Below are 487,587 nucleotides of genomic sequence, written 5' to 3'. Positions count from 1 at the left end.
GAGGCCAGACAATAGGACAAGGAAACAAAAACAAACATGATAATTGCTGATAGTAATAAATGTAATAGAAAAAATAAATAGGCTGATATGACAGGCAGAAACCGGGGAGAGGGTATTTGGGGGCTACTTGGGATAAGAAAACTAGAGATGACCTGTATGACCTGAAATCTGGAAGTTAAGAAGGAGATGGCATGCAGAGAGCTGAGAAAGCGCATTAGGTTAGAGAGTTCCAGTTCCTTATGATGGGAGTGTCTGGAAGGTTTGTGCTGCTACACAGCCTGCCAGATTGGGGGGTGAGCACTCGTGCACACTGCTGGATGAGTGCAGTGCCCCAAGAATTTATTACACTCTACAATAAAGGAGGCAATCTGCTTCCCAGTAAAGGTCATTTTTGAAGTTCAAAGTGCTAGCAACTGTCTATAATTATGCGTTCCACATAGTTTACAACATAGAGGTGCCAGGCTATAGTGGATATAGTCATGGAAGCTAAAGTAAGTTTCATCCAGAAAGAAAAGTGCTCTGTCTCCTTCCTAGTGGGCAGGAAGGGCATTTTAATGAAGATTCTGGTATTTCAAGATTCACTGGAGTTGCTAGAATGTGGACCATTGTGTGTATTTCTTTCTTTCCTTTTCTTTTTTTCTTTTTGAGACAAAGTCTAGGTCTTGTCGCCCAGGCTGGAGTACAATGGCGCAATTTTGGCTTACTGCAACTTTGCCTCCTGGGTTCAAGCGATTCTCCTGCCTCAGGCTCCCGCGTAGCTAGGATGACAGGCAGTGCCACTATGCCCTGCTAATTTTTGTATTTGTAGTAGAGATGGGGTTTCACCCTGTTGCCCAGGCTGGTCTCAAACTCCTGACCTCAGGTGATCCACCCACCTTGGCCTCCCAAAGTGCTGGGATTACAGGCGTGAGCCACTGCACCCAGCCCCTTGTGTGTATTTCTGACAGACAACCCAAGAAATTACAGGCTGAAACCAGAAAAGAACACATTAAAGCACCAAGAGAAAGTTGGAGTGGGTTGAAGGGAAACAGATTTTTAAAGTTAAGGCTCTGTGAAATGGGTAGAATTAACTACAGGTTAAAAATAAAATGTTAACTAAAGGTTGCCTCTGAGTAACAGGATTATGGGTGATTTTAATTGTCTTCTTTGTGTATGTTCAACAGTGACTATAATATGTATTACTTTTGGAATAAAGGAAAACCTGAAAGGTGTGTTGTTTTATAAGGGCCCTTAGGTTGCCAAAATTAGAGTCATTGAAATCTAAAGCTGATAAAAACTTTAGTGCAAAGATTGTGACATGGGAGACTACACATACCAGATCCATAATGTACATGAGGACAGTAGGCCGAGGGGCCCTGCACATTGAAAGCCCACATGGGAGAAGCCCTTGGGAAGGGGAGTGGAAGGATGAGGCAAGGGGCCGGGGGGATGCAGAGGCTGGCAGGCAGTCATTTCTCAGCTTCAGCCATTCCCGCCATGGGGGAATGTGGACAGAGAAGCCAAACAAATCTCCTAAACAGTAAATGTCAGTCTTCTGTGTCAGATATTTAAGAAAACTAACAGAGGTCAGAGAAGACACACCTACAGCAAGTAGACTGTCCCTGTGCTGCCTTTTTGCAACCCCTGCTTTGGCAGTGCTCAAGCCCACCTCCTGCTCTGTGCAGACATCTCTTCTTTGCTCTTACTAGACCAAGGTGAAAGAAAACTCTCACCTTCTCCCATCTGGCCCCACAGCATCTGGAACACACTGATCCTCATAATCCTTGTTCTTGAGAAATATTAATGACTTAATCTCCCAAGCTTGCTCCCTCTCCTGTGCAGGCCATCTCAGTATGTTTTGCAGACAAGACCCAGAGAAGTCCAGACTGGACTTGTTGCAGACTGCAAAACTGCCATTGGAAGGCCTCCGTCCCAGTCCTTCTACAGAGTAGCCAGTGGGATTCCCAGCCATGGGCGAGGTGACAGCAGAGGAGGTGGAGAAGTTCCTGGACTCGAATATTGGCTTTGCCAAACAGTACTACAACCTCCACTACCGGGCCAAGCTCATCTCCGACCTCCTTGGGGCCAAGGAGGCTGCCGTGGACTTCAGCAACTACCACTCCCCGAGCAGCATGGAGGAGAGCGAAATCATCTTTGATCTCCTGCGGGACTTTCAGGAGAATTTACAGACAGAGAAATGCATCTTCAATGTCATGAAGAAGCTGTGCTTCCTCCTGCAGGCAGACCGCATGAGCCTGTTCATGTACCGGACCCGCAATGGCATCGCAGAGCTGGCCACCAGGCTTTTCAATGTCCACAAGGATGCTGTCCTCGAGGACTGCCTGGTGATGCCCGACCAAGAGATCGTCTTCCCTTTGGACATGGGCATCGTGGGCCATGTCGCACACTCTAAGAAGATTGCTAACGTCCCCAACACAGAGGAGGTACTCTCTTCCCCATGAGAGAGAGGGCATGGGGCATTATTACATGGAGTTCTGGGGTACAGGTGGGGTGAGGGGCATTGGCCACCAAGACAAGGCTGGTGACAACATGGTGCTTCTTCTTTATTTATTTACATATTTACTCATAATTCTTTATTTTGAAAAAAAAATTCAAACTTAACAGAAAAGTTTGAAATAATACAGAGAACTGTATGTCTTTCATCCAAATTTATCATTCATTAACATCTTGCCACATTTGCTTTCTCTCTCCATTTTCTCTGACCCATTTGGGAGAAAGTTGCAGACATCATGCCCTTTGTCTGTAAGTACTGGCGATGCTCCCATCATTGTACTGTGGATAGGTAAGAAATGTCCCTGTTCTGGAAATACACAGTACTTCCACAGTACTTCTACACAGTACTTCCACAGTACCTCCACAGTACCTCCACAGTACTTCCACAGTACTTCCACACAGTACCTCCACAATACCTCCACAGTACTTCCAGAACAAGGACATTTCTTACCTATCCACAGTACAATGACGGAATCATAGAAATGTAATGTGGATACGACACCATTATCTGCTGGGAGTAGTGGCACATGCCTGTAGTCCCATCTACTCGGAGGGCTGAGGCAAGAGAATCACTTGAGCCCAAGAGTTTGAGACCAGCTTGTGCAACATAGGGAGACTCCTGTCTCTACAAAAAATTTTAAAATTAGCTGGATGTGGTAGTGCACTGTGGGGGAAAGAAAGAGAGATCAGACTGTTACTGTGTCTATGTAGAAAGAAAAAGACATAAGAAACTCCATTTTGTTCTGTACTAAGAAAAATTATTCTGCCTTGAGATGCTATTAATCTGTAACCCTAGCCCCAACCCTGTGCTTGCAGAAACATGTGCTGTGTTGACTCAAGGTTTAATGGATTTAGGGCTGTGCAGGATGTGCTTTGTTAAAAATGTGTTTGCAGGCAGTATGCTTGGTAAAAGTCATCGCCATTCTCCAGTCTCGAGTACCCAGGGACACAATGCACTGCGGAAGGCCGCAGGGACCTCTGCCCAAGAAACCCTGGGTATGGTCCAAGGTTTCTCCCCACTGAGACAGCCTGAGATATGGCCTCATGGGAAGGGAAAGACCTGACCATCCCCCAGCCCAACACCCGTAAAGGGTCTATGCTGAGGAGGATTAGTGAAAGAGGAAGGCCTCTTTGCAGTTAAGATAAGAGGAAGGCATCTGTCTCCTGCTTGTCCCTGGGAATGGAATGTCTCGGTGTAAAACCCAATCATATGTTCTATTTACTGAGATAGGAGAAAACTGCCTTATGGCTGGAGGTGGGACATGCTGGTGGCAATACTGCTCTTTACTGCACTGAGATGCTTGTGTAAAGTCAAACATAAACCTGGCCTCCGTGCACATCAAGGCACAGCACCTTTTCTTAAACTTATGACACAGAGACCTTTGCTCACATGTTTTCCCGCTGAACCTCTCCCCACCATTACCCTATAGTCCTGCCACATCCCCCTCACCTAGATAGTAGAGATAGTGATCAATAAATACTGAGGGAACTCAGAGACCAGTGCTGGCACGGGTCCTCCATATGCTGAGTGCCAGTCCCCTGGGCCCACTGCTCTTTCTCTAGACTTTGTCTCTGTGTCTTATTTCTTTCCTCAGTCTCTCATCCCACCTGACGAGAAATACCCAGGTATTTCTCATGGAGGGGCTGGCCCCCTTCAGTTCACACCTGTGGTCAGCATCAATATGGTGACTTCCCAGGAGTAAGGGACCACCAGGCTGCCTAAGGTGGGGTGAACCAGCCCAGGTCAGAAAGGGAACAGGTCAAACTCTCATGCTGGTTAGTAGTGGGATTGCACCTGTGAATAGACACTGCACTCCAGCCTGGGCAATATAGCAAGAACCGTAATGAAGAGGAAAAAATGAAAAAAGGCTGGGTGTGATGGCTCACACCTGTAATCCCAGCACTTTGGGAGGCTGAGGTGGGAAGACCACTTGAGCCCAGAAATTTGAGACCAGGCTGGGCAACACAGGGAGGTCCCTGTCTTTACAAAAAATAAAAAAACTCGCTGGGTGTGGTGGTGCACACCTGTGGTCCTGTCTACTCTGGAGGCTGAGATGGGAGCATCACTTGAGCCCAGGAGGTTGAGGCTGCAGTGAGCCATGATTGCGCCATTGCACTCCAGCTTGAGTGCCAGAGTGTGACCCTGTCAAGAAAAGGAAAGGAAAGGAAAAGAAAGGCAAGGCAAGGCAAGGAAAGGAAAGCTACCATCCAATCGGCTGGGTGAAAAGGAAAAAAGAAAAAAATTGCTAAAAAATAAAGAAAAAAAAGATGCAACACCATGATCTAATAAACAGTTCATATTCAGTTTCTGTCAGTTGTCTCAGACACCGATGTAGCGCTGTCTTTTGAGTCTCCTTGAATCTGGGACTGTTCCTCAGTCTGTCTTTGTTTTCCACGGTGCTGACATTTTTGAAGGGTACAAATCAAATCTTTTGCAGAAATGTCCTTTCATTTGGGCTTGTCTGATATTTCTTCATAATTAGATGCAGGTCACACATTTCCGGCAGGAGCAGCACAGAGGTGATGTGTTTTTCTTTGTGCTTTACATGCGGAGGCACAATGGCAGTCTGTCCCATTACTGGAAGTGTAAACACTGATCACTTGGTTAAACACTTGGCTCTTTCTTCCAGGATCCACTGTTCCCTGAGATTCTCCTGGTGGTTCTGACAAAGACTTCTTTGATCACCTTGGGCAAATCACTCCCCCTCTCTGGATGTTGGTTTTTAAAGGCAGTAATGCAGTTCTCCACATAGCCCTCTGCCCAGGCCAACTCCTACTCATCCTTCAGAAAAAGTCACCCTTCCTCAGGGAGGCCCTTTCTAATCTCCCTGTTATAGCCCCCTCCCTAAGCCATTTCTCATAATAAGCCCTGGAGGTCAGGGACCAGGTCTGCCTTGTCCACCAGGCTTTTACTCCAGGACCCAGCACAGTGTCTGGCACAAAGCATGTGCTTGGTAAGCACTTGGTGTAAAAGACTCACAATCAAGTAATTATGCAATAATTTCTTTAACACTGTCTCACCCAGAAGAATGTTTGTCCCATTACGGCAGGGCCCATGCGGGTCTTATTCACTCCTACACTGGCCAAACCAGGAGCTGTGTTCCGGCATTTCCAAAATCCAGCCTTTGGACATGGTGTGATTTTGTGCTCATTTTACCTCTGGAGTTACTTCAGATTAAGCATCTTAAGGTTAAAAATAGGAGAGGAAGGGGGCTTCAGAGACTGTCTTATCCAACTGCCTTATTTAATAGACAAGGAAACTAAACCTAGGAGAGTGTGGGCAGAGGCTTGCCAATGCTCCACATGCATGAATGCAAGAATTCAAACAGGTAGGCCGGGCGCAGTGGCTCACACCTGTAATCCCAGTGCTTTGGGAGGCCGAGGCAGGCAGATCACTTGAGGTCAGGAATTTGAAACCAGCCTGGCCAACATGGTGAAACCCCATCTCTACTAAAAATCCAAAAATTAGCTGGGCCTGGGGGTGCATGCCTGTAATCCCAGCTACTCGGGAGGCTGAGGCAGGAGAATCATTTGAACCTGGGAGGTGGAGGTTGCAGTGAGCCGAGACCGCACCATTGCACTCCAGACTGGGCAACAAGAGCAAAACTGTCTCCAAAAAAAAAAGGATTCAAACAGGTATCTTTTGGTCTTGGGCTCCTTAGTGAGATAAGCCAGACTTGTGCCTCTGTGGAAAGCATACCCGGTGGGCTCCCACATGGGCGCATGGCTCCCGTCATCTCCTCTTGGGCATCCAGGGGCCGGGCAATGGTTCTCCACTCAGGAGACTTTCCGGAGGACTCATCCAACTGGACTGGAGTCTATTCTCCCTTCAACTCTTCTAACTGTAATTGTAGCCAACAAGGATTGCCTCACTCGTTTCCCCTCATAACGATCTATGTCATAACTGTCATTATCTCTGTTTCACAGATGATGAAACAGAAACCCAGAAAGTTTTGGTAACTTGCTCAGGATTATGCAGATAGAAAGTGGCAGATCCTGGCTGGTTCAAGTACACAGGTGTTTATAACTAATTGATCACAGCCAGTTATAGATTTCTTTGTTCCCCCTCCACTCCTACTGCTTCACTCGACTAGCCTAAAAAAAGAAAAAAGGAAAGAAAAAAAAAAGTGGCAGACTGGGAATGATTTGAACTCAGGCATTCTGACCTTGAGCTCACAATCTTTTTTTTTTTTTTTAACTAGTTGGTTCAGCCAGGGAGTCGTTACAGAGCCTTAATTCCTCTTAATTGCTCTGCTATTCTGTACTCCCTCCTCCTCTATAAAATGAGGGCATCGCACTGGGTATTTGAGCAAGGTCATTGGATCATGTAGCAGAGAGTTAAGATCTTATGCTTTAAGGTGAGATCTGGATGTGAACCAGGACTCTGTCACTTTCAAAGAATGTGGCCTTGGCAAATCGTTTAGCTTGACTGGGTTTATTTCCTATTTTATAAAATGGGGAAATAAGAGCTACCCCACAGCATTGTTGTAGAAATTAAATGAATGAATTATCTCATCAGCAGTGTTCTTGGCACACCGTAATGGCTCCTATTGGCAGCTCCCGTTCCTTATTACTATTACGACCATTTTGCTACTGTTATTGTTGTCGTTGTTAAGGATCTATTCTAAGTGATGGATGCTGTACCAGGTTTGAGTGGAATTTGGAGAAGAATCCAGTCTTGCCCTTCTGGAGCTTTCAGTTTAGATTCTGTTTGTGGGAAAACAGAGAACATAAATGCTGAGAGCTTCTCTATACCTTGGTGTTAAGGGATTGAGGATTCAGGGTGTTTTTCTGAGTCTAGAAGATCCTGACTTAACAGTTTTTGGAGCCTCTGTGCTAAGGGACGGCCTGTTGCTTTCTGTTCATCCGTCAGAGTTTACCCAGGAAACCACACCTCACCTTCCCTGGAAACTTTTGGGGCCTGAGTCAGTGTCCCTGGCCAGTGACTTGGGCCTGTGGGTGAAGTCTGTCTAGGCCAGTCATCCCTGCGTACTTGGTATTTGCACGTGTTTACTTCAGGAAATCTTACTCAATTCATGGCCCTGGGCAGAATGCAACCTTGGGCCCCAGTGGCAGAATGCAACCTTCGCCACCAAACAGTGACTGGGGCTGGGTGAAGGAGAAGGAAGGTGGTGTAGACAGGGGTCTAGATTCTTTCTGGACCACCAAAAAGTGATACTCTCAACCTTTAGCACCCTCCAAAAACCTGAGAAATGGTTGCAATTGCTGCATTGTTGAAATGCGAAATCACAAAGGTAGTTCTTTTGGGCTGTAATGAACTTCCCCACCCCCTCCAAATTCCTACTTATCTTGGGAATTGCCTTGGGAAGATTTGCCACAGGACTGCCAGAAAAAATATAAGATGCCCAGTAAAGTTTGAATTTTAGATAAACAAAGAATGATATTTTAGTTAAAGAAGATCCTGTGCAATATTTTGGACACAGTTACACTAAAAAATTATTTATAGTTTATCTGAAATTCAAATTTCATTGGGAAGGCCCACTTGCCATTCAATATTTACTTGTATATCATTCCTTTGCCCTTTCTCCTGGCAGGAAAACCCATGAGGTCTGTCTGTCTGTCCCTGTCGATCTTATTCACCACTGGCCCCTGGCACCTAGCCCAGTGTCTTGGACAGAGTGCATACTTACCATAGTTTATTGAGTGAGTGAATGACTAAATGTCAGCCCTTCACCAGCACTTCCTCTGGCTAATAAATTCCATTTCTGAAGGCTGTACCTGAGATGACCGTCATTTGTAGACCCTCTCACATTTGTTATCTGCCCCTGCTTTCCTTCATTTCCCATGAGACCTGAGACCTAGCAGGCTAGAACAGGAAAACAAAGAAAAAAAAAACCTTCACAGAGGACCTTATTCAATACTCTGACTTCAGCAAAGGGGAAATTGAGGTTCAGAGTGTTTTCAACTACTGACAATGTACTGAGTGGCCCTTGAAGCCACTCATAGGACAAGTTTCTCCTTATCTGGGTCCCCAGCGTGGTCTGCTTCACATGCTTTGAGTCGTGGGCTCATGTTTTGCATGACATTCCACTATACCATGAGAACCCACTGAGAACAACCTCATCTTACAGGTCTTTGCATATACAATGCCTGGCATAGTGAGTGCTCAATGAATATGAATGAATCAATCTGTCAATCAGTGAATCAATGAATAAGTCAATGAATGAATAAGTGGAGCAACTGTGCCACTTACCAGCAAGGGAGTTGTCTATAAAATGGGAAAGGTGGCAGTTCTATTTGGCAGGGCTGATGTGAGAGTTAATGAGATAATATATGTCAGTTGTCTGGCTCTGAGCCTAGTCATTATTACTCAGTAAATAGTAGATCTCATCATGAGATGCAACAGAGCTTGGCACTGTGAATGTTTGCAAAGGGGAAATGAGGAATCTGGGAATGAGAAGTAGTGTTGCATTGCACTTTAAAATCCAAACTCAGCCAGGTGCAGGCTGACACCTGTAACCCCAGCACTTTGGGAGGCCGAGGTGGGAGGATCACTTGAGCCCAGGTGTTCAGGACTACCCTGGGCAACACAGCAAAATCCTAGTGTTACAAAAAATACAAAAATTAGTCGGGCATGGTGGTACGCCCCTGTTGTTTCAGATTCTCTGGAGGCTGAGGTGGGAGGATGGCTTGAGCTCAGGAGGTCGAGGCTGCAGTGAGCCATGATGGCTACACTGCACTCCAGCCTGGATGGCAGAGCAAGACTCTGTCTCAAAAATAAATAAGTGAATACATAAAAATGAAATCAAAACTCTTTCCCATGGCCTCCAAAGCCCTGCTGGATCTGGCCCCTGCCTGCCTCTTTAACTTCCTTGCCCTCTGCTTTCCCTCTCCCTCTCTATGCTTTAGCTACACTGATTTTCTTTCTGTTCCTCACGAGGACCAGCCTCATTCCTACCTGCTGGCCTTTGCATGCTCCGTGCTTAGAATGTGCTTCATATACCTGGCTCCCTTGATCCTTCAGCTCTTAGCTCAGCATTACATCTTCAGAGAAGGCTCCCTACCCACCAGCCTGCCATCCCTTTCATCACTCTCTACAGCACCATCCAGTCCATTTCCTTCAAAGCAGTTTCCTCAAGTTGGAGGAAGAATGCCTAGTTGTTTACTTGCTTTTTTGTCTGTCTCGCCGTTTGAATGTAAGGTTCACCTTATATTACAACAGTAATGTTCATTGCTGTAGTTTCAGGGTCTGGAAGAGTGCCTAGCATATGGAAGACACTCTGATAATGCTAACTGAATGGATGAATCACTTTGGTCTTTCCCTAGCTCAGCCTCTGATTCTAGGATTTAAAATAAATATAAGTTGGTGCAAAAGTAATCGTGGTTCTTGCCATTACTTTTACTAGTTTGAGCTAAATGGCTTCTAAGTCTCCTTCTGCCTTTGATAATCTGAGATTCTGTGACATGGTTGTTTAGAACACTTTATATGCTGAATATATAGGGATGATAATGATCATGTAAATGCCAGTCAATTGGCAGTTGAAGTACTCATGAGGGGAGTTCCAGGACTGAGTACCCAGTGGGAATGAGCTTTCTGGTGGATTTGGTAGCATCTGCCTTGGATGCAGGTGAGGCCCAAATATTTGCTTTTCCTGAAAGAAGTGAACATTGGGAAACTGAAATGACTTCATGAAATGAATCTGAGCATACTCCACCTAGACACGTGCTCAGGAACTCATCAGTAGCTTAGAAAATGACACAGATACCACTTCTTGACTAATGCCTTTTTAGAGATTTTGCTTAATCCTCAAATGTTAATTCAAGTACAGCACTACAAGCTTCTCTTAATTCCTTTACCCTTCACCTGGTTTTAAACAGCTTCACTGATAATAATGCTGTTGACTATTTATTTAATCCCATTCCAACTAGAAGAAATCTATAGATGCAGAGCATTATGCTCTGAATTCCTTCCTTCCTTCCTTCCTTCCTTCCTTCCTTCCTTCCTTCCTTTTTTAGAGACAGGGTCTTGCTCTGTCACCCAGGGTAAAGTGCAATGGTACAATCATAGCTCACTGCAGCCTCCAACTCCTGGGCTCAAGCAATCCTCCTGCCTCAGCTTCCTGAGTAGCTGGAACTACAGGCACATGTCACCACACCTGGCTAATTTTTTTTGAGTTTTAGTAGATACAAGATATTGCTATGTTGCCCAGGCTGGTCTTGGACTACTGAACGCAAGCAATACTCCCACCTTGGCCTTCCAAAGTGCTGGGATTATAGACGTAAACCACCACGCCTGGCCCAGACTTAGTTTTAGAAAAGTTCTGTGAATTGGCTCTATGAAGTACATTTCCACTCAGAACGGCGTGAGCTGAGCATGTTTGGGCTGGCCCGCCTCCCAAGCAATGCTGACAGTCCAAAAACCTCACAGTGCTACCAATAAACAGAAAGGAGGATTCTTGTAAATTTAAGAGAACAATTCAAGCTCTGTCTTTTCATCCTGACCGCATGGTCCACCACAGCCTATAATGGCTTCTCTGGGCTGCATTAGGGGAGGTTTATGGAGGTGTGTGCTCCTCTATACACTCAGAGCTTCAAGCCAATCCCTTGTGACCTACATTACTATTATTGATTTTTCTTTGAGCTGGCCTGAACCTTGGTCACCCATATCCCCCGTGCTTAACATAAGGCCTGACACATAGTGGGGTTTCTACTAAGATTCGTAGAATGGGGATATCTACTGAACTGGTTGTGTGGTGCTAGAACTGGATTGTTTAAAAAGCTGAAAATAACAAATTCTTTTGTTCAATGACCTAGACCCAAGTCTAACCTTATCCAGGCTTCTCTAAGAGGCAGCAGAGCTGAAGGCAGGCTCTGGAGTTACACATACACACACACACACACACTCACACACACAGTCTACACAATCTACACACATGACATTAACCTTCTTGAGTTACAGATCCCCCTTCTGTAAGATGGGCTACTGATGGTACTTATCTCATAGCTTATTGCGAAGATAAAAGTAAGATAACGCAGGTAAAATGCCATGCACGCTGCCTGCTAGCAACTGTCGTTGTACTTCCTAAAGTCTTTACCCGGCTTCCTCTTAGCTGTACCCTGGGTTTTTATTCTGGGCTTAATTGTCATCACCTCAAGAAAGCCTTCTCTAACCCTCCTTCTCCAGGCAAAGTCAGTCCCCCACTCCCATCCCTGGAACCCACACTGCTTTGCACACCTCTCCTCCACAGCCCTCAGTGGATTTCATCTCAGACTTTCTTCTTCTACTGGATTTTGGAAGCTTCCATGACAGATGTCATCTCTGATTTCCCTGCCCCTGTTGAAGAGGAATAGATGGAAGCACCTTTATTCCCTTGTCAACAGGGGCTTTGGGCCGTTCCACTGTTCTTGCTCTTCATTTGCCTGTCCGTGCTTATCTCTGCCTTCCTTTAGGATGAGCATTTCTGTGACTTTGTGGACATCCTCACAGAGTACAAGACCAAGAACATCTTGGCTTCCCCCATAATGAATGGGAAGGATGTGGTGGCCATAATCATGGCTGTGAATAAAGTGGATGGATCCCACTTCACCAAGAGAGATGAAGAGGTAAGAATGCTTTAGAGACTAAGGATAGCCATGCTAGCACATTCTCCCAGCCTATGAAGTCCCCTGAACTTTGCTGTTTGACCTGGCCTCAGTTTTCCCATCTGTAAGACAGGGAATTCACCTGATGTTCTCTGAGGGAGGCAGGATAAAATAATAGTTAAGACATTGGGCTTTGGAGTCAGGAATAGAGGGATAATTGTTCTGGCTCCGCCAATAGCTGTTTGCCTTTTGCAAGTTATTTAACTTCTTTGAACTTTGGTTTTCTTATTTGTAAAATGTTGATAATTTTTCAGTATCAACCTCATAGGGAACTTATTAATAAATAGTAGCTATTTTTCATGAATACACTCCCATCAACATCAACATTCTACATTCGGTGAGTTTTATGCTCATGCAACATCTTATGAGTCTGCATTCTAGGATCCATCTGCCCAAATTGTCTCTGATGAAGCTTTGAAAATATTCAGATATTTGCTGATGGTAAAAGTAGCCAGAGGATGGATTTCTTCTTCTCACCTGCCTCCCCTCATGCTGTTTGATTTTTAGATTCTTCTCAAGTACCTCAATTTTGCAAATCTAATCATGAAGGTGTACCACCTGAGTTACCTGCACAACTGTGAAACTCGACGTGGCCAGGTAAGGGGCTTGGGCCAAGGGAATGGACTTGACTCGTCCTTTCCCTGAAGCATTGATGTGGTCAGGACTGGCAGGCAGATGGGAATGAAGGTGCCTAGGAAGCCAGTCTCTGGCCAGCATCACGAGTGTTATGAGGTAGTGGTTGTCTGTAAAGCTGTATACCACAGTGGTTATATGCACAAGCTTCAAGACAGATGGCTTTGATCTGAATCCCTGCTCAACCACTGCCTAGCTCTAAGACCCTAAGTGAGTCACTTAATCTCTCTATGCTTCAGTCTCCCCATTTGAAAAATAGGGATGATTATGGTGCCACCCTCAAAAGGTTGCCATCAATAGTAAACGAGATAATGCATATAGGGCAATAGTGCTCAATTGAAGTTTCTTATTATTTTTATTAAAAACCTATGAGATAAATGAAAGGGAAAGAGCTGGACCCAATGTAAAGCAGCCAGTTACTTCATCTCTCTGAGCCCCAGTTTGTTTGTCTACAAATGGAAGATAATTGGACTGGGCATGGTGGCTCACGCCTGTAGTTCCAGCACTTTGGGAGGCCAAGGCAGGAAGATTGCTTGAGCCCAGAAGTTCGAGACCAGCCTGGGAAACATAGTAAGACCCCATCTCTATTTTTAAAATAAAATTTTTAAAATAAATGGATGATAATGGGCTGGGTAAGGTGGCTCATGCCCATAATCCCAGCACTTTGGGAGGCTGAGGTAGGAGGATTGCTTGAGGCCAGAAGTGGAAACTCATCTCTACAAAAAATTTAAAGATTATCTGTGTGCAGTGGCGTCCACCTGTAGTCCCAGCTGCTGGGGAGGCTGAGATGGGAGAATTGCCTGAGCCCGGGAGTTGGAGACTACAGTGAGCTATGATCGTGCTACTGTACTCCAGCCTGGATGACAGAGTAAGACTCTGTCCCTAAAAAATAAATACATAAAAACAAACACTTTAGCTTTTGCGCTTCTGCCCTGGCCCTCTGCTGGCCACTCCGCCGGTGCTGTGCCTGGGCGCCTCCGTGCTCTCGGCCAACTGCCTCTGAGAGCGCCCACTTGAGCGCCCTGGGAGCCGGAGGGCGGCGGTCCTCACCGGGACCCTCCTGTGGGCGGAGGGGGACAAAAGTGTCTCTCAATCCAGCACATGCACATTGAAGCAAGTTAAAGGATTTAATATGAAGCACAGAAGCCGACAGTGCCAAACAGCAAGCAGTAGTTGGTACACATTTGGTGAGTGGGGCAGCATTTCCTTCTCCCACTGCTGCTGAGATGGCAGAAATTAGTCGAATTCGTACGAAATGGAATATACTGAAGGCATTAGTCAGCGAATGAGGGTCCCAGAAAAGTTAAAAGTAGCACCGCCAAACGCCAACCTGGAACAGGGATTCCAAAAAGGAGTTCCAAATGCTAGCGTGATAATAATGCAAGTTCCAGAGAGGATTGTTGTAGCAGGAAATAATGAGGATGTTTCATTTTCAAGACCAGCAGATCTTGACCTTATTCAGTCAACTCCCTTTAAACTCCTCGCACTAAAAACAGCACCTCGTGTACTTAGGCTAAGTGAAAGACCACTAGATTTTCTGGATTTAGAAAGACCTCCTACAACCCCTCAAAATGAAGAAATCCGTGCAGTTGGCCGACTAAAAAGAGAGCGGTCTACGAGTGAAACTGCTGTTCGCCAAAATGGACAGCTGGTCAGAAATGATTCTCTTTATGGCATTTCAAATACAGATACAACAATTGAAGGAACATCAGATGACCTGACTGTTGTAGATGCAGCTTCACTAAGACGACAGATAATCAAACTAAATAGACGTCTACAACTTCCGGACGAGGAGAACAAAGAACGTGCTAAAAGAGAAATGGTCGTGTATTCAATTACTGTAGCTTTCTGGCTGCTTAATAGCTGGCTCTGGTTTTGCCGCTAGAGGTAACATCAGCTCTCAAAAATATTATCTCAACAGCTGGAAATATAAAAGATTTGCAAACTTCTTTGTTTCTGTCTCTTCATTGTACGCCATTTTATAGTCCACAACCTGAAAATATATTTCTTCCAGAAACTCTGGAGGTAACACCTGCTTAAAATTCTCCTTTTGCATGTTTTGTAAATAGGCTCCAGTTTTGTTTTTTAAAAGGAATTCATCTTTTGCCTCATCGGTCCACACAACTGATTCTGAATGGGAGAGAGTCTGTAGAGAATTGATTTAGAAAAATGTCTGTGAAAGAAAAACAATTATTTTGTCGTGTTTCTCAAACACTGTAAGCAGTTTTGTTAATAGACATTTTTCCATCAACACTTCAACATTAACACTTTCAAAGTCATGGTCTGTTGCCAGATTTGAGAAACTCGAACCACCTAATATTTCATAACCTTCTTCATTAGGTACTTGTACAGATTAATTTCTAACATTTCAGCAGTTTAATATGTGTGCAATAAGTGCATTCTTTCATTTTAGTTTTGTACTTGGTTTTCTATAAAGTACGTTTTTACTCAGTTCATGTGTGAACAATTTTTAAAAACTACAGAATAAGGTACAAATGTAGTGTATTTAATAAACTGTCAACCAAAGCAAAAAAAAAAATTAAAAACTTTAAAAAAATCTAAAAGTAAAAATAGGGGATAGTTAACCTGTCTATTTCTCTGGATTATTGTGAAGGGTAAATGAAATAAACTCCAGACAACTTTACAGAATTGTTGTTATTCTCCAGCTAAGTGAGCTACTACTTTGCACCTCAAAACCTATGAATATGTTTTTGTGTTTTTTCAGATACTGCTGTGGTCTGGGAGCAAAGTCTTTGAAGAACTTACGGACATCGAACGACAGTTCCACAAAGCCCTGTACACAGTCCGTGCTTTCCTCAACTGTGACAGATACTCTGTGGGTCTCTTAGACATGACCAAGCAGAAGGTGAGAAAACTTCAGCAACAGACATTTCCAAGAAAAGATTAAACAGACACTGACTGACGGCTAGAGTCTTGGCACACATTCAATTGCACGGGGGAAGAGGCTGGGTGAATTGGGATGGTTGTAGAAAGTCTTACATAGGTCTCTACTGAGGAGTATCAGCCTTTAAAGGGGAAAAGTCAATCTAGGGCACAGGTGAGTGAAAACAATCTGTACTTTCCTTAGTCATTTGGAAAGAAAAAAAGTGTACATGAAAAGAAACTGATGAGGTGATGAAGGCCAGTGATAAAGAAATTTCTATGTGGGTTGAGAGTCCAGGAGAAAGTTGCCAACTTCAGGGATTCTCAAAAAATGTACTGAAAGTTGTGTGTAAAGCTTTGCTGCAATTTATCTATTCCAGAGCTCACCCAGGCAATTAAGTGGAGGCAGATGCCGACATCGGGTCCCTCACATGTTCAGGGGCCAGATTTGTGGCAGATACAGCAGCTAAGGAGGCAGAGTTCGATGTCGCTCCCAGCGATGTTTTTTAGATATGTTTTCCCAAACAACTTCCTCATTTCTCTTTGTTTATTTGCTTCTGCCTTATGAGGCTAATCATTTTCTGCCTTGAAACAGAGTTTCAGAGTTATCTAAGTTTAATATCTCCTATCCTGAAAACCCAAGGATTCCAGCCAGTTTCATTTTGTACGCCTTGTCATGCTGAGGGTGGTGCCCAGACCAATGCAGACTCTCCAAATATATTGGATTGAGTGAATACATGGATCACAGAATCTGGGGTTGGAAAAGCCCTTGGATATAGTCCAGAGGCTCCCAAACTTGGCAGTTCATCAGAATATTCTGAAGAGCTGATTAAAAAATTACTGGACTGCATTTTCTGATAGTCTGCCATTTTTTACTTAATGTTTTACAAACATCTTTCCATGTCAGCACATAGGAATTCTTTTTAATGAGCCTTTATATTGAAACATAGGCCTGGCACAGTGGCTCACACCTGTAATCCCAGGACTTTAGGAGGTTGAGGTGGGAGGATGGCCTGTGGCCAGGAGTTCGAGTCCAGCTTGGGCAGCATGGTGAGACCTGTCTCTACAAAAAATAAAATAAAAATAAAAAAAGAAGGACAACGTAGACACAGAAAAGGGACATTAATTATAGCTGCTGATATAACAGTTCAATGAGTGAACATTCCCATGAAACCACCACCAAAATTAAGGAACAGAACATGACAAACAGCACCTCAGCAGCCTCCTTCATACCTTTTTCAGTACCTCCCACAGCCTCCTCCTGAAAGGTTACCACCATCTGACGTTTAACACCATATTAGTTTTACCTTTTTGAGGTTCATATATATGAAATCCTACAATACACATGCTTTTGTGTTTGGCTTCTTTTATTTATTTATTTATTTATTTATTTATTTATTTTTTGAGACGGAGTCTCGCTCTGTCACCCAGGCTGGAGTGCAGTGGCGCAATCTCGGCTCACTGCAAGTTCCACCTCCCGGGTTCACGCCATTCTCCTGCCTCAGTCTCCCGAGTAGCTGGGACTACAGGCGCCCACCACCATGCCTGGCTAATTTTTTTGTATTTTTAGTAGAGACGGGGTTTCACTGTTTTAGCCAGGATGGTCTCAATCTCCCGACCTCGTGATCCGCCTGCCTCGGCCTCCCAAAGTGCTGGGATTACAGGCGTGGTGTTTGACTTCTTTTGATTCATTCTTATTACTTCATTTAGCATGAGTTCATTCATTTTTATTCCTGTGGAATTTTCCATCATATGTACAATCTACAGTGTATTTATTCATTTCCACTGTTGGTGGACATTTGAGTTTTCAGATCTGATCTATTATTAATACTGTTATTATGAAACTTCTAGTATATTACTAGTACACAGTTGTGCCCTTTCTGTTAGGTATTTACCTAGAAGTAGAATTTCAGAGTATTAGCTTTAGTAGATATTGCCCATCTGATTTTCAAAATGATTGTACCATTTTATACCCTCACCAGCAATGTATCAAGGGTTTCTTCATCAATACTTGGTATTATTATTCTTAGTAACTTTAGCCATTCTGGTGAGCATGTGGCTTTATCTCTTTTGTTATCAACATAAATTCCCCTAATGACTGATGAGGTTGAATATTTTAAAATACGTTTATTGGCCATTTGGATGTATTATTTTTTGAAGTGACTGTTCAAGTTTCTCCTCCATTTAAAAAAATCACATTGTCTTTTTTATCTCACTGATTTGTAGGAGTTCTTTGCAAATTCTGGGCACAAGTCCACTTTCAAATACATGCATTGCAAATACAGTCACACACCATATAACAACATTTTGATCAATGATGGCCCGCCTATACCATGGTCCCATAGAATTATAATGGAGCTGAAAAATTCTATCGTCTAGTGATGTCATAGTGCAACGCATTCTTCACATTTGTGGTGATGCTGGTATAAGAAAAACCTACCGCACTGCCAGTTGCATAAAAGTATAGCACATACAGGCCGGGCGCGGTGGCTCACGCCTGTAATCCCAACACTTTGGGAGGCCGAGGCAGGCGGATCACGAGGTCAGGAGTTCGAGACCAGCCTGACCAACATGGTGAAACCCCGTCTCTACTAAAAATAAAAAAATTAGCTGGGCATGGTGGTGGGTGCCTGTAATCCCAGCTACTCAGGAGGCTGAGGCAGGAGAATTGCCTGAACCTGGGAGGTGGAGGTTGCAGTGAGCCGAGATTGTGCCACTCACTGCACTCCAGTTTGGGTGACAGAGTGAGACTCCGTCTCAAAAAAAAAAAAAAAAAAAATATATATATATATATATATATAGCACATACAATTATGAGCTGTAGTACATAATGCTTGATAATAGAAAACTAGAAAACTATGTTACTGGTTTATGTATTTACTATACTACAACTTTTTTCCATTATTTTAGAGTTGACTCCTTCTACTTATTAAAAAAGAAAAAAGTTAACTGTAAAACAGCCTCAGGCAGGTCCTTCAGGAGACATTCTGGAAGAAAGCATTGTTATCATAGGAGATGGGAGCTCCATGCGTGTTTTTGCCCCTGAAGACGTTCCAGGGGGACAAAGTGTGGAGGTGGAAGATGGGGATATTGATGATCCTGACCCTGTGTAGGTCTAGGCTAATGTGTGTGTTTGTGTCTTAGTTTTTAACAAAAAAGTTTAGAAAGTAAAAGAAAAAAAAATTTAAGAGAAAAAAAGCTTGTAGGATAAAGATATAAAGCAAATATTTTTGTTCTGATTCAAGCACCAAAGACATAAAAAAAGAAAAAAGAATAACAGAATTTGAGATTTTTTTAAAAAGAAAATATTTTTGTACAGCTGTATAATGTGTTTGTGTATTAAGCTAAGTGTTATTACAAGAGAGTCAAAGTTTTTAAAAATAAAAAATTTTATAAAGAAAAATTTAAAAATTTATAGAGTAAAAAAGTTACAAGCCAGGCTTGGTGGCTCATACCTGCAATCCCAGCTACTCAAGAGGCTGCGGTAGAAGAATCGCTTGAGACCAGGAGTCCGAATCTGCAGTGAGCTATGATGAGCAAGATCTCATCTCTAACATAATTAATTAATTAATTAAAAATTACAGTAAGCTAAGGTTAATTTACTATTGAAGAAAGAAATTTTAAAAATACATTTGGTGTAGCCTAAGTGTCCAGTGTTTATAAAGTCTATAGTAGCGTACAGTAATGTCCTAGGCCTTCACATTCACTCACCACTCACTCACTGACTCACGCAGAGCAACTCTCAGTCCCGCAGGCTCCATTCATGCTAAGTGCCCTTTATAGGTGTATGATTCTTAAACTTTTATACCTTATTTTTACTGTGTTTTTTATGTTTAGCTATGTTTAGGTGTGTAGTAGGCTATACAATCTGGAGTAATGCAAGTGCACTCTGCAATGTTCACACAATGACAAAATTGCCCAAAGAAACACACATTTCCTGGAGCATATCCCCGCCATTAAGTGACGCATGACTGTATTCTCCCACTTGGTGTTTTCATTCTCTCTCTCTCTCTTTTTTTTTTTTTTTTTTTGGAGACGGAGTTTCGCTCTTGTTGCCCAGGCTGGAGTGCAATGGCACGATCTCAGCTCATTGCAACCTCCACCTCCCGGGTTCAAACAATTCTCCAGCCTCAGCCTCCCAAGTAGCTGGGATTACAGGCCCCCACCACCACACCCAGCTAATTTTTGTGTTTTTAGTAGAGACAGGGTTTTACTATGTTGGCCAGGCTGGCCTTGAACTCCTGACCTCGTGATCCACCCACCTCAGTCTCCCAAAGTGCTGGGATTATAGGCGTGAGCCACTGCACCTGGCCCATGCTTTCATTCTCTTAATGGTGTGTTTTTATGAATATAAGTTCTGAATGATAATGTAGTTCAATTTATCAATCTTTTCCTTTATAGTCATTGATTCTTGTGCTGTAATGAGGAAATCTTTCCTGGATCTAAGATTGTAGAGATATTTACATATGTCAAATTCTAAAAGCTTTATTGTTTTAACTTTCACATATAGCTCTACAATCTACCTGGAACTTTTTTATGTTTAGTGTGAAGTAATGTGAGTATTCATTTTTCTGTACAAGCATCCAATTGGCCCAGCACTGTTTATTGAAAAGACCATTCTTTCCCTACTCTTCTAGTGAAAAGATCATCCTTCCCTATCATACCTTTATTATCAACCAAGTGTCCATATATGTATGGGTCTGTTTCTGGATTCTCTATTTTGTTCCATTGGTATATATATATGTTTTTTTTAATTAATTTTTTTTTCAAGACAGATATCTCACTCTTTTGCCCAGCGTGGAGTGCAGTGGTGCGATTTTGGCTCACTGCAACCTCCAACTCCCAGGTTCAAGCAATTCTCCTGCCTTGGTCTCCCGAGTAGATGAGATTACAGACACGTGCCACCATGCCCAGCTAATTTGTGTATTTTTAGTACAGATGGGGTTTCACCATATTGGCCAGGTTGGCCTCGAACTCCTGATCTCAAGTAATCTGCCCACCTTGGCCTCTCAAAGTGCTAGGATTACAGGTGTGAGCCACCATGCCTAGCCTCCATTGGTATATTTACCTATTCTTCTGCAATACTATCCTGTCTTAATTTCAGTATGTTTATAAAATATCATGATATCTGGTAATGAAAAGACCTCTAAGTTTATTATTATTATATGTTAGACTTTTTCACCATGGTTTGTGTCTCTTATACTTCTTTGTGTGTTTTTCATCATTTCGTTTTTTGTGCTTTAGTTTGAATATTTCTTCGATCCATCTTCTATTAATTACTAACTCTTTTTTTTTTTTTTTTTTGAGACAGAGTCTCATTCTGTCACCCATGCTGGATTGCAGTGGCATGATCTTGGCTCACTGCAACCTCCGCCTCCTGGGTTCAAGAGATTCTCATGCCTCAGCCTCCTGAGAAGCTGGGACTATGAGTGCAGGCCACCATGCTCAGCTAATTTTTGTGTTTTTAGCACAGATGGGGTTTCGTCATATTGGCCAGGCTGGTCTCGAACTCCTGACCTCAAGTGGTCTGCCTGTCTTGGCCTCCCAAAGTGCTGGTATTACAGGCGTGAGCCACTGCCTGGCTAACTCTCTCTTCAACAGTGTCTAATTGACTGTTAAACTATTGAGTTTTTAACTTTAGATATTTTTCAATTTTAGAATTTCCAACTCATTCTGTTTTTGTAGTTTCCAGTTCTCTGCTAAAGTTCTCTGTTTTGTACTTGATTCTTGGACATAATCACAGTTATTTTTGAGTCTCTGTCTGAAAGCTATAATATTTATAGGCATCTTCTATGGACCTATTTCTATGATCTGTTTCCCCTCTAGATTTTTCCGTGAATTGTCTGTTACATGCTTTATTATTTTTGTTTGAAGACTAGAGACATGTATGGAAATATGTTATCTTCCTCCAAAGGGGATGGTTTTACTTCTGGCAAGCAGTTGGGGTAAAGGCAGAGAACCTCAATCCATTTAGGAATTGAACTGATGTGAAGCTGGTCTTCAGTCTTCGTGAGGCCTGGTCTGCTTCTGGTTCACTTTTACTTCTTGGGGCGTGAGGATCCCAGCCTAGGGTGTTTTCAAGGGTCTCTCCTCCTTGGCAGGCTCTGAATTCCAATTTTGTCCTCCTTGCCCAGTGAGTCTTCCGTAAGCTTGGCTCAGCTTCTTAGCTGCTCACAGCATCTTTGGTATCAACAAGTGGGTCAAAAGGAAAGGTCGAATCAAGGGTCAGGTTTACATCTCTGGGTTTCCTTTCTCTCTGGGATTTTGGCCCACTAACTCCCTGCTGCCTTGCCGGCTATATAAGTCCTTCACATAAACAAATGTTCATACACATACACACAGTCCAGATGGTGTAATTTTTCCAGTTGGAGGATTGGTCTGAAACAAACGAGTCATCATGAACAGAAGTAGGAATCCTCTCTCTTTGTTTTGTAGTCCATATGGATTTATCTCATTCATTTGAGTAGTATAAATATACCGTAATTAATTTATCCTTTCCCCTATTGCTAGACATTAAAAATTATTTCTAAATATTCTTATAACTAAATATATATATATTTCTATTTCTAAATATTCTTATAACTAAATATATATATATCTATTTCTAAATATTCTTATAACTAAAGACAATGCTGGCCATACAACCCCTTGTTTGACAACTTCTCTTCTCCTTGGGACAATCTTTGGAGCCACTCAGTGTTTGGCCCACATGAGGTGTCAGGCCAATATATTTGTTCTTCTTCTGGGCTCCTCTAGCATTTATCCTCTCCTTCCAGCACTGTTTTGGTTCTTGCCTCATTTACCTCACTATTAGTTATCTTCTTCATGAGACAATAAGTTCTTCCAGGATACAAACTGTGCCTTATTCGCCTGTGTATAACTAGCAGTCAGCAGGTTGTGGGGCTCAGGTAGGGCCTGGTTATATTTTTGCCTAGAATTAAAATTGTTTTCTAAATGTTCACCTAGAATTAAATTTCTTCCTGTTGTTGGTAGTCTAGAAAAAGAGCTCAACTGGGGAGAAGGGCAAAAACATGGACTCTGCATTTCATGTGGCTTCCCTTCTGCTTCTCTGGATGATATTAGAATAAGCAGACCATGACAAACATGTTCAAATGAGAGGAATGAGGAGGGCTTGGCATCCTACCCACAGTAACCCAGTGCTAATAGATCACGGTTTGTCCCTGTATAGTAACAGATGAATGAACAGAAAGGGCACTGGAGGATGGAAGCCCCTCTCTCAGGCCCAGACTTGACCCCACACAAGCTTTGCTGCTCTATGGGCAAAGGAAACCATGAAGAAGTAGTGGGGAAGAACCTGTGTGGTTCTCAGTTGGCCTCTCCTGAGGCTGCATGACTGTGCAGCTCCTTTGCTGGCTCTTTTTCCTCTTCCCTCTGCCTGTGTCTTGGCCACTTTTATTTAGTGTTGTTGTTTGTTATGTTATGTTATGTTATGTTATGTTATGTTATGTTATGTTATGTTATGTTATGTTATGTTATGTTATGTTATTTATTTGAGACAGAGTCTCACTCTGTCACCCAGGCTGGAGGGCAGTGGCACAATCTCAGCTCACTGCAACCTCCCCCTCCCGGGTTCAAGTGATTCTCCTGCCTCAGCCTCCTGAGAAGCTGGGATTACAGGCACATACCACCACGCCCGGCTAATTTTTGTATTTTTGGTAGAGACGGGGTTTTGCCATGTTGCTCAGGCTGGTGTCAAACTCCTGGGCTCAAGTGATCCATCCGCCTCAGCCTCCCAAATGGCTGGGATTATAGGTGTGAGCCACCGTGCCCGACCTTGGCCACTTTTAGACAAAACAAATTCAACAGAGTTTATATGAGCAACGAACAACTCATGAATTGGGCAACCTTCAAAACCAGAAGAGGTTCAAAGAGCTCTGCTGCACAGCAAGGCCAGTGAGCTTTCATAGCTGAACATGGAAGTAAAGTATAGAAATAACATGATTAGTTACAATAGGGCATTTGTCTGATTTGGACATGATCTGATCAGTTGGGCTGCCTGTGATTGGTTGAAACTCGACCATTTGTTACAGTAATATACTCCTAAATTGGGTTTTGGTTTGTTTGCCTACTGAGGTTGCAGTTTCTTTTGTAGGAGCTCAAATTATTACATGGAAACTGGAAGAACAGAGATAGCCTCAGGCTAAGGCACCTGTGTATTTTGCTTTAGCAGCCACTTATCTTACAGGTGTCAGCCTTTCTTATTGGATCCCAGATATAGGTCTATTGTCCATATTTGATATCATTTTTTTCTTTCTTATTTGTGAAAAATATTTTTTCCTGATTACAAAAGCAATAAAGTTTGTTATGAAAAATTTCTAAATAAATTGCAGTCTGATTCCAATCACTCAGAGAAAATCACTTGTTAATACTTTGTTGTGGGCCAGGCATGGTGGCTGATGCCTGTAATCCCAGCACTTTGGGAGGCTGAGGCAGATGGATCACCTGAGGTCTGGAGTTCGAGACTAGCCTGGCCAATATGGTGAAACCCCATCTCTACTAAAAATATAAAAATTAGCCGGATGTGGTGGCACACACCTGTAATCCCAGCTACTTGGGAGGCTGAGCCAGGAGAATTGCTAGAACCCGGGAGGTGGAGGTTGCAGTGAGCTGAGATGGAGCCACTGCACTCCAGCCTGGGCAACAGAGCGAGACCCTGTCTCCAAAATAATAATAATAATAATAATAATAATAATTTGTTGTAAATGTATTCATGACAGTTTCTATATATAATTGAACATTAGGGTCACATGATATATTCTTTTTGGCCTCTCACATTTGTCACTTATCAGTGTATCATCTTTCCAATCAGCACACACACGTCTGTAACATCATTGTTAATAGATGTACCATAATTGATTTAATAAGTCCTTTCTTCTTGGGCACTTATATTGTCTCTAATTTTTCACTACTATAAATGATACTGCTTGGGACATTGTTTTAGCTAAATCTTTGAGCACATATTAGCATGGTCTTAAGGTAAATTTCTTAGCCGTAAAGACCCTGCTTTCCCTCTCATGTCCAATAACACTGAGGGTGCCCCAGTTCAGCTCCCATGTTTTTGGCTAATGACTAGACAGGCCCAGTTCATCAATATTTTGAAGGGCAAATGTGACTATTTTCTAACTGTAGTGAGTCTTACTGCCTTTCCAAGTTTAGGTTTCACTGAGTTCTTCTCACTTTCTAAATTTCAGTGTTAGCTGACTCATGGAGGTGGGACATCTTAATCTCCTTTCCTTGATCTCTTTTCAAAACATGTAATTATTGTTTTTCTCATTCCTAGGAATTTTTTGATGTGTGGCCGGTTCTGATGGGTGAAGTTCCACCTTACTCTGGTCCCAGGACTCCGGATGGAAGAGTACGTTCTCTCTGACCTTTTCAGTATGATTTAATATATTCAAATGCAAGGCACAGTAAACCCTGTTAAAGGATTTTTTATTAGCATATAGGTATTTGTCTTTGCGTTGGGTTGTCTCCTTTGAAGTTAGAATAATCTCTCATATTCAATAGCAGACAGGTGCTAAAAGTAAAATAAAACAACAGAGAGAAAAAAAGTAAAAAAAAAACAGCAACAATAATTCCTCATAATTGTCATGCCCTAACATCCCTAACATTTGCAAAGTGGTCTTCCTTCCTTCCTTCCTTCCTGCCTTCCTGCCTTCCTGCTTTCCTTCCTTCCTTCCTTTTTCTTTCTTTCTTTCTAAGCACTATACTAACAAGAAGCTAAGTGTTTAATATCTTATTGGGGTTTCACAGTAACCTTGCGGGGTAGACCAAACAGGGACCAACATACTCATTTCACAGCTGTGGAAAGAGACCCAGAAAGGTCAAGCAACCTACTCAAGGCTTCACCTTGCAGGAATTTAGAGTTATAGACAATATGAGCTTAGAAAACCTTCATATCTAGTCTATAATGTACAAATTGGTAGCCAGAAAGCCAATTCCAGCTGACAGATACACTTGCTTGGCTACGTAGGTTTTCTATTTTCTTTCTTTTTCTTTCTTTCTTTCTTTCTTTCTTTCTTTCTTTCTTTCTTTCTTTCTTTCTTTTTCTCTCTTTCTCTCTTTCTTCTTTCTTTCTTTTCTTCTCTCTCTCTCTCTCTCTGTCTCTCTCTTTCTCTCTCAGATAGGGTCTTTGTATGTTGCCTAGGCTGGTCTTGACTTCCTAGTGCTCAAGTGATCCTCCTACCTTGGCCTCCCAAAGTGCTGGGAAATTGGCGGCTAACCCTTAAAAATCAAAGTCTTTCCATAAATACCTGAATTCTCAGTTTCTTTTGAAAAGGTGGATGATTAATCCATACTGGACCCACAATCCAGCAGGGCAAATTTGATTGGAGCTGAGTAGCAGCTACCTCCTTGGGATGTGGCCTGAGTTCTCTAGTTTGCCACAGTCCCCGCCACTTTCTCTTTTTGAGATGGAGTTTTGCTCTTGTCACCCAGGCTGGAGTGCAATGGCGTGATCTTGGCTCACTGCAACCTCTGCCTCCCGATTCAAGTGATTCTCCTGCCTCAGCCTCCCGAGTAGCTAGGATTACAGGCACCTGCCACCATACCTGGCTAATTTTCGTATTTTTAGTAGAGACAGGGTTTTGCCATGTTGGCCAGGCTGGTCTCGAACTCCTGACCTCAGGTGATCCGCCCACCTCGGCCTCCCACAGTGCTGAGATTACAGGTGTGAGCCACTGCGCCCGGCCCCCACCACTCTCTTTTATGTACATCTGTGCCCTGCTTTCATTTTTGTTTTTATCAACCTCTCTAGGCATTTAAGTTTCTGATCTCTGATCTCATCCAATTGCAGCATTTTATTTTATTTGTTTTTGTTTTTTATATAGAGATGAGGTCTTGCTATATTGCCCAGGCTGGTCTTGAACTCCTGGCCTCAAGTGATCCTCCTGCCTTGAGCTCCCAAAGTGCTGAGATTACAAGCATGAGCCACCGCACCTGGCCTAAATTAGGCCCTTTAACATTCCCTCTGCCTTCTAACATCCCTCTCACGCTTTATCTGCCACATTCACTTGGAAACACAGCTTTTGTCTGAATTCCAACCAATTAATGTTCCCGAATCTTAGGTCGAAAGCCTCACAGTGTCAGCTACATCTTGCTTCATCTACTTTTAAAAATAAAATAGTGTGTGTATGTTTTAAATATTTAAAAGTTATACAGGCTAAAAAGCCTTCATGGAAAAAAAAATAGCAGTCTTTTAAAAAGTGGTGTATTTCCATGGGTATCTGTGGCTCTTTCAAAGCCCCTTGTGTCAGCTGCTCAGGTAGAAGGTAACAAAGGTACTCTTGATGACTCAGTTTTGACTTTCCAGAGGCTGGTGAATTTGTACATGAATATGGCTTTAAAGACTTTGACTGAGATACAGTGAGTGGAAAAAGCCTAGTTACCCAAAGCACACTGATCTTTTTGTTAATTCTGGGAAAGAAAAACTTTGCAGTTTTTCTCCTGTGGGATTCCAAAAAAAATGTCCATTTCTTTTTTTGAGATGGACTGTCACTCTGTTGCCCAGGCTGGAGTGCAGTGGCATGATCTCAGCTCACTGCAACCTCCGCCTCCTGGGCTCAAGCAATTCTCCTGCCTCAGATTCCCGAGTAGCTGGGATTACAGGTGCCCCACCATTATGTCTGGCTAATTTTTATATTTTTAGTAGAGATGAGGTTTCACTATGTTGGCCAGGCTGGTCTCAGACTCCTGACCTCAAGTGCTCTGCCCACCTCCGCCTCCCAAAGTGCTAGGATTACAGGCGCGAGCCACCGCACCCGGCCTAGAAATGTCCATTTCTAACCTTTCTAAAGACTCTCGTGGGAATCCCTGGGTAGGACAGCAGCCAGGCCCAGGAAGCCCTGAGCCTGCCAGGAGTACAGTGAGCAGCACAGGCCCAAGGACAGGTGGCCCTAAGGCAAGACAAAGATGTCAAGAAGGTCCTGGAACTCTGCCTCCTCCCCCTCGCAGGCAGAAACTTATCTCCTAGGAAATAAGTGTTCTAGAAAGCAGCCACCTTTGCTTTCTAGAACTGCTTATAGGGTACAACTTGACTATTTAAAAATATTTTTAAGAAAGTTTGTTGTGCCAGGTGCAGTGGTTCATGCCTATAATCCAAGAACTTTGGGAGGCTGAGGCAGAAGGATCACTTAAGGCCAGGAGTTCAAGACCTGCCTAAGCAACAAAGTGAGACCTTGTCTCTAACTAAAAAAAAAAGAAAAAAAGAAAAGTAGCCGGGCATGGTGACGCGTGCCTGTATTACCAGTTACTTGGGAGGCTAAGATAGGAGGATTGCTTGAGCCTGGGAAACTGAGGCTCCAGTGAGCCAAGATTGTGCCACTGCACTCCAGCCTGGGTGACAGAATGAGATCCTGGCTCAAAAAAAGTAAATTAATAAAATAAAGCAAAATAAAAAATATAAAAAAAGAAAATTGGTTTGTATGTTGGAAAAATAATATATGAGCACAGTGAAAAGTTCACTCCATACGAAATTAAGTGCCACCTTCCTCCTAGTCAGCCCCTGTGAAGCAGCTGCTGTTAGCAAACTCTCTTTGCAGGAACATTTAGGTATATCCAGATATCCACAGAGAAGTATACGTATTCCACCACCACCACTCTGCACTAACGCTATGATTCTATTTTGTGCCTTGCTTTTTTCACTTAACTGAATATTTTGTCACCTTTCCCTTTCAGCACAGGCACAGCAATCTTGCTCTGGAAACGTGTGGTGTCCACTGTACAACCACTTTCCTAATAAGAGACCTTACATCATCTCCAGACTTTTTAAAGCAGTCTAGCTAAGACCCTTGGACGGGGCAAAAAATGCTTTTACCCACATTTGGGAGTATATCTCTAGGATCCATCACCACATGTGGGTCAAATAATATGTCTGTTTTGATCTTTGAGAGATATTGCTACCTATCTTATCATAACCTTAGAATCATAGCTTGGAGGGTCTTTATGGATTTTCTAAAACAATTTTCTTTCTCCCCCATTGTCCTTAGAACCTTAGAGTTCCACAGTAGCTGCCTTGACCAGGGGTTAATAGAAAAGGAAGAGGACAGGAAAGGGAGTAAGAGAGAACAAAGGGGCAGGGACTCTATATACCCGGCCCTGATTCCATTAGGACAGTTTCATATAATTAGCTTCCATGCTTTGCTTGGGGAAAGAGAGCTGCTACTGAACAGCTGTAGCAAACACATACCACCATTCCAATTTTACAGCCAGAGAAACTGAGGCCTAGAGAACACCCATAGTAGGACCGAAACTAGAACAGGAATCCTCACTCTAGGTCTAGTCTCAGCTCCATTTTATTTATTGTATTTCAGCGTTCATCTAGTCTCCCCTTGGATGCTTCCTATTTTAGGGAGCTCACTACCCCTGGGGGTAGCCTGTGCCATTGGAGTGGTTTCAGCTTCTGCCTTTTGTTTAACCAGAGCTCGCCTCCTAGAAGTATTCAGTCAGTGCAGCTGCCGCCAATGCTAGGCTTTGAGCAGCAGAGCCTCTCCCTTATGAGTTGGAAGTTGACCATTGCTGATTGCCCGTCAACCAAACAGACCTTCAGACATCTTTAACTGGTTCAGGAATTCCTCTTTGTGGAGGTTCTGAGTCGGGAGGCTTGGGGTGGAGCCCAGGTATCTGCACTGAAATCTCTAGGGAGGTACTTCTCAAAATACCTGTAGTAAAGGAACAGTTTGGTTTTTCTTTTTAAAAAAATTTCCAATTTTTTTTTGTGTGTGTGAAAAACACACTCAAGAAAGGGGAGTGCAGGCATACTCAAGAGAGTGAGTCACGCCTCCAGTATGTTTTGATTGCTACTTTTAAAAATATGATAAAATATATTCCTAGAAAAACAAAATTGTATAAAGACAGACAAAATATAAACTTGGATCATGCCACTGCACTTGTACTCCAGCTTGGGCGACAGAGCAAGACTCCGTCACAAAAAAAAAAAAAAAGATATCCCCTTTTATTCAATTAAACAGACCTGATCTAACTCAGTCAAATTGTTACAAAACTTCCTAAGTGACTCTCAGTTTCTGTTTTTATCTTCTCCTGGAATAGTAAAGAGTTCACAAGACAGGCACCGGCCCAGGGATTACACTCTGAGCAACCCTGTTCAAGGTGACAGTGATGCGGACAGTAAAACACTAAGCTGTTAACGTTAGGTGACATAGAGGAAAAGCACTGAGCTGGGAATTAAGGACCCAGGTTCTGATTTTGGTTCACTGTCTTGCTACAAGTGAGTCCTTTCCTCTCTCTGTGTCTCAGCTTTCTCATTTGTGAAATAGTTGCTCATCACGCTTGGGCATACAGAGGACCTAAGAAAAAGGTAATAGAATTTCCCCTGGAGAGCTAGGGGAATGGAGTCACATGCCAACATCCAATTGCATGCTAGAGAGTAATGTAATTGAAGAGCTCTGCTTTAAGAGAATGGGAATTTTAACAATGCAAGGAGGCGGGAGAGATGGAAGAGGCAGAGAGTTAGTTTGGGGTCATGAAACATGATGAGAAGGTAGGTCTGAAGTGACGACACAGCAAAGAGAACAGCTGAGTGGTAGGCATGAAGGAGAAATGGGGCCATGACATAGAGATGCACCCTGCAGGGAGGATGGCTGGTTGGCTGTGATTTTAAATGGGATGGGAACCTCCTGACCACTTCCCCATCTCCCTAGATTCTGGCAGCCGTCTTTATCTCTTTCTTCTTGCACTTATCAAAGTCAAAATTAAAACGCAGAGACGAATCTCTATATTTAATGTTTTGGGGCAAAGGAAGACTTGCAATTTGGGGCATACATGCAGACTAAGTAGTCTTCAGTATGTCCAAAGAAAAAAGAGAAGGTAGACGGTTTTATAAAAAAGAGAAATGAGGCCGGGCATGGTGGCTCATGCCTGTCATCCCAGTGCTTTGGGAAGCCAAGGCAGGAGGATCACGTGAGCCCAGGAATTCGAGGCTACAGTGAGCCATGACTGTGCCACTGCACTCCAGCCTGGGTGACACAGCAAGACCCTGTGTTTAAAAGAAAAAAGAGAAATATTACATGTTGCTCTCTGAGAAAGTTCATTGACACCAGTAAGGGTCTGGGGAGCTGGCAAGTTTTGACTGATGAGTAATGGCAGTGGGTAAAATTAGTCCTAGAGTTGCAGCAGGTTGTTTCAGCAACTATCAGATAAAACTGGTTTCAAGTCACAGCAGGTAGCGTAAGCAGCCAGGCATGCAAAGAATTACATTCTGGGAGCAATGCTAGTGTCCTGAGTACTTTTTTGCCCCCTGGCTTCTCAACTCTCTTTTATTTGGGTATGACAAAAATGTCCCAACTTGTGTGATCAACTTGCACACAATCAACCTCCAGATCCTCTTAGAGGATTTCCTATCCCTCTTCCCAGCCTCAGATCCCAGCCCTCTTCCTGATCACTGTGAGCTGCCTCCAAGGTGAAGCACGCTGAATTCTGAGGGTCAGCAGAGGACAGGGAGCACCAGAAGGCAGCCCAGGCACATCCTTGGAGGGAGTTTATGGCCAGGCTTGGCACTTCCTGAAAACCATGGGGCAAAATATGTACAACTACTGTATATCAATAAAAACATTAATTTATTAAAACAACAAAAACTACGGGGCATACGATGGTAAAAGGACAAAGTTGGTTTCAGGGACATACTCCTGTTGAACTTCTATTTGACTCTTGAAGGTATAATTTTTTGGCTGGGTGCAGTGGCTCACGCCTGTAATCCCAGCACTTCGGGAGGCTGAGGTGGGCAGATCATGGGGTCAGGAGTTGGAACCCTGACTCTGCTAAAAATACAATAATTAGCCGGGCATGGTGGTGCGTGCCTGTAGTCCCATTTACTCGGGAGGCTGAGGCAGAAGAATAGCTTGAACGCAGGAGATGGAGGTTGCAGTGAGCTGAGATCAAGCCATTGCACTCCAGCCTGGGCGACAAAGTGAAACTGTCTCAAAAAAAAAAAAAAAAAAAAAAGTATAATTTTTCTCTCTTTTGCCAGGAAATTAACTTTTACAAGGTCATTGACTACATCCTGCATGGCAAAGAGGACATCAAAGTCATCCCGTAAGTTTCACCTGTCAAAAGACAAAATGACAACAAATTAGCTTAAAGATCTCAATTGGCTTTATCGGTGATTCTGGAATTGGGCAACACTTCATTCCATAAAATACATAAGTGTTCTGACAAGGTTGACTTTATAGACAGAGAAGGACTGAAGAAAGACAAGCAAAGATCAAAGAACATGTTAATCATTTTTAAGATACTTTTCTTATAAGGTGGGAGAGGGAGATAGAACAGTAGAAAAATAACTGATTAATGTCAGGTTACTGCTACCTTTTTTTTTTTTTTTTGGTGTAAGGATTAAAGCAGAGGAACTTCATTATCATGCCTATTAAAGACTGGAACAGGACTTTTTGGGAAATTGGCGTTTACCTCTCTCCTAATCTCTAAGAGGATCAGAAAACAACTTAGTTTAGATTTGGTGAAGTGGAACGTTATCACGGTGACTCCACACTGATTTTTAGTTTGGTTTGTTGGAGCTTGGTGCAGAGCTTTGTCCAAAACAAGGGCCTCCTATAGTTTTTATTTTAACACATCTCAAAACATGGAAAACTGCAGGTACATTATCAACTTCCAAAAGATACTCATTCCAAGATCAACACTGACCAAATCCAATGAGACCCCACAGTTGGTTAGAGGCAGGGAGAGTGGGAAGGAGGCAGTGTGAGACGGTAGAGAGACTCAGAGGGTGAGCAGTGAGGCCCAAGAAGGGGGAAGACTTGACCAGAGCCTTGATGAGGGCTACAGTGGACCAGGTTGTGAGTCAGGTGCTCTGAGTCCCAATCTCACAGCCAGGGCCAGTAAGTGGTTTGTCTGGACCTTAGAGTCCCATGTATAGAATGAGACTGGGATGAAATCAGGGATTTTCAACTGTTTTCTGCAGTGCTACTCTTCTGGTACTTGAAGGAGGCAAAGCAAAAGCAGGAAGCTGCAAAGGAACTGACTCAGCCCCCACAGAAAGCCTATTCTCAATGTCCCCTCATGTGTGACCAAGGAAGACAGTGAAAAGAAAAGGAAAGAATGCTCTCAGTCCTGCATCTAGGTAGCTGAGACTCAATGACCATTAGAAGATTTGAACGGTTGCAAACTGTTTAAATATGGGCTTATACTTTTTTGGTCAGTAGACCTTTCTCAAAAACCTAGTTACCTTCTTCTCTGTTTGAATCCTCTCCACGTGCTAAAAGCCACATCCATGGTTCTGTCCTGAGACATGGCCCTTTTTCTCAACTTAACTGCAGAGGCCTTGAGGCTGTAATTCGGTTCGTGGGAGAGCCACACCTTTAGTCTTAGCCCCCACAGCAATTTTGTCCAACTGAAGGGATTTACTGCATGCCAACTTAATCTTCAAGAAGTGGGTGTGATAGGCCATGCTGATTCAGTTTGGTCACCAGACCAAACTGTAGTAATCCCGTCACCCAGATAAACAAGTTCTCAGGGTTGTCTGTTACCGGTGAGGATGAGAAGCTGCCTCAAGTTTCTCAATTTCTAGGTTATCTCTATTCCTTTATTGCTGCCTGCATAAGGACTGATTACCTTATTCTATTCTCTTTTTTTTTTTTTTTTTAAGATGGAGTCCTGCTCTGTCTCCCAGGCTGGAGTGCAGTGGCCGAATCTCAGCTCACTACAACTTCCACCTCCTGGGTTAAAGCGATTCTCCTGCCTCAGCCTCCCGAGTAGCTGGGATTACAGGCACACGCCACCACACCCAGCTAATTTGTGTATTTTTAGTAGAGATGGGGTTTCGCCATGTTGGTCAGGCTGGTCTCAAACTCCTGACCTCAAGTGATTCACCTACCTTGGCCTCCCAAAGTGCTGGGATTACTGGCATGAGCCCTGGCACCCAGCCTGATTCCCTTATTATCTTCTAAAGTTCATCTCTCTTTTTTTTTCTACCTTATCAAAAGCATACTCTTCAACAATTCTGTTTTCTAGCCCCTTTTCTAGCTTCTAGAGCCACAATCTTATTAACTCATTATCTGTCTCTTAAATGGTCACAGGTCGCAATTTTCTGTTTGTCTCTGCTTGACCAGCATCACATCCTACTAGCTTCTGATAACATTCATCTTGTTGCCTACCACCCAGTCCCTAACCTATGTTTCTCGTTTTAGGTTTTTTATTATGGCAGCACCCTGTTTCTGACACAAATCTTTGTTTCAGCCAAGATAGGCCAGGCTCTGCTTTCATAACAAGACCTGGAGACCTGAGTGGTATAAACAACTAAAATTTATTTCACCATCCCAGTATGGGTGCACTGCCAGCTAGCGGGTGTGGTTGGAGATATGGTGGGTGGGTTGTAGTCAGGCAGGAGCCAAGGCTGATAAAGCAGCTGCCATTTTGAACCTTGCAAGATAGAATAACCTTGCCACAGAGAAGAGAGGAAAAATACACACTGGCTCTTAAAATCTCCATCTGGAGGTGACACACACATAGCACTTATACTCACATTTTATTGGTCAAAGCTAGTTACATGGCCACACATTACTTGAGTGGTTAGGAAACGCAGTCTGACCTTGTGCCCAGGATAGACAGCCAGAATGTCTGTAAACATGCAGAATGGCTGTCACAGTATATGCCATCCACACTAACAGAGGGGAAAATTGAATAGTAAATAAATGACTAATCAAACCAAAGGAAGGCAAAATAAAAGTTCAGGAAGAACATAGATGTTGGATGTGGATGCACTGTCTATAGCCCCAGCTAATCAGGAGGCTGAGGCAGGAGGATTGCTTGAGCCTAGGAATTTGAGGCTGCAGTGAGCTATGATTGCACCTGTGAATAGCCACTGTACTCCAGCCTGGGCAACATAGTGAGACACTTTCACTAAAAAAGAGAGGGAGAAAGAAGGAGAGAAGAACATAGAGCAGGTAGGAAAACAAAATGTACATATCAAGGTGAAATTCGAATTCAAATATATCAATTATTTGAATTTTATTTATTTAATTAGCGTGTTAGTGTTTTATAGAGACAGTCTCACTATGTTGCCAGGCTGGTCTCAAATTTCTGGGTTCAAGCGATCCTCTCACCTCTACCTCCCAAAGTGCTGGGATTACAGGTGTGAGCCACCATGCCTGGCCAATAATTTTTTTTTTTTTTTTTTTTTTTTGGTAATAGAGATGGGGTCTCACCATGTTGCCCAGGCTGGCTTCTTCAAACTCCTGAGCTCAAGCAATCCTCCCAACTTAGCCTCCCAAAGTGCTCAGATTATAGGCATAAGCTGATGCAATGGCCAATAATTTAAAAAAATATAAATCAACTAGATGTTCAAGTTAAATGACAAAGATTGCCAGCCTGGTTAAGAAAGAAATACATTACCTTTCATTAATTCTAAGATGCTGTTTTCTACTTTTTGACATTTCTGAAATAGAATTGTGTGATCGTTGTTAGCCATGGCAGACATGACAAAGTTGTTATTGCCTAGGTGTGAACTCGGTCATAACCATAGTCAAAAGACAAAGTTACAATAAGTTTCATCTACAGATCTCAAATGGCTTTATTTGAGATTCTAGAATTGGGCAATGATTTGTTGTGTAAAATAGAGTAAGTGTTCCAATGAGTTGAGCAGAAGGGGTTGGTTTTATAGGAACAAAGAACAAAAAAGCAGATTGGTCATTTTAAAGCTACTTTTCTTGTAAGGCAGGACAGGGAAATAGGACAATAGAAAAATGACTGAGAAGTAAACATCAAGCTATTTCAGGCTACCTTTGTGTGTGTGTAAGGACTAAAGCAGAGGAAACTTCATCATCATGCCAATTGAAACTGGCTTGTTGCCGGGCACAGTGGCTCACACCTATAAACCCAGCACTTTGGGAGGCTAAGGTAGGCAGATCCCTTGAGCTCAGGACTTTGAGACCAGCCTGGGCAATATGGCAAGACCCCATCTCCACAAAAAAATACAAAAATTAGCCAGGCATGGTGGTGCACACCTGTGGTCCCAGCTGCTCAGGAGGCTGAGGCAGGAGGATCACTTGAGCCGGGGAGGTGGAGGCTACAGTGAGCCATGATCGCACCACTGCACTCCAGCCTAGGGGACAGAGTGAGACCCTGTCTCAAAAAAAAAAAAAAAAAAAAAAAGGAAAAAGAAACTGGCTTGTTTGGAAAATTAGCTTTTGTTTCTCCTGATTTCTCAGAAGGTCAGATAGCAATTTAGTGTTTGGTGACTTGGAACTTTGATGTAGGTGACTTCATTTTAATTTTTAGTTCGATCTGTTAGGGCCCCTACTACAGGAGTTTAGTTGAAAACAATGGTCTCCTGTAATTTTCATTTCCCACCATTCATATTGTTGTAAGTATAGTTATTGTTGAGCAACCATTGCTGGTTGCTATTCACATTGAATTCAATTGCCATGTAAAATAATTTTAAAGAGAGATTATGCTATGATTCAGCATTGAAGTGAAAAATTATCTTAACTGGCACAAAATGACAGAAAAAAGTGTGAGATATGATAAAAAATCTGTGTATAAATGCTAAAAGAGCAATGTTGATCTGAATAAAGTAAAAATTACAAGTGATAAGCATTATAGATTACGTTATAGGTTAATTGGCAGCATTTAATCTTTCTCTGCACATACAAAAGTTAGTCAACAATGATTACTCCCAAGATATGATGAAAAATCCTATATCCTGTTTACAGGAGACTAATCTGAAAGAGAATACAAAGAGGTTGAACATAAAAGACTGAAAAAAGACATACCATGCAAATGCTAATCAAAAGAAAACTTGTATAACCATGTTATTAATATCATAGAAAAATAGACATACCAAAGAGCATTAGTAGAGATAAAGAGTCACTTAATGATAAAGGGGTCAATCTACCTCAATATTACAGGAAGATATTACCATTCTAAATTTGCAAGCACCTCATAACATGACCTCAAAAAATATAAAACAAAAACTAACAGAAATACAAGGAGATATAGATGAATCTGTTTGCTAATTGACTTAAGGAGCAAACTAAAATGAACAAACAGAATATAGAATATTTGAATAATCCAATTAATGAATTTAACCTAATAAATATAGATAGAACACTGCTTTAAGCCAGTAACAAAAAGCTAATTAGGAAATTCTCATATGCTTGGGAACTAAGAAATACCCTTCTGAAACCAAACAACCTATGGATAAAAGAATCAATTAATGGAAATTAGAAAATATTCTGAGCTGAAAGATATGAAAATATTACATATTAAAGCCTCTGTAAAAAATAAAAAACCTGTGTGATGCAGTGAAATTGTGCTTAATGTAAAATTTACAGCCTCAAATGCACATGTTTAAATGTAAAAAGGCTGAACAAGTAATGAGCTATGCATCCATCCATATCAGTCAGGGTCTCAACTGAAAATAGGTGTCACATTCAAACCAGGATAATTCGGTGAGGGTTTATTTACAGAGGGACAAATTGCAAAGGTGTGTGTGGAATGAAGGGAACCATAAGAGAATGTGCTATTAGTGGGGGAGCTACTACCACTTCTGGCCCCAAAGGGAAATTTCCATAATCTGGAATAAAAAAGAGTCTCGTAGAGCAAACCATCTTGACAGAAGCATTGACCTTCAGGCAAGGAACATAGCCAGCTCAAAGCAGCCTTGCCAGTGGTTGCCCTGTCTCTATAAAAAAATTTTAAAAATTGGCTGGGTGTGATGGCACATGCCTACAGTCCTACACGTGAGGCTGAGGTGGGAGAATTGCTTGAGCCCAAGAGGTTGAGGCTGCAGTGAGCCAGGTTTGCTCTGCTGCACTCCAGCCTGGGTGACAGAGTGAGACCCTGTCTCAAACAAAACAAAAAACCTAGCCAGGTGTGGTGGCACATGCCTATAATCCTGGCTACTTGGGAGACTGAGGTGGGAGGATTGCTTAAAGCCAGGAATTCAAGAACAGCCTGGACAACACAGTAAGACCCTATCTTGAAAAAAAGAATAAGAGGAAAAAAATTAATAGTAAAACTGACAAAATCAAGAAGAAATATAACAGTTTTATTACAATAAAATATGTATTACAATAAAATAAATCAAAACTTTCTCACAAAGACAACCCAGACCCAGATTTTTTTCACAGGTGAATTCTACTTAGTGGTTTATATTTACTTATTTATATTTTTTAGAGATGGAGTCCCCCTATGTTGCCCAGGCTGGCCCTGGACTCTTGGTTTCCAGTGATCCTCCCACTTCAGACTCCTCAGTCGCTGGGGCTATAGGCACACACCACTGCCTGAGTTCTAATTAATATTTAAGGAACAAAAATGAGTAAAAGTAGTATTTAAGGAACAAAAAATGAGTAAAAGTAAATTTAAAAGTAATTTTTAAAAATGAGTAAAAGACATGAACAGAGGAACTTCACAAAAAAACAATGCAAATGACAAATACATTTATGGAAGTTACTCCATTTTATTAATTTTGTAGAGAAATATGAAAGAAAACTATGATGAGATACCACTAGACCTCACCACAAGGACTGTCATTTAAAAGTCTGAAAATAGTATTGACAGAGATGGAGAACAAAGCAAACTCTAATGGACCACTGATAGGAGTGTTAATTGCTACAATCATTTTAGAAAACAGTTTGGCCTCATCTAGTAAAGTTGAAGATACAAATATCTTATGACTTAGTACTTCTTCTCCTAGGAATATACCATGTAGAACTGAGAGCACATATGCACCAATGTTGACAGCAGCACTGTTTATATTAGCCCCTAAGTGAAGGGATGGGGGATGTCCACCAACAGTTGAATGGATAGATTGTGCTACAGTAGTGTAGGGAACACTGTAAGTCAGTAAAATGAATGAATTACAGCAACGTGACAAGCCAGACAAAATAATATACGTTGTACAGTGCCATCTAAATGAGTTGAAAAATAAGCAAAATTAAACTAACAGGTACAGGAAAACATGCTTAGAAGCTAAAACTCTACAAAAAAGCAAAAATGCAATTTAGCATAATTTCAGAATAATGGTTACCTTTGGGGTTAGGGAGAAGGTTATGATTGCGGGGGAAAGTCAATGGCTTCCAAGGAGCTGACAATGCTGTTCTTGATGTCCATGTGGTTTTATAAATGTTCATTTCCTAATGATTGGTGAAGTTTTTAATGCTTGTTTATGTGTGTGTTTTTTTCTCACAACAAACAAGCAAAAAGTAATAATACAAAAAATTATAGTATTGTGAGGGATAAGTATATAATGCACTTAGCTTAGTGCTTAGCACATGGTAGGAATTCTCCATAGATGAATTTTTTCATTCTCTACATAGTATTAGTAGCTTCTAACTTTATGAGGGAAGTGATGGTGTTTGTTTCTGCTCAGCAGCAGGTAACAATCTGTAGAATGAATGCTGTCTCTTTTCTCAGATGGTGAAACTTGGTGGGCAGACAGTAAAATGTTATATTTGCCACCCTTTCTCCATGTCTAGATTTGAACATTAAGATGGTTGGCCAACATTTTGGGTTTGGTCAGGTGTAGTGAATGTAAGCAGGTGCTGAGAGCCACCTGAGAGCAGGGGGAGCGCAAACACCCAGATTTTAGTCTTTAGTCCAGCAATCCCTGCACTGAGAGTCACCGTTTTGTCTTTGGCCTTCACAGGAATCCACCTCCTGACCATTGGGCTTTAGTAAGCGGTCTCCCAGCTTATGTTGCCCAGAATGGCCTGGTAAGTAATATAACTTTGAAGGGGGAGAGTTTTGGATCACGTGGAAGAAAGAGTGGAAGGATTTCAGATCAAGAAGAGAGTGGAAAAGATGATGGCAAGTGTGGATCTCTAAAAGCCTAATTCTCTTGTTTCTCTCAATTCAGTTGGCAACTGGTCTAAATGAATGAACAGATAATTGACATTTGAGGAAATATCAAATACATAGATAAATAATCCTTAGGTAGAAAGGTGCATAGTCTTGGCCGGGTACAGTGGCTCACGCCTATAATCCCAGAACTTTGGGGGGCCGAGGCAGGTGGATCACCTGAGGTCAGGAGCTGGAGACCAGCCTGGCCAACATGGCAGAACTCCATCTCTACTAAAAATATAAAAATTTGCTGGGCATGGTGGCAGGCGCCTGTAATCCCAGCTACTTGGGAGGCTGAGGCAGGAGAATCACCTCAACCTGGGAGGCGGAGGTTGCAGTGAGCCGAAATCATGCCATTGCACTCCAGCCTGGGCAACAGAGTGAGACTCCATCTCAAAAAAAAATAATAATAAATAAAACAAAATAAAAAGGTCTTAGGCAGATGGGGTCATAAAAGGAGGTTCCAGGTGGAAGGAAGAACATGGGCAAACAACATGGGCATGGAGGACTGGAGCAGTGTGCTGTGTATGGTTAAGTGTGGCTGGAGTATTAGATTTGAGACAGGAAGACAGCAAAACATGAGGCTCAAGAGGGAGGAAGGGGCTAAATTACAACAGGCCTTGGATGCCTTGTCTAAAAGGTGGGATTTTTTTTTTTTTTTTTTTGACAGTGTCTCTGTTGCCCAGGCTGGAATGCAGTGGTGAGAATTTGGCTCATTGCAACCTCCGCCTCCTGGGCTCAAACAATTCTCATGCCTCAGCCACCCGAATAGCTGTGATTACAGGCATGCACCACCACACCCAGCTAATTTTTGTATTTTTAGTAGAGAAATGGTTTTGCCATGTTAGCCAGGCTGGTTTCGAACACCTGGTTTCAAGTGATCCACCTGCCTCAACCTCCCAAAGTGCTGGGATTATAGGCGTGAACCACCATGCTCATCCTCAAAAGGTGGGATTTTAATCTACAGGTGACAGGTAGACAAGCAGGAGATTCACATAGTCAATTTTCATTTTAGAAAGATAACTCTGGCAGGGCATAGTGACTCACGCCTGTAATCCCAACACTTAGGGAGGCTGAGGCAGGAGGATCACTTGAGCCCAGGAGTTTGAGACCAGCTTGGGCAACATACCAAGACTCCGTCTCTACAAAAAATTTAAAAATTAGCCAGGCATGGTGGTGCAAGCCCACAGTCCCAGCTACTCAAGAGGCTGAGACAGGAGTATCCCTTGAGCCCAGGAGTTCCAGGCTGCAGTGAGGTATGATTGCACCACTGCATTCCAGCCTGGGCAACAGAGGGAGACCCTGTCTCTAAAAGAAAAAAATAGAAAGAAAAGAAAGATAACTCTAGCAGCTTCCTGGGAAGTGGATCTGAAGGACTAGGACTGCAGGCAAAGTAACCAGAGCATCATTCAAGTAAGAGGTGATGAGAATCTCAGCAAAGACAGGTGGGGTAAAGAATACTATCATTCTTGCTAACAGCCACTGGGTGCTTACCATGAGTCAGGCACTACCTAAATTTAATACTCACAACAACTTTGACAGAGGCAAGAACACAAGAAGGGGATAATGGGTCAGGTCCAATATTGAGAGGGTGAAGCTGGCAGGGCTTTGTGATTGGTTGTAGGCAGAGAATGGGGAAGAGAGGAGTCAAAGCTAATTTCAGGCTTCTAGACTGAATAGATAGTGCTGTCATCATGCTTGGATGTAAGATGACAAGGTCAGTTTCAGACAAGGTAAAACTATGACATTTTTTAGGAGCAGCTGTCCAGCAGGTAGATGAAGAGACAATTCTGATGCCATGGAGAGAGAGGAGTGTTGGAAGCAGAGATTTGGAAGATATCAGGACCAGATGGTGTTTGAAATTATGAGTGTGGAGGAAGCCACTTAGGGAGAGGGAGACAGGCAGTGGACCTAGGGTGCAATAATGGAGGGTGTTGGCATCTACAGAGTGGGTGGAGAAAGAGGAGGGTGGATAGAGAAACAGAAGGAAGGTTCAGAGGTGTTTGGAGACCCAGGAGAGGGCAGTGTCTCTCTGGAAGTGGAAAGTGGAAAGTGTCTGGAAGGAAGTGGAAAGTTTCAACAGGGAAGGAAATGATGACATGCAGCAGAGTGAACTGGTGAGAGAATTGAAAACCCTCATTGGGTTTGGCACTGGAGAGGTTATTGGTGGCCCCAGTGAAAATGGATTTGGTGGTGAGGTGGAAGCAGAACCAGCATGTGGTTTGCTGAGTAGTGGATGGGTAACGAGAAGGTAAAGAATGCAAAAGAAAAGAGGAGAATGCCTGGGTGCTTGCTATAGGGACCATGATGGATGCAGGAAGGATTTCATTTTCAAGCATGAGAGAGACACCAGCATGCTCACAGATGGAGAGGAAAGAGGGCTCCAAGAACTCTGAGATCAGGAGACAATGATAGTAACTGATAGAGTTGGTCAAAGGAGAGGTCAGAAGGCTGGTGCAGTGAGCAGGCAGTCCTTGGACAGGAAGGAGCAGGTACAGCCTGCTCTCTAAGACCACAGACAGCCCACTCCTGTGTTGTCAGGCAGGGTCACTACAAGCCCAGGTGGTGCCTTTTTGAGAACTAGAAGGCACCGTTTCTCAAGGATGACTAAAGAAAGGTCAAGGTCATGGCGCTGCAAGCAGATCACAGGCTGGATTTCAGCTCCCAGTTGCCCCTCAGCCAGATGCCTGTGTGCAGTTCACACATTACACAACTGTACACGGTGGCCCCACAGTGCTCTGGGGAGATCAGATAAGTGTCATCTGATCCCTTACCAGTAGGGTAAACTGGTTCAATTTTCAGGAGAGGAATCTGGCAATATAGAACCAGAGCTACAACACCTTTCATTTATTATTCTACTTTGGGGTTTATACGCAAAGGAAAAACCCCTACCTGCCCAAACAAAACAGAACCCAAATGTAGTTTTTTATTTTATTTTGAGACAGGGTCTCACTCTGTCGCTCAGGCTGGAGTGCAGTGGCACGATCTCGGCTCACTGCAACCTCTGCCTCCCAGGTTCAAGTGATTCTCCCACCTCAACCTCCAGAGTAGCTGGGATTACAGGCGCACGCCACCACTGCTGGTTAACTTCTGTATTTTTAGTAGAGACAGGGTTTCACCACATTGGCTGGGCTGGTATTTATATTAACTTAAAGACCATGGATACAACCCAAATAAGCAAGAAAAGGGGAACAACAAAATGGGATACCCTCCAGCTACTAGTAATGACAAATTGTAGCCTTAACTTTTTCAAAGCTTAGAAATGATTCAAGAGTGGAGCAAATCATAAAAAGTAATGTTTATAAGGTGACTTTTCTGTCTAGTAGCCTCAGTGAATAATTGAAAACTGTCTCGACTATGTCTACCTGATGAAAAGAATGTGAATGCCTTGGACAAGAACATGGTGTTTCTGAAAATGGTATACAGTGCTTCACTGGGCACCCTCTCAGGCCTAATCACACCTTCATTATTCCCCTTCACTGCTCTCAGATTTGCAACATCATGAATGCGCCTGCGGAGGACTTTTTTGCATTTCAGGTAAGTCATTTTTTATTTGCAGTCTTAGTCATATGATTTTTTTTCCTCCCCAAAGAGCATTAGAATACATTAGAATCCACCCACTCTGCTGGGAAGCAGCCTCAACAAAGTGAAAATATGACAGGATAAAATTCCTGTACCAATGGAAATGGGGACAGAGTTAACTGGGTAATTTCCAAGGTCCTATTCAGTTTTAACATTCACACTCTTTGCTTTCTGGCCTCAGGATCTATTTTTCCCCCCACAAGATATACAATATATAATATACAATATATAATACAACATTATACAATTATACAATATATATACAATTATATAATGTATACAATTATACAATATTGTATACAAGATATACAATATATAATATACAAAAGCTCCAAAGTTTCATGATCAGATTCAGACATTAAAGTTGTATTTCAATAAATATAATCAAAATGCCACTTTGCCAGGTGTTTTGTCGTTGTTGTTGTTTTCTTTTGTTTTTTTTTTTTTTTTTTTTTAGAGAGGGTCTCACTCTGTTGCCCAGGCTGGAGTGTAGTGGTGCAATCATAGCTCATTGCAGCCTCAACCTCGTGGGTTCAAGCAAAACTCCTGCCTCAGCCTGCCAATTAGCTAGACTATAGGTGTGCACCACTATGCCTGACTGGCCTCAGCACCTTTGCTTATGCTGTTCCCTATCATCTCCTGTTCAAATCCTGTTCTACCATCTCCTATTGAAATCCTCTCTGCCCTTCAATGACAACCTCAAATGCTACTACTTCTGTTAAGTTTTATTATGATTCCTCTGGCTGAATGTAATTTCTCTCTCCTTGGTTTTTTTTTTTTTGAGACGGAGTCTCGCTCTGTCGCCCAGGCTGGAGTGCAGTGGCGTGATCTCGGCTCACTGCAAGCTCCGCCTCCCAGGTTCACGCCATCCTCCTGCCTCAGCCTCCCAAGTAGCTGGAACTACAGGCGCCCGCCACTACGCCCGGCTAATTTTTTGTATTTTTAGTAGAGGTGGGATCTCGCCATGTTGATCAGATTGGTCTCGAACTCCTGACCGCAGGTGATCCACCCACCTCGGCCTCCCAAAGTGCTGGGATTACAGGCATGAGCTACCGCGCCTGACCTTCCATTTGATTTTGTCTTTTTTTTTTTTTTTTAACAAATGTTTCATGGAAGATATCTTCTGTGAAAGCATTGGCAAAATGTTAACACTTGCTACAGTGGTGGGCCAGACAAGCATAGTCTTTGTCTCCATGAAGCTCATGATTGCATGGGGAAAGAGACACCGAGTGGTGATTAGGAGAAGGGCAGAGGGGAGAGGAGGGGCATCGCTGGAGATTCTGACTTAATCTGGGAGGAATCAAGAAATATGTCCCCAAAACTTATGTTTGGACAGTAGAGAGAGGGGAGAAGATTGCAGGAAAAAGATGGCTTATTGGAAGGAACTAGAATAAGCCAACAAATCTGAGTGAGAAATTGAGGGAGAGACTGGCAGGAGAAGATTCTAGAGAGGTGGACAGAGACCAGATCCTGCAGGGCCTGGAAAGGCACACCAAGGAACTTGTGTCTCTTATGTATTTTCCTTATGTCATCTTTTATTATCCTTGTCTCCGTGTCAGACTAATTCTTCTTAGTAAAATGTGACTTCCTTTGGTCAAGGTTGGGTCTTATCTTTCTTGATATCCTCAGCTCTGGGGGCCCTGTCACTACTGATTTGGTTTAGCATGCTAGGCTAAACAAATAAAAGAAAAACAAATCATTATCAATCAGGAAATAATTCAGAAGGAAATAAAAATGACTCAGAAAAGTCAGAATTACTTTTTTCTCCTTCAAGAACATTATGAAAAAGCTTAGACAGAAAATAATTCCAAAGTTAAAATTGCACTTCATGTGTTGTGATTTTGACCACATCAATGCGACAAGCCTGAAGACTTGCTGAGGGTTGCTAACCTGACCACAACCACAGCAGAACGTAGTCTTTACTCAAGTCATCCACTTGATTGCAGTTTAACTACATTAGTAAAGCAAATTTAATCTTGTTTTTAGATTCTGGTCTTCCTCCTCCAACTCATACTCCATAAAGTAGCCTAAATAATGTTGTTTTTTGTTTGTTTGTTTTTGTTTTTGTTTTTTTGAGATGGAGTTTCATACTTGTTGCCCAGGCTGGAGTACAGTGGCACGATCTCGGCTCACCACAACCTCCGCCTCCTGGGTTCAAGCGATTCTGCTGCTTCAGCCTCCTGAGTGGCTGGGATTACAGGCATGCGCCCCCATTCTCAGCTAATTTTTTATTTTCAGTAGAGACAGGGTTTCACCATGTTGGTCAGGGTGGTCTTGAACTCCCGACCTCAGGTGATCTGCCTGCCTTGGCCTCCCAAAGTGCTGGGATTACAGGCGTGAGCCACTGCGCCCAGCCCCTGAATAATGTTTTTAAGAAACATAGGTTGGGCCAGGTGCGATGGTTCACACCTGTAATCCCAACACTTTGAGAGACCGAGGCGGGCAGATTACCTGAGGTCAGGGGTTTGAGACCAGCCTGGTCAACATGGTGAAACTCTGTCTCTACTAAAAATACAAAAATTAGCAGAGCGTGGTAGTGGGCATCTGTAATCCCAGCTACTTGGGAGGCTGAGACAGGAGAATCGCTTGAACCCAGGAAGCGGAGGTTGCAATGAGCCGAGATAGTGCCACTATACTCCTGCCTGGGTGACAGAGCAAAACTCCGTCTCAACAAAAAACAAAAAACATAGGTTGAATCAATGATTTCTTTGCTTAAAAATCTTTAATGGTGTCCTCTTTCATTTTCAATAAAATCTGTCTTTTTATCATGGCCTTCAGAGGGAAGGGATTCCATGAAGATTAGGTAGAGTGCTACGGGCAGCCAGGTCTGAGTTCAATACAAACCTGTGCTCTTCAGGCAGTATTCTGCATCCTTTTGGAGACACTCTCTCACCAGGTGCTAAGACAGCTGTTTTACTTTCCAGTATTATTTAAATAATAACAATTATCATCTCACCATGTTAAGAATCTTGAAACTTCAGGATTGGAAGACTCACCTACTCCAGGAAGCCTTCCTTGACTTCCTTTTCTCCTCTGGCTCCCATAGTTCCATAATGTAACTCTCTTAGAGAACTTCCCACACTGCAGTGTAATTGCTGGTTTACCTTACAGATTATGAGCAACCTGAGGACAAGATCTGTGCCTTGGCTTCCTCAGTTTCTAGCTCAGTTTCTTGCACATTCTAAATGTTTGATGAACCAACGGATATATATATATATATATATATACATATATATTTTTCGAGATGGAGTCTCTGTCTGTTGCCCAGGCTGGAGTGCAGTGGCACGATCTCAGCTCACTGCAACCTCTGCCTCCTGGGTTCAAGCGATTCTCCCATCTCAGCCTCCCGAGTAGCTGGGATTACAGGAGCATGCCGCCACATCCGGCTAATTGGCTAATTTTTGTATTTTTAGTAGAGACAGGGTTTTACCATGTTCTTCAGGCTGGTCTCAAACTCCTGACATCAAGTGATCCGCCTGCCTCGACTTCCCAAAATGCTGGGATTATAGGTGTGAGTCGCCATGCCTAGCCTCACCAAAGGCATCTTATAATTGATCAAGAACTTCATTTGTTCAGTGAGGCACAGATTCTTTCCATTCTATAGATGAGAAAATTGAGGCCCCAGGAGAGAAAATGAAGTACTAAAAGTAACATAGGAAGTCAGGGCAAGAGGCAAAATGTGCAGGTTATATCTAGGTTATTAATTCAACGTTACAAGAATCATAGCATTGCCCTTTTAAGCCAGTCCCCTGCCACTGCCTCCCATATCTGAAAGAGAAACACTACCTCTCTGGGATGTTCTGCACATCATTACATCCCTGTAACACACTGCCTGACACACACTGGCCCTGACATCTGAGGGGTGAACACAAAATGGCTACTTGGCTTAAGGAATTCCGACCAGATGGGTTATTTCTCATGGTAGTTGTCGGTAATTAAACTCATGCGAAATCCAATGAACTCCATCCTCTTGCCACCTCCTCTCAGCCAATCAGGGTCATGATGTAGGGTGAAATCTATCATCGTTGCCTCTGTGGCCTGAAACAAGAGGAAACCTAATCTAGCCCTTCTCTTGTAGAAAGAACCTCTGGATGAGTCTGGATGGATGATTAAAAATGTGCTTTCAATGCCGATTGTGAACAAGAAGGAAGAAATTGTTGGAGTGGCCACATTTTACAATCGTAAAGATGGGAAGCCCTTTGATGAAATGGATGAGACGCTCATGGAGGTATGGCTTGCTAGGAGGCCTTTTGCTGTTGGGATTCAGAGTCAGCTTGCTGGGGGAGGCTGGGTGTCACTGCGCTATCACATGGGGCAGCAACCTGGTTGCTATAACCCTGACTCTGCCTCATCAACCACTTTCTTCACTCTCACTGCTGTACTGCACTGATGTGCTGTCAGAGAAATCCACATTTCCTTTTTAAAAAATGTAATTAAGCTGAGCATGGTGGCTCTCACCTGTAATCCCAGCACTTTGAGAGGTTGAGGCAGATGAATCACTTGAGCCCAGGAACTCAAGACCAGCCTGGCCAACAGGGCAATATCCTATTTCTACAAAAAGTTAAAAAAAGATTAGCCAGGCATGGTAGCGCATATCTGTGGTCCTAGTTACTCAGGAGACTGAAGCAAGAGGATCACTTGAGCCCAAGAGGTCAAAGCTGCAGTGAGCCATGATTGTGCCATTGCAATCCATCCTGGGTGACAGAGCAAGACCCTGTCTCAAAAAAATAAAAAATAAAAAATAATTAACAAACTTTACTTTTTAGAGTAGTTTTAGGTTCTTAGCAAAATTGAGCAAAAAGTACAGCGTTCCTAGATATCCCCTATCCCCACATAGGCAAAAACACATTCTCTTTTTGTGAAGTTATTACACATAAGAATGGTACTTTCTGTATGTTAGTGCTTTATGTACAGTGTGGTCACATCCATTCCTTTATCTTAGCCTTATAAGAACTCCGCAAGGTGGGCAGCACACAGCTTATCAAACCCATTTTATAGCTGAGAAAACAGAGGCCTAGAGACTCTTGCTATGAGTTTTAGAGTCAAGATTAAACTTAGGTGTTCTGTCTCTGATTCCTCCTTTCTTTCTTTTTCAGTCTTTGACTCAATTTCTGGGCTGGTCTGTCTTAAATCCTGACACCTATGAGTCAATGAATAAACTTGAAAATAGGAAGGATATTTTCCAGGACATAGTAAAATATCATGTGAAGTGTGACAATGAAGAAATTCAGAAAATCTTGGTGTGTAATGTTCTTTACTTGTTTCTACTCTAATACAGACTGCGTCTCAGAGATGTGGCCAGATTAAGGCAAAACTTGCAACTCCATGAGGGCACAGCCTGGGCATGGGTTTGTGCACTGTTGTGTTCCTTCCTGCCTAGCACAGGGATGCAGCAGCCCTCAACATTTAATGAATGAATGAATGAATGAGTGCATGAGCAGATGAGTGCCTGAGAGTGGTACATAACGACTGCACTGTGTGGCCTGGGGACAGCTATTGCTTGCAGAAACACCTCATTCTTGGGGTCAGATGTTGGCTTGACAGCTCTAGAAACTCCATTTTTCACAGTGCTCAGGGATGACTTGCTACTGGAGACAGAGTCAACCAGCCATAGCCCCTACTCTGAGAGGAAGCTTTATCTGGAAGACCAGTAGACAATTATCAGTTTCTCAGAGCCTCCCTCCTGTGGGGTCAGCTCACTTAAAAGACCCTATTAAGTTGGGTGCAGTGGCTTACACCTATAATCTCAGCACTTTGGGAGGCCAAGGTGGTCAGATCGCTTGAGCCCAGGAGTTTGAGACCAGCCTGGGCAACACAGCGAGACCCTGTCTCTACCAAAAAAAACCCCACAAAAATTAGTCAGGCATGGTGGCGTGTGCCTGTAGTCCCAGCTACTCGGGAGGCTGAGGTGGGAGGATCACCTGAGCCCATGGAGGTCAAAGGCTGCAGTGAGCCGTGATTGCCACACCATGCTTCAGCCTGGCTGACAGAGTGAGACCAGAAAAAAAGAAAAAATAAAGACAGGCTAATGTTTTTAGAGGGCATTTCTTAAGCTGGGAAGATACCACAACAAATTTGATCATTTCATTCCAATAACTGTTAAATTCAGAAGAGAAAACATCCCGTTTAAATAAATTGCCTCATGGTTTGCTTGACTCAGTCCACAGTTTCAGCCAAAGAATGGGTATGTGCAACCTATCGGGGCACAGCCTCGGTGAACCAGTTACAAGTTAACAAATTTTGCTCTGGGTCAAGAAATCAGGAGCAAGTAACTGGGTCCAGTTCCCCCTCCTCTGGCACATGGGGACACAGGCCCAGAGAGAGAAGGAACTTGCCTCAAGTTACACAGTAAATGAGAGGAAGAACTAGGACTATGTCCAAGGCCTCCTTACTCCCAGTCAGTAATAGTAACAATGAAACTATCAACAACAACATTAATTTATGTTAGTGCTTACTATGCGCCAAGCACTGTGCTAAGTGCTTTATATGGATTATTTAATTTTACATATGTTACTTGAGAATGACTTTTCACAATTAAATTTTAATTCACCAGTTAAGTATGTTTATTATCCTCAACTTACAGATGAGGAAACTGAAGATCAGAAGCATTAATAACACGGCTAGTAAGTGGTAGAGCTTGAATTTGAATGCAGGTCTCTATGGCTCTAAAGCCCAGGACCTTGTGCATCAATGGATGTTAAATGGAATCCTCTTTGAGCTGGTGGTTCTGTTGCAAGGACTTTGGAGGAAGGAGATAAATGGGAATGGAAACGCGGAGGCATGTTGTAACCTATTTTTTTTCCCCTGCCATTTTGGGTCCTGGCAGAAAACCAGAGAGGTGTATGGGAAGGAGCCATGGGAGTGTGAGGAAGAGGAGCTGGCTGAGATCCTGGTGAGCTGAACCGGGGCAGCACGAGCCCCGATGTATAACAAGTGCAAAGTGCTCCTGAGCATGCAGGGGTTTCTCCTTGCAAAGCATGTTCCCCATCACTCTGTTCTGATCCTTCCAGCAGACCCAGGATGGGGACAGGGCTGGACAGGAGGTGGGCACCCAGAAACACTTCATGTTTCCTAATCACCTGACTCTATTCCTTATACAGCAAGCGGAGCTGCCAGATGCAGATAAATACGAAATTAATAAATTTCACTTCAGTGACTTACCCCTAACAGAACTGGAGCTGGTAAAATGTGGAATACAGATGTATTATGAGCTCAAAGTGGTGGATAAATTTCACATTCCACAAGAGGTGAGGTCAAAACAAATATATATGATTTCCCTTTTTAATTTTCTTTCTTGCTTGCTTTAAAAAAAAGACTCAATCTGTAAACTACCTTAAAAAGAGTTTACTCTCAGTATTTAGGATTTAAAGAATTAGTCATGTTGCACAGATGAGTCATTTATAAGAAAAGAGACACGCTGTTCCTCTGTGTCCTGTGAAGTGTGATGTTTTGGGTGCGTTGGTTTCTTGCAGTGGGTTCTGAGGTACTAAGCCCTGAAGGCTGGGAATAGATATGCTGCAAAAAATGGGTCCTATAGTTAAATGAGGGCAGAAAATGTGGGCTAAACCCATTTAAACAGGGCTCATTCCCTGCAGGATTCCTTACTAAGGTTTGCTGTGAGTCTAGGGTCATGGGGGACGGCAGAGAAGGTATGTGTGGGAGGCAGTGGGATATGATATGCAGAATTGCCTGAACTTGTTTGATTTTGATTAAAGCAGTGGTTCTCAAAGTGTTACCCCAGACCACATCCACACCACCTAAGAACTTATCAGAAATTCACATTCTTCTTTTTCTCTCTCTCTCTCTCCTCTTTCTCTCTCTCTCTCACACACACAGACACACACACACACACACTCCCAGCTCTGATAAATCAGAAACTGTTTTAACAAGTCCTCCAAGTGAGTCTCATGCACACGCAAGTTTGAGAACCACTGGATAAAAGAGTCCTTTTGTTTTTGTTTTTTTTTTCCCTGTAGAGCCCTTGTTAGCTTCTCCAAGGATAGTTGCTCTCCAGGGCACAGTTCGGGAATTACTGATGAAGCTCAGTCAGAGGAATGATGCATGCTCACCTCGTTTCCTAACAACAACAACAACATCTTCTTAGTATTTAGCATTTAGTATTTGCAAAGCACTTTCGCAGCATGATTGCATCTAGTACAAGCTCTCACCTCCTGGTCCAATGATGGGGTTAGAGTACCTCAAACCTCAAAAGAGAGGGCCATGGGCCATGCCTTCTTCATATTTTTGTTATTCCAACCCTCATGAGACCATTTCAGGTGTGTCCTGCCTCACTGATGTGCATGTGTTCACAGGCCCTGGTGCGGTTCATGTACTCCCTGAGTAAGGGCTACCGCAAGATCACCTACCACAACTGGCGGCACGGCTTCAACGTGGGGCAGACCATGTTCTCCCTGCTGGTGGTATGGCGGGGCCGGTGGGGCTGGTAGGGTGGGCTTGCATCACACTAGACAATCTCATGCAGACTCTACATGGTAGCAACAGCGTTGTTCTTCTTTCTTTATTTATTGTCTTTTAAGAGTTATGTGAAAGCAGTACGGGCTTAGTGTAAAAGGATTCCAAGAATAGAGATGCATATAAAATAAAAAGTGAAAGAAAGCTGCAAGCTACCCCCAACCTCAGTCAGGTTATTTGGGGGTAACCATGTCACAAGTATAAAAGTAGTTCAACAGGGCCGCCTGTAATCCCAACACTTTGGGATGCCGAGGCGGGTGGATCACGAGGTCAGGAGTTCAAGACCAGCCTGGCCAAGATGGTGAAACCCCATCTCTACTAAAAATACAAAAATTAGCTGGGCGTGGTGGCGGGCACCTGTAATCCCAGCTACTTGGGAGGCTGAGGCAGAGAATTCCTTGAACCCGGGAGGCAGAGGTTGCAGTGAGCCAAGATCGCGCCACTGCACTCCAGCCTGGTGACAGAGTGAGACTCTGTCTCAAAAAAAAAAAAAAAAAAAAATTCAACAGTTCAATTGGTCATGGTTATAGTCTTTGCTTGGGGGCATAATGACAATTAGGAACATATTTCATTTTTAAATGGCCTGTTATAAAGAGGTATCCATTTCTGTAGTTAGCCTGGCAATGCAAGTCATAGTAATGTGGAAATCCACTTAAAATAAATAAATAAAGATTAGAAAACCTTGAAATAGAAAAGTTTGCCATTCACCATTCGAGATGCCTCCAAACCACCTGTTAGCTGCTCCCATAAACACATCATGTGTTCTTTTCCCCAGAGAAATTTTCTGAAATTTCCTTAAATTGTGGCAGTGTCTAGAGAAACAGCAGTATCAGCCACCTTTAAATTAAGCTTCCTGTAGTACTAAAATCAGAGAAAAGATAAGTGCAACATTCAGTTTTGTTCAGCCTCATACACAAGCCCCAACAAGGACAAAAAGGAGGTCTAAAGCTGCATCATGTTCCATTAGGTGTTTCCATGAATCTTCTCATCCACTTTTTAGAGAGTTGCTTCTACCTGTCTGAACACTGGGAGGCCTGATTGACTATAAAATCCAAGATTTCCCTCTAATGTATAATCAGCTTTAAATTCCCTATAACTGGTACCCCTCTACCAGCAAGAGTGAGCCCCCAGGAGCCCCATTGGAAACTTTCCTCAGTAGACACTAACTTATATTCATCTATTTTGAGGTCATTAGTAATTCTGGTTATTGATTGCTTTGGCCTCTGATTGTGGGAGTTATTATGGGAACTTTCAGGGGCAAGCTATCTGGGAGCATGAGTGAGCCTGGCCAAATAACAAGTTCTGAACCATCAGGGAGACAGAACAGAGTAAGCAAACCCAATATAAGCCCTTGGGACTGGAAAAGAGGCCAGCTAGTGATGCATGAACAGAGTTCAGTTAAGTCTGTCCACTCATAAGTCTGCATAGCTCCTGAACAGGGTCCAGTGAGACACTTACTTTTTTGTAGTCCCTTCATAGCATACTGTAAGGTTGCATAACCATATTTAGTGGAAAGAAACCTTACTGGATTTAATCCAGTGACATCCTACAAGCAATTACTCATACCCACATAGGTAGTCTCCAGGTCTTGACTATACAATACCTGAAAGCAGGATATACCTTTTGTAGGCATCACTTAGATGGGTTTTCTATATTTGGCAGTGATTAGGTTATTAATTAGAAAGGTCAGAGTACGGTTTCCTTCATGATGGCAGAGAAGTCTTGATCTATGATCCCTGTCTAGAATGCCATCTGTTTCTGTGGAAAACCTTCCCTGGTTAGCTTTACCCGAAGGAGTCCAACAGGTGTATACTTCCAGGAATCTGGAGGGACCTTTTGAATTGAGAGATGTAGATCCAAGACTCAAGGCCCTAAAGTTTTGCGGTAGAGAAGAACTTGGTATGGTCGCGTCCAATGGAGTTCAAGAGCAGTCTTCCTTTGGTGTAATTTCCAAAAGACCTAATCTTTGGGTTCTAGATCATGAAAGATCTGGTTGTCATCAACTGGTGGGTCACAAAGGGCTTCTTTAACCTGATGAAAATATGCTTTGGCATAATGCACTAAAGTTCTGCACTACTGAGTCACGTCAGAGTTTATAAAAGTGGAAGATAAATGAGGTTCTCTTACCAGGGGCATACACCTTCCTGTAACTATTTCGTATGGGGCCAATCTGTTTTTCAGCAGGAGTGGATCTGATTGCCATCAATTGAGAATACCTTTGACCAAGGCAATCCAATTGATTCAGTTAGCTTTGCCTAATGCAATTGTGTTTAAAATATCTTTGTAAATGGTTTTACGATGTGTCTAGTGAAATGAGTATCTCTTTATCTCTATCTATAAATTTTATACAGGCTGGGTGCAGTGGCTCACACCTGTAATCTCAACACTTTGGGAGGCTTAGGTAGGTGGAATGTTTGAGCCCAGGAGTTCGAGGTCAGCCTGTGAAACTCCATCACTACAAAAAGTACAAAAATTAGCCAGGTATGGTGGCGCACGCCTGTGGTCCCAGCTACTCAGGGAGTAAGGCAGGAGGATCCTTTGAACACAGGAGGCTGAGGCTGCAGTGAGCTGTGATGGCACAACTGCACTACAGCCTGGGTGACAGAGTGAATCATTGTCTCAAAAAAAAAAAAAAAAGGAAAGAAAAGAAAAGAAAATGTCATACAATTTCTGAAACACATATTAATAACATATCCATAGACTATAACTCAAACAAAGCTTAGCATTATTATTTGACAGTGCTTCCAGAAAAGTCTCTGGAGATTTTCTCAAGAATTCCTCACAAGGGAAAAACATTTTTTTAAGTTTTTTTTTTGATTTGAGCTCCTACTCTGTTGCCCAGTCCGGAAAGCAGTGATGTGATCATAGCTGAATGCAGCCTCAAACTCCTGGGTTCAAGTGATCCTCCCATCTCAGCCTCCCAAGTAGCTAAAACTACAGACAAGTACCACCATGCCTGGCTGATTTATTTATTTTGTTTTTTAGAGAGATGGGGGGTCTCACTATGTTGCCATGGTCTTGAACTCCTGGCCTCAAGTGATCCTCCTGCTGCAGTCTCCCAAGTTGCTGGAATTATAGGCACAAGCTATTAAACTCAGTGAAAAAATATTTTCTAATAGCTTTTTAAGTAGTGTTATAGCATCAGCCTTCCTGTATGGGAACGGTTCTATAAAACCAGAAAAGAAGCACTAAAGGAGCAGTTAAGTGAAATCCATTTGTAAGTGTTCAGATGATCCAGTGGGTGCTGGAAATGTGTTGCCTGAGATTTTTATTGTCTTGCTAGAATTATGAGTTTGACAAACCAAACTTTTTTTTTCCTTTTTTTTTTGAGATAGGGTCTTGCTCTGTTGCCTAGGCTAAAGTGCAGTAATGTCATTATGGCTCACTGTAGCCTTGACCTCTCAGGCTCAAGCAATCTTCCCATCTCAGCCTCCCAAGTAGCTGGGTCAACAGACACTCACTGCCATGCTGGGCTAATTTTTAAATTGTTTTGAAAAGACAGGGTCTCACTATGTTGCCCAGGCTGGTCTTGAACTCTTGGGCTCAAGTGATCCTCCTGCCTTGGCCTCCTAAAGATCTGGGATTTTAGGTGTGAGTTACCACGCCTGGCCCCAAACATTTCTTGAAACCATTTCAGCAATTCTACTTATTTATTTATTTTGAAATGGAATCTCGCTCTGTCGCCCAGGCTGGAGTACAGCGATGTGATCTCGGCTCACTGCAACCTCCATCTCCCAGGTTCAAGTGATTCTTCTGCCTCAGCCTCCCCAGTAGCTGGGATTACAGGCACGCGTCACCACCCCTGGCTAATTTTTGTATTTTTTGTAGAGACGGGGTTTCATCATGTTGGCCAGGCTGGTCTCGAACTCCTGACCTCAGGTGATCTGCCCACCTCGGCCTCCCAAAGGGCTGGGATTACAGGCACCAGCCTCCGCACCCAGCCCATTTTAGCAATTTTAGAGCAGTCACCTTGTCACTATTTTGTCATCATTTCTGTCATTTTATCTCTTCCATGATGAGTCATGGAGTGCAGTAATCTAATAATGGAAGCTTTAAGGACTCAAGAAGGATGAGGAGGCCATCGGGACTCCTTATGAGTCCACACTTAACATTGGATTTACATCCTTTTAAATACCAATTTCATTTCTCCAATTCAGGTGCATAGCACTGTTTATTAAATAGGTTATCATAGGTAACTTGACTTGGATCAATGTTTGGAGTTCATTAAAATTGTATATCTCACCAATTTCAGTACTGGCTGACTTAGCATAAAAATCTGCCAAATCATTTGTTTTAATTTTCAATTATTTTTTATTCTGCTTAATACTGAGTTAGCAGTTTTATGAACCAGTTTCTTCACTGGAATTCTGGAAATTCTTCCCCAGTCCAATGGTATGATCTTATGAAGAAGAAACACTTTAGGCTTAGAGTTGCTCAGGAAAGTAGCAGAGTGAAAAACCACCTGTGGATGACAAGACTTTACATGGTCATGGTTAAAGATCTCATGAGAGTTCATTACAATAATGACACAATTGACAAGGAAATTTGGTTATTTCCGTTGCAAACATTTTAAGACAATAACTAAAATTGTGACTGATAGTGTTATACCAGGAATACTAGATTTCTATGAATTTTATACAGTTTCTGAAACACATATTAATAACACATCTTTAGAATACAACTTGAAGATTTAGCATTAATTGTATTTGACAATGCTTCCCATATAATTTAATATATAAAATAAGCCTAATTAGTTTAATGTCTCTCTTTTTACAAGAAGAGATATCTTTTTGAGATGTTCTAAGGGTTCATCTGAAAAATTCCAAAGTTAATTTGCAGTCAAGAAAAATACTTAATTTAGAATATGATTTTGGGGCCAGACGCAGTGGCTCATGCCTGTAATCTCAGCACTTTGGGAGACTGAGGTAGGTGGATCATTTGAGGTCAGGAGTTCAAGACTAGCCTGCCCAACATGGTGAAACCCCATCTCTACCAAAAATATTTTAAAAATTAGCCTAGTGTGGTGGTGTGTCTGTAATCCCGGCTACTCAGGAGGGTGAGGCAGGAGAATCACTTGAATCTGGGAGGCAGAGGTTGCAGTGAGTTGAGATCGTGCCACTGCACTCCAGCCTGGACAACAAAGCAAGACTCTGTCTCAAAAAAAAAAAAAAAATGAATATGACTTTGGGAAGTTTCTAAATGCTTGAATTTTTTTTTTTTTTTTGAGACAGAGTCTTGTTCTGTCACCCAGGCTGGAGTGCAGTGGCATGATCTCAGCTCACTGCAACCTCTGCTTCCTGGGTTCAAGCGATTCTCCTGTCTCAGCCTCCCCAGTAACTGGGATTACAGGTGCGTGCCACCGGGCCAAGCTAACTTTTTGTACTTTTAGTAGAGACGATATTTCACCATGTTGCCGAGGCTGATCTCGAACTCCTGACCTCAAGTTATCCGCTTGCCTCAGCCTCCCAGAGTGCTGGGATTACAGGCATGAGCCACTGCATCCAGCCCAAAATAAGATAATTTAGCCTAGTGTGGTGGCATGCGCCAGTAGTCCCAGCTACTCAGGAGGCTGAGATGGGAGGATTGCTTGAGCCCAGGAGGTCCAAACCGCAGTGAGTTTTGATTGCACCAGTGCACTCTAGCCTGGGTGACAGAGCGAGACTCTGTCTCAAAACAAAAATAAAATAAGATAAATAATAAATAAATAAATAAAAATACAGAAAGTTAAATACTTATAGAAAGACCTTAGCTCTTTTAATAAAGAAAACAGTTTTCTTAAGTGATCAAAAACCTAATAAAGGCAACCTGGAGTACAGGAAATTAATTTGGTAAAGCACAGAATCTTTGTTTCCTAGGTCAATTACCTAAAAGATAAATTTCCTGTTAACAGCAGACCAATACTCAAAGAAAATTTGTTGTTTTAAAAGAGAGGTCCAAGTTCTAGTTTTGCATCAGTGTACTTTTGACATCAATGTTCAAGATAGCATTAATTTCAAAATTTTAGAAAAACTTCAAACAATTTTCTTCTGATCTTTTTTTTTTTTTTTTTGAGACAGAGTCTCACTCTGTCGCCCAGGCTGGAGTGCAGTGGCACATCTCAGCTCATTGCAAGCTCTGCCTCCCGGGTTCACGCCATTCTCCTGCCTCAGCCTCCCGAGTAGCTGGGACTACAGGCGCCCGCCACCATGCCTGGCTAATTTTTTGTATTTTTAGTAGAGACGGGGTTTCACTGTGTTAGCCAGGATGGTCTCGATCTCCTGACCTCGTGATCCGCCCGCCTCGGCCTCCCAAAGTGCTGGGATTACAGGCGTGAGCCACCGCACCCAGCCATTTTCTTCCAATCTTAGCCAGCTTCATCACACATACAATTACTTTCACAAGATTTATCTTCCACAAGCCTTCTACAACTTTCTTATCCATTCAACTTTTTCCTATACTTTTTCCTCTTCTCATTTTGGAGTAACCAGTTATCCTACATTAGGACAAAAGTTTCTCTTTTCACCCTTAACAAAATAAAACATCCTCATATCTTATAGCTTTTTCTTACCAAAAGCAGTTTTTGCCCTCTTGTATAATTGCTTATAGAATTGTTTCCCTTATTATTTTATTAATAATATATTAATTATTAGTTATTAATATATTATAAATAACATATTAATTATGTGTTAAGAATTCTAAATAAAGAAATATATATTAATATATGTTAATATATCCTTATATTAATTAGAATTCTTAACCCTTAGTGACCTTAATTTCCAGTGAACACTAGGAAGCAAGCAAAAATTGTGAACTGTCTGTCACACCAGCAATCTGTAGATCAATCGTCTGTGAATAATAATTTCTAGAAGCATGTAGTTCCCCATAGTACAATCTGTCACTGTGGCACAGAAAATTTTTAGTAACAGTCCCAAATATTTTTAGTCTCTTGGTAATAAGAAATTGTAGAGGAGGCAACATTTAATCTCTATCCTCTTAGATCTTTTTTTACTTTTGAGATATGATCTTGCTCTGTCACACAGGCTGGAGTGCAGTGCTGAGAACACACGGCTCACTGCAGCCTTGACCTCCTGGGCTCAAGCGATCCTCCCACCTCACCCTCCCACATGTTAGGTTTTGAAGGGAAGGCGAGGGTTAAAGAAAGACACACACACACACACACACAGAAAGAGGGCGGCTCAAGAGCAAATGCAGGCTTTACGCCCAGCATAAAATCTACAGAAGTAGGAACCAGCCTAATGCCAGAGCCCACCGCTGCTTACAGGCTGGTGGTACTTATAGGTATGGGCGGGAGGGGTCTGGGCAGTATGGCTTGTTGCCTGGCAGGCTATTGATAAGATGTTCTCATGATGAGGCGGTTTTGCTTTTGTCTCGGTGGGATGCCATTGTGGTGTTTCTTGGACTTTTGCCCAGCAAGATATGATAGGAATGTTTCTTTAGTTGGGCCTTTGTCTGCCTTGTGGTCAGGTGGTTAGGAAGGCTGTTTCTCCCGACCCAAACCCCCATGAAATGTTTCACTTTGACCAAGGTCTGCAAAATAATGGGGAGCTTACAAAATGGTGCAGTTGGGACTAACACCAGGTAGCCGAGACCACAGGTATGTGCCACCATGTCCACATAAATTTTTAGTTTTGTAGAGACAGGGTCTGGCTGTGTTGCCTAAGCTGATCTTGAATTCTTAGGCTCAAGTGGTCCTCCTACCTTGGCCTCCCAAAGTGCTGCCATGTGTGACCTGCCATGCCTGGCCCTGTCTTATTTTTTGTTTCTTTCATCTTGACTATTCTATGCACCTCATATACAGTGAGGTGAAATCATACAGTATTCGTCCTTTCGTGTCTGGCATATTTCACTTAACATAACATTTTTGAGGCTTATCCATGATACAATTTTGTGGCTGCATAGTGTTCTATTGTTGGACTTGGAAGTCTTTTCAATCTTTCACTATTACAAACAGTGCCACAATATCCTTGGATGGACTTATCTTTGTGTATTTGTGTTCGTATTTTTCACTGAGAGGGTTCGGAGACTTTTATGTTTTATTTCAAGTTATTTCCCCATCCAGATCATGATGCAAATCCCTGCCCTTCCTCAACATCATCCCTTCCCCCTTGGCTGAAATGGTCAGGCCAGAGTAGGTGCTAGGGCCCGGAAGCAGGAATTCTGACCAGGCTACCTTAAAGGGTGACAGGAACACCACTTAGAGTGATTGCTTTCATAAAGTCAGCATCAGCTCTCCAGAGCACTTTCCCACATTTGGTTTCAACACCCAGCATCAACAAGGAGTTAAGTGTCTGGCAAAATCCCAGGGAAGGATTCCTCCAGGCTGTGCTTAAACCAGTAGACCACGTTTGGAAGATTTGCTTTACCAGCCTGGCCATGTTCAGAAACTCTCCAAATCCTAAAACCTGACTTCTACAAGTTTCTCAAAATTCATCTGATCCAATATGCTCGACCCTCATTATGGAGATTGGGCTACCGAGGTTCAGAGGGAGATGAGACCAGCTAAGGTCAACTCAGAAATAGGGTGACCAGTTGTTCCCATTTACCTGGGACTTTCCCCATTCTAGCACTGAAAGTCCCATATCCAAAAAACCCCTCAGCCCTGGGCAGTCCTCTGGTCAGCCTCTGGAGCCAGGATACAGCCAAGATCAGACCCATGAGTTTTTTAGTTCTGGGCCCTCCTCCTTACACCCGCCTTTTCAGCCCTGCTTCCAGCCCCTACACAAAAGGAATGATTTGCACTCTGATTGCCCTTCCAGACGGGAAAGCTGAAGCGCTACTTCACGGACCTAGAGGCCTTGGCCATGGTCACTGCTGCTTTCTGCCATGACATTGACCACAGAGGCACCAATAACCTCTACCAGATGAAGTGAGTCAGCCTCCCTCCCCACACCCAACCCTCCGGATTCATTATCCAGCTCTGTGTGGCTCCCAGGCAGACTCACTGGCCAACAGGGAAGTCTTGTGGTCCACAGCTTCCCACCGCCTTCTGCCCTTGGGATCCGGGTCTCCTCCTGTAGCAGGCAGAATAATGACCACCACAAAGATGTCCAGATCTCAAATCCCTGAGCTGGGGAATATGTTGCCTTACATACAAAAGGGACTGTGCAGATGTGATTAAGTCGAGGATCTTGAGATACAGGGATTATTCATTCGAGTGGGCCCCATGTAGTCCCAATGGTCCTTATAAGAGGGAAGCAAGAGGTCAGAGAGGAAAGAAGATGCTACCCTGCTGGCTTTGAAGATGGAGGCATGGCCTACAAGCAAGGAATGCAGGTGGCCTCTAGAAGCTCAAAAGAGCAAGGAAACGGATTCTCCTCTGGAGCTTCCAGAAGGAAAGCAGCCCTAAGGACCCATTTCAGACTCCATACAGAGCTGTAAAATAATAAATTTTATTGCTTTAAGCCATTAAGTTTGTGGCAGTTTGTTATAGCAGCCATAGAAAATGAATGCATTAAACTCCTGTACTTGTCTCCTTCCTTGTCCTACCTGCTGCACTAATTTGAGCCAAGATGTTAATAACCAGTAATGGTTCATTCACTCATCTCGTATTTACAGTGCTTCTAATATAGTGTGGTAGGCTCTATGCCAGGCAAAAAAGGTGCTCTGATGAGCAAAACAGCTCCTGTCCTTACAGAGCTTATATTTCAGACAGCCCATAAAGCATAGTCCTTGAACCATGATCTCATTGGATCCTCACAACCACCCAGTGGGCTGGGCAGAGCAGGGGCTAATGTTATCCCTACTTACAGATGAGAAAACTGAGTCTCCGCTCAGGGCCGATGGCCTGTAAGTCATTAACAAGCTCTGAATTCATGCTGCTGAGTCTTCTCAATACTTTCATGCTGCTCTGGGGCTAGAGATTGGGTTTACATTTTACATTTTGAGAATCTAAATACTTAGCACAGTGTGTGGCACATAGCAAGTGCTCAACAAATAATTATTGAATGCAGAAATGAATAAATACACGGCTTGCGGAAATTCAGTTGTTTCCTTCAAGACTTGGATGTGAAGAATCAGGGCTAGATGATCTTGAAGCATGGCCCAGTGCTAATGTCCCTAAAATCCCTTATGGCATTGTGTGTGTTTGTGGCTTTCTCTGGGGAAGGGGTCCATGCTATTTAGTAGATTCTCTAATGAGTTCACGACCCAAAAGTAACTCGGAATCACTTGTGGAGAAGGCTGAAGACTGAGTCAGGAGACTTGATGTTTAGTCCTAATTTTCTATTGTCCACTCCATATTGATTCTCTCTCTTTCTCATTCAGATCCCAGAACCCACTGGCCAAGCTCCATGGGTCCTCTATCTTGGAAAGACACCACTTGGAGTTTGGCAAAACACTGCTCAGAGACGAGGTAGGATGAGGGCCAAGGGTCTACAGGCCGCGGGGCCTGGATCAGAGGCTCTATTTCACAAGGAGCCTGAGTGTGCCCAGGGAGCATTCTTCCCATTGGCCTGGGCTGCCTCTGCCATCATCTGGGGTGGCCATTGGTAGGTGGGTGACTTTACTGCCAGCATCAATTCTCTCCCATCTCGCTTCTCTTTTTTTCTTTAGAGCCTGAATATCTTTCAAAACCTCAATCGTCGACAGCATGAGCATGCCATCCACATGATGGACATTGCAATCATTGCCACAGACCTCGCCCTGTATTTCAAGTTGGTATATCTTCTCATTCTAATAGTAAAAGCAACAATGATTATATGTATGCATATATATATATACACACATATATATACATATATACACATATATATACACACATATATACATATATACACATATATACACACATATATATACATATATACACATATATACATATATACACATATATACATATATACACATATATACACATATATACATATATATACACATATATATACACATATATCTACACATATATATGTGTGTGTGTATATATATATATATATTTTTTTTTTTTCTTTTTTGAGACAGGATCTCACTCTGTTGCCCAGGCTAGAGTGCGGTGGCACCATCACAGCTCACTGCTTCCTGGGCTCAAGGGATCCTCCCACCTCAGCCTCCTGAGTGGCTGGGACTACAGGAACACCACCACTCCTGGATAATTTTTTAATTTGCTGTAAAGATGGGTTCTCACTATGTTACCCAGGCTGATCTAAAACTCCTGGTCTCAAGCCATCCTTCTGCCTCAGCCTCCCAAAGTATTGGGATTACAGGCATGAGCCACTGCACCCAGCAACAATATAATAACAATAATAATAACAAACATCATAGTTCCAATTAATTTAGCATATACTATGTGTCAGGCACAACACGTGTGTTATGGACACATTGATTCTTGCTACAAGCCTGTGAGTTAGATATCATTACCCCCGCTGTACAGATGGGAACACTGAGATTCAGGACAAGAGATTTGCTAAGAGTAGATAACAAATCAGTGGCAGAGACTTAGGTTAAACCTAGGTCTTCACTCCTGGGCCTTGGCTCTTTCAACCTTGTTTTGTGAATTTTGTTGATTTAATAAGGCTCCATCTGAATCAGCCAATGTTAGCAGCTCAGGTGTTGCCTTATTCTAAGACTTGCTCCCTTTACTAGACTGATATGTTTTGTAGGAAGAGGACGATGTTCCAAAAGATCGTGGATCAGTCTAAGACATATGAGAGTGAACAGGAGTGGACACAGTACATGATGCTGGAGCAGACACGGAAGGAAATCGTTATGTGAGTTGGGATGGGGTTAAAACCTGATCCTCTTAGGCTTAGGATCATGAGGCGAGATGCACTGACAGCTCTTGCTGCCCTCAACAAGCCTTGGGACTATTTCATTTTGGAGGCCTTCAACATATGAAAAAAATGAAGTTATGCCAAATTCCAATTGCACAAGCCACATGTTTAATCTTTATTTTAGCACTAAAAATGCAAGACAGTGTATTATTGTTTTATTTATCTGAATAAAAAAATATGTTATTTGAAGTAGTTCAATCATAATATCTAAGATTTGGGTGGTAAACTGATATAACTTTTAAGTTTTTGATACAACGGAAAGCACTATAGCAATTAAGGGGTTTTTGTTTTGTTTTGTTTTTTGTTTTGAGACAGAGTCTCGCTCTGTCGCCCAGGCTGGAGTGTAGTGGTGCGATCTCGGCTTACTGCAACTTCCGCCTCCCAGGTTCAAGCAATTCTCCTGCCTCAGCCTGCCTAGTAGCTGGGATTACAGTCACCCACCACCACGCCCAGCTAATTTTTGTATTTTTAGTCGAGACCGGGTTTTGCCATGTTGCCTAGGCTGGTTTTAAACTCCTGACCTCAAGTGATACACCCACCTCTGTCTCTCAAAGTGCTGGGATTATAGGCGTGAGCCATCATGCCCGGCCCGAATTAAAGTTTGAGTGATAGTTAATGTGTTATTCAAAACATATAGGCTTAATTTTTAACGTATTCCTTTACATAGGACAATATCCCACAATATAGCTGTGCTAGTCACAAATTGGTTATGGTTGGTATGAAATTTACAGTGCATGGTCTGGCATGGTTGGTAATGGGACTCAAATTTAAGTTGTCTGGTGAATGTCTTTTTTCAGTTTTCTCAGTGTGCTTCCATGATTCACCTCAATTGACAATGGGGTGAGAAGTGTAAATTTGAGGCCTTTTATGAATATGTGGCCCAAGCCAAATGGTCCCCTGGCTCCTCTGTGATGGGTCCTGGGCATTGAAGGCAATGGTCAGGAAAAGTTGCAGGGGAGACAAGGCTGACTAGTTGCCTAGGAAGCATTGGGTTATTTGTTTATCCCCAGATGCTTCTGTGGAAATGAGGCTTGATTAAGTCACAAGCATTGCAAATGTCTGCAACAGAGAAGAGGAGACCACTGGGACAGGCTCCGGAAACGGGGGGGGCAGCAGCAAGTTGCCACTCCTTCAGCCCTGCAGTTGTCCAACCAGGCCTCCCACAAAGGTCCCCTGATTCTGGGAGCAGTGCAATCTGCTTTCACTGAACAAGGGGGCATGCTCAGCCCACAGTTACTCATAGACTGGCCAGGAGCTGCCCCCCTGGACATTTTATTTATTTATTTATTTATTTATTTATTTATTTATTTATTTTTGAGACAGGGTCTTGCTCTATTGCCCAGGCTGGAGTGCAGTGGCGATCAGGGCTCACTGCAGCCTCAACCTTCCAGGCTCAAGCAATCCCCTCACCTCAGCCTCCTTAGTAGTTGGGACTACAGGCACACGCACTATACCTGGCTAATTTTTGTAATTTTGGTAGAAACAGGTTTTGCCATGTTGCCTAGGCTGGTTTTGAACTCCTGAGCTTAAGCCATCCACCCTCCTTGGCCTCCCAAAGTGTTGAGATTACAAGTGTGAGCCACCACGTCCAGCCACATTTATTTATTTATAATTTCAACTTTTATTATACATTAAAGAATGCATGGGCAGGTTTGTTACATGGGTATATTGTGTGACACTGAGGTTTGGGGTACAAACGATCCTCACGCAGGTAGTGAGCATAGCACTCAGTATGTGGTTTTCTGGCCCACACTCTCCTCCGTCTCCCCTTGTGTAGTCCCCAGTATCTATTGTTGACATCTTTGTGTCCATGTATATGTAATGTTTATCTCACACCTGTAAGTGAGAATATGCAGTATTTGGTTTTCCATTCTTGTGTTAATTTGCTTAAGATAATGGCCTCCAACACCATCCCTGTTGCTGCAAAGGCTATGATTTTGTTCTTTTTTATGGCTGTGTAGTATTCCATGGCACGTATGGAACACATTTTCTTTATCTAATCCACCGTTGATGAGCACCTAGGTTGATTCCATGTTTTGCTATTGTGAATAGTGCTGTGATGAACATGTTAGGGCATGTGTCTTTTTGGTAGAACTCTTTGTTTTCTTTTGGATACACACCCAGTAATGAGATGTTGGGTCGAATGGTAATTCTACTTGAAGTTCTTTGAGGAAACTCCAAACTGCTTTCCACAGTGGCTGAACTAGTTTACATTCTCACCAGCAGTGCATAAGGATTCCTTTTTCTCCACAGCCTTACCAGCATCTGTTATGTTTTGATTTTTCTTTTCTTTTCTTTTTTCTGAGACGGTGTCTCACTCTGTCACCCAGGCTGGAGTACAGCAGCACGATCTCGGCTCACTGCAACCTGCACCTCCTGGGTTCAAGCAATTCTCGTGCCTCAGCCTCCACAGTAGCTGGGACTACAGGCACCCGCCACCATTCCCAGCTAAATTTTTTTGTATTTTTTGGTAGAGACGGGGTTTCACCATGTTGGCTAGATTGGTCTCAAACTCCTGACCTCAAGTGATCTGCCTGTCTCAGCCTTCCAAAGTACCCAGCCTTCTTTTGACTTTTTAATAATTGCCATTGTGACTGGTGCCAGACAGTATCTCATTTTGGTTATTTATTTATTGACTTTTGCTTGTGCTTTTCTTTTTTTGAGATGGAGTCTCGCTCTGTTGCCCAGGATGGAATGCAATCTCGGCTCACTGCAACTTCCACTTCCCGAGTTCAAGGGCTTCTCCTGCCTCAGCCTCCTGAGTAGCTGGGATTACAGGCATGCGACACCATGCCCGGCTAATTTTTTTTGTATTTTTAGTAGAGACGGGGTTTCATCATGTTGGTCAGGCTGGTCTCGAACTCCTGACCTCGTGATCCGCCCACCTCGGCCTCCTAAAAGTGCTGGGATTACAGGTGTGAGCCACCACCCCCAGCTGACTTCTGTTTTTTCCTAATGTTTTTCTTTTTTTGACTTCCATAGCTGGACATTTCAAAATGGCTCAGCAGAAGGACTAAATCATTGAAAGGAACACCCTGCTATTGGATAGGGGGACTTGATTTAGAAAGTTGTCTATTCTCCCTAATTTTAATTTATTCATTTAAGGGTGATTCCAAAACAAATCAAGCAACCAACCAACAAACAAACAAAAAAACCCTGCTTTATTCTGGGGGAATTAGGAAGCTGATTGAAAAATTCTTATGAGAAATGAGTATGCAAGAATAACCAGAAAAAGAAAAAAGATAAAAAAGAATAGCCAGAAAATTCTGACATGGAAGAGTAATAATGGTGACCAGCAGAACTAAAGGCAGTTCTGTCCTAGGCAGGAGAAGTCGTTCAGATCAATGGGATGAACTTAAGGACTATGTCTGTGTTCAAAGTGGGTTTTATACTAGTGGAGAAAGGTGTAAGTTCATCAGTGGTTTTGGGACAATGGGATGGCCATGAAGTTAGATCTCTATCTCATTCCTTATACCAAAATAAACTCCAGATGTAATAAAAATTTTTAAATAACCAGGGAAAGAAAAGAGAGCACGAAAAAAGCATGGAAGAATTAAGGAAATGTGGCACATATACACCATGGAATACTATGCAGCCATAAAAAATGTTGAGTTCATGTCCTTTGTAGGGACATGGATGAAATTGGAAATCATCATTCTCAGTAAACTATCGCAAGAACAAAAAACCAAACACCACATATTCTCACTCATAGGTGGGAATTGAACAATGAGATCACATGGACACAGGAAGGGGAATATCACACTCTGGGGACTGTTGTGGGGTGGGGGGAGGGGGGAGGGATAGCATTGGGAGATATACCTAATGCTAGATGACGAGTTAGTGGGTGCAGTGCACCAGCATGGCACATGTATACATATGTAACTAACCTGCACAAGGTGCACATGTACCCTAAAACTTAAAGTATAATAACAATAATAAAAAAAAAACCTAAAAAAAAAAAATTTCAGAGCGAGCTTTTCAAAATGTGACATGAGGCTGGGCACAGTGGCTCATGCCTGTAATCCCAACACTTTGGGAGGCTGAGGCAGGCGGATCACCTGAGGTCTGAAGTTGGAGACCAGTCTGGCCAACATGGTGAAACGCCATCTCTACTAAAAATACAAAAATTATCTAGGCGAGGTAGCAGGCGCCTGTAATCCCAGCTACTTGGGAAGCTGAAGCAGGAGAGTGGCTTGAATGTGGGAGGTGGAGGTTGCTGTGAGCCGAGACTGCACCACTGCACTCCAGCCTGGGTGACAGAGCAAGACTCCATCTCAAGATAGATAGATAAATAAATAAATAAATAAAACAAAATAAAATAAACATAAATAAAATATGACATGAAAATCGTAAGTCATAAAATTAGATGGAGAAATCTGACTATGAAAAATTAAGGATTTCTGTACAACACACAAAAACACATAGTCTAAATAGGAAAGTAAGTGATAAGCTGGAGGTAAATATTTGCACCACTTCTAAGAGAAAAAGAGCTAATTTCCTCAGTGAATAAAGTGTTAATATGATTCCAGGAAAAGACTAATCCAATAGAAAATGGGCAAAAGGCACAAACCGACAGTTCCCAGAAAAGTTACAGTGGGATATAAACCTATGAAAAGACGGTGATTATAAAACTACAATGAGGTATAATTGTTAACTCCTATTGTCAAAGATGAAAACATTTGCTTACATACTGTGTCGGGCAGAGTGAGGGAAAGGGCCACCTCGTTCCCCATGCGGGAGTGTAAACAGGCTCAGTCTTTGCAGAGGGCGATTTGGCAACACCTATCAAAGCTGTAAGTGCTCATGCCCTTTGACTCAGCAATCCCACTTCCAGGATTTCCCCTCCAGATATTCTCCCACATGTGCACCAAGTGTATGTACAGAATTGTTTGTTGCAGCATTGTCTGTAACACAAACAGGATTGAAAACAATCGAAATACCTAGCAATGGGGAACCAGGTTAAATAAACGATAACACTTTCATACAATGGAATATCTTACAGATTTGCAAAGAAATGACATCAAATGAAAGGAATTATGTTTAATTTTAAAAGAAAAAAAAAAGCCAGGAGCAGGATCTCAATCATTGTCAAAGTCAAGGTGACCTTACGTAGGCATCTTCAGCTGACGGCACACATACCCCTCTGGGAACTCATGTCCTTCCAAGATGTATATCAGCATAGATAGCCTTAAGGGAATCAGCATTTTCTTTTGTAATATTAATCTTCCTGAGAAAGAAGCAGCCCAGTAGGCACAGCATTCTCTCATTCTTCCCCACCTTACAAAATAAAGGCAAACTCCATTCTTTCTTGAATCTTCCCACATTGCATTGTCGTAGAGACAAAAACCTCTGGGCAGCCAAACGGAGGGACTATTTGAAATACAGTCATCCCTGGGTATACTCAGGGGATCGGCTCCAGGACCCCCTAGTATACCAAAATTGGTACAAACTCAAGTCCTGCAGTAGCCCTGAAAACCCCTTGGATGTGAAGAGTCGGCCCCTCCCCACATGGGTTTTGCATCCTGCAATCCATGTTCAGTTGAAAAAAATTCATGTGTAAATGGACCTGCATAGTTCAAACCTGTGTTGTTTGAGAGTCCACCATACTGGTGGTGTCACAGCCTCTTATAATTAAGGCATTATAAATCTAAGGAAGGGGCTGGGCCCGGTGGCCATGCCTGTAATCCCAGCCCTTTGGGAGGCCAAGGCAGGTGGATCACTTGAGGTCAGGAGTTCGAGACCAGTCTGGCCGACATGGGGAGTCTCCATCTCTACTAAAAATACAAAAATTAGCCAGGCATTGTGGTGCGTGCCTGTAATCCCAGCTACTCGGGAGGCTGAGGCAGGAGAATTGCTTGAACCTGGGAGGCAGAGGTTGCAGTGAGCTAAGATTGCACCGCTGCACTCCAACCTGGGTGACAGAGTGAGACTCTTTTTAAATTTTTTGTAGAGACAAATAAAGGTCTTACTATGTTGCCCAGGCTGATCTTAAACTCCTGGGTTCAAGCCATTCTTACACCTCGGCCTCCCAAAGTGCTGGGATTACAGGCATGAACCACTGGACCCAGACTATTTGGACCCAGACTATTTGTTCAAGAGTTTTTACAACTTTAATTGCCAGGCACTCCCCCTGAACCCCACCCCCATTCCCAGCCAGTGGGTGGGGTTTTATAGGGGGGCAGCAGGTGAAAGATTTTTCATTTAAATATCTTACTTCTTTCAGAAAATGTATCACTGTCCAGGGACCATGACACTAGGGCAAAGGCACATCAGTAATACGTACTGAAGATGGTAGCAACTGATTTAATCCACTTCACTGTCTTCTTTCTATCATCTGTCTTTACAATTTTTTTTCTTTCTTTTTTATTTGGTCAATAGTCTCTCAACAGAATCATATTATCTATCTATCTATCTATCATCTATCTATCTATGTATCTATCTATCTATCTATCATCTCTCATCATCTATCATCATCTGTCTGTCTAGTCTACCTACATACCCTCCATGTACCTTTACCTTTCTTAGAATTAAAAATAAAAGATAAGTTGGATGTATTGTAACATGCTTATTTAAATTTAAAAATAGGAACTGGGCATGGTGGGGAGGCTGAGACGGGCAGATTGCCTGAGCTCAGAGGTTCAAGACCAGCCTGGGGAACATGGTGAAACCCCATCTCTATTAAAATACAAAAAACAATTAGCAGGGCATGGTGGCTTGCACCTGTAATCCCAGCTACTGTGGAGGCTGAGGCACAAGAACCGCTTGAACCGGGGAGGCGGAGTTTGCAGTGAGCCGGTATGGAACCACCACACTCCAGCCGGGCCACAGAGTAAGACTCTGTCCTGGAAAATTTAAATTATCCAGGTACGGTGGTGCACGCTACTTGGGAGGCCGAAGTGGGAGGATTACTTGAGCCCAGGAGTTTCAGGCTACAGCTAGCTATGATCATGCCACTGCACTGCCCTCCAGCCTGGGCAACAGAGAGACTCTGGTTAAAAAAAAAAAAAAAAAAAAAAGAGGAAAAATGGGCAAAAAATAGGTGCTGAATCCGACTCCAGTCTAGTAACAAGAAATATTCATTCATAAACCAATACTTTTTAAAAAATCCACCCTATATTGTTAATAGATGAATTCAAAAAAGGGTGCTTTGAGTGTTTAATAATTATTTGTAAAAATAGGTAGTATATTTTGTTATTTAATTGTGTAATAATAACTTAATCCAAAAGAAAATTTTTCAACACTTAGAGGCTTATGGTCAAAGAAAAAATTTTAATTACATAATTTCAATAAATGGATATAATTGATTGCAAGTAATTATGAAAATCGATCAATGAAAGACTTTCAAGCATATATGTAGTGTACACACACACATATATATACAGAAACACATATGCACATACATGTACACGTATATACACACAATATTAGGATAAAATTCTGTGGGGAAGTCAAGTGGAAATAGAGGTTTACAGAGACAAGGAAAGATGTAAAACTCTAGACTCTTAAAGAAAAGCTTGCTCATGTGCTTTTATTGTGGGTAAAGAATGATGTAACAAATTTATTTTAAAAAGTCAGTATGGCCAGGCACAGTGGCCACATGTGTAATCCTAGCACTTTGCAAAGCTGAGGCGAGAGGATGGCTTGAGCTCAGGGGTTTGAGGCCAGCCTGGGCAACATAGCGAGACCTTGTCTCTATAAAAAATAAAAATTTCCCTGGGTGTGGTGGCACGCACCTGTGGTCCCAACTACTCAGGAGGCTGAGGTGGAGGGACTGCTTGAGCCCGAGAGGTTGAGGCTGCAGCGAGCCCTGACGGTGCCACTACACTCCAGCCTGGGTGACAGAGCGAGGCTCCTCCGACTCAAAAAAAAAAAAAAAAATAGTCAGTATGTATAATGTGCTATAAATTAGATCCTTTGAAAATATTAAACTTGTAATAGTTTAAGATGTCAACTTAAAAATGTGCAAGAAGGTAGCACTTTTCAAAATTCTTTAGGTAGGGATTTAACGAAAAATATTGGGAGACCTGTAATGCAGCGTTTCTCAGTCTCAGCCCTGTTGACATTTGGGGCTGGCAACCCTGCTGTGGAGCTGTTCTGCGCCTTGAGGGATGCACAGGATTAGACACCAGGAGCACCCCCACCCCTCCCCAGCTGTGACAATCAAAAATGTCTCCAGACATTGCCAAATATCCCCTGGGGCAAAAATTGGCCCAGCTGTTTGCTATAAAGCCATCTCGGGGCCCATTGCTTAGGTGTATAATTGGAACTTCTTCACACCTGGGTAGCATGTAGCTGTTACACACTTGGGGCTTTGGTATCAGACAGCCTGGGTTCAAGTCTCAGCTCTTTCATTTATTGGTGGTGTGACCTCAAGCAGGTGACTTACTCCCTCACCTCAGTTTCCTCATCTGCTCAGTGAGGATCATGGTGGTGCCTACTTTGTGGACCATCATGGGGGCTGAGCTGGAGTATGTGGAATGCAGTGCAGCAGGTAGTGGTGTTCGGTGCTTCCTGTGGTATAAGAAGACATATATGTTTGGTCTTCGTTCCTGGTTCCTGACAGAGATCCTAAAACCCTTGGAATTTCCTGAGTGATAGGAGCATCTTTTGTTCTGATGGGATGACTCTTGGCAGGACCCTAGACAGCTTCAGGCTAGGGGCTGGTCACCAGAAAGACCAAGCCTTCATTTGAAGCTTGGAACTTTCAGCCCCATCCCCAGCCTCCGGGGAGGGAAGAGGCTGGAGATTGAGTTAATTGCCAGTGGATAATGATTTAATCAATCATGCTTCTGTGATTAAAAACAAAAAAAGCTCCATACAAACCTCTAAACAGCAGGGTTTAGAGAGCTTCTGGTTTGGTGAATACTTCGAGGTGGTGGCACGCATTCCCCCTCCCATAACTTTGTCTATGCATCACATTCATTTGGCTGTTTCTGAGCTGTAACCTTTATAATAAACTAGAAAATGTAAGTAAAGTGTTTCCCTGAGATTTGTGAGCTCATCTAGCAAATTACTGAACCCGAACGCAGGGACACATTTCAACTTTGTTGCCAAGTCAGACAGAAGGGTAGGTAACTTGGGGACCCCATACATGTGGCTGGCCTCTGAAGTGAGGCAGTCTTGTGGGACTGAACCCTTTAACCTGTAGAATGTGATGCTAACTATAGGAATTTAGTATCAGAGTTGAAATGAATTGTAAGACACCCAGTTGGTGTCAGGATTGCTTGTTGTGAGGAAAAACCCAACACTCCCTTCCTGTGTTTTGATTATCTTGGAGTGCTTATGTCCACGGGCTTCCTGTGGTGGGAGGTCCACACCAATTGACTTTGACTTTTTTCTTCTTCTTTTTTTTTTTTTTTAGAGACAGGGTCTTGCTCTGTTGCTCAGACTGAAGTGTGGTGGCATGATCATAGCTCACTGTAGCCTCAACCTCCCAGGCTCAAGTGATCCTCCTGCCTCAGCCTCCTAAGTAGCTAGGACTACTTCAGTAATTTTAATCTAGGGTCAAGATATTATAGAAACTCTAGAGTGAGGGTGTGACTTCCTATTCTTCATCAAACTCTTGACATTTCCCCTTAATTCCAGATTTTGCTTCTGACAGTCTGACCAAACCATGAGTTGGAAAGGCTCACAGATCCTCTAGCACTGCAGTGTTTGTGTATGGCTCATGAGCTAAGGATGGCTATTACATTTCTAAATGGTTGGGGGAAAAAGTCAACAGAATAATATTTCATGGCCAGGCGTGGTGGCTCACACCTGTAATCTCAGCACTTTGGGAGGCCAAGGCGGGCGGATCACTTGAGGCCAGGAGTTTGAGACCAACCTGGTCAACGTGATGAAACCCTGTCTCTATTGAAAATACAAAAATTAGCTGGGCGTGGTGACGCACACCTGTAATCTCAGCTACTCAGGAGGCTGAGGCAGGAGAATCGTTTGAACTCCAGAGGTAGAGGAGGTAGTGAGCCTAAATCATGCCACTGCACTCCAGCCTGGGAAACAGAGTGAGACTCGGTCTCAAAAAAAAAAAAAAAAAGAGTATCTCATGACAAATGAAAATCATAAGAAATTCAAACTTCAGTCTCCATAAATAAAGCTGTATTCTTTTACAGAGGGCCACATTCTGACTTTCATGGGTCCTAGGCACTTTTGTCTTTGTGCCTCCTTCCTCCATAAAAGTAAATAAGTAAATACAAATTATATTTTATGATTGTGTTGGTATGAAGACAAATATAATCCAGACTGAATTCATTCTTACATATTCATTCCTGTTATGTCCTTTTTTCCTGCTCATCTTGAAAGAAATTGAAATATTTTCATGGGCCCTGGAGAATATCGTGGGCCCTCGGTGCTCTGTTGAATGGACGAGCTGGCCCTGCTTATCCATGCTGTGCTTATCTACGGCTGCTCTCACATCGCAGTGGCAGAGCTCAGTCTTTGCAGTAGGGACTATGTAGGCTGTAAAACGTCAAACATTTACTGTCTGGCTCTTTACAGAAAGAGTTTGCCAATTCCTGGTCTAGTGTTTTACAAGTGAGGAAAGTGAGGCCCAGAGAGACAATGTGACTTAGCTGGCATCACGCAGGCATTTGTGGAGCATCAAGGACTTGGACTCAGCCACACCAGCCCTTGCCTGCACACCCACTGCTTTCTTAGGCTCCTCCAAGGCCTTCCCCGGCAGGGTCTCCTGCTGTACCCTCCAGACACATGTAATTCCAGGGAGGGTCTGAGTAAGTGTCCTGAAAGGGCTGGCTAAGAGGAAGGCTGGAATGCTTTTCCTGAAAGTTGGCCAGGAGTCAGGAAGAAGTGCCACTGAAACTCACAGCCAAGGAGCCAAATGTTTCAGGAAGAAACATTTGCCTTGGGGATGGTCCAGGCGGATAAGAGCTCAGCTTGCTTTTGAGAGCTCTACACACGAGGGTGACCCAGAACGTGAGTGAGATGAATGCAGGTGCTGATAATGAAGATGAGGACACTGGGTGCATTTACAAAAGCATCTTATGTGATCATCACAGTAAGTCTTAAAAAGGATATATTACATTGACCCATAGGAAACTGCTGAATTTTAACTGATTTGGACTAACAAAATCAGAATTTCATAGGATCCAACCTAACATGAATATCTCATTTTACAAACGAACAGACTGGGACTCAAAGACATGAAGTCGCTTGCCCTGGACACAGCAAGTGGGGAGGAGATGGAAGGTCTAATTCAGCTCTGTCTGATTCCAAAGCCCTGCATGGAATTTTGCACTGTTGTCCTATTGAACTCCATCCCCTCCTCTTGACAGTTCGTCTACTGAGAGCATAAGGTTCACATTTCTGAGCATACAATATTTTTGTGGCATACTCTTGCTTCTTTCTGCATTATAACCATGTTGTCCTTTACTCTGTTCCATCCTGACACCTCTCTCTTCCTCACTTTGCAAGTCTAATCTGTCCCCAAATGCTGCTGAGTTGACTTCCTAAGTGCCATATCTGTCTGGACATTTCTCTTTATTGCCAGCTCCATCTCTTGTCCAGATCCTGCAGTGGCTTCCTAACTGGGTTCCCTGTGTACGCTCCTGTCCCTTCCACACTGAAGCCACAGTGATTTCTGTGAAATACAAATGTGGCCACGTCACCCTTCTGTTCTAACTCCCATGGCTTTTCCTGTTGCTCGTAGCATGAAAACCATCCCCTCGCAGCGGCGCCTGGGCTCTGCATGGGCCGCCCCTGCTCCTCTGTGGAGCTTCTCTTACCAGGTCTCCCACCTGCTCCCTGAGCTCCCCCAACCTTTAAGCTCTTTGTGCAGGGCTTCCTTCTACCAGGCCCTGCACACTAGATGATCCTTCTGCCTGGAATGTGTTTCTCCCACTCCCTTCTTTAGCAAGTAAATGGTTACACATCCTACAGTTATCAGCTCCAGAGGCACTCTCTCAGGGAAGCCCTCCCTGACCTCCCAGACCTCAGTCAGTTTCTCTTTCTCATGTCTTCTCCAAGAATGGAAGTCCTTTCCTTCAGAGCAGTTGTTTGTTTACATGTTAACCTGCATGTGTGGGATAAATGTGCAATTCCCCAGCACATCTGCAAGATCTCTGAGAGCATGGACCATGTGAGCCCAGCCTCTTCCTAGCCAGCAGAGACCACTTTCCCTGTGTGTTCTTCTATGGTGATGAAGCCCATGACCCCACGATGGGGGCTGCAACCTTACGACCTCATCTAAACCTCAGCACCCCACAAAGACCCTGTCTTCTAATAGCATCATATTAAAGGTTAGGGCTTCCACATATAAGACTGGGAAGAGACAAACATTCTGTCCATTACAGAGGGCTCCTATGTACCCCTCAAGGCCTTTGCTCCATTGTCACCTCTTAGATGGCACCTGGACTGAGCTAGTCACCTTCACTTTTGGGTTCTTTTTTTCTTTTCTTTTCTTTTCTCTTCTCTTCTCTTCCTTTCTTTCTTCTTTCTTTCTCTTTCTTTTCCTTTCTTTCTTTTTCTTTCTTTCTCTTTCTTTCTCTTTCTCTTTCTTTCTTCTTCTTTTTTCACCTTGGACCTTTTTCTGCCATTCTACTTAGCATATTGTGATGACAGTTTTTTTTTTTTTTTTTTTTTGCCCTGTGTTCCTTGAGTGACTATGACCTCCCTGCAGGCCCCTCTGGATCCCCTGTGCCCAGCACAGCACTTGGGACCCCAGTGCATATAAGGGGGAGGTGCTGGAGTGAATGTGAAGCCTCATCTTTAGGGCACAAGTCTCGAATTGGCTTTTCTGGCACCTTGGTGTCCCTCCTTCATCCCATGCACACAGCAAATCTCTGTCTATAAAATTCTTAGGTGTGTTTCTGCAACCACTGGGAATGTTTTCCACATGATCCCTCCAGCTAAAGAAAGTAAGCATCCAGTGCCCTCCTGAAGCCACCAGGGAGCCAGTGACTCTTATATGCATAGCTGAGCATTTATTTGCTCAACCTATCTGACAGTAAGTAAACATGTCCACAGCACTTATTAAAGCACAGGGCATGTATTCTGAGGTTATTATAAAGCATAAAGGTGTTTCTAAGAAATGTATGCACTTCTGAAAGCTTACTTAAAGAGCTATTTGAATTTCTGAGGGTTTACATAATTTAAAATATGCAGTGGCATGATCATAGCTCACTGTGGCCTCAAACTCCTGGGTTCAAGCGATCCCCTCACCTCAGCCTCCCAAAATGCTGGGACTACGGGCACATGCCACCACGCCTGGCTAATCTGTGTATTTTTCATAGGGACAGGGTCTCACTATTTTGCGCAGGTTAATCTTGAACTCCTGGCCTCAAGTGATCCTCCTTCCTCAGCCTCCCAAAGTGCCAAGATTACAGGTGTGAGCCACTGTGCCAGGCCCATAATTAAAGATTTTATTTAAACTTGTTAATATTCCATGAGTAACTCTTACAGCCTCACAGACTGGCTTATAGAAAATATGCCCCACACAGCTGATTAATTGTAAAATTATCCAAGCAGCAAGTTAGGTTCAGAGCCCCAGCCTTCTCTCACTCCTCCCTCTCCCCAGTTCCTGCCCATTGGTCTCACCCCGCCGCAGCCAGCCGTTGCTGCAGACCAGCTCTCCTGCCCTCCTGCTGAATTACTGCAGCACCCCATCCCCCTCCATCCTGCTCTTTTCTTCCTTCTCCATCCTACTAGTCCTGCCAGCTGCCTTCCTGCAGCACAGCTCTGAAGAGGTCACAATTGGGCCTTTAACCTTCAACCGTTCCCCACTGCTTGCTAGATACAGTCTGCACTCCCTGGCATGGAATTTAGGGCCCATGCCACATGGCCCTGGATTACCAGGATTACCTGCTCTAAAATGTTTTCTCAAATCCACCCCCCTTGCTCCCTCCTCTTGCTCCAGTTCTTTGTCCGTGTCCCCTCCCTTTCTATTTTCTGTTGTACCCACCTATGTAATAATACCTGCCTTGCCTTTCTATGAGTGGGACACTCCCTTAAGAGTTTACCTTTGAACTCTTTCTACCTACTTTCTTTACCTGCACCCTTCCACTCCTTTTTTTTTTTTTTTTTTTGATATGGAGTCTCGATCTGTCGCCCAGGCTAGAGTGCAGTGGTGTGATCTCAGCTCCCTGCAACCTCCGCCTCCCGAGTTCAAGCGATTCTCCTGCCTCAGCCTCCCGCGTAGCTGGGATCACAGGTGCATGCCATCATGCCCAGCTAATTTTTGTATTTTTAGTAGAGACAGGGTTTCACCAAGTTGGCCAGGCTGGTCTTGAACTCCAGACTGCAAGTGATCCGCCCACCTCAGCCTCCCAAAGGGCTGGGATTACTGGCGTGAGCCACGGCACCTGGCCCTTTCCAAGCCTTAATGCAAGGCCTCTTTGCTACAGCTGTTCACAGTTCTCTTTACACCATATGTTTTCTTTTTTCTTTTTTTTACCTTTTAAATTTTTTGGGTGAGAGTTTCTGCCAGGTGAGGAAATGGCCTAGAAGAGAAAGAAATCTATTAGTATTAAACAAAACTCCTAAATCAGAAAAGCTAACTGACTGATAGAAAAATGGAGTATATTGCCTCCAATGGAGCAAAAAGTGATTCTTGAGGTAGGAGAGCAAATCTTAGCTATTACAATGGCCTGTGGTTCTCCAAACAGATGGACAGCATATCTGTGGTATTAAAAGCTCATCGTGGGGCAATTACTGAAAAAGTATCTAAAAAGGCTCGTTGGCAGTTGGGGCAGGGAACAATGATGAGAAAAAAAGTTGAGAAACACTTCTCTACAGTAGAAAAGAGCAAAGGGACTCTGAAGATGTGATGAGATTTAAATGAAATTGATGTTTGTACAGTCCCTGGAACAGTGCTTGATACAGAAGAAAACCCAGTACATGTTCCTTATGCATATACCATGTTCAGACACTATACTTAGATTTCTCCAACCACAATCTCATTTAATCTTATACCTGTTTTGTGAGTAAGGTACGATTATCATTACAGACAGGGAAATGGAGGCTCAGAGAGGTTGGTGTAGTTGCCCAGTGTCCAACCTCTGATCACTGACAGAGGCAGGATCTAACCCTGTTTGATTTCAAAGCCCAACCCCTGGATGCAATGGGGGTGAGCCCTTTCCTCACAATGAGACAAAGTCACCTACTAGTGGGGGTGGAGAAAGGTGAGAGAGATGGAATTAACCAGTACATGAAGTCTTAAATGGCCCTGGACTGATAGAGGGTGTCCTGTGTGCCCAGGGCCATGATGATGACCGCCTGTGATCTCTCAGCCATCACCAAACCCTGGGAGGTGCAGAGCCAGGTATGAACTCCTGCTGACCCAAGAGGAGGGGCATCCCAGTACTGGGGGCATCAGGTCATGAGGCTTGGACTCTCTCAGCCCAGCTCCAGAACCAGCTCACCTGTGTCCCATCCTCCTCTACCAAGACATGGGAATCATTTTACGTCTCTCCAGTGATGACAGCAAAAGTGAGGGTGGCAGGGCAGGGATGGGTTTATCCTTTTTGTTGATTTGGAATTGCAAGTGGGGTGGGAGCAGGGGTAGGGGATTGGGCTGGGGCTCTGACTCTGCGTGTGTGAGGGTCTGTCTGTTGCAGGTAGCTCTGCTGGTGGCTGCTGAATTCTGGGAACAAGGTGACCTGGAGCGCACGGTGCTGCAACAGAATCCCATTGTGAGTAGACAGGGGATGTCAGCCTGATGTTAGGTGTGTGTGCTCCATCCTGACCTAGATATGACCTCGCCATGATGGAGAGATGTGTGACTTTACCATAAAGATGACCTTTTCCTAATGCAGTGGTTCTAAAAATGTGGTCTCCAGGCCACTGTCAACCTCATTACTTGAGAACATGTTAGGTATGTATATTCACAAGCCTCACCCTAGGTCTACCCAACCAGAAGCTCTGGGGGTGGGCCCCTGCAATGAATGCTCTAACTAGTAAGCCCTCCTAAATTTTGGGAAATGTGTCCTTAGCTCACTCAACCCTAGAGGTTGGCAAGTGGACTCCAACACTTAGATTGCCCTTTCAATTTCAAAGGTCTAGAAGTCCATCCACCTCCCCTGACCCTAATCTAACAGCACAGAGTGAGCAAGTTGTGCACCTGTCAACATTGAAAGTTAACTTGGCTGAGACAGTCAGCCAGCTTCCCATGGAGATGCGCAGTTGGGGAGATCGGAAGAGCAGCCCGAAGTTTCCCTGAAGTCCCTGAAGGCAAAGCTGGGAAGTAAAGCAGGGTTTGGAAAGGATGGGTAAAAGAGAGAGACATTGTGGGGACAAACCGTTGACACCTGGATAGGCTAAACCTGTGAGAGTGTGCTAAGGATGCAGAGGTCACCACGGCAGGCTTAGGCAGGAGCCGAGAGAGAGTAGAAGGCTGGGAGGAGCAGGTCCTGTCATGAAGAAACACGTGAAGGGCCCCATGGGCTTTGTCGTTCTCACTCTCTCTTTGTAATATTTTCAAATATATTGAGAATAGTCAGTGAACTCTAGTGCCCATCAGCTACAGCCAACAATTAGCAGCAGTCTGCCATTCTTGTTTTATCAATTCCTTCCAGTGCATTTTTTTGCTTTTGGTTGCAGTATTTTAAAGTAAATCTCAGCCACTATAATCTCTTCCATAAATACTTTAGTACGTATCTCTATGAGACAAGAGCTTCATATGGACAAAATCATAAACACAACCATAATACCATTAACACACTCACAAAAGTCATATACTTCAGTATCATCTAATCCCCAATTTCTGTTCATTTTTCTTGATTAAGAAAGAGAATTCAGTTGATTTGTTCAAATCAGGATCTAATCAAGGAGCATACTGCCTCTGGTTTTAATGTCTCTTAAGTCTCTTTTAATCTGTAGCAGGCCCTGCCATCCCTCCCACCCTCTGGCCTTTTTCTGGTATGCCATTTATTTGCTGAAGACAGTGTGTCTTTTTTTTTGTGCAGTTTCCCACATTCTGGATTTGGTTGGTTACACCCTCATGGTGTTCTTTAACATGTTTCTCTATTCTCCTATTTCCTGCAAAATGCTCATCAGGTCTGGAAACATGATGAGTTTACAGTTTGATTTTAGTAAGAATGCTTCATAGATAGGGTAGGTTTCTCTTACTGTCCAGTGCAATTAACTCTTTCTCCCCCATGACAGCCCATGATGGACAGAAACAAAGCAGATGAACTCCCTAAGCTTCAAGTCGGCTTCATTGACTTTGTTTGCACCTTCGTCTACAAGGTAGGCCCTTGGCTTCCTCAGCCGCAACAAGATGTCTTTGATAAACCTGGGATTTCCAGACAACAGCAGGAATAATAAACCCTAGCAGGTGACCAGTGGGTGATACTTTACAAAGCGCTTCTCATCTCTAATGGCATTCGATTCTCAGGACAGCTCTATGGGTCTCATGTGATTGCAGCTCCAGGCTCCAGCGTACGGTACATCCTAGTTGCTTAATACATAATTGTGGGGCAAATGACTAAGCATGGATTCACAGAGGAAGGGGAAACATAGTAGACATATGTCCTTCTAAGTTCCCTAGCTGGTGGAAACATCATAGGCCAAAAGTAATTGTGAAAAGATAATCTGGACTTTCTCTTTGAGCTCTTATTCAAAGTTGGTCTCCCTCTTGAGAAACCCATTGCTCCCAACTTTCTGTTAATCTGTGCCACCATCCACCTCTGACTTTTAATTTTTATTTTGGCCATGTTACACATGAGAAGACAAAAGTCAGAGATGCAAAGTGACAGGGCCAGTGTCACTGGACTTAGCCATAAGGCAGGATTTAGCCCAGTTCTCTTTATGCTGTGTGAGCTGCAGCCCTTTGCTAGGAAGAAGTGCAAATTTTCTAGAAGGCAACAAGAGCATCTGAGATACAACTCAGACTAACTGGGGTGCTCTGACCCACGGGACACAGTGGCTGATGCTTGCCACTATCATCAGTAATATTTCTTTTTTTTCATTGAGGACATGAGTTTTTTGCTGGTTTTTTTTTTTTCTTTGAGACAGGTCTCATTCTGTCACCCAGGCTGGAGTACAGAGGCACCATCATAGCTTACAGCAGCCTTGACCTCCCAGGCCCAAATGATCCTCCCACCTCAGCCTTCTGAGTAGCTGGGACCACAGGTGCACACCACCACATCCAGCTAAATTTTTTTTTTTTTTTTTTTTGAGACAGAATCTCACTCTGTCACCCAGGTTGGAGTGCAGTGGTGCGATCTCAGCTCACTGCAACCTCTACCTCCCAGGTTCAAGAAATTCTCCTGCCTCAGTCTCCCAAGCAGCTGGGACTTCAGGCATGTGCCACCACACCGGGCTAATTTTTGTATTTTTAGTAGAGACGGGGTTTTGCCTTGTTGGCCAGGATGGTCTCAAACTCCTGGCCTCAAACGATCCACCCGCCTCGGCCTCCCAAAGTGCTGGGATTACAGGCGTGAGCCATGGTGCCCAGCTGAGGGAATGAGTTTTAATCATCAGGAATATTATTAAATAAGGGAGACTGGGCTAAGTGCTTTATATATGTTATCAAAACCACACTGTGGGGTAGGTATTATTACTGTCCTGATTTAATGGCTGAAGGTAAGCTCTGGTAGTGACCCGCCCAAGATCGCAGTTTGTGGCAGAGCCTGGACCGGAACCCAGGCATCTCTGAACACAGTCGGCTCTGGCACTTCACAGCGGGCCGTGGATTTGCTGTTCTTATATTGGGCAAATCCACTCCATCAATCTGCATCTCAATTTCCTTACCTAAAGATGTAGAAGTGATGAATCTTATTTTCCTACCTCACAGGAATTTGAGGACCAGAGGAGATAAATTGCTCATAAAGTATAATGTGCTATGCTCAAAGAGCTGTAAGAGCCTTTAAGAATCATCTTCTAGGTGGCTCATGCCTGTAATCCCAGCACTTTGGGAGGCCAAGGCAGGTGGATCATTTGAGGTCAGGAGTTCGAGACCAGCCTGACCAAAATGGTGAAACCCCATCTCTACTAAATCCAAAAAAACAAATTAGCTGGGTTGGTGGTGCATGCCTGTAATCCCAGCTACTTGGGAGGCTGAGGCAGGAGAATCACTTGAACCTGGGAGGCGGAGGTTGCAGTGAGCCGAGATTGCACCACTGCACTCTAGCCTGGTCAACAGAGCAAAACTCAGTTTCAAAAAAAAAAAAATCATCTTCTCAACATCCCGATTTCACTCAGAAAATATTTACTGAGTATCCTTGTGTCCCAGACCTTGTGCTAGGCCAGGGCCACCCCAGGGAATGAGGCTGCCAATGTCCCTGCCCTCTCCAGGTTCTCAGCCTCTCGGGGAGACAAGCAAAGGGAGTCATGACAAGGAAGCAAGATGTGGTAAGAGAGGGCTTTGGGAGCTTCCAATGGGGGACTCCACTAGGGGGCCAGAAGAGGCTTCTTGGAGGAAGTGACATATAAGTGGAGGCCTCAAGGAAGAAAACGGGAGGTTAGAGTGTTCCAGCAAAGTGAACAGCTTGGGTTGAGCATGGTGGCTCATGCCTGTAATCCCAGCACTTTGAGAAGCCAAGGCAGAAGAATCACTTGAGGCCAGGAGCTTGAGACCAGCCTAGGCAACATAGGGAGACCCTGTATCTACAAAAATAAAAAAAATTACCTGGGTGTGGTGGCATGAGCCTGTAGTTCCAGCTACTTGGGAGGCTGAGGTGGGAGGATGGGTTGAGCCCAGGAGTTTGAGGCTGCAGTGAGCTATGTTTGTGCCACTGCACTCCAGCCTGGATGACAGTGAGGCCCTGTCTTGGAAAGAAAAAAAAAAGAAAAGAGCAGCTTGTGTGAGGCTCACAGAATGGAGGACACACTCCAGGAACTAAGAGATTTGGATTGCTTGGAGAATGCAAGATGGTCAAGGGCAGGAGGACACTGGGTCATGGAGTTTGAAAGCCATAGTAAGGGGTTTTCACTTCATGCTGAAGGACAGGGGCGCCACAGGAGGCTTCTAAGCAGGTGAGGCATGGGCTGGTGTAGACCGGAGGCCCTGCAGTATCAGCACGGTGGCGGGAGGCCTGCTACTCCGAAGCAGCTCATTCCAGTGTTGGACGTTTCCAGCTGTGCCACCCGCTTGAGCCCAGACCCTGTGGCCTGGCCCTTGCACCAGAGGCACATACTCTCTCTTCTAGGAATTCTCCCGTTTCCACGAGGAGATCACCCCAATGTTGGACGGGATCACCAACAATCGCAAGGAGTGGAAGGCGCTTGCTGATGAGTACGATGCCAAGATGAAGGTGCAGGAGGAGAAGAAGCAGAAACAGCAGTCGGCCAAGTCAGGTTTGTGGAAGGGGGAAGCAGGGACTCCCACCACCCCACTCCCTGAGCACTCAGTGTCTGCGTCCTGCCTCAGAGACTCTTACACGGAGTCTCATTCAGGCCTCCTGATGGCCAATACTGTCCCCATTCTGTGTGTGAGAGCACCAAGGCTGGAAGAGACCAAGTCACACAGTAAGAGACAGAGCCCGGTTCCCAAGATTGAGGCTGAGGAACGATCCAGGCCTCCCAGCAAGTGCCCCGGCAACCAACATAGCACAGACTCTGATTTTAGGGCTGTGGACATATGTCCCTACCCTGGGACAAAGGAGAAGATCTATAATTATTGGTTGGAAGGAATTTTATTTTTATTTATTTATTTTTTGAGCCGGAGTCTCACTCTGTCTCCCAGGCTGGAGAGCAGTGGCACGATCTCCACTCACTGCAACCTCTACCTCCCAGGTTCAAGCAATTCTTCCGCCTCAGCTTCCTGAGTAGCTGGGATTACAGGCACCCAGTGCCATGCCTGGCTAATTTTTGTATTTTAGTAGAGATGGCGTTTCACCATGTTGGCCAGGCTGGTCTCGAACTCCTGACCTCAGGTGATCCACCCGCCTCGGCCTCTCAAAGTGTTGGGATTACAGGCATAAGCCACCGCGTCCGGACTTGGAAGGAATTTGAGGCCCTATTTCCAGCCTTCTGTCTGATGTTTGAATCCTATCTATACCATCATGAGCTTATGCTTGTATACCACCAGTGACAGAGGTCTCACTATCTTATATGACATCCTCATTCAGTACCACTATTAGAAAGGTCTTCCTAGAACTCAAATTGTTCCTTGTTGAAGCTTCCACTTAGTGGTCATGGTTCTGCCTTCAGAATCAAATGGGATTTGTTTGTTCTAACTCTTTACTACTGACAGCACTGCCCCTCCCCCAAGTCATTTCTTTTACTGATTGTGTGATCTGTTTCCTCACAGGACATGGCATCTTGTCCCTCCCTCACCCTGACTGCCCTCCTTTGCACACCCATCCCTCTTCACCCATGGCTCTTACACATGGAAAATGTCAGGGCCTCAGCTCTGCTCTGGGCAGCGTGGGTTGATTCTAAATGGGCAGCTGCAAATGTAGGGGCCACTTAGAGTTTTGTAGTTTATGCTTTGCACAACTCCGGGGAGTGTCCTGTACATCACAGATGTGTATAGCTATTTTGATTTTCCAGAAAAATGGCAGTGAGGTATCCTGGGAAATAAGTGCATTTTTCTAATTTGTACAAATTGTCTTTTGGGCAAGTAGTAAATCAGTGCAAATTTGTGGCCTTCAGATAAAAAAATACAGATTTGGCTTACATTTTTTTCTCCTTCTTTTTTTTCTTATAGCTAGAGAATCAGTACCAACATTTTTTTAAATGTGAATTTTTGGGCCACATTTTAAAATTGGAATATTTAAGATTTAAAAAATCCAGATTTACAGCCTCTTTTTCTTTCTTTTTTGGAGATAGAGTCTTGCTTTGTTGCCCAGGCTGGAGCGCAGTGGCACGATCATAGCTCACTGCAGCCTCAAATTCCCGGCCTCAAGCGATCCTCCCACCTCAGCTTCCCTAGCAGCTGGGACTTCAGGTGTATGCAACCATGCCTGGCCAATTTTTGTATTTTTTTGTAGAAACCAGGTCTTGCTATGTTGCCCAGGTTGGCCTCCAACTCTTGGGCTCAAGTGATTTTCCTGCCTCAGCCTCCTGAAGTGTTGGGATTACAGGCGTGAGCCCTGTGCCTGGCCCAGCTTTTCTTTCTAAAAGAGTAAAAAGGTAAGATCTGGCCACACCAGTCTATCATTTTTGCATGACAACAATTGGCTGAAGCCGAGTGGCAACTGCCCCCTTTAGATGAGACAGAGGCTGTCTCTAGTTTGTCATGTTCACAGCTCCCCTGGTCTCCCAGACATTGGTGCCGAGTACTGGTTCTCACTTATCATCATCCTCGTGCTGCTATTTTTCTTAGAGAAATGTTCTGTTTCCGTGATTCTCCTCACACCTGGTTTGCCTTCTGCATGTGTTGTTATCTGTTGGCCACTGAAAGCCTTTGAGTTTGCAACTCTTGGTCCAAATTAGGTCAAAGGGGAAGCCCACTGCAGCCTCTTGTCACCTGGTGTGTTCTTTTTCCTGTTTCATTGCAGCAGCCGCAGGAAATCAGCCGGGGGGAAACCCCAGCCCAGGGGGTGCAACTACATCCAAGTCCTGCTGCATCCAGTAACACCACTGGGGATGTGCTGGCTGGACGGCACCACCCTTTCCTGGGAAGAGATGACTCAAGCCAGTGGAAGACCACACACCTTGAGAAGTAGAAGAGTCATAGGATTTGAAAGCTGTTAGAGAATTTAGCTTCCAGGACTGTTCAATCTTTTGGCTTCCCTGGGCCACATTGGAAGAATTGTCTTGGGTCACACATAAAATACAGTAACACTAATGATAGCTGTTGAACTTAAAAAAAAAAATCGCCAAAAAAAAAAATTTCATAATGTTTTAAGAAAGTTTATGAATTTGTGTTGGGCCGCATTCAAAGCCGTCCTGGGCTGCATGTGGCCCACGGGCCGTGGGTTGAACAAGCTTGGCTTATACCTTATCCAGTGGCTTTTAAACATTCTTTTAGTCTTGAGAACTGCCTATTGAGCTAAAACCAATATTCTAGCTTTCATAGACATCAGTTAAACATTTAATTACATTTAATTAATGCCAGATTCACTGGCTTGCTTAGAATCATTTTTGTTCTTATACTTTCAGTTAATGTATTGTAAAAATTTTCAATCATTTTCAAAAGTAGAGAATTGTACGTTGAATCCCCACATACCCATCACCCAGATTCCAATATCAAGATTTTGCTACATGCATTTCGTCTGTCCTTTTTACATTTTCTTTTCAATTTTTTTTCTTACCTGAAGTGTTTAAAGGCAAATCCTGGCCAGGCGTGGTGGCTCACACCTGTAATCCCAGCACTTCAGGAGGCTGAGGTGGGCAGACTGCATGAGCCCAGGAGTCTGAGACCAACCTGAGCAAAATGGCAAAACCCTGTCTCTACAAAAAATACAAAAATTAGCACTCACCTGTAGTCTCAGCTACCTGGGAGGCAGAGGTGAGAGGATCTCTTGAACCCAGGAGGCGGAAGTTGCAGTGAGCTGAGATCATGCTACTGCACTCCAGCTTGGGCGACCGAGCGAGACTCTGACTCAAACAAAAGCAAAAGAAAAGGCAAATCCCAAACATATCATTTCACACCTCTACTATCTCATCTTTAAAGAAATAAGTATGTTTTCTAACATAACCACATCACTGGCCCATGCAACCAATGCCTGCCTAATACCCAGCTGTGATCTATGCTTTGATGGGCTGCACAGACCCCAAGCTTCAGCAAAGGACTTGGGACCCCACCAGCTTTGAGTGCTGTTGACAGACCCTTAGTATCAACCCCATCAGGTGTTACTGCAGCCTTCCCCAGGGTGGCCTACACCCAATGACTGATCCATGCCAGGTGGAGAGGCCTGGCCATCTTGGCTGAGCATGGGATAACTGTGCAGGGCTGTTCCAGCTCCACGACTCCTCGTGGGGTCCACTAAGGCTGTCGCTGGGCTCACATCCCAACTCGACTTCTCCCTCTGCCCACTCCTATTTCCTTCCCTTCCCCAAGCATCGGTCCCCAGGGCACTGCTTAATAAGCATCCTGCAGACTAAGTCCATTTTAGAGTCTGCTTTCTGGGACACCCAACTTGTGATGCCAGCCCTTAATCAACCTTCCTTCATTCTCATGAACGTTTTCAATGGTTGGCTTGCCTGAATCTGATCCAAACAAATTCACATATTGAATTTAGTTGTTTCTTTTTGTTGGTTTTTAGAAAAAAGAAGATGTACTTTTTATTCTTGGATTTTTCATTGATTTCACAGAGTATAAATTAAGTCAGATTATTCTCAATTCCAGAACTTCTGTTTCTTAAATTAGCAGGCATTCTGTTGGTTTAAAAAGATAGATGTTGGCCGGGCGCGGTGGCTCACGCCTGTAATTCCAGCACTTTGGGAGGCCAAGGTGGGTGGATCACCTGAGGTCAGGAGTTCAAGACCAGCCTGGCCAACATGGTGAAACCCCATCTCTACTAAAAATACAAAAATTAGCTGGGTGTGGTGGTGTGCACCTGTAATCCCAGCTACTCAGGAGGCTGAGGCAGGAGAATCGCTTGAACCTGGGAGGCGAAGGTTGCAGTGAGCTGAGATCATGCCACTGCACTCCAGCCTGGGCAACAAGAGCAAGACTCCGTCTCAAAAAAAAAAAAAAGAAAAAAAAAAGATGTGGCAGATAGAATTTCTCTCTTTCTCTATCTTTCATGACGAGGTCTCACTCTGTCGCCCAGGCTGGAGTGCAGTGGTATGACCATAGCTCACTGGAGCCCCAGCTGCCCGGGCTCAAGCAATCCTCCATCTCAGCTTACCAAGCAGCGGTGACCACAGGCATGCACCACCATGCCCAGCTAATTTTTTAAAACCTATCTTTGTAGACATGGGGTCTCATTCTGTTGCCCAGGCTGGCCTCAAACTCCTGACTTCAAGCAATCCTCCTGCCTCAGCCTCCCAAAGTGTTGGGATTACAGGCGTGAGCCACTGCACCTGGCCAGGACTTATTTCTTTTAAACCGAATCTAAGTATGTTCTGGCAAGTATGCAATACCTAGCGGAATGCACTGGCCTGATCAGCATTCATACCATAGTAACTGATGTTGAAAACAGCACAAATAAACCAGAAGTTGAAAATGGCAATAACATGCTAAAAATTTGCAAGTCAATTTGTTACACTTGTCCAAATCTTGATTTTTTTTCCTTCTCTATCGTTCCCCCCCCACCACCAGCTTTATGGAGGTATAATTAGCAAATAAAAAGTATACATATTTAAGGTATACACTGTGATGTTTTGATATACATTGTGAAATGGTTACCATAATTAAGCTAATTAATATATCCATCACCTCACATAGCCATGGTTAAGTTTCTGAAGTCTCTTTTAATCTACAAAGTACTCCTTCCTTTTTTCCATTGTCATCACCTTGCAGAAACAGAGTCAGTTTTCCCACATTCTGTATTTATCTGTTTGTTTCTTTGTGGCCGCATGTAACACATTCCTCTGTCTCATTCTAATAAATGGACATTAGCTCTAGAACTTTTCTTCCTTCCACACTGAATGTTATGCAGAAACTAATATATTAAAACAGTTGCTTTGAGGAGAGGGAGCCACATGGTTTCCCCAAACGGTAAACCACTCATCTACTGTAATCTCTCTTTTTAGACACATGAGGAAATTGAAGGCCAGTGAGAAGACGGGGCTGGGCCAAGTTCCTGGCACAGTTCCCTGGCTTCCCTCCAGGAGATGCCCAGGATCACAGAGAACATAGTGTACAGGGCAGCCACATCCTGGTGGCCTCCACAGTAGATCAATCTGGGCTCCTGACGCATGGGCCCTGCTCATGTTTGCAGGTGGTGATGTCAATAGAGAACTGGGTCTGGAACTTGCATCTTTAAACTCCCAAACTAGATGTTCTGCCCTGCTGCAATGCACACCCTGATAGCAGTGGTCTTTAAGCAGAGGCCTGTCCTAAGAACATCACGTTTGGTGGTTACATGGCAGAGTAGCAAGGAGAAATAAGTGTCACTCAGGAACACACGGGCATTGATGTTGCTGGTCCTGACTCTGCTGCCATGTTTCTGAGTCCCTTCGGCAGGTTCCTTCTGCTCCACTTCCCAGCCTTCCCAATCTGTCAAAAAAAGGTCAAGATCCTTGCAGTGCCTCTCTCAGAGGACTATGGTTAGCACCAAATGAGACTGAGCTGAATGAGGATCACAGCTGATGCTGATTAAGTACTTACCATGTCCTAGGTACTGTGCACGATCTAATTTCATCCTAACAACAATACTCCAAGGGAGAAACTGTTACTAGCTCCATTTATCACATGGTGAGGAGCAGACTTAGAGAGGTTAGAAAACCTGCCCGAGGACACCTAGCTGATAAGCGGTAGAGCCAAGTTTCAAAGCCAAGCAGCTTAGGCCAGGCGTGGTGGCTCAATGCCTGTAATCCCAGCACTTTGGGAGGCCGAGGTGGATGGATCAACTAAGGTCAGGAGTTTGAGACCAGTCTGGCGAACATGGTGGAAACCCTGTCTCTACTAAAAATACAAAAATTAGCTGGGTGTGGTGGCGGGTGCCTGTAATCCCAGCTACTTGGGAGGCTGAGGCAGGAGAATCATTTGAATCCAGGAGGCAGAGGTTCCAGTGAGCCGAGATTGCACCATTGCACTCCAGCTGGGCAACAAGAGCGAGACTCCATCACAAAAAAAAAAAAAAAAAGCCAAGCAGCTTGACACCAGAACCCCAGAACCCCAGCTTGTAAGCATTTTCCTTGTACCATACTGCTTCTGCAAATCAGGTTTTATTGTTGTTTTTAAAGAACATAAGAACATAAAGGACCTTTGAGTTCAGCTAAGCAAATTGTTTCATATTTGGGAAAACCAGGGACCAAGGAGGTGGTCTGCCCAATTCACACAATACAGAAGTGGCAGAGATGGGTCCCAAAGGCAGGTCTTGAGGCTCTGCATCTGCCATCCTATTCCTTGCACTACGGGTAGGATCTACTCAGGAATTCCTGACTGATGGGGCCAGTGCCCTGCAGTGAACGGAAAGGCAGGCCTGTTCTCCTGAAGCTTACAACAGATGGGCAACAGGTACTGAGCCCTCAATCACACACATATTCTCATCACACCAGAGAACTCTGCCCCTAAGTGGAAACGTTCCTATTAATTTTAATGGGAAAAAATCATGATGTGTTCCCTTGCAATCAAAGAAATCCAAACAATCTTTACAGATGGGGAAAATAAATCACCTGAACAAGGAGAATATATGTATGAGTTTGTATGAGTTTATGTAATAAATAGCAACCTGAAAATAGTTTGCACATAACATAAAATGTAATCATTCATTGCACCTGTTCTTATTTTATTTATTTATTTTGAGATGGAGTCTTGCTCTGTTGCCCAGGCTCTGTTGCCACGACCTTGGCTCACTGCAACCTCCGCCTCCCGGGTTCAAGCGATTCTCCTGCCTCAGCCTCCCGAGTAGCTGGGATTACAGGCGCCCCTCACCACGCCGGGCTAATTTTTGTATTGTTAGTAGAGATGGGGTTTCACCACGTTGGCCAGGCTAGTCTCGAACTCCTAACCTCAGGTGATCCGCCCGCCTCAGCCTCCCAAAGTGCTGGGATTACAGATGCGAGCCACCGCGCCCAGCCTGTTCTTGTTTATATATAATTCTCTTTGCCAGTGTTTCAACCCTTTGGGGCTTATGGGTGTCTGGCATTTAAAAATAAAGTTAAAGCACAAAAAACAGCTTTAGGGCAAAATACAGGCTAACCCCTTTGAGACGTGAGGAAATAACACACAGGCACGCAACTGAGAGTCTTGGAAGATGCCACTTCCTCACCCTACTTGCTGGAAGTACACAAAGGAAAATGTTCTGAGCTCATTCAATTACCGCACACAATGCAGGCCTGCTCTCTATGAGATCCTCTGACCAGAAACCATTTTGTAATTACAAATTGATGAGTGTTTTGCCTGGAACCACAATGCCAAAATACCTCCTACAGTGCATTTATTCAATGTGCTTATGTGAAAGTTGATATACCAAAACAAGGAAGTCTTTGTTCAGAAAGTGGTATAGCTTTATAAAAGTCAGGGCAAAAAGTCGTTCATGGAACAGCTGTTATGTGAGATGAGTCTGAATGGTTATTTTATTTATTTATTATATTTTATTTACTTTACTTTTTCAGAGATGGGGGTCTCACTATGTTGCCCAGGCTGGCCTTGAACTCCTGGGCTCAAGTGATCCCCCACCTCAGCCCCTGTGCCTGGCACGAATGGATATTATGAACTGTGAAAAGTGCTCTGAAGGAGGGAGAAGTGTGGTGAGGTGAGGAGCAGACATCATCCGGGGTCTTATCTGAGAAGGTGACGCTGAAAACTGAAATCTCTTCCCCATTTAGTGGTCAGAGTGTCCCTCAATGAGCTCCCAGGACCAACAAGGAAAAACACACATGGGCAAAGCTGTGGGTGGTATTTTGTTTTTAATCTCCATAGTGTATTTGTTAAGTTTATTTATAAGCAGATCACTTCACTATTTACAGTACATGAGCATAGAGATTCTACAGTTTCTGTGATGTAAACAATAACCCCACAGTGGGAGTTTGAGAAAAGAAGCCAGTTCTGAAGTATTTACAGACATTAAAATAGAACTTTATACTCACAGAATAATAATACATAGAGCAATTTGGTTAAATTATCTAGGAAACTATAGAATCTGACAATGTACAAATACAAGAAAACATTTTCTCATTTAGAAGGTAAGACAGAGAAATCACACCAGAAATAAAATAGGGACGATGACAACCACAATATGTAAAAGCAAAGAAGGTTTCCTCCTTGCCTCTTACGGATAAAGTATTTATATAAATAAGGACACAACCCAACAAAATGGAAAAAATATATAAAAATCCTCTACCAATTAAAAAAAATAGCAAAACTAAAAACTTGATTCTCAATCATTAGCAGTGTCCTTTAAAAAATTAAAATTTAGCTTTCTATTATAAATAACAAAGCAGATGTGTCCCTCTGTGTAGGTGAAATTCTTGCACCTTTCTCAATAAATGCATCAATGTAATTCCACACACACACACACACACAAACACACACACACAGGCACAGACGTGTGTATGTGTGCACAGATACACACACACACACCCCCACCACAAACACAGCCTTACACTCACGCACTCAGGCCGTAGTTACCTTGTTAAGCTTCCTAATAAATAATGCCCCCTACAGTAGTACCCCCGGGGATGACAAAACCTCACAGGTTTAGCCATTCCTTGGTTTGACCCTGTCGCAGAGTCAGGGAAAGCCCTGGCTCCTATTGCTCAGAATTCTCTAGGCTGTGTGGTCACACCAAGAGAAAATAATTTGAGTCCAAGATTTGGAAATGCTGGAAAGGACCATAGGGACCACCTTGCCCAGTTGATTAAGGCTGGCTACAGACACCTTCTTTAGAAACCTGGGGTTGGGGAGAGGGCTCGTGTTGGTTTCAACATTAGCAGCTGCCTCTGGAAGAAGCAGATGCTCCAAGCCAATGCTAACAACATGGCACAAGGAGGCGAGGGGGTGGGTGTGAATTCCAGAGCAGACTGCACTAAGCTGGACTTCTGGATGGTCATCTTCCCCAGAAACCATTTGGAAATCCAAGCAGTCTATTCCCCTGCTGCACATACCACCTTGTCCACGCTCCCCTTGAGATTTCCCACCTGTTTCCATTGGAATCAGAACATCCCTCAAGAAACAAAGTTGGGAATAGTTTATGACTTTTTATTCCTAACACAAAAACATTTGACAAGATTTTAAAAATACAAAATACAGAAACAAAAAATTGAACAAAAAAAACTATTTGGCTATTCGGGGATCATATCAAAGATCATGGCCAGGCCCCCCACAAAATCCTTACACCCAACTTCTTATCTTGCCTTGAGGGCAGAATTCGGACCACCCAGCAAAGGTTTACTTAACAAGGTCAGCAGCTGGGCTGCCAGTATTGCAGTTACAGTAAACCCTTCCCGGGCACCTGGACCTCTCCTGGTCCACTCCTGTCTCTTCTGCCCACAGGACAGCTAGTGCATTTCTCAGTTCTGCGTGAGAGTCTACTAAGTGGCTGCTTCTGGAGTCTTCTGACCCTAGTGTTGCACTGATCTCTGAACACAAAGGCAGTTCGTTCAGGCCATTATATTTCATTCCCAAAGTTCACGATGGACAGCAGGGTGGCCGAAAGGATTTATTTGCCTTCCATCTGGGTAGCTGGTGGAGACAACCTTTGGCCACTAGATGGCGACCGCATGTTGATAAGGCAAAGTGCTGAGGTGGAAACTGACCAATTCCCTTCACAAGTAACCAATGAGCAAGGGTGGTCAAGTGAAAAAGGAAGCTTTTGTAAGCCGCCTTGGAGACTCCTTTGACCAAAAATACAGCCCAGGGGGGTTCTAGTTATATAAACCCCTCTTTGAGGAGTTGTTGCACAGCCCAGGGACCGACCACCTATAAAACCTATTTTCCAAGCCCCAAATTTGGGCAGTTGGATTTTTGTACTCCTTCCGGATGTGCAAAGCATACTGATGAAACAGAGTATCTGAAAAGCTGTCCCCAGGAATCACGAAGGCTCAGTCACTGCTGCTATACCATTAAAGAAACAAAAAACAAAAGCTGCCCTAAACATATGCAGCGCGATCAATGCCTCCTGTTGCCCCATATGTTTTACAATCATTTGAAAGAAATGTGTGAAAAGCTCCTAAGCTGTTTTTCTTTAAAAAAAAAAAAAAAAAGTGTATTGCTAGTATTGTCTGAGAACAAGAGAGAAACAGCCAAATGGTCACAACATTCGGATTAACAGCTATCCAGTGGGGACAAAGACAAGGTTAATGTGAGATTTGACATCGTTACCTAGCCAAGTTGGGGGTTTAATTCCTTACTGTCCCCACTAGAAACTATGGCTTAGATCTGTCCCGGGGAGCTGGTCTTCTTGGATAAGGCAACTCAGCCAGGACACAGTGGGATTGAACCTACTGCTGGTTGGTTCTTGCAGAGAACCCTCACCCTGAACAGGAGCTGGGTCAAGTCAGAGAATGGAATCAGTTTCAAGGAGGAGTGATGGATTCCCAATGCTCCTGGTTGGGGATCTGAGCCTCTCAGAGGTGAAAGGGACTTTAATGCTCATATTCAACATTCTCATTTGGTAGATGAGGAAACAGGGGCCCAAGGTCACATAGCAAGTAAGAAACATTAGGGTTTCTGATTCTGAGATGGCTTACAGTTAAGTGACTTACTCTACAAACTCATTTCACTCAGCTGGGCTGTTTTCATCTTTCTGTAAAGGTAGGTACCAAGATCTAAACCCATGGCTCCCTGTTTCAAGGGCTTCCAACAAAAGGCCAGCAAAGGGTTGGCCCCAGCACTGGCTCTCCTGCTGCTGACATCTCCAAAGGCATCTCTGCTCTCTCCTACCTGACAGCAGCCCCATTCCCAAACTCCCTGTCCCAGTCTCTAGAAGATCACTTCACACAGCCAAAGGAGACTCGTATTTTCCAGTGTAGAAACACGGACCCAGGCTGAAGTGTTGGGGTTTTCTCAAAGTGCTTTTATTGTTTAATGCAAAGTCAGCCTTTGCCTACTTCCTGGGTGTCTTGTAGCCGGCTCAGGGCCTCCCCCATCCCATGGTGGTTCTGGGCCAAGGACACATCCATGCATGTGGGTTTCCAACTCTGCAGCTCCCCTCCATTTACCCGGTACCTCCAAACTTGACGAGCAGACCTGGAGCCCATCTGTGTGTAAAAACCCCTCAGGGACTAGGGGACTAACTTTGACATATTGCACATGCACTAGTTTTCTTCTTCCCCATTGGTAAGGATGACAGGGTCCCTCTTCTTTGGCCAGGGAAACCATGACATTCACTTTCTTTGCTGTTGTACATCCAATTTCTTTCCTTAATCATATCTGATGCTGGGATGTGGGTAACCCCAAACTGAAGGCAGCTGCTAAATCTCAAATGCTAAAAAAATACTGCAATTTTGACATCAGTGAGTCAGATCAATACATCCTCTGGGGCTGATTTTGCTTCACAGTTAGGATGAGCCATCTCTTAAGCTGCAGGCTCAAATGGGATTAACTGAACTCTATACCTGGGATGGGCCATGGACTGAGCTGTCCATGCAGAAGGACCAGGCTGTCCATGCCTTCCCTGCCCTTTTACTCACCACTGCACAGCAGCCCCAGTGGGCCTACTGCACATGTCTAGGAGAAATCACTCTAAGAAAACCAACAGGAACAGGCTTTAGGCAACAAGAGACGTCTCACTGCATCTCCTCCCACGTCAGAACTTGAGTACTGGGTCTTTGCAGCTCAGAGCATTCCTCCCTTCCTTCTCCTGCCCGCAAAGCCCTGCCTCTCTCCTGAGTACATATGACACTCCATGCTGCAAGATTTCAAGGCAGATGCAGGTATCTTATGGGTGCTTTTTGACTCAAAGCAGCTTTTTGGTTGAGGGGGCAAGTTGTGACGGAGCAGGGGGTGGGGGCCTTAGCTGCACTCCATCCACTCATATTCTTTAACTCTTTGATGCATTTTCCTTCGGTAACCAGAGCCCCCGAGAATGGGGATTCTGATTCAGCCTTGTACAGACTGAGGAAGGAGATGGAAGAATTCCACTTAGTGGTTGGATCAGACATTTTTGGAAAACACCAGCACGGCACAGAAACGGACAGTACGACCTGCCCTGTGCGGGCGGCTATCGACACAGTCTACAGCAAGCTTTATGGCGATCACATGTAAACATCATCAAGAGCAAACACTAGGACAGAGCTACAACGAGATGGTTGCCAATGGCAGCTGCTCCCTCTGGGTTACTCCTCAATTTGGTGGGAAAGAGACCAAGGTTCACTCGTTTTTCTGAATAGACCTTGGAGTTGCCCTAAATAATACACAGCACCGAATGAGTCCTTCGGGATAGAGGTTGTCTGCAGGGTCGGTAAATTTTAGAACTTGTAGCATTTTATGTACGGGATAGCAAGTAGAGACTACTCGATGCCCTTGGCAGGCAGCGTCCCCTAGCCCTGACTTTAGGTATGTCATGTCCCAATGCCACGCTCAGGTCTCTGCTCAAGGGCCAACGTCTAAGCTAACTACAAGTGTCCTAGGTTAATCTGACATGAAAGGACAGCTTTAGCTGACCCCAAAGCAGGGAGGGACAGACTGGTCCTTTGCTAAAACTCTCCATTTCTTTACTCTAAAGTATCACCAGCCCAAGGCTGACCCTTTGACCAAGAGCAATCAAGGAAGAAGCAAATAGGAGGGGCTAAGAGATCATATATGGACCAACTCCTTTCAGCACACCGGGGTGCCAGGGAGTAAAAGGGACTTACCAAAGTTACAAAGGAAATTCTTGGTAGAATCTGGACTCCCCCAACTCTCCAGACTTGGAATCTAGTGTTCTTTCCTATCTCAGTTCTCTCCTTGATGTAAATCAGGACTTAACTTAGTGGAGGCAGCAGAAAGATCTAAATTTTATCCCATTCCATAATCATTTATTGTGTGCCTACTATGTGCTAGGCAGTGAATAGCTAAAGAGGAAATCCGAATGATCAGGTCTGTGCTGTGGGAAGTCCCTTTTTGGTCCATCTTCCTAAGCCCTGCCTTCCCCAAATATGTTCCTGTCTGTCATTCGTCTACCGCCCCCTGCACCCTCTGCAAGGGGACGTGGGCGTCAAAATAGTATTGGGAGTGTTACGCCATGGAATAGCATTAGGGGAGTTTTCTCTCATGGAACGGAACATCACAGACAGGGATAGGCCAGCATGAAACCCAGCCAGCATATGGTTTTGTGTGATTGTTGGAAACCTTCCAAAGATTAGCCCAAGATGTCAAATAGATTGAACTCTAATCAATTAGTAATGACTTACCAGAGCACTGATTTCAGGATTCTTATAGCACATCCAGGCTCAGGGAACCTGAGTGGTGTGATTGATTAGTTATGTCTGTATTGGTCAAGGAGGTGGGAGTAGTGGCACATGAGCTATGTATTTGCCATCTTGGGCTAGACACTGCCTCAGCAGAAGCTAACAATGTTGAAACATGTCTAATCAGTTCATTTCACAGGAAAGGAAATTGGAGTCCAGAGAGGTCAACTGCTGTGACACACAACAGTTCAAATTCCCTACCCCTACTAAAGCCTGTCTCTTCCGGCCTTGTCCATGGGCTGGGAGTATGCTCACCACTCAGTGGAAGATCATGGGCTCATTTTACCTACTGAGGTATTTGATAATCTTTAAAAACGTCAATTCTCAACAGTCTAGGCTTGGCATAAGCAACAAATTACATTAGCCTGTTTAGTTTAATGAGCCACTTTCAAATTTTTAAAGCAGCAGGACTTAAAAAAAAAATACAAAAATTTCCCGAGGAACCCTGATGTATGAAAGAAATCAGAAACAATGTACTCATACCCTGCCTGGCCATGCTCCCTGCATGAATGGCCCCCAAGGTACCCACAGAACATTAAGCTGGAAATGGCTTTGACATCACTTAAGAACACAAAGTTTAAAGCAAAGCCCAATTGGAGTGTTTTCTCAATTGGAGGAGAGCTAGGAGATTGTCCTATCTATTCCCAACCTTCACTCCCTCCTCCTGGCTCCCCTGCCCCAGCCACCAAAACAACTTTACAGACAAGGACAAGGTAAAGACGAAGGACTACCTGAGGGAGTAGGATGGGCTGGTGGCTGGCCCAAAAAAGATGACTGCTCCCAGACCACCTGTCTGTACCGCTGCCAGGGGTGTCACTGAAGTTCTGACAGTGTGTCCACAGGCACAGACAAACCGCAGGACCACTCAGGATCAAAGCTGATGGTGCATCCAAGACACATGCCAGGGCTTGAATTCACCTGATGCTGGTGAATCAACACCTAATGTAACCCCTAAAATGAGCCCTTAGGCTTCTAGCCCGGTGCCCAATTTAGCCGAACTCACCTCTACCAGTCCCTGAAACGGTGTCTTTACCCCAGCTACTACGGAAGCACGGGACCAAGAACCAGAAGGCCTGGTCTGGGTCACCGCTCTGCCTCCTCACTGGTAACCGGACCTCCCACAGTCATTTCGCCTCTTGAGGAGCTGCCAGCCTCCCCTGGAAAACAGGAATGATGCAGCTTGCCCCGCCTTCCTTACAAGGTACTCAAGAGTCTGAGTACAAATGGATAGACACACACTTGGAGCATGAGCTGGGCACAAGATGGGGGCTCCTATAATTTGAGCCAAACTTGCTCAGTAAGAGACAAGGCAGGGCTTGGCAGATACGGCCCGGAAACGGCAGGCCGCGCTTTCCTGCAGACCAGCCTAGCGGCCACCCAGCACCTCCAGGGCAATCTGGCAAGGGGAGCAGGGCAGCTCAGTGGCAAACACCTCATGACAGTGCATAGTTAAAAAATCAAGGAAGCAATACAATAATCCCAGGCACAGTACATCTGAGCCATAAATACATTATTTTAAGGATATACTTTTTTTTTCAATTAAAAATGAAGTTTATAGTCCTGATTCTATTCACAAGTAACAATTTCATCATCACACACTACAGACAAGAAATGTTATGGTGAACACAGCTGCAAGTCTACGAGAGGAAGTCAGTCGGGAAGGAAGGGGCGATGGGTGACGGACCCGGCACTTCGAGGTGCACCCGGGACAACCCGTTGGAAGCGAGGACACTAATGTGGCAGTGGAACGTCAACACCATGGAAACTCACAGACAGAAGCAGCTTTGTTCAATGTAAACATTGATTTTTTTTTTTTTTAAAGGACAGCAGTTTCAAGTCTCTCTCACGGGTGTTCTCTCACGCTCGCTCGCTCTCCTCATATACTTGATTTCTTTGAAAACGTAAACATATTGGAAGGGCCTTGTCTGAGGTATTGAGGTATTCCTCGAGGGTTAAGGCTGTTATCAATGCAGGCTCTGCTGGGCCTCTTTCAGTAAGCTGTCAAAATCCATGGCTTCATACTTGCTTTTCCCTGACGCAGGAAGGGCCTCTTCTGAATTGGAATCTGGGCATGGGGGTGAAGAGGCAGGGAAGAGGGGAAGGCAGTGAGCAACTTACAAAGACCGGATGGTTGAAGAATCTGCCACTATGAGTGGGCACCGTGGAGTGGCTGCAGCCCAAGGCCTTGGGGAGCTGGGATGAGCGCTGGACTGTGGGCACTGCCTGCCATCCTGCTGGGACATCTTGGCCATGGTATCAGTGTCTCAGGGCCTTGGCTGTCCTATCTAGAGACCTGGAGGCCCAAACTAGAGCACTCCAGAGCCTTTCTAGCTCCAACACCCTACAACTCTACTTCCCCCAACAGCTTCTCGTCCATTAGTAACCTGCTGCAGTGCCACATAAGGGAGGGCTAACAACACTAGAATTTTTTTTTTTTTGAGATGCAGTCTCGCTCTGTCACCAAGGCTGGAGTGCAGGGATGTGATCTCAGCTCACTGCAACCTCTGCCTCTCGGGTTCAAGTGATTCTCCCGCCTCAGCCTCCCAAGTTGCTGGGACTACAGGTGTGCGCCACCACGCCCAGCTAATTTTTGTATTTTTAATAGAGAGGGGGTTTCACCATGTTGGCCACGATGGTCTCGATCTCTTGACCTCATGATCTTCCTGCCTCGGCCTCCCAAAGTGCTGGGATTACAGGCGTGAGCAACTGCACCCAGCCAACACTAGAATTTTTTAATAGATTGGGAAACTGATTCCCATAAATGGACATGCAGCCAAGGGCAGGGCCGCCTGGCCTGGCACCCAGCCGGGTCACTGACACTCAGTCCTGTACCATCAAGGCTGCATTGGATTCTCTCCAGTAAGTGTTTTTTTTTTTTTCTTTCCTTTTGAGACAGGGTCTTGCTCTGTTGCCCAGGCTGGAATGCAGTAGTGCCATCATGGCTCACTGCAGCTCCAACCTCTTGGGTTCAGGTGATCCTCCCACCTCTGCCTCCTGAGTAGCTGGGACTATAGGCGCAAGCCACCATGCCTGGCTAATTTTTATATTTTTTGTAGAGACAGGATTTCACTATGTTGCCCAAGCTGGTCTCGAACTCCTGGGCTCAAGTGATCCTCTTGCCTCAGCCTCCCAAGGTGATGGGATTACAGGCATGAGCCACTGAGCCTGGCCAAGTAATTCTTTCGTACATTGTACTTCTTTGTCCTTCTTCATCATCTTGTCCCCAGGTGGCTGCTGCCTTGTCTGGGGTCACCACGGAATGCCCCTGAAGGGGACAGGGTAGCAGCTGGCCCTGTGAAGTCAAGGAGACCGTAGCCACGGTTCTGCCAGCTGGCTGTGCACATGACTGAATCTTCCTAGAGGCCGTGGGAGGCTGGATTCTCTTTGGTAGCAGTCACAGGACAGGATAAGGTGGACCAGAGGCCAGAAGAGAAACAGGATGGTAGTCTTCAGGCAAAGTGGCTGCAAAGTTATACCAAGCAGCACACTGGGGTGTGGGGATGGAAGCTATGTCCACAAGGCGCTTTAGCTCTGGGTTTTGTTCAAGGAAGGCACTGCTTCCCAAGCTTTGAGTCTTACTAGACTGTGGCTGGGTTTCAGGGGCTTACCGTAGTCAGTGTATCTGGGCCAGCAGAAGTGCCGGAGCCCTCCGTAGCTCAGCTGGAAGGAGGGCTCGTTGCGCTTCCTCAGGGCAGCGCCCTTTGTCAAAGAGAGGGCCGCGTGCTCAGAACACCGGTAGGTGATGAAGCCGTACTTCTCGCCTCTGCGGGGAGGGAGCAAGGAGAGTATGTTATTGGGCTGGCTGGGTGGACACTGTGAGACCACCCATTACTAGATGAGGAACCGACTGCCACAGTGATTCGATACCCACATCACGTGGCCCCCTAGATAGAGATGATGATGACCACTGGGCTGACTTCTGCAATGTGGTAATAATGAAAGCAGCTAATATGTTGAATGTCTGCCAGGTGTTGGCCATCACATCTTGCCTCAGACACTCCTCAGATGAGCCTGTGAGGTGGGTACTGTTGTTATCTCCACCTTGCAGATGAGGAAAGAGGTTCTGCGGAGTTCAGTAATTTACCCAAAAGCAAGTGGCAGAGCAGGGATTCAAACCCAGGCCTCTGACATTAAAGCTGATGCTCTTAACACCGCTGTATGTTTCTCCTATCATTCCCATTTCCCTGGATTTGCCATTGCCATGCCATTCCCCTGCCTATACTACTGTACCACTTTCTGCCTCCTTCAAAGCCAGCCTCAGTCACCAATTCCTTGGCTGCCATCTTGGCCTTCACCTCCCCTAGTAGGGCTGGTCTTCTGCACGCATCTTGCCCTTCATGGTAGACATCTATGATGCCTGCCTGTTCAGCTTCCACTCCCCTTCCTCTGACAACAGCATGTGTGGTCAACCAGGCTCAGGGTGCCAGGGCAAGCCACGTGACAATGGCCCTTCCTGGACACCATGGTTTGTTCAAGGATAAGCCTGTTTACTTAAGGCTGAACCCCAAAGAATCCATCTCAGGTCTTTGCTGGAGTCATGTAGTGACTCCTACCTTCTCAGGGGTCTCTAAGCTGCTGGGGGGTAGCTTAAAGCTACAGGCAGCCACTCTGCAACCAGGAGAAAAGTCTGCCCGAGAAGGACCAAAAGTCAATTCTATTCCAACTTTTCACTTCCATGAACAACAGAAAGAGTCCCGACTGACATATCATCTGCTATGTAAACTCCTCAAGGCAGAGACAAAGTGGCATTCACCAACTATTAGGACAGGATTACAAATAGTGGGTGCCTAATAAACATTTACGTGAATCATGTTTCCTGACACCTCTCTGAACCAGGGCCAAGTTTGAACCCTTCTGCCTCTTTATCTATTTATTTGTTTTTTGAGACAGAGTCTCGCTCTGTCACCCAGGCTGGAATGCAGTGGTCGCAATCCCAGCTCACTGTAGCCTCTGCCTTCCGGGTTCAAGCGATTCTTATGCCTCAGCCTCCTGAGTAGCTGAGATTACAGGCATGTGCCACCACGCCCGGGTAATTTTTTGTATTTTTAGTAGAGACGGGGTTTCACCATGTTGGCCGGGTTGGTCTCAAACTCCTAGCCTCAAGTAATCTGTCCCAAAGTGTTGGGATTACAGGCGTGAGCCACCATGCCCGGACCCTTCTTCCTCTTTAATGTCTAATATTGGTAGTACGTCCAAGACTCTTTTTTAAAGATCCTGTGTGTTTTTTTAAAATCTTAACAGACTGATCTTTCTCTTTAGAGATTAATTTGCCTGCTTTATTTTTGCATGCTATCTTCATTTGATAGCTTGAAAACTGCACAGAACTTAAAATGGTTCTATTTGTATAATGGTTCTTTTTTAAAAAAATTGGCAAAAACACTTAACAGGACATTTACCATCTTTGCCATTTTTAAGCATACAGTTTGGCAGTATTAAGTATACTCATATTGCTGTGCAACGAAGCTCCAGAAATCTTTCACCTTGCCAAACTGAAACTCTACGCCCATTAAACAACACCTCCCTTATTCCTCCTCTCTGCAGCCCCTGGCAACCATCACTCTTTCTGTTTCGACGAAATAGACTACTTTAGACATAGCATATAAGTGAAATCATACAGTATTTGTCTTTCTGTGCCTGGCTTATTTTACTCAGCACAATGTTGTCAGGTTCATCCATGTGGTGACGTGAGTCAGAATTTCCTTCCTTTTTAAGGCTTCATAATATTCCACTCTATGTATAGAAACCATATTTTGTTTATCTGTTCATCTGTTGGGGGACATTTGGATTGTTTCACCTCTTGGCTATTGTAAATAATGTCGTTATGAGCTTGGGTGAACAAATACCTCTTGGAGATCCTGTTTTCAATTCTTCTGAATATATACCCGTAAGTGGAATGGCTGGATCAGATGGGGGTTCTAGGTTTAATTTTCTGATGAACTGCCATACTGTTTTCCACATCGGCTGCATCATTTAAAATTCCCACCAACACTATACAAGAGTTCCAGTTTCTCCACATCCTTGCCAGTATTTATTTTCTGGTTTTTTGATAGTGGCCATCCTAATGGGCAAGAAGTATATAATAACTCTTACACCAGAAACTCTTTTCTTGCTGAAGCTTTCTATTATTATTATTGTATTAGAATGTAAAAACCCGAATAACTTAGTTTGCCTTAGTTTGCCGATATAATAGGAGATAATTTAGAAAGATTTCAAAACTGACAAAGTTTTGACATCTAAATTGTGCATTCATATGAAACCTGTTCTTTTTGCAGATCCCCTGATAGGTAAAACACTGCTTCTCCAGGTAAGTGACGAAAAACCAGGGCTGCCTAGTAGAACAAAAGGCCTGGGGCCTTTTCTTATTTTTTGCTCTATCACCCAGGCTGGAGTGCAGTGGCGCCATCTCGGCTCACTGCAACCTCTGCCTCCTGGGTTCAAGGGATTCTCCTGCCTCAGCCTCCTGAGTAGCTGGGAATACAGGAGTGCACCACCACACCCAGCAAATTTTTAAATTTTCAGTAGAGACGGGGTTTCACCATGTTGGCCAGGCTGGTCTTGAACTCTTGACCTCAAGTGATCTGCCTGCCTTGGCCTCCCCAAATGCTGGGATTACAAGTGTGAGCCGCCATACCCAACCAAGGCCTGGGACTTGCTGCTGCAGAGGAAGGGAGGGTGCTGCAGAGGAAGCACAGGGCTGAGGTAGAGTGGAGTCCCAGTGCAAGTCTTCAAGCTGCCAGGGGCTGCTGCCCCGCACTATCTCCAGGCCAAAGGCCCTGAAGCAGACACATGGGCTCCGGTTCTGGCTCTGCCACCAACTAGCTGCCCAGCTAACTTGTCTGAACTCCTGCAGAAAGGAGAGCAATTGAAAGACCAGGAGTGCTTATGTCCCTGGCGTGCTGGGAAGTTTAGATAAAAGAATGAAAGGAAACTGCCTGGCACTTCGTAAACCATCAGCACGTGTTTGCTGCTATTACTGACTGCATTACCATTTCTGGTCCTTCTCATGGGCCTGGCTTTCCACATCTAGGCTATGGATTTTGTCAGATTCATTTCACAAATCTTGGGCATCTTCTGGTACCCAATTCTGGATCAGGACCAGTGCCCCTCTCTGCTCCCTTCATTTGCCATGGCTTGGTTCAACTCACCTCCTATTTCTTGTCAGCACCTCGCACTCCTCAATCTCACCAAACACTTCAAAGCGCCTCTTCAGCTCTCGGGAGCTCATGTCGCTGGAGAGATTTTGAATGTACACCACGCGGCCTTCCCCCTGCCCAAGAAGGAGGACAGAGAGAGACTCCGTCATTGCCTGGCTTCCTGGGGCCCCTCTGGGAGTGGGCTCCCGTGGAGTCCTTGTCCTAGTCCATGATGCCTGGCTGAGTGAGCAATACCGGCTGGAGTCAGAGAGAGGACAATGCCAATCTCTACCCCAGAGGACCTGCCCTTGTTAGGGGAGGGTGTTGGAAGGGAAGAGGCCTCCAAGGAAGCCACTGCTTACATGAAGGAAATGAGCAAAGACTGGGGCTAGGAAGGGGGAGGGATTTATCACCATTGATATGCCTGCATATTCAGTAGCTTTTGGACTTAACCTTTCAAGTCTGAGCAGGGGAGGTGCTGGGGTAGGGCAAGCACAGGAGGCAGGTTGATTGTGAGTGTGAGAGTGGGCTGGAAGGAAGGGTAATGGGGTGGGGGCATCAGGGATATTGGTTTTGCCTGGGCAAAGTGGCTGAAGCCACAGTATAGACACTGTCACCAAGGCGTCACCTTCAGGAGAGTTCCATGCTATGCCAGTGGGTGCCCAGAACAGCCTAGCAGAGGGAAGGGGTGGGAGAAAGTCCAGACTGGAACTCCCCTTCCCCTCCTCTCAGATCTGTGATTTGATCTGGTTGAAGCCACTGCTATTGGACAAATCACTCTGACCTGCGAGAGAAGCTGCAGGCTTGTTCCTGGAAATCTGTGTTCCCATAGGAAAAACACACAGTTTCTTGTCCTGGACAGGCTTGCTCTGGAAACAGGTTATAGCCAGTGATGCTCCAGCCATCCCACCCACGGACTACACATGCCAAGGAAGAAAACCCAGGTGGCGGGTCCACAAACAGGACTCCGTCGTCAACAGTCAGGGGAACTGTACATCCCACAACATACGATGTCCAAGCTCAGCTCAACAGAGAAATCCCCTCCTCCCACTCTCCTTGCAGCTTCTTGAATTCATAAAGCTCCTTTCTGCCACTGCTCCAAACACTTGTCCCCCTGAGTCTTCGCTTGGTTGCTCCTTTTCATCAATCAGGGCCCAGCTCCCTGAAGGTGCCCTTCCCTGGCCACCCCATAAACACATCTTCCTCAACAGTCCTGTTTACTTTAGATTGTTACTAATTGCACATTACTAATTTCACAGTGCTTATCCCAATCTGTAATTACATTGTTTATTCCTTTGTTTATGAGTCTATTATCTCTCTCTCCCTTCTGTTCAGCCAGAAGGGGGGCCTCATCCCTCTTGTTCATTGCTGTCCTCCAACGCCCAGAACTGTGCTAGGCCTGTAACTGCTGAATGACCAGACCCAGACTCCAAGAAGATGCTCCATGCACAGTCCACGGTTTTAAGGACCTGTGTGCAGACAGCTGTGCACCTCTAGGGTATGCATACCTCCTGTGTGCCCCTCCTCCCTGAAGTGCCACATCACATGGGAGAGACTCAGCAGGAGTCTGTTTGTCTTTTTGTGTTTCCATCCTACTTTCCTCCTTCCTTTCTAGTGACATAGCCTAGCTGGCCAGCTCCAGCTCCCCACTCCAGGCCCCTGATGTGTTTTCTCTGTGGGGAGCTTTGCAGTAGGGTCACCAGGCAAAGGCAGAAGGCCAGGGCCTGTGGACTAACTCTGGGAAGGCATTAGGGAGGTGGGTGGGGAGGAAGGGACAGGCTCTCTTGGTCTCTCGGCACTGATCAAGTTGGGGAAAGCCTTGGGAAGCACAGGCCCAACTCCCTTACGTACAAATGAGGAAAAGTGAGGCTCGGGGTAGCTGGGGGACCTGCCCACGGTCACATAGAAGGTGGTGGCAGGGCTGACTTGTAACCTGGCCAGCCTGGCTCTGCTCCCCACTACCACAGCCCGCCCACTTGGCTCTCTCAAGGCCCCTGACGCTGAGCCCTAAATCACCACCAACAGCACACTCATGGCCAGTCTCTTGGTTGAACTTTGCATGGTGCCACCTTTGATGCCCTTTAGTGACCCTCGTGCTCTTCAAATGAGAGAAATATCATTGTCTGCTGTTGCCATAGTCCCTTCTTCCCCAGGCAGAGGCCGAAGACTGAGGGGCTCACCAGCCAGCCTCAAAAGGCTTTGGTCCATGAAGCCCCCACACACTTCCTGTCCGTTCCCATTCACTCCAGGCTCTGGGCCCCCAGATCACTTACAATGGCCTTTTCCCGCCGCTTCCTGGCGTGCCGGATGCTTGGCGTTCTGTCTGAACACGGCCCTCTGCTCTCACATCTGTCAGTGAACAAGCAAAGCAGAGGCACTCACTCTCGGGAGATACCATGGGGGTGGGGGCGGATCTGCTCCAGGACGCAAGGGATGCTTCCTTAGGATTTGTTCACGAGGGCACACAGCTGGAACTGCCTCCCGCAGAAACCTAGCTTCCCCTTCTGCAACGACGGCCCAGGGCTGTGTGTGGGCCTGAACATCTGGACACATGCCTACTGCCAGCTTCCGGACTGGATCACCGGGAACCACTGTGTTGCTCATTATAATCCCACCCCATTCTGAGCCTTGCCTCTCTATGCCATTAGGGGTAGAAAAGCCCTTTTGCTTTATTATCTTATTTGACCTGATTTTTTTTTAAACCCCATGAGGTTTTATGTTTCTCCATTTTCCAGATGAAAAATCTGAGGCTCAGGTTTGAGATGGGATTTGCTTAAAGCCAGAAAGCAGAGAAGTTAGAAGCAGGTCCTTCTGATTCCAGAACCACTGTTCCCTTTGGGTTCATGCCTCAGCCAAGCAGCAGCCCCTGGCCATTGCAGCTCCATGCTTCCAGGCTAGCTATCAGGCTCATTAGTCCCATAGCCCGAGCAGGCTCCCAGGTGCCACCCACCTGCAGCCTTCCTTGCCTGCTTGCACGCTGCCCTCACTCATCCAGTCTGAGTCACTGACAAATACAGCACAGAGGACAAGAACACAGGCTTGTGAGTCAGACAGCTTGAGTTTGAAGCTTGGCCCCACCGCCTCCCTGTTGGGTGACCTTGGGCCAGTTACAGAAGCCCTCTCAACTTCAGTTCTTCATCTATAAAATAGGGATAACCAATTGTGTCCATCCCTTGGCCATTTGTGAGGATTAAATTTAAAAGTGCATGTCAATGCTTAGCCCAGGAACTGCTCCGTAAATATTTGCTCTATTTTTCTATGTAATCTCTTTGAGCCTCAGCTTCCTCATCTATAAAATGGGGATAAGCAGCAGATACCTCCAGGTGCACCTGTGAAGCTCTAGTAGGATAATGGGAGGGGAAATTACTTGCAACTTTAAAGGGTTACCTAATTATTGTATTATCATCCCTTTTGCAACAGAATTGGTAGAATTTCCCCACCTGAAGAGCTGAGAGTGCCTGGAAGGTATCGTGGAGTTCAAGATTTGTGTTGTTAACCCAGCTTAACGTGCTTTCTGTTGCTGAGTGTTTGGTACAGGTCTGGAGAAGGCTGATTAGTATCTTACCAGGTTTACCAGGTACTGAGCTCAGCCAGGTAGCTGAGCAGGAGCCAGGTTACCCAATTAAGTTTCTGTAGTGAGCAGAAAAAGCCAGCCCTGAACCTGGCCCAAAAGTGAGAAGAGAAAAAGGAAAATCCATGGGGGTTTCTAGAGAAGTTCTCGACTCTTCCCAGGCAATTCTATGAATGCAGGCCCAGCCCAAACACCTCTGAGCTGGGCAGGAGAGAAAGGAGACCAGGGAAGCTCCAGCTTGGGGGATGTATTTCAACATGAAGAGAACCTGGGCAACTGCCTAATGTGGAGATGGAGTGCTTTAGCTCACAGCAAAGCAAGGCTGAAGCCAAACCTTTGACATTGGACCACTGTAGGGCAGAAGCTACCCCCGGGAAAGAATGGAGCCAGAAAGAGAGGCTCAGCGAAGTCGGCAGAACGCAGCTGTGACTGACGAATCCTAGCTTCTACAGTAAGGGCTTGCTGGAGAAATTGCTGCGGACCTCACTTTGAGGAACAAAAAATTTAGGGCTTCTTAACAAGTTTGCGGGGAGCCCACAAACCCCCTAAAATTGAATGCCCAGTTAGATGTGTATGCACATTTTAATATGGAGATGGGCCTTTGCTTTAATCAGGTTTTCAAACAGTTAAGAACACTTGTTGTAGATGTATAAACATAAAGCTGAAGTCTTTTTACATTTTATTTAACAAAAAAAAATTTTTTTTTGCTAGTCCCTTTAGAAGGGAAGAAGAGGTATCTTCGCAAGACCTAAATTCTGGTCTCAGAGTATGATACTCTAGCAATGTCATCATCATCACCTGGGGACTTGTTGGAAACGCCAATCCCTGCCCCTGCCCCTGCCCCTGCCCCACCCCAGACCTACAGATCAGACACCCGGGTGTGGGCCGGCCAGTGGAGGCGCAACAAATCCTGCAGCGGATTCGGCAGCTGGGCTCTAGCCCAAGAGCAGCATCTAGTGGCCACTCAGCTTCACCTCAACACAGGGCTGGGGATGATGACACTGACTGTCCTCAAGCCTTCCCCAGGGAGAATCAGGACCCACTGTGATCAGAGAGGAGCAACCAGTACCCTCTGAATCTGCCAAACCTCCATTTTTTCTGCCCAGCTCCCCAGCTGACTTTTGGACTGGCTTCTTCTCCAGTCTGGTTCAGCGAGCGAGGATGATACGAGCAAGCGGGCTCATGAGGCATCATCCCTCCACTGAGGTCAAAGCCCTTCGAGGGGCAGCCAACTGGTGAAAGCCACAGCACAACTCAGCATGACCCAGAAACCTTATCAATGCTTTATGTCCAGGTATTTTCCAGAGCACAGATTAGAATTACACTAATCTTTCTTTTACTTATAAACATCCCTAGAATTCAAACTGTTGGGGCAGGTATGTTTGCACAAAAACTTATCCATTTTACAAACATAAAAGCAAAAAGTACAAATGGATAAGGGACAAGTTCCTTTATAGACGTAAGCCCACAAATAGCCAGGAGTGGGTTTTCTTTCTTTCTGGAGGCCAGGATGTTTGGGACACTCTCGATTTCACAGACCAGGCTGTGCCTGCCTCCAGAACTCACCCACAACTGCCCCAGAAGACCACCTTCAAGGCTCCTGACCAAGACATGGGCCACACTGGGAGATGCAGCCTCAGTTTCAGAGCAAGCTTCCCAGGGATCCTCCCTCCTGGGGCTCCTGGCTCCCCGGGAACTGGGATCCTCCACTGCCCGCTGCCTCTCCTGCAGCCCCCTGTTCATACCTGAAGTTCCTTCGAGTGGCTGGTGACCAGGAGTGGCAGGGTGAAGAGCCAGAGCTTGAGCGGCTGCGGGAACAGAGCTGCCGGTTGGCCTTGCTTGGTGGGCTCTGGTAGGGGCAGTGGTCAGAGCAAGTGGGGCTGACCCCTGAGTCCTCTTCTTCATCGTCCTCCTCCTCCTCCTCCCCTTCTTCCTCTTCCTCCTCTGGGAGGAAGCTGCTCTCGCCGCTGCTGCTGCTGCTGTCTTCAAAGACAGTGTCATACTCAGGGCTCTTGCAGGAGGCCAGGTCTTCCTCCTCCAGGGCGGTCTCCAGCAGCCCAAAGTGTTTGGTGAGGCTGGCACGGATCTCATGGTCTCTCAGCAGCGTGCTGTCCTTGGGTGGGGCGCCAGCATCACAGCTTCTGTCTTCCTCCCTGCCAGGGGCCTGTGCCTCAGCCCAAGGGGCACCCTGCTGGGGCCAGTCCTCAAGGTGAACCCCAGACGGCTCCCAGGACCTCAGCACCTTCCTTTGCAGGACGCCTTCTGGTCGGAGCACCTGGCAGTAGTCATGGTCTCCAAAGGAACAGGAGAAGGGACGCTTCTGGCCAGCCTGGGAGGCTGGCTGGGCTGTGGCATGTCGCAGGTGGGACAGGAGCTCACTTCGCTCTGGGTGCTTCTTTGGCAGCTTGTGGGCAGCCCCTGGGGTGGCCTTGAGTGAGAGGCCCTCAGGGGAGGGGAGGCTGAGAGCTATTTCTTTGCCTAGACTATGCTTGATGTCTGGTTTGAAGGGATCCTCCTCTGTGGGCTTGTACGGTGGTGTGGTGGGTGGGGTGAGTCCTGCCCGAGGAAGAGGAGAAAGGTAAGATAAAGACAGATCACTTCTCCAAGGGACACTAAGACCCTAAGTTTGGGGCCAAGCCTGGTAGCTCACACCTATAATCCCAACATTTTGGGAGGGTGAGGTGGGTGGATTACTTGAGGCCAGGAGCTCGAGACCAGCCTGGCCAACACGGTGAAATCATGTCTCTACTAAAATACAAAAAAATTAAACAGGCTTGTTGGTGCAGTGAGCCAAGATCGTGCCACTGCACTCCAGCCTGGACAACATAGTAAGACTATGTCTCAAAAAAAAAAAAAAAAAGAAAAAAAAAAGACCCTAGTTTGGGATGGCAATAAAATGGCCAAGTGCCTTTACTCCCCCAACCCAGTGGATGGCAGACATCACTAACTGATCACTGCACTGCTGGCTGAGCCTGGAGGTAGGCTGGGAATCCTCCAATTCTTTGGAGTTGGCATGTGATGAAATCCATTTGCCATCCCTTCTGTGACCTACTAATGGCAGCTGGAACCTCCCAGTCATCCAAATACCTCTTCCTGATCTACGTCCAATCGTTCAACAAACCCTCCCAACTATACCTCTCATATGCCTCTGGTGTTTCCCATGACGGAGAGGGGGCAGGCACCGCAGATAAAACTGCCCACCTGGGCTGGGTGCGGTGGCTCACGCCTGTAATGCTGGTTCATTCCCAGTGAGTCTTCTTTATGGTACCTATTGCAATTTGTAATGATCTTCCTTTTCTGTTTGCTTTTTGACTGCCTATAACATAAGCCCCGTGAAGGCAGGCATCTTGCGCATCGTTCATTGCGTGGCACCTTGCCCATGCATGATGAAAAACTCAGAGATGCACGGGTGTTTTCCTGAAGGCACCTGCCAGTGGAAGCCCCCTGGCTCACCTGCTGTGCCACAGAGCTCCACTGTCAAGGTCTGCTCAAAGCTCTTCTTGCCAAAAGTTGGGTCGCTGGTGGAGGCAGGGAGGACAGAAAGGAAAGAAGCAAGTCAGCAGCAGGCATCCACCTCCCCGCCCATGAAAGGGTCGCAGGGAGTGCTGTGACAGGCCCTGGTTCCACTGCCCATGGAAATGGAGCCTGAGATGCATTCGCTCTGGGGGAAACCCCATCCCGGCTGTTAGAGGAATTCAAGCTGCACAGCTCTTTTAGGAGACACAGGCAAGGTTCACTGGAGGGTAAATAGAGGACAAGTGTTGTCAGCCTCCTTATTTTATAGAGGGAGCAACCGAGGCCCAGAAGGAGGAACGGACTTGCTGAAAGCCACAGGGCACTGTCAGAAAAGAACTCTTTTCAGGGCCCCCAAGAGGACAGGTTATGAAATGGCCTGAGGCCTTTCCTCTGGCCTGCAAAAGTCAGTTTCTAAACACCAACTCCCTTCTAAAGGAGCCCAGCTCCTGAGGGTCCCAGATGACAATCAGGGCACAGGGTGTGGGGCCGGGGCCAGGGGTGGGCGCTGATGAATCCCCCATCACCACCAACACACACATCCAACAAGACAAAATCTCATGGAACAATACACCAATAATTTCTAAAAATCTACCTTTGTGACAAGGCCAGCATGAGGCACCTGGGAGAGTCTGAAAAGAAGACACAGAAAAATAAGATTCCCCAATATGGTATCACTAGCAGATGTTTCCCCTCTGGAGGAGACCCTAGGCCTCCACTGGTGCCAAGCACAGCTGCCCTTTGGGCAGGTGACCAAACACCTCTGCCACTTTTAGAGAAGGGCAGAACAACTCAAATCCACCTTCCATCCTAGTCTCAGCTGGGAGAGCGACTTGATTTTGCAGAAAGTACAAACAGGTGCAAGAGTGACCCCTTCTGGCTAAACGTGTAGCACAGTGAGGAAGAACTTGACTCTAAGTCCCACTGCTGTGAGCTCTGGACAGACAGCCCTGCATAGGGCTCATCATTAAGTAGCTCTGTGCCTGAGTTTCTGTATCATAAAATGGAGACGATGACAGTCCCTACCAGAGAGCCTTCTTGTGAGGACTCAATAGGGACAATCTGTTCATCTGAGACCAGTGCCAGCACGGTAAGTATACAGTGGCTAACTGTTGTTATCATTACTGCTATTAGCAGCATTTAAAACTCTAGCTGCATTGTGGAGCTGAACTTATAGCCTTACGCTTCTGTCACATCATCCCCAGTGAGTCTTCTTTACAGTACCTATTGCAATTTTGTAATTATCCTCCTTTTCTGTTTACTTTTTGACTGCCTGCTTAATTCATTAAGTGGCACCTTGCCCATGCAAGATGAAAAACTCAGAGATGCATAGGTGTTCTTCTGAAGATCTGCTCCAACTAGCCCAAAGAAAAGCTGAAAGCCAGGGAGGGGAAGGGACTTGTCCAAACCCATATAACACTTTGTTGGGGGACGGGGACTTGAACACAGGGCTCCTGGCTCCCAGTGCAGAGGGGCATGCTGCACCCCATCCCTGCCCCCACTTCGCAGACCACCAACTCTGACTACCTCTGGGAGGGAGCTGCGGGCAGCTGGGGTCCTCATCCATGTCCCCACACCCACTCTCACAGGGGCTCTCCAGGGCAGGGATCTGGGGTCCCCGTAGGAGCTGCTGGTCTTGGCCACTGTCCTCGTCCGTGGGGCTGCCCAGCTCCCGCTCTACGTCGTAGGCCTTGGGAGCCAGGCACAGTGAGGGCAGAGCACCTTGGGGCTCCGAGGGGACCAGCGGCTCATCTGCAAATGTCAGCCAGGGGCCCAGCTCAGGGTTCAGTCTCCGAGAACGCCGCACGGGGCACACAGAGCTCTCCAGCTTCCTCCCCAGCTTCGTCCATGGCAGGCCTCGGCCTGGCCTTTTCCTGCCCCACTCCTCCTCCTCCTCTTTTTCTTCTTCCTCTTCCTCCTCCTCTTCTTCCTCGTCTTCCTCCTCCTGCTGCTGCAGTCTGGCAGGCCGGCGGACCTCCCTTTTCACCTCCAGCCGCAGTGGGCGCAGGCTTGGTCTGGGCCCGGTGCTCTTGGGTGAAGCTGCGATCCTTACCTCCTCCACCGAGGACGGGCGACCAGGGGAGGCCTGACTGTCTTTGGGGGGCCTGGGCCTTGACCGAGGTGTGAGGGAGGCATAAACAGGCGTGGCCAGACGGTAGGGTTTGCTGACATCACAGAGCACGTCTTGAGCCAGAAGTTCCCTCAGAATGGAGAACTCAGCCCAGGAGGCTTTGGAGTGGTGCCGGGACCAGGGCCGGGATCTGACCTGCTGGGAGGGGTTGCTGCAGGCCTTGGGGAGTGGCTCAGGGGTCTGTGGGGGCAGCTTCCTCTGGGGGAGGCAGTAGGTGTGCATGTAGCGTATGAGTTGCACCATCGCCTGCATGTCTTCCTGGGAAACCGGGGCACCGGGGTCTGCCCTGCCCAGAGCTAGGGAGTCCCGGGGAGAGGCTGGAGCTGGCTGGGGGCTCGGGCAGTCCTCACCCGGCTCCTTGTCCTCCTTGGCAGGGAGCCGGGGACTCTGGAGGCATGGTGGCTGCAGACCCCGATCCTGCAGGCAGCACTGTGCCGAGGTGAGGTGCTTATGTAGTTCTGTACAACTTCGGCTCTGAGACTGCATCATGGGAGCCTTCTTGTCTTGGGTGCTGTCCGCCTAGAGAGGGAGAGAGGCCAGAGTGAGGAAGGAGGCCCAAACACTCCTCCCATGTGTCTCATCCGCATGGTCACTGGCTGGCCCATTGTGTCTCACCTGGATCATAGGAACAGCCAGGTTTCCTTCATTCCGTCCCCAGCTTCCCACACAGAGCCGGGCACCTGGCTGTGCTCAGTGGATGAGGAATGAAGGAAAGACCAGCCTCCTAACAGCTCTCCCAGCCATGGAATTTCGCCCCTGCAGACCCTTCCAGATTCACTGACAAAGCCCCACTCTGACCATTCCGCCTCCCTGCTCCGTACCCCTCAGCCAAGAGCCGGGCAGTAGGTTCATGGTAGCCTGGAGCTGGGCGTAGGAAGGACTTGCTACAAATGAGCACTGGGGGATTCATCGATCTCGGCCCACTGCAACCTCTGCTTCCCAGGTTCAAGCGATTCTCCTGCCTCAGCCTCCCGAGTAGTTGGGATTACAGGCGTGCATCACCACACCCGGCTAATTTTTTGTATTTTTTAGTAGAGACAAGGTTTCACCACGTTGGCCAGGCTGGTCTTGAACTCCTGAGCTCAAGTGATCCTCCCGCCTCAGCCTCCCAAAGTGCTGGGATTACAGGCGTGAGCCACCGCGACCAGCCTGAATGATGGATATGTTCTAAAACTGGATAATGGTCACAATTGCATGGGTATAAGTTTACTAAAAGTCATAGAATTGTTTACAATAGGTGGCTTTTATGTATGTAAATTGCACTTCAATAAAGTTTAAAAAAACAAAAAATTCAGTAGCTCCTAGTGCCCACAGGATAAAGGGGAGGCTCCATGGCTGGGTGTCTGAGGTCCTCTGCACTCGCACCAGCCAACCTCTCCAGTCTTATTCGCCCCGCTTGTCCACACTGGGGCTTTCCCCCCAAGTGTGACTCATCGTTGTGCTGGGACTTTCTAGCAATGGCTGTCAGATGCATCTCACCTCTCTGGGGAGCTTCTTAGGCTCCCAGAGGGCAAACAGCTGGCTCACAATGGGGTGTGGCTGCTGCCCCTTCAACAGAATGAGGCACGAGAGGGTGGACCTTTGTTTCAGGAGGGTCAGCCAGGACAAATAGGGAGGGAGCATAGGGACTCATTCCCCAGAGAAGCCCCAGCAAGGGAGAGGCTCCTACACTGAGCTGCTGTCTGAGAGGTCCCGATTCTGCCTCTGAGGATGTAGGATTGGATGCAACAGTTCCCAGGAGAAGCGTCCAGGACCAGGAAGAGGAGGGGTTGTGTGTAGCCTTTGAGGACAGGACCCTTTGAAAAACACCTGTTACGCCTCTTCTTGTTAGGCTTGGAAGATGGGGCTCAAGGAGGAAAAGGGATGTTCTTTGACCCTGGATGTCTATGGCAGAGCTTTAAACCCTCCAATGGGCTCCCTGAGGGGGGAAAAAAAATCCAAACTATTTACTGTGGCCTCCACAACCAGCGCAATCTTGCATTTTGGTCTGTCACACTGTTGGAATACAGTCCTCTGAAGCCTGGCCACACTTTCCTCATCCTTGCTCTAAGCTGCATTAACATCTACCAGTGTCTGGAACACTAAAGTGTGAGAAAGTCCAGGGCTCCTTCCAGAAAACCCTAAACTAGGCTGGATCTCCAGAAGCAGTGCCCAGGACACCAGCTACAAGGGCTGTGGGAGGAGTGGGAAGAGATATTGGAGGTTGACTGAACTCGCTATCCTCCACCAGAGCTGAAGGCTGCAGCCCCAACAGACACCTGGGGTAGATTTGGGGGCATGTGAAGAAATACCTTAACACAAGGCCGTTGACTTTTAGATCTGAGGCCTGCCTGGCGCCAGGCGGTCCCTTCCTTCTGGGTGTCAGAGCTTGATGTTGGGTAGGATGTGGCCAGGAGGAGCTTCTGCAGCTGAGGGAAAAGCAGAGAGGACAGGAGCCGGGGCTGAGCCACAGCCAGAGGACATGGACTGCATGGCCAGCCCCTCAGGACTGACCTTGGGCATCACAGGACCACAGGGAGAACACAGGGTGGGCATTCCATGACCTGGGATGATGATCCCAAGATACTAGGTGCAGATGGTAGATTGTCTAACAATCCCGAACACACGTAAGTATGCTAATAACATACAAATCCTTTTCAGAGTTAATAACCCCAGGGAATAGCTATGACTTAGAAAAACTCAAGCAGGTCTTGGGTAACGTCTGTCTATTCTACTGTTAAAATATTATGATACAGTTTTATTGGGACATTCTGAGTGCACACACACACACACATACACACAATCTGGAAGGTTAGGTACCAAAATGATTCTCTGGTATGGGATTCTAGCTGATTTCCCCTTTGTTCTTTCTGTTTATTCATATTACCTCTAAAAATTAATTTCTTAAATTAAGCAAGGTAATACTTGTAAATGATTAAAAAAAAAAAAGAAGACACATCACAAATACTAAAGGGCAGACAATTAAAAGCAAGTCTCTCTCTTGCTCAAAGTCCCCTTCTGCCTCCTAGAGGCAACTCCACTAACTACTTTTCGGTGAACCTATCATGAGGTGGGCTTTCATTATGCAAGTATATGTATGTAGTCATTACCTCCAACCCACCCTGTTTTTTTTTTTTTTTCTTTTTTTTTTTTTTTTTTTTTTTTGAGATGCAGTCTCTGTCACCTAGGCTGGAGTGCAGTGGCAGGATCTCGGCTCACTGCAACCTCCACCTCACGGGTTCAAGCGATTCTCCTGCCTCAGCCTCCCAAGTAGCTGGGATTACAGGCGTCTGCCACCACACCCAGCTAATTTTTGTATTTTCGTAGAGATGGGGTTTTACCATGTTGGCCAGGCTGGTCTCAAACTCCTGACCTTAAGCGATCTGCCCGCCTCGGCCTCCCAAAGTGCTGAGATTATAGGCGTAAGCCACTGTGCCTGGCCCTACCCTGTTGTTTTTACACAAGTGGAAGACTACACTTAAGCTTGTTTGGCTTTTTTTTTTTTTTCTATAAAAACTGTAAAAGCTCTTCTGCTTCTGCACCCTGAGGGCAGGTACAGAGTGTACCTGAGCTGAGAGAGCAGGAAGTTGAATACATCTAGATTTTCCGCCGGAGATCCTAGCCAAGCTTGATAACAAACTGAGAAAGATCATGAGATTTTAGTACAGCACGGAGAGTTTCCCTGGGGAACATGCCACCCCAAGTCACTCCAACAAGGAATGCCAAAGGCCAGGAGCCAGAGAAAAGGCCACTCCACACTCTTGAGGAGCCACAGGATCCTGGCTACCCCACCTAAACCCCAAACCAGCACCCACATGTTTGTGACTTTTTCGATGGGAAATGATCCTAGGACTGGGGGAAAGAGACCTCATTCTAGCCTGGCTCAGGCCCGGTGCACTGTGAGAGCCTTGATTCCTCCATTGGTGTAATGAGCAGGGGCAGAGAGACTACATGGCTGGATTAAAACCTCTTTTTTTGACTCTAAGAATATGACAGAAGTTGCTGACCTCAGAAAATCACACAGACACACAGAGGTCCACAGGTCCTTACAAGTCCATCGCTGGACTCTCTGGGATCCATGGCCCAACCTGAGGTCCAGATGACTTCTCAGGGCCTTTTTGTTTGTTTGCTTTTTGTCTTTTAAAGAGATGGGGTCTTGCTCTGTCACCCAGGCTTGAATGCAGTATCATGATCCTAGCTCACTGAGGCCTCACACTCCTGGCTTTAGAAAATCCTCCTACCCCAGCCTCCAGAGTAGCTGGGACTACAGGCACGTGCCACCATACCGGGCTAATTTAAAAAAAAAAAAAAATCATAGAGATGGATCTTCCTATGTTGCCCAGGCTGGTCTCAAACTCCTGGCTTCAAGGGATCCTCCCACTCAGCCTCCCAAAGTGTTGGGATTACAGGTATAAGCCACTGTGCCCGGTCCCTCAGGGCCCTTCCAGATCTCTGTCGGTATGCAGGGAGTCTAGACAGCAAGTCTGTTTCCTGTGTGCCTTGCACAATGGCTGAAACAGAGGCACTCAATAAGCATGTAGGGAATGAAGGTAATCTAAGGCATGGGAGGGAAACAACCTTTGACCAGCAGGGGTCGCGCTTTGCCTCTTTAAGCTTTGGTTCTTCTCCAAAGGCCCCGTGAAGAAATGGCACTAGAATGCTTGTTACCACTAATGGTTGTACCAGAAGTATTAGTTCACATTTACTGAGCAACTCTATGTGCCAGGCACTGTTCTAAGTGCTTTATGTGTATTATCTGCTGTAATCCTCCTAATAGCCTTTGACATAGGCACTATTATTAACCCCTCTTTATAGATCAGGAAGCCGAGGCTTAGAGAGGTTCAGGATGTATGCCTAAGGGACATACAAGTACTAAATGGCAGGGCTGGGATTCAAACCTAGGTGCTTCGATTCCAGTCTGAAATGAAGCAGGACCCCCTCTCGGCAGGAGCCATAATGTGGGACTGAACATATTCTGTGCCTGGCATGGTGGGTGCTTCACGCTGCTTTGGGGAACTTGAAGGCAGTGGGAAGGAAGGGAAAGGGTCCTAGACTAGGAGTGAATACCTGAGTTCTAGTCTTTGCTGGCACACTGACTTGCTGTGTGACTACTGGAGATACCCTCCCCACTCTGGGCCACAGTTTTTCCAGAGCTGGGCTTGAGGGTCACCAAGGGCCTTTCCAGCTCAAACTCTCCATAACCTAAGAACCCTCCCGGCTCCAACAGGCTCTGATTTTCTAGCTGAGTCCTGCCAGCCTCCAGGAGCCACAGCACCAAGGGAGGGGCCCAAGACAGGCTGAGCAAAGCTAGACTTCACACTCCAGGACAGCTCAGCTATGGGTGCTCTCAGCCCGGATTGAGAGCGACTGCTTCCAGTAACTTCTGAGTTCCAGACTCCTTTGAAAATCTGATAAAATCTGATGTTCTCCCTAGAAAGCTGCTATTCCATGTGCACATTTCCACATTCCGCACACGCTCACACCGCATTTAACTTCTGCTGGTGGAAGTGTAAACCAGTCCAACATCTTTGGAGGGCAATCTGCAAGTATCTGCTTAAACTGGAAAATCACAGATCCACAGACCCAGGAATTTCATTTTTAAGAATTTGTCCATTTACATGTCACAAAGGCCTGTATAAGAACAGTTACTGTGCCACTGCTTGTAATGAGGAAGGAGTTGAAACAACACAAATACCCAACAGGGGAACCAGTGAAACCCTACCAAGGAACATTACACAGCCAACACAAAGAATGAAACAGAGCTCTACGTGCTCATGTGGAAGAGCTTCCAAGACACACAGTTAACCGTGAAAGCAACGTGCAGAGCCCTAATGTAGACTCCCTTTTGTAGTAAAATCTTTTAAAAGGTAGAAGAGGAAAGTCACATAACAGATCAGTAACCATGGTTACCTCTGGGACAGGAAAAAGCAACAGAGAGAGGGCTAAGGAGGTTTTGCTTTTAACTGTCCACTTTTACTACCTGGATTTTTACCATGTGTGTGCAATCTTCAGGAAAATGTTTTGCATGTAATTTCAAGGATTTAACACGTAACTTGGTCAATCCCTAAAGTACCAAAGAGCATAGAGAATGCAGGTGAAGCCTCTGTCGTTAGTACCTCTGTCTAGGTGGGAAAGGTTAAGTCCAGGGGGGCCTCCCACCTTCGGCCCACGCTCTCTGCTGTGATCAATATTGCCAGTGATGCACGGAGTCCCCTGCGGGGCTGGAGCGGATTGCTCTGCACCCCATGCCCTGAACCAGAAACCTAATCCCAGGCTGCAACCATCACTTCTGCTGTAAGTAGGTTCTTACCAGTGAGAGCTCGTCCACCTCAGGGGCTGGGGCCGAGGGCTTCTCCGGGGCAGGGCTGGGGGGTGCAGATGAGGGGGCAGGCGAAGCTGAGGTGCATGATAGAGCGTCTCCACCATCCAGGGCTGGGAAGGCAGCCAGACCCACGTCATCTTCAGGGATGTCATCCAGGGTCTTGGTGAGCTCTGCCAGGAGGGCCTCATTCTCACTGTCAATCTGGAGTGAGGAGGGCGGGAGGGTCAGAAAGGCAGATGGGGAGATGGTTAGTCACCACCTTAGACTCAGTCTCCACGGTGGACACCAGCTCTGCCCAGCCAGCTGGCCCACCAACACCCTCCTGCCATACCCTCCCCTCTGCCCACCCAGCAGAGCTGCTCAGTATTCCTGGCATAGCAGATGCCCAATAAATGTGTTATTGACTCCAAGAATCCCAGAATTTTATGAACAGGCAGTAGATGACAATGGAAAGGGCCCTGCCTGGGAGTCCCACTCTGGGCTCTGCTGCTTATCACATACCTGGGCACAGGGCTGTCCACCTGAGTGACGCCTACCTCCCCCACCAAGGACAGAGGCTGGCCTACCACACTGGTAGCAGCAACCCGTTACAGCCCCTCAGACCCTGGGGTCCAGGCAGAGTGAAGGCCAGAAGCTCCAGGGTTCAACCATGACAATAATAACCACAGCAGTGACGAGGCAGCTATAATTTCTCTGCGGGTTCCCAGAGCTTACTCTCCTCATTCACTCCTGAGGAGGTAGCAACTATGGTGATTAGACACTCGGGCTCTGGAGCTGGGGCTGTACCCCAGGTCCCATACTTAGCACCTCTGGGCTCTCAGGCAAGTTAGCTTTCTCATCTATCAAGTGGGATAACACACAGCACACATTTCCTAAGGTTACTGCTGAGGACTAGATGAGTAAACTTAGGTAAGATGCTTAGAAAATGGTGCCTGGCACAAAATAAAAGCACTTGCTACTGTGATGACTGTAACTACTACCACTACCACTGCTAGTGCTGCTACTGTTACACGATTTCTGCCATGACGATGATGATGATGACAGTGGTGGCGGTGGTAGTATAACTGCCCCCTGCACTCTTTGCTCCCTTCCTTCCCCTTCCCGGTGGCTACTCTGTGCCTGGCTTCATGCTGGACGCTGGTGATAAACAGCACGTGGAGAATGACATGCCCCGCTCCCATGGAGCTTACCCTCCTGTGGAGGATGGGACGAAACTAACAAACAAACAAGATCATTTCAGAGCGTGAGAAAGGCTAGGAAGAAAATAAAAGGAAGCCATGATGGAGAAAAAGAATGTGGTGAGGACTTACAGGCTCTTGAGGGTGGTCCCAGATGCCTTCTCTGAGCAGCTGATACTTAAAGGTAGGCTTGAAAGACACCAGCCAGGTAAAGCGTTAAGGAGGGGAGACCCAGGAAGAGGGAAACCCCAATCAAAGGCCAGAGGCACAGCGCTTGGCTGAAGAGAGGAGTAGAAAGGCTCTGTCAGGCTCAGGGAGGCCTCACAGCAACCTCGCCCAGGGGCGCACGATTCTGATCTCCATTTTGCAGTTGAGGACACAGAGGCTCCTGGAGGCTCAGCAACTTGTCAGGGGTCACATAGCAAATAACGTCCAAAGCCAGGACTTGGACAGCAAGAGTGCCCCATGCACAGATGAACCATAAGGAGGGTCGGCGTGTGTTCCCCCAGCCCACAGGCCCCCACGCCCAGAGGCCTGGTGTGGAGAGCACGTGGCTTCTAGGTGAGGCACCGAGCGCCTCATTTAGTAAGGCCTGGTCCCCGGGCTGTTCTGGCAGAAGGCACATTCTGTCACATGATGCCTCCTCCGGCACTCTTTCCCATCCCAGGTCAGGCTGTTTATCCTTTCTGCAGGAAGTTCATCTGAAATACACGTCTCGTGACGGCCTTTTGGCTGCACTAAATCTGTTCCAGGCCTTACAGCCGGAGCAGCAGCTGAGTAGTTCGAAGGGGGAACACGGGGAGAGAACAAACGCGTTTGTAATTTTTAGAACAGAGCTAAGAATAAAAGAAAGGTCAAAAGAAGATTTTGGTTGGGCCTGACCCAGGCCCTGGGGATGGAGGCCCGAGGGTAGATCAGGGTCCGAGGACTCTGGCTTTAGAATGCAAGCGGGCTCATTGGCTGCCCCCACCCCCTACCCACAAGTCTCCTTCAACCCTCAGGCCAGACTCCCAACCCTGTCCAGCCCAGAACCATCTGTCCAGCTTGATGGAGAGTTAAGATCCTGGAACTTGGGCCTCAGCGACCACTCTTGGGGTTCTGCCATCAAAAGGGTGATCTTAGGCAAGTCGTTTCCCTCCTCTATGCCTTGCTCCTTTCCCTGTGAAATGGGAAGACATGATCCCTGGCCAGCCTTCCTCCCTGGGCTCCCAGAAGGCCAAGTCTGGAAGCAGTAATGAGAGTGCTTTGTAGAGTGCTTAGGTCCCTAAGCTCAATGCCTGGGACATGGGAGGCACCACGGCAGATTTACTTAATGAAAGAGTGAATGAACCAAACAATGAACAATGGCGGGAGGCTAAGTTCAGTGTCTCAAAGAGCAGATTCTAGAGGGAAGTCATTCAGAGATGACATCATCAGCACTGCACGAACTGAGAATTCTCACTCTTTCCCAGGGAGAGTACCAAGGGCCCAGAGATATTGTGAATTATCACAAATATCAGAGCCGGAAGGGCTCTCAGGAACCATGTAGTGAAGAGAGATTTCAAATGCGTGGCGCACACGCTACTGCTCCCCTGTATTGCTAACAGCTGCTTCCTTCCATGCCAGCATTTTCCCTGATGCAGGGCTTCAGGTGACAACTGCCAATCAATCACAGTTGGCACTCACAAGGAAATCTATCTGCCATTATTTTTGGGGGGCGTGGTGGCAGGGGAGGAATAAAGCCCCAGGAAAGAGACCTTTCAAGGTCACACAGTGAGTCAGGGGTAGGACTAAGGACTAGAACCCAGGACTTAGAGAGCCAACACTGACTTACTGAGTGCCGGTCACGGTGCTGAAATGAGTCCAAAATGGCGAAGACCTCAAGAAGCACCCATCAATTTGGGTAAAACCAAAAGTCTTCTCCTTCTCCCGACCTCTCCCCACCCTACTCCACTGAAACAGCCAGGTGGGGCAGGAAGCTCTGAGCCTGACTGGGAGGAGCAGCCATCCCTGCCCACGCTGGCCACTGCTTCCTCCAGCCATCCATCCCAGGGAGCTGTGCCACCCCTCTCCTCTTCCCCAGGCCCATTAGCTCGGCTCTCCCTGCTCAGCACAGAAACAGAGTGCAAATTAATGGAGAGTTAATCAGCTGAGGAAGGGATATTAATAGACTCAGCCCCACCCCCAGTCTTCCTGAGCTGATCTCAAGCAGGAGGAAAACGAGCCTTCAAGAAATCTGAGGGAAAAGGCTTCATTTTGAGGACCTAGAGTGGCTTGAAGAAACATCACGGAACAGAATGTAGGCTACCAGGGCAGAAAGAATATCAGAGATCGCTACTATCCATGGGGCTTAAATTGAGGTTCAAGAAACCCAGGAAATTGGCCACTCCCTCTCCTATTTTTCTGGGAGTAGGTCCAGACTCAGTGACTCTCCTCCTGCGGCCTCAACAGATTGATTTGTCCACGCCCCTTCCTCATTCCTCACATGGGAAAACTGAGGCCCAACCAAAGGGAGCTACTCATCCAAGGACACATGGCAAATTGTCACAAAACAACAAAATACCTGCCTTACTCTAGAAATATTTACTAAGGGCTTGTCATGCCCCAACCCTAAGGACTCTGGGACAAGAGTCCCAGAAATGGAAGAGAAATGGAAGGCAACGTCCCTGTCCCTGAGGAAGTGTCAACCCTTGCAACTGTAGCTTGTTCTCTACTCTCCCAGTTTGTTTCCATAACAATGGTGCCATTTAATTGTTAACACAGCTTGGCACTGGCAGCAAGACTCCGTGATTCCCATTGGTCCCATGAAGAAACTGTCCAAGTTAGTGCCAGAAGGGGGACTAGAACCTATGGCTCCTAGATCCCAGCTCAAGGTTTTTGGAATGGGTCAGTTTAATCAGTTCCTTCATTCAACACCTATGAATTGAGTCCTTACAATGTGCAAGGGCCCCCAGAGATGAATAAAGTGTTGTTTGTCCCCAAGGACCTTGCAGTCTGAAGGACACACATGCGTGCAAGAGATGGGAGCCCATGAGAGGGACTAAGTGACCAACTGCCTTAGGAGGAGGCATCAGGAGAGCTGCGTGTCGAAGGATTCATTCAGTGGATGACTGTTAAGCCCTGACAAAGTGCCAGGCACTGTGCACAGCCCTGGGAATACAACCATGCACAATGCAGACACAGCCCACACTCAGAGTTTCCGATGGGCAGGGAGCAGGGGCTGGGGACAGGCCCCAGTCACATGCACAGAGGGTGCATCGGTGAGCAATGGATAGAGCTAGTCTAGTCTCAGGAGAGCTGGTGGAGTGTGCAGCCCATGAAAGGGAGAGGGGCTGGGAGGGCAGAGCTCAGCCAGCTGTGAGGACTGTCTTCCTTGCAGGACTGGGGCCGCACCAAGCTTACTTGTGCCTGAAAGCATTAGTAGGACCTCATCAGAAGCTTACTGGTGGGTCTGGCCATTTTCTGAGTAGGTGGGGGGCCTATACAGTCTCAGTGGGGATGGTTTTCAGGGAGCATCCAAACCCCTTTTCACTCATGAGTTCTCTGCAACCTAAAAGCATTTTCTGGAGTTGGCCCCCTAAGAGGAAAGGAACAATATAGCAAAGGAATTGTCCCCATTGTTCAAGCAAGAAAATGGAGGTCTCCGGTTGGAGCCAGAACTACAGTTTGGTTCTGGTAATTCCTCACAGGGTTGGCAAAGGGGTTCAGTGTAGCGGTGAGGGGTGTGGGTTCCTAGATTACAGTCTTTGCCTGGATCCTTACTAGCTGTTTGACCTTGGGCGAGTTACTCAGCCTTTCTGAGCTTCCCTTTCCTTGTCTGTAAAATCGATTATTAGGAGTACACAACTGATAGCTTCTCTTCCTCAGAGAGGCCTTTCCCGACCACTCAGTCCACAGTCCCTTCTCTATTTCCTTTCTGCCCTTATCACAAGTGACTGCTGTTTGTTCACATGTTTACAGACGGTAAAGTCCTCGGATGAACACAGTGCCTGACACATAGGGGGCTTGGTAAACGTTTCTAAAAGGATGATAAAATCCATGAGGAGGACGCTTGGAGAGGACGCTTGCGGCACACCACCTTGGTGTTCAGCACACGCGATGTTATTGTGGTTGTTATTATTATTATACTGCCAGACAGGCACAGGGAGCTATGGCTTCTGCCCCCAATCTTTATGAGGGAGAAAATTCCAAGAAAAGAATCATGAATCTGAATGTGTCCATCACCCAGCTAAATACGGCCAATCCAATTTCATCGATTACCCTCTAGGCCGCACACTCCCACCCACACATGCAAATCCATGCAGAGCTTGCTTTCTTCTGAAGCAAACCCCAGACATCATATTATTCCGTAAGAGGCCTTCTTACAGGAAATGCTAGCCATTACATGCCCCTGAGGCTGGGCGCTGGAGCACACAGGGCTGGGAGAGGCACATGCATAATAGTGGTTCTTGGCACTCCCTCTTATTAAAGAACCTCTAGGCTCCAGCTGAAAAAGGGAGATAATTGTATTTACAACTGAGAGTTGTTAAGAAATTTAAATGAATTAATATACACAAACAGGGACAGCTCTCCCACAGAACAGCTGCTCAATAAATGCCAGTCATCTCATTATGGTATCATCATGGTCGTAAAGTCCCGGCTCTGGAGGCAAGAAGACTGGGTTTGAATCCAGTTCAACTTCTGACTAGGTTAATTGCCCTAGGCACATGACTTAACTTTTCCAAGCCTCATTTTCCTTATCTGTAAAATGGGAAAATACTGGACCCTGTCTTGCAGGGTGGGGACGAAGACTGGATGAGATAATGTAGGGAACAGAGGACTTGGACCTCTGTGGCACACGAAGGGGCTTGGTTCTGCTCGGGAGGCCTAGAGAGCAGTTCATCTCACCCTTACTTTCTGGAGGTGACACAGCAAGGGCCAGGTGAGGCATGTGCGCTGCGCCAGATCAGGGGCCCATCCAGCACGAGAAACCGGGGCCCAACAGCTTTGGTGGGTGAGGGGATTTCTCTGCATGAGCAAGTGCAGGAGAAGGCAGAGCAGGGCAGAGCCGGGATTTTGAGGAGAGAGAGGCCTGGCAGGGTGGGAGGAGGGGAGACTGGAAAGGGCATACCTGGAAGAGCTCGGAGTCATCGGGGCTGTACTGGTTGGGTTCAGTCTCTGAGTTCTCTGGGCACCACTGCAGCTCCCCAAAGCAGGTGGCCGAGTCAAAGTCGCTGGCATCCAGCTGGGAGAGGTCAAGTTCTGGAAAGTCAGCATAGAGTTGCTCCTCCCCGGACCCTCCACCCTGAGGAGACAGGAAGGAAAGAGGTGGATCAGAGCTGAGGCTGGCTAGACCCAAGCAGGGGCCCTCTCAATAATGATGCAGCTAATCTGGACCCGTGGCCAAGGCCCGATTTTGCCAAATGACCAAGAAATGGAAAGATCAGCTTCACCCCTTGGTTGAATCTTCTGGTAGCTAAGCTAGGCCCCAGCAGTACAAAACCCCCTGCTGCTCTCCCCTCTGCACTCCTACATATCCCTCAAGGCCCTGCCCACATACATCTCTGTCCTCCTGTTACCAGAACTGTTTTGTTGAAAACTTTATTAAAGACTGTAAATAGAGGAGCTAATCCTTTACACATATGTCCCCACTTATAAGTGGACTTCTTAAAGCTAACAATGCCTCTATATTAATAATGAAACAAAAAACAGCAATAATAATGACTGACAGTATTGTGTGACTGCTAGGTTCTGGAGAAACACCCATTCATGTTCCCAGGAATTTTATAGGAATATATGTAATGTCTAAAATTACATATATGATGTAATATACGATGGAACATATATGATGAACATAAAATTACATATATGATATATGATGGAACACCAATCAATAGACAATATGTAAATAAAGCCATAAAACACCCGTATCACGGGCCGGGCATGGTGGCTCATGCCTGTAATCCCAACAATTTGAGAGGCCAAGGTGGGCGGATCATTCGAGGTCAGGGGTTCAAGACCAGCCTGGCCAACATGGCGAAAGCCCGTCTTTACTAAAAATACACAAATTAGCCAGGGGTGGTGGCGCATGCCTGTAATCTCAGTAACTTGGGAGACTGAGGCATGAGAATCACTTGAGCCCGGGAGGCGGACGTTGCAGTGAGCTGAGATCGAGCCACTGCACTCCAGCCTGGGTGACAGATGGAAACTGTCTCAAAAAAACGAAAAACAAACAAAAAAAAACAAAAACAAACAAACAAACAAACACCCATATCATGAAATACTACAGTGCTGTTGAAAAGAATGAGGAAGATCTGTGTGTTCTCCAAGACACATTAAATAAAAAAGTTGTAGAATACCAGCATGTAAAATATAACCCCACATGTGTAAAGAAAGTAAAAATCAAGCCATATATTTCTCTATGTAGGATAGCATGTATGCAAACACACAGGAAAAGATCTAGACGGTCATAAACCCACCTAACAGCAGTGAGTAGGGGAGAAGGGAGCCACAGGTGACTCTGATAACAGCATTGCCTGAATCAGTGGTTCTCAAAGTGTAGTCCCAGACGGGCAGCACCAGAATCACCTGGAAACCTGGTATGTTGGAAATAATATAAATTCTCAGGCCTAAACCCAGAGCTACTGAATCAGAAGCCAATCAATTTCTCACCCTGGTCTCCCCAGTTTAATGGTTACCAATAGAAGAACTGCCCTACAGATTCAGAAATAGCCTGAGTTGGGGGGCTGACACAGAAACAGAATGGCTTGGTGATGTTCTGTTGGCCCTGGGGCCTGGCAGAAGTGAGTTGAGATCCCCATTCACCAGTTGTGGACTTTGGGCAAGTCCCTTCATCTGTAAAACGTGGACAACAACAATATCTGCCTTATATGTTAAGATTAAAAGAGGCAATGTCATTATAGCCCGGCCTAGTAACTGCTCAATAAATGTCAGCTAAGAGTAATATAACAAATAATGATAATAATAATGATAAAACAATGGTATTTCATGGTAGGCAGAGAGGAGCGGGAACTTCTCAGAGAACAAAAAGAGGCATATGTGACACTTAAGAGAAACAGGTTTTCCCCAGACCTTTCCCTTAATTGTTCCCACTTACTAGGCCTCATAAATTATGAATAAATGTATATTATTAGCTCAACTTGACACAGGAAAAAGGCTTTTATCCAAATTTGGGTCAAATGTCTTAATTGGCATTTTGCAAGAATCCTGCCTACACAGGCGGCAACAGGCCCAGGTCCTCTCAAGCGGCCGGTCCCCTGTCCTCAAGCAGGCAGCAAGGTGCCCAGCAAGTCTGTCTCTGGGAGCATGGCCCCACCACCCTGCCCACCACCTGCCCATTCTTTCTCCAATCCACATGTATTCCACAATCCTCATTATTGAGAGCCCACTCACTCTGAGCCAGGCACTGTGATGGTGGGTGGGGAAGGATGACATTAAACAAATAATCACACAAACAAAACATGTAATTCTAAATCATGACTCTCCAGAGAAGAGCAGAACACTTCTGAACCTGATTGGGAATCTGAAGATGAGAGGGACACAGGTGCTTCCTCAATCTCTGGGTCCCCCAGGTACCGCTCTCCCCACAAGCCCAACTGTCATGCCCCCCAACTACAAATCACCAGCACTCAGTGGCTGCCCCTGCTGCGGGAACTCAGGTGGATTCTCTCAGCTGCCTCTTGGGAGCTTCTTTCTCCTTCGTGCCCAAGCAGACTGTGGGGATGCAGCCGTGGTCCTGTTCTACATGGATAATTGGTTTGTTTCCTGTTTTGGGCCATTTCTAGTAAGTCTGCAATACTTGCATACAAGTCTTGTTTGGACATATGTCTTTACTTCTCTTGGGTAAATACCTACGAGTGAAACTGTTGGGCCATATGGTAAGCATGTGTGTAAGTTTATAAAACAGAAAACTGTTTTCCACAATGAGAGAACACTCACTTTGTACACTCCCATCAGCTGTATGAGTTCAATTCTTCTGCACCCTCTCCAACACTTGGTATTGTCAGTCACTTTATTTTAGCCATTCTAGTGGGCATGTTCAATGCTACTATGAGCCAGGCACTGTGTTATATAAGACTCAGCTCCTTCCTCCGTGAGTTGACATCTTAGTGAGGGAAGAAAACATGTAAATATTTCATTCTAGACTGAGTTAGTGCTATGAAGGAGAAACAAACAAGGTGCACTGATGGAAGATAACAGGAAACAAAATCTATCTTTTCACGCTCTTTGTGTTTAGAGACAGGATCCTGCTCTGTTGCCCAGGCTAGAATACAACATGGCTTGATCACGACTCACTGTAGCCTCAACCCCTTAAGTTCAAGCAATCCTTCAACCTCAGCCTCCTAAGTAGCTGAGAGTACAGGTGTGCACCACCACACCTGGCTAATTTTTCTTTTTTAATTTTTTGTACAGACAGGGGTCTCTCTATGTTGCCCAGGCTTGTCTCATCCCACCTCAGCCCCACAAAGTGCTGGGATTACAGGTGTCAGCCACTGTGCCCAGCCCAGAATCTAAATCAGATGGAATGTCAGGAAAAACTTCTTGAAGGAGAAGCCAGGTAGTGGAAGAGGTGGGAAGAGCATTGCAGGCAGAGGGACAGTCAGAGGCAAAGACCCCCGTGGGGACTGAGCCCAAGGCACAAGGCGTTGAGGTCAGTGAGGCTGCAGCTTGGTGACCAGGGGTGGGGGATGGAGGAAATGGGAAAAGATGACACTAGAAAGGCTGGTGGAGGCTGGATCAGGAAGGGATTGGAAAGGATTTGGGTTTTACCCCAAGTGTGATGGGGGTAGGACCAGCATAGAAGCAGGGAGATGGTTTAACAGCTGTTGTAGCCATCCAGGAGGGGACAGGTGGTGGGTTGGGGAGGTACCTCTCAGACACCATCTAGGGACTGTGGGACACAAGGGAGGGCCAAAAGCAGAGACACGGGTTGCTAGGCAGCTGGGGCCTCCGAGGCCAGCAAAGCCCCCAGCAATAAGATCTTGGGTGAGCTCTATGTTCCAGATCTCCCTCTCTCCAGTAACTCAGAGCAGCCACCTTTGTAGGCCTTGCTTCTTAGAAACAGCTTTAGAACCAGAGTCCCAGAATCCCAGACTAGCCAGGAACCCGCAGCTCTGAGAGTTGTCCAGGTAAGTCATGGTGAACAATCTGGGAGGCAGAGGTCCCTTCAAAAACCAGACAAAAGCTATGTACATTTTTCCCCAGAAGATGCAGGTATGTGCACAAAATGTACACTTAACTTTTAGAACTTCATAGAACTAGCTTAAGAACTCCCAACCTAGCTGGTCTATCTCCTTCACTTTGCAAATATGGAAACTGAGACCCAAAGAGGATAATGGATTTGTTCGGGGTCATCCGGTGAGTGTCCTTCCCTCGAAACCATACCGCCTCCTTTACAAAATGTCCATAAAATGGCTGTGATGACTACACTTATTGATTGCCCATAGCAGCTCAACATACTCAAAGTGTACCCAGCACATAAAAACAAAGAAACCTCAGCTTCGCGGCCTTGTCAATTAGGCTAAGACCACTCTCTAGCTAAAAACCATTAAGCGCCACATTAATAGTGATTTCTCTGGCCATCTCCATATTTAGAGAGGCTTTTGAAGGAGTGCTTCAAGTGGCCCAGTTCTTTTTGAAAGGTCTGAATTAAGGCCTTCTTGTCCTGTCCCGGGAGGCTTCCACAGGCCCTGCCAGTGGAGCTGGGAGGTTGAAGCACAAACTAACAGCCGCTGCTATTATGGAGCCCTTACTGGATGCCAAGGCCCATGCTAAGTGCCTTCTATACATGCTCTCATCAGTCTTAAATCAACCCAGCAGGGTGGGTGCTACCGTCCCCATGTCGGCAAGTCATTTAAATTAGGTTGCTAGGAACAGGCGCGGTGGCTCACACCTGTAATCCCAGCACTTTGGGAGGCCGAGGCGGGCAGATCACTTGAAGTCAGGAGTTTGAGACCAGCCTGGCCAACATGGTAAAACTGCATTTCTACTAAAAATACAAAAATGAGCTAGGTATGGCGGCGGGTGCCTGTAATCCCAGCTACTCAGGAGGCTGAGGCATGGATGGCAAAGATTGCAGTGAGCAGAGATCACGCCACTGCACTCCAGCCTGGGCGACAGAGCAAGACTCAGTCTCGAATAAATAAATAAATTGTAAGTAAGTAAATAAATAAATAAATTAGGTTGCTAGGGCTTCCATAACAAAGGACCACAACTGGGTGGTAGCTTAAACAACAGAAGTCTGAGATTAGGGTGTCTGCAGGAATGGTTCCTTCTGAGAGTCTGTTCCAGGCCTTTCTCCTTGGCTTGTACATGACCATTTTCTCCTTGTTTTTTCATGTTTTCTTCCCTCTATGCATATCTGTCTCTGTGCCCCAATTGCCCCTTTTGATAAGGACACTAGCCATACTGGATGAGGGCCCACCCTAATGACCTCATTTTAACTTGATTATCTCTGTGAAGACCCTAGCTCCAAGGAGGTCACATTCTGAGGCACTGGGGGTTTAGGGCTTCAGCACACCTTTTTTGAGAGGATACAATTCAACCCATAACACCCAGGGTCCCAAAAGGGTGAAGCTTGGATTCAAACCCAAGTCTCTTCTCTCCCTGTGAAGCCAGGATCCTCATTCACCATCCTGCTTCCGAAAGTGAGAAGGAACATTCAAGACCATTCATTCCCATCTGCAGGTGGGGAAATGGAGCTTCAGGCAAGGGTTGGGAATGGCCCAAGTCATACAGCAAGTTTGTGGCTGAGCAAGGACAGACCTGGGACCAAACACACTGTTTGTACGGCCCGTGTGTAGGGCCTCTCTGGCCCCTCAACGTGCCTGCTCACCCCCTGCCGTGGGCCCCCCTTCTCCAGCAACACCACATCGCTCATCTGAAAGGACTGTGGCTGCCCCAAGCCAGGGAGATAAATAACCCTGGCCGTGGATTAATGGGGTTTCCTCCAGACTCACATAAGTGGCTTCATTGGAAGCTTGTGATCTTGCTGGAAATTGATTCCCTGCTTAAGAAAGAATGCATCTTCAGGAAAAATTGGTGGCTCTACTTTCCTGGCTATAATCAGCAAATCACCTAGCTTAGTGCCTGGTCCAGAGCAGATTCTCAGAACTACTGAGTGGAAGGAAGCTGGAGGAGGTGGGGCGGAGGGGTGGCTGCAGTGACAGCTTGGGTTCTGGGTCTGTCAGTACTCACTATGCGTCCTTCATTGGGTCACCTCCCCCCTCTGGTCCTCACTGACCCCTCTGGAAAAGAGAACATAAAACCAGACAGGCCCTCTGGAGAACACCCTGCTCAAGCATTTGATACAATTCTGTACTTATCAAATTTCTGAGATCCACATAGGGGGGAAACACGCAGAACTCAGCATTTAATGAACAAATAAAGGAATATACGTGTGAATGACTTTCCAGAGGGGAGAAAAGTGCAGAAAGAAGGACTGTCTTGAGATGGAAGGAAGCCTAGACAAGGGAGGCAAAAGGGCACTGGCTTTGCGGTTAACACTGATCCTTTCAGATCAGGACATTGTTTCTTGCCACCTAGGTTTCTAGTCACAAAATGGGGATAATAAAAACAATCCTGCCTCCTAGGGTTCTTACAAAGATAAAGTACCACAGGTTGGGAACATGGCATGGATCAGACATCCATGAGTGGTGGTCACAGATTACTACGGTCTGAATGTTTGTGATCCCGCAAATTTATGTTGAAATCCTTACCCCCATGGTGAGGCCATGAGGAGGCGAGGCCTCTGGGAGGTGATGAGGTCATGAATGGGATGCGTACCCTTATAAAACAGACCCAAGTAAGCTCGGTTGCCCCTCCCACCCTGTGAGAATACAAGAAGCTGCAATCTACGAACCAGGAAATGCGTCCTCACCAGATACAAAATCTGCCGGTGCCTCGATCTTAGGCTTCCCAGCCTCCAGAACTGTGAGAAATAAAGTTCTGTTGTGTATAAGCCACCCAGTTTATGGTATGTTGTTACAGAAGCAGAAACAGACTGAGACACAGATATAGCACTTTCTAGTTCCCAAGTGACATTCACAGCTGTGCTCTCATCAGTACCTTCCCAAGGTGCAGCGGATGGCCAGTGGTCAGCATTCCCATTTGACTGATGGGAACACTGGGGCTCTAGGAGGGTCAATGCTTCGTGAACTCATCCCCTGACCCATATCCTCAGTTCTAAACCTGCCGGCTCACCCAATTCTTTTCTGTCAACTTTGACCAGCCACCTAATCCCAGTGTCATCATGGCTTGTGGTTTCTGTTGGGGGAATGATCTTGCCCTGCCAGCCAGACCATGCTGGCTCTCTTCAGGTCGGCCTGGGATGGTGGGGAGTCTGGGCTCCACCCGGCTGCACTGACCTCCTGTGACTGCCATCTTGGATATCCTAAGTCCTGCCCGACTGCCAGCTTGGTGCCTCCTTCACTGATAAGAAGTTGTATTTGATGATCTGAGGCAAGTTATTCTTCTTAAACTGCTGTCAGGAATGCAGACCTGCAATGAGATCTGCTAGGGTGACAAGCGCACAGCACTGGGCTCACTGTTCCCTCTTTCCATGGCGATACCACTAACTGATCCCAGCCCGACACCCTGCTAAGCCCCAAACCTTCTCAACACAGAGCCTCAGCAGCTGTTACTAATTGATTAGAAGGGGCCTACTCTACATTATGACCCTGCGCCTCTACTTACCTTCTAGGAAGGAAGTGTGGGAAATACCTATGAAGTCCCACATAGCCATTTCACTTTATAAATGTTTTGTTCCTTCTCTCACCTCTGTTATTTGGCCTGCCTCTTACCCATTCCCCTCCCAGTGGGTGGAAGCCCACCGAGTTTCCTCTGGGAAGCTGACCTTCCCTTACCCCCAGGCAATCCAGGGAAGCACATCCGGGCCAATTAAAGTATCCTATGGCTACAACAACTGGTTGGATTGGGTGGGTCATGGCAAATACCAGGAAACTGCAGGAGCATTTGGACAAGGGGGCTGCGCTGGCTGGATTCTGTTCTGAATAGGCTGGCAGCCCTCTTTGCCACTACCTGCAAAGGGCCTGCCTGAGAAAGAAGCCAGAGCAGGGACGGCAGATCCAAGAAACAGACAGAGATAGATTCCCAATAAAATAACTAAAGCACTTGGATTCAGCTGTGCCTGAAGGCAGGCATTCCCTGTGCTCCAGTTATGGGAGTGAATACGTTCCCTCTCTAGATTACATGCCACTTGGAGTTTCTATCACCCATCAATGAAAAAGTGATAACTTATTCATCTCTCTTACCTTATGAAAAAAACCCAATCTTTCCATGTCTTCCAAATTAATACAAATCACCTAAAGAAGCTTCCAGGAGAAGAGTGGGGAGAGTAGTTTATCTTAGTCCCCACAGAAATACCTACAGCATCATCTGAAATCAGACTCAAAGCCACAAACACAAAGTTAAACTCCAGACAAAATAAGTAGACAGAAGAGAGGGGCTCTGAGCCCAGCCTAGAAGAACAGAACATCTTAAACTCAGAGATAAACCAGACCATTGGAAGGGCCTCCCACCAAAACATTTAAGGCAAAAGATCTCAACCCAGCATCCAAGGCCCTTTCTGTGCGGAAGCATCCGGGTTCAGGCTTGCAGAGCTCAACCTTGGTGATTCTCAGCCCTTCACAGCCGGGCTCCAAGCCTTAGCCAAGTAGGTACCTGGTCAGGGCTTGGAGTAAGGCGACCCCACAGGAGGTCACCAGGTCTGGCGGGAGTGGATCTTCCAGTCCAGAGAAGAAGATGGGGTCCAGTGCTCAGAACTGAGCTCCAAGGCTGGGCCAGACCCAGCCAACCAGTAAGAAGCCCAGTTTCCAGGGACCAAGGCAGCTCTGCCTGGTAGGCAGGGCAACAGGATGGAGAAAGCCAGGATCCCTGACACTGCCCTGGGACACCTATCTCAGGATCTGAGAGAGGACTCAACTCAGAGCTCATCAAACTTCTTATCATTTGGAGGGAGTTTTCTGCTACTTGCAGCCAAAGCTAATCCCATCCAGGCCATCTCAGGCCTTTGGTATAACAGGGGCTTTCCTAACCAGCCTCTACTTGACCAACCAACTTGGTTAACCAACACTCCCCACCCTCTCCTGTAATAACACCCTTTACTAATGCCTAAGGTGCCTGAGAGCCTCAGCTGGTCTGCTCCCACCGACTTAGTTGTTTATTTACTAAGATTCAGCTGTTTCTTCCCAAACCCACTCGATAGTGTAATTACAAAATTTCACTAACTGGTCCGTAAACAGAAAATATGAGTACAAAAGACGAGATTTCAATGAAAACTAAGTTGAAGGCTGTGGAAGGATTCAATAAAGTTGAGCTGCTAAAAAGCAAACAACACTGCCATCAAATTTCATGTGAATGAGTTCATGGTAAAAGATTATGAGAAATTTGCAAGAATCAAGAAAGATTCAGCACTCAGACTGCTTGACAAGAGTCAAAGTTCTTGATCCAGCTGAATGCATCCTGAAACTGGAAACTAGAACCCTGGCACTGTGGGTGTGGACTATGGAGGGAAGATGACTTGCGGTTTCAATGCTGGCACCACAAACAGTCCTATAGCAAAAGACTGGCAAAAATGAATATACATGTCATATGGCTTCGCTAAAAGACAACGTAGGCATGTGTTTCACAATTTTGCGCTTTATCTGACTTTTTCCTAGGAATTCCCCTCTGCAGCCTCCCTGCACCTCCCAGCCGTAGTTTCCACTCTCATTAGATAAGAAGGTGACTACTGCACACAGGCTCTGGCCCCCATGACACAGGAAATAAAGTCTTATGATGGACTACCATAACACAGAACCAAGGTTTTGTGTACCGGAAGGGTCTGGAGTAACACTTTTTGTGAATGAATCTCTCAATTTGCAAATTAAGACATTGAGGCTGAGAAAGCGGGAAGAGGGAGTCACCCGAGATCCACACAGCCAGCTCCTCCCAGGGCCGGAACACAAACCGGGATCTCCCGTGTGACCTGTCCAGACCAGTTTCCAGACAGGCCACTTTCTCAACATCTGTGGCCCATCCACCAAAAGTTCTACATTAGATCCATCTCTCTTTAAATGATAAGGGAAAGAGAGAACAGGCAGTCTCCTGGGTAGGTGTTATCTTACAGTCATCTCCTTACCCACTCCTATTGCCTGCAAGCAGCCCCTTATCCACTGAAGATCTGCAAAGTCTCTCGTTGCTGTGTCGGGGTGAGATGACCTGGGGTGAGGCAGCTCCTGGATGGCCTGGCAGGTGGCTGTGCAGAGCCCAGACTCCCCTCCTTCAGCACCGAGGTCAGCTAGGCCCCCCACCCCACCTTCGGCAGCATGGATCCTGGCACCTGTCAGGAGGGTGGCCTATCAGCAGGTACAAGCCTGCCCCAGGCCCAGGAAGGCAGTGTTTCATTTTGTTTGTAAACAATAAGGTTGAAGTATATTCTGCGCAAGGTGTTTTAAGGCAGGGTAATATACACATTGTGTCTGCCTGCACTCACAGTCAATTTTATGCACTTGAACTCAAGGGCCTCTTGAATTCAAAGGAGAGTGGCAGGAAAGCACTTGCTAAACTGTAAAATGATGTACAGGTACATGTTGTTAGGCTTTGTTGAGGCAGGGCTGGCCCTGGCTCATAACTTGCTAGTTACAGGGAGTTGCTTGCCCTCTCCGCATCTCTCAAGACCAGCCTCCCTCCTGGAACAGTTGTGTGGCTTGAGTGTCCACCCCGGGGCCTCTGTGCTGGAGCCTTCCTCAGCCTGGAACGCCTTCTCTCTCCTTCATCTCCCATAGCGGCTCCCTTCTTTCTATCCTCATCCCAGGTTGAACGTCCCTCCCCAGATGGGCCTCCCTGACCACTGCACCCCAAATGGCCATCCCGTCTCTGGCCTACCTAGCACCCTGCTGGAATTCCCTCGATTAGCACTTATCATTCTCTGCTATCCCCTGCCTCCTTTTATCAGTATGTTTTTAAATTGTGGTAAAATATAAATAACATGAAATTGATTAATTTTTTTTTTTTTTTTTTTTTTTTTTTAAGAAAGGATCTCACTCTGTCGCCCGAGCTGGAGTGCAGTAACATGATCATGGCTGATTGCAGCCTTGAATTCCCGGGCTCAAGCAATCCTCCCGCCTCAGCCTCCTTAGTAGCTAGGACTACAGGTGCACACCACCACTCCCAGCTTGCTTGCTTGCTTATCTATCTATCTATCTATCTATCTATCTATCTATCTATCTATCTATCTATGGTAGAGATGGATCTATCTATCTATCTATCTATCTATGGTAGAGATGGATCTATCTATCTATCTATCTATCTATGGTAGAGATGGATCTATCTATCTATCTATCTATCTATCTATCTATCTATCTATGGTAGAGATGGATCTATCTATCTATCTATCTATCTATCTATCTATCTATCTATCTATCTATGGTAGAGATGGATCTATCTATCTATCTATCTATCTATCTATCTATCTATCTATCTATGGTAGAGATGGATCTATCTATCTATCTATCTATCTATCTATCTATCTATCTATCTATGGTAGAGATGGATCTATCTATCTATCTATCTATCTATCTATCTATCTATCTATCTATCTAAGGTGGAGATAGGGGTCTTTCTGTGTTGTCCAGGCCGGTCTCAAACTCCTGGGCTCAAGCAGTCCTCCTGCCTTGGTCTCCCAAAGTGCTAGGATTATAGGCATGAGCCACCATGCCTGGCCCATTTTAAACATTTTTAAGTGTGCAGTTCAGTGGCATTAAGTACACCCACATTGCTATGCAGCCATCACCACCATCCATCTCCAGAACTACCCCCATTACTAATTTATCTACTTGTTTACTGCTGCCTCCCACAACTGGCAGCTCCATGTGAGCAGGGGCTGTGTCTGGGTTTGCCTTGTTGCCCACTGTATCCCAAATGCCCAGCATAATGCCTGGCACATAGTAGGTGCTCAATAAACATGCGTTCAAGAAACAAAATGAGTGTCTTGTAAAGGGTATAGGACCGTGTACAAAAACAAGAGAGCGCAACATGTGCATTTTTTCCACACAGCCCCAAGACAAGACCAAGCTTCCTGGCAGCCTCAGTCACCAGATAACAATTTCAGGTTTTGTCAAAGTCTGTGGGGGGCAAAAACGCTGAGAGTTCAGTTTCTTTCCTGGTTCCAGGCCCCTCTACAAGGTCAAGAATGAAGATACATGATCACACAAACCACCTGACATCAACACTCACCATTTCAACACATCAGCTCTACCGAGAGCAACATTTTATCAGTTGCTGAAGGGCAGGCACAAAAATAGACTGCAGGGATCAAATGCCATCCTCAGCTGCTCTCTTGACTCTCAGGAGTGAAAGGCCCTGGCATCCAAGGACCCCAGGGCCTGGGGACCTGAAGGCAGGGGTCAGCTGTTCCAGTAGTTCACAGAAATTGGGAGGTGGAGCTGGGGCTGGAATTAGGGTGCCTTACACATCAAAATACTCAGTCATCAAGGTAGATCATATTTTAATGCAATTTTAAAATTAATGCAAAATATCCACCCAAGATTAACAAAATACCAAAATTCTAAGTAAAGGTGAGGTCAGTGGTGCCAATTTTTTCCCTCTTGCCTCGGTTCCTGTAGGGCTACGCATGGCCCCGTTGCTGTTTCTGCCTTTGTTTTAAAATTGGATATTTTGTTCAGCATGGATATTTATATCAATTATTTTTTAAACACTGATATAAATAGGATTGATCTTGACGACTGAGTTTTTTAGCATCTCCTTAAATTTTGTGCCAGAGCCAAGTGCCTCCTTTGCCTTACCTTAGCCCTCACCTGGGCGGGATTAGATGGAGAAAGTTACTGTTCATGCAGGTGACTAAAATGGGACCATGTCTCGGGTCACGCCATTTAGTGGGGCCTCAGTTTCAACATCTCTGCAATGGGGCCCATAACCTCCTAGTTGCTGTGGAATTGCTCCAGCCCTCATGAGGTATTTAGGAAAACTGTAAAATGCTTATAAGAAACTCTCCAGGAACTGTTATTAAATTCTTCTCAAAGATGGTGAATGGCCTGCCAGGATGGGGGGTGGCATTCAGCTTTGAGGTGAGTTACAAAACACGTGCCCTATTTCTAATGAAAGGAGTGAAGTTAGTGAAATGCATCGATTTTGCTTAAGAAAAGAAAGAGACTGGAGCAGATTCCTGGTTCTTCCTGCAATCAGGATGTCCTCTGGCAGTCTACTCGCTGGAATTCTGACCTTGGTCCTGAGTCGGAAGGAAAGCAAAGGGTGACTGTTGCTCATGTCACACGGCTGAAGGGGCGACCACTGACACCCTGCTCATGAGCTGGCAGGTGCTTCCTTTCCTTGCCATGTTGTGTGGGATTTCCTCAAAATTCAGATGTGCCTAGGGACATGCCAGCCATCCTCCTGTGTCAGGAGGATGACAAAGTACCTGACTTTGGGAGGACAGAAAAGTGCTGGACTGCTGATAGTTTTATGACATGGTGAATGGACTTAATGCCACTGTTTTGTACTTTATAAATGGTAAATTTTAGTCTGAGCAACGTGGCAAAACCCTGTCTCTAAAAAAAAAAAAAATACAAAAATTGGCCAGGCACAGTAGCGTATGCCTATTGTCCCAACTACTCTGGAGTCTGAGGTGGAAGGATCACCTGATCCCAGGAAGTTGAGGCTGCAGTGAGCTGTGATGGTACCACTGCACTACTCTAGCCTAGATGACAGAGCAAGACCCTGTCTCAAAAAGGAAAAAAAAAAAGGGTAAATTTTATGTTAGGTACATTTTACCACAATTTTTTTTAAAAAGTTGGCCAGGCACAGTGGCTCAAGCCTATAATTCCAGCACTTTACGAGGCCAGGGTGGGTGGACGGCCTGAGGACAGGAGTTCGAGAGCAGCTGACCAATATGGTGAAACCCCGTCTCTACTAAAAATACAAAAATTAGCTGGGCATGGTGGTGGGTGCCTATAATCCCAGCTACTCGAGAGGCTGAGGCGGGAGAATCGCTGGAACCCAGGAGGCGGAGGTTGCAGTGAGCCGAGATCACACCATTGCACTCCAGCCTGGGCGACAACAGCGAAACTGTCTCAAAAAAAAAAAAAAAAAAGTCCCAGAGACCTAAAAAAACAAAGTGTCCCACACACTCCATCTGGAGGTGTTTTCTGGGGTCCTATAGTGTCCACGTTCTCTGGTTCTATTTCCGCATCTCCTGCCCTGGCTGGCAGGAGAGACCGAGGGAGCAGGGCCAGGGCTCAGCTGAGAAGCCCTTTTTCTTGTAAACACTGTTATAAATAACCCAGAAAGAGGTAGAAAGGGGGTCCTGGCAAGAGAGTGAAGGTCAGGCAGCCCCTTCATGGCATTTAAGGAAATGTCATGCTCAACAGGGCAGCAAGATGCCAGTGCACACCTTCAGCCCAGTGCTGCCTGGAGCTGACTGCCGCCTTGCTGTCATGCCAGAGCCCCCAGGCAGCACTCACACACCCAGGATATGCAGCCCTCTCAGGTGGCCGGCTCCTGGGGTTTATGAACAGACAGGGGACCCTCAGGTGGGTGGACAGGCAGTAGGTAGCTGGCGATTCCCCCTTCCCAGTAGGCTGGGGGCCTCGGCAGGCCAGAGCTGAAGTCAGTTCCCCAATAACCCAGGCCAGGACTCCACACCAGCCTGGGCTTGTCAGCCAACACATGACCAGGCCGAGGGAGAGATGACTCAGCAGTGCTCGGCCCACAGCTGCCCCTGCTGCTGCACAGCGTGGGAGCTGGAGGGGCCTCACAGCCCATCTGGTCCTGTGGTTCCCACACTGGGCTCCCTGGGGAACCCCCACAGCTCCACCATGGCCCTGGGCTTTGAAATGGGAGGAATTATGAAAGAGTTAATTAGGTTTCCCATGTTTATTAACCAAAAGTCATATAGTGGCAACCCATCATATTCCTATTTAACCAGAGTGAATTTAACATTATGTGATTGGCAAAAAAGATAAATAGGCCAGGCGCAGTGGCTTACACCTGTAATCCCAGCACCAAGGTGGGTGGGTCAGATCACCTGAGGTCAGGAGTTCGAGACCAGCCTGGCCAACATGGCAAAACCCCATCTCTACTAAAAATACAAAAATTAGCCAGGCGTGGTGGTGCACGCCTGTAATCCCAGCTATTCGGGAGGCAGAGGCAGGTGAATCGCTTGAACCCGGGAGGCAGAGGTTGCAGTGAGCCGAGATCATGCCACTGCACTCCAGCCTGGGGGACACAGTGAGACTCCGTCTCAAAAAAACAAATAAATAAATAAATAGCCATATTTCTATTTCTTTCTTACACATTAGAAGTAGGGTGATGTATCTTGCATGTGAATTCTCTATTTGCATAAACTCATATACACGTACCTATTTTCCATATACACTACTTTGTAGGCTATTTAAGGACCCTATGATAGTTAATTTGACCCAAACCCCAGACTAAGAAACCACTCCCCAAGTCCATGGTATTTACCACTCAGGGTGTCTGAGCAGCCTGTGAGAATCCAGCAAAGTGGGCATTCCCCATGTTATCTATGTGACTTTGAAAGAATGGGGAGGGGAAAGTTCTCCACACCTGTTAGTACCTTTGAGAGTCTTCCTGGGTTCCAGAAGCCCAGGCAACATCACGAAGGAGGAAGCTCCCATCAAGAGGGGCAGGGCTTGCCCACCATGCCCAGCGAGCTGGAGGCAGAGCGGATACCAGGGCTCATCGCTCACTCTCCTGCTGAAAACCCTCCCCTGACTTCTCATTGCCCTTGACTAAAACCCGGAGTCCTCAGGGGCCGAGTGCAGCTGGAGCCTGCCTGCTTTCTCACCACCTCCTGGACTCTCCCACCCTCCCTATACAGTAGGCATGGTGGCCTTCTTCCTTCCCATGGAACACAACCCTCTGTCTGGGGCTGTCCACCTGGGACACCTCCCCCAGGTCCTGGGGCCACCTTCCCACTGTTCAGTCGCAGTGAGAGAGGCCTTCCCCAACACTCCAATCCTTCCACTCACGGGGATTACATCACTGTGGGTTTTTGTTTTTGTTTTTTTGAGACAGCGTCTCACTCTGTCGCCCCAGCTGGAGTGCAGCGGTGTGAGCTCACCTCACTGCAATCTGTCTCCTGGGTTCAAGCGATTCTCCTGCTTCAGCGTCCCGAGTAGCTGGGACTACAGGCATGCTCCACCACCTGGCTAATTTTTGTATTTTTGGTAGAGATGGGGTTTCGCCATGTTGGCCAGGCTGGTTTCAAGCTCCTGACCTCAAGTGATCTACCCACCTCAGCCTCGCAAAGTGCTGGGATTATAGGTGTGAGCCACCGCACCCGGCCGCATCACTGTGTTTTAAGCATAGCATGGAACCAGGGACCATCCGTCTCCTCTCCAGAATATAAACTGTCCAAGCACCTGGCCTTGTCCTTTGCTGAGTCCCAGCACCTGGAAAGGTGCCAAGCACTGAGTAGGTGCTTACTAAACCTTTGCAGGACGGGAGGGTGTGGGGTGGAGGCGCAGAGGCACTATTTCCCAGGACAGTTTTGGCATCTCTGCCTCACACTATCGTGAAGGCTGCAGTCTCTCTCACACTAACCCCCCTTTACCGGGGGTTGAGGGGTGGTTTCCTTCCGCATCCATTTATTCCCTTATGGAAACTCCTGCCTTTCCTTTTCCAGTGGGTCAGATGATGAGAAACGCAGACCCACAGGCTCCCAGATAAAGCTGGTGGGAAAGAGGTTCTCTTTGGCCCCAGCAGGCTCTCCTTGGTCATGTGGTCAGTGAGGGCCAGAGGCCAAGGGAAGCCAAGGAGGCCTGCTGAGCAGACCACCACTCGCTCAGGTCCTGCAGACTCGAGGCTCTGGCTGGCCTCCTAAGCCACAGCTGAGCCTGCCTTATGTAGAAGTGCGTTCCAGAGCGAAGAACTGGGCGAGTACAATGAATCTGTGTCAACTGAATCACACGTTTCCACACTCCCTTCTTCTCAAGTAATAGGGATGTGTCCTGGGGTGGGGGTGGCACTGCAGCAGGCTCCCCACCCCTGGGCCTCCTTACTGTGTGCTAATGACAGAATAACAGGCACCTGAACTAGGAAAGGGGGAAAATCAGATGCTTGATTGCCACCCAGGACTAAGAGAAACAGGCAGGAGGCGAGGAACTCTCTCAATGACAGAACAAGGAGGTGTTTTGTCAAATGAAGCCCCTGCCATACGCACATGTAAGTACCACGAGAACCCACTTTCCTGCCCTACTAGGTTTCTCCCACTCTACTAGGACTGGTGGGTCTCAGGGCTCATAAAAATCCTTTATGCTGTAAATTAGATATTCTCCCATTTGACACTCACAACAGGGCAGAGGTTAAGCCATTTTTCAAACAGGAAAGCTGAGGTTCAGAGAGGGAAAGTGAGCTGCCTAAAGTCACAGAGCAAGTCAAAGACAGGACCAGGACTAGAATCTCAAGACCTCTGAGTCCTAGTGGAAGCAATAGTAGAGAACACTGGATGGGGAGTCACAACCTGAATCCTCTGTGCTAATAGTATGAGATTTGGGACAAGTCCCTCTACTTCTCTGAGCCTCAGTCCCCCATATTCCAGCACTGGTCAACCTCAGAGAGCAGACAACCAGGGCCCTGAGACATGCAGGGTCAGCACGTGGGCAGGGTGGAAAAGTGTCAGGTGCCCCATCAGCAATTCCTAAAAAGGAGGAAAGACAGTGGAGGGGGTGGAGGTGGTGTGGATTGAGGGCTGGTGAACCCTCAAGTGGGAGAATCCCTTAAGTGGCAAGTGGGAGCTCTGCTGGCTCCTCCCTATGCTACTCATGTTGTGGTCCATGAACTAGCAGCATCAGCCTCTCCTGGAGCTTATTAAATACCGCAGCCCTTCACACTCATCCCAGACCTCCTGAATCAGAATCTGCATTTTAACAAAATACTCAGGTGATTCATAGGCACATTTAAGTTTGGGAAGCCAAAAATTTTAAATCGAGTCAGATCCTTATCATGTGACCATGGATGCAACACCTGAGTCCTCCCAGCCCCAGCTGCCCCATCTGTAGAGATAAAGCTGTGTATGCCTCACAGAAGTGTCATGAGGGCTCTGTGTGATCACGTATGCCAAAAGCCTAGCCCAGAGCCCGGCAGGTAACAGCTGTCCAAACTGTTAGCTTCCTTCCTTCTCGAGAAGCCAGAAGGAAGGAGGCTTCTGCCTCCATCCCAAATCCTGCCTGCACATCTGGGAGGGGAGGAAAAGACCCCCATGGGGCCACAACAGATGGGGACAGGGTGGGAGCAGAGGGAAAGGAGGAGAGGAGAGGAAGTCAAGAAGAAAAATAAAAACAAGCAGCAGAGACCATCTGAATCCCGGGAGGCAGGCAACATGCAAAGCCCAGAGACACAACCGGTTCAGCTCACGTCGCAAATTGAGTGCTGCCAGAAGCCAGCAAGCCAGGAGGGACGGAGGAGCGAGGGCCACATGGCTGTGTCCTTTCAGACCGTGTAGGACAATGCTCTTCCAGACCAGCTCTGAACTGGTTCCTGAGGTCAGGGCAGACACTACACTGAGGGTCACTGGAGCAACCAGACAGAAGCTGGGGCCTTGGGCCAAGTCCTGAGAAGGGTCAAAGTGAACTGGAGAACACTTATCCAGAGGACCGTCAACCAGAGGAGCTCGGGGGTCAGGGACGGGGCGGTGCTGAGCTGTGTAATCTTGGCCAAATGATTTAACTTCTCCGGGTCTCAGTAAAATAGGGTACACCCACCTGCTTAGGGTTCTTATGAGGATTAACGAGAAGGGCTTCACATAGTGTCTAGTGCAAAGTAGATACTCAAAAGACAATGGCCATCAGTGAGATTACTACACAAGAGTCCTTAAGCAACTACAGCTGCAGCCTCTCTGGGTTGCTGGGCCTTCCTGTAGCTTCCTCACACCCAGTCACTGAGTTAACCCTTCATGCTCTGAGACAGACCCAGTTCACACCACCAACTCACACGTCAATGGCAGCCATAGCCTCCTGCCTCTACTCCAGCCCCCACCAGGCGGCTAGACACAGAGCAGCCACAGCTATCTTCTCAAGACACAGACCTGACCCCACTGGCTCCCTCTGATTCCTCCCAGGTAAAGACTGAAACTCTTTCTGTGGCCTGTAAGGTCCTGCACGGTGTGTCTCCTGCCTCCCTGTCCCACATCATTTCACACCAGCACCCACTCCCTACTGCCACTCTGAGTCCTGCTGGCTTCTTTCCACCCCTGGCACTTGACAGGATCTGTCCCCTGACATAGCCTCTGCGCATGCTGTTCCCTCTCCCGGAACACGCTTCCCACACATAAAGGCTTTGCCTACTTATCTCCTATTCATCCTTCACTCTACTTCCTGGAGGAAACTTTTTTTTGAGCTTGCAGATCATATAAGGAGCCTTTCTGCACGCTCTCATGGCCTTCTGAAGGTACAGAGGCTTCTGGAGCTGAGCACACTGGGAAATTAAGCATTTATTATTAAACATTTATATGCATGAGTATTTTATTAATGCTCACTACTGTATCCCTGGCACCTGGCACATAGTAAGTGCTCAATAAACACTTGGAGAGGGGATTAGGAGCCTGGCCATTCCCTTGTGCCCATATCACCCACTCGTCCTACAAGGTCCTGCTCTCTCTCTCCTCATCCCCTAGGTCTTCATTCCCCATACACATGGGACAAACCCTGACACTACCTGATCCACGCCATATGTCCATGACCCATAGGCCTGGCACCAGAGATCCAAACGTTTCTAGATCTGATTTTCTTGAAAGCAGCTTTGGGTCATGGCCAAGGGAGGCGTGTGCCGCCGCCTCAGCAGTAAATGCTGATGAAGCTGTCTGGACCAGCTGAGCTGAGATCAGGAAATGCCAAGATTTAAAAGCATCCAGAACCCATTTATTTATTGTTGTTCTTGCACTTCCAGGCTATTTTGAGCTTCAGATCAATCGGTTGGCCCTCTTCTCTCCAAATGTCACTCCTGAAACACCCAACATGCACCTGGCCCCACCTGTTGGGACTCAGCTCCCCCTGCCCCATCTGTCACATGACAACAGCAGCAAAAACAGCGGAGGCTGTTTACCAGGTGCCTCTGTGAGTTGTAAGTGCTCTCACCAAAAGTGCCTAACAGTCCCAAAGGGAGGTATTGTTAGCCATTTAAGACATGGGGAAATTGAAGTGAAGAAATTTGCCCAGGGTCACACAGCTAGAGAGTGCTGAAACTGGGATTCAACCCCAGATCTTCCAAATCCAAAGACCAGGCTCGTAATTGCTTGGCAATACTGCCTGCCTCACTCCTATCAAAGCTCCCCATACGCACTGTAGTTTTTCTCATCTCTGAGTTCTTGGTGATATCTTTCTAGCGACCTGCAATGACCACCAATGTTTTCGCACCACTGGTCAAAAGCCATCCCTCCCCTCGTGCACTGCTATGGGAAGACTGCCAAGATGGGCTGTTAGGTGGAAGGGGATGTTAACGTTACATGATCCTGTTTACACTTTTTTTATGATGCATAGATAGGTACACTTCATATATCCATAGATTATTGCAAGAAGGACACACAAGAATAGTAGGAGTTGGAGGAAATAGGAATAAGGAGTTGGTTAGGCATGGGAGAGGTCAGAGAATATTTACTTTCTATTTTATGTCCTTCTTTACTCTTTGAAGGTTTTTATTTTTATCATATACATGCTGCAACTCATTCCTCAAAACCCAATTCCAGCCAAGCGCAATGGCTCACACCTGTAATCCCAGCACTTTGGGAGGCCGAGATGGGTGAATTACCTGAGGTCAGGAGTTCGAGACCAACCTGGCCAACATGGCAAAACCATCTCTATTTTAAAAAATGCAAAAATTAGCCAGGTGTGGTGGCGTACACCTGTAGTCCCAGCTATTCAGGAGGCTGAGGCAGGATAATCACTTGAACCCGGGAGGCGGAGGTTGCAGTGAGCTGAGATTGTGCCACTGCACTCCAGCCTGGGTGACAAGAGCAAGACTTCGTCTCAAAAAAAAAAAAAAAAAAAAACAACAACAAGCAAACAAACAAACAAAAAAGCCCATTCATATGCCACCTCCCTGATGGAGCCTGCCCTGAATGCCCCAGCTTCTCCTTCCTCCAGTCTCTCTCTGGGCATTTAGGTCACTGAGCCTGTGTCCCCAGTGCACATACATATCAGCAGGAGCCTCAGGGCCTGGTTCAGTGTCTCGGGCTTCCAGGGTCTCCCTTCAATCGAGCCTAAGCCTTTGCTCAGGGAAGGGCATGAGAGCCCTGGTGAATGAATAACTATTTTACTTTCTATCTTGGTCCATGCCTCCTGAAGCCAAAGAAGCTGGAAACTCTAAAATGGAGCTTAGGGGTGGGGAGGAGAAGAGGAGAGCAGAGAATCAGAGGGTAAATTCAGCTCCTGGAAGCCTGCCCAGTGCTCATCCCTGGGAAATGACTCAAGCACCACTTATGCCAGCAGACAGTCCATTTGGGCCCTGAGGTCACCAAACCTCGTCATGGTCCTGCTTATTAAATATAGAGGTGTGTGAAATAAAGCCACCACTTCTTGTTCTGGGATTCTGAGGAAGGGACAGACAGACAGGGATGAGAGGTGAGGAATCTGTCCCCCATTCTCCACCCTTCACAGTCCATCTAGTGAGGTCTCCACTGTGGCTGAGTTTGGACCACCAGGTCACACTTGGCTCTTGGTGGGAGCTTAGCAAATGTCCTATCTCACCTCTCAGGCAGCAAGGAGGTCTCTGCCTTCCTCAGCACCCAGCCCCTGCTTGGGGGCTAGGGACCTCTGAGAGCTTGGTAATATTTGGCCCATAAGAATCACTGCCCTTTGCTGAGCCTCTCTTTTGTGCCAAGCACATTATGGACATCTTGTTTATACTGTCCAACAACCACATAAAGGCAGGTAGACAGACTGTCCAGTCCACTCTACAGATGAGGAAACTGAGTCCCAGGGATGGTAAGCAATGTGCTCAAAATCACTCAGCTAAGTTAGGGGTAGTCGGAATTGGACCAAAGTCTGCTGGTCATCTGAGCCATACCAAGGTTGCAACAGGGGAAGAACGTGAACTAGAACTCCATTGGCTGGAGCTATGTGATTATAATCAGGCCACCCCATGGCCCTAGGCCTCAGCCTTCTCGTTTGCTCAGTGGACTGGCTGCTCACAGGCAGCACGGGAATCAACTAAGCTGAGGCCATGCTTCTCTATCTCTGATCACATACCTGGAGTGGCAAGACATACTCAGAGGCATACACAGGAGGCATGGTGCCTCTTTTCAGAACTCCATTTTACCCCCAAGATTTGCCATAATAAAGTCAAGTCATTTAACTGGAAAGGGGAACATTCTTGTATTATAAAAACAGAACTAAACAAAACAAAAAAACAAGGGCGTGTTAGAGACTAGAAATGCAAATGCTGGATTAATTTTTTCAGACAAAATATGATTTTTTTGTGGTGCGGACTCTATTCAAATCAGTTGTAGGTTTAGCTGATGGGGCTACTTTGGAGGCAATGGTGGACTGTTCTGAACGCTGACTTTGGAATGAGAAAGATGTGCATTAATTTGGGCTTGGTCCCTTAACCAGCTGTGTGGCCCTGGCCAAGACACTCAACCTCTCTGGGCCTTAGCTCTTTTATCTGTAAAATGGGAATGATAAGATCATACTTGTAAAGTAAGGGTCCTTAACCTTTTTTGAGCCATGGGTCCCTCTGAGATCTGATGAAGCCTATAAACTTCTCACAACATTTATGAATGCATAAAATAAAAAAATAAATGAATTGTTTTTTGGCGGGGGGTGGGGATGGAGTTTTGCTCTGTCGCCCAGGCTGGGTGCAATGGTGCAATCTCGGCTCACTGCAACCTCTGCCTCCCAGATTCAAGCAATTCTCCTGCCTCAGCCTCCCTAATAGCTGGGATTACAGGCACACGCCACCACACCCAGCTAATTTTTATATTTTTAGTAGAGACAAGGTTTCACCATGTTGGCCAGGCTGGTCTCGAACTCCTCACCTCAAGTGATTCACCCGCCTCGGCCTCCCAAGGTGTTGGGATTACAGGTGTGAGCCACCGCGCCCAGCCGAAACATTTTTAAATGCACCAAATGAAATGTAGAATTATAAAGAAAACCAATACTATCAAAATATATTTACAAAATAATAAAAAAAGAATCTGTTATGGTAGTGTTTCCTTATTAACAAATAACAAGAGCTAGTGGCATGCCTAATAATTACTTATAATTTGGAAATAGCAATGAGCCTAAATATTTGTAGATATCTTGAACAACTGTGATATACAAATATCTGTGATTTCCATTGACAACAAAGTCACCGTTACCACTAATACTTTTTTTTGTCCCCTACATTCATAAAGGAAATGCTAAATTTCAGCTAGAGATTCATGAAAACAAAGATGTAATTTTTTTCCATCCAAGTTCACAGACCCCTTAAACGTGAGGTTTAAAGCATTGTAACACAGTGCCTGGCACACTGTCAATGTTCTTTAAGGCTGGCTGGTCTAGGTTATCCCAGGCTCTGATCCCAGACACACCAGGGCTGGAAGCTCCACCTATGCGCCAATAGGAGTCCTGCAGAGGAGCATTTTGGGCAGCCTTGAGCCCGTCCAGGGTTCAAGGAGGGATGTGGGTCACTCCAAGCTGTTGGGCGAGGGAGGGAGGCCCTTCAAGCTAATCCAGAAGCTTAGGGCTGGAAGAGGGATAAGCTGCAGTTAGAAATGCACACAGGCTGTCTCGGAGCAAAACAAACCGTGTCCTTCCATGCATTAACTCTGTCCTCGGCTATGCCTGCAAAGGAGCCCTTTCAAATCCTTCCTCCTTGATATCTCCACCTGAGTGGTTTATCAGCATCTCCTCCTTAGATCCAAATGGAATTCTATTTCCACCCAAACCAGTTTCTCCTTCAGTCTCTCCTAGGTCAGTAAATGGCAAACCCTTCACCCAGCTGCTGAGGAGCAAAATTTAAGTATTCCTCTCTTCCCTCGCCCTCACATGCCATCCATCAGCCAGTCTTGTCTGCACTCTCTCCAAAATACCATTCTCATCTCTCTCTCTCTGCTGCCACCATACTGGTGCATACAATCATCTCTTACTAGACTTCCAGCAGATGCCCAGCTGGCCTCCCACTCCCACACTTGCTCACCCCACCCCAAGTTGGTCTCTCCCACAGTAGCCAAAATTATCTTTAAAAGATGTAAATCAGGACTATGTTACCCACCCACTGCTCAAAATTCTCCAAAGACGCTCCTATTGCACTCAGAATGAAATCCAAACACCTGTGGCTTATAAGGCCCTTGCCTACCCTGCCAGCATCCTCTTCTGCCACTTTCTGCCTCACTGACCATGCCACAGCCATCCTGACATCCTTTACATTGGAGCTCAATAGCTGGTCACTGCCCCAGTGTCTATCCACAAGCCATTTTTGCATGGCTGGTTACTTTCTGATGTTTAGATCAAATGTCACCTCCTCCAACAGGCCCCCCCTACTCCACCGACTGCTCACTCTGAAGTGGCCACCACCCTCCCTACTCCGTCACACTCTCCATCGCATGGCTGTGTCTTATTTTCTTCATGATCTACATCACTGTCTGAAATGGCCTTGTTAGTTCTGTCCAGATGTGTGTTACTGGTCGACCCCCACCAGAACGGAAGCCTCTCCATGCTTCCTGCTGCACCTCGGCACACAGTAGGCACTCTTCAGATTTTAGTGAGCCTTCTCTTATGTGGGAAAATGGGCTGAGCTCTTGACATGCATCATGTCACTCAATCCTCATGACTGGTATTATTCCCAATTTACAGAGGAGGAAACTGAGGAGGCCTAATGAGGTTCCCCAGCTGGGTTAAGGGAAGTCTGACTCCAAAACAGGGTACTTAATCACTGTTATACTGTGAAAAAAAAAGATAATCATCCCCCCCTGCCCCCACCATCATCCCCAAACAGCAGACATGGGAAGGATGGTTCTGCAAAAAACTGCAGATGAATGGGGCTGAGGTGACAGTATCCCAGGCCTCAAGATGCTGTGACCTCATCCCGCTCAGAAGCTGCCGCCCTCCTGCGTCCTCTGCCCTGAGGAGCTGGCTGGCAGAGACATGGCATCCACACCTGTACTCAGATTTGCATTTGGTGCCCTGGAAACTCCCCACTGCTCCTTTCTCCTCAGTTGCCTTTTCCAGGCCTCTAATCTCCAGATCAGGTTTCCAGAGCTGTGAAATGTCCTCTCTTAGGTAATTCTCCAGCTTGAGACTAGACGTCTGGGATTTAGAACAACAGAGCCCCAGGTGGAAAAAGACCTTGACAGCCACTTAGTCCAATGCCCCACCTTATGCTTTAACTACAATAGCTGCAGGTACCTCATGAGATAGGTCCCCTTTTTATCTCCATTTTACAGGTGAGGAAACTTGAGGCGCAGGGAGGTTTGCTAACTTCCCTTAGAGACACCCAACTAAGTAGGTAGTTGTCCAGAGATTGGAACTCAGGAAATCTGACGCCCTAAGCTATGACATGTAATTTCTATGCTAGAATAAGAACAAAAACCTTTTCATTTCAGAGCTGCTGCAAGGGAGGCATAGGTGCCAGAATTATAGAACAGCAGAGTGAAAGGGAGCCTTAGCCACAGCTGGCTCTAATTCTACTATACAGGGAAGGAAACTGAGGCCCAGAGTGGGAAGTCTCTTATGGAGAATCTAGCTGACCCGTTGACGTCAAGATGTCTCGTGTGTCCCCATGGCCTTGGACCCAAGGCAGGGTGGCACTAAGGGCACACATCAGTGGGGCAATGGCCCCCTCACAGGACCCACCCCATGACTGCAGACCCCAGTGGAGAGCTAGGAAGACCCTGGTGCCTGCATTCCAATCTGGTTACAGGAGGAAGGGCAGGTGTTGGGCAGACAACGCTTCATCAGCAGCGGGCTGAGAGGCAGCTGCTGTGCAGAGCTGGCCTTAAACAGAACTCCCTGTTACCATTTTAGTCCTGTTGCCAGGGGATGGGCCTGGCTGGGACAACAGCCTCCTTATATAGGGCAAAGCAGGAATCCTTGCCCACCCTTCTCCTGCCTCAAAGGCAACAGGCACAGAAAAGACAAAATAAGCAACTGCCCTTTAGAGGCAAACACATCTTTGCCATTTTACTGCTTAGGGAATTTTGCTTGAATGTGTGTGTGTGTGTGTGTGTGTGTGTGTGCACGCTCACATACATGAGCGTATGCATGTGTGTGTGCAATCAACAGCAAATCAGAACAAAGTGCTTTGGCCTGGGTTCTCTGAGAGTGAGCTCTGCTGCCATAGGCTCCCAAGCCAGCCCCCTTGCCTACATGGGCCTCAGTTTCCTCTCATGTGGATATTCAAGAGTTAAATTAGACACTGTCTAACATTTGTCTTGGCCTTAACACTTGCTAATTTTATGAAATCCAGACAATCTGAAATCTTACCATTCATTAAAAGCACCAACACATGGGGTGACAACATCATCAGCTGGTCTGCTTGGAAGGCCTTCCCCAAGAGATTCACACCTCCCAGTCTTTCTCTAACAGAAGCTGAATTTTAACCCTTTCTTGATAGCTCAAATCATTGGGAGTTGGCAACTTCTTCTGTAAAGAGCCAACTAGTAAATATTTTAGACTTTCGAGCCATAAGATAGATTTCTGCTATGACTTCTCAACTCTGTGGTGCAAAAGCAGCCACAGACAACACATAAATAAACGGGCATGGCTAGGTTCCAATAAAACTTTACAAAAACCGGCAGCTGATTGGATTTGGCGCACAGGACCATACGTAGCTTGCTGACCCTGGAATAATAGTAACACACACATCCCTGGGGTCCTTTGCCCCGACACAGTGCTGCACCCAGAGAACTGGGATCTTCAGAGCTGCTTGTCTCTGCCAGGCTGGTCCGTCTGAGCGTCTCTCCCTCTGTTTTCTCCTCGTTGGTTTTTAGGGTCTCAGCTTACACATCTTCCTCCTACAAGTCTGCTGTCTTCAAGAAGTTCCATTCCCCTCTGCTTGGGTCCTGTTTCTGATCGGCAGTGGACTGGTCAGACAGCTTTCCAAGCGTAAGGCTGTACCTGAGACAAGTGGCACTGGGGTCTGAAGGAGAATGGTTTGGGGTACAACAGTGCCTGATCTTTATGATGATGGTTTTGGCTGCCTCAGGGTTCTGCACTGGATTCCAGAAGGCAGAGGCTGCTGGAGATGTGTCTGAAGGCATGGGGAAACTGGGGTGTGATGCACCTCCCCACAAACATTTGCTGCATGAGTGCCAAGGGAGGCAGTATAAGGGCCTTCTTTTAAACAGCACACTGGGATTTTCCAGAAGACAGAGGATGCTCTGGGGAACCAACTTCCTTCTGTTTTTCTCCTGGGACTTGATGATAGAATCACCTCTCCCTTCCTGCAGGAGAACATCTCCTATGAGTCAGGTGCTCCTCCCAGTAAGCAGAAATCACTCCTTTGACCAAGAAGAGCTGCCCCATGGCCTCCACCCACTTCTCAGGAAGGCAAAAAGGAAGGAGCAAGCAACAGCAGCTGCCCCCACAGACTGTGTGAGGGAAAGTCCACCAGACCAGCCACCCCAGGGTGGGGAAGGCAGGGAACCACAGGGAGGCCCAGATGATGGAGAACACACTCTCTACCTCACCCAGAAACCAGGCCCACCTCTCCTCCGCCTGGATGAAGCAGCTGAGGGTATGTGGCCACAAGGCTGTGGCTACTATCATTTAATCCACACATCTCTGAAGGTCTTCAAGCAGAAGTGGCACAAACTTCTTTTGTGGGATCCCCAGGACAGACACGAGACTCCAGTGGGTAGAAGTTGCATTTTTTCCATACAAGGAAGAATGTCAAAATGAAGTCAGTCATTTCCTCTTTGTGGGGATTTATACCGAGGCCAGCAGTGCAAACTGCAAAGGGGTCTTAAGCACCCAAGCATGCAGACTGACTGAATGAATGAATGAATGAATGAATGAATGAATACAACTACGGAACAAGGCTGCATCCTATTCAGGCTCTTATCCTTCATCAGCACATTCTTTAAGCGTCAAAATAATCCTCAAGGTAGAAATGAATATGATCCCACTTTGCAGATGGGAAAACTCAGGCACAAAAAGATTTAAAAGAGAAGCAAAAGTAGTGCCGCCGGCCAGAATTAGAATCCCAGCGTCCTAGTGCCGACATCTCTAAAATCACATTCCTTAAATGAAATCAAGAATCTGAGCTCCAATTCCATTCCAATCCTCTCATCCCCAACCCTGTCCCACCACTCCCAAAAGTGGAGATGATTCACTCTTGGAAAAGGTCTTGGCCTTTCTATGGCCCTTCTTGCCTCTGGGGAGCTGCTGTGAAGAATGAGGGAGTAGCACCCCACATCTCAGAGGCCCCAAGGAGGAAAATTTCTGCCATGCTCCATGCTGACTAGAAAATTCCGAAGTCTCCCCTGGGACACTGGAGGAGCCCTGCTGGCTCCCGAGGGACTATCGATGCAAGCTCTGTTTGCCAATTCCCATTTTACAGCCTCATGTCCTGCTCTTCCCACCCTTGATTCCAAACATCCTGACCAGTCCCATCTCAGCACCTCTGAACACCGTGTTCCCCTTTCCACCACTCCACCCGCTCCCCACCTTCCCTCCCAGGCCACTCTGTTCTCTTCAACACCCTGCCCTTTCAAGCCTTGCCTGGGGGACACCCTTTGTCCCACTGACACCCCTCCCATGGCTCAGCATCATTTCCCCATAGGGAACCCAAGGCCAAGGACTTAGAACTTGTATCCTGGGGTTCCCTAGGCCCAGCAAGTGCTCATTCATCCAGTGTTTGTTGAATAAATGAAACTTTTATAGACAAATCCTTTTATATTTAAACGGAAAACTGCAAGGCACTGAGATACTGCCCTCATTATCTTAATCTGTCAGAAGTTGTTAAAGGTAGGGAAGGGTACTGCTGGACACCAGGCCAATCAGAGCAGCTCGACTGACTGTCTCCTTTACTCAAGGAGCTTTTGTGCAAGACTATTTGCAGAGGGAAGACAAGGAGTCCTACAGCAAAAAAATTCCCTCTCAGCACCAATATTCTGTACTACCCATTCTGCAGAAATTGACATTTGCTATGAAAGACCAGCCTCTCCAGACCATAAGATCACAACATCACACACACTCTTCCCATAGGTTGGATCCCCCAGCCCCAATCTGGAGTGGGTATGCTCTGGAGCTCCTTGCACACCTGCAGGGATGGGGAGCTCATGAAGAAGCAGAGACTTATCTCTAGAAACTCAAGCAGGAGCTCTGGGTGCTCATTCATCCAATGAGCACTCAGTCTTGCACGGTCTCTTGGCTGCCCCAAGAGTTGGGAGTGAGGTTTCTTACAGAGGGAAGACAAGGAGAAACCTAATAGAATCAGTTTTTTTAATAGAAATTTTTTTTTTTTTTTGAGATGGAGTCTCTCTCTGTCACCCAGGCTGGAATGTAGTAGTGGGATCTCAGCTCACTGTAACCTCTGCCCCCACCCCGCCCCCCGCCCCAGACAATTCTCGTGTCTCAGCCTCCTGAGTAGCTGGGATTACAGGCATGCACCTGTAAAAATTTTTATATTTTTAGTAGAGACAGGGTTTCATGATGTTGGCCAGGCTGGTCTTGAACTCCTGACCTCAAGTGATCCGCCCGCCTTGGCCTCCCAAAGTGCTGGGATTACAGGAGTGAACCACCACACCTGGTCCAAAGAATACTCTTAAGAAGAGACCCAGTTTGGTTCTCTTACCACCTGCTGCAGAATCTCCCAGGGAAGCTTGTGAAAATGCAGGGTCCTGGGCCCTACCCCAGAGATCCTGAATCCATCTCTGGCAGGGACCCAGGAACCTACATTTTAACCAAGCTCCCAAGTAACAAAGTAACCATTACTGTCCACTGTCCAGATTCCTGAGGCCCAGGAATCTGCATGTTTCACACACTCCAGAGTGGATTGCCCGGTCCCATCTCACAGCTGGAGTCACTGGGACCCACCCAACAGAAGGAAATGCACTGAGTGACAGGAAAGCAAATAATCAATGAGTGTTGTCATTCATTTATTTGCTAATTTCATCAGGTCCCCAAACAAGGGCACTTGTACACTCCCAGATGCCTCAGCCTAGAATCAGAATCTCTCTCAATTGTGCTCCTAGTATTATAATATTTTAAGCCTCAAAGGCCTCCAGGAAGTGCAGGCTACTGACCAGCTCACTCTGGATTGGGCTGGTTTGGGGCTACAGCAGTCTGGACAGGGAGAGCAGCTCAAGCCGATGACTGCAGACCTGTCTGCACAGGGAGGGTGTGCAGGGGTGAGAGCGGAGGCACACCCCAGGGAGATTAAGTGAGCCTGATGTTCTGTAGGGGAAGCCACCAGGCTTCCACACAGCTAGGAGGGGAGAATGTGCTCAGAACTGACCAGGGCATCATCATAAATGATGCTGCCAAAAGATTCTGGTCCTGGGAAGGGCAGCCTGTGCCTATCATTCTGGTCCTTTTGACCTCTGCACTATCATCACCACCACCACTCCCTCATACTGAGTATTTAGTACATTACCAAGCATATCCCTTAAGTTATCCCACTTATTCCCCACAATAATCCTACACAGTAGGCAGGATTATCATCTCTATTTATAGACAAGGAAACTAAGGTTCAGAGAGGTTAGGCAACTTGCCCAAGGTCACCCAGCTAGAAGTGGTAGAGGCGGGAAACAAACCCAGGCAGTTTGACTGGAAATCAAGGACAGATCCTTAGGTCTACATTGCTTCTCCTTCCTTACCTCCCACAAGGTCTTGGAAAAGTGTCATCAAGCCCTGAAAGACTGACATACAGACCACAGCAGGCCAATTTCACCTCCATTTTCATGAGGGACTGGGTTAATAAGGCAGTTCCTGAACAAGAAAGGATCTAGAAGTGCAGCTTCAGGGAATCCCTTTCAGGTGCATGGCACTTTACAGTCTACAGTGAGAAGTACCATCAAGAAGGGATTCGTAACAGTGAGACCAGAGCCAGGCTGCCTGCACTACTGCAGCTGTGTGATCTTGGGCGTGTGACTTGACATTTGTGTTCAAGTGTCGTTTTCTGTAAGATGAGGATAACAATAGGAACTACTTCATAGAATTGTTTTGAGGATTAAATGAGGATATAAACAAAGCACTCAGAACAGTGCCTAACACACAAAAAGTGTCATTTAATGGCTTCTGCTATTGTAAGTATGACAAAATGATTTCACATTTATTATTTCATCTGATCCTCCTAGGAACTCTGCTTGGTTCACAGTACTGGATCATTTGTCCTACTTTGCAGATGAGGAAAGTGAGCTTCAGCAAGGAAAATGACTTCCGCAAGGACACAACCTGTGTACATAAGTCTGCATTTTCAGATCACTTCCCAGGCAAGCCCCCATCTTGCATTTGTCTTTCTTTTGAGCCCTAAGGTTGCCCTCATTTGTTCAGTTGATTCATGTCTAAAGTAAGAGAGCTGAAAAAAGTAAAGGAATGGCTACTACACTGACAAACACACTACTGCTTTCAATGTCCTAATATCTGCCCATGGCAGACATTACTAGGCGATCACAGGCCTCTTTCCTGCTAAGCCGGAGCACAACTTTGGACTATCCAACCCAGAATTTTTTAATTATTATACTTAAGTTCTTTCTAGGGTACATGTGCACAACATGCAGGTTTGTTACATATGTATACATGTGCCATGTTGGTGTGCTGCACCCCCCATTAACTCGTCATCTACATTAGGTGTATCTCCTAATGTTATCCCTCCCCACTCCTCCCACCCCACAACAGGCCCCAGGGTGTGATGTTCCCCACCCTGTGTCCAAGTGTTCTCATTGTTCAATTCCCACCTATGAGTGAGAACATGCAGTGTTTGGTTTTCTGTCCTTGCGATAGTTTGCTCAGAATGATGGTTTCCAGCTTCATCCATGTCCCTACAAAGGACATGAACTCATCCTTTTTTATGGCTGCATAGTATTCCATGGTGTATATGTGCCACATTTTCTTAATCCAGTCTATTATTGACGGACATGTGGGTTGGTTCCAAGTCTATGCTATTGTGAATAGTGCCGCAATAAACATACATGTGCATGTGTCTTTATAGCAGCATGATTTATAATCCTTTGGGCATATATCCAGTAATGGGATGGCTGGGTCAAATGTTATTTCTAGTTCTAGATCCTTAAGGAATCGCCACACTGTCTTCCACAACGGTTAAACTAGTTTACAGTCCCACCAACAGTGTAAAAGTGTTCCTATTTCTCCACATCCTCTCCAGCACCTGTTGTTTCCTGACTTTTTAATGATCGCCATTCTAACTGGTGTGAGACAGTATCTCATTCTGGTTTTGATTTGCATTTCTCTGATGGCCAGTTATGATGAGCATTTTTTCATGTGTCTTTTGGCTGCATAAATGTCTTCTTTTGAGAAGTGTCTGTTCATATACTTCGCCCACTTGTTGATGGGGTTGTTTGATTTTTTATTGTAAATTTATTTAAGTTCTTTGTAGATGCTGGATATTAGCCCTTTGTCAGATGGGTAGATTGTAAAAATTTTCTCCCATTCTGTAGGTTGCCTGTTCACTCTGATGGTAGTTTCTTTTGCTGTGCAGAAGCTCTTTAGTTCAATTAGATTCCATTTGTCAATTTTGGCTTTTGTTGCCATTGCTTTTGGTGTTTTAGTCATGAAGTCCTTGCCCATGCCTATGTCCTGAATGGTATTGCCTAGGTTTTCTTCTAGGATTTTTATGCTTTTAGGTCTAACATTTAAGTCTTTAATCCATCTTGAATTAATTTTTGTATAAGGTGTAAGGAAGGGATCCAGTTTTGACAGTCATTACCAATTGATTGCAGATGGTAGGTGACCAAACCTAACCCTTCCATTGTACAGACAAAATCTTCTATCCAAACTTGAGTTATTTCTACATTTAGTTATGATTGGCCGACAGGGTGCTCATAGCCCAGTCCATGTCCCTACATGTGTCAACCTCCCTGCAGATCTCACTGGTAGATTATAGTGTCCCTGCAGATAGAATGTGATCACAGCAGCACCCATCTTTCCCTACATCCAAGAAACTGCTCAGCAGACACACTGCTTAAGAGCTGGCCCCACAACCTTACTTTTGTGACTACCAAATTGTATCAGCAGATGTTCTCAGCTAATTTTACATCAGCAGGTCACCTCTGTGTGACAATAGACACCGGCAAAAGGTATGGTAGGTAATTTGTTACTAATCACATTTTAAAATCCCAACCTGGAGCCAATTTGGTGTTTAATATAAAAGTGGAGAGGTTCAGTGGGCACAAGGGGTTTTTATCCTTTCCATCATCTTTCCAGACAGCAATGCCTCCTGGCCCAGCTCTCGTGGGTCAGTGAAGCTAAGCTCACATACACACTCTTGCCCAGGGGTGGGCCCATGACCTAGTCCTGGGCAACCAGAGGGCCATCTTTTCCAGCCATCATGATTGGCTCAGGACTGAATATGTGCCCCCAATCCAGACAATAAGAGTTTGCCTTAGGATACTGGCTGATGCTACTGGAAAAGAAATGCTCTCTTGCTGTGGTTGCTAAGCTGATCCATGGGAAACCCTGAGGCCGTTTCTCCCATTGGCTGGAAAGAGCCTGTGTGGAAATGGAGCTCTCACAGAGGAAAGCAGAGTTGAGAGATGGAGCTCCTGGATCTAACTAAACCTGAACCCCACATTTTCAGTTAAGGGAACCAATCAACTTCTTTTTGCGGGGGTGACTTTGAATCGGCTTTCTGTAACACAGCCAAAACAGCCCTAAGAGTCAAACGCTCACATTCTGATGCTAGAGGAAAGAAATGCAGCAGGCACCAAGTGCATTAATATTCTACTTCTGAGGCCTGGGAGAGGATTCTACTTCTGTTGGAAGGAGAAGACTATTATTAATTCACTTACTCATTTTACCCACATTTCCTGCTGTTTGCTGATCTCCACTCGAACCCTCTGAAGTCTGTCTTTTCTACTACCAAAGATATTCCTCCCCTTGATCTTCTCAACTTTCAGTTTCTCCATCAGCAGCTCATGTCCAGTGGGGGTTAGACAGCCCACCCTGTGACAAGAGTTTCTGGGAAGGTATCTGCACACACGCCTGCCTCTGGATCTTGGCTCCTGCCCCTGGGGAATCTTCCCATCAAAAATAAGTGTCACGAGGCTGGGCACAGTGGCTCATGCCTGTAATCCCAGCACTTCGGGAGGCCGAGACAGGAGGCTCACTTGAGCTTAGAAGTTTGAGACCAGCCTGGGCAACATGGCAAAACAAAACTCTGTCTCTATAAAAAATACAAAAATCTGGCTGGGTGCGGTGGCTCATGCCTGTAATCCCAGCACTTTGGGAGGCCAAAGGAGGCAGATCACCTGAGGTCAGGAGTTCAAGACCAGCCTGGCCAACGTGATGAAACACTGTCTCTACTAAAAAATATACAAAAATTAGCTGGGGGTGATGATGCACACCTGTAATCCCAGCTACTCAGGAGGCTGAGGCAGGAGAATTGCTTGAACCCAGGAGGAGAAGGTTGCAGTGAGCGGAGATCGAGCCACTGGACTCCAGCCTGGGCAACAGAGCAAGACTCCATCTCAAAAACAAAACAAAACAAAAATCTGCCTGGCATTGTAGCACATGCCTGTAATCCCAGCTACTGGGGATGGGGGCAGAGGCAGGAATATCCCTTGAGCCCGGGAGGTCGAGGCTACAGTGAGCAATCACACCACTGTACTCTAGCCTGGGCAACAGAGTGAGACCCTGTCTCAAAAAAAGAAAAAAAAAAAAAAAAGAATGAGTGTCAGGGGTTCAGCCCTCAGCTTGCCTTCACTCTGAGCCAAGCCTTGTCCTGGACCCTTGGGCAGCTTACCTCATAGTTGTTGGGGAGGCTCAGCAAACCATTCTATTCTCTGGCCTCATTTAGTGTCAACCTAGGTTGGAGTGCCACCAGCCTCTGACAGTCACAACGCTAACCTACAGCAGGCTCCAGACACACCTGAACCACTTGGGTGGCACCGTCAGGAACCAAAACAGAGGGTCTTTGTCTTTGTGCATGAAGAACGGGGACTGGGCTCTCAGGAGAGGCAGAGTAGAGGCCAAGGCCAAGCGCACAGCAGGCTCTCTATAATTACCTGGCACCAAAAGGTAAAGGGGAAAAAAGAATCTTAATGATAAAGATTTATGAGACGTTCAAACTGCCAAGTTCCACCAACAGATTGTAAACTGGAAAGGAGGGTGGTGCCTTTTATTGTGTGCTTGCTAAGTGTCAGGCACTAGGCTCTCTCATTTGATTCTCCCAGTTCTGCAAGAAGCATCCCTCTTTACAGATGACAAAAACCAAGGTTCACAGAGGCCCAAGATCACCCGGCCAATGAGAGACAAAAGCAAGATTCTAACCTGGGTCTGCCTGGCTGCAAAGGCCATGCTGCTAGCCTCTTTCCTATCCCACCTTTACAACCAGAAGGGCCCTTAAAAGAGGGCATCTGGTCCAATCTCTTGTTGTGTGGACTGGAGACTGAGGCCCAGGAGGGGCTGGCCACATGGGAAGAGGCCTGCCTGGGATCCAGGGTTTCTGTCACCCTGGGTGAGGGTTCTCTCCAGATCTCCCGAACTCTGTTAGTATAGAGAACCCCTTGTAATTAAGGGTCAAGGTCACCCTGAGAGAGTATATAAACAGATTCCTCTTTCCTGAACTGCTAACCTGCACCAGGCACCTATCTTGTGCTGGAGAGACAGCAGTGATAAAGAGAGTCCCTACCATCCAGTCAGATGGGGGAGACCTCAGGCCAGTGCCCAGGAGATTAGGACCCAAGAAGGAACTGAGAGAAACTCAGTTGGCTGGACCGGGCGCGGTGGCTCACGCCTGTAATCCCAGCACTTTGGGAGGCCAAGGCAGGCGGATGACAAGGTCAGGAGATCGAGACCATCCTGGCTAACACGGTGAAACCCCGTCTCTACTAAAAATACAAAAAATTAGCCGGGCGTGGTGGCGGGCGCCTGTAGTCCCAGCTACTCGGGAGGCTGAGGTGGGAGAACGGTGTGAACCCAGGAGGTGGATCTTGCAGTGAGCCGAGATTGCGCCACTGCACTCCAGCCTGGGCGACAGAGCGAGACTCCACCTCAGAAAAAAAAAAAAAAAAAAAAAAAGAAACTCAGTTGGCTGGAGTGAGGCTCAGGACACCTGGGAGGGACGAGGGTGAGGTATGCAGGGCCAGATCCCGAAAAGACTTCTAGGCCATGGTAAGGGTGGCCTCTGCCCCAAGACCAGGGGGCCACTGGGGGGCTTCCTACACAACAGTGACATGATAGATTTGCACTCTGGCTGACATACAGAGATGCAGCCAAACATGGCAGCAGGAAGCCCCATGAGGTGGCTGCTTCACAGGCCGTTGTGAGAGCGTGGCCTCTGAGTGGGAGGAAGTAAAATGAAGGGAAGGAGGGATTGGACCTATTTGTGATCTATATTCAAGGGTAGGACTGGCAAGACTCAGTGACTCCCAGCTATGTGCAGCAAGGAAGAAGGATAAATTAGGGTGGGCTCCCTGACTGAGGACTATAGCAACCCAAGTAGAAGAAAGAAGGGAAATAGGGCTGGGGTTGGGGTGATGCAATAAAGACCTCCACTTTGAACACACTGAGTGTGAGGTGCCTACAAGCAGGGGAACAGTGCGGTCAGCCACAGGCAGGCAAGTCAGGGGGTCTCCCATGCCCATCTTGCCTAGGCTGGGGCAGGCATGTATGTACACGCATGCCTGCACACATGTGTGTGCAGAGACGGGTGAAGGGTATAAACATGGTTACTGCCATGGGTATAAACGTGGTTATAAAGGGGTATAAAGGGGTATAAAGATGGTTATTGCCATGCTCCTGTTTATATAATGCCTCACACACAACTACCTCTCCTCTGCCCAGGATCTGCAAAACAAGAACAACAGGAATAACAGACCATCAAATCAATAAGGGCCTTAGCGACACTCATCTTGAACCTCTCAATGTAAAGAGGGGGAATTTGAAACCCGGAGAGGGAGAGGGACCCTGTCTCAAGTGCGGTGGTGAGACAGCAGAGAGCTGAACCAGAATCCAGGTATCTTCCTCCCAGCCTGGGGCTCTCCTACCACACTGAGTTTCTCTCCATTCCTTCTCCTTGGATTATAATCTCCTGGGCACTGGCCTGGGGTCTCCCCCATCTGACTGGACGGTGTGGACTCTGTCTTTCACACACTCGCTTATCTGGTACTCAAAACATCCCTGTGAGGCTGGTGTTTTCTCCATTTCACAGATGAGGAACTAAGGACCCAAAAAGGTCAAAAGAATCCCCCAAGGTCATGACTTCAGTCCATAAATTGTCTCTCAGGTCCTATGTAGTCATCATTAAGGTCACTTGATCCCCTTTACTCTGATATGCTACTCTCTTTATGAAAAACTGTGCAGCCCATTCTGAGCTCCCAACAGGGCAAAATGGCAAATGGAGTTCTATCATTCCATTGATGGCTGCACATCTTAGAGGAAATTAACTAATTGGCCTCTGGGGTGTTGAGTATGGCAGGAGGGGAACAAATGTGGCCCAGGGGTGAAGAAGGCCTGAGTGGGCCAACAATCTCTCTCTCTCTCTCTCTTTATCTCTCATTCCAGTGTGACATCAATACCAGGACCCAGGAGTTCCACTGCCCACTTCAGGAACCTCTACCATAAGCACCCTGCATTCCTATCTACTTTGCAAGCTTGGACCCACTGGCTGCATTCACACAAGCCCTTTTTTCCCTTCTTCCTTCCTGCTCCCTACCTCTGTCCCAGTGGACACTTGGCAGCCCCTCAGAGGCCCACTGGGGGTCAGGAGGGAATGTTGAACATCTGGCCAGAGCCCAGGCCAGCCCTGTGGGTTCACAATAGGGAACCTGCTAATGTGCAGGACCCTAGAGCAGCGGCCCTGTGATTGGCTGGCAAGGCCAGGCATCAGGCCATCCCAGCACCCGGGGCCTCGTGACCCCAAATCCCAGCTATTAATAGATGAGAACCCTTCAGCAACCCCTGCCCCTACCCAGCCTCCCCTCCCTCTTGGCTGAAAATAAAAGGGCTCCTTGAAATGGTACAGAGGCCCAGATATCCAGCTCAGCTGCTCTGGGCCCAAACCTTCTGCTGACCTCAGGGAAAATACTCCATTCTCTAGAAATCTGGGGATCTGTCAGCCGTCCAGGCCCACTCGGCCCACATCCTTCCTTCTTCCCCGATAACAATCCTGGTGTAGCTACTGCTTCCAGCCCCCAGATTTCTGAGTCATTTGGATCTCACTTTAATATGCTGCCACCAACAAGGCATTCATTAGGAACCCACTGCTTGGGGAGAAGGAAGGTTGTATATGTGTATGTTGCAGATATTCATCTTTGAAGAAAAAAAATTTTTAAGAGTTTCTTTATATCTTATACAAGAGGAATGGCCACACCCAAGGTCACACAGTAAATGAGTGACAGGGATCCGACTCCCAAGCCAGGGCCACCCAACCCCAAGCTGATCAGGAGCCTTCTCCCAGCCCACAACTCGAGCCTTTGCTTATGCCAGGCTAATGGCTCAGTGTGCCCTTCTTACTTCCCTTTTCTTCTCTTAATCTCCCCTCTCTTCTTCTTGGGCTTAGCCCACTACGACCTCCACCAAGAAGCCATCCCCATCTAAATTAATTTAGCTCACAGCTGTCCCAACCCCCACTTCCCACCAATGCACATATTCCCCTTAATGCATTTACTGAGTCACTTGCTTGGTACTGACCAGGAATGGCATTAATGATTGTTTTTCTTTACTAAGGAATGGCAAATAGAGTTTACCTCACAGGCCAAGTCCTGTCAGGGTTATTAGTAGCTGTCATTGTATGGGTAAAGGTTATGAGACCATATATCCAAGATCAGCAGGAAAGAGTGTGGTGATTGATTAGCGATGTCTGCCTTGGCCAGGACATCCCTCAGCACTAGTGCCAAGTTTTGTTTTCCTGCTTTAGAATTTACCCCCATCATTCTGTTGCTCCCAAGACTAAATTCCGTAAAGCAGAAATTTAGCTCAGCAGATCAGGTCAGCTTGAGCTGTAAGAGTTTCCCCCACCTTGCTGGCCACTCAAACGGCAGCATGATGGCAAGCAGACAACTTAGAGGGAAAAACAAGAAACATCCCTTGCGTGCTTCAGTGGTGTTCACACAAAGGACTCCATAGCCAGCACCTCAACTGATCTGGACAAGAAGACTGAGAGGCAGACAGGAATTCTCTCTCCTTTTCACAGGAGGAAACTGAGGCATGGGGAGGCTAAGTGACTGACCCAAAGTCATTTGGCAAGCCTGGACCTGATCCCAGGTCACAGAATGGCAGCTATGCAGAACGGCAGGACAAAGGACAGCCAACCTGTCAGGTGACCATGCACCTGCCCTCTCATATCTCCCATGACAGGAAGCTCCCTACTGCCCAAGGCAGGCCAGCTCATGCCATCTTTCATTCAGAAAGCTGCTTCTTTTTTTTTTTTTTTTGAGATGAAGTCTCGCTCTGTCACTCAGGCTGGAGTGCAGTGGCACAATCTCGGCTCACTGCAACCTCCACCTCCCGGGTTCAAGTGATTCTTCTGCCTCAGCCTCCCAAGTAGCTGGGATGACAGGTGCCCACTACCATGCCTGGCTAATTTCTGTATTTTTAGTAGAGATGGGGGTTTCACCATGTTGGCCAGGCTGGTCTCAAACTCCTGACCTCAGGCGATTCCCCCGCCTTGGCCTCCCAAAGTGCTGGGATTACAGGCATGAGCCACCGCGCCCTGCCGGAAAGCCCCTTCTTAGCTCGAGCCAGAACTTCCCCTTCTGACCTCCACTTACCAGTGCCACGCCTCTCCCGTGCCAATGTTTGCAGGTGGCCTGTTTCCTCTGAGCTGCACACCTCTACTGCCTCCACCCATGTGGAAGAACACCTGCTTTACAGTCATCCTGCTTTTGATTCTGTTTTCTCTGAGAGCATATCTGTTTGGCTACTTTGGTGACAGAACCATCTCCTCTCTAGTTCTAGGCCCCAGCTTTCTATTAATGTGCCTAATGTTTAAAATTATCAATAACTTTTTGAGATTAACTATGCTTCACATTATCTAACCGCTGACACACAACTACCCCTCCACTGCCAAGGACCTGCAAAACTAGAACAACAGGAATAACAGATCATCAAATCAACAAGGGCCTTAGAGACCTTTAGTTCAAACCTCTCACTGTACACATGGGGAATCCGAGGCCTGGAGAGGGAGAGGGACCCTGTCTCAGGTTCAATGCTGAGACAGTGGAGAGCTGGACATCTTCCTCCCAGACTGGGACTGTGCCCACTAAACATTAGTTAAGGCTTGATTTGAAATCCTGCACCCAATTCAAGGTCAGGAGAGCCAACGTGGGTCACACACTGAGAGCTGGTGACCAGTAAGGATGAGAATCTGAACCGGCCAGGCCTGGGGCCAGGTGGTCACACGGGGCTCTGGCTGCTCATCCTGCGCTGGAGCCTGTGCTCTGGGTGTGTGGGTTTTCGATGCTCCAATCACACACGGCTCTGCTCCCGTCTGTCTCCCAGCTCCCAGACCCTGCAGCAGAAACAGGCTTTGTACCTGTGGGCCTAGGAATTCATCCCAGCTTTCTCTCCTTACACTCCCCTAGGTGGAAAGCCCTTTCACTCAGACCTCCTTTCAGCATCTTGGGCTGAGGACACAGTCAATCACTTGCTGCCAGCCAGAGGGTATTAGGAAATGAAAATGACACCAGCAAACAGGAGAGATCTTGTGCAGACCAAGGCCAGGGGAAGGGGCTGGGAAGGGGCTCCATCTACTCCTTTCTCAATCATGGAGCACTAAGCCTCTCCCTGCATCCCGGATACATCCTGGGCAACCCCAGCACACAGTGTCGTGGGAAGGCACAGGCATGCCCTAACCTTGCCACCTCCGGAGGCCTCTCACATCTTCCTCCCCAGCACACCTGTGGCCTCCTCTTGGAACCCCTCCAGACCTTTTCAAATTCTCTTTTTTGCCAGGTAGTCTCAAAAGTCACTCCTGGAACAGGCTTCCCTGTTGCCCCCTCCAGCTGACTCCCATTATTTCCTCCCTCCCTGGACTTCCCAGAGCATGTTGCTTTTTATCTGATTTGTCTCCTTGTTTCTCTCTCTCTAGAGAGCTCCAGGGATGCAGTGGCCTGCTGGTCTTTTCACTGTTGTATCCTTAGTGTGTGCTATACAGTAGATGTTCAATAAAAACCTCCTGAAGGCATGGATGTTGCAGTGGTGCCTGAAGTGGTCCAGCAACACTTTGTGAAGATGGGGGTTTCAAAACTTGGCCTTGAGGGCAGAAGAGGCAGCCCCTCCCCCAGACGCAAAGTGCCCATTGTATTTGTTACTGAGCAGCACTGAGATCGTGCCAGGCATGGTGTATGCACTCACCCCACTGAACTCTAACAAGCCTCATCCCCATCTTATCAGTGGGAAGACAAAGCCAGAGAGGCCTGGCAATCTGAGACAGTGCAGCCAGGCTGTAGCAGAGACCAGACTCAAAATTCAGGACTCCTTTCCATGGGCTGCACTCAGATTCAGAGTCTGGCTGGGGTCAGATCACGATGGGCCTTTGGTGTCCCGAGGAGTCTGGACTTTGTCTCAAGGAGTCTCCTCCTTCTGAGGAGTCTAGTTTTTGTGACATTCAAAAACTAGGCCTTATTGGGAGTAACAGCTTTCTAGGGCTCCCTAGACACTGGTCTGTGACGAAACTCCCTCTCAAACACAGATGCTAGGCATGGGTCATCTCCCCTGTGAGATATTTCTAAAACTTTCTGGATAATCTCTTTTTCTGGAATCCTGGAAAAAAGAGGATGGTTTTATGACTACACACACTCCATAAAACTTTCCTTTTTTCAAACAATGAAACTGAGGCCATGAGTGCCAGGTTTTATCTGTGGTCACCCAGCCACAGCCAAGCAGTGACAGATCCTGTGGCCTGGGGTGCTGGTAGGGGAGCTTGGGCAGGAAGGGGCGTGAAGGGCTGTGACTTGCAGGAGGGGTGAGCCTTGCTCTATGAGGGCCCACGACGCCAAGCCCAGGCTATGGTGGGAGCTGAGACTGCAGCTCATTTATTCTAAGGAAGCCCTTGTGACCATCAGAGCTGCCCAATGGCAGCCGCAAGCAGCTGTGGGAGGTCATGAGGACTGTGTGGCCACTACCTGGTGGGATGGCAGGGATGCAGGTACTCTCCATGAGACAGTCCTGAAGGTCCCCAACCCAGGGAGCCCAAGAGCCCCGCTTCTGCTTGGAGCCTCCTCTCCCTGCCTCTGGAGTCTCTCTGGCCACTGGAGGGCTAGGCTAAGTCAGGGAAGCTCACAGACCTCTTCTCCCATCACGGAGTTGCAGACTGGCGGGTAAGAGACAGACAGACTAAAGCCTTGCCAGGAACCCAGGCCTCCTCACCACTCTTGGGTCAGGGGCTGCCTCCCTTCTGTCATCCCCTCCAAGACAAAGCACCTGCTGAGACCCAGCTGATGCTGCTCCATGGATACGAGCAGCCAGGTACTCTGTGTGTGTGTGTGTGTGTTGCTGCTCCATGGAATGTGAGCAGCTGGGTACTCTGTGTGTGTGTGTGTGTGTGTGTGTGTGTGTGTGTGTGTGTGTGTGTGAGATGCTGCTACATGGATATAAGCAGCCGGGTACTCTGTGTGTGTGTCTGTGGGGGGGGGAAGGGGGGCACTGCTACATGGATACAAGCAGCCGGATACTGTGTGTGTGTGTGTGTGTGTGTGTGTGTGTGTGTGTGTGTGATGCTACATGGATATGAGCAGCCGGGTACTCTGTGTGTGTGTCTGTGGTGGGGGGGGAGGGGGGCACTGCTACATGGATACAAGCAGCCGGATACTGTGTGTGTGTGTGTGTGTGTGTGTGTGTGTGTGTGTGTGTGTTACAAAGACAGTTTTTAAATCTCTACTTCCAAGTGTCCCCATCTTGGGAAGCTAGAGGCCCTGGGTGGTGTGGTTCTCATGGGGAGAGAGGACCAAAGAAGGCAAGATGTGAGGATGCTGGGGGAGGGGCCGGCTGCCCGGCAGTTTCCTTAGGAGACCCAGTCTGTAAAAGGAGTGAAGAGGCCTCTGGGACCCATGAGGGACAAGGCAGCCACTTAACTCTTCCCTGCCTGCGTGGGAGGGTGGCGGAATTTCCCAACACACTCCTGAGCTCAGAGCCAGGCAGGCCCCCTCCCACTCCTGATTGTCAGCACCACTCAGGCCAGGCCTCACAACCGGGCAGGGGCTGCCAATGGCCCAGGGGGTGGTGGCTTTTGGAAGGAGGTAGGAGAGTTTGGGTGGTGGGGGGAGGAAGGGAACAGGTTCTGCAGACAGAGAGCTCAGCAACCGTGGCATGTGTTTCTGGACTTCCCTCTAAAGTTTCCACATCTGTAAAGTGGGCAGAGCATGTGTGGTGAGCAGGGGTCTTTGTCGGTCTATGTGTGTTTGGGAAAATTGAGAAAATGACTCTAAAGCCAGGGCATATACTAAGTGCTTTTGATAAATCGTAGATGAAAAAAGCCACAAAACTGCCTCAGCAAAAACAAGAAGAAGAACAGATTCAGACTGAATTCTAGCCTCGCCTTGCTGCTTAAGGGAAACCACACTACCTTCTGAGGCTCAGGCCCAGCACCTGCACAATGGGAATAACCTCCTTCTTGCAAACTGAAAGGGCTCCCCACAAGGACATGATCATTAACAATAATGGAAGAGCTGGGCTGAGGGTGGGGAAGGACTCGGGACCAGGAACTGGGCAAGAGCAAGGGTGTGTACACACATGTGTGTGCAGAGTGCAGGAAGCCAGGAGAGCCTCTCCCTGTCCGCTGCCAACAGGAAAAGGTTACGGGGCCATTTCCATTGTCAACTGAGAACCACATACACAATCCTGCTCAAACTTGTCTGAAGCCCCAGAGCTAGCAAGTGGCAGAGAGGGGATGTGAATGTGGGGCTAACTGCTGAGGCCACAGTGCCTCCGTTACACTACAATGGTGGCCTCTGGGTGGGTCATTCCCAGGGCCCCAGATGTCTTCATTGCATCCTAGCTGCAGCTGACACCAACGACCCACCCAACTCTCATCAAACCAGCAACCACCTACACATGCTCTCAAGATCCCCTAGTTCAACGAATGCCAACCACAGCAGTATTACTGCCAGGGAGCATGTGGGTGTTCCACCTACCACAATGATTTGACTTGGAGATCTGGGATGCAAACTGTCCTGAGTGCCTGGGGCAGTCCTACACAATGCAAAACTGTCCAGCCTAAAAAGCTTTGGGGTGCTGCTGGAAGTTGAAAAAATAAAAATAAATAAATAAAAAAAACCTTTGGAACCTCTTTTGGGAAACGCTGCATAAGGCAGAATTTTTGTAGTGCAGATAGGAAAACCAAGGCCCAGAGAGGGAAAGGAATTTGCCCATGGTCTCATTGCAAGCTAGCAACAGAAGTGAGGCTATGGTTCAGCCCCTACTACTCCCAGTCCAATGTTCTTTCATCACCTACACTCTGCTGCCTTTTCTATGACACCTATTAGAGTTAGAATAGAATGTACAGGGGTTCAAAAAGAAACATACTTGTATGAAGAGAAAGTTAGTAACAATGACAGAGGAAAAGAGGTGGTATCTTGGTATGGCAGAGAAGGAGGTGGAGGGGAAGAGGGTTGGGCAGTCTATGTATTCTTGATGCTAACCACTAGGGGGCAATACTGGCTTTGGACAGCTTGGTTATGTCATAAGAATTTGTTAGGTCAGGGAGAGGAAAATGGAAGGACTTATTTCTATCCAATCTGATTTACTTTCTTTAGACAGTCCAGTGCACCTAATGCCACAACTCCCTTTATTGTTGCATGTGGAGAAAGAGAAGGGGGTAGGGGGTGAATTGGAGAAGGAGATCCAAAGGCAGAATCTGATCAGAAAATCCAGAGCTCAGATCCCTGAGTGCTTCCTGGCTCCCATCCTAGGACAGGGAAGAGTGTGGGCATCACTAGCCAAAGCCCCTACCACAAGGCATGCCTAGCTGCAGACTCAGCATGCCTTTCTAGGTCTCTCAGAAAATGTTTATCTCAAGTGTCAGCTTCAATTAATTGGGAGGACTACCTGAAGCCTTGTTTTGCAGTGGATTCTGAGGCCTCTTGGAGCTCAGGGGTAAGAGTGTGGAGACTGAATTCGTTCTGTCTGCCATGGGTGCTGAAAGGCGCATCTCAGCTCCTGCACCATCTCAGTCACGACCTTTATCCCTGTGGCCACATGCGTCACCCTACTGCATCCTCCAAGCAACCTGGGCGGCAGGCAGGGCAAGAATCACTGAGCCTCTGTGAAGGGAAAGAAGTTGAAGACCTGCAGGGCCACGGAAGCTGTCCAAGGTTACACAAGGCCGTGATGATAGTGGGGACAAGAACCTAGGCTCCATATCACCTCCTATTACCACTATGCCCTGCCCTCTCCAGATCCACAGAAAAATGTGCATTCTCAGCTGCCTCTGCCCCCACTGGGCTGTAGTTATGGCTTCTACAGTAACGCCCAGAGTAGGAGGTGATAGTTCAGCCATGTGGGGCTGGCAGGAGGCCTCCACAGTAGGGAGCTGCCCTACTCCACCCCTACACAACCCTCAGCTGCCAATGAACACAGCCCACCAAAGGGAGAAGGGGGAAGCAATTCTAGGTGGAATTGTGGAACCAGTTTCCCCTGCCTGCTGTGGCTGCAGCTCGCCCGGCTCTCTGGCTGTGGGGACATGCTGCTCCACTGAGTCCCAGATGAGCCCATCTAGATCCTGGGAAGCGCGAGTAGGGATAGAACCCAACCACTAGACAAAATGCTCTCAACTCCCAAAGCAGCAGCCTGGTCTCCATGACTCCCATGAGTGGATCCTGGAGAATCTGTCATCTTCTGAGAAGGCCTGAGGATCCAGCTACAAATGGAGTTCTGCAAGTCAGTATAGGGCCAGAGGCAGGAGGGAGAGGGGGTGAGGTTCAGGCCTGCCCAGCTGCCAGGTCACACATGGGGCAGGGACCTAGTCATTACAGGTCCCTAAAGCCCTGGCACCCTAAATAGAGACAAACTCCTAAGAGGTGTGGCCTGCATGCTAGATGAATGAATGAACAAATGAATGAATGTCAAAGCTGGGAGTCCTAGAGATCATCCCAATCCCCGCTAATGCTCGGATGTGATTATTGTGGTCAGGCCGGTCATCGTGGGACCAGAAGCCAGAAGGATTACCAGCGCCGCAGACCTCTACTGATCCGCTGCTATATGCCCGGCTCACTGCTAAATGCTATATGCCTTACCTGTAGCATCTCATGGCAACCTCACAGCACCCAGGGCTATGCCAGATTTTTAGCCCTGCTGTGCAGGTGAGGAAACCGGAGCCCAGTGCACACAGTCAGTAGCAGCAACACTAACTTTAACTCAGGCCCCGACACCCATTCTGTAAACTTCTCTACGACGGTGTCCCCTCACTAGGGGGGAACAGGGGACTCCACAGGCTCTCTGCCTCATGGCTGCTGCAAGGTGCCACCCCTGGACTTTCCGCTGGGGCTCTGATGCCCATGTCACCATGGCCTCTCCCCAAAGGGAATTCAGGTCAGAGCTGAAAGGGGGACCCAGGACAAGTACCTTCTTTGCTCTCTTAACTGGTGCTACAGTGGCCAAAGCAGGAGGGCTCAGGCTGGAGCCCTGAGGCTCACCACTGGACACCTGCTTTCTGACTGGCAGGTACAGGCTGCCATGCATCTGGGGACAGAGCACCAACATTCCAGAGAAATGCCAGTGGGGTGCCTGGCAGCAGAGGTGGGGCAGGCTGAGCCCCGCCCACAGTCCCCAGTTCTCATGAGAGTCACCAACACGCTGGGCAGCCAGTTCCCTCCTGAAGTTTGCACTCAGCTCCCATCTGAGAGGGATGGGAGCTGAGCCTCCCCCACGCCTCCAAGCGCTTCACCTCACACATCCATTTCCAGCACATGGCCACCCTGCCGGCCCCATCTCAGTCCCTCCCGCGGCCGCTCTGCCTCCCATCACCGTGTCTGTTAGCCTCCTCACATTCTCAGTGCGTAACTACACACTGATTTGGATATGTGATTTCCATCTGTCTGTCCTCCTCCTGACCCCTGTCTGTGAAGGTGGAGCTGCCTTTTGTGAGGAGGGACCTGGGAGGGACCAGGCTAGAACAGAGCAACCAGCCAGGCAGGGGCCAGGCTGAGACACACCTAAGAGTAGACGCTGCCTTGCCCCACTCCTGCCCACGGGGCAGAGCAGGAGCCGCAGGTGTCTTCCCCTGTGTAGGCAGCACTGGCTGAGGAGGGTCAGCTGCCAGGCTCACCCATGCACCAGCTGCACAAAACATGGCAGACAGGCCGGCAGGAGGCCGGGGTCATGCAGCAGCTTCCATCAAGCTTCAGGAGGCACAGCTTTGTTTCCTCTGGAGGCTGTTTGGATTAGTAAGAGACATGTAGCTCTCATCTGGCTGCACAAGACACGACCACAGCAGTCCTTGCCTCACAACCTGAACTGCAGCCTGTGGGGTTGCCCCAAACACCAAGAAGGTACAGACTGAAAGCATCAGCCCAGCCAACACTGTTAACCAAAAACTCTAAGCATGGGCAGAGCTGGTACACGGGCAGAACAATATCTCACAAACACCAAGCATCATACCCCAATAGAAAATATCTGCAACAAAGACCATCTCCCCAAACACCTCCTGCAACGCCACCACAGCCAGCGCCTTTACCTTAAGCACCAGGTATGTTCACAGTACAACCACTGGCATAGGATACCATCATACTAAACACACACACAAATATCTTCACAAGGTCACAAACACTGTCACACCAAACCCCACCGAGGAATCACCACCACCGCCACCCAGTCAGCAGTTACAGAAAACACAATTGTTAGAGGCTGAGTTGCATTGCCCTAAAATTCATATGATGAAGCCCTAAACCCACTACCTCAAAATGTGACTGTATTTGGAGCCAGGCTCTTTAAAGAGGTAACTAAGTTAAAATTAGGTCACGACAATAGGCCCTAATTTAATATGACTGGTGCCCTTATAAGAGGAGATCAGGACACAGGCACACACAGACCAAAGACCACGTGAACTCACAGGGGAAAGATGCCCATCTACAAGCCAAGGAGAGAGGCCTCAAAGTAAGCTGACTGCCCACCCCTTGCTTTTAGACTTCTGGCCTTCAGAATTGTGAGAAAATCCATTTCTCTGGTGTAAGTCACCCAGTCTATGGTACTTTATTACAGTAGCCCTAGCAAAGCAATACAACAGCAAACACCACAGCAACACCATGCAGCCTCCTCAGCCAAATAAATCCATTGTGCCACACACCATGACAGGAGACTGGCTGCATCACCAGCACAAACACCGCATCCCGAGACAGCCAGCACATCACGCACACTACCGTACCCTAACCCACCATCGCCACATCACAACCATGTGTCTACCCAACACCCTCCCGGCAGCATGTCACAATCGTCAACCCAACAAGCTCACAGAAAAAGCCTTCACCACCAACGCCACCTAAACAACCTCTGGCCCAACACCTACCATTGCTCTGGTGGCGGCTCCTCCAAGGGTCCTGGGGCAGCCCCAACCCAGATCAGAGCAGGCCCCTCAGAGGTCCCCACCTGTGCACAGCCTGGCACGTCTAAGTTGGAAACCTTCACTTCTCTGAGCCTGCTTCCTGCCTGTAAGTCTGGGATAACAGCAACTAATTCAGAGTTGCTTGAGGATTAAAATGAGAATGTAAAGCAGAATGCTAAAGCTTGGGGACAACGTTCAGTGACATCACTTAAACAGGATGAAATTGGCCATGGTGGGGATATTTACTTCCTGGACACCTGAAAATGCTACAACTCAGAGCCTCCCACCTCACCCCACCTCCAGAACCAGTTGTTATGCATTTCCCAGCACACCACTGAATGTAAGGCGGAGCAAGTGGAGTGCTGCCTGCTAGGCAAACAGAAAGAACAAGGAAAAAGGAATACGGCTTGCTCTGTCTTTCATGAAAACTGGCAGAGGAAAAGAAAATACTCCTCTTGCTATAATTTATGTAGGACACGGTAACAGGTGGCTCCTGTTACTCTATGCCTTAAATCTGGCCTCACAGGTCCAAGACGATACCCAGTTAGTTCCCCATCCCCTGCCCACCTCTGCTGTCACACCTGACTAGAATATCTCCATAGCCCTTCAGACCTGGGCAATCAGGGCCCTGCCCTCAGCTTGGCCCTTCAGGGGCATCACTCTGGCCCTCCTCCAGCAGTTCCCTCCCCACAGATCTGGGAGTCCACTTGTGTAAGGAAACCTGCCTACCTGGGCTGCAGATGCCTTTGGGACCCCAATTTCCCCACCTAAATGGCCCTGAGCCTGCTTCCAGGGGCCTATGCAGGTCTCTTCCTGGGCCCATCATCCTCAGGATGACTGTGCAGTGGGGGTTACACATTCCTAGACCCAAGGTGTGACCAGGCAGTGGCTGCCTGCAGGGAAAATGGTGGCCGGCACTTAGAAATGCAGGTGCAGCATCCGCCTGCATGCGCACACGGCCCCCCACACGCAGGCGGGGAGCCTCCATTTGTACGCTCACCCTGCTCTCAACAAACCAGCCACCCAATTCCTTCAAGGTTCTAGAACATGAAGTTTGGAGATGATAATGATGAGGGGCCTTCAAAGCCTGAGGTCCTCGTCTGCAGAGTAGCCCCACCCACATAAACGACAGCAAGCCCTGACCCTGTAATAATTTTGTGTCACATTTAATCAAGTCCTATGATGGCTTCGGTATCACTCAAGGTGTCTCATACTATTCCAATCAACCCTTGTGTTTCAATATATTCTCCAATTTTTATTCCTTTTTTTTTTTTTAAGAGACAGGGTCTTGCTCTGTTGTCCGGGCTGGAGTGCAGTGATCATAGCTCACTGAAGCCTCGAACTCCTGGGCTCAAGAGTTCTCCCACCTCAGCCTCCCAAGTAGCTAGGACTACAGGCATGTGCCACCACACTCAGCAGATTTTTTTTTTTTTGGTAGAGACAGGGTCTCACTATGCTGCCCAGGCTAGCCTCAAGCAATCCTCCTGCCTCGGCTTCCTGATTTTATTCTTATCACAACCCTTGGGAGAAAAGGAAGGTCCTACTATTTGCACTTAACAGGTAAAGAAATTGAGCCTAAGAGGTTAAGTTACTTGCCCAGGATGACACAGCTGATAACTGCCTGGAAGTAAACAGTCTTGACTTTGTGTGGGCACCCACATCTTCCCCTATCTGGATCTTCAACTTTTTGGAGGAAGCGATGATGTCCTGTACGTCTTTATACTTTGAGGGGCTATGGGGCAAAAGACACATGATTCTAGGAAGGAAACAATTAGAGTGTTCTCGCCTTTTTTTAAACTTGAATCCTAAGAAGTTGAATAGAATTTGACAGCCAGAGAGGAAGGCTTCCAGACTGAAGTGGTCATCTCCTGCACTTCTCCCCCTGAAGAGGCCAGATCTGGCAGGAAGGCAGGGGCTTAGGCATGATGTCTTAAAAATAAAAATAAATATTAAAAAAGGATATATAAAAGGAAGGCAGGGGCTCCCACAACCCTGAGGGAGGACAGAGGCTGACTGGCTGCTGCAGAGGTGAGGGGGCTCTGGAGATGATGAGTGCACCACCACAGCAGGCAGCATAAGGTCCCCCACAGATGTCCACGTCCTGATCTCCCAAACCTGAGAAGATACTACCTTACAGGGCAAAAGGGACTCTGCCGATGTGGTTCAGAATACGGAGATGGGAGATAACCCCGGATGACCTGGGTGGGCCTAGTGTGATCAGAGGGTCTTTTTAAGAGGGAGGCAGAAGGGTCAGGGTCAGGGTCAGGGCCAGAGAAGGAGATAAGTGAAGGGGCCACAAGCCAAGGAATGTGGGCAGTCTCTGGAAGCTGGAAAAGGCCAGAAAATGGCTTCTCTCCTGGAGCCCCTGGGAAGGAATGCAGCCCTGCCACACCCTCACTTCAGCCCAGTGAGACCCATGTTTGGCTGCTGACCTCTGAAACGGCAAGATCTGTGTTAAGGCACTACATGTGTGGTAGTTTGTTACAGCAGCAACAGGAAGTCACTACAGCCCCCATTCAACGTATAAGTGAGAAACCTGAAGCCCAGAGAGGACGAGGGCATGGCCGGGGAGTAGGGGGTGTCTCTCAGCCATGGGGAAAGACCAAAGGAGAAGCACTTCCCCTCCTGGATGAGCTCCCCGAATCAGTGGGAACGTGCCTCCTGACGCCTGGCTCCGGCAGCATATCACATTGCCATTGTCATTTGTAAGTGAGAAAAGTATAAGACGTTATGCAGTGCAGACCAGGATCCCCAGCCTTCAGGCCACGAACCGGTACAAGTCCGTGGCCTGTTAGGAACCGGGCCACACAACAGGAGATAAGTGGTGGGCAAGTAAGCAAAGCTTCATCTGTATTTACAGCTGCTCCCCATGGCACGCATTACTGCCTGAGCTCCACCTCCTGTAAGATCAGCAGCGGCATTAGATTCTCATAGGAGCACAACCCCTATTGTGAACTGCACATGCAAGAGATCTAGATTGTTCACTCCTTATTAGAATCTAATGCCTGCTGATCTGAGGTGGAGCTGAGGCAGTGATGCTAGTGCTGGGGAGTGGCTGCAAATAGAGATTAACATTAGCAGAGAGGTCTGACTGCACAGAGATCATAATACATCAATTGCTTGCAGACTCATATCAAAACTCTATCAGTGGCCAGGAGTGGTGGCTCACGCCTGTAATCCCAGCACTTTGGGAGGCTGAAGTGGGCAGACTGCTTGAGCTCAGGAGTTCAAGAGCAGTCTGGGCAACAAAGTGAAATCTCATCTCTACAAAAAAAAATACAAAAATTATGCCAGGCATGGTGGCTCACGCCTGTAATCCTAGCACTTTGGGAGGCCGAGGTGGGTGGATCACCTGAGGTCAGGAGTTTGATACCAGCCTGGCCAACATGGTGAAACCCCATCTCTACTGAAAATACAAAAATTAGCCAGGCATGGTGGTGGGCGCCTGTAGTCTCAGCTACTCAGGAGGCTGAGGTGGCAGAAAATACAAAAATTAGCCAGACGTGGTGGTGGGCACTTATAGTCTCAGCTACTCAGGAGGCTGAGGTGGCAGAATCGCTTGAACCTGAGAGGCGGAGGTTGCAGTGAGCCGAGATGGCACCACTGCACTCCAGTGTGGGCGACAGAGCAAGACTCTGTCTCAAAAAAAAAAAAAAAAAAAATTAGCCAGGCATGGTGGCACGTGCCTATAGTCCCAGCTACTCAGGAGGCTAAAATGGGATGATTGCTTGAGCCTGGGAGGTGGAGGTTGTAGTGAGCCAAGATCACACCACTATACTCCAGCCTGGCTGACAGAGCCAGACCTTGTCTAAAGAAAAACCCTATCGCTGAGTGGCAAGTGCCAATTAAGCTGCATCTGGTGGCCTTAAAAATATATTTGTGACAACTTCAAATCTCCATACGTTCTGGATTAAAATCAAGGCGGAATATCCGGAGACTGCCACAAAGCACTGAAAAGCCTGCTTCTATTTCCAACATCCTATCCCTGTGAAGCAGGGTTTTCTGCAGCGACAGCAACCAAAACAAGATTACGGAGGAGACTGGACATAAGCAACCCACTTTGGGTGTCACTATCTCCCATCACCCCCAGATGGGACCATCTAGTTGCAGGAAAACAAGCTCAGGGCTCCCACTGATTCTACATTATGGTGAGTTGATAATTATTTCATTACATATTACAATGTAATAATAATAGAAATAAAGTACACAATACATGTAATGCACTTGAATCATGCAGAAACCATCTTCCCTGCATCCGCCACCCCCCACCCCCAACCCCATCTGTGGAAAAACTGTCTTCCATGAAACCAGTCCCTGGTGCCAAAAAAGTTGGAGACCGCTGGTGTAGACAAAAGAGAGTTCCAGAGGAGTGGAGTCCAGCTCAGTGATCCTGCCAGATGTCCAAAGGGAATGGGATACCCCAGTGAGAATGTTCAGTCCCTGGAGCTACACAGCTGAATAGATACTGTATTTTCCAGGGATGTTAAGACAGGCTTTCTTACTTGGGAAGGAACTGAGAGGGTTCTAGATTTCTAGGGTTGTTACCTACAATGGGAATGATGCTCCAGCCTCATCTTCTAAGATCTGACTCTGCTTACTCTGAGACCCCATGTCTGTGAGCACATCCTAATGCCATCTCTCCACACAGCCTTTCAAAGCTTCCTGATGTCTCCATGAATGCAAAGAAAAAAATCAGGAAGAAGGCTCTTCCCCTGGGAGTCCTGAATAAGCCATCATTTCTAAACAATCATTCATTATCAAGGAATCTTTCTAGTCTGCCTCTCCCAGACCATATCTCATAGAGCGGGGAAAAAGGCTGGAGGCACAAGCATGCATGTGTGGGCTCTGGGACTTCCCTGCATGAACACCCACATAGGTCCCAAAGCTTACCACTGTGAACCGAACACCCCAACCCACACCTTCCTCTCCCAGCAAAGCCAGCAAGGGAAATGGGCCGAGATGCCCAACTTTACAGAAAGAGGACTGTTGTTTTCTAGTGCAAGGAAGACTTCCTCCCCTGGCATGAGGGATATCCTTACCATGGACCAAAGAGTTTCCAGGACAGCTCTCTAGCCACTCAATGCAGGGACCTGGTCCTCATCTCCGACAGCCTCGTCAGCTGAACCAACTTGGAAAGGAACATGCTGGTTCTGTTTCCTCCTCATAGCCCTGCTACCACCCCTCTGGGCTGGTTCCAGATGCAGGTTCTCAAAGTGCAAGCAGGAAACCTGCTTCTCTGAGAGCCATTCAGAGAAAACCTACTTTCCCCAAAGAGGCCACCTAACTGCCTTTGTGGGGGGACAGGGAGCAGTGAGGAGGAGGGGACAGATAATTTAATAATCACCCCATATTTGCCTTTAGTAGAATCCAATGAAATCATGATGGGTGCTATTGTGCTCTGTCAAGGACACGGGCAGGACTGCAGAGTATAATCCCAGGCCCTATGGCAGAAATCAAGAATGCAGCCCGTGACACCCTCTAGAATCCAGGAACAGGACAGATATTTTGGTTGAGAGGTTACTTACTAGGAGGTTTAATCATCATCCTGCCTGGTTCACATTTCCAGCTCTGCCACATGAAAGCTCTGTGTTATCAGGCAAGTTACTCAGTTACTTCTGAGCCTCAGTTTCCCTTTTTGAAATACATGACACTAATAATATTGATCTTGCTAAGTAGGATGGACTACAAAGGATAGATGCAAAGTGCTAGTCAAGCTGTCTGCCCTAGAAAAAGACCTTAATAAGCGATACCTTTAAATATATAGATTAACTGATTATTAAGGCTCTGCTAGGTCTGGTACTCTGTTTTTAATCCAGTAAAGATATTTTATTTTAGCCTGTTCTTCCTGGTTACCTTGTTGCCTAAACCACATAACTTTAGATTTTCTGATTTCTTATCATAATCATAATCATAAATTTAAAAACAAGACTTAAAATAAAAACACTAAACCTGCAATTTGAGTAGGCTGCCACAAGGTGGCAACATCATTTGTAAGGTCCAAGCTTTGCCTGAGGGTTCAGAGGTGATAGCTTTGCTACTGGTTCACAGATTAGTAATCACAACATTTCTATATGTATTCATTTTTTTTAAAACTCCTTATTAAAATAACAGCCTTAAATAAACTGGGCAATTACTATGTGCCAGGTATTGTCAAGTACTTTAAATACACTATCTAATTTAATCCTAAAACAATCTCACAGATTGGGGCTTTATTATCTCCATTTTTTTTTTTTTTTTTTTTTTGAGACGGAGTCTCACTCTGTCACCCAGGCTGAAGTGCAATGGCGCGATCTCAGCTCACTGCAAGCTCCACCTCCCGGGTTCACGCCATTCTCCTGCCTCAGCCTCCCGAGTAGCTGGGACTACAGGCACCCGCCACCACGCCTGGCTAATTTTTTGTATTTTTTTTAGTACACACGGAGTTTCCCCGTGTTGGCCAGGATGGTCTTGATCTCCTGACCTTGTGATCCGCCCGCCTCGGCCTCCCAAAGTGCTGGTCGATGTTTAGAAATAAGGAACTGAAGTCTCAGAGGGGTGGAGTGACATAATCTGCAACAGATAAGACCTAACTGAGTTCACCACTGGGCAACTTTTACAGCCATCGACCTCACAGACCAGAGGAGATATGACATTGTCCTTCCCATTTTCTCGACTAGGAGTAAACCTAGATTTGACCCCAGTCTCACATCTTTGGACTTCTGGTCAGGGGTGGTTCTGCTCCAGAGATGGTTCTGCTCCATCGGGCTAGGCCTGAGCTCGGGGTCCTGGAGAGAGGCCTTAAGTAATGTCAGTCCCCTCGTGGGGCAGTATAGAGAAAAGACTCAGTCCTGAAAATTTGCACAGGTGAAATGGTAACCGAGGTCCCGATGAGCCTTACATGCCCAGGCATATTCCCTCCCCTGCCTTCTCGCCTCCTTTAACAAGCTGACCCAAGTCACACGGCAGGAGGACGCCTCTCCTAACTTAACTGTTTCACAGGGTCCCTCCCTCTTTCTCTGCACTATTCTTGAGAAGAAGCCCACCCCAGGGAGTTGGTAAAGGACATGTGTGTTTGGGTACTACCCTCTCCTAACTTAACTGTTTCACAGGGTCCCTCCCTCTTTCTCTGCACTATTCTTGAGAAGAAGCCCACCCCAGGGAGTTGGTAGAGGACATGTGTGTTTGGGTACTACTCTCTCCTAAGAGGAGTCCATGCTTGGAGGCTCAGAGATCAGTCTAGATCAAATTTGTCAGTCATTCATCCAGCCAGGTCTTAAACAGTATGGTTTTCATGCCAACTTCCTATAGTTACCATATCTTTATACCCCCACTACTGTTTACTTAATATCTGTCTTTAAATCTACTTATTTTTTCCTCTTAGACTTATCCTTAGCAATAAATTATGTGTACCAGCTATATTTTCTCAAATGTGCATTTAAATAAGTTATTAAAATGAAATAATGTGAATCACTTGCCACCCCAAAAGACTCCGAGTTAACTCACCCACCTGCACTGACCTTATCCCAGCTGCCTGCCACTTGCTGGGACTCAGTTTCCTCCTCTGTAAAATTCTAAAACAGTATGTCTGTGTCTATGCAGTCTTTCCAATCCAACACCTGTTCTACTTGGGTCTGGCACCTTCACTGGCCAAAGATCACGTCCTCCCTATCCCAGACTTTCTCTTGAACCACTAAGCACAGTTTCCACATCTCTAACCAACTCTCCGCATCCTACTTCAGCCTCATGTTTGGGCCCAGCCTCCAGTGCAGGGCTGGAGGCCACTGCTCGCCGGGCTGAGGTCCCTCTGGTCCTCTTCCCTGCTCATCTCCCCACTGCTAATCCTGCTCCCATCCACACATGGCCCAGCCCTGCCTCTGGCTGAGCCAATCCAGGCCCCCTCTGCCCTCCTATCAATGACTGTGAGGTGTGTGGGTGCCTCTCTGGACCTCAGTTTCTCTATCTATATAAAGAATGCAGAAGGACTCAAATAGAAGTTCTTACTCTGGGCTTGTGCATGGCTTTTAGAGAGTCTATGAAATCACATGCGAACTTTTTTATGTTTTGACATTCTTACATTAAGAGAGTCCATACTCTTTAGAGTCTCTGATGGGGCTATGACCAATAAAGGGGAAAAGCCCCAGGAGTGGCTGGGCCCAGTGGCTCACACCTGTAATCCCAGCACTTTGGAAGTGCTGCGCCTGTAATCCCAGCTACTTGGAAGGCTGAGGTGGGAGGATCCCTTTAGCCCAGGAGGCAGAGGTGGCGGTCAGCCAAGATTGCACCCCTGCACTCCAGCCCGAGCGACAGAGACTCCGTCTCAAAAATGAAAAAAAAAAGAAAAAAAGGCAGAGAAATGACTTGAGCCCAGGAGTTTGAGACCAGCCTAAGCAACATAGTGAGACCTTATCTCAATGAAAAATTTAAAAATTAGTCAAGTGCAGTGGCACGCACCTATAGTCCCAGCTACTCAGGAGGCTAAGATGGGAGAATTACTTGAGCCCGGGAGGCAGAGGTTGCAGTGAGCTGTGATCACACCACTGCACTGCAGCCTGGGTGACAGAGTGAGACCTCTGCAAAAAAAAAAAAAAAAAAAAAAAACCAGGAGTGAATGGCCTCTGAAGGCCCTTCTAGCTGTCATGCTCTGAACCCTCAGGACCTACACATTCCACTCAGCCACAGCCAGGACAGAGCTCACAGAGGCCTCAATGAGAGACTCCAAACACCTCCCCCTGCCCCTGAACTCCACTCTTCATGACCAACAGCCCCTGATGACAAGAAAAGAAAAACACACCAAGCGTTTAACATCTTTCATTCCACTTAAGATCCAAGGTTGGCTGCAACTTTAAGAGGGCTCAAGAGTCACCCAAGAACCTGGGGCCACGATGAAGCTCCCCTGAGGAATCCAGAATGAGACCTGCAGGACCAGGGCCAAAGGCCGGAGGGAGCAAGCGAGGCTGCAGGGCCAGAGTGGGGAGGGAAGTTGCAGGGGATGGCAGGTCACCTCTCTCAAGGGACCTGAAGGTGCTCAAGGGCCTTGGTGAGCCAGGCACAGTGGCTCATGCCCGTAATGCTAATACTTTGGGATGCTGAGGCAGGATTGCTGGAGCCCAGGAGTTAGAGAACAGTCTGGGCAACATGGTGAGACCCCCATCTCTACAAAAAAATTAAAAATGTGCTGGGTGTAATGGTGCACACCTATAGTTTCAGCTGCTTGGGAGGCTGAGGTGGGAGAATCACTTGAGCCCAGGAAGTTGAGGCTGCAGTGAGCCCTGATCACACCATTGCACTCCAGACTGGGCAACAGAGCGAGACCCATCTCTAAAAAAAGGGGTGGGGGAGAACCTTGGCGCCATGAGGGAGAACTAGAGGATAAAAGTGAGATTCAGCTCAAAACCCAAGTTGCCAAGGCTGTCCCCAAATGAAATAGGCTGCCTCCAGAACAGTGAGCACCTTGCCTTCCACACATACAAGCATTAGGCAGAAACAGCCCAAGCCCTGCCTGGGAGGCTATTTGGATAACACACCCTCTAAAATCCCTTCCATGAGGGACTGAGAGCCTTGGAATTCTCCCTCAGGACAAGATAGATTCACTGAGAGGCCCCATGGGTGGGTCAGGCTGCCGGAATCAGCAGAGAGGTACCTGAGGGCTCTGCAGGCAGACAGGAAAAGATCTGCAGGGCCTGGCACAGTGGTTCATGCCTGTAATCCCAGCACTTTGGGAGTCCAAGGTGGGGAGGATCACTTGAGGTCAGGAGTTTGATACCAGCCTGGGCTACATGGTAAAACCTCATTTCTACTAAAAATACAAAAAACTTAGCCGGGCATGGTGGCGCCTGTAATCCCAGCTACTTGGGAGGCTGAGGCAGGAGGAGCGCTTAAGCCTAGGAGGCAGAGGTTGCAGTGAGCCGAGATTGCACCCCTGCACTCCTGCCCAGGAGACAGACTCCATCTCAAAAAAAAAAAAAAAAACCCATGGGATTCCTGACCCAAGTCACCCACCTGCCTCCCTGCTTGTCACTGCCCTTGCACTTATCCCATCATCTCACACAGGTCCCCAGGAGAACCCAAGAAGAACCAGGGTCTGGCCAGAGAAGAGGATGACAGTTTCCCTGAGGAGGGAACAGCAAAGGATAGGCAGATATCCAAATCCCAAGAGCAAAAACTTGAGCGCTCATGGTGACAGGCACTCTGTCAGGCTCTTTAAACATATATTATTTTACCCTCACAGTACCACAATCAGGTTGGCACTACTGTTATCCACATGTCCACGGGATAACACAGTGCTCCCCTGCTATGGATGAGGAGGCTGACAAGAGCAGGACCTATTGCCTGTCAAGTTAATAAGTCACAGTCTTTTCTACATTCTACAAGAGTAACATCACGCAGCATTTGTCTTTCTGCATCTGGCTCATTTCACTTGGCATAATGTCCTCCAGGTTCATCCATGCTACACAAATGACAGAATTCCCTTCCTTTCTTAAGGTTGCATAATATTCTGTTATATGTACATACCACATTTTCTTTATCCATTCATCTGTCAACAAACACTTAGGTTGTTTCCATATCTTGGCTGTTGTAAATAATGCTGCAATGAACGTGAGAGTGCAGATCTCTCTGAGATCTTGATTTCATTTCCTTTGGATACATACCCAGAAGTGGGAAAAGCACAAGGTAGAATGCTGGTGACCAGGGGCTGAAGGACAGAGGAAATGGGGAGGTGTTTGTCAGATAGTACAAAGTTTCAGTCATGCAGGATGAATAAATCCTGGAGATCTACACTACAGCGATGTGACTAAACACTATATTGTATACTTGAAATTGACTAAGAGAGTAGATCTTAAACGTTCTCACCACACACACAGACACATACACACAAGCACACACACACAAAGATAACTGTGTGAGGTGTTGGATATGTTAATTAGCTTGATTGTGGTCATCTTTTCACAGTATATACATACATCAAATCATCACATTATGTACGTTAAATAACACAGTTTTTATTTGTCAAGTTTACCTCAATAAAGCTGGAAAAAGAAAAGAAAAAAAGCCACCGCAGCAGGATTAGACCCCAAGCAGTCTGCACTATGGAGTGTGGGAAGGGGCCGGATGCCTGCCAGCATCACTGAACAAATCCGCCCAGATGCCCTGCGCTGCTTTAATAACTAGAGCAGCAGGAAATATGCCTAGGTTCCAGAAATCTCCCCATTAATCCCCATCCCCCAGTTCTGGGCATTAGGAGACTTTTCTTCAAGATGAGCAAGCTCTCCTTAAATGCCCAACAGGACTGGGTGTACACTGTGGGACCAAGTCAAAAGGGACCTGCTATACCTTGGGGCAAATTCCAGAAATAACTCCTCTCCTCCTCTCTCAAGGGGCAGCCATGCGCAGCAGGCTACAATTCCTTTCTTATTTGTGCAGCAGGTGCATGAGATCATTACTAGGACAATGTGTGTCACATAAGCATAGCATTTGGGCTCCACTTATGTTTCACTCTATAATGTGCAATGTCAACCCCAAACGTGTCCCTGCCTTCTCTACACTTGCTGCCACCCCCTGATGACAATAATCACATGGCTGCTGGAGATACATTCAAGTCCCTTTATTCTCATTTAATTCTCACACCCACTCTGTGAGGCAGATAATAGTATCCTCTTTAAACAAGGAAAAAGCTCAGAAAAGCCAAGCCATGTGCCCAAGGTCACACAGCATGTTAAGTAGCAGAATCCTCAGATCCAGGTGAGTTGGTCAAAAGCCCTTCCCATAGCTACCATTCAATGCCAAGACTGTGCCCCTGGTTTCAGGAGCACTGCGGCTGGGATAGCCCAACCTTAAGTCCCACCACAACAATTCTTCCCAGGAACTGCTGCCCAGAGCCCTCTGCTGTCCACAGTGCTCTCTGCCCCTCAATCTGCTGGCAGTTTGCTGTCTGCTGGCCCTCTGTGGTCTGCTTGTTCACATTCGTGTCCATGGTGCTGAGTACACAGCCTGGCACAGTGTATGCGTAAGGAATGAACCAGATAAGTGTCCCTAGGGCATCCTTGGCTCTTGCAGCATCTCCTGTATTATGTGTGTGCCATTTCAGCAAGGACCATAGCTTCTTCATGTCTGGAGCACCCTGTGGGAGCGCTGGAGCTCCTTGCACATAATGGGTGTTCCAACTCACAGGGTGAATGAGTCTAACATGGAAGATGCAGTGGAAAAGCCTTGGGTTCAAATCCCAGCTCTGCCACTAACAAGCTGCCTGACTTAGGCAAATAGCACTGCCTCTCTGAGCCTCAATATCCAGGGTGGGTGTGGGTGGCCCCTGGCCCAGGGGGCTCTTGGCAGCCAGGCCATTCACCAACTCCCAAGCAGCAGCCTTGCAGCTGCCCCATGCTGCTGCTGGCAGCATGCCTGGTGAAGGATGTGGGTCATTTTCAACCAAATACACTTCCTCTGGTTTGTGAGGATGAGGGAAGGAGCCGGAGGAGCTCCATCTTTGCAATGAACCAACCCACCCCAGCCCAGGGCTCAGGCTAACTCTCATTTGTATGCTGCCCAAGTCCAACTTGGGTCAACAGCTGCTGAAGACAGGTAACTTAACCCTCAGTGTCTGGCTTCTGGGTACCAAATGGGAAATGGTAGTACCTCTCCTGCCCCTCCTGCTCCACGGTGGCCACTGTTGCTACAGCTTTCACCAGTACTAGGCCCCTCTGCTTGTTCACCCCTCCCATCCACTCCAAGAGAAGTGCAGTTATTTTCCTCCTGTACAAATAAATAAAGAGGCAAACAAGTCAATTACTTGCCTGAGGTCATGAGTAAAACATAACTGGCTCTCAAGAAGAGAGAAGTGCAAACCACAAAACAGAATCTCAAGCTACATCCATGAGGAATCCTACTGTCATCAAATGAGGAGGTGAACCAATTTAAGGCCATGGAAAAAACCTTCTTTAAACCTTAATGAAGATCTATAAGGCCTTAATAAAGATAGATTCTTCAATATAATGCTAAATGAAAAAGTCATAAAGACAATATGATCTGACTTTTTTAAAGGAAAAATAAATATGTGAAAAAAGAAATAATAGTCACTTTTAAATAATTATGGGTGGTTTTTATTTCCTTTGAAAGGGTATATCTGCAGTTCTTTAATTTTCTTCAACAAAGATTTAATTCTTTTGTAATAAAATTCTAAAACTAGCCTTTCATTTTATAGTTAAAAAACAAAGCAGGAAAAGATATGATTATATGAACCACCGTTATTGGGAATGTATGAAACTAATGGCCAAGTCTTTAATTATATCTTCTTTACAACTAGAAGCAAAATATTAAAATTTTACAATTATTAAATGTTTGTTGAATTAAAAACAAGAAACAAACAAAAAGAATACAACCCCCAGTAGAGATACAAGACACCATGGAGCCTGGAAAGAAGGCTGAAGACCACAGGCAGGGCTGGCCTCAGCCCTCTTGGAATCCCCGTGGTGATGAGTTCCTGGGGGCATGTGTTGTACCTGTCCACACCCTGTTCCCAAAAGATGGCACCTGCTGGGGCACATGATGACACAGGAGATTCCATGTGGATTCTGATCACCCAACCAGGTCCTGTACTTGTTCACTGAGGTATGTCTCAAACAGGAACTGCTATGTGCAGCGCCAGTGAAACACACAATCATAATAACAAGTGTGCAATGCACAGGTCTGCCTCTTCTCTTCCCAGTCGACTCTAAGCTCTAAGAGAATGGAGATGGTCTGCTCCTAGCATCCAACAGAGCCTGGCATGGATGATGACTCAGTAAGCATTTGTTAAATAAATGAACAGACAAGAGGATGTGTGATTGATCAGGTGAATAAAAAACAAGTGAGTGAATGAATAAATGAATGACTTCTAGTCTAGAACAAAGGGAGTGGTGAGACTTGCCCAAAGGGCAGGGTTACCCAGCAGACAGAGTACACCAACGAGTTGGCCAAGTGACCTTTAATTTAGCCTTACCACCATGAGCTGTGCCCTCACATGGTCAGACCCATCCCCAGTTCCAGCTGGTGCTAACCACAGACAGCGCTCTGTGTGGGTTTGGAGGTGGGCAGGGGTTATGGAATAAGGGCAAGAGGGAGAAAAGGTAGCCATTACTCACGCTGTTACTAGGAGAGATTAATCCAAGCCAAAGAATGCCCCAAGCTGCCCACCTGGCCTTTTTCTAGAACTCAAACTCCTAGAGCTACAAGAAATGCCTCCCAGGGGAATGGGGTCCATGGGAGTCCAAGGCCTCCATGTGGGTCTGTGGGCTCCAGCCCTGTGACAGTGGCCCCTTTCCTCCTCCCAGCTTAGCCCCATGAGCTAGCCACGCTAGTTTCTCTGCACCATGACCCTGCCAGGGGCCCCGCCTTTCCAATTCTGGAAACCTCCCTCTTTCATTAAGCAACCCAGTTAGCCCCACTGACCTCCACTCTCTGCAGCTCTCTGAGCAGCTGGGTGTTAAATCGCAGATCCAAGAGTGGAAATTGACTTTGTGTCGATGGTGGCTGCAGACGCTGACACTATTAGCTGGAGAGCCAACGAGGAAGCCCTCATCCGTCAGGACAGGCTGGCAGGGCTACTCTGAATTCAGGAAGGCCTCGGTTCTGCCACTTATCGAGGCCTTGTAGATTTTACTCATTTCAAATAAATACTGTAGCTCAAGCGATGGCCTCAAATGCACTTATCCACTCACCTCACCCAGGCTGACTTGGCCATCCCCTCAGGCAGGGCGTGCACTGATTTATAACTAGCATATCACCTGCTCTGAAAAAAAAAAAATGCTCAAACACACCAGGTTTCTTTATGTAGTTCCCGTTGGATCCCATTTTCACAAATCGTTTGTGTACTTTATGACGAATGACAAGCTTAGCCACTCGATGCCTCTGCTCTTGGCTTTTCTCACTGCCTGGAATACTTTTCCCCAGAAGGTTGCTTCCTTTCTGATTCTCCAGCTTCAGCATGAATACCATTGCAGAGAGGCGTCTGGACCGCACTTTCTAGCATAACCCACCTACCCCCATGACATGCCCTTGTTTTATTGTCTTCGAAGGGCTTATCACTAGCTGAAATCCTCTTGTGTATTTTCCGCCTCTCTGTGTGAGCTCCTGAAGGATGATGCTGAGGTGGGGCTCACCGCTGTATCCCCAGGTCCAAGCACAGTGGTTACTGAACAGGGGTTGGATGAGAAGGAAACTTCCCTTGGCAGAACAATTAATAAGCCAAGGAGATCCAGTCCTAGGGGTCCAGAACCAGATCCCATCTCAGGTGGACAGTGAACAAGACACATACCACACCCCTAGTCAAGGAACCTCAGATCACCTCTGCTCGAGGGCCAGTCAGGTAAGGCCCTACCCCTTGTTGGGGGACGAGGGACAAGCAGAGTCAATTTTCCTAGGGTTACTCAAAAAAAGAATCTCACTGAAAGTGATCTGCAGAGTCTACAGAGGCAGGAAAAACCCTCAAATCTCCTTAGGGAAGCTCTGTGTCCCACAGCTTCTAGGAGGGGACAACAGAATTGACATTTAGACCTGACGCTGGTCCCCGAGGCCAGGGATGCTGCTTCCATTCTGCTAAAGCCCCAACATCTGGACCAGTGCCAGGACATAACAGGCACTTTAGTATGAATTTTGTTTGTTTGCTTGTTGTTTTGGTTTTTTGTTTTTTGTTTTTCTTTTTGAGATGGAGTCTTGCCCTGTTGCCCAGGCTAGAGTGCAGTGCCGCAATCTTGGCTCACCACAACCTCTGCCTCCTGGGTTCAAGTGATTCTCCTGCCTCAGCCTCCCAAGTAGCTGGGATTACAGGTGCCTGCCACCACACCTGGCTAATTTTTGTAAGATGGAGTTTCATCATGTTGGCCAGGCTGGTCTCAAACTCCTGTCCTCAAGTGATCCACCCGTCCCGGCCTCTCAAAGTGCTGGCATTACAGGTGTGAGCCTCCACACCCTGTCAAGAATTTTTAAATAGCATATTTATTAAGTGCCTCCTATGTGGTAAGTACTCTATATAAAAAGCCCACTGATACTTCAAATCCACCCTGTATAGATGGGACTCCTACATTACCTCAGAGGGGTGAAGTCACATGCCCAAGGTCAAACAACCAGCAAACGAGGGCAGAGCAAGGTCTTGAACCCTGACTGCTGCCGCTGTGCCTCCTGCAAAGCCAAGCAGCAACAATGACACCATAGGCCGGGCACGGCGGCTCACCCCTGTAATCCCAGCACTTTGGGGGGCCAAGGCGGGTGGATTACCTGAAGTCAGGAGTTCAAAACCAGCCTGCCCAACATGGTGAAACCCCATCTCTACTAAAAATACAAAAATTAGCTGGGCATGGTGGCGGACACCTATAATCCCAGCTACTTGGGAGGCTGAGGCAAGAGAATCGCTTGAACCCTGGAGGCAGAGGTTGCAGTGAGCCAAGATCGCGCCATTGTACTCCAGCCTGGGCAACAAGAACAAAATTCCATCTCAAAAAAAAAAAGCAATAATAATAATAATAATAATAATAATAATAACAATAATAATAATAATAACAACAACAACATCTACAGCAGACAAGAAGGACTCCCGCACTGTTTCAGCCATCTTCTGCAACCGTGGCCCAAAAAGGCTAAGTCCACAGTCCAGGGTTTACATCTAACAGCTAGCAGAACTGAGATTCCAACATAGACATCTTTCAGCTCTGAAGTATTGGCTCTTAGGGGTTCACCCATGAAAGAGTTGGCACTTAAAAAACCAAAGACAGGTGTGATGGTGCATGCCTGTAATCCCAGCTACACCAGAGGCAAAGGTGGGAGGAATGATTGAGCCCAGGGGTTCAAGCCTGCAGTGAGCTGTTTGCACCACTGCACTCCATCCTGGGCAACAAAGTAAAGCTCTGTCTCTTAAAAAAAAACTTTTTTAAAAAAATCAGGATGTTCTAGGCCAGGCACAGTGGGTCACGCCTGTAATCCCAGCACTTTGGGAGGCCAAGGTGGACAGATCACTTGAGGTTAGGAGTTTGAGACCAGCCTGCCCAACATAATGAAACCCTTCCTTTACTAAAAGAAAAAAAAATTATATATATATATATATATATGTATATGTATATGTATATGTAGTGTATATGTGTGGGTATATATATATGTAGTGTATATGTGTGTATATATATAGTGTGTGTGTTTACATATATATATACAAAAATTGGTCAGGCATGGTGGCGCGTGCCTGTAGTCCCAGTTACTCTGGAGGCTGAGGTAGGAGAGTTGCTTGAACCCGGGAGGCAGAGGTTGCAGTGAGCTGAGATCACACCACTGCACTCCAGCCTGGGTGACAGAGCAAGACTCTGTCTAAAAAAAAAAAAAAAAAAAAAAAAAATCAGGATGCTCTGGAAGAAACTGCAGGTTGCCACATGGCTCCTACTATATATAGCAAGACAAATCAGGACCTGGTTACCTGTCAGCCCAGCCTCTGACACCTGACTCCGACAGGCCCATTCTCCTCTGGGCCTCACTCTGCCTACCTGTTTAACCAGATGACTTGGCTGTAAAGTTTAAGGTAAGTAAAATCTTACCACTCATTTGAAACCAAGTAAATACTAATGTGATATTATATTGTGACAGCTTTCTACAGTTTTAAAAACACTTTTATACTGATTATCTATCTATCCAACATCCCTGCTGTTGAACTAATATCCTCTCTTCACAGAGCAGAAAACAGTGACTCAGAGAGTTTAACTGACTTAGTCAAGCTCACCCAGAGGGTAGGCAGTCAGGTCTGGACCCTGACCCTAGCCCAGGAGGCATCCTCCTCCAAACGGAGCTGCCAGGGGAGGGGGGCACGCAAGAAGGACCCGGGGCCACGTGAGGGAATAGGAATAAAACAAGCTCAACACACGAATCAGAAAGAAGAAAATCGACAACTGATACGAGTTCACAGGAAAGGCAACACAGGTGAGTCTTAACCATCCGAAAAGGACTATGAATTAAAACTTCAGAGACTCCAGATTGGCAAAGATCAACGAAGTCTAATAACATGCTGTGTGGGTGAAGGTGTGAAGAAACAAACACTTCTTATGCATTTCTACAGAAACATAAACTGATATAATTTCACGGACAGGAATGTGACAATATACATCAAAATGTTAAATATGCACACCGGCCAGGTGCGGTGGCTCACGCCTGTAATCCCAGCACTTTGGGAGGCCGAGGTAGGCGGATCACCTGAGGTCAGGAGTTCGAGACCAGCCTGGCCAACATGGCAAAATCCCGTCTCTACTAAAAATACAAAAATTATCTGGGCGTGGTGGCAGGCACCTGTAATCCCAGCTACTCAGGAGGCTGAGGCAGGAGAATTGCTTGTTGTGGGGAGGCAAAGGTTGGAGTGAGCCGAGATCACACCACTGCACTCCAACCTGGGCGACAAAGCAAGACTCCGTCTCAGAAAAAATCTAACTAAATAAATAAATACACAACACCTTTTAACTGAGCAATTCCCCTCTGAGGCATTTATCCTATGCATACGGTCACATGTGTGCAAAACTTACTGCAAACTAGCAGCAGTAGTCAATTAGAAATAACCTATTTCTGTGTAAGAGGTAGGTTAAAAAAAATTTTTTTAACTAAAAATAAATAAATAAATAGGCCAGGCACAGTGGCTCATGCCTTTAGTAATCCCAGCATTTTGGGAGGCCGAGGTGGGAGGATCACTTGAGGTCAGGAGTTTGAGACCAGCATGGCCAACATGGTGAAACCCTGCCTCTACCAAAAATATAAAAAATTAGCTGGGTGTGGTGGCACATGCCTGTAATCACAGCTACTCAGGAGGCTGAGGCAGGAGAATCGCTTGAACCCGGGAGGCAGAGGTTGCTGTGAGCCGAGATCACGCCACTGCACTCCAGCCTGGGCAACAGAGCGAGACTCTGTCTCAACGAAATAAAATAAAATAAATAGCAATCACTTAAATGCCCAACTAGTTAAACAAACTATGATCAATCCAAACAGTGAAGCAGATCTCTACATATTGATACGAAATGATCTTTAAGAAATACTAAGTAGAAAAAAAGTTGCACAACAATGCCCTTAGTTTGCTACCATTTGTGCAAAAAACAAAAAATAAAAACCCAGGAGGCAGCAAGTTAGACCACATATATGCGATGTTTGTATGGTTTACCTCTGGAAGAACACATTAGAAATTAGTAGAGGGTTGCTCTGGGGATGGAAACACAAGAATGTGAGTGCAAGGGATGACTGCCATTTGTAACATGCATAATGTTTTTGTTTGTTTGTTTATGTTTTCATCTTGACTCCTGACTTCAAGTGATCAAGATGGAGTCTCACTCTGTCACCCAGGCTGGAGTGCAATGGTACGATCTTGGCTCACTGCAACCTCCGTCTCCCGGGTTCAAGCGATTCTCCTGCCTCAGCCACCCAAGTAGCTGGGATTACAGGCACCTGCCACCACGCCTGGCTAATTTTTGTATTTTTAGTGGAGACAGGGTTTCACCATGTTAGCCAGGCTGGTCTTGAACTCCTGACTTCAGGTGATCCACCCACCTCGGCCTCCCAAAGTGCTGGGATTACAGGCGTGAGCCGCCACGCCTGGCCTGTAACATAATCTTTTAAACCAGGGTCTGTGTTACATTTGCAAAATAAATACAAAAGCAAGTTCATTGTCTCTTTCACATTGAACCACAGTGTATGCTGAAACTAGTAGGAAAATGAGCTTGCCAGGCAGCTGGGTCTTCCTGGGGCTTGCTCTGCGTGAGCCCCACCAATCTCTTCCCCTTGGTTCTGCTCCGACTGCAGTCTGAATCACAAGGTGGATCAGTTAACACTTCAAACAGCCCGACTGAGTAATAGATTCTAAATCAGGAAGGCTGAGTTTAAATGCCTTCCCCACCAGCAAGGGTATTTATCTTGTTCTGTACATATTAACGGACATGTAGAGAGATGCGGTACATAGTATGTAGACTAAAAGCCAAACCTCGGGAGTGATTAAAGCCTGGGAAGTACTTGGAGGTGATCAGATATTGTCTAAACCTGGTATTATCTGAGTTAAAACAGGCAGCAATATCAGCAGCTGTGGTAGGCACATGCACAGGGAAGTAGCAACATAGCCTTACATCTGTTTATGACTCTACAATTGGCAATTTGCTTTCAGATCCATTATACATGCATTCTCACAGCAATGCAGGGATTGCTGTTCCCATTTTATAAAGGAGGAGATAGTTAAACTATGACTACCGTCTATGTTCTCCCCATCTCAAGGTCACAGGTAGGAATCCGCCCATAAAAGGAGGCTGAGAGGTGAGAAAAGTGTGCCCAAGGAGAGAAGCTTGGGGAGAAGTGAAACCTACAATGTTACCTTTATTTTCTTAAGCACTGCCTATGACTGGTTATTTCTGGGTGCTGGGATTAGTTTTCTTTTCTTTTTTTTTTTTTCTTTTGGACAGAGTCTTCCTCTGTCGCCCAGGCTGGAGTGCAGTGGTGCAATCCTGGCTCACTGCAACCTCCACCTCCCAGGTTCAGGCAATTCTCCTGCCTCAGCCTCCCAAGTAGCTGGGATTACAGGCGTGTGCCACCACACCTGGTTAATTTTTGTATTTTTAGTAGAGACGGGGTTTCACCATGTTGGCCAGGCTGGTCTTGAACTCCTGACCTCAGGTGATCCGCCCGCCTTGGCCTCCCAAAGTGCTGGGATTACAGGCATGAGCCAGCGTGCCCGGCCGGGATTAGTTTTCTTTACTTTCTCTTACCTATTTGTATGCTCTCACATTTCAATAAATTAATGCATATCATTTTTGCAACAAGAAAAAATACAATTTATATAATCATAGAAGATCAGCACCATAGAAAAGGTAAAAAAGTAAATAAATAAATAAAAAGAGATAATCCCATATTCAGTTGAAAGGCATTTAAAACCGCTAAACTGCTAAGTGGCAGGGTGGGGATAACCTTACTTTCTCTGACAAATTAGTCCCTAATACTGAAAATTTTTAAATATTAATTTTCAAAAAATCCATATTACATTTGCTAAACAAAACAACCAAAATATAAAAGTAAAAGGAATCTAAGATTATTTCTCCAAAATACTTTGGTATTAACGATAAATTACAGTGCAATTAAACAACTGTCTGTGTTATAGTAAAACATTTAAGTTTTGAATTTCATAATTATTAGCTTCTTTTTTACTCTTCAAAATTGCTTTTACATTAACTTTTTCTGTAAAGCTCAGAGCACAGCTATGGATGTACACAGATCCTGTCTTCCAGGCTGAAGCCTGGCCAGGCTGCCTGCACGGGCACCCATCGTGCGTACTTGGACCTGCCGGTCAGTCCCATGGTCACCTAATGCACCCGGCTGCAAAATCCAGCAGCTGGTGCGGGCCAGAGATAATCGGATGGCTTTGGTATTGAATTGCCCATTGGCCACATGGTACGTTAAATGTGGTTCACTCTTTTTCCACTTGATGTGAGCTTTCTTTAAATAATTACAGACCTCATGGTTGAGCCAGCAGCGGCTCTGTAAGCAGCTCTGTGTGAAAGACACCAGGGGCTGGGGCCCAAGAATGGCCATTCTGAACCTCAAAGAGCACCCACAGCCAAGTCTGCAGACCCCTGGGGTATCTGAGTATTCACTGACACCTTCCTTCCCCTATTAACATATATATATATATATATATATATATATATATATATTTTAACTAAAACAGAGAAGACAGCTAAAAGAAAGTTTGTTTTATAGATTTTAAAAAATGATTCAAGGTGGATAAAATAATGCTGTGGAAAAGGGGAAGAAATTATTGTAGATATCATCTGTCAGTAGAGGATTTTGAATGACTTGCTCCTTTAAAAAAAAAAAATCTGGCCTGAAGTTCCCAATTCTCACCCAATCTTTCCACCCCCATGAATGACTTATCCAATGTTCCGTGATTCACTGGGGAGGTTGGAAATCAGGGATTCTCTTGCCTGGAGTTCCTCCTCCACCTTCTCCTCCTTCCAAACCCACTCGTTTAAGGCACATGATCCCATGACAAATTTCTTCCAACTTACAGTTCAAAGAGAAGTCAGCATTGCACCTGTCACCAGGAAAGGGGCCATAACCTGGGGAGTTAAGAACCTACACTGACATTACCCACTGGGTGCAGGGAAAGTACATTAACCATCTGCGATGAGACTGTTTCCTAGCTCCATCTGTCCATCTGTCTCCAGGAACTAGTCTCCCTCTCTATCCAGTACCTGGTGGTTCAGCTCCAAGCAGAATTTACCAAAGCAAAACAGCCCCCATGATTCACAATCCCAGACTTGTGACACTTTAAAACAGCTCACGTTTAGAAAGATAATGAGTCACAGGATGGCAGAGATTAGGAAACTCAGGGCCAGAGAGGGGGCGAGACCTGTCCAAGGTCACACAGCAAAGAGGAACAGCCCAGGGCTCCCTCCAGACTCCAGGTACAATATTCTCACCATGACACTCTTCTTTCCAGCACAGATGCAAAAAACAAGATTTTCCTCTTCCCTAACTCTAAATTACATAGAGATCAATGGAGATTACAGTTTTCTGGGGGCGTTTCACAGTTGCAACTGTTGCAAAATCATACAATGGCGAGATGTGGCAATTCCGAAAAGACTGGAGATCATTGCTCCAAAAAGAATTCAAGATAAGGCAGGGAACTCAGACAGCAGTAGCGGAGGGGCTCCATTCAAAAAACATCTCTCTTCTCAACCAGGCAGATCTGAAGGGCCACAAGTCTCACATTCCCGTCCAGTTCCTACAACAGTGACCTCAGCGGGTAAGTCACTTCACATCCCTGGGCCTTGGGTTCTTCATCAGCAAAACAGAAATGAAAATCCTCACAAGGATGTGAACTGTGGATGTGAAAATGCTGTGTGAATTTCGCAGTGACACACTAACAGGTATAACGGTAAATAGGAGTAATAATCATTATGATGGCACTAAGTATCATCTGCATCATTAAATTTATTGAGGGCTGTACCTAGTGGTTCTGTGGTGCCTGGCCCCACCGATTCCTGCTGTATTGAGCCAGGGACTTGAGTCAGGACTACATATGAGAAGCTGTACCCCAGCCTTTGTGTCAATCCTTAACACAAATCCCTGCATGTCCCCCACTCACTCCTAGGGCCTGGGGAGGAGCGGTGCAGTCCACAGGGTGATACCATTCATCCCATGCTGCCTGTGAGGCCCAGGGAAGAACTAGTCACCCTCAAAGTCACTCTCCTTCTGAAACCTCCCCAAGGCCTTTCCCCTTCTGCAGAGCAGCCTCCAGCTAGTTTCTCGGACGAGAATCTTGGTGTTCCATCTTTGGATTCTTCCAGACATTTCGTTCATGCTGTCTGTTCCTCACCCCCATGGGGAGTCCTCCAGTCAGCTCAGAGCCTCCCCTCAAGCCTCTCACCTAGCCACTCATTGCTCAGTCATCAGCCACATGATATGCTAGCCATCACGACAGCCTGGTCCCTGGCTAGGAGGCCCCTCCCATCATGTTGGCCAGCTCCTGCTCATCCTTCAATACCCTTTCTGCTGCAAAAGTTGTCTTGACACTCTGCCCTGGGCACCTTCCATGGCCATCAGCAGATCTGTTCATCCAGGGCAGGGAGCAAGGCTTGCTCAAATCTGCAACTGGTTTCCCGTGCACAAGGAGTGACTGCTGCACGGCTTCCTCCACTAAACTGTCACCAAACCATCTGGTCACTGGTAATTGTCATTATTATTGATCATAACACCCAGACACACTGCACTAAGCTCTTCAGACATTGTACCTTCTCATCTTCTCAACTCAACTACCCACTGAGATATATATATATAGATATATCTATATCTATATCTATATCTATATCTATATCTCTTCACCCCATTTCACAGGTGAGGAAACTAAGGCCCAGGCAGAATAAGTACCATGCCCTAAGTCAGCAGCTAACTGACAGACCCTGGACTCAGGCTGACTCAGAGCTCTGTTCTTCACTGTTCTCGTGTGCCTCCCACTTGCCCTCAGACCCTGGGCTGTGCTCATCACCTGGAACCGGCTGGTACTGCCCCTCCTCTGGTTGTTTCACAACCATATCATTGAAAATCTTCTGGCAGGCCAGCTGAGCAAAGGAGGGCTTTCTTCTCCTCTTAGGGTGGATTCTAAACCTCCACCTCCCTCTCCTGCTTGGCTCCTCACCCACTCCTCAACCCCACCCTGCTCTCCCTGGAACCTGATTCACCAACCTGGGCCTGCTCTAGCCTCTCAGGAGATGGGCCTCTGGCAAAGCAGCTTCCACCCAAGACACCATCACTGTCCTCTAGTTTTGCCTGCTATGGTGCCTGCCCATGGTCCACCCCCACCCCACCAGGGAGGTGTGGATGCAGGCACAGTGGGAGGAGATTGCCACATTCCTGTTGGGGCTGGACCAGAAAGTACAAGCCAGGCTGCCACTCCTTCAGCCACTGGGACAAAGAGCAGTGCTGGAGTAGGCTGGAGGCCCCAGGCGCTGCTGGGCAGGTACCTGGTGTCCACACCCACAGGGCAGGGAGGAGCTGTTGCCCAACCCCAAGGAGAAAGTGGCATGAGGCCACTAGGGCACTGGGGCATGATATTTTGGGGCGGGGCCCTGGTCATGCCTGCCTGCTGGGCCCTGGGGACCTCTGTGTGGCTTGGTCAGCAAAGGAGCTATGTCCCCAAGCCCCACACTCACCCTCTGAGCATCAGGCTCACGTGAAGAATGGTGCTAAAAGTATTTTTCTCCTGACACTGTTAGGAGGGTTAGGTGAGCTCGGCAGCCTGTACAGCTTAAGGACTTAGCCAACTACTCACTCATTCAAGACACATTCAGTTATGCGAAGGAATGAAGTTGGACTCTTACCTTACACCATATATAAACATTAACTCCAAATGGATCAAAGATAAAAATGAAAGAGCTCAAACTCTAAAACTCTTAGAAAAAAACAAAGCAGGCAAAGGCTTCCTGACATTGGGTTTGAAAATGATTTCTTAGATATGACACCAAAAGCAGAGGCAACAAAAGAAAAAATAGACAAATTAGACTACGTGAAAATTATTTAATTTTGTGAATTAGAAGACACTATCAACAGAATAAAAAGGCAACACATAGAATGGGAGAAAATATTTGCAAATCATATCTGATGAGATTAGTATCTCAAATGTAAAGAGAACTAAATGTCAACAACAACAAAAAACAAACAACCCAATTTTAAAATACAGGCAAATGACTTGAAAAGACATTTATCTAAAGAAGATATGCAAATGGCCAGTAAACACATTAAAAAATGCTCAGTCATTAGGGAAATGCAAATCAAAACTACAATAAGATAACCACCTCACATCCATTAGGATGGCTACTATTTAAAGAAACAAACAGAAAACAGGAAGTGTTAGAGAGGATATGGAGAAATTGGGACCCTTGTGCACTGTTGGTAGGAATGTTAAATGGTACAGCCACCATGGAAAACAGTATGGTGGTTCCTCAAAACATTAACAATAGAACTACCATATAATCCAGCAATTCCACCTCTGGGCATATACCCAAATGGGTTGAAGTCAGGGTCTCCAAGAGATATTTGTGCACCCATGTTCATAGCACCATCATTCACAATAGCTAAAATGTGAAAGCAACCCAGGTATTCACTAACAAATGAATGGATAAGCAAAATGTGGCATATTCAGTGAAATATTATTCTACCTGAAAAAGGAAGGAAATCCTGACATTTGCCCCAATAGAGATGAGCCTTGATGACACTATGCTAAGTAAAATAGGCCAGCCACAAAAAGACAAATACTGTGATCCCACTTGTATGAGAAACCATGTCACAACCAAAATCATAGAGACAGAAAGTAGAATGGTGGTCATTTGAGGAGATGACACCTGACAGGACAGGAAGGAGGTGAGGAAGCAGCAAGCCATGGCAATGCCTGGGAAGAGCGTTGCCGGCAGAGGGAACAGCAAGTGCAAAGGCCTCACTACACTAGCTAGAAGACTAATTCTATTATCAGTGGAGCCACACCCTGACCACACTGTGGAAGCAGCACACAGAGCTGGGATGGCAGTGAATCAGGCATCAGAAATGGATTCTAGTCCTGTTGCTACCTCTAAGCTACTGCATGGTCTGGGACCATGACCAGCACCCCTCTGATCTTTAAGGGGCCTGATACATCAAACTGTCACTGGCCTCTGGGAGTCTGCAGGTGACTTGTGTTCTCTCAGGCTGCCTTCTTCCTCCTCTCTTCCAACCCATTCACTCATAAAGTAATCCTAATCCCCCCACCTCCTATGAGCTGACCCATAAGTGGGTGTGGGATTGAGGATCAAGGAGGACAAACACAGGGACCAAGACGAATATTTGAAAACTGATTACCGGCAGGATCCTACCAAGTCACTCTCTAGACCTCTATTTTCCCATCTGTAAAATGGGAATACTTCTTTTCCCTATGACATGAGATTGATGTGAAGATCAAATGGAAATGCCTGATAAAGAAGTTGCCCTGCTCTCCACGGGCATTATTATAAAGAGGCTTTCGATCTGTTCCCTGGTCATTCATCCTAAATGCTAGCCTGTACCCCACACTGAGGCAGGAAAGAGAGAGGGGAGGGAACTGGCAGAGTTCATGACAGACACTCTATGAATAGTACCTGATTTTTAGTACCAAAGCAGGGGTGTCATCAGAGGGAGCTTTTTAAAGACAGAGAAGCTTAAGGGCCTACTCTCAAAGATTCTCACTCTATAGGTCTGGGACAGCCCCAGATGTGTAATTATGACTTTTTTAAACTACAGAGTTGATTCTGATGTGCACTCATGGCTGAGAACCACTGATTAGTTCTACCAAGCCTGGCAGGTAAGTCCTATTATCATTCCCATTTGGGAGCTGGCTAACTAGAGCACAGAGCAGCTATCTAACTCCTTAGATCACACAACTAAAAAGTCACAAAGCTGGCCAGGCACAGTGGCTCCTGCCTGTAATCCTAGCACTTTGGGAGGCCGAGGCAATAGGATCGCTTGAGCCTAGGAGTTCGAGACCAGCCCGGGCAATATAGCAAGACCCTATCTCTAAAAAAAGTAAAAAATTATCCAGGTGTAGTGGCACATGCCTTTAGTCCTAGCTACTGGGGAAGCTGAGGTAGGAGGATCCCTTGAGCCCAAGAGGTCGAGACTGCAGTGAGCCTCCTTGATCGCACCAGCTTGGGCAACAGAGCAAGACCCTGTCTCAAAAAAAAAAAAAAAAAAGTCACAAAGCTAAAATTTGAACCAGACTCTAAAGCCCAAGCTCTTATGAATCACTAAGCGCAAGTGCCACTGTTTCTTGAGGCCAATCAGCACTTATCTAATGCCGAGCTACAAACTCTTTGTGCTACCTTAAGCAGCCTTGGAAACATAAAAGACAACACCTTATTTTCAGAGATTGCATTAACTTTCAAAGAAAGCTTTATGGCTAGACTAACTCATTCATCTGGCTTCATCAAGGAATTATGTATGCTAACAATATGCAAACTTTATAAATAACTTGGAATGCCAAAACTTTTGCCTGCTTTTGATAGACTTCCTATTTTTGATGGTAATACCAAAATGTACTTCACACTTTCTTGCTTTCTCGGAGAACACTGAACAGAATGTACCTTTCCTCAGACACGATACACTGTCTTCACCAATGAGCTTTGCGCTTTCACATAGTAATGTATTCAGGAACAAGACAGGTGTGCAGGACCCCTCAGCCCCCTCACTAATTGGCCCCAAGCTGGCTTCGGTGCTGCAGTCCACGTGTCTGCCTCTGGTAGATCCTCACCTCTCACCCCATGCCTACATAGGCACACACTAACAGAACCAATGTGCTGCTTCTCATATCATGAGGCCTTGCTTGACATGACTGCCAAGCTTGTAAGAACCATGTGCAAACTAAGAGTGAATTGGCCCTAGGCAGGAAAGGTGCCAGGTGCAACATATGAGGAGATTCTAAGCAAGGGAAGATCCACGCAGCCTGAAGTTCATTTTCTTGGGCTGGGCACTGTGGTCACTGGTCCCCAAGTCCTCTCTTGCCCCTTCACCTCCCTGGATTTCTCTTCCTTCCTCATGAGTGCAGGCAGCCTGCCTAGTCTCTCTGGAGTAAGTGGGTGGGTCATAGGCATGAGGCCTAGTGTAAAGTGCTGGTTTCAATCCCCCGGGAAGATGTGGGGACATCTGACCAGACACCTCCCTGCAGATACCAAGACTCTCAAAACTCTGAGCCCCTCCCCAGTTGAGGCAGAGCCATGCCCTGGAACAGACTGGATTCCTAGCAGTGGTTTATCATTCCACAAAGATCTGTGCACTGGAGGTGTATTCTGATAGTGGGTTCTGGAGGCTCCACAAAGTGTTTGCCTTTGATCCTTCGTGTGCAAGACTTATCTTGGTGACAAGGGCAGGTGACTCCTTGTGGGGACTGGTACAATGCTGCCACACTCACCTCACCCACACATCCTAGCACGTCTCCAGGCACAAAGAAGGACCTCTGGGCCAGGCAAACATCAGGCAAATGTTGTGAAAGATCGAACAGCATTTGTTCATCATTCAGTCATCCAACAACTATTTATTGGGGGCCTACAGTGTGCCAGGGACTGTTAAGTCACTGGGATTTGATGGAAAACCAGCTTGATGAGCTCCAGTCCCAACTGGGTAGAGAAGAGGGAATAGTAAAGAATAAATAGGGCCGGGCACGGTGGCTCACGCCTGGAATCTCAGCACTTTGGGAGGCCAAAGCAGGCAATCACCTGAGGTCACGAGTTCGAGACCAGCCTGGCCAATATGGAGAAATCCCATCTCCACTAAAAATACAAAAATTAGCCAGGCGTGGTGGTGGGCGTCTGTAATCCCAGCTACTCAGGAGGCTGAGGCAGGAGAATCAGTTGAACCCAGGAGGCAGAGGTTGCAGTGAGCCGAGATCACACCACTGCACTCCAGCCTGGGCGACAGAGCGAGAATCTGTCTCAAAAAAAAAAAAAAAAAAGAATAAACACATAAACAAAGGTTATAAAGGGCTGAGGCTACAGTTTACATTTAACCAGGCTCCAGGGAAGGCCAGAGTAAGGAACAGACCTGGCACACAGTGGGCCCTGAATAAATGGATGTTCTCCCCATATAAATCCTCTTCTGCACCCCCATCTTGGCTATGAGGGCACCACTCTGAGCCCCCTGCCCTCTTACCTATATCTAGTGATTTCCACTGAGCCCCACAGCTGAGGCAGGGTATGGGCCCCACCACCCACCCCAGCCACACCAAAGATGCCTCCTGTTACACCATTCCAGTCCTTCTATGTGCTTAGCCAAATTAGCCACCACTGCAATTGTTAGGACCATGTGCTCTGAAGTCAGACAAACCTAGGTTCAAATCCCAGCCTACTTCCTAGCTAGGTGATTTGGGGAAGTCACTGAAATTCTCCAAGTCTGTTTTCTCATTTGCCATACTGCCAACCTCACCGGTAGTTGATTAAACAAGGTAAAGCACCTAATGGCCCTAGCTTAGTACCTGGCACATACCAATAAGTCTCTAAGTGTTGGCTCTTTTATATTATTACTGTTATGAATAATAATAATAAAACTCTTTGCCAACTCCCCACTGCCTGCCAAGTCCAAACTCCTCAGCACAGTCAGAGCTCTCCTCCTTAGCCAGTCTGCCCTTCTGTTTTGTTTTGGGATGGCTGGAGGGCAGAAATAAACTCACCAGAGTGGCAGAGTATTGAGGGAAGGCAGGGAACAGAAAGTGTCTGTAGCAGACTGTGGGGATCGCAGAGCAAAAAGGGCCAGTTCTGAGAGGGGGAACTACAGGAGGCATCACTTGAGCTGAGCCTTGCAGTGTGCAGGTGCAGATGGGAGAGGGGCACAGGGAGGGGACAGACACTTCATGGCGGGGCCCCCATGGTTGCCTGGTATAGGGGAGGAGCTGCAGAACAGCACCAGCACCACAAACTCTGGGTTGGCCTAGGTCTACCCAACTGTAAAATGGGGATAGCAGTGGGACTGCCTCATGGGGTTCCTCTGAGATTAAATGTGATTACACATGTGAAGGATGTGGCACAGGGCCTGATCTCTTGAAGGGGATATAGCAGTTGTTGACTGTTATCACCACCACCACCATCATCATCATCATCACCATCCTTGAAGGACATGGTTGAAGATGACACCTGCCTGGGAACCTTTAACACCAGGGTTCATGTTAAGAATATTATGTGGCTATGCCAGGCGTGGTGGCTCACGCTTGTAATCCCAGCACTTTGGGAGGCCGAGAGGTTTGAATTACCTGAGGTCAGGAGTTCAAGACCAGCCTAGCCAACATGGTGAAACCCCATCTCTACTAAAAATACAAAAAAATTAGCCAGGCATGGTGGCAGACGCCTGTAATCCCAGCTACTCGGGAGGCTGAGGCAGGAGAATCACTTGAACATGGGAGGAGGGGGTTGCAGTGAGCTGAGATCGCGCCACTGCACTCCAGCCTGGGCAACAGGGTAAGACTCTGTCTCACGAAAAAAAAAAAAAAAAGAATATTTTGGGGCTGTGCTCTTGCAGTGGTGGGAACAGTATGGCATTGCCAAACACAGTATTTGACAAATAGATGGATAGTGAGCTACATGGACATTTGAGGCTTCAAATCCCATACCCAGTAGTCTGCTTCTGCAAAGGCAGGGTGGGTCTGCAGGTGTTTTGAGCAGGGGCTGCTGTGGCCTGGGACTGCTAGCAGCATAAAGGCCGGGTTGCCCTCAGTGCCAAGGATCCAGGGCAGGGCCCTCCCCAGTGTTCTGGGTACCACACTTCCTTGCAAAGAGCCTGAGACCAGAAATAAAGGCGCGAGCAGCCACGTTGCCAAGGCTGTTTGCCATGGCAACATCAGGGAGCGACTCGTGGGCCGGCTGCTGCAACTGCTCAGGGCCTGGTTGGTTTCTAACATCTCCTCGCATTCCCTCTGCTAAATGACTATGTTCTGCCAGGCAATCACAGGGAAAAAATACGGCTGCAGAGCTGTCGGGGAGCATCCATCTCTCAGCCAAGCAGGGCTCACCCGGCTGAGTTCCCAGACAGTGGGTCCCAGACAGTTGAGTCCCAGCTACTCAGAGCCAGCCCGGCCAAGCAGACAGCAGCCGAGGGCCCTGTCTTGCCTCTGCTGAGTGACCTGAAGGCATCCTCTGATCTGTTTCTAGTCTGTTTCCTTCCTTCAAGGTAAGGGCATTAAGCAAGATCGTCTCTAAGGCACTCCCAACTCCCAGAAAGCTCAAATTGACATTTGTGTGTTTTATATTTTTACATCATTGTCGTTGTCATCATCCTAGTGACCACCATTTATTGAGCGCTTACTATATGTCAGGTGAAGCTGCAAGCCTTAATTATCTGCAGCTATCTTAAGTTATCCTACAAAGAGCATACTATTATTATCCCCAATTTGGGGGATAATATATGAAGAAACTGAGGTCAGAGAAGTTAAGATACTTGCTCAAGGTCACATAGCTAGTAAGTGGTAGAGCACTGATTTAAACCATAGGCAGTTAAAACTCCAAAGCCTAGAGCTCTTAACCACTATTGGGTATTTCTTCTCTCTTCAAGTGGCATCTCACTAGAAGTGGTTTCCTAAGTCAGTATTGCAACACTTGCTAAGGCTGGATGGGATCCCTCGTCACCTGCCCCACAAGTAGAGAGGAAAAAACACTCTGCAAGAAGAACCTCAGGGCCTCGACTAGATCAAGGACCTGGAGCTCAGAGGGAAGACAAATGGCAGGGTCTGCATTACATGTGTCCCCTTTTCATAATAACAAGGGTTACTACTCATTGAGCATTTCTGAACACTTTACAGACATTGCCTCAACTATTCTTCACTAAAAGCCTTCAAAGCATATGCTACTATCGTCCCCATTTCCTAGATAGAAAAAGAAGGCCAAAAGAAATTCTCTGCCAAGCTCCCAGGGCTTTGCCCAAGCAGAACCCCATCCTAGAATTCACAGCCCTCTCAGTCACTGAAGCAAACAATTAGGGCAAATGTTTGTTTTCTTACCTAAAACACCAAACAGTCATCACAGGCCTTTGGGGACAGTTAATCAATGGCTTTATCCCACCATTTGTGAAAGTCTCTCAGGTCTCGTCTCTGGTCTCCTACTCCAGATCTGGGTAGCAATTCGGTCTCTATCCTGAGGAAAGAGCAGGGTGGGAGCCCAAGGGTCCAGATGCCACCAAGAGCCTGTCAACCCTGTGCCCAGGCCAGCTGGGTGACCTCAGGCCAGGCCCCTCCTCTCTGAGCTCTGTGAACCCAGCTGCTGACCCCTTGGCTCCCTCTCCCTCACTGGGTAGTCCTGAGCATCTCATGAGAGAACTCGTGGTCAGCTGCAAGGAGGACCTTTGGGATTTAGGAATGACAAGAGTAGGAAGAAAATGCAGTCTGTCCAGGGGTGGTGGTAGACCTTGCCCCAGGGTCCCACGGCCATCCAAAGCCCAGCCACTCAGGGCAATGGTGTCTCTCAGAGGACTACCCACCCTGGCCCTCCCCAAGAGCTAAGGCCCACCGCACCTCGCAAGACCTGACACTGGAAATGAACTTGCCAGGGAGTCAGGGGCCTGGGCTTCCTCCAGCCAAGCAGCTGGACCTCAGCTTCCTCTCTTCTGGAAATGGCAAGGTGTACCTGTATCTCCAAGGGCCCCCTGCCCCAAGCCTGGAAGGAGAGGGAGCTGCTCACAGTCAAGGTTCAAATCCCAGGTAAGCCGCTCACTAGCTTCAAGACCCTGAGCAACTGACCTAACCTCCCTGCACCTCAGTTTCATCACCTACAAAATGGGGAAAGCCAGTCTCACAGTTATTGGGAGAAATCCATGCAATAGCACTCAGAAGTCTCTTCACAGATACACAACGAAATAGTCACAGATGAAATGACGTCTTGTACATGGAGATGGAATAAGAGTGACTGCAAGTCTTTAACAGTGGACGCTGGGTGATGGAGGGATGGGGATTCACCATACTGTTCTCTCTACTGTCTACTTCTGTATGAGTTGACATTTTCCATAGTCAAATGTTTAAAATACAAAGTTCTTTCAGAGAACCTGACATTGAAACCTATAAAACGCTCTTCTAGGCAACCACACTGCTAGTCCAGGATAAAAATAATTTCTTGTCCTCCCAGAGCTTTCAATCCAGTTGTAGGAATAAAAGCACACTCAGATACCATGGGATAGTAAGTGGCACAAGCCACGTGGGTGGTGGAAGCAGAAGAAGTTAGCTTCAAAGGCTTTCTAGAGGCTGGACGCGGTGGTTCATGCCTGCAATCCCAGCATTTTGGGAGGCCGAGGCGAGCGGATCACGAGGTCAGGAGTTCAAGACCAGCCTGGCCAATATGGTGAAACCCCATCTCTACTAAAAATATAAAAATTAGCCAGGTGTGGTAGCACATGCCTGTAGTCTCAGCTACTTGGGAGGCTGAGGCAGAAGAATCGCTTGAACCCGGGAGGTTGCAGTGAGCCGAGATTGCACCACTGCACTCCAACCTGGGCGACAGAGTGAGACGCCATCTCAAAAAAAAAAAAATGCTTTCCAGAGAGGGCAGGCTTTCAAGAGGGGGCTTAAAGTTCAGGTAGGCTATGAATACATTAAAATGGCAGGGATGGTGGCGGGGAGAGGACATTCCAGTTCATTCCACCAGACTTGTATTCCATCCCTTCTCAGGAACACTCAGACTGAAGATATAAAACAAGAAGCAGTGTCTGCCCTGAAGAGGCTCATAGTCTAGCATATTCATTCACTCAATGAGGATTGATTAAATGTCTGTTATGTTCCAGGCACGGATCTATTCACTGTGGTGAAAACAAAAGGTGGGTGAAATGAACGAAAATCCTTGCCTTTGTGGAGCTTAACGTCCAGGAGTGATTTCCTAATCATTCAATGAGGACTGATTAAATGTCTGTTATATTCCAGGCACTGATCTATTCATTATGGTGAAAAACAAGGTGGATGAAATAAACGAAAATTCTTGCCTTTGTGGAGCTTAACGTCCAGGAGTGATGTCCTAACACTTAATATGATCTATAGATGAAGAGATATATCTATTATTTGGTGCTTATTCTGTGCCAGGCATGTGTTACATGCTTTAAATCCATGTTGTCATTCGATTTTCACTGACTCTTCACAACAATCTTTTTTTTGAGACAGAGTCTCACTCTGTCACCCAAGCTGGAGTGTAGTAGTGTGATCCTGGCTCACTGCAACCTTCACCTCCCCAGTTCAAGTGATTCTCCTGCCTCAGCCTCCCAAGTAGCTGGGAATACAGGCATGCGCCACCATGCCCGGCTAATTTTTGTATTTTTAGTAGAGACGCGGTTTCATCATGTTGGCCAGGCTGGTCTCGAACTCCTGACCTCAGGTGATCCACCCACCTCAGCCTCCCAAAGCGCTGGGATTACAGGCGTAAGCCACTGTGCCCGGCCTCTTCACAACAATCTTAATCATCATATCTTCTCACTTCAGGAAACAGAAGCTCAGAAAGGTTATGTGACCCGCCAAAGGCCTCGAAGCTGGCAAATCGCAGAACCAAGACTCAAACCCAGTAAGGGGATTCCAAGGTCAGTGCTCTGCTGGCCCTGCGTACTGCCACACAGAAGATGGAACAGCTGGCTTGGAGGTGAGGGAGAGGGCATCGCCAAAACAGTGGCTGGTGAGCAGGGGCTCGCAGGATGAATCATGGAAATGGAGAAGGAAGACACAGAAAAGGGCAGCCTGAGTCTAAGCCTCCAGGAGGAAAATTCAGGGTTTTCCTGGGGAGGTACAGGATCCCAAAGTAAAAGCAGACAGCTCAAGACAAAGTCAAGGGCCTAACTCTCCAACTTAAAAGTACCCGAAGGCCTTCGGAAATCAGGTTTAAGTTTAGGCTTTAATTTTAAAATACCGGAGAGCTAAGCTATCAAGCCATGAAAGTCATGGAGGAACCTTAAATTCCTATCAGCAAGTGAAAAAAAAGCCAATCTGAAAACACTACATACTGCGTGATTCCAACTATATGACATTCTGGAAAAGGCAAAACTGTACAAACGGTAAAAAGATCAGTGGTTGTCAGGAGTTGGGGGACAGAAGAAATGAAAAGGTAGAGCAGATTTCCAGGGCAGTGAGACTATTCTGTGTGATGTTACCATGGTAGATACCTGTCATTACAGATTTGTCCAAACCCACGGAGTGAACCCTAATGTAAACTACAGACTCTGGGGTGGCAATGATGTGTCAATGTAGGTTCATCAATTATAACAAATCTACAACTCTGGTGGGGAATATTAATAATGGGGGAGGCTATGCATGTTGGGGGCAAGGGTATATGGCAAATCTCTGTACCTTCCTTTCAATTTTGCTGTGAACCTGAAATTGTTCTAAAAAAATAAAGTCTTAAAAGAAAAAAAAATGTACTGAGGAGCCATGGGAGATGTGTGAGCAAGAGAGTGATGTCAGATATGCACTCTAAGAGGACTGATCTGCCATCTGGGCTAAGGGCAAATGGAAGAAGACAAAGTCGGGTGCAGCAAAGATCTCTTTGGTAGTAACTGCAGGAATCTAGTTACAAACAGACAAAAACCTAGATCAGAAGGGGAGAAGAACAGAAAGATCAATCCAATCGATTCTGCATCAGCTGAGTGTCAATGGGATGGATATGAGGCACTCCGACTACCTTGTAGGAGGACAGATAGAAACTGACCCTGATCATTTTCTTCCAAATGACTTTATTTGGGTACCCTTCACTCTCTAATAAGAATTATGCTTCTCTTTTTTACGCAAAAAAAAAAAAAGATTGCATGCATGAAAATTAGCTCCATACTTAATCCTGTCCTTCTAAAGTGCTTCAAAGAGAGAATTATTCCAACTTTCATGAGTAGCAGGTTAATGCTCATTTTAGATATACTGTATTATTTCACTCCCAATCGAGAGGGCCTATTATCCCCATTTCAAGGATTGAAAAACAGGCGTAGAGAAGCAGAGGGACTTGTTCTGCATTCTTTCTTTTTTGTTTTTTTGGAGATGGAGTCTCACTCTGTTGCCTAGGCTGGAGTGCAGTGGTGCAATCTCAGCTCACTGCAACCTCCGCCTCCTGGGTTCAAGCAATTCTCCGGGTTCAAGCAATTCTCTGGCCTCAGCCTCCTGAGTAGCTGGGATTACAGGCACACACCACCACGCCCGGCTAATTTTTGTATTTTTAGTAGAGACGGGGTTTCACCACGTTGGTCAGGCTGATCTCGAACTCCTGGCCTCGTGATCTGCCCGCCTTGGCCTCCCAAAGTGCTGGTATTACAGGCGTGAGCCGCCGCACCCGGCCTCTGCATTCTCTCTATACAATCTATGTGCCTTCATTTGCTCAAGGTGCTAGAAAAACACTGATGAACAAAAACTGAGAGTAGCCCCTGTCTTCAAGGAGCTTAGAGTCAAATAGTCTGGGAACACTGCCCACTAATGCTGGCTCTTCTACTTACTCAAAGGTAATTAGTCTTCCACAAGTCAGTGAGTTCTCTGAAACTGTAAGATCTGTACAGCTGTGCAACAGCACCTACATTTTGCACAATATCTATGAGAATGAAATGTAGTAGTGCAAACAGAAGGCTCAGAAAACTGCATGGGGTATAGGGGATACTCAGTAAACGTCACTGATGATGACGATGAAGGAGAAGGCAAGGATCAACACTGCAATATTCTTGTTAGGCATTTCCAAGCCTGAGCCCCCTTTGCAAGACTGCTTCTCACTCGAGCCAGTCTTTCTTCTATTATTCCAGAGGAAGAAGGAAGAGGGTGACTCACGTGGCATAGTGGAACTTCTGCCTGGCCTGCACGAGCTGCTAAGAGGAGGGCCCTAAGGTAAAGAGGAAATATGAGCCCGTGGGGCACAGCTGCTGGGCCATTGCCCTTCCTGGGTTTCACAGGCATCCTGATCATTAGCACCAGCCAGGGAATCCCAATGAAAGTGGAGCCCAGGTCTCTGGTGAACATGACCCCTTCTGGCTCAGGTGAAGAAGTTACTCTCCCTAAGTCTCACACAGATAAAGAATGGGCAAATGCACCCAGTGAAGGCTATGCTTCAATCTTCTCCCACACACTATACATTTGTCCAAATCTACAAACTGATTTGAAAAAGAAGTTGGCCCTGGCTTCAAGGGGTGTGTGGAGCCATTTTCCCAGTTCTCCATGTGGCAGGGGGCCCTTCTGGGTGCTCAGTCCCAGCTTTAGAACAACGAGGAGACAAGATACCAATTGCAAAATGGGCCAAGTTCAGAAACACAGAACCACAAGTCACCCATGATCATATGGGGAAGAAGTTTAGCATCACAAGTAATCAAATAAATGCACATTAAAACAATAAGGGTAACAGAATTTATTGACGAACAGACTGGTAAAAATGAAAAACAATGAAAATATCAACAGTTATCTGGGTATAGGAAACCAGGTGTTCCCAGACCATGCCAGTGCACAAATAAGTACAATCTTTCTAGAAGAGAATCCAGGAATGAGTTTGATGGAGTAATTTCACTTCTAGGAACTTAAAGGAAGAAACAAAGACATACATAAAAAGATATTCGTTTTAGCATTGCTTACAATAGCAAAATAAAAAAATTAAACAACGTAAATGAGTAACGATAAAGGATTAATTAAATACATCTCGGTTCAATCTTCAACAAAACATTATATAATCATTAAGATACTAAGTAGAATATTTACTGATGTGGAAAGATGTTCACAGCATATTGTTTGGAAGAGGAAAAAAAAAAACAAGTTACAGAACAGTGCAATTCCAAGTTACAAATCAGTATATTCAGGATAACTCCTTTTTTTTTTTTTTTTTTTTTTTTGAGAATGAGTTTCGCTCTTTTGTCCAGGCTAGAGTGAAGTGGCGCGATCTCGGCTCACTGCAACCTCCGCCTCCCGGGTTCAAGCGATTCTCCTGCCTCAGCCTCCCAAGTAGCTGGGATTACAGGTGTGTGTCACCACGCCCAGCTAATTTTTGTATTTTTAGTAGAGACAGGATTTCACCATGTTGGCCAGGCTGGTCCGGAACTCCTGACCTCAGGTGATTCACCCGCCTCGGCCTCCCAAAGTGCTAGGATTACAGGGGTGAGCCACCGTGCCCGGCGACTCCATTTTTTAAAAATAAGATGTGATCTATATGAACAGGAAATAAACAGTCTGGAATATACATGACAATTAAGTGGTTATCTTTGGGTCATGTTACATATTTCTCATTTTTTTCTTTATGCTTGGCAGTATTTTCTAACAATTCTATAATTAAATATTTTTAAATAAGTTGTTAGAACTGATGATTTCTAACATTCCCGCTGCCAACTCTGACATTTTGTGCATCTATGACTGATGCCCTAAGCAACTTCAAATAGCCCATATTTAGTGTGGACTTGCTGTGTGGCCTTTGGGGTCTAAAATTTTGCCCACAGCTGCAGCCCTCTGCATTCCTCTCTCCCACACTCGCTGCCCAGCTGTCTCCCCTGCTAGCCTGGGAGCTTCTGCTTGGCAGGACCCAGCTGCACCCCTGTCTGTAATCCATGTGCCTAGCCAAGAGCTAAGCAAAGGAACACAGCTCAGCATACTGACAGGTGCCTTGCAGGCACAATGATAAAAGGTACAACCCTAGTGCTAGAATCTTACTGGACACCAGACTCACACAAAGTGCTTGGTTGTATCACACAGATGCAGAAAACCAAAGGAGAGAAAGCAGGGCAAGCTGGGCTGGGAGAGCCTAGTAGAGGAGAAGGCCATGCAGGACGGGTGAGTGAGGGTACTCTGGGCCAGGGGCATAGCCTGAACAAAGGTGAAGCCACCCACAGTCCTTTGGGATCCATGCCTCAAAGCTTTCCAAGAAACTTTCGCAATCCTTGTTCTGCTAAATTTCCGTACTTTGGCCCCAATGGGTAAAAGTTAAGTCTCCTAAACAGAAGTCCTCCCTCTAATCTAACCCTGGATTAGCCACCAAAGACAACAACAATCTTTTGGGACAAAGACAATGAATTACCATTTAATCCACTTTCCCCAAAGCTCCCAAAGGGAGATGAAGGAGGGGAGGGTCAGGGAAAGTTTGGGGGAGGAGAGGGGGTTGCAGGAACAACCAGAACATCTCACATGCAAACACTGCTCACCCCCACCACCAGGCCATTGGATTCTCTTGCGGCACCACCAGCCCCATTTGACAGATGGAGGAAATGAGGCTCGGAGAGTTCAAATGGCTTGCTCCGGGGTCACCCAGCCAGAGAGTGGGGAAGGTGACTCCACTCAGGCCTTCTGACTCCAAGTCCAGTGCTATTTCTAGGTAACACACAGGACCTGGAGTCAGGAGCCCTGGGTGGCTCTGTCACCCTCTGGCTGCATGGTCCCATACAAGCCGCTCACTCCTCGCAGCCTCTTTCTCCAGCTGTAAAATAAGGAGGAGCACACTGGGCCCGCCCAGGTCCTCTTCCGGCTGGGCTCTCCGAGCCTTCTAGGGGCGGCTCAAAGCTCATCCTATCAATTACATTTCCCAAGTTGGGCCGGCAAAGATCACCAGAAGATCCTCGGCCTGTCATGTGGTTAAATAAAAAAAGCAAATGTCCCAGATTAACTTTCACTGCACTGCTCCTGCAAACACCTGAGTATTCAATTTTCTAGTTTCCTTAGTTGAAATATTTCTGCTAGCTAGGCTCGCTGGGCGGCTAAAGGGCAAAATAATTAATTATTGCTGAGCCAAACACTGAAGATCGAGTTAAAATCCGGGGTACAGTCCAAAGCGGACAGTTCTTGACATGGGTCCCTGAACGAGTCTCCGGCTATTTCAGGCCTCTCTCATCCGCTTTTCAGCCAAGAGATTCGGAGACGCCCCAGGGCAATTTCGAGATCTGGGGACAGAATCTTCCCAGGAGTGACTCTGCCCCTCCTCCCGCACTCAGTGCCCGCTAGCCCCAAGCTGTCGGCTCTGGGGGTACTGAGGCTGGGACCTGCCTTCGGCGCAGACACCGGCGCGGGGCGTGTGACGGAGCCCGGCGACGACGGCGGGAGCTCCACCGCAGTTTCGTCAGAGGTAAAGGTACGCGCCCGGCGCGCGCGGCGTGTGCACACACACACACACACACACACACACACACACCCGCGCGCGCAACCCGCTCATCACACATTCCCCTCGATCTCGAGAAGCGCAATCACACGCCACTAGCCCCTCCGGCCTCTGCCGCGAACCCACCCGAGCGCGCCCGCCACCGACCACGCGGCCCCGCGGCTCCCCTACGCAGCGGCGTCTGCAGCGGGCCAGGGGCGGCCTGCCTCCCGCGTGGCGGGCTTCCTCTCGGCGACACCCTGCCACGCCACGCCGTCCCAGCCGCCAGCCCGAAGTCGCTGCCCGGAGCTGAACGTCTCGGCTGCGGCGTCCCTTCCAAGTCGCGTTTCACCGCAAGGAGTCAGCTTGCAAGCCTCTCCCCGCCCACCCGGTCCCATGACAGCTGCTGCCGCCCAAAGACAGGCAGATTATAACAAGAAGCAAAGTTTCCCTCTCTCTCCTCCCACCTCCCTCCCCCAATCTCCGCCTTCCCCCTCCCTTCCACTGTTATGCAAAACGGGCCGGCACCGGCGCTCCCACTCCAGGTACCAAACCAGCCCCCGCGAGCCGCGCCCGGTTCCGCCCGGCCGCCCCTCTCCGTGCCCAGGCGTGTGCCAGCACCCGGGGCTCCTCCGAGGTTCCGCCGCATCCTCAGCTTCCCAATGACCCGCAGCCGGGCGCCCAGAGAAAAAGCCCTAACTCTGGAGCCAAACTTTATGCTTGCAACAGGCATTGGGTGGGGAAAATGGGGGAAGGGGTGGGGGCCGCGCACGCCTCGTGCTGACATTTTTGGTGGCTGCTTGTCCCAGCAGCACCCCTCTCCCAGTCTCCAAGCCACCAGCTTCCTCGCTCCCCCGCGCCCCGGCACACCAGAGCACCCTCTCCTGTCACGCGCGTGTCGCCAGTGGGGCTCCCGGGCTCAGCCAGTGCCTGGGACTCCGCCTCGCCTTCCCTTCCCCCTGCATCGTGGAGCGCGCACCGGGGCCGCGCACCGCAGGGGGACCCAGGCGCCCCCAGACAGTCCTTCCGCCCCCATCCAGCCTGGCTTTTCCCCCCAGGGGGCTCCGCCCGATAGCGAAACCAGGAAGACGCTGTCTCCGCCCGCATGTCCACGTGCCCCGCAGACCCTTATGCCTTTAGCCGGCAACTGGCAGGAAACTCCGCGCTGCGGGCGCGGGTAGAAAGCCGCGGGGGGCCAGCAACAGCACTCTGGGGACTACAGCCTGGAGGACTAGGGGACTCCGGAGACCCGGGCATGCACCCGTGCCGGGGCCACAAGTCCACGTGAAAGTACGGCAGCAAGTGCCGGGCGCTGACGGCGCGCCTCCAGCACCCAGCGCCAGCCTGAGGGTACCCCACACCGTGGCGCGCCTCCACCTCCCAAAGGAAGCGCGGTACCCCCCAGTTTTGCCCGCGGGGTGGCAGACTCCAAGCGGCCAAGGCTAGACCCTCCCCAGCGGCCGTAGCGCCCCCAGCGCTCCGGCACGCGCCGGGAGACCTCCGGCTCCCTGCCCCGGTAACGGAGCGCATCGCAGGGCGCCTGGAAGGGGGGCTCTGCAGCCTGGAACCCCCAGTTACCCCAGGGCTCCCACCGCTGCCTCCCGGCCTCCGCGGCTGCAGCTGCGGCCCCCGCAGCTCAGCACCCCTGGCCCCGGGCCCGCAGCCCCAGCCGGCCGTACCTGCGTGTCAGCGAGATAGTTGAGGAAGAAGGAGGAGAGCTCTTCGTCCAGCAGCGCGCCGCAGTCGTTCCCCGCCATCTTCCAGCCGCGGCTGCAGCGTGCGGCGGAGTCAACGCCGAGCCGGCCCGGGGGGAGGGAGCCAGCGAGCGAGCAAGGGAGGAGGGAGGAGGGAGTGAGGCCGGCGGGAGGCGGAGGGCGGAGCTCGAGCCCCCGGCTGCCGCAGGGCCGCTAGCTGCGGGGGCGGGGCCGCGCGGCGCCCGCGGGAGCCGGGGGTCGCTCACCCACTTTCCTGCGCCGTGTCTGGCGCCGCGACCAGCTCACGCAGCCCTCAGCAAGGGGTAAAGCGCAGGCAGCCAGGTGGCGGTGCCCCAGCCAGCAGCCCGATGCCTGCGCAGCAATGCGGGCAGCCCCCGGCTCCTGCCAGAGCGAATCACGTTGCGTTAGCGCTGGGCGGGTCCTGCGAGACAACCTGCTTCTTCTGCACAGCTGGGGAAACTGAGGCTCGAGAAGGAATAGGACCTCGTTCGAAGGCCGGGCGCAGTGGCTCACGCCTGTAATCCCAGCACTTTGGGAGGCCGAGGCGGGTGGATCACCTGAGGTCAGGAGTTTGAGACCAGCCTGGCCAACATGGTGAAACCCCGTCTCTACTGAAAATACAAAAAAAATTAGCCAGGCATGGTGGCGGGCGCCTGTAAGTCACTCTTCATATCCCTCCTGAAAAAAAAAAAAAAAAAAAAATATATATATATATATATATATATGTATGTATGTGTATATATATGTATGTATGTATGTATGTGTATATATGTATGTATGTATGTGTATATATATGTATGTATATATATGTATGTGTATATATATGTATGTATATATATATGTATGTATGTATGTATGTATGTATGTATGTATGTATATACCTAGGACCTCGTTCAAAGCTACAGCGCACATCAGTTGCAGGAAGGGAAAGCTTAGGTCTTACTCCCCTGGAGGACTGTTTCTCTACCCAGGCTACAAGGCCAGAGAAGGAGGGAGAAATACCATAGATCAAAAGCAAAGAAATCAAGGAAGTCTCCTTGGAGGAGGAGGCATTTTTATCTTTTACTTGAAGGGTGCGTTTGCCTATATTCTGTGCTAAACCTGATCATATATCTCTCTCTGCCATCGTCCCCAGCACCCTTCCCCCAAAAAACTCCAATGAGTTCTCTTACCAATGCCCACAATGCATGAAGGGGCTGGGCTCCTGCCAGCCTCCGCAGGCCCGCTCACAACGGGCTTGCCACTCACCTAGTAATCTCTTCGGGGCATCTTTCCCTATTACCCCTTGGACTGTCAAGCCATTTCCTCTCCTTCCACCTCCACCATCATGGGCTCCCTTAGCTCCACCAGCAGGCCTTTTTTCTCTAAAAGCTGGTCACAGTTGCCGTTTTACATTTGTTGCAATGAAGACTTAATCTTTGTATCTCTCCTTACAAGACTCTAACACCATGAAAGCAGGGCCTAAATCTGCTTTTGCACTTGCTGTATCTGCCGTTTCTGGCACATAGTAGGCACTTAATAGATGATGTGTTAACTGAAAAAGCTGGAGAATTTTGATTCTCTGCCACCACCACCACCACACATTATACAGATAAGGAAACTGACTGTCAATGTGTACATGGAGTGACTGCCTGAGCCAGAACCAGAACTCAGACCTCCTGACTCCAACCTTGAACTCTCATCATCATGCCCTGTTGTTTACCAAACAGGAGATGAGGGCACTGCCTGGATGAAGGCAAGAAGGCGGGAAGCTTTAGGTCTGTTTTATTGGGCACGCCTGCCTCCTGCCCTCCTCCCACCCTACACTCATAAGGGCTGCCCCACCCTGCCCACCTAACAAGGGCTCCCTTCCAGCGGGAGAAGGAAATAGAGGGAGAGTCCCCAGCACACCTGCTGAGACTTGAACACCAGGGCAAAAGCTTCCTTCTCCAGTCTGAGGTTCCCAGAACCGCAGGCCGTGATTTCACTCTTTGGGCTTAAGGCCAGTGTGCTTTTAAGGAACAATGCATTCCAACAGAGAGCCTGCATCTAGCCTCAGAGCCCTAGACTAGGAGTTAGGAGTCCTGGGTTCTGTTTCAGACCCTGCATCTGGATACTGGAACATCTTGTTCCAGTATCCAGCAATTCAGGGGGTGAAGAGCGTGGGCCCTGGAGTCACACTGCCTGATTTGGAACCACAGCAAGTCATTTAGTCTCGGGCCTCGGTTTCCTCATCTACACAAATGGGGACCAAAAAACCACCAACTTCATAGGGATGTTTTGATGATTGAGGAGATAATATATGTACAGTGCTTGGCACAGTGCCTGACCTCATGGAGAATACGCTAAGCGCTCTGTTCTGTTTCCCTTCTGTTAAAATGGGAATAAGAAATATATATCCCTTAAAGGCACTAGCCAATGTTACTTGCCTTTTTTCCAGCACTTACAGGCTGCTGGCGTACTTTGGACTCCAGTATATTCAGATTTGAATCCTGGTGCAAACTAGCTATGTGCCCTTGGTCATTTACTTAACCTCTCTGAGCCTCAGTTTCCTCATCTGTAAAGTGGGGATAGCAATGGTACTGCTCCACATAGGGATCTTGTGAGGATGGATTGAATGAAATAATGCAATTCATGTAAAGTCAGTTGCCTGGCCCTGAATCTTGCAGGTAGGAAATGCCCATCATCACTATAATCATCACCAACATCACCAATGTCATCACCATTAGCACTAAGGACTTGAATTCTCCCAAGACCCCATTTTTTTTGCTACTCCCCTGGGCACCAGAGTCAGAGTCCTGTGGGATGGTTTCTGGAGATGTCCCTTCCAGGCCCAGCCTGGCCCCTGACTGGTGGTGTGTCCTTCATAGCCCAGAGGCCAAACTTGGGAGTGTCCCCAAAGCCAGCCATCTCTAGCCTTGGTCCTTGCAGAGCTGCAGTGCCATTCACTGCCTTGCCAGGGAAGGCCTGACAGCACTTTCCCAGAGGCTTTTTTGTTTTTAAAACTCCCGTGTTGATAGAAAAGCCACACATTGCCCAACGTCAGGGACTTTCTCACCAGTCACTACATCCTCACAACAGTCTTCTGGCTGGCAAGAAATTTAGGTGAGAAAGGGCCTCACCTGAGATATCTAGCGTCCTTTTGAAAAGCATATTGTCCCAGAAATTCCTTCATCACAGGTTGCTCACAGAGTCTCAGCCTCATGGAGGAATTTGAAGTTCCTCTGGCCCATGGAAAAATGTGAAGTTCTTAATTGAGATTAAAAGTCCTGGCCTGGGTGTGGTGGCTCATGCCTGTAATCCCAACAATGGAAGGCTGAGGCCAGAGGATCACTTGAGTCTAGGAGTTTGAGAACAGCCTGGGCAACATAGGGAGATCCCATCTTTACAAAAAATACAAAAAAAAAAAAAAAATTAGCCAGGGTTTATGGTGTACACTCGCGGTCCCACCTACACTGGAGGCTAAGATGGGAGCATCACTTGAGCCCAGGAGGTTGAGGCTGTAGTGACCTGTGATCATCACTGCCCTCAAAAAAGCCTGAGACCCCATCTCAAAAAAAAAAAGCCCTCAAAAAACCTGAGGTGCTAGATGATCTTGTGCCATTTGCTTCTCCTCTCTGAGGCTGTTTTCTTATCTATAAAATGAAGGAGCGGCCTGGCCTGGTGGCTCACGCCTGTAATCCCAGCAGTTTGGGAGGTCGAGGCAGGCAGATCACCTGAGGTCAGGAGTTCGAGACCAGCCTGGCCAACATGGTGAAACCCCATCTCTACTAAAAATACAAAAATTAGCCGGGTGTGGTGGCGGGTGCCTGTAATCTCAGCTCCTCGGGAGGCTGAGGCAGGAGAATCGCTTGAACCTGGGAGGCGGAGGTTGCAGTGAGCCTGGGGGTAAGAGCAAGACTTCGTCTCAAAAACAAAAAACAAAAAAACGAAGGAGTGGTCAGTTGGGCGCACTCCAGCCTGGGGACAAGAGCGAGACTTCCTCTCAAAAAAAAAAAGAAGGAGCAGTCCGGGCGCAGTGGCTCACGCCTATAATCCCAGCACTTTGGGAGGCTGAGGCAGGCTGATTATGAGGTCAGGAGATCTAGACCATCCTGGCTAACAGGGTGAAACCTCATCTCACTAAAAATACAAAAAATTAGCAGGGCGTGGTGGCCCCCGCCTGTAGTCCCAGCTACTAGGGAGGCTGAGTCAGGAGAATTGCTTGAACCCAGGAGGCGGAGGCTGCAGTGAGCTGAGATTGTGCCATCGCACTCCAGCCTGGGCGACAGAGCAAGACTCCGTCTCAAAAAAAAAAAAAAAGAAGAAGGAGCTAGCCTAGATGAACCTCTACAGAGTCCTGCAGCCCGGATGTTATGGCAGTTTATAGACATCAACCAAACCTTAGGGCTTTTCTGTACTGAGCATGTGCCCAACGCCTGAGTTTATAGCATCTCTAATCCTTCCAGCAACCCTCCGTAGGGTAAATCATGATGTCCATTTTATGACTAAAGAAACAAAAGTTTAAAGGGGGTTAAAGTGATTGGCCCCAGACTACATAGAGACAACAGCTCAGATTTGAACCTGGGTGTGTACATGGTCTGAGCCACAGACACTGGAAAGGGAGTGTGAAAAGTCTCATAGCATCTAACCTCCCCAGGAAAGCTAGAAGGGCAGCGCGTGTCCTGTTTGATAACTTCCAAGTGAAGGGCAATAATAATGCCAAGCTTGGACATTGTGTGGCTTGACTCCTATCTTCTCTGCCTTTTTTATCAGCCTCGCCTCCCTCAAGATTAGTGAAAGTGAGCCCTGTGCATACCTAGTGCAAAGCCCAGAGCTCCCCAGGCTCCATGGAAATGGCTACAGCAAAATGAACCTATTTGACTTGAATATTTTAGTCACTACCGACAAATGCTCAAAAGTTGAAACATCAGCATTTTCTCCTTTCCAATAATAAGATGATGCTTTATTCAGACACTACATACAGCTGTGGTTCTCAGACTCTGGAGGGCATGACAGTCACTTGGACACTAACGCCAGAGATTCCAATTCAGTAGGTCTGGGGTGGGCCCAGGAATCTGTGCTTAATAGGCTCCCCTACTGTAGGAGATGAGACATCATTCAGCAGATATGTAGTGAGCAGCTACTATGTGCCAGCCACTGCGCTAGATGCCATGGATAAATTGGTGAACACAACAGCCGCCATCTCTGCCCACATTCTACTCAACGCAACTGCTTAGTAAATTTGTGTTGAATGAGGGAGGGAGGTAGGACGTGGGTCTTGGCAAACGCAGAGGCTTCCTGCCAGCCACCCACGATTCTGTGATTCTGTGACCCAGGCCAGGGAGCCAGATGCTCATCTATTTCCCAGCTTCTGTCCAGGAGGCAGGGACTCAGGCCAAGAGGAACTAAAAATCTCCCTGCTTTGTATTGTTGATGCTGAGAACCATCTCCACCTCCCATTGAATGATAGAACTTTAGAACTGTGGAGGGGCAGTGGAAACGTGTTTTCCACCAGCTTCACTGTAAATGTGGAGGAATGTGGCTGAGGTCACACAGCCCTTTAGTGGCAGAGCCAGAACTGGAAGCCAGGGCTTCAGATGGTATGTGGAGTGCTCAGGTGACTTCCATAGGATGAACTTCTCCTCAGGGCTGACCCTTTAGAACAACATCAGCTAGATGGTATCATTTGAGGGTCTCAGAGTCAAGGATTGGGGCCCTTGACACTTGAAAGCCCATGAAGTAAGTAAGGCTCTTCTTGTGTTTAGCAATGCTGTCTCCTTCCTGTAGGGTTAACCTATGAACTCACCAACGCATTTGGGGGAAATAGCTAGCAGATCACTTTCTGTTTCATAAGCTACAAGTGATTAAAGGGCTTTCAAATCAGCAGGTAAGGGGCACTGGCAGCTATAATGTCAGCTATTACTGTTTCCCAGTTTTGCAAGAGCCCCATAAATCCTCCTCCTTCATCCTCCTCAGCCCCATAAATGACTGCACAGAGCATGGGAGCAACAAAATTAGATAGGGATAGAAAAGTGTGCTTTTTCCTTATCTACTCACAGAGCAAAAGATCCTAGAAGGACCCTCCTTATGCCCATTTAATAGATGGATAAACAAAGGCCCCGAGATGAGAGTTCTTTCTTTTCTAGAGAGATACAAATTCTATCAGGTTATTATTTAAATATATATACATATTATATATATATACACATTAGAATGAAGTATATTTGTGTTAAAACAGCAAGATTTAAAGAGACAGTCACCCGACATTAAAAGGCAACATAGTTTATATTTAGTTATTTCTAAACTAAATTTAGGACACCTATGAAATAGGACAAGCAGGTGGAAAGAATACCTGAGTACCTGTTGCTCTTTATACTTTGTCTCTTACTGGCTTTGGGATCTTGGGAAAACCACTTCTTGCTAAGGGTCATCCTATCTCTCACACCTGACCTAGAGTTTTTTAAATTATATATTTTTATTTAGAGACAAGGTCTCGTTCTGTCACAGACTGGAGTGCGGTAGTGTGATCATAGTTCACTGCAGCTCCAAGCTCCTGGGCTTAAGTGATCCTCCCTGCTTAGCCTCCCAAGTAGTAAGAACGATAGGCACGCCACCATGTCCAGCTAACTTATTTATATTTTTGTAGAGACAGGGTCTCACTCTGTTGCCCATGCTGGTCTCAACTGACCTAAAGTTTTGTGTGGATCAAATTCAGTTTACACAGGACTATGAACTTTATGTTCATTATCCTAAGTCATCAATAATGCTCCTTTGGCGAATTTATCCTGAGTCATCCAAAAGATAGGAAAATGACAGCATGATGTTTATTCGGACTTTGATTCAACAGATATTTTTAGATTCTGTTGGGTACCAGGTACCATGCTACAGGTCCACAAATGGTGACTATGATGCAATCTTTGCTGTCATGTAACTCACAGCTCTGATCTCTACAATGTTCATGGGAGCACTGCATGTCACCATGTCACCATGCAACTTGGTAGGGTGTAATAAGTCCTTCAGTGGAGAAAGTTGGGGGGCTGGAGACTGGGGGGGTTGAGGGACAAGTTAGGAGTTGGAAAAGGAGTCTAGGGGAGGGGGGTTCCCGAGCCAAGATAACAGAAGTAGCAGGAAGGAAATGGAGGAAGGATGGGTTAAAGCCATATTTTAGAGTGGGAATCCATAGGCTTTGGCAATAGGTTAGAAGTGGTGAGGGAATAAAAGGAAAGGGTCAGGACACACAGTTTCTGACTGTGTGGATGGTGATCTTAAAAGAAAGGTAGCTCAGAGGAAAGTCTCCCAAGGGAAGCTTTTCAGATGACTTAGGAACATCCAAAGGGAGGCACCCCAGGGGAGCACATTGATGCCAAGCAAAAACTTGGAAATAACTTCAACATCCAGCAAGGCAGAGCAGTTCAATTCCACACCTAGTGACAGATAGACAGAAACTCACATACATGCACAGAGAACTGTGCCCAAGGATGTTCACCTTAGTACTGTTAATTATGATAAAAATGTAGGGTACTGGATAAATGAACTGTGGTGAGATCTCACAATGGATTATTAGGCGACAGTGAAAATGAATAACATCTCCATGATTCCACACAGATACCTCTCAAAAAGAGTAAGACAAGCAACCTAAGGATACAGACAATATGATGCCATTTATGCAATATTTTAAAACATGTAACACAATACTCCATAATATTGGTCTATGCATGTATATGAAGTAAAAGCATAAACATGGGACAACAAAGACACAGATCAATGTTAAGAAAGTGAGAGGAGATGCGGAATTAGAGCTGGCTGCCTGGATGTAGCACAGCTGTCACCTGTGCAGTAGCACTAAGACCTGTACTTAGAAGGGCTCTGTGCTTGGTTTAATGCTCTGCTGTTGCTGTCTTGAAACTCATCATGATTTTTGAATAAGGGTCCCTGCATTTCCATTTTGCACTGGGCCCTGAAAATTATATAGTCCATCCTGGGAGGGACTTGAGTACATCATGCAGAGGAAAGCTCCAACTGTACCTGTAAATGTATCTTTATTTTTTTTAAGAGACAGGGTCTCGCTATGTTGCCCAGGATGGAAAGCCATAGCTATTCACAGATGCCATCCCTCAACTAATCAGCACGGGAATTTTGACTTGCTCCATTTCCAGACTGGGCTGGTTCACCGCACATTAGGCAACCTAGTGGTCCCCTGCTCCCAGGAGGTCATCATATTTATCCCAAACTTAGTGCAGATACCTAATCAGCATAGCACACCACAGCCTAAAATTCCTGGGCTCAAGCGATCCTCCTGCCTCAGCCTCCCAAGTGAGTAGCTGGAACTATAGGCACACACCACTATGCCAAGCTTAGAAATATTTTTTAAATATCAATATTTGTTAAATATGTGTGGTATATTGTTCCTTGCGATTTTCTGTATGATTAAAATATTTCATGATACAAAAACTATGAAGGTGTCATGGTTTACTTACTTGATGAAATACTGTGCAGAAGGTAGAAAGCTATATAAATGTATAACATTGTCTTCTGAATTCAGCTCCTTAAAAATAGAAAAAATAAACATTGAGTGAAAAAAGATGATAAAATGTATATAAAAAGGTTACAGCTGTACGCATAAATGTACACATAAAGTGTGTATGTTAGAATGACATTAAGTAATGTGAACAAATGAAACATGATTAGGGTGGCAGAAAGAATTTCTTTTATTAATAATATTTTCATTTGTGCTGTTACAATTTTGTCTTTATAATAAATAAAATATAACTTATTAGCTTCTTTCTAAATAAAAACCAACCCCTCTGATAGCTATGTTGCAAATGTGTTATTTAAGTAACAGATATACATTGGAACAGGGACATTTTGGAGACCCAAGCAAGGGGTAACTATGATGGTAGAACTTCAGGACCCCCCACCAAAATGAGCTCTGAACTGGGAGTCAGGGTGGAGTCCCACTCTGGCTGGCACCGAACCCACAGTTGGATGAATCTTCTCTCCACTCTGAGGCTCACAATCCCACTCTGCACAATGATGGACTTGAATTGGATCAGTTGTCCCAAGTCTGCTGCAGATGGGCATCTCCCCAGGGCCTCTGCTCTGACTATGAAATGCTCTGATTCCCTCTCCCATTTGTGAGAGAAGTCACCTGGGCCATGTGTAGTTTGACAGCAGAGGTGGTTGGGCTCAAGATGTTGAGAGGAGAATCCAGGTCAGCAGGCCACCCCAGGAGCATTTTACATGGGGTGGAATCTCCCTGGCTTCTAGAGCAGCCAGGAAGACTGCAGAATCCCAGGGAGAGGGCATAGTGTCACAGGCATGGCAAGGTACAGAGAGCATGACATGGCATCATGGGCACAGCATCATGGATACAGCAGAGCATCATGGGCACAGATCATAGGTACAGCAGAATATTACAGTCACAGCCCTGGTTTCCTCAGCTTCCCCAAGAATTCGGACAGACACCTGAGGGGGAGAGAAACATAAAAGGAATATTCTCCCTTCTGTCAGAGTTGTTTTATTATTTCATTTTAAAATTAGAAATTATTTTAAAGTACACAAGTAACACAACTATTTTATCCTCGTATAAAAATTGGAAACAACAGAGAAAGGACAAGGCTCTGTGACCATTCCCTTGCTAGAGGTACCCACTATGAGTGTTTCATGAGTGGACTTCTAGACTTTTTCTTGGATTTACACTCATTTATGTTCATAGAGGAACTCAAGTTTTTGTTTGGGAGATTTTGTTTTTATGAGAACAGCTTTTTTTTTTTTTTTTGAGACGGAGTTTCACTCTTGTTGCCCAGGCTGGAGTGCAGTGGCACAATCTGGGCTCACTGCAACCTCCGCCTCCTGGGTTCAAGCGATTCTCCTGCCTCAGCCTCCCTAGTAGCTGGGATTACAGGCGCCCACCACCATGCCCAGCTAACTTTTTATATTTTCAGTAGAGACGGGGTTTCACTATGTTGGCCAGGTTGGTCTCGAACTCCTGACCTCAGACAATCCACCCCCCTTGGCCTCCCAAAGTGCTGAGATTACAGGCATGAGCCACCGCGCCCGGCCGAGAATGGCATCTTAATGTGATTACTATTTTGTAATTTCCTTCTTAGAGTGTCTTGGAGGTCTTCCCATATCAGTACATATAGATCTACCTTCTTCCTTTACATTGCTGCATGGTTTTCCCCATGTGAGTGTGACACAAACTTGATTTGTAACTATTAGTCCATCGTGATTCTAGACTTGCATTCCCCATTTGGTTGTGTGGTCCTGATTGGATCACTAAAGAATATGCAAAGCTGGGGATAGTTTGTTAATAAAATGATGACAATGGATGAGTTCTTTCATTCATTTAAACAATAAAAGCCTATGGAATGCTTACTTTGAGTCTTCATCTTTTAATACACAATTGAGCCAGATCTACCTACATGAGTTCAGTGAATAACATTAATCATGTTGCTACATTGTTTGAAATTCATTCATCATTCCTTCATGGGCAACCTACTTTGTGGCAGGCACTCTGCCAAGCTTCCTGGGACTGTACTAGTTGTGACTCCTTTGTTTGCAATGAGCAGAAAACCCTACCCAAACCGGCTTTAACAGATAATATATGGGCTTACATAATTAACACACTGAAGGGAGGGATGTTATCAGGAAGATGTGGATGTTCATTTCTCAGCTCTGCTTTCCTCTCTGTTGGCTTGATTCTGAGTCAGGTTCTTTCCTGGTGACAGCGAGGTGACATGTTCCAGGCTAAACCCAAACCTCTTAGCAAGACCCGCAGAAGAAACTCTCCCAGTTGTCCAGCAAAAGCCCTGGATTAATTCTTTTTCTTCCTTTTTTTTTTTTTTGAGATGGAGTCTTGCTCTGTCACCAGGCTGGAGTGCCGTGGCACGATCTCGGCTCACTGCAACCTCTGCCTCCTGGGTTCAAGCGATTCTCCTACCTCAGCCTCCAAAGTAGCTGGGACTACAGGCGCGCACCACCACACCCAGCTAATTTATGTATTTTTAGTAGACACAGGGTTTTACCATGTTGGCCAGGATGGTCTCGATCTCTTGACCTCATGATTCGCCCGCCTCAGCCTTCCAAATTGCTGGGATTACAAGCATGAGCCACCGTGCCTAGCCCAATTCTGATTTCATCCATTTGATTCAAAACTCTTATCCAATCCCTGCGCTGATTGACCAGTATTGAGTTACATGGCTACCTCTGAATCCAGGAGTCAAGCAGTTTGATATAAACCCCCCAAACCAGGGCTTCTTAGTAAGGAACCATTAATTTGGGTGAGAAAAAAAAAATACATCTCTCTTTTCACTAATCTGCAACTGAAATTTAGCATTTTCTTTTCTGTTATAAATATAGCCAACAAGTCATGGTAGTATTAAAATTACCGGCCTGGGCAACATAGTAAGACTTCGTCTCTACAGAAAAAATAAATTAGCCAGGCACAGTAGTCCCAGCTACTCAGGAGGCTGTGGTGGGAGGATGGCTTGAGCCCAGGAGGTCGAGGCTTCAGTGAGCCACAATCACGCCTGCACTCTAGCCTGGGCAATAGAACAATAATTTGTCTAAAAAAAATTACCTATAACTTTGTCACCAATAGAGATCACAGATATTTCATATCACATCACAATTGTCACAGGTATCTTAAAATATCACTTATGTTCAACACTAGTTTGAAATTATACTGGTTATTAGGCCAAGTAGGGCTTGGTTTTTATTGTGCTAATCAAGAAGTACAAATATTTCTATATCAAAAGTTTGTTTTCCTAATAATTTCATAACTGTTTCAATACAATTGGCTTCCTTTAGACCATATGTAGTATATGTCATACCATTTAAAAAATCAATCTGAGGCCGGGCATGGTGGCTTATGCCTGTGATCCCAGCACTTTGGGAGGCTGAGGCAGGCAGATCACCTGAGGTCAGGAATTTGAGACCAGCCTGGGCAACATGGTGAAACCCTGTCTCTACTGAAAATACAAAACTTAGCTGGGCATGGTGGCACATGCCTGTAGTCCCAGCTACTTGGGAGGCTGAGTCAGGAGAATCACTTGAACCCGGGAGATGGAGACTGCAGTGAGCCAAGATCGCGCCACTGCACTCCAGCCTGGACAACAGAGCGAGACCGTCTCAAAAAAAATTAAAATAAAATAAAATAAAAATAAGAAATCAATCTGAGGAGGGGTCCATGGGCTTCTATGGGCTGCCAGAGGGGTCCATGGCACAAAAAAAAACTTTGAATAGAAGGTGAGGAATGAGTGTCTCCCCAAAGGGAAAGCAGGTGCCTTACCAAAGGGAAAGGAGAGTGCTGAGCGGCAGAAACAACAGATGTCCAATCAAAAGGGACACAGAGATGAGTCTGACATGAGCCTGTCCCCCAGGCTAGTTTGACTAGGAGACTCCTGGAGATGCCATGGTCAGCCTCTTCATTTTACAGACAGACAACAACTAAGACTCAAGAGGGGCAGGGACTCATCAGAGGTCACTTAGTGAGCAGCAGTGTCAGGACCAGGCCAAGGCTCCCTGACTCTAGGCCTGATTATTTTACTCCAGCCTCTTCAGGGTGAGTGGGGAGGGTACAATGAGACCCTATAGTCCAAAAGTTAAACATTGGTATACATGACAGAGGGAAATTTAGAATGTTAAATGCCTATATTAAAAATGAAGAAATATGAAGAAAGATCTAGAATCAATAATCTAACCCTCTACCCAGACACTGGAAAAAGCAAGCAGAAAAGAAGAAATAATACAAATTTTAACAGAAACCAACAAAATAGAGACTAGAAAAACAATAGAGAAAAATCAACAAAACCAATAATTGGTCCTTTGAAAAGATCAGCAAAATAAATTAAGAGAACTTCAGTTAGATTGACCAAGAAAAAAAGAGAGATGACTCATATTACTAAAATAAGAAATAATGCCGGGCATGGTGGCTCATACCTGTAATCCCAACACTTTGGGAGGCCGATGCAGGCCAATCACCTGAGGTCCTACTAAAAATGCAAAAATTAGCCGGGTGTGGTGGCAGGCGCCTGTAGTCCCAGCTACTCAGGAGGTTGAGGCAGGAGAATGGCGTGAACTCGGGAGGCGGAGTTTGCAATGAGCAAAGATCGCGCCACTGCACTCCAGCCTGGGTGACAGAGCAAGACTCCGTCTCCAAAAAATAAATAAAATTAAAAAATAAAAGAGGAGTCACTTACAGAAATAGAAAGGATTGTGAGAGAAACTATGAACAACTGAATGGCAATAAATTAGAAAACGCAGATAAAATGAACAAACTCCTAGAAAGGTGCAAACTATTAAAACTGATTCAAGAAGAAATAGAAGTAAAGAGATCGAATTAGAAATAAAAAATTATCCACAAAGAAAAGACCAGACCCAGATATCTCCACTGGTGAATTCTATCAAACATTTGAAAAAGGACTAATACGATTCTCACAACATCTTCCAAAAAAATAGAAGAGGAGGGAACACTTCCCACCTCAGTCTGTGAGGCCAGCACTACTTCGATACTAAAACCAAAGTCATCACAAGAAAACTACAGATCAATATCTCTTATGAATATAGATGCAAAAGCAGTGCACATGAGGACTTAACTACCGAATTAAATATCACAATGGGAAGATGTGCCTAAAGATGTCTCTGGTTTCTGAAAGATTCCTATCATCAAAAACAATAAAAGATCATGGAGATACGTCAGATTAAATTTAAGCATAGAAATATAGTGGGTCCATTTTGGAAAAATTTGCAAAGATAACTCATAAGGATTTTTTGTTCTGTAAAGCAGGATTAATAATACATCTTTGGCCAGGCACGGTGGCTCATGCCTATAATCCCAGCACTTTGGGAGGCCGAGGCGGGTGGATCACGAGGTCAGGAGTTCGAGACCAGCCTGACCAATATGGTGAAACCTTGTCTCTACTAAAAATACAAAAATTAGCTGCGCGTGGTGGCATGTGCCTGTAATCCCAGCTACTCAGGAGGCTGAGGCAGGAGAATCGCTTGAACCTGGGAGATGGAGGTTGCAGCGCGAGATCTTGCCACTGCACTCCAGCCTGGGTGACAGAGTGAGACTCATTCTCAAAAAATAATAATAACAATAATAATAATAATACATCTTTGGGTCAGGCACTGTGGCTCATGCATGTAATTCCAGCACTTCAGGAGGCTGAGGAAAGAGGATAGCTTGAGCCTAGGAGTTCAAGACTAGCCTGGGCAACATAGCAAGACCTCGTCTCTAATTAGAATTTTAAAATTAAAATTAGGCTGGGTGCAGTGGCTCACACCTGTAATCCCAACACTCTGGGAGGTCGAGGCAGGTGGATCACCTGAGGTCAGGAGTTCAAGACCAGTCTGTCCAACATGGTGAAACCCCATCTCTACTAAGAATACAAAAATTAGCCAGGCGTGGCCGGGTGTGGTGGCTCACGCCTGTAATCCTAGCACTTTGGAAGGCTGAGACGGGTGGATCGCCTGAGGTCAGGAGTTTGAGACCAGCCCGGCCAATATAGTGAAACCCCATCTCCACTAAAAATACAAAAAATTAGCTGAGTGTGGTGGCGGGCGCCTGTAATCCCAGCTACTAGGGAGGCTAAGGCAGGAGAATTGCTTGAACTCAGTAGGCGGAGGTTGCAGTGAGCCGAGATCGCACCACTGCACTCCAGCTTGGTGACAGAGTGAGGCTCCATCTAAAAAAAAAAAAATTAGCCGGGTGTGGTGGTGCACACCTGTGGTGCCAGCTACTCAGGAGGCTGAGGCACAAGAATTGCTTGAAGCTGGGAGGTGGAGGTTGCAGTGAGCAGAGATCGTGCCACTGCACTCCAGCCTGGGCGACAGAGCAAGACTCTGTCTAAAAAAAAAAAAAAATTAAAATTAAAAGAAAAAAAAAACCTCTGCCCTGCCCTGCCTTTTTGGAGTTATTTTGAGAATCATTTCAGTTAAAGGATGGGAGAGTATTTTAAAACCCTCTAGGAGGAAAATAACTGCTGGGGCTCTTCGCAGTTTATAGAACACGACCTGCTCCTGAGCTCCATTCCGTTCCCTCTGGCCAGTTATCTCTTGCCCCATGGCCTTTGCACTGCTGTTCCCTTAACCTGGCATGTTCTTCCCTCAGCTCCCTTTGTGGCCTGCTCTCATTCCTCATCCCTTATCTCAAATTCCACCTCCTCAGAGAGGCCCTTCCTGACTTCCTGATATAAATCAAATTTCTGAAATTATCTTGCTTGTTTACTAGCAGAGCAGGAACCACGTTTTGTTACCCCCTGGATCCTCCAGAGTCCAAGACAGTTTCTGCCACATGGAAGGATGCTATTAAGTGAAAAGGGATCCATATTTCTGTGAAATAGGTAGCCAGGCCCACTGTACAGATGAGGAAACTGAGGCTCAGGGAGGAGAAATGTCTTGCCCAAGCTCCTGCGGCAGGAAGGGTGATCATATAATTTATTGCCCAAATTGGAAAACTTTTGCCCTGGACAAATACTAAACTGGACAGGACACGTGACAACAGGCATAAACTGAGACAGTAAACAAAGACGCACAGGGTTACACTTCAGAAGGAGGTCTAAACTCGGGCAAGTCTAAGTCATGTTCGTTTCATGACATCCCAAGTTCTGTGAAAAGTCAAGGTCAGCCAGTGAGTTTTCCCGCATGCCCCGATCCACAGGGAACACCATCCTGCATAGCTCAGGAGCAGGTGAATGTCACAGCTCTTTGCTGACTTTGTTGTTGCCTGGAAGTCCTGAGGATGTTCTCCACAGCAGGAACCAAGATTTCCTCTGTCAAAATAGGTGAAACAATAGAATGAACAAAAATAAACCTGGTCTCCTTTGTGAAGAAAAAGGAGGTGGGGAAAAAAAAGTTTTTAGTCACATACTTAAAGCTCATGAGATTACTTTGTTATGCAAAAGTTGATTTATCTCAGCATAGAGCTCAACATTGTCTGCCCTTTGACCAAGTCTCCCTGTCCTTGGGAATTTACCCTAAAAATGAGTGAAAGGAAGAGAAAAAGCTAGCCAGACAAAAACATTCATTGAGGGGGTATGGGGGCGGGAGCTGAGTTTGGAGCCTGGAGGAAGACAGGCCTGTGTTTGAAGCCCTGCTCTATCACTGTAAAGATGATGGCCAACAGTCCAGCCCATCCTCATGCACACTATGCCTCCAAGCATCAAGGGTAGGGTCTGTTTCCCTCTCCTTGACTTTGGGCTGGCCTTGTGACTTGTTTTGACCAAGAGAATGTAACAGAAATGACACGGTGCCATTTCTGGGGCTAGTTCTTAAGACACCTGGGAGCTTCTGTTTTTGCCCTCTAGGAAGCCAGCCATCATGGAAAGAAGCCCAGCTAATCTGCTGGACAGACCACGTGGAGAGAAAGAAAGAAAGAGCCCCTAGAAGATTAGAGACCACAAAGGGAGAGAAACCCAACCAGCCCCCTGCCATTTCGGCCTCCTCAGCTGAGACACCAGGCACCTGAATGAACTCATCTTGGATCTTCCAGTTCCACTGAAGCCACTCTCGTCAGTACCATGTGGAACAGAGATGAACCAGCCCCACCAAGCCCTGCCCAAATTGCAGAATTAAGAACAAATAAATGGATGTTGTTGCTTTAAGCCACTACATCTTGAGGTAATTCGTTGTAGTAGTAGATAACATGAACACTAGACATTAGCTGTATGAATTTTGGCAACTTATTAAAATAACCTGAGCCTCAGTTTCCTTATCTGTAAAATGGAATTGTTTAGTACTTACAGGATTGTCATGATGCTCAAAGGCTAAATAGTAAACATTTAGTGATTTTGTGGAATATATAAGGTGACATGATAATATAATATTTCCTGCAAGAGTTGAGTTCCATGTTACTGGCTAGATTCTACTGAGTAGAATTCTATGGAACCATAAGAAATCATAAGCATAAGGTTTACATATGAACGTAATTCATTACATAATCTGAAATAAAATTAAATAATGAAAAAAATTTTTTTAAAAAGAATGACACAAAGAGAATCATTCTGATTCCAACAATATAAAAAAAATCTCTGGATAAATGTTGGAATGAAATGTGGAAAATTAAAACTGTTAGCACATTTGAGTGGTGGACTTAAAATAAAAATGTACTCTTGGGCTTTCCTTAATGTTGGTGTCAGATTTTTAATAATAAATCATTTTAGTGCAATTCCCAAATGGGGATAAAGTTTTGAAAAAACATGGAGAGATAAAAACAGTGTCTTTGAATTTAGGTTTGAGTAAAAATGTTCTCTATTCAAATTTCCTTTAATTTGATCTTCATAAAAAATAATTTTAGTGCAATTATTAAATAGAAAAGCTGGTCATTGTGTAATTTATCGAGTGCTATTATAGGCCCAGCAGGGAGCTAAGTGTTTGCATTCCTTTACCTATTCAAAATCCAGAGCTCAAGGGGAGGGCTTCCTACACATTTCTTCTTTGATGCCTTCCAGCAGCTTTAAGGTGTCAGTGCTGTTATTAGCCCCATTTCACAGACCAGGAAGCTGAGACTCAGAAAAATTAAGCTGAGGCTGGATGTGGTGGCTCATGCCTGTAATCCTAACACTTTGGGAGGCTGAAGCGGACAGATCACTTGAACCCAGGAGTTCGAGACCACCATCCTGGGCAACATAGCAAAACCCCATCTCTACAAAAACAAATACAAAAATTAGCCGGGTGTGGTGGCATGTGCCTGTGGTACCAGCTATTTGAGGGCTGAGGTGGGAGGATTGCTTGAGCCTGGAAGGTGGAGGTTGCAGTGAGCTGAGATTGCACCGCTGCACTCCAGCCTGGGCAACATAGTGAGACCCCGTGAAAAAAAAAGAAAGAAAGAAGGAGGAAAGAAAGAAAGAGAGAAAGAAAAGAAAGAAAAAGAAAAGGAAAGAACGAAAAAAAGAAAGAAAAGAAAAGAAAAGAAAAGAAAAAGTTAAGCTACTTGCCAAATCATTCAGCTTGAGACTAGCAGAGCTGAGATTTGAACCCAGGTCTCTCTAGTCTCTCTTCCCACCATTCCTCACTTTTTTGCCTCCAGCAGCACATCTGCTCCAAATGCCTATGGACTAAATAAACAGGAGTGATCATACAAGTTAGCACTGAGAGGTAGCACTCTCACAAAGCAACAGCATGGAGTCAGGAGGCCTGGACTTGGATTGTGACTCTCTATGTGGCTATTCCCACTGGACCCCCATATCCTCATAGGCTCAATGGGGGATTTGGATAGATATTTGGAAAATAACACAAACCATAATCCCTTGGACCTTAATTTTAATTAGTAATTTTAGAGTTAGTACTTCAGTCCTCAAATTGTACTAAAAATATGCCAATGGTACAGATATTATTCAAAGTAGCATTTGAACTTAAAGTCCCAAGATTTTGCTTCAAAGACTGGTTCTACTTTTGAGTGCCTTTGGGCCAGTTTTTTTAGCTCTCTGACTCTCAGTTTCAGACGGTAGCAATCTAATCTCTCTCATTGATCATGTAGACCCAGTGAGATAATCCATGTGAAGGAGCTGAGCACTGAATAAATACCTATGTCTTAAATAAAAGACATTATAATGAATCATCCCTGTAAAATTATATAACATACAATTAGCATAAATCTGTTTTTATGTTTTCTAATCACTTAGCAATTCTTTGATAGGTAGGGTTTTTTTTATATATATAATAAGTAGTTAGGTAGTTTTTTTAAAATATGTTTCCACAAGGAAAGGAAATGAACTTTTGTTCTCACTTTGTAAGATCCTTGAGACAGGGACAATGTCTGTCTGGTTTATACCCATCCTCCCCAGGCCAGCACAGCATCTGGTCCACGTTAGGTGCTCATTGAGTATGTGACGAATGAATGATAACAAGTCCGTACCTCTGTGATGCCACAGTTCAGAGCCAGGGTGGACGTTCCTGTGAACATTCCTCACACCCTACCGCCTGCCAGCACCGTTGACTGGGTAGAGTACTCTTCCTCAGTTTTTCCCTGTGTCCTGGGCTTACCTCTATGAATCCACTAACAGTTTTAAAGAGAAATGTTTCTCTTTTAAGTATGTTTCCCCCCATGAGACTCTAAACAAATCAAGATCAGGGATGGATCTTAATCGTCTTGGGCTCATCAGACCTCGCAGTAAATGACATAGAGTAAGTCATCTGTAAATATTTGTTAAACTGAATTGAATCAATAGAGAGAGTTTGGAGATTTCTAAGAGCAGAAAGAATTGCCTTAAAGTTACACCTATTTTGTTGGAATAGCAAATAAGCACATGGAAAATGCTCTATATCATTAGTCATTAAGGGAATATATGAGAAAATCACAATATGAAAGCACTACGCATTCCCTATGGTGACTAAAATGTTAAAACTGACAATACCAAGTGCTTATGATGTTGTGGAACAACTGGAACTCTCATACCATATTGCCAGGAATGCAAAATGGTATAACCACTTTGGAAAATAGTTCGGCAGTTTTTTCCTAATAAAATTAAACATATATCTTTTATAGTACCCGGAAATCCCACCCTAGGTATTTATATAAGATAAACGAAAAAAATATGTCCACTCAAGGATGTATATGTGAATTTTCACAGTAGCTCAGTTAACAATAGCCAAAACTGGAAACAACACAAATGTCCTTCAACTGGTGAATGAATCAGCAAATTGTGATATGCCCATTTATTGGAATACTACTCAGCAATAAAAGGGAACAAACTACCGACACAACAGCGTAGATGAATCTCAAATACATTATACTAAGTAAACTATTCCCGATTCAAGACCACATAGTAATGATTCCATTCAAATGAAGTTTTAGAAAACACAAAATTAAAAGGACAGAAAGTAGAGACCAGGAGTGGACAGAACAGACGAACTGCAAGGGAATATAAACAAACTTTGTGGCACAATGGAAATGTTAGACAGGGTCTTGCTCTGTTGTCCAGGCTGGAGTGCAGTGACACAATCATAGCTCACTACAGCCTCCAACTCCTGGGTCCAAGCAATCTTCAGCCTCCTGGGTCCAAGCAATCCTCAGCCTCCTGAGTAGCTGAGATTACAGGTGCAAACTATCATGCTCAGCTCTATGATGGAAATATTCTAAAATGGCTTTGCAGTGGTAGTTACAGGACTGTATATGTTTGTCAAACTCATTGAACTTTATATTTAAATGGGTATATGTAAATTATACTTCAATAAAGCTTTCAAAAGCTTTATTTCAAAAGCTTTATTTATATATTTCAAAAAATATATATATCTATTTACTCTTTCATCTGAATGGCTTTTTGAGGTAGTGAATATTCTGTCCTTGGAAAATTCCAAAGACAAGCCAAACGGGTATCTGTCAAGCATGTTGTAGGGGGCATTCCTGAGTTGGGCGCAAGCCCAGAATAGATGGTCTTTAGAGGTTATGGAATTTAGGGTTATGGAATTTAGGCTTAAAGTCAGTATTATGCACAGTAGAAAGAACAATGGTCCAGGAGTCAAGAGTCATTCATTAAGTCATTCATTCATTTACTGGTTCATTGTTTACTAAACACCTATCATGTGCCTGACATGGCTCAATGATGCTGAGTTAAGCTGGTTTGAGGTGGGTTTCTATGCAATCACATCTGAAATATCCTAACCAATAGAAGCCCAGAACTAGGTATTAAACTGGGGGATACTGACTATAAGCACCAAAGGTGGAGGTCAATGAGAGGCTTGAGGAGTCAGGGAGACCACCCACTTACCTCCACTGCCACAGCCCTGGTCCAGGCTGTCACCTCCTCTCACCTGGACAATTACAGCAGCCTCCTCACTGCTCTCCCTGAGTCTACTCTAACTGCCTTGGGTCCATTCTGTACACAACAAACAAAGGGTTTCTGTGGCCACCTGAAATCCAGATATGACCCCATTGTGCTCCTGCCTAAAAATTCTTCCATGGTGTCTCCTTGCCCCAGATTTAAGTCCAGATTCCTCAACATAAGCTCAAAGAACCTTTAGTGACATAGCTCTGGATTGAAAGAAGATCAGCTAGGGAAGTGCTGTGGCGTCCCTGCAGGCCAGAGTAGGGAGAAGGAGCAGGAAAGGATGAAATGGAGAGATGTTTAGGAAGCAAAACCACCTCATTCTGGCCCTGGCTGTACAACCCAAGCCTGTTTCCCAGATCACCCAGCCACAAGTTAGGTGATGTCAAAGGTCTCTTTCAGTTCCAGGTTATACAGTTATGCTTTTTGGTATGTTACCTGGGCTGCCCCTCTATCTCTTGTCTCTCTGTATGTCCCTATCACTCAACAAACACCTGTAAGAAAATTGCTATCTACAGATATGAGTCACAGATTATAACTGGCTTAATCTGCAGGAGGCTTCACAGCCCATCCTGCTAACATGATTCTCTTCCCAGAGGATCCCAAGGGTCATGTTACTGACCTGAAGTACAAAAGAAAACCTAGTGAGTGTCCTTTGAAATGGAGAAGAGGGAATATACTTATAACCATTGATAGTCTCCTGGACAATGATCGTTCTCTGGACTCTAGCAAAAGGGAGGTAGTGGAAGAAGGAATGGCCCAGTCTTTCAGATCTTTCAGATGCTGGGGGTCCAAGGCACTGAAAACACTACTTGTTTCCTTCTAATCCAGTAGAAACGTCACTGAACTGGCCATAAATTGATGGGCCACTCAGTCTTGGCTTGATCTTGACAATGACACTTGACCCTAGCTCAATTTCTTTACCAACCAGTCAAATGCAATAAGGACAGCTCAAGCTCATCCAACAGTTCACGTTATTTTCAAGTTCACAAGCAGTACATATTGATTAAAGAAAAGTTTAAAGCATGAATTCACAAAAAGGAAAAAATATTTCTTCAACTCACCATCCAGACATGAGCAGATGTTTTTCTATTTTAACCAAAATGGGATGCAATTACCCATCCCCTTCTGTACCCAATTATTTTCCTTAACAATATATTGTGAGCATCTTTCCACGTCATTAAACTCTTCTACATTATCATACTCAGATGTGACTGGATGCCCATGGTATTCTCCAATTGAAGCCAGTCTTCTATATTTCATTTCACCTCCTAAAAACACACATGCAATTCCAAAAACACTGCCAGACACTGTATATTTTACTGAAGACTTTGTGGGACATGGAGGAGACAGTCATACAGCCCAGCATCCAACAAACACCCTCAAACATCCCACTTGACAGCTCTTGATAGTTTAACTTTCTTGCTCTCTCCTTAGTCTCTCAACCCTAGCTCTTCTAGTCCACTTTTCTACCCCATGCACCAAAACAACAGCCAGGTGGATGCCTCTTGGCAGTTAATTTTTCTTTGTTCATTCGTTTCTTTGATAAATACTGAGCACCTACCATATGACGAGCATTGTTTTGGGTGCTGAGGGGTTCCCCATTCAACAAAAGGAGAAAACCTTGGCTTTCATGGACCTAATTCTTCATTGCTTGTGATTCCACTGAAGGAAGTTTCATAATTTATTTAATAGTCCCCTATTTTGGGATGTCTATCTATGCTTTTTCCATTTCCCTACATCTCCATGATAAACAATACTGAGGTGAACATCTTTGGCTTGCAATTTTCAATTTTCAAATATCTTTTCCCTTAACAGATCTTTCTTTTTATTGTTTTTGAGACTGAGTCTCGCTCTGTTGCCCAGGCTGGAGTGCAGTGGTGCAATCTCAACTCACTGCAACCTCTGCCTCCCGGGTTCAAGCGATTCTCCTGCCTCAGACTCCCAAGTAGCTGGGACTACAGGTGTGGGACACCAGGTCCAGCTAATTTTTGTATTTTTAGTAGAGATGGGGTTTCACCATGTTGGCCAGGCTAGTCTAGACCTCCTGACCTCTGGTGATCCACCCACCTCGGCCTCCCAAAGTGCTGGGATTACAGGCATGAGCCACCGTGCCCAGCCAGATCTTGCTTTTCTCATTATGATCTTGAGAGATTTTACTGAAAAAAAAAAGGCAAGGAAGGGCTAAGAAAAAACAAGTAATTTCCCCAAGATTACATATTTGGTTATTTGGTAGCAGATAAAAAGCACCTTTTCAGGAGGAAAACATGAATCCATACCACCTGGAGTCAGATGACCTTTGAGCCCCTTTCTCATGAACAGTAGCAGCTGGCGTTGACAGAGCATTCACTGTGTGCCACCAACCCCCACCTGTACCATCCCATTTAATCCTCTTATACTGTCATCCCCATTCCACAGATGAGCACATGGACAGCAAGTGACAGAAGGGCTTGGAGCCAGGTGGGTCTGATACCAAAGCCCATGCTCTGAAGTACTCCTCTACCCTGCCTCACTACTCTGTGAGTGTCTGATTCCACCAGCAGCACATTTGTCTTACAGTCTTAAAAACTGCATAGGAATTTGTTAATGCTTCTAACAAATACCTTTTCTATGCAGGCCAGTTGTTATTACTTTAAGCGGTTTTTACCATAAGTCTCAACAATAAATGTCACTCCCTCTCTGTGACATTTTTACATTTTATAATCTCATGTGCTATTACATTTGATTCTCACATAAATGCTCATAATTCAAGGCTCGACCAAAAACCTATTTCTCCAAGAAAACCTCTCCAAATGCCCCCCTGAAGGTTCCTATTCCTCAGCCTTTGAGGCCGCCATACTGCAGTTTTTCCAGGCTGTACTGTTATTCTCTGTCCCTGGGAGTAGCAACTAGACCTTACTCATTCCCAGTGCGAGGAACTATGCCTGGCTCACAACAGGTATTTTATAAAAGTCTGTGAGTGAAGCAGCACCATTAGGCACTTTGTAGATTCTTGGAAGGAAAATGAGAATTAGAAATCAGGGGCCTTCACCCCAGCACCACCACCACACCTACTTCGAGCTCAGCTATTTCAGGTAGTTTGAGTCCTGTCTGGTGCTTTATTGCTAAAAATGGATGGATGAGTGGATAGATGGGAGGAAGGGAGGGAGAGTGGAAAGAAATGAAAGAAGGCAGTGAGAGAAGAGAGGAGGTAAGGGAAGGTGAACAGATAGACGGAAGTAAAGAAGGACAGATGGATGAAAGGATGGAGAATAGGATGAATAACTGAATTAAAAAAAGGAAGGAAGAAAAGAAGCAAGGAAGAAGGGAAGAAAGGAAAGAAGGAAGGAAGAAGGAAAGGACAAATGAATGGATACAAAGGAAGAAAAGTATAAATAAATGATTGGATGGAAAAAGGATAGTAAAAGTATGGGAAGGAGGGAAGAAGAGAGAAGAAAGAAGGAGGAAACAAGGAGAAAAGGAGAGAAGGAAGAAAACATCAGCTTGGTTGAATAGCAGATTCAGGGCTGGTTTATCTAGAACCACACTTCAAGAATCACATGTCCCTAAGAGGATCAGGTAAGAAAGCCCTTCTTCACCAAGATTTTACATTCCAAGCCTTAACCAATATTTCATATGTTAGATTCATCCAGAGCTCAGAGGAGTACAGAGTTTGTTCTTATAAGAAGAATTACATTTGTCTAGATAGTCAAACTCGATAGTTAGGACTCCAAAACTAAACCTCTAAGGAACAAGCAAATTAATCTGTAAAGATGTATTGGCTGGGCACAGTGGCTCACGCTTGTAATCCCAGCATTTGGGGAGGCCCAGACAGGTGGATCACTTTGAGCCCAGGAATTTGAGACCAGCCTGGGCAACATAGTGATACCCCCTAATCTCTATAAAAATAAATAAATAAACAAGAAAGGAGCATTTATTTTCTAATGCATTGAAGAGACAAAATTATGAGGCACAGAAGATTAACAAGGAAACAGAAGTTTTGAACACCACTATAAACCTGCTAGACCTCAAAAACATCTACAGACCACTCCAATCAACAAAAGTATAGTATACATTCTCATCTAATGTACATGAAACTTTCTCTAGGATAGACCATATACTAGGTCATAAAACAAATTTGAATAAATTTGAAAGGATTGAAATCATATATAGTATGTTCTCTAATAACAATGGAGTGAAATTAGAAATCAATGACAGAAATAAATTTGGGAAATTCACAAATATGTGGAAATTAAACAACACACTCCTAAAGAATCATTGAATTAAAAAAAATTCCAAGGCAAATTAGGAAAATCTTTTCAATGAATAAAAATGAAGACAAAATATATCAAAACACTTGGGATACAGCCAAATCAGTGCTTAGAGGGAAATTTACACCTACATTACAAAAAAGAAGAAAGATCTCTAATCAATAATCTTAAGACTGGAAAAAAAGCAGAGTAAACTAAACCTAGAACAAGCAGAAGAAATGAAATAATAAAGTTTAGAGCCAAAATTAATGAAATAGATGATAGAAAAATATCAAGAAAATCAAGGAAATTAAAAGTTGGTTATTCAACAAGATTAACAAAATTGACAAACCTTAATCTAGATGGATCAAGAAAAAAAGAGAGAAGATTCAAATTGTTAAAATCAGGAATGAAAAAGGGGGGATTATTACAGACCTTATATAAATAAAATGGATTATAAAGGATTACTATAAACAACTGTATGCCAACAAGTTAGATAATTTACATGAAATGGACAAATTCCTGGAAAGCCATAAAGTAGTAAAACTGTTTCAGGAAGAAATAGAACATCTGAATGACTTGAAACAAGTAAAAAGACGGAATTAGTAATCAAAAAACTACCCACAGAGAAAAGACCAGGACCAGAATTCACTAGTACATTCTACCAAATTTTTGAAGAATTCCTCACAAACTTCCAAAAAATAGAAGAGGAGGAAACACTTCCCACCTTATCCTGTGAAGCCAGTATTACTATGATACAAAAATCAGACCAAAACATCACACAAAAAGCACAGATCAATTTCATTTATGAATGTAGACAGAAAAATCTCAACAAAATACTAGTAAGCAGAACACAGCAATTTATCAGAAGAATTAGACACCATGACCAACTGGTAAATGTCCCAGAAATGCAAGATTAACATCTGAAATGTCAATTAATGTAATACACTTTGTCAATACAATAAAGGACAAAAACCACATGATCATTTCAATAGACGCGGAAAAAGCATTTGACAAAATTCAACACTTCTTCATAATAATAATAATAAAACTCAACAAAATAGGAATAGAAGGGAATATCCTTAACCTAGTAGAGGGCATCTATAAAAAGCCCACAACTAAATCATACTCAATGGTGAAAGACCAAGTGCTTCCCCCAAGACCAGGAACAAGATGATACCTATTCCCCCCTTTTCTATTCAACATTGTACTTGAGTTTCCTGCCGGGGCAATTAGGCAAGAAAATAAAATAAAAGGCACCCAGAATGGAAAGGAAGAGATAAAGCTATCTCTACTTAATTCACGTTTCGGACCAGTATCTCTTTGTCATGGTGGACATGAATTAATTCATTACAGCACACTTACTAATTGCCTTAAGAGATGCGACGTTTTGCACTGCGGACATAGAGATGAACCAACCAGTTGTGGGGCCTGCCCTTAAGCAGCTTCTAGACAGCTTGGGGAGATGAGGCCAACCAACATCTGTAAAATAAGGTGGAAAGTGACCAGAGTTACGTGCGGGCCCAGACGAGGAGAGTCTATTGGAGCTCAGAGGAAAGTTGAGGGGGTCACTTCTAGATAGGGCTGGATCAAGGGAGGCTTCTAGAGTTGGAGCATCAGAGCTGGGCCTTAAATGTTGGAGAGGATTTCATTAAGTTAACAGCATAACAAGAGCAAGGTTGCTCTTCCTAAAGGCCCACAGCATATTCAAGCACCAGGAACCCCAGAGTAGCTGCAGTGGGTAGTGAGTGAGGGAGAGCTGGGAGATGGTCTGTACAGGTGAACTGAAGCCTAGAATACCACACTAAGCGCTGAGGCTTCCGGCTGGAGTGAGGAAGCCTTGCATGGTGTTTGAGCACAGAGGAGACCTGGGCAGACACCACTGGGATAGGCATAGTCCTATGCTTCCTTCAAAAACTTGCTAGATGATAACATCTTCCGGAAAGCTTAATAAAATGGAGATCCCAGGCTCGGGTACAGGAAATGTCGATTGAGTCATTCTGGGAAGTGGTGTTGGGTGGCTGGGTGATGATAGCAGAGGGATAAGTCTGGTTTTGATCTGTGTTTCTCATATCAGGGCTGACCAAGCCTCACCTCATTCGGTCTAAGTCCTCTGTCCACTATGCGTGAAAACTTACGTCCTTCCGCTGTGTCGGGGGAGGGGTGGGAGATAAACAGAGCACCGGGATATTTCTGTGGTGTGATGCATAGGTGGGTCAATGGGGAAATGGCTCCTACCCTTGGTGACCCTAACCCCAGTGAACCCAGCCCAACACTCATGGGACGGTGGTCATTCCCTCTCTCCCTCCAGCCTTGTGGGTGCTGGAGAGAGGCAGCCTGGCCAACTGGGATGAACTTTGGCTTAGTGTTATCACTTTTCCTGAGAAACCCAAAGTGGCCAAGCAATTCAAAGGTCTTTTATGACCAGGAGAACAAAAGTCAGCCCCAGCCATTAGTTATTGATTACTCTTTGCCACACCTTGAGCAAGATCTTTGACCAGGTTTCACAGAGAGTGAAACTGAGGTCTCAGGGTTATTCCAACAGGCGGCTGTGATGCCAAGATGTCTTATCAAACTCTTAGGCAGGCGTGTTCCGAGAGAGAAGCCGTCTGAATTCACATCCACTAACGTTGTGTGTGCTGGAGTCAGGGAGAGAGACTCAATGCCCTGTACTCAGAAGACAGAGTTACACTTAACGCCAGGAGTCTTCTTCTCCTGCAGGAGTGTTGATGGCAATCTATATCAAGAACTTTAGAAAGGCCTGGGACCAGTAGCCGTGGCTCTCACGCATAATCCCAGCACTTTGGGAGGGCAAGGTGAGGGGACCGCTAGAGACCACCCCGGAGAGCTTAGTGAGACCATCTCTCTACAAAAAAAACCATAAAAATAAAAAAGGCCAGGCATGCTGGCTCATGCCTATAATCCCAGCACTTCGAGGGGCTGAGGTAGGCAGATCGCTTGAGGTCAGGAGTTCGAGACCAGCCTCACCAACATGGTGAAACCCCGTCTCTACTAAAAATGCAAAATCAGCTGGGTGTGGTGGCAGGCGCCTGTAGTCCCAGCTACTCAGGAGGCTGAGGCAGGAGAATCACTTGAACCCGGGAGGCAGAGGTTGTAATGAGCCGAGATCGCACCATTGCACTCCAGCCTGGGTGACAGAGGAAGATTGTCTTAAAAAAAAAGAAAGAAAAAGAAAGAAAGAAAAAAGGCCTATACCCTTTGGTTCAGCAACTCCATGTCCAGGAATCTCTTGAAAGAAATTAATCCTCTCTATGGATGAGGCTCTAGACACAGAGGTGTTCAACATTGGATTATTCACCCTAGCTGAAAAGCAAAATTCAACTTCGTCCATGCTAGCAATAGATGAATTGCTAATATTTGTTGAATGTGGCTGTTGGCAAAGCATTTTACCTGCACTATTTCATTAAATCCTTACAGGAGCTCGGTAGGATAGATACTGGTATTGTCCTCATTTTGCAGATAAGAAAACTGGGGCACAGAGAGGTTAACACACCCCAAATTACAGAGCTAGTAGCACATCAGAGCCAGCACTTAATAGCAACATAAAAAAAAAAAGCTTCTAGTTGGGCATGGTGGCTCATGCCTGTAATCCCAGCACTTTGGGAGGCTGAAGTGGGCAGAGCACTTGAGCTCAGGAGTTCAAGACCAGCCTGAGCAACATGGCAAAATCCTGTCTCTACAAAAAAGTACAAAAATTCGCTGGGTGTGGTGGCATGCACCTGTGGTCCCAGCTACTCAGGAGGCTGAGGTGGGAGGATCACCTGAGCCTGGGAGGCAGAGGTTGCAGTGAGCCGAAATCTTGCAATTCAGCCTGGGCAATGGAAGTGAAACCCTGTCTCAAAAAAAAAAAAAAAAAAAAAAAAAAAGCTTCTGTTGATATGGTTTTTATTTAAAAAAAAAAAAGATCATTGATGTATGGACTAATCACAATATTAAGCAATGATAACAAAAATGACTCTGATATTTATTTTTAAAGACTTCAAAGAAATACTCCAAAATACTAGAGATCCTCTCAAGGTACTGGGTGTATGTGTTTTGTGACATTTTTGGTAGCAGAGAGGGAGGGGTTGTTTCTACTTTTTGCTACTTTTCACAGTGATATATTTTCATAATTCAGGGGAGAAAATGAACTTATGGGGTTTTTAAAAACACAAATTAAAAATAAGATGGTTCTTAAATGGATATATTTCAGGTAATAGGGTAGCTACTGGAGACAGTAAGAACCTTGCTGGAGCTGCCCCCAGCAGACCTTGGAAATGTTTCTGACTGGCCCACTTTAATCTGACTTAGCATCACCTCAGACGTGCGGGGACAGCAGAGAAGAGAAGCCAGGATGGGGAAAGGCTCAGAAAACGAGTCCCAGGAGAAAAGCTCCAAACTCTTAGTCCCACATCATGTGAGTGGCCCCAGGGGGGTTTTCCAATGGCATGTCTGGGCCCAAGGCAGATGGGAGAGCCTGTGTCTGCCTCTGTCCTCTGCAGAGCGGAGATGGGCAGATGAACATCAATGTCCCTCCAGTGACGGCCACACCAGTGGGGACAGGGAGGGTAGTCCAGGGGCTGGCCCACTTCTCAATCTCCATCAGGTTCCCCCAGCACCTGCTGCCCCCTTCTTCAAAGTAATGTTTGTTCAATCTAACATAAAAGCATGAAGAAAAAATTCTTTTAAAACTTTGTCTACCATACGCTATCAAAGTTGGCTTATAGGGCAAACATAGCTTCAAAACAGCCCCCATGCCCCTCCTTGAAAAATATCCAGAAGCACCCTGCCCCCCATCCCGTCCTAGTTCTCCACAGGGAGTCCTGAGGGTTGGTGGCTTGGCAGTCTGTGCAGGCCACGTGAAGACAGCTGGACTGGCAGGGCCCAGGGTCTGGGCCAAGGAGGCTGCAGAGATCAGGGCCAGAGGCAAAGGGTCCAGGGCTCCATGGAGGTCAAGGTCAGGCCAATGCGGCTTCACCAGCTGCCTAAAACCCATGGCTTTATGTTTAAAGACTCAGCTAATTACAGACATTTTCCAACATGAAATAATAGATAGCACTGTAGAAAATTTAGGGGAAAGGAAACCAACAGAGAAGTTTTTTTTAAAAAAAGACCATTTTTCTGATACCTTTATTTCATTTTAAAATACATTTTATTATAAATATATTTTCCTTTTGAAAGAAAACTGGAAGGAGGAGTGTTCTGTTTTTACTTTAAACATTTCTGTCTTACTTGAGTGTGTTAAGTAATATCTGCCTTTTATGCACTGTTAAATAATATCTGTTGTTATAAAAATTTGGTAAATACAAAAATAGGGCGGAAACCAAACAAATTTTTTGTTTTGGAAATTTTGTTTTTGTGACATAAAGAAAGTGCTCAGAGGAAAAAAATATCTGTCTTTGAAAGTACATGCATACAGCTGGGCGCAGTGGCTCACGCCTGTAATACCAGCACTTTGGGAGGCTGAGGCGGGCAGATTGCTTGAGCTCAGGAGTTTGAGACCAGCCTGGGCAACATGGTGAAACCCCATCTTTACTAAAAATACAAAAATTAGCCTGGTGCGGTGGCATGCGCCTGTAATCCCATCTACTCTGGAGGCTGAGGCAGGAGATTTGCTTGAACCTGGGAGGCGGAGGTTGCAGTGAGCCAAGATTGTGCCACTGCACTCCAGCCTGGGCAACAGAGGCGACTCCATCAGAAAAAAAAAAAAAAAAAAGTATATACATACTACCAAATACAAAAGATACAGAGATGGAGAGATGGGTAGATGGGTATATACAGTGAAATGTCTGTTTCCTTCTCTTTCTCTCCTGTCTAATCACCAGTTGCCCTCCCTGGGGAAAACCATTCTTGCTGTTTTTCAGCCATTTTGGTAGAGGGTATCTTTACATTTGCAAATGCATACGCATACACATTTTTTGGGATGGAGAGACAGGATCCTGTTCTATCACCCAGGCTGGAGTGCAGTGGCATGATCCTGACTTACTGCAGCCTAGACCTCCTGAGTTCAAATGATCCTCCTGCCTCTTCCCTGCAAGCAGCTAGGACTATAGGAATGCACCACCACACACTGCTAATTCTGTATTTTTATTTTTTGTAGAGGCAGGATCTTGCTATGTAGCCCAGGCTGGTTTAGAACTCCTATCCTCAAGCAATCCTCTTTCCTTGGCCTCCCAAAGTGTTAAGATTTCAGGCGTGAGCGACCAAGCCTGGCCGGCATGCACTCTTTAGTAATTACGACTGTATGTGCAGGAGCGTGTGTGTGTATGTGTTTGAGTGTATAATTACACTAATTGTCACACTCTGTCCTAAATCTTGCTCTTTATACAATATATCTTAGGGATCTTCCCATAGGATATGTAAAGAGTTCTGTTGGTTGCTGACCTCAATCCTATTAACCTAAAAGGTCCTTCTTGGTGTCTAACCAGAAACCCATACAACCCCCAGCCTGACACTAGCAAGGCCTGCACCTCCAAAGTAATGAGAGAGATGAGGGAGTTGTGGGGGGTGGGTTCAAGGACTCCCTTTTTTTCTTCCTTCCGCTCTCTCCTTCCCTCTCCTTCCTTCCCTCCCTCCCTTCCTTCCTCCCTCCTTTCCTTCCTTCCTTCCGTCTTTTCTTCCTCCCTTCCGTCTTGCTTCTTGCCTTCTAAAGTGAAAACAGTTCACTATGGCTTTTATTCACTCTGATTACTAATGCAAAACATGCTTCTCATAAAGTATTCATATAGTATAAAAAGAAAAATAGGAGAGTGAAAGTCACTCCTACTGTTATCCAGAAATAATCACTGTTAACATTTTATTGTTCATCCTTCCAATTATTTTTCTGGAATACCCACAACAATTTTTCACCATTTTAACCATTTCAACCATTTCGAAGTGTACAGTTCAGTGGCATTTAGTGCATTCTCAATGCTGAACAATCATCACCACTATATAATTTCAGAATAATTTCATCACCCCAGATGGAAATCCCACATCCACTGAAGAGTCACTCTCCATTCCCCTCTCCCGACAGCCCCTGGCAACCACGAATCTGCTTTCTAGCTCCATGGATCTGCCTATGCTGGGTATTTCACATCAGTGGAACCATACAATATGTGATCTTTTGTGTCTCACTTCTTTCACTTAGCATAATTTTTTTTTTTAATGGGGACAGAGTCTCGCTCTGTTGCCCAGGCTGGAGCGCAGTGGCGTGATCTAGACTCACTGCAACCTCCGCCTCCCGGATTCAAATGATTTCTCCTGCCTCAGCCTTCTAAGTAGCTGGGACTACAGGCATGCACCACCAAGCCTGGATAATTTTCATATTTTTAGTAGAGATGGGGTTTCACCACATCAGCAAGGCTGGTCTCCAAATCCTGACCTCAAGCGATCCTCCCACCTTGGCCTCCAAAAGTGCTGGGATTGCAGATGTGAGCCAACACACTCAGCCAAGCATAATGTTTTCAAGGTTTTTAAAAAAATTTTTTTTCTTTTTCTTTTTTTTTTTTTTTTTAGAGACAGGGTCTCTCTCTGTCTCTGTCACTCAGGCTGGAGTGCAGTGAAATAATCATAGCTCACTGCAGCCTCAACCTCTTTGGCTTAAGTGATCCTCCCACCTCAGCCTCCAAAATAGCTGGGACTACAGGTGCAAGCCCAACTAATTAAAAAGAAATTGTAAAGACAGAATCTCACTATGTTGCCCAGGTTGGTCTTGAACTCTTGGCCTCAAGTGATTCACCCCCCACCCTCAGCCTCCCAAAGTGTTGGGATTATAGGTGTGAGCCACCAGGTCCAGTCTGTTTTCAAGGTTCATCCATGCTGTAGCATGCATCACTACTTCGTTCCTTTTTATAGCCAAATAACATTCCATCGCATGGATATGCCATATTTTGTTTATCTATTCATTAGTTGAGGGACATTTGGGCTATTTCCACCTTTTGTCTGTTGTGAATAGTGCTGCTATGAACATGTAAGTTTTTATTTGAATACCTGTTTTCAGTTCTTTTGACTATATACTTAAGAGTGGGACTGCTACATCAAATGGTCATTCTGTCTTTAACTTATTGAAGAAACACCAAACCGATTCCCATAGTGGCTACATTTCCACCAGCAATGTATGAGGGTTCCAATTTCTCTACATCCATACCAAAACTTGTCATATTCCTTCTGTTTGTTTTGTTTTGTTTTATTATAACCAACCTAGTGGGTATGAAATGCTATCTCATACCTACATTTTTGTGGTTTTGAATTGCATTTCCCTAATGACTAATGATGTTAAACATCTTTTCACGTGCTTGTTGACCATTTGTATATCTTCCTTGGAGAGATATCTATTCAAGGCCTTTGCCCATCTTTTTTACACTCGGGGGTACATGTACAGGTTTTCTACGTAGGTATATTGTGTGATGCTGAAGTTTGGGCTTCTATTGATCCCATCAACCAAATAGTGAACACAGTACCCAATAGGTAGTTTTTCAGCCCTTGCCCTCCCACCCCTCCTCCCCGCTTTTGGAGCCCCCAGTGTCTATTGTTCCCATCTTTGTGTCCGTGTGTACCCCATGTTTAGCTGCCACGTACAAGTGAGAACATGTGGCATTTGGTCTTCTGTTTCTGTGTTAATTTACTTAGGATAATAGCCTTCAGCTGCATCCATGTTGCTGCAAAGGACATGATTTTGTTCTTTTTCATGCCTTTGTCCATTTTAAAAATTGAGTTGTTTGTGTTTTTCTTGTTGAGTTGTACAAGTTCTTTCTATATTCTGGATACAAGATTCTTGTCAAATATATGATTTGCAAATATATTCTTCCATTCTGTGGGTTTCCTTTTGCATTCTTGATAGCGTTCTTTCATGCACAGAAGTTTTTTATTCTGATGAAGCCCCCAACTTATTTTTCATTTGTTCCTTTTGTTTTTGGTCTAAGAAACTGTTGCCAAACCCAAGGTTATAAAGCTGTTCTTTTCTTAGACTTTTATGGCTTTAGCTCTTATATTTAGAATTTTATTCATTTTGTGTTAATTTTTGTACATGATGTGTGGTAACGTCTAACTTTGTTCTTTTGCATGTGGATAATCAGTTGGCCTGGCACCATTTGTTGAAGAAACCCTTCTTTTCCCCCATTGAATGGTCTTGGCACCCTTGTTGAAAATCAATTGACCATAGTTGCATACGTTTATTTCTGGATTGTCAATTCTATTCCATTGATCTATATGCATGACTATCCTTATGTTGGTAGTACATGATTTTGATTACTGTAGCTTTGTAGTAAGTTTTGAAATTGGCAAATGTGAGTCTTAACACCTTGTTCTTCTTTTTGCAAGATTGTTTTGACTATTTGGGATCCCTTGCAATTCTATGTACATTTCAGAGTCAGCTTTTCTACTTCAGCAAAACGGAATTTGTGGGATTTGGGGACTTTGATAGGGATTGCATTGAATCTGCATATTGCTTTGGGGAATATTGTTGTCTTAACAAAATCAAGTCTTCTAAGACTCTACTCTCAGGGCTCATTTCTGTCATTCAATACTAGAGAAGTTTCTCTGAATGTTTAGAGCACTGGAAACCAAACGGAGGAGGCGGGCATTCTTTCCTGAGCATGCAGCCAGCTCATAGTGTTGTTTTGTTGCAGCTGCCGCTTGCCATTGATGATCCTTCTTCTCTTCCTTCAGGGGAGTAAGGAGACGACGCGGTCTTAGTGGTTCCCATAAAAATAAACAAATAAATTAATGATAGAAATTAAAATTTAATTTAAAAAGTGAGTCTTCTAACCCATAAGCAAAGAATGTCTGTATATTTAGGTCTTCTTTCATCTCTTTTGGCAGTGTTTTAAAGTTTCCGTAAAGAAGTCTTACACCTTCTTGGGTAAATTTATTCTTACGTATTCTGCTCTTTTTGGTACTATCCCACACAATTTTTTGAACCAATTTTTTTAACTTATCATATCATGAACATCTTTCCATGTTAATGGTATAAAGGGCAAAAATTATTTTATGGCACTTTATAGATATACTGCAATTTTTTATTTTTTATTTGAGACAGGGTCTTACTATGTTGCCCAGGCTGAACCCCAATTCCTGGGCTCGAGGGATCTTCCTGCCATATCCGGGACTATAGACATGTGCTACCAGTCCAGCTAGACTACAATTTGCTTCAACAATCCCTTATTATTGACTGTCTTGGTTATTTCAAATTTTTAATTGTCGTAAATAAGGATTCATTGAGTTTCTTTACAATGTACATCTTTGTACACTTATCCAATTATTTCCTTTGGATAACCTCCCAGAAATGAATGTATTAGGTCAAAGGAGAGGAATACTTGTAAAGCTTTAATGAATGTTGCCAAATTTTCCTCCAAAAATATCAGACCAACACCCACTCTGAATAGCAGTGGATGGGGTTCTCTTCCTCATGCGGGATCCAGGTTGCTTTTACCCAATGTCTCTTCCAGGAGGAGAAAACAGGAGCCCCGACATGCTCCTTCACTGGGCAGAAACTTTGAACAAGACAGTGACCGTCCCAATCAATACAGACATCTTCCTCTTAGGCCTAAAAGCGCCCTTTATTGGAATTTTTATTGCAAAGACAAATTGTCTGGATTTTTTTTGTCTTTATTTGTCTTTTTCTCCCTCTAGTCTGCAAGCTGCATGTGGCCAAAGACTGTATCTGGCTTGTTCACTGTGTATGTCGAATGTCTTGTAAAGTGCCTGGCATAAGAAATTTCTCAGAAGATGTGTGTTATCTTTAAGCTGAGGGACAAGACAGCTTACAAGCTAAAATTCCATGAGGGAAGAAATAGCATCTATCCTTCCCTTTTGTGTCTCCAGTGCTAGGACAGTCTCTGGCACACAGTAGGCTCAGTAAGTATTTGTTGAATGAATAGAAAAAAGTGACTGGCTCCAGAAAGTCAATGGTAGTAGCAGATCTGAAGGCTCCTAGTTCAGTGCTCTTTCTGCCTACCGCACCCTCTTTCTCACTTTTATTCTAATGTTTGCACTGCATTTCTGTGTTTATGGTCCCTTGGTTTCTCTCCTTCAGCAAAACAGTCACATATATGCTGCCAAACAGAGACACACAGGAGATTACCTGGCAGCAGCTCCAAGTCCCGGCTAACACCCTCAAGCGATTTTCCAATGGCGAGGACCAGGAGGGGAATTTCCCCATGCATGCCCAGCTCTGACGCATCTGTGCCCCCTTGACTTGGATGCTATTCTGTGGGCTGGAGTCAGCATGAAAGCTATTTTTGACTAAGTGGCTACCTAATCTTACATAACCCTGAGCGATTCAGGCCAAGGTCATTCGGCTTAGTGCATGAAAGACACTTCAGAGACCAGTGATTCCCCTTCCCCAGAGTCCCTCCAGAGAAGCAGAGCTGGGAAAGTCATTTCCATGATCATGGCTCTGGGCCTCCACAGCAAAGCCCAGCTAGGACTTTCTGAGCACAGCCCTGCCTCTGCAACTTCTAAGAGAATTCCCCAAGTGTCTCATTCCCCAATATCCCTGAAACACGGGTAGAATATGAACCCAGGAAGCAGGGAGTGTGGACACCTACCTCTGCTACACACACACCCAGTCCTGCTTCCTCCTTTAATGTGGAGATGCAGGAGCTGAAGATACCTGAGAGGGCCCATGCATGAAGAAGACGTGTGTCTCTCCTATGAAAGAAGTGATAAGCCCACATTTTCATCTCAATTTTGTTTTATTGGAAAGGAGACAGAATAGCATTCAAGGCCCTTTGGACTCTAATCTCAAATGCCTTTGCTATTTCATCAGCAAGCCCTTAGCCAAAAGCCTGACATATGCTAGATGTTCACTACCTGCTCAGTTAATGAAATTCATTGTCTGCTCCCTCGTAACTCCTGCCACACCTGACCACCAACTCCAGGTCCTGCTGGTAAGCTCTCTGCACCTTTGCATGTGCTGTCTTCCCCATCTGATAAGCCTTCACAGCATGCTGTACATTTGCAGGCCAGCTCAAAGCCCAACGCCTCAAGACCACCTTTACAGAGCCCTCTAAACAGAACCAGTTGTCCTCTGGTCTATATTTCTCTAGCACATTGCTCACACTTCTGTTTTGAGCTTCTTGTAACATAACTGGTTATGTACTCATCAAAATCTATGTTCCACCAGACTGTGAGCTCCTTGGAGGCAGGGTCTAGCCTTTAGTGGTCATTGTATCTCCAGCACATTTTGCTGCCTGGCACTTACTGGGGCCCCTGTCAACATCCATTTGTTGGATGGATGGATGTCTGGAGACACTAATGAGGTCTGCAGTTCACAAAATCACTTGCATTTCAAATCCAGCATGGGCTGGCTGAAGGAGAGAGACGTGAGGAGAACTGCTTGAGTGGTTGTTCCACATACTCATGGAGTCAATATAGCTTTTCTCTCTTAAAAAATTTTTGAGCTAGGCATGGTGGCTCATGCCTGTAATCCTAGCACTTTGGGAGGCCAAGGCAGCTGGTTCACCTGAGGTCAGGACCAGCCTGACCAACATGGCAAAACCCCATCTCTACTAAAAATACAAAAATTAGCCAGGTGTGGTAGCGGGCACCTGTAATCCCAGCTACTCAGGAGGCTGAGGCAGGAGAATCACTTGAACCGGAGGCAGAGGTTGCAGTGAGCTGAGATCACACCATTGCACTCCAGCCTGGGCAACAAGAGTGAAACTCCATCTCAAAAAAAAAAAAATTGTTTTGATCTCACAAATAGTTGGTGTTCATCATAGAAAACACAGCACAGCTGCAAGAAAACAACTCTGAACATTTTAGAATATCTTTTCAGACTTTATTTCCTCTATGCACTGCCCTTCCGCCATTTCTTTACAGAAATGAGACGTTGCTTTGGATGAGCAGGGTGGGGCTCAGCCTGTTCAGGGAATGAAGAAGCCCGCCTGAGCTGAGGCTTGAAGGATGCATACTGGTAAGTACAATGAAGAGTGAACAGTATCTCAGTAACAAAACTGGTATGTCATTTTGTTAACCATCTCACTCAAAAATAGGTGGAGGATAACCCAGATTATCAGCCCTGTACCCTTTCCCAGAACTACTCTTCCTGCCTTCTCTGTTTAGTTCAAGAACTCCCATGTTAGGTCAAAGAGACCCTGCGCCCTGGTCTTAGTTGTTTGGTCCAGAGGGAGGTCTTGACTCAAGCTGGGCCAATCACAGTGCCTGGCTACCCTGTCCACAGTTGACTGGTTCAGACTTGGGTAATTGAACTAAGGTGGCCAGTCTATTCCTTGCTTGGGAGTTCTGGATTGAGGGCTAGAGACAGCTTCAGGTATATACTTTCCTATGTCTCAAAATGTATTCCCCACTATCTGGTCTGCAATGAGAAAATGAGGCTGACACACAGGGAGAGGCAAACACAGCAGATGGAGAGAAGGTCTTGGAACTGCCTGAGCCCCAGACCCCAGGTGTTCTTTGGCCCTGGCCACACTGTGGTCCTTCCGAACTGTGTTGTCCAACTCTCCTCTGGATTACATGAGCTAACAACAAATCCTCCCTTGTGCTTTTCCCATTTTGAGGTGGATTTCTGTCACTTGCCACTGAACAGCTTCTGACCCACACACACCGTGTGTCATGGTGGTGACTCCAGGTCGGTAAAGTACACGCACAACATCACATTTAATGGTGGCAGGGTATTGTCTGTGTCTCCACTTTCAACCAGTCTCTCATTGTTGCATATCTTGTTTTTTTCCAATGTTTCGCTGTGATGAGCAATGCTGTGGGAAACAGCCTCATAAATTCATCTCTGCTCCCATGCATTATTTTATCAGAGTGAATTCTTAGAGGTGAAATTCCTGCAGCAAAGGATGTTCATATTTTTAAGGTTTGTGACATGGTTTTTAACGATGCCCTGTGGCTATTCTTTTTTCAGCGTCGCTGCCCACACAATCACTGGACACCTTCTTGGGATTAGGTTATTTCAGACTGAATTGGCCTTAGTGAGTCTGACCCTCATTGGTCCTTTGGTGGGAGGAGGGGTGTCCAGATTTTGTCTCCTGTCTTTTTTTTTTTTTTTTGAGACAGAGTCTCACTCTCACCCAGGCTGAAGTGCAGTGGTGCGATCTTGGCTCACTGCAACCTCCACCTCCAAGATTCAAGCAATTCTCGTTCCTTAGCCTCCTGAGTAACTGAGATTACAGGTGCCTGCCACCATCCCGGCCAGCTAATTTTTGAATTTTTTAGTAGAGACAGGGGTTTCACTATGTTGGCCAAGCTGGTCTTGACCTCCTGACCTCAGGTGATTTACCCGCCTTGGCCTCCCAAAGTGCTGGGATTACAGGGGTGGGCCACAGCGCCCAGCCCCCAGGTTTTGGTTCTAATCTGCCTAAAAATTGTGCCCAAGGATTCTGTTGAAAAAGTAATTGTGGAGTCAGTTATGGTCATGAGCATTTTCAGGGGATTTTGCAAATCTACAGACAAGCCCCTGAGTGCAGAGTGAACGCTCAGTCTCACTGGGGCCTGGGGATGTGGACAAAGGGATGCCCAGCTTCAAGGTTATCAGTTTAGCCCAGAGGGCAAGAAAAGCACATGGCTGTGAGGACGTGTTTGGTACCCAACGCTAGGGAGCAGGACACAGGCTGACTGGGGGGGACAAGGCAGACACAGTCCCCACTGCCCTGGAGCTCACAGTCTGATGGGGAAGACAGATGCTGAAAGAGGAGTAGGGCTCAGATCAAGGGCAGTGCTGGGTGACCTGAGTGAGTAGGGCAGGGCTCAGGCTGTTCAGGGAATGCAGAAGCCTTCCTGACGAAAATGGTTTTGACCTGAGGCTTGAAGGATGCATACAGGTAAGTACAAAGAAGACTGACCAGGTATCCCAGGCACAGAAAAAAGCCCGCAAAAGGCCTGGAGATTAGGAAGAATGCAGCGCACTCAATAGACAGAAAGAAAGCCCTGCATGGCTTGAACAGAAAGAACCCATAAAAAGAGTAAAAGATGAGGCTGCAGAGATGCAAAGCCTCCTCATGGCCAGGACTAAGGATTCTTTCCTGGGGACAATGGGGAGCCTTGGAAGAGGTAAGCAGGGGAGAAGTGTGATCCATATTCCTCAGGGGGAGGCAGGGACAGGGACTGAATTAGAAGGTAATGGAGCCCACATCTCCAGCAATTGTGCCTTGTCCCCAGGGTCCCAAGGCTGTCGGAAAGCATCTCTGCCCACTACATTTGGGTCTTAGACTGCTTGGCTCAGCCCCACTGCAGTGAGAGCCAAACTCCCAGAACCCCAATCAGCCTTCTCATCACGGCTGATGCCCTCCACGGGTTAGCTCAGGCTCCCATCCCAGGCCTGCTCTCTTTTAATGGATAAATATAGCGTGTTCCAGTAACAGCACACACATGAATATCTCTCTAATTTCTACATAAAGACATCACATTCCCCTCATCCCACCCACACTTCAAAGACAAGAATCTTTGTCATGAAATTAAATAGAATGAGATAATGGAGCTGAAAGTGCTTTGTAAAAGAAAAAATTGCCAGAATGGTGGCAACTTTTTTTCAAACTTTATTTTTCTCTTAAGCAGCAGAATCTTTTTTTGTTTTTTTTAAATGAAGTCTCACCAGACACCTATCTGCTCCCGTGATGTTGCCTTTTGGAGACATTTCAAAGTTTACATGTCCAAAATGAAGGTCTTGGGTTCTGCCATCCTCTTCAAAGCTGCTCCTCGCCCACCTTCTCCATCTTAGTTCTGACACCTCCCAGGTGCTCATGCCAGAAGTGGAGAGGCACTGCTGATGCCCTCACCAGCTTTTCTCCAAAACATGTCCCTGCTCCGTCCTCAGGTCTCCCTGGCCCCTACCATCCCTCTAGCCAGCCATCATTCACCTGAATTTTTCAACAGCCCATACCTCGTCTCTCCAAGACTGCATCTTCCACCTTTCTAGTTCAACACTCACATACTGGCCAGAAAGGAACATACAGAGAGACTCGTGCACAAATCATAAATGTTCAGCTTGATGGGTTTGTCTAAATGGAACACACCCACGTAATCAGCACCCAAATGAAGAACAGAATATTACCAGAAGCCCGCCCCATGCCCCTTCCTTGTCACTTCCATATCTCCCCCGGGGCTACCATTATCCTGACTTCTAACACTGTAGATTAGTTTCACCTCTATTTTTGAACTTTATATACATGGATTCATATCATGTATACTGTTTTATGTCTGCCTTAACTCATTTACCACTGTGAGATCCATCTATATAATCGTGTATAGTTATAATTTATTCATTTTCATTGCTGCATAGTGTTTCACTGTGTGACTATATCATCATTTATTCAGTCAAGCACTGAGAAGCATTTGAGGGGTTTGTGGATTGGGGCTATTACAAAGGGGGCAGTTGTTAAGATTCTGGTCTTTGGCGCACATAAGTGTGCATTTTTGTTGGGTACCTACCTGCCTGGGAGTAGAATTGCCGTAATGTACGCACATATTCACAAAGTGATATTTTTAAAGCACAGCCAGATTCCAGCATTCTCTTTCTGAAACCCTCCATGGCTTCCTGCTGCATTTATAATAAAGTTCAAAGTTTCACCTACGCCCACAAGGGGCTTGTATGCCCTGGCATCTACTGCCCTCGCACTTACTGCCTGCCTGCCATATTGACCTTCTTTCCATTCTTGGAGACTGCCAAGCTCATTCTCCGCCAGAGAGCCCACCCATTTGATATGCTGCAGTTTCAAACTGGCCTTCCCTACTCATCCTTTATGTCTCAGCTCAAACAGAATGTTGTTAGAAAGGCCTCTCCTGATTCCCCAGCTTGAAATCACAATTGGTGTGATTATCTCTCATTACACAGTGCACAATGACACCCACAATTTGCAATTGTCTGATTGTCAATCACTGCCTCACCGACTAGACTGTAAGCATCAAGAAATGGAGACTGTCAGATTCTCTGCTGTCTCCTCAGCACTTAGCACTGGGCTGGAATATAGTAGGTGCTCAATAAATATCAATGTGGTAAGGAGAGAGGACAAGATAACAACCAAGGTCTTAAAGGCATGCAGAAACCAGGGTGTAAATCTTAGCTTCATCACTCACTACCTTTGTCCCCTTAGGCAAGTTACCTAGGCTTTCTGGGCCTAAGTTTCCTCCTCTGTAAAATAAGAATAATCCTGCTGGCCTCTCAGGCAGAGAGGTGGCTGTGAGGACTGACTGAGAACATATATATGTATATTGCCTAGCACAGTGTCGAGCACATGGTAAGTGCTAATTAAGAGGTGGCTTTCCATGGATCAACTCACTGGAGGCTCACCACAATTCTAGGGGGAGGCACTATTCTCAATCCCCATTTTATAGACTGAGAAACTAAGAAACTAAGCCCAGAAAGGTTAGGTGCCTTGCCCAAGAATTCTGGCTCCAGAGCCCAGGTTCTCCTCCACTAAAGTATTAGCGGTAGCATGTAAAGGATCAATAAAAAATAGAGGAAGGGGAAATGGTGAGTTCCTGACAGCCAGCAGCTCCATTCACCCCCACCCTCTTGACATCCATTCATCCCCATGAAACCCTAAGTTTAGGAAACACAGTATGAAAACCACCGGGTTACACAAACATCCGTGGTTATTAATAGCCATAAAGGAAAAAATAGAGAGATCTGATTGCATAAAAATTTTAAACTTCTGTTTAACAGAAGACACCACAAACAAGGTCAAAAGATAAATGAGAGTCCAGGATAAAACATTAAGACTTCATATGACAAAGGCTTACTACCCCGGCATGAACACACTCCTACAAATTAACTGGGGGGAAAAATGAATAACCCGACGGAAAACTTGGCAAAGAATGTGAACAGTATACAGAAGAGGAAATGAAAATGGCCAATAAGCATATGTATAAGTAGGGAAATAAAAATTAAATAATGAGTTCCCATATGTCTTCTAATATTGGCAGAAACAAAAAGATTGGTAACGTTTATAGCTGATGGCAGAGTAAGAAAACCAACTCTATCATATCCATCGTTGGTTGTAAAAAATTACAGCCTTGTAGAAAAATTTTTCCAAAATATTATGACAAAAAATATGTGACAACTTTCAGAAATGAAAGTAATAACACATAAGCTCCCTAGCTAGCTAGATACAAGAATATTCATTGCAACATCTTTGTAACAACAAGAAACTAGAAACATCCTGCTCCCATCAATACAATTGCACATTATGCAACTCTTTTTTTTTGAGACAGAGTCTCGCTCTGTCACCCAGGCTGGAGTGCAGTGGCGGAATCTCCACTCACTGCAAGCTCCACCTCCCAGGTTCACGCCATTCTCCTGCCTCAGCCTCCCAAGTAGTTGGGACTACAGGCGCCCACCACAACGCCCGGCTAATTTTTTGTATTTTTAGTAGAGACGGGATTTCATCGTGTTAGCCAGGATGGTCTTGATCTCCTGACCTTGTGATCCACCCGCCTCGGCCTCCCAAAGTGCTGGGATTACAAGCGTGAGCCACCGTGCCCCGCCATTATGTAACTCTTAAAACAAATGAAGTAGCTCCATGTGTATCACCTTAAAATTATCTCCAAAATGTGTGGAGTGAAAGAAAGATGTTAAAGAATAGTGTCGGCCAGGTGCAGTGGCTCACTCCTGTCATCCCAACATTTTGGGAGGCCAAGCAGGGAGGATCCCTTGAGCCCAGCAGTTCGAGACAAGCCTGGGCAACAAAGTGAGACCTTGCCTCTGAAAAAAAATCGTTTAAATTAGAAAAAATTAGCTGGTCATGGTGGTGGCGTGCCTTTGTAGTCTTAGCTACTTGGGAGGCTGAGGTGAGGATCACCTGAGCTCGGGAGATAGAGGCTGCAGCGAGTTCTGATTGTGCCATTGCACTCCAGCCCAGACAACAGAGAGAGGTCTTGTCTCAAAAAACAAAAAACAAACAGAAAAGAATAATGTCTATGGTTTGATACCATTTTTATAGAAAACAGACAATAAATATACCCAAATGACACTGAATACTTTATCAAATAAAAGTAGGAAAATCAAATTTCTAATTACAATGTGTCAAAGGAGTTGGATTGGAAGGTGTTAGTTTTGCTTCAGATACATCTTTAAGTTTGAATTGTTGCAATAAGCATGTATTATATTCCAATATTAATAAGCATTGCTCATTAGTAATGACTTAATAAATGTTGCCTCTCCATTTAGCCTTACAAAACCTTTTCTGCATTAAGATTGACCTTGCCTTAGTTCCTACAAAGAAGCTGCTGGTTGGAGAGGTGTTAATTGTCTTCTAAACAACTTCATCTGATTAACCTCTTGGCTTGCTCCGGTGCCAGCCTCCCAGGGAAAGAAATCTTATATCATTATTACTGTTAAAAGAAATATAAGCTCTGAATATGCAATACATGCCCAGGGTAGCAAGATGAATAAAAGGTTATATAGTGAAAAGTGAGTCTCATTCTCATCCTAATATTGTAGCCAATATCCTAGTCCAGCTCTACCCTGAGAAGGCAATCAGTACACCAACTTCTTTTGTATCCTTCCAGAGATAGACTATGCATATATTAGAATAGACATGTATTACAATATTCTATTTTTTAAACACAAATGTCGTACATAATGTTTATATACACAAACAAATATGTTCATATGGAAGATGCCTTTCCATTCTTTCCAGCTAGGACCTGATTATTTCCTAGGTGGCAGCTTCTTCCTGCTCAAGAAGCCAAATTTCCCCAACTGAGGCAACTTATCCATCCATTCATCTATTCATTTATCCATCCACTAACAGCACTAGCAAATATTTGCTGACCACTCACTCTGTGCCAGGCACAGAAGCTGGAGATAAAGAGGTGAAAGATAAGGTCCTTGCTCTCACTCAGCTGACCTTAAGTGGGGAAGGAAGAAATTATGTAGAAGAACACAAGTTGTAGAAGAAAACTAACAAATTGCAGGTAATGAAAAGAGCCATGGAGAGACTCATTCTCAGTTAAGAAGGGAAAGAAAGAGGGGAAGAGGGGAGAGGTGAAAACGGAGGGGAGGGGAAGAGAGGGCCTATTTTAGATGGGGTAGCCAGGGACGATCTCCCTGTGGAGGTGACATTTAAGCTGAGACCCAAATGACAAGAAGCAGCAAATGTTCCTTTCCCTGCTGGCTTTCCAGTAAGGGTTTCTATGGGCAGGGTGTCAACCTGATTCTAGTGGTGACAAGGGTGGGCTCTGACGTGCAGTTGAATCCCAGCTCTGCCAGTGAATGCTGTGTGAGTCCCAGGAAAATTATTAAGCTCTCTGTGCCTCAGTTTCCTCATCTGTATTATGAGGTTATATAAGAATAGCATTAACAATATAGGATTGTAGTAAAGATTAAATAATTATGCAATGTGGGCTGGCACAAAGAAAGTGATCAAAAATGATAATATGAGGCAAAGAGTTCTTATATGTAACACTAAAAGTATCATCTATGAAATTTAAAAATTGATTAAAATTTTCTTCATCAAAACTAGAAATGTTTGCTCTATGACAAAGACCACTGAGAGTAAGAACAGACAAGTTATAGTCTGGGGAAAAATATTTGCAAATCACATATCTCACGAAAGACTAGCATCCGGAACATAAAAAGAACCCTCAAAACTCAATGTAAGAAATGAAACAACCCAACTAAGAAATGGCCCAAAGACTTGATCAGAGAGCTCACCAGAGAGGATACAAATAAGTACATGATAAGATATTCCACAGCATTAGCCATTAGGGAAAGGTAAAACAAAACCCGGATGAGATACCACTGTGTACCTATCAGAATGGCTTTAAAAAGAAACAAACAAAAAAAAAACCCCAAAAACCCTGACAACAAATGCTGGCAGGATGAAGACTGACCGCAACCCTCATACATTGCTAGTGGGATTGCAGAATGCTGCAGCCTCCCTGAAAACAGTTCGGGAGTTTCTTATAAAGTGAAACCTTTATTTAACATATAATTCAGCCATCTCATTCTTAGGTAATTTCCCTAGAGGAATGAAAACTTACATGCACACCAAAACGTGTACACAAATGTTTATAGCAGCTCTATTCACAATCACCAAAGATTAGAAGCAACTCAAATGTTGCTCAATGGGTAAGTAAACTGTGGTTTGTCTACTAGACCACCACCAGAAACCTACTCAGCAGTAAAATGGTACTCACCACTGATACATGGAACAACTGAGTGAAAGAAGCCAGTCTCAAAAGGTTATGTGTTGTATGATTCCATTTACACAGCATTCTTGAAAGACAAAGCTAGGGCGATGAAGAGCAGACCAGCGGTTGCCAGGAGTCAGGGCTGGGAGAAGGGCGTGACTATCAAGGGCAATTCGAGGTAGTTTTTTGGACAGATGGAACTGATTTATATCCTAATTGCAATGGTGGTTACACAAATCTACATATACGTTAACATTTGTAGAACTGGCCGGGCACAGCAGCTCACACCTCTAATCCCAGGCTTTGTGAGGCCAAGGTGGGTGGATCACTTGAGCCCAGGAGTTTGAGACCAGCCTGGGCAACATAGTGAGACCCTATCTCTACAAAAAGTACAAAAATTACCTGGGCATGGTGGCAATCACCTGTAATCTCAGCTACTCGGGAGGCTGAGGTGGAGGATTGCTTGAGCCCAGGAGGCGAAGTTTGCACTGAGCTAAGATTGCACCACTGCAGCAAGGCTCTTCAAAAAAAAAAAAAAAAAAATGTAACACACACACAAGTCAATTTTACTGCATGTTAATTGTCAAAATAAGAAAAACAAGTCATCAGTGGTATTGTCATTCCGACTCAGCCACTCACTCCCAGCCTCTCTTTCCTCCCTTTTCCTCATTCTCTGCAACCAGAAACTCCTTAAAGAATAGGCACTTCTACCCCCCAAATATTTGAAGACGTCCTTAATAACTTGGCTTTGTTACTTTTTTTTTTTTTTTTGAGATGGAGTGTCGCTCTGTCACGCAGGCTGGAGTGCAGTGGCGCAATGCACGATCTCGGCTCACTGCAACCTCTGCCTCCCAGGCTCAAGTGATTCTCCTGACTCAGCCTCCCATATGGCTGCAATTACAGGCGTGAGCCACCACACCTGGCTAATTTTTGTATTTTTAGTAGAGACGGGGTTTCACCATGGTCAGGCTGGTCTCAAACTCCTGACCTTGTGATCTGCCCGCCTTGGCCTCCCAAAAGTGCTGGGATTACAGGCGTGAGCCACCATGCCCGGCTGGCTTTGTTACTCTTAATACAAAGGTAATTTTTTTGGGGGGAAGAAGTTAAGGGAGGGAGAAATCATAAAAGAAACATGTGATGTAGAAACAAACGCCCTCAGGAATCCCACCCTCCAGAATGAGCTGCTTTGGAGGAGCTTCCACCATGACCATTTCAAAGCAATTTTATGCAGCTCTTTCCTCACAAGGTTTAGAACTCATAGGGTCGGATTTACTCCAATGGATTCTTCAGGTAAACGAGGAGGGCCTGGGGGACCATGACCTTAAAGGGTTGACATCTGGGACGCCAGCCCATCCTCACATCAAGTAACAGCATTTCAAGGTTGGATGGAGTCTTGGGGTAATCTAGTTCATCACAGGCCATGCAGTTCCTTCCTCTCTCTCTCTGTCACCGCCCCCAGGGAGGCACTGTCTCTCACGGTAGCATCTTCCCCTCAGCCTCCCTCCTGCTCTGCACAACGGCTGCTACATCCCATCAGCCAAATGCATTTGAGATCACTGGTTCAATCATCCAGTCAACGTTTGACAAATCATTCATTCATTTGTTCCTTCCTTCCTTCCTTCCTTCAAAAGTACTTACTGAACACTTACTATGTGCCAGGCACTGGGCTAAGTTGCAGGAATATCTCGGTGAACAAGATAGACACGGTTCCTGCTTACATTCCTTTCAGAGACAGATACCATAAATTCTAACACACATTTCCATAACAACTGTGCTAGAGCCTGTAAGACAGAGTTACATGGCGTGGTGAGACTGAATCTGGCCAGGTCAGGCTTCTCTGAGGAAAGAGCTATTAATCTGGGCAGGAGTTGGCCAAGTTCAGCGCAGAGGGAAGGGCATTTGAGACAGATGGAACTGCGTATGCAAGGGCCCGAGAGGTCAGGGTGGCTCGACCTCTGACCAAGCCATTGCTAGTGGGATTGCAGAATGCAATTGTGGGGACACAGCAGTGGACAGGGCACAGTGAAAGTTCTCCAGGGAAATGTTCTGGGGACTCTTGCCACTGGCCTTGAGCCTTTCTTTCCTGTTCCCTGGTGGGTCCTTCATCTGAAACAGAACATTTTCCGTAGAGGCTCAGAGTATGGGATCTGGAGTCAGACTGTTATAAACCATCTCATCTGGGCTCCATCACTGACTATGTGTGTGCAAATGGCAGCAACTTAATCTCCCCAGGTCTCATTTTTCCCACCTGTAAAATGGGTATGAAACTATAACATGCGTTGTTGTGAGGATTAAGGGAGATAATCCACATAAAGTCATGACCACAATGCCTGGTACATCAGCAGTGCTCCATGCATGGTAGCTAGTGTTGTTATTATTGTTCTTATTAATATTTTCAGAGGCACCAGGGTCCTTGACCCTGGAGGTGCAGTCTCTTTATGGCTAAATATGGAGTTAACACAGAGCCAGGGAGGGTCTCCCAGCCCCTGGATTCCTAGAGACAAAAGTCTGGGCAATTACTCGATTGGAACATTCCATGAATCCATCAAGTAAGTTTTGGAAGTGGACTTGTGTTTGTTAGTGACACAGACAGAAGAGTGGAGGACAGCTAAGACCCAAGAAGATTTCTTAGATGACAGATGTGTGCTGCTAGTTGACATCGGCTCCCACTCCCCACCCCGCCTTCCACCCCAAAAACTGGACTCTCTTCCAAAGGATTCCAGCGATGCTCTCGGTAAGGAGAACCCCACTAAGTATTCTCTGGGCTGAGGAGTCACGGGTTCTGCCTTCCCAGAAAAGCACCTTTGCTCCACTGGGAGAATGCCTTTGGACTGATAAAGACTCTCTGAGTCCAGTTATGGGTAGGAATACTGCAAGGAGGTGAAGCTATTTTTTGCCACATGCTCTATCTCTCCAGCAGGCACAGTGACATTGCCCAGGATCCAAATAGCCCTAGCTGTAGAAGGTCATGGAGTTGAAGGCTAGAAGGCTTGGCTCTTCCAGAGCCAGGGTGGGGGGTGGGGGGACTATTTGCATCACCACTTGGGGGAGTCCTAAGACCTTTAGCTGTCCCCCCACCTTCCGTCCCCTCGCCCCAGCCTCAACCCACTGTCCACAGGACTCCTGTGGAACCCATTCCCCCCTGGGCCCAGAGTCTGGTGGCAACTGTTTATTTTTAGCCTTTGATTCCCCAAGAATGCAAGAGTGGGTGCTTGTGGAGCAGGGGAGGGAGGAGGGAGGAGGAAGAGGAACTTCAGGGCTTGGAGGGCCAAGGAGGACATAGCCCAGCCCAAGCCCAATTTCAACCCTGTGACAGCCTGTGGCAGGGTCAGGGCCAAGTCCTCGCCCTTCTTGGCCCACCCAGCTCAGGACCAGGTTGGGCTTATGCCTCCCTGTTCCCCTTTTCTTCTTCTCTGAAGGCCCTAGAGACTCATGGGCTTTCCGTTCCTCTTTTGAGCCACCCCCATGCTCTCAGTCCTCTGGAGTTCTCATTCTCAGCCACAGTGGGTGCATCACAGGACTCCTCAACACTTCCCTTCCTCCTGCCTCTGAAAAGACATCTCCCCAGCCCATCTCCTTTTGCCTGCCTGGCACTATAGTAGGCACTTAATACATATGGGTAGACAGAGGCTGTGTTTCATTGCTTCTTCCCATAGGCAGAAGGCCTGAATAATGGAAGAACCAATAAGAGGAAGTTACAAAGGTTTAGAAACTCTTACCAAACCCTTAAGTCATTGTCCCTGACTGCCTGTTTCCTGAGAAGTTCCCTGGCACCCCCAGGGCTCATCTTTGCCTCTGTGATCCTGAAGGAGATGCATTTATTCTTCCTTCCTCTTCCATTCTACCTTCAGCCTTTCCTTGGTCCTTCTCTCCAGGATACCTAGGCCCTGCCCCACAGCCTACATGAGAGTCTGCCAAAAGGGAAATGGGCAGGTCGTGCTGGCTGAAATCCTGGCTCCAAGACACACGAGCCGCGTGACCTAGGGCAAGCTGCCCTGGCCCCTGCAAGAGATCATACAGCTCTCTTGGGGGTTGCTGTGAGGTCTTGGAAGAATGTGCATAAAATGGCTGGCAAACAGTAGGTGCACAATGAGTGGTTGTTATTGTTATCATTTAATAAAGAGTGCAGAAAAACAAGCCTTCTTTTTTAACATCTACTTTCACTCTATACCTGATCATTCTTCATGTTGGTATCATGCCTTAATATGTTACAAAGCACTTTCTCCTCCATTAGCTCAGCTGATCTCCACACAACACCTTGAGAAGGGCCAAGTCATTGTTGTGGGATTTTTGTCCCCACTATACCGATAAAGATATTCAGGCTCCAGGGAGATGTAGAACTGTCTTGCTCATCATTGTGTGGACAGCACCTAAAGCAGGGCCTGGTCCACCGCAGGTGCTCAAAACAGAACCGAGCAAAATCCTGTTGAAGAAATGGCCTATACAATGTCACCCTACAGCCACCTACCCTTTCCTCATCAGTAAAATGGGAATTAACACTGCAGGACATCAAGTTACGACTCTAGAATTCAGCTACATGTTAACAGGCGGCAGGGGGTGAGGCATGTGTATCCACACCCTCTCCCCTTCTTCCCAGAAGGGAGACTGCCTTGGTCTTTCAGGAGAATAATTGGGAAATGCCTTTGACAGGAAGATGGGTATAGCTCATTCCCTGAAGATCCTCAGAACAGACCATCCCTGTCCTTGCGTCCTGGTATTTTGGTTTCTTCAGCTGGGAGCTGAATTTACGAGAGAGAAGAGGGGCCTGAGTGTGTGCAGTCATGGGAAGCAAATTCCAAGGAAGAGGGAAGGGTTCCAGAGTAGAAATTATGATTCCCTCTAATATTGACACCTTGGGGAAAAAGATTCTGTTGCATTTGGAAGAGATGGGGTGCGGTGAATGAAAATTTAAGGGAAAATTAAACTATGTGCAATCTCTTTTTAGGTGAAAAATAATTTCAGTAATTTAGGGACATAAAAATCCATTATGTATAAGTTGATTTTCTCTGCAAGTTATCATAATCAGTATATTACATTTCAAAGTGTAATACTTCAGGCAATAATTATAAATCTGTGGTTTACTTTTAATTTGGTGATTTAAAAAAAACAAATGGAGCTATAGCTATTAAATTTTAGGGAGTCTCTTCAGTTTGCCTGTTGATTAAAAGCAGAGGTCACCCACGCTTGACTTCAGTAAAGCCTCTAACATTTTGAGCGCTTGGGGTTTAAACAGAGATCATACATCTTTAGGAAAGTTGCTGAAACTATAGGAGGGAAAATCCCCAACTCACTGATAACAACATTTGTCTCTTGGAATTTACGTCACCCTTCTAAATGTACACTTTATTTGTTAGAGACCATAAATCCTATTTTCCCTTAAAATAATTTGCAATGCTTTTATATTCTTGGAATTCGTCTCATTATATTACAGAAAGGAAAAATGGAAGAAATAATGATTAAAGCTGATATTTTTTGAGCACCTACTATGGACGATACTGTTTGAAGGACTTTCCATGCACGCATTTATTTAATTCTTAAAACAGTTCCCCAGTTCCTCATAACATAGGTACCATTATTATCCCCATTGGAGGAAGTGATGTGACTTGCCTAATGTCCCATGGCTACTAAGGGAAGAATCAGGATTTGTGTCCCCGTTGAAAGCAAAGTGGTGGTGAGCTAGGGTGGACATTAGGCACTGGTCAGCCCTAATGTTACCTCTCCAGAGTGAACTGGAGCAAACCACCCTCCTCCAGCTGCGCTGTCCCATGGAACCATGTGGAACCCTCTCGTTCCCCGGATCCAGCCCCAAAGGGAACATTTTTGTGACTTAGGTAACTAATGAAAGCATACCAATGCTCCTTAAATATTGCTTTAGATTTTTGAACTCAGAGCAATTTTAAATGCCTTAAACTTTCATTTTAAAAGGATTCATTCCTTAAGACTTTTTTTAGATTAAGAGGTCACAGGGGCAAGAAAAAGCCAATTTCCAACTCACTCCCAATTCCATATTTTGCAATCATGCTCTAAGGAGTCTGTCTGGGGCCTTGTGAGGAAGCTGAACGTTAAGATTACATTCTGGTCCTTCCCATTCATTTGTTTCTTCAACCATCCTTATTAAGCACAAGACACTGCAAAAGGTGTTGGGCACACCAGTGAGAACAAGGCTCTGTCCTCATTCAGCTTACCTTCCAGGAGTAGGTGACAACTGGCAATAAGAAGTAAACAAAGAGAGAGATTCAACTGTGGTGACTGCAGAAATGCCCTGAAGGAAATCCCCTGTTTCACAGTCTGGCAGTGCCCATGCTGGTCAAGCTCCCGGGCACTGGGGCCTGGGGAGTGGAGTAGGCAGGAACACACCCACCAACATCAAGATCGAAAGTTTGTAAGAGGAAGCCCCCAGGAACGGGAGCACTGAGTTCTCAGTCTTGCAACAACAGCAACTCCCCAGGCCACAGAGAGGTCGCTTCCCCTTGGCGACCAATGCCAGACTGCCCTGCTCCTGGTGCTCAGGAACTGTACTGAGTACCAAGCTGACACCGGCGACAGCCTCACATTCTAAACCTTCCTGTGGCTTCAGTTTTAGACACCACTTCAGGAGAGCAAAGTATACCTAACAGTGTTTGGACAACTTATGTTTTCTTATTTTTTTATTTTTTATTTTTTTTTGGAGACGGAGTCTTGCTATGTCACCCAGGCTGGAGTGTAATGGCACAATCTCAGCTCACTGCAACCTCCACCTCCCGGGTTCAAGCGATTCTCCTGCCTTAGCCTCCCGAGTAGCTGGGACTACACGTGCACACCACCATACCCAGCTAATTTTTTTTGATAGAGATGGAGTTTCACCACATTCATCAGGCTGGTCTCGAACTGTTGACCTCAGACAATCCACCCACTTTGGCCTCCCAAAGTGCTAGGATTATAGCCATGAGCCACCATGCCCGGCCTTGAATATTTTATCTTTGGGGAGATTTGCTTTTCAGGCTTAATTTCTTTTATGAACCAAAAAAGTTACTAGAATGAAGTGGACACTAACCTTACCCCACACTGCTAACTCCCACCTTCATGCCCAGGACCCAGTGGGAGGATCAGGGTGGAGACTGCCTCCTGTTGTTATTCTGACAATAAGGAATGTCCCAAGAGGCCCCAGGGTTCCTGGAGCCCTTTCCCATCCTGGATGTCAACGAGTCCTCACAACTGGGAGGAGGAGGACATAAGTGCTTACACACAGTTTCAGGACTCCAAACCCAGTGCTCTTTTTACTATCCAAGTTTTTCCCAACCTTCTGTCATCTGAGTCCTCCCCTCCTGTTTTTTGCCATAGCTCTAGACCACTTGTACCATTATTTACTTAATATATGTTTAAAAGTGGTCTATTTTCCCCCTTAGCTTAAATGCCTTAATGAAAAATGAAACTCGATATCACTGCCATAATTGGAAACTTGATATCACTGACCATAAATGGAAGGCAGCCATAAAAATACATGCAATGAAATGTTATCAAATCCCAGCTAGACACTGTTGCCTGCTGAAGGCTCTGAGACTGAGGCTTGCTCTCTCTTTATAGAAAAGGGAGGTTAGTAAATGTCAGAGAGGTGTTGGAGAGTCTAGCACCCATTCAAGGCTTTCTCCTTGAAGAACTGAAGGGGAATTGAGAAAGGGATGAACTTTTCTGCCAGGTGAGTCAACTCTGTCATGCCCATCTTGGACACTGCCCACCAGTAGCACCTGTCTCGCCCTTGGGACAACCTATGGTGCCACACTCCTTTTGGAGAAGGGAGGATTCATCTTTGGTGACTCAGGTCCCATCCAGTAGGTTCCCCCAAGCAGGAGCCCTGTCACCACCCTGACCTGTCTCAGAGGCTGCCCTTTGCAAGTCCTCTTGTCTCTGCCTTCCCCACTGTGAGGTCCCAAGTTCCATCCCCGCCTACTCTTGTTCTAGCACAGGTCTCTTCTCCAACCCACAGCCTGTAAGGTGTCAAGGTTCTGCTGCACTGCTGCAATCCCCTCCCAAATGGGCCCTCTGCTTCCCATTTCTCCCCATTCAGCATATTGTCCAGGCCCAGCCCAGGTGCCCTTCGAAAGCCCAGTTCTGATTATGTAGCTTTGCTGCTAAAAAAAAACCCTCAGCCTCTCCTACCCTCAGGATTACATGCTTCCTCCTTCTGGGACCTCCGAGGCCCCACCTGCTCTGCACACACCCGACCTGCACGCACCTGCCCTGCACACGCCTGCCCTGCCATACCCGCCCTACACACACCTGCCCTGCCCCTGCCCCTCCCAGCCTCATTCCTCACTTCACTCCTCCAGCTCTTGCATCTCGCAAGGTCGGACTTCCTCCATTTCCTCATCAGGCTCCCCCGACTTGGGAATTTCATAAACAATGCTCCCTCTCCTTGAAGCATAGCTTCTCACCTCACCCACACATTCTTCCTGTCTCAGCTGAAATGTCAATCTCTCCTGGCAGCCTCTCTCCCCATGACCTGTGTTTCTCCCATGCCTCCCCTCTATTGGAACTGCCTGCGACCATTTGCCAGTCTCTGGCACAGTGCCTAGCACGTGGCCAGGACTGTGTGGAGCCGCAGCAATGCTTGTTGATTGAATGGAAGGTTATTCATTCCCTGCACCTACCAGTCTATACGCCTACTTTCTAACTGCCCTGCTGTTTTTCTTGACTGAACTAATTTCTACCCTTCCCCTCTCATGATTTTCCAAGTCAATTCCCACCCCACCCATGAAGCCACCCCGGATCACTCCAGCCCACAGACTCTACCTCCCACTGAGCCACACAGCATCTGGTTGTTTATTGAATGAATGAATGGGACAGTGCACATAACAAATGGGGCAAAGTCAGAAAATAATGTCATTTCAAACTCAAACTCACTGCAATGGCTTCTGCTTTCTAAGAGGGAAGGCATAATTCCAATAGAAGGAAAAACAAATCTCCATACTATCTCCTTCCTTGGAGAGGCTGATAGGAGAAAGAGATAAAATGGATTAAAATTACAAAGCTGTTTTTGTTTTTTCTTTCCAGTAAAAGGTGAGATCCTAAGAAGAAAGTGTCTTTCAAAAAAGTATTTGGCTCTTTGAGAATAAATAATAGTTGCACATGGTACAAAATTCAAAAGGCAGATGGCCCTTCCTTAGCACATCACATTAATGAGTCTTAGAATGTGCAAGGAGTTCTTTGGAAATGGGAATGGAAAATCCATTGCTCCGAATGATACCTTGAGGGAAACTGCATTCCTGGGGGTGGACCTCAAATATGGACTCTAAGGGCCAGGAGACCAGGCATCCAAATGGAGAGGTAGGGGCCAGGGATGGTGGCCCACACCTATAATCCCAGCACTTTGGGAGGTTGAGGTGGGAGGATCTTTTGAGCCCAGGAGGTTGAGGCTTTAGTGAGCTATGATCATGTGATTGCTCCACTGCACTCCTTCACGGGCGACTGAGTGAAATCCTTTCTCTATAAACAAAACCAAAACCAAACAAGAATAAATGGAGAGCTGAGGTCTGTGAAGAGAGGTGGCCAAAGGACTTGGTGGCATAAGGAACTCCAGGCCTGGGGCTGGCCAGGATTTCGGTTATCAATGCTTGCCTTATTGACCACACCAAACCACTGGCAGAGTTGGCTACACACAAAACCTCTGGAGGGAGAGTTTTAGAGGAAAACAAGGAAAGACAGTTCCCATTACCCTGGAATTGAAACAGCCTCATGGAAGGCAGGAACCCAAGGTCTGGGGACATGGGAAAGGCAGAGGCCCCTGGGAACATGAGGAAACCTTTGGAGGGCATTAGACCGCCCACATGAGGAGGGATATGGCACTAGCCAATTTTATTTAATCTCTGAGGACGTGTGACCTGAGCTAACACTGGCGTTACAAGGAGCCTTGCTGCCTACCAGTGTTTTCTTGGTTGATTATCACTCTGCATTCCTAATGAGACCAGAGGCTAAGGCCAGGGACTGGGTATCATTTCTTCTTGTTCCATCCCATCAACACCACCTGCCCACCCACCCACCCAATAATAGTGGGCTCAGCACTGAATCCATTTGTTAGAACTTTTTTTATTTTGTAACATACACATAACATAAAAACTATAGTCATAACCATTTTTAACTGTACAGTCCAATGGTGATAAACACGTTCATAATATTGTGCAACCATCACCACCATCTCCATTGACTCTTTCCATCCTATAAAACTGAAGCTCGGTGCCCAATGAACAATATCCCCCCTAATTCTCCCCTACTCCTAGCCCCTGGCAACCGCCATTCTACTTTTTTTTTTTTCTTTTGTGACAGGGTCTTGCTCTGTCTCCCAGGCTGGAGTGCAGTGGCATAATCACTGCTCACTGCAGCCTCAACCTCCTGTGCTCAAGCAAGCCTCCCATCTCAACCCTGAGAAACTAGGACTACAAGCATGTGTCACCATGCCCGGCTAATTTTTTCAATTTTTTGTAGAGACGGGGTCTCACTATGTTGCCCTGGCTGGTCTCCAACTCCTGGACTCAAGTGACCCATCCCCCTCGGCCTCCCAAAGTGCTGGGGTTACAGACGTGAGCCACCACACCTAGCCCATTCTACTTTCTGGCTCAAGGACTTTGGCCACTCTGAGTACCTCACATAAGTGGAATCATACAGTGTTTGTCTTTCTTTTTTTTTTAATTTTTTTTTCCCCAAGATGGAATCTTGCTTTGTCACCCAGGCTGGAGTGCAGTGGTGTGATCTTGGCTTACTGCAAATTCTGCCTTCTGGGTTCAAGCGATTCTCCTGCCTCAGCCTCCCGAGTAGCTGGGACTACAGGCACGCACCACCATGCCCAGCTAATTTTTGTATTTTTAGTAGAGATGGGGTTTCACCATGTTGGCCAGGCTGGTCTTGAACTCCTGACCTTGTGATCTGCCCTCCTCAGCCTCCCAAAGTGCTGGGATCACAGGCATGAGCCACCGTGCCCGGCCCAGTGTTTGTCTTTTTGTGACTGGCTCAGCATAATGTCCTCAAGGTTCATCTACATTACAGCGTGTGTCAGAACATCCTTCCTTTTTAAGGCTGAAAAATATTCCATTGTATGTGCATGCCACATGTTGCTTATCCATTCATCCATCAACGGGCACTTGGATTGTTTCCATGTTTTCGCTATTGTGAATACTGCTACTAGAAACCTGGGTATACAAGTGTCTCTTAGAGACTGCTTTCTACTCTTTTGAGTATACACCCAGAAGTGGAACTGCTGGATCCTATGGCAATTTTATTTTTAACTTTTTGAGTAACTTCCATATTATTCCACAGGAGCTGCACCATTGTATTTTCCTATCAACAGTGTACAAGGGGTTCCAATTTCTCCATATCCTTGACAACACTATTTTATGGGGGTTTTGTTTCTCTGTTTTATAGTAGCCGTACTAATGGGTGTGAGGTGTATCTCATTGCGGTTTTGATTTGCATTTCCCTAATGATTTGTGATGCTGAGCTTCTTTTCATGTGTTTATTGGCTATGTGTGTATCTTTTTTTTGGAGAAGTGTCTATTTGGACCCTTTGCACATTTTTTTTTGAGACAGAGTCTCACTCTGTTACCCAGGCTGGAGTGCACTTGAATGATCTCAGCTCACTGCAGCCTCTGCCTCCCAGGTTCAAGTGATTCTCCTGCCTCAGCCTCCCAAGCAGCTGGGAATACAGGCACACACCACCGTGCCCAGCTACTTTTTTGTATTTTTAGTAGAGACGGGGTTTCATCATGTTGGCCAGGCTGGTCTCAAATTCCTGGCCTCAAGTGATCCACCCGCCTCCATCTCCCAATGTTCTGGGATTACAGGTGTGAGCCACTGCGCCTGGCTTCTTTGCTTATTTTTAAATTGGGCTGTTTGTTTTTTCCTTGTTGAGTTTTAGGAGTTCTCTATATACCCTAGATATTAATCCCTTATCAAATGTATGACTTACAAATATTTTCTCCTAATCTGTGGGTTGCTTTCTTATCTGCTGATAGTGTCTTTTGGTGCATAAAATTTAAAGATTTTCATGTAGTCCTATATGTATATTTTTTCTTTTGTTACCAGAGCCTTTAGTGTCATAGCCAAGAAATAACTGCCAAATCTAATGTCACGAAGCTTAATACTGAACCCATTTTGGTGGCCGTCCACAACATCCTCGTTGAGAGAAGGACTATGGCTGAATGACTAATAACTACCCCCTCTATCCAACACACACACACACACACACACACACACACACACACACAGAGAGACACACACAGCTCTTGGAAATAGCCCACAGGAGGGAGAATGTACTATCTGGGCTGCCAAGAGCCCTGGGTTCTAGCCTGTCCCCTACGACCAGTGTACCACTTTGGGCAACCTTGGGGCAAAGCCCTTGACTAATCCAGTTTCTGTTTCCCTCCACACCCTTCAATCAACAGCTCAAGGAACGACAAAGCAATCTTTATGGCTGTCATATTGGCTGGATTATAGGACTACAAATAAGGCCGTTTCTAAATAATTCCCAAACTGTTCAGATATGAAGGGTGTAATGGGCAGAGACTGGCATCGGCTGGGGAGCCGGACAAAGCAAGATTGCCAGAGGCCTTGGTAACTGCTTATGGTGGCTACACTGGCCTGGAACCAGTGCCAAGTCAAATATATGTACAAAGAGGAGGCTCAAATTCCCCTTCTCAGGCCAGCCCTGGCAGGCTTGCTGCCTCCACTGGAAAGATAGAAAGCAAAGGCACAGAGAGGTTAATGTAGCCACGTGAGCATCTATAGGGTAATCAAGAATTAACCCCATTAGGGCAACACCCAATTCCTAACTTCTTACAGGCTCTAAGTTACTGAATTTCTGCCAAATTGAGGTTTTCATTACCTTCCACAGAAAATGATTCTCCAAATGACATCATTATTATAATAACAGGTGGGGCTCTCCCTCTCCCTCTCCCTCTCCCTCTCCCCACGGTCTCCCTCTCCCTCTCTTTCCATGGTCTCCCCCTGATGCCGAGCCAAAGCTGGACTGTACTGCTGCCATCTTGGCTCACTGCAACCTCCCTGCCTGATTCTCCTGCCTCAGCCTGCCGAGTGCCTGCGATTGCAGGCGCGCGCCGCCACGCCTGACTGGTTTTCGTATTTTTTTGGTGGAGACGGGGTTTCGCCGTGTTGGCCGGGCTGGTCTCCAGCTCCTAACCGCGAGTGATCCGCCAGCCTCGGCCTCCCGAGGTGCCGGGATGGCAGACAGAGTCGTGTTCACTCAGTGCTCAATGGTGCCCAAGCTGGAGTGCAGTGGCGTGATCTCGGCTGGCTACAACCTCCACCTCCCAGCCGCCTGCCTTGGCCCCACAAAGTGCCGAGATTGCAGCCTCTGCCCGGCCGCCACCCCGTCTGGGAAGTGAGGAGTGTCTCTGCCTGGCCGCCCATCGTCTGGGATGTGAGGAGCCTCTCTGCCTGGCTGCCCAGTCTGGAAAGTGAGGAGCGTCTCTGCCCGGCCGCCATCCCATCTAGGAAGTGAGGAGCGTCTCTGCCCGGCCACCCATCGTCTGAGATGTGGGGAGCGCCTCTGCCCTGTCGCCCCGTCCGGGATGTGAGGAGCGTCTCTGCCCGGCCGCCCCGTCTGAGAAGTGAGGAGACCCTCTGCCTGGCAACCGCCCCGTCTGAGAAGTGAGGAGCCCCTCCGCCCGGCAGCCACTCCGTCTGGGAAGTGAGGAGTGTCTCCGCCCGGCAGCCACCCCGTCTGGGAGGGAGGTGGGGGGGTCAGCCCCCCGCCCGGCCAGCCGCCCCGTCCAGGAGGTGAGGGGCGCCTCTGCCCGGCCGCCCCTACTGGGAAGTGAGGAGCCCCTCTGCCCGGCCAGCCGCCCCATCCAGGAAGGATGTGGGGGGGTCAGCCCCCCGCCCGGCCAGCCGCCCCATCCGGGAGGTGAGGGGCGCCTCTGCCCGGCCGCCCCTACTGGGAAGAGAGGAGCCCCTCTGCCCAGCCAGCCGCCCCGTCCGGGAGGGAGGTGGGGGGTCAGCCCCTGGCCCGGCCAGCCGCCCCGTCCAGGAGGGAGGTGGGGGGGTAGCCCCCCGCCCGGCCAGCCGCCCCATCCGGGAGGTGAGGGGCGCCTCTGCCCGGCCTCCCCTACTGGGAAGAGAGGGGCGCCTCTGCCTGGCCGCCCCTACTGGGAAGAGAGGAGCCCCTCTGCCCGGCCAGCCACCCCATCCGGGAGGGAGGTGGGGGGGGTCAGCCCCCCGCCCGGCCAGCCGCCCCGTCCGGGAGGTGAGGGGCGCCTCTGCCCGGCTGCCCCTACTGGGAAGTGAGGAGCCCCTCTGCCCGGCCACCACCCCGTCTGGGAGATGTACTCAACAGCTCATTGAGAACGGGCCATGATGACAATGTGGAATAGAAAGGGGGGAAAGGTGGGGAAAAGATTGAGAAATCGGATGGTTGCCATGTCTGTGTAGAAAGAGGTAGACATGGGAGACTTTTCATTTTGTTCTGTACTAAGAAAAATTCTTCTGCCTTGGGATCCTGTTGATCTGTGACCTTACCCCCAACCCTGTGCTCTCTGAAACATGTGCTGTGTCCACTCAGGATTGAATGGATTAAGGGTGGTGCAAGATGTGCTTTGTTAAACAGATGCTTGAAGGCAGCATGCTCCTTAAGAGTCATCACCACTCCCTAATCTCAAGTACCCAGGGACACAAACACTGCGGAAGGCCGCAGGGTCCTCTGCCTAGGAAAACCAGAGACCTTTGTTCACTTATCTGCTGACCTTCCCTCCACTATTGTCCTGTGACCCTGCCAAATCCCCCTCTGCGAGAAACACCCAAGAATGATCAATAAAAAAAAAAAAAAGAAAGAAAAAGAAAATTGGAAAGGCTTCAGGATTGTCAGTTAAATATAATTGTTTTTGCCTGGGTCTACTGACAGACAGGTTTACATTGTCTCTATTACTTTTTTTTTTTTTTTTTTTTTTTTTTTTAATTTGTTTTTTGTTTTTGAGCTGGAGTTTTGCTCTCATTGCCCAGGCTGGAGTGCAGTGGTGAGATCTCAGCTCACCACAACTTCCGTCTCCCAGGTTCAAGTGATTCTCCTGCCTCAGCCTTCCGAATAGCTAAACTACAGGTGTATGCCACCATACTTGGCTAATTTTTGTGTTTGTAGTAGAAACAGGATTTCACCATGTTGGCTAGGCTGGTCTCGAACTCCTGACCTCAAGTGATCTGCCCACCTTGGCCTCCCAAAGTGCTGGGATTACAGGCATGGGCCACCGTGCCCAGCCTATTACATGTTTTAAGGTCATAAAACTGCTACTTCTGGAATATTTCTTAAACTTGCTTGATTTGTCTAAATTGAGCTAAAGCTGTAAGGTCTGGCTGCTGGGCTCCCTGAAACCTTGCACATATCTTACTGTATGACTGTATTTCGTTTTGAGTCTCTGGATTCTGGGGTTTGGACAGATGACCATAGTGAGGCCTGCAGAAATATATGCATGTCCTCAGTGTTTGGACTGCCAGCTGCAAGGCAGAGCCAAACCCAATATGGCCCCATCATCCCTGGCTCAGCTGTGCTACCTGGCCATGCTGGAAGGGGTTTGATCTTCCAGGAATTTGCTTCACAGCTCTTTCCTGTCCCAAGCTCTATGCCTGATGTGTAAATTCAGGACCCAAAAGGGCACAAAAAAGCAATAACTACTAAATATAAAGAAAACAACTCTGTATACAGCATGTATAAAGAAAAGCAAGATATATTTGGGGAGATAAAAGTTGTAAAGGCATTAAGATGTGTGTTTGTTGAGAAAAAATAAATTTGTGCATTTAAGAAGTTAAAAAAAAAAATAACAGGTGGGACTGTTGGGGCTTCTAGGAAATTAGCTAGCCATCAGCTTGCTACCTTAGATTCTTGGCATTGTTTAATTTAAATGTTTGGTTTCAATTATTTGTGAGCAAACCAGAATGTTCATGGTATATATTAGTCATTGTGCTGGGTCCAGATGTAAATCATGGCCCTGGGAAGCTGGTATGCTGGGAAGAATAACAACAGTCTGTAAGCCTAGCCTGCTGCCCAGCAGGTACAGGTCAACACTTGTCACCTATCCTGACATTCTCCAGGGATAATTTTTTTTAAAAAATGGCTTTCTACAAGATACACTCGTTGAAAAATAAGCCGACTTGTGTTGGTGATAAAAGGGAAGAGGAAGACAAGTCTAAGTGTGTGTTAGTTCTTAAGCCAAAAAACAGAAGTTTCAGATCAACTGAAGAGTGGAAGATTAGACTCAGTGGTGGCTCAGAGCCTAAAAGTGACAGACTCCACCTAATTCCTAACGAGTAATAAGAAAAAGCAATCTATAAAACCATTTCAAGCAATCAACAGCAACACTAATAACAGAAAACACCTCTTTGGTAAGCGAGAGAAGAAACTTCAGAGACATCAAAAAGTGTTTAATGTGTAGCATGAAGACGTAACCCTTAATGGAAATGGGGTTCTGGAGTAAGGCAATTACCTGAACAAAGATTTCCACACATACAAATTTAAGGATCACGAAGGTCTCCAGCTGTCAGTCTGGAGAAGATCAGAGGCCCCCCGGCCTCCTTCCACCAACCTGCTCATCAATTTCACGCCCCTCTCCCAGCCCATCCCAATTGGGACGTCATAGTCGTGTGCCATCTAGTGGTCAATATGATTACTGCATGTAACTGCCTGGGGCTTTCTGTTTTGGTTTTATTAAGCTTTCACTAACTCATTGTTATAATATGTCTGGTGCTGAGAATATAATAGAGAACACGATAGACACGGCCCTTCCTTCAGGAACCTCACAGTATAGCAGGGTGAATTAAACACATAAAATACAATATGAGAGGTACAATCAAGACATATTAAGGGAGGTAAGGGAGCCCTGAGGAAGGACACCTAATCTAGATTTGGTGATTGGAGGAGGCTTCCCAGAGGGAGGGCCATTAATGCTGGGATCTGAAGGATAAGCAGAAGTTTGTTAAGCAAAGGAGGGGAAGGAAACAGACAGCATTTCAGGCAGAAAGGTGAGGTATGCCTAAAAGCCAGGTGTCAAGAGAGCACAACCAGCTCATGTTGGGTGCAAAGCTTTGTTAAGAACTTTGAACTTGGCAGGGTGCGGTGGCTCATGCCTGTAATCCCAGCACATTGGGAGGCTGAGGCAGGTGGATCACCTGAGGTCAGGAGTTTTAGACCAGCCTGGCCAACATGGTGAAACCCTGTTTCTACTAAAAATACAAAAAAAAAAGTTAGGTGTGGTGACAGGTGCCTGCAGTCCCAGCTACTTGGGAGGATGAGGCAGGAGAATTGCTTGAACCTGGGAGGTGGCGGTTGCAGTGAGCTGAGATTGCACCGTTGTACTCCAGCCTGGGTGACAGAGTGAGACTCTGTCTAAAAAAATAATAATAATAACTTTGAACTTCATTCATGGGGCTGTGAGAGCCATTTCTTTTCAGGGACAAATGAAGAAAGCCTATAGAATTTGAATTTCTCCTGGGCCCTGGCTTATACCTCTTACCTCTTAGAGTCCAGACACTCACAACCCACCCCCTGAAGAGTGGAATGATGTTATTCTTTAAATTTTTGTTTTATTCCCAGGCATGAGTTGCTTATCCACATGCCCTTGATCTCTCCTTTCCCTGTGTCAGCAAAGAAGTTTGTCTAGCGTTGTCATCATTTCTGAGCTAGGGCAGAGCTTCAGCTCCTGCAATAATAGATCTGGCAATGCCAAACTCCTTTCTAGCGCCAAAGTCCTTAATGGGGGAGACAGTGGCTACTGTCAGTGTAAGGTCCTGGGGACCTCATGCTTCAGTATCCCCTGGGGTATTTAACAAAGCAGATTCCCAGACCTTCCCATCCTCACTCAGGGGATGTGGGTCCCTGGAATGGGCTCCTGTGCCCTGGTGATCCTGGGGCTCACTTGGGTTAGAAGCACTGGTGTGGCGATTGGGGCACAGGCCCTGGGGTTAGTTCCCTCCTACAACTCTGTCTAGCCCTGCCTCCCACTGTGTGTGACTCAGCTGTTTGGTCTCAGGCCAGTTACTTCATCTCCCTAAGCCACTGGTTTCTATTCTTGAAAATGGGAATAATAATCATAAAACCTACCCAACAGCATTATTGAGAAGATTCGATGAGATTATGTATGTAATGAGGCTGGCACAGAGTCTGGCAAATAGGAAGTACTCATCAAAGCTTAAAGAACATCAACTGTTGTGTCTGGGACACATTACAGTCATAAAGGGGATGGGAGTTAACACCAGGCCATGGGCTTGGATCCTCAGGGGCTGGAATTTAGAGGGGTGGGTTGCCAAGGGGAGGAGAGAAGACCTAGGGGGTCGGATATCTCACTCAGAGAGGTGTTGAGAGCCAGCAAGCCAGAGAGGCAGACTGCCCCTGGACAGCTGGGAGCAGAGGGTTGTAAGTGCACCGCAGAGTGGGTGGAAATGAAATCTTCATGAAATGCTCAGAGAATCTGACAGGAAGCTTCCCTCTGCTAACACTGCTTTTCAATGACTCTTATCGACACAAACCAGCCAAAGCAAAAGAGGGAATTTTGAGTTTATTTAATTGAAAAGGCCAAGGGTAGATATGAATCTGGTGTAAACACTGCCATCAGGAACCAGTCTCCAATTCTCAGCTCTACTTCTGCCCATCTTAGCTTTGTTCTCAGGCTGGCTTGCTCTATGTATTGACAAAAGTCAACCAGCAGCTCTAAGTGTAGTTCTGCAGGTAACAAGCCCAGCCCAGAGACAGCACCTCTCTCCTGATAGCATCAGCAAAAATCTTGAGGCTGACGTTCATTGGCTTAACTTTGGGCCACTTGCCCATCTCTGAACCAATCACTGTGACCAGAAAAATGGAATTTTCTGATTGGCCAGATCTGTTTCTTGTGTTCAATTTTGCATCCAGGGTTGGTTCAGCCCCACCCAAATTACACGGAGTGAGCATAAAGAGTTCCCTAAATAAAAATAAGGGCCCTGTTTCTGGGAGAAGAGATGGAGGACAAGCCAAACAAAACTGAGGCATCCTCAATTTGCCCATGTGTGAGACACCCTCTTGCCATTGGTCCCTGGAGCCAGGCTGTTCTTGGGCGCCTGAACATCCGTTTTCAGTTCTGCTGCAGCCCCCACAGGCTTGGTCCTTGGGAAGGGGAGTCTTCCAGCACTGGGTAGCAGGCAGGAGTCACCTCCCCCACAGAGAGCAGTGACACCACAGATGGTGCTTGCTGAAAAGGCAGTTCTAGGGAGTAGCAGGCACAGGTGGTGCTGCACAAGCCCCTAGCTAGATTCCCCTAATGTCCTTCAAGAGAGGCTGTAAAAGGAGAAAAAGAAAATCAGAGACTTTATGAGGGTAGGGGAATGAGGACAGGCTAAAAGACTACGACTCCTCAACCACGGCGGCTGCCGACCCTGGGGAGCTGATGGCCCTGGACTAGGAGGCGCTAGGGACTATGTCCCTGCTCTGCCACTCTGGCCCTCCCTTCACCCTAGATCATCCCGCTGCACCCCAGCCCATTCTGAACTGTGCATTCCTGTGAGCACGCTCCCTCACTCCCTCACTCTTGGCACACACACACATCTCCCGGCCCTCGCACTCATTCAACCAGCTTAGGGCCTACAGAGGGCCATGCTCCATGCCAGGAGCTACCATGGCTCCCCAGGAAGAGCCTACCTCATGGAACCTCATGGAACACACAATTCAAGAAAGTGCAATGAGGGCCATGTTTTATGAATGCACTCTTTATTTTTATTGCACTTTTATTGCATTAAATCATACATTAAGTGATTCTCCTTGTAAACTATTCCAATCATACATTTACTACTGAAGCCACTTAACTCCCCTCTCCCCAGCCAGGCCCCTCCCTCAAAGTAAGTAGTCTGTTATCCATTTGATGGATAGCTGTTGAAATATTTTTCTACATGTATACATCCTAATATGTTCACATGCAGGAATATATAGCTTTAGTTTTGTTGACATCTTTTGAAGAGGTCTGAAAGGGTATCCAGTGAGAAGTCTCCCTCTTACCTCATCCCTCAGCTGTCCCTTCCTCTCCCAGAGCAGCCAGCCAGGTCACCAGTTTCCAGCATTTCCTTCCAGCTAGGCTAGGCCAGGAGTCAGCAAACTTTGTCTGTAAAGGGCCAGATCGTAAATACTTCAGGCTTTGCAGGCTAATGGTCTCTGCCCCAACTGCTTAACTCTGCCATTGTATTGCAAAGGCAGCCATAGACAATATATAAATGAATGAATGTGGCTGTATGCCAATAAAACTTTATTTATAGACACAGAAATTTGAATGTCATATCATTTTCAAGTGTCATGAAATATTATTCTTCTTTAGTTTTTCAACTACTTAAAAATCTAAGCACCATTCTTAGCTCCCTGCTGTACCAAGACAGGTGGCAGACTGGATTTGACATGTGAACTGGAGCTTGCCGACTCCTGGTCTGTGCATATGAAAACCAAGTAGGGATGGACGTTCTTTCCCCTCTTTTTTACATGAGGGGAACCTGCTATGCTAAAGTGCTTTTCTCACTTTGCAATATATCTTAGAGATCATGCCACATGAGTTTGTACAAAAGGTCCTTGTTTTTGCCTTTGGCATAACATTACATTGTATTCCATTAGTATATTTTACCGTAATTTCCTTAGCCAATCACTTACTTACCGGTATCAGGCTATTTCCTTCTGCTACTTAAAAACAATGTTGCATTGAAAACATTGTACATATTTGTATATGTTTTTATAAGATTTTATTGAAATATAGTTAATGTACCACCTAATTCACCCTTTTTAAGTGTACATTTCGATGGTTTTTAGTATATTTAGAGAGCTGTACAACCAATTTCACAGTAAATTTTAAAACATTTTAATTACTCCAGAAAGAAATTCCACACCCCTTAGCTCTCATCTTTCAGTCCTGTCCACCCCTTCCAGCTCAAGACAACCACTATTTTCTGTCTCTACGGATTTGCTTATTTTGGACATTCATATAAATGGAATCATACAATACGTGGTATTTTGTGAATGGCTTTGTTGATTTTGCATAAACTTGTTAAGACTTATCCATGTTGTAGCATGCACCAGTACTTCATTCCTTTTGATTGCAGAATAATGTTCCATTGGATGGCTATACAGTATTTTATTTATCCATTCACCAGTTCTTGGGTTATTATAATAATGCTGCTATGAACATTCACGTATGAATTTTTGTATGAAAACATGTTTTTATTTCTGTTGGTTACATACCTAGGAGTGGAATTGCTGGATCACATGGCCATTCTATGTTTAACCATTTGAGGAACTGTCAGACTATTTTCCAAGTGGCTGCACCATTTTACGTTCCCATTTGCAGTATATGAGGGTTCCAATTTCTCCACATCCTCACCAACATTTGTCTTTATATTTTGTTTTGGTTTTTTTAGACAGAGTCTTGCTCTGTCACCCAGACTGGAATGCAGAGGTTGATCATAGCTCACTGCAGCCTTGATCGCCCAGGCTCAAGAGATCCTCCCGCTTCAGCCTCCCTAGTAACTGGGACTACAGGTGTGTGCCACCACACCTGGCTAATTTTTAAAAATTATTTGTAGAGACAGGGTTTCCTTATGTTGCCCAGGCTGGTCTCAACCTCCTGAGCTCAAGTGATCCTCCCACCTTGGCCTCCCAAAGTGTTGGGATTACAGGTGTGAGCCACTGAGCCTGGCCTCTTTTTTAAAAAAATTATTATTATACCTATTCCAATAGGTATGAAGCAGCATCTCATAGTGGTATGCGGGAGGATGTGGCAGGGGTGGGTGGATAGGGGTGTGTGTGTGTGTGTGTGTTTAACCAAATATATTCTTTTTTTTTCTTTTTTTGAGGTGGAGTCTTGCTCTTGTTGCCCAGGCTGGAGTGCAATGGCACGATCTCAGCTCACCGCAACCTCCACCTCCCAGGTTCAAGCAATTCTCCTGCCTCAGCCTCCCGAGTAGCTGGGATTACAGGCATGTACTACACGCCCGGGTAATTTTGTATTTTTAGTAGACACGGGGTTTCTTCATGTTGGTCAGGCTGGTCTTGAACTCCCGACCTCGGGTGATCTGCCCGCCTTGGCCTCCCAAAATTCTGGGGTTACAGGCATGAGCCACTGCGCCAGGTTTTTTTGTTTGTTTTTGTTTTTTAGACAGAGTCTCACTCTGTCGCCCAGGTTGGAGTACAGTGGTGTGATCTTTGGCTCACTGCAACCTCTGCCTCCCAGGTTCAAGTGATTCCTGTGCCTCAGCCTCCTGAGTAGCTGCGATTACAGGCGCACACCACCACGCCCCGCTAATTTTTTGTATTTCTTTTAGTAGAGATGGGGTTTCACCATGTTGCCCAGGCTGGTCTCAAACTCCTGAGCTCAGGAGCAATCCGCCCGCCTCGGCCTCCCAAAGTGCTAGGATTACAGGTGTGGGTCACCGTGCCTGACCTAAGAGTTCTTCTGAGAGTTCTGAGAGTTGCTTTTTAAAATGTATATATCTTGGAAATTTGTTTGTGTCATTATATGGGGATCTTCTTTGTGCTTGTTAAATGCTGCAAAGTGCCAGAGCATGAATATAGCCCAGTTTAGCCATTCCCTAATGAATGCTATCTTGGCTATCTCCAAAAAATACATACAACACACAACACACCAATGAACATTCTTGTTTTGCTTCCTTGTGAATAGAGCAAGCATTTCTTGAAGATAGTCTTAGAAGTGGAATTGCTGAATTAAAGAGTTATGTACTTAAAAATTTAGGGGGGGTTTATAATCTATCCTCTGAAAAAGCTGTGCCAGTTTACACTCTACCAGTAGTGTATGAAAGTGCTCATTTCACTACATCTATGCCAGCCCCGGATATTAACCCTTTCATTGGTGGCAAAAAGTATTTTGTCTTAATTTGCATTTCCCTGATCAATGTGAGGCTGAGTACGGGGCCATGCCCCCACCCATGGCACTCCTCCTTGGCACTAGGGTGTTGCCCCTTCACTTCCGTGTCTTCCATGGTCCCCAGCACAAAGCTGAATGTAGTAGGCACTGATCAATATTGATGGAGTCAGGGCACTGTGATTTTTGCAGCCTATCTGATGAAAATATGGTCTGAGACTCTACAAAATTCTGCAGTGTCTTGTTAGTCCTCCAAGATTTAATTGCAACTGTTAGACCTTCTGTCTGAGCTGTATGGTCTTTTAAGCCTTGAAAAAAAAATTAGGAACCCTCGACTGGTCTAGGGAGTAATTCTTTAGTAATCAGCAGACTGACTATGACACCTGGTCAGGATGGACCATAATAGTATTTCAAAATAGGTCCTAGGATCCCAGGACCTATTTCTGGGTCCTAGGATCCCAGAAAGCAGAACTGCTGGAAACTTCCTGATAGCATTATCCAAATGGATGATCCAGAAATGAAAAAGACCTTAGGGGTCAATTAAAGCCCTTCCGTTGTACGGAAAGGAAGACTGAGATCCCAGCTAGGGAGGCCCCAGCTAGAGAAATGACCTGTTCCAGGTCATGTAACTAAGTAGGAGTGGGGCTGTGAGTGCAGCCCAGGTTCTGATCTCAGGCTAGTGCTCTTTCTTTAAAATGTGTGGAGGCTGGACGTGGTGGCTCACACCTGTAACCCCACCACTTTGGGAGGCCGAGGTGGGTGGATCACGAGGTCAGGAGATTGAGACCATCCTGGCTAGTATGGTGAAACCCCATCTCTACTAAAAATACAAAAAATTAGCCAGGCGTGGTGGCGGGCGCCTGTAGTCCCAGCTACTCAGGAGGCTGAGGCAGGAGAATGGTGTGAACCCAGGAGGTGGAGCTTGCAGTGAGCCGAGATTGGGCCACTGCACTCCAGCCTGGGCGACAGAGCGAGACTCCGTCTCCAAAAACAAACAAACAAAAAATGTGTGGAATCAGAGGAGTCACCTCTAAACTCCTCCGCAAGCCCCTCTACTCCTAACTAGAGAGCATGACTTTTCCCAGAAGGCAACATGGAGCAGGAATAAAGGTTTTCAAAACAGCCCAGGATTCAAATCCTAGCTCAGCCACCAGGGTCTATTTAATGTACCCTCTGATCCTCATTGTCTTCCTCTTTGATATTTAATATTACCTACTTCACAGGATTATATCCCTATTTAAGATTACCTACCTCACAGGGTCATGTGGGTTTAAATAAGATAAATACTTTGTCTGATATATACTTGCAGTAAGCACTCAGTCATGGCTATTATTTTTTTCCTCTAGTTCTCCTCCTCTTGGCTGAATCAGCTGTGTGGGTATAAAGATTGATTTGCCATAAGGTAGGAAATTCCAGGTTCAAATTCCACAAAGTTCAGTGGATTATATGTCCCTGGCTTTGTCTCTTCATTTGCCTTGGCTTGAGTTGCTATCTTCCAAGTCGTTCCTTTAATAAACCGTCGTTCTCAGCAGAGGGACCATCCACTTCCTTGTTTATCGCCACTTCATAAGTTAGAAATAGTTGAGAACAAGAGTTTGGTTGAGCTCAGTTGTTCTTTCAAGCTGGGCTTCCATTAGAATCACTTGGGGCAACATTTTTAAAAGCATCAGGTCAGCGTGTTGGCTCACGCCTGTAATCCCAATGCCTTAGGAGGCCAGGCAGGAGGATTGCTTGAAGCAGGAGTTTGAGACTAGCCCAGGTAGTCTACAAAATTAAAAAATAAAAAAATTAGCCTGGCATGGTGGCATGCACCTGTGGTCCCAGCTACTCAGGACGCTGAGGGGGGAGGATCGCTTGAGCCCAGGAGTTTGAGCTATGATTGCACCACTGTACTCCAGCCTGGGCGATAGAGGGAGACTTTGTCTCAAAAAACAAAAACAAAAACAAAAACAAAAACAAAAAACCAAACAAAAAACACTAATGACTGGAACTGGTCCCCTCCCTTTTCCTGATAAAATTCGTTGAGAGAGTAGGGCCCACTCTCAACCCAGGTGATTCTGATGGAAGCAGGGGCAAGATCCACTGGTTTCAAACTTTAGCATGCATCAGAATTGCCTGTAGGGCTTGACCTGTGAATTTGCATTTCTAACAAGCTCCCATATGATGATAGTGATGAGGCTGCTGCCAATCTGGGGAGCACACTTCACTGACACAGATGGACATGAACCTGAGTGGACCTCTATGGGCTCTTTCCTTCCCAACATCCTGTCCCCAGCTGGTAGCAGCTCCTGATGTGCCTTTGGAGAACTGCCCCTCCTTAACCCTTAGACCGAAACATATAAATGACACTCACCCACCTCCTAACTTCAGAGACAGACACATGGGCTAGGTCTGGCCAATCAATACAATCTATACCCTGGCTCCACTGAGTGACCAGGTCAGCGATGGGCATGTCACTTCATATAGTCCAGTGACAGTCAACACTGGGACTTCTGCTGGAGCCCTTGGGAAAAGGTGTTAAGGTGGCAAGGTGTGAACCTGACGCTGCTGGTGGCCACGCTGCCTTTGTCTAGGAAGAGCCTGCCTGAAGGCAAAACAGGCAAAGGAAAACAGAAGAGACTAAGAGAGACCGAGTTTTGATGACAGCCTTTTATTCCCAGGATCCAGCCAAGCCTGAGTCTAGATCTAAATTTTTCAGGTGCATGAGCCAACACATTCCTTCTTTACTTAAGCCAGTTGGAGGTGGATTTTTCTCATATGCAGCTCAGAGATCGCTGACAATGTGGGACATCTCCAGCGCCTTTTCACCCAGAGACTGCGATTCCAGCTTCTCCCCTGGATGCTGCTTCCATCAGGCAATGACCTTCAACAAGGCCCCAGAACTGAGCAGCAGAACTCTGAAAGGTCACTTAGTCCCATCCCCTCCTTGTTTATATGGGAAGACCCAGGGCCCAAGAGAGGCAAGGACTTGCCTGGAGTCATGCATACAACAAAGCCAACTGTGATATCAGCCCTGGCTCTGTCAATAAATACACCCATACCAGAGGGGTGATAACAGCAGAGGCAGTGCCAGAATACCAGTCAAGTCTCCTTCTCAAGGACAGTCCCTGCAGGGACAGGGGCTCACTTCTTTAGCATGAAAAAGGGTCTTATTGACCTTTTCTCAATGCCTCAGTTTCTCTAATTACAATTAAAGAAACACACTCATATATGTTGTTACTCTTAATCATCAATGGAGTGTATAGACATGGCAAAAAAAATTTTCAAGGGACACAGATGAACAAAAAGGGAAAATGAAACACTCCAATAATCTCAGCACCCTGGCTAACACTGCTAACATTTTGGAGTTTTGCATATTCCCTCTCTCTCTCTCTCTGTGTAGATTTGCCTTGGGCAAGGGACCCAAACTACCCTCCTGAAGAATGAATTGGGTCACATTGTTTTTTGTTTTTTGAGACACAGTCTCTCACTCTGTCACCCAGGCTCCAGTGCAGTGGCACAATCTCCACTCACTGCAACCTCCACCTCCCAGGTTCAAGCGATTCTCCTGCCTCAGCCTCCTGAGTAGCTGGGATTACAGGCGCACCACCACGCCCAGCTAAGTTTTGTATTTTTAGTAGAGATGGGTTTCACCATGTTGGCCAGGCTGGTCTTGAACTCCTGACCTCAAGTAATCCGCCTGCCTTGGCCTCCCAAAGTGCTGGGATTACAAGCATGAGCCACCACGGCCAGCCCAAAATGTACATCTTAAAGGTGAGAAAGGAAGAGACTTCTTTGATTCTCTGGGGTTTGTCAGACAGGGTTCTGCAAGCACCAGAAACTAAAGAGAAGGGGTATTGTTTTTGTTTGAAGACCAATGGAAATTTACAAAATTGTTGAAAGACTAGAAGAGCAGACGCAGGTTAGCAGAAATTAAGGAAACTCTGAAGGGCCAAGAAGCAGGAAGCAGGAAAAGCAGTCACTGCCTTGAACAGGGACATAGGTCAGGATGCTGTAAATGGCCCCTCCACAACTGCTATTGCTACAAAGACAATGGCCAGAAACCATTCCCCTCTCCTTGCATAGTCAAAGTCCTGGGAAATAGCATCTTAAATAATGCATTTCCCACTGATTTGCCCAGAAGGTGAGGAGAGGAAGGATCTGACTCCTTTGCCTTCAATTGGAGGAGGCTAGCGGTGGGAGGCAGGAGCCAAGAATGACCCCTTTCCCAAGGCAGTGGGGAGAGGAGACACTTTCCCTTAATGGAACTGGGGTGTTTACTGGAGGAGGAACGGTCCTGTACAGTCCCAAACCAAGAACTGCCCACTAGTGCAGCCTAGAAAGAGCAAGAGCTTGGGAGGCTGCTGCTTCTAGGAAGAGTTTGTAACTGAGCCTGGAAACTGGTCCCAACCTAGCTACCCTAGCGCACTGTTGGTAAATGTGTAAACAATTGTGTTTGAGCGTGTATATAAATAAAAGAGCTGTAACACTAGATGTTCAGTGTGTAATGGAGTGACCATAGCTATGTGGGAGATGTCTTTTCCCTTTCCCAAAGCCCCCGGAGTAACAAATGGAGAACCAGCCAAATGGAGCATGCCTGGATCAATAAAGCGGGTTTCTATAGTGGGGAGTATAGACTGCACCTGGGCCTGGGCCTGCAGGTGTTATCTTCCAGGCGCTTACAGACATGGTCTCAGGGGACTGCCTCTAGGCAACAGAGTAGCTTCTTTTCAACAGTGCCCTCATGTGGCAGTGCCAGAAACTGCAGGGCACCTAATGAGGCTTCCTAGGTTTTTGTCCTTCAGGATATGGGAACTAGCAGTGCCCCTTTGGACTAAGTAAGTAACTATCCTAGACAACCTAAGAGGGAGGGTCTCAACTAGGGAAGAGAGTCGTTTTCAGAAAAGGTGGGCCAGATGTGGCAGGTCAAGCCTGTAATCCCACCAACTCAGGAGGCTGTGGTGGGAGGCTGAGGCGGGAGGACCACTTGAGGCCAGGAGTTCAAGATGAACCTGGGCAACATAGTAAGCCTCACATCTCTAATAAATAAATAATAATAATTAAAATAAAGAAGAGGTGGGAGAGACGCTCAAGTCATTAAATTTTAGGAATAAAAAATCATGGGGCAAAGCATCCTTCTATGTGGAAACCGATTCACCAAAATTGTTTGGGTGCCAGTCTTCTACTGACGGCCCTTGAATCCATCTCACAGTTTTCCATCATGCTTGACCATGGGAATATCATGCACCTGCTTGTCCACTGCCTTGCTCAAGTTCAAATATACTAGGTCACTGTTACTTCCTTATTAAAGAGGGAGTTTAGGGACTCAGTAATTGAAGGGAAGAGGGTAAACAAAACCTCTGCCCTTCAGCGTCTGCTTTGATCCTGGACATGGTTTGTAGGAGACTCCCACTGCACTGGAAGTCGGTAGTCTTGATCCTTGGTCCCAACTTGGCCATTAACCTGCTGCGCAATCTTGAGCAAGTTGCTGGAGCTCTCTGAGCTCCTCATCCCTCCTCAGGCAAAGAACCTCTGCATTGCCCACACCAGGGGCCTGCTTTGAATGAAGTTAAGGCTGTAAAAACCTAGAGAGGACAAAGTAGGTAAGTATTAACAATAAATAATGTGGGGAGACTTTTTACTGCAATAATGCCTTTTCTGTGTCTGCAGAGTTGGAGAATGAAATACGGTTCCGGGCCAGAAAAAAACAGCTCTTAAAGGATCTCTTTCTGGGTGTGTGGTGTGTGTGTGGTGTGGTGTGTGTGTGTGTGGTGTGGTGTGTGTGTGTGTGGTGTGGTGTGCATGTGTGGTGTGTGTGTGGGGTGTGGTGTGTGTGTATGGGAGTATGGTGTGTGTGTGGAGTGTGTGGGATGTGTGTGTGTGGTGTGTGGTGTGTGTGGGGTGTGTGTGGTGTGTGTGTGGTGTGTGGTGTGTGTGGTGTGTGGTGTGGTGTGTATGTGTGGTGTGTGTGGTGTGTGTGGGGGGGTGTGTGTGGCGTGGTGTGTGGTGTGTGTGGTGTGTGTGGTGTGTGTGTGGGGTGTGTGTGGTGTGTGTGGTGTGTGTGTGGTGTGTGGTGTGGTGTGTGGTGGTGTGCATGTGTGGTGTGTGTGGTGTGTGTGTGGGGGGTGTGTGTGGTTGGTGTGTGTGGGGTGTGTGGTGTGTGTGGTGTGTGTGTGGTGTGTGTGTGGTGTGTGGTTTGTGTGTGTGTGTGGTGTGTGTGTGTGGTGTGTGTGTGAGGTGTGTGTGTGGTGTGTGTGTGGTGTGTGTGAGGTGTGTGCGGTGTGTGTGAGGTGTGTGTGGTGTGTGTGTGGTGTGTGTGTGAGGTGTGTGTGTGGTGTGTGTGGTGTGTGTGAGGTGTGTGTGGTGTGTGTGAGGTGTGTGTGTGGTGTGTGTGGTGTGTGTGTGAGGTGTGTGTGTGGTGTGTGGTGTGTGTGTGGTGTGTGGTGTGTGTGGTATGTGTGTGGTGTGTGTGCAGGTGTGTGTGTGCAGTGTGTGTGTGCGGTGTGTGGTGTGTGTGTGGTGTGGTGTGTGGTGTGTGTGGTGTGTGTGGTGTGCGTGGTGTGTGTGGTGTGCGTGTGGTGTGTGTGTGTGGTGTGTGGTGTGTGTGGTGTGGTGTGTGTGTGTGAGGTGTGTGGTGTGTGTGGTGTGTGGTGTGTGTGTGGTGTGTGTGTGGTGTGTGGCGTGTGTGTGGTGTGTGGTGTGTGTGGTGTGCGTGTGGTGTGTGTGGCCTCTTTGTCACCGTCTCTTCTGCTTATTCTCTCTCTCCTCTCTCCCCTTCTGTTTCTCTGTCTCTTCCCCTCCCTCACTTTTCCCCAACCTTTTCCCAGACTTGGCTGGACCAGAGCTGAAGTGTTTCACGGGTGGCAGCTCAGGGCCCTTTTAAACCAGGTCTTCCCTTCCTTAATGGCTGTGGTTGGCAAGAATGGACCAAGTCAAGATGGCCTCTGGGTTTTTCTGGGGCTCTGATTCCAGACTTGGAAAGCAGAGCGTTTCAGCTGCTTACAAATCCCAGGAGGGTGTGACAATGGGACCATGGTGGCAGAACAGAGCAGAGAGGCCCCTGGTTACTGCACTCAGTTCTCGGGGTTGCAGGGGGCAGGGGGAGGATAGGGGAAGGGAGGGGAGGTTCTGCCAGCTCTTGGTGGACTGTTGGCTTCAGGCCGAGTTAGGCTGTGCTGAAACCCCCAGCTCAGCCCTGCTTCCTGCCCCCCTGCACCAGCACTCCTGCCCCTGCAGGAGACAAGACAAACCTGGTTGCAAATCCCAACTCCCCAACCTGCTCATTAGGTAACCTTGGGTAAGTCATAGCCTCTTGAAATTTCACGTCTTTATCTGGAGATGGAGATAATAAGGAGGTGAGCTATAAGGAGCAGGTGAGGGCAGTCGCACAGCACAAAGCAGAGTGAGCAAAGTAGAGCCTGCAGGCCAAATCCGGCTGCCACCTGTTTTCATATGACCTGTGAACTAAAAATGGACTCTATATTTTTTAATAGTTGGGGGGAAAATCAAAAGAAGGGTACAGTTTTATGACACTGAAGATGATACGAATTTCAGATTTCAGTGGCCATAAATACAGCATTATTGCATACAGTCACACCTATTCACTTATGTATTATCTATGGCTGCTTTGCACTACAGCGACTGAGTTGTGATCAATTGTTCATGACACTTAATGTCTAAAATAGTAACTGGCCCTTTACAGAAAAAGTTTACCAACCCTTGGCACAGGTTTAAGAATGCAGACTACTTGGGTTCAAGTTACCATTCTGTCACTTACTAATTTTGTGACATTGGGAAGGCCATGTAATCTATATGTGCCTCAATGTCTTCTTCTGTCAAATGAGGATAACAACTCTTACTGAGTTGTTTTGAGGACTAAATGAGTTAACATTCGTAAAGCACCGGACCAATGTCTGCACACAGAAAGTAAATACATAGATGAGATCATGTATATGGAGTATATGAAGAATTAAGCATGTATCTGTTGATTTGGATTTGGTTGGAAGAAAACCAGAAGGAATAGTGGCTTTGTCTCTGGTACTGTTCCGGGCAACATTTTCTTTTGTCAGACACTTGCAGGAAGACCTCAGTTGTGAGATAGAGGAAGGCCCTGAGGATGCAGGTGGAGGAGAGTAAATGAGGGAGGACAGAACTGGATTCCTAGAGGCTCTGTCAAGAACAAATGCACTGACTATACTAGAGGATGATTTGAACGAATGCACTGACTATACTAGAGGATGATTTGAACAAATCCACTGACTACACTAGAGCATGATTTGGAGGGGTTAACCCAAGTATGTTAATATGTAGTTTGCTTTTCTGTTTTGTTTTGGGTTTGTTTGTTGTTTTTGTTTTGCTGCTATTAAAGAGAAAAGAATGAGAGCTAATTTTTGACTTACAGAGTCTTGAAAAGGAGTTGAAGGTGGAGGCAGTTCTCTCAAGGTGAGACTTGAGGGGACTGGGGAGACATGACTTAGTGGCAGCATTTGTGACATTCATTTAAATGCAACTCATGTCCAGTCAATGGTGGCCAAAAAAAAGTGCATGATGTGCTGCCACCAAAGTGAATGCAATCTCAGGCTGCGTTAACAGAAGTAGGTCTTGTGGAAAGAGGGAGGTGATGTCTTTCCCTTTTCTCTAGCTAGCCCATGGCCTACCCTGAGCAACTTGAGGGATGTGGACACGCTTGATGGCATCTCCAGACCTTCTCATTGGTTGCATTGGGTTTTTCCCCACCCTCACCATCTGTGACCCTTAGGAGCAGTTAATAAATGCCAGCAGCTCCTGTCTTCCAAATATCTATGTAGAACTCACCCAACTCTCCCCTGGACAATGTATGCCTAGAGAATGGGTCTTACTTCAAGTCAAAAATTCTACTTTATCAGCAGCTACAAAAACATTAACCTGATCCCTAGAGGCAGAGTTTAGCCCATTTGGAAACTCCTGTAATCACCCGGTCTCAGGAGATCCATGATCCTTCAGTGGTCTCAGAGACTGGGGGGGCCCACCTTAGACTTGTCCAGGCTCCTCACGATGTGGCTCCAGCCTAATTTCCCAATCTCACCTCCCATTACTCCCCTTTACATATACTTGTCTCAGCCAAAGGAGACCTGTTTAGCTTTTTCAAAAACACATGCTATATTAGTTACCTTTGGGTTGCAAAGGGGCAGAATGCCAATGTCCACTGGGTTGACCAAGAATGGGATTGGCTCATGTGACTGAAATATACAGGATTTTCTAGCCTCAGACCCAGTTGGATCCAGCAGCTTAGGATTTCTCTATCTCTATCACTTGTGTTAATTTCATTCTCAGACCAATATCCCCCCAGGAAGCTACAAAATAATTGCTGAAAACTCCAGATTCAAATCTGGCAGCTAGTGGAAATAAAACTTCTCTCCCACAAGACTATGAGCCCAAGACCTAGGAACTGACTCTCATGGAACAGATTGGGGCTATTGTCTATCTCAGATCAAGTCCCATGGCAAGAGACATTGAACACAATAATTGAACAGGCCTAAGTCACATGCCTCAGGAGGCAGGGGAGGAGACCCCATAAGATTTGGGGGTCATGTCTGGAACTGCAGCAGCAATGTGTAACCAAAAAGAGAGTCAGCCTGAGAGCCAGTTGACACCTGAGAAGGGCAGAGCAGAGAAATGGAAAGAACCTGAGCCCTTGACTATGGCATTGGGCCAGTGAATTAACTAACCCTGGGCCATCCTACTTTGGGATTTATGAGTGTAGTATAAGAAATTTTCTCTTATTGTTTTGGCCAGTAGCACTGGGGTCCTCTCTAACTCGTAGCCATAGCACTAAGTGACTCAGACAGACTCATTGATTGAGAGTCCCGGAAGAGAGATGACATTTTCAATACCAGCTATATATATATAAATATATAAATATATTTATATATCTATAATATATAAATATATATATATGTTTATATATCATCTATAATATATAAATATATAAATATATTTATATATCTCTATAATATATAAATATATAAATATATTTATATATATCTATAATATATATAAATATATTTATATATATCTATAATATATAAATCTATAAATATATTTATATATATCTATAATATATAAATCTATAAATATATTTATATATATCTATAATATATAAATCTATAAATATATTTATATATATCTATAATATATAAATCTATAAATATATTTATATATATCTATAATATATAAATCTATAAATATATTTATATATATCTATAATATATAAATCTATAAATATATTTATATATATCTATAATATATAAATATATAAATATATTTATATATATCAATAAATATAAATATATAAATATATTTATATATATCTATAATATATAAATATATAAATATATTTATATATCTATAATATATAAATATATAAATATATTTATATATATCTATAATATATAAATATATAAATATATTTATATATATCTATAATATATAAATATATAAATATATTTATATATCTATAATATATAAATATATAAATATATTTATATATATCTATAATATATAAATATATAAATTTATATATATCTATAATATATAAATATATAAATATATATCTATCATATATAAATATACAAATATATATCTATCATATATAAATATACAAATATATTTATATATATCTATCATATATAAATATACAAATATATTTATATATATCTATCATATATAAATATACAAATATATTTATATATATCTATCATATATAATATATAAATGTATTTATATATAAATATATAATATATTATATATTATAGATAATATATGTATTATCTATAATTATATAATATAATTATATATAATATGTAATGTATTATATGTTATATATTTAAGACATATATAATATATTATATTAATTAATATATTTATTATATAATATATTATATTAATATATTTATTATATAATTAATATATTTATTATATTAATATGTAATATATTATACTATATAATAAATATATATAATATATTTATTAATATATTATATAATAATATATAATATTATATAAAATATATAATATATAATACATAATATATTATATATTATGTATTATATATTATATTGTTTTAATTATATTAATATAATTATATATTAATATGTAATATAATTATTATATAATATAAATCTTATATAATATTTATATTATATTATATAAATATTATAAATATTATATATTATATAATTTATAAATATCAAATATTATATATTATATTAATATTATAAATATTATGTTATATAATATATCATATAATATATATTATATTAATATAAATATTATATGTTATATATTATATATTATATTAATATTATACATATTATATATTATATAATATTAATTATATAACATAATTATAATAATTATAATATAATATATTATATAATATATAATATATAACATATAATATTATATCTTATATAATATATAATATATAAGATATATATTATATAATATAATATATATTATATATATTATACAATATATATAATATATAATATTATATTTATATTTAAGACAGAGTCTTGCTCTGTCACCCAGGCTGGAGTGTAGTGGCGTGATCTTGGCTTACTGCAACTTATAATATTTATATTATATTATATAAATATTATAAATATTATATATTATATAATTTATAAATATCAAATATTATATATTATATTAATATTATAAATATTATATATTATATAATTTATAAATATCAAATATTATATATTATATTAATATTATAAATATTATGTTATATAATATATCATATAATATATATTATATTAATATAAATATTATATGTTATATATTATATATTATATTAATATTATACATATTATATATTATATAATATTAATTATATTACATAATTATAATAATTATAATATAATATATTATATAATATATAATATATAACATATAATATTATATCTTATATAATATATAATATATAAGATATAATATTATATTATATAATATATATTATATAATATATATAATATATAATATTATATTTATATTTAAGACAGAGTCTTGCTCTGTCACCCAGGCTGGAGTGTAGTGGCGTGATCTTGGCTTACTGCAACTTCTACCTCCCAGGCTCAAGCAGTTCTCATGCCTCAGCCTCCCGAGTAGCTGGGATTACAGGCACGTGCCACCACACCCAGCTAGTTTTTCTATTTTTACTAGAGACAGGGTTTCACTGTGTTGGGCAGACTGGTCTGGAACTCCTGGCCTCAAGTGATCCACCCACCTTGGCCTTCCAAAGTGCTGGGATTATAGGCATGAGTCACCACGCCCAGCCAATGACAGCTATTGAAGCTCTAGGCAAACCACCTCTCCACTCTGGGCTTTAATTAAGAAGGAGGTATAGAATGGTGGCAAGAGGATGAGCTTCAGAGTCTTATAACATAGATCCATCACTTACTAGCTATGTGCCTGATATGATTTGGCTGTGTCCCCTCCAAAATCTCATCTTAAATTCCCATGTGTTAGGGGAGGGACCCAGTGGGAGGTAATTGAATCATGGGGGCAGGTCTTTCCCATGCTGTTCTTGTGATAGTGAATAAGTCTCATGAGATCTGACAGTTTCAAAAACAGGAGTTTTTCTGCACAAGCTCTCTTTTTGCCTGCTGCCATCCACGTAAGATGTGACTTGCTCCTCCTTGCCTTCCACCATGATTGTGAGACTTCCTCAGCCATGTGGAACTGTAAGTCCAATTAAACCTCTTTCTTTTGTAAATTGCCCAGTCTCAGGTATGTCTTTATCAGCAGCATGAAAATGGACTAATACAGTGCCCTTGAACACATCCATTCTTCTTGCTAAGCCTCAGTTTCTCCATCTGTAAAACGGGAAGAATAACCTGTACTTCATCAGGCTGCTGTGAGGATTGAGTCCATGTGTATTAGTCTGTTCTGGTATTGCTATAAAGAAATACCTGAGACTGGGTAATTTATAAAGAAATTAGGTTTTATTGGCTCATGGTTCTGCAGACTGTACAAGAAGCATAGCGACTTCTGCTTCTGGGGAGGCCTCAGGAAACTTACAATTACGGCAGAAGGCAAAGGAGAAGTAGGCGCATTTTACAGGGTTGGAGCAGGAGGAGGAGAGCAAGGAGGGAGGTCCTATGCACTTTTAAACAAACAGATCTCACAAGAACTCACTATCGTAAGGACAGCATCAGGGGACGGTGGTGCTAAACATTTCATGAGAAACCACTCCCATGATCCAGTCACCTCCCACCAGCTCCCACCTCCAGCACTAGGGATTACAATTCAACATGAGATTTGGGCAGAGACACAGATTCAAACCATATCACCGTGTGTAGGGTATCTAACCTGCAATTACAGTATCATAATGGCCATTTACAGAAAGATCACTTTTATCATAATGGCCATTTACAGAAGGATCACTTTTGTCTGTGCTTCATTAGACCAGGATCTCAATGATGCCCAAACAATGACTGATGAAGGGGTGAACCTTTATCAGCATTTCCTGAGAAGCTTTTTGAGAAATACAGATTCTCAGACTCCATCCATGGAGATCACAATTAAATAGATCTGAGAAAGGTTCTGTGTATTAGTCAGGGCTCTTACAGTGGCAAGTAGCAGAAACACATGTCAAGTAAAACTGGGTGAGGCAAAAAATAAAACAAAGCAAAAATAAATTTATTGGCTCATGTACCTGAATAAACCAGGTGTATAAACTTCAGGCATGGCTGAATCCAGGTGCTCATAACATGACACCAGATGTGTCTGTCTGCCTCTGTTTCTTTCAGTGTCTCTCTGTTTCTCTCTTACTCTCTCTCCCTCTCTTTCATCCTTTGTCATGGTTTGCCTCTTTGTTGGCTTCATTCTTAGCCACCAGTTCCAAGATGACAGCCACCAGCCAAAAGCCTAAAGTCTCCGAGAAAAGAGAACCTCTCTTCCTTTACAGCCTTGACACAATTCTGGGGGCTGCCACTCCAGCCTCTGGACGGATCACTCTGTCTGTGACTGGCCAGGCCTAGGAAAATGCTTGTGCCTGGAGTTTCAAGGGACCAAGCAGGGTGTTCACTCACACCACACGGTTGATGTGTGGGGTAGGTATGGCTCTCAAGAGAACATGGAATCTATCCTTGGGGGAAGAGGAAATAGGTTCTGAGCAGATAAAAATGCTACAGGGCTCAGCATCTGCGTTTCTCACCAAGTCATGCAGTTAATTTTGATTCCCAGGCAAGGTTGGGAATGACTGCTGGATAGATCACTGGTTTTAGGCCTCATTGGGGCTGTAGACTCTCCTTCCTCCTAGGAAATCTTAAACTAGGGAATAAACAAAATAGGCTAAAAAAAATGACCCTGTCCTGGTAGAAAGAGGGCCTTGGGGGCCTCCTATCATCTCCCAAGTAGCCCTTAAGACACCTCAGGGGCTCCCTGAGCTGCTACCTTTGCAAAGCTCCAATTCTCTGATTGCATTGCTTTCTCAAACCCCTTTGGCTCTGATTCTTCAACCCTGCATTTGGTGCAACTGGCCAGGATGAGGCTCAAAGAGCTCACTCAATGCTGTCACCCACCGCAGCCCCCACCCGCGTCTTAGAAGTCAGTGAGCCAGTGCCAGAGGAGTAAATAGGGACAAAAAGAGCCGGTGGCGGGCTTAGAAGGTGCATCAGACATGCCACGTCTGTCAGATGCTTCTGGCTTTGAAAGCCTGTCTTGGCCTGAGGCCAAATGACTTCCTGGGCTCTGCAGAGCTGCTGGGCCCTGGGGCTGCGTGGGTGGTAATGACCTGCCTGCCTGTCAGTGACGGAGGGGATGGCGACAGTGCTGCATCAGTTGTAGCAGAGGGAGATGCTACAGGGATACTTTGGCTGGGGAGATGTGGTGGAGGATAAAGTCAATTTCACACTTTATTAGTCAGTTCAGGGCCAATTGAGGCCATCCAGAAATGGGGCTGAGGCCCCAACTCTCTCTCCTTCCTTCACCAGCAAGAAAAGCCTCTTTCGCCTGAAATTCTTCTTGTCAAAGGAGGAGTATTTCTTTCTACTCAAAACCCCACAGCATTCAAACAAGGAGTTGCAATCCCTTTTATTCTGCAAGAGATGCTGCAGTTGAGAGAGGCCTGCAAGCTAAGAAGTGAGCAAATGGTGCTGGGGTGTGGAGGTTGAGCCATGTTTTTAATTCATTTGTTCATTCCTCTGTCATCCACTCAGTGTATGTCTCTGGGAGCCTACTATGTACCAGCAAACTGAGCTTGATGCTGAATGTAAATAATAATAATAATAATAATAATGGAATCCTCATTTGTGTACTTGTCCATTTATTCAACAGCTTTTCACTGAGTACCAACCACGTAGTAGACATGGTGCCAGGCTCTGGGGATGAAGTGTGAACAAGACAGACATGGACTCTGCCTTTATGAAGCTGACTCAGTGGGAGAGACCCTCAAGTAAAACAGTAAAACAGCAACCTCAACAGAGAGGGAGAAGGACCTGAGTAGAAGGCTATACAGAAAGAGCACCTGAACCAAGCAAAGAGGACTTCCTGGAGGAAGCGACATGTCACTGAGATTTGAAGGATAGTTTAGCAGGGGTGAAGGAGAGTGGGGAAGATGAAAGAGCACGTGTCAGAGAGAGCAATAGAGAAACTTCAGCTCAGCCAGGGCAGAGAGTTCAAGTCGGGGTGGGAGGGGACTAATAAACAGAGGTCGGACCATAAAGCCTTGGAAGGAGTGACACAGTGAAATCTGTGCTTCTGAAAGCTGGCCCTGGTGGTGACCTTTCGAAGAAAAGAGGGAAGGCAGGAGGAACTGGGCTGGAGATGCCTCGAGAGGCTATTGTAGGATAAGAGATGCACACTCAGGGACCCCAATGTGGGGCGTTCGTTGGCAGTGGGCATGATGAAACGTGAGTGCTTTCGGGAGATCTGAGGGATGTCATGCTCTGCTGGGGCTCCCTGTAGTTCAGACAGTTGGGTACAGTGGACAGACTAGACTTCCAGTCAGACGAAGCTGAGTTCAGAACCTGCTCTTTTCTTAATTCCCGTGTAGCCCTTGGCAAGTCCCTCAGTCTCTGGGCCTCCGTCATAGGATGGGACTCGTAACAGCCATCTAGTGAGATGACAGTGCATTAAAAAGTGTGCACACAGGGCATCTGTAAGGGACATGAAGAGAATGGTAAACTGTCAAAACTCAGCCCAGGCCAGCAGTAGTGGCTCATGCCTGTAATCCCAGCGGAGGCGAGGGCATCTTTTGAGGCCAGAAGTTCAAGACCAACCTGGGCAGCAAAGCGAGACCCCTTCTCTACAAAAAGTAAAAAATTAGCTGGGTGTGGTGGCACCTCTGTAGTCCTAGCTACTTGGGAGGCTGAAGTAGGAGAATCTCTGAGCCCAGGAGTTCGAGGTTGTAGTGAGATCATGTAGTGTAGATCATGCCACTGTACTCCAGCCTGGGCAATAGAGTGAAACTCTATCACAAACACACACACACACACACACACACACACACACACACGAAGAAAGAAAAAAAGAGAAAACCTCAGTCCACAGGAAAACATCTCAGTGCAATCCATCCACTTCCCCGCTGCATTAAAGCAGACACAGTCACTGAGCTGGTGTCCTTTCCTTATGGACTGGGGTTGAGATCTTAGCTCTGGATTTCTCTCTGTGGCCTTTCTGGTCAATTGATTTCATGGGACCTCAGTTTTCTCATCTGTAAAATGGGGATAACAATACCTACATTGACAGGAGATTGACCGAAAGATACCTGTAAGGTGCTTAGCACAATGCCTGGTATGTAGTAGCTGTTGAATAAATGATCATTAGGATTCTCGTTAATATTCTCCAGTCTCATCATCAACCATCAAGGTAGCCTAAGCACTGGCTTTATGCCAGATCCTGTGCTGGGTGTCAGAGATGAACAGAAGATCATGAAAATGTCTGTGAGTATTTTTAAATGCTTACTTGATGTAACTGCTGTGTGTGTGTGTGTATCTCAGTCAGTCACTTAACCTACATATCAATCAACCCTAGGACATAGCTAATGTTAGTATCAGCTCCATTTTACAGAAGAGGAAGTTGAGGCTCCGAGAAGATAAAGAACTTTCCCAACATCATGCCAATCTGCCTCTTGAGGGTCTGGGGTCACCATTCCAGTGTGAGCCAGCCTCTCTGCTGAATCGGCTCTACCCAACTGCCACTCAGGAACTCCTTCGTTGCAACTGACAATGACCCCACGTGGCAGTCAAACGCTCTGGCGACTAACTGCGTGGGTTTGAATCCCACCTCTGCTGCCTAGCATCTCTGTAACCTTGGGCATGTTATTTAAAGAACTGTTCCTCAGTTCTTCCTCTGCAGAGGGAATCACACAGAAGCATTGTGAGGGGACGGGATAAAGGAGACAGTCGCCCGAAGCATCTGGCCCCAGCCTGGCATGCACAAAAATTCAAGAGATGTTGGCTACTATTCTTAAGCAAAAGGGAAGTCTATTGGTGCCTGTAAACAAACTACAGAAAAAGCAGGGGTGGAGCTGAGCCTGGGTCACTGAACTATGGGACTTGAACACTATCAGAGGGGCCTGTTGGTATCCCTGTGCCTCTCTCTCGACCTTTCTCTGACTCTCACAATTTCTCTCTCTGTCTCTCTGACCCTGTCTTATTCTATGACTCTTTCTTGTTTTTCTCTTTTTCTGTCCCTCATTCTCTCTTGGCGTCACTTTTATTCAATCCCGCTCATTCTCTATGCTGTCTCCTTCTCTCTCTCTCTCCCTGACACTCTGTCTTCCTTGTGTCCTCTCTGTCTCTCTCCACTGAAGTATTTTCTCTCTTGTCTCCTCTTCACATGCCAGCCTCACTCTCCTGGGCCCATGTCCCCAAGATGTGAGACCGTGGGCCTCAAGTAAGGTTGCCAGATAAAATGCAGGGCAGCTAGTAAAATGTGAATTTCAGACAAACAGTGAATAATTTTTTAGTATAAGTATGGTCCCAAAATGTTGCATTGAATAAGAAGGATAAAGACCCTGCCTTTGAGGAGCTTACTTTCTCTTGAGTGAGCCAGACAATAAACAAATACAGAAACAAGAAAACAAGGAGTGATGTGTTCTGTAATGAAAATAAGACAAGACCAGGCACAGTGGCTCACACCTATAATCCCAGCACTTTAGGAGGCCAAGGTGGGCAGATTGCTTGAGCTCAGGAGCTTGAGACCAGCTTGGCCAATATGATGAAACCCCATCTCTATAAAAAATACAAAAATTAGCCAGGCTTGGTGGTACAGCTATTCGGGAGGCTGAGGTGGGAGAATCACTTAAGCCCAAAAGGCAGAGGTTGCAGTGAACTGAAATTGCACCACTGCACTCCAGCCTGGGTGAGAGAAAAACCCTGTCTCAAAAAAAAAAAAGGTTTTATTTTAACAAAATAAGAAAATAAGACAGGGTGATACAATAATGAGTGGTGAGGGGTGAAATGGGGAGGGCTGGAGGCCACTAGATTGAGTGGTCAGGGAAGGCGTCACTCAGGAGCTGACATTTACACTGAGACCTTCATGGCAAGGAAAACTGGCGATGGGCAGATCTGGGGGAAGAGCATTCCGGGGAAGGGAACAGGCAGTGTGCAGTGCAACGGCCCTGAGTCAGGGACAAGCTTAGTTAAGAGTCGCTGAGAAACGGAGACAGAGCAAGTGTGGCCCTCATATGGTGACCAAGGGGAGGGTTGTGCAAGGTGAGTGGGACAGTTAGGGCCTCTTAGTTCAGAGTAAGGAGTTTGGGTTTTGGTACAGTTTTCAGCAGAGGACTAACATTCTCCAATTTCCTATTTTGAAGAATCACTTTGCTACACTATGGAGAGTGGGTTGTGGGTGAAGGCTGAGGTGGGAACAGAGACCTTCAGGAGTCCAGACAAGAGATGATGGGTGAAGTTGCGGAGAGGGTGGAGGTGGAGCAGAAGTGGACCAATTTCAGGTAGGTTTGGGAGGGAAAATGAAAGGTTTGAATGTGAAGGGCTGAGAGGAAGAGAGGAATCAGGGATGAGGCCCCGGTTTCTGGTGGGAACAATTGTGTGGATGATGGCACTGTTTACTAAGAGGGGAAGACTATGGGAAGAGTGACACAAAGCCTTGCTTGCCGTCATCTTCCCCTCTTAGTAAATTGCAGGTTAGGTGTTTGCAAGCTCCAAGTTGCAGGGTAGGTGTTTATTGTTGATGTTGTACCTTACAGGGGGCTAAAGAAATGTGACCGAATTTTGGGGGGAGGATTATATAATTTAAATTTAATATCTAATTTTATTAAAAATAATGTATTACATGCATATTGTTATCCATTAAGAAAAACAACAAAAAAATTATACCCACAGCATAAATGACAGAAAGTAAATCTGGACAAAGTGCTTTTGGCTGGTAGCTGTGATTTTCAAGGTAGGGGTGGAGGCACAATGCTCCTAAGGGGAGTGCCACACCCTGGAATCTCTGGTGTGGGAGGTGGGATGGGGGTGTGTAAAAAGAAGGGGATGGATGTTGAGATTTTTCCAATTGTGTGTGTGTGTGTATTAATGTGTTTGTATTCTTTTTTTTTTTCTCACTCTGTCACCCAAACTGGTGAGTGCAGTGGTGAGATCTCAGCTCACTGCAGCCTCAGCCTCAGCAGGCTCAAGTGATCCTCCTGCCTCAGCCTCCCGAGTAGCTGGTACCAAAGGCATGTGCCACCATACTCAGCTAATTTTTGTATTTTTTTGGAGAGACGGGGTTTCACCATGTTGCCCAGGCTGGTCTCGAACTCCTGGACTCAAGCAATCCTCCCGTCTTGGCCTCTCAAAGTGCTGAGACTTTAGGTGTGAACCACTGTGCCTGGTCTGTGTTTGCATTTGTATTTTATGGTTGCTGTTCTGACCCATGACTTTTTCGGGGAGCAGGGAGGATGAAAAATGAAAATAAAAGCATTTAGAAAGATGATTAAAAAATTAAAAAACAAAAAAGTAGGGGGAAGGTGCACTCCCACACGCCGGCCAATCAGCTGCAACCGCACCATCAGCAGACCGGGGAGGCGCCTGGAGCCTGCAGTAACTCAAGATGGCCGACTGATCGCCAGAGAGTATTTGAGGACATGGTTACAGTTACGTTCCCAGGGGAACAACCTTTGGCCTCTTAAGACATCTACTTGCTTTCAGTTTTGAAAGAACTCAGGCAGCCATGGGGTATTTTTCAGAATTCCCGGCGGTGAAGGGTCAGAGCCATGGGCATTAGGGAGAAAGCTGAAGGCACAGCGGGTGTGAGTGTGGGGTCGCTGCCTGCAACACTTGGAAGAAATACGGGGAAGGGCGGGGGAGGGATCAAAACTGGCTTGTGTGGCCAAGGATCAAGTTGTTATTAAGCACTTTTATGTGCCTGACAGAGTGCCAAAGTCTCCCGTGATGTATCCTGTGTCCACATCCCAACAACCCCATCGGCAGGACTCTTTCCTGGTTTGCCCACAAGGAGGAAAGTGAGGAAAGTGAGGCGTCAGAGAGATGAAGCAACTTGTTTGAAGGCGGCCACACAGCTGGTAAGTGTGGGGACAGGATTTGAACGAGGGTATTTTGCATGGGAAGTCTGGCCTTCTGGCTACCACCCCACCTCTTCATCCCAAGACACTCTCCCAAGTCTGGCCCCACATGGCTCCCTAAAACCATGCTGTCCTCATATGGGAGGGTTTTAAGCAGCTCTAGGGCAGCCACCAGAGCCCAATACAAAGTCCCTTGCACTGACAGTCATACTCTAACCCTGTGCCCAGTTCTCAATGCTGCCTCCTGCTATGATCTCTGTATCTTTCATCGGCCTGATCTCTCCTTCCCCAGAGCTTAGTGCTTGAACCCCAACCAAAGATTGAAACCCTGCTGCCCACAGTCTGACCTGGCTCTGACCTCTGACCTGCCTGGACACTAGGAGATGCCCATTCCCGTGTCCCACGGCAGCTCCAACTGCCTGATGGACACCTGCTGCCTCCCCCACATCCCTGGGGAGTGTGCCCCAGAATCACCATGCCCTCCCAACTCCCGTGATCCTTCACCTGACTCGGCCCTCTTCTAGCTGGATCTGTGTCCCCAATTCCAGCCCTGCCCCAGGGGAGAGGCCTGGGGCTCCATCCAGACCACTAGTCTCATGACAGCCCAACAGCGTGAGGCCCATGGCAGCTGGCTGCTGTTGAGACTTGTGTTTGGTCTTTTAGCTTGCAGCTCTTGAGAGCTTCCTATGTGCCAGGCATTGAATTAGTCCTGTAAAGTGGATTCCCTCGTTTAACCTCAAACAGCCTTGTGAGTAGTGAATAGATGCTGCAGTTATTGCTATTAACGTGCTGCTCTATTCCCACACCAGAGGCTCTACTGATGTGCCCAGGAGCCCTGAGACCCCAAGACCAGCAGCTTCTGCCCTGGCCAGAAGCCCCATCCCACTTCCCATTTCCCAAACCTGGGGCTCACTGCCCCTTCTGAGTAGGGGCCAGACACATGCTGCTGAGGCATCATGGCTAGAAAATTGTGTTTCCTCCTCCCCTCCCCCAGGGCTGTAGGGCCTGGCCCTTCCCCAAACCCTGGCTCTGCACTGACACAGTGCCCTTGGATTTCCTCTGTGTTTGTCTGCTCTGGGCCTGGCAGTAATGGTCTCAGCCAGCCAAGACTGGGGCAGCTCAGCAGACTACCACAGCCACTGATACTGGAGCATGACCAGCTCAGTTCTTCTGGGACTGAAGACATTCCAAGAGCTCCATGTAGGAATGGCTGACAGCCCCCTGAACCAGGGAAGGTGCAGACAGACCTAGAGATGATTTCCATTGTTCCCCAAGGGCTGGGCTGCCTGAGGGACCAGGTACCAGGGAGGTGCCAGGGATCCCATAGCACCAAGACCCAGCCCCTCCCTGCAGCCCTGGCTTCTGAGTGGTATTTTGCTGTCCAGTCAGAAAGCAGAAACTACTCTATGCATTAGAACAGAAGGAATTTGGGCTGAGCGCGGTGGCTCACACCTGTAATCTTTGCACTTTGGGAGGCCTAGGTGGTCAGGAATTCCTGAGGTCAGGAATTCGAGACCAACCCGGCCAACATGGTGAAACCCTGTCTCTACTAAAAATACAAAAATTAGCCAGGAATGGCGGCGGGCACCTGTAATCCCAGCTACTCAGGAGCCCGAGGCAGGAGAATTGCTTGAACCTGAAGGAGCTGAAGGTTGCAGTAAGCAGAGATCATGCCACTGCACTCCAGCCTGGGTGACAGAGCGAGACTCCATCTAAAAATTTTTAAAAAGAACAGAAGGAATTCATTCTGGGGAGTAGGTTACACAGGTGAAAGATCTGAGAAGCACCCCAGAGATGAACAATAGCAAAAAGACATTACAACCCCTCCACTGGAGGGATGCGGGGAAGATCCTAGTGTCTAGGATCTGGTGTCACCAGACAGAAACTGGAAGCACAGCCAGGCCTGTTTGATGGGACGTGGGACCACAAGGGAGGGGCTGTCCAGTGGGAGCTGGGACCACAGAGGAGACCGGCCACTGTCAGAGATGCTACCTGAAGCAGAGAGGGGGGAAACTGAGGCATTTCTCCCACCTGCCAGTGCCTCCCATTGGCCAAACCTACCAGGCAACCAGAGGGGAGGGGAGCCGGGGAGATGGAGTTCCCTGCAGCACAGAGCAGAGCAAGGCAGGGAACAAACATGATGGCAAGGAAGCAAACAGCCCACCTCTGGAGATAGGAGCTGCTCAAGATGGGAGGGCGCCAGTCCTGGGTTTCCCCCGGGCCAGCCTGCCTGAGGGTCAGGGCTGTCCCAAACCGGCAGCCGCTGCTTACAACTCAGTTTCCACTCACAGGCCCTGAGGATATCCAGACCCTAGAGGACCAATGACAGGCAGACAGGCCCAAGATGGGAAACCCAGAAGCACTCTGAGATGTCCTAGACGCTGAGATGTCCTGCCTGAGACCTCCAGGATTAACTGAAGGCCAGCAGCTAGTGCTCCTGAGCCCAGTCATAAGTGACAGTCTATGAGGGCAAACTGATCCCCACTTCTTTTCACTCCTTAAGCTTCTACTGAAGCCTCCAGCAGACTCTTGGGCCCCAAAGCTGCTGCGTCCCCTAGAAACACCTAAAAGGATGCTCCTGGCTGCAAAGCGCCCTGAGCCTATAACCACAGGAACTGCTCCATCAGTATCCAGTGTGCCTGCTTATTGCCTGGTTACCTGCCCGGCTTGTCCTTGTGCAGATGCAGTGGATGCCAGAACACCCTACAGCTGGAGAGAGGCGGGGAAACCCTCAGGTGCTTGTGCCTACGAGCACTGCCCCAGCCTGGCAGCACCAGGGATGGGAGAGGAAGGAAAGCCCCAGGAATGCCTGTGGGGTGTGACAGCAGCCCCTGAGTGAAGAGCTGTGCCCAACCCCAGCTAAGCCCTCAGGACCCAGGACAAGGGGCCTTCTTCTACATAGGAGAGTGGCCTCATCAGCATCCCACATAGAGGGAGGCAGACAGGCCCTGCAAACCTTCCTCTAAACTTCACGCATCTCCTCGGAAGTCCCTATAATAATGACAAGTAGGTTTATTGAGCACTAATGGGCTGGGTGCTTGGCTAAGTGGTTTATGTCAGCATCTCATTTAATTCTCCGAAGAACCTTGTATGCTAGTATTATGGGGAGCCTGTCTAGTGGGTCAGAAAATATGACCGACAATAAAAATTTGAAGACAATAACAACAATAATAACATTAACAAAGGAAACAATGCTTCCCAGAGATCTAAGGAAGGGAAATTAATGTCTGATGAAGGGATGATTAAAGTGACGATGGAGAAAGGGATTTCACAGGAAATACGAAGATACGAAAGTAATTCTTCAGAGAAGATCTCCACCAAGAACACTCAACCCACATTCAGGCAGAATATGCAAGGAGGCAAACTGTTGTGGACTACGCGATCTCCACATGGAAGATGTCACATCAAAAAATAAAAATAGGCCGGGCGCGGTGGCTCACGCCTGTATTTCCAGCACTTTATGAAGCCGAGGCGAGTGGATCACCTGAGGTCAGGAGTTTGAGACCAGCCTGGCTAACATGGTGAAACCCCATCTCTGTTAAAAACACAAAATTAGCCAGGTGTGGTGGCACATGTCTGCAATCCCAGCTACTCGGGAGGCTGAGACAGGAGAATTGCTTGAACCCAGGAGGCAGAGGCTGCAGTAAGCCGAGATCGTGCCACTGCACTCCAGCCTGGGTAAGACAGAGCGAGACTCTGTCAATAATAATAATAATAATAATAATAATAATAATAAATAAACAAACAAAAACTCTGGTTCCTGGCGGCTTCTCTTGAAATATCAGAATGGTACCACGGCACCCTCCTTCTGATGTGGGAACAGTTGGTTGGAGCCAAGAAGCTACAGCTTTTTAGACTGAGTGTGCATGCTCTGGTCAACACAGTCCCCACCACCCCCTAATGCCTTTCACTTGGCCCTTCCTCTCATCTCCACTAACTGCCTGGCACCATGGGCGTTTCGCATTGATCCCAAAGGCGCTTCCCAGCCGTCCCTTAGCTGATCCCCTGCTGCCACCTGGTGGTCACAGTTCTTCTGTGCCATCAATGCATATCAGTGATATTCCTGGTACATCTACCACCAGGCACACTGATTGTCCCTTATTTAATCCTTTTACCAACCCTGGGAGAACAGGAATTATTGTATCCATTTTACAGATGAGAAAACAGAAAAGGTAAGTTGGGTAATTATAGATAAGAAAAAAAAATGAGCAAGGTTAAGTGAATAAATCATTCAGGATCCCAGATTCCATGATGTTGCCAGAGTGGAATCCAGCTCTTTCCTTTGCCCCAGCCCAGGGTATTTTAGGCTCTGTCCTGCCACACCCTTGAGATGGCCAGAACTCTGCAGTGAGTACTTTTGAGTCTGAGTGGGAGGACAGAGCAGCCTGGGGGCCATCAGCAGATGTCTTCATACATAGAAACCACGGTCCATCCATAGTCAAGACATTTGCTGCTTGCCTATGGCCAAGTAGGTCTTGGACTCAGATTTTTTTTCTTTTTCTTTTTTAAAAAAATAAAAATAAATAAATAAATAAATAAATAAAAACAGGGTCTCCGTCTGTCACCCAGACTGGAGTGTAGCGGCGCAATCACAGCTCACTGCAGCCTCGACCTCCTGGGCTCAAGAAATCCTCCTGGGTAGCTGGGACTACAGGCATGAGGTACTGGGGCCTGGTGTGGACTTAGATTTTCTGAGGCCAAGTGCTGGGCCTTTTCATGCCACCACACTGCCTCCCAGGCCTGAGAAGGCCTCCATCCTGTAGATGACAGAGTAATCCCATAGGATTGCTTTATTTTTATTTTTTTGAGGCAAGAGTCTTGCTTCGTCACCCAGGCTGGTGTTCAATGGCATGGTGATCTCGGCTCACTACAACCTCTGCCTCCCAGTTTCAAGCAATTCTCCTACCTGAGCCTCCCGAGTAGCTGGGATTACAGGCGCACGCCACCATGCCCAGCTAATTTTTTGTATTTTTAGCAGAGACAGGATTTCACCATGTTGGCCAGGATGGTCTTGAACTCCTGACCTCAAGTGATCCATCTGCCTTGCCCTCCAAAGTGCTGGGATTACAGGTGTGAGCCACCACACCCAGCCGGATTACTCTCTCCAATCTTATGTATCCCACAAGGCCCAGCACCTGCACCACCTTCCTCAGGAAACTGCCCCTGGCCACCTCAGCCTTCCCAAATCTCTCCCTTGTCTGAGCACCTATATGCCTGGTCCATAGCACCCCTCTGGGGCTGAGGGCATCTTTTCCTGTAGGGCCAGATAACTGCTTGATGTCTGACTCTCCAGTCGGCCAGGAGAGTCCTTGAAGGCAAGGCTTTGGTGTTCCTATCCTCTCTGGGATGCTTACTAAGCAATATGTATTGAACATCTAGTACTTGAGGCACATGACAAAGGCTTAGGGAGATTCTGGGATGAATCAGAAGTTCTCAGCCTCAAGGAGCATGCAGTTGCCTGTGGGCGCAACAGGCACACAGTCAGAGCCTAGTGATCTTCCCAAAGTACAACCCTGAGCACATCACTCCTCTGTTTCAAACCCTTTCATGCCTCCCCCACTGCCCTCAGAATAAAATCCAAGGCTCCTTTCCATGTTTGCTGCACTTCTGGGCCTCCAAATGTTCTCTCTCTGCCATCTTCACCTAACCACCCACTGGGCCTCAGCTTGGATATCACCTCTTCCAGGAAGCCTTCCTTGGCCGCCAAGTCTGAGACAGAGGTAGGCCTCTTCCCTGGCTTGCGTGGCACCTGCCATTACTTCATCCTGACACTTACACGGCACGTAATTGATGGGTGCCTCATCTGCCTGCCTTAGAGACTGGGATCTGGAAGACCGGGCCTCATCTGTCTGATTTCTTTCTGTATCCCCCAGCAGCTCAGGCCAGCTCCCTGAGGCGTGAAGGGTGTCCATTAAATGGACACCTGAGCAAACAAGATATTATTTTTATATACAGCAAGTGTCTAGCAAACAAATGGCACAGCGGGGCATCTGGCTACCCAATGTTTAGAGTCACACAAATTCCAGAGACTTTCCATCTTTGAAGTCCTTTATTCCCAGCAGTTCACATCAGTTACTCATTGAGCTGGGGTTCGTCATATTAACCAAGAATTCATTCATCTTTCTTTTGATATTGTAATCTTGTCCTCATCTCCACAACTGAGTTGGGGCCTGAGGGGTTTAAGAGTTCTCACTCCATCACAGGAGGCAAGGGGTACCCTTGTGAACCAGACTTCAACTCCTGGAAGTCTTGTTCAGTTCATAGGCAAATATCTTTGCAAGTTTAGTATGAGACAGCCCAACGGTTAAATAAATAAGACACAGTGCCATGGTTCTAGGCATTTGGAGAGGGAAAAGGCACATTACACAGATTCCCCTGGAGAAAATACAGGCCATTCTCATCTTCTCAACATGCATTTTCCCACTCTTCAGTGACTTTTAATCTTATCCCCTGGTCTATGAGAAACCATAACCCACGTGCTACTGAATACATTTTTATTTTCCCTTCATGACATAGACTTGGTTCCAAGTATATTTTATTTTCCTCCCTTATGCCTACAAGACATCCAATTTTGTTCAGGTCCCTTTTAATGGCACTTAATAAATATACATTCTGAGACCTGGCAGAACAGGCTGTCCCCTTTCACACTGCCTTTAAAGCGCCTGTTTGAACTAGCTAGTGCAGAGCTCAGGTGGGGCACGTCCTAGCTTACAGCTCATGGCCATCTCTGGCACCAGGTCTATCTGTCCAATACTTTGTGTCTAGGGTAGAGGTCCCTAACCCTGGCTGCACATTGGAAGCACCTGGGAAGCTTTCTGAATTCCTGAGGCCCGAGCCACACCCTAAACCAATTTCATCAGAATCTCTGGGTGGGACGGAGCCTGGATTCTGCCAGTTGAAACCTGCCATGGTAACTTCAGTGAGCAGCTACACTGAGAACTCCTGAGCTACAATTCTAGCACACAGTAGGCCTTCGGTAGGTATCTGTGGAACCCACGAGTGGGTTTCCTATTTCATTATCTGTTCCCCTATGCTCTCTATTTTTATCAGAAATCTGAGCAGGAAAGAGCAGAGAGAATGAGTCAAGAGCATCCTCTCAAGTGAATTCGCTGCTGAGAAAGGAACCGTAGGGCTTGCATTTCTCTTGTGTCATGCAGTCTTCATGCTTTAACAGGCCCAGAGGAGGCAAGTTATAGACTGACACAGACATGTATATATTTCTTAAAAGCCCTTCAAAAACCAGAGCTCACTGCTTAGGCACTATGGTTATAACACAGACATGTTCTTGGAAGCATATCTAAACTACCTCCTGTTTGACACACATTCTAACTTGGGTTGGTTACAAACTTTGTCAGTTGTTAAGATCACACTTGGTCACATTTTCCCATTTCTGTGAATCTTGCAACTTATCTTTGCCCAGAGCAACAGCCTAGACATGACCACCCCAAGCAGGGACTGCACTGCACCCAACATTGCCCCAGCAGGTCAGTCCTCCTTGAACAGGAACTGTTTTTGAGGGGCTCCAATTTCCAGGTTCTAGAATGGGGTGGCTCACTTACCAAGTTAAAGAGGCTGGCTACATAGAATGCAGTATTGAGAAGCCCCCCAAGGTAGATCCTGGGTTACAGGAAAGAAAGCTATACTGATGAACAAGGTTTGCTGCCACAGGCATGGGCGTGGGGGAGGGCAGCATGCCGGGGGCCACCCCGAGATCACTGCTGTCATTTACATTTGTATCACACTTCACAGTTTACAGGGAGCTCTGCATGCTTAGCCCCACGTCATTCTCAGCACAACCCTGTGAGTGAGGTCTTTCTGGATGGGAACACTGAAGTTGTGTCCTACATCTAAGGTCCCACAGCCAATTGCATCACATCCACGGCTGCCTCCAGGACCTCAGGGGCCACCTGAAACCACTGGGGGTTCCCCCTGGCTCCCCTTCTAACCAGAAACAGGAAAGCAAGCCATTCCCTAACCTCCCCACCCACCAGGCCTTATCACCGCCTTCCCAGAGTTTCCTCTATGATTTGCATACCCCTTTGTTCCCTAGTCCTGAGAACACAGCAGTAGCTGTTCACCTGCTGCCAACAGCCTCACACACCCCACCTAACACAGTATCAAAATCCCCTCTTCCCTGGAACAGCCTCTGAATTTGCCTACACACATTCCAGAACTATGACTTGGTCACACCCACTCCCAGGACCAGTCAAGAGTCTTGGGAACCTCTCTGCTACACCGATAAATCCATGGCTTCCCCACTTGAGAGGGCTCCCAGTGGGTCACTGCCCAAGATAAACTCAGCTTCCAGCATAGAGAAATAAAAGCTGACTCATTGGTTATGATGTCTCCTGATACCATGTGTAGGAAGTGAACTGTCTGACCAGGCAGTTCTGGACTCCTCCAGAACCCGCTTCCTGCAACCACACAGCACGCAGGTAACATTATCCCGTGTGACCCACGCCCACAGGCAGGCCCGGATGCAGGCACAGCTAAGACTGGCCATAACCTATGGAGAGTCCTGGCCAATCAGCTGTGACCTGCTGTCCAAGTGCATTGTGACCCCAGGTCGGAATGAGTTCTTTATGCAGACATAATGAGCAGTCCTGGCTGGAGCCTCCTGTGCCCCCACCACACCAAGCACTCTGCGAGGCCCGCCCATGTCTTCTGGCTGCCTCCTGAGTGTGCTTCACCCACCCTGGCCTGGTCTTCCCTTCCACCTCCACCTTTCCTTTGCTTCTTTTCCCCCCAGGGTCAGAGCCTCTAAGCCTCCCCCATCATTTGGCAATGTAGGCTCCAAAGAGGGTACCCTAAGAGGGCAGACTCCAGCCCCACAGAACTGGGCTCCGAGCCCTGGCCAAGAAGCCAGAAGGCACATAACCCCTCTGTCCATTCACTTCCACCAGGCTCCACTCAGGGTTCCCCTTCTTGTCCTGGGCCTCCAGGATGGTCACAGGCTGGCCTGCCTGCAGGCTCACTTCATGGCTGCTTCTGGCCACAAAAGGGTACGCGGCTATGACCTGAAACACATGGGGAGTGACACAGAAATGGTCAGGGTGAGAAGGTAGACAGACTGGATCCAGAGAGGCTGTTTATCCTGTTCCCATCCACCTGGCTCTCGTCCCCATTGCTGGATGCTCGTCACCTCCCAAGTACATCTTTTGTACTAAAGGCAATGACTGCATCTGCTAGTACCACAGCCCATACTATGTGACTGGCACTGTCCTAGCACTCTACTGGGTTTGGGTTCTCACAATAATTCTATCATTCTATTTGCTGCATTTTTCAGATAAGAAAAATGAGGATCAGAGAAGTCAAGGAACTTACTCAAAATTGCACAGCAGTGAATCTAGGCCTGTCTGACCTCCAAACAGATATTTTTGATCCACTACTGCCACATCACTGAGCAGACTCAGCACCCTCTCCCTCTCCAGATCTAATGGTTTGAGCTGCCCAGGCCAGTTTCCCAGCTGAAAGTAGAGACAAGGATTTGGGCAACTTGTTTACTTTTTACAGAAAAGTATAGAACTGGGCCAGGTGTGGTGGCTCACGCCTATAATCCCAGCACTTTGGGAGGTAGAGGAGGGCAGATCACCTGAGATCAGGAGTTCAAGACCAGCCTGGCCAACATGGTGAAACCCTGCCTCTACTAAAAATACAAAAATTAGCCGGGCATGGTGGCGCACACCTGTAATCCCAGCTACTCAGGAGGCTGAGGTGGGAGAATTAATTGAGCCTGGGAGGTAAGGCTGCAGTAAGCCGAGATCATGGCACTGCACTCCAGCCTGGGCCACAGAGCCAGACCCCGAAAAAAAAAAAAAGAAAAAAAGAAAGGAAGGAAGGAAGGAAGGAAAGAAGGAAGGAAGAAAGAAAGAAAGAAAGAAAAATAAATTGAACTAGAGAAAACAATTGGCAAGGAGGGCATGTATTAGGCTAATATTTAACCTCTCTGAGCCTGTTTTACCACCTGCAAAATGAAGGGAATGGTCCCATCCCCTTCAGGACATTGAGAGAATTTCATGAAGGAATACATGTGTAGGGTTTTACACAGTGCCTGATACATACATAGCAAGGGCTCAATAAATGCAGGCTGCTTAGGTTTTTTGTTTGTTTGTTTTACCATTACTGTCATTACTGATGGTCAAGCCTCAGGAACATTAAGCACCATGGAAGGGCTGGGATGATCCCGGGCAAGTCCTGCAGAGTCCCAGAGGAAGCAGCTGATATGCTTGGGCAGATAGACAGCTGAGCTCACCCAAATGAGCCCCTGGATGGGGAGTCCCTGAGACACCACCCCCATTGACTGGAGCTGGGCGGCGGGGGTAACCTCATTCCTGTCCCCAGAGGCACCGGGGCAGAGGCTGAGCTGGGTGGTCAGGCCCTCCCGTGGGGCTCTGGTGGGTGCTTTGTAGCCCCTGGTGCTTTAATTCTGGCTACTGCTGAAGGATGCTGGCCTGACAGCCTTCCCGGTGGGTGTGGCACAAGCACTAGAGCAGAGGGTTCCCAGACACCTATGCAGCACTCACAGCCTGCGGCAGGCTCCTCCAGCCACCCTGGCCCGAGGCATCCGATTCTGTCCAGATCCTTTCTGTTGCTCCTGCTTCCCCTGTGGTACACCCCCTGCCACCCTCAACTGCTGATCATTGTGAGGGCTGCCTCCATTGAGGGAGGTTCACAATACATGCAGCCCAGCTTTACTGTCTCATCCCATCCTTCCAACATCCCACTGAACTTCTTCCCCGCTCATGGACTCCATCCCTGCAAAGCCAAATCCCTTAGTGGCTTCCAAACACTTTACTTTTCAGATATAATTCACATTCTATAATACTCACCCTTTTAAAGTGTACAATTCAGAGGTTTTTAGTATATTTGCAGACACATGCAACTATCCCCACTATCTAATTCCAGAACATTTTCATCACCCCCAAAAAGAAACTTCACACCAGTTAGCAGTCCCCATTCCCCACCTCCCACCCCCAGCCCCTGCCATTCATCCACCTTCTATCTCTACGGATTTGCCCATTCTGGACATCCACATAATGGAATCCTATGTGGCCTTTTGCATCTGACTTTGTTCACTTAGCAGCATGTGTTCAAGGCTTGTCCATGCTGCAGCATGTACCGGTGTTTCATTCGTCTCTATGGCTGAATAATATTCCATTGTACAAAGAGCTCGCGTTGTGTTTATCCATTCATATTGATGGGCCTGTGGGTTGTTTCTACTTTTTGGCTGCAATGAATAATGCCGCCATGAACACGCATACACATGCTGCCCATTGCTCTTCAGAGAAAGACTGAGACTGACACCCTTGTCAAGGCCACAAGGCCCTGCTGGCCTGTCCCTGCCCACCTCTCCAGCAGCACGACACTCCAGTCTGTCCCCTTTCTTCTCCGGCCACACTGGCTTCATTCGGTTCCTCATATACCTCCTGCCCTCTCCTGTCACTGGGCCTTTTCTGCAGAGCTCTTTCCATCTGCACCCCAGTACACCCTCTTTATCCAATTAATTCCCTCTCTCCCTTCCTGTTTGAGAAAAAGCACCACTCTTCTCAGCAAAACCTTTCCTGGACCTCTCCACACCTAGGGCTCTGGTACTTACCTCTGCTATTAACTTTAACTTCAGTTAGTCATGAAATTATTTTCTTAATCACTGTTTTCCCTACTCTCAGATTAGAAGTTTGAGGAAAGCAAAGACCATGATTTAGTTTTGCTCATCATTGTATCTCTCATCTAGTACAGTGCCTGGCAAATATTGAATGAATGAATGAATGAATGAATGAATGAATCTCACTTGCCCTGCTGATGAGGAACAAGGGGTTAGTTCTTTGTGGTTGCTGTGGTAGGGGTGGGAGGCCCCCTTCTTCAGGTCCCACTCCTGGCTGGGACACTGGCATGGCCATTGATCAAGGCCTTGGTCTCACAGAGTGGCAGCCCCACCAGACAGGAGGGGCATAGACTTTGAGAGAGAAGGAAAATCCAAGCCACAGTCCGGATGGCCGATGGGAGGCAAGCCCCCAGCCCTCTCCTATACTCACCTGGTTCATGGTGGGAATAGAGGGCACTAGAGCTGGGCTGGGCTCCGGTGTTAGACATCGGGGGTCTTTGTTCAGCCCCGCCTGCCTTCTGAGCTCCTCTGCACTGGGGACCACATGGTACAGCTGTAGTTTCCCAGCCGGCACATACCCACGATGTCCTAGGGAGCATGCAGAAGGTTAGCAGGCTGCGGGCCACCTTCCCGTCCCTTTTAATGAGGGAGAAAATCCATGGATATAAATGTTTCCAACACAGCTTCTCAACACCCAAGAGAACCAAAAGGTCATCTAGGAACCCTGAACCCCCCTGCCCCACACTCACCGTTTCTGGCTTCTGCTCACACACCCCAGTGATGGGGGGCTCATTCCCTACCGGACAGACGACTCCCTTTGATCAGCTATGATAGAGACTAAAAGTTTGTCCCTGGACTGGCATGAAAACTGCTTATCTGATGGAGCCGCCAGCTCCCATGCCCCTCTGGTGTCTGCCCAGAGCAAGAGCTGCTTCCTCTCCCCAGGACTGCCTTTCCTAGGAGGCGGAGACTGCCTTTCTCCTCTCCATGTGAGCCCAGTTCCTTTATGTGTAGCAACTAGTCCAGTGCTGTTCTGATTGCTGTCATTATGAATGGCTATCACTTCCTGAGGGTGTGCCAAACTACAGAGCAAGCATTTCATTACATAGTCTTCACATCACCTCTTGAGGGCAGCCAGTGATATTATCCTCTCCATTTTACGTTCAACCAGCCGAGCTCAGACTGGCTCCATGACTTCCCTGAGATCACACAGTCAGCAAAGTGGTGGAGCTGGAATCCAAATCCAGTCCTCTTGGCCTCGGGGGCCTTGCTTAATACCCGTTCTGTGGTTCCCACCTTAAGTCATGGAAGTGCTGTTTCATGATTTCTGTCTGATTTGTACCGCTTTCTTAATTTTTTAATTGACTCACTTTTTAAAACTTCATCTTGTACTATATACAATAATATGATTATAATCATGGAATTATGGACTACTTATATTTTTTCTAATACACATTAAAATGCTTAAGTAACAATTATAATACACTGTCTGAAGGGGGAAAAACTGTCTGTGGATCCCCTGACAATAATCTCAGGCACCCCTCATATTGTGGGTCACACACCCCTCTTCGGAAGATGCTCTCCTGGGCCATATCACCTGGATTCATGGTGCCACTTCCCTTCAGCCCAGTTACACTGGGGCACCCAGACCTCAGCAGCACTTCCCAAGGCCATGACCAGTATGGAGTGGGCAGGATGATCGCTCCCCTCATTCTGCACATCAGACTTCTGGCGGTGTAGCCAGGGTCCAGGCATTCTATCTCCGTGCCCATCTCCATCTTTCAGGGTGGTCCTGGAGTTCTCTCCATATAGCCCTGTTGACCTCAGTGGTCTGCAAGGCCCTCCAGGCAGGGGCCTTGTCTTATATGCTCAGCGCCCAGCACACCATAGGTGCTTCATGGTAGACCCTGCAACGAATGCCTCAATTCCTCTTGTTGGCTTTTCATGTCCCACGGAGTCACTCTAAACTGACTGTGCCCTGAGCCCTGTGTGTGTCACCTGTGCCTACTCCCATCCTGGAATGCCCAGCCAGACTTTGACCCACAAGAGTGCCCGGGTCTCTGCACCGGCTTCTGTGGGGTGGTTTTCCCCGAAGGAGAAGAAGGGCTCCCAAAGGCTCACGTACCCCCGGTGTCCACCAGCCAGCGGCCGCTGTTGCCTTTGGTGTCCTTGTTTTGAAGGATGGCCACGATTTGGCCCCGAGGCAGAGTCAGGTCCAGAGTCCCAGTCCCACTGATGTTGCTTGTCACCTGGTACAGCTTCCCAGGGCCATACCTGCTCAGGAGAGCCTGCACCTGGCGTTCAGACCCTGGAAGGAGCGGCTGGGAGAGGAGGAGCACAGACAGACACAAGTGCTTGAATAAACCTGTCAAAGCTGGCACCAACATTTGCTCACATTTTGACAGCCAGGAGTACTGGGCCTGATCCTAACTCTGCCACTGAAGGGCCCACCCTGATCAGGGCAACAGGGCCCTCACTAGCAGATGGCTGGCTCTTAGCAGCCTACGGCGTTTTGGAAGAAACTTCTAATTTCTGGGATTCTCTAAAATTCCAATTCAAGTTCTGAAATCTCTCAGTTACTGAACTCCTAGGATTGGGCCCTAAATTCTGCCCATACCGTCAGGGTAAGTTATCCCACAGCAGAATGCCCTGGACAGGTCTTTCAATTCCATTAGAGTGTGAGTTTCATGTGGGCACCAGACCTTATTCATCTGGTTTCTTAAATAGCCAGCCAGGGCCAGCACATGGCGGATTTCACATATGCAGGAACGAGGGCATGTAACCTTTGATTCCATGAGTTTTCAGTCCACAGGCATTTATGGAGCACCTGCCATTTACAGGGCACTGTGGAAAACTTTGAGAATGGTGTAGTAGAAATACAGGAGAGAGTTTTACCTAGACGAAATTGCCATCTAGCTGGAAAGAATGATTCGGTGGCACTTTCAGCTTATCCAAAAATCTCCTGGCATTTCCTGTTTTTCCATTGCATGATACTGCTTCCAGAAGAGTATCAACAAGGAGAGACTCAGGGATGCTTGTCCTCTTTTTGCAAAATCAATAAGAAACTAAATATGTTAAATATATATTTACTCTATGTCTTGAGAGAGGCGTGTGTGTGTGTGTGTGTGTGTGTGTGTGTGTGTGTGTGTGTGTGTTCACCATGCTCTATGTGGTTACTCCTTGTGGGGAGGTGCTGGGTGTGGGGAGGCAGGCAGAGATGCCCTTCAGGAACATTTGGCCACAGACTCTGCCACATCCTTGCCCCAAAGGGGATGGCGTCTCAGGATTTAGAACCAGGAGATCCCAATGTTTCTAAACAGGTCCTTAAACAGGAATGTAGAGACGAGGTAGTTTTCTTTGAGAACAGTGGTGTTGTGGTCATTTCTTTTAGGACAGTGATATGCATGTGAGTATAAGAGCCAGTGGTGTCACAAATGCTGGCCTTCTTTCTCAAGGCTGACCGGCCCTCCCTATGCAGAGAACAGCGTCACCCCTGGGAGGGCCCCCAAGGAGGGCTTGTAAAGATCCCATGAGGGCTGCTTCTGTCCGGGGAGACCACCTCACTTGTGCTGGGTTCTATACCCTCAGCCAAATACATCAGGAATGTGCAGGAGGTTTGTGTGTGTGTGTGTGTGGAGAGGTGGGAGGGTGGGAAGGGGTGACACATTCAAGTGGCTGCTCTGCTGTTTATCCTCTGCACCCGTGCTCTCTCCCCGAGTCTCGGGGCCCACGGCACACCCCTAGTCGGTGAGGTCTCTGCTGGGCAAAACTCTCCATGTAGAGTAAGAGCGGGGACAGATGGGGCCAATGAGGAGTCAGCCTGCAGCCTTGTGGCGGATATCAGGCTGTGAAGGTCTCCCATGTTCGCGGCACTTGGGCCAGGTGTGGGCTACCTTTATCTGTCCTGTTCTGCTGGGCTCCTGTTCTTGTTTCTCTGTGTCCCTGGGGCCCCATTCTCCCTCTGGGGAATCTCAGGGCTGTCTTCTGACTCTTCAGTTCACATGTTGCATGTGAGGGGACAGTTTCAATTTCTCAGATCCAGGTCTTGCCACAGTCTGAGGAGACCCTTCTCCCTACAGCTGCTTCAGTTACTTTTAAAACACAGACTGCCTGGGTACACTTTACAAGTGACTAGAACAGATAACCTCTCCTTATATTTTAAAGGAAAATACATTTTTTAAAAAGCATTTGGGGCCAGGTGTGGTGGCTCACGCCTGTAATTCCAACACTTTGGGAGGCTGAGGCGGGTGGATCACTTGAGATCAGAGGGCAGGAGTTCGAGACCAGCCTGGCCAACATGGTGAAACCCCCTCTCTACTAAAAATACAAAATTAGCCAGGCGTAGTGGTGGGTGCCTGTAATCCCAGCTACTCGGGGGGCTGAGGCAGAAGAATTGCTTGAACCTGAGAGGTGGAGGTTGCAATAAGCCAAGACCACACCACTGCACTCCACCCTGGGCGACAGTGTGAAACTCCATCTCAAAAAAAAAAAAAAAACCCAAAAGCATTTGGTCAGCCAAAGCTTTGTAAACCATCATGCAGCTGAAATACTGTTCTTTGCAATAAAAAATACCACAGCGATAGGAAATTTAAATGACATAATCAAAATTTTTATTTATGTTGAATGCTCATGTTGAAGCTGGCATTAGAAGGCAGGGAAGGAAAAGGATACCTTTGCTTGGCTCACTGCAACCTCTGCCTTCCAGGCTAAAGCAATTCTTCTGCCTCAGCCTCCCAAGTAGCTGGGAGGTGCACACCACCACGCTCAGCTAATTTTTGTATTTTTAGTAGAGACAGGGTTTTGCCATGTTGGCCAGGCTGGTCTCGAACTCTTGGCCTCAAGTGATCCACCCACCTCGGCCTCCCAAAGTGCTGAGATTACAGGTGTGAGCTACTATGCCTGGCCAAGGATACCTTTTGATGACAATTTGAAGAAGTTCTAGGTTTTTGGATGTCAATGCCAGTTGCCCATCATTACGTCTAATTTCACTTAATATTAAAAGGTCTGAGTTTTCTTTTCCTTGACTCAGAAGTTCTGTGCTTTTCTTCTACTTCTTGGATGTAAAGAGTGTGTATGTATCTGGGTGTGTCCCCCCACCCCAGCTCAAATAGAAAGGAGAGAGAAGAGAACATATTTCCATGGATAACAGGAAACATTGGGGGACCAAAAAGGAAAGGAAAGAGGGGATGGATGGAGCCTCACCCTACTGGCCAGTGAAGAACTGGACAGTCTTTGGGGTGGAGGAAGGATGCTTACTTGTGTGGTGGGAGGTGGCTGCACTTTCTCAAAGGTCTCTTGAAAGGAGCGAAGCTGGTTACTCGTCCGGCCCAGTGCGTCCTCCACCAGCTTCCTGAAGGCAGGCTCTGGGACGTGGTGGTGGGGCAGCTAAGTGGGGACAGACACTGTCAACAGAGCTGGGCAAGAGGGGACAATGAGATCCCTGGCTTGCTTTGGGTTTATATTATTTTCAACCCAAGGAGTTCTGAGTGATACTCTGTCCTGAGACCTTGACCCTGTGCAGGATCTCTTGCATTTTCGTCAGACAACCTAGGAGTGAGTGAGATGCCACAGCTTGTCACCAGATTCACAGCTTGTCACCAAACTCATTGTTCTTAGTGCTGACCTAGAGCCTTCCTCCCACCAGGATTCAGGGAGATTGAGGTTTCTGCCTGCAGCCTTTTCCAGGCTCCACAGGGACAGGCCACATGCATGGACCACAGGACACAGATAAGGCAGGCTGGCAGCTGTCACCAGCAGACTCTGATGGACCAATCAGGAAGCGCCCTTACTTTCTGCTTTTATAAACGTGACCACCTCTCTACTGGCATCCCCAAACACTCCCTAGCTCTGCACATCCCAGATTTAATGCAAGGGGTTGGGGGCAGCCCAAGAGAGAAAACCTCTAGGCTACAGGAGAGGGAAAAGATAACCTCATCAGATTTACTCTTCTGCCCTCAAGGAAGAGACAGTTCTTTTACTGATGGTTCAGGCCTAATTCAATTTGCAGAGTGTCTGGGACAGAACTCTGTGAGGGCCAAAAAGAGAAAAAGCTTGCAGTCCCAGTCCCCATGCTTGAGGAGAAACACATTCATGGATTCCTGCAGCAGAAGGCAGGCTCTGAAAAGTACTAAGCACAGTTCCATCCACAGGGCTGCTGGAGTACAGAGGATAGGGAGATGACTTCTCCCCCTCAGGAGATGGGGAGCTCTGAGAGCTTCATGGAGAGACTCATTCATCTGCCACTTGTTTGGGGAGCTCCTACTCTATGCCAGACACTGAAAGTGCTCAGGGACAATGGAGAGGGGCATTCTAAGCTGAGGCAGGTGTCTGTGCAGAGTGGCCACATCCAGCAGCTGTGTGCTGGAGGGGAGGGCTGTGGGCTAGAAAGGTGATGGGGTGGGGAAGGCAAATCTTAGTAGAGTTTTCATGCAAAGAATTGGATGGGGAAAAGCTGAGCTGGAGACTGTGACACACAGGAAACAGTGTGTGATATTAGGAGTATTGAAATTGCTCCCAAGGTGGGACCCAACAGCAATTCAGCTCTCATGTTGACATCTGAGAGCAAGATCTGGAAGCAGTTGGGTGTTCTTTCTTGTATCAACTCCAGTCTTCCAAATTCTAAAATCAAAGTTTGCATTTGGAGGTTTATCCAAACCTCTGTGGAACCTATTTATGCTTTCAGCCGGTAGCTCCTTTTACAGGCTCTTGAGTGTTGTGGTTCAGAGTCCAGGCCCTGGAGCTGAACTGTCAGAGTTCAATGCTTGCTATTAGCCGTGTGGCCCTAGACAAGCTACTTTACCTCTCCGTGCCTTGGCTTCTTTATTTTTAAAATGAGTATAATTATACCTCCTCTGTAGGGTTGTTGTGAGGATTGAATGAGATCATGCATGGAGAGTGCTCCAAACAGGTACATCCTAAATACTCATGAGAAGATGGCTGCTGGAAGTAGTAATAGTAACACCGGCTTGAGACATTTACTCCTTACTGTGTAGAAACGACCTTCTGTCTCTGTCATCAACTTCTAGTACACTCCAGAGATCAGTCCCAAGATCTGCCATTGTATGAGCAAAGCTTCTTCTGCTTCTGAGTTGCAGGACTTGGGAATGGTCTGAAATCTCAGTCCTATCCTTGCTTTCATGGTCTGACTTCACTAACAGAGGGAGACTGGGCATGAGAGAGATCTGGAAGGTTCCCACTGCCTCTTCCTAAGGGCCTGATGACCTGTTTTCAGGCCCATCCTCCCTCCATCCTAGCCCCTACACACAGCTGGCTGATGGGGCTGCAGGGCCTTGCCTGGCTACTCCCCACAGGTGTCCAAGTCTCAGAGGCCTTACCTGGGCCATGCTTCCCTCTGCCCTCTGCAGCACTTGCTTTGCAAGGTCCCTCTGGAGGGTCACGAATGTGCACATGATCTGGCCCAGCCACTGCATGACCAGCTGGTTAAACTGTGGGAGCTCAGCCACTAGCAGCGAGTTGAGTGCCTGGTATGTGTGCCGGGCGGCCTCCTCCTGGTAGGTCACACTGCCCACCTCCAGCAGCTTCTCTTCCACCCGCTCAAAGTCCAGTAGCTTGTCCAGACGCTTCTTGATCAGGTTCTGAGGGCCAAGCAGGGCTTTGGCCAGGCTGCACAGTGGCTGCCACACCAGGCCTTCTAGCCGTTGCTTCTGTGGGGAGACATGAGCGTGGGAGTCGGGAAAGGAGGTGGCAAAGGGCAGGGGCTGTGAGAAGGGGCTTTGGAAGCATGCAGGCCTGGATTCCAGTCTAACTCCCACTGACTAGCTGGGACCTTTAGCATGTTATCTAACTTCTCTGGGCCTCAATCTGCCCATCTGAAAAATGGGGACGATGCATGTAATGAGCTTAACAGAGTGCTTAGCACAGAGTAGGCATTCAATCTTATATAGCACTTTGAATCATTATTATGCAAAGACCTTGAAAAAGTTTTTTGTTTTTTTTTTTGAGACAGGGTCTCACTCTGTCTCCCAGGCTGCAGTGCAGCAATGCAATCACAGCTCACCGCAGCCTACCTGTCAGGCTCAAGCGATCCTCCCACCTTAGCACATGCCACCACACCCAGCTAATTTTATTATTATTATTTTTTGTAGAGACAGGGTCTATGTTGCCCACAGTGGTCTCTAACAACTGGGCTCAAGCAATCCTCCTGCCTTGGCCTCCCAAAGTGCTGGGATTACAGGCATAAGCCACCTTGCCCAGCCTTAGAAAAGATTTTGTATAGAGTGGTGGTCAAGAGTCTTTGGGGCTCAGATCCCAGCTTATCACTGACCATCTGTATAAATGACCCAGGAGGTGACCCCCTCTGAGCCTCAATCTCTCACCTGCAGAATGGGGTTATTCAAAGTAGCCACCCCCAAAACCATATGGTGAGGATTAAATGATGTAAGGAATATAAAGGGCTTAGCATAGAGCCTGGCAGATAGTGAGGCTCAATAAATGTTAGTGGGGGCTATTTTTATCAGGAAAGTGCACTAATAATAATCTCTATGCTGCTGACCACTCAGGAAGATTACAGATGTGGCAATTGTGTAAAGTGCCTGACTTCTTTTTTTGAGAAGGAGTCTCACTCTGTCTCCGGGCTGGAGTGCGGTGGCATGATCTCGGCTCACTGCAACCTCTGCCTCCTGGGTTCAAGCAATTCTCCTGCCTCAGCCTCCTGAGTAGCTGGGACTACAGGTGCACACTGCCATGCCCGGCTAATTTTCTGTATTTTTAGTAGAGACGGGGTTTCATCGTATTGCCCAGGCTGGTCTCAAACTCCTGAGCTCAGGCAATCTGCCTGCCTCGGCCTCCCAAAGTGCTGGGATTACAGGCGTGAGCCACCACGCCTGGCCAAAGTGCCTGACTTCTAAATATTATTCTTGTAAGCTCTACCACCTGCCTAACAAAGAAAGGAGAAAGGAAAGGTTCCACTCACAAATTTCAGGAAGGCCTCAAGGTGAAGGTCTCTTGCCAAATTGCAATACTGCACTGCAGGCCCCTCGGGGATGTCCAGATTGTATTCGTGCGGCCTGAAGTAGAGGAAAGCCTGGACCCAGTACCAAGGAGAAACATCCAATCATGCCTGTCATGGCCATCTTACGCTGGAATCCCCTTCCACCATACCTTGAAGAGGTTTTCCAGGCTCTCTACACACCCCCAATGAGAGGGACACACACAGCTGATTCTATTCTCACACAGCTTAAGTGATTAGAAAGTTCCGCCTTAGACTGAGTCAACATCTTTCTCCTCATTCCAGTGCTTCTTGAACTTCATACATTTACATGCCACCTTTGTGGGGTTTTTTTCTTTTTCTTTTTTTTTTTTTTTGAGACAGAGTCTCACTCTGTCACCCAGGCTGGTGTGCAGTGGCATGATCTTGGCTCATTGCAATCTCTGCCTCCCAGGTTCAAGCAATTCTCCTGCCTCAGCCTCCTGAGTAGCTGGGACTACAGGCGTGTGACACCTTGCCTGGCTAATGTTTTTCGTATTTTTAGTAGACACAAGGTTTCACCATGTTGACCAGGCTGGTCTTGAACTCCTGACCTCAAGTGATCTTCCCGCCTCGGCCTTCCAAAATTCTGGGATTACAGGCGTAAGCCACTGCACCCAGCAGTGCGTTTGTTTTTTCCCATGTCCATATTCCACATGTTCTATTAATACTTTTCTCTAACTTTTCCTATTTACATCAATGCATTAAAAAAATGCCCCATAGCATTTAAATCTTCATTTAATTAGTTGCTCACATTGACGCATCAGGAGATGTCATCAAAAATCTGAAAAATACCTGAATTTCCAGGTGTGTTTTTCTTAAAGTCAGAAGAACTGGGCCCATATTCTCACCCAGCAACAACCCCCCAGAGCTGAGGAATAGCTGCTCCTTTAGATTTGATTCATGTATTCATTCATTCAGCCCTTCAAATTCCAAATATTATTTTATATTTAAGTTCACTGAAAAGTCTCATAAACAGCCTGTTAGACACTAGGCTCCTATTGCATTGGATTGCCTGTTACCTGCACACTTCACTCAGTAGCATTACCTGCCTGGCCCCTTTAGGCACCTGTTTGTCTCCCCTGCTCTAGGTGCTGGTCTGGCAGAGTTGCTCTGCGGGGCTCTGCTTCCAGTGAATTTTGGCCCTATGTGGTAGGAACTCCAATGGGCTCGGAGCTGCCCCCAGTATAATGGCCTGGGGCTGAGGAGTGCTGGCCAGCATTCTCCAGAAGAGATGAGACAGGATGACCTCATCTGGTTGGTTTCTGAGGCTGGTGCCTTTCCCAGCTTGTAGGCTGGGCCCTGCAAGCCTCCTGCCAGGGGAACCCAGCCCAGACTCGCCCTTTATGAACCCTGCAGTGTCCTCACCTGCAGATTGTCCAGGTAAGCAGCCACGTTGTTCTTCAGCTCAGTCACACACAGAGACACCCACTGGAACCTCTCTTCTAAATCATCAAATTCCTTGTCTTCTGTCTGAAAGTAATGTGTGTGAGGGTTGAGAATATCCACATGGGGGCAGTGTACACCGGCTTCAGTGTTCCAGGTCCTCACTGGGACAACCTTTCCACAGACTCGCCCACCAGAGCTGGTTCTCGCAACCCCAAAGCTGAGAGGGTGGTGTAGCTCAGTGGTTTTACATTCAGAGCATGGAATCGGATACACAAGCATGAGCCCCAGTTCATTGGCTTCCTAGCCGTGTGACTCTGGACAAGGGTTTTACCCTCTCGGAGTTTCTGTTTTCTCATGGGGATAGTGGGAACACTTATTTCATTGTGTGAGCATGCTTGGTTTCAGAGCAGGCACTCCACCAACCTGTGCTGCTAGAAGTAGCTATTTAGGGCTGGTCCTTTGCCCAAACCCAGAGACCAGCTCTCCTATCTGTGTAAATAGGCCCCAAAGAGAGTGGCCCAAGACACTGGAGAAACCCCTCCACTGGCTCTTCAGAATCAAGTGGGGTGCCACCTCTGCCTCTTCCCAGCACCTCAATCTCTCAGCCTCCATTGCCTCAGTTCTGAAAGGAGCCTAAGTCCCCTGTCTACCCACTGTGCAGGGCCTGGCCTTGGGGGTGGCTGGATGTGACTCTTCCTCCCAGGCGCACGCTCACCCTGGGGATCAGCCCCGCCTCCTGCTTCAGCAGCTGGCTCAGCCGGGTGGTCTTCTTGGAGAGGGTGTGTGTGTTGATGCGGGCCAGCCGCTCCCGGAGGGTCAGCTGCTCTACCTTGGTGTACTTGGAGGCTGCAACGACAGAGAAGAGGGGAAGCACGGTGATCAAGCCAACTCAGGAAAGTGGATGTCACGGACATGCCCGGCTGGGCACCTGCTTGGGCCCTCTGCTCCATCAGGGTCACATTCATGAGGTTAGTGAGTCACACAGGAAAAGCATAGGGTCCTCTGTCTGAGGTGTGAGCCCTGGCTGAAGAGCTTCCTGCCTGCTTGACTTTGGGAAGTCACCACTCCTTGGGGCCTCAGTTTCCTCATCTGTAAAATGGGACCAGCCACCTCGCAGGATTGCTGGGAGAGTCACCTAAGACAGAGGGTCTGAATGAACTTCCTAAAGAAGAACCCATGGAGGAGAGATTTGCCTGGGGTCCCTCAGCCACTTTGAGCCAGGCCAGCTGGGAGCCACGCTTCCCGGTCCTGACTCAGTGCTTCCTACTGATCTGTCGTAGGATGGAGAAGCAGGTGGGGAGGAAATCCAAAGCTGCTAAATATAGTATAGCATGGTGGTGAAGACTCCAGGCCTGAGTTTGAAACCTGGCTCTGTCCCTTACCAGTTCTGCGACAGGAAGCAAGTGATGCATGCTCTCATTTTACCTGACTGTGAAATGGGGCTAACAGGGCCAACCTCAGAGGGTTAGTGCAAAGACCAAATATGACAATGAAGGAAAAAGCATGGCACAGCTAGCCCTTAGTAAACATTAGCTGAATTGCCATTTTTATGTTGTCTCAGTCATGTAATTGAGTTTCTCTTAACTTGAGACACTGTTTCGTTTTCCAAACCTTTCTGTTTTAATAACCTGAGAGGCAGGCTCCCCAGATATATGCACAGCTCTTTACCTCCCCACTATTGATTTCTCCTCCACAGTGTGGCAGTCATGTGGTTTGGATGAGATTGATCTCACTTTAGCTCAAGGGGTGGATTGCTGACTGATACAAGCCAATTTATATAATTCCAAACCCCTGGCAACAGTGATTAATTCAAAGAAGGGCACATAACCCAGACCTAAGCCAATCAGTTCATGATGCCCTAACTTTGGTGATTAGTTCAAGGTAAGCACATGACCCAGGTGGGTCCTATCAAAGAGAAACTTTGACTTAATTTTTGTGGCTAAGGGGGAAAAAACCCTGCCTTACCCGGGTAAGTGTGGTGTGCAGCTGTGAGTCTTGGAACAGCCACAACTTACTATTATGAGGCAAGCCAGCCTGAAGATGAAGCTGATACAGAGTAAAGAGCAGAGACAAGGGAGTTACAGGGAACTGGAGCCAGCACCCTGATCGAACCCTACCTAAAGCTTGCATTACCTCTGGATTTATAGTTACATAAGCCACTACATTCTCTTTACTGGTGAAGCAGATTTTAGATAAATTTTCTGTAACTGGAAGCATTCCTACTAATGTGTCCCCTTAAATGCCCAAGTCCTTACCCACTTCCTTGCGCATCTTGTACTCATTGATATTGGTGTTCACGTCCTGGAGGGCAGAGACAGCCCTCTGAAGGACAGGATAGGCACTGGCATCAGGGACTGTGTTCTCCAGGATTTTCTGCAGCAGCAGTGGGTACCTGGTGATCCTCTGCAGAGGAATTACCAGCAAGAAACTGAGGCCTGAAGATCCAGCTTGCGGCCTGAGGGAGAAGGCTGGTATTAGGCAGGTAAATCCCACCCTCTGGAGGACCAGGGGGCCTGGGCTGTAGTCCTCACTCTACCATTTAGCTCACTGTGTGATCTCAGGCAAGTCACCCCCTCTCTGCGATCCTCCAGTTCCTCATCTGTAACTTGTGAGTTCTAGATGTTAGGCAGGCAGTGACGGTTCTGGGCCTTGGTTTCCCATCTGTCCCAAATCCAATGTTCAAGCTCTCTGCCCTCAGCTTGCTCGGCCTCTCCACAGCAGACACGACTGACTACACCCTTGCTCTTGAAACACTTTCTTCTTTTGGCTCCAGAGACACCCTCTGTCCTGCTTCTCCTCATACTCTGCAAGCAGCTCTCTCAGCCTCCTCTGCTGGCCTCTCTCCAATGCCGGAGTGCCCTGGGTGTCCTCTCCTCCCTCTCTCTCCACTTTCTCTTAGTGACCTCATTTGGTCCTATGGCTTTAAACACATCCCAAGCCCAGATCTCCACTTCCAACTTCTGTTCCAGAGCTCCAGACTGACACATACAACTAGATCCTTGACATCTCTGCTCAGATATGTCCCGAGCGCAGCTCAACTCTGTGTTGTGTATCCACATGATATCTTATTTAATAGAATGGTCTGCTGCCTTAAAGAAATGTTCGTGTTTTTTTGTTTTGTTTTGTTTTTTGAGACAGAGTCTCACTCTGTCACCAGGCTGGAGTGCAGTGGTGCGATCTCGGCTCACTGCAACCTCTGCCTCCCAGGTTCAAGTGGTTCTCCTGCCTCAGCCTCCCGAGTAGCTGGGATTACAGGTGCACACCACCACGCCCAGCTGATTTTTTTTTATTTTTAGTAGAGACGGGGTTTCACCATGTTGGCCAGGATGGTCTCAATCTCTTGACCTTGTGATTTGCCCGCCTCGGCCTCCCAAAGTGCTGGAATTACAGGTGTGAGCCACCACACCCGACCAAAAAAAATGTTCTTAAAATCACGGGAACTTAATTTTTAGAGATTTATTTAAAGTATTTAGGGGTAAAAAGTCATAATATCTATAATTTCCTTCAAATTAGCATAAAAATAGATAAAGCAAACAGCAAAATGTTAACACTTGTTAATTTTAGGTGGTGGGTATGTATCTATCACATTATAGTATTTTTCTATAGTTTTGAAACTTTTTATGAAAAAAAGTTAAAAAAAATGATTGCTTGAGGCCAGGAGTTCAAGACCAGCCTGGGCAACATAGCATGACCTCTGCTTCAAAAAAAAAAAAAAATTAACTAGGCATGGTGGTGGCTACTCAGGAGGCTAAGGCAGGAGGATTGCTTAAGCCCAGGAGTACGAGGATACACTGAGCTATGATCATGCCACTGTACTCCAGCCTGGGCAACAAAGCAAGACCTCATCTTTTTAAAAAAAGTGAAAACAAAAAAAACTCTGGAACTAATGGTGCCAAGGTCCCTTCCAGATACACCACTGATGCATGGATGACTAGTTATAGTCTCCTTCTTAAGGATGTCTGGAATTTCATCCAGAGTCCCCAAGTCAATAGCATCCGGGAAGGGGCTCCACAGTCTTTTCTTGATTATGACCAGTAGCCCCTAGGCCCAGATTGGAGAAAGCCACAAAGGTTTCAAATCTCAGCCATCTAAGTGTGCCTTCTCCTTGAAGACTCAACCAATGCTGCTCAGGAACTTTCTCTGGGCCCTCCCTGATGATACTCGTGCCTCTGGCTCTCCTTCCTTAGGAAAATCTCCAGACCAAATGTCCAGGAAAGATCAGCCATGAAGCTAAGAATAGGCAGAGCAGGTGGGAGCCCCTCAGAAGCTGCAGGGGGCAGGATTACCCATCAGGAGACGCCTACGCTGGTCATCTGCTCTCACCAAGGGTGTCCTGGGGCTTGGCTGACTGTGGGCAGGGGAGGTGGAAACCACTGCCAGGTATTTGCAAGACTCCATCCTCTGGACTTCCTTTCCATGGGAAAGAGCCAAGTGTCTCCTGGGGACAACTATCGCCTCACAAATTAGAGAGCAAGGGGTCCTGGAAGAGATGACCGCGTACTTTCCTTACAATCATGAAGGAATTACCAAAGAATGAGGGCATCCGCTCACATTTACAGACTTTCTAAGGTAATTTGGACAATACTTTTTTATGCAGCTTTTCAGATAGGCAACAGAAATTGAAAGATGATACACAGAGCTGGGTGAGTGTGGAAAAACAGGTCTTTGTACATTCTCTTGGTGGGAGTATCAACTGGCAAGATCTTGGAGAGGCAGAGGAGTTTGGCAATTTGTAAAGGGTACAAACCCTTTCTTCCATCAATCCCATCCTAGAAATATACCCACAAAAATCCAAACCCAAGTGAGCAAAGATAAAGGTACAAGTTGTTCAGTGACTCTATTTGAGTTAGTAAATAATTGGAAACAACCCAAATATGCTTCAATAGAGGAATGGCCAATAAACCATAGTCTAAGAACAGTCCAGGAAAGAAACTCTGCAGCCATTAAAAAAAACACTGTGCTGGGCGCAGTGGCTCATGCTTGTAATCCTAGCCCTTTGGGAAGCCAAGGTGGGCAGATTTCTTGAGTCCAGGAGTTGGAGACCAGCCTGGGCAACATAGAGAAACCCTGTCTCTACAAAAATACAAAAAATGAGTCAGGTGTGGTGGCACACACCTGTAGTCCAAACTACTCAGGAGGCTGAGGTAGGAGGATCCCCTGAGCCTGGGAGGTCAAGGCTGCAGTGAGCTGAGATTACACCACTGTACTCCAGCCTGGGTGACAGAGTGAGACCTTGTCTCAAAAAAAAAAAAAAAAAGAAAACACTGTAGAAATATCAATATCCATGCTGTCCTGAAAAGATATTCATTACTATGGTTAAGCATAAATGTAAGTTCTAGAACAGCATGTATAGAAGCAGCCTCATAAAAATTCTATCAGACGGGCGCCGTGGCTCACGCCTGTAATCCCAGCACTTTGGGAGGTCAAGACTGGCAGATCACGAGGTCAAGAAATCAAGACGATCCTGGCCAACATGGTGAAACCCTGTCTGTACTAAAAATACAAAAATTAGCCGGGCGTGGTGGCGCACTCCTGTAGTCCCAGCTACTCGGGAGGCTGAGGAAGGAGAATCGCTTGAACCCCGGAGGCAGAGGTTGCAGTGAGCTGAGATTGCACCACTGCACTCCAGCCTGAGTGACAGAGCAAAACTCCGTCTCAAAAAAAAAAAAAAATTCTATCTATCTAACCATCTATCTGTCTGTCCATCTATGTGTCTCTCTATCTATAAATATACAGTAGAAAATTTGGATGGAAAACATTACTAGTGGAATGGATTTTTACTTTTTACTTTATATACTTGTGTTATTGGAACTTTCCTTTTGTTCAATAAGCATATGTTGCTTTTATATTTAAAACAAACACACCTAGCTGATAAAGGAAAACAAAGAAGGTTATCTGCCTTCTCCAAACTCTGCTGCCTCAGCCATCATTCTGGAATTGCAGTGCTTTGTGCTGGACGGGCCCACCTCTGCAAGGCCGCCTTTTCCACCCTGACAGCTCTACCATTAGGACAGTCCTACCTAGGGCAGAGCTTCCTGCCCACTGCAAAGGTGAGTTTTTTTATTCCCTTGGCTCTCAGATGGGAAGAGTTGCCTTAAAAGACAGAATGAACATCCTACCCAAATAAAGGGTGGGGTCAGCGTGCATTTTGGAATCCCAAGGAATCTAATAACCTGGTGCCATCTATCATAGCAGACTGAGAAAGAACTAGTTATGGCTGGCGTGGTGATTATTATTGGCCAGGCTCTGGAAAGTAATGCCGCAGGCATTTAACGGGCAGGGACAGGACCAGGTACACTGGATGTCTTGCAAGGACAGTCCTGAACTACAGAGAATTGTTCCATGTCTCATATGTCCCCCTGAACATTCAGAAACTGAACAAAGGCCTCGAAATGTGTTACACTTCTAAGAACCTAAATATGTTTGTCACACTTGGACTCTATCCAGTCATATATCATAATACTGGGAATTACTATGACACTATCTTTTATAAATCCCAATTTCAACGGTGTTATTTCCTTCTTTCTCTTATCATAAATAAGAAAGTCAGGTTTAGGCCAGGCGCCATGGCTCACGCCTGTAATCCCAGCACTCTGGGAGGCCGAGGTGGGCGGATCACGAGGTCAGGAGATGGAGACCATCCTGGCTAACACGGTGAAACCCCATCTCTACTAAAAATACAAAAAATTAGCCGGGCGTGGTGGCCGGCGCCTGTAGTCCCAGCTACTCGGGAGGCTGAGGCAGGAGAATGGCGTGAACCCGGGAGACGGAGGTTGCAGTGGGCCGAGATCGCGCCACTGCACTCCAGCCTGGGCGACAGAGCGAGACTCCATCTCAAAAAAAAGAGAAAGTCAGGTTTATTGTCACTGTCAGTTGCTATTCTAGGGTAAACACATTCTGTGCCCTTTCATTTTTCTGTACTTTTTGTACAGAACAGCTTCAGATATCTCTTTCTTTAAATCCAAACTTATTTATTACAAGTAGCTGCAAGCATCTGATGGCTTCCTTATATCTTTTAGTAGTGGTGTCCAAGCATATGCACACTAAACTATATAGCATTTTATTGGAAATTATTTTCCTTTTATTTCTCCTTTCTTAGTGAAGCCATTATACTGATTTTTTTCAGTTACATATATAGGTAGAAGAGATATATTTATTTATACATATATTTCAGGATATGTCTTAGGATAGTAAATGTATGTAATATTTGTTATAACAAGGGAGCATGGCACTGATAAAATTGAGAACTACAGTGTGGTCTCAGAGAAAATAGAATCCCTGCCTAGCCGAGATAACTATAATACGTGAGATTCATTGAGTGTCACTCGTGTGCAATGAATCAATGCCCCATGCGGGGCTGTTATTCCTCCCACCTTACACATAAGGAAACTAGATCCTGAGACATAAGATGGCTCTCTCATGGCCAGGGGCCAAGCCACATCCACCACCATGGAGCTCGGCTACAGAGCCCATGAGCAAAGCCCAGCTGGCCTGGCTAGGAAAGACCAAAGTGCAGAGGATGTAATAAACAGCAGCCTCTGAGCAAACTAGGGCTCCCACACACAGTGTTTATTAAATGTCTGAGCTAGATGCCAGCACTGAACTCTTGAGAGATGTTACATCTAAGTTTCTGGCGTCTCTTAAAAAAGCAGAGGCTCTGGCCACAACAGACCCTCATTTCTACATGGCAGCTGAGGCAGATGGTTTGCAAAAACATCACTGCTATTATTCCTCCCCCAATCTCTACAAGCCTTTGTCACTATGAAGCTCCTGCTACCAAGAAATGCAGTTTATTTCCCCACCCCTTGAGTATGGGCTGGCCTTAGGACTTCATTTGAATGACAATGTGCCAGTTCCCAGCTAAGACCTCTAGATGCCAAGCCCTCCCCACAGCCCTTAGAACCATGAGACCATGATGTGAATAAGCTAGCAGGCGGGAAGAGGAGAGACCATAGGACCACAGGTGAGGCAGCTCATGTGTCCCAGATACATGAAAAAACCCAGCCAGGATCAGCAAAGCTGACCTGCAGGTGACTGCAGATATTTGAGGGTGCTAATGATTCCAGGAGAACATTTACTGAGTACACCTAAATTGCTAATATGCAGAAGTATGAGCTAAATAAATGTTTGTTTCAAGCCACTACATTTTGGGGGTGATTTGTTATCTAGCAAAAGCCACTTGATAGCAGCAATTAGCTAAGGCTGTCCTGCAGCTGCACGCTACACAGGGTCTGTTGTCTCTAGTGTGCGCAGCCTCCACTTCTCCCTTTTATCTCATCTCTGGCACCTTGCTTCCCTTTATATCTGTAAACTGTAGAAATATATTTTGTGACTCTTGCAGAAGCCTGTTTGTAAGACCCATGAAGGATGAATAAAAAGGGAAAATGAATACAGTTTTTTTGGGAGCAGAGAGGGGCTAGGACACGGGTTCTTGAAAAGGAGACTTTAGGCCTGGCATGGTGGCTCACGCCTGTTGTCCCAGCACTGTAGATATTTTTTACTGTAAAAAATACAGCCAGCCAGATATTTTTTACTGTAAAAATTTTGATGTTTTAAAGTTTTTTAATCTTATAATCACGTTACCCATTCGAAAATTTAAATTCGAATACATATTCTCTACATTTTTCTACCTGAGGCTTCTACCCATTGGTGCTAATTCTAAGCTATGAGTCCACCACGGACTGGTGATACTCTCCCTTTTCCATGTGGCAGGACTTCAGCCACCGGTAGAGAGGGAGCCTCAGGTGATACACACCTGCTTCTTATCACTATGGGAACACATGGGTCCCACCATCTCACTGCCCTTTCCTGTGCTTCTCATGAGCACTGTTCCCAAACGTTTCCGCTTCTCCAACCCTGGACATGTGGTAGGATGGCATGCCCTGCCTCCTGGCTGTTGAATGAAGCTATGATTAGTCCTGGCCAATGAATTACGAGAAGTGATTAATATTATTTCTGGCCCACAGCATTCAATTGCCAGCATTAGACTCTCCAGAGCTCTTTTTACTTAAGCCACAGTTACTGGCAATATTCCAGACAGTGGCTGCTGTGAGTTTGGGTGCCGAAGTGAGGATGACAAAGAGCAGAACCCCAAGTCAGCCTTCAGTGGAGCATAAGGAAGACATAAACCTTTGTTGTTTGAAACCACTGAGATGTGGGAGCTGTTTGTCTCTGTGGCACAGCCTGCCCTATCCTGACTAACACAGGCTCTGACAGAGCAACACTCGTGAAGCAGCACGAATGGCATGAAAAAGGGGTGAGACCATAGCTGCTCCTGAACCGGGTCAGTGGGGTAGGAGCGAGTGCTCACTGGCCGTTCTACTCACACCACCGCCTCAACGATGCCCTGGATGTGCCGCTGCAGCTCCGGCTCCTTCCGGTACGTGTCCACCAGTAGCAAGGCCTGGTCGTAGCTGGCACAGTAGACCTTATAGACTTGCTCCAACTCCTCTTGGAATTCCAGAAATATGTTACCTGAGAGTGAAGACGCAACAAGGGGTCGTCAAGGGCATGTCTGTGTGTCCCCTAGCTTGGAACAGGGAGGCAGTAAGTAAACCCCTCCAGCTCTCCAGTGAGATTGCTGGGTTTACCAGCATGTCACCATGGGCAAATGACCTCATCTTCCTGACTTTCTGTTTTTTTCATCTTTTCACAAGGTTGTTCTGAGGATTGAGTGACAGAATGATATACATCTTAGGCTAGGAAACTGTGAGCACTTACTAAATGGTAGCTATAGTCATACCAGGAATATTAATAATGCTCACATTTGGACAGTGCTTTATAGTACACAAAATACACTCAACCATTAGCTTGTTTTTTTGTTTTTTTGTTTCTTTTGAGATAGAGTCTTGCTCTTGTCCCCCAGGCTGGAGTGTGGTGGCGCAATCTCTACTCACTGCAACCTCTGCCTCCCAGGTTCATGCCATTCTCTGCCTCAGCCTCCTGAGTAGCTGGGATTACAGGCTCATGCTACCATGCCTGGCTAATTTTTGTATGTTTAGTGGAGATGGGGTTTCACCATGTTGGCCAGGCTGGTCTTGAATTCCTGACCTCAGGTGACCCACCCACCTCGGCCTCCCAAAGTGCTGGGATTACAGCTGTGAGCCACCACTCCTGGCCACTCATTTTATCTTTATAATTAAAGATAAAATGTGTGGCAAGCACAACAAATCCCCAATTTACAAAGACATGCTACAGCATAACACAACTGGTTACAGTGTGAGCTTGGATTCCAGGGAACTAGGGACAGATCTCCAGCAACCCTTCCCCAGTTGTGTAACCTGAGGCAAGTGTTTCACTCCTCTAGCTCTCTATTTTCTCATCTATGGAATGCAAATAGAAACAGTACTTACTGCCGGGTGTGGTGGGTCACGCCTATAATCCCAGCACTTTGCAGGCCAAGACGGGTGGATCACGAGGTCAGGAGTTCCAGACCAGCCTGGCTAACATGGTAAAACCCTGCCTTTACTAAAAATACAAAAATTAGCCGGGTGTGATGGTGTGCCCTTGTAGTCCCAGCTACTCTTGGGAGGCTGAGGGAGGAGAATTGCTTGAACCTGGGAGGCGGAGGTTGCAGTGAGCTGAGATCGCGCCACTGCACTCCAGCCTGCACAACAGAGCAAGACACCATCTCAAAAAAAAAAAAATTTGTTTGCATATTTGTTATTTTTAATCGCCATCCTCATATGTCATATTACATATGTAATATATTTATTATATATGTCATATTACATATGTAATATATTTATTATATATGTCAGGCCTCTGAGCACAAGCTAAGCCATCATATCCCCAGTGACCTGCACGTATACATCCAGATGGCCTGAAGCAACTGAAGATCCACAGAAGTGAAAATAGCTTAACTGATGACATTCCACCATTGTGATTTGTTTCTGCCCCACCCTAACTGATCAATGTTTTTTATAATCTCCCCCATCCTTAAGAGGTTTCTTTAGGCCGGGCCCGGTGGCTCATGCCTGTAATCCCAGCACTGTGGGAGGCCCAGATGGGTGGATCACAAGATCAGGAGATTGAGACCATCCTGGCTAACACAATGAAATCCCGTCTCTACTAAAAATACAAAAAAAATTTGCCAGGCATGGTGGCGGGCACCTGTAGTCCCAGCTACTCGGGAGGCTGAGGCAGGAGAATGGCGTGAACCCAGGAGGCGGAGCTTGCAGTAAGCTGAGATCGTGCCACTGCACTCACTCCAGCCTGGGTGACAGAGCAAGACTCCATCTCAAAAAAAAAAAAAAAAAAAAAAAAAGAAGTTTCTTTATAATTCTCCCCACCGTTGAGAATGTACTTTGTGAGATCCACCCCCTGCCCCCAAAACATTGCTCTTAACTCCACCGCCTATCCCAAAACCTGTAAGAACCAATGATAATCCCACCACCCTTTGCTGACTCCTTTTTCGGACTCAGCCCGCCTGCACCCAGGTGAAATAAAGAGCCTTGTTGCTCACACAAATCCTGTTTGGTGGTCTCTTCACATGGATGCGTGAGACAATACACATATGATAAGTGCCATGAATTAAAACGGAGCCAAATAAAGAGTTAGAAAATGGTGGGGGATGTACTTGGGGAAGGCCTTTCGCAAGATGTGAATGTCTACCAGAGAGGCAGAGGTAACTAGTCCTGGGAACAAGCAAGGGAAGAGCAGCACCAAGTATTAGGGAAGGACACCTGCAGAGGCCCTGAGGCAGGACAGTGCTGGCCACAAGGGCAACAGCAAGAAGGCAAGTGTGGCTGGAGTAGGTGAACAAGGGCATAAAGTAGAGGAAATAAATCTCCAGGTGGATGGTGTCAAAAAATAAAACAGGTTGGGTGCTATGGCTCATGCCTGAAATCCCAGCATTCTGGGAGGCCAAGGCGGGTGGATCACTTGAGGCCAGGAGTTTGAGACCAGCCTGGCCAACATAGCGAAACCCCGTCTCTACTAAAAAAATACAAAAATTAGCCAGGAGTGGTGGCAGGTGCCTCAGGAGGCTGAGGCAGGAGAACTGCTTGAACCCTGGAGGCAGAGGTAGCAGTGAGCTGAGATTGCACCACTGCACTCCAGCCTGGGCGACAGAGCAAGACTGTCTCAAAAAATCAATTAATTAAAAAATAAAAATAAAGTAGAGGAAATAAGCAGGAAACAGAAGCCAGATCATGTAGGGTCTTAAAGTAAGTGGAGTGCAGTAAGGGATTCAGGTTTTATTCTGATGGTTGCAGGAAGCAACTGGAGGCCTTTGAGCAACGGTGACATGATCTGATTTCTGCTTAAAAGGATCACACTGGTGCTCAATTTTAGCATCATATACGCTAAAGTTGGAACAATATAGAGATTAGCATGGCGCCTCTGCAAAAATGACATGCAAATTTGCGAAGCGTTCCATACTTTCAAATCAGAAACTAATGAGATTAGTTACCTACAGAGGGTGGACGGACTTGAGAGGAAGTGGTGAGGGTGAAGAAAAATATATTAACCACAAGAAGGCAGGTGGGGAACCAGGGACCACAGGAAGCCCAGCTGACCCTACTGCCTGCCAAAGCCATGGGCTAGACCTGTGACCCAGACAAGGTCTGTGTTGGGACACATCAGCTGGTGGCCAGAGGTGCATGGTCCAGTTCTCAGCAAAGATCCCCATGGGGAGATCGCAGTCCCAGGGCCTACCCTTTCCCGGTGTTGGTTCAGCTGATGCCTAGCAAGAACTCCCAGGAGAAGCCCCTAGAGCCAGACAGAACATGACCACCCGAAACTGCAGCCAGGAAGAAGCTGTGTGAGAGAGAGATCAGCCAACTGCAGAGACGGCCTGGCTAAGAGATAGCTTGGGTGTGGCCGTGAAACCTAGGCCGGTTCCCACAGTCTCCTCAACATGGGTGTGTCCTCAGAAATGAGACAGACATGCCAAGGAAACTGTGTCATACCAGTGTGGCCAGAGGCAAGGGTGTTTCAGTAACTAAAGGATGGAGGAAAGTGAACTCCCACAGAACAGAGTGGTCCAAAGAGGCAAGAATGGCAATTACACCAAAGGAAAGGCTTGTTTCCTCCCTGCTTGTCCTTCTCCAGTCACAGATTAGCAAACAATTTATTCCTAGCATAAAAGGGGATACTCATCTCTAGCTGGGATTAGTTGGAAAGGAGAGAAAGGGAGGCAGCATGGTCAAGACCTAGGGCTCTAGAAGAGCTGGGTTCAAATACTAACTCTGCCTGGTCAAGCTGTGTGACCTTGGGAATGTTACTTAGCCTCTCTGAGCCTCAGAGACGTTTTTGGTAAAATGGAGGTTATTAATAATAATCAACAAGTAACGATGTTATGAGAACTCAAAGAGCTCCTTCAGGTTAAGTACTTGGCATCATTGTTGGCACAGAGATGGATACTATTTTCATGATCATTTTAAGGTGGCAGTAACTGGGACTCAGAAAGGAAAGAGCTTGTGGGTGGCAGGGACTTGTTAGTCAGATTCCAAAGCTCCTGCGGTAACCTAGACCTTCAATGCTCAAATACAGTAGTCACCAGCCACACGTGGCTATTGGGCACTTGAAATATGATGAACCCCAAATGCGATGTGCTGTCAGTGTAAAAGATACTGGATTTCAAAGACTTCATACAAAACAAAAGTAATGAATGATGAATGTTTATACTGATTACATGTTAAAATATTATTTTGGATCTATTGAGTTAAATAAAAGATATCATTAAAATTAATTCCAGTTGCTTCTTTAATTTTCTTAATGTAGCTACTTGAAAATTTAAAAAATTTGCAGCTAACGTTATATTTCTTTTTTTCTTTTCTTTTTTTTTTTTTTTGAGATGCAGTCTTGCTCTGTTGCCCAGGCTGCAGTGCAGTGGCACAATCTCGGCTCACTGCCACCTCCACCTCCTGGGTTCAAGCAATTCTCCTGCCACAGCCTCCCAAGTAGCTGAGATTACAGGCACCCACCAACACGCCCGACTAATTTTTGTATTTTTAGTAGAGGTGGGGTTTCACTATGTTGGCCAAGCTGGTCTCGAACTCCTGACCTCAGGTGATCTATCTGCCTCAGCCTCCCAAAGTGCTGGGATTACAGGCGTGAGCCACCATGCCCAGTCTCCCAAAAATCTTTCAAAATGCTGTTGCTGGGCCAAGAGTTTGCAACCAGCCTGGCCAACATGGCGAAACCCAGTCTCTACTAAAAATACAAAAATTAGCCGGGCGTGGTGGCGCACGCCTGTAATCCCAGCTACCTGGCAGGCTGAGACATGAGAATCGCTTGAACCCAGGAGGCAGAGGTTGCAGTGAGCTAAGATTGCACCACTGTACTCCAGCCTGGGCGACAGAGAGAGATTCTGTCTCAAAAAAAAAAAAAAAAAAAAAAAATGGTGTTGCTGCCTTACTGGGAAAAGGGCTCTCCTTGCATAGCAAGGCCTAGGGGCTAGAAGGGGAATAGAGAGACAGCAGGCAAGAGCCAGAGCAGCCTGGCCTGGCACACAGTTGCACTGAGGAGAAGAAAAGCCATGTGGGTTATTTGGGCCTCTTTTTGGCAACCACAAGAGACAAGGGATGAGGAGGATATTTTCTGCAGACTCTGTAAAGGCCAGGGAACAGGACTGCCAAAGTTGCAGGGGAGAGAGGAATACAGGATGCTCTGTTAAATTTGAATTTTAGATAAACAATGAATAATTTTTTAGCGTAAGTAAGTCCCATGCAACATTTGGGATATACTTATACTAAAAAATTATTCATTGTTTATCTGAAATACAAATTTAACTGATCATCCCATATTTTAACTGGAAACCCTACAGTGAAGCAGTGAGGGCAGTCCATGGACCTATCACCAGGTGTGATCAGGAGACGAAGTAACATTTTGGCTCTGTGGCTCCAGCACAAAGGCAGACTGAGAAATGAAGACCTTTACAAGGAACCTCACCAAACCTCAAACATGTAGCTATAGAAGAGCCCGAGCTCAAAGTCCTTAGACCCTTAGAATGTTTTCAGCCTGAGGCTATATCAATTTCCATTCAAATAAGTGTTAATTATTAACCAAAATAATGATCAAATGATAAAAGAGAAGTACCTGTGAGAACATCTATAGGTACTTTTTAAATTTTTTTTATTTTTGAGACAGAGTCTCACTCTGTCACCCAGGCTGGAGTACACTGGCACGATCTCAGCTCCCTGCAACCTCCGCCTCCCGGGTTCAAGCGATTCTCGTGCCTCAGACTCCTGCATAGCTGGGATTACAAGTGTGTGCCACCACATCTGGCTAATTTTTGTATTTTTAGTAGAGACGGGGTTTCACCATGTTGGCCTGGGTGATCTCGAACTCTTGACCTCAGGTGATTTGCCCACCTTAGCTTCCCAAAGTGCTGGGATTATAGGGATGAGTCACCATGGCTGGCCTACAGGTGCTTTTTAAAATCTTGTTCTTTAATTTTGCATTCCTTTATCATTTGTAGGGAATAGTAACTCACATTGCTATTTTACTAAAGAACTATATTTTCAGAGGAATGATAAACACACAGTATACAGGCTTTAAGTCTCACCTTCTACCATGCAGAAGCAATTCAGTGTAGCAGTTAAGAGCTCTGACTCTCAGGGCCAACTACCTGCATTCAAATCCTGGCTCTGCCCCTAGCTGCGTGACTAAGCAGGTTATTGCCTCTCTCTGTGCCAAAGATTCCTCAACTGTAAAATGAGATAATGGTATCTACATTTCAGGGTTATTTTGAGATGAAGTGAATTAATATATGTACATAAGAACAGTGCTTAGCGTTTTGTAAACACTCAGAAAGTAGGTTTTTAAGATTTGTTTGCGTATTTAGGCCAGGCACGGTGGCTCACACCTGTAATCCCAGCACTTTGGGAGGCTGAGGTGGGCGGATCACCTGAGGTCAGGAGCTCGAGACCAGCCTGGCCAACATGGTGAAACCCTATCTCTACTAAAAATACAAAAATTAACCGGGTGTGGTGGCGGGCGCCTGTAATCCCAGCTACTCAGGAGGTTGAGGCAGGAGAATCGCTTGAACCTAGGAGGCAGAGGTTGCAGTGAGCCGAGATCATGCCATCGCACTCCAGCCTGGGTGACAGAGCGAGACTCCATCTCAAAAAAAAATAAAACTTTTTTTTGCATATTTGTTGTTTTTAATCTGCATCCTCATCATTCGTGTTCAGGAAAGGTTAGAAGATTGGTGGTGTAAAAGGGGACTTGGGTGGCCACAGTACTGGGTACCTTCATCTCCTCCTCCTTTCTGCCACTGTAGTGAATCTGACACCCACCCATTCACCTATATCTCCTGACTCCACTAGGAAATCCCTCACCATGGGAATCCTGGCAGCAGATGGGATGAGACAGAAGGAGACAGGTATGAGGTTTGGACCCACTCCTCCTTTCTTTCTGCTGTGCTCATCCTAACCATTTCAGAATAAGAAGACTATCCTCCTCAGGAGGCTGAGGCAGGAGGGTCCTTGAGGCTGGAAGGTAGAGGCTGCAGTGAGCCATGATTGCTCCATTGCACTCTAGACTGGGCAACAGAGTGAGATCCCGTCTCAAAAAAAAAAAAATTAAACCAAAGGAGACTATCCTCATTTCTCATCTGGGCCACAGTAAAGCCCCCAACTGATCTCGCTGCTTCCACTCTCACCACCCCCTCATAATCCATTGTCCACAGCAGCTGAAGAGATCTTTGAAAAACATAAATCAGCTGGGCACAGTGGCTCACGCCTGTAATCCCAGCACCTTGGGAGGCCAAGGCAGGTGGATCAAGAGGTCATGAGTTCAAGACAAGTCTGACCAATACGGTGAAACCCTGTCTCTACTAAAAATACAAAAAGTAACCAGGCATGGTGGCGCACGCTTGTAGTCTCAGCTACTCGGGAGGCTGAGGCAGGAGAATTGCTTGAACCCAGGAGGCGGAGGTTGCAGTGAGCCGAGATCATGCCGCTGCACTCGAGCCTGGGCGACAGAGTGAGACTCCGTCTCAAAAAAAAAAAAAAAGAAAGAAAAGAAAAACATAAATCAAACCGTGTCACTTCCCCACTCAAAACTGTCCAGTGGCTCCCCATCACAGTTAGAATAAACTCCAAACTCCTTGCCATGACCTATAAAGCTGTGCATGATCTGGTCCTTGCGTGCCTCTTCTATTTTATCCCCAACAGTCTCCCCTCACTAATTTCCCTGGAGCCACATCAACCTTCCGTCTGTCCTTTAAACATTCTGGACTCATCCTTGCCTCAGGGCCTTTGCACAACTATGCTCTCTACTCTCCCTTCAGATATTCTCAAGGCTAGCTCCTTCCTGACACTCAGATCTCAGCTCACATGTTCCCTCCTCCAGAGGCCTTCCCTCACACCCAGAAGTTACCATGACTATTTATTTCCTTTAAATTACAAATTATTACCTACAATTCTGTTGTTTGTCTATCTTCTGTCTCTGTCACTAACTTGTCAACCCCATGAGAATAGAAGCTCAGACTCTCTCGTTGATGCTGTGCCTGCACACTGCAGGTGCTCATTAAATAACCGTTGGATGAATGAATGTGAAAGAGACACAGACTAAAGATTTAGCTGCATCACTAACAATTCCGTGACTGTAAGCATGTTCCTCTCTGTCTCTGGGGCTCGGTCTCTGTAAAGCAATGGGACTGGACTAGTTGTTATTTGAGGGCCCTGCTGGCTCTGATATGTTGTGTTTTGGAGATCCCCAAAACAGACTGCCGTTGAGCTGCATTTCTCTGGAACTCTGGAGACAGTTAAGCAGTGACCACTCGCTGAGAACAGTTCCATGAGAATCTAAGGCTGACAACTCCTTAGGTTTTTTGCTTACCAACTAGCTGCACTTGTTCCTCTTCCTTGGAGGCTGTCTCCTGCAGATCATGGAGGAATCTGCTGTTCACTTTGATGATATCATCAATGTTTGAGAACAGGACATCCAGATCTCCCTGCGGCAACTGGAAGGAACAAAGAAGCCATGAGAGGTGGTTGGGAGTTCCATAGAATGTATTTGCAGGCTTTTGAGAGTAGGACAGAACACTCACACCATTCCCATCACTCCTGAGAAGATTGGCTGCCCCAGTGGAATTTTGCAAGGATTTTGAAACGTTATAAATTAGGTATTTTCAGGCCAGGCGCAGTGGCTCACGCCTGTAATCCCAGCACGTTGGGGAGATGAGGCGGGTGGATCATGAGGTCAGGAGTTCAAGACCAGCCTGGCCAAGATGGTGAAACCCATCTCTACTAAAAATACAAAAATTAGCTCGGCATGGTGGTGGGTGCTTGTAATCCCAGCTACTCGGGAGGCTGAGGTAGACAATTGCTTGAACCTGGGAGGTGGAGGTTGCAGTGAGCCGAGATCGTGCCACTGCACTCCAGCCTGGGCGACAGAGCGAGACTCCATCTCAAAAAAAAAAAAAATTAGGTATTTTCATTACTCTACAAGAAGAGAGGAACAGACGGAGTACTCAGTGGGGAAGAAAAGCTGAACCGGGGTTTTAGCCTAGGTCTGCTGCCAGCTAGCTTCTCTCAGTTTCCCCATCTGTCATTGAAGGGTGAGAAGTTAGACTTCTTTCCACCTCTGACATACTTGGCACCTACCACCATGACCTCAAGATGCATTCTCTGGCCCCTATTAACCAGGCTATACCACTGTTTAAAAAGATGCAGGACATCTATATAAATGCACAAGCATGGAAGGATGTGCTGGACACACATTCAAGTGGGAAAGCTAACTGAAGAACAATATCTAGAGTCTGCTCTTGTTTCTGTTAAAATAAATAACAACATATACAGTCACGCACTGCATAATAACATTTTAATCAATGATAAACTGCATATACCAGGGTGATCTCATAGGATTATAATATCATATTTTTACTGTACCTTTTCTGTGTTTAGATACATAAATACTATTGTGCTGCATTTGCCTGTAGTATTCAGGACAGTGACATGCTGAACACACTTATAGCCTAGGAGCAATAGGCCATACCATCCAGTCTAGGTGTGTAGTAGGCTATATCATCTAGGTTTGTATTAGTGCACTCTATGATGTTCACACATGATGAAATTGCCTCACTATGCATTCCTCAAAACATATCCCTGGTGTTAAGTGACATAAGACTGTATTTGCTTGTTTAATGCCTATAGAGAAAAATCCCAATTTCTGGAGGGTAAAATAAAAGAAGTACTTCACTTTCTACATTATCTACATTGGTATTTCATTCAATGAAGAAAGACTAATTTTAAGTCTGTTATTTATGTGTCAAGACTGGGATATAATCAACTTAACAAAATATTTGCCCTTATGGAGTTCAAATGCTAGGGGATGCTTGAAACGTAGCAAGCAAGAGCCTGCATTATTTCTGAAACCCAAAAAAGAAAATGTAAAAAATAAGCACTGTAATAGTAACTCTCACAGTGCTAATTTCTCCATGTCACCACCCTGCAAATGAGACAGTTAGAATGTAGGTCATGGCTCGGTGTGGTGGCATGTGCTTGTAATCCTAGCTAATCAGGAGGCTGACTTCGGAGGGTGAGATGGGAGGATCACTTGAGCCTGGGAGTTTGAGACCAGTCTGGGCAATGTAGTGAGACCCTGTCTCCTGTAAATAAATAAATAAATAAATAAGTTTGCCTTGGGCTTTCCTGGGTGAGCCGAGCCTTGCCCTGGCCTTTTGGGTTCCCCTGCCTGAGGGCCTGCAGGGGCTGTGGTTGGAGACCTGAGGAGGGGACAGAGCCCAGCCCCTCTCCTGTGGCTGAGCAGGCCTCTGTGTCCATGACACCTGTCTTCGGGGGCCTGGGGGCTGTGGGCGTATGTCCTCCCTGCTGGCTCCCCCAGCCCCTGCTGCTTGATGCTCTTGGAACTCTTCCCTAAGGAGTCAGTCCCCTAGAGGCCTATCAGGGAATCCTTTTGTATCTGCACTTTGGGTTTTAGTTTCAAAGCTCCATCAGGTACAGCTCACGTTTCAGGATGTGTGGAAAGCTTGAGTGAGGGCTCCCCTGGTTTGTCCTAGTTCCACCTTCCTTAGAGGGAGAAGGCTGTTGCAGACCCCCATCCATGCCACACCAGCTCAGCACTGCACATCTCAAGGTGATTCCCAAGACAGCTGGTGCCTCCTGGCCTTCCTGCACCAGGCCAAGGGGCACCTCAGAGGATGCTGGATCCTTTGCCTCTTCTTGATTGAGGGATCTCTCTATATATGAATGTGTGTATATAAATATAAATATACATATATATATACACACACACACACATATATATATCTATATATCTATATCTATATATCTATATCTATATCTATATCTATATATAGATATATATATATGAGATTTATTTTTTCTGGAATTCTGTTAGAAAAGTAAAGAAAAAGCAAATGCTATTGATTTATCTCAGGGTACCCAAAGAGGTTGTAGTCAATTTTTGGTACTAGGAAAGGCAGCAAATGCATTTCCTGACTTTTAAGCATTTCCTTGTTGGAAGCCATAGAGGGCCAGGCCAAGTCGCTGACAGTGACTTTGTGATCGAATAAAGAGACCCTTGAAGGGGAAGCAGGAAAAAAAGAAGAAGAGGAGGAAGAAGAAGAAGAGGAAAAAGAAAGAAGAGGAAGAAGAAAGAAGAGGAAGGAGAAGAAGGAGAAGGAGAAGAAGGAGAAGAGGAAGAGGAAGGAGAGGAAGAGGAAGAAGAGGAAGAGGAAGAAGAGGAAGAGGAAGAAGAAGAGGAAGAGGAAGAGGAAGAAAGAAGAAGAAGAAGAAGAAGAAGAAGAAGAAGAAGAAGAAGAAGAAGAAGAAGAAGAAGAAGAGTCAGTTTAAGCAATCTGTTCCAAACTTGAAAAGGGCTTGTTCATTAGCTCACATAGGTCTCCCAGTGATTATTCCGCTCACCAGTTAGCCAAGGAATACACTAAGACTCTAAGCCATGGAAGACCTTGATGGAGGTTGCACGGCCAAGGAAAAGAAGTACTGGGGCTTACATCCAGGTCTGTCAGACTTCACATCTACCACGCTTCCTTTCTGTCAAGCTTGCCCCAGGAATGGATGAGAAATCTCAGAAGCTGGGACCCACATTTGCCCCTATAAAGACAGGTTGTGTGTGACCCCACCCAAGTACCTGCTGGAGGCGGCTCCTGATGTCAGAGGCACAGAGCTGGAGCATGTGCAAGTAGGAGACCTCAGTGTCGATGAGCTCCCGGACAGCCAGCCTCTGATGAAGCAGCGATCTGTCCTCAGAGGCCCTACCTTCCCTGTCCGGACTCCCTGACCTGGAGGATGGCTCGTCGGCTCCATGCTTGGCCATGTCAGCAGGTTCTGGGAAAAGCAAAAGCATCCCCACTCACTTCCAGGAAGAACTATTGGGACATGCTGTCTCTAATTCAATGACAATTACTCATCAAGAGGCCTAAAAACATCTTAAGCTGCAAACAGAGTCAAGATGAACTGTTTATTAGCATTTGTAGGCAGTACCTGAACAATATTGAAAGGCAGGTAACAGCTCTGATAACTCTTGACATTTTAGGTGGTGGCTCATGCCTGTAATCCCAGCACTTTGGGAGGCCAAGGTGGGCAGATCACCTGATGTCAGGAGTTCGAGACCAGCCTGGCCAACATGATGAAACCCCGTCTCTACTAAAAATACAAAAATTAGCCAGGCATGGTGGCGGGCTCCTGTAGTCCCAGCTACTCAGATACGCTGAGGCAGAAGAATCACTTGAACCCGGGAGGCAGAGGTTGCAGTGAGCCAAGATCACACCACTGCACTCCAGCCTGGGCAACAGAGCAAGATTCTTACAAAAAAAATTTTTTTTTAATAGATAATTCTTGACATTTTGAATTCATTTCCCAGGACCCAGACAACATGCTTGCCTGGCTTTTCTTCTATTTCCAATCCAGCTCTTGACCTAGATTTCTTTATCTGGTACAGCTGAATCTCTTTCACCCTCTCCCAGTGGTCCCCCTACACCCCATCCCACCAGCTACCCCATTTAGGCCTTACTACCCATCGCCTGGGCTATTTCCACAGCCCTCAGAGTCATCCTTCCTAATCCACACTGCTCTCCTGCCACCACCACACCCATTCTTTCTGGACACATTTCCAGTTTAAACTCCCTGAAACAAAGCTTGTGAACATGGTGTGCCCTGCTGTAAGACTTTAGTAGCTTCCTGCTGCTCAGTGATCTGATTCCAACCTCATTTCCCCTTCACAGACTGCACTCCAGGCTCTAACTTCATTTCCTCTTCACAGGTTGTACTGCAGTGGAAAGAGAGTTGAGCGCTCTTCTCCATACTTGCATTGGCATTTCCTGCTTTTGCACTTGCCATGCCCCCTCCTGTGTTCCTATCCCCCAGCATTCACTTCTCTAAGGCTACTCTTGATCCTCCCCTCATTTCTCACTCCCACCAGCTGCACTTTTCTTCTCTGAAACTCCTGCAATCCTTTATCTCTAACTTATAAAGTATCAAGGGCCCGGGTGCGGTGGCTCACGCCTGTAATCCCAGCACTTTGGGAGGCTGAGGTGGGCAAACCACCTGAGGTCAGGAGTTCGAGACCAGCCTGGCCAACATGGTAAAACCGCATTTCTACTCAAAATACAAAAATTAGCCGGGTGTGGTGGTGCACACCTGTAATCCCAGCTACTCGGGAGGCTGAGGTAAGAGAATCACTTGAACCCAGGAGGTGGAGGTTGCAGTGAGCCGAGATTGTGCCACTGCCCTCCAGCCTGGGTGACAGAGCAAGACTCCATCTCAAAATAATAATAAAGCGTAAAGGGCAATACCATGGACAAGATGATCTGAAAAACTTTCCTACTACAAAACACTTAGGAATGCTAGATCAGTTATAATAAACTTTTTAACTGCATGACAGATCTTGTAAGGGAGGAAAAGAAATCACTAGGGCCCTCAAACAGGGAATTGAAAACTACGGTGGGGAGCAGCTGAGCTGATGCAGCTGTGGCCCAAAGTAGAGGGGTGGGTAAGGAAGACAGTATTTGAAACTCAGTGAACCAGAGACTTGGGCATTAGTGCCCAGGTAGGAATAGGAGACAAGCTCCTTCACAGAACTGGGACCCCCCCAGCCACAAGGACTTCTGTGAAATGGTGGATCAGGAAAAAAAAAAAAAAATGCAGCTATCCACACAGAAGATGACAAAGACAGTTCATCCTGGCTTGGGTTCTGGGTGAGGAAAAAAGGTCTCCTTCATAACATAAATTCGTAACAACACACCTGCCTTCACTGGGTTTAGGTCCAAATCAATGCTACACATGTGGTCCAGGTGGCCCAAAGCTGATAAATTTATACAAAAAGAAATCCTGAATTCTGAGTGGCCACAACAAAATAAAATGTTTCCAGAAGGACACGTCTTTAACCTAGGCCACAGATAACCATGTCCTGAAGATGAGTTTAGAATAAAAAATATAAGAATGCCCCTGTGAGTGAGTACCAGCAGAAACAACAAGAGCAGGAGTAGACCCCAAGAGTGTCAGATAACCAACCAGTCAGATACAGGCCAAAACAGAAACAGGGAAAGAGGAAAGACACTAGGACAAAAAATACAGACCTGTATAATGTTTTACAAGTACCAAATAGGGCTGGGCACAGTGGCTCATGTATGTAATCCCAGAACTTTGGGAGGCTAAGGCAAGAGGCTTGCTTGAGCCCAGGAGTTCAAGACCAGCCTGGGCAACATAGTGAGATTTCGTCTCTACAGAAAAAATTTTTTTGTAATTAGTCAGGCATGATGGTACATGCCTGTGGTCCCAGCTACTCAGGAGGCCAAGGTAGGAGGATTGCTTGAGCCCAGGAGGTAGAAGTTGCAGTAAGCCAAGATTGCACCACTGCACTCTAGCTTGGGTGACAGAGCGAGACCCTGTCTCAACAACAAACAAACAAACGAACAAACAAAAACAACAACAAAAGAAACATGAACACAGTAAGATACACAATTGTTACACAACATCCCTCATGTTGCCTTTTCACCTAATTCGCTCCAGTCCCCATCCTATCCTAATCCTTGGCAACCACAAACCTGTTCTCCATTTCTATAATTGTGTCCTTTCCCGAAATTCATGTAAATGGAATCACACAGTATGTAATCTTTTAGGATTGGCTTTATTCAATCAGCATAATTCCCTGGAGATTCATGTATATTGTGGGTATCAATAGTTATAGTTCCTTCCTTTTTATTGCTGAGTAGCTGAGATACTTTGTTTAAAAAAGTACAAAGGATACATGGCAAAAATGTTAAAATTAAACAAAGCTAGGAGGTAAGTACGTGGGTATTTGTTGTTTTGTGCTTTGTTATTTTCTGGATGGTTAAAATACTTCATAATATTTAAAATGGCACAGATCCCATGTAACCTTGTGCTCAGCGTGCTCATTTTCCTGGCTAGACACTAAGCTCTTGGAGGCAAGATGAGCACCTATTCATCTTGTATCCTCCTCTGTGCCTCACCATGCCCATGATTAATACTATTTGCTACATAAATGGTTCTTATGGATGTATTAGTATTTGTTGAAGTTTCTGTCTTAGGCCGAAGCCATTGTTCCATAGATCGGAGAGTACATAAATGGATGTTTGGGGAGGGCAGGGATGTACAGAGGGCAAAGGCCCAGAAAGATCCTGAAACAAATCTGTCTGATGCATAGCTGTATTCTGGCTCCCAAACACACCCCGTGATCTGCTGATTTGTCCCTGGCCTGAATGGCAACATTCACTACCTGTGCACAGCTTCTCTAGAAAGATCCCCATAGAATTTCAGGAAAGCTATTCAGGTTCCACAACTCAAAACTGTTGCTAAATAAATAAAATCATGAGAAATACTTTACAGAGAACTACTAAAGACTTACAACAGCATTAATTTGCACTTAGGTTAATTGCAATCTAGACCTCCTAGCAGGAAAAACCTCTCTGTAGCAGCATGTGTTATCCCTTAGATTATAGCCTGTGTAATGGAAAAACCTCATTGTTATTTCTTTAAAAACATCATGCCCTTATTTGATCATTACACATTGTATACAGGTATCAAAATATCACATATACTCCCCAACTATTATATATCCATTTAAAATAGCATGAAAAATAAACTAATAATTGTTTAAAGGAAAAATATCTATACTATTCAGCAATAAAAGAAATGAAGTACAATTGACCCTTGAACAGCATGGGTTTGACTGCATGGGTCCACTTATACACAGAATTTCTTCTGCCTCTGCCACCCCTGAGACAGCAAGGGCAACCCCTCCTCCTCCTCAGCCTACTCAACACAAAGACCACAAGGATGAAGACCTTTATGATGATCCACTTCCACTTAGCGAATAGTAAACATTTTTTCTCTTCTCCATGATTTTTTAAATAACGTTTTCTTTTCTCTAGCTTACTTTAAGAATACAGTATATAATACATATAACATACAAAATATGTGTTAATCAACTGTTTATGTTATCAGTAAGGCTTCCAGTGAACAGTGGACCATCAGTAGTTAAGTTTTTGGTGAGTCAGAAGTTATAAGTGGATTTTCCCTGGCACATGTTGGTACCCCAACCCCTATGTTGTTCAAGGATCAACTGTATTCATATGTTCTACAACATGAATGAATCTTAAAAACATTATGCTTAGTGAAAAAAGGCAATCACAAAGGGTCACATATTTTATTATTGCATTTATATGAAATGACCAGAATAAGCTAATCTATAGAAACAGATAGAAACAGAAAGATTGGCAATTGCCTAAGGCTGAGGGGATGGAGAATTGGAGTTTGGAGCTGAAGGATGCAACGTTTTCTGGGGAAATGATGAAAATGTTCTAAACTGTGGTGATGGTTGCACAAGTCTGTGAATATACTAGAAACTATTGATTTGTACACTTTAAATGGGCAAACCATATGATATGAATTATAGCTCAGTAAAGCTGCTACCAAAAAAATATTATAGAATATCAAATGCTGGCAGGAATGTGGAGAAACTGGATCTCTCATACACTGCTGGTGAAAATGTAAAATGCCTGGGTACAGCGGCTTACACCTGTAATCTCAGCACTTTGGAAGGCTGAGGTGGGTGGATCACCTGTGGTCAGGAGTTCAAGACCAGCCTGACCAACATGGCAAAACCCCGTCTCTACTAAAAATATAAAAATTAGCTGGGTGTGGTGGTGGGCACCTGTAATCCCAGCTACTCAGGAGGCTGAGACAGGAGAATTGCTTGAACCCAGGAGACGGAGGTTGTGATGAGCCAAGATCGTGCCACTGCACTCCAGCCTGGATGACAGAGCGAGACTCCATCTCAAACAAAAACAAAAACAAAAACAAACAAACCAAAAAAAACAAGAAAACGTAAAATGGTACAGCCACTCTGGAAAACAGTTTGTCAGTTTCTTCAAAAATAAAACATACACTTTCTGTGTAACTCAGCAATTCCATGTCTGGACATCCCGCAGTAAGAGAACTTATGTACAAAAACCTGTACATAAGTGTTCACAGAAGCTTTATTTGTAATATTCAAAAACTGGAAACAACCAAAATTTCCTTTAATAGATGATGGTTAAACAAACAGTGGTACATCCATGCCACTGAATACTCAGAAATGAAAAGGAACGAACTGCTGATACAGCAACAGCTTGGATGGCTCTCGAGGGCATGATGCTATGTGAAAAAAAGCCAATCTTTAAAGGTCACATACTGTGTGATTCCATTTAATAACAAAGAAAATTGTAGAGATAGAGAACAGATTTGTGGCTGCCTGGTTAGAGATGGGGATGGACAGCAGGTAGGTGTGAGTATAAAAGAATAGTAACAGAGAGAACTTTGTGGTGACAGTGTTATTGTCTACAACAGAATATTCTGTAATTTAATTGAGGTGGTGACTACACAAATCTACACATGATAAAATGGAATAGAACAATCAAACACAAACACGTATATTATACCAATGCCCATTTCCTGGTTTTGATGTTGTGCTATATTTAAATAAGATGTAACCATTGGGGAAACATGGGTGAACAGTACAGAGGGCCTCCCTTTGCTATTGTTGCAACCTCACCTTGATGTATAATTATTTCAAAATAAAAATGTAAAAGCAAAATATTATACAGATGCTCTTCGACTTACAATGAGGTTATGTCCTGATAAACCCATTATAAGTTGAAAAATGTATAAGTAAAAAATGTATGAAATATACCTGACACCTAGTGAACATCATAGCTTAGCCTAGATTACTTCAAACATGCTTAGAACACTTAGATTAGCCTACAGTTGCCCAAAATCATCTAATACAAAAATCTGTTTTATAACAAAGTGTTCAATATCTAGAGTAATTAATTGAATACAGTATTGAAAGTGAAAAATAGAATAGTTGTATGGGTACTCAAAGTACGGTTTCTACTGAATGTGTATCATTTTTGCACCATCTTACAGTCAAAAATTCATAAAGTCGAATCATCATAAGTCGGCGACTGTCTATATAGCTTAAGTTATTCACTATCTTTGCAATACTCTCAGGACAAAGCAGCTTAAAAGCCTGGGAGAAGCCAGGCAAATGGTCTCACACCTATCATCCCAGCTACTCAGGAAGCTGAGGAGGGAGGATCACTTGAGTCCAGGAGTTCAAGGCTGCAGTGAGCTATGAGGGCACTACTGCACTCCAGCCTGGGCAATAGAGAGAGACCTCATCTCTTAAAAAAAGACAAAGGCTGGCCGAGCACGGTGGCTCACGCCTGTAATCCTCAAACTTTGGGAGGCCGAGGTGGGTGGATTGACTGAGCTCAGGAGTCTGACACCAGCCTGGGCAGAAGCAATAGCTTGCTGCAGAAGTATTAACTCTGGAACATTCAACTTTTTTTTTTTTTTTGAGATGGAACACAAAAGTCCTAGCTCCTCAGGAGGCTGAGGCAGGAGGACTGTTTTGAGCCCAGGAGGTTGAGACCACAGAGAGCCATGCAAGGCATGGCCATGATTGTGCCACTGCAGCCTGGGCATCAGAGAGAGACTCTGTCTCAAAAAAGAAAAAAAGACCTAAAAGAGGTCCTCTGTACTATTCACTCATGTTTCCCCAGTGGTTACATCTTATTTAAATATAGCACAACATCAAAACCAGGAAATGGGCATTGGTATAATACATGTTTGTGTTTGATTGTTCTATTGTATTTTATTAAGTGTAGATTGGTGTAGCCACCACCTCAATTAAATTACAGAACACACCTATAATCCCAGAACTTTGGGAGGACGAGGCGGGAGGATCACTTTAGCTCAGGAGTTTGAGACCACAGTGGGCAACGTGGTGAAACCCCATCTCTATAAAAAATACAAAAAAATTAGCCGGGTGTGGTGGTGCACATCTGGAGTCCCAGCTACTCTGGAGTCTGAGGTGGCAGCCATTCTCTGCCTGGGAGGCAGAGGTTGCAGTAAGCCAAGAGCCAAGATCACACCACTGCACTCCAGCCTGGGCAAGAAGAGTGAAATTCTGCCTCAAAAAAAAAAAAAAGAATAAAATAGCCAGGCCAGACGCGGTGGCTCACACCTGTAATCCCAACACTTTGGGAGGCCAAGGTGGGCCAATCACGAGGTCAGGAGTTCGAGACCAGCCTGACCAACATGGTGAACCCTCGTCTCTACTAAAAATACAAAAATTAGCCAGGCATGTTGGTGTGCACCTGTAATCCCAGCTACTCAGGAGGCTGAGGTAGGTGAATTACTTGAACCCGGGAGGCAGAGGTTGCTGTGAGCCAAGATTGTGCCACTGCACTCCAGCCTGGGCAACAGAGTGAGACTCCATCTCAAAAAAAAAAAAAAAAAGTTGAATGATCTGCAGTTAATACTTCTGCAGCAAGCTACTGCTTCTGATTCTAGAACAGAATAAAACTGAGTTAATTCTTTTCTCTCTCTTCTCTTCTGTTCACACTGGCACAGAGGGATTTGGGCATTCCCACATTCATTCAACAAGTATTTGGAGCAACTACTACATGCCAAGCATTTTGCAGGATTCCAGAAATACAAAGATCAGGAAAAAGTGGGTCTACAATTAGGATAAGGTATTTAAAATATCTGGTTATTTGTTCCAGGTTTCACTCCACTAAAAGCAGAGGAACTATTTAAATTAAAACATGATGTAGGTTGGGCACAGTGGATCATGCCTGTAATCCCAACACTTTGTGATGCTAAGGTGGGAGGATTGCTTGAGCTCAGGAGGTGGAGACCAGCCTGGGAAACACAGTGAGACCCCATCTCTATTAAAAAAAAAAAATTTAAATTAGCCAGGCGGCCGGGCATGGTGGCTCACACCTGTAATCCCAGCACTTTGGGAGGCCAAGACGGGAGGATCACCTTAGGTCGGGAGGATCACCTGAGGTCAGGAGTTCAAGACCAGCCTGGCAAACATGGTGAAACCCTGTCTCTACTAAAAATACAAAAATTAGTCAGGCGTGATGGCGGGTACCTGTAATCCCAGCTACTCGGGGGGCTGAAGCAGGAGAATCACTTGAACCTGGGAGGCAGAGGTTGCAGCGAGCTGAGATCTCGCCACTGCATTCCAGCTTGGGCAACAAGAGGGAAACTGTGTTTCAAAAACAAAACAAAACAAAAAATTAGCCAGGCATGGTGGTGCATGCCTGTAGTCCCAGCTACTTGGAATGCTGAGGTGGGAAGATCGCTTGAACTCTGGAAGTTGAGGCTACAGTGAACAGTGATCATGCCACTGCACTCCAGCCTGGACAACAGAGTGAGATCCTGTCTTATAAATTAATTAATTAATTAATAAAACATTATGTGTCAATTAAAAACATAATAAAACTTTTAAAAAATGATATGGGCATCCTGATTATTTAATCCCTTTCAAGAGAGAAAAGTAACAAGAGGAAACAATATTCAAAACTTTTTTTTTTTTTAAGAGACAGGATCTCACTCTGTCACCCAGGGCTGGAGCACAGTGATGCAATCCTGGGCTCAAGCAATCCTCCCACATAGCTGGGACTACAGACATGTGCCACCATACCCAGCTAATTTTCTAACTTTTTGTAGAGACAGGGTCTCACTTGTTTCCGAGGCTGGTCTCTAACTCCTGGCCTCAAGTGATCCTCTCATCTTGGCCTCCTAGTGCACTGGGATAACAGGCATGAGCCACTGAGCCTGGCCTAGTTTTGACCAATTGGAGGAACTGAATGGAAAAATGGAACTAAGCTGATCCCTGGGGAAAGTGAAATTATCATTTGAAAGTTCTTTCAGAAGATAAAATGTCTGGGCAGGGAAAGTTGAGGATCCATCAGCTAGCTGCCCAAGGCTTTAAAGGGGAGCCATTTTATTTATTTATTTTTAATTTTTTTTCTTTCCCTTTCTTACTCCCAGGAGGAGCCCATTTAAACATTTAAGGAAGGGGGGAAAAAGGAAAACAATCTGGTCTCAGACTCCAGGAATGGTTCATAGAAAGCTGTCAAAGGTGAAGCTCAGACATCATGAGAGCAAAGGACCCTGTTGAAGAATAAAGGGGCCGGGCATGGTGGCTCATGCCCATAATCCCAGCACTTTGGAAGGTCAGGCGGGCAGATCACATGAGGCCAGGAGTTCGAGACCAGCCTGGCCAACATGGCAAAACCCCATCTCTGCTAAAAAATATGAAAACTTAGCCAGGCGTGGTAGCACACGCCTGTAATCTCAGCTACTTGGGTGGCTGAGACACAAAAATTGCTTGAACCTTGGAGGCAGAGGTTGCTGTGAGCTGAGATCATGCCACTGCACTCCAGCCTGGCATGGAGTGCAGGCACTCTATTAAATATTTTACTTGGATTATCTTAAGAAATCTTATAACAACCCTGTAAGAAAGAAAATCTGACAGAGCAAGATTCTGTCTCAAAGCAAACAAACAAACAAACAAACAAACAAACAAAAAGGCCGGGCACCGTGGCTCACGCCTGTAATCCCAGCACTTTGGGAGGCCAAGGCGGGCAGATCACGGGGTCAGGAGTTCAGGACCAGCCTGACCAACATGGTGAAACCCTGTCTCTACTAACAATACAAAAAAATTAACCAGGAGTGGTGGCACACGCCTGTAATCCCAGCTACTCAGGAGGCTGAGGCAGGAGAATCGCTTGAACCCAGGAGGCGGAGGTTGCACTGAGCTGAGATCATGCCACTGCACTCCAGCCTGGGCGACAGAGTGAGACTTTGTCTCCAAAAAAAAAAAAAAAAAAAGACTAAAGGGAGGGAAGACCTACAGAAACAAGAATGTGCACATAGGGACCCTGGCTACCAAGCCTGGTTTATAAAGATAGACACCATAGTCAGAAGGGAGGATCCTGTACAAAGAGCTTCCAGAACTCTAAAACCCCCAAAAGAGCTGGAATCAACAAAATTATAAGGATAACTTCCAAAGTCCCATCCCTACTATCACTACCAAGCATATTTTAAGACTGATGTTCAGAAAAAGTAAGAGAGAGGCACACTATTTGGTGGCAGTGCTTTCCTCTTCTTAGTCCTAAAGATTGATTGTGAGAGGTGTGGTGAAGGTTAGGAGCCCAGGCCCTGGAGCCAGAAAAATGTCATTTCAAATGCTGATTCTGCAATCCATTAGCTGGCTTTCCTAGGATATTTATATAACCTTTCTTACAGGGTTGTTATAAGATTTCCTAAGATAATCCAAGTAAAATATTTAATAGAGTGCCTGGTACATGGTAAACTCTCAATTATAGTAGCTGTGGTTTTTTGCTTCTATTATTGTTAAGATGGAAAGGGTAGCATTACCATTGATCAGATGTATGAAGTTGTCTAAAGACACATGGCCGATCTAGATGCATAATATTTAAGCAGGTGCCATAAACAGCTAATCATAGTAATAAGAAGAACTATATATCAGAGCCTTACTGAGAATAAGACTAATACCATAGAAACAGAGCTGAGAGACTGAGAGAGAGACTGAAATGATGGCATGACTCATTTCAGCCATGATAGAGACTGATTGCCTTTTTCATATGAGTGAATACATTTTTATTCCTCATCCCCCTTTTCCCTAAGCCACTCTGAGCTGGATTTCTGCCACTTGATTACAACAAATAGTTCATTAGCCCTTAGAAAGGGAAACAGAGATCATCTGGAGTCAGCATAGGCTAATTTAATAAAAACTGGTCATGCCAGAGTTTCCTCATTCTCTTACTGACAGTCAACTAGATCAGTAGATCAAAGGAATGCTGTAGTCCAGTGTATCTGGACCAGGAAGGTGTTGTCAGTCTCTTGTGACATACTTACATGTATGGAATAAGAGGCAGTGGTGGAGGCTGGTGTAGAGGGCAGAGACAGGACAGTAATAAGGACTAAAAAGTGATAAAACTACTAAATTCAAAGAGTGTTGATCAGTGTCCACCTCTGGGCTCTGTTTTGTTTTATTAAAGATATCTACTAATTTGTGCTTTCCAACTCTGAGACCATCTGGGTCTAAACCTCCACCACCTTTCTCCTGGACTGGTACAACAGCTTCCTGACTGGATACACAGCATCAGAGTGGAGTGGTCTTTCAAAAACATAAAATTGGGCTGGGCATGGTGGATCACACCTGTAATCCCGGCACTTCGGGAGGCCGAGGCAGGTGGATCACCTGAGGTCAGGAGTTCGAGACCAGCCTGGCCAACATGGTGAAAACCCATCTCTACTGAAAATTAAAAGAAAAATTAGCCAGGCATGGTGGTGCATGCCTGTAGTCCCAGCTCGGGAGGCTGAGGCAGGAGAATCACTTGAAACTGGGAGGCAGAAGTTGCAGTGAGCTGAGATTGTGCCACTGCACAACCTGAGCAACAGAGCAAGACTCCATCTCAAAAACAAAAACAAAAAACAGAAAAACATAAAATTTGTCACTTTACTTCTCTGCTTGAAACCCAGACAAGTCTATCACTGATTTCCATCACACTTCAAAAGAACCACTCCTTTCCCATGATAATTATTTTGTTTATTCTATTTGTTGTATGACTCAGAGTTTCATTCAAAATAATGGAAACTCCATGAGGGCAGGGATCATGTGTCTATTATTCATCAGTGCATTACCTAGTGTTTACTCTAGATCTAGCATTTAGTTGGTGCTCAATTAATTGAATTAATGAATGAAAGACATGGGCAAACACTGGCAGAATAAATATCAAATTGTCAATGACATTGTTGCAACTGGAGTTAGACTGATATGGTCATACACAACTCTTGGTTCTTCTTGGAAGCCACCAAAAAGTTTGAGTTCAGGTATGGAATAGCAACTCCCTTTGAATTTTATGTAAAATGAAAAATACAGGCCAGGCACAGTGGCTCACACTTGTAATCCGAGCACTTTGGAAGGCCAAGGCAGGCGGATCACTTGAGGTCAGGAGTTCGAGACCAGCCTGGCCAACATGATGAAATCCTGTCTCTACTAAAAATACAAAAAATTAGCTGGGCGTGGTGGCAGACACCTGTAATCCCAGCTACTTGGGAGGCTGAGGCAGGAGACTCGCTAGAACCCAGGAGGCGGAGGTTGCAGTGAGCCAAGATCACGCCACTGCACTCCAGCCTGGGCAACAGAGCAAGAATCCGTCTCTAAATAAATAAATAAATAATACAGTATGCACTATGTAGTGTTTTTTGCCTGGGGCTTTCTTTCAGAAAAATTATTTTGAGATCCATTCGTATGGAAGCATGTATCAATACATCGTTACTTTCCATTGCTTAGCAGAATTCTGTTATATGGATATACCACAATTTGTCTCTTCACACACTGAATAAACAACTGTTTGTTTCCCGTTTCACTATTACAATAAAGCTGGACCTAGGAGTGAAGTTTCCGGATAACATGATAAGTGTATATTTAACTTTATAAGTTAAGTGTGTATTTAACTAAGATCTTTTTGAAAGTAGTTGTACCATTTTACATTGCAACCAATGGTATATAAGAGATCCAGTTCCTCTACCTTCTGGTCAACATCTGGTAGAGCCAATCTTTTCATTTTAGCCATCCTAATAGTTATGAAGTGATATTTCACTGTGGTTTTAATGTGCATTTCCCTAATGAGTAATGATCTTGAGTATCTTTTCAAGTGGTTATTTGCCACCCATATATATTCTTTGGACAACATTTAGAAAAATTGTTTAAATAATGAAAGAGGCTCTTGCTCATTATATAACTAAATAAACAATATAGAAACATATAAAGAAGGCCGGGCATGGTGGCTCATGCCTGTAATCCTAGCACTTTGGGAGGCCAAGGCAGGCAGATCATCTGAGCTCAGGAGTTCAAGACCAGCCTGGCCAACATGGTGAAACCCTGTCTCTACTAAAAATACAAAAATTAGCCAGAAGTGGTGGCACATGCCTGTAATCCCAGCTACAATCCCAGCTACTCAGGAGGCTGAGGCAGGAGAATCACTTGAACCCAGGAGGTGGAGGTTATTGTAAGCAGAGATCATGCCATTGCACTCCAGCCTGGGCGACAGAGCGAGACTCCATCTCAAGAGAAAAAAAAAAGAAAAAGAAAAGAAACATATAAAGAACAGTTTATAGTCAAAATTAGAAAAAACATCCCAATATTTTAGAAACTACTGTGAAACAAAATAGAGCCACAGAGCCAAAAAGGGAAGGAATTTTCCAAGTCACTGTGCTTACAGAAAAGGACTTCTCTGTGTTGATAAATAAATGATTGGAAGTGAGGCGGAAAGACAGCAACAGACATCCCCTCTCCCATACGCAGACAGACATACACATTCTCTCTCTCTTTCCTGGAGGAAAAACTCCCCTTTATAAATACATGGAAAGGACAGGTGGTATGTGTCTTAACCCAAATCAAACAGCAGCTGTTTGTCCTTAGCCATATTTCCCCAGTTCTATTTGGAAGGCCTAAAAAGGTCTTCCAAAAGAGGAAGGAGACAACACAGTTTTTTTTTAAAGCAGTTATTTTTATAGATAAGTGAGTCTGCCCAGGCTCTGTCATCACAAGTTTGGATCCATAGATTTAAAGTTCTTGAGCCTTCCAGTATTAGGGAATTAAGAAAATAATAACAATTATTAGAATTATAAAATTCTCTGGGCACAGTGGCTCATGCCTGTAATCCCAGCACTTTGGGAGGCTGAGGTGGGAGGATCACTGGCATCCAGGAGTTCATGACCAGCGTGGGCAATATAGCAAGACCCCGTGTCTACAAAAAGTAAAAAATTAGCCAGGTGTGGTGGCATATGCCTGTAGTCCCAGCTACTCAGAAGGCTGAGGCAGGAGGATTGCTTGAACCTGGGCGGTTGAGGCTGCAGTGAGTTGTGACTGCATCACTGCACTCAGCCTGGGTGACAGAGGAGACCCTGTCTCTAAATAAACAAACAAATAAACAAATTCTTCAGCCTATTAATAAACAAGCAATAGGCTTTGGACAGTCAAGCTCTACAAATGCCATTTTGCTTCTGTTACAGCACATGAAAACACATTCCCTACCTCATTAGTTAAATAAAAAGCCATTTATTTGATCTAGGGCAGAATCAGCCAAGGCACTGTTTACCACAGTAATCTGCTGATCCAAGAGGGATGTGAGCCAACTGCCAGCAACTCCTATTCCCTGGCAGAAATTCAGCTGAGGCTCTATTGCTGAATAAGGGTGGGTGCTGCTCAGGTCCCAGTTTATGTCCTCTTTCCTCTCATTTAAAAACAAACTCTATAGGCCAGGCACAGTGGCTCACGCCTGTAATCCCAGCACTTTGGGAGGCCGAGGTAGGCAATTGCCTGAGCTCAGGAGTTTGCAATCAGCCTGGGCAACACGGTGAAACCCCATCTCTACTAAAATACAAAAAATTAACCGGGCATAGTGGCGTGTGCCTGTAGTCCCAGCTACTTGGGAGGCTGAGGCAGGAGAATTGCTTGAACCCGGGAGGCGGAGGTTGCAGTGAACCAAGATTGTGCCATTGCACTCCAGCCTGGGAGACAGCGAGACTTCGTCTAAAACAAACAAACAAAGAAAAAACAACAACAAAAAAACGGGGTGTTGACCCCATTTGAAAGAGGCAAGTGAAGCCCAGTAAACACTCCTTGTTACAGTATCTGGTAGTTTCTACTTTCAGCTTTTGACTTGGAGTCAAATATTGAGGGTAGTACCTTGCTGCACCCTTATTTAGGATACCATCACGAAGGTATGTGGTGTGGTCTGTAAGTCATAATAGGGCTGACTTTATTTTTTCATGTTTATAATTTTTTAAATTGTATTTTATTTCAGATACAGCCCAATTTCTTCCAGGTCATCACCCTTTCCTAATTCCCACAGCTTTGATGATTTTGTGTGTCATCACTTTTTTTTTTAATTAATTAAATTAAATTTTAAACTGTGTACATAATAGATGTACATAGTTTCAGGGTACCTGTGATACTTTAATATATTTATAAAGATCAAATCAGTGTACTTGGGATATCCATCACTTTAAATATTTGTCTTTATGCTAGAACCATTCAAATTATTCTCTTCTAGCTATTTTGAAATATACAATAGATTATTGTAAACTATAGTCACCCTATAATCGTCAGCACTTTTATTGAGCATATATTATGTCAAGCACTAGCCTTTATGTTCATTCTTAAGTCTGACAATAACCTGGAGGATGAAGCAGACACTCTCATCCCCCGTCTACACATAAAACTAGGCCTTGAAAAGGTTAAACTATGCTTCCTGGATCACACAGCTGGCTGTCTGGACGCACAGCAGGTACTCCTCCACCAGCTGCCTCCCTTCAAAGGAGCAAAGAAAGTGCTCTGAAACCACCCTGCCTGAGTAGCAGCCTGCAGGCATTCCTTACAGCAGGAATTCATGTCAAATCTCAAACTGTGCACAAGGCTTTGTGTGAACCCTTCTGCTGGGAGTGGACACAGATCTCTAAGGGGTCAGGGACCCCCAGAAGGTTAAGAACCAGTGCCTGGGCAGGCTGTCTGCTTCCCCACTGTAAGTTTCTGGCGTTCAGAAGCCGGACGTTCTGACTTCTAGTCCCAGCTTTGGCACGACTTTTCTGAGGGACCTTAGCCAAGTCACCTCACCTATGGATCACGGATTTCTGTTCTCTTTTTTCCTGGCCTTGACTGTCTATTCATAATTATATTTTGCTTGGCAAGGATTCTTTACCATTGTTTGTATTTTTCCGTTGTTATAATGTATGCATTCTTTCTAAAAGCTGTCTGAAATCCTGCACGGAAGAAGGCAGAGAGAAACAGGAACAAAGAATAATAATGTTTTTCCAGGCCGGCTAACCTCCCTGGGCCTCAGTTTCCCACCTGTAAAACGACTAGGGTAGGCCATATGGACCAGGTGGCTTACATTCTCATAAGGCTCAAGACACAAAGCTAGCTACCAAGCAAGTTGGGACCCGGGAGGTCGTCGCATCCTGCCTTTCTGTCCCACCTCCCTTTTCTGATCCTCCCAGCAGCTGTTTCCTGCACCCCTCTCCAGCCCCATCCTGCTTGACCAGGCCCCAAACGCCCAGCGGACTCACCCGCGCGCGCAAGGTGCCTGCCGGCGCTCACGCACGGAGGTCGGCCGCCCGGGCAACAGCGCAGCCGGGGCAGGAGGGGCGCGTCGCCCAGCTCCCGGCACCCGCGCCGCTCCGGGTGGCTGTGCCCACCGAGGGCGCTGGCGGGCGCGGCTATGCCCACGCAGCTGCCTGCGTGCGTGCGCCGCGAGGGGGTGGCTGGTCTCCAGCCTTTGTTAATTGTCTTTCTGGAGCCAGGTTGTTTTCTGTTCGCTGCTCCCGGAGTCAGCCCCGGCCGGCTCGGAACCGTGCCCTGGCTGGCAGCCAACCCGAAGGATTGCAGGCGGAGTTTAGCGACGTGCCGGCACCCACCCTCCCGCGGCCTCTCATTAAGCCACCTTCTCCGCGGGCTCGTCATCCAGAAAACAGGAGCCGGCATTTAGGCCACCCGGTGGGAATGCTGACCCCGGTATTACTGGATACCTTTGCTCCTGCCCGAATCACCAAACTGTAGGGCTGGGCCTCAATTTAATTCTTAGTGTTGGCTGCCGAGGAGCCCTTGGTTCTTGCCCCAGCTCTCCTGGGAGCCCTGCACAACCTTAGCCAAGTCGGCCAGTCGCTTCCATGACATGACGGTGTTGGTCCATTCTTTCACTCTACTGGGAGCAAGACACTGTTCTGGGCACAGAGAACACAACAGTTAACACGATAGACAAGGTCCTGGCCTTATTGGGCTCCTGTGCAAGACACTAAACCCACCATTGAAAGTGATAGTTGCTATGAAACGCATGTAAAGTTTCATATCGGGGCAACCAAACCTTGTTTGTAGCGTCAGGAATGGACTAGATTAGCTTTTCTCATTCTGCCACTTCTTTTATTCTTATTTTCATTTTTAGGGCTTAATTTAGGGCTTATTATTTATTATTACTGCTGGTAGTAGTCATATTGCTTACTAAGGGCCAGGCGCTATACTAAATGTTTTACTTGTACTGTCTCAATTATCTCATTCACAATTTCTCTAAGAGATAGGTATCATTATTATTATCCTCATTTTCAAGAGAGAGAAACTTAAGCTACAGAGGTGAAAATAACTTGCCCATGACACACAACTACTAAGTGACAGTGCCAGTATTCGAATTCAGACTATCTGAGGGTTCAGGCTGCTTAACCACCACTCTACACTCAGAAAAACATGAAAACCAGAAAAGTGTCTCCTCTTGAATGTGACAGATGAGGGCAACTGAAGGGGAGAGGGGTGGTATAGCTTGCAGAAGAGAAAAACCAAGGGTGCCGGGCGCGGTGGCTCACGGCTGTAATCCCAGGACTTTGGGAAGCTGAGGGGGGGGCAGATCACGAGGTCAAGAGATCGAGACCATCCTGGCCAACATAGTGAAATCCCATCTCTACCAAAAATAGAAAAATTAGCTGGGCGTGGTGGTGCACACCTGTAATCCCAGCTGCTTGGGAGGCTGAGGCAGGAGAATCACTTGAATCCTGGAGGCGGAGGTTGCAGTGAGCTGAGATCACGCCACTGAACTCCAGCCTGGTGACAGAGCGAGACTCCGTCTCGAAAAAGAAAAGAAAGAAAAAAGAAAAGCAAGGGAAGCTGAGGACTTTTCAAAAAAGTAGCCCTATGGATTAGACCTAACCTGTATGATCTTAGAGGCCACCAGGATGCAGAAAGCTGTAAGGAGATGCATTGCAATTTAAAATGTAAGGAAGAACTTTTCTAACAATTTGAGTATTTCAAAAATAACATCAGTTGGCGGGGCACGGTGGTTCACGCCTGTAATCCCTTTGGCACTTTGGGAGGCCAAGGAGGGTAGATCACTTGAGGTCAGGAGTTCGAGGCCAGCCTGGCCAACATGTTGAAACCCCGTCTCTACTAAAAATACAAAAATTAGCTGGGCATGGTGGTGGGCACCTGTAATCCCAGCTACTCAGGAGACTGAGACAGAAGAATTGCTTGAGCACTGGAGGCAGAGGTTGCAGTGAGCCAAGATTACACCACTGCACTCCAGCCTGGGCGACAGAGTGAGACTCTGTCCCAAAAATAATAATAATAATAATAATAACATCAGTTGCCTGGAGAGCATATCCTGTCACTAAAAGTAAACATTCAAGCAGAGAAGCTTATTAGGGATGCTTCAAAGAAAAGTCTGGTACAAGTTAAAAACTGATTGAGGTGATCTCTAAGGTTCTCTTCAATTTTGATATTTTGTCTATTCTAACCTACTGATAAAGAAACTAAGTGAGTCTTAGAGTGGCTAAGTGGCTTGTCCAAAGTCAGCCGGGAAGTGAAGAGCTGACCCCAAAGCTGAGACTGATTCCTAGATCAGACTTCCTGATTGTTTCCAGGTGAGGGTCTTGTGAGTGCTCAACGCCTCAGTTCACACTCCTGTAAAGTGTGTATGTGCCTGACCAGTTTTTCCTGAATGTGTGAAATCATCTGCTTTACATGTTTTACTTTGCGCTTTTTTTCAGAAGTACGTGATGGAATACTTTGCACTTGTAATGTGTGCCCATCTTCCTTGCTTGAGTATTCTGTGGTTTTAGACGTAAGTGTCAACACTCCCCGGGGCAGCTGCTGTATTATAGGATCCCAAGTATTTACTTGGCAATTTAAGGAGACCAAAATAAGCTGGATAATATTTTTCATTTGAAACTGATGTTTCTCTGATTCTATTTTAGGACTCAGTTATTTTGAGTGGCATTTCTAATGCACTGCCACTAATTCCACCATCTTTCACCCTAGTCACACAGATTTTGAAGAGCGGCAATCTACTTGTTGACTTTAGAAGGGGCATTATTTTCTCAGTCTTCTGGAGAGATGTTTGCTTTTGACTGGAAACCTCTAACAAAGGAATCCATTTGATTTCTAGAACATTTACAAAGAAATGGACATCACCTTGCCCTCGGTGACACTAATCCAAAGAAAAAAGGGTTCGCTTTCACTTCTACCTTTGACAGAGTGATCCATTTTTAAATTTTATGTATTTTGAAAAGAAAATACATGTGCCAGTTCAAAATTCAAAAGTATACTGTCAGGGTTAGCTTATTGATCTTTAGATTCCTCTTATTGCCTGCCATAATGCCTTGTGCATAGTAGGTGCTGAATAAGTGTTTGTTGAATGGGTGGATAAGTGAGTGTGAAGACATTGTAGGAGGCAAAGAGGTGGATTAGGGTGGGGCAGCAGACATTTGAGAGTCAAGAGACAACAGCCCCTTTCCTTGGTATTTCTTCTTTTGCCTGAGGTGTATGGGCCTTAAAGGGAGCCCTGACAGAACTCCTAGACCAGTTGCAAATTTGACCATGACTTTATTAAGGGATTTTTACTAAAGTAAGCAGCACTGGAGTCTTTTGGGTTGCACATTACCTAAAGACTAGTTACTAGCCAGAGTCCATGGTTGCAAGCGACAAAAGCTGATTCTGGTTAACCAAAGCAGAAAAGGAATTTCTTGGAAGAGTATTTGGGAGCTCAAAGAATCAGTAGAAAGGCTAGAGAACTGGATTAGTAATATAGACAGGCGCTGTGGGAGGCCAGGTGGCCAGATCCACAGAGGAGACCATGCCAGAGGAAAGATGTTTCTGCTGGACACTGGCAATGCCACTGGCCCTGCCATTCAGGCTCTGGTCCTGGGGACTGGATGCCATAGATCACCTAGCTGCCATTACTGTTACCGGCTACTGAATGTCACCACCACTGAAATTCACTAAAATTTACTGAATAAACTTTACACATTGCCTGCTTCTCTTCATTCTTCTTTCCAGAATCATAATCAGAGAAAACTGATACCAAGGCCTTTTGGCTTCCATGAATGAGATCCAGGGCCCTGCTTTACACAATGTCCTGTTTCCCAAATGTATAATGGTAACATGAAGGCTGGGCAGCCAGGAAAATGACAAATGTCCACATGGAAGTCATCTTCTAATAATTGGTAGGCCCCAAACTAAAAGAATTGAAGAACATAATCTGCATAATGTACTTAATACAGCAACTGAGCTGAATGCTCCAAACCTGGAGAAGTGGGTGTTATGTTTGTTTCTCAACCTTTTATAAGTTTAGCTAATCAGAGAACTTCTTTATAGCACTAATACTTTCTTCCCATACCATTTTTTTTAATCATTAGAATCACTTGCTGTTCCAGAGGTAAGCAAAAGAAGGTTGAGAAGAAAGAGGTAAGTTGTGCCAAATGTGTACTTAGCACCACAATACGCGCAATGCTATGAGTCAAGTAAATACATTTTTCTGATAAATTTTTTAAAAGCTGTCTACCTCTTTTAGAGTCTCAGTCTTGGGATCATATCTAATTTTTTATTCTACTTTGTGAAATCTACCACTCTTTCCATAGTAATAATGAAAACAGGTGCTACTTATTGAGTGCCTAATACATGTCAGTAATGTTTCATAGATTGTTTCTAATCCTGACAATCATCCTATGATAGATATTATTTGCATCTTACAGATGATGAAATTGAGGCTCAGAAAGATTAAGTAAGTTGTCCAAGATTATATAGCTCATAGGTGACTGGGATTTGAAGCCAAGTCTACTACTATACCACAGTGTTTCTCGTGTGGTTGCTTTCTGCAAAGATCTCTATAACCGTGTAAAAAGTGTATTCTACTAAGTCTAGAACGTAAGTTTTGAGAATTATTTCTTCTGTCTCCTGAGATATCAATTTTTTTTTTCAGACAGAGTCTCTCACTCTGTTGCCCAGTCTGGAGTGCAGTGGCACGATCTCGGCTCACTGCAACCTCTGCCTCCCAGGTTCAAGAGATTCTCCTGCCTTGGCCTCCCTAGTAGCTGGGATTATAGTTGTACACCACCAGGCCTGGCTAATTTTTGTATTTTTAGTAGAGATGGGTTTTCACCATGTTGGCCAGGCTGGTCTTAAACTCCTGACCTCAGGTGATCCACCTGCCTTGCCTCCCAAAGTGCTGGGATTACAGGTGTGAGCCACCATGCACGGCCCTGAGATATCAATCTGTAAGAAAGACAAGTCAAGAAATTATTGGTTGGCCGGGCGTGGTGGCTCACACATTTATCACATAACAGACAAATTTATGTTATGGTGGCTAAACGTTTATCACATAACAGACAAATTTAGTAGCCTCATTACTAATGTATAATAATTTTTATAACAAGACTGTCTGCTTTATTGAGCCTATAAGCCAGGCATTCTGCTAGATGATACTAAAAGATAAGTGTTACCATCTTCTTTCTACAAATGAGAAAACTGACATTTTGAGAGATTCAGAAGCTCACACAGGCCTCACTACCAGGAAATGACAGAACTGGGACTGAAACCTCAGAAGTATGACTTCAAAGCCTGCATTTCTTCCAGCATCTCATACCCTCTCTGGGCCTATTTTACAATTTCTTTGTTTATTTGTTTGCTTTTGAGACGGAGTCTCGCTTTGTCACTCAGGGTGGAGTGCAATGGCATGATGTTGGCTCACTGCAACTTCCGCTTCCCAGGCTCAGGAGATTCTCATGCCTAGGCATCCAGAGCAGCTGGGATTACAGGCATGTGCCACCAGGCCCAGCTAATTTTGTATTTTCAGTAGAGATGGGGTTTCACCACTTTGGCCAGGCTGGTCTGGAACTCCTGACTTCAGGTGATCTGCCCACCTCGGCCTCCCAAAGTGCTGGGATTACAGGCATGAGCCACTGTGCCTGGCCCTGTTTTACATTTTGTATTGAAAACCACCACTTAGCCAGGTGCCAACACGCCCAGCTAATTTTTTGTATTTTTTGAGGGGGGGGACGGCAGGGGGTTCACCTTGTTGCCCAGGCTAGTCTCAAACTCCCTGAGCTCAAGCAATCTGCCCAGCTACTTAGGATGCTGAGGCAGGAGAACTGCTTGAACCCGGGAGGCAGAGGTTGCAGTGAGCTGAGATTGCGTCACTGCACTCCAGCCTGGGCGACAGAGTGAGACCCTGTCTCCAAAAAAAAAAAAAAAAAAAAAAAAAAATAGTCATTTGGTTGCAGTGACAGAAATCCAACTTATCCAAAAACTACAATGTCCAACAGAAGAAAGGGCCATCTCTACTTTGTGTCTTTTCAAGAGAGGAAGCCCCTTGAAGAAGCTCTCTAGCAGACCCTTCCTCATGTCTCATTGCTTAGAATAGTATCCCACGTGCATAGCTAAACCAATCACTGGCCTAGAGGGATGAAGACCCATCACTGGGTCAGTCCCCTGAGCATAGAGCCATGTAGCCTTAACAAAACTGGGATCTTATTGGGTAAGAGGAAAGAAAAAGAGGAATGCTCTTAGGTAGGCAGCCAACGGTGTCTGCTACAACAGGGAGTTGGCAATTCTATAGGGAAATTAGGGAGCCAAAGATAAGGTGACCTTTCCTACCGAGTCTGTAAAGAAACATTTCTTACCAGGAAAATGAAAAGTTATACCAGACAGAAAGTACAGACAAGGCATAACAATATGAAACTAGCTTGTGTTTTCAGAAACTGCAGGAACTTCATTATAAGTGGATTGAATGATCTGCATGGATTGTTCAGTGACAGACAAGACTGGAGACATAAGCAGGCACCAGATCATGAGGGCATGGGTGCCATACTCAAGAATTTAAATGTAATCTGTAGGTAATGGGGGAGCCATTGAAGAATGAGAACAGCATAATATTATTTAATTCTAGAAAGATCATCTGTCTAGAGAGTGGAAAATGGATCCCAGAAGACATAAGGCTGAGGTGAGAAATCATTTAGGAAGTTGTAGTATTCGGCCAAGGGAGAGACAAAGACTCAGATTAAGGTGCAGTGATAGTGAGGTAGAAGAGGAGAAAGTAAGAGTAAAACTTTGATGGAGTATCTGTAGAATTTGGTGACCTATGGGATGTAAGGAGATGACTACCTGGGCTGACTCTGGGATTTCTGTCTTGGATAGTCAGGTGGACGATGGATGAGACAAATTTTGGGCTAGCTGATACCTGTGCTATGCAAGTGAAGGTGTCAACAGGAAGATGGATGTAAGGTTCTGAGAGAGGGAAGTTTGGACTGGCAATATAGACTAGGAGGTCACTGGCATATCCGTTGTACATGAAGCCATAAGATGAATGAGATCACTCTAGGAAAGCAGTAAATGCACGAAAAGAAGAGGGCTAAGGCCAAAAAACTGGTGAACACAACCAAGGGGCAGGCAAAGAAAGGGGAGCCGGCAAAGAATAGATGGAGCAGTCAGATAGACCTGTGAGGAGACCCAGCCTTTTAGTAAACTTCCTGATAGACAATATCCTCCAGCTTCTGTGTTTCAGTCTGGTCCCATACCACCAGATAAAATTATAGTTGAAATTCTGGATCAGTACCCTTCCAAGTATTGTCTGAATGATTGTAATATTTGATTTTTATTTATTGGTTTCTAGATGAAAGTTTCCTCTGTTAGTGCACCTCTGCTAGAAACTGCATGAGAAAAATGTCTAGTGAAAGGGAAACTCCCTCTCCTGAAACATGCATTCAGTTCCTTGGAATACAGTCTCAAGGTCTTGTCACTACAGATTTAATAATCTGCCATTGTGTGGGCAAGGATAGAAATAATTTATAAGGGTGCAAGTTGATACAACCATTTTCACTCAGATATTTCATTTCTATTAATTTATCCTATCACACAAAGTATATAAAGATATTCGCATAAGGATGTTTATTGTGACTTAAAAAACATCCAAGTGAAAAGTTAAAAATAGCCCATATAACTATCAACAGGATACTGGTTAATAAATCCCAGTATCTCACACAATGGAATACTATGCAGCCAATAAGAACAAGGTTAATCTATGAGTATTGACATGTAAGGATATCCACGTTATAGATATGATATATTGTAAATTTTAAAAAGCAGGTTATAGGCCATATATTGATTATATATGTAAATATATATATGGTGCATATATAATCTACTGAATCATTCAACAGATATTATTGAAGCAGGCACTGTTCTGGGGATACATTAGTAAACAGGACAGAAAAAGTTCCTGTCTCATTGAGCTAATGTTCTAGTGAAGGAGGTAAAGTCAATAAAAGAGTAAACACACACACACAATTTTAGATACTAATACATGCCATGAAGGAAAATAAAGCAAGGTAAGAAGTTGAAGAGTAACTGGGCATTGAGTTAGTATGGGTAAGGGGATATTTTAAATAATTTGGTCAAGAAAAGTGCTCCTATGGAGAGAACATTTTAGCAGTGACGTGAATGAAGTAAGGAAATGTATTAGAGTTCTCCAGAGAAAAAGAACTAACAAAGTGTGTATACATACACACACAGAGAGGTTTATTTTGGGGAATTGGCTAATGTGATTATGAGACTTGGAATGCTATGGTTTGGATACAGTTTGTTTGTCCCTACCAAAACTCATGTTGAAATTTGTTCCCATGTGGTGGTGTTGGGAGGTGGGGCCTAATGAGAGGTGTGTGGGATATGGAGGCTTTACCCTCGTGGGTGTCTTGGTACCATCCTCAAGGTAGTGAGTAAATTCTTACTCTGGTGGGACTGGATTAGTTCTTGCAGGAATGGATTAGTTCCTGTGAGAGTAAGTTGTTATAAAGCCAGGATGCCCCTTGGGTTTTCTCTCTTTGCATGTGTCTACTTCCGCTTTGACCTTTTCTGCCAGATTATGACCCAGCGCAGAAGTCCTTGCCAGAAGCCAGGGCCACGCCTTTGAACTACCAAGCCTGCAGAATTGTGAGCTAAATAAATTTTTTTTTAAAATAAATTACCTAGTCTTAGGTATTCTTTCATAGCAACACAAGATGGACTAAGACACTTGGTAAGTCCAAAATCTGCAGTGTAGGCCAGCAGGCTGGAGATTCAGGAAAGAGTTGTAGTTTCAGTCCAAACACAATCAGTTTGGCAGAATTCCTTCTTGCTTGGAAGAGGTCAGTCTTTGTTCTCCTAAGGCCTTTAACTGATTGGATAAGGCCTACCCACATTATGGAGGGTAATCTGCTTTACTCAAAGTCTACTGATGTAAAGGTTAATCTCATCCAAAAACACTTTCACAGAAACATCCAGAATAATGTTTGACCAACTATCAGGACACTGAGGCCCAGCCAAGTTGATACGTTAACCCTCACAAGTCCATCACTTGTCAGCTTGGTACCCATATGCATCTCCTTAAACCATGCTTCCAAATAAAGACAATAACAAGTTCATACTTCCACCTGATATTACACAGTATTCTGCATACAACTGAAAATGCATCAACCCTTTCCCCAGAAGAGAATGCAAAGTCCTTGGGTAATGTTTACTTGTCTCCTTGATAGCCTGTAACTTAAATACTACCATGTAAAGTTAACAATATTTACATACTATGATATTAAGTCAATACATCCCATGTTACATAAGAGGATAAGAGAAAGAAGAAACAAACTATATATTCTCTTCATATAGATTATCAGTTTTTCCAGCATCACTGGTTGAAAAGACTTTCTTTTCCTCCATTGAATTGCTTTGATACTTTGGTTGCAGATCAATTGACCATATAAAGGTGGTTCTATTTCTGGACTCTCTATTCAGTTCAAGGTATCAATTTATCTATTCCTATCCCAGTATTACACTTTCTTGATTATAGTAGCTTTATATAATAGAAAGTCTTGAAGCCAGGTATTGTAAGACCTCCAAGTTTGTTCTTATTTTCCAGGGTTGTTTTGGCTATGCTAGGTCTTTTGCACTTTCATATAATTTTAAAAATCAGCTTGTCAACTTCTTTTTTTTTTTTTTTTTTTTTGAGACAGGGTCTCACTCTGTCACCCAGACTGAGTGCAGTGGAGAGATCACAGCTCACTGCAGCCTCGATCTCTTGGGCTCAAGCAATCCTCCCACCTCAGTCTCCTAAGTAGCATGCACCACCATACCCAGCTAACTTTTTATTTTTTGTAAAGACAGGGTTTTGCTATGTTGCCCAAGCTGGTCTCAAACTCCTGGGCTCAAGTAGTGCTCCTGCTTCGGTCTCCCAGAGTGTTAGGTTTACAGGCATGCACCACTGTGCCTGGCCCACGTTGTCAATTTCTATTTTTAAATAGCCTACTGTGATTTTGATTAGGATTGAATTTAATCTGTGGATCAATTTGGTGATAAATGACACCTTAACACTTTTTTGAGTCTTCCAATCCATAAACGTGCACTGTATCCCCATTTACGTAGGTCTTCTTTAATTTCTCTCAGCAAAGTTTTATAGTTTTCAGTGTAGAGGTCATACTCAACTTTTGTTGATTCCCTAAAATTTTATTTTTGTATGTAATCCCAGCTACTCAGGGGGCTGAGGCACAAGAATTGCTTGAACCTAGGAGGCAGAGGTTGCAGTGAGCCGAGGTCGTGCCACTGCATGCCAGCCTGGGTGACAGAGAGAGACTCTGTCTCAAAACGAAGCAAAACAAAACAAAACAAAACTTGGCCGGACGCGGTGGCTCATGCCTGTAATCCCAGCCCTTTGGGATGCTGAGGTGGGTGGATCACCTGAGATCAGGAGTTCCAGACCAGCCTGACCAACATGGTGAAACCCCATCTCTACTAAATACAAAAAATTAGCTGGGCGTGGTGGCGCATGCCTGCAATCCCAGCTACTTGGGAGGCTGAGGCAGGAGAATCACTTGAACCTGGGAGGCAGAGGTTGCAGTGAGGCAAGATTGTGCTACTGCACTCCAGCCTGGGCAACAAGAGTGAAACTCCATCTCAAAAAAATCAAAAACAAAACAAAATCTAGCCAATTAAACATCTTTATTTTTGTGTACAATGTAAGTTAAACTTTTTTTTTTTTTGAGATGGAGTCTTGCTCTGTCACCCAGGCTGGAGTGCACTGGTGTGATCTGGGCTCACTGCAACCTCCGCCTCCCGGGTTCAAGCGATTCTTCTGCCTCAGCCTCCCAAGTAGCTGGGACTACAGGTGCACACCACCACGCCCAGCTAATTTTTGTAATTTTAGTAGAGACGGGGTTTCACCATATTGGCCAGGGTGGTCTTGAACTCCTGACCTCGTGATCCGCCCACCTCTGCCTCCCAAAGTATTGGGATTACAGGTGTGAGCCACCGCGCCTGGCCAAACTTTTTTTTTTTTTTTGAGGCGGAGTTTCGCACTTGTTGTCCAGGCTTGAGTGCAATGGCAGGATCTCGGCTCACTGCAACCTCCGCCTCCTGGGTTCAAGCGATTCTCCTGCCTCAACCTCCTGAGTAGCTGTGATTACAGGTGCCCACCACCATGCCCATCTAATTTTGTATTTTTTTTAGTAGAGATGGGGTTTCACCATGTTGGTCAGCCTGGTCTCAAACTCCTGACCTCAGGTGATCCACCCACCTCGGCCTCCCAAAGTGCTGGGATTACAGGTGTGAGCCACTGCACCCGGTAATATAAGTTAAACTTTAATTTTAATTTTCCAATTGTTTGTTGCTAGTATAGAGACATATAACTAATTTAGATATATTGACCTTGTACCTGGAAACCTTGCTAAATTCATTTATTAGCTTTAGTAGGTGTTTTAAAAATTCATGATTTCCTATGTACAAAATCATATCATCCGTGACTAGAGAAAATTTCACTTCATTCTGTCTAATTTTTATGCTTTGTGTATCTTTTCTTGCATTATTGTACTGGCTGGGAATTACTACTGCATACACATTAGAATGAATAAACATGAAAAATACTAAAAACATCCAATATAAAACAGTACTCCTACTTTGGAAAAAAAGTTTGGCAGTTTCTAATAAAGTTAAACATATGGTCAGGTGCAGTGGCTCACACCTGAAATCCCAGCACTTTGGGAGGTCGAGGCGGGCACATCATCTGAGGTCAGGAGTTGGAGACCAGCCTGGCAAACATAGTGAAACCCTCGCTCAACTAAAAATACAAAAATTAGCCGGGCGTGGTGGTGCGCACCTGTAATCCCAGCTGCTCAGGTAGGAGGCTGAGGCCAGAGAATCGCTTGAACCTGGGAGGCGGAGGTTGCAGTGAGCCAAGACCGAGCCACTGCACTCCAGCCCGGGTGACAGAGCAAGACTCCATCTCAAAATAAATAAATAAGGCCGGGTGTGGTGGCTCACACCTGTAATCCCAGCACTGTGGGAGGCCAAGGTGGGCAGATCACCTGAGGTCAGGAGTTCAAGACCATCTTGGCCAAAATAATGTAACCCTATCTCTACTAAAAATACAAATATTAGTCGGGCGTGGTGACAGGTGCCTGTAGTCCCAGCTACTGGGGAGGCTGAGGCAGGAGAATCGCTTGAACCTGGGAGGCAGAGGTTGCAGTGAGCAGAGATCGCACTGCTGCATTCCAGCCTGGGTCAACAGAGTAAGACCTCCATCTCAAAAATAAAAATAAATAAATAAATAAATAAATAAAAATAAACAGAAACTTCTCTTACTAGGACCCAGCAATTCAACTAGTTGGTATTTGACCAAAATAAATGAAAACATGTGCCCACAGAAAGTCACGTAGAAGAATGTATATATTTTCTTTATTTATAATAGCCAAAATTTTAAAACCTATATATCCACTTACAGTATAAAGGATAAACTGTGTCACATCCAAACAACAAAGTACTACTTTACAAAAAAAAGAAACAAACTACTAATGTATACAACAACATGAATGTATCTCACATATATTAGGCTGAGCAAAAGAAGCTGGACACAAAGAGCACATACTATATGATTTCATACACATAAATATACATACACATTTTTTAGAATAGGGAAAACAAATCTATGATAAAAAAAAATCAGAACAGTTGTTATCTCTGAATGGGGAAGTGACTGACTAGGAAAAGACTTATAGGAACTTTCTGGAGTGATGGTAATGTACTGTATCTTTTTTTTTTTTTTTTTTTTTGAGATGGAGTCTTGCTCTGTTGCCCAGAGTGGAGTGTAATGGCACAATCTCAGGTCACTGCAACCTCTGCCTCCCAGGTGCCAGCGATTCTCCCTGCCTCAGCCTCCCAAGTAACTGAGATTATAGGCACATGCTGCCATGCCCAGCTAATTTTTGTATTTTTGGTAGAGACGGGGGTTTCACCATGTTGGCCAGGCTGGTCTTGAACTCCTGACCTCAGGCCTCTCAAAATGCTGGGATTACAGGCATCAGTCACCACGCGGCCAATGTATTGTATCTTGATAGGGGTGTGGGATACAAGGGTACATGCATTTGTTAAAGCTCAGAGAATTGCACACCTAACATTGTATGTTTCTCAGTATGTAAATTTTACCTCAAAACATTATAAATAAATATTGAATTTTAATTAGGTTTGCTTTTTCGGAGGTACAGGTTAGCAATTATGAATCTATCTTCTGTACATTTTAGGCTTAATCAAGTATATTGGCCAGGCACGGTGGCTCATGCCTATGATCACAGCACTTTGGGAGGCCAAGGCAGGAGTACTCTTTGAGCACAGGAGTTCAAGACCAACCTAGGCAATATGGCGAAACCCTGTCTCTACAAAATAAACAAATAAAAAAATTAGCCAGGCGTGGTGGTGCACACCTGTAGTCCCAGCTACTCAGGAGCCTGAGGTGGGAGGATAACTGGAACCATAGATAGATAGATAGAGGATAATAAGAATCAGGTTTCTGACTGTTAAGGAAAAAAAAAAGTACGTGTGCAAAAGAAGAACACTAGAATGCACCTTGTGAAGTTGGACTGGAATTAGATGTATATAAACTGATGAGAGAGAGAAAGAGAGGAAGAGATATCTGTTTGCTAAGAGGTCCTAGAAGTAATGACAAACCAATAGAGATAAACACATTTGGTACCCAGATCTTGGTTTCTAAAATACTACCACTCTCCACTAAAAGGAACCAGGGATCCTCAAAGAAATGGCTGATTCCATGGCTAAGGTAGAGAAAGTACAAGAAGGGCCTGAAACAATTTATGCCGAAAAGAAAGTGTCAAAGAATTAAGGGGACATGTTAAAAGAACATAGGAGCCCAAAGGACACAGGAGTCAGCTTGAAGGGACTGTCACTGACCAAATCTGGATAATTTAACCACGAAAATAAACGTTAACAGGTTATAATCCATTAAGTAAAATAATAATCCATAAGTTCATACTGATATAAATAACTGGATGTATAAAGAAAGAAATGAAGAAGAATGTAAAATTCAACTAATAAATATAGAAGGAGTGGTATATTTAGAAAAACCTTAACGGATGCCACAGTGAAAGTTTAGTGTGGAACAGTATATTTATGTAGTCTCAAAATACCTTGCCACACATTACTTATTAACAAACAAAGGGGAAATGGTAACTTTGAAGTGGAATAACTTTGTGGACACCACCTTAACCAAAAGATAAAAGCTAATGTTATCAATACTGAGATATGCTGGGTTGGCATAATGTAATTTTTGATATGATGCAAAGGAAAGGACACAATGTTATTTCAGAGGTATTCCTGCCAAAAAGTATAACCTGAATCTCATCACGTACAAACAAAATAAATGCAAATTAAAGGACGTTTTACAGAAAAACTGGTTTGTAGTTTTCAAAAATGTCAAGATGAAGAAACATAAAAGCTGAAAATTCCAGATTGAAGGAAATTAAGATGACAAGAAATAATACAATGTTTGATCCTGAATTGAATCCTGGACTGGTAAAAAATATAAATCATTATTGAGACAATCAATAAAATCTGAATATGGACTATGGATTAGACAATAGTATTGTATCAACATTAAATTCCTTGATTTTGATAAATTAATACAGTTATAAAGAAAACGTCTTGTTATTGGGAAATATACACTGAAGTATTTAATGAATAAGTGACATGATTATATATATAATTAGAAGAGATATATGTACACACATATATACATATAAAATTGAAAGTGGGGAGTAGAATGACATGTAGTTCTCAGTGAGATAACGGTTCTGTTGGATTGACAGAGAAAGCTATAACCATTAACAAGTGAATAAACTGGTCCTTGTCACACACTGGAAGGACAGTGAACTTGAAATTTCATGTCCTGGCTCCTCCACTTACTATCTTTTGTAACTTTGGACAAGTTAACTAGCCTGTCTTAATACTTAGTTTCCTCATTTGTGTGAGCTGGGTATAAAAATCTGGGGTGATAACGATACCCCCAACATAAGGTTTTTTGTTGTTGTTGTTGTTGTTGTTTGGTTGGTTTTTTTGGGGGGGAGGATGGGGGGGTTGAGACAGTCTCGCTCTGTCACCCAGGCTGGAGTTCAGTGGCACAATCTTGGCTCACTGCAACTTCTGCCTCCCAGGCTCAAGTGAATTCTCCTGCCTCAGCCTCCCGAGTAGCTGGGATTACAGGTGCCTGCTACCATGACCAGCTAATTTTTGTATTTTTAGTAGAGACAGGGTTTCATCATGTTGGCCAGGCTGGTCTTGAACCCCTGACCTCAGGTGATCCACCCACCTCAGCCTCCCAAAGTGCTGGGATTACAGGTGTGAACCACCTCGCCTGTCCCACATAGGGTTTTTGAAGGTTCAATGAGTCTAAACTTCTTCCAAAGCCATAGATAAAATAGAGTTTCTGGGCCAGGCACGGTGGTGCAGGCCTGTAATCCCAGCACTTTGGGCGGCCAAGGCGGGTGGATCACCTGAGGTCAGGAGTTCGTGATGAGCCTAACTAACATGGTGAAACATTGTCTCTACTAAATATAAAAAAGCCAGGCGTGGTGGCACATGCCTGTAATCCAAGCTACTTGGCAGGCTGAGACAGGTGAATTGCTTGTACCTGGGAGGCGGAGGTTGCAGTGAGCAGAGATCGCACCATTGCACTCTAGCCTGGGCAACAAGAGGGAAACTCTGTCTCACAAAAAAAAAAAAAAAAAAAAAAAAAAAAAAAAAAATTAGAGTTTCTGACATTACAAAGCTAAGACCAGATTGTGGAATCACATGTCCTCACCAAGTCATGATGACCATGAAAGGCCCTGTCTGATCAGTAGTATAGTCTAGATCTAGGCTGTAAACCTCATAAGGGCTGGGGCTATCTTTTTTGTTCTTCATTGCAGTCCTGGCACTTAGTGCAGTGACTGGTCCAAAGTGGTATTCAATAAATAAGCCCAGTGCTTACAGCCTTAGAGACATGCCTCATGGCTATCATTGCTGGTGGCCACCTAAAAGGCTAGGTATATTTCAGTGTCTCTTGGTAGCCAGTATGCTTTTGCCCATTCATAAATATATGTTGTATAGTAGATAGTAGCACTGATCTGGAAATCTGGAAAACTGGCTCTGCCATTATTTTGACTTTGTCCCCTGCTGCCTATGCCTGTCACTCATTAAGCCACAAAATATTTACTAAATACTTATTACCCAGTGTGCTAATGCTGAGGACACAATGCAGATATAACTATAACAGGACTTATTCTCTGCTGTCATGGCTCATCGGTCCACTGGGAGAAACCAGTTTATAGCAATTATAATACAGTGAGATGGCACTATACTAGAAGGAAGAACAGGGTGCTTTGGGAGTAAATAAAAGGCCCCGTTTTTCTTATCCTGCATACATGAATTGATGTGCCCTAATTTGGTCCTTTTCATTTACCTTGTTCTGAAAGCACCACAGGTTTGCTCAATCTCCTAACACTTGCCTGGCTCCTCAAATGTTATTTTGGCCTCCTTGACTGTAGCTCCTTGCTGGGTATTTAACATCTGACTGTCCAGATTCAGCTTTCTGGCTGTGCCTGATGCTAGGCCACAGAAGGCTGGCTAGAATAACAATTACTGATCATATCCTCAAGATGGCAGCATTGTATAATCATTAAGATCACGATGTGCCATGGGTTCATTAACATACCTTGCTGTGCCATACCATGGGATCTACTAAGAGGATGTCTGGGAGTTGTTTTGTTTTTTTGAGAGAGTTTCACTCTTGTTGCCCAGGCTGGAGTGCAATGGCGCGATCTCGGTTCACGGCAACCTCCGCCTCCTGGGTTCAGGCGATTCTCCTGCTTCAGCCTCTTGAGTAGCTGGGATTACAGGCATGCACCACCACGCCCAGCTAACTTTGTATTTTTAGTAGAGACGGGGTTTCTCCATGTTGGTCAGGCTGGCCTCGAACTCCTGGCCTCAGGTGATCCACCTGCCTTGGCCTCCCAAAGTGCTGGAATTACAGGCGGGAGCCACCGCGCCCGGCCGAGGATGTCTGTTTTTATATCTTCCCTTAATCTTGAAAGAGATGAGCAGTTTCCTTCCCAGGGTGTTTTGTAGTCCTGAGATGCATAAACGGGAGAAATGAAAAAGCAGGTTCTTTGGAGTAAGAAAAATTTGAGTTCAAGTACAAGATGCAACCTTGAGTCATTTAGTGCACCTGGGCAAGTTAAGTAAGATATCTGGGCTTAAGTTGCCCTATCTAAAATTTAAAACAATGAAATTATTTTCCCAATGAAATTTTTTTATGATATAAGATAACATACGTAAGACTAATATTGTATAAAGCACTGTATAAATATTAAAGCACTTTGGGAGGCTGAGGCAGATGGATTGCTTGAGGACAGGAGTTCAAGACCAGCCTGGTCAACACAGCGAAACCCTGTCCATCTCTACTAAAAATATAAAAATTAGCCAGGCGTGTTGGTGCATGTTTACAATTTCAGCAACTCAGGAGGCTGAGGCATAAGAATTGCTTGAATCCAGGAGGCGAAGGCTGCAGTGAGCCAAGATCGCGCCACTGCACTCCAGGCTGGCCGACAGAGTGACTCTGTCTCAAAAAAAAAAAAAAAAAAAAAAAAAATTTAAACTAATTATTACCTATGCGTGGGAAAATCAATCAGTGTAGATGAAAACTCAAACTCAATATCTTCACGTTGATTAGAAGAAAGGTTCTAAAACCTTTAGAATAATCTAGAAATTTTTATCTGTTTCCTATGACACATCTGAAAGTCTACAGTGATGACCTTGTCAAAAGGAATCTTCTACACGAAGATACCAGAAGTGGTCGTGTCATAGTTGTTACACTTTCTTATTTTTGGCTTTGGACAATAATTGTAAAGTTTCTATTTCAGCTGAAAGCTTGTCTCCCTCCCCCAGGAAGGTTAGAGAAAGTCACCTTTGGCTTGAATTGCCTAATAATAACAGCAGCAGAGTATATTTCTAAGAGGTTTATGGCCTAAACAAAGTGCTCTCACATATCCTATATCAACTAGGGCAGAAGCTATGGCAATCAATGATACAGTGTAGGACACAAAAAAATACAGGCTAAGAAGAATGACAGAACTTGAAATCCTAAGCCACAAATCATCAAAACATGGCTTGCATATAGGTTAGAGGGGGCTAGAAGGTAAGTAGAAAGAGTCTTAAGTCTATCATTTGCCTGGCCTACAGAACACACACAAGGAAGCAAGATTTAGGAGCTCAGATCAGGTTCGGAGTCTGACAGGAAGCAAGAAGGGTGTAGAAAGGCTGGTGGGTAGCTAAGGTTTAAATAGGTCAATTGGCTTTAGAATCTGACAGGGAAGAGGCAGAAGAAATGAACACTGATGAAGCAGGAATAAGCAGCATTGTCTAGGAAGGATGGCTGGTGGGGACAGGAAGACAGAGGTGAGTAACCGGGATCAGACAGCTGGATCAAGGAACTGGACAGCACACCAGGAACTGCTGGGTTTGAGATTCAGACACGATGAAGATGGGTGCTGACTCTCAAAACTGTGGGAATTCAGGCACAACTGGAAGTCAGACCCTGATGGAACACCAAGCGGCAGAATTGAGATTTATTGAGCTGCAGATGAACTATGTAAATGAGCCAAGGGGGGAGGGGGATGATTTAAGTCAAATGTAAGCCTACTTAGGTAATCTCTGCTACTTTACTCCCCATTCAGATCTAGAACAGGCAGAAAGCTCTGGACAGGACATGTTCCCTGTAAAAGTAAACAGACATACATCATAGAACAGTGGTGTGGAATGTAAGGAATCCTTCTCAAAAAGCTGGTGTTCTTGGCCGGGCGCGGTGGCTCACGCCTGTAATCCCAGCGCTTTGGGAGGCCGAGGCGGGCGGATCACGAGGTCAGGAGATCAAGACCATCCTGGCTAACACGGTGAAACCCTGTCTCTACTAAAAATACAAAAAGTTAGCCGGGTGTGGTAGCCGGGTGGGCCCTGTAGTCTCAGCTACTCGGGAGGTTGAGGCAGGAGGATAGCGTGAACCCGGGAGCTTGCAGTGAGCCGAGATCGCGCCACTGCACTCCAGCCTGGGCGACAGAGCGAGACTCCGTCTCAAAAATAAATAAATAAATAAATAAAAATAATAAAAATAAAAGCTGGTGTTCTTGGGTAAGCTCTGGCTTCCTCACACCTACGATGGATACAATAGCTGCAGTTACCTAGCTCTTATACTGGCCAGGAAAAACACAAGTCAGTGAATCACAAAATACTCTATGAACTATACAGTGCCATATAAATACAAACTGACTTTTTATGCTTTGTGGATTAGGGCCCTAAAACCCAAAGTTCTTTTTTTGCCCAAAGTTCTTTTTTTCCCTACTCAGCGCCCTGGCTCTGTTCACTGCAGAAAGTCTTTTTGCAGTGGTGTTGGGCTTAGCCAGGCTGAAATGGAGCAGTTAGTTCATTTTCTGTGATAAGTATCAGTGCTTCCTGGCATCAGCATGGAGAGTTAAGAGTTAACAGGATGTGTTCTTAGGACCAGCTCTCCTCAGGAATGGCAACTCAAGCATCTTCCAAATTTAGTCTCACAAAGAAGAGTTAGATTACTATAGTGAGTAATAATGAGTCACGAGGAGCACAGTTTCATGCCCTTGCTAATGAACAATGCAGAGGAAGAGAACAGGGGCTGAGAAAAGAAAGGGACATAGAAATTGCAGAAACTCCAAAATACTATAAAATTCTTCCAAATAAAAATAGCTAACACAAATATTCCAAAATGCCACATATGACAGCACATTTCCAGGAATTAATGGTTGTTGTGATTAAAATAGAAAATTTAAAATACAATTTGATTATCTAAATATTGCCGGGACAGACTGATTAGAATAAGGTAATGGGAGTGGGATAGGAAACACAGGCGAAATGCAGCATTTAGTCTTTTTTTGTGCTTCTCAAGTCCTGGCCTTATCAGTAATGTTTTCAATGAGTAGATGGAACATTGATGACTTGAATTTCCTCCCTGTCAGGACATATCTCTGGCATTGCATATATTACACTGCAGAGTGTTCATTGCAGACAAACGAGTTAAAGCCTCCGGCATTATTTCACAGTAACTCTTTGCCAAGGATTAGACTACGTTGAAGAGTAAAAGTCATTTTGTGTTTTCCCTTTATGAAAATCTATGCAAGGACTTTTCAGACTAAAAGAGATTTACAGAGGTCACTTAAGTAATGCCCCTCCCCCACCCCCAGGGAAAGCTATACTGAAAAGTAAGGTATAATTATTGCCTTTTTTTTTTTTTTTTTTTTGAGACAGAGTCTTGCTCTGTTGCCCAGGCTGTAGTGTAGTGGCGTGATCTCGGCTCACTGCAACCTCTGCCTCCCAGGTTCAAGCAATTCTCCTGCCTCAGCCTCCCGAGTAGCTGGGACTACAGGTGCTTGCCACCACGCCCAGCAAATTTTTGTATTTTTAGTAGAGAAGGGGTTTCACCATGTTGGCCAGTCTGGTCTCGAACTCCTGACCTTGTGATCCACCTGCTTTGGCCTCCCAAAGTGCTGGGATTACAGGCGTGAGCCACTGCACCTGGCCAGTATCTTCTAATTTCTAACTACCTATCTATTGGTATGTTTTGCGGTTAGAGAATCTGATTTTCCTAACATTTAAGTATTAAAGAGCACAAGTCAAGATCTGCCTGTCAGAATTTTACATTTTATCTGAATTTTAAGAAGCTGTAAAAGACAAAGAGTATGTTAGTTTCTTCTTTCTACTTCAAAATATAGGAGTCATCATCAATAAATGGCACAATTTTTTTTTTTCTTTGAAAGTACAAACAGGGTTTTACCACATTGCCCAGGCTGGTCTCAAACTCCTAAGCTCAAGTCATCTGCCCCCTCGCCCTCCAAAGTGTTGGGATTACAGGCATGAGCCACCGCACCCAACCAATAGCACAATATTTTTAAAGCAATCTTAAAATCTGACATCTTTTAAAAGATTACAACATTGAAGTCCAGGAAAATATTTAAGGTAGAGTCACAATTAAAATCAGATTTCCTGACTAAGGTCAGGATAACATTTTCTGACATAATTTAACCTGTCCTTAAATACCCAACTAAAGGGATAATTTGGTTTCTCTTCTCCCACCCCAAAATAATTTTTAAGAATAATATAGGCCAGGTGTGGTGGCTCACGCCTGTAATTCCAGCACTTTGAGAGGCAGAGGTGGGCGGATCACCTGAGGTCGGGAGTTCGAGACCAGCCTGACCATCATGGAGAACCTCGTCTCTACTAAAAATACAAAATTAGTCGGGCGTGGTGGCGCATGCTTATAATCCCAACTACTTGGGAGGCTGAGGCAGGTGAATCACTTGAACCTGGGAAGCAGAAGCTGTGGTGAGCCGAGATCATGCCATTGCACTCCAGCCTGGGCAACAAGAGTGAAAATCTGTCTCAAAACAACAAACAAAAAAACAAACAAAAAAACATGAGATTACTTTTTCTCATACTTGGCTCACTGTAGTTTTGATTCCGAAGACATCTATTCTGTTTTCCAGGAAACTCATTCTCTTTACCCCACCCCCTGCTGCTTGCTTCCACCGAATCTAAGAATCTATAGAACTCAATTGCTTCACTAATGGGCAACAAATGTGTCTTGTTAGCTATGTCATAAAACAGACATTTTTAATAGCATGAGCACATCCTTGCAAACAACAGACTTGCAAAATTCTTGAGATTTTGAAATTGGGGGGAGAGAGAGAATAGGGGAATTGCACAATTAAATGTATTGAGTTTTAGAGCAATATGCTGGTCAGAAAAGAAAACCTAACAATCTCTTTTAAGTCTGTAAAGATAAATGAAAAGATTGAATAGTCCATGAATACGGGTTTAATCACCACAAACTATATCAAAACATAATTGGAAATTGTTGTTTATGATACAAGGAATTTTAAGAAGAGTAGCATTTCTAGAAATATATCCTAAACCACTTAATTTTAGATGCCAGCAAAGATTTAGCTACAGGAATATTCATTACAGCATAGTTTGTTTATATTAGCAAAAGTTTGGAAACAACCAGAATACTCAACGAGGATTGGTTAGATGTTGTTCCATCAATATGATTCATTATTAACATATGGACATTAAAAGTGATATTTCAGAAAATTAGTTATATGGAAACAGGTCTCCGACAAATCACTACATGAAAAACACAGATCTCAAAACAAAATGTATACCATGACTAGTTTTTGCACATTTGTTCCCCGCCAAGACGGAGTCTTGTTCTGTCGCCCAGGCTGGAGTGCAGTGGTGTGATCTTGGCTCACTACAACCTCTGCCTCCTGGGTTCAAGCAATTCTCCTGCCTCAGCCACCCGAGTAGCTGGGATTACAGGCATGTGCCACCATGTCTGGCTAATTTTTGTGTTCTTGGTAGAGATAGGGTTTTACCACGTTGGCCAGGCTGGTCTCGAACTCTTGACCTCATGATCTGCCCACCTCGGCCTCCCAAAGTGCTGGGATTACAGGCGTGAGCCACTGTGCCTGGCCAGTTTTTGCAAATTTTAAGAAATGAAAAATAAAATACGTACTTATATTTTTTGGGACAAGGTCTCGCTCTGTTGCCTGGGCTAGAATGCAGTAGTGTGATATGCAGATATACTGATACACATACACATATATACATATGCATAGAAAAATGCTGGAATTTTATACAGCAAAATGTTAACATTTGGTGATTACCTCTAAGAGATTTTTGTTTTTTTCCGATTTATCTGAATTTTAGAAATTTTTCAATGTCACATTTATAAGGAAAGGAACAGTAAATATTTTATACATATAAAAATATATATACACACACACACACACACACACACACACACACACACACACACACACATATATATATGGTTTTTTAAAGATCATTGGGTTGTCTGGTTGGGCACAGTGGCTCACGCCTGTAATCCCAGCACTTTAGGAGGCCGAGGAGGGAGGATCACTTGAGCCCAGGTATTCAAGACCAGTCAGAACAATATGGTGAGATCCCCTTCTCTAGTTCTTTCTTTCTTATTTTTTTGGTGAGAGGGGGACTGAGTCTCGCTCTGTCGCCCAGGCTGGAGTGCAGTGGCACAATCTCAGCTCACTGCAACCTTTGCCTCCTGGGTTCAAGCCATTTTCCTGCCTCAGCCTCCTGAGTAGCTGGGATTATAGGCGCAAGCCACCACGCCCAGCTAATTTTTGTATTTTTAGTAGAGACAGGATTTCACCATGTTGGTCAGGCTGGTCTCGAACTCCTGACCTCGTGATCCGCCCGCCTCAGCCTCCCAAAGTGCTGGGATTGCATGGCGTAAGCCATGGTGCCCGGTCAGTCCCTGTCTCTATTTCTAAGAACGTAAAAAAAGAAAGAAAGAAGAAAAAAGGGCCGAGCACAGTGGCTCATGCTTGTAATCCCAGCACTTTGGGAGGCCAAGTCAGGTGGATCACCTGAGGTCAGGAGTTTGAGACCAGCCTAACATGGCAAAACCCCGTCTCTGCCCATCTCTACTAAAAATATGATAATTAGCCAGTCGTGGTGGCAGGCACCTGTAATCCCAGCTACTTGGGAGGCAGAGGCAGGAGAATTGCTTGAACCCAGGAGACAGAGGTTGCAGTGGGCCAAGATCGTGCCATTGCACTCCAGCCTGGGCGACAGAGTGAGACTCTGTCTCAAAAAAAAAAAAAAAAAATTATTGGGTAAACATATAGAACTTACCAATCTTTAGAATCTAGAAGCTATATGAATCAAAAGAATAAATATATTCAAAAAATAACATTAATTGAAATAAATGTATGGTTAATTAGGCCATAAAAAGTAAGCAATACATGCAGTCTCAAATGGGTTTGAAGTTGCTAACTGTGGAAGCTAAAGCAACTCCTCCTGGATGGGAGGCTAAAGCAACTCCCTGTTAGGCCAGGTGCAGTGGCACATGCCTGTGGTCCCATTTACTTGGGAGGCTAAGGCAGAGGCTTGCTTGAGCCTAGGAGTTTAACGCTGCAGTGAGCCATGATCACACTACTGCACTCCAGCATGGGCAACAGAAGGAGACCCTGTCCCAAATAAATAAATAAATAAACAAACAAACAAACAAACAAAGCAACTCCATCTTGGAAACTAAGCCACCATTTTGGCTTAACTGCAGTTCCAGGAAGTCCTTGAAAATTCCCAGTTTATCTATGTTCCTTGTGTAACAGCAGATATTTACTGTAAATCCTACTCTTAGGTCAAACAACTTTGATGTTATCCACTTCAATTGTCCTACAGGTCATATCTGAACCATTCCTTTCCCTGTGGTATATAAGTCCTGGGTCTCGGGCGTAATGGCATGGGTATCCACCATCTTGGTTTCTGTTCCTTGAACTCAATGGCTTCTGTTCGAAGTCCCTATTAAATGTTTCTTTCTTAAATACTGTATTTGTCAGCTTCTTCCTTCAGCATCCCAACTTCCTCAGACTTTGGGGTACTTTTGCACAGACCTAGCCACCGCAAAACACTGTCATAGATGCAGCAATCCACTTTCACAAAACCCCATGGACAATGCAGAGGGGGAGAACAGGGACTGATTAAAGAAAGGGACAGAAATGGCATCACTATCCAAGACTGAAAAACAGGCTGAATGGATTATCACTCTGACCCAACTGCACATTTCTAATGTCTTCATGTTTTCAATTACTCCATGAATTCCCTTATCTGATGCTGATTATGCACAGGACTGTGTAAGAGTTAAACAACACCTGACACTGGTGACTCACACCTGTAATCCGAGCATTTTGGGAGGCTGAAGCAGGTGGATAATCTGAGGTCAGGAGTTTGAGACCAGCCTGGTCAACACGGAGAAACTCCATCTCTACTAAAAATACAAAATTACGGCCAGGTGCAGTGGCTCATACCTGTAATCCCAGCACTTTGGGAGGCCGAGGCAGGTGGATCACCTGAGATCAGAGGTTTGAAACCAGCCTGGTCAACATGGTGAAACCCCGTCTCTACTAAAAATACAAAATTAGCTGGGTGTGGTGGCACATGCCTGTAATCCCAGCTACTTGGGAGGCTGAGACAGGAGAATCGCTCGAACCTGGGAGGCGAAGGTTGCAGTGAGGCAAAATTGCACCATTGCACTCCAGGTTGGACAACAAGAGCGAGACTCCATCTCAAAATAAATAAATAAATAAATAAATAAATAAATAAATACAAAAACTAGCTGGGCATGGTGGCATGTGCCTGTAATCCCAGCCACTCAAGAGGCTGAGGCAGGAGAATCACTTGCACCCGGGAGGCGGAGGTTGCAGTGAGCTGAGATCGCGCCACTGTACTCCAGCCTGGGCGACAGAGTGAGACTCCATCTCAAAAATAAATAATAAATAAAATAAACAACACTTGGGACACTGACGTTTCTAAGGCATTCCATTTTTCTATTTACTTGCACCAAACAATTCTAGAGATTGGCAGGCTACCCTTCTGTTTTTAGCATCCATCTAGACTTCTTGTGCTTGTCTCTATCATTTCACTCAAAGCACATTCTGGATACCAGTGACCGTTGCTTGAGTAAACACTGTGGCTTAAAAAAATGGTTTTTGTTTTTATTATTTTAAAACATTTTTGTAGTGATGTGGTCTATGTTGCTCAGGCTGGTCTTGAACTCCTGGCCTCAAGCGATCCTCCTATCTCAGCCTCCCAAAGTGCAGGGATTATAGGCATGAGCCATCACACCCAGCCAAGAAAAAAAAAAGTTTTAAAATTCATCTTGAATTCCCTACGAACACAGAAGTAATCCCTGGGACATGATTGTCCTAATTTGTGTTCTACTCTTTCCTTTTTCTCTTTCTTTTGGTAGTAGTTGTGGCTCTAGTCCTGTCACTGCCACTAAGATCTCTATGATTTTGGGCAAGCCACTTTGTCTTACTGGGGCACAAATGATATGTGTGAAAGTACTCTAAATTGCAGGCTGGGTACAGTGGTTCTTGCCTGTCATCCTAGCGTTTTGGGAGGATGAGGCGTCAGGATCACTTGAGTCCAGGAGTTCAAGACCAGCCTGGGCAACAAGGCAAGACACTATTTCTACAAAAAGTTAAAAAAAAAAAAAAAATTAGCCAGGCATGGTGGTGCCTGCCTATAGTCCTAGCTACTGGGGAAGCTTGAGGCAGGGGGATTGCTTGAGCCCAGGAGGTCTAGACTATAGTGAGCTATGGTGGTGCCATTGTACTCCAGCCTGGGTGACAGAGTGAGACTTTGACTCATAAGTAAATTGCAAAGCATTAAAAAATACAATTATTATTATTGAACTAGGTGATCTCTGTATTTCCCTCAAGGTCTAAAATTTTTATTTTTATTCTACACTTTTGATATTTTTAGTGAATTCATCTGATCTAGAAGCCAGAAATTGCTCTTTGAAGACTCCTTTCTTTCTTTCTTTTTTTTTTTTTTTTTGAGACAGAGTCTCACTCTGTAGCCCAGGGTGGAGTGCAATGGCACGATCTCAGCTCACTGCAACTTCCGCCTCTCGGGTTCCAGCGATTCTCCTGCCTCAGCCTCCTGAGTAGCTGGGACTACAGGCGCCTGCCACCACGCCCGGCTAATTTTTGTACTTTTTAGTATAGACGGGGTTTCACCATATTGGCCAGCTGGTCTCGAACTCCTGACCTTGTGATCCGCCTGCCTTGGCCTCCCAAAGTGCTGGGATTACAGGCGTGAGCCACCGTGCCTGGCCTAAAAGACTCCTTTCATTACACCAAAGCTGCTGCTGATTCAATAAGTACAGAATGATTTGTGACTTTAACAGCAACACCAAAAACAGGTTATTCTTCAATCTTTTAGGCTAAAATTACTGCAAATGATACATGACTTTAAGAAGAAGGCTGAGTCATAGCCAACACCTGAGGACTTCATTTTCTATGTAAAAAAAAAAAAAAACAATTTTGCCATTCTTAAATCCAATAAATTTAAATCTTAAGAAACTAAAATCACATTTGAAAAGGCTAGACCCACTCACATCTCATTTTTGTGCATTTTGCTGGGCACTGTCAGTGTTGGAATGGTGACTATAGCAGGCAGGAAACAAAGGAGGACTCATACCTTATATACAAAATTATAGAATCTCAGGGTTAGAAGGGTTTCCAGAAGTCATTTAGACCAGTAGAATTTAATGGGCTTACACAAGTTCTAAAAAAAAGGCGAGGAGGATTAGACATACAAGTACCTATCATTCATTCATTCATTCATTCATTTATTGAGACAAGGTCTCACTCTGTTGCTCAGGCTGGAATGCTGTGGTTTGATCATAGCTCACAGCAGCCTGGAACTCCTGGAGTCAAATGATCCTCCTGCCTTGGCCTCCCAAAGTGTTGGGATTACATGCATGAGCCACCGTACGCAGCTTTCAACTTTTTTTTTGAGACAAAGTCTCACTCTCTTGCCCAGGCCGGAGTGCAGTGGCACAATCTCGGCTCACTGCAATCTCTACCTCCCCAGTTCAAGCGATTCTCATGCCTCAGCCTCCCAAGTAGCTGGGATTACAGGCATGCGCCACCACGCCCGGCTAATTTTTGTGTTTTTAGTAGAGACAGGGTTTCACCATGTTGGCCAGGATGGTCTCGAACTCCTGACCTCAGGTGATTGCCCTTCCTTGGCCTCCCAAAGTGCTAGGATTACAGGTGTGAGCCACTGCACCCGGGCTCAACTTTTAACCGAGCAAGAATATTTTAAAAACCAAAACCATCTACCATCGGCACCTTTTTATAAAAGAGCATTTTAATGACACATATGTGAAAAGACTAAATCTCAGAATGAAATATAATGTGAAATCAGATAAATAAATGAAAGATGTATTGCTTACTTTTCTCACATCCTCATGGCAAACTTTGTTAGCCACTTGCACCTGTCCATACACAGATCTTTGGGAATCACTAATTTAGACCACTTCATGCCCACCCTTACCCTGCCCCCGGCTTCATTGAGCATTTTTATCACAATACCAAAATATCCGTCTAAATGTATACCTCATCCCCTTATGGAGAACTCCTCAAGCTGAGGAATCCATTAAACTTTGGATGTGTGTGAGAAAATTAGCAGAAAAGGAGTGATCTCTGGAAAACTCAAGATGCTTAAACTTGGCTTTTTTTTTTTTAAGACCAGAATTGATTAATTAATTAATTTTTTAGATGGAGTGGAGTCTCGCTCTGTCTCCAGGCTGGAGTGCAGTGGCACGATCTCGGCTCACTGTAACCTCTGCCTCCCAGGTTCAAGCGATTCTCCTGCCTCAGCCTCCCTAGTAGCTGGAGCTACAAGGCACATGCTACCATGCCCAGCTAAGTTTTGTATTTTTAGTAGAGACAGGGTTTCACCACGTTGGCCAGAATGGTCTCGAACTCCCGACCTCAGGTGATCCAGCCGCCTCGGCCTCCCAAAGTGCTGGGATTACAGGTGTGAGCCCACCATGCCCGGCTGCATTTTATATCAGAATTTAACAGCAGATTTTAACTTAGTCAAAACATGCTTTAGAGTCACCAAAGGAGAATGATGTCTAACAGTGCTGATTTGGGAGTTGGGCACCCTGAGTGTTGGTTGGGCTTTAAAAACTTCATGCTAAACTTCAGGGGAAGTCTCCTCCCCTCTCTCTTCAGTTGTCTTCCGAGATGAACCCTATTACTAATTACTTGACCACCTTTCAAAGTTGCAGTTAAAATTCTTCACATTTTTCTCCCATTTCTATTTAATTAATTATTTTTTTTTTGAGACAGGGTCTCTCTGTTGCCCAGGCTGGAGTACAGTGGCGTGATCTAGTCTCACCGCAACCTCCGCCTCCCGGGTTCAAGCGATTCTCAGACTCCCGAATAGCTGGGGTTACAAGTGTGCGCCATCACACCCGGCTAATTTTTGTATTTTTAGTAGATACGGGGTTTCATCATGTTGGCCAGGCTGGTCTCGAACAACTGACCTCAAGTGATCTGCCCGCCCCGGCCTCCCGAAGTGCTGGGATTACAGGCGTGAGCCACTGCGCCCGCCCCCCATTTCTATTTTAATTAAATTTTATTTAGGATAGGCTTAGCTTAAATTTTTACGACTGAGGTCTGACTTAAGATGATAGCATCAACCATGGAGTTTTCTTTCGTGAACATTATTATTACTAAGCCCAATTTTCCCAGGTCAAATTTTGTAAAACAAAACGTGGTCAAAATTTGATTCTCTGATCGATTTTTTGTAAAAAAGAAAAAAATTACCGTGTAGTTTTAAATGTTGTCAATTAAATTTTGTAATAGTTACCTCTACTCTGTTCAGGTTAATACTGAGGTTTTCAACAAGACCAACATACGATTCTTTTTTTTTTTTTTTTTTTTTTTTTTGGTGGGGTTGAGGGGACATAACAGTTTTTTCACTCTTGTTAAATTAATTTTCTGTTGATTCCATCTATCCTTAATCTTCATTATGAGCAACATACCAGGTTTTCTTCTGAAGATCATATGTGGTAGTGAGGCAATAATGCAAAGACATAGGATGGCAGGGGGATTCCGGCTTCTTTCTTTCTTCCCCTCCTGTGGAAAGAGGGTCTATAACACTCCGTAGTAGATAGGACAATTCTAATTATGAAGGGTAATTAGCTAGGCTCTGCTACAACCGAGAGCCCTGAGAGATTCCTCGACGCTGGCTGCTTTTCTCTTCCTCTCCACCAGAGGCGACAGCCTCTTTCCAAACAGAAACTGGGTTGGAATAGGCCGGTCCGGGGGAACGGCCAGAAGAAAGATCAAAGGTTAAAAACCGCCTCAAAGAGCACAGGTCAATACCCAACTCCTAAGGAGGCCTTAAGCTTTCATCTGCCACGAAACATGAAGGTGACTCCTCCCAATATCAAGGCCGGGGGGCCACTCAGCCTTCCAGAGACCCGGCGGGTCCGAGGCGAGTAACAGGTAACACCTGCTGAGCCGCCGCCGACCGGAAGTGGAAGAGAGCCCGGGACGGGGGTGAGGACAGGCCGCGGCACGCCTGCGCAGTCAGCAGGAGTTGCAGCGCTCATGCGCAGCTGGGCGGTGACAGGGTGACGCTCGGAGCGTGGGCCGCGACTCTCACGGATCCGGTTCCGCCCTCTCGCTGCCGATCCTTCGGAGCGAGCGCCCGAGATCCCTTTCCCAGAGTGCTCTGCGCCGTGAAGAAGCGGCTCCCGGGGACTGGGGGCATTTTGTGTTGGCTGGAGCTGGAGTAACAAGATGGCGTCGTCCGCGGAGTGACAGGGGTCCCTCTGGGCCGGAGCCGGCGGCAGTGGTGGCAGCGGTATCGCCGCCCTAGCTCACCGCGCCCCTTTTCCAGCCCGCGACGTCGCCGCGCAAGCGAGGCAGCGGCGGCCGCCGAGAAACAAGTGGCCCAGCCTGGTAACCGCCGAGAAGCCCTTCACAAACTGCGGCCTGGCAAAAAGAAACCTGACTGAGCGGCGGTGATCAGGTTCCCCTCTGCTGATTCTGGGCCCCGAACCCCGGTAAAGGCCTCCGTGTTCCGTTTCCTGCCGCCCTCCTCCGTAGCCTTGCCTAGTGTAGGAGCCCCGAGGCCTCCGTCCTCTTCCCAGAGGTGTCGGGGCTTGGCCCCAGCCTCCATCTTCGTCTCTCAGGATGGCGAGTAGCAGCGGCTCCAAGGCTGAATTCATTGTCGGAGGGAAATATAAACTGGTACGGAAGATCGGGTCTGGCTCCTTCGGGGACATCTATTTGGCGATCAACATCACCAACGGCGAGGTAATCATCTGGGGTGGGGTTCACGATAACGCTGCGCTTTTACTCATTCCCCCCACCACCACCGTGCACCCCCAAAGTGCTCGGGCCTCTCCTCATCGCACGCACTCGCCAGGGAGTCCAGGGAGCTAGTTTTCCTGGCTTACGAACCTCGTCCGCTGTCTCCCTAAAAGGGTCAAGAACCCGATAGAAAGGTTGGGGGAACTAGTTTCCCACCTTGTTAAACACGTCCCATAAATGTCCCTTAGTCGAGCTTTTTTTTTTTTTAACCGTCTTTTAAGGTGGAAACGGCAAAATCCTCTTTCAGTGATTCCCATGTTTTTTTTTTTTTAATTCTTAATTCTACTGGGCCTCTTGTTCCAATTAGAACAGTTTCCGATCGCCTAGTTCCTTAAAAACCTCTCACTACGTTCAGAGGTTGCCTCTTTTTTCTGGATGAATCATTTTCCTGCACTTTAGAGGACGTACGGATTTCGTCACTACCCCCTGAAGAGGCCTTTGAGGCTGGTTGCCTCGTTTTATAATTACCGAGAGCTTTCTCTTTCCAGCTTTTCACTTCTTCTTGTAGTCGCGACTTGGAGTTTTGCTAATGTCTCCCTCCTTTCCTAAGTGACATTGAATCCGTAGGGATGTTGATGCCATCATCCCCTCTTTCCCCTGCAGGAAGTGGCAGTGAAGCTAGAATCTCAGAAGGCCAGGCATCCCCAGTTGCTGTACGAGAGCAAGCTCTATAAGATTCTTCAAGGTGGGGTTGGCATCCCCCACATACGGTAAGAACCCGGTGCATATAGGCGATCCGCTGAGGGAAGCACGGAATGGGGAAGTGGGTAGAGGCAGGTAATGAGACCAGCTGAATCCGGGTCTTGGTGTTTTAGTTACCTGGGTTCCCTATAGCTGGTGGTTTCCTGTAAGTCAGTCATCTCAATTACTGAGTAAATTTCAGTTTGCCAACTTATTTCATTGTATTACACTGCTCCATTTCGCTTCCGTCATTCTCACTCTTCCCGAGGCTTTCATTTGCAGTTATGCGTGCAGGTCATCTTTGATCCCTACGCGGAAGGGTTGGCTGCTGCCTTTTTTACGGCGGCACTTCTGATGTACTTAGGTTTGTCCAGTGAAGTGGATTTGAAGGTGCCGAAGCGACCCGGCAGTGTCAGTTCGAGTTGCTATTGGAGCTGGCTTGGGAAATGGCTGCTCTTTTGTTGTGTTTTTGTTCCAACATGTCTTCCTCCTCCGCTTAGAAAATGGCGGAACGACGTGACTCAACCCCATATTCCTGCCCTTTTCTCAGCTTGAGTTCACAAATTATGCTTCCTTGATTCCTCCTTTAGCAGCCCCGAGTGGATTAAACCTTTGAAAAGCCAAGAATAAAGCTGCAGGAGGCGGTGTGGAGGTTCGAGGAAGGAGATGGCATAGTGACAGTGTTTGTGATCTCTGCAGCAGATGTGACACGAAATTGTTGAATTACACTATGTAAAATCCTTCGTAGTTCTTTTAAAAGTGTTAATTACTCTTTCTTTTCGTGAATGGTCATATTTGGCACGTTTCAGTCGGGACTAAATTTGTATAGGTAGTGGCAAAGGCAGTTTGAGCAGCACCAACTATGTTAAAATTTACTCATATCAGTTGTATTTAAAAAAATCTTAATCACTTAGCCACACTTTGATAAGTAATTTTAACCTGTTGAGTTTGTCAGTAAATCTTCACATCAGAGAAATTGGGGCCTTTGTTGGTGTGGAATATTGGTGAGTGCAAATAGCAGTAACGAGGATAAAAGATGACGAGATAGACATTGTTCTGTCAAATGGTTAACTTTACTTTGGAGGGTTTTAATGTTTTAACTTTTGGGATTAAAGATCCTCTTCATGGAATGGAGACTAAAATATAGTTTAAAGCCCAGCTATTTTCCAGCAATAATCTAAAATAACATTTGCAAAATTATTCAGAATAGGTAAGAATGGTACTTACTGTTTACTGGAGCCTCTTCTTTAAGACGGAGTTTTCGCTCTTGTGGTCCAGGCTGGAGTGCAATGAATGGCACGATCTTGGCTCACTGCAACCTCTGCCTCCCGGGTTCAAGTGATTCTCGTGCCTCAGCCTCCTGAGTAGCTGGGATTACAGGCGCCCGCCACCACGCCTAGCTAATTTTTGTATTTTAGTTTCACCACGTTGGCCAGGCTGGGCTCGAACTCCTGACCTCAGGTGATCTGCCTGCCTCGGCCTCCCAAAGTGCTGGGATTACAGGCATGAGCCACTGTGCCCGGCTTTTTTTTCTTTTGAAACGGAGCCTTACTCTGTTGCCCAGGCTAGAGTGCAGTGGCGCAACCTTGGCTAACTGCAGCCTCCGCCTCCCAGGTTCAAGTGATCCTCCTGCCTCAGCCTCCCAAGTAGCTGGAATTGCAGAGCTGCACTACTACGCCTGGCTAATTTTTGTATTTTTAGTAGAGCTGAGGTTTTGCCGTGTTGGCCAGGCTGGTCTCCACCTCCTGACCTCAGGTGATCCACCTGCCTCAGCCTCCCAAAGTGCTGGGATTATAGGCGTGAGCCACCGGGCCCAGCCTGTTAGCCCCTTTTTCTATTCCAGTTTGTATTTTTCATGTCTTGAATTAAGGACTGGGTTGCATAGTCTTTACATGGAAACAACTCAAATAAAACTGTCCTTAAAAAGAGTTCCAGCCAGGCGTGGTGGCTCACGCCTGTAATCCAAGCACTTTGGGAGGCCAAGGCAGGCAGGTTACTTTAAGTCAGGAGTTCAACACCAGCCTGGCCAACGTGGTGAAACCTCGTCTCTACTAAAAATACAAAAATTAGCTGAGCATGGTGGCACGTGCCTGTAATCCCAGCTACTCGGGAGGCTGAAGCAGGAGAATAGCTTGAACCCGGGAGTCGGAGGTTGCAGTAAGCTGAGATGGCGCCACTGCACTCCAGCCTGGTGACAGAGCGAGACGCCATCTCAAAAAAACACAAAAAAACACAACAAAAAAAAAAACAAAGTTCCAATGCTGATTTACAGTTTTAATGGAGAATTGAGTGATAAAATGTGCTATTGGTTGTAAATGAGCAAGTAAATCATTTGGAAGAAAGTTGCAAATTTATCTTATGAGGTGAAGATTAAATCTGAGATGATATAGATTTGAAGTTTTTAAATCATTCTTGCCTTTAAAAAAAAAACCTACTATGTGGGAAAATAAGGCCCCTCACCCCTGATTTGCTTTCCATTACTATAGTTTTTCCTAGAATTTCATATAAATGGAATCATACGATATGAGGTCATTTGTGTCTGGCACTTTTCACTTAACATAATGTTTTTGAGATTCATCTATGTTGGGAGATTTTATAAATTTCACAAATCAGGTTAAATTTAATGTATTTGAAATCAGTTTCAAAAAGCATTAAGCATTGTCATTTTTCAGTGCTAAACCCAAGTACAGTACATGTCCTTTTATCTGGTAGCTTTTATTTAAGACCTGATACAGACCCATAAGGGCAATGAGTAATGTACTGAATAAGCACATGAATAAATTAACTTCTGAGCAGAATTATAGTAATAGGTGCCTATTATAAGGTGGTGAGTGCAGAGAGAGTTATGGTAGTTATAAGCTGTCTGTGGGTGAGGCTAAACAGATTAACCTGACTTTCAAGTTAAGGCTTCCTGAGAGATGGGATTTCAGGATCTGGCTCTAAGGAAGAAAGCTTGGTGAACTGGTTTGGTAAGGCATCCAAGAATAGAGTGTGGCTTCTGGGTGTAGTCTCTAAAGGAGAACACAGTAATTGGATGAGAGTGTGGAAAGGGTAAATTTGCTTTAGGAGTGGTAGGGTCAGGTACATGGAAACAAAAGTGGTTCATTGGTTTTAAAGTGAAATGTAAAAAAAAAACTGTTTCCACTGAAGCAAAAAGGATAAAGATTTATGTAAACATTCTTTATTTGGGTAGCAGCATCTTCCCATCCCCCTCAGTTTGTTCCCCACTATTTCTGTATCACCTATACATGGTACATACTTAATAAATATTTACTCGGAAAGTATTGAATTAAGTTGACTATTTAGTGTTAGCTAGATAAAAGTTATGTGTTATCTATTGTTTTAGAAGTATTGTCACTAATTTAAAAAATTTAGATTTTGCTGCCTTTATCCTTCATATACAAATTTGTTCAATCCCTTCCCTATGTTTTCTGTTACAAAATTCCCTATAGGATTTGCTTTTTTTTTTTTTGACATGGAGTCTCACTCTGTTACCAGGCTGGAGTGCAGTGGTACAGTCTTGGCTCACTGCAGCCTCCACCTCCTGGGTTCAAGCAATTCTCCTGCCTTAGCCTCCTGAGTAGCTGGGACTACAGGCACGTGCTGCCACGCCCAGCTAATTTTTGTATTTTTAATAGAGATGGGGCTTTACCATTTTGGCCAGGATGGTCTCCATCTCTTGACCTCGTGATCTGCTCGCCTCGGCCTCTCAAAGTGCTTGGATTACAGGCATGAGCCACCGCACCCAGCCAGGATTTTCTTTAAGATACTTTGGTATATCTTACAACAGAGACTGAAAATTACCTGGCCTGCGTAGATGACCTGCTGAATCAGGTCCTTCCTGTGTAATTTGAGAGACCTATTGTTAAGAAGCATAGCATCCTGAGTAAAGAGCAAGGATAAGCCGGGCGCCATGGCTCACGCCTGTAATCCCAGCACTTTGGGAGGCCGAGGTGGGCAGATTGCCTGAGCCCAGGAGTTGGAGACCAGCCTGGGTAGTAGAGACAGGTGAAACCCTGTCTCTACTAAAATACAAAAAAAAAAAAAATTAGCCTGGTGTGGTGGCGTGCGCCTGTAGTGCCAGCTACTCAGGAGGCTGAGGCAGGAGAATTGCTTGAACATGGGAGGCGGAGGTTGCAGTGAGCCAAGATCGTGCCACTGCACTCCAGCCTGGGCGACAGAATGAGGCTCCGTATCAAAAAAAAAAAAGCAAGGATAAGAGAATGGCATCCATTTTCTTGATATTTTAAGAAATGAAGCTTCCGGTTCTAGGCACTTGGAGAGCCGCGGCTTAAGGTACAGACATGGCCAAGTCCACGAACCACACCACACACAACCAGTCCTGAAAATGGCACAGAAATGGTGGGCTCCAGGTTCCTGAGGAACATGCACTTTGCCAAGAAGCACAAGAAGGGCCTAAAGAAGATGCAGGCCAACAATGCCAAGGCAATGAGTGCACTTGCTGAGGCTAGCAGGGCCCTCGTAAAGCCCAAGGAGGTTAAGCCCAAGATCCCAAAGGGTGTCAGCTGCGAACTCGATTGACTTGCCTACATTGTCCACCCCAAGCTTGGGAAGTGTGCTTGTGTCCGCATTGCCAAGGGGCTCAGACTGTGTGGGCCAAAGGCCAAGGATCAACCAAGGCCCAGGCTGCAGCTCCAGCTTCAGTTCCAGCTCAGGCTCCTCCCAAAGGCTCTCAGGCCCCTACAAAGGCTTCGGAGTAGGTATCTCTGTCTGCCAACGTGAGGACAGAAGGACTGATGCAACCCCCCTGGGCTGCCGTCTTTATGGGGCTGGGGTCCTCCTGTGCTATTAGTACAAATAAACCTGAGGCAGGGGAAAAAAAAAGAAAGAAAATTCTTGGACCTTGTCAATTAATATGTGAGAGCTCACTTAAAATTACAGTTGACCCTTGAACAGTGCTGGGGTTAGGGGCACTGAACCCCAGCCCACTCCCACTGTGCCCCACAGTCAGGAATCCAAGTGTAACTTTTTTTTTTTTTTTGAGATGGAGTCTTGCTCTGTCACCCAGGCTGGAGTGCAATGGTGTGATCTTGGCTCACTGCAACCTCTGCCTCCCAGGTTCATGGGATTACAGGCGCGCCGCCACACCCAGCTAATTTTTGTATTTTTAGTAGAGACGGGGTTTCACAGTGATGGCCAGGCTAGTCTCAAACTCCTGACCTCAGATGATCCACCCACCTCGGCCCGCCAAAGTGCTGGGATTACAGGCATGGACCACTGCACCTGGCCCCAAGTATAACTTGACTCCCCAAAAGCTTAACTACTACTAGCCTACTGTTCACTGGAAGCTTCACCAATAACATGATTGGTCAATAACTATATATATATATATATATATATATATAAAGCTCTTTACCCTCATCATCCTCACTTTGGGCTGAGGAGGAAGAAGAGGGGTTGATCTTGTTTGGGTAGCAGAGGCAGAAAAAAACCTGTGTACAAGTGGACCTGTGCATTTCAAGCCCCTTTTGTTCAAGGGTCAGCTGTATTGAGTTTCTGTTAAAACCTTTTTTTGTGTGTTCCATTCTAAATTGAATTAAGTTCTCCAAAGGAACAATTTAAAAATTTTTTTAAATTTTTTTTATATAGATGGGCTCTTGCTATATTGCCCAGACTGGTCTTGCATTCCTGAGCTCAAGTACTTCTCCTGCCTCAGCCTCCCAAAGCGCTGGGATTATAGGCATCAGCCACCGTGCAATGACCCAAGAAACAACTATGACATACCGAAAAATTCTTTATCTAGATAGGTTTTGGAGGTTTGAGCTGTAGATCTGCCATGTGATATTGACTGGGTCATCTACAGTCAGTCAGTTCCTTAATGTGTGTAAGCCCATCTGTTTCCTCATTTAGAACATAAAAAAAGGATTGTTCTAATGGGAAGGAGAGTGCTGAATAGAAAGATTTAGGGCTGCCTACCCTTCTTTTGCCAGCTAAATACTCATTTCCATTTGCCTTTGCATACTGAGCTTTTGGGTAGGGTTTTGTTTGAACAAGGGTTCCCTACTTAAAAGTGTCACTGGCCTCATTGATCCTAAGGACTTTTAGTCCTGGAATTTTAAGACCTATTTTCAAAGGATAGTAGCTAGAAAAAAAGCATTCCAGCAGTTTGATATTGTGTCTACTACTTGCCTTCCTTTCTTGTTTTTCCTATTTTTCTTTCATCTTTTATTATTTTTATTTTTAGCGGCAGGTTCTTGCTCTGTCACCCGGGCGGAGTGCAGTGGCTATTCAGAAGTATGATAATAGCACACTACAGCCTCAAACTCCTGGACTCAAATGATCCTCCTGCCTCTTAGCCTCCTGAGTAGCTAGGACTGCAGATGAATACCACCTCTCCCAGCTGCCTAGTGTGTTTTAATCACTATTTTTGCCCTCTGTGTCTGAAGGTCAAATGTTTTAGAACGTATTTATAAAGCACTAGTTAATCCTTACTCTTCACTTTTAAAAGCAGCTTAATCTTATCTTTGGCACTGAGCATATATCCTGTGAATAACATAATGGCTGTTATCAGAGAATAAAGATGACGCTGCATTGGATATGTCTTCATTAAGATATATTACAGTGTCCATGCTTAGCTTGGACTAAAAAAAAAAAACCAGAAAAACGTACGTCACAGATCACGAGAAATGTGCTTTTTAACTTGAAGGGAAACTGAATTCATGGTATACTAGAGCTGCTTTATACTGGCTTATGAGATAATGTAATAATGCTAGGTAGCATTTTAAGCTGGACAAAATGTTAGAGATGTATATAGCCCTATTCCTACTAATACAAATTAGACTGTTGAATCTCAGGGGAGTTACTGGAGTGTCCTAACTTCCAGTTCTTCTGAGAATCATTATCACCCTTATGTCAAGGTCAAATCATGCCCTCTCACACACTCCACATCGTTTCATTTGATACTGGAGAGCCATCCTGTACTTCTTCACTTGTTGGCATTTTGCCTCATAGACAAGCTGAAGAGCTCTTACATAAATATAAGTAACCTATTTGTATTTAATTAGATGCTTACGATTCAGGGTGTTCTTATTCTCCCTTTTGAATCTGTGGATTGCAGGATAAAAACTTGCTGGAAATTATTAATTTGTGGCCAGGCGCAGTGGTTCACACCTGTAATCCCAGCACTTTGGGAGGCCAAGACGGGCGGATCACCTGAGGTCAGGAGTTCGAAACCAGGCTGGCCAACATGGTGAAACCCCATCTCTACTGAAATACAAAAATTAGCCAAGCATGGTGGTGTGTGCCTGTAGTCCCAGCTACTTGGGAGGCTGAGTCAGGAGAATTGCTTGAGCCCGGGAGGCAGAGGTTGCAGTGAGCTGAGATCATGCCACTGCACTCCAGCCTGGGTGACAGAGCGAGCCTCTGTCTCAAAAAAAAAAAAAAAAAAAAATATATATATATATATATATACATATATATATATATATATATATATATATATACATATATATATATATATATATATATATATATATATATATATATATATAAATTTGTATCTCATTTCGGAGTAAATGCTTGAACCCATGTAAAGTATGTGGGTTATTCCTTGGCTTTAGTCAGTGGTCCCCAGCCTTTTTGGCACCAGGGACAGGTTTCGTGGAAGACAGTTTTTCCACAGACTGGAGCAAGTAGGGGGTGGGGTGGGGGTGGGAATGATTTTGAGATGATTCAAGTGCATTACATTTATTGTGCACTTTATTTCTATTATTATTACATTGTAACATATAATGAAATAATTATACAACTCACCTTGATGTAGAATCAATGGGAGCCCTGGGCTTGCTTTCCTGCAACTACCTGCTTCCATCTGGGGGTCATGGGAGACAGTAACAGATCGTCAGGCATTAGATTCTCATAAGGAATGCACAACCTAGATCCCTCTGATGTGCAGTTCACAGCAGGGTTTGCGTTCCTATGAGAATCTAATTCTGTTGATCTGACAGGAGGCTGAGCTCAGGCGGTAATGCCAGCTTTGGGGAGTGGCTGTAAATACAGATGAAGCTTCACTTCGCTTCTATACTGGATACCGGTCAGTGGCCCAGGGATCAAGGATCCTTGGCTTTAGTCATTTCTGGACCTAGATCTTTTTTTTTTTTTTTTTTTTTTTTTGAGATGCAGTCTTTCTCTGTTGCCCAGGCTGGGATGCAATGGCGTGATCTTGACTCACTGCAACCTCCACTTCCCAGGTTCAAGTGATTCTCCTGCCTCAGCCTCCTGAGTAGCTAGGACTACAGGCATATACCACCATGCCTGGCTAATTTTTTTTAGTAGAGATGAGGTTTCACCATATTGGTCAGGCTGGTCTCGAACTCCTGACCTCAAGTGATCCACCTGCCTCGGCCTCCCAAAGTGCTGGGATTACAGGCGTGAGCCACCGCACCTGGCTAGATCATTTTGTTTTAAAGTATATTTAAGCTGTACCTAAAATATCATTAAGTCTTGGTTTTCTCATGATCTGTCACTGTTCACCAGGGATTTTTGCTGTCAAGAATGAGTGTCTTCATAACTTTCATCATTTAACTTGGTGTTCAGTGTATGCACACAGGTAAAATGATGCTTTATTGTGTTACTGTTTTTGTTTCTAATTTCAATCTCAGATGGCTCTTAAAATTTTGGTTGACTGGCCGGGTGTGGTAGCTCATGCCACACCTGTAATCCCAGCACTTTGGGAGGCCAAGGCGGGCGGATCACTTGAAATCAGGAGTTTGACACCAGCCTGGCCAACATGGTGAAATCCTGTCTCTACTAAAAATACAAAAATTAGCTGGCCATGGTGGCAGGTGCCTGCAATCCCAGCTACTCGGGAGGCTGAGACAGGAGAATTGCTTGATCCCAGGAGACGGAGGTTGCAGTGAGCTGAGATCACGCCACTGCACTCTGGCCTGGGTGACAGATGGAGACTCCATCTCAAAAAAAAAAAACAAAATTGGTTGACCAGTATTAACATAGCATAAACTAATGCATGTTTTAGTGGGATTTTTATTTTTAATTTTATTTTTTGAGATGCAGTCTTGCTCTGTTGCCCAGGCCAGAGTGCAGTGGCGCAATCTTGGCTCACTGCAACCTCCGCCTCCTGGGTTCAAGTGATTCTCCTTGCTCAGCCTCTGGAGTAGCTGGGACTACAGGTGCCCGCCACCATACCCGGCTAATTTTTTTTGTATTTTTGTAGAAATGGGGTTTCACCGTATTGGCCAGGCTGGTCTTGGACTCCTGACTTTGTGATCCGCCCATCTCGACCTCCCAAAGTGCTGGGATTACAGGTGTGAGCCACCATACCCTGCCGGATCAGTTTTGACAAATGCATATGTTGGTGTAACCTACATCTCTGTTGAGATAAGGACTATTTGATTTTTTTTTTGTATGCACACATTGCTCATCCTTGGTAAGTTCTATTCTGTGACAGTGTTAGTTTTATTTTATTTATTTATTTTTTAAGTCTGTCTTTTGGATTACAGCTAAGCCTTATTTTTCTCCCCAGTCCCCAGTTAAGCATTATTTTGGTGTTGGTTTTACTATAGATTAATAGTCTGTTTATCACCATGAGGTACATTATAGGATTTATCTGACAAAATTATCAGATGGTGGTTGTGTTGCAGGTGATGGTAGTAAATATGGTATTCAGTGATAATTGAGATCTTTACCTTGCTCTCCTTTGAAGAACTAAAATACTGCCTTTTTCTTGTCGGTGTGAGCAGTGGGGTATGTTATGGCCCTTTAATGGGGATTTTGGAAGTGCTACACAAAACGGTTTAGCTGAAGAGAGTACATTTCAATCCTCAACATAAAGGGAAATGGAAAGAGCATTGTATTATGAGTCAGGGTTCTGCCTGTGATGCCATCTAGATTTGAACCTATTAATAGAATGAATTCTATAATTTGTAAAGTCAGTTCTTACTTGTAAAAGGGTTTTCGAAAGCCCAACAAGGTCTTAAGGGTTTTTTAATGTGTAGTATATATTGATGGAATCAGTAGGACAAAAGATGCCTCTTGTTCTCTGATGTAATGATTTGTTCTAATTTTAAGGTATAATTGCCTTTTATTTATTTGTAATGTTGATAAGTACTTTTGAAATAAGGGAATAATTGGTTGAATTCAGTGTGGCTAAACATTCTTTTTTCCCTCTGCATGCAACAAAAAGAGTCCAATATTATCCAGGCATTGCATACGGTCTCATTTAATCATTACACCAATCTTGTAAGTTGGTGTTTCTTATAAAGTATGTGAGTCAAAGTGGTTAATTTGCCTAAAGTCACACAGCTGATGTGTGATTTGTACAGGTCCTACTGCATCTTTCAGCTCTACCAGTGGTTCTCAAATTTTGCTGCAAATGGAATCAAATGGCAAAGTTAAAAAAAAAAGACAACTAATCCCTAACTGCAAGTATTTTGATTTAATTAAATTGGGATATGACGTAGGTATCATGATTTTTAAAAGCTCCCCAGGTGATTCTGATATGTAACAATTAATAATTGTTATTAATCCCCAAAATATAGTATATTAATAATTAATAACAATAATTTTTGCTTTGCTACTCACCCCCATCAACCCCCATCTTTTCCTAGAATTACAACCTAATAAGGCTATACTCTTTTCTTTCTTTTTTTTTTTTTTAAGAGTTGGGTTCTTGCTCGGCCGCCTAGGCCTGGAGTATAGTGGCTCAATCATAGCTTACTGCAGCCTTGAACTCCTGGGCTCCAGTGATCCTCCTATCTCAGCCTTCTAAGTAGCTGAGACTACAGGCATACACCACCATACTTGGCTAATTTTTATTTTTATTTTTTAGAAATAGAGTCTCACTGTGTTGCTCAGGCTGTAAGGCTGTGTTCTTAATTTATATATTTCCTCTTAGAATTAATTCAGGAAATCCTGTAATAGGCATCATGATACTGGAAAGTACCAGAAAGTACATATAATCCCATGTAATCAAATGCTTTGATTTCTGGAAAGTGTCTAAAATCGATGTATGAAACCATTTACCTCTTCACATGTTTCAGATGCATTCCTACAATAATGCATTCTAGAAACTCCTTGAAGGAGAGAACTGTCTTACTCATAGAGGTATCTTGTGTTTCTTATTGTGCCAAGTACAATAATGAAATTCTACTTTTATTATATATCTATATACATTTAATTTTTTCTTTTTCTTTTTTTTTTTTTGAGACGGAGTTTCGCTCTTGTTGCCCAAGCTGGAGTGCAATGGCACAATCTCGGCTCACCGCAACATCCGCCTCCTGGGTTCAAGTGATCCTCCTGCCTCAGCCTCCTGAGTAGCTGGGATTACAGGCATGCGCCATCACACTCGGCTAATTTTGTATTTTTAGTAGAGACGGGGTTTCTCCTTGTTGGCCAGGCTGGTCTCGAACTCCTGGTCTCAAGTGATCCAGCTGCCTTGGCCTCCCAAAGTGCTGGGATTACAGATGTGAGCCGCTGTGCCCAGCCATTCACTGTTAGGTTGAGTTTGGTTTTGTGTTTGGCTGTTTGCCCTTGATTGAAATTATTACCACCAAGCTGTACTTACAGAAATCCTAGTGTTCCCATTTTTGAACCTCCATAATATTATTTTTTATCCCTCTTAGAGAAGTGAGTGTTGTTAGCTTCTATTCTTCAAACGAGAGCTCTGATAGTTTGAGACTCTCTTGGTGAATTTAACATACAACACCTTGTACAGTACGTTGAAGAGAACAACCATTTCTTTCATTCAGTTGACATTCACCTGAGGGTACCTACCCTGTGCCAGTCACAGTTTAAGAAACTGGACAGCCGGGCGCGGTGGCTCATGCCTGTAATCCCAGCACATTGGGTGGCCGAGGCGGGCGGATCACCTGAGGTCGGGAGTTCGAGACCAGCCTGACCAACATGGAGAAACCCCGTCTCTACTAAAAATACAAAATTAGCTGGGCGTGGTGGCACATGCCTGTAATCCCAGCTACTAGGGAGGCTGAGGCAGGAGAATCGCTTGAACCTGGGAGGCGGAGGTTGCAGTGAGCCAGGATCGCGCCATTGCACTCCAGCCCGGGCAACAAGAGCGAAACTCCGTCTCAAAAAAAAAAAAAAAAAAAAAAAAACTGGGCACACTTCATTGAACAGACAATGATTTTGTGAGGCTTGCATTCTTTTTGAGCATCTGCTGTGAGCCTGGCATGTAATTGTGAATTTGTCTCCTGCTGAAAATTAGGAAGGATGTCTAAATCTCAAACTATGTGAGGACATAAATGTTTACTTAAGAGGGTAGCATATTGAGATGAGCCCCAAACAGTACCCTGAAACATTTAGAGATTGCCTTAGTTAATTGCAACAGTAGGACCCCGTTAAGACTATTCATGTGTATCCTTCTAAGTCAGCATTTTTCCAACCTCAGCTGTGTATAAATAATTACCACTTATAGAGTTTGTAAAAAATTCAGGTTACACTGCTCTACCATCAGATTTTTGTTTGACCAATTCTGGAGTGGGGACCAAGAGTTATTTTTTTTCTTTGTTTTGTTTTGTTTGTTTTTAATGTAATTACCACAAGGAATTTCTACTAAAGACCAGAGAACCACACTGAGAAATTCTGTGCTGAGGTTTTGGCACTCCATTGTATCAAGCTGTTGAGGGTAGTTAGTGAATTTTGCTGAGTGCTATGGCTGTTGTAGGAAATGGTATTGTCTTGGTTGTTGGCATTTTATCATTGTTGGTCAACTGTTTTTTGTTTGTTTTTCACTAGAGATGGAGTCTCACTCTGTCGCTCAGGCTGGAGTACAGTGGCACGATCTCGGCTCACTGCAACCTCTGCCTCCTGGGTTCAAGCGATTCTCCTGCCTCAGCTCCCTGAGTAGCTGGGATTACAGGCGCCCACTACTGCACCCGGCTAATTTTTGTATTTTTAGTAGAGATGGGGTTTCACCATGTTGGCCAGGCTGGTCTCAAACTCCTGACCTCAAGTGATCCACCTGCCTCAGCCTCCCAAAGTACTGGGATTACAGGTGTGAGCCACTGCACCTGGCCAGGCGACTGCTTTTTGTAATAAGAATAATAATCCCTTATTTATGTAATGCTTTGTAATTTATCAAGTGCTTTTACATAAACTCTCATAATTACCACAACACCTTTTGATAAATAAATAGGGTTATATTAAGAATCTTTGACCAGTGAGCAGAAATCACTTACACAGAGTCACAGAGCAAGAAAATAACAAGCCAGGACTAGAACCTATGTTTCTGGCTGCTGGTCCAGTATTCTTGGTACTATGTTACATATACTGTCAACTTAGCCAGCTTCCCATTCTTAAACCTAACTGCAGATTTACTGGACTACTTTTTAATGGTCTGGTCACTGAAGGACTTACTTTTATGAATATTACTTAGTGCTGTATTATTCAGGGTTGCACAGACTTGATAGCTATTCATGTATTTGAATAGCCATCTTTTCTTTCTTTGAGGTTGTATCATTCCTTTCTGGTAGCTTGTGTTGCTTCTTCCATTTTCCTTTTCCCCTTTGCTGTATGTTTGCAGCCCAGGCATTGTGTCCTTTCTTCTGTATTTGCTACGTAAAACAAACATATCAAACTTTGGAATGTTCATTGTTTTCTTTTTGTATTCATTTTCTCCACTAATGAAGATAATTTAATTTTGCCTTTTTGTATCGTTTTTGTCTACAGTTTCTTATCTAGAATACTTAGCTCTATCCATTTAAAGAGGATTTTCTAAGCAAATTAATTAATGCAAAGTAGGGGGAAGTGTTCCCTTCATCCAGTTATTTGTTCTCTTAGTATCTTCATACAGAAACATTGTCTGTAATACAAGTGCTAACTTATAGTGCAAAAATTACCCTAAAGAAAACCATTTGAGGCTGGGCACGGTGGCTCACTCCTGTAATCCTAGCACTTTGGGAGGCCGAGGTGGGCGAATCACCTGAGGTTGGTTGTTCCAGACCAGCCTGACCAACATGGAGAAACCCCATATCTACTAAAAATACAAAATTAGTCAGGCGTGGTGGCGCGTGCCTGTGATACCAGCTACTCAGGAGGCTGAGGCAGGAGAATCACTTGAACCCAGAAGGCAGAGATTGTGGTGAGCTGAGATCATGCCATTGTATTCCAGCCTGGGCAACGAGAGCAAAACTCTGTCTCAAAAAAAGAAAGAAAGCCATTTGGTGGCTGGGTGTGGTAGCTCACCCCTGTAATCTCAGCACGTTGGGAGGCTGAGGCGGGTGGATCACTTGAGGTCAGGAGTTTGAGACCAGTCCCCCCAACATGGCAAAACCCTGTCTCTACTCAAAACACACAGAAAAATTAGCTGAGTGTGGCAGCATGTGCCTGTAATCCCAGCTACTCAGGAGGCTGAGGCAGGAGAATCGCTTGAATCTGGGAGGCAGAGAGGTTGCAGTGAGCCGAGATTGTGCCAGTGCATTCCAGTCTGGGCAACAGTGAGACTCCATTTCAAAACAAAAACAAAGAAACAAACAAAAAGAAAGCCATTTGGTCTCTTAATAGTGTATTAGGAGATATTTTATAGGAGTGTGTTTGATTTCTTTTTTTCTTTCTGAAACTTTTTAATGTACATGTTATCCCTTTTTAAGGAGTGGAGGTAAGTCACTTGAGCCTTAAGAATTTGAGGTTTGAATTAGGGAGTTAGGAAGGGGGCCCAATTTTAGTATTTTACAAGTATGGTGGGTGGTAATGGCTTTGGACATGTTGAAATTAAGGTGAATGGCATATTGTGTTTTACTCTTGTGTAGTAAAGTTAGCAGCAAATACAGAACTGAGCCTAGGCCAGGGAACTGGGATTGGGGTTAGATCTAAGCAAGATCAGCATGTAAGTGATAGTGGAGAAAGTAAATTGAGAGGTGAGGACTCATCCCCTTGGTGGAAATTCGGAATTAATAAAGCAGGAGGAGAGTCAGGATAATGGGCTGTTGAATAAAGAAAGTAAGTTTTTAGGAAGAGGTAATGTGTATCCAAGAAGTAGGAAAGAAATGAGACTTAAAGCGTTTGGGGTTTGGCTGTGTTAGAGCTCAGTACCCAACAGGTGCTCAGTAAAGTAACTTGACTCAATGATTGGGTCTGAGGATAATCCGAAGAGGGAGTTAAGTATATAGAATTGAAAGGATAAGCAGAGGCCATATTTAGGAATTTTTTGATATATGAAACTCTTGCTTTTTTAGTAGGTAAGGGGCTTTTTTTTTTTTTTTTTTGGGAGACAAGGTCTCAGTGTCACCCAGGATGGAGTACAGTGGCTAGCCTCAACAGCCGAGGCTCAAGTGATCCTCCTGCCTCAGCTTCCTGGGGAGTACAGGCGCATGCCACCACGCCTGGCTAATTTTTTATTTTTCATAGAGAGACCGGGGTCTTTGTTGGCCTAGGCTAATCTCGAACCACCTGAGCTCAAGTGATCCTCCCATCTTGACCTCCCAAAGTGTTGGGATTACAGGTGTGAGCTATCGCATGGCTCCTTTAGTTTTTATAACAGAGAAATGACACAGTAAAACCATAGAGGGGTAACTGGAACTAGGAGAATATTTAAGAAGCTAATACAATAATCCAGGCATCTTTCAAAATTTAGCCCAGGTGCTAACATTTTTAGGAAGCCTTCTTTTTTTTTTTTTTTTTTTTTTTTTTGAGACAGAGTCTCGCTCTGTCGCCAGGCTGGAGTGCAATGGCGCCATCTCAGCTCACTGCAACCCCCGCCTCCCGGGTTCAAGCAATTCTTCTGCCTCAGCCTCCCGAGAGTAGCTGGGACTACAGGCGTGCGCCACCACGCCCAGCTAATTTTTGTGTTTTTAGTAGAGACGGGGTTTCACCATGTTGGCCAGGATGGTCTCGATCTCTCTTGACCTTGTGATTCGCCTGCCTTGGCCTCCCAAGGTGCTGGGATTACAGGTGTGAGCCACCGCGCCTGGCCAGAAGCCTTCTTTTTTATCTTCTAAGTAAATTGCTTATTCCTGTATTTTGTATTTATGGTTGCCTTTATATTACACTTGTCATCTACCAGTTCTTCATCAGCTTTATTGATATAATTTACCCACATAAAGGTTAACCTATTTAAGCTGTACAGTTTGTTTCTTAGTATATGTACAAAGTTGTACAACCATTACCATAATTCAAATTTAGAATATTTTCCTCATGCCAAAAATAAATCTTGAACCCATTGTCAGTCACTCCATTTCCCGTCAGCCCTAGGCAACTACTAATCTGCTTTTATATATTTGCCTATTAGAAAACATTTGATCAAGCTTTTGTAATTTGTGTTATGAAGACTATAAGTACATTTTCCACTTCCCAATGAAAAAGTGTATTTTAACATTTGTATCTCCCTGGACCTTCCAGTTCTCCACATGCTGTCCCTCAATACCACCACTATCAATGTTGGAGCAGTGATGACAAGAGCTGACAAAAGTTAGGTCATTTGTGATTTTTTTTTTTTTTGCAACTACGTCCCCGCTCAATTATTTGTGATCTTTGAAATAACACTTTGGGTATTACGGGGAAAATAACTATGTTACTGGGAACCAAGAAAAAATGAGAGTAAGATGCAAATATAAACCAGGTTTTCAAAAAATTACCTGAAGAAGAAAATAAGGTGATCTTACACACTATACCAACCTATGCTGTCACTTAGTTTCTTGTGAGCACCAGACTTCAGCCTGGTGCCAATCCACCCCTTAACCTGGGTCTCTGCCATCTGTCCTTTGAGAATCAACCTTACTTCCTCAGAGAAACTTTCCCTGATGCCTCCCTTAAAAAAAAAGATCAGATCCCCATAATTTGTGCCCCCACAATAGCACTCTTCTCTCCTTCATCATGGTGTTTATCACCCTTCCCCACTATAAGCCACGAAAGCAGCAATTATTTTGTTTTGTCTTGTTAGCTACTCTAAATATTGAATGGATAAATGAATAGTAACTTTGATAATGAACAGTGGTAAAGTTTTTTTTGTTTGTTTTTATAATTTTTGGAGTTAAGGAACATCTACATATCTTTGAAGGCAAAGGGCAAGGAACAAAGGTGGAGAATATGAAAATGTACGGTAATTCAAGGATCTTGGGGGTAATGTTGTAAGCAAAGGATTAGTAGTAACAAGGCAGCAAGAAGAGGGAAAACAAATCATCTTAGTTGACTACGTTATTGCTGAGCAAAACATACATGATTTTCAAATATTAGATCTTATTCTACAGGCTATTTATCTCAAAAGTTGGTTTGGAACAGGGGCTCTTAACCTGGTTCATAACCATATCCACCCCCCATGAGATCTATGTATTTAGACAGGTAAGGAAAATTACATTTTTATTTTCATGAGCTTCTCACTCAAATCTAGTATTTCTTTTTGATTTTAAGTGTAAGTAGGAAACCTCATGAGTTTTAGCAGAACCTTTGACTTTGTCACCAATAGAAATCACTGATTTTTGTGGGGGGTAGATGGAGTTTTGCTCTTACCGCCAGGCTGGAGTGCAATGGCGTGATCTTGGCTCACTGCATCTCCTGCCTCCCAGGTTCAAGTGATTCTCCTTAGCCTCCTGAGTAGCTGGGATTACAGGCGCCCAACGCCACGCCCGGCTGATATTTGCATATTTAGTAGAGATGGGGTTTCACCATGTTGGCCAGAGTGGTCTCAAACTCCTGACCTCAGGTGATCCATCTGCCTCGACCTCCCAAAGTGCTAGAATTGCAGGTGTGAGCCACTGCACCCAGCTAGAAATCGCAGATTTTTTTTTTTTTTAGACTAAGTCTCACTCTGTGGCCCAGGCTGGAGTGCAACAGTATGATCTCAGCATGAGCCACTCCGCCCGGCTGAAATCACAGGTATTTTATATCACATTATTGTTGCAGGTATCTTAAAATATAGTTTACACTCATTACTACATCAAAATTATAGCATTTATTAGACCTGCTCCTATATTTAATGCATTAATAAGCAGAGTGTAGGGCTGGGCACTGTGGCTCACACCAGTAATCCCAACATTTTAGGAGGCCAAGGCAGGCGGATCACGTGAGGCCAGGAGTTCAAAATCAGCCTGGCCAACATGGTGAAACCCTGTCTCTACTAAAAATACAAAAATCAGCCAGGAGTGGTCGCATATGCCTGTAATCCCAACAGGTGGATGAGGCATGAGAATCTCTTGAACCTGGGAGGCAGAGACTGTAGTGAACCAAGATCACACCATTGCACTCCAGCCTGGGCGACACAGTGAGATCCTGTCTCAAAAAATAATAATAATAAGGAGAGTATGTATATTACTATATCCCAAATTCCTTTTTTTTTTTTTTGAGATGGAGTCTTGCTGTCACCCAGGCTTGAGTGCAGTGGCATAAGCTCGGCCCACTGCAGCGTCTGCCTCCTGAGTAGCTGGGATTACAGGTCCCCACCACCATGTGCGGCTAATTTTTTGTTTTTTGTTTTTTTTTTTTTTGTATTTTTAGTAGAGACAGGGTTTTGCCATGTTGGCTAGGCTGGTCTCGAACTCCTGACCTCCAGCGATCCACCCACCTCAGCCTCCCAAAGTGCTGGGATTACAGGCTTGAGCCACTGCACCTGGCTCAAAATTGATTTTTTTTCTTTTTCTTTTCTTTCTTTCTTTTTTTTTTGAGACAGAGTTTTGTTCTTGTTGCCCAGGCAGGAGTGCAATAGCGTGATCTCGGCTCACTGCAACCTCGGCCTCCCGGGTTCAAGCAATTTTCCTGCCTCAGCCTTCCAAGTAGCTGGATTACAGGCATGTTAATTTTGTATTTTTATTAGAGATGGGATTTCTCCATGTTGGTTAGGCTGGTCTCGAATTGCCGACCTCAGGTGATCCGCCCTCCTTGGCCTCCCAAAGTGCTGGGATTACAGGCATGAGCCACTGTGCCTGGCCCCAAAATTGATTGTTTAGAAGTAATTTTATGCTAGTTCAATTTCGCTATAATTGATTTTCTTTATAATGCCTTGTATTTTATGCATTTAAAACATTCTGAGAAGAGATGTATGGGGAGAAGAGGTATCTGGTTTTGAGAATACATCTGTGTATAATGAATGGCAAATAGCTGTTAAGAATGGCATATACAAATATGAATGTATAGGAAAATTGAAAGGATTTTAGAGAAAAGGGAACAGAGTAGCTGAAACTTTTTTTTTTTGTTTATGTGTTCTTTTTTTTTTTTTGAGACAGAGTCTCGCTTTGTCATCCAGGCTGGAGTGCAATGGCGAGATCTCAGCTCATGGCAACCTCTGCTGCCTGGGTTCAAGCAATTCTCCTGTCTCAGCCTCCTGAGTAGGTGGGACTATAGGCGCCCACCACCATGCCCAGCTAATTTTTGTATTTTTAGTAGAGACGGGGTTTCACCATATTGGTCAGACTGGTCTCGAACTCCTGGCCTCATGATCCGCCCGCCTCGGCTTCCCAGAGTGCTGGGATTACAGGCGTGAGCCACCGCGCCTGGCCTGAGTAGCTGGAACTGTTAGCAGTAGTATCCTAAAGAGACAATTTGAGTTAGTTCTTACGGTTCAGCAAGATCTTGCTAGGCCAAATTCCTTTTCTGCTCCCATTAAAAAGGAGCATAAAGGTTGGATAATGATGGGCTGGCAAGAGACTAAGTTTGAGAGACAGTATCTTCAGGATATCTTGTAGGTGCTATTAAAATTGGATATATTATAGCACTGATTCAGTGTTGATACTTTTTAGTTGTTCACTGAAGACTCTGACATTAATAACCGAAAGATTGGCAAACGACTTTTTAACTTTTATAATTATTTGGCTTATTTGAACTAGGGATAAATAGATGCTTCCTGATGTCTTCACTTGGAGTGCAGGGAGTGTTTTTGCATTTCTTGTTTTGTTTTCCTTATCTGCCAAATCAAGCACTCCCTACACTGTTACAGCTTCTAATATGAGTTTTCATTATTTTACTCAGCAAATGTTTTGAGCATCTCTTGTGTATGCTGGGAATACAGATTGTGAACAAGACAAATATAATGATTGCCCCTAATTAAGTTAATAGTCTGAAGGGGAAGATCTACATTAAATTTTTTTTTTTACTGTTATTTTGTCCTGGTCATGGTGATGGAACTAACATATATTTGGGTAAAGTGCATATTACAATAATTACACTGATTTATTCTGGAATATTCTGGGTCTCATAGTAATACTTAAATATTTTTATATGAAAAATATGTATTTTTTTTCTCAAATACTCCCATTTTCATGAAGACATTTTTCAGAAAAAAGCAAACCCCTAGCTTGAAATCTCCGGCTATAGTATAACACTTCCTAATTGGTAACCATGTCATTGTCATTCCTTCCCCTGGTCCTCCATTTCCATATTGTATACTGATGCCAAGGCTAATAATTACTGATTTTAATTATGTCTCAGCCACAAACTGTAGTAATAGTTCACCCAATTATTTACAGCATGTAAAGCTCATAAGCCTTGCACTGAAGAACCTATACTGCAGCTTCAATCTATCTGCCACCTTGACTCTTCCCTTTATGACAGCCCATGCCCCAAAATGGTTTGCCCCTGCCTGGTAAGCCCTTTTCTGCCTTACTTATCAAAACACTGTTCATCCTTCAGGATCTGACTGGTAGCAGACTATTTTCCTAATACCTCTTTAGACAGATTTAGTTCTCATTGATCTTTTGTGTGAATCATGTTAGCATTTTTTGTCAGCCTCATTGACTTTTGCATGTATTGTCTTACATTTGTGCTTTTTGTGTATGTCTTAATTTTTAAATTGGATTTAATTTGGATATGCGTTTAGAGGAAAGGACATAAGAGCAGAGAGATAGACCTTGCCTTCTCTTGGCATTATCTTCAGACCTTAGATACTTTTTTTATGCTGTAAGTAAGTAATAATGGTTGTGTAAATTATGAACTCATTCTTCAGCCTAGTTTTAGGTAACACTGAAGTCTAAAGGTATAGATTTGAAACAAATGGAAAATGAGATCCCCGAACATTTTATCTTTTTAAAATTATTATTTTCACTTTCACCCATTAAATTACTTGATTTTTTTTAATGTTTCGTAACTTAGGAAGAATAAGGTCCAAATCAACTGGAATACTTTTTTTAGTCTCATAATTACCTGAGTACCTGCAATATGCACATCACTTTACCACTGTACACTTAGTAGCAACACGTCTTGTACTTAAAAATGTCTAAAGGTAAGACCTGTGTTTCTAGTTTGAAGGCCTAGAAAGTAAATGAGTGAGGTTTTTGTGTTGGTGTTTCAGACTATAAACTTAAATGGCCTCAGAGAATCGGGTTAGTGCTTGTTCATGACTCAGGTTCTGTGAAAAGGCTATTCAAATAAAAATAAAGCTGTAAGCTCTATCCTACCAGGTATAGAGACAAACACCAAAGTTACAGTAGATGAGTATTGTCAAGGGGTTAAGACTGTGGACACAAGCAATAGTTAATGGCTTTGGGAATTCTAGGAAATAGGAGACCAATGTGGGATAGGTGACATTAGGAAGATTTCTTTGGCATCTGGGTTTTAAGGTTGGGATTGAAGGTAGAGAAAAGCTCTCAGAATAGACGTGGGAAGCATGGAGGTGAAGGTAGAAACTAAGAATAAGTAAGATTGGAATAAGCAGAAGACCATTTCTGGTTCTGAATCTGTGTGTGATAATGTCTGAATGAGTTAGTCCAGATGGAAGAGCACAGATGGAGGGTGTGACGTTCTAGCTTTAGAGAATTAAGCTATATATTCCTTGAGACCAAAGGAAGTGTGAAAGATGTAAACTCCTGTCTCTTAGGTTTAAGGAGTTATAGTACCAGTCCATAGAAAAGAAAGTCCTAGCTGTTTTAGAACTGCATGGTTGCTCCACAAGGTAAAATGCCTTTGAGACGCTTATTTTTTTTTAGCTATTTTCAAGGAAGTATTTAATCCTCCTGACTTTGAGAATAGTGAATATGTCTTGTGTTCATAAATTTAAGCAAGGATGAAGAATGCCCAATAATGTGTGTGTGTTTTAAGTGTGCTTCTCAATTCATCTAATTCTTCCCAGTTTCTAACTATTAAGGGAGTTAGAGGCTTACATGCAGGTGATTTTGTTAGAGGCTTACTTTGCAGATGATTTCTTTATGAAATCATGTTAATTGCATGAAAATATAAAGTCTGAATTTGTGCCTTTTACATTTCAGGTTTGTGTTTGGGCTTAGATGGATGGTTATAACATTTGCTTGTTTTTTGTAGTTTTACATCTGAGCCATCAGTGGAAACCTGTCTAGAGCTGAGACTTGGTCTTATAAATAAGAGTTGATTTATGCCTTCCCTTTTGCCTATTTGACTTTTTGCGCCTTCTTACTTCCTTAGCTCTTTCTGGATTTGGTGTTCTCGTTTTCTTAAAAGCCTAGGTAAATTATATTTATATTAAACAAGTGTTGAACGTTTGTAATGGTAGGTTCGTGACAGATCTCTAGTCCAGATTTGCCTATCACATAAAAAGGAAGAGGGAAAATAACAAAAGAAAATAAAATGAGGAAAAGGGAAAGGAGAACCCAGCTTATTTGCTTTATCACTTACCTTTTAATACTGTTATTTATGTATTACCCAAAGCATCACTGTGAGCTTCTTTCAAGTAAATGTTTCAGCGAATGTGAAAGGTGTTGAATTCCCATAGGGAGAATAAAGAGTGGAAGAGGGAAAATAACAGCAGCTTTAGTATGCTGTTTTAAGCAATAAGGACAAAACTGGCTCTTCTGGCCGGGTGTGGTGGCTCAAACCTGTAATCCCAGGACTTTGGGAGGCCAAGAGGTGGATCAGCTGAGGTCAGGAATTCGAGACCAGCCTGGCCAACATTGTGAAACGCCGTCACTACTAAAAATACAAAAATTAGCTGGGCGTGGTGGCAGGCGCCTATAATCCCAGCTACTTGGGAGGCTGAGGCATGAGAAGCACTTGAACCTGGGAGGCAGAGGTTGCAGTGAGCCAAGATCGCACCACTGCACTCGAGCCTGTCGGACAGAGCAAGAGACTGTGTCTCAAAAAAAAAAAAATGGCTCTTTTGCTGTCACGTTGACACATTTGTTTCCTAGCCTAGTGGGCAAGACCTCTAGAAAGTTAAGCAGAACTTTTCCCTTACTGGGTTATCTTTTTCTGCAAAGAGGATGTGGAAATGGATTTGATTTTGTGTGCTTGGCAGTTATCCATGTGTCAGGTTTGGGAAGTAGTTCTCAAGAACAACTGAAGCAAAAGTCGTAGGAAGGAACTGAACTTTTTGGCTTATAATCCTCTTAGGATCTCTTACTCTCAACATAAGATTCTAGGGAGCATATTTATTATACCTGACTATGAGACCTATCTGAATAGATCTGAAATTAAAGCTGACTGATTTGAGGCTCCCCCCCCTTTCTCAGGTGCTATGCCTGAAATTTCTGCAGTTTTGGTAGATGCCATCAAGGGTTAATGGGTGCCCAGGACCACTAGTTAGAATAGACTCTTTTCTTAAAGAAGAGCCACAAGAGTAGCACATCTGTATAGTTATCTTTGCATTTTCTAGAAAAATATTCTTAAAAGATTAAATCCTCATACTCTAGTTTTAATATTGATTTTCTTGAATCATTGGCATTTATCAGCAAAGCAGGAAATGGCACTAAACAGTTTCCTACTTGACTGATACTTGTTATAATTTTGACACAGATTTTAGTTTTCTTAAAAAGCTGGTGAGGTACAGTGGTTCAACTTGTAATCCCAGTGCTTTGGGAGGCTGAGGCAGGAGGATCGCTTGAGTCCAGAAGTTAGAGACTAGCCTGGGCAACGTAGGGAGACTCTGCCTTTACAAGAAATTTGAAAGACCATGTCTCTACCAAAAACTTTTTTAAAATTTAGCTGGGCATGATGGCACGCCTGTGGTCCCAGCTACTTGGGAAGCTGAAATAGGAGGATTGCTTGAGACCAGAAGGTCAAAGGCTGCAGGAGTTGTGATTTGCCACTGCACCCCAGCCTGGCAACAGAGCGAGACCTTGTCTAAAAATAAATGAATAAATAAATAAATAGATAAATAAGGAGGAAGGAAGGGAAAGGAAGAAAAGCCTGTTCTCCCCTTTTGAATATTTTTAAAACATAAGCTTTCCAGATATGGTAAATTTTGGGATTGGTTCTTATTGGAGTTAACAAAGAAATGACTGCAGTTTAAGCTTTAAAATAACTTTTTAAACAAAATTTTAAGTATCACCTGATTTTCTTAGCAGAATTTAATATCTAGAAAAGTTTGAAAGAAAAGTGGTAGTGCTTATTTTAAGGAAAGTACTCTTACCAGAATCATAGGCATCAAAATTTGAAATAATTTATTGCAGTGATTTTCAGTCCTTGGGATAAATGAAATTGGCAGTTGATACTTCTTATTAGGGACACATTGTATACAGTAATACAGCCCAGGATAATTAAAACATGATTCCAGTTAAAAGCAAATAAATGTCATTACCTTGTGTTATATGGGTTATTTTCTGTGATCTGAAGCCAAGGAAAAATGTGACTCCTTTTTGAATAAGGACAAGTAATTATTGATTAAATGCAATTTGGTAGGAACTGGAATCGAAGTTCAGATAAAAGAAATCTTTGCTTTCTGAAACATTTTGGAATGACTGATAGAGTCATCTTCATTTCTTCAGTTACAAAGTAAATTCAGGTGAGATTAAGGAATTTGGTAAAGGCCATAGGAATCAGTGGCCAGTGGGTATAAAATTCAGCTGCCCTGGTAACAGGAGTGTTAAGGCTACTATGCATGTCCTATCTATATAGGAGAATGGAGTTGCATGACAGGGAAAAAAAAAAGTCTCATTACCCTTGTTTTGTCTTTGGGCCTTGTAGTTAATTAGTGGGTTTGTCTTCTGAGTAGGGGAACATTCGCCTTATATAATACCTAGTCAGTGAAAGAAAACTATATTATTCTTAGGGTTGATGATATTAAGTAATAGCTTTTTGTAATATCCTCTCTTCTCCTTTTGTTTCGTTAGGTGGTATGGTCAGGAAAAAGACTACAATGTACTAGTCATGGATCTTCTGGGACCTAGCCTCGAAGACCTCTTCAATTTCTGTTCAAGAAGGTTCACAATGAAAACTGTACTTATGTTAGCTGACCAGGTATGTGAAATTTTGATTAGAATATAAACTGAGACTAGTACTGTTGACTGGAATTTCATTATTCATAAATCAGAGTATTAAAATCCTGTGCATCACTATTTAACCTTAGCATAGGCAGAAAAAAAATAATAATGTGACTTGTAGATATTTTCCTATGGGAATAAGACAAAACCTGGAATTATCTTGGTTTCTTACTCATCTGTAGACTAGTAGTTTTCAATCTGCTCCTTCAGATGAAGTTTTAGTGTCATATGTAGCAGGTTATTGTAAGATTTTGTTTGGAGAGTTTAGAGTGTATGTATGCATATAATTGTTGATAAATGTTTATTGACATTTTGGTTAAATTAAGCAAAATTGAATATTATGTATTATGTGTGGGACTCTTAGAAAAGCTATATTTTTGAGGATAAAAAGGTCCTGAAGTAATATAAGGAAGAATTTTTTGACCAAGTAGATGCTGCTTGGAGTAATGGATTCTCAACCATTTGTGTTACTTAAGACCTAGGAAATTTTGGTGATGTCATGAATTAGATTGATGCATTGGCTGTAGGTTAGATTAAATGGTTTTTACAGCCAAAGTTTGGATATTTCGATCTTAAGAAATGAGAAAGATGAGTAAGGAACAAACCTTAAGGGAAAAGATAATACATTAAGGTAATGATTGGTAAATATCAAGACATGTATAATTTTTTGTTTTGATCAGTATTTGTTACCTTTAAGGGCAGGAAAATGCTGGAAATGCTTTAAGTTAAACTCAGTGTGCTTATAAAAATACTATGAAGAGAATGACATTTAAAAATATAATGGAGGGTTTGTGACAGCTCTCTAGTCCAGATTTGCCTATCACATAAAAAGGAAGAGGGAAAATAACAGAAGAAAATAAAATGAGGAAAAGGGAAAGGAGAACACAGGTTATTTGTTTTATCACTTACCTTTATTTACTTTATCACTTACCTTTTAATACTATTATTTATGTATTACCCAAAGCATCACTGTGAGCTTCTTTCAAGTAAATGTCATAAAGTAAAATGAGATAAACAGACATGGTATTTGAGGTGGAATTTTAGTAAGTTTGTAAATTCAGAGGGATGAAGAGAAGTAGGTTAATGGGCACAAAAATACAGTTAGGAGGAATAAGTTCTAGTATTACATAGTATAGTAGGGAAATTATAGTTAACAATAGCTTATCGTTTATTTCAAAATAGCTAGAAGAGTAGAATTGTAATGTTCCTAACACAAAATATAAATGTTTGAAGTAATGGATATCCCAACTACCCTGATTTGATAATTACACATTGTATACATGTAACAAAATATCACACATACCCCATAAATATATACAACTATTATAGATCAATGAAAAAACTTTGTCTATAATTCCAAGGATTAGAAAGTAGTGCCCATTTTCTGTAATCAGCACCTGATACTCCCCAAGCTTCTTAACCTTAAAAGTACTCAGTGGCTCAAGCAAATGTGAGCAAATTGTGATATTTGTGGCACAAAACAAACTCAAGCATTAAAAGGTTAAAAGTGGCGCGGCACACTGGCTCACGCCTGTAATCCAGCACTTTGGGAGACCAAGACACGAGGATCTCTTGAGCCCAGGAGTTCCAGGCTACAGTGAGCTATAATAATGCCACTGCACTCCAGCCTGAGCAATAGAGCAAAGACCCCATCTCTTTTATGTTAACAGCCTTTAATGTGGGCTGGGTTTGGTGGCTCATGCCTACAGTCCCAGCACTTTTGAGAGGCCAAGGCCGGTAAATCACCTGAGGTCAGGAGTTCGAGACCAGCCTGGCCAACATAGTGAAACCCATCTCTACTAAAAGTACAAAAATTAGCCAGGCGTGGTGGCTGACACCTGTAATCCCAGCTACCCGGGAGGCTGAGGCATGAGAATCACATGAACCCAGGAGGTGGAGATTGCAGTGAGCCGAGATCGCACCACTGCACTCCAGCCTGGGGGATAGAACGAGACTCTGTCTCAAAAAAAAAAAAAGCCTTTAATATGTTTTAACTAACATATATGAGTGAATCCTAATAAAAGAGTTATGGCTTATGTTTTTGTTTGTTCAGTAACACGTAAGCATCCATACATTGAACATGTATTGAGAGCCTACCACTGTACTTAGTGCTGGGGGTTGGGGTGGCAAAAAAATAAGAATTAGTCTCTTCCCTCTAGAAAGAAACTTAGAGTCTAATAAAGAAAGATGGAAAAATAAGATGTTCCATCCTTGTTGTAGAGTTGTAGAAGTCTCTGTTGGGTACACGGGTAACAAATGTGAAAAAATATAATTCTGAGGAAGGGAGATACAAGAAAGCTTTCATTTAAGGTAGTTGACACCTAAGTCTTGCTCTGTGGTTGACAGGTAACAGGTGTAAGTTGTTCAAGCCAGAGATTACTAGTTTGGCTTCAGAAGACATTTGTCAAGGTAGAAGAGTACAATTTAGAATCTGTGTATTCATGATAATAAAAGCTCTGGGGAAAATGGGGACAAATAAAAAATAGAATCCTAACAGATACTACTGGGTAGAGCAAGAACATATGGACAGAAAGATAATGTTGGCAGTCTTTGGATATGTAATCTATTTAAAAATACAACTTCTAAGTAAGTGTCTTATAGAAAAGATAGAGGCTGGGTGTGATGGCTCATGCCAGCAATCCCAGCACTTTGGGAGGCAGAAGCAGGAGGATCACTTGAGCTCAGGAGTTCGAGAGCAGCCTGGGCAACATAACGATACCCCCCTTTCCACAAAAAATACAAAAATTAGCTGGGCATGGTAACGCGCATGTCCGTAGTTCCAGCTTCTCAGGGGGCTGAGCTGAGAGGATCACTTGAGCCCCGGAAGTTGAAGCTGCTGTGAGCCGTGATCTCGTCACTGCACCCCAGCCAGGGTGACAAAGTGAGACTCTGTCTCAAAAAAAACAAAAAAACACAGAACTTCTATTGTATACAAGAAATGCCATAAGCAGTCAAAATAAAAAATAATTTAAATTTGTTTACATAATGACAGATAAAAGATTGTTTGTTTTATGACGAGAACTCCTAAAAGCTAACAAGAAGACAATAGGCCGAAAGAAAAATAGGCAAAGAGTGGAGCTTGACAGTACATAGAAGAGTAAATCCTCATAGAAGGGCCAGGCGCAGTGGCTCACGCCTGTAATCCCAGCTCTTTGGGAGGCCGAGGCAGGTGGATCATTTTAGGCCAGGAGCTGGAAACCAACATGGTGAAACCCTGTCTCTACTAAAAATAAAAAAAAGTACCCAGGCATGTGGCGGGTGCCTGTAATCCCAACTACTCGGGAGGCTGAGGCAAGAGAATCGCTTGAACCCAGGAGGCAGAGGTTGCAGTGAGCCAAAATTGCACCACTGCACTCCAGCCTGGGCAGCAGAGTGAGTGAGACTCTGTCTCAAAAAAAAAAAAAAATCCTCATGGAAGGATTACTTCTAAATCGAGGCCGGGCATGGTGGTTCACACCTGTAATCCTACCACATTGGGAGGTCGAGGCAGGAGGATCTCCTGAACCCAGGAGTTCAAGAGCAGCTGGGCAACATAACGATATCCCGTCTCTACCAAAAATTAAAAATTAGCTGACACAAAAAAATTAGCCAGGTGTAGTGGCATGCACCTTATAGTTTCAGCTACTCCAGAGGGTGAAGTGTGAGGATCACTGGAGCCTGGAAGGTTGAGGCAGCAGTGAGTTATGGTTGCTTCACTGCACTTCAGCCTAGGTGACAGTGAGACCCTGTCTCAAAAAAAAAAAAAAAAAAAGAAGAGTAAATCCAAATTGTTACAGCCTATTGTGGAAGGCAGTGTGATATTATCTATCAAAATGAAAAATACACCCTTCAACTCAGCAACTCCCCATAATTATATGGGATTTGAAGCCCATAGAAATAAAAGCACTAGTGGGTAAAGATACATGTCTATTAATGGCATTATTTATAGTAGGAAAAAGTGGAAAACAATGTGAGAATACTGTGAGTTGGGGAAGACATAACATCTCTACCACAGAATATTTGTAGCCATTAAAAAGGATATTTGAGCTATAGCGTTTGACTTTGCATAATTTCCAAGAAATTAAGGAAAGCTTTTAAGAATGGCATGTTTAATATTTAACTTTTGGAATGAGATTATATAAGAATTATAACAACTACTTATAGCTTAATCTGCCAATCTGTCAACATCCTCCACTCCCAAGTATATGTGTATCTGTTTGTGTGCATATGTATATCTTATAACATGGAATTAGGTCTGGGTAATACAAGGCCATTTTAACAGGTTACTTTAGAAGGCCTAGGATTGAGTGTGGAAAGTTTTTATTTTATTTCCTTTATTGTAGCAACTGAAACTATTATACAGGTATTCCTTTTATTATTTGAAAATCACAAACACCAAGTCTTCCTATGGGGTTAGACCCTGCCATGGTTTTAATTATTAATACTAGAAGGTAAAGCCAAAGGACACAGCAGGTATATGCTTAGATATCCATTAACCTAGAAATAAATGGAGAACTTAGTTGTCCTTTCCATTTCATTTTCTTTAGCGCTGTCTTTGTGAACTCTAAATAATTGAGATACTGAAATACTTAAGAAATGTGTTGATTTTCATTTACTACTTAACTCAATTATCTCTCCCTTCTTTTTTTTCCAGATGATCAGTAGAATTGAATATGTGCATACAAAGAATTTTATACACAGAGACATTAAACCAGATAACTTCCTAATGGGTATTGGGCGTCACTGTAATAAGGTTAGTCAAATGCTCTTTGCATGAAAGAACAAAGAGTAAAGTTTCGACAAGAATTGCTTTGGTAAACTTTTCAATCTTTTAAAAAGCCATAGTAAGTTGAATTTGCTGTTGACAGTTGCTTTAAAAGATTGTGCTATGAGGATAATCAGCTAACTCCATTAACTTAGTAACTTGAAATAAATTATCTTCAACTTACCCAACCGAGGTTAGTTACCTATATGGAAATATAAAATTCTAAGGGCTGTATAATGAACTGTAGTTGTCTAAGTTATTTAACTGTTGAACAGTTGTATCTATTTTTCATTCACAAAAATAGCAAAAACCCCCATATTCTTTTCTTCCTGAATGCTTAAAACCAGATTTTAACCTTTGGCTCTGAAGTGTGGGTTTTTATAATATATGTGCTTGTGCCAGTGTGGGAACACTGACTTATCTGTCACCATGGTGTTAACATTTGCTGACTGAGCATGGTTGATAATGAGAATTCTTCAGTCCTTGAATTTGTGTATTTAAAAGGGTAACTTTTGGGCCTGCTTCAAAAGTAGTTGACAGTTTTTTACTTGGGTGCCAAATTGGGTGAGTTCTCCACCCCTCCCTCTCCCTTTAAAGGAAAATGTAGACAAGTGAAATGAACATTCATACAACAAAACTAGTGTTCATTTGGGGTCTCTGAGAGTGGTTCAACTTATGGGGTGATTGGGTTTTAGCTAGTGGCGCATGATTGCAGTTAGAAACTAATTGTGTTGACTTTTTTTCTGTAATGATTAGTCTTACTGAGTGAATTGCTTTCTTTATCGATACTATGTTGAGCTCGGGCAGACAGGCAGCATTGGCAATGCACTAAGCATGTTGTGATCTGATGATCTATCTGATAGAAATTCTCAACTTCAGGACAACTTGGGGGCTTTTTTTGTTTTTTTGTGGCTTTTTTGTTTTGTTTTTGGAAGGAAGATGCCCATTTGTTTTACTAAACTATTAGGAAATGTTTGGTGTTTTTAGGTCTAGCTATAAATGTTTACCTTTGTTTGCCTGTATGAATGCCAACTGGGAGACATTACCATTAGAATTGGTGTTATTTGTCAATGTGAGATACTGATGTTGGTCTGATTAGGTTTTAGGAAATTAAATTTTTTTGTTGAGCTTTAAATAATGAAAGGTGTTTAAATATACACATAACTTATCTTGTCATTCCCAAGTTGCATTAAAAAATATTTTATAGCTTTTCTCTGAAGTATCCAGGTTTTTATTACTGTAAAGCCTGGTAATTCAATTGAAAAAAAAATTACTGTTCTTAAGTTTTGGGGCAGTTTTGTCCATTTGACTCCAATCTTCTTGGCCATTTCCCAGCCCTCTCCTTCCTGTTTTCTTACCCCCTAAAAACCCATTATCACCATGTGATTCCTATTCTGCATCGTTGACATTGCAGTACGTGGTTTTTGCCTTAAATTTAAATGATGACCTAGATATCACTTTGCCTTCCCCCCCTCCCCCACAACCCCCTTAAGAATAGCTTGTTAATCGCATAGTTGTCTTAAGGAAGTGTAAGTTATCTAGTGGTGAAAACCTTTTTAGGAGGTTTAGGTCTCCTTTTCTCCTTGAGATATTAAAAATAATTTTGTGGAGCTGCTTGCTGCTTAACACTGTTTTAGAGAGGCCATGGGGAAGAAGCAAAGTGTTTTACTCAACTAAGATTCAAATGCTAAATGTTGCTCTTGAACATTTTAGATTAGTGTTTTGTTTATGTAGTTGATTTTTAGTGTTTTCTGTATTGTAGTTTGAAAAATGCCAGTTGTATGAGACTGGATTCTTTGGTCAGCTTGTTCCAGTAGTTTTCTATTCATGGGGAAAAAAAGGTTTTGGGGGGCTTTTGAGGACAATTTTTAAAGTTAAATTTCTTATTTGGAAAATTGTTCTGAATTTGATATTTAGGAGTGGCCACTCCAATCTTAGTGAATTTGCTCATCTCTTCCAGTAATCAGCCCTGCATGCTTACGAAAATAAATTTTAAGGTGACTAAATGCCTTCTACCTCTTCCTTACTGAAGATTTTTTTCCCCCGTACAATATTTTTTTGGGGGGGAAGGGCAGATTGTGGTACCAAAGATTGCAGATCTAAATTCCCCATTTTTGATTAAAAATATAAAAGAGCCAAATGTCACCATTGCTATCCCTGTTTCAGGCAGTGACACAAAATAGTGGCATTAAAAACCTGAGTAATTTCCAGAATTCAAATGTTCTTGAGCATGTGATTCTTATTTGGAAAACTGAGAAGCTACAGTGCTTGGTGGAAGAAGGATGGCATTTGGCTACCCTGTTCTTTCTCTAATGCCTCGGTGTTGCCTGTCTGCGCCGGCCATTGTTGCAATGTAAGCAATACTGTTTGATGCACTGCCACCCTCTATTGTCTGTTTAGTGTTTAGAATCTCCAGTGGGGAAGAGGAAAAGAAGCATGACTGTTAGTACTTCTCAGGACCCATCTTTCTCAGGATTAAACCAGGTCTGAAACTGTCTCCTATTCCAACCTCAATCCCAAATTCATGTGCTTTTCTTTTTTATTGTTTTATTTTGATGATTTTTGTTTTGTTTTAATTCTGGAGAATGTAGATCTTGCTCAAGCACCTCTTACGTTGGCATTATTCAGACATACTTGGCAAACATAACATTACTAAGATATTTCTTTGTGGCTTTTGCTTAAAACTTATAAAGTTTAGAAAAAAGCTAAATGAAAATAGGATATTATGTTTAGCTCTCTAACATACATATGAGGAAATGATGTTGGTCTAGTACTGAAATTGTTTACCTAATAGTAAACTTGAGATAGATCGTTAGTTTTTAAAAATTTATTTGGAGTTACACAACTTAATGCACGAAATATATTTAAATTCAGTTCATTAGTGCTGTATAATGAATATATTCTACCTCACCTCTCTTCCCCTTCCCTAAGGAACTTCAGGTAAGTGTAGATCAGATTTCAGATCTAGTGTTTCTAGAACTTATTTCCTCAGTCTGTATTCTCAACTTCTAGCAAATGGATATTTACAGAGCATTATAGGCTCTGGAACTAGAAGATACTGCATTCTTAACAATATAACAATAACATAGCTTAAGCACTTATCAAGTTATATGGTAGATTACCATTAGTAATACATTGAAATATATTAAATTTAGTTTTTGGCAGGCTGGATAAACACCCTACTAATTTTCTAAATTTGTAAGTAGAACTCTTCATATTTTGTTACACTTTTGTTGAAGTTAAATAGCTTTTTTATCACAAAATTTAAGTTCATAAATGTTCATGCTCCTGAGCAAATGAATCTTAATCATTCAGTTTAGTATACAGTGAAGAGGAAGTATTGGCATGAATAATCAAAAAACAAAAAACATGCTTTGTAATACCTTAAATTATCCACATGTATCATCTGGATAATCATTTAACCCTTTTCCATACTGCCCAGCTTTATTCCAGGAACCACCTCCAGCTATTAAAAAAGGTTTCAGAAATTCAGAGTTATTTTTATTCAGGCAAAGAAGTACCAAGTATTGTGACTAGTTAGATAAGGGGTGGGGGGAAGACAGTAGATGGTGGATCATTAGGCATATTATAAGAATAAAACTAGTTTTATAGTGCCTCATTTTTACTTACCCATTCACATATTTTGCTTACATTTCGTAGCATCATTTAATAATTTACAAAGAAAGTTGTATTACATTGTTTAGATTTTGTACATACAGGTTAGCTAGGTTTTTAGTAAAGTGACCTTGTGAATGTTTTAGAAGGGCAAGGGAAATTATGACCCCTGGTTAGGAAAAAAAAAAAAATGCTGCAAGTACTAAACACTAAGATTAGCCACAGTGATTTTGAAGAAAATGTGCCTCTATTGAATGGAATTATGGAATTATCCCCCTACTTTTTTTGGTTTTTGGTTTTATTTTTTGTTTTTTTTGGGGGGTTTTTTTGTTTTGTTTTGAGACGGGGTTTCACTCTGTTGCCCAGGCAGGAGTGTAGAGTGCAGTGGTGCGATCTTGGCCCACTGCAACTTCCACCTCCCAGGTTCAAGCAATTCTGTCTCAGCCTCCCGAATAGCTGGGATTACAGGTATGCGCCACCATGCCCGGCTAATTTTTGTATTTTTAGTGGAGATGGGGTTTTACCATGTTGGCCAGACTGGTCTTGAACTCCTGACCTCAAGTGATCCACCTGCCTTGGCCTCCCAAAATGCTGGCGTTATAGGCATGAGCCACTGCACCTGGTCAAATTATCCCCTATTTATCAACTCAGTTCCCTGTGCCTTTGAAGAATAGGCTGCATTGTTTAAAATGGGCGCAGATTTTACTCATAACATGTAGTTAGTAAAAATCCACAGAAAAGGAGCTTGATTCACTGAAGGAAGTGCCTGTGTCTTTGCACATAAAAGCCTATAGTAAAAATGCATTATCTTACGCTTATTTGATACTGACTTTTCCTCATTTGGTTCTGCCTTTACATATTTACAGCTTTTTGGTTGTATCTTTGGCATCATGTGGTTTCATGTAAACATTTCCATTATATGTTTATATTTATTAGTTTTAAACAGCAAAGCATACAGAGAGAGCTACTAAAGAAGCTTGATAGGTACCCGAAGGTAATGAACCACCAATAGTTTTATTTCCTTTTTTAATTTCAAGTAGTTTTCCTTTCAGTTGTTTACTGAGAATAGGCTATCTTTGTTCAGTACTAACATTTTTTTCCTGATGTATTTTCAGTTTTTATAAGAGGAGAACATTTCAAATTATTTGCTCTTTAGATTTTTGTTTTTAGATTGAGATGTTTAAGAAGATCGTGTTTACATATTTGTAGTTTACTTGATAAATAAGGTTTCCTCCTTTAGCGTTGTGGGAGGAAAGAACTCTCCAGCGAACACTGAATTTTTATAAAGCAGTCTTTTGGTTGTGAGAAAGTGTCTGGTTATTGAGTCACAAATGAAGCTATTGAATGTAGATTTAGACATGAATGAAACTGTTAGACATACTCATGTCAGAGCTCTTCCCTTTTGTCCTTCATTTTAAAGTACCAAAGGAAGCAATCCTAGAAAATGTGAACTGGAGGAAATTCTATGTACTAATCACTCTTCATTCAATGTCTACATATTTCTTAGAGATATTTTTTAAATACCATGAAGCTGAATGTCCTTTTGTGTTTATTTTCCCCATGTTTTCTTTTCACTATGAATCTGCAGAACTTAATCATCACTTTTGTTTTGCTTAACAAATGTATTTTGCTCATTTTAATATTTGTGTACTGATCTGGTTTTCATATCAAGAGAAACTTAAAGTATAAGCTTTATTTCTTAGTGTTTTACAACACAAATTTTCCTGTAATGACTTGATTGCTTAGGAAGGGAGTTTAATCTTTTTACTTTGAGAGTCTTCATCATCCAGTTAACATTTACTAATAATTTAATCTTCATTCTTTTATAGTAGACTAAGTAAAAATCAGTATCTCGTTGACATGGTGACTGAAGCTCAACTGTCAGTGTCTTTACTGTCCAAAGTATAATTGAGAATAGGTTATAATGCTTGGCTGAAATAGATGTTACTCATGCTCCTAGGAGAGGTACTGGTCAGATCTTTATAACCTAAATCAGTAACTTGCTTTATTTATTGACATGAAATCTGCAGGTTAGGTGATCAAGTTTCCCAGCACATCACAAATTATAAACTGGCAAAAGGGACCCAGTAGTCTAATGGAGAGAAGAACTACAAAATTTAGGAGTAACTAGAGAACAACAGACTAGGGCTATATAGTGTAAGGGCACATAGACCTGCCTAGCTTAATATTTGTAGATTAACTTTTATTAAAATATAGCATAATAGGTGATTTTATGACAAAAGCCAAAATTTTAAGTAAAGATTATTTCTTTTCATATGGTAGGTAAATATGAATATGTTTTGGATTTCTTTTTCATAAAAATAGTTATTTACTTATAAAAGGCTTAAGTTCTGGAGTGTAAACTTGAATTACATACAACAATTAGCTACATTATAAATGAATACCTTATTCCCTGAGTACCATATAGACATGATAACACTAAACGTTATTTTGTTCTAAACACTAGTTTTTGTTTTTAGTTAGCTCACTTAAACTGCTAATTGTAAGCCACCTTGATTTAAATGCTAAGCGCTTTTTGGGGGGATTTTTATATCAACTTGTTAAATTTTCCAGAAGTTTAACCTGACCCATTTGTATAATGTCAGTGCTAAGTAGTATTTTTTATTAATAAAAAGTCTTGGTTTCATTGGCAATGTCAGACTTTTAGGGTAGATAACAAGTATTCTGTTGGCACATTTAAGAATGGCCTTTGTAGGAGGGAAGAGTTCAGATAGTTTATATCTGGATTTTTTTTTTTTTTTTAAGAAAGAGTTTTGCTCTGTCACCCAGGCTGGAGTGCAGTGACGCGGTCTTGGCTCACTGCAACCTCTGCCTCCCGGGTTCAAGCGATTCTCCTGCCTCAGCCTCTTGTGTAGCTGGGACTACAGGCATGTGCCACCATGCCCGGCTATTTTTGTATTTTTTGTAGAGGTGGGACTTTGCCATGTTTGGTCAGGCTGGTCTTGAACTCCTGACCTCAAGTTATCCGCCTGCCTCAGCCTCCCAAAGTGCTGGGATTATAGGCGTGAGCTACCGCGCTCGGCCATTATATCTAGATTTTGAAACCTCATGTTTGTTTACCAGTAGTAACAGGTGTACAGACTATCAGGTGTCATTATGACAGATAGCACACTTGTTGCTTCTGCTGTCAAGCATGTATACATTTCTTTCTTTATAAAGACAGGTTCCTGAGTATGTAATGAAATGGGCCTGTGAAATCTGCAAACGACAAGGATAAACTACTAGACTTTTTTTTTTTAACTTGATTTATTGATGAAGACTAGTAAAAGCTTATGGGGGGGTGTTAAGTCTGTTCATTATCTGTTCTATTAATACTTAGGATACTTTATTTTGATATATTTGAATGCATAGAATAGATACCATTTAATGAATAAGACGCAGTTTAATTGAACAAGGTTGGAAACCTAATGTTTCTGTATTTCTCTTTTAAAGTTATTCCTTATTGATTTTGGTTTGGCCAAAAAGTACAGAGACAACAGGACAAGGCAACACATACCATACAGAGAAGATAAAAACCTCACTGGCACTGCCCGATATGCTAGCATCAATGCACATCTTGGTATTGAGCAGAGGTAAGTTCGAAAATGGAATGTGCTTATCATAGCCATAGCAGAAGCCATCAATGGGTTTTTGAAATATTTTAGTTTCTTACAATGTCTAAGGATGTTTCTTGGCTGAGGATTTGAAGGATGCTTATTAATCATTTTACCTGCTGCTTTAACCAGTGTAGAGAAGACCGTTAAATGAGGTCTTCTGGATTTTTTGTTGTTGTTGAAGGTTGTCTCTTGGGGGGAAAATACTGCGTGATAGAAAGTTAGAAGCATAAGTGCAATGTTGACGTTTCTTTTTGCAGCTGAAGATAGTACATATATTTTTAGAGCTATTTGGGGCTTTTTATACTTTAGTAATTCACGCTGAGTTTGGGAAGAATGCATTATTTATTTTTAAAAGGAAAATGTTATCAGTGTCCTAATAAACCAAAAGTGGGTTGATGGACCATCTCCTGTTATACTTCACTCAAATATATAAATTAATAGGATCTAGTTTAAAGTAAAAAAAGTAACAGTCTCTGCTCTCTTCCTATTTCTTCACATGAGTTCTAGAGTTTCGAGTTCCTTTCATCTTTTACAGTCACTTTTTGCTCCTTAAAACTAGCATAGAAGTAATAAGTAGAAAAAACAATGATATGCCTCCAGGTTAAAGAACCTCATACCAAGAATTTCAGGCTTAAGAAATATCCATGAATATCTGAATGATCTAGGTTAAACTGTAATGTCACTTTTTCTGTACGCCAAGGCATTACCTATCCTTAAATATATATATATCTAAATATATATTTGTATGTATGTGTATATAGATATGTATGCATGAATACATTCATATAGATGTTCAATTAGTTTTAAGTTGTAACTCCTTTTCAGTACTTCTGAAGTTTTTTTTTAATGAGTTTCTGCAAAACATAGAAATGTCATCCTGCTTGGTTCATTAAGCTCATTTAGAGGGTTGTTTAGCCAAATCGTTTCTGTTCTTTTAAAATTAAATTGTAAGACAGTTGTTTGTCAGATTTTGGATTCCATGGAAAAAGTTTTGTTTAGAGGTAGGTAACACATGAACTTTTTAAAATCACCTTAAATAAGTAGCTTCTTGCGTAAGACACCAAATAGTGTTCCCTCCTCATTTGGGAACATTTCTTCTGGGTACTTGACTTTCTTTCATATGTTTTTTCATAATAATAGTTCCAGTTTATAAAATTACGTTCTCTTTTCTAGTCGCCGAGATGACATGGAATCATTAGGATATGTTTTGATGTATTTTAATAGAACCAGCCTGCCATGGCAAGGGCTAAAGGTAAACCAGACTCACATTATCAGATTTTTCTCTCTCTTTTTTAGAATAAAAATATATATTGGAGAAGATAAGATTTAAGGTCCCTTCTAAGTCTGAGATTTTTCTGAGATATAAAGAATTAACCTTAATTTACTTTTTACCTTTTATCTGGGAAAATGAAACCAGATCATTTTAGTAAGAACTTAGTTCAGCTGAAGAACAGTGTCCTCTAAGAGACAGTAAGCTGGTACCCACTGGTAGCCACTAGCTCTATCTAGATGGAAGTGGGCATGGACTAAGAAAGGTGGAGACTTTCTCATTTTGATGTGTTGCCATTATGTTGAAAATGTATGTTTTTATGTACAGCAAGACCTGTTTATCCAGCAATACATGTCCTAACATTTTGTTTCTATTAGCTAGGAGTTTACTGTTACTTTTGTGAGTGTATGTTAATGATAAATCACCGTATCCTAATTTTGGGTGGGGGTGGGGGCATGGGGAATGGTCTTGCTCTGTTGCCCAAGCCGGAATGCCTGGCTCACTGCAGCCTGAACCTCCTGGGCTCAAGCAGTCCTCCTATCTCAGCCTCCTACCTGTAGCTGGGACTACAGGAACATGCCACCATGCCCAGCTAATTTTTAAATTATTTTTTGTAGAGACAGTGCCTCACTGTGTTGCCCAGACTGGTCTCAAACTCTTGGGCTCAAGTGATTCTCCTGCTTCAGCATCCCAAAGAACTGGGATTACAGGTGTGAGTCACCACTGTTGGTGTGTCCTAAATTTTAATGGCTATTTTGGTACCTTACCAGTTCTTTGAAGGAATACCTGTATTTATTGAGTGGCTGTGAGCTAGTTGTAGTGCTCAGTCCTTGGGTGGGTAGCTTTATCTAATATGAGTATTTTTAGTTTAGAAAAATATTGTGACTTATACAGTTAACTCCATTTATTAATGTCACTAATTGATGAACAAATTTTTTTGTATTAATCTGATGCCTTTGCCCTTGTGTTGAACATGGGTTAAGAAAATGCTTTTCAGGCTGAGCATGGTGGCTCATGCCTATAATCTTCAACACTTTGGGAGGCCCAGCCAGGCGGATCACTTGAGCCCAGGAGTTCAAGACCAGCCTGGTCAGTATGGCAAGACCTCACCTCTACTTTAAAAAAAAAAAATAGCAGGGTGTAGTGTCACATGCCTGTAGCCCCAATTACTCAGGAGGCTGAGCCGGGAGGATTGCTTTGAGCCCAGGAGTTCGAGGCTACAGCGAGCTATAATCGAGCCACTGCACTCCAGCCTGGGCAACCGAGGGAGACCTTGTCTCAAAAAAACAAACAAACAAACAAAAAAACAAAGAAAAGGAAAAAGGAAAGAAAATGCTTTTCAGCTGGGTATGATGATGCACACCTGTAGTCCCAGCTACTTGATAGGCTGAATCAGGAGGATTGCTTGAGGCCAGGAGTTGGAGGCCACAGGGAATTACTGCTGAGCCTGTGAATGGCTACTGCACTCCAGCCTGGGCAACATAGTGAGACCCCATCTCCTTAAAAAAATATATAGAAAGAAAGAAAATGCTTTTCAATTTTGGCCCCAGCCATTTTTACTTAAATCTAATATCCATATATTCCTATTAGACTCACCCTTTCCCTATAGCTAAAATTAAATTCTTAGAGAAGAAACTTACATCAGAAGTTAACAGTTTGGGAAAAATTTTTTTTAGATGTATTATACTTTGATTTTTTAAATTCTGGGTTAAAATTTCTCTTGAATCTCACAGGTATATGTTTATATGTCTAGTGCGTTAAACTACCATGGTTCTTCTCAGTAGCACTGAGTATATCTTTTTTATTTTATTCTTTTCCACAGGCTGCAACAAAGAAACAAAAATATGAAAAGATTAGTGAAAAGAAGATGTCCACGCCTGTTGAAGTTTTATGTAAGGTAAGTATGCATGATGAATATTAAAAAAATATAAATGAAGCCAGGCACAATGGCTCACACCTGTAATCCCAGCACTTTGGGAGGCCAAGGCAGTAGGTCACATGAGCCCAGGAGTTCAAGACCAGCCTGGGCAACATAGGGAAACCCCATTTCTACCTTAATAGATAAATGATCCGGCTGGGCACAGTGGCTCAAGCCTGCAATCCCAGCACTTTAGAAGGCCGAGGTGGGCGGATCACTTGAGCCCAGAAGTTCCACAAGACCAGCCTGGGCAACATGGTGAAATACCTTATCTACCAAAAATACAAAAATTAGCTGGGTGCAGTGATACACGTCTGTGGTCCCAGCTACTCAGGAGCCTGAGGCAGGAGGATCACTTGAGCCCGGGAGGCTCCAATTGCAGTGGTGAATCTTGGCTGTCTTGCAAGGATCTGAGATTGTGCCACTGCACTCCAGCCTAGGTAACAGAGTAAGACTCTGTCTCAAATGAGTGAATGAATGAATGATCCAGGAAGAAAAAGGAACATTTTATTTGCCAGCTCTGGAACTTGTAACATTGAATTAGGTAGCTATTCACCATTTTAAATTTACATTTTTATTATTCTAAATATCTTTAACAAGGACTTTTAACATAGGGGTCTTTTTAAATAAGTGTTTTGCTAGGCACAGTGGCTCACAGTTGAGGAGCCACTTGGTAGGCTGAAGGAGGGTGGATCGCTTGAGCCCGGGAGTTCCAGACCAGTCTAGGCAACATGGTGAAACCCCATCGCTACAAAAAATGCAAAAATTAGCCTGGCATGGTGACGCATGCCTGTAATCTCAGCTTCTTGGGGATGCTGGGGCAGGATGCTTGAGCCCAGGAGGTCGAGGCTGCAGTGAGCCAAGATTGCACCACTGCAGTCCAGCTTGGGTGACAGAGTGAGACCCTGTCTCAACAACAACAAAAATAAGTAAAATAATAAAAAATAAGTTAAATAAACGTTTTAAGTAAGTAAAATAAGTGTTTTATGTTTCTGGTTTGTTAGGGCTCTCTAATCTGTTGAAAACTAGGGGTAAATAAACAGGGCAGGTAAACATTTTCAATAGAACCTCATTAATCTATAAGAAAAAGTAAGAAATATTCTCCTTACCCTAAACTAGTGCTGGAAAAGAAAGGTTATCAACAATTAGTACATTAAGGAACAGGGAAACATGCAGACAGATTGGAGCAATCCAAAATAGCAGCTGTCCAACAATACAGGAATACAGAAGACAGTTTGAATCACACTCATTTTTTCTGAAATTTTCAACTTCATAGAAAGGCAATTGAGTTTAGAATAGAGAGGTATTTGTGTCATGATGAATAACCATGATCTCATCCATAAAAAGAAGGCCATATGGTCTTTCAGACAAGAAAGAATTGTATACCTGAAATTAAGTACAAAGCAGTATACAAATAAATAGTTGAGGGAAGAAATCAGTGAGAGTTAAAATAGTAATTATAAAGTGGTGAGATTGTTTTCAGTCTCATTGTCATACTGTTTACCATTAACACGGGCCATAAATGTATATAAATGTTGAGTTTTAGAAAGATGTATAATATGTATTATTTTACATCTTTTAACATATGTATATGTTTCAAGTGGTCACCCAATTTATATCGGTGCAATCAATAAAAAATGTTGCAAGCATTTCCATTCTATCCTTCCTAACTCCAGGACATGAGAAATTTCTCATAAGGTTGTAGAAAGAGATTGTAACTTTAACTCTACAATCATAAGGTTGTAGAAAGAGACTGCCTCCTTTAACTTTACCACTCTCCACATTGGCATTTACTCTAGGAGAGGAGATATAGAGGTTTGTGCTCTTTTAATATTTTGTATTTCCACATTGCTGATTGGGGAAATCCTTTTGGTGACTGATACCTAGAGCCTTGAAAATGTTTATACATTGTTGAGAATCTTTCCTAAGGAGCTAAATGGAAAAATTCTATGCCCACAGATGTACTTAGCAGTATTATTAATAATAGAGAAAAATTAGAATACATCCAAATGTTCAATTATAAAGAACAAGTTAATGATGTATATACTAGGTAGAATATCATGCAACCATTTAGAAACTTCTGAAGGCTGGGCATGGTGGCTCACACCTGTAATCCCAGCACTGTGGGAGACCAAGGAGGCCAAGGGGGGCAGATCTCTTGAGCTCGGGAATTTGAGACCATCCTTGGCAATCTGACAAAACCCTGTCTCTACTAAAAAATACAAAAAATTAGCTGGGCGTGGTAGCTCGTGTCTGTAGTCCCAGCTACTCAGGAAGCTGAGGTTGGAGGATCGCTTGAAGCCTGGGAGGTGGAGGTTGCAGTAAGCTGAGATTACACTACTGCACTCCAGCCTGGGAGACAGATTGAGACCCTGTCTTTAAAAAAAAAAAAAGTTCACGAAGAGGCGCGACTTTGATAAAATGACAGGTTTTAACAAGTGGGCTATGTAAGTTATTTAAGAACATAGTACTGTATAGGAAAAGCACTATATGGGAAGAACATATGTATTTCTTCTACTAATATTGTACATAATAGGGTAGGTAGGGTCATGAAATTTTATTTAAATTTATGAGGAGACCAAGCCATCATTTTAGCTCTCATATCTTCCTATGAAATGGTAAAATATCCCGCCCAAAAATATCTTTTTGCTTATACTTAAATGCATTTATTTTTCTATCTTGAAATGTTTGTTTTTAACTTTGTTTTAACCCTTGAACCTATAGGGGTTTCCTGCAGAATTTGCGATGTACTTAAACTATTGTCGTGGGCTACGCTTTGAGGAAGCCCCAGATTACATGTATCTGAGGCAGCTATTCCGCATTCTTTTCAGGTCAGTTTTTAAGGTATTTTAAGATTATAAACTCTGTGAGGGAAATTGGTTAAATTTACCTAACAAATTCATTCTGATAAATACTAAAGTAAAGCAGATCTAGCTAACATGAATAAAAGGTTTCAGAAACTGATTTATTTGGGACTAATTTGGCATTTTTCTATTTGTAGTGTAAATAGGTGATTTTAGTTTGGAGTGGATAGAGAGTTGAATCATACTCAAAGTAGAATGTAACTTTTCCAGAATAGTTATAATTCATATTAGATATAAGTGGCTGTCAGTGCCTTCTGGAACTCTCCAACTTTGTACAGTACCAAATAAAAAGCAATTAAAATATCACATAGTCATGGAGTCTGATCAAGTGGTAGCAGTCCTAAACTAGGGTAGGGTTCCTTAGGCACAACCCAGAACTGGTCTTGAAAAAGGGGGGGGAATAGATTACATGTGGCTCAAACTCTTAGTTGGAAGAGAGTAAGAATTGAGGTAATCCGCCCAGGTACGGTGGCTCACGCCTGTAATCCCAGCACTTTGGGAGGCCGAGGCGGGCAGATCGCTTGAGGTCAGGAGTTAGAGACCAGCCTGCCCGACATGGTGAAGCCCCATCTTTACTAAAAATACAAAAATTAGCCGGGTGAGGTGGTGCTCACCTTTAATCCCAGCGACTCGGGAGGCTGAGGCAGGAGAATCTCTTGAACCTGGGAAGCGGAGGTTGCAGTCAGCTGAGATCCCCCCAGTGCACTCCAACCTGGGTGACAATGAGGCTCTGTCTCAAAAGAGAAAAACAAAGAATTCAAGTAATCTGCCAGGTGCAATGGCTCACACCTATAATCCTAGCACTTTGGGAGGCCGATGGGGGTGGATCACCTGAGGCCAGGAGCTCGAGACCAGCCTGGCCAACATGGTGAAACCCCGTCTCTGCTACAAATACAAAAATTAGCTGGGTATGGTGGCAGGCGCCTGTAATCCCAGCTACTCAGGAGGCCGAGGCAGGAGAATTGCTTGAACCTGCGAGACGGAGGTTGCAGTGAGCCGAGATTGCACCACTGCACTCCAGCCTGGGCAACAAGAGCAAAACATGGTCTCAAAAAAAAAAAGAGAGAATTCAGGTAATCTTTTAACCCCAGAAAAGTGTCTTCCCCAGGTACCAGTCAGACATCTTATTCCCAAACTTCCAGTTGAATATTTACTCTTACTTGTTTTTAGGAAGTACCTCCTCTTATGAGTATTCCCCTAGATAACTGACAGCTTGATTTCATGTTTCAGTTTTCATGCTGCCTTTTTCATCTATAATAAGAAATATTTTAGAAGCTGCCACACTTGAGGAAATATTCGTTGTGTAAAGAAATGCTGTCACTGTCTTAAAAAGTTAGTAGGTTATATAACTGGACTCTGTTATTAAAGGATTAACATAAAATATTTTATGTGTTCCAGGACCCTGAACCATCAATATGACTACACATTTGATTGGACAATGTTAAAGCAGAAAGCAGCACAGCAGGCAGCCTCTTCCAGTGGGCAGGGTCAGCAGGCCCAAACCCCCACAGGCAAGCAAACTGACAAAACCAAGAGTAACATGAAAGGTTAGTAGCCAAGAACCAAGTGACGTTACAGGGAAAAAATTGAATACAAAATTGGGTAATTCATTTCTAACAGTGTTAGATCAAGGAGGTGGTTTTAAAATACATAAAAATTTGGCTCTGCGTTAAAAAAAAAAAGACGTCCTTGGAAAATTTGACTACTAACTTTAAACCCAAATGTCCTTGTTCATATATATGTATATGTATTTGTATATACATATATGTGTGTATATTTATATCATTTCTCTTGGGATTTTGGGTCATTTTTTTAACAACTGCATCTTTTTTACTCATTCATTAACCCCCTTTCCAAAAATTTGGTGTTGGGAATATAATATAATCAATCAATCCAAAATCCTAGACCTAACACTTGTTGATTTCTAATAATGAATTTGGTTAGCCATATTTTGACTTTATTTCAGACTAACAATGTTAAGATTTTTTATTTTGCATGTTAATGCTTTAGCATTTAAAATGGAAAATTGTGAACATGTTGTAATTTCAAGAGGTGAGTTTGGCATTACCCCCAAAGTGTCTATCTTCTCAGTTGCAGAGCATCTCATTTTCTCTCTTAAATGCTCAAATAAATGCAAAGCTCAGCACATCTTTTCTAGTCACAAAAATAATTCTTTTATTTGCAGTTTACGTATGATCTTAATTTCAAAACGATTTCTTTGTTTTTGGCTTGATTTTTCACAATGTTGCAAATATCAGGCTCCCAGGGTTTAATGTGGAATTGAAGTCTGCAGCCAGGCCTTGCAAATTGAAGGTAACTGGGGCAAATGCCATTGAAACCGCTAGTCTTATTTCCTTTCTACTTTTCTTTGGCACTCTTACTGCCTGTAAGGAGTAGAACTGTTAGGGCACACTGTTGCTATACAGTTTAACTCCCATTTTCATGTTTTGTCTTTCTTTTCCCATTTCTGGGGCTTACCTCCTGATACCTGCTTACTTTCTGGAAGTAGTGGGCAAGTAAGATTTGGCTCTTGGTTTCTAATTTTTAAATTTCTGAATACTGCCCTAGTCTGAACTTGGCCTTTATAGATTAATCTTTGCTTCACATTTTTAGTGTTGTATTTAAACTATTTTATAATTTAAAAATAGATTCTAATCTGAAGATACTTTTCAAGAAATATTATTAACTGATGTCATCCTCATCCCAGCAGCTCATCTGTTAGGAATGAAGTTGAGATGCTTCTATTCCATGTTTTTGTATTTGGGAAGGATTCAAAGTTGAAGGTTTATTGTCGTTGGGTTTTTCAGATGGTGACATGTAAACTCAGGATAGCAAACCCTAATGTTCACACAGTGCTCTGCCTCTGCATCTCAGTTGGGATAGTTGCTCCTTTTGAGTGTTTTAATCATCGTATAACTAATCATAGTGCCAAGAAGTTCATAATGTGTTATGTAGCTAATGTCACTGAAAAACAGTCCTACCATTTTAGGTAAGACCAAACAGAGTCTCTAACCCAAGGACTTGTTACACCTGACAACCTATAGTATATTTGCTTTTTCTCACAAAATGAAACCAATTTTGCCGAAAGCTAGCTGGGATAATAGGATCATCACAAGTTGCAGTTTCTATAACTAAAATTAGATTGAAATCTCTTCTGACCTAGAACATTTTACTTCAGGCATTCAGCAGATTTCAGAAAGAATTACCTTATTTTAAGTTAGTTTCTTTGTTAGTTTACTGTGTGTCTCTTATTCAATAAACAAGCAGAATTTGTGTCCTGCCCTATCCATGTCTTAAAGATGAGAAGTTGGATCCACTGAGTTAGTTTCATTGGGGCGGGGGAAAGAACTGTAATTAAACTTGTTTAATCCTTATTTTGTATTGTAGCTATTTTTTGTAAAAGCAACTTAAAATCTTTTAAAAATTTTATAGTGACATTAGAGACAATGGTCATACAAATTATCACATAAACATGGACTTGAAAAATTAGGCTTTTCATAAAACACATCACATGTCATTGACTGCTTTTTAGAAATACACTTCCAAGGCAGTACATCTGTATTGCTACTGAAAAGTGCCATTTCACAGAACACAGACTTCTTTTTGCTCTTTGACATCTTGAAAACATCTGTTTTTCTTTTTTAATACAAAACTTTGTGCTCAAGACAAATCTTACATGAAACTCTCATAAACCATGAAAATGTAGCTGGCCTTCGGGCCTTAGGCATGAAATAAGCATGAGGAACATATTCCCCTAACTTCTACCCCCAGCCCAGCAAGTTATCCTTTAAGAAATCTCCTAGGAATTCTGGAGTTTGAAAACAATTGCTCTATGTTATTCCTGCTTCCAGTCTCTAAGTAACAAGGGCATTTAAAAGCATAGTCTCTTAAGGTCCACTATAGTGGTTCTTTATTTAAGGAATAACTCAGCTGGGTGCAGTGGCTCACGCCTGTTATCCCAGCACTTTGAGAGGCTGAGGCAAGCAGATCACTTGAGGCCAGGAGTTCGAGAGTCTGGCCAACATGGTGGAAACCCATCTCTACAAAAAATACAAAAATTAGCCAGGTGTGGTGGCGTGCACCTATGGTCCCAGCTATTTGGGAGGCTGAGGCAGGAGAATTGCTTGAACCTGGGAGGTGGAGGTTGCAGTGAGCCAAGATTGTGCCGCTGCACTCCAGCCTGGGTGACAGAGTGAGACTCTGTCTCAAAAAAAAAAAAAAAAGGAACTCATACAGCTCAATGATTCATTGATCCCAATAATAAATCGTTTTAATAATGATGAAAACATCCTACTGGGGTTTTCTTGTTAAAAACTTTAGGACAGGCGCAGTGGCTCATGCCTGTTATTCCAACACATTTGGGAGGCTGAGGTGGGAGAATTGCTTGACCCTAGGAGTTCTAGACTTGCCTGGGCCACATAGTAAGACCCTGTCCCAGCTCCCTCCAACATCGTCCCCAACCCCCCCCCCCCCAAAAAAAAAAAGCGCCAGGCGCAGTAGTGAGTGCCTGTGATCCCAGCTGTGTTGGGAGGCTGAGGTGGGAGTATCACCTGAGCCCTGGAGGTTGAGGCTGCAATGAGAGCTGTGATCATGCCACTGCACTCCAGCCTGGGCAACAGATGAGACCCTGTGTCACAACAAGGAATTTTTAGAAGGTGCTTTTTATATTACTCTTCACAGAGTTAAATTTTCAGAGGATTTAGTATTATTGAACTAAGTTTCATAAGTGTATTTTAAGCAAGTAAATCTCTAATGTAGGAAAATCCCCAAAATGGTAGCATTTACTAATGTTTTATATGGTAATTTTTGAAAAATATATCTGATATTTCTTCAGTAAAAATGGTGTTGTTTTAATAACTTAATAAGAATGTTTAAAGATTCTTTAAGTCTGGCTTATCTAGCTAATGTGGGCCTATTAAATAATAGGCAGACTTCTGCCTTCCTTATATTCTTTAGATCTTTTCAAATACTCCATTCCAATATCCATCAAAAGACTTCTCTTTATGCCACTTATTATCTATACTAGTTTTTAATGTTCAATTACTACAAGATTATAATTACTGTTTTTATTCATGTTCCCAAGAAAAATACATAAGATTCACACCCAACACACTTCGAAATTTATTTCACTCCCTTTGACTATATGTGATTATCAAAAAAGTATTTTTCAAGATATTAAAAATAAGTAAAGGAAAATGAAATATTTTTAGGACATTCAAAATCTAATGAAGTTCAGTGTTTCTTTAATTGAGGGCAGGCAGAGGTGGGGGAGAATTTCAGAAGGTAGTGAACCCAAAGGTGGATTCTTGGATAATTCTACTATTCTGTACTCTCATCATCTTAACCCATCTGTTTACTACCCTAACCATAGTTACTAAGCAGAGTTTTATCATAATAATATAGACAGCTCTCAAAGTATTGACATTCAGAGGGGATTACAAATATTATTTTTCTATCATATTGACCTACCATGTCCACAGTCTTCCTTGAATTACCTTCCAGTTTTACTGGGCTGCATCTACCGTTTATGTCTAGTTTGACTTTTTCTGAGTTCACCAATTGCTGCTAGGAATGTGCTGGTCACTCAGCAGCACACCCACATCACAGGGGAAGATTTTGAAATACCTGGACAGTCTGAACACACTGCTCTGAATACACTCAATTCTAAGAAGTACCAGGGAACCGCATCTTCTTGCTGAAATCTTGAATTTTTGTCAGCTTTTTTTTTTACTGTGGACAGTAAAGCTGGAAAGATCTAAATAACCCAACAGGAAATGCGGATGAAAGTGCAAGAGTTGGTTTGTGGTCATCTGGAGTCCATGTCTCCAAGACTGCTGGACCTTCAAATTCTGCAACTTGTTAGATCATCTGGATGATAGCACAACTGTTAGAAGACCTAGAAGAATACAGCGTTGCTATGACTCAGTGGTGTTGAATGCAGACCATCTACCAGCTGGGGAAAGAATCAATTATAAACAGGTATTTTAAAACTCCAGAACGTCAGAAATGTGTAGCAGAATGAATTCTGTTATAAGGAAGACAAAACAATTCAGTCTGTTTTTTAATGCAGTTTAGGAATAGTGTATACCTCCTATACTTAAAATTGTCATTTATCTTTCCCAACTTTAAATACTCTTTTAGTTTCTATAGGGAAGGAAGAGTTATTACAGGTTTTTTTTTTTTAATTATTCTTTAACTTTAGATACTGCCAATCTGATTTAAAATTCTCCAAGCTTAATTCTGTGCAACAAACAGAACCACACAAGCAGCCAGGCACTGTGGCTCACTCCTATAATCCCAGCATTTTTGAGGCTAGATGGGAAGATCACTTGATCTCAGGATTTTGAGAACCATCCGGACAACATAGGGAGACCTCATCGCTATTTTAAATAATTTTAAAAAGAAAAGAAAAAAAAAGGCCGGGTGCGGTGGCTCGCTTCTGTAATCCCAGCACTTTGGGAGGCTGAGGCGGGCAGATCGTGAGGTCAGGAGATTGAGACCATCCTGGCTGACACAGTGAAACCCTGTCTTTACTAAAAATACAAAAAAGTAGCTGGGGCCGGGCGCGGTGGCTCATGCCTGTAATCCCAGCAGTTTGGGAGGCCGAGGCGGGCGGATCACAAGGTCAGGATATCCAGACCATCTTGGCTAACATGGTGAAACCCCGTCTGTACTAAAAATACAAAAAATTAGCCGGGCGTGGTGGCGGGCGCCTATAGTCCCAGCTACTTGGGAGGCTGAGGCAGGAGAATGGCGTGAACCCAGGAGGCGGAGCTTGCAGTGAGCCAAGATCGCGCCACTGCACTCCAGCCTGGGCGACAGAGCAAGACTCCATCTCAAAAAAAAAAAAAAAAAAAATTAGCTGGGCGTAGTGGCGGGTGCCTGTAGTCCCAGCTACTTGAGAGGCTGAGGCAGGAGAATGGCGTGAACCCAGGAGACGGAGCTTGTAGTGGGCGGAGATCGCGCCATTGTACTCCAGCCTGGGTGACAGAGCGAGACTCCGTCTCAAAAAAAAAAAAAAAAAAAGAAAAAAAGAAAAAAAACCCCACAACCATGTTATAGGAAAAGTTAGTATAAATGACATAGCATAATTAATATATTCAAAATAACTTTTAAAAAGTTGTCTTGTAGCTTGAAGGGATCCTAAATATCAAAAGCCCATCACAAACTTACAAGCCTTACTGCTACGTAAATATCCCTTTGAACTAGTTTCTGGTTCTATTTAAAAAGTCGAAAACTGTTGAAATTAATTTACGAATAAGAACAGATACACACTTTGTGGGGAGGCTGAGGTGGTAGGATCTCCTGAGCCCAGGAGTTTTAAGTCCAGCCTGGGCAACATAACAGCAAGACCCCATCTCAAAAAAAAAAAAGCATATCTTTTGTTTATTTTTTTAATAGACAAAGTCTCACTATGTTGCCCAGGTTTATTTGGAACTCCTGGCTTTAAGTGATCTTCCTGCCTCAGCCTCCCAAAGTGTTAGCATTATAGATGTGAGCCACCTCGTCTGGGCCAGAGCATACATTTTAGATTTCAGATTGGGTGGCGGGCAGGGATAGAATATCCTTGTTAGTTATATAAAAATAAACTTTTTTTTGCTTTTTGCAGATTTGAAATTTAATTAAGCTATTAACTTCTTAATCATCACATCCTCCAACTCTGTTTTAACTCCCCCCTCCCCCTCCCCTTTTTTTTTAAGGAATAAAGGGATTCATTCCTCATTTTAACTGATGTTACAGTGAAGATGGGTTCTTGAACTCTTGGAAGCCTGGATGAGCCACCTAATCTGCAAGATAAAAACCAAAGACCAATGCGTATTGGGGAAAAGAATGCTTAGTACTGCAAGACTGTTGAATACCTGTTGAATATTCCTATTGAGGTTTTTTCCTAAACATACTTCAGTAACATCTTAGGACAATTCACTGGAGAAATGTTGATCCCTGGCTGGAATGTCATACCATTGACCCATTTGAAGAGTTAAAGCTGGATTTGACTGCTCTATTCTACCAGGAATATTGTTAGGGTAGCCTTTTACCAGTTTCTAAACAATTGTAATCATTTATTGACTCAGCAATTCCTCAGATAACAGGTCAAAAGATGTACAGATACATTCTGAAGTTTTCTTGCTATTAAAGGCACAAGAGTTTCCTTGTATTTTGACTGACAATGTAGCATGTTTCCATTTTAGTTTGTTAGTGATGGTGGTTTTCCCTTTGAAAGCCATTTGGTATATTCACCATAACAATTAGTTTAATATGATTACATAAGAAAACTATGATAAAACCCAGCAATTTTAGTAGTTGTGAAAATACGTTTTTTAAATCATGTTTAAGAAGAATTGCAAGACTTGAAACCAAATCCTGATGGGGGAATTCTGTTTAATCCTGTTTAATCTGTTTAATTTCTGTTTAATCCTTAGTTTCTTAACCTGCATAGCTTATCCTGTATTGTACTTTTTTTCTTTTTTAAACTCCCAAACAAGAAGCTTGAAACTTTTCCTGTATTTTAAAATTGAAATTTGGTCACAGGGTATAGTCAGATTTTTATTAAGGTTTGGTTTGACAACCTTTAAAAGAAAGGTTTACCTCGCTAATACTTCTTAATAACATGCATCAAATGATATTCCCTATGGTGAAGTATATTCTCAAAGTTATGTTATCTTTCATTTTTGGCATTTGGTGCTTATGGACTTAGTACCCAGGCAACAAAGATCTATTATGCACCTACTCTCTTGTATGTTCGCTATTATTTCCCAAAAAAAAAAAGGGGCATATATGCATAAGAAATAAATATTAGAATTATTTTGTTTCTCCCACAAAGCCCATGGGAGATGGCCCAACAAATGTTTAAAAAGTAAAAGAAGCTGGGCACGGTGGCTCCCACCTGTAACCCCCACACTTTGGGAGGCCATGGCGGGTGGATCACGAGGTCAGGAGTTTGAGACCAGCCTGGCCAACACAGTGAAACTGTGTCTCTACTATAAATACAAAAATTAGCCAGGCATGGTGGCAGGCACCTATAGTCCCAGCTACTCAGGAGGCTGAGGCAGGAGAATCGCTTGAACCCAGGAGGCAGAGGTTGCGGTGAGCCAAGATCATGCCACTGCCCTCCAGCCTGGGTGACAGAGCGAGACTGTCTCCAAAAAAAAAGAAAAAAGAACTAAAAGAAAAGGAGCAGTTTATGATTGAAGAAAACATGACCTGGGCTGAAGAAGTGAGGATTGATTGGAGTGGGCTAGAATGAGCTATAGTTTCTAGCTCATTTGTAAGGAGGTAGACAAAGGAGCATTGGTGCCTCAGAGTGGGTGTCTGGTGAGAGGAAAAACGGTGCTTAAGAGATTTTCAGGCTATTGCTGTGGGACAGGCATATTTTCTCCCTTTGCCTTTAGCTGTAGATAAAGTGTGGTTATGACCTGAGGCTTCTTGTATTCAAACTTGGCCTAGGGCCTATGTAGAGGCCCTAGGGTCTACTTGTGGTGGAGGAGGGAAGTATTTGTAGAATGTGTAGGCTTGAGAAGTAAATAAAGCCAAAAAAGCATCACTTGCTTACATTTTTAAATGAGTCACAAAACAATCTTTCTAATGCGGCCGGTAAAGAAGTTTTAAAGGTCTAAGGTTTCTCTACAGAAATTACATGCTTCTCAGGTCTTTGTTTAGTAAAATAATACAGATAATTATGCTTTGAATGCATTTATTATTAAAGCTAACCGTTTTAATTTGTGTCAGAAATAATTTGTGCCTATGGTAGGATTAAAATTGTATTCTTTAGTTAAAGCAAAGCAATCTGTTTTTCATTGATTTGATAAATATGTGAATGCCTAATATGTTCTGCATATGTAAAAATGCAGAAACATGCTCATTTGAATTACTAATAATTATTTTAGTATGCTGAGAGGCTTTGAATTCACTGTACCACTCCTTCCTAGAGTCATTCAAAACAGAAAAAATTAGTTTTAAGTATAGATTCATGTTTTTCTGTTTTAAAAAGTTGAGCTAATACTTTTCACAAGAGACGAAATAACATGAGCCACTATAATTATTGGCTCAGTTCCACCCAATTTCCATATTTTGGGTGTAATTTAAAATTTTTGACTTGGAATTTTAACTTTTTTTTTGTTTTGATTTTTTACCAGGTTTCTAAGCATGAATTGAGGAACAGAAGAAGCAGAGCAGATGATCGGAGCAGCATTTGTTTCTCCCCAAATCTAGAAATTTTAGTTCATATGTACACTAGCCAGTGGTTGTGGACAACCATTTACTTGGTGTAAAGAACTTAATTTCAGTATAAACTGACTCTGGGCAGCATTGGTGATGCTGTATCCTGAGTTGTAGCCTCTGTAATTGTGAATATTAACTGAGATAGTGAAACATGGTGTCCGGTTTTCTATTGCATTTTTTCAAGTGGAAAAGTTAACTAAATGGTTGACACACAAAAATTGGTGGAGAAATTGTGCATATGCCAATTTTTTGTTAAAACCTTTTGTTTTGAACTATACTGCTTTGAGATCTCATTTCAGAAGAACGGCATGAACAGTCTTCAGCCACAGTTGTGATGGTTGTTAAATGCTCACAATTGTGCATTCTTAGGGTTTTTCCATCCCTGGGGTTTGCAAGTTGTTCACTTAAAACATTCTTAAAATGGTTGGCTTCTTGTCTGCAAGCCAGCTGATATGGTAGCAACCAAAGATTCCAGTGTTTGAGCATATGAAAGACTCTGCCTGCTTAATTGTGCTAGAAATAACAGCATCTAAAGTGAAGACTTAAGAAAAACTTAGTGACTACTAGATTATCCTTAGGACTCTGCATTAACTCTATAATGTTCTTGGTATTAAAAAAAAAGCATATTTGTCACAGAAATTTAGTTAACATCTTACAACTGAACATGTATGTATGTTGCTTAGATAAATGTAATCACTGTAAACATCTATATGATCTGGGATTTTGTTTTTATTTTGAAATGGGAGCTTTTTTGTTTACAAGTTCATTAAAAACTAAAAACTGTTTCTGTAAGGAAATGAGATTTTTTTTAAACAACAAAAAATGCCTTGCTGACTCACTATTAAATAAAAATCTCCCCAATTTTTTGATAGACTACTTCAAGCCATTTGTTACATGGTATTCCTTTGCAAGTCAATTTAGGTTTCGTGTTATAACTTTTCCTCTTTTTTTAAGAAAAATGAAAAAAGTAATTCTTTTGTCTGAAGGGGAAAGGCATTCTTTCATTTTTTTCTTTTTTTTTTTTTTTTTTTATGACTTGCAGGCACAATATCTAGTACTGCAACTGCCAGAACTTGGTATTGTAGCTGCTGCCCGCTGACTAGCAGCTGGACTGATTTTGAATAAAAATGAAAGCATTAAAGGGTTTCCCTACAAAACATTTTTCTTTAAAATACTTTTGAAATGGCTATAAGCAGTTGACTTTCACCCTTGGAGAGCATCACACTGTGTGAGGTTCAGTGATTGTTGACCCTCCCCAGCCCCTCCTGCTTCTTTAAGTTATCTGTGTGCGTGCGCTTCCTCTCAATCTTCTTTGCACGCTCATTTCTTTTTCTCTGACCCATGAGAAAGGAAAACTTACTGATGATAATTTTTAAATAGTGTAATTTATTCATTTATAGCATGTCAGGATAAATTAAAAGAACATTTGTCTGGAAATGCTGCCGGGAGCCTATTGTGTAAATGTAGGTATTTTGTAAAATAACCTTGAAATTGTAAATTGACACGTGTTTGGTCAGATTGTGTCAAGTTTAATTTGTTTTGTTTTCTTTTTTCTTTTTTTTATTTGAAAACTACTTTAGCAATAATTAATTCCATGATTATCACATTCTGCCATTAAGGGATATTAGTACCGTAATACTGAAGAAATTTTATTAAGTCTGAACTTCTGGGGTAGGCAGCTTCTTTGTTTCTTTTCTATCCACCCTTGTCGGTTGAGGTATTTGTTTCTTGACTAATAAACCCTTTGATACTTTTAGCCAGAAATCAGTCTCATAAAGCTATTTTTGAGTATAGTTTGTGTAAAATAAAAATGTTTAGCTTTGGTAATAACTTCCAAGCTGAACTCCCTCTAGCAAGATATTTTTCAGTGCTTTTATTTACTATGCACTTAGACTATGCACTTTTTCTGAAATATTTTTGTAACACTTTTTTGTATTTTTGCCATTTGAAAAGGTTGTGGTGTAGTTGGTCTGTAATTAAGTTGCAGATTTAAAACTGCTGTTAGCTTTGTAAATCAAAATATAGGTGTTTTTTGTCCTGGTATATCGTCATTCCATCTGCAGCTGGAGCTGGAATCCCATTGATCTTCTAGCTACCATTCATTTTCTTCACTGTTCACAAAAGAAGAGTGTGAAATTCAGTGAATGCTGTTACTAATCCTGTTACGAGATGAATCTCATTTCACCAAAATTAAATTATGTTTTTCCGCTAAAATGATGATACAAGTTGAAGACACATCACTCTGAAATTGGAAGACCTCACCACTTAAGGCTCCACAGTGGCTTACTCAGCTGAACTCTAGGTTACTACTCTTTACTTTGTTCACCCATTGGGGGGTGCAGTTTTTTTAAAATGTTGGGAGATGGCCATTCTAACTACTGTTGAATGTCTCTGTTTTGGGAAGGTATAACAAGAAATAAAAAAGAATATATATGAAGGGAGAGACTGGTTATCTCCTCCCATATGGTTGTGCTTATCCTCTTATGGCTTACAAATGAATATTTGGAGGTTTGCTTTCACAATGATTTCCCATCAACAAATATTTTTAGTAGGATTTTTCCTGTTTCTGTTAGTCCTTGCAGTACTCATAAATGTTTTAAGCTGAGCATACTGTAATAGTCATAAGTTTAATTTCATTATAATAAAAATAATCAAACAAAAGGACTTTAGAACCCAAGACAATGAGCTAGTTTTCCCTAAAGTTTGCTGAACTATTAAGGAATATGTTCTTATAGCTTTTGACTAGAATGAGTCATGGGAATTCTAAGAAGGGATGGCCTAGACATTTTTAGCTCAGTTAAATTCAGCATTTAATGCAGGTGAGTTCCTGGGTCGTTTTCCAACTAGTCTGGAACAGTCTGGTTCTGACTCAAACTGGTATAAAGCATTATTTTAGGTTTTCTCTTTGCCAGTTTTTAAGCAGTTATAACCATGTAAATCAAGATGTGAGGACATCTATATGAAGTATAGTAAAGAAGTGGTGTCAGCAGATCAATATGTGTGTCCTGGGTGTGCTGCTCTCTTAAGTGAGACTTTGTGAGACTATACTTTAAATGCATTATTACCATTGCTTACATTTTGGGGGATTTTCTTCCTCCTCAAAACTTCCATTTCTATTGTAATATTCTTAATGACAATCTTTTTTTTTTTTTAGCAGTGTATGTTTGAAACAGCCAAAGATGGCGATGAACCAAGTGTAAATTGATCTAAGCAGCCCATGCAGTTTGTGTTGAATCAACAAACAGTGTATTGTTGAAGTGAAATTATTTTCTGAAATGACTTGTTAGACCAGTTTTGAGGACATACTCAAAAGTAGAGTAATAATGGCTCCTGGGATGGAGAAATATGAGATGAACCTGGAACATTCTATTATGGTGCCACAAAGGAAATCTAAAAAAAAAAAAAAAAAAAAAAGTGGTTGGCTAGGAGCAGTGGCACACGCCTGTGATTCCAGCACTTTGGGAGGCCGAAGTGGGCAGGAGTTCAAGACCAGCCTGGCCAACATAGTGAAACCCTGTCTCTACTAAAAATACAAAAATTAGCCGGGTGTGGTGGCGGGCGCCTGTAATCCCAGCTTTTCAAGAGGCTGAGGCAGAAGAATCGCTTGAACCCGGGAGATGGAGGTTGCAGTGAGCTGAGATCGTGCCACTGCACTCCAGCCTGGGCGTTGCAGTGAGACTCCGTCTCAACAACAACAAAAAGGTGGATACATGTCAAAAGGGCACAGGAGCCACTTGAAGGATTATACTTGCTAAATCTGTGTCAATTATCAAAATAAACTGGTAGCAACGTTACAACTCACTGAATAAGATACCATGATTCCATGTTGACTTAAAAATGGAGAGAAGAGAAAGCTCTAACTTGAATGTCAGCTAATTTAAGGTGAAAGGATTTTATGTGTTAGAAAAATCACCATTTTGCAAACTAGTTTTCAGAATCCTTAATATATGTCATCTCTTTTATTCCTCATAACAGTAATAAGAAACAGTTAACTGTTTCAGAAAAGAGTGGGGCTGCCCAAGGCAAGGCATGTTGGTAATTGGTAAGCTTTATAGAGCCAAGACCTCAACCTGATTTTCTTGCTTTCATGCAGTTAAGCCATGGTGCTCCTCTTGTTATATCACCCTTTTAAACCCAGAGATTGATAGTATTAGCCATCATTTGCTGAGTGTCATGCACTATTCTAAGTGCTTTACATGTATTTGCCTAATCAGCGCCCTGTGAAGTACATCCTGTCTCCATTTTGCATATAAGGATACCAAAGCACAGAGTTGGAGGGAAGATAGTTATATTCCCTTACTTTATTTATTTATTTTTTTGAGACAGGGTCTCGCACTGTCGCCCAGGCTTGAGTGCTATAAGACCTTAAGTTTCCCCTTTCAAAGTAGTTTATAGTGTCTAAATATCTTACATAAAAGTATATATCAAATAGGGTGGCAGTCTGGAAAGATTTAAAATCCAGAATGACTGGAAGGTTGGGCAACTAAGATTTCTTAAATTGCAGCTGTTTTCAACATAGATGTGTTGTAGAGTCTTTTCGGTTTCAAAATTAAATTGACTATAAATGGAGTGTGCTTAATTCAGATCTAAAAATTTTGGAATTAGAATATTGGGTGCTTGGCTGAGTGCTGTGGCTCACGCCTGTAATTCCAGCACATTGGTAAGCCCAGGTGGGCGGATCACTTGAGGTCAGGAGTTTGAGACCAGCCTGGTTAACATGGTGAAACCCCATCTCTGCTAAAAATGCAAAATTAGCCGGGCATGGTAGTGCACGCCTGTAGTCCCAGCTACTTGGGAGGCTGAGGCAGAATTACTTGAACCCAGGAGGCAAAGGCTACAGTGAGCCGAGACTGAGCCACTGCACTCCAGCCTAGGCGACAGAGCGAGACTCTGTCTCAAAAAAAAAAAAAAAAAAAAAAGTATTGTGTGCTTATATTGCCTCCCTTACCCCCTCAAACTTGGGCAGGGCAGAGCCCATCTATAATAAGCAAATGGATAGTTTCTGCATCTGTCGTCAACTTTACACAAACAAACATTTTTATTCTTGGAGCATTTTTGAACTAAGATCTAGGCACTTTAAAAGACAAAGGCAATGAGTAGCTTCCCTGTATCGACACCCAGTAAGTTAAAAAGCAGTCTTACAGAGCCTTAAGTAAAATGTTTGGAGTAACTTGGTTCTTTCTTTGTAGCATTTTCTAATTTACTATTTGACATATATCTGATTAGAGAATATAGATGTACTTAATTGTTTAGGGTGTTAAAGAAAATAGGAGTGACAGTAATAAAACAAGATGTGTCCACTGGTATAACAGTGGGATAAGGATATCTTTGAAGTGCTTAGAAATATGTTAATCTCAGTAGATTGCAGAGTATTTTTTTTAGTATTTTTTAATTTACATGAAAATCTGGGAAATTTTAATAGTAATTTTCCAGTCTAGTCATGAATTTTTCATTACATCCACCAGATGGAAACTGATTCTGCCATATGCAAAAGGCTGCTATGTGATAGTGCTGGGGATTGGGGTGGCAGGGGGATGTGAACAGGCAGAATGGAGTAAGGGCCTTTAGTGAAAGTATGAGGGAATGACTTTAAGAGGCAGGACAGTACTTTGTGTATGTTTTGAAAGTAATTGTGGGCCTGGTATGGTGGCTCAGGTCTGTAAATCCCAGCACTTTGGGAGGCTGAGGCAGGTGGATCACGATCATGAGGTCAGGAGCTCAAGACCAGCCTTACCAACATGGTGAAACCCCATCTCTACTAAAAAAAATACATATATATATATATACACACACACACACACACACAAATTAGCTGGGCGTGGTGGCACGCACCTGTAATTCCAGCTACTTAGGAGGCTGAGGCAGGAGAGTCTTGAACCCAGGAGGCAAGAGGTTGCAGTGAGCCACTGCACTCCAGCCTAGGCGACAGAGCGAGACTGTCTCAAAAAAAGAAGTAATTGTGTGTGTCCTACAAGGCTGCGCTGGTGTCTTGATCCTTTGGCCTTCAAATAGCAAAGGTTTGCCATTCCTTAGGAGTCATTAAACTCCCTTCACCCCTCATCTATTCACTAAAATATAGGAGCACTCCACAAAATATGCAGGTCCAGGAGAGAAAGGGGCAAATGATCAGGCTTTTTACTAATTTATCCACTGACATGTTTGGTCATTTTGTGGCTCATTAGTAGAATCCATATTTAGAGCCAAATGCTAGAGCTCATTTTCTTTTGTCTTTTCGACACCAGTTAATGAATATGAAGCCCAAAAAGATGTGCAGATGTGGTCAAGCTCCCCAAGCAAGACTAGAACCCAGGCCAAATAGTACTACTCATATTTAGAGGTAATATATGTTTTCTAGTGGCACATTTATGCCAGAGCAGTTTTTTAATATAATGCATTTATTAGCCAACCCTTACCTAGTTATCATCAATACTTCATCAGTGTGTTGATGATAGCAAAAAAAAAAAAAAAAAAAAAAAAAGGCCAGTCTTGTTGCTTCATGGTCTTATTAAAAATTGACTTTTTTCTAAAAATCACCTTAAAACTTGACTAAAATTGTATTTGGATTTAAGATACATTATATCTACAAGAGTGGAATGCATTAATTAGATTTGCAGTCTGCTACATAAAACCAAACTTGACCAAGTTATTTTTGCTTGAAGTTGTGAATATTTTTACACTTTTAGAGCATTTCCGTGTACCTAAGTTTATATAGATTGTTCTAATATACCAGTGTATTCATTGACAGGGTGTTCTTTCTCATAGTTCTGTAGTACTTTTATAGCCTGTCATTTATGGAACAGAATGTCTTAGGTAAAAAAAATGTAGCCTTTTCTCATCATCACCATATTAAGTCTTCAATGCTGCTAATTCAGAGAAGCAAAATAGTTTGAATAACTGTTGGAAACAATTCCCGTGGATTTCAGGCAGCCTGCCATTGGCTCTGTATGCCAATGGACAGCGGCACACATCTTGGTGATAAAATGCTGCATTAGATATTTAGGATCAGAAGAAAGGGTGGAGGTGGATATTTTTAGAAACTGCTTTTAACGGTTGCTAAGTAAATATTTTTTATTGCAAAACTGGTTTGCACCGTGCTAACGTATGTAACTCCGTTAACAGCATAATGTTTTAATCTCCGTTTAGACAGTAAAACCAATTTTTTTTTGTTTTTTGTGCCAAAAGAAGTGAAACTAAATATTTGAGATAGTTTTTAAAATCATTGACCATCCTGTACCCTGCAAAATTGTGAAGCATACATTACTGAGTTTTCTATAATGGCATGCATGATTTTTTTTAGCCTATGACAAAGTGCAATTCCTATACAAACAGTAATAGGAATTGAGTTTTTAAATGCCAGGCACTGTGCTAGTCCCTGGGAATTCAGGGGTGACAATTCAAATGGACCTATATGCAACATAGGGTGTTACAGATACAGTACTCATGGGGCAGATGGAGACCAGAGAAAATAATCTATGAATTGCATCTGAAAGGATGAGTAGGGCGGGCGCGGTGCCTCACGCCTGTAGTAATCCCAGCACTTTGGGAGGCCGAGGCGGACGGATCACCTGAGGTCGGGAGTTTGAAACCAGCCTGACCAAACATGGAGAAACCCTGTCTCTACTAAAATTACAAAATTAGCTGGGCGTGGTGGCGCATGACTAATTCCAGCTACTCAAGAGGCTGAGGCAAGAGAATCTCTTGAACTCAGGAGGTGGAGGTTGCGGTGAGCCAAGATGGCACCATTGCACTCCAGCCTGGGCAACAAGAGGGAAACTCCGTCTCAAAAAAAAAAAAAAGGTTGAGTAAGGTTTCGGCAGACGGTGAAGACTCCTCGTCTTGGAGGAATGGTAGCAAAACACACCCACATGAATGATTTCAGCCAACAGAGAGCACCCATTCCTTAGCACAGAGCCAAATGAGTGGCATAGAAAGTGTCGAAGGTTCACGTGGGTTCGATAATGAGAATGCCCTCAGTCACAAACATTTTAACCAAAAGTTGAAATAATGAAGTATATAGGGTAAGAAATGTTCAATCCAGCCGTGACCCTATCCAATGACAGTTTTATTGGTCTGCAAATCCTTGCAATGCCACCAAGGAGGAGATTGAACAAAAGTGAGATCATAAATGATACTAAATGTTAGGGACAGAAGATGATAAGTAAAAACATTCAAGCAGCAAGCATAAACCCAACTTTTGGGAAATGTGGGGGGAAATAAGATGGTTTTTAGGGCAGGTAGCAGCCCTGAGAGTATAATTTTTTTTTTTTTTTTTTGAGACAAAGGCTGGATCTTGGCTCACTGCAATCTCCACCTCCGGGTTCAAGCGATTCTCGTGCCTCAGCCTCCCGAGTAGCCGGGATTCCAGGCACGCACCACCACAGCCGGCTAATTTTTTTGTATTTTTAGGGAAGACAGGGTTTTGCCGTGTTGCCCAGGCTGGTCTCAAACTCCTGTGCTCAGCCAATCCGCCCACCTTGGCCTCCCAAAGTGCTGGGATTACAGGTGTGAGCCACTGCACCCGGCCTCAATTTTCTGATCAGTGGTAGGGAGTCAGAAAACAAGTTCTTCATGCCATCACACCAAGTCTAACCCTCTAAAAAGTCTTGTTCCTCATGCTAACAGTTGCTTCAATAACAACCTCATAAATTGGTGGTAAAGACTCACTGGTTTCCATTACATATTGAAAGTTTGGATTCTAAGGCTGATAATCTGCTCATATGGGATAAATCTATCTTGCTTTTTTTTTTTTTTTTTTGAAACAGGGTCTCACTCTGTTGCCCAGTTTAGAGTGCAGTGGCATGATCATGGCTCACAGCAGCCTCAACCTCCTGGGCTCAAGCATTCCTCTGCCTCAGCCTTCCAAGTAGCTGTAGCTGGGACTACAAGTGCGCACCACCATACCCAGCTATTTATTTTTTTAGAGACGGGATCTCTCTGTTGCCTGGGCTGATCTCAAACTCCTGGGCTCAAGCCATCCTCCTGTCTCAGCCTCCCACAGTGTTGGGATTACAGGTGTGAGCCACTGCACCCAGCCTTAATGTCTTTTTAAATGCCCCTATCTGCAGTTTCTGTCCTTAAAGGAAAATGTCATATATTTATAACTGGACATCAGGAAGGAAAGCACTGTACATTAATTTTACTCTGAATGATTGCCTGTGCCTTTTTATAAAGTCACATTCAAATGTGCATTGTCACCCAGGAGAATATCAAGCCTAATAGGAGGACTTTGCTGCTTGCAAAATCTGGAGATACCTTACTCTGTGCTTTTTTGTCCCTGGATACTATGTTTGGAGTGGTGACAAGCTTAGAGAAATGAGAAGAAAATGGTGATGCATGGAAAGTAAACAGTGAAATGGTTGACTCTTGAAGCTCTGGTCTTCCTTTGGAAAAATTCCCCATTCAAGGTCACAGAGCTTTTTAGTGGCAGGGCTAGGAAAGAACCCAACTGGTACACTTTTGGCCACTGAACTGCTACTCTAGGCATGGGGCAGTGATTTTAAGTATGATTCCAGAACCAGCAGCACCAGCGTTGTCTGCGTATTTGTTAGAAATGCACATTCTTATGCCCTGCCACAGACCCACTGAATGGAACTCGGGCTGGAGTCTAGTAATCTGTGTTTTAAGAAGAAACCCTCCATCCTGGCCATCCCCAGGTGATTCTGGTGTGCAATAAAGTTTGAAGAGCCACTGGCAAACGAGAATGAGACTGAATGGGTGGCAGAATGAACTGGGAAGGGATCTGGTGCAAGACCTATTATTTGTTTCAGTATCCTCATCTATAAAGGGGGAGTAATCACCAGGCTGTCAATCTGCTGCTAGTCGTGAGTATGGAATGAAGTCAAATACCACAGGACTTGCCCCAGACAGTGGAGAGCTGAAGGCATGTCTTAGCTTATAAAAACTGCTCATTTCTTCCCAACTGTACATTTGGTGACATGGTAGCTTGAAATTAGCTGTGGTGAGAAACTGGAAAACCCTACAATCAGGGCCTGCCTCTCAACCCCAGCTGGATTAAGAGAAAATGTAAAATTAGGAGAGAAATCTGTTTTATGTATCTTAGCAGGACTTCAAAATCACATATCATGAATCTAGGAAGCCACACATTTCCCAGGTGTGGGGTAAGAAGAGAAGTGCCTAAAGCCAGACATGCAAGTTTGAGAGTTCTTATTCCAGGAGTGATAGGTGAAGTTGCAGAGCTATGTGAATTCTTCCAGCCTGAGGGTATTGATGTGGAAGTGAGGGCTGAACACAGAACTCTGAGGGATATGAAGCTAAAGAATGATTAAATACTGGAGAAGAATGGGAGTAGTCACAAAGGAGGACATCCAGAAAGTTAGTCATGTCTTATGAAGAAGTCAAGGAGAAAGCTGTATTGTTTATTAGTCATGGTACTTAATGACAAACTCTTGAATAATGGCTTTATGCAAAATGTCTTTCTCCCTAATGTGAGCCAAGTAACCTGCCTTCAATCTTCTGACAACACCATCTGGAACTTGAGGCCTTCCAGACTGACGCAGCAGAGAGGCACACCAGCAATGAACTGGCTGAGCTGGGAAGTGACACACACACATACCACTGTTACGTAGTTTATTGGCCAGAACTACTCAGCCCCCATCTATTTGCAAAGGAAGTTTAAAGATGTGGGGAAGAGGATAGGTATGTAGTTCCTTCTAATGTTCTTGCTCACAAATTGTATGTACTATTTTAGAGAAAGTTGAGTGTGTACAGAAGCAGTCTCTGGCTGTTTGTACCCTCAGGTATCTAGGCTAGATCTTCCAGGAAGGCAGAACCTCAGGCTGTAAACTCAGATGACTCTCCACTGGCTCCTTGCCTGGTTTTCAGGGCTTGTCACATAGGAAAACAAGCCATGCAGTCCCCTGTTGCTAGGAAATGCATAAACATAGCAAGAAATAACCTGCCCATCTGCTGAGGGTTTAGCATTGCAACTTTCCCATAAATGACCAACAGCTGTTTGACTTTTGGGGGGCAATATCTCTGTGTTGGTGGCATAGGAATAAGGAAGAGAAGAGAGGACCAGGCATGATGACTCACACCTGTAACCCCAGCCCTTTGGGAGGCTGAGGTGGGTGGATTGCTTGAGCTTAGGAGTTCAAAACTAGGCTGGGCAACATGACAAAACCCCATCTCTACAAAAAATACAGAAATTAGCCTGGCATGGTGGTGTGTGCCTGTAGTCCCAGCTACTCAGGAGGCTGAGATGGTAGGATCACTTGAGCCCGGGAGGTTGAGGCTGCAATGACCCATGATTGTGCCACTGCACCCCAGCCTGGGCAAAAGAGTGAGACCCCCATCTCGAAAAATAAGGAGAAGAGAGTAAGGTTTTTTTTGTTTTTTTTTTTTAAGGCAAAGGCCATATCTCCCTTTCCCCTTGTACTCATAGAGTCTAGCATAAAAAGGTGACCAGTAAAACTGCTGTTGAATATTAATGTACATCAGGATAGTATTCGCTTTCTTTCAGCAGTTTTGACCCAGATTTGTGGTCAGTTAAAACCCTACTATTGGCCAGGCATGGTGGCTCATGCCTGTAATCCCAGCACTTTGGGAGGCCAAGGCGGGTGGATTGCTTGAGGCCAGGAGTTTGAGACCAGCCTGGCCAACATGGTGAAACCTGTCTACTAAAAATACAAAAATTAGCCGGGTATGGTGGTGGGTGCCTGAAATCCCAGCTACCCAGAAGGTGGAGGGAGGCAGGAGAATCACTTGAACCTGGGAGGCAGAGGTTGCAGTGAGCCAAGATGGTGCCACTGAACTCCAGCCTGGGCAACAGAGCGGCGAGACTCCATCTCAAAAAACAAACAAACAAAAAACCCCTGCTATCTCTTATTCAAGATCTGTTGTCAGGTCACATCTATCTTGAACCTATGCAAAAAAAAAAAAATTGTTTTGTTTTACCCACATGCCAATTGTAGATTCAGAGCTTTTTATTTTATTTTATTTTTGAGATGGAGTCTTGCTCTGTCACCCAGGCTGGAATGCAGTGGTGTGATCTCAGCTCACTGCAACCTCTGCCTCCAGGGTTCAAGTGATTCTCCTTCCTCAGCCTCCCGAGTAGCTGGGATTACAGTCGCGTGCCACCATAGCCAGCTAATGTTTTTGTATTTTTAGTAGAGACAGGGTTTACTGTGTTAGCCAGGGTGGTCTCGATCTCCTGACCTCGTGATCCACCCGCCTTGGCCTCCCAAAGTGCTGGGATTACAGGCGTGAGCCACCATGCCGGGCCATAGATTCAGAGCTTTAAAGTGGCCTATTAACCAGAATAACCCCAAAAGGAATTAGCAAAAGTCCCCTTTTTCAAGAAAGCCCACTTTCTTGAAAATAGAACTGTAATCCTCATCTTAACTGTAAAAGGAATTTTATTAATACTTGGTCTAGGGCTTTTTTTTTGAGAAGGAATTTCACTCTTCTTGCCCAGGCTGGAGTGCAATGGTGTGATCTCGGCTCACCACAATCTCCGCCTCCCAGGTTCGAGTGATTCTCCTGCCTCAGCCTCCCAAGTAGCTGGGATTACAGGCATGAGCCACCACACCCAGCTAATTTTGTACTTTTAGTAGAGATGGGGCTTCACCATCTTGGTCAGGCTGGTCTCGAACTCCTGACCTCAGGTGATCTGCCTGCCTCGGCCTCCCAGAGTGCTGGGATTACAAGCATGAGCCACCGTGCCCGGCCTTTTCTCTTTTTTTTTTTTTTTTTAAGAGATGGGGTCTTACTATATTGCCCAGACTGGAGTGCAGTGGCTGTTCACAGGTGTGATCATAAAAATACACTGAAGCCTGCAACTCCTGACCTCAAGTGATCCTCTTGCCTCAGCATCCCAAGTAGCTGGGACTACAGGCACACACCACTGAACACAGTTCTTATTTTGTTTTAAAAGTATGTTTTCAAAAGCCCAGTGTTTCAGGCCTAAATCTAACAACTTCAATTATTTTTGGAGATGGGGTCTTGCTCTATCACCCATGCTGGAGTGCAGTAGCACCATCAGAGCTCCCTGCAGTCTCTAACCCCTGGCCTCAACCAATCCTGCCTCAGGTATGCAACACCATGGCTGGGTAATTTTTTCTTCTTCTTCTTCTTCTTTTTTTTTTTTTTTTTAAGATGGTCTTGCCGTGTTACCCAGGCTGGTCTTGAACTGCTGGCCTCCCAAAGCACTGGGATTCCAGGCTTGAGCCATCATGCCCAGCCCAACTTTCCTTTTTTCTCTAATTCTTGCTGACCTTCATGCAGACTTTATTATTATTATTATTATTTGAGGCAGAGTTTCACTCTTGCTGCCCAGGCTGCAGTGCAATGGTGTGATCTCGGCTCACTGCAGTCTCTGCCTCCCCGGTTCAAGCGATTCTCCTGCCTCAGCCTCCCAAGTAGCTGGGATTACAGGTGCCCGCCACCACGCCCAGCTAGTTTTTTTGTGTATTTTTAGTAGAGATGGGGGTTCGCCATGTTGGCTAGGCTGGTCTCGGACTCCTGGCCTCAGGTGATCCGCCCACCTCAGCTTCCCAAAATGCTGGGATTTCAGGCGTGAGCCACTGCTCCCTACTCATGCAGACTTTAAAACTGCAGTGTTTTCTTAGGCTTGTCTGTTGCTCAAGAACTTGCCATCTCTTCTTTTGCTTCCCAAAAGACTTTTGCTTCCCAAAAGAACATGGAAGATGACTCAAGAACTTATTTGGGTCTGTTTAACAGCTGGCTCTAGAATACAGCCCACTCTTAAGGTGGCTTGTCACTTTGGTTACACTGTGTGCTCTAGTTATTTGACATATAAACTTTCACCTCAGGCTCTTGTGCAACTTGAATTCCAAATCCATGCTTTGAAATGGCTAGCTAATTATCCCAGTTGACTCACTATGTCTACAAATGAATCTACTATCTTGCCTCTCTAAACCTGCCCTTCCTTCTATGCATGGACGAGCAGGACACCTGGGAGCCACCCTTGACTCCTCTATCAAGTCCATCTCACTGTTTCCTTGAATTTGCCCTTTACTATCGCTTACCTGAACTCTTTTTTTTGTTTGTTTGAAACAGAGTCTCATTCGCCACCCAGGCTGGAATACAGTGGCATCATCTCGGCTCACTGCAACCTCTGCCTCCCGGGTTCAAGTGATTCTCCTGCCTCAGCCTCCCGAGTAGCTGGGATTACAGGTGCCCACCACCATGCCCGGCTAATTTTTGTATTTTTAGTAGAGATGGGGTTTTGCCATGTTGCCCAGGCTGGTCTTGAACTCCTGACCTCAGGTGATCTGGTCATTTTGGCCTCCCAAAGTGCTGGGATTACAGGCGTGAGCCACTGCGCCTGGCTGCCTGAACACTTGAAGTAGCTCTTATCTAAGCTTCATTCTCCATATGATTCTTGAATGTGCCCCTTCCCACCCCCACTGCTTTCAGGATAATGACCAAATTCCGTGATCTGTTCCCTGTTTACCAAGCTATCCAAATTTATCTCTTGGCTTCTATTCCCAGCCCCAATTTCCATCCCACACAGTACGCTCCAGATACACTCGCAATTCCCAGGATTCATTGTGCCATCTTGCCTTCATATGTTTCTCTGTGCTAGAAATGCCTTCCACTTTCTCCAATCTGCCTCTTTGTTCAAAAGCCAATTCAAACGTCTCTGGGAAGTTTCCCACACCACGAGAAAAGCTGGTCTGTGCCTCCTCTGCGCCTTCACTGCCGCGCTTTCCTAGCCAGATTTTGCAATTGTATTTCTGCAATTACTCAAACGTGTTTCCTTCTGACCAGACAAAGCTCCCCAAGGCCGGACTTCATTCATCTTTACTCCTAATGCTTGAGGAAGGGCACATGAGTTGCAGATGCTTAGTGACTATTTTTTTTAGTGATAGACTCATGGGGGAAGGCAGCTTAGCTATAGCTAAGACAACCTTGGGGTGTGCAGGTGGGGGCGGTGAGGTGACTTCCAACCAGAAAAGAACTTGTAAATCTATAGGCATAGGTCATAAACTGAGCGTGTGTTTCACCCAAAGATGTGTTCATTTCTCTCCAGGGGGACATAGCTGGGGGTGAGAGAAGCGTGGAGGACACAAGATTTTGGCATTGAAAAATAGCAAAGAGTCTAAAAATGTTATTCCTGGAAGGGACATTCAAGATCATAAAACATTAGGACAAGACTGCATCTTTTAAATGTACATTTTAAAATATGCTTCAACACTCTGCTATTGAGGACACTGGCTCAGAAAGGCGGAACTGACTGCATTAAGGCCATAAAACAATTTAGTGGTTTCTTCACCCTTTTTTTTCCCTAAGAGACAGGGTCTCACTTTGTTGCCCAGGCTGGAGTGCAGTAGCATAATCACAGCTCACTGCAGCCTTGACATCCTGGGCTCAAGTTAATCTTCCCACCTCAGCCTCCCAAGTAGCTGGGACTACAGGTGTGCACCCCCATGCCTGGCTGGTTTTTAAAATTTTTATTATTTTTTTTTTAATGTAGAGACAGAGGTCTCCCTATGTTGCCCTGCCTGATCTCAAACACCTGGGCTCAGCCATCTTCCCCTGCCTCGGCCTCCCAATATGCTGGGATTTCAGGTGTCGGCCGCTGTGCCCTCCAGATTTCTTCACTCTTAACCCTATTGTCTTAATATTTCTCATGTTAATTGGGATTTAGATCAGAAAGCAGGGCGAAAATGGTTTTCAGTTCTCCCAAAATAAGGGGTTGGAAATTAAGAGTCTTTTGAGAAAAGTGAAATGTGGATGGTCATCTTGTTTGCTGTCACTGCTGGTTTAGACTTTTCAAACACTTCTGTTCACATGTCCCTAAAAGAAATTTGAAAATAGTGTATCTATTTGCACACTTTTAAGTTAACATCTAGTTTTTAATTATTTATTTATTTTTATTTTTTGAGATGGAGTCTCACTCTGTCAGCCAGGCCAGAGTGCAGTGGCGTGATCTTGGCTCACTGCAACCTCTGCCTCCCACGTTCAATCAATTCTCCTGCCTCAGCCTCCCTAGTAGCTGGGATTACAGGCATGTGCCACCATGCCCGGCTAATTTTTGACATCTAGTTTTTTGGGGTTTTTTTTGTGATTTTTGAGACAGAGTCTCGCTCTGTTGCCCAGGCTGGAGTGCAGTGGCGCGATCTCGGCTCACTGCAAGCTCCACCTCCCAGGTTCACGACATTCTCCTGTAGCTGGGACTACAGGCACCCGCCACCATGCCCAGATAATTTTGTTTTGTATTTTTTAGTAGAGACGGGGTTTCACTGTGTCAGCCAGGATGGTCTCAATCAATCTCCTGACCTCGTGATCCGCCTGCCTCGGCCTCCCAAAGTGCTGGGATTACAGGCATGAGCCACCGCGCCTGACATCTAGTTTTTTAAATCATAACTTTAAGTAGTTGCAAAACTTGTGGTTGGAGGGTTTCTGTAGGGGGTTGTACTTTTCTGAGCACCATTTGAACTCAAATTTGAAATTTCTGTTTTTAATTATATCCCAAGAGAGGTCAATCAAAGATATCCACAGTATTACCTCCTTTCTTTGTTTATTTATTTATTATTTATTTGTTTATTCAAGACAGAATCTCACTCTGTTGCCTAGGCTGGCGTGCAGCAATCATAGCTCACTGCAGTCTCAACCTCCCAGGCTCAAGCAATCCTCCTGCCTCAGCCTCCCAAGTAGCTGGGACCACAGGCATATGCCACCACGCCTGGCTAATTTTTTTTTTAAGAGATAGGGATTTGCCATGTTGCCCAGGCTAGCCTAGAACCCCTGGGCTCATGCAATCTCCCTACCTCGGCCTTCCAAAGTGCTGAGATTACAGGCATGCGCCAGTGCGCCCAGCCATGACTTCCTTTCTTTTTTTCCTCTTTTCTTTTTTGATACAGAGTCTCGCTTTGTCACCCAGGCTGGAATACAGTGGTGGGATCTTGAGTCACTGCAACCTCCGCCTCCTGGGTTCAAGCGATTGTCCTGCCTCAGCCTCTTGAGTGGTTGAGACTACAGGTGCCTGCCACCACGCCTGGCTAATTTTTTGTATTTTTAGTAGAGACAGGGTTTTACCATGTTGGCCAGGCTGGTTTCGAACTCCTGACTTCAAGTGATCCTCCTGCCTCAGCCTCTCTAAGTGCTGGATTACAGATGTGGGCCACCGTGCCTGGCCCATGGCCACCTTTCAAGTATGATTATCTTGGGCTGGTGACACTTATTGAGGAACTGGAGTCACACCGTTCTGGGGCAGCTCTACTCACTATCATCCTTGGAAAACACATGGACAAATTTCAGTCAGAAACTTCACCTTGCTCTTTTTTCTTTTTGAATTCCTATTTCCATTTCACTTTCCCCACAGTATTAAGTCATAGATGCCATTCATTTCCATGCTATACTGTCTTTTAATGATTGCCATATAGTATTTCTTTGTAACAGAAATAGGCACTTGAATTCCAATTTTAATTTTTAATTTCTCGTGACCATAAACTCTGAAGTGTTACTTCTTCTGGCTAGAATTACCATTAGAGTTATTAGACCTAACTGATTGAAACCACATAAGTACAATACAAATTTGATAACAGTTTGCATATGGAGAGTTACATTTTATTTATTGAGATGGATTTTTAAAATGTATGTTCATGTTTACATTGATAAATATTATTGATTCCTAGATTGGAACAGGAGTCACTATCAACACTATCCTTATTTTTTTATTTTAATCCATATATGAGTTTAGAAGCCTTTTTCACAAAATTATGTGGAACTGGAAAGAGTTTTATTATTACAGTGTCACTCAATTCTTTGGATTCTTTCCAAGATGCTTGGCAAAAATCACTTGGAGCTCTTTTATTGAAAATCAGTGAACAGCTCCATCAGTTCCTCCTTCAGCGTTGTATCATGGCAACGCCTTTTCTCTAAGTCTGTTCCCCTGAAGGAGCTTTGCTGTGATTTGAATGTGTCCCCCAAAGCTCATATGTTGGAAACTTAATATCCAGTGCAACTGTTTTGAGAGGTGGGACCTAGCCAGGCATCGTGGCTCACATCTGTAATCCCAGAACTTTGGGAAGTTGAGGTGGGAGGGTCACTTGAGCCCAGGAGTTTAAGACTAGACTGGGTAACAACATAGTGAGACCCTGTCTCTAGAAACAAAAACAAAAAACTAAATTAACTGAGCATGGTAGCACATGCCTGTAGTCTCAGCTATTCTTTAGGCTGAGGTGGGAGAGTTGCTTCAGCCGGTGTGGGTGAGGCCATAGTGAGCTGTGATTGTGCCACTACACACCAACCTGGGTGACAGAGTGAGACCCTGTCTTAAAAAAAAAAAAGAGAGAGGTGGGATCTTTAAGGGGTAATTAGGTCATGAGGACTCTTCCCTCACGAATGGATTAATTCCATTATCATGGGAGTAGATTTGTTATAAAAGTGAATTTGGAGGCAGGAGGATTGCTTGAGCCTAGGAGGTCAAGGCTGCAGTGAGCTGTAATCGTGTCACTCCACACCTGCCTGGGCTGGGTGACAGAGCTAGACCTCATCTCTTTTTTTTTTTGAGACAGAGTCTCGCTGTGTCACCCAGGCTGGAGTGCAGTGGCTCGATCTCGGCTCACTGCAACCTCCGCTTCCCGAGTTCAAGCAGTTCTCTGCCTCAGTCTCCCGAGTAGCTGGGATTACAGGCGCCCGCCACCATGACTGACTAATTTTTGTATTTTTAGTAGAGATGGGGTTTCATCATCTTGGCCAGGTTGGTCTTGAACTCCTGACCTCGTTATCCACTCACCTTGGCCTCCCAAAGTGCTGGGATTACAGGCATGAGCCACCGCGCCCAGCCTAGACCTTATCTCTTAAAAAAAAAAACAACACTGAGTTTGGCTTCCTCTTGCTCTCCTGTGCACAGCCCCTTGCCATGTGATGCCTTCTGCCATGTTATAATGCAACAGGAAGGCCCTCACCCGATGTAGCCACTCGATCTTGGACTTGCCAGTCACCAGAACCATGAGCCAATAAGTTTCTGTTCTTCATAAATTACCCATTGTGTCAGGTATTATGTTTTAGCAGCACTAAAATGGATCAAGACAAGGTTCTTCTTGTTTTTTTTTTTTTTTTTTTTTTGACAGAGCTTTGCTCTGTCACTCAGGCTGGAGTGCAGGGGCATGATCATGGCTCACTGTAACCTCTGCCTCCTGGGCTCAAACGATCCTCCTACCTCAGCCCCACAAGTAGCTGGGATTACAGGTATGAGCCACCACACTTGGCTAATTTTTTATTTTATTTTTTTGAGATGGAGTCTCACTCTGTCGCTTAGGCTGGAATGCAGTGGTGCAATCTTGGGTCATTGCAACCTCTGCCTCCCGAGTTCAAGCAATTCCTCTGCCTCAGCCTCCGGAGTAGCTGGGATTACAGGCGCCCACGACCAAGCCCAGCTAATTTTTTTTCTATTTCTAGTAGAGATGGGATTTCACCATGTTGGCCAGGCTGGTCTCAAACTCCTGACCTCAGGTGATCTGCCTGCCTTGGCCTCCCAAAGTGCTAGGATTACAGGCATGAGCCACTGTGCCCGGCCTAATATTTTATTTTATTTTATTTTATTTATTTTGAGATGGAGTCTTGTTGTGTCACCAGGCTGGAGTGCAGTGGCGCGATCTCAGCTCACTGCAACCTCCACCTCCTGGGTTCAAGCAGTTGTCCTGTCTCAGCCTCCCGAGTAGCTGGGATTACAGGTGCACGCCACTACACCCAGCTAATTTGGGTAGTTTTAATAGAGATGGGGTTTCACCATGTCGGCCAGGATGGTTTCGATCTCTTGACCTTGTGATCTGCCCGCCTCCGCCTCCCAAAGTGCTGGGATTACAGGCTTGAGCCACCGCACCAGGCCAATTTTTTATTTTCAAATGTTGTAGAGGTGGGGTCCTCACTACGTTGTGCAGGCTGGTTTAGAATTCCTGCACTCAAGCAATCCTCTCACCTTAGCCTCTCAAAGTGCTGGGGTTATAGGCATGAGCCACTGTGCCTAGCCAAGACAAGCTTCTAGAATAAGGTAGATCAGTTTTACAATATGCCCACTGGTTGGGGGACCATGAGAGCAGGAGCTTCTTTTTTTTTTTTTTTTTTTGAGACAAGGTCTCACTTTGTCACCCAGGCTGGAGTGCAATGGCACAATCACAGCTCACTGCAGCCTTGACCTCCCAGGCTCAAGTGATGCTGCCACCTCAGCCTCTGGAGAAGCTGGAACTATAGGTGCATGCCACCACGCCCTAAGAATTTTTGTATTTTTTGTAGAGATGAGGTTTTGCCATATTGCCCAGGCTGGTCTGAAGCTCCTGGGCTCAAGTGATCCACCCGTCTTGGCCTCCCAAAGTTTTGGGGTTACAAGTATGAGCCACTGCGTCCGGCCCAAGAGTAGGAGCTTCTTGAGCCTGGCTGCCCACAGGCCCAGGACCCTAAGCAAGGGGTCTCAATAGTTTTCTTCCAGCTCTCACCTTATTCCTTTTCCTCTCCAGGTTTGAATCTCCAGATCTGATTCCTGAAACTCCTTTGAGCTGAAAGTTAGCTCCCACTGTAATAATTCCTCCCCGTGGGGTGACTATCTCTTTCAAACAAAGATTTACCCTGTATAATTAGTAAATCAACCCATAATCTAAAATGCTGCTTTAAAAAACAATGTAATAAAGAAACAAACAAACAAACAAAAAACAACGTAATCAACAGAGGTAGCCTGGGAAAGCTGGCCTACCATATTTACCTCCAGCTTCAAAAAGACAAGTTTGCTGAAAGCTTTCAGTGTCAGCTGTTTGAGCCATTTACAGTCAGCCCTTACACAATACAGAGAACTAGCAGCCTCTACTCAATTCGCTAAAGCACTCTGGAAAATTGTGTGGGGGTGCTGGTCCCTAACTCGCCTCTGTTAGCATTTTAGTTCAGGCCATTAACTTTGCTTTTGTATCTGGATCTAATGGATTCTTGCCTCTTTCTGACCACATTAATTATCTCAGATTTCACTGGGACCTTTTCCTTGGCTTGTTCCCATTTCTAATGAAGGTGAAGTCACAACATGAAAGCTGCACACATTGCTAACTTTCTTTTGCATTAACTCTTGCTCTAAAACAGAAGCAGCATCCTCCTTGCTCCTGGAAGGCAGCTTGATGCCTTGGAAATAACACTGAAGCTGGGGGAGATAGAAGACCAAGTTACTAGATTTCACTCTGACACTGACAATGACCCAGGTTAACTTTCTTCTCTACGCTGATTTTCAGTCCTTGGTCTAGACAATTGGATAAAAATTTTCCTCCTGTCTTATCCTCCCACCATCAGGTATCAAGGCCAAAGCTTTGTTGAGTGTAACACTTTTTTGAGACAGAGTCTCGCTCTGTTTCCCAGGCTGGAGTTCAGTGGCCTGATCTCAGCTCACTGCAATCTCTAACTCCCGGGTTCAAGTGATTCTCCCACCTCAGCCTCCTTAGTAGCTGGGATTACAGGCGTCCACCACCACACCCAGCTAATGTTTGCCTTTTTAGTAGAGATGGGGTTTCACCATGTTGCCCAGGCTGGTCTCGAACTCCTGACCTAAGGTGATCTATCTGCCTTGGCCTCCCAAAGTGTTGGGATTACAGGTGTGAGCTGCCGCGCCTGGCCTGTTGAGTTTAGAATAGTGCCAAGCACGGCCAGGTACAGTGGCTCTCACCTGTAATCCTAGCACTTTGGGACACCGAGGCAGGCGGATCACTTGAGGCCAGGAGTACAAGACCAGCCTGGCCAACATGGTGAAACCCTGTCTCTACTAAAAACACACAAAAAATTAGCTGAGTGTGCTGGCACGCTCCTGTAATCCCAGCTACTTGAGAGGCTGAGACAGGAGAATCTTTTGAACTTGGGAGGCGGAGGTTGCAGTGAGCAGAGATCACACCACTGCACTCCAGCCCAGGTGACAGACTGAGACTCTGTTTCAAAAAAAAAAAAAAAAAAAAGAATAGTGCCAAGCACATAGCTGTTGATGAATGTGAAGAGCCATTATTCACATCCAAGTGGAAGTTATTCCCAGAATTTGAGGCCGAGTTCACAAAGAACTCTTTCTCATGATCTCAGGGAACATGGTTGTATTAGGTGGGTTTTGATACAGGAAGACACAGCTCTGACTGGTGCGCAGATCTAGAGGGCTAAAGCATTATCTCCTTAAGTCCATTGTCCAAGTGGAAAAAGCAAGGGCCACATTGCTGGGGCCTGGGCTCCTAGAAGAAATGGGTGGATGGGCTGCTTTGTCAGTTTGGACCCACCCAGCTGGTTTCCACAGCTCTGCTCAGGGCACAGGCGGGCCATGCCCAGGCTGTGAATGAGTCATGGTAGCTGCAAGTCTCCACAGCAGCTGGCTCTACCTGCCTAGTGGAGGGAATGCTGGAGCCACCTGGGAGAGCCAGGCTTGTCCCAGGGTGGCTGCCAGAAGAGCCTGTTCTCCCCAAGCCTGAGTGGGATGATGGCCAAAGTCCAGGGGAGCAGGAGAAACAGCATGTGCTGGACATCGATGGCTCACACTGAGGAGGCCGGGGAGGCTCAGCTCCTGCCCTCAGACAACTGTGGTCCATCCAGAGAAGAGGCCCCACATCTACTCAGGAGCTGGGAGAGGCACTGTGAGGGGTGGAGAGCTCAACACTGAAGCCTAAGCCTTCTTCCAGCCCCTCTGTTTACCAGCTGTGTTTTGTTTTTGTTGTTTTTTTTTTTTTTTTGAGACGGAGTCTCGCTCTGCACCCAGGCTGGAGTGCAGTGGTGCGATCTCCACTAACTGCAAGCTCCGCCTCCCGGGTTCACGCCATTCTCCTGACTCAGCCTCCTGAGTAGCTGGGACTACAGGCGCCCGCCACCAAGCCCGGCTAATTTTTTGTATTTTTAGTAGAGATGGTGTTTCACCATGTTAGCCAGGATGGTCTCGATCTCCTGACCTCGTGATCTGCCTGCCTCGGCCTCCCAAAGTGCTGGGATTACAGGCGTGAGCCACCGCGCCTGGCCCCCACAAGGTTTTTATGAGAATTCAGCAATGTTTCATAAAATACAGGTAAATATAAAGGACTATGTAAACATCTAGCTGGTGGAGTTGTAGGAAGAGGGCTTCGCATGTCAAAGGCCTGAGGCTGAGAAGTGATGTCCTTATGAGGACTGAGGAGGTTACAGAGTCCAAAGGGCTGGAGTGTGGGGTGTGAAAAAAGAGCAGAAGGGAAGTAGAATCCCTAGACTGTGGACATCGTGAATGCCAGGCACAGAGACAGGCTTCGATTCTGTAGGCCACTGGGAGCCTGTGAATGTGCCCGTGAGCGGGTAGGAGATGACTTCAGGGCTCTGTATTTTCAGACAAGATCGGGTGTGTTCAGGGTGGTATGGCCGTAGAATGTATTTTCTTTTCTTTTCTTTTTTTTTTTTGAGAGAGTCTTGCTCTGTCGCGAAGGCTGGAGGGCAGTGGCATGATCTCGGCTCACTACAAGCTCTGCCTCCTGGGTTCAAGTGATTCTCCTGCCTCAGCCTCCCGAGTAGCTGGGACTACAGGCATGCGCCACCATGCCCGGCTAATTTTTGTTTAGTAGAGACAGGGTTTCACCATGTTGGCCAGGCTGGTCTTGAACTCCTGACCTCGTGATCCACCCGCCTCTGCCTCCCAAAGTTCTGGGATTACAGGCATGAGCCACAGCAACCGGCCTATAGACTGTATTTTCTTTTTGTTTTCTTTTTCTTTTTTTTTTTTTTTGAGACGGAATTTCACTCTTGTTGCCCAGGCTGGAGTGCAATGGCGTGATCTCAGCTCACTGCAATCTCCGCCTCCTGGGTTCAAGCGATTCTCCTGCCTCAGCCTCCCTAAGTAGCTAGGATTACAGGTGTCTGCCACCACGCCCAGCTAATTTTTTGTATTTTTAGTAGAGACCGGATTTCACTATGTTAGGCAAGCTGGTCTCAAACTCCTGACCTCAGGCAATCCACACGCCTCAGCCTCCCAAAGTGTTGGGATTACAGGTGTGAGCCACCGTGCCCAGCTTGACTGTATTTTCAAATGTAAGGCCTAGCATGTTTCCTTGGGGAGGTGACATCGACAATGAGGACAAGGGAGGAAACATCAGCTCACTTGGGATGCACCCATAAGCAGGTAACAGCCTTGCACTTCACGCCTTGCAGAGATAAGAAGCCGGTAGGGGATTCATAGGCTTGGCCCTAGGAGCCCCCTGGACTGAGCTCCTTGAGGCCAAGGGCCCCAGTGTGGAGACCAGGCACGCAGTGGGCTGTCTGGATGCAGCTGCAGAATGAAAGAAAAGGCAAGGGCCTGGCGCAGTGGCTCATGCCTGTCTGTAATTCAGCACTTTGGGAGGCCGAGGTGGGTGGATCACTTGAGGTCAGGAATTTGAGACCAGCCTGACCAACATGGCGAAAACCCATCTCTACTAAATATACAAAAAATTAGCCAGGCGGCGTGGTGGGGCACACCTCTAACCCCAGCTACTCGGGAGGCTGAGGCAGGAGAATTGCTTGAACCTGGGAAGCAGAGGTTGCAGTGAGCCAAGATTGCGTCAATGCACACTCCAGCCTGGGTGACAAAGTGAGTGAGACTCTGTCTCAAAAATAAATAAATAAATAAAAAAGAAGCCTCTAGCTCAGCTCCCTGCTTTCCAGGAGGGAGAACAGCCCTGAGTGGGAATTTGATGTGCAGGAGCCACACAGCAGGTGCTGAGAGCCAGGCCACAAATACAGGGACTCCCTCCCCTCCAGCCTTCCCCCTGTGAATGGACATCACCCGGGCCGGCACCCCCGAGAAGGTGCTATGCTGCAGGTAAAGACTGCTTTGTCCTGCCAGAGCGTGGTTCCTGGAACTTGTCGCAGTCCCAGTAGTCCTTCCCCCACAGTGATCGGCTCCCTCTTGGGTTCCTGGGTGCGGGAAGGAGGTGAGGTCAGCAGTTCCAGCAGCCAGGAGAGGAGGGTGCCGCCCTGCCTGAGATGACTTCACTGTCTCCACCTCATCTTTCCCACTTTGCCTACAGTCGGAAGCTTCTTGTGAACTTTGCTTCCTTGGCAACTTTTGCTTCCTTGGAAAACCTCCAGAAGAAATACAGGGACACAGGGTCCTTTCCACATGCTGCACTCAGCAAAGATTTCTTACTCTGTGTCCAGAGAGGCTTGGGCTGCTATTCATCTGCTTCCAGCCTCTCCTGGTGCTTCCACAGTGGAGGACATAGGCCCTCCCTCCTCTTCTCTCTAGTGCCCTGGAGGGTCGAGGTCCATGCTACTCACTGGATGGGAAAAGCAAAGGTGGAGAGCCAGGCACAGTGGAGCCAGCAAGCCTGGAAACTCTCCTCTCCCTTCCATCATAGCCCTCTCGTGGTCTCTGCCTAGCGCGCAGCAGTGGCGGGTGATCGTTTGCAATATTTCCCAGCTCTTGGTAGCCTGACTGTGAAAACCCCATCTCAGTCGAGTAAGGCCCCGATTGGAACAAGGCCCTATACCCTCTAGCGCTCCGTCACTCCCCATACCCCATTTCTGCGGCTCTCCCTCCACCACCCTCTCGAGCCACCCTGAACTGCCTGCCTCCCTCACGGAGACTGAGGCTGGCCCCAGAGCATTTGTACTTGCAGTCAGCCTAGACTTTCCTTCCCAGCTTTTCTGAAATGCCACCTTCTCCGTGAGCCCTTTCTAGGCCACCTCAAATGTGAAGATGCAACCTATGCTTCACGCCTCACTCCTTTCCGTGTTTTATTTTTCTCCAACTCACATACTGTATACTTCACTTCTTATTTTAGAGTAGCAATAATCTCAGCCCCCACTAGGATGACAGCAACACAAGAACAGATGTTTTGTTGGTCTGTTTGCTCAGCACAATGCCTGGCACACAGCAGGCTCTCTACAAACATCTTTGAATATTGAAAGAATAGATGAGTGAATGCATAAATAAGAGAGTGATGAAAGCTATTTTGCCCTCCTGAGCAAGGGAAGTTCCCTCCCAGCTGCGGACATCCTGAAAAGTGCAACAGATGGACTCTTGCAGGAGAGAATGGACCAAACCATGGGTCAGGATCTTGGATGTTAAAACTACCAGGGATAGCCGGGCATGGTGGCTCACGCCTGTAATCCCAGCACTTTGGGAGGCCAAGGCAAGCGGATTGTTTGAAGCCAGGAGTTCGAGACCAGCCTGACCAACATGGTGAAACCCTGTCTCTACTAAAAACACAAAATTAGCTGGGCATGGTTGTACATGCATGTAATCCCAGGTACTCGGAAGGCTGAGGCAGGAGAATCGCTTGAACCCAAGAGGCAGAAGTTGCAATGAGCTGAGATCATGCCACTGCACTCCAGCCTGGGTGACAGAGCAAGACTCTGTATCAAAAAAAAAAACAAAAAATAAAACAAAAAAACTACCAGGGATGAGCACCACCTCCACTCCTTACCCCAAGCATACTTTAATTTTTAATATTTATTTTATTGTTATTATTTTTTGAGACAAAGTCTTGCTCTTGTCTCCCAGGCTGGAGTACAATGGTGCGATCTCGGTTCACTGCAACCTCCACCTCCCGGGTTCAGGCGATTCTCCTGTCTCAGCCTCCCGAGTAGCTGGGATTACAGGCGCCTGCCACCATGCCCGGCTAATTTTTGTATTTTTAGTAGTGACGGGGTTTTGCCATGTTGACCAGGGTGGTCTCGAACTCCTGACCTCAGGTGATCCACCTGCCTTGGCCTCCCAAAGTGCTGGGATTACAGGCATGAGCCACTGCGCCTGGCTTTATTATTATCATTTTGAGGCAGGTTCTCACCCTGTCACCCAGGCTAGAGTGCAATGGTGCCATTATGGCTCACTGAAGCCTCAACCTCTTGGGCTCACTTGATCCTCCCACCCCAGCCTCTCAAGTAGCTAGGACTATGTGCCACCACACCCAGCTATATTTTTATTTTTTAAACAGACCTCAGTCTAATTCTTTCTTTCTTTTTGTTTTGTTTTGTTTTGTTTTGTTTTGTTTTCGAGACATAGTCTTGCTCTGTTGCCCAGGCTGGAGTGCAGTGGCAGGATCTTGGCTCACTGCAAACTCCGCTTCCCGGGTGCAAGCGATTCTCCTGCCTCAGCCTCCTGAGTAGCTGGCATTACAGGCGTGCACCACCACACCTGGCTAATTTCTGTATTTTTAGTAGAGACGGGGTTTCACCATGTTGGTTAGGCTGGTCTCGAACTCCTGACCTTAGGTGATCCATCCGCCTCGGCCTCCCAAAGTGCTGGGATTATAGGTGTGCCAGGCCATTTTTTTGTATTTTCAGTAGAGATGGGGTTTCACCATATTGGCCAGGCTGGTCTCAAACTCCTGACCTCAAGTGATCCACCCGCCTTAGCCTCCCAAAGTGCTGGGATTACAGGTGTGAGCTGCCGCGCCTGGCCCCCTCTTTACACCTTTTTAATGTAATTGAGTTATAAGTTAGATATGATAAAGGGCACACATCTGAAGTAAACACCTTGATGAATTCTTACATATCTGTCCACTTGGCTACCCACCACCCAGTTCAAGATGTGAGCCATTTCTATCACCCAGGGAGGCTCCCCAAAAGGCAACTGTCATCTTGACTTTATCATCGTAGGATTGGCTTTGCCTGTTTTAGAACTTCACCTAAATAGACCCAAACAGCGTGTGCTCTTCTGTATCTGGGCTTTTTTTTTTTTTTTTTTTTTTGAGGCGGGGTTCCACTTTGTCATCCAGCGTGGAGTACAGTGGCACAAACGTGGCTCACTGTAGCCTTAACCTCCTGGCCTCAAGCAATTCTACTGCCTCAGCCCCCACAAGTAGTTGGGACTACAGGCACACACCACTACACCTGGCTAATGATTTTTTGAGATGGAGTCTCACTCTGTTGCCTAGGCTGGAGTGCAATGACGCGATCTCGGCTCACTGCAACTCGCCTCCCAGGTTCAAGCAATTCTTCTGCCTCAGCCTCCCTAGTAGCTGGGATTACAGGCGCCCGCTACCACGTTTGGCTATTTTTTGTATTTTTAGTAGAGGGTTTAGTAGAGGGTTTAGTTTAGGGTTTTGCCATGTTGGCCAGGCTGGTCTCGAGCTCCTGACCTCAGGTGATTTGCCCCCCTCAGCCTCCGAAAGTGCTGGGGTTACTGGCATGAGCCACCGCACCCGTCCATGCCACATGCCCAGCCCACACCTGGCTAATTTTTTATACTTTTTGCAGAGACAGGGTTTTACCATCTTTCGCAGTCTGGTCTCAAACTCCTCAGCTCAAGCAATTCTCCTGCCTAAGCATCCCAAAGTGCTGGGATTACAGGCATGTAAACCTCGCAGCATAGGGTCTGGCTTTGTTCTGCCTAACATTGTGTCTGTGAGGTTTACCCACATTGTTGTGTATCACAGTAGTTTGTTCTTTTTTATTCCTGTATAGTAGTCCTCTTCACTTTTTTTTTTTTTTTTTCGAGACAGAATCTCATTCTGTCCCCCAGGCTGGAGTGCAGTGGCGCGATCTCGGCTCACTGCAACCTCTGCTTCCCAGGTTCAAGTGATTCTCCCACCTCAGTCTCCCGAGTAGCTGGGATTACAGGCGTGCACCACCACACCTAGCTAATTTTTTGTATTTTTGGAAGAGATGGGGTTTCACCATGTAGGCTAGGCTGGTCTCGAACTCCTGAGCTCAAGTGACCCACCTGCCTCAGCCTCCTCTTCACATCTTGAGTGTACAGTTGTATGATCTGGACCAGTTCTTTCATCTGGCCTAATAGAGGACACAGTGAACCCTGCCCTTCTACTTGCTCTTAGGTCTCTTGCTTTATTTACATGGACACACAAGCTAGAGAGACACTTGGTTGCTGTGCTTCAGCCTTGGGGACCTCATAGTAGCCCACAGCAGACCGGCATCATGGACAAGTGCTTTGGCCCTAGAATCAGGTCTGTGTTCACATTGCTCGTCTGCCACTTCTTGGCTTGGTGATCTTCAGCAAGTCACTAAGCCTTCATTTCTTTTCTTCATCTATAAAATGCAGATGTAATTATACTACTGACCACATGGCATTGCTGCAAAGGTTTAATACAATGAGCCATGTCCAGCCTGGCTGTGTCTAAAAATACAAAAATTAGCAAGACTGGGTGGTGCACACCTGTAGTTCCAGCTACTCAGGAGGCTGAAGTGGGGATAGCTTGAGCCCAGGAATAATTTGAGACTGCAGTGAGCTATGATTGCACCACTGCCTTCCAGCCTGGGTGACAGAGCAAGACCCTGTCTTAAAAAAAAAAAAAAAAAGAGAGCCATAAGTCTGGTACTCAGGCATAGACGATGCTTCGAAAAGCTAATTATTATTATGGCTTAGACCACCAGACACTCCTCCAAAACTGGAGTTCCAGGATCTTTGCCCAACAGGCTGATCCACAGCTATTTCTTGGCCACCTCTCCCCATGCATCTACCAGGCTCCCTGCTCAAGCCTCCGTTTTTGCAACTTTCAGAACTCTTTTATTTTTTATTTTTATTTATTTATTTTTTGGAGATGGAGTTTCACTCTTGTTGCCCAGGCTGGAGTGCAATGGTGCGATCTCTGCTCACCACAACCTCCAGCTCCTGGATTCAAGCAATTCTCCTGCCTCAGCCCCCCGAGTAGCTGGGATTGCAGGCATGCACCACCATGCCCAGCTAATTTTGTATTTTTAGTAGACACAGGGTTTCTCCATGTAGGTCAGGCTGGTCTTGAACCCCCGACCTCAGGTGATCCGCCCACCTCGGCCTCCTAAAGTGCTGAGATTACAGGTGTAAGCCACCGCGTCCGGCCTCAAAACACTTTTATAAAAGGGCACAGGGGAACAACCGAAACCCAGAAGAAATGCAAGGAAGCACACATATATCAGTATCATTTTACAAGCTCCATAATTGAAGCTTTGTATCATCGTCGGGTCAGATTCATTATCAAGGCTTTCATTCAGGACTTTGAACTTGAGCCTCACTCACAAAGTGCTGAGTGAGGAAGCAGTTTTAAGTGCGGAAGGCAGGCAGCAATTTGAGATTCAATCTGGTCTCCCAGATGAGAAGCCTGTGCCACCTCCCGCCCACGCACAGAGGTCTGTTGCCTCCCAGCAAGAGAGCCGCCATCCCCACCAACGCGACCACTCACAAGACACAGCCCCACCGAGGGGAGCATCCCGACATCACCCCATGACTCAGCCTCCTGGGACTACTAGCCTAGCATGATGACGTGGTGCATGAAGTGCCTGTATCAAGGAGAGCCTTGGGAGCACATCAGTCACCCGACTCACCACCAGCAATGACTGTCACTTCCCCTACAAGCTTCGCTAAGGATTTACAACAGCAGCGATAGGATCTGACACAGGTGGACAGCTGCGCGGTTTCTCAGTCACGCACCCAGTGGGACTCAGAGCATCTTCAGGAAGCACTGCTGTCTTCGTCGTGTGATATGAGAGCTTAGATCCATCAGTGAGCGTGCTGAGCCCCTTCCAACCTGATCTCCCTCCCACGCCCCCAAGTTCCTCCTTACTGTGAAATTCTGGAGCCACTGCTGGTCACATTTCAGGGATTTGTGGGGCACTTGCACTACCCTGGGATGGCCACCCCATAGGACCCAGTGCAGCACACTGGCAGCCACTGTGCAGAGAAATAATAACAATATGATAATAAAGAACATTCACTGAGTGATGACTTTGTGCCTGGCACAGCATGCGTTAGCTCATTTCATCCATTTGACAATCCTGTGAGGCGGTGTTATGGCTTGAACATCTCCCTGCCCTAAAAGATGCAGGAGTTGGCCGGGTGTGATGGCTCATGTCTGTAACCCCAGCACTTTTGGAGGTCGAGGCGAGTGGATCACAAGGTCAGGAGTTCAAGACCAGCCTGGCCAAGATGGTGAAACCCTGTCTGTACTAAAAATACAAAAAATTAGCCAGGCGTGGTGGCAGGCACCTGTAATCCCAGCTACTCAGGAGGCTGAGGCAGAGAATTGCTTGAACCTGGGAGGCGGAGATTGCAGTGAGCCAAGATCGTGCCACTGCACTCCAGGCTGGGCAACAGAGCAAGACTCCGTCTCAAAAAAAAAAAAAAAAAAAAAAAAGATGCAGAAGTCCTAACCCCAGTACTTGTGAATGTAACCTTATTTTGGAAATAGGGTCTTTGCAGATGATCAAGTTAAGTTGAGGTCATTAGGGCCCTGATCCAGCATGACTGTTGTCCTTATAAAAAGAGAAATTTGGACACAGAGGCACACACAGGCAAGAACCATGTGAGTGTGAAAGCAGAGGTCTGGTTAATACGTGCATAAGTCAAGGAACATCAAAGACTGCGAGAAAAGCAGCAGAAGCTAGGAGAGGTCTCGAACAGAGACTTCCTCACAGCCTTAGAAAGACTCAGCCCTACTAATACCTTGATCTGGGCCTGCCAGCCTCCAGAAATGAGAGGCAATATATTTCTGTAGTTAAAGCCACCCAGTTTGTGTTACTTTGCTATGTATGATAGCCCTAGCGAACTACTACAGGCGGGTGTTATTATTACCCACAGTTTACAGGCAAGGAAGCTGAAGCTTGACTCTGTCCTGGCTGTAGAGAGAGTCCGATGATGGAAGCCCTGAAGTGGACAGGAAGTTCAGGAGGGGCTGTTTGTTCCACCAGCTCCCGCTTGGTTGTGGTCATTTTTTTTTTCTTTTTATACAGACAGGGTCTCGCCATGTTGCCCAGGCTGGTCCTAAACCCTTTGGCTCGAGTGATCCTCCTGGTTTGGCCTGGCTGTGGGCTTTTACTCCCACTGCAGCAATAGGGAGTTTTGCAGTCTGAAGCTCAGCCTGGTGGCTTCTCCCTGCCCCCCTCCAGTCCTTGAAGGCCCAAAAAAGGAAGGGCTGAGTCAGTAGTTGGGGAAAGGAGCCATAAACAGACACAGGGCAAAGGCTGCCGAGCAGGCTGCTGGGATGAAGGGCGGGGGCTGATTCCCAGGGGTGAGGGTCTGGCTGGAAGATGGTGGCAGCACCAGATTGGCCTGTGCTGGAAGGGCCTGCAAGTGGTGGCTTCCTTCCCTCTTGGGCTCTCTCAACCTCAAAGTCCTGAATGGGCCTTGGATGGAGTTGGGGACCCTGCTAGGGGCACAGAGAAGAACAGCATGGGCACAGCCAGGGCAGGAAAGCATAGCCATTGGTGGAGGGCGTGAAGACGGGTGGACAGAGAGCAAGGGCTCTGGACTTGGGTGTACCTGGGTTCAAACCCTGTTTTCTTTACTCACCAGCTTGCTGAATTTGGTTTGCCCTCCCTTGGCCTCAGTCTCCCCATATGTAAAATGTGTGGTACTGACATAAAAACAGACATGCGGCCTGGCACCATGGCTCACTCCTGTAATTCCAGCACTTTGGGAGGCTGAGGTGGGAGGATCTCTTGAGCCCAGAAGTTTGAGACCAGCCTAGGCAACATAGTGAGAACTTGTCTGTACAAAAAATAATTAGCCAGGTATGCTGGTGTATACCAATGGTCCCAGCTACTTGGGAGGCTGAGGAGGGTGGATCACTTGAGCTCAGGAGTTCAAGACCAGGCTAGGCGACATGGTGAAACCTTGTCTCTACCAAAAATACAAAAAATAAAAAATAAAAAATTAGCCTGGTGTGGTGGCCTGCGCCTGTGACCCCAGCTACTTGGGAGGCTGACGTGGGAGGATCACTTGACCCCAGGAGGTGGAGGTTGCAGTGAGCTGAGATCACACCACTGCATTTCAGCCTGGGTGACAGGAGTTGAGACCCCCTCTCAAAAAAGACAGACATGTAAGGCGGGACACAGTGGCTCACTCCTGTAATCCCAGCACTATAGGAGGTCGAGATGGATGGATCACTTGAGCCCAGGGGTTCGAGACCAGGCTGGGCAACATGGCAAAACCCTGTCACTACTGAAAATACAAAAAATTAGCCAGGTGTGGGGGTACATGCCTGTGGTCCCAGCTACTCGAGAGGCTGAGGAGGGAGGATTGCTTGAGCCCAGGAGGTAAAGGTTGCAGTGAGCAGAGATCATACCACTGTGCTCCAGGCTGGATGACAGAGTGAGGCCCTGTTTCAAAAAGGGAAAGAAAGCCAGGCGCGGTGGCTCACGCCTGTAATCCCAGCACTTTGGGAGGCCGAGGCGGGCGGATCACGAGATCAGGAGATTGAGACCATCCTGGCTAACACAGTGAAATCCTGTCTCTACTAAAAATAGAAAAAATTAGCTGGGCATGGTGGCAGGCGCCTGTAGTCCCAGCTACTCAGGAAGCTGAGGCAGGAGAATGGCGTGGACCCAGGAGGTGGAGCTTGCAGTGAGCCGAGATCGTGCCACTGCACTCCAGCCTGGGCGACAGAGCGACACTCCGTCTCAAAAAAAAAAAAGGGAAAGAAAAAACCCCAAAACAACAACAACAAAAAACCAGACACATAGACCAGTGGAATAGAATCTATTTACATACATTTACAGCCAACTCATTTTCCACAAAGGTGCCAAGAACAAACACTGGGGAAGGGTCAGCCCATTCAATAAATGATGCCGGGAAAACTAGATATCCACATGCAGAAGACTGAAACTAGGCCCCTCTCACTCACCATACACAAAAAATCAAATCAAAACGGTTTAAAGACTTAAATGTAAGATCTGAAACTATGAAACTACTAGAAGAAAGCATTGGGGAAATGCTTCAGGAGATTGGTCTGAGCAAAGATTTTTTGAGTAAGACCTCAAATGCATGGGCAACAAAAGTAAAAATAGACAAATGGGGTTATATCAAGCTAAACATTTTCTCACAGCAAAGGAAACAATCAACAAAGGGAAGTGACACCTACGGAACAGGAGAAAATATCTGCAAACTGTGCATCCAACAAGGGATTGATAAGCAGAATATACAAGGAGCTCAAACAACTTAATAGCACGAAAACATAGAATCTGATGAAAAAATGGGCAAAACATCTGAATAGACATTTCTCAAAAGAAGACATACAAATGACAAACAGGTATATGAGAAAATGCTCAATAACACTAGGGAAATGCAAATCAAAACCACAATGAAATATTATCTCACCCCAGTTAAAATGGTAAAATGGCCTTTATTAAAAAGAAAATAGCAGGCTGGTAGCAGAGGCTCACACCTGTAATCCTAGCACTTTGGGAGGCTGAGGCGGGTGGTTCACTTGAGCTCAGAAGTTTGAGACCAGCCTGGGCAACGTGGTGAAACCTCATCTCTATCAAAAATACAAAAAATTAGCGCATACTTGTAATCCCAGCTACTTGGGAGGCTGAAGCAGGAGAATCGCTTGAACCCGGGAGGCAGAGGTTGCGGTGAGCCAAGATCGCGCCATTGCACTCTAGCCTGGGGAACAAGAGTGAAACTCTGTCTCCAAAAAAAAAAAAAAAGAAGAAGAAAAGAAAGAAAGAAAATAACAGGCCAGGTGTCGCGGCTCACGCCTGTAATCCCAGCATTTTGGGAGGCCAAGGTGGGTAGATCACTTGGGCTCAAGAGTTTGAGACCAGCCTGGCCAACATGGTGAAACCCCATCTCTACTAAAATACAAAAATTAGCCGGGTGTGGTGGTGGGTGCCTGTAATCCCAGTGACTCAGGAGGCTGAGGCACAAGAATCGCTTGAACCTGGGAGTTGGATGTTGCAGTGAGCAGAGATTGTGCCACTGCACTCTAGCCTGGGTGACAGAGCGAGACTCTGTCTTAAAAAAAAAAAAAAGAAAGAAAGAAAGAAAATAACAGAAGCTAGCGAGGATGTGGAGAAAGGGGAAGTGCTTTTACACTGTTGGTGGGAATGTAAATTATTATTATTTTGAAACAGAGTCTCGCTCTGTCACCCAGGCTGGAGTACAGTGGTGTGATCTCGGCTCACTGCAACCTCCGCCTCCTGAGTTCCAGAGATTCTCCTGCCTCAGCCTCCCAACTAGCTGGGATTACAGGCATGTGCCACAACACCTGGCTAATTTTTGTATTTTTAGTAGAGCGGGTTTCACCATATTGGCCAGGCTGGTCTCAAACTCCTGACCTCAGGTGATCTGCCCACCTCGACCTCCCAAAGTGCTGGGATTGCAGGCGTGAGCCACCACGCCTGGCCAGGAATGTAAATTAATACAGACACTGTGGAAAACAGTATGGACAGTCCTCAAAAAACTAAAAATAGAACTACCATGTGATCCAGCAGTTCCACTACTGGGTATACAACCAAAATAAAAGAAATCAGTATATTGAAGAGATACCTGCACTCTGGCATTTATTGCAGTACTATTCACAATAGCCAAAATATGGAATCAACTTTAGTGCCAATCAATGGATAAACAGATAAATGAAATATGGTATATACATATGATGGAATATTATTCAGCCATAAAAATTAAGAAAAGCCTGTCATTTGCAGCAACATGGATGGAACTGGAGAACATTATGTTAAGGGAACATAATGCCAGGCACAGAAAGACAAACATTGCATGTTCTTACCCATATGTGGGAGCTAAAAAAATTGATCTCATGAAGGTAGAGAGTGGAATGGTGATTACCAGAGACAGCCTCCCAAAGCACTGGGATTAAAGGCATGACCAACTGCTCAGTATTAATGATGGATAGTGCTCTGTCTAGGTCCCAGAGTGAGTCTAGCTCCCAGGTATGGACACATCATGAACAGATAGCACAAGAGAATTAAGCCTATGTTGCTTTAGGCTGCTGAGATCTGGGGATAGTTTGTTACTGCAGCACTGCTTAGTTTATCTTGACTGATACAATGCTTCATAAGTTTGGATCTTCTTGGTGCAGGAGTAATGTACACAAGAATAGACGACCACAACAGACTCCAAGAACTGACCTGATCTTCACTGGGAATTCCCCAAATCAAGGATTATGCTAGATCTCTCAGGCTGAAGACCCTAGCTCCACTGGGAAGGAAGAGTTGGAGGAAGAGGGAGATAAATAGAGGTTAGTTAATGGGTACAAAAATACAATTAGATAGAAGGAGTAAGCTCTAGTGTTCCACAGCACAGTAGAGCCACTATAATTAAAAAGAATTTGGCCAGGTGCAGTGGCTCACGCCTGCAATCCCAACACTTTGGGAGGCCGAGGTGGGCAGATCACCTGAGGTCAGGAGTTTGAGACCAGCCTGGCCAACATGGTGAAACCCGTCTCTACTAAAAATACAAAAAATTAGACGAGACGGGTGTAGTGACAGGCACGTGTAATGCCAGCTACTTGGGAGGCTGAGGCAGGAGAATCGCTTGAACCTGGGAGGCAGAGGTTGCAGTGAGCCAAGATTGTGTCACTACACTCCAGCCTGGGCAACAAGAGCGAAACTCCGTCTCAAAAAAAAAATATATGTATAATTATAGGCAAAAAAAATTTTTTTTTCAGACGGAGTCTCACTCTGTCACCCAGGCTGGAGTGCAGTGGTGCAATCTTGACTCACTGCAACCTCCGCCTCCCGGGTTCAAGCAATTCTCCTGCCTCAGCCTCCCGAGTAGCTGGGACTACAAGCGTGCACCACAATGCCTGGCTAATTTTTGTATTTTTAGTAGAGATGGGGTTTCATCATGTTGGCCAGGCTGGTCTCGAACTCCTGACCTCAGGTGATCCTCCCTCCTTGGCCTCTCAAAGTGCTGGGATTATAGGCGTGAGCCACCGTGCCCAGCCCAGCGGCTGTCTTTCTTCATTTGGTCTTTTCTTTTCTTTTCCTTTTCATGTTAGCAGCAGCAGAACACTTCATATGAGAGGACTCTTGGGCAGTGGCTTCTGTTCTGAGGCCCACTGGAAGCCAGCGCCATCAGGCTTGCCTCATCTCTGTGGCAAGGTTGTGCTTTTTTTTTTTTTTTTCCTCTCGCAATCTCATAGGAATTGCAGAATACCAAGAGAAAGTGGCCCTTCAGAGGGTTTTACTTTTCCTTTATTCCTGTGATTCCTCCCTGCCCTGGACACCTTGCTGGAAGCAACTTCAGAGAGCAGTAAGGCAGCTACCACCCATCAACTCTCAGAAGGCAGCCGGAAAAGGGTGGTCCAGTTGATAGTCTATCTTGAGTTGTTTAAGGAGTTATTTTCTGCCCCAGAATCACAAAGATAATCTCCATTTTACTCTTCTAACTTCGCAACTTTGCCCTCCCACTCAGATTTTTTTTTTTTTTTTTTGAGATGGAGTCTCGCTCTGTCGCCAGGCTGGAGTGCAATGGTGCTATCTTGGGTCACTGCAACTTCCACCTCTTGGGTTTAAGTGATTCTCCTGCCTCAGCCTCCTGAGTAGCTGGGAATACAGGCACACGCCACCACGCTGGGCTAATCTTTGTATTTTTAGTAGAGAAGGGGTTTCACCATGTTGGCCAGGGTGGTCTCAAACTCCTGACCTCAGGTGACCCACCCACCTCAGCCTCCCAAAGTGCTGGGATTACAGGCATGAGCCACCGTGCCCGGCCTCCTACTCAGATCTTTAACCTCTCTGGAGTTTGCCTTTGTGTGGATTAGGTTCAGCCCTCAGGTAGCAAATGAGTTGCCATAGCACCAGCTCCTAAACACTCATGTTTCTTTTTCTTTTTCTTTCTTTCTTTCTTTTTTCTTTTTTTTTTTTCTGAGACAGAGTCTGACTCTGTTGCCCAGGCTGGAGTGTAGTGGTGCAATCTCAGTTTACTGCAACCTCTGCCTCCTGGGTTCAAGCAATTCTCCTGCCTCAGCCTCCCGAGTAGCTGGGATTACAGGCATGCACCACCACGCCTAGCTAATTTTTGTATTTTTAGTAGAGATGGGGTTTTGCCATGTTGGCCAGGCTGGTCTTGAACTCCTGACCTCAGGTGATCCACCTGCCTCGGCCTCCCAAAGGGCTGGGATTTTAGGCATCCCACCA

The 487,587-nt window shown here is 45.1% G+C and overlaps 5 protein-coding genes, 1 long non-coding RNA gene, 3 other non-coding genes and 4 pseudogenes across 35 annotated transcripts, besides 60 other annotated features; 8 read left to right on the top strand and 5 right to left on the bottom strand.

Annotated features, from left to right (window-relative positions):
- On the top strand, positions 1,830 to 88,670 carry PDE6A (phosphodiesterase 6A). 6 transcript variants are annotated; one of them, NM_000440.3, is made up of 22 exons: positions 1,830 to 2,423; positions 11,905 to 12,057; positions 12,604 to 12,693; positions 15,455 to 15,595; positions 24,914 to 24,988; positions 31,616 to 31,680; positions 39,245 to 39,311; positions 42,928 to 42,975; positions 47,099 to 47,248; positions 48,117 to 48,260; positions 49,847 to 49,912; positions 50,121 to 50,267; positions 51,333 to 51,440; positions 60,249 to 60,358; positions 61,756 to 61,843; positions 62,044 to 62,144; positions 63,087 to 63,194; positions 78,465 to 78,528; positions 78,824 to 78,898; positions 80,370 to 80,453; positions 83,357 to 83,504; positions 85,652 to 88,670. In NM_000440.3, the coding sequence occupies exons 1-22, from the start codon at positions 1,950 to 1,952 to the stop codon at positions 85,726 to 85,728; spliced, it is 2,583 nt and encodes an 860-aa protein (NP_000431.2). In that variant the 5' UTR covers positions 1,830 to 1,949; the 3' UTR covers positions 85,729 to 88,670. The 6 variants fall into 6 exon arrangements, with proteins under 6 accessions (NP_000431.2, NP_001397717.1, XP_011535952.1 ...); NM_001410788.1 differs by lacking the exons at positions 11,905 to 12,057; positions 12,604 to 12,693; XM_011537650.3 differs by lacking the exons at positions 1,830 to 2,423; positions 11,905 to 12,057; positions 12,604 to 12,693; positions 15,455 to 15,595 and adding an exon at positions 18,611 to 18,721 and having other exon boundaries at positions 85,652 to 87,795.
- Positions 6,223 to 6,517: a silencer, noted in NCBI's record as "tiled region #12514; HepG2 Repressive non-DNase unmatched - State 23:Low". NCBI's record gives its function as "represses a minimal TATA promoter and a strong SV40 promoter by Sharpr-MPRA in HepG2 cells {active_cell/tissue: HepG2}" and the evidence as "EXISTENCE:reporter gene assay evidence [ECO:0000049][PMID:27701403]".
- Positions 6,223 to 6,517: an enhancer, noted in NCBI's record as "tiled region #12514; K562 Activating DNase matched - State 5:Enh". NCBI's record gives its function as "activates a minimal TATA promoter and a strong SV40 promoter by Sharpr-MPRA in K562 cells {active_cell/tissue: K562}" and the evidence as "EXISTENCE:reporter gene assay evidence [ECO:0000049][PMID:27701403]".
- Positions 7,014 to 7,513: an enhancer, noted in NCBI's record as "H3K4me1 hESC enhancer chr5:149318673-149319172 (GRCh37/hg19 assembly coordinates)". NCBI's record gives its function as "activates a minimal SCP1, AML or CMV promoter by ChIP-STARR-seq in primed H9 embryonic stem cells {active_cell/tissue: H9 hESC(primed)}" and the evidence as "EXISTENCE:reporter gene assay evidence [ECO:0000049][PMID:30033119]".
- Positions 7,514 to 8,015: an enhancer, noted in NCBI's record as "H3K4me1 hESC enhancer chr5:149318171-149318672 (GRCh37/hg19 assembly coordinates)". NCBI's record gives its function as "activates a minimal SCP1, AML or CMV promoter by ChIP-STARR-seq in naive H9 embryonic stem cells {active_cell/tissue: H9 hESC(naive)}" and the evidence as "EXISTENCE:reporter gene assay evidence [ECO:0000049][PMID:30033119]".
- MFFP2 (MFF pseudogene 2) lies at positions 13,646 to 15,265 on the top strand (annotated as a pseudogene). The gene has a single exon (NR_110534.1). The product of NR_110534.1 is annotated as an MFF pseudogene 2 (transcript).
- Positions 30,683 to 30,977: a silencer, noted in NCBI's record as "tiled region #12732; K562 Repressive DNase matched - State 7:EnhWF". NCBI's record gives its function as "represses a minimal TATA promoter and a strong SV40 promoter by Sharpr-MPRA in K562 cells {active_cell/tissue: K562}" and the evidence as "EXISTENCE:reporter gene assay evidence [ECO:0000049][PMID:27701403]".
- PPARGC1B (PPARG coactivator 1 beta) lies at positions 88,664 to 216,313 on the bottom strand. 8 transcript variants are annotated; one of them, XM_011537553.3, is made up of 12 exons: positions 216,203 to 216,313; positions 126,017 to 126,190; positions 119,738 to 119,950; positions 115,740 to 115,856; positions 112,845 to 113,967; positions 111,913 to 111,949; positions 111,258 to 111,322; positions 109,550 to 110,360; positions 106,507 to 106,582; positions 104,246 to 104,367; positions 100,709 to 100,863; positions 88,664 to 89,262 (listed from the first exon to the last, which is right to left on the bottom strand). In XM_011537553.3, the coding sequence occupies exons 1-12, from the start codon at positions 216,278 to 216,280 to the stop codon at positions 89,039 to 89,041; spliced, it is 3,195 nt and encodes a 1,064-aa protein (XP_011535855.1). In that variant the 5' UTR covers positions 216,281 to 216,313; the 3' UTR covers positions 88,664 to 89,038. The 8 variants fall into 8 exon arrangements, with proteins under 8 accessions (XP_011535855.1, XP_011535856.1, XP_011535857.1 ...); XM_011537554.3 differs by lacking the exon at positions 216,203 to 216,313 and adding an exon at positions 128,845 to 129,211; NM_133263.4 differs by lacking the exon at positions 88,664 to 89,262 and adding an exon at positions 91,601 to 99,165.
- Positions 114,777 to 114,986: an enhancer, noted in NCBI's record as "active region_23391". NCBI's record gives its function as "activates an Ori minimal core promoter by ATAC-STARR-seq in GM12878 lymphoblastoid cells {active_cell/tissue: GM12878}" and the evidence as "EXISTENCE:reporter gene assay evidence [ECO:0000049][PMID:35858748]".
- Positions 126,932 to 127,448: an enhancer, noted in NCBI's record as "H3K4me1 hESC enhancer chr5:149198738-149199254 (GRCh37/hg19 assembly coordinates)". NCBI's record gives its function as "activates a minimal SCP1, AML or CMV promoter by ChIP-STARR-seq in primed H9 embryonic stem cells {active_cell/tissue: H9 hESC(primed)}" and the evidence as "EXISTENCE:reporter gene assay evidence [ECO:0000049][PMID:30033119]".
- Positions 130,725 to 130,869: an enhancer, noted in NCBI's record as "145 bp 5:149195389 sequence used in MPRA reporter constructs". NCBI's record gives its function as "activates a minimal TATA-containing promoter with rs251467 allelic activity by MPRAs in UACC903 melanoma cells {active_cell/tissue: UACC903}" and the evidence as "EXISTENCE:reporter gene assay evidence [ECO:0000049][PMID:36423637]".
- Position 130,797: a transcriptional cis regulatory region, noted in NCBI's record as "rs251467 or 5:149195389 MPRA-significant variant associated with a GWAS melanoma risk locus at 5q32". NCBI's record gives its function as "allelic transcriptional activity by MPRAs in UACC903 melanoma cells {active_cell/tissue: UACC903}" and the evidence as "EXISTENCE:reporter gene assay evidence [ECO:0000049][PMID:36423637]".
- Positions 140,277 to 140,926: an enhancer, noted in NCBI's record as "active region_23390". NCBI's record gives its function as "activates an Ori minimal core promoter by ATAC-STARR-seq in GM12878 lymphoblastoid cells {active_cell/tissue: GM12878}" and the evidence as "EXISTENCE:reporter gene assay evidence [ECO:0000049][PMID:35858748]".
- Positions 140,543 to 140,687: an enhancer, noted in NCBI's record as "145 bp enhancer 202 fragment used in the MPRA reporter construct; PK_construct_3486". NCBI's record gives its function as "activates an SV40 promoter by MPRA in HepG2 cells {active_cell/tissue: HepG2}" and the evidence as "EXISTENCE:reporter gene assay evidence [ECO:0000049][PMID:23512712]".
- Positions 140,610 to 140,620: a transcriptional cis regulatory region, noted in NCBI's record as "NFE2L2 motif; enhancer activity is reduced when this motif is scrambled". NCBI's record gives its function as "necessary for full MPRA enhancer 202 activity {active_cell/tissue: HepG2}" and the evidence as "EXISTENCE:site-directed mutagenesis evidence [ECO:0005528][PMID:23512712]".
- Positions 141,578 to 142,387: an enhancer, noted in NCBI's record as "H3K27ac-H3K4me1 hESC enhancer chr5:149183799-149184608 (GRCh37/hg19 assembly coordinates)". NCBI's record gives its function as "activates a minimal SCP1, AML or CMV promoter by ChIP-STARR-seq in primed H9 embryonic stem cells {active_cell/tissue: H9 hESC(primed)}" and the evidence as "EXISTENCE:reporter gene assay evidence [ECO:0000049][PMID:30033119]".
- Positions 153,557 to 153,706: an enhancer, noted in NCBI's record as "active region_23389". NCBI's record gives its function as "activates an Ori minimal core promoter by ATAC-STARR-seq in GM12878 lymphoblastoid cells {active_cell/tissue: GM12878}" and the evidence as "EXISTENCE:reporter gene assay evidence [ECO:0000049][PMID:35858748]".
- Positions 165,899 to 165,978: an enhancer, noted in NCBI's record as "active region_23388". NCBI's record gives its function as "activates an Ori minimal core promoter by ATAC-STARR-seq in GM12878 lymphoblastoid cells {active_cell/tissue: GM12878}" and the evidence as "EXISTENCE:reporter gene assay evidence [ECO:0000049][PMID:35858748]".
- Positions 168,990 to 169,169: an enhancer, noted in NCBI's record as "active region_23387". NCBI's record gives its function as "activates an Ori minimal core promoter by ATAC-STARR-seq in GM12878 lymphoblastoid cells {active_cell/tissue: GM12878}" and the evidence as "EXISTENCE:reporter gene assay evidence [ECO:0000049][PMID:35858748]".
- Positions 172,914 to 173,753: an enhancer, noted in NCBI's record as "H3K27ac-H3K4me1 hESC enhancer chr5:149152433-149153272 (GRCh37/hg19 assembly coordinates)". NCBI's record gives its function as "activates a minimal SCP1, AML or CMV promoter by ChIP-STARR-seq in primed H9 embryonic stem cells {active_cell/tissue: H9 hESC(primed)}" and the evidence as "EXISTENCE:reporter gene assay evidence [ECO:0000049][PMID:30033119]".
- Positions 182,271 to 183,141: an enhancer, noted in NCBI's record as "H3K4me1 hESC enhancer chr5:149143045-149143915 (GRCh37/hg19 assembly coordinates)". NCBI's record gives its function as "activates a minimal SCP1, AML or CMV promoter by ChIP-STARR-seq in primed H9 embryonic stem cells {active_cell/tissue: H9 hESC(primed)}" and the evidence as "EXISTENCE:reporter gene assay evidence [ECO:0000049][PMID:30033119]".
- Positions 186,579 to 187,296: an enhancer, noted in NCBI's record as "H3K27ac-H3K4me1 hESC enhancer chr5:149138890-149139607 (GRCh37/hg19 assembly coordinates)". NCBI's record gives its function as "activates a minimal SCP1, AML or CMV promoter by ChIP-STARR-seq in primed H9 embryonic stem cells {active_cell/tissue: H9 hESC(primed)}" and the evidence as "EXISTENCE:reporter gene assay evidence [ECO:0000049][PMID:30033119]".
- Positions 213,733 to 213,798, bottom strand: MIR378A (microRNA 378a). Its single transcript, NR_029870.1, has one exon. It is a non-coding gene; the product is annotated as a microRNA 378a (primary transcript).
- Positions 214,646 to 214,875: a silencer, noted in NCBI's record as "silent region_16503". NCBI's record gives its function as "represses an Ori minimal core promoter by ATAC-STARR-seq in GM12878 lymphoblastoid cells {active_cell/tissue: GM12878}" and the evidence as "EXISTENCE:reporter gene assay evidence [ECO:0000049][PMID:35858748]".
- Positions 214,906 to 214,995: a silencer, noted in NCBI's record as "silent region_16502". NCBI's record gives its function as "represses an Ori minimal core promoter by ATAC-STARR-seq in GM12878 lymphoblastoid cells {active_cell/tissue: GM12878}" and the evidence as "EXISTENCE:reporter gene assay evidence [ECO:0000049][PMID:35858748]".
- Positions 215,016 to 215,065: a silencer, noted in NCBI's record as "silent region_16501". NCBI's record gives its function as "represses an Ori minimal core promoter by ATAC-STARR-seq in GM12878 lymphoblastoid cells {active_cell/tissue: GM12878}" and the evidence as "EXISTENCE:reporter gene assay evidence [ECO:0000049][PMID:35858748]".
- Positions 215,076 to 215,175: a silencer, noted in NCBI's record as "silent region_16500". NCBI's record gives its function as "represses an Ori minimal core promoter by ATAC-STARR-seq in GM12878 lymphoblastoid cells {active_cell/tissue: GM12878}" and the evidence as "EXISTENCE:reporter gene assay evidence [ECO:0000049][PMID:35858748]".
- Positions 215,646 to 215,695: an enhancer, noted in NCBI's record as "active region_23386". NCBI's record gives its function as "activates an Ori minimal core promoter by ATAC-STARR-seq in GM12878 lymphoblastoid cells {active_cell/tissue: GM12878}" and the evidence as "EXISTENCE:reporter gene assay evidence [ECO:0000049][PMID:35858748]".
- Positions 215,706 to 215,825: an enhancer, noted in NCBI's record as "active region_23385". NCBI's record gives its function as "activates an Ori minimal core promoter by ATAC-STARR-seq in GM12878 lymphoblastoid cells {active_cell/tissue: GM12878}" and the evidence as "EXISTENCE:reporter gene assay evidence [ECO:0000049][PMID:35858748]".
- Positions 215,976 to 216,655: a silencer, noted in NCBI's record as "silent region_16499". NCBI's record gives its function as "represses an Ori minimal core promoter by ATAC-STARR-seq in GM12878 lymphoblastoid cells {active_cell/tissue: GM12878}" and the evidence as "EXISTENCE:reporter gene assay evidence [ECO:0000049][PMID:35858748]".
- Positions 215,976 to 216,714: a biological region, named in NCBI's record as "H3K27ac hESC enhancer GRCh37_chr5:149109472-149110122".
- Positions 216,064 to 216,714: an enhancer, noted in NCBI's record as "H3K27ac hESC enhancer chr5:149109472-149110122 (GRCh37/hg19 assembly coordinates)". NCBI's record gives its function as "activates a minimal SCP1, AML or CMV promoter by ChIP-STARR-seq in naive H9 embryonic stem cells {active_cell/tissue: H9 hESC(naive)}" and the evidence as "EXISTENCE:reporter gene assay evidence [ECO:0000049][PMID:30033119]".
- RN7SL868P (RNA, 7SL, cytoplasmic 868, pseudogene) lies at positions 224,251 to 224,553 on the bottom strand (annotated as a pseudogene).
- LOC105378224 (uncharacterized) lies at positions 225,272 to 243,506 on the bottom strand. Its single transcript, XR_944405.3, has 3 exons — positions 243,291 to 243,506; positions 242,562 to 242,678; positions 225,272 to 225,664 (listed from the first exon to the last, which is right to left on the bottom strand). It is a non-coding gene; the product is annotated as an uncharacterized LOC105378224 (long non-coding RNA).
- Positions 230,076 to 230,326: a silencer, noted in NCBI's record as "fragment chr5:149095860-149096110 (GRCh37/hg19 assembly coordinates)". NCBI's record gives its function as "represses an EF-1alpha promoter that drives an FKBP-Casp9 reporter gene in an ReSE screen in K562 erythroleukemia cells {active_cell/tissue: K562}" and the evidence as "EXISTENCE:reporter gene assay evidence [ECO:0000049][PMID:32094911]".
- Positions 233,241 to 233,876: an enhancer, noted in NCBI's record as "OCT4-NANOG hESC enhancer chr5:149092310-149092945 (GRCh37/hg19 assembly coordinates)". NCBI's record gives its function as "activates a minimal SCP1, AML or CMV promoter by ChIP-STARR-seq in naive H9 embryonic stem cells {active_cell/tissue: H9 hESC(naive)}" and the evidence as "EXISTENCE:reporter gene assay evidence [ECO:0000049][PMID:30033119]".
- A 7,157-nt stretch (positions 243,507 to 250,663) lies between the features above and the next one.
- Positions 250,664 to 250,875, top strand: LOC124901221 (small nucleolar RNA U3). The gene has a single exon (XR_007059180.1). It is a non-coding gene; the product is annotated as a small nucleolar RNA U3 (small nucleolar RNA).
- Positions 265,810 to 265,859: an enhancer, noted in NCBI's record as "active region_23384". NCBI's record gives its function as "activates an Ori minimal core promoter by ATAC-STARR-seq in GM12878 lymphoblastoid cells {active_cell/tissue: GM12878}" and the evidence as "EXISTENCE:reporter gene assay evidence [ECO:0000049][PMID:35858748]".
- Positions 265,950 to 266,269: an enhancer, noted in NCBI's record as "active region_23383". NCBI's record gives its function as "activates an Ori minimal core promoter by ATAC-STARR-seq in GM12878 lymphoblastoid cells {active_cell/tissue: GM12878}" and the evidence as "EXISTENCE:reporter gene assay evidence [ECO:0000049][PMID:35858748]".
- Positions 290,275 to 290,444: an enhancer, noted in NCBI's record as "experimental_82262 CRE fragment used in MPRA reporter constructs". NCBI's record gives its function as "activates a minimal promoter by MPRAs in K562 erythroleukemia cells, with activity observed for both the introgressed and non-introgressed 5:149035827 variant alleles {active_cell/tissue: K562}" and the evidence as "EXISTENCE:reporter gene assay evidence [ECO:0000049][PMID:34662402]".
- On the top strand, positions 305,142 to 309,380 carry LOC124901104 (uncharacterized). 4 transcript variants are annotated; one of them, XR_007058990.1, is made up of 3 exons: positions 305,142 to 305,351; positions 305,475 to 305,624; positions 307,916 to 309,380. XR_007058990.1 is itself a non-coding variant. In XM_047417992.1 (3 exons), the coding sequence occupies exons 1-3, from the start codon at positions 305,187 to 305,189 to the stop codon at positions 308,461 to 308,463; spliced, it is 495 nt and encodes a 164-aa protein (XP_047273948.1). In that variant the 5' UTR covers positions 305,142 to 305,186; the 3' UTR covers positions 308,464 to 308,873. The 4 variants fall into 4 exon arrangements, 3 of the variants coding, with proteins under 3 accessions (XP_047273948.1, XP_047273949.1, XP_047273947.1); XM_047417992.1 differs by having other exon boundaries at positions 305,142 to 305,195; positions 308,128 to 308,873; XM_047417993.1 differs by having other exon boundaries at positions 308,306 to 308,873.
- Positions 309,381 to 311,654: 2,274 nt separating this feature from the next.
- Positions 311,655 to 394,998, bottom strand: ARHGEF37 (Rho guanine nucleotide exchange factor 37). Of its 7 annotated transcripts, XM_006714784.4 has the most exons (14): positions 364,999 to 365,125; positions 356,981 to 357,097; positions 348,668 to 348,864; positions 345,392 to 345,515; positions 336,928 to 337,075; positions 329,857 to 330,056; positions 328,317 to 328,447; positions 327,581 to 327,685; positions 326,159 to 326,269; positions 324,561 to 324,890; positions 322,483 to 322,611; positions 319,352 to 319,547; positions 317,657 to 317,814; positions 311,655 to 314,641 (listed from the first exon to the last, which is right to left on the bottom strand). In XM_006714784.4, the coding sequence occupies exons 3-14, from the start codon at positions 348,851 to 348,853 to the stop codon at positions 314,432 to 314,434; spliced, it is 2,028 nt and encodes a 675-aa protein (XP_006714847.1). In that variant the 5' UTR covers positions 348,854 to 348,864; positions 356,981 to 357,097; positions 364,999 to 365,125; the 3' UTR covers positions 311,655 to 314,431. The 7 variants fall into 7 exon arrangements, with proteins under 7 accessions (XP_006714847.1, XP_011535944.1, NP_001001669.2 ...); XM_011537642.4 differs by lacking the exons at positions 356,981 to 357,097; positions 364,999 to 365,125 and adding an exon at positions 394,500 to 394,998; NM_001001669.3 differs by lacking the exon at positions 356,981 to 357,097.
- Positions 313,465 to 314,664: an enhancer, noted in NCBI's record as "CDK7 strongly-dependent group 2 enhancer chr5:149011522-149012721 (GRCh37/hg19 assembly coordinates)". NCBI's record gives its function as "activates an origin of replication core promoter dependent on BRD2, BRD4, P300/CBP, MED14 and CDK7 cofactors, with strong dependence on CDK7, by STARR-seq in HCT116 cells {active_cell/tissue: HCT116}" and the evidence as "EXISTENCE:reporter gene assay evidence [ECO:0000049][PMID:35650434]".
- Positions 328,265 to 328,534: an enhancer, noted in NCBI's record as "active region_23382". NCBI's record gives its function as "activates an Ori minimal core promoter by ATAC-STARR-seq in GM12878 lymphoblastoid cells {active_cell/tissue: GM12878}" and the evidence as "EXISTENCE:reporter gene assay evidence [ECO:0000049][PMID:35858748]".
- Positions 328,665 to 328,794: an enhancer, noted in NCBI's record as "active region_23381". NCBI's record gives its function as "activates an Ori minimal core promoter by ATAC-STARR-seq in GM12878 lymphoblastoid cells {active_cell/tissue: GM12878}" and the evidence as "EXISTENCE:reporter gene assay evidence [ECO:0000049][PMID:35858748]".
- Positions 329,665 to 329,734: an enhancer, noted in NCBI's record as "active region_23380". NCBI's record gives its function as "activates an Ori minimal core promoter by ATAC-STARR-seq in GM12878 lymphoblastoid cells {active_cell/tissue: GM12878}" and the evidence as "EXISTENCE:reporter gene assay evidence [ECO:0000049][PMID:35858748]".
- Positions 330,511 to 330,711: a silencer, noted in NCBI's record as "peak5533 fragment used in MPRA reporter construct". NCBI's record gives its function as "represses an SCP1 promoter by STARR-seq MPRAs in K562 erythroleukemia cells {active_cell/tissue: K562}" and the evidence as "EXISTENCE:reporter gene assay evidence [ECO:0000049][PMID:32103011]".
- Positions 335,003 to 335,297: an enhancer, noted in NCBI's record as "tiled region #10925; HepG2 Activating DNase matched - State 8:EnhW". NCBI's record gives its function as "activates a minimal TATA promoter and a strong SV40 promoter by Sharpr-MPRA in HepG2 cells {active_cell/tissue: HepG2}" and the evidence as "EXISTENCE:reporter gene assay evidence [ECO:0000049][PMID:27701403]".
- RNU6-588P (RNA, U6 small nuclear 588, pseudogene) lies at positions 339,882 to 339,986 on the top strand (annotated as a pseudogene).
- Positions 340,230 to 340,369: an enhancer, noted in NCBI's record as "active region_23379". NCBI's record gives its function as "activates an Ori minimal core promoter by ATAC-STARR-seq in GM12878 lymphoblastoid cells {active_cell/tissue: GM12878}" and the evidence as "EXISTENCE:reporter gene assay evidence [ECO:0000049][PMID:35858748]".
- Positions 362,948 to 363,117: an enhancer, noted in NCBI's record as "experimental_82232 CRE fragment used in MPRA reporter constructs". NCBI's record gives its function as "activates a minimal promoter by MPRAs in K562 erythroleukemia cells, with activity observed for both the introgressed and non-introgressed 5:148963154 variant alleles {active_cell/tissue: K562}" and the evidence as "EXISTENCE:reporter gene assay evidence [ECO:0000049][PMID:34662402]".
- Positions 365,075 to 365,254: a silencer, noted in NCBI's record as "silent region_16498". NCBI's record gives its function as "represses an Ori minimal core promoter by ATAC-STARR-seq in GM12878 lymphoblastoid cells {active_cell/tissue: GM12878}" and the evidence as "EXISTENCE:reporter gene assay evidence [ECO:0000049][PMID:35858748]".
- Positions 365,335 to 365,464: an enhancer, noted in NCBI's record as "active region_23378". NCBI's record gives its function as "activates an Ori minimal core promoter by ATAC-STARR-seq in GM12878 lymphoblastoid cells {active_cell/tissue: GM12878}" and the evidence as "EXISTENCE:reporter gene assay evidence [ECO:0000049][PMID:35858748]".
- Positions 394,234 to 395,027: an enhancer, noted in NCBI's record as "H3K27ac hESC enhancer chr5:148931159-148931952 (GRCh37/hg19 assembly coordinates)". NCBI's record gives its function as "activates a minimal SCP1, AML or CMV promoter by ChIP-STARR-seq in naive H9 embryonic stem cells {active_cell/tissue: H9 hESC(naive)}" and the evidence as "EXISTENCE:reporter gene assay evidence [ECO:0000049][PMID:30033119]".
- Positions 394,234 to 395,396: a biological region, named in NCBI's record as "H3K27ac hESC enhancer GRCh37_chr5:148931159-148931952".
- Positions 394,607 to 394,676: an enhancer, noted in NCBI's record as "active region_23377". NCBI's record gives its function as "activates an Ori minimal core promoter by ATAC-STARR-seq in GM12878 lymphoblastoid cells {active_cell/tissue: GM12878}" and the evidence as "EXISTENCE:reporter gene assay evidence [ECO:0000049][PMID:35858748]".
- Positions 394,727 to 395,396: an enhancer, noted in NCBI's record as "active region_23376". NCBI's record gives its function as "activates an Ori minimal core promoter by ATAC-STARR-seq in GM12878 lymphoblastoid cells {active_cell/tissue: GM12878}" and the evidence as "EXISTENCE:reporter gene assay evidence [ECO:0000049][PMID:35858748]".
- On the top strand, positions 395,184 to 453,641 carry CSNK1A1 (casein kinase 1 alpha 1). Of its 4 annotated transcripts, NM_001025105.3 has the most exons (11): positions 395,184 to 395,781; positions 396,442 to 396,548; positions 421,452 to 421,578; positions 426,235 to 426,333; positions 428,746 to 428,829; positions 433,414 to 433,553; positions 434,751 to 434,829; positions 436,670 to 436,744; positions 439,490 to 439,596; positions 441,028 to 441,176; positions 449,763 to 453,641. In NM_001025105.3, exons 1-11 carry the CDS (start codon positions 395,659 to 395,661, stop codon positions 449,768 to 449,770), a joined length of 1,098 nt encoding a protein of 365 aa, NP_001020276.1. In that variant the 5' UTR covers positions 395,184 to 395,658; the 3' UTR covers positions 449,771 to 453,641. The 4 variants fall into 4 exon arrangements, with proteins under 4 accessions (NP_001020276.1, NP_001258670.1, NP_001883.4 ...); NM_001271741.2 differs by lacking the exon at positions 428,746 to 428,829 and having other exon boundaries at positions 441,028 to 441,140; NM_001892.6 differs by lacking the exon at positions 428,746 to 428,829.
- Positions 395,427 to 395,486: an enhancer, noted in NCBI's record as "active region_23375". NCBI's record gives its function as "activates an Ori minimal core promoter by ATAC-STARR-seq in GM12878 lymphoblastoid cells {active_cell/tissue: GM12878}" and the evidence as "EXISTENCE:reporter gene assay evidence [ECO:0000049][PMID:35858748]".
- Positions 395,617 to 395,676: an enhancer, noted in NCBI's record as "active region_23374". NCBI's record gives its function as "activates an Ori minimal core promoter by ATAC-STARR-seq in GM12878 lymphoblastoid cells {active_cell/tissue: GM12878}" and the evidence as "EXISTENCE:reporter gene assay evidence [ECO:0000049][PMID:35858748]".
- Positions 395,923 to 397,122: an enhancer, noted in NCBI's record as "MED14-independent group 3 enhancer chr5:148929064-148930263 (GRCh37/hg19 assembly coordinates)". NCBI's record gives its function as "activates an origin of replication core promoter dependent on BRD2, BRD4, P300/CBP and CDK7 cofactors, and independent of MED14, by STARR-seq in HCT116 cells {active_cell/tissue: HCT116}" and the evidence as "EXISTENCE:reporter gene assay evidence [ECO:0000049][PMID:35650434]".
- Positions 396,676 to 396,895: an enhancer, noted in NCBI's record as "active region_23373". NCBI's record gives its function as "activates an Ori minimal core promoter by ATAC-STARR-seq in GM12878 lymphoblastoid cells {active_cell/tissue: GM12878}" and the evidence as "EXISTENCE:reporter gene assay evidence [ECO:0000049][PMID:35858748]".
- Positions 396,916 to 397,055: an enhancer, noted in NCBI's record as "active region_23372". NCBI's record gives its function as "activates an Ori minimal core promoter by ATAC-STARR-seq in GM12878 lymphoblastoid cells {active_cell/tissue: GM12878}" and the evidence as "EXISTENCE:reporter gene assay evidence [ECO:0000049][PMID:35858748]".
- Positions 398,056 to 398,591: an enhancer, noted in NCBI's record as "H3K27ac-H3K4me1 hESC enhancer chr5:148927595-148928130 (GRCh37/hg19 assembly coordinates)". NCBI's record gives its function as "activates a minimal SCP1, AML or CMV promoter by ChIP-STARR-seq in naive H9 embryonic stem cells {active_cell/tissue: H9 hESC(naive)}" and the evidence as "EXISTENCE:reporter gene assay evidence [ECO:0000049][PMID:30033119]".
- Positions 400,779 to 401,353, top strand: RPL29P14 (ribosomal protein L29 pseudogene 14; annotated as a pseudogene).
- Positions 400,821 to 401,730: an enhancer, noted in NCBI's record as "H3K27ac-H3K4me1 hESC enhancer chr5:148924456-148925365 (GRCh37/hg19 assembly coordinates)". NCBI's record gives its function as "activates a minimal SCP1, AML or CMV promoter by ChIP-STARR-seq in naive H9 embryonic stem cells {active_cell/tissue: H9 hESC(naive)}" and the evidence as "EXISTENCE:reporter gene assay evidence [ECO:0000049][PMID:30033119]".
- Positions 405,447 to 405,650: a silencer, noted in NCBI's record as "fragment chr5:148920536-148920739 (GRCh37/hg19 assembly coordinates)". NCBI's record gives its function as "represses an EF-1alpha promoter that drives an FKBP-Casp9 reporter gene in an ReSE screen in K562 erythroleukemia cells {active_cell/tissue: K562}" and the evidence as "EXISTENCE:reporter gene assay evidence [ECO:0000049][PMID:32094911]".
- Positions 422,982 to 423,151: an enhancer, noted in NCBI's record as "experimental_82187 CRE fragment used in MPRA reporter constructs". NCBI's record gives its function as "activates a minimal promoter by MPRAs in K562 erythroleukemia cells, with activity observed for the introgressed 5:148903120 variant allele {active_cell/tissue: K562}" and the evidence as "EXISTENCE:reporter gene assay evidence [ECO:0000049][PMID:34662402]".
- Positions 432,865 to 433,034: an enhancer, noted in NCBI's record as "experimental_82175 CRE fragment used in MPRA reporter constructs". NCBI's record gives its function as "activates a minimal promoter by MPRAs in K562 erythroleukemia cells, with activity observed for both the introgressed and non-introgressed 5:148893237 or rs77778058 variant alleles {active_cell/tissue: K562}" and the evidence as "EXISTENCE:reporter gene assay evidence [ECO:0000049][PMID:34662402]".
- Position 432,949: a transcriptional cis regulatory region, noted in NCBI's record as "Neanderthal adaptively introgressed variant 5:148893237 (GRCh37/hg19 assembly coordinates) or rs77778058 in the experimental_82175 CRE". NCBI's record gives its function as "modulates activity of the experimental_82175 enhancer by MPRAs in K562 erythroleukemia cells {active_cell/tissue: K562}" and the evidence as "EXISTENCE:reporter gene assay evidence [ECO:0000049][PMID:34662402]".
- Positions 447,163 to 447,709: an enhancer, noted in NCBI's record as "NANOG hESC enhancer chr5:148878477-148879023 (GRCh37/hg19 assembly coordinates)". NCBI's record gives its function as "activates a minimal SCP1, AML or CMV promoter by ChIP-STARR-seq in naive H9 embryonic stem cells {active_cell/tissue: H9 hESC(naive)}" and the evidence as "EXISTENCE:reporter gene assay evidence [ECO:0000049][PMID:30033119]".
- Positions 450,446 to 453,641, top strand: LOC124901105 (uncharacterized). Of its 2 annotated transcripts, none has more exons than XR_007058992.1 (2): positions 450,446 to 452,149; positions 453,005 to 453,641. It is a non-coding gene; the product is annotated as an uncharacterized LOC124901105 (transcript). The 2 variants fall into 2 exon arrangements; XR_007058991.1 differs by having other exon boundaries at positions 453,002 to 453,641.
- Positions 474,583 to 474,877: a silencer, noted in NCBI's record as "tiled region #12996; K562 Repressive DNase matched - State 8:EnhW". NCBI's record gives its function as "represses a minimal TATA promoter and a strong SV40 promoter by Sharpr-MPRA in K562 cells {active_cell/tissue: K562}" and the evidence as "EXISTENCE:reporter gene assay evidence [ECO:0000049][PMID:27701403]".

Source organism: Homo sapiens, chromosome 5, assembly GCF_000001405.40.
Source record: "Homo sapiens chromosome 5, GRCh38.p14 Primary Assembly".
Lineage (NCBI taxonomy): Eukaryota > Metazoa > Chordata > Mammalia > Primates > Hominidae > Homo > Homo sapiens.
Note: the sequence above shows the minus strand (reverse complement) of the source record. Positions and strands in the feature narration are given on the sequence as shown.

What these genes read in the sequence shown, in the direction of transcription:
- PDE6A (NM_000440.3), top strand. Translation starts at nt 1,950, where the DNA reads ATGGGCGAGGTGACAGCAGAGGAGGTGGAGAAGTTCCTGGACTCGAAT. An exon ending in TCACCAAGAGAGATGAAGAG is followed by an intron (nt 12,058 to 12,603) that starts GTAAGAATGCTT and finishes TTTGATTTTTAG; the next exon opens with ATTCTTCTCAAGTACCTCAA. An exon ending in AAACACTGCTCAGAGACGAG is followed by an intron (nt 61,844 to 62,043) that starts GTAGGATGAGGG and finishes TTTTTTCTTTAG; the next exon opens with AGCCTGAATATCTTTCAAAA.
- PPARGC1B (XM_011537553.3), bottom strand. Translation starts at nt 216,280, where the DNA reads ATGGCGGGGAACGACTGCGGCGCGCTGCTGGACGAAGAGCTCTCCTCC. An exon ending in CCCGCAGCTCCCTCCCAGAG is followed by an intron (nt 111,950 to 112,844) that starts GTAGTCAGAGTT and finishes TCTTCTTTTCAG; the next exon opens with ACTCTCCCAGGTGCCTCATG. An exon ending in GCCCAGATACACTGACTACG is followed by an intron (nt 89,263 to 100,708) that starts GTAAGCCCCTGA and finishes TTTTTTTGACAG; the next exon opens with ATTGGGAAGGCTGGGAAGTG.
- LOC124901104 (XM_047417991.1), top strand. Translation starts at nt 305,316, where the DNA reads ATGGGCATTAGGGAGAAAGCTGAAGGCACAGCGGGT. An exon ending in AAGCTGAAGGCACAGCGGGT is followed by an intron (nt 305,352 to 305,474) that starts GTGAGTGTGGGG and finishes TGTGCCTGACAG; the next exon opens with AGTGCCAAAGTCTCCCGTGA. An exon ending in TGAAGGCGGCCACACAGCTG is followed by an intron (nt 305,625 to 308,127) that starts GTAAGTGTGGGG and finishes TCACTCCTTAAG; the next exon opens with CTTCTACTGAAGCCTCCAGC.
- ARHGEF37 (XM_011537642.4), bottom strand. Translation starts at nt 394,521, where the DNA reads ATGATCTTCAGAAGAAAACCTG. An exon ending in CAGAGGGAAGCATGGCCCAG is followed by an intron (nt 322,612 to 324,560) that starts GTAAGGCCTCTG and finishes GTCCCCACTTAG; the next exon opens with CTGCCCCACCACCACGTCCC. An exon ending in CTATTCCCACCATGAACCAG is followed by an intron (nt 314,642 to 317,656) that starts GTGAGTATAGGA and finishes CATGTGTTTCAG; the next exon opens with GTCATAGCCGCGTACCCTTT.
- CSNK1A1 (NM_001025105.3), top strand. Translation starts at nt 395,659, where the DNA reads ATGGCGAGTAGCAGCGGCTCCAAGGCTGAATTCATTGTCGGAGGGAAA. An exon ending in TACTTATGTTAGCTGACCAG is followed by an intron (nt 421,579 to 426,234) that starts GTATGTGAAATT and finishes TTTTTTTTCCAG; the next exon opens with ATGATCAGTAGAATTGAATA. An exon ending in CTTTCTCAGGATTAAACCAG is followed by an intron (nt 428,830 to 433,413) that starts GTCTGAAACTGT and finishes TCTCTTTTAAAG; the next exon opens with TTATTCCTTATTGATTTTGG.